Source organism: Oreochromis niloticus, linkage group LG7 (assembly GCF_001858045.2).
Source record: "Oreochromis niloticus isolate F11D_XX linkage group LG7, O_niloticus_UMD_NMBU, whole genome shotgun sequence".
Lineage (NCBI taxonomy): Eukaryota > Metazoa > Chordata > Actinopteri > Cichliformes > Cichlidae > Oreochromis > Oreochromis niloticus.
Window position 1 is genome coordinate 6,843,852 of NC_031972.2, and position 576,716 is coordinate 7,420,567.

Sequence of the window (576,716 nt, forward strand, 5' to 3'; positions counted from 1 at the left end):
TGCTGTGCACAGATTTAATAAAAACTGCACTGTGTCTGCTGAGCTTTTGAAGCGAAGCCTGCCAGCATGGTCTTGGGGCTTTTGTTGTCACATGACCATTAGCCATGTGACGTTAACTTGTCGACCATTTATGTGCACCATAATGTAGGGTTCAAGTGGTTAAGGGCCAGTAACAAAGGGCTAGAGACCGGCTGGCAACCGCTGGTTGCTATTGAAAAATGTGCGTTTTTCTGCAGACTGCACGGAAGATGCAGACACTTACAAACTACTCTCTAAATTGTGGTGAAACCGAAATGTGCGACACATATAAAGATGGAGATTGTTCGCCTGTAAAGTAAAAGTTGTGCCTTTTGAAGGCGTCCCGTTTTCAGTTTACATCACAAGTTTTCAATTACTACTGCTCTGCTAGCAAACTAGCTAGTGCTAGTGGGTGTAATCCATTCAAACTGCAGGCAAATCGTGGCGGTCTGCTAGCAACCAAAGCAAGCACAAGGAAGCTTTTGGTGCAGCACCTTTATTCCAACCAATTTCACTTGGTGACAGTCGGCAACCCTCAGCAACTAGTTGCCAATCAATTGGGGAAACCACATTTTATCCTAGCAGCTAGTAGGTTGTACGTCCAATATCACGGACCACTTTGTACCACCTTTGTCCCAGGAGGAGAGAATGGTTTCATGCGATACTTCTGGCTGTAACTGATGCACCAAACTGAGAATTTCTCATTCTGAGTAGAACATATGTAGCAGTCTCTAGAAGAACGTCCACTGTTAAATCCCTGTTTACACACAGCAATTTCATTGACTTGAATGTGAAAAGGGTCAAAAACTGCAGAGAAATATTACCCGTCCGTGCAGCTCAACTCAAGTGTTTTATAACCTTTTTGCACATTGTTTTGATTGTGTGTTCCAAAACACAAATTGTTTTCACTGATTCTTTTAGCTCTCATCAACTTTACTTCCAGAGGCAGAATTATTTGAAATAAAAAAGATATTTTAAACCAATGCATGCTACAGTTCTTTGGTGTGCTCGACATCAAACTTCGAATAGATAATTAACCACTAGCTGGTGAACCTGAAAGTCCAAACCATGATTATTTATTTATTTATTGTTACACTGCATAGATTTCATCCTTGTAGTTTTGGTTCAAAGAGCTTATGTGAGCACACTGAAGAACTTTACATGACCTACCTCTGCTGCCATGGCTCATTTCTTTTCTTTTAGTGCTGATGACAGCCCCTTTTTCTTCTTCCTGTCATTGGTCCAAAATTCCACACCATCCAAGAGTGTTTTGACACTGGAAACAAACTAAACCCTGGTTCAGTTTGATCCAGCTCTTTGTCAGTCTCAGGTTTGGCTGTTTGGTGCCTGATGGTCTGTGGTAAGTTTCACACCTATAATTTTCAGTTCTTGCCAAAGAATTCCACACTAAGTGAGTTAGGTGTGAAAGGGTCCAAAGTGCAGCACTTATTATCTACAGAGAATTAAGCTAACATGACATGACTCTAAATAATGTTTTGCTATGCCGGATTGTTTGCAATCATCAGGTAACTAACTTGTCACTCTTTTGTTTACAACTTGGTCTACTGCCCCCAAGTGGCCAAAAATGAATGAGGCTTTAAAAACAAGATTGAAATTAAATGAATGTTTGTTGGGAAATTCACAGAATGCACAGAAAAACTGTTATTAGTGAGATTAACAGCATTTCTGCTTTCCTCAACTACACATAGGACAGACCTTAGTGCCACTCCAGTATTTTCCTCCTCCAGGATTTAAAGCCAACTTTCATGATCTCGTTTTAACACAAAGCAGCTGGATTCTGAGCAACTCCGGGGAGGGGGCAGTGGTCGGGAATTTGATTTTCTCCAGCAGGATCCAGCAATTGCTCATTGGTATAAACAGCAAATGCAGTATGTTGCCCACATCTGGTGGTCCTGTACAGACCTGAATAATTGCCTCATTATATGAGAGCTTTATACGTCTATAAAAACAAAGCTAGTGTCAGAATTAACAACAGAGTCGAGCTGGTTTATGAATGCGGGGGGAGGAGGGCCTGCTGTCAGCTCCCAGTCTGAGTTTTACAGTTTTCAGGAGGTTTTTTTTGTGCTACTTGCAGCTTTTTTGAATTATCTGGAAGGTCTCTTTCCACACTCCTTGTTTTTCTGTTTCCCTCCCTCATAATCTTGCTGATTCTTGTTGTTCTCGTGAGTGCTGCTTTTGCTTCTTGTACCTCCAGTCTGAGTTTCCGTCCCCTCACTTGCAGTCTGCAGATGGAGCAGAAGTTGGCTGAGTAGCATGCGGATGTGGCAGTAGCACACTTAATTGTTTTCAGATCTACCGCCTGTTTGATTTTAGGCTATAGTACGTTTTGGCTTTTCCCTTTGAAGAATCATCAGAGCATATCAGCTGAAGTCTCTTAACACTAATCTTTTTGTGTTTCATTTTATGACTCAGCATTATAAGGGGAATTTCTGAGGAACCGGGCGACATAACAGCAGTTAAAGAGCTGATGCTTCCCACTGTTTTTTTTTCACATTACTGTACTTAAAATGAACTTCTCATGCTAATTTCCAGTTTCACATTTTTATTCTGGGATTCTATCAGGGTAGCTTTGCATGATTCACAGTTCAAAGTAATCCTTATTTACCTCATACTGGAACCTCAGTTCATCCTCCGTGTGAAACCAGAACACACCCTCCCTCTGATTAGTTTGAACAGGATGTGGGTAGGGCCCGAGATGACCATGTTATGGATAGCCCATCGAACCGACATCATGCAGATCCAACTCTAGTTTTGGGAACTCAGAGGCCTGAACAGTGATTACTGGTTGCCTGTAGTTTATCATGTTTGTCTGCAAATATTCGCTGACTACTAGTCGTGCAATAATAAATCTGCAGCCAACATGTTTCATAAGGGACAGCTTTTAATTTGAAGGCGAAACGTCTTCATATCCAGTTTCACTGCAGCTTGCAGAGTAGCTGGACGGTGTTTGTGGACACATCTGTCACTCCTAATCAAAATGCAACTGCAGCAATATGCTAGTGACCATGGTTTGTGTCTGCAAAACCTCAATATGACATTTCACAGGGAAGTTTTTTATTTAATTCTATACCAATGTTTCTCTGAATCAGTCCATTAGCCATTAGCATTAGCTGCAGCCTGTAGTAAACTAGGTAAACGCTCTATGAAAGTATAGAACGATCACTGGGGCCATTTTTCTTTTGAGTACTTATCCTTTTAGTGCATTAATACATTTCCTGGTCATACTTAAGAAAAAAAACCCCTGTATTTGTAACATTATTTACCAAATAGGACTTGACCTTAATAAGGGCTACAGTGTTATCCCATTAAATGAATTTGGATGGTTCTCAGGGCATTTTTATTGAATTAAATTGGTTAAGTGAAAAGTCCCATGGGTGTTTGATCATCCCGTCAATTCAGACTTGAAAATACTCCTCCTTGGCCTTAAGTGCAGGACCTTAAAATAAAGGCGAATGTGAGGGTGTTAACTGGTTTGTTATTACACAATAACTTATTTTACTGGCAAGAACGACTTAACAACAGCCTCACATCTGGTGATTGAACTTCTGTGACTCAGTTATCTTCGGCAGCTGTGAGTTCCCTGCTTTGTGTACACAAAAGAATAACGTAGTTCTCCAACTAAACACGTAAACAGTGCATTATCCTGACAGACTGCAGAGCTGGTTTTGGGTTGGGGTAATATTTCATAACCGCGAGGATTCACAAACTGTGTTGTTTGTGTTCGAGGCTGACAGTTTGTGGCGCAGGAATGGCGCATGTTAAAGTTCTGCTTTCACCAAAGCATGCGTTAACGTCACCTTATAAACAGCAGACTTGGTGAGGATCTGTTGTAATCATAGAAATGTTTTTCCTCTCTTTTTCCATAAACCTGTCCTTTTCCATTTATAGGCAACCTCCAAAGCTAAGCTGTAAACGCATCATTAATTTGTTATCACTTTATAACATTTTTACGGCTAGCTTTTTTGCTGAAATTCACCTGTTTTCAAGTCCAGCAGATGACATTAGCATGAACATCAAAGGCCATGTGAAAAAGGCATGTCTAATATTTATTCTGTTTATGGGGGTTGCGTTGGTGTTAACCAAGTGCAGCGACTTGTGTTGAAGAAAATGACCAACATGGAAATGCTAAAACTGCTGTTCTCATAAACACTCATAATTTAGCCTCAGTTCCCTGTGAGGGAGCCTTAAAGCTGCTCGTAATTAGCGTCGCACAGGTTTCATCTTGTTCAGCTTTGGTTATGCTAAGACACACTGTTCAAACTTTGTCTGCTAAGTTTTGCTAGTAACTATTGTGTTTTAAGCCCGTTTTTCTTTTTCTTCAGTAGCCTAAAATAGCACCCCCTCCCCCTTGATAGCAAAGGTAGCTAGCCAATGCTACCATTAGCTAATAACCCTCCAAGTCTATGGTCTCTCCAGATATTGTCACCTTAGACTTGAAAAGCAAATATGGTGATGGGCACAGACTAAACTCAAGGCTTGTAGTACACAAACAAGTGGCATCGGCCATTATTTATATACAGTCTTAATATATCTGAAGCAGCTCCAGAGACAAATGTTACACTCTTTAAACTTCTTTGTCCTCCCTGCTATTTGTTGGCAGATTCTTTGCTGAAAATGGCTTCCTGTCATCCCTGTAAACTACTTCAGAATACCTTAGAGTTGGGTATTAAGTCTCTTAGGCTTTCCCACTTAAGACAAGCCCTTTGATGTCAGACACAATCACTTCATCTGTTGTTCATGAAGTATTTATCGTTGTTGATTAGAGTGGCTTTAAAGAGTCTTAACTTAGTTGACAGTCTTGGCTTTCGTTGTGGACTTTGTTCTGAGGCATTGAGGACATAAAAGTAACTAAACATAACTGAAATGACTTCTACCTGAAAAACTGTTTTCATAATAACTTAATAATCCATATGTGACCAACATGCAACAGTTTGCATGTTGCGAAGTAGCTTAGAAAGCTTTGTTTGGGCGTCTCGTCATATCCTCCAGAGCAAAATTCCAATTTCAGTCGCAGCAGCAGCTCAGCCAGCAGCTCCAGTTTAAGTAGATGTTTGGATGTCAGCTCTTCCTCCCTACTACTGCCCCTCGAGGGCATTGCTATAAATAAGAGCTCCCTCTCATTCGACTGGCCTTGTTAAATATTGGTTTGCTTGGCGCTGCCAGATCTTTCTCCTCACTTGGTTTTAGCACCGTGCCAGCCGCTGGAGAGAGAGCATCGCTCAGAGTTGGTTCGCGCGGTGACAGCACAGAGTTTTAAGCGTTGCATTCATCTCGATGCTCGTCGAACGTTGTGTGTTTTGTGAGCCTGTGAAGGCGACAGCTCGAGGGAGGGGAAGTTGTGAGGAAGCTGATTCACTGTTTGCTTTTTCAAACTTCTAATTTGTCAGTTGAACTCTGTTTTATTTCGCTGTGTATCATCTGAAAGGAAATATAAAGAAAAAAAGCTACGAGCGTCATTAAATAAGACTGAAAATGTGTGGGCTGAAGAGTCATTTGACTGTGAGTCATGTACTTTCTTTGGTAGTAAATTATTGTCGTGCTTCAGTGTGGTTACAAACCCTGGCTAAAGCTGAGGAGTAAATATTTACCCGAACTGTAACTGCTTCCCTCTGATCTTCGCTCTGTGGTCGTGACCTCTCACCCCTGCCCCTCCAGAGCCAGACCAGAGAGACCGGCACAGTGTTAGGAGCTGCTTTGGGACAAGGAGACCAAACAGTCAGCCAGGACCTGACTTCTCCCCACCAAGAACTCCGTCCTCCACCACCACCACCTCCTCCTCCCCTCCTCCACCACCTCCTCTACCGCCCCCTCATCTGCCTTCTTCTCCACCTGCTGGGCAAAGTCAAGATGCGGCAACTAAGAGCCAGCAGGGGAATGCTGGAAAAGGTGAGCCGGCATTAATAAAAAGTTGTGTTTTACATTTCTAAATTGTCCCATTTCTGACCCACTGCATGGATTTAAGAATATGTATGAATATATTGCCCCCCACCCCCCACCCCCCCCAACATCTGTCTGTGCATCGGAAGCGTATGTGTCATACTATACTACTATACACCCAGTTAGACCCAGCAAAACAAGACGTGACATGCTGGCACATCAGAACACCTCGACTCTACTGAAAGAATGCTGCCCTAAGGCTCAGGTGTGTGTAAGCCACAGTGCAGATGCACCTGGTTTCAGGCTCGGGTGGGGGGGGTGCTGTCAGGGTACTATTACCAAACGGGTAGAAAAAAATAACATTTATATTGTGGTAAAACCCAGCGATATATCCTTCTTGCACATCCTCTTCCACAAATATGTTTATAAAGATACAACACACTTCTTGCTGTGAGGAAATGATTATAATGATGCTCCATGAACTCCACATCACATCCAGCTGTTTGGAAACACTGCAAGAAGCTGCTGTAGAAATAATTTCACTATTTTCTGTTTTTTGCTGACTGGTTTTATGCTGTACAGACTGCATATGTTAACTGTTTTAAGCAGCTATGAGGAGAGCAAAGCAGATATGATTAGGTGTAAGAGACCGTGCACGCTCACAGGTTAGCAGCTTGTCAGTCACGTTGGGCATGCCCTGCTTTATGGTGCTTTCTCCCTCTAGTGGGGACTGTAAATTAAAATATTTATGTCACGTTGTCTTGAATAAGACCTTAAAATACCGACTGAGACCATAAAATAATCCGGAAAGTGTTTCACAGGAAGGATCACAGGAAGCTGGGGGAGCAAAGAGCTGTCGTACAGTTTTGGGTTTTTTGGTGTAGTAGGGTAAGTAAGTAGCAAATCTGGCTTTTGGATGAGAAACATTAATCCAGCCATTAAAATTTAGCTGTAGTCTAAAAGGACAGTGGAAAGAATGCCAGTTTGTGTATGCCCACACAGTCATGTAGGAGGTCTAATCAGTAACCTCCTCACAGATTAAAACTGTTAACTTGCTACTTATTGAACAGACATCATGAAAAAGCTGCCACCACGACCTTACTCTCCCTCTCAGGTAACCATCTTTGGCTTATTAAAGCCACATTGTCACCCAATGAGCAGCTGGTATAGTACAGTTTAAGGTGGGATGAATCTCTACAGGGCGGGTACTCGCCTCTGTCCGTAACACAATACTCAACTATCTCACTACATCATGGTCACACCACATAGCTGTCACCAGCAGAACGTACACGCACACACACACACACACACACACACACACACACACTGAGGATACACATACTGTGTGTGTTCAATATACTTGCAGAGAAGTGTGCATATTTCCACACACAGTGAAACCTTCCCTGTTATTTTCCCTCTGCATTTTTTCCACTTCTAGCCAGACAGACTAAGCCACGTGTTGGTTTGCAGCATGTTTTCTGGCTCGCACAAAAAAAAGAAGTCTGCAACTATAAAGTAATAAAGACCGAGAGGCCACATGAAGGATATTTATCTGTGCTATGTCTCCTCAGTGGATAAATGAGACTTCATCAGGACGTTGACACTGCTGGGTTTCATAGTTTGTGTCTGCTGCATCTGTGTGTGTGTGTGTGTGTGTGTGTGTGTGTGTGTGTGTGTGTGTGTGTGTGTGTGTGTGTGTGCATATGTGTGTGTATGTGGCAGCCCAGATTAGTTTGAATGGCAGGCAGTGTTTCGAGCCTTCCACAGCTGCTTGCCAACACACTCCCGACAGAGTGATGAGAGATGTGCGAGTCCTTTATCTCTCTGTATATTGCTCATGTCTCCTCCTTCCTTGCTGCTTGTCTCTGCACGTAGGTGCAGTTTCAAATTGTCCTAAATCAATACCTGAAGGTCTGGCACGTGGAACATGCGCGCACACACAACCCCGTTCAGCTATCTTAGTGAGGACCCTCATTGACATAATGGTTTCCCTAGCCCCTAACCCTAACCATTAAAAATGAATGCCTAACCCTAACCCTTACCCTAAACCTAACCATAACCTAATTGTAACCCTGACACTAAAACCCCATTTTGAGCCTCAAAAATGCCTTTAAATGCCTTCAAAAATGTGAGGACCGGGTTGTGTGTCCTCACAAGTATAGTAAAATGCAGATTTCGGTCCTCACAAAGATAGCTAGAGAGGCACACACACACACACACACACACACACACACACACACACACACACACACCTCAATGTCTGTTTCAACTTTTTCAACCCAATTCTGATCTAACAGCGGTGGAGCAGCTCTAACCTGCCACTGTGCCTGAGGCATGTATCCACAACAAAAGAAGACCAAAACCCAACATGTGTGCACATATGCAAATATTCAAAGCATTATCACAGAGTTTGCCACAATTTGAATTTACTTGGAGAGGCCGACCAAGATTAGCTTTTTTTTACCCCTCAGCTGTAAAAGGTTGGTGGGGTATTGTTGTCACCCTCCTAGTGGGAGGTCAGCGTGGACACCCAAGTTTGTGAATGCGATAAATCGTGAACAACGCAGCGTCAGAGTTTCAAATTGATAGCACAGGTGTATCTGCTAAAATATGTGCGTCTAATGTGTGTTTACTAGGAGCTCACCAGTAATTTAACATTTTACTTTCACATGAGAAAATGACACATAGCGTACTATCCCTTTATGCTTTTTTTTGGGATAGTTTAGTCACTGCTAATCAGCTAGCCTGAGGCCATTTCAGTGTTGTGTTCTCCTACTGGATATAGTCCTAGATATTATACAGCTTCCTCTCCAGAGATGTAAATTTCATCATCAGATGGAGAGTTCAAGTGTCTGTGCAGATGTCCACATGCCTGCCAGTTTTTTTCATGACCAAACAGACTCGTCTGCAGAGACTTTACATTACAATGAAGCAAGTCCCCAGGCGATGGGCTTCAAGTGGTCTTCAAAGAAGTATAACAGGAATAACTGCTTGGCTGTTTTATCTCCAGCTGTCTGTATCCACAACAGAGTATAATCAGGTGGAGAACTGGTTCGTGTGGTGCTGCATGAGCTCACCAAGCCTGCAAAGCACAACAAGGACTACTGTCGCCACCTGCAGTCGAACAGCACGGAGTTACAGTTCCTCTGCACGATGAGAAACTCACCGGAGAGTCAGCTGGTTATATTAATCTGTTATCTGTTATTTATTTGTCAAGTAGTTCATTATTAAAGCATTTGCGGGGGAAGCTCTTATAAACAGGGAGTTTTTCCTTCCCACTGTCGCCAAGTGATTGCTCAAAGGGGGTCGTATGATTGTTGGGGTTTTCTCTGTATTATTGTGAGGTCTTTACATTACAATATAAAGGACCTCGAGACCTTATTATGATTTTGCGCTTCATAAATTGAATTGAATAAACTATATTATATGAAAATTGAAAAATTTAAGAAAGTATTCATAGTTTATACCTAATTTATGGATAAAATGAGTAGAGTTATATTTATTATTTGATTGGGGTCAGGAATGACCCCATTGGACTTTTTTGAAATATTGGACTTTTATTAAGGGGTATTTGGTGGCTCCACGTTCACATTTAACATGCAAATGGTCCCCGGTTCACTCCCAGGTGGAGCAAACAAATCCCTTTAGGGATTGTGTCAGTAAGGGCATCCAGTGTAAAAACCTACCAAATAAAAACATGCAGAGCTTTCTTTGTGACACTGTAACTGCAGAATGAACAAAATGCACTTAACTTTTTATGTAGTATGACCCAAAACGAGTGGATGATTGAGCCTCTAGTGACCCTTAAAAAGACGTTTACGTTTCAGAACCAGAAGTGACGTCCATCTTTTATACTCTCTATGACTAGTATTATTACTGATGCCAGCTTTACTTTTTTGTGTCAGTGTTTTTCAATGCAAACAGCATGTGGTTAGCATTGTTACCTCACAGCAAGAAGGTCCTGAGCTCGAATCCACCTTTCTGTAAGGAGTTTGCATGTTCTCCCCACAGGTTCTCTCTGAGTACTCCGGCTTCCTCCCACAGTCAAAAGACATGCAGTTAGTGGGTTTAGATCAACTGGTGATTCTAAATCGCCCATAGGTGTGAATGGTCATCTGTCTCTATGTGTTAGCCTTGCGATAGACTGGCAGCCTGTTCAAGGTGTACTTATGACTTCTTATGACTGCTGGGATAGGCTCAGCCCTCCTGCAACCCTGATAAGGGGAAGAGAATGGATGGATGGATGGATGGATGGATGTTTTCAATGCTGATGCGAGGCAAAAAGATTGTTTAATTGCAGTATTTTTGTAAGCATTTATCTTGTTTATAGTAAAACCAGCATCATTCTTGTGGTTTTACTTTAAAAGTCTTTATTGTCCACCTCTAACTGGGAGTTTGTTTAGCTTGTGTGGAGTGAAAAATGGAGTTTGGATTTGATCCCCTGATTGAGGCATGAACACTCAAAGGTCTTAGAGTATTCACTGGATGTTAAATTAGAGCCCCAGATTCTAAAATCTCAAAACAAATGGGACCAAAACCGAAAACCAGTTAACAGTTTGTAGGACTCGCCATCAGAAAATCCAGGCCTGCAGTCTTATTCTTCTTTCTGTCTGAGGCATCTTAGCCAAGGGGTGTGGTTTCTTAAATGGAGAAAATTTAAGTGGTTACCTCGAGCTCAACGCTTTGGACCGCACGCTCACATCTACAATGGAAGGTTTCTCTTTACAACTGTGGGATAACAACTTAATTCTCTGTAAATAATGGGGTTGTTACTCCCTAGTATCTTTTAATAGGAAATTGTTTTTTCGGTGCTATAGTGATGAAAACATTTTCTATATAAAGCCTCTGATATTCCACAGTGCCAGCATCTGTGTTACATATTTGATTTGATGCTAAGACACTGGTAGATTCAGTTGTTCTTCACATAACGTAGCGAAAGCCAAAAATATTCATTTTCTAATTATACGAATAAAAAAAAAAAATGAAACTCTTCACATTTAGAAAGAGAAGAAATATTTGCTGTTTTTGATTTAATAATGCCTTAAATTCTTGTGATAAAGTCTTTCTCATTTCACCACTAACTTTCTGATTATTAGTTTCACTTTTTTAAACTTTCATAAACTGGACTAAAATCTAAAGTAGCTACAAACCTGCCTATAAAGAGATGATAGCACTTATATAATGTTGTTCAGCGTTTTACCTCGTTTTTATGCATTTAACACGCACATTGTTGCAGAAGGATAATCTCTTTTACAACTTCAGACAAAGAGTGCTCAAAAAGAAAGTAGTCACAGAGATTTTTCAGCAATCTTATGCTAAACTTCTCGCTACAACATTCACCCCAACCCAACCCTTGACCTTTGACTTTTCTGCTGAGACAATATAGTTAACAGGCCAAGTCACACCATAGTACTCGAAACGGCTTCACCTCTAGCTTGTCATTCTGTCCTTTTCTGATTCATCATGTTGCGAGAGTAAGCTCTGTTTAAATTCCTCTAGGCCATTGAAACCTACAGTATCAACCCCGAGTGAGTGATGTGTTGAAGCAGCTGTCTCAGATATGTGACATGTGGTTAATCATCTGCGAAACGATCTGTGCTTCTTTCAGCGGTGATTGAAAGGGTGGTGCTGAAAGGAGTTCCTCACAAGCCTGAAGACTCCAGCGAGTGTAGGTTCGAGGTGGGTACTTTATAAATATGAGTACATGCCGGCGTGTATTGTTTGACTCCTAACTTTTTTAGACTTTCTTTAAAAATTCCCCCCCCCTCATTCCCCTACTCCTTCACTGCCTTCTTCCCATTCCTTTCCTCCTCCAGGTTAGCTGGTCCGACGGGTTGGTAGTATCTGTTGTAAGAACTCAGCAGGAGGTAGCAGAGCTGATGTCCCAGGTCAGGACCAACATTTCAACACACAAATGAAAATGAACCCGAGTTACATTCAGGCACTTTTTATTCCAGAGTAAAACTAATATGTGTCTCAAAGTGAGTAGGAGATAGAGCTGCTTTGTTTGAAATCTGCAGATTTTTAACCAAATTCTATTGGAAAACCAATGTAGAATTACACGATGCTAGCTAGATATGTTTTATCATTACAAATCTTTTTGTAATGTTTTTGTGTTTTTGAGGTCTACATTAAAGCTTGACCTTTTCCAACTGTGATTATAAATTAAGAAATCATCAGCTGTCTAAACTGTTTGAACAGTCAGGTATAGCTTGGGTATCATCAGCATAGAAGTGTAATGACACAAAGAGCTTAATTTACTTTGTTTTTATAAAAAAAATGTTTCTCACTTAGCTGTCACAAGCATTTCCTGATGGAGTGGAGAAGTTCCCGTCTCAGTCCATGGAACTGGACCCCAGGTTAGTCCCCAAACCTCCATCCTTTTGAGGTGGTGTTTTGTTTGTTTCAGGCCATGTCCACACTAATCCATTTTCGTTTGAAAACGCATCTTTTTCTCTCTGTTTTGGCCTTATGTCCACAGTGAGACGGCATTTTTGGTCAAGGAGAACTGAGCTTTTTGAAAACGCTCTCCAAAGCAATACATTTGAAAACACAGTTTTCGCGTCGCAATTTGGACTGCATAAACGGAGACTTTCGGAAACAATGACGCATTTTAGTCATATGATTCAGTCATGTGACCAATTAAACTAAGATAGCGGAGGGTTCTATACAGCAGATGTTTTGTTTGCTCTCAACTTTGACAGCCCTATTAAAGATAAATATCAGTCTGCACATGCTCCAGATAGCTTTTCTTAAAATTCTTTAATTCTCACTTGCTTTTGCAACTTTGTGCTTTTGTGTTACTGGCAGCAAAAACTGCACCTCATTGTCAGTCCATTTAAAAAACGTGGTGCTTTTCCTCGACATTTTGCAGCGACATTTCAAAGAGCTGAAAAGTAAACAAACGGCAGACAGAAATGAGGCAGGTCGAATCGTCTTCCGTTTCAGGCATGCGCAGTACTGGAACGTAAGCGTTTTCAGTCATGTCAGTGTGGATGAACAGCTGTTCGAAAACGATAGTGTGGACGTGGAGCGTTTTTAGACAAAAACGCAGTTTTCAAATTTATCTGGATTAGTGTAGACGTAGCCTCAGCTTACAGTCTGTGAGGAAAAGTGTGATAATTTATATCAGCTTCAGAAATTTCACACTTTAGTGTAATCCAGCTGTTTGAAAGACCTTCAGAAGCCTGGAGAGCTATTGCCCAAGACCACTTAAAATACAATTACAAGAAAGCTCCGCTCCTTGGAAGCAAGATATAAAGAAATGAGGGGTAGCTCAAGACTTTTGCACAGTATCTTACATTGGTTAGCAAAGCTGCTCGTGTTAAATTAACCTTAATGTTATTAGAAGTACTCTTACAGTATAATCCCTCACTATGCTAGCCTAAACAAGTCTTGTGTGAAGCATTGCTATGTAAACTATAGTTTTCCCAATTCACATAAAATACTGACAGCACTTCAAGATGTTAACATATTGTTAATAGACGATAAGTGAACGCCTAAACATATCGACTTGAAATCCTTGTACAGATCCAAATGTTTTGCATTCTGGCTTTTTATTGTCTACAACAACATAAACAATCTCCTGACATGGCTCAGTGCTTTTTTAAAATTCAGTCTATTGCTGCACCTGCACTTGGAAGCCCCATCAAGTTATAAAGTTTTGTCCTCTGCTTGTTCTTCGTCTCCTCATTCTTTCCTGGCAAAACTACTTTGAAGGCACCTTGTGGCTTTTTCTTATAAAAGGACCAGAGATTCATGTACATTAGAAATGTTAGGTCTGTCTGTTCAAATATAGATTTTATGTTAAAGCTCCTTCCTATATGCGTTTTTTAAAATCAGACAGCAGAACATCTATTCCTTTAGTTTTTAATCTACTTCCCACTTCCTCATTTCCCTTTCTTTCTGTTGTCCCACCCAGGTGTCTAACAGCCCTGCCCTGCCATGTCCTCCAGCACCACAGTGTCCAGCTGTTCTTCACCTCCACCAGGCCTCTCTCACCCAACTGTCCCTCCTCACCCCTCTCCTCCCCACTTGCATCCTCACTACCAACCTCTCCTATAGCCCCATCCTGCCCGTTCACCTCCAGCTCCAGTAAGTCATTATTTCATTGCAAAAAAATTATAGCAAGCAACAGAGATATAAAGGAGGAGACGTTCTTATTCATAGATGATGATGAAAGCTCAAAGGCAAGAAAGGCAAGATAAAAGATATTATGGCTGTCTTGGGCTTTTGGGGATGAGAGAGGAATGAGAGGTAATGGAAAGGACAAGGCTGCAAGTCTGAGCCCTGGTTGGTTGCAGTGAGGAGGTGAGACTGCAGCCAGGATTTTCAGTGTGTGTCTCTGAGGTGTTGGAGGGAGCGGACGCAGTCTATTTTAGTCCGGTGTGGGAATTCAGCATGGCATGTTTGTGTTGGGAAGCCTAGAGTGTGGTGACCTCATGTTGCTGTGTGTGTGTGCTCGATCTATTAGTGTGACTTCATCCCAGAGGGTATTTATAGCCACCAGTGCAGTGTGTTTCTATGTGTGGTTGTACTTTGTGCATGTGTTTGTTCCTCTGTGAGTGGGTATCAGACTCACAGGAGAAGCAAGGCTAAAATGAATGTGTCCGGTTTTGCTCCACAAACACACCAATCAGTGAATTCTGCATAGACTGCAACAGTTGGAATTAGCTGTAAGGACATGTTTTCACTGCATTCGTAACATTGTTCCTACATATATATTTAGTCCATTCAGTTGCGATCAGAAGTATACCTGCACTCGTCATGGGCATGAATGTTATGGTAATTTGGGGCTTTTAATGATTCCTTTGAACTGTTCTGCTTCCATGGTGGGATGATTGTACAGCATACATTTTTAAAAACAGTTCCAGAAGTTTGGATTTATTCTGGATTTTCTCTATTACACACAGAATTAAAAGTATGCATACAGGCTTAAATATATACATACACATGTATTTGCTTAAATATCCTTTGTCAAGTTGCACCTTGACCTTTGGTAGTCATCAGCAAGCTTCTGGTATAATTCTGGCTGGACATTTGCATAATCTTCTTGGTAGAATTGGTAGAGCAAATTTAAAAATGGTTGGTTTCGTTAGACCTGGGCTTTAAGTCCACAAATTAAGTCCTAGGTTTGAGAAGCTTGATGTTAGCCTGCTTTATCCATTCTGAAACCAGTCTCGATGAGTCTTTGGGATTACTGTTCTATTCGAACACCCACTTTATACCCAAGTTGCAGTTGTTTTGGTGTTGAGAATTTGGAGGAAGTCCTTCATTATTCCATCCCCTTTTACCCAGTATCACTGGCAAAACAGCCCCATAGCATGATGCTACCACCCCCATGCTTTTAAATAATGTTCTTAGGTTTATAAGTCTTACCTTTACTCCTTTAAACATACTTCATCATTGTGATATTTGCTTTTTTTTTGCTGAATTCAGTGAGTCATTTTAACTCAGCTTTATCATTATGGCTGTTTGTGCATATAATACTGATTGTTCTCATCGTTCTCTAATTTTATTTTATTTTATTTTATTGACCTGCATATCCGCTAGCTCTTATTTAAGATATTTGTTATAAGTATCTTATGCTTAATATTTTTCTGCTGTAACAAGTGAATATAACTATTTTGGGATAAATTAAATGAATCTTATTTATTTACTACTTAAATGTTCGCCCAGTTGACTGACATTTCAGGTTTTTGTAGACTGTTGGCCTTGTGTTGTGTGACTATCGCCGGATGGTGATGATGGTTTTTATTGTGTTGCACAGATCTTGGCTGTATGATGCAGTACAAAGGAGGTAACAGGTACGATTTTTGCCCCTCTTTGACCTCACTGCATTAAAACACATTTACATGTTCAGTCTTAGGAGTGCCCTTGTACCCCCGTTGCTCATTGGCTCTTGCTGTCTCCCAGGGTGGTGTACAGAGTGGCCAGCGTCCAGCCCGTCATCAGCACCCACAACTCCGTCTTGACTCGCTCCACTCCTCACCTGTCCTCCCTTTCCTCCCCTCCTCTTCCGACTCCGGCTCTCCTACCCTCCATTCCTCCTCCCCAGCACTCCCCACAGCTCTCCTCTCTCCCTCCCCCCGTGCCAGCCCTGCCAGCACGTGGCTCTGCAGGAAGCGGGGGCGACGGCTCCTCCCAACCGCATCCCCAGCACGGTCAGCTTCATTTATACCCGCAGCCCTCCCAGCACCACCTTCATGCACAAACCAGCAGCCAGCCCAGTACGCAGCCTCAGACTCTGCACCTGTCCCATTCCCAGCCATCGTCCCATTCACATTCACAGTCCCGCTCCCAGTCCCATAATCAACCACTCTCCCAGTCTCAGCCCAATACGCCAGAGCAGAACGGCATACTGGACTGGCTCCGCAGGCTCCGCCTCCATAAGTATTACCCCGTCTTCAAACAGCTCACCATGGAGGAGGTGGGTACATCTTTACATTACATCACGTTGTGTGTATAAAACGTCGTATTAGCATATTTCTTGTTCAACATTTTGATTCTTTGAAAGCTTCTGAATTTGTTCCTCTGTATAAATTGCAGTTTTTAGCTCTGACAGAGGAAGACCTGAACAAGTACGACCTAACCCAAGGAGCAAAGAAGAAACTGAAGACCCAACTAGAACTCCAAAAGTCTGCAGAGTAAGGGCTGATAACAAAAAGTTTTTCTGTCTTTAAAAAAAAAAAAAAAACAGAAAATATTTGAGAAATCACTCAGACTTGTCACAAACTTGTCTCTCTACCATCTCCAATAGTAGTACACAGACTGAAGTTGGCTTGTGTGCTTGTGGCATTGATAGTTTTGATGCTGCAGTTCAGTTGTTTTCCAAAATCACCTGTTTGACTTTAACAAGTGCTGTGTTTGGCTGATGCCTTACCCTGTTTAACAACTGGCAAACAGACTGACCTGCTGCTGCTCTCCCCAGTAAACATCCTGCACCAAGGGTCCATACAGCATCAATGGTTAACCAGCCGAGGGTGGGCCGGAGAGATAAGATGTGTTTTCCGTGCAGAAACACAGAAACACAGGCTCTGATTTAAGTACACAAGCATCTGAACCTGCGCACCCCGGATACACACGCACACCTGAGCGTGAACTTGTTTTCTCTTGACTGTTTCCGTTCCCAGAATCAACAGGTCTCCATTAGGCAGGTGATTTGTGTATTTGCGTGTGTACGTGCTTGAACAAGACTCAGAAAATGGAAAAGTTCCTGTGGTGATTTTCCAAAGAGATAGTTGTGTTTGTAGAGGTGCAGCTGAGACCTGAGGAGCAAGTTAAGTGGGTAGTGTCTCCCCCAAGTGCTCGGTAAAAGACACTAGTTGTTTTTGTTGCACAGAAATTGGCTGCAGTTCAGCTGGGCACAGCAGGGGGCGCTTGTGAGATGGTCCTTAAGAAATAGGAGTGATGAAGCTGTATGACTAAAATAAGTGTACCTGCTTCTAGACAAAAATGTCCAGCTTTTTTTCTTTTTTTTTTTGTCGAATAGAGCATAGATAACAGGATTTAAGCTGGAGTCCTTTATATTTTCTTTCAGTGAAGCTTAGTTAAACCACAGCAGAAACTTGTGTGTAAGAAGCAGCTAGTTGGGCTATCAGGAAGTTGCTGCTCTCTACTGTTCGTGGCTGAAATACTGATACAAGATGCACAAAAGTAGCTCAAGTTGCTATGATGTCCCTAATGCTCACAGAAAGGAAATGTTCCCACACCAAAATTACATTTTTGGTCCTATTACTTTTTAAAAAAGGTCAAACTCACACACAGTTTACATGATGGAAAGAATTTCTGGTCAAAAAGAGCTATCTAAAAGAAGTAAACAAAGGAAGCTGCATGCTTCCTTGGTTTAAGGATCTCAGAAAATACTTCACTTAGTCCACTTATGATGGCACAGAGCCAACAAGTCAGTCGGCTTTAGGTCTCCACCTCTCTGCTTATGGCTGCTGGTTTCCTCAACTGAGTCTTGTTAGACTGCTACAGCCTGGGTGTCTAGTTAGCCACCGTACGTTTCATTGACCTTTAATAAACACAGTATAGTACATACTTATCTTTAAAAAAGTATTTAATTCGCTACACTTGATAAAGACTGTGTTTCTGACTCGAATGCTTGCATGTTCCCAGCAGGGAGATGAAGATGGAGAAGCGGCCGTGCAGTGGCATCGCCAGGGTGACGCCTTCCAGTCACATGGGACCCTCAGCTCACCCCACCTCCAGTGCAGGTAAGAGAGCAGGGTTGTATCCAAGTATGGCCAAATCACTTCAGATTGCCCTAAAATGTTTCCCTTTTGCATCTTTATGATGTCATAGTGAGGGAATGTAATAATATGGTCATCACAAGTTGCCCACCTGCTCCTCTCTTCAAGAAAAGTTGGTTTCAAATTCAAATCGGTTTCATAAACCTGCTCCAGAACTATGAGGTTCCATTAGACATGTACTAGATATAGATTATGAAACAGCCTGCAGACTCACTTCACTGGACCCAGGAAGGGTTAAAACAGTTCAGAACTGAACTGTATTCAAATGTTTTGCAGGAGAACTGCGAGTGGAGGTGGACGCCGTGCCGCACCACCACCCTGTCTCCACAGACAGCAGCTCGTCCTCGGGCTACTCCAGCTCTTCCTGCTCCCCTCGCACCCCACACAGTTGCGACTCCACCTTTGACAGGACCAGAGACATTCACAGACGTACGTTTTCTCTCACGACTGCAGAAGTAATGCAAACCGCGTCAGCGCGATTTATGAAGAACAGTTCGTAAAGTCTAGATTTACATTAAGGACAAGCAGGTCAACAAAATTATGAATAGAATTTTGTTAAATCGATTAGATCAATGACACAGAACTAGAGACTTTTGCTTTTTTCATACCGTTTATATCCAAATATATATGCAAATGTTATATAAACACAAATCTCTTTCAGGTGTGTTGGCTCCAGATACAGCAGGAAGTGGTCCAGAGAAGGATCGGTCCTGCATGTTCATTCTGAACTCGACAGGCTCCAGTCGCCCCACAGCCCAGGTTCTGCCCGTCCAAACCGATCCAACTCCTCCTCTCCCTCCCTCCTGCTCATCCCACCTCCCCTTTGGCCTCCCGCAATCTGCTTATCACCCACAGGGCAGTTACCCACAGACGCTGCTCTCCCCGGTCTCAAACCCAGCACGCATCCTCACCTCCCCTCGCAAGCCCAGGCCCCCTCCGCTGGCTACAGAGGACCGGACTAAGCCGCTGGGCTCGAGCCTTCCTGCGGCCGGTGCAAGCTTCAGTTCAGGGCTCGGGGTGGGGGTACGACGGGAAAACCTGTTCCCCAGGGTCAACATGGATGGCTCGTCTGGACTCCAGGACTCTGTGGTTTGTCGTGGTCTTTCGGGAGGTGGCGTTAGTCTGATGGTAGAAACCAGCTGCGCTCTGACCTCCACCTCCAACAGCCACCACCACGTTTCCCACCCCCCTGTCCACTTCCACCTCTCATCCTCTTCCTCCCCTTCTCCATCTGGATTTTACTCTTACCCCCCTGTGTCCTCGTCCTCCTTCGCCTCTTTCTCCGCTTCCTCCTCCTGCACCTCCTCAAAAACCGCCTCTCAGACTGGCAGCTCCAGTGGTGGAGGTAGCTATGTTCCCATGGCAACAGCAAGCACAGTTCCTGTGGCTGCAGTCCCGGGCAACACTTACTACCCACCCCAGCATACCTCCAGCCCCTCTCCTTCGCCCTCCTCTGCGTCTTCATTGGATCAAAGTTCTGGTCACAGTCCTTCCGTATGTGTTTGCAGTTCTTGCGGTTGTCGAGGGAACTGCGGCGCCTATGGGGCGTTGCCTGGATACGCCGCAGCCAGCTACCTGCAGCCGTTCTCGGCCGGCCCCTCACTCTTCACCCTGGGTCCTCTGCTCCATCTCAGCCCCCTGATAGCGTCGTCCAGCACCGCCGGCACAGGCGCTGCACCATTCTCCTACCCAATGATGGTACCGCCGCCCCTCTACCGCCACAGCCCGCTGTCACATGACCAGCAGCAGGGGTTCGCCTTCTACCATCCCCATGGCATCATGGGAAATGGTGGGCAGAAAAGGACAGCAGGGAACCTGTCATGTTATAACTGCGGTGCACACGGACACAGAGCCGAGGACTGCAAACAGCCGCCCATGGATGCGACACAGCAAGGTGAGTCAGTGAGTACTGAGTGTGAAAAATACCAGATTTTAATGTGTGATATAGATTTGTCAATGCAGTTGTCTTTAAGGACAGTACATTTGAGAATATAATAACTGATAATTCTATTTGTTCATTTGGTATTTAAATATAAAATGTTTCTTTTCTAACAAACTTTACTTCAGTTTTCAGTTGTTTTTCTTTTCTTAGGCAGGTTTTCTTCACATGATTTAGTTTGCAAACTGTGTCCAAATGCACAGAAGTATAACAATTATGCAGGAATTAAAACTGAATTTGTAAGATGAATTATAGGTATTACGAGATTTAATTCAAATGTGTAACAGGATTAACTGAAATGATGACGTGCAATATACAAAAAGTAAAACTTGAGCTGTTTAGTGAGATGGAGTTCTTTATTTCAGTATAATTTAATATTTCAATGCAGATTTTGATGTTACTAAAAATTAAAATCTGGTTTGAATAGATTTACCTCATTCACTACTTAAAATTTTTAAGAGTCTAAAAAAATATTTGTGACTTCATTTACATATTTTACCCGCTTCCTTCATAATGTCATGTGTCAGTTATATAATTTTGAACCCTGTGGGATGCCATAGATTGGGACATCGCCAAGGCATCACTTTAACAACTCTGCTGTGTTTCTCAGGGACATTTCGGCTGAAGTACACACCTCACTCTGACAGCAAGGACTCAGGAGACTAAGCAGCAGAGGCGGCTTTGGATTCGAACTCCAGACTAAACTGTACCTCATGGTCCTGCTGAAGCCAACAAAAAAACAAAAGGGACAGGAGACAAACAGCCTGCTCCTTTAGCGCAGGGGTTCACTGTTAGTCTGTTCAAAGACTGCTGAGTTGAATCATTTGTATTCTTTCTTTTTTCTTTCTTTTTTAAACCAAAGTTTGCAAAGAGATTATAGGAGGAGGAAGAAGGTTTTAGGCACAAGTAAAAGTGGACATTTATAAACTCTACCATGCTTGATCTCAGAGATGTAGCTGAAAGTCTTCCTCATCCTCAGAGAAAACACTACAGATTGACAATCAGTCACATGACCTGAAAAGAAGCTTCCCAGTCAAACGATGGGGCATTCACCGTGGCAACCACAGCACTCCAGATGTGTCCAGATATCTTCCAGAATACGCAGCCTCTTGCTCTAATCAAGTCCTGCACTTACTGCGATTGCGTTTGGTTGGAAGTACCAGTGTTATCCCTCCTTTCACAGGATCTACTGGTGCACAACGTCTCACACTACCACAGCTAATCATTTGAATGTTGGCTCGTTGCTTCTCATGGTTGGCACGTCCACACAAAGATTCCACTTTAATCAACTAGTTTCTAAAACTTCTAAAACTGGCACTGTATGTTCAGGTGGTTGAAAGTTCCAAAGTTAATCCTGACCAAATCCTGAGTCACAGTATTCACATATTCACCTGGATTTGATTTCAAAACAGCCTCAATCTACGAGTTACATATTCAGCGGTTTATTAATTTGCTTTGTTTCTGGTTATTTACAAGCAGGAGTCAAATGTCTGGTTTGGTGCTTTACATCTCGTGCACCAGCCTTTATACAGGTGTGCACAGAGCTGTCGGCCACATTTAAACTGGAACACCGTATTTAAATGTGCTAACAGTTGAATGAATGAATTCTAACTGGCACACAGACTGCATGAACTGGAAACCGTCTTCAGCAACTGGAGATCTAAGAGGAAAACTCGTGTCCGTTGTGCCTCTTCAGCCCGTGTCTGTATGTAAAGATGGAAAACCTGATGTCCCTGAAATCAGTGTTGCCAGGTTGATGTAATGTGCAACCAAAGTAACAACCAGGGGATGAACATGTGGTATTGAGCGCATGCCTTTTTCTGCTGGACCCTCAGCACTGCTGGCTAAGCATTATCACACAGCACTTCATACAAGACTACCAAAATGGTTTCTTTGAAGCGTATCTCATCACAGTGATGTTTGAGTGTTCATTTTTCCATTTGCTCCGTTTGTTTTGATTTTTTAAATTAGTTTCTGAGGCACCTGTTGGCCACTGTTCAGAAAATGTACACAGGAATCTGCACGAATCTTCTAACACATCTAGAGGGACTTTGGCATTTTTTTCAGGAAGTTAAGTTTGTGTTAAATGAGTGATTCGAATGCTATAGCTGGTAAGCACAGGACAAAAGCAGTGTTGAAGAAGGGCAGTTCAGATTCTGCTGCAGTAAAGTTGCACCATGGAGGTGATGGTTGCTGGGCTACGTCAGAGCAGGTCTAGAGGGAACAGTTCCTCTTCCTGCAAACCCAGGGGAGCTAAATGGGTAAAATAATTATTTTCACCTGCGTCTATACAAAGAAGAACATGCTTTATTTTAGTTTTCACAAATGCAGCATTAATAATATGCCTGATTGAAGTAAACTGCCAGTTATGTCCTCTAGTTTTTTGTTGTTTTTGCCTATAAAATGCTAGCACTCTGCTAATCCATGCTGATTGGTTGACTGAGGACTCTCCTAAAAGAAAGTGTTCCTAAATAACTTCTTTGCACTTCTCCACTGCTGGGTTGCCTTAAATCAAAATGATGAACGCCAAAAAGTGGCTCAAAGTGCCAAGACCTTCCTAGTGGGTGAGAAAGGGATTTTACAAATAATTAAACCCATATATACAAAACAGAAAATGGAACAATATCTAAGGTTTCAAACTGTTTTATGAAAAACATGGTGGAAACATGTTTACCCTTCATATGTAACATTTTTGGGTCCGTAGGCTGCTGTGAATTCTGGACTGCCTGGAAAGCATCTCCTTTCTTCTTTCGTTGCATGATGTTTAAGAGCACTGTGCTTAGATCTCAATACCATGTCTCCACCCTTGATGGGTACTGCACAGACTCTGGTTGCAGATAACATCACCATCACTCAAATTCCATGTTAGTTGGGCCTTTATGCAGTGGCATGCAGTGGGGACCTGTCAGCCATCTTTATTCACTTCTTGGTGATCTGCAGCCTTTCTACCTCTGAGCATGCCAGAGGGCGAAATGGCCCTCTGTGCACAAATACAGCAACGACAATCAGAAAGTATCATGTGGTTTACATCAGGACGAACATTCAAAGTGCCAATTTTCTCTTTTCATAATTGTGGTGTAAGTGGGAGTTGTTCTTTTGTACTTTGTTTGTACAGCGTTTAGGTCTAAGTATGTTGAGCATGTTGGAATTTTAAGAAAGCAATAGGAAGTGCTTCTGTGTTCGGGTCTCTGACCCGGTGGGGGTGGGAAGCTGCTGAGCTGGACCCAGAGCTGCACAGACACAAGGACAGCTGGTCCTTCAGATGAAACTCTCTGTGTACCCCTGGAGGGCACAGCACAGGGATGTGTGGGGTGTTTATTTAAAATGAAAAATCCGAACATTAAGTATGTACGCGTTTGTTTGAGGTATCGGCAATTCGCTTTCATATTGTAAAATAAAATGTTCTGTATTTTATTCCATTAGTTACGTAGATGAGGGAAATTTCTTTATACTGCTAGTTTATCCTGTCATTGTTTTATATAGATTATACCAAAGAACATCGTCTTTGGAGATGGTTTATAGACAGAAAAGGTTCCACTTTTGTAGGTTTTACTTACTCTTTAAGGATGTTGGTAACTTGATGCATGCATGTTCCAAAATCTTGTTTAAATATGCTTTTAAAATATTTGTGTGTTTTGAAAGTTTGGACTTAATTACCCAGTTCTTTGTTGGTAAGATTTTTTTTATGGCTTAAAATTAAATAATTTTGGATTCTCCCTTTCATGACAGTGCCTGTGTGGTTTATTTATTAAATGGCACAGGCTGCTCCGAGGATCCTTAAAAGGTTGAAGGTGAATTTTTATGTACAATAAAATGTGTAAAAGATGGGCGGAGCCTCAAGCTGAAAGTTTTCGTTGCTGTCATTTTAGCTTTTCGAAACATGACGACGACACGGTGGACACGCTCCACGGTCATTGGCTAAGCGACTGTCAAAGACTTGCATCTGCCATTTATATGCACTCAAAGGTCTGAGTCACTTTCACATCTTTTTCCATTGTCTTCTGGATATCTCCACTGGCTGTTTTTTGTTTTTTGTTTTGGCAGTATTTAGCATTGTCTGTTCCTTGTTTTATCAGGAAGTACAAAATCTTTTTTTTTCTAGTTGTTTGAAGGATTTAACTAAGCTGAATAGCATGCTGTCTAACCAGATACTGACTCTGGATGGCATTACTTTGGCCTCCAGTAACACTGTGAGGAATCTTGGGAACCAGTTTTGACCAGAATATGTCCTTCAAGGCTCATATTAAACAAATATGTAGGACTGCTTTCTTCCATTTGTGGAATATCTGTAAAATTGGAAACGACCTGTCTCAAAATGTGATTCTGAAAAGCTAGTTTATGCAGTTATTACTTCCAGGCTGGACTACTGTAATTCGTTATTATCAGGATGTCCTAAAAACTCCCTGGAAAGCCTTCAATTAATCCAAAATGCTGCAGCAACAGTACTGACAGGGACTAGAAAGAGAGAGCAGATTTCTCCTGTATTGGCTTCCCTTCATTGGCTCCCCGTTAAATCTTGAATCAAATATAAAATGCCTCTCCTCACATACAAGGTCTTGAATAATCAGGCCCCATCTTATCTCGTAATACTGTATCACCACATTAGGGCACTTTGCTCTAAGACTGTGAGCTTACTTGTGGTTCCTATGGTATTTAAAAGTAGAATGGGAGGCAGAGCCTTCAGCTTTCAGGCCTGTCTTCTGTGGAACCAGCTCCCAGTCTGGATTTTGAGACAGACACCATCTCTACTTTTAAGATTAGGCTTAAAACTTTCCTTTTTGATAAGGCATATAGATAGGCCTGGATCAGGTGACCCTGAATCCTTCCCTAGTTACGCTGCAATGGACGTAGGCTACTCAGAGTTTCCCATGAGGCACTGAGTGTTTCTTTTTCAGTCACTGTGTGTTTATACACCTCCCTGCATTTAATCATTAGTTATTATTAATCTCTGGCTCTCTTCCACAGCATGTCTTGTCCGGTCACACAGCCCCTCCGGCCCCTCCCTGTGTCTGGTTCTCCTGAAACTTTCTTCCAGTAAAAGGAATTTTTCCTTCCCCACTGTCTGATTGTTTTCTGTATTATTGTCTCTATTCTCGTATTTAAAGGAGGAATAATTTGACCGTGTCATTTTTTTTTCACTAATAAGATTTATTAAATTATTTCTAGATGCTTTAGGCCTGAGAAACAGTGATTGCAGCGCTAGTTTCCACACTGTTGTTGAAATTCTCTAAACTGCCTAACATTTGGTGTTTTTGCTGTGTTACTGCTATGATCCTGTCTGCTCTGGTTCAATCTAATTGATTTTCAGTGTAAAGAACTCAAGAGGGTTGCCATTCAGCACTAAACAAGCAACAGACAAGGTGAATAGTCAGTAGGGCAATCACGTATTTTATGTGCATCTTTTATACAAATAGGCGATCAGCTGTTGGACATGCAAGCACAGAAGTCATTAAATGGCATTTCATTGTTTATGATGCCTATAAGTGGCTTAAAATACTCAAATTAGTCTAATCAACTAATACTGGAGTAGTACAAACTACAGCATCACCTTTTAATGCTGTCTTTTCACATATGTAGCAGTAATGAAGTCAATTTAGGGTTTAATCGTCAGAAAAAACAAAACACAGGAACCTTTTTTTTTCTCCTTTTATTGTTTACAAAATACCAACATAAATACATAAAGGAGGCTGTGTGATATTGCTGTATGTGGATGTGTGTGAAACAGAGGAGCAGGCCGAAAGGACAATGCGCACACCCACACACACACACACACACACACAAATGCTCCACCCCTCTGTTACATACACACAGTGGCTTGAACTATATGTACTGCAGACAGCGAAGAGTCGCAACACATCGTACAGTCAAATTAAAAAAAACAAACATATTAAATAAAGGAACCAAAAAGATAAAAATACTGTGATATAAAGCAGCTGAAACTCAAATCTGTGAAAGAGTGCTGCCCTTTAAAAACCTACTGGGCAGGTGTAAATTCCTAAATTCCCCTGCAGTGACAGTGCTTGTTGTAATTCAGTGAAGTGAAACTGAACAGCAGTGACAGCTCTGGGAAAAATCAGCCCTGTGGGTTAAAGGGAAAAAAAAAAAAAAAACCACAACCAGATACGATACTCGTGAACCTGCCTGTGTTTTGCTCTTTCCAATCATCGTTTCTGCAAAAAAATATGAATTAAAAAAAAAAAAAAAAAAAAAAGGATGAGGACATGCAAACTCCTCCCCATTTTTTTCCTTACAGCAACACCATCAATCCTCCATTCACTCGTGCAATCAGACCACGCTCCTCATAGTGTGTCCAAAAATCAACTTGGTTACACTCACATCGGAACCCCTTTTATATTCAAAGTCAACAATATCTGTACACCAAGGCATCTTTTTTCCTTCTTCTCTTTTTCTTTGTTTGGTGGACTACAATCATCTGTTTCAAGAGCAAAGCAGATTCCTAACATCATACAGCGAGGATGCTTCAGACTACAAAATGCAGGGAGGTATAAAAACGGCAAAGAAGGAGGACCGTGAAGGGAATGTGACGACACGTGACGCTTAAGGATCTTCTCTTCTTAATTTTCAAATCTCTCTGGCAAAAGAAATCCCCAAGCTTTATCTTCTAACTGCAACAGAAGGCTGGCTTTGTTCATTGTCTAATGTATATATAGAGACACAGATAAGTGGTGAGCCTCACCACCTTTTTATGTAACATCACTACCTGAAATGTATATATACATTAATATAAATACAGCCTAGGAGACGTGTAGCCACAACACTGGAAACTGAAAATGCCATCAACACGTAAATGCCAGAGGACAGGATTTATCCAGAGAGGACAACAACAAAGAGGAAAGACTCTTATTGGCCTGAGTCAGTTACATTTTAGGTGGGGTGGGGATTTCTCTACCTAAACTCTGCTGTTTCTGGTCACCCCTTGCGGCTTTATGCTACAGGCTGAGAGTGGCGGCACACAGACACATAACCAGGACCAATATGAGCTGACAGACGATCAGATGCTGTGTTTAGATTTAGCAGTTTGTGTCTGTGTTCTAGTTCTTACAGTTAATACTCAAAAGGATGTGACAAGAAACATGAAAGGGGGAACGGGGAAACTAAAAACTACAACTGTCCAGTCGCCGGGTCCAGTGGAAGAAGAAACGGAGGGATGAAGGAAGGTCGTTCACTGGGCAGTCGTGGTAGCGCCGAAGGTTTCCTGGGAGGCGTATACCATGTAGAGGAAGCCATCTTGGTCGCGCTCTCGCTCGTACACCTCAGAGATAGCGGCCGACACAGACACCATACTGTGACCGTTAACCAGCAGGAAGAAAGCCTGGTTGGAGTTTAGCTGGAGGCGCCTCCTGGTGGGGAATGAAAGACATGACAAGAGTGAGGAAAAGGGGAGACAAAAGGAGAAAGCGAGAGGGAAAAAATATCTTAAGTATAAATTCTGGATAGGAGAGGAAACGAAGACGAGTTAGAAGAGAAAGAAAATCAAGAAGTGGAATAAAATAGGACATTTAGAGAAAGACAGAAAAGGAAACGTATGGAAAAAATATGGCATCCATCTGTTTAGTCCTTCTTCCCTCCATCCATCCATCCATCCATCCATAATAAGTTTGCTAGCTCAGAAAAGTGCAACAAAGGTTTGATATATTAAGGTCATGAAAAACACAGAACATGGAATGAGTAAGTAAGAAGAATATATATATGCAAATATGTTTTATATGTAACAAATATGCAAAACAGATTAAAGAAAGAAGAGGAGAAATTTAAAAAAGGAGAATGAAATAAATGCCAGGAAAAGGGATGAAGATGTTTTTTTTTTTTTAAAAAAGGAAACGGGAAAGCCAAAGAAAGAGAGCAGATGAAAGGAAATTAAAAGAAGTGAAAGTGAAGGAAAAGACAAAGATAAAAGAGGAGTTAGAGACATTTAAGAAAAGCAAACAAAACTGAAGAGGAGAAAATGATGAATGTAAAGGAAAGACCGTGAGGAGAGGAGGAGAGGTCAGCGTCTACCTGATGATCTTGATGAGTTCGCTCATGTTGACATGGTCTGGCACCAGGAACTTGGTCTTGTCCAGTACGGGGAGCTGCTTTTCTCCTTTATATCTCTCAATGATCACCTGCAGGAGGCAAAAACATTATCAGCAATTCATTTCTCCTCTTTTTCTTCTTTTAGCTGGTCAGCTTCCATGAATGGTGCATTTCCTGTGCCCTTTGTGTGTCTGAAAGTGCTCTGAGACCAGTGAGATGTAATAAGGAAGCTTGAGCTGCCAATATCAGATGGAGAGGTTAAATAAAAGAACACAGCTCTCTGCCACACAGTCGGGTCCTTGTGAATCTAAATCCACATCTACTGGATCAAGATTTGCGTTAGACTTGAAAGGGAATGCCATTGTTTTACTAAGATACGTAAGATGGGTTTCAAACCCACAGGATAAGACTCCACTTCAGAAAGAATCACAATCAGACTCTGTATTAAAGGCTGGGAAAACCCAATTTAACTCACAGTGATGTGCTGGATAAACAAAGGCTGTCAGCCTCTACTTAATGCTCTAAAGCGGCCTATAAGTTCAACAACGAATCAAAGCTTCTCTTAACAAAAAAGAACCAATCACTGTCAGTCAGTCCGCACTCACAATCTTTGTTTCTGATCACATGTTTTGTCTTAATTAGCTGTTTTAACCGATGGAGTGCAACTACTAGGGAAAACAAGAATGCAAATCCAGCTCAGTTCAGGTGACAATGATGACGAGTGACTGGTTAGCTGTGGAGAACTAATATAGCAGTGGGGTTGTGTTTTTTAGCACAACTTTCCTCGTTTGTTACACAAATATTTGAGACACTTCTCTGTGTTTAACCTGTCTTATTCAAAATGTAGACACCATTATTCCTTTCTTTTTTTAGAGCCTGCCTAGCAGCAGGCATTACTCCCTCTTTCCGCTTTAGGAAAGCTGCTAATTCTAACATGTCTCAGCTGTGAGCAGAACACAATCTTCTGTTGTCGGCTGCAGGAGTGAACAAGATGTTTCATGCACTCGCGTTTCAGGAAATGAAAAACCAAGATTATGCTGTTATTGTGTGTTATTGTTCAGTGTTGCTTAAATGGACTGAGGCAACACCGCACCCTCTGATGGTGCATGGTTTAAAACGATAAATAGTCCAGTGCAAATCTTGTGTCCTTTGTTGGAATCTGGTTGAAACCTGGTTGAACTTGTGGTTTTTGTTACAAATCAACAGCTCTTATGAGGTTAAGCCTATACTAGAGCTTATATAGTTAAGGCTATAGTACATAACCAACTTTGCCATATTTCTCCTGGGTCAGCTAACCAATCAGAGCAGATTATTTGGGAAGGAAAACTCTTCACAAAGGTCACAGGAGCTAGAAAGAATTTGAGTGCATTAGGTACTCTGTGTTTATCACCTTCTGCTGCAGCGAGCAGGATATGAAAAATATACTCTTCTAGTAGACCCTCAAAATTAAAGTTATGGCATTTTATAATGACCACATTGGTACTAATGAAGCCATGCACCACAGCACTGAAGGTTTGTAGACTCTACCCCACGGAGGTCCCTGTGACCTGACATTACACAACATTAGCACACTGTGTGATAGCACAGACGTCAGCTACACAAAATTCTTGCAACTGAGTGAGTGTCCTACATGCTCGCCTCACCCAGTGCAAACCACAGAAGTCCACGAGTGTGTGAGAGGCTGCCTGGGTCTGAGTGACCTACATTTTGTCATCAGATGAACACAAATTGTGTGAATGCTTGCGTGCCCTTCAATTAGTTGTGAGTGTGCAGACGCTGCACTACAAGGGCACCAAGTGCAAACTGGAAAACAGTCTAATGAGAACAATTACTTGTCTGTATGCATGTCCACAAGTGAGTATAATACCAGCATGATGATCACCTGTTGACAAAGGGAAACTTCAGATTTACAGTCCAGACCACAGTCCTAAGGGTTTCTAGCACTAATCCAGTGAGACCTGCTGACCCAGAGCATCCTCAGCTTTCGCTTGGCATGCTAATGCATTTCATCTGGGCAGAAAAGCAGCGGCCTCAATAAACCTCTTCACTATTTCTGCTGAATGTGCCACAAGACAATGACAAAGCTGCTTTCACAGGCCGGTGATTTGTAGACTGACTAGTGTTTAAATTAAGTTAAAAGGTTAGAGCAGCTGTTTAGTTCAGAAATCCTTATTTTATATTTTATTAGTAAGTAAAAGATAAAGACATTCTAATATTTAAGCCTCACAGATGAGAAAATGTACTGCTTTTCTTTCTCCAGACTTTCAATATTGTTGTGTTAGGGGCTGTTTATCAAGCAATGCAAGTGAAAATAAAACTGCAATCAGTTTGGGACATTGGAAATTGGTTTGCTGTTTTGTTAAATTTATTTTTTCAAAGTAATTGGTTTGTATATTATTTCAGATAACAAAAGACTATTTGTCTGCTTCCACACTGACCAAGAATATTTGATCATTTTTTTAAGAATATTTCATTATTATTTTTAGCCAATGTCATCCATGATTGATTTACTAGTGCACAGCTCCATCAGTCTTTTAAAGTTTACTGTGCAGCTGGCTGACTGGCCAGAGCTCATTCAGTTGCTTTCCCAGAGAGGTCTTCATCCCACAGTTGAACCTACTCCTGCTTACACAAAGTACTTGGTAATTCAAATATTTGCACAGAAGAAACTTATAATTTAAAATTGTCTGCAGGCAGCATGGCTGTTGGGTTCTCAATCACCCAGGTCATGGCAGTTTCAAGTGCTTGAAAAGAAGATAAGTGGGTTCTTTATGTTTGTGAAGACATTTTACATTTTTTCAATTTAATTCAACTTTATTTATATAGCGCCAAATCATTACAGCAGTTGCATCAAGGCACTTTATATTGCATGGTAAAGATCGTACAATAACAAAGAGGAAACCTCTGTAATCAGATGAGCCTCTATAAGCAAGCAATTGATAGTGGAAAGTAAAAACTCCCTTTTAACAGGGCGAAACCTCAACCATGCGCAGGGAGGAGCAAAGTCCAAAATGCTCCTTCAGTTCTAAAACAACCAAACCAAACAATCACTCCACAAATGAATGGCACAGAGCAGGTGGGAGGGCCACATCAACAGGACAGCACTCTGCTGTACACCTGCACCTGAAAGGACACTCTTTTGAGGATCCCAAAAGTCACATTTTGGACTGAGAAGACAGATGGTCTTCTTGTTAAGACTCAGTAGAATTGTCTGTTTTTCCATTTCACATTTCAATAAATCACTCAACCAATTTCCCTTTTCCCAGCAAAAGATAAAGAAATGTGGCAAAAGAGTGATGCAAGACTTTTGCAGAGTACTATATCACCTGAAGTATTTAGCAATGTGCTGACCCCGGTGTATTGTGAAAGCAGAACACTACTGAGTCTGACCCTAATGTGAAAGCTATTAGCAGTCTGCCTCTCTCCACCTCCTTCAGGCTCCGCTTTGGCTGTCTGGGTGGAGTTACATTACAGTGACACAGCACATCTGCCTCTGGTCTCATACTTACTGTGACACGGCAGTTTATAACCCTGGGGAGCACACAGGAAGCGTGCACAAACACACAGACGAGAAGAGCCCTCACATGAAACGACAGGTGGAAAGCTGTGCTGACACTCTATCTTACTGACAAAATGAGCAGGTGAAACACGAGGTGTGCGTTTGTTTATTGGTGGTTGCTAAGAGGTGCAGGCCACTTATATGGTAATGCAGCTGCACCCACTTTTAACACAAGATTCCAGAAAAAAAACAGCTGCTACATCACAATTGCTAAAATGATAGAATAAATGCATCTCCAACAGAGTCGACGGGAAAATCCCATCGAGGAACAGAAAGCTCTTTCAGACAAAGACAAAAGACCTTTAATCAGTCGCTGTGAGCTACAACCAGGAAATATGCGGTAACATTTTCTACTGCAGAAAGTTCCTGTGTGCTGCTTTGCACATCACACTTGTCCACAACCACACCAACATCACTGTCAGCTTCAGGCATTTTAAACATGTACTTTAACTCACAGGTATTTTGTTGGGGTGCTGCTCCCGGATCAGTCTGACATCTTCTACTCGCTGTTCTGTGGAGCAGAAAAAAAGGTCAGTAGACATCAACCAGAATGAGCTGATAAAAGACAAACACAGGCAATGACAAATAAGGCAAAAAAAGAAAAGAAAAGAAAAAAAGCTGGCAGCAAATCCCATCCTATTTGCATGCTGTTTGTTTTACATATCCCTATCTGCACGGTAATATCTTTGGTTCTCATATCAGGTGACTGTTTTTACAACCTGTGGTTCAACAGGTTTGTGAGGTGATGCACATCAGACCAAACAATGTCACAGCTGTAAGTGGCTGCCTACTAATTTCTGAAACAGATTATAAAAGCATCCCGTTAAACATTTATAACACCGGTAAGCTTTATGTACTAGACAGATCTATAGTTTAGAATATGTCTTCTCTCATATTTGGCTTTGGTACAAGCTGTTTTAGGAATCCTTATTGGCTGTCCTAAACAAAGAGGGCAGCAGGTGGGTGCTGTTGCTGTGTTCACAGCCTGGGATGAGCATATTATCTGATACCGGCTCTTACTGACATCATACATAGCCAAGAGCAGAAAAAAAAATGTCTGAAACAGAGTGCGGTTTCAGAGGACGGGGAGCACTTGTACACACACTTGCCTCTATAGTTGAAATTTTAGTCACGTTCAGTATGAGCAACCACTATTTTAACAGTGTATATATGCAAGAACATAAGGAAAACCATAATAGGTCCAATTCAACTAAAAAAAGAAAAAGTAGGATTACAGACATGGAGCATATGAAGCACAGGATCACACGGGAACAAACTGCTTACTGGGGTAAAGTGCTCGAGTGAAAACAAGATGGGCTTTTCTAAAATCCACTCATAGTGCAACAGCATCTGAAGTGATTAGCAGATCATTAGGCAAAAATTATGATCCACTTATTATCTATTCAAAGTCTGCACTGATTACTGGGATTGCAAATCTTGTGTGCGTTTCTCGAACATGTGCATTCTAGTTCCTTGGAAAGCTTGGCTGAAAGTGGACCTAATAATTGGGTTTTTTCTCCACAGTAATAACTCAAAGACTGGATTAAAATTCTACCATTTAATTGGTCTGTTTCTTTGCAATGGTTAGCAGATATGCGTGTCATTGCAGTGCAACTGTATAGCTTATAGATACAGCTGTGGTTGCTTTTGACTCCAGAAAACAGGGATAAAAATGAGTCCAAAACCAACATGTGGCAACGTCATTTTTGTACACACAGTCTACACCCAGCACATATGACCAAAAATATCACCTTCTACTTGCTGCAGTCTGAGCTGACAACAGCAGCACTACCTACTTGAACTAAACATCAGATTTAGGACCTTGAATTACCTGAATGGAGTAGAGACAATAAAAAAAATTGAAGCTCTGAGTTTCTGGTGTCCCTGTGACCCACCGCTAAAAGAAGTGGTTGTTCAGAAAACTGTGTGGCCACTGTAAGACTGTCTAACTAAATTAACTGGTTAACATGCTGCGGCCAAAACACAAATGTTTATCTTCATGCTAAAACTGAAAAAAAATTATATTACTTCATTATTCCACAAATGCGTTTCAATCAGAAACAAGGAAGTTCTGCATGCGTCAGTCTCTCATGACCTGACCATGAAGGGGGACAGAAAAACCAACTAAATGGGAAGCAAATGACTTTGAGGTTAAAAGGATCTGCTTTTTAAATATATTTGTTGTGCAATATTGGGAATTAGTCAGTTACCTCAAGGGGACACTGGAAAACTCCCTTAAGGTTCCTGAGTCATTCTATGACAAGCCTAGTAACTACGTAATGGATCATTTATTTAAAAAAACTAAACATGTGGGGCTAGATTATTCTGTCCACGGAGGACAGTAACACAAAGATTAGATAAAAGGCAACATCACTACCAGCTAGTGACCCTTATCACAGTGTAAACATTCATGTATACACACAAAACAGTTTCTGAATTGGCAATATTACAAAAATTTTCACATGACCACATTAACCAGCAGTTTTTGGACCAGACTTGTTGGACCGTCACAGCTTCATGCCAACTTCAACATCCTCATATGTACACATAACACGTTTGTCAGTGCAGGCTGGAACTCACACGTTCCGTTTGTGTATATTTAGACCAATAACAGGAAGGTAAACATGAAGCTCATATATGTTTAGTCATGCTGGGAAACATATTTCTAACGTTGAAGGCAGCAAGTACACATCATTGTTTATTAGGTAGTAATTATGATATGGACTGAACCTTCCCCCCAACCCACCCCCACATTAAGTTAAAAAGTTATCTACTTATATAACAGTACTCTTTGGTTTCATTATTATTTTACTTAAATATTAAATACATTCATCCAAATTTCATCTTTCCATTGAGATTAAAAAGCTATTTTTAAAATTTTCATCAAATTTGAATCATTCGTATGATTTGTAAGGATGTTCAAAATTCGAGCAGCAAAACTAACAACACCAAACAAAAACTAAAACGACAACACCAAAAAAAGGTTCTAATATTTTTAAGTTCTAGCCATCAAGTCTATTGAACTCACTTCATGATTTTCATCGTTTTGTTACAAGCAGCAAACCCAATAAACAGGATAAGAGTGTTAAACAATCTGGTTTATATTGCGTTATGGAAACTTGGCAGTGAGTTTGCAGGCCTTACATTTAGCTCTGTGGGCTGGAAACATAAGTGAAAGTATCCTCTGCATCGAGGCTATATGGCCTGTGCACCAAAACCAAAGACGAAAGAAGAAAAACAGGAAGAAAGAAAATAAAGAAAGACACGTAAACTCCACGTGTTCAGGTGCAGTTTTACATTTTCTCCTCTTTTAAACTCTTTTCTTCTCCTCCACAAACTGTCCCATCCCCCAATCCTGCAGCTCTCCTCTCTCTGCCCTGCATTTCGACACCACTTTGTTTTCCTCGCACTGCTCTCGCACAAGTAAACACTTCAGAGACACGGGCCAGCAGCTCACAGTCTCCTCATGTTCGACTACATCTAAAGCTCCACGAGTGGAAGCAACTGTCTTTCTTCTATAAGTTAAAAGGAGCACAGGCCCAACGAGGAGGCTGACTCTGCTAATCATGAGCAGCAGAAATTAGAAGTAGCCTGACAAAATGTAGGCTGATACTCGGCACGGGGATAACAACTAACCCCCACCTGGCCTGTGCAAGCCAACGCTGTGATTCACTTTTGCGCAGTTCAGAGGACAATTCGGGGCACAACCGAAAACCCACCTGGTTAGACAAACGACCCGAGGCGGAGAAGCAGAGCAAGAAATGTTAAAAACAAGCAGCTGTAAGACCTACCGAATGTCCTTCTTTGTTTGAAGGTTTTTTCTGAAGGCATGTTGCGCCAAAGTCGGTCAGCTGGCAGTAGGTGAAAGCGGAGGTAGCGTCTGTTTAGAAGCAGCGATATAAAAGCTAAAAACAACGTATAAAACTATCCGTGTCCGCGGTGCTGGCAGCTTATTAGCGAAACACTAACGAATAGACACGAGCCCCTAGCTGGTTTGATGTCGTCGCTTCCTTCCTCTGTTTTTGTCAGCGCGAGCTGGAGCAAGCAAAACAAACCAGTCACATGACCCATGACGTCACGCACCGCCCTCTCATCTGCCTCCTCTTTTTTAATTTATTTTTTCTTCCCCCTTCCCCACTGTCTCCACAAGGACGATATTTAAAATTGAACCAACCTATTAAAAAAATACGTATGATTTAATTTAAAAGAAAAAAAAAAAAAGATTATTTTATCAGAAAAAATGTTTATGGAGAGAAAACAATGTTTAAATGGCCATAAATTTAATTTGTATCTCAACAATTTACTAAGTTTATCTTCAGTTTCAGAAATCTGACCATTTTCGCTTTAAAAAGAAAAAATTATAATAATAATAAGGTTTTTAACAGGAGGCAGCCTATCGGAGGAAAGCTGGATTAGGGGGCTAAAACAGCCCCATTCAGACAGATGACGACCTTTCTTTTATATTGGGCCCTTGAGCCCAATATAAAAGAAAAAGAATGCAAGTGTGAAAGCTACTCCAATGGAGTATAGAGCAGGAAATGAGCAGAATAGGTCCTCTTTATCTGGTGTTAATGGGCATACTCCTTGAACACTTCTGCTCTGTGAAGCATCCTTCACAATGATGCCATTCTAGTACACACACCTCAGCAGGTCCAAATATTTGCATACCAAAAGCCCGAAGTGCTGTAAAATTGACTTTTGAAGGACTTAATAACATCCTACATAAAAGCCACTGAAGTTACTGAGAGGTGTGGGGACTTCTTAAGCATGGATACTTTGCTGGATCTTTTTCAGCCTCAGAGAGAGGCCAAAAAACATGGAACTGTATAGAAAAGCTGGGTTTGATGAGTATATGGCATATACAAGAGCAGTCTATAAAAGGAAAGCAGGAGAAATGAGTGGAGGTGCCCTCCTGCTTCTGGGAAGTATTTCAGTGTTGTTGTTGAGGGACTGGGGGAGTGTTGGTGAGAGGAGACAGCCATTCATGCCCTTGTAGTGCCGGAGAAAGGTATTCTAAGGAGGGACAATAGAAACCACAAGGTTGGTTCAGTCTTTTAACAACCCTGTTGAAAAACTGGTTTAGCTGCTCCTCCTCCTTTGTTTCTCAAGCCAGTAATGCTTTGTCCGATCTCTTTTAAGTAGTTGGTCCATAGCATTTATTTAAAAGAATTAAGGGAGCACGTGCTGATTTATAAGTGAAGTAAAATCCACATAAATTATTCAGTAACCCACAGTAATTATACAGAACACATGCAGCAAAGACGAGACAAGATAGAAACAGAAGACCTCTTTAGACAAATCACCATAACATCAACTGATGAGTCTTATGTATCCCTGCCACACACATGCAATGTTGTCATCTCAGTCGGCAGCTGCACCTCTGCAGCCTTTCCTTTGGCACTGTACACTAACAAGCATGTTGTAACTGTGGAGGAGCCAAAAAAGGAAAAAGTCAAATATTAGGAATTTAAGTGTTAAAGTTTTTAGTTTAATGTTTCTCAAAAGGAACGAGTGCAAACAGATGTAATAGAGTTTTTACTTATTGTAAAGACTACACATACATTTTCTACTACTGCTTTAATAGCCACAACATTTAGTGCCATCTTGTGGTTAAAACACATCAAATCAACCAAATCATATCATATGAACAACAAAAATCTTATTCAAGCAAAATTTCCAACACATATAATACTTTATTTAGTTGTTGTAGTTACGGTGTATTATTATGTATCTGTTGTGTTATAAACCCACAGCCCCTGTACACAGTGTGTACTAAGCTGACAACATACTATGGACTGAAGAGTGAGCGTCACCATAAAAGGTTTCGAAAACTAAATATAAGGAAGAGAAAATGTGATTGCTACAGGCAAAAATCAGATATGAAAAAACAGCAAAGAGACAAAACACAATCATAAAGGCACAAAAATAATTCAGTCAATCACTTCTCAGTTGAAAACTTCCCTAAATATCTTTGATTGATGGGTTTTCCTGATGAGGCCACATGTCTGTGCCCAGGGGCCCATTACCTGATTGTCACTGTTAGTAGGCATTGATGCTGAGAAATGCTGCTCACCTTGTGGTGCCAAACCTAACCTGGATGAAGAAGCCAGTATGTTAAGTTTAAAAACTCACTGAAAAGTCTTCAGCTAATCCAAAATGCTGCAGCAAGAGTCCTGACAGGGACTAGAAAGAGAGAGCATATTTCTCCTGTATTGGCTTCCCTTCATTGGCTTCCTGTTAAATCCAGAATTGAATTAAAAATCCTGCTCCTCACATACAAGGTCTTAAATAATCAGGCCCCATCTTATCTTTATGACCTTGTAGTACCATATCACCCTATTAGAGCACTTCGCTCTCGCACTGCAGGCTTACTTGTTGTTCCTAGAGTATTTAAAAGTAGAATGGGAGGGAGAGCCTTCAGTTTTCAGGCCCCTCTTCTGTGGAACCAGCTTCCAGTTCAGATTCGGGAGACAGACACTATCTCTACTTTCAAGATTAGGCTTAAAACTTTCTTTTTTGCTAAAGCATATAGTTAGGGCTGGACCAGGTGACCCTGAATCCTCCCTTAGTTATGCTGCAATAGATGTAGGCTGTCGGGGATTCCCATGATGCATTGAGTTTTTCCTTTCCAGTCACCTTTCTCACTCACTATGTGTTAATAGACCTCTCTGCATCGAATCATATCTGTTATTAATCTCTGTCTCTCTTCCACAGCATGTCTTTATCCTGTCTTCCTTCTCTCACCCCAACCAGTCGCAGCAGATGGCCCCGCCCCTCCCTGAGCCTGGTTCTGCCGGAGGTTTCTTCCTGTTAAAAGGGAGTTTTTCCTTCCCACTGTCGCCAAAGTGCTTGCTCATAGGGGGTCATATGATTGTTGGGTTTTTCTCTGTATTTATTATTGTGCGATCTACTGTACAATATAAAGCGCCTTGAGGCGACTTCTGTTGTGATTTGGCGCTATATAAATAAAATTGAATTGAATTGAATTGAATTTACATTTTCAGCCTCTAGCAGTAGGACCGTGTTTAGCTGTTTTTGTAGGTTTTACAAAAGCTGCTGCCACAATTGTGAGACGAGGACATACTTAAAGATACACGAAGATGTCAAATCCACGAAGTAACAACAGGTCATTTTGCGTGCAGTGAAGTGATTTGACATTTAATGTTAGGAGCGCCTATAAATGCAGTGCTTGGGTAAAAGTACCCGATTACTTACCCGAGGAGATCAAGAAGAAGCTGCAGGTGTTATTTTTGTCCAGCAGGTGGAGAACTCTGATCACCTGTTGCTGATTGTGAGTAACGTGAAAGCGAACAGCGCTGGATTCAAGAACATCGACACTCTATATTTCCAGCTGAATCTAAAGTGAATACGCTCAGTTTTCCTTTTACTGTAATAATATAAATCTTATGTTGGAAGAGCCCTCCGCTACTTTTTATGCCATCTCATCACAAGCATGAAGACTATAATATAAAGAGGTTGTTTCTTATCTTTCGTTCCCAGTTCAGAGGATTACAGCTTATCCACAAAGGACCTCCCAGTACTTTATATTTTTAGGTCGACCATGCTGCGAAACCTTCCCTGCGGACTTCCACCTGAAACCCCCAACCAGTGCTCAGTCAGGTGTGTGTTTGTGTTATAGGGATGAAGACAAATCAGTGTTTGTGTACGTGCACGTGTTGGCACCCAACTGGGTGTGTCTGGGCCAGAAATGAAGTCAGTTAGAAATGATCTCCTACAGTCAAGCTGTGTATTTGTCTCAGCAGGGTGCCGGGCCTGAGGACTGTGTGTGAGGCATTCACGTCTCTCTGTGCACGTCAGAGACGGCTGTAGTGCATGAAGGTGTGTGTGAGCACACACCTATGAGCCGGGGGACACCCCGACCCTTCAATCAAGTATTAGCTGTCAATATTTGGACCTCCTTCCTGCTCCCCCCGCTCATTAGGTGGTGGTGGTGTGATTTCATGCTTCTCACCAGGAGGCCTTCGCAAAGTCCCAGTCAGCTGTACAGACGGATAAAGTGCTAATTTGTGTGATATGAAATGTTGACACTGTTATAGTGTTATATGTTACAAGGAGGGACAATATGAGTGTGGTCAATAACATGACAGATGAAGGATATGAAAGGTGCAAAGGCAGAGGCTGTGTGGTGGGCTCTAAACCTCATTGATTTACTATATTAATTCAGAAAGATAAGCACGGGCAGTAGAGGCAGCCAGTTTTAAGAAGAACTGTCGGTTCACATCATCCATCTATCTATCTATCTATCTATCTATCTATAAACCAGAACATTGTTACCACCTTATTTGCAAGTTCTTTTTTTTTTTAAAGCAAAACATGGCAATGTAAGTGACTAAAATAGAGTAATACAGTTGAGAAATGCAGCAGCCATCTACAGTGTAATAAAACTGTGGCCCTTCTCTCATCATTGGACATCCAGTCTGCTTTTTATATGTCACAGGATAATGAAATCCCCTCCTGGTAAATCTGTTCTGACCTTTTTTTCCCCACTCACCTAGTATCCATATGATTATCTGTTCTTTCCTTCACCAGCCCGCTGATGTTTTTCACCAGTCTGTAGTAAACTTGAGCCCCACGTTCAAGTGGCTGCCTCCTTTGTTTTTTGGCATTCAAGCTTTTCAGGGAACACAGCATCAGGAAATTCAGTCCAGGTTTCAGACTGTGGACGTGGTCATTAGATATATGGTGTGTGAAACAGAACAAGAACACTTATATAAATAAAATTAAATGCAAGTTGTGTCATTATCACATCTGATGTCCAAAATTTGAAGTTGAGCTCATTCGAGAGGCTTCATAATTAAACAAAAAGAATATTTAATATATTTGAAATTTGATATCTTTCCACTAATCAATACAAAAAGTAAAGAAAATTATTCCTGAACTCAACTCAGTACTTCCAAGTTTGACCCCAAATAACAAAAATTATCTAAAAAAAGTATATATATGTAGTTATTTATTAACTTTAAAATAAATTATCCACTTACAGACAGAAAATATGATATTTCTTCAGCAGATCTCCAAGCCCATTAAAATATCTATCAGGTTATAGAACATACAAATAATATGAATTTGAAGAGTCCATTGCGTCCTTCACATTACAAGCTAACTCCCGATGAATTTTCACACAGTCCCTTAAATAACTTGCCTAAACGTAAACTTTACAGCCTCTTGTTATTGCTAATTATTAGCCTGTCAATGTGCACCATGGTGACTTTGCTCAGAAAGGTACAAAAAACAGATTTGTACTTCACACAGTCCAGTTCATATTATAGTTATGACTCAGAAATACTAACAGACTTTGAATGTGCCCAGTAAGTATGTCCTTACTGCTTCTATAGGAATTAAGAGTGTAAATATATTAACTAATTATAAGCAAGTATGACCAACTCTGTAAAAGCATAACTTTTGGCACTTTTCTGGTCTGGATCATTTAGTTGTGAGTTAACACAATGTCACAACCTTGGAGTGGATGCCCCAGCAAATTCACCTCAACACCAGATTGTGCAATACTCTCAGAAAGTGTAAAAAACAAACAACAACAACAAAAAAAACAACAAAAAAACAACAAAAAAACCCATGTAAATTTAAAATTACAGGCCTCAGAACATGTTAAATGTTAATGTTCATGACATTACAATTAAAAAATAAAGGAACAAGGACAACATGTTTGGAGGGGCTACCAGGAGAAAGCCTCTCTAAAAAGCACTGGTTCGGTTTGCAAAGTTGCAACTGATCAAACCACAAAACTTCTGGAACAATGTCCTTTGCAAAGATGAGAGCAAAGTGGAGATGTTTGGCCCCAGAACATGGGCATTGAGTCATTGCAGTCATTGAGTCGACCATGAACTCCTCTGAATACGGAAAGTATTCCAGAGTCAAATGTGAAGCAACTTGTCTGACAGCTAAAGTTTGGCCTAAATTGGAGGAAGACAAAGATCTCAAGCAAGCAGAAGGACTGAAAAGTAAAAGAATCGAGGTGTTGCAATGGCCCAGTTAAAAGTCCAGAGCTCAACCTGATTGAAATGTTGCAGAACCTTAAGAGAGCTGTGCATAAACAAATGCCCACAAACATCAATGAATCAAATCAACGGTGTAAAGAAGAGTGTGGCGAAATTCCCTCACAACCAAGTGAAAGGCTGATAGTAATACAGAAAACAATTACTTCAAGTTATTGCTGTTAAAGGTGGTTCCTCAAGCTACTGAATCATGGTGTGTACTTAGTTTTTCACAGGACTGCATAGAGACCTGTGAAAATTTTCTTTTTCACATGGCTGTATGATATGTGCAGTGGGCTATGTTCTCTTTGACTAACAGCCTCCCGGGCTGAAACAGGACCAGACACCATATCCATCTTTTCTCATGCACCAATTATCTCATTCCTCCTCTACATGTCAGTTATATTTTTGCAGTTCTCTAAACCAGCTGTGCATATGTGAAAGTCCCCACACTTGCAGTTCACAGCTTTTCCCCCTGTCCTGTCAAAAAAAAGAAAAAAAAAAAAGAAATCCAGCATCCGATTGCCACTTGTCAGATTTCAGATTTAATCTTTGGAAGTTAAACTAACTCTATCCTTTCAGTTAATTATTTACCATCAATCAATCAATCAATCAATCAATCAATCAATCAATCCAATGCTGTATTAATTACTATAAGCAAACTATTTGAACCATTTGTTAAAATTTTTTCAGTTTTAACAATGTATCCATTTTTTTATTTTAAGATAAATATCTCACCATTTATTAATATATCACCATCATTATTTATTTATTTTGCTGTTTTACCCATTTATCCACCAGTAGTATAGACATTTAGGGATTGAGTGTGGGAGGTGTACAGTCCTAAAACTTTTAAAGAATTGGAAGCACCAATTTTGACCACAAGTAAAGTAACTTTGTATGACGATTACAAGCATATCTCTGGTTTGGCCTCAAATCTACCTGAGCTATTAACTTCTATTTGCTCTTAGGTGTAACATTTTTAATAGTTATCAAAGTTTCTAAGTTATATAACCTAGATATCCCTTTTTTTAAAGTCAGGCTGAGGTACTATACAGTCTTTCTACTAACTTCTTGATGGCAATCATTGAATGCTGCTTTGGAAAATGGTACTGGGGGCTTACTTTGCATATTGAACTTTGCGATCCGTCGTTGTGTACAGTCAGACATCTTCAACATGTGTTTTAAATTTCAACTTTTCATTCACACTTGAGTCCTGTGAAGGAGGCTGGTCCAGTTCAGTTCGAGGTGCAAAACGTGGTTTAAGGGCAGCATCAGGGTTAGATCACAAGTCAGAAACAAAAGAAGGAACGTACTCTGGAGTGATGGAAACACATCTCTGTGCATGAATTTCCTAATGCTTTCATAACATTCTGAAGCGCACACAGCTTGAATCATTTTTGCTTTGATGATGAGCTAACAAAATAACATCACCTCAAAACAAAAAATGTAGAGAATCTGGTCGTCGTGCATCTGTGACTGCTGTGAACCACACTGAACATGGAACGAATGGCTCAAAATAAATTTACATAGCAGAAACAGATGCGCTGTTGCACATCTGTGAGTAACGCACAGTGCTGCACCAGCCTGCACATTTTCACTGGGTTTTGCTGTCCGAAACATTAAATGCAGCCGTGTGCGGTTAGATCTGTGAAGACTAGTGCTGCAACAGGAAACACTTAGGATTGTGGCCTTTTCTGGATTACATTGGTTGCGCTGTTGCCTAGACAACAGTAATTAGAAAAGACTAGGTTACCAAGCAGAGAGCGGTTATGTTTCCTTAGCAACCAAGGTCAGGGAGAAGGCTCTGTGTTTACCTGATTCTGAGGAAGGAGACAGATACAACACATCTGTCATTGTAGTAAGTATTGGGAGGCGTCAGGTTCATGCAGTCATCTATTTTCCCTGCTTGCACTGAAGACTGTAACTTTAGCACCACAGTAACCTGACTGCTTCTTAATACATCTGTGCAGAAAATAGAGCATGTGTCAATTTCCAGCCTAACTGTCAGCGCAAGCTTTAAAACACACGGATAATACGAGGGGGAAGGAATCTGTTAGGAGAGCTGAGGAGAGCACACAGTGTCCTCCTATATGTAGGCCTGTGTGTGCCCGCTGCGTGCTCTTCCTGTAATTAGTTGATTATCACAGCTTGTCGTCACACACAAGCTTACACAAACATGCTATAATGACAATGACATAACAGGGCCTCCTTAAGCATCAGTCTACCGTTTTGTCACTCCTCTACTCACCGCTTCTATCATTCATCTTCCCTTTGCCTCGAAGCCCTTTTAGTCCGCCTGTCAGACAAAGACAGACACACACACACACAAGCTTCCCATGTCCACGTGTAACCAGAGGCTATGAGAACACTTAATCCCTCAGCACCTGCTTTCCATACAACTGTGACCTCTCTGCAGCTGGCTCGGTGTGCGCCTTGTTGCCTTTACATGTTCATATCAGTGCCAGGAAGGAGGAGGGAGGTGTTAATTAATTTGCATATTTGTAGATTTGTTTGTATCCGTGTGTTTTTAGTGACACATTTAAGCTTAAAAACATGGCCAGCGCTGTAGTGCGGAGAACAGATGGAGTGGGTATAACATGGCATCGTTATGATCCCATACAGTGCAGCAGAACAGACTGCAAGGATCAGCTTTTCAAATTAAATATGATGACACTTACACTGTGTCCTGTCTGCTCTCTGTACGCAGGTCCAACGAGTGCCAGCATCACTTCTGGTGCTTTATAAAGCCTCTAAACACACAGCTAGTTAAAAAAAAAAAAAATTGTTCAGGTTTAGAGATGAAAAGGGAAAAAATATTGAAAAGGATGCAGATTACTTGTTTCTGTACTCTAAAGCGTGTGAATAAATGAATTCATATAGAAGAATCTGAAGCAAAGAATAATTATTTATAGGGAACAACAACGCTGCTTAAATCTTGAGACACACACACACACACACACACACACACACACACACACACACACACACACACACACACACACACACACAGCTAAAACAGTACCCAAAATGTAGATCATTTTATTGCCATAAAATATATACAAACAGTAGCATGTAAATTAAAAACAAAAACAAAAAAACAAACAAACTGTAAAACAAATATAAAATAACACGACCTCTTTCCACATCCATGTGAGGAAAAAGAAAGTTTGCTTGACTGCTGCTCACCGACCAGATAAGAAATTCGGACCTGAATGTGCACGGCAGGAAAAAGAAAACACCTTTGGTTCCTTCTAAGAGGTCCGGCTACCTACAGCTCCCACCTCAGCTGCACATCAATCACTCTCTACACATCTCCATTTACACTTATTCCAGCCTCTCCTCCCTACAGGTCGCTCTTTGTTTGGTGGAGGAAGGGGCAAAAAGAAGGCAAAAGGGAAAAGGCAGAATTGCAGCCTTCTCACCGAGGGAGAGAAGGGGCTGAGGCGCAGTGAGTGCTGCGTGATGGCAGGGGAAAGAGGAGAGGAACAGTGGTTTCCATCAGGAGAAGAATGCAGAGAGAGGGCTGCTGATTTCTCTGGAGGAGGAGACGGCGACTAAGAGAACAAAGTGTTTTGTGCCTCCCGACATGTTTGTTGTATTGTCACCAGTAGCTGCTAACAGAAGCCCAACAGGCCCGCAGTTTGTCTCCAAGTGTGAGTCCATTTTTACGCCAGCTCCTCACGCGCACACATGTCTCATGTGGAAGTTGACCACGTACTCTGCGTTGGTGCGCTGGACAGAAATGGCAAAGGGTTCGAAAGGGTGGAAGGTGAAGGCAACCAGGCGACGCACAGCGTGATTAACCGGCCGTCCCAGCAGGCCCGCCTGGATCTTAAACTTCAGCAGGCCGGAGTCACGTGCATAAAATCTGGTGGGTCAGAGATGGGAGACACAGAAGCTGCGTTAAACTCATTTAGTCCAGTCTGTTCTTTTCTAGGACGCTCTGTGATGAAAATCCAAAGTACTGTTCTACTGTTCATCTTATTTGGGGAGCAAGCGGCTAAGACTATGACTGATTAACCTGTCAATCATTTTTCTAATCAGTTGATAAGCTTAAAAAAAAATGGCGCCAAACGGCCCTAATAATTGGTCAGGCAATCATAGCCTAGCTGTGAAAACAACTTAGACTCGGCAGTGTCCATTGCTTATTTCAAATGACTTTAAATTTCAGTCAATGTTTCTTCTGCACTTGGCTCCAATCTTACTAAGAACTGACTGGTGTGACAGCATCTTGTTAGACAGATGGGCAAAAAGCATGTGTAAATATTACATCAGTTTCCATATCACAGCTCGACATTAAAAGAATTTTAAATGAGCTAATTCTAATTCTCATATTTTTGAAACAGCGGTTTTATAACGGCATGCACATCACCACGTCCAGCACCTCTAAGACACAGAAGCTACAATCGGACGAAGCTGGTTATGAAGGCACCTCTACAACTCTTATAATTATTGGCCAGAGCATGCCAGTCTGCTCTCAGCTGTTTTTAAATCATTTCAGTATAGAGTACGTAACTGAAAATGATTTCATACGCTGCAAATAAAAACAGTCTATTACGTTTTGCTGATAGGCCAGTGAATGGTAAATCTAGAGAAACAATGCAGATGTGATTTTAGGTCTACGTTTTCCACAGCAGATGATGTGTAATGACAGGAAAAGGACAGGTGTTAGTTTGATACTGTTGCCAGCTCTGGTGCTCTCTAACGAATGCCAGGTGAGCTGAACAGTGTTGGTCTGTTAGCACAGGTCCCACTAAAGGACACCGGGTTCTCACTGTCCCCTCATGCAGTTTGTTTCTGACGGTTTGGTCAGACACATGCACGTGAGCAGTCCGTTTTAGGTTATTTTGTAGGGGTCTGGTAGTGCTGCTCCTCGCAGAAAACAGCAAATACTGGTTTCTGCTGTGTGTTGATGGCCTTCTATAGCCCCAACAGCTCCCTCTTGTCTCTGTCTCCTTGCATTTCTTCCACACTGTTGAGACTATAATAGGAAACAGAGCAAACCATGCCATGCTGGAGGATCTGAACTACTTGTGCAACCTGCGAACCGACGAAAAGCAAAACTGGAGAAAAATCAGTCAGGACATATAAGGACACCACAGTAGTCTATGGCCAGGACCTGCAAAGCCATTGCCTTTTTGTGGGTTGCCTGTTGTAAATTCTGCAGTGCACCTGTTGTCACTTCATTCACTCACACAGGTGAAATGGGCTCACAATGGTTTATGGTTTCTAACCAGACAGATTGAGATCCCTGAGCCATTCCCTTTTTATCTTGAGTAATGTTTTATTTTCACCTGTATATTTTCCTTTTATTACTGGGATATATAAAAATAATGCTAGTTGGAACCAAAAATGGCCTCAAATGATAATTTTTTTCTACAAACTAATAAAAACAGAAAGTTGTCATGTGAGAAGTTTGTTATATTTTCTTTCATATTTTTGTTGTTGTGCATTTTTCCAGAACATTTTTATCGAAATTGTTGATGTTTAATTTACAGCTGATTAATAATTTAGTATGCCCTCCACATCACTACCCAAGTTTCATAGTCAGTAAGGCTGCTGGATTATGGCAAAAAAAAAAAAAAAATCATCACAATTATTTGGTCAAAAATGTTCATCTCAATTGTTAATCACAATTATTTATTAAGTTTACAAATGAAAAGTGTCCTTTGGCACTGGATTTCTTTAAAAATGTAAATGAAAAACAATCAGGATAAATTAAAAAAAGATAGTAGTGGAAATGGCAGTCAAGAAGGAGAAAGCCTAATTTCTGGACATTAATTAGCATGAATTGTGTCATGCATTAAGATTACAAGAGGACAGTTCATCCTGATGGAGTTCATACCTGATGGGGTGGTCTCCGCAGGTCTTAGGCCTCTCCATCACTGACACCCACTTGTCATCATAGCTGAAGAGGGAGAGGTCAAGGTAAGGGCTGCTGCTGTAGGACTGTGCGCTGATGGGCAGCTGACCCAGCAGCCGACGCACCGCTTCGGTATGGCCGCCGTATTTGGCATTCACAATAGTGTCCTTAAATCTGAAGCGGCAGGCAGACAGCTCAACATTAGCTAACCCCTGTGATCCTGAATTGTCTCGTTTCCACTGCAGCTGGGTTTATGTGCAAATTCTCCATTTATTGAACAGATTTCTATAAATGGCATTTAAAATCAAAAACACTTTTCTGAGAACTTCTTATAAATTGTAGTCTCCAAACTCTCACTATATATTTCCAGCACTCAGCAGTGACTCAGTGGTCTCACTCCTCCACTCTCCCTTCACTCTTCTAAGCTCGGGATCCATATTTTTCAGACGTGCTCTCACTTTGTTTCATACTACATTATCTCCAGTCTTACCGGCCTGTCTGTTTCGCTCTACCTGGCTTGTGCTAGCCTGAAGCCCTCTGAACTGGGCTTCACTGCCAGCTAGTTGTAAGTGGTACAAATCGGGTTTGCTGAATGTGCTCACCAGCTTTCAATTTCTCCCCTCCTCCTGTCCGACATCAATTTTCACCACTCTAAAATCCAATTCTGAGCTCTTTTCCTCACTCAAACTATCCTTTATCGTCTCCTCCTTCTCCAGCGCCCCTCCTCGCCACCCCATTCTGCTTCACCCTCCACAGGAGGATTTTGTCACCTATGCTGGCCAGTCAAACCACCAAATTCAATCACAGTTCCTCCAGCCACACTAACTGTCTTAATGTCTTTCTTCTATATCCAGATTAAGTCCTGAAACTCCTTTCCTCCCTCCTTTAGGCGATCGTTGCTGATCTGCTTCACTTCCTGACCACTGTCTTAAAATCCTCCCTGACATTTGATGCTGCGTGGCATCAGGAACATTTTCTTCTTTTATTTAGAATCCAACGTGACCTACTGTTTTGTTAGAAGAATTTTTTTTTTGCATTTTCCATTCATAATCACAGACGGTATATAAAAGAAGGAAAAGCCACCTTGAGTGTGATGGTAATGTGCTCTGCTTATAGGTTGGGTTTTAAAGACAAACATGAATATATTTGGACTAGTTGTCTTCTCTTCTTTGATCCCTAGCTGGCGTTAGGTCTGGATCGACTCCTAAGCCCATACGCTGCTGTGGGTGCCAATGATTGTCCAATTTCCTTCACAATTCGTTTCCATGCATTGCGATGGTTGGTGACTGTCCCGGCCTCGTCGAGATTTATTCTGCGATGTCCATCTTCTGATGTCACCTTCTGGTATACTATCTACCAAATAATACAACTTACTGTGTGGGACAGTTGTTACTGTTATTTGTTACTTTGTCTCTCTGTTAGACCAATACGATTTGTATTCGCTAACCAGGCACGTTAGCATTAGATGGCGACTTGGCTATCTAATGCTAGATGATCTATCATCATCTTGTCCAAAATATGGTTACTTCTGGTTATAAAAGAAACCAATATGGCAGTGATTTGTAGCTAACTTTTAGCATTTTAGAGTCCAAAACTAGATTGTGATGGTATGGTGGCTTATGCCATCTTATATATACAGTCTATGGTAAAGGTAAGAATCTTCATCTTAATTGAAGCCTAATTTGGAAGACTCACTTTGGCAGCAATCTTAAAGTTAGATAAACTGTAGTTTTTGGCATTATGTATCGACTTTGTTAATCATCACCATGTGGCTACTTTTCCATCATTTCACTTTATTTTTTTGTTGGTACCTTCTCTGGACCTGTCGTGCGTAGTTATTTGATGAAGCAGAGCAGGGGAACTGGACAGCTTGGCTGTGCAGGGTAGCATTTCTGAACAGGTCGCAGAAATTCTCAAACAGCTCCAGCAGCTGGTCGGAGGTGTTCTCGAAGACAGCCAGCACCTCCGTGGACACCATGTTGTACACAACAAAGAAGGATGGCTGTGAGAGATCCAAACAGGGGAGTGGAAATTTAGAGAAACACGACGAATCATTCTGTAATTATTTAATTTAATTAATTTAATCGGTAATTAATACTTTGATGTTGCTATGTTTTTTAAAACCATAATCAAGGCCTTTAATGGGGAGAAAAAAAAAAAAAAAAACAGTCAGGCATGAGACATTCATTCTAGCATCATTAAAGCTTTGAAGGCTTCAGCATGTTTACATTACAGGGTCACTGCAAGTTGAATATGGCAATGTTTATAAATTCTTCAAGGGCAAATTAAAAATGGCTGATTAGCTCAGAAGTGAAATCTGACATTTCTTGAAAATAAACTGAGCATTAATTAGGTCTATTTGTTGCCACAGTGAATTCAGAACTGAACAGAATCTGTAGGACAAGCGTATCCTTGGAGACCTGAAAGAGGAATTCCTGTTACACAGCACAAACAACAAAGGACAGAGAGAGAGAGAGAGAGGCTGGGGAAAGCAACAAAGAGAGGAGAGGGAGGAATTCAAACTCAGATCATATTTTCTGTGTGCACGCGCCTCTCTACCTGCGAGGGGTCGGTAACTCTGAGCGTGACCACGTCTTCGCTGGTGTATTTGATGAAGAGGTGATGCTCATCCAACAGCTGCATCTTCCACATCCTTAAACGTTTCAGCTGATCAAAAAACTGGAAAAACCTGCAAGAAAAACCCCAAAACAAACAAACAAAAAAGGAAACTTACATGCTGGATGGCCTTTAATGAATCATAGATGCACAGTGGACAAAATCATGAAGAGTTTCAGTGCTTCAGCAGTTAATTTACTCACACAGCATTACACAGAAAATAAGATAACACTAAATAAGCTGAACTGAAAAACCTTGCCAATTACACAAGTCAGAATTTTGCCAAGCAAATTTAATTTAACTTTTAAATATGAATATTTGTCTATTCTTTCTTTCTTTTTTTTAAATTTAACACCATCACCATCTTACAGTTTATTAGATAGTAAATGTGAAGAGTGAGAGAGGAAATTTTGGGTAGAAAGAGAAGTGGACTGGCATGTAGTAAAGGTCCATCTAAATACGAATTAAACAGATATATGGCATGTGTGCCATGTATGTATAAGGCTGCCCCTACTTCTTTTTAAATCTGTCTGGCAATCAGAAAAACATGCATGAATTCAGTGATAGCCTGATTCTGTCTGAGTGTTTTTCCTGTTAAAAGGGAGTTCTTCCTTCCCACTGTCCCTAAGTGCCTGCTCAAAAGACAAATGTCTGATTGTTGATGTTTTCTCTCTGATATTGCAAGATCTTTGCCATACAATATAAAGCGCCTTGATGCGACTCATTGTGAAGAGGGGTATAAACAAATCACAGGAGCAACAGGGGGGGTTTCTGGGAATTATAGTATACATCGAGTATACAATGGCTTTACTTTTCAGATCAGAATCGACATCCATGCCTTTGTCAATTCATGAATTTTATACAAACAGATGAAAATACATGCCAAAGAACCTGAGATAATTGTTTCACTCTGTGACAGCCAATAGATAAGACAGTTTTGTTTAGGCTTCAGATTTGAGCTACAGCTGATGATTAGTTTTTCAGTACTGATTACGACTCAAATCAACCACTTGATAGATAGAGTTCAAAAATGCTCATCACAATTCCCCAAAGCCATACATACCATTTGATTTTAACACTGAACCAAAATAAAATACCCCAAAAATATTTATTCTAAGTTAATCTATGATTAAAGAAATGCTCTCATTAGAGAGCCTGGAAACAATCATAAACATGAAGATTTATCTACACACACATCTATCACAACCTGTGATGACATTTAGTACAACTCCCTCTGCAGACACAAAGGCTTTCTTATTCGTCCACACAGGCACAGATACACAAAATATGGCAACCAATAATCAAGAAAATTGAATTATTTTTCTGATAATGGAATTTGAGTTGATAATTACATCCAATAATGTTGAGCCTCCTCAACATCCGGCTGAGCATCCGATTTTTTTGCCTCTCTCTCCTCTCTGCCATCTTTTGCTGCCCATTTATAGAAGGGCGGTGCGCCTCGCATGCAGTGAGGACATAAGTGAGTGAAGGATGGCTAGGGTGAATGACAATCGGGCTCTTTATCCATATTCAGCAAAATCCAACACTGAGAGATGGCACAAGCAATTTATCGTTTGAAGAAGAAGAACATAAACATGAGTCCTATACTCGCAGCTCCTTCTACATCCACCTCTAGTATGCTTTCCCAGAAGTAGTTGCAGAACCCATAAACAACATACCAGCAAACACACCCATCATGACAAGTGCATACATATGTCAGGATGTCAGTGGTGCACTTTTGTTGGCAGAGTTAGGACCAAATCTAAGGAGGCAGAGAAATAATTTCAGACAGCCGATTGCCCTGGAGCAGGATCTAGCTGTTTAAAATAGGATCATAACAGCGTTATTTTACCATTTCCATATCAATGTATATTCAGTGGCGGTCCGCATTTTGAGTTATAACTGCGCTTGTTGCCAAATGCAGTGGTCTGATTGGTTAGATTGGTTTATTCACATATTGAAAGGGAAAAAAGCCACAAATTTGTTCTTTTAAATTACGCAGTCAGTGTGAAGTGCTGCATTAGGAACAGGTGAGTCTGAAAGATCTTTGTGACACACAAAACATTTGCATGAATTTTTGGTGTCCGTGTTTAAAGGCCTCAAGGCTCTGTCAGCATATTCAATTCAATTTTATTTATACAGCGCCAAATCACAACAACAGTCACCTCAAGGCGTTTTATATTGTAAGGTAGACCCTACAATAATACATACAGAGAAAAACTCAACAATCATATGACCCCCTATGAGCAAGCACTTTGGCAACAGGGGGAAGAAAAAACTCCCTTTTAACAGGAAGAAACCTCCGGCAGAGCCAGGCTCAGGGAGGGGCGGCCATCTGCCGCAAATCCACGGCAGCATATCCACATAGATATACATTTTTTTCCTGTCCACATTTGTATGCCATTACTCTCCACAACAAAGGTTATTTTTATCAGATCTTAAATTATGGAGCGGTGCTTAATATTTGACTGTTTGGATATATATTAATTGGGTCTAAATATTGAAGTATATACAATATCAGATTGCCCTTGAACTTGAGCTTCACATCCCTTACACTCAAAAGTGCCTAGTCTTGCTCTCCTAGCAGTGCACAGCAGCATTTTCCCCACATACAGACTTAATAATAAATAAGCAAATAGCAAATTACATTTAGCTGAGATTCCACCTCTACTGTCTAGAACTGCAGCTCACAGTCATTCACCCGTTCTCGACATCTGCTGCGAGTTAGACAACCATTTTAACCACAACCAGGTGGAGATCTGATGCCACCACACTCAGCTTATCAAAACTGCAGAACAGGCAATAAAGTTCAAGTCTGTCAACAGTTTGACAACTTATTGGAGAGGAGGATTATTAACTCTGCAAGAAATGCTGCACAGGAACAGGAAGCCCTCCACCCTAATGTTTTATGTGGCTGAGAATTTAGTTTTAAGTTATAATTAAGTGAGTACTAGAGATAAATAACTGTAAAGGGCTTTCTGTCTCTATATGCAGTTCATTCAAGTCGTCTGATCCAACATAATCACTACCTCCTCTTGGCTGTGGCGCTGCCGTCCTGCTCTGCCCTCCTCCAGAGGTAGACCAACAGTCTGTGCTTGAGGGAGTTGATGGTTTTGTCGGTGTACAGACGGGCGAAGCCTGGCTGATTCTCAGCCTGAGTTTCTGTATAAACAGCTGAAAGAGTCAAGAGGTCGTCCTCATAACAGAACCGACCGATAGTCCTCACATCCAGAAAAGTTCCGTCTGGAGTCACCTGGCACAGCCACAAAAGCGAATTATTAACGCTTTATATCACAGATTGTCCCATCACTGCAACAGGCTATGTAAGTACTCACCTGGAAGACATGGATGGTCTGCTGCTGGACCGACAGCACAGCCAGGATGTTCCTGTAGAGGTAGAGGCCCTGGTTGTGTGACAGGATGATTTTGTCACACTTAAAGGACCTGGTGTCACACAGCCTACCAGTGTGGAGATCGATGATGTGGAGAGAGTAGTCTTCTAAAGGAGACCGGGGGTTGGGAGTCACGGATTCATTGTTGCGGTACACCTGGTGGGAGAAAATGTAGATGAAAGGAGCAGTAGGAGAAAAAGAAATCATTTATGCACATCTTCCTTTTTTAAATTTGTACTAAGCTGATACCTCAAAGAAGAATGGGGGCGGCTCCTCAGGGACATAAACAGCCGATCCGACAATGACATAGCGGCAGTCGTCTGTGAAGAGGCTGCACTCCCGGTTCAGGTGCTCTCCATTCGAGGCCACATTTGTAACGTGGAGCAAAGAGAAAAAGCGCTCAAACAGGCGTCCTCGGATGTTGAGGGAGCGCTGATCGTTGGTGGTGAGAAGAGTCTCTCCTTCTTGGCCTCTAAGCAGATCCTGAGCTGCCTGGCAGCCTTGGTATTCGTATATCTGTATGATGAACACCAACAATATTTTCTGGTGAATTTAGTATTTCAACAGACTGTGTGAGTTACACTCTGGACCAGGTGGAAGATAAGAATCACACAAGATATTTGGTTTAGGGAATGTGAAATAATAGAAGGTTTGTCTCCTCTTACCTCTAGGGAGGTTTGGTCAGAGGAGAAGGCGATAAAACAGCGTCCATCTGGTGAAAATTTCCTGAGGAAGCAGGGTGGCTTCTCCACATTAACCACAGTGAAGTTGGGGAACAGGTTCTGGTGGAAACAGCGCACTCGGTACCAGTGAGCTCCAGGTCGACCGGAGCAGATCCTACGCTTCTCAAGACGATGGACCACATTCTGATTTTGGATGCGTCTCGGTTTCAAGGTTGGGAAGTCCTCATCCATAGTTGTCTGACTCTTAAACCCCCTCACAGTAGGCAGTTGGGTTGTTAGCAGTTACAGGTAGGCAGCTACATCACGAGTATAGCGCTGTTACATGTGTGTTTTAAGGGAAAGTGAGAGATCAGTGTTAAATGGTTTTGATATCTGTCAAAGTGTCAAAGTTTTAGAGATGGCGAGTTTTACTTTTACATGTGCACCTGCTATTATGAGAGAAAGATAGACTATAGCAAACTACGCAATCCAAGAACTTGTAAAACCTTTAAATTTTCTTCCTGTCATCATGTTCAGGCCTGTGAAACAGACTGTGTGAGATTTTGGAGATATCTGCCCAAACTAAAACAAGAGTGATTATTTCACTTTAACATCCACATATGGCCCATACCATCAGTAGCTGTCACATTTAGGACAATACAGATGGTTAACAAAAAGCAAACTTAACAAATGGGTCCTAACATTTTAAGACAAACATACCATATATAATGAGTGGGGTAAGTTAAGTAAACCATCTTTAGGACATAGTTTCTTCTCTTTTTTGCGTCTTCTTGGAGCCTTTAACGTAAACTGCATGCCAGGACGTTTGATAAAATGATCAATAAAAATAAACTGTTGCATGTTTAAAAAGAAGCTTTCTGTCTTCTCCAAGTCCAGCAGCTTGTGTTAGCAACAGCGTTAAGTTTGGCTGACGAGATCGAGTTTAACTTACCTCCCTCCGAAGCGTTGACAACTAGCCACCAACGTGTGTCTCCTCTTAGTCGCATAAGCTAAAATAATTTCATTCAGCCCACTGAGTCACTGTAACCTGCCACGTTTCTCCAAATCCCAGAAAGCCCGATAAGTCTCTGGATCCATGAGCCGCTGTGCTTGTTGTCAGACAGCTTATCAGGAAACGTAGAAGAAGACCGCAGACGCCAAAGGGCTGCCATTTAAAACAGCGCCCCCACGTCCTTCTAAGGTGAAGGAGGATATTGCAGTCTGTGACAACGAGGGACTACAGAGAGTAATGTGCAAAGCTAATCATTGACATGGCTGTAGTGATACTTCTGTACAGTGTAGAAAACTTGCTAAGATCTTTGCCCTAATACAGATGTATTAGCATATATGAAAAGCTTGAAAATTATTTGGTTTTTAACAACGTTTTTGCAAGACTCTGGAAAAAAAATGTCATAACCCTCTAATAAATGTAATGTAATGTACACTCATTGGCATTTATTAGGTACAAATTGCTAATACAGGGTTGGGCCCCCTCAGAACTGCCCTAATTCTTCATGACATTCTTCATGACACAGATTCAACATGCTGCTGGAAAGACCTGAGAGATTTTGGACCATATTGACATGATAGCGTCACACAGTTGTAGCATTTTTACTGGTTGCACATCAGTGATGCAAATTTTGTTCCACCACATGTCAAAGGTGCTCTGTTGGACTGAGATCTGGTGACTGTGGAGGCCATTTGATTTGGCCAGACAACATTTTTCCAGTCTTCTACTGACCAGTTTTGGTGACTCAGTGCAAACTGTATCCTCAGTTTCCTGTTCTTACCTGACAGGAGTGACACCCAGCATGGTGTTCTGCTGATGTAGCCCATCTGATTCAAGAAGGACCAAATCATTGTTTGTTCAGAGATGGTTTTCTGCAAGAGTTTATATTTGAGTTACTGCTGTCTTCCTGTCAAATTAGACTGGAGATTCTGTCCATGATTTAATAAGCCAGTAATCACCATAAATAGGGCAGTACATAATTGCTTATTTACTGCTTTGTAGCATTAAATAAGTAAAGTAACAACAAATGTAAAAAAAAAAAAAAGTGACAGAGTACACAGTACTATATTTGTCATTGTAAGATTTTACTACACATAATACTAATGCTGCTTATTAAAACACAAAGTTTGCTTTGATTTTTTAAAAATTATTAGATGCCAATAACAGACATACCTTTGTGAAATAAATAAATAAATTTGTTATCAAATGACACGTTTGTGATTACACTATATAAGCTAAAGTATAGCCCACTTCTTCCAGCTGCTACTTTGTTAAATGTCTTTAATAAAATGACAGTTTATTTTTTCCCAAATTTTTTTAACAATATAGAAAACACACAAGGGCCGATCAGCAGTCAAAAGCAACAAAAGCAGCAACAACACAAGCTGAAGTATAAAAATATTCCAATGCAAGCTAGATAAAAACAAAGGAAATACAACAAAATAAAAAATGGTGCTGTTTATCTCACCATTACTTTACTATATTTTAATGTTAGTGGGGCCAGCACAGCAGAAAAACTGCACTGACAACCCAAAAAATACACGATCCAAAAAAGCAAAACCACAAACACCAAAACAAACAGGTGGTTGTATAGATCATGTTAAAAAAATTTAAAATGTGACTTCATCTCAATAGCCTGTCCTTTCAGAATCTTTAAGAATATAATACCTGTTAGCATGATTTGGACCACTCTTTTTTTTTTATCACTTTATCAGCTTTCTGATTGGCTTTCCCTCGCTGCCCGCTGCTTTCCTTCTGTGAGCATCTTCCTTTTCTTCGAGTTAGTTAGTTCCCGCCTGTCTGACGCTCACTCTTTTGATAATTCTGCACGTGCTAACGCGAACATCAATCCTTAGCATCAGATAGCGAACTACGAGAGGAAGTCGGTATCGATATTTTTGTCCCACCATTACTACTTCATTTTTCTGAGCATCCCAGTGTATCCTTTCACTGAACTCATTTTTAAGTGGGTAATTGCAGTGGACTGCATTTCGATGAGAACCTTATAGTGGCCAAAAATGAGCCAAATGCACACCTGCTGATTTCACTGAAGTGCCAATTTGCTGATCGGTAGGTGGGTTTGCAGGTGAGGAGCACAAGTGCTCCCAAAGACTTTGAACATGATTATAATTGCTTTGACTAAATTGGCAGGGAAAAACAACAGACCTTTGGCCACTGAACCTACAGTGTATATAACTGTCCTGTTTGTTTAGCCTATGTCATTTAACTGATTTGTTTATAGCAGCACGTAGCATACGTGAACCCAAGGTGACCTGTGCTTTGCTCCCCATAATGACAGATAATTAAATTATGATTATCCTCTTTCAATGAGGCATGGTCTTGTGGATGGAGAATAGCATTATAAAAAGAAAAAGAAAAAGAAAAATGCTCAGAGCACATTGGTCTTGGAAGACTGCTAATGGTTCTTTGTGCAATTATCTCTGACCAAAGAGTCTCGATTAAATGTTGTAATTTTCCATAAAAGCACATGTAGTGGGCATAAAAGGCCAGTTTGAAAAGAAAAACGAAAAATGAATGGAGAGAAGAATGTGAAATTATCCACTTTAAAATCTAATGGCATTTTCCTTTTCAGCTATGTCTGATTAAACCTTCGCTTCAAAATGTGGAAGACGTGTGTCTCCGTGTGTGATGTTTGCGTCCGTGAGCGCTCGTGTTTGAGCGGCGCCCGCGTTTGTGTGCCTGAAAATTGTACACGCCCGCATATGTACAGGTTTTTGTGTGCTGCAGCAAAAAACACACACGGGAGTAATTCAAAATAGGAACTATGTACCATGCTATGGTTGTTCTTCTGTTATTTTCCCTCTAATAAAGCGTGCAGTACACAGGACACTCGCCTCAGCTTTTAGCATCAGCCCATGAAGTAGAGAGGAGATGGTGAGTGTGCATCTGAGTGTTTTTATACACTTTTTTTGGCCTCGCTACGAGAAGACACAGTGCTTATTTAAGATCTTTTTTTTTTTCATGCTTTTGGGCTTTTTACAGCCCAAAATGGATGGTCACTATTTTTCCTGCTTTTGTCCACATCTCTTTCTCCAGGTGAAACAGCACAGATATTTTGCTCTTAACTGCATGCTCTCGGCACAATCAACCTACCTCAGATTCAAGAAATGTGAAAACTTTAAATTGTCCTCTTTTCAGTAGACTGGGGGAAAATGATGGGGAGTAAGAAAACAAGATTCTAATGTACGGTACTGTGCAAAAGTCTTGAGCCACCCCTCATTTCTTTACACTTGGCTTCGAAAGGAGGCAGATTTTCTTTCAACAGTTTAAAATGGTCTTGGCTTTCTATCAGAGTTTTTCTATGTGTGTTTGCTGCTTTTTCACTTATTTTCAGTCCAGGCCTTGTAGCCGACCATTTTTAGATCAATGTTTTTTTGTTTGTTTAAGCCACTTAACAACTTAGACTTGGAAAATCTGGAACTCTTACCACTCACCCATGAATAATTAAAGCACGAAAAAGACACCTAACTCAAGGGATGAACCAGCGCTGTGTCTGCACATAACCGATAATTTTGCAAAGAACAAAATTTTAGGCACTCTTATTACTCACAGCCTGTTACAAAAACACATTGTTTGTTTGGATTTATTTAGCCGAATCTGCAAGAAATGCCAAAAGATAACACAGTTTGACAGACATAAAATAGTATTTTTGGACTCTCTGATTCCCAAAGAGTTACTGAGAACTTGAAGTGCAGCGTATTCTTAAAAAATGTGATGAAACTGGACAAGAAGAGGACAAAAGAAGAAGTGGCAGGCCTAAAAAACTATCCACAGGAGAAGAAATCTGAAAGTCATGTCCTTAAAAATAGGAAAAAACACAGGTAAGGCCCGACGCAAGACCTGAGACATCCATCTGCCCCTTCAGTTGATCTACCATCCATCTACTATTCAATGAAGCCTCATCTGAAATGGTCTCAGTGGGTATGTCGCTGTTAAGAAGCCCTTCTTAAGGAGGGGAAACAGGAGAAAAGGTTGAGGTATAGCACATGACGCAATGAATGAAAGTCATAAATGAAAATTTGAAATCTTTGGTTCAAATCATCATCATTTTGTATGGAGGAAGCCAGGAGAGAGGTACATCAGTGAGTCTGTACATGTGTAAAAACATGGTGGAGGTTCTGACATGTTTTGGTGTTGGAGATCCAAAACTGATTTAGTAATGAACACAGAAAAGTAGCAAGACTGTAGCTCAGGTCATATACAACAGGTCATCTACCAATCAGAGGGTCAGTGGGTTGATCCCCATCTCCTCCTGTTTATATGTCAAAGTATCCTTGGTTAAGAAATTCTGAGTTGCCTGTGATGCATCCGATGAAGTGTGAGTGTAATTGTTAGATAAAAGTCCTTGGGTGTAGATAAAAATCACTGTATGAATGAGACTTGTAGTACAAAGTGTGCTTAAATTCAGGAGTTCTGCATAATTACTGGTCCATTCAATGCCATCTGTAAATTGTCTGATTGGCAACAGCTTTGTTTTTTAGCATAACATTGGCCCCAAACACACTGTTAATGCAGTAAAAGCATACCTGGAAGGAAAAACCAGAGCGGGACTTCGACATACTGAAACAGTGTGTGGGATCATCTTGACAGAGAAAAGAACAAAAGGCAGCCAACATCCATGGAAGAGCTTTTAATGTCCTTCAAGCAGCCTGGAGAGCTATTCCTATAGACTGCTTAATGAAATTACAAGAAAGCTGCGTTGAACAATAAAGGTGGTCATACTAAATATTGACTTTCTGTCTTTGTGCCTGATATGCTGCATTTCTATTTATATGTGCACATTTCAATAAGTCGCTGCACTTTTTTCCAAATTTTGGAACAATATATATATATATATATATAAAAATCACGGCTAGGGTAAGACTTTTGCACAAACTTGTTTTTTTTAAGGGGGAAAGGACACCCTGTTTTTGGAACAAAAAAGTAATGGCGCTGAACAAAATGCATTTGCCATTATTATCATCATCATAATAGAAATTTTTAAAAGAGCATTTGCATTAAAGGACATGTGGATGAAAAGTATAGAGCAAATTCCTTGGCTTGATAAAGCTCCTATATAATGGCACTTAGAAAAGGTTACTCGAAGCTTTGGGAGCAAAGAGAAATACATTGTTTTACCATTTCCTCCAGCTTTTGTTTTTTTTTTTTTTTAACTTCGACAAGTGTGTTTGGCATTTAACAAAAGCTTTTAACTTTTCGATCCAGTGTAATTTCAGAGCACAATAGGACATTTAAACACTGTAACTTTCCAATCCTTATGCACCTGAACTTTTCATGTCTTTTGTGACAGTGGATGATTTCTGCTTTTTTTTCTGAGAAATTACAGTGATCACAAATGCATTATGGTGGACCAGTTTGCTGCAGCCTCTTCAGTGCTGCAAAGTGTAAGCTGCCGGACTGTGAAAGAGGTGGAAGTGGAGAGATGGGCGAGGGATGTACTTTTGTGTGTCTCCTTTATGCATGGACTGCTCAACAGACCAAACATGGTCAGGTGCTTAAGGAGCCACCAGGCCCCTAAGACGGGACTCAAATGTACTGTATGCATCTCAGGCTTCATGTTTAACTTTTTCAAGAACCAGCTAATAAAACCACCATATAAAAACATCCTGATAGAGCAGGCAGGGTGCAGGTTATCTGCATCACAATGGAGGAGAAGCTGATCACTGAGGTGAGTACCACTATGAACTGCATGTAAAGATGGAGGTAACCAGGGGTTAAAGTGGGCGGCATTCCAGCGCCTTCAATTAATGAACAAGCAAATCTGATTAATGCATATTACAGTCCAATGATTTAATTTTTCGTGTTCTGCAGCCTGGCATTGCTTCCAGTGATGGCATGAAGATACTTGCACGGTAATAAGAAAGTAATGACATCCCACGGCCCGCTCATTACATCCCCTTTTTCCTTCTCGTCCCTGTGATGCGTTTGCAAAAAGTTGTGGTCACAGCTGTGCTTCAGCATCTGGCTAGAACTACAGAAGAGAAGCAAGCATAAAGGGAGTAACATTTTAAGTGGCAGGTAATTTCAAACTGCTCCACAAAGATCAGCAAACACTCAAACTGTTTGTGCACAGCTTGTCTCGCAGTGTGTCTGTGAGCTAAATGTACAGCTGCTGTATTTCACAGGAAGAGAGAGGAAAAAAAAGGTTTATGTCCCCTGAGACGCAGAGAAAGACCGGACAGGAGAGGAAGATGAGATTATTTTCAAAGGTGGGGCCTGGCTCAGCAAGCAACGTTTCATAAACTGGAAATTTAAAGCTTATCTGTAATGTTCTAGTTCATTTTAGAGTTTTTAAATAAGATGTTGGATCTATACGTGATGTGTTTTTGAAAAAACAAAATCATTCGAAGCTTGAATAAAATTGAATTAAAACAAAAGTTGCATGAACAGGCATGTTAGTGCAGGCTAAACGGGTTCTTTTGCAGTAATGCAGTATGTTGGATTGATGGTGTTCAATGTAAGATTACAGAAAGGTTAGCAAACACAAGTTTATAATCAAGGTGATGATGCTGATTAGATTCACTCGCTGAATTTTAAATTTTGTGCCAGTCTTATATGTCTTATATGAAATCAGCCGTAAATCTGAAACATCTGCTCAGATCTTCTTGAATTCAAGAAGTTGGCTGAAAGCAGCATCACAGCTTTCTACCTAATCCAGCGGCACTCACAAATTAATACCACATTACACTCGATCGTAGGGTTCCCCCACCTGCCAAAATCCCACTTACACCTTTTTCATCTTGGTGTGGCAACTGAAGGCTGGATCTAACTGAGAGACTGAAAAGACACTTACACAATCAGTCATACGTTGGGTAATTCTCCTAAGCAGCTAATTTGTATGTTTACTGTCAATCCAACCAAAAACAAACATTTCAAATGATTTGTGTAAAATAAATAAATAAATGGAAAAAAGCTTTTATAGAAAACGGTAGGATGCCGGTGTTTTTCACACATTGTTTTAAAAGCAGCTCCTCACATCCCCAAATCTCTGTGCAGAGTGCAAAGTTAGTCTGACACACAGAGCAAAAAAGTCACATTAACTGAAGTACGGCAGCTGGAATAAACTATTAGCATATTAAATAAACAGCAATTTGGAAGCTATTTTTGGTGTTTTATGGAGTGATGCTTTCTTTGGTAAATCTATATTTGTCTGATAGACAACATCCAGTAAAGAGCACAGTTATTTCCTATGTGTTGCAGCAGGCTGGGAGTGTAAGGTCACACTTTTCACTCTTACATAAAGAGTGATTGAACTAGACGAAGAGTGCAGTGATATATGTTGTTAATATAAATAAATGCAATGCAACAGATACAAAAATAGAACATATAAACCGAAAAATAAAAGCACACTGCTGATTTCCACCTGTGAGCAAAATGCAATCAAATAAATTACAACCCACTCTGATACATAATGCCTCTCACAATCTACCCTCGGTCTCGTGGCTGAAGGTGTGGGTGTGCTTATAAAGAATATTTTTGCACATGTGATAAAAGACACATTTACTGACATGAAGCTGTAAATCTGAGTGTGTTTCCTGCTGCAGGATTTTGGTTCCACACAGATTCCAGTCAGCCTGCAGCGTGGGGAGGGAGAGGCCAAGTGTTACTTGGATATTTAGTGGAAAATTTGTTTCCACCCACAAACACATCTCATTTAGACAATGCAATAAAATAAATAAATAGAAGTGTTCAGGTTACCACACCTTCCTGCACCACAGTTTGTCTCCACTTGTTTTTTTTTTTATCCATCATGAATAATTTTGATCAGAAGCTTGGTTAAAATAAAATAAAAAATCGTCTTTGAACGTGACTTTTTTTTTTTTTACAAAGGGGGGGGATGAAGCTTAATTAATTTCCACATCTCTCTCAATTAATCATACATTTTCTCCAACCTTCTGTTATTTAGTTTAGCCGAAAATAACTCCTCGGCTTTGGGAAGCTGCGTTCTGGTTCTCGTGTGTAATTGGTTATGAGGAACCCTCCTGCTAAATGTTCCACATTTTCAATTTCAGTTTTCTTCAACTGAGGCATAATTTTAGATGTGGGTTAGCACAGGGGGGCAAAGGAAGCATAGTGAAAATGCAGCTGGTACTTCTTTGTCAGTATGCAGTATATGTACGAGGCTACATGCTTACGTAATGTGAAAACTTCCAATTATCCATTGATTTTTCTTGATTGTTGCATATAACAGGAAATTGTCATCTTACAATGACAGTTATAATTTCCTCAGATAGGCACGCGTCCCAGTTTTTCCATTGTGTTTGTGGGCAGAGCAGAGAAGAAGCACGAGACATCAGGCAAGTACTGATCATGAACAGGACGCAGCCAGTTCCTTCCACAGGGTCAAACTTTTCCCTCACTGAGGTTACCTGCGCAGGATGAAAAGTCAGGGACACAATTATCGTGCCATTTTCCTCCCCCTAAGAAAAAGAGACTATGCTCAAAGGAAGAGCTTTAAAAAGGTCACCTGAACTTGCCTCACTACCCTCTCACTTTCCCAATTCAGTCAGGGGCGAATGGCCTTGGTGGGGGACCGAGCGGCTGTACACATTACAGCCGCGTCTCAACAGCTAGAGCTGAAGCAGGCCTGTAATTTCTGCCATTTGAGAGTGTGAGCTGAAAAGCAGAGTGATGGCCACTTTTCTGTTATTATTCCTTTGGCGGAGTGCTAGCTGAAGGAAACAACCACGCTTTAAGAACATGTCCATCAGTCACTGGCAGTATTTGGAAATGGTATTTGTAAAAGTAACTCTGCTGTGTTGTATCGCTAGCTTTGAAAAGCATGTCCAGTTGCACATGTTACAGTATAGTGTAATATCCCACCCTGCATCTGCCCCCCTGGCCTCCTGCATTATATGGGAGCAGCTGCAACATGGCAGAATTTGCTTTTTTAAGATCCAGTGTCGACAGGTTCTCAAGAGATTTCGTATTACTTGGACGTGCAGTAACATAGCAGCAGTGTTAACTGTGTATTTGCATGGAATTATTCGCCTTAAAAAAGCAGGATATTTATATTCAAAAGTTACGTGGAGAAAGCAACAATTTCCAACGTTAACAATAAGTCTAAACACTGATTTAATATTTAGGGCTGAATTTACCATCTATAGTTCTTCTTGAAACACAATAAACACTAAAAGAACAGGGACCAAATTATCATATATATAATGTCTAACTGAATATAAATAGACTGTATTACTCGTTTAGATTACCTAGCTGAGCTTACTGCAGATAATCAATGGTATATTGTCGTGCTCCCAAAGTACCTTAACACACAAATCAAGGAAAGTAAAACAGCATCTTACTCATTTCACTTTGTTAATTTCAGTTGTTGTATTGCAATGTTCTTATTTTTTTAAATGGTGTAATTATAAGAGAACTTTTCTGTTACTGTGTTCTATAACTTTCACTGGCTTTGACAAAATGTGAACCTTATATAATTTAAAAAAAATCAATCAGTTTTAGTTCAAATGACTTTACTTTGAATGCATGTCCCTGCCTACACTCGTACAAACGTCCATAACTAGCACAACGACAGCTGACAGAATCCAATTTCAGCAATGTCTGACATTTCCTAAATTATATATTTAGTGTCCACTGTAGTTGGGTAATTATATAGATGGTTGATGTGTTGCTTGCTAATTCATATGAATGCATCAGTGATCTGAGGAGAGTGTTGGTGTGGTTTGCTTTCAGACCTTTCTGACTTGAGAATTTAAAGCTAAAAGTTCAGGAGACTTTGGAAAAAGCTGTGAGGTCATACAAAGGTTAGATTTACCTTTTTTACCTCGTCCAACTCTGTGCAGACTTGCCTGTGATTGCACAGAATCATTACTTTTTAAAATCAATTTCATTTGATTCAATTTGTTGAAATAATTAAAGTATCTTGTGAATTTTATGATGATGGTGATATTTTACTGTCACACTTTGGTTTTTGTTCCATATCTGGACCCTTTGTTCTTTTGCAGCCACTTACCTGCCACACCTCTGTTTAACCACGTAATCACCCACCTTAGTATTTGCAGTATACCACCACCTGTCACACCCTCTTGTTTCTTACTCATAGTACAACCTTCCAGCTATTTTCTCAAGTTCATTGTGATTTGTGTGAATCTTTTTGCCTAGTTTTTGGATTTTGCCCGTTGTCAGTCCACCTTTTGGAATTGCTCCCCTTCGTTGGTGATTAACCACTGCTGAATTTGCCCTGCATTTGGTTTTTCTCCACCAGTCAACTGTTACATTTGCATTTTGCTTGATTAATAAAAATCAGAGTCTAAAATTGTTCATTAAAATATGAATTTTTACTTTAAAACATCTAGGTTAGTCTCTATATAAAACAACTGTCTTCACAAAAGGTCTCTAAAAAAAATACATATCAATAGTATGATTAGTTATCATTCGAGAGTGCAGCACTTAACATAAAAAAAGGTTATTATCAGATTTAAACAGATTTTTTGGTTTGTTTGTTTTGTATCATGACATCAGGCTGTTTATATTAATGTCCCTATTTAAGAGCCTTTACATCTATTAGCAGCCATCACTCTGTTTTATCTATCTTATGGAAGTCTTTTCAGCCTCCAACTCCAATTAAAAGCAATTTATGAAATTACTATCACATCGCCAGAGTGCTCCAGCTTGCCATGCTGCAGGTATTATCAGCCATGCTTATGAATTAAGAAATGCAATACAAGTTGATGTTTGTGTCGAAAGGAATAGCCTTTGCATGTCATTATTATAATAGCGCTGGCTGTCGAAGCATAAAATTGTTTACAGGCTGAGACGACAACATGAAAGGGAGGTGTGAGTGTACAAGAGTTTATTCAATAAGGACTGTAAGTGACAGACAACATAAATTGACTGAACCATTAGTGTAAAAAATAAATAAATAAAATCCAGTATTTGGACTTTTAAGCTCAGGCTCTCTTGTCGAGCTGCAGCTGCGCACGGCTGTCTTTCTTCCTCCTCCTTTTCATCATCTCACTTTCCCTCTTCTGTTTTCAGACCTGACTTCATTTTAGCAGGTAAATGAGTTCTTAGTGAGTATTAACTAAGATCAGTGGTGGTTATCTGATCAGAGACAGTCACATGGAACATAGACCTCTCCTTTTTCTCCAGCCACCTGCACTGCCTACTACAAATGACCCATGTGCCTATGGGTGTGTGTGTGCGTGCACAACTGTGTATGGTATACCTGCATTTGTGCATGCGACCCAATGCTCATGTAAGTATGTTTATCTATGCATCTATGCATAACTGTGTGTGTGTATGTGTGCGTCTCCAGGGGCTGAGGGGTCGACAGATGCTCCTTCTCAGTGAACACAATGAATTACTTATAGGCCGTTAAGCCAAACACGGCTCGCTGGCCGCTGGTTTACCCAACACTGATAGGGCCATCTGCCGTGGTGGCTCTGCCTTCCCTACTGCTCTTTACAGACACGTAACAAGACGCTTATCTGGCAGGGTGGGGCCCCACAGATGATTAAAAACATCAGGACTTTTACAATTGTCTGTGTGGATTTGTGCATGTGCCTCACTATTTGTCTATGCAGGTGATTTCTCAACAATGGCTTAAAAAAAACTGAAGGGTTGGGTGGTGGGCTCAAGCTGAAATTAGGGCTAAGTTTAGATGTGAGATGTGGAGTTAGGTTAAATGAGGCAACTGAATGAAGAATGAGACTTGCATTATATGTCTGCACAGGTCTTTTTAATTCTCAGGTTATCCTGTTTCAGCAGGAAAAACAGGAGCAGAAAACAAGAAACATCCAAAGGGTAAGTATTGATACATGCAATACAAATTACAGCCTATTCATATTATTCAAGCCTGATCTTGGTGATAGACAAAGACATACCTGGACTAAGAGCTAAAAGAGAGCCTGGATTCATAAAGCGCTTTTCTAGTCTACAAGCCACCTTTAAAAATCCATTCATACTGTTCTTTATTGTTGACTCTAAACTTGGAAGCATGTCTTCTTGCACATCATTGTGCCCCACTGCAAAATGACAGCGTTAACCTACCAAAGTTTAGCACGTATGCTAACATGTTCGTCATCCTAGCTTAACGTTGTAAGCTAATTGGGTTCATTTTGTAATTAGCATGGAAAATAAAACAGCTAAAATTGTAATTAGTTGTATAATTATTAGTTAACCAACCCAGTACTGGAGAAAAATCATGTCACTTTTAATAAATATCTGTGTCTAGAAACTGAAGCACATGCAAAAGTACATCAATCTTTGGGCTAGCCAGCAAGGAGCGACTCCTGATTTTACAGAAGCCCAAGAGAACACATTGCTACTGCTCACTTAAGCTGATTATTTTCATCATCAGTTTATAGTCTCCTTCTGGGAAACTTGTTTTCAACAAGGCAAAAATAAAATAATTTAAAAAAAACGCCAGGCAGCAGTAAATTGACATTTTGATTTCGTTACCCCAAAATTCCAAGTTTGGCATCTCAAACGTTTAAGTTGCTCACTCAAAATTTAGTTACTTGTGAATAAGTCAAAATTTCAGAATAACTAAAATTCTGGCTTGCAGTTTGTAAACAAAAAAACAAAAAACATCTCAGTGGCTGAAACAAGCTTCCACATTCCTTAGTTTAAGTCTTACTAAATGCATCAGTCAGAAACAATGATAAAGCAGGGTATGTTTCTACCCACCACACACAAGTCATTGCTGTTCGGGCAGCGATCTTGGTTTCGGTCAGCTCTGTCCCTCATTTATCTTGTTAGGTTTCAAACCAGCAATACAACCAATATGCTCAGCTTGAGGTTTCAAGTAATAATTAAGGAACGGTTTGTTCCCAAAGTTTGAGGATACTGATAAGTCATGGTGAATTAATTTTAATGAACAAATTCTAGAAAATGTTGGACAATATCACAGGAGACTGCCCTTAGTTTCTTGTTTCCTACTGGAATTTCACTTGGTTTATTTTTGAGCAGTGATTTTTAACAGTTAATCCGTGACATTGGGTTAATAAAACACCTCTGTGGTGTTTTTGATTGGAGGACTTGTTTCTGTCAGGAAACTTACAGGAAGTTTTTTTTACCTGAAAAAAACTTCCTGTAACTGGCAAACAAATGCTTGTTTAATTTTCTTATGTTATATTTGACCCACAGTTAGTCAATCAACATCTTATATGAGTTTTAGTTTCCATTTTCAGGAGGAGTTCATGCTGAGCGTGTGGGTGTGAATGTGTGTCTGAGAGCGTAGGTGAACAATATGTACCTGATAGTGTGTGTGTGCGTGTGTGTGTGTGGGAGTGTGTGATGTTTTTTTTTTGTTTTGTTTTTTGTGGTTGCCATGCTAACGGGACCCTGTGTACCCTCTAACACAGAATTATAAATTTGGGAGGTCTCCCTGAAATTATGTTTGGACCTACTTCAAGCGTACTGAACTGTAGATAAGTGCAATCTCATATTCAGCTTTATAAATAAAGATGACAATAGAAAGCCTTCAAGCAACATATTGAGTCCTAAAGCACAATGCAAAGGTTTCAAAATGCATTTTTGGCATCTCTTTGGCAAAAATAAAATTGTAAGAATCTTACCATAAAAGAAAATAAAAAACAACAAAAAACTGGAAACTGCCATGTGCAGGTAAAACGTTTTAAATTTGTGAGATGTTTCCCCACTGAGTTCTTGATTCCAATTCAAAGCCCATTAAACAAACCCAACATGTGCATTGTCGTCTAGCCAAATGTAAGGTTGTTATCAACCTCTTTCAGATCAGTTTCCAGATTGTGACTGGACATTTAATTTTCTGATGAAGCTATGTGCTGGTTATACACACACACAGACACGTACACACACATGCACAGCTGCAGTGCCAAACCTTTGTGTGTAATCTTCATGCTATCTGCTTTCTCTGAGAGTACAGCCATTAAAAAAAGAAAAACAGAAAAAAAAAAACCTTTGCAATATAAGAAGTACAGGTGGATGTTTTTAGTGACAAGATTGAATTCATCAGAAGGACTGCCATCTACCACCACTGGTGCTGCAGTGTGGCTGTTCCTTCCTCTGAAAATACTAAATGACAGTCCTGATTATATTTCATTTTCCCTGAACACCGTAATGTTTGTCAAAACTGAAAATAACAGCAGGTCATGCAAAACACCAGAAAAAAAATCACACTAAACTGAAACATTATCCAAATTTCCCCATGGGAGACCATTAATCTATTATTTCATCTAACAAATGTCACATCGTTTTTGGTTTCCTTAGCTCAAATGGAAGTGTGTTGCAGATATTTGCTGCAGTAATCACATGCTATTGTTTTTGTCATCGTGTGTGTTGATGTGTGTTAATGTTCTAACAAATTAGGGTTTATCTGTAGAGTTGGCATTTGTGCTACTCTTTGTAATAACACATCCAATGCATGATGAGAAAGAGTGATCCTGTGTTTGTTTGACTAAAACATCTATAGGCTAATCACACTGCCTTTTACAAAGGTAAAGGGTACAATCGTTGGTACCTTGTAAAGATACCGTTGATCGTTTCACATTTTCAGAACATCAAACCGGATGGTGCTCAAAGTTGTCTGAAGTCTTCAAGATGTGCTTTCTGATGCTCTCTCTGGAACTGCTCTACTGTTATTGATGGCTCTAACTGAGATGCCAAGTCCAGCAAAGCCTCTTAGCTCTACAGGGAAACACCTCATTCTCCAGCTTTCTCTGTGGCAGTTCTCCCACTGTATGCTACAGATGAACTTGCATGAATACAGTCTTCATTGTTTCCAACAGGAGGTTTGGTATTTGTAATGTGCCTCCTTGAGTCCGCTTCACAGGTCTCTAAAATCCTGTTCTAAACTTGTTTTGAGTCTCACTTTTTTAATCTTGTGCTGTCTGTTTATACTTATGGTGTGAAATGACGGCATCTGTGGTGCTTTCTGACACCTGCTTGGGCCATCAGCATCTTAATAAGATGTGCTGGAGTGTATCGCTCCCATAGCACGGACCATTTATTTAGTCTGATACCATCAACAACAAACAGAGACTGAGGGTTTAACACAGACACAGAGGGCACTCAGGGAGGAGTGGAAACACGAGTGAAACACAGCTGAAAATAATCAGATGTGAGAAAAAGAAAGGGAAAACTAAATACAAGGCACAAGAGACAAAAGACTACCAAAATAAAATAGTAAGTAGAATACCCAAATTAGCCTGCACTGACTTTCCTGTTGAACCTTTAAAAATATGAAATATTATTGTTTAAATGCATGTCACATACATATCACAAAATAACATTAGCAACACATCATGCAACAATGCATTGCTTGGTTAAAATAAATACAGATGTGAATTAAACCAAATAGCACATTAAAGGAATTAAAGGTTATACTTAAACTTTAAGTTTGCAGTTTATGTAATGTCTCAGATTGTTCAGCAATCAAGTGACATCACTTCCTTCATGGCATCATCTGAAAAGACTCCCCAAATATTATTATGTATTAAACTCACATGATCTCCCTCTAACCTCAGTATGGTCAAGCTATCAGTGTTTCTTGTTACTGTAACACTGTCTTCCTCCATATAATATTTCTTCCATGGACTTTAAAGAGAGCAGTAGCCGCAGTCTCCTTTCTTGTATCCCCTGTCGATCAATGCTTACTATTTCCCTGGGAGGCTTTCTTTGTCAAAATCCCTTAACCGTTGCTCAGATTCCTCGGTGATGTTCGTGACTGCCATCCCCTCTCGAAGTGTGTTGTCAAAAGTCTTCCCCGAGCTATGCTCTGGGTTTTCTTAGACCGTTGGGATTTGTGTTCCTGAGATGGAAAAATTGCATTTATCCATGACTCCGTGCCCTTTGTCAGCATCAGTGACCTACATTTCACCAACTCGGAGGTTAACCTCATTCATCCCTACATTTGCTGTGGCTCCTTCGGGACCCATCTTGCTTAGGGTACTGACTTTGAGATCACTGTAAGGTTGTCCATGTAGGTGCACCAGATCTGGACTACCAAGCTCAACTCATGATCCACTGATTTCACCATCATACCCAATGCTAAACTGTGCAGCCTTTTTATGGTTTCTACTTTGAATGTGTTTCCACTCCACTGGCACTGATGCCAATGAGACTTTCCTGGGAATTTGCAGAATTTGGTCTTTGGTACATAACGTATCCTGAGAGCTTCTTGTACTAACTTACCACAGCACCAAATATTCACTCTCTCCACTCCTGAGCATACTTGAGAAGCTGTGCAGCTATGTCTAAATCCTCTAAACTGCCTACCTCAGAAATGGCATTTGTGCACCTCAGTCACACTGTACTGATTCCTTTGGATTCTTTGAATCACTTAAAAAAGGGTCTCTCTTTGGGTTTGAGCAGGCAGGTGACTCCATGGAAGATCCTCTTCATCTTCCTTGGGAAACCATGCCTCTGTGTCTACAAACCTGCGCTGCCTCAGCTCTCTGCCTCTGTACAAGATAATCCTGAATCTCACCGACAGGGCAGTGCTAGTAAACTTTATACGAGGTCCTGGTGCTGACCTAGATCTTTCCTTTATTACGACTTCCTGCAGCTTTTCACAAAGTTCCTTTCTAAGGTTGAAAGCAAAGATGTCAACTTCACCTCTGACACAGGAGCAGTTTGGTGAAGGCAAATGGGTTTTTGATAAATGCACTGATTCTTTTCTTTTTTTACCCTCTTACATCTTTGATGGTACATATTCTCATCACAGATTAGGAGCTTTTTCTAAATGAAACACTGGATTTGATTTGTTGGATATGACCTTAAATTTTGCTTGCACAAGCAAACAAGTTGGCATGTTCCAAGTCTTGTGTTTATTTTTTTATTGAATTAAATGGAAAACGTGAGAAGAAAAACCTACTGGCACTCTTGCAGCGAACTGTCTGTGAAGACTGTTTAATGTATGCTAAATATGAGCTTGGCTTAGCATAAAAAAATGAAAGCAGAAACTCAATCTCAGTAAATCAATGAACAGCTTATATGTCTGTACATAAATAATACACTATTGTTTTTTTTTAACTGGGCTGCTACTTATATACTTTTCTATTCTGACTGAGCACTTAAAGCTCTTCAGTACAAGCCTGATTCACCCAGTCACACACAGCACTTTGTCTACCGTTCACACACACAAATGCATTCGAGGAAACTCAGGGTTCAATATCATGCCCAAGACATGGATCGAGGCGCTGGCCTTCCAATTAGCCGATGACCCGCTCTTTTTCGTGACCCACAGCCACCCCAGTGAATGGGCTTATGTAGTGCACTATGTTTTGGACTGACTCTTCAAAGCATCAAGTTAAAAAACAGTAAGTAATCAAATGCTTATGATTAAGATTTAGAGGTGTTGTCAGGTGGAATTTTGCTGACACAGAGAGTAACAGTACTGTAATGTGTTTCTTATGTCATCTTTAGTGAATTTATCTGTGTAAGAAAGAGCTTATTTTTGTGTTATCTCTGGATTGGCGCGGCAGAGGCAGCGGTGAGCGCAGAGTACAGTATGCTGTGTTCATAGTAAGCTGTCAGAACGGCACTCGTCATCCCCACTGTTCGCTGCCCTTTGTCAAACTAGCAGAGACTCACATGAAAGGGCTCTGAGTCGCCCTAGATATACGTATGTAAAAGGGAACACAGACCAACAGGGGTTACATTCAAGTTTGGCAAAAGACCCTGCACAAACGTCCATATGAGTGTGTTTGTCTGTAAGCGTGTGTGTGTGTGTGTGTGTGTGTGTGCGGACTCATTTCAAAAGCTCCACACACACAAAAAACAGAGAAAACAAAACAAACAAAAAAAAAAAAAACAAGCACTCAACAACACAATAGCATTTCCCACAATGGTTTCTGAGTCTGGGAAATTAGAAAGTACAATGATGCACACAGCACACAATGGCCTTACAAATTGCTCATTTGTGTCTGAAAATACACCTCTTTTCTATCGTTTCTGCCATCACTCTGCCAGGAAGACACACAGTGACATATTATGTGTAGCTGTCATCTGCTTAGCAAGTAGAGTTCACATGAAATCTAACATCATTTTAAAAAAATATTTCTTTATTAGCTTCAGATGCAGTTATAGTGCTGCTGCTTACAGCAAGGAATGAACAGGGTCACTGTATTCTGCATGCTGCAAACATAGTGTACTGTGTGCATCTCAAATATTTATGTATGCATGCAGTGCTTTTCAAAACATCACACTGTTATACCGTAATGTGAAATACATGTGCAGCAGCGTTACATTTTCTCATTCTGTGCAATAAATAAACATATAGTTGGGTTCCTTGCAAAACAAACAAAAAAAAAAAAAATAGAAAATATTTTTAATAGTTGATAATAAATTGTATTATTCAGGAAATGCAGTTTTCTTAATTTAGATATTTATTTTTACCACTGCATTCATAATTTACAGCTTTCAGGATGTAACGTTCACATTAGCCTGGAGCCTTTAACCATAATGATGCTGGTAAAGCAGGAATGAGTATTACTCATATTACTCACCTTGTTTTGTGATTAAAATATTTTCTGCAAACCACATCATGTGGCAGAGCTTTTGCTCTGGTACTCTGCTCTGATAATTTGGCATTTCTCTGCTTTCAAATCTGTTAATATTTATTCCCAAACTGGAAGAGGTTCCAGCAGATTCCAGACACAACATCAGAGGTCTCTGTCCAGAAAAGGAACACCCAAGACACTGCATATCTATCTATCTATCTATCTATCTATCTATCTATCTATCTATCTATCTATCTATCTATCTTACACTATTTCAGTCTATAAAGAAAATTTAAAAAAAGAAAAGAAAATACTTGCACAGTGTGAGTCAAATCTTTTGTCATTTGTAGAAAATGGCCAGCTCAGAAGCTCAATCCAAAGCTGTCATGCTTTTTTGTTTCCTTTCTATTTTTGGCCAAGAGCATTAAAGTGTATCAAATATGCAGTTTTCCATATATTTATATGCTTGTGTGTTGATGTGCAGAAGTATGTATTAGATTACATATTACCTCATTTTTACTAATTGTTTGCACAAAGGGCAGGTTCATAAGATTTTCTTCTTCTTGCACCTTTTTCCTTTGACTTGATGTGAGTGTGGAAGTTAAAAAACCCCCTAAACTCAGATAAACTCTGAGCATATAAAGATATTTAGCTCCAAGCCCTTTGTGGACCTAGATGGGATTTCTTTTGTCTCAGAATCCCTGCTTAAATATAAAAAAATATTTTGAATTCAAGCTGAATTTTTTTTTAGAAATCTTTTTTTCCTCTCACACAATTTAAAAAAAATGTGTTCAGAAAAAATTAATAATACTTCCCTTTGTTTGCATGATTTGGTTTATCAGACAGGCTGCTTTTATACACTAAAGCTGAAACAACACAATGAGAACAGTTCAAACTAAAGTGTGCACGCTGTCCTTGTTACTTGAATGGCTGAAGACTGTGAGACCTTTTAATTGATAAAGAAATCAATGCTTACAAAGAAATACTTCAAAGCACCAACATGAACTTAAATATACTTGGCACTTTAAAAGTGCCATTTGGCAATAAATATTGGCAATAAAAACTGCAGTGAATGTGAAACATCTCGAATCTTCTTGTGAGATCAACATCAATTTTCATTGAAATCTAAATGCAACTGCTAACAATAATGTTTTCCTCTTGAATGTAGTAGCATAAAGTAAAGAGGTACATCTATAGTGGTGTATCAGGAATATTTTGCAATAGGATAGACACAAATGTATAATTTAAGCAGCAGAAATCACAACTGTAACAAAGGTGTGACTCACCTGCTTCTCTTTGTCTCCTTCTGTCGACTCCTTTGTGACTGACAGTGATAACAGAGTAAACGATGTGGAGTTTTTTTTTAGCACATGTATTCATCTCCTCGGTGGATATCAAGAAGACATGAAGTGCTTCTGTAAGTTTGGCTCATTCTGTGAATTTGTGTGTGTGTGTGTGTGTGTGTGTGTGTGTTTAGACAGTCTTACTTCCTCCCTTTAGTAGTAAGTGCAAAAATCACCCAGCATGCCACTGTATGTTTATTAACTGTCTATTTCGAATAATAATAAGAGTGGGAAATAGAAAACGCATTCACGCTGGGCGCTTGCACTAAAATGTGTTTTTTGTTTTTTTGCATTGAGACTTAAACACCTCTTTTTCCTCTTCCTATGTCCAGGACATAATGTTGATATAATTTCTCCCACAGTTCAAATAAAGTCGGGGAAAAGATGGAGGAGGGGTTGCTGGGTGGAGGGTAAGGTGATGGGCGGGGTGACGTCAGGTCCTATCAGTCTGACAGACCTCCTATTGGACCAGTGCAGGCTTTTTAAAGGTGCAGGCAGAAGCGCGCAGGAGAGTCGCTCTCCTCCACAGACGAGCCGCAGCTCTCCAGCTCTCCATCCGGCAGAGGAGCAGCGGAGCCGGGCTGACAGTCGCCAGGTGAGCGCCGGGACCTTCGGTGTAATCTTTGGGGCGTGGGGGGAGGAACAGACCGTAGAGAGAACAGGGGAGAGAGGAGGTGAAGGGACAGGGTTGTAGGAAACTGTCGGAGCGTTTGGTTTCAGTCAAAGGGGAGTATATGGGTCAGAGACACACCGAGTGACATCTGGTTGTTTTATATCAGCTAAGATTCAAATTTCTGCGCGTAATTCTGTTTTCTCTCTCGCGCTTTAGCCCTGACAGTGACGAGGAAGCAGCTCCGAGACTGACCTGATATATCAACAGGTAGGTGCACCCACCTGTTTCTATTTCATTCCATTTTTTTTTTACATAACACGCCACGACAAATATCCCAGTCACACAAAAAGTGAGCCATCCCTGCTTGTACTGATCTCGAGACGACGGTGCCCCAAACACCGATAATGGCAGCATTAATTAGGGAGCAAAAAAAAAAAAAAAAAGTTCTTTATGTCGGCTCCCCTGCGGGCAGAGCTGCGTGGTCCCCGCGTTACCTCCTCATGGATTATCAGCATCCCCCGCTTCGCAGCCTGTTTGGGCTTCCTGGGGTCAAGTGACAACAGCTCAATGTTGAAACCCTCAGACGGAATCAATAGCCTGCTCATCTCCTGTAGGCCGGGGGACATGAAAGAGGGAGCGAGAGACAGAGAGAAGCTTAATTGGTCTTCTTCTTTTTTTTTTAAGACATAGTTCAAAGTGTGAAGCGATGACAGTAGAGGTGAAAATGAAGTGCAGTTGGAAAAGGTCCTGCAGGGGCCCTCCTTACAACAAGGTAACTGCGCTGAATTGAACTTTTAATAGTTTCTTCCTTGCAGCCTTGCAATTAGCTTTTTAAAAGCGTGAAAAAAATAAAGAGAGAGAAAAAAAGAGAGAGGATGGCAGTGTGTGTTTCAACCCAGGCAGATTAGAGGTTTCAGCACCAGAGCGGCGGACAGCTCCACACATCTGGCCACATGGCCCCCAGCAAGGACGCGAGAGGGCTCTTCTCTGAATCCCAAATACAGCAGACTAGAGAGGAGCGCAGACGGAGCTGGTTACACCGCAGACAAAATGTTTCCTCAATCCTTGACGTGTCATTCCAGCATTTTATAGCTGATAAAAGTGGAGGGTAGGAACGAAGAAAAAAAAACCCCCAGAGGAGTCTAGTGATGACAGCATGAGAAGTGTGAAGGCCAAGATGTATCATGCATATTATTCGTTTTTGTCAAAGTCCCAAATTATTCTGGGTGATTCGCCTCGGGATGTGTCAGTGACAGGCAGTCTCCTTCTGGCAGGGTCTGAGGTGTCAAAATGGAACCTGGAGCGCAGCCAGGATTTCCTATTGTGACTTACCCCCCACTCTCTTCTGCATGAATGCATGTTGGGCGACTCACAATCTCCATACGTACACCCCCACACGTACACACGCACACATGCACACACACGTCCGCACCAAATGGTGTGACACAGCACATACAATCTGTAGCCATGAGAGAAATTCAGTGCTAACAGGTGTTCAAACAGGCCGCTTGGTACATTCTTCCAATTATTGCAATTAGATGCTGCCTGGTTACCACTCCATAATGTATAACTGCTGCTGTGGAGGAGAGTGTGTATGTGTGTCTCTGTGTGTGTGTGTGTGTGTGTGTTTGAGAGGGTGACACAGACAGACACACAGAGACAGAGGGGGAAACAGCAGGAATGAGCAAAGGAGAGACAGGGAGAGTTTTTTTGATGTGGCGATTGTCTTTGCTTTCTGTGGAGGGTAAGGAATAAAAAGCAACAAGCGCACGTCTGAATTATATACTATTGAGTGAACGCGCTCTGAATTTATAACTAATCCCCTTTTTTTGCCCTGAGTCATTATCAGCTTTAGCAGATTGTCTCAGAACTGGAGGCAGCGGTGTTTGATTTTAAATAAACAGAGCTCCCTCTCTCTGTGGCAGAGGGTGTGTTTTAGACAAACTGTTGCTTTTTACTGCTTTCGTGATGTGTGCGGAGATGGGCAGCATACTGATTGGAAACAGGCCTCAGCTTGTGCTCCTTATTCTGTCTTGATGAAGCGGGGATGTCTTCAAACGTCTTCATTTGTCCAATCAAGAGTTTAAAACCCTTAAAATTTCAGCTCAAATCAAACGCTTGACATCTTTGCTTCTTTTTTTTTCTTAAAAAAGACATAATCAGTAATCAAAATGCAGCAATTTCATGTTGATCAACTTCTTCTGGATTCAAAAGCAGGTTAGAAGGCTACTTATTTGAGGGCTAAACAGAAGAAAGTGTCTGATATTTGAGGGATTTCATCACGGCGGCGAGCGAGGGGACATCTTGATTTGATAAGTGATTGAGCCATCGTACTTTATAGAGAGCAGAGGGCAATCACAGCAGGTCTTATCAGGGAGCGGGGGCAAAAAAAAAGAAAAAAAGATAACAGAGAGCCATAAAGTGGGAAAGCACAAAGCGCCACGCGAGCAGCATCTGTGTGTGTCCATAGGTGAGAGTACATGTGTGTCGTATTAAACAGGAGATGTTTGTGGCAGTTGTCGGCCTTGTTTGAACAGCAATCACAATCAGCGGCAGCAGCAGCCAAGCGTGTGGTAGTGACAGCGCTGGTGGGAGACTCTCTGCCATCGCTCCCCCGCTCTCCACCCTGCACCTTCTGCTCCTCCTCCTCCTCCTTGTCTTCCTTGCGTCTCTCTCTAACCTCGCCTCGCTGCCCGTCCTCTCCTCCCTCCCTCTCCCTCCTGTTGCTTCTTCGCTTCTCCCTTCAGCTAAAGTGGCTGGCATTGCATCAGTTCCACCGCAGTTGAGGCCGGATCTGAATTGATTCTCCGTCCTCTCCGGGAAACTTATTACAGCTTCAGATCTCTTTCAGAGCGACTTCAAAAAGGCTCCACGGAAAGCCGTGAAAACAAGGTGTCCCTGTGCCTCTGTTCTGGTCTTGTGTGGCTCCTCTTTAATGCTGCGCTGGTAGTGAGAAATATATGAGCGCTGCTAGACTGCTTGGCTACCTGTGATGAGAGCGAAGCAATGTGCACATGATTTGCCTGCGTCTCCCTGGTGGTCTGTGAGGACACTGGGTAGTTTCAGCAACAAAAACAGGACATGGAAAAGAAACTTTGAGTATAAAGAGGAAGTTGTTAGGCTAAGATTTTTGTCTCTTTTCTAACAATTTATTAAATAGTGTATTTAAAATAAATGTGAAAATGCTAAGAAAAAGTACAAAATTGAAAAGTATAATTACCACACAGCATAAGTAAGCTATTTGTATAGATTGGGAACAATGGGACATTGTATCTAAAAATATCCGATTTTTAACTAGTCTCCACACCCGCCACCATCCTGTCTTTCTACACCTGCTGCTCACTCCTGTCTTTGCTACACCTCCCCTCTCACCCCCAGCCGGCTTTGTTTGTTCATCCTCCGCTGTTGTTTCCCTTCCCCTCATCTACTTAGAGAACAGTCTAAATCCATTGTTTGATGTGCCCTTTTCATTTGCTGGAGGAGAGGAGAGAGAAGGAAGTGAGCGAGGTGAAGGTGGCAGGGTCGCTTGAGGATGGAAGAGAAAAGAGGAAAATTATGTAGATGGAGGGAAGAAGCGGGAGTCCTAAAGCAACAGGCTCGTAAAGCGTGTTTGTGAAGCGATTTACTGACACGGTAAACACAAGGTCAGGATGTTTTTTTTTTTCATGATTGCATTTTAATCTCTCTGTCAGTGCTGCTACAGATCTTTGGCAAGACAGTCATATATAATCAAAAACATCTCCATCTTGTTCTCTGGAGATAACGTTTTAGGATTTATTGGCGTTACCTGGGTTTTTAAAAACATGTCCATTAGTAAAATTGTTGGCATCTATTTAAATGATAAACCTCACACAGCATGTCAAAGCGTTTCATTTTAAATTTATGCCACTGCTCTCTGAAGACTGACAGTCACACTGTCTGACTGTCTGAACTCGCTTCATTGAATTAACACGAGACTCCCTCTTAAAGGGACGCTCAGTAGTTCACTCCTGCAGTAAACCTACTCTGTTATAAACTGAAACAAAGTGCAGTTACCTGCAGTCGCAGGTGCTGCTTCTCACTGACTGACCAGTCAAAACAATGTATCCCTCCTCCTAAAGCATCAAAAAGACATAGGTGAGCTTAACAGCAGCTCTGTAGCTAGCCTGAGGGGTAAATAGTTGTGTGTTAAACAGGCTAGCCTGCCTTTTCTAACCCTCCAGTTTACTGGTGTTACTGGTGTGCAGCTTTTATCTTTATTTAAACCCAAAGATAAAGCAAACCTCATCCAGAACATCCGTAGATGTAAAGTACGGCTACCAATAAGCAGCCCACATATAGTGTTGGATTAATTTGTTAAAAATTGGTTCCCACTGAGGAAAAATTACATGAGCATCCTCATCAAGCCACAGAAAATTTTGGTAGGATACACCACGTGCCAGTTTTTGGATGTCATATAGAGGAAAGAGGCAGCAGAAAGTACAGTTATTGTTCATAATAAGATTCTGTTGATTTTTGCCCCAAAGTATTTATTATGTATGCGTTTCATTGTATTTTGGTAGAAACTAAATGACTCCTGTCATTCTGATGACTTAACCAGCTAATCACATGTATCACATTAAACAGGTCAAAACCTACTGGTAGTAATCAGTTTACTCCATTCAGACGCTGGTGTGACTAACAACTAAATCTGATGACCTGCGTTTAACTGTCAGTCTAAACAATCACAAATTTGTTGTTTCCAACTACAAGTTTTCTCAGTAATGCTTTTTCTGGTCCACACTGCCCTTCAGTGTTGACTCGGGGTGAGCCTGGCTGCTTCAATTCAGCCACATTCCCACCTCATATGGACCAGATATCAGGTGTGTTGTGACATTTGGGCCAAACCAGACCTAAACAGCACTTGCTGTGACATTTGTCATGCCAGGCTCATAACTTTCAGACACATTTGACCTGCTTTACCCCACGTAAGGTGTGGATTCTTCAAAAGATGGAGATCCTCCAGTCTTGGTGTGGCCTTTGTGTCAGCGTTAGGCAAAACAACCGATGCCCTGGAAATGTGTTGGCAGCTAATGTTCTGTTGCTTATGTAGTGGGTTTTTCTTTTGTTGTTCTTGTTGTTTTTTTGTATTGTTTTTCATTGTTTTTTTAACTAAGATAGTTGTATTAATGAGCAACCGTTTTCCAGTGACACAAGTTGTGAATATGGGAATCTCTCCAGCACTGCCTTGACTCCTGCATGACGTGGGAACAGCTTAACTACCCTTTACTGCTTAATAAACAAACCAAAATATCCCAGAAAGTTTAAATCTCATCGCAATCTGTGGGGAGGAAAAGAGCTCCCATGATTACACTCTCCCACTGTATTGGCCTACAAAATTATTTTTCACTTGGGAAATAATTAAAAATGATTCACAAGTACAGAATGTCTCAGAAATTTAACACATGCTAACTGACTAACTTTTTCAGGTGATTTTGCTCTCTTCTTGGCAACAGTCGGCCTTATAAACAGTAAATCCAGCTAAAAAAGGTGAATAAATTAAGCGAATCCTGCGCTGACAGATGGTGCATCATAATTATGACTGGTTGGGTAGGAAATAGCACAAGATGCACCAAGCAAAAATGAGACTGGAGTATCAAAATTGGACTAACGAGCAGGAGACTGTTTACCCATCGTCTTTTTTAAGTTAACGCAGATCAAACTGGATAAAGTCAGTTTGTGCAGAGTGACATTTGATCCTCATCTGTGTCTCCTTTCTAATAAAAAAGGCAGAATGAGACCATTTTTGTCGTCTAATGACTTGATTGGTTAAATCTTTTCCCTTCTTGAGACATGCAAATAGTTTAGAGCTCCTTGTGACGTGAGGTTGAGCGTGAAGACCGGCTCATGGAATGAAAAAACAAGGCTGTTCTCTGACAGACTACAACAGACTTGTCAGGCTCGCCCCGCTGCACTGCAATATGAAAGGATTTATTTCAATAGCACTTAACAAAGGACTGCCAGCAGAAAGGAAAACACAGGTTAATGCAAATAAAGGATCGTGCTTGAAAAACAGAGAGGTCAAAGACAAGAGCTGCTTCGATGTGTTGTCATAGAGCATGTGAGGGTGAACTCCATCGGTCCAGAAAAAGCATGACTCCAAATATAAAAGCTTAATTTTGGGGGGAAATATAACCGAGAGACACATACACGTGCCTTGAAATTATATTTAATTTCAAATAGTTTTTTTTTTCTGTATGATAAGCAAGTATTTTCAGGATAGCAGGGCGAGGGGGAAAATATAATTAACTTTCGTGGTCATGGACAGAAAAATTAATGCACCAATTATCTTGCATTGCAAATGCAACACAACCACATCCGTGTAGAATTATTATCTGATTCATGTGCAATTTAATTCAACGTTAAGGTTAATCTGTGGAGAGACTGGTGCATACCAACGACACAGATTGGTAATGTATTTGCATTTTCCTGCTTCAGACCTGCGTGTGGGTATATGTGCAGAAGTGTGGCGCACAGCAGCACTTGGAGTTGCACATGTCTTAATTGGGAACCATTCATATCGCCGTGTATCAGACAGGTTTTTAAAGGCGAGAGCTCGTATAGGAGATCGTTGTTCATGTTAGATTGCATTTAAATGCTCGCAATCCCATCCCGCCTCTTGGTCTACAGGAAAATGCAGCAACGTTCTTCTAATTATGTATTTAGCTGTGCAGATCTGTGCATCTCTTTTCTCTGTGAATGAATACTGCAGTTAACAATTCACATTTTTTTCACTCCAAGGTCACTGCAGAGCTCTTTAGCGAGAGGCAAAACGCTTCCTCGTCCACCTGCACACTGTGAGTAACCGTCAGCATATCGGCCATCTGCCGCCTTGTTTCTCCCTACACGTTGCATTGTGTTGTTTCTCTGAGCTGTTTGGATTCGGCTACATGCATCGCTGTTTATTTTCTGAGCGTGCGACCTTTTTTTTTTTTTTTTTGCACGCTCCTCCATGTGTGAAGTCTGTTACGAGTCTGCGTGCAGGTGCAAAACCCGACGTGCCCCTACTGCCTCGTTAGGTGTACGACTTTAATTGGACTGTGTGATTTTGTGTTGTTTTTATGTCTTTTTTTTCACGGTGTGTGTTTTTTGTTTATTCCTGACTGTGTGTGTGTGTGCGGCGCACTTCTTCAAGCATGTATTTCTCAAGTTTGTGTGTGCGCCTGTATGTATGTGTGTCTTTATAATCCAAGGCCATTCAATAGCACCACGTGGATCCATCCCATATCCCGGTCGCCATGGTTACCAGGGCCACTTATCACAGAGGGTCCCGGCAGATCAAACAGGTGTGCATCCTGACTATGTCTCTCCTCGACGACGGTTGCTAGGAACCTTTGTTGCATGCAACATACAGGTGCTTGTCACCACTGGCGAAAACCAGCATGAGCGCAAAAACATTGTCGTGATGTCCTGGTCTGAACTGGTGAGTGTGTGTGTGTTTTTGCACTCGATGTCCTTGTGAGAAACAGTGTGAGGTTCGATTCTTCTGAGAGTTTTTTGTTTTTTTTGTCTGTCTTCACTTCATGGAGCTGCTCCTGCAGGACCTGGTGCTTAGGTTAAAGTTTAAAATCCATCAATGAATGTTTGAGGAAATTCAGTCTTGCACTTTCATGAAAAAGGTGAAGATTATCCTGACTTCTGTTAGTCAACCCTGTTCCCATGATGCCAATTTACTGAGTTTGAAAGGCAGGATGTAACAACCCTGATTGCATCATATTAGTATTATTTATAAAGAGCTAAAGGAAACATTTGGACACATTTAATAATTCTGGAAAGGAGAAGCAAAAAGCCCAACAAAAGTATTGTTTGATGCTGATTGGTGCACAGAAATACATGACATCACCCTTTTCCAACTAAGCCCTTCCCACTTTAAACATGCAATCTTATTAGATCAGCCATCCGTCCATACATCCATCCATTTTGTGCCTCTTATTTGGCTCCAGGTCGCAGAGGTAGCAGTGTAAGCAGCAATGTGAGAGTAATTTTAAATATACTGCTCATAAAATAAATAAAGTCTAATAAATAAATGATGTAATGGTCAGTGAAAACTAAAATCATCAATCCGTTGAAGGCTGAGTTCAAGTGTTCCCTTATTTAAACATTTTTTGAGCCATAAATTATTCCAAATATCGTTGTTATAAATGTTGAACTTCGGTTTAGGACTTCAGGACAGAAATCCCACTTTAGGTGTGAAACCTGACTTCAGTTTGTACACATCCGTATTAGAGCTGCAGATGTGAACACTTCCTCGTGCAGCTTTAATACAAATGTGTCTTTAGGGTTGGGGGATGGATGACGAGGAGGAAATGTGAAAGGAAACAGAATAATGGGAAAATGAAACGAAAGGACGCAGAAGATTTGAGGAAAACTGCCTCAACAAGAAAAGAATAACTGTGTCACGCTGTGAACTCAGCGAGGGCTTTTTGACTTGGACGCCCTGCCATGTCCACCTCCCCTTCTCTGCCCCCCCGTGCCGCCAGACTACCACCGCCGCCCTTTCACCCTAAGCCCCGCTGTTTTCCACCTCCACCCTCCTCCACATACAACACCTGTCCTCCTATTCATCCTACTGCCGACGTCTCCATCCTCCAGCACCTACTTTAGCTTTGCATCCTCTGGAGGCATCCTGCTGTCGATATTCCCCTTCACGTCTCCTCCGCAATCTAATAAACATGAAAGGCCAAACATAAGCCCCCCCCAGAAAAAAAATCCCTTTCTTCCTCTCCACTTAGCATTAACACACAAGAGTAAAGCTATTCCTGATATTAAAATCATCATCAACTTTGGGTCTCTCACAGTTTGCTTCGCGCTTCGCTTCCTCCGATAATATTCACGAGATAATTAGTATTGACAGGAAGCACATGGTCTTGTTCAGTCAGCTGTTGAGTCTACAAGTATCCTCATAAATCCAATTGACAAGTGGCTTGCAGTCTGAGCTGCCCCCCACCTCTTTGTGAGTTTCTGTGTGTGTACACAATTACTGCATGCAGACTGGAACTGAACTCACCTCGGGGGCATTTACACCTGCAGTTGATTTTGATTTTGTCTGTTTATGCCATCATTAAGTTTGGTGCCAGGTGAATGAGGGAGACTTAAGTGAAGCGCGGAACAACACGCAGTCTTTTTTTAAAAGCCAGATTTCTCTCGGTCTTCTTCTCTTGCGCCGCTTTCCTCCCACGTGCGCTTCACCTTTTCCATATGTCGCTCATTTGAGCTTTAATCCCCGCATAGCACCTTTTCTTTCTCTCGCTCTCACTCCCCCGTTTTCTCTCCTCTCCCTTGCACCTCTCTTACACCACTTCCCTCACCTCTCCTCTCCTCAACAAGGCACCCCTCATCCTCTCCTCCTCCCTGCCTCCTTTCCCTGCGTCTCCCCCGTTCTTTCCATTTGCGGTCCTTCCACTAACCCAATAACCTCGGCTCTCAAAGCTCCCCTCGCCTCTCCACCTCACCTTCCCTGCTGCTTTTCCAGCAACAACCAGCCTCCCCTCAAGCCACCTGCATGCCGCCCCCACGTCTCTGGCTGCTTCTCCCCCTGCGGCGAGCCCCCATCTCAGGCCGCGGTGTACAGGATGCTCCCTCGGTGAGAGGTCAGTGGTCTGGCTGTTTTTCTCTGTTCTCCCCCTCAGCGTTTCTCCAGCCATGACTGCAGATCACACAGTCTTTCATTCACTCTTGAATAGCCTGCCAAAGGGTTACATATATATTTATACGTCCAATATTCTTTTCACAAATACAGTTTAGCTAATAATATTTTAGAAAGCTATTTGATGCTGTATTTTATAGTCAGTGGTAAGTGCCATCTCCTTGGGGATGAGGTGATTTTATAGCCACCCTGATGTGAATTATTATAATTAACTAGAGAAAAGATCTTACAGTTTAAATCACAAATTTTAAATATAGCAAAGTAAAGACAAGAACTTAAACCTACAACTTAGCCAACGAAACAAAAATGAGCTTCTACATTCTAATCGTCGTTCGCTGCGATTGCCATGAAACAGGAGACGTAGCCTGAACTGATGCATTCGCGTTTCTGTCTGTCCTATAGGGCTGATTAATTGTAAACCAATTTAAACACTGTTTTCCGTTGCAAAGAGATGAGAATTACCTGAAGCACAAAAAAAAGAAGAGAGAGACCTAATTGCTGAACCTGCTAATTTAACATTCATTTGTTTAAATGTTCTTTGGCAAAATTTATCTCTCTATATAAATTATCTTCAGAATTGCAAATCATAATGTATGCTGGTGGACAACGGACGGAGAAATCTGTTCTGTCACCGAGCGAATAATGAAAATGTGTCATCTTGGACGAGGACGGCAGACGCACGGCGCTCTTCAGAGAATTCCATTTTCTAATTCTCTGACAGACGCAGAGGGGGAGCTGAGCACATGTAACTCCCCCTCACATACACCAATTACCGCAATGAGCAAATGAAAGGCTGTGTCCCATCAGGGCCGCCGTAGGGGGTAGAGAGAAAGAGAGGGAGAGGGAATGCATGGAGGGAGGGGGGAGTAATACATAATTGCCCCCCCCCCCCTGCACATACACGCACAGACACACATACATCACCAACAATCATTGTCTGGTGTCTGTGTTGTCGATAATCCCACAGTTGTCTGTTACGGCAGATCGGCCCTCCCCGCTCGCACACGCTCTTCTTGTTTTTTTACATTTTTTTTTATATTTCTGTCTCCATTTCTTGTCTGCGTTTCTCCATCATGCCATTTTACCCACTCCACAGATCCCTCCGTCTCCCCACCTCCTCCTCATCAACTGTCACCATGCTCAGTGACATTTTGCCTGCCTTAGTTTTTACAAAATAGCAGTCAAAATATGTAGAGACAGTCTGCAGGGTCAATCAGTATTATCTGAAGCTTCACAACACCCCAATGAAAGACAGTGATTGACTGACTGAAGCTTAATTACTGTTAGTGCCAGTATCAGGCTTTAAAAATGCGTTTCAACACTCATTTTCAAGTACACGTTCCCGCTGCAGAGAGCAGGCAGACTCCTGAGCTGAAGGCAGCGAAATCAAACTTAAGATCCGAACCTTTGTGTCTAATTTGCAGACGCTCTGCATGAGCCTCTGGTGTGCTAGAACTTAAACCTAACTGTAAATCTGAGAAGTGTGAAGCCTACCTGACTGCATGTTCTCACTGTGCTTGGCTGCAGCTCAGTGCCTCAGCAGGCTAATTGAAGTCAACCACAGGGCACTGCTAATGATCAGCCCACAGCGACCCTCGATCGTCTGTCATCTTTCTGTCTGCAGCCCTGCGTGGTATTTAGAGACATCCTGAAGCTTGGCAGGAAATGAGAGAAAGGCAAAAAAGCAGGGTAGAAAATAAAGAGAGAAAAGACAAGGGAGAGGTGGTGTCGGTGGTGTGGACAAATGACCCAGGTGATGAAATGACCATCACGCTGCGTAGGAAGTATCCACGTCCGCCTCTGCTCACTTCCGCTCAGTGGCCAATATCCCTCCTCCCCCCTCCTGAGCTCCCCGTGGCTCCAAATTCACTAACACAAAATCGATACGAGCAGGTGGAGCAGGAGGTGGGAGGACAGGAACTGTGGATGAGGTGAGAGGAGCAGGAGGAGGGGTGCAATGAGAAGAGGAGTGCGAAGAAAAAGGAGAGAAGGTAGAAAAAATTAAGGCAAAGGAAGAGAAAGAACAAAGAAGGAGAGGAGGAGATGGAAGGAAAGGAGATCAGGCAAAGGAAGGGGAAAAGGGGGGATCAGAGTGAAAGGGCAGAAGATGAGAGGAAAGACAAGAATGAAATCGGAAGAGGAAATTGAATTGAAGGAAAAACAGGAGAGAGGAGGAAATAAAATTAAACAAAGTAGGTGAACGCAGCACAAAAAGAGAAGAGCAGCAGATACAGGAAGGTAAGAATGGACAGTAAAAAGAAAAAGAAGAGAGAAAATGAAAAAGACAAGTGGTGGGAGAAAGGGAAGGAAAAGTGAAAATTAGAGATAAAAGAAAGAAAAATGAGGGAAGCAGTAGTAGAAAGGGAAGTTAAAAGGAATGGAAGAGTTAAAGAAACTGAAAAAAGATGGTGAGCAGGTGTTATAATTTCTTCTTTCGTGCAATCGTCTGAATAAAATCTATCTGACCCTTAAACCTGGAGAAGCTCGGGCGTGTGGAACAAAGGACACAAATCTGTTTTGTCCGTTCGGTGAAGGCTGTGCTTTTTTTTACTGCCACAACAAAATGTAACCAGTCAACTGGAGTTTATTTCTGCCACGTTTGCCCCCGTGGCATTTGGGTTTATGAGTCGAGCCTTGGCAGTTAGATATAACGAGCGTCAAGGCTCCGCCAACCAGACATAATGGCCTGTATTACCACGAGAGAGTCCAACCTGAGCCCGAGGACACCGGAAAACCAGCAAATTATTGCCCACTGATGCCGTTTGCTTCTTTTAATCCTAATACGCAGAGTAAAACCCAAATACAGTTGACTATTTGTAGCATTTCTGTATTTATTTTTGCACATTTCAGTCCAATAAAGAAAAGCAACAAAGCTAGAAATAAAAACGCCTAATGCTTTGGCCAACAAAGCAAAATATTTTTGTTGCTGCTTTTGGATCAATATTTTTTTTAAAAACCAGGGATTTAAAAGAAGGTTTGTGATTGATTATGCGTTTGTTTGCTACAGACTGCAGCAGAGTGAGCTCAAAGCAGACAAATCTGCTTTTACATACATACATATATCTATCTATCTATCTATCTATCTATATATATATATATATGTGTATATATATATGTATATGTATGTATAGATGTACACTGCACATGTGTGTGTGCACAATAACAACAATGCAATCCAAAAGAACATCCCTGCAGTAAATATTTATATAAATATAATATAAAATTTTGCGTTACATTTCAAGCCATGCATGTTTTTTTAAAAAAAATTTTCTCCAAGCATGCACACGGCCAATGCAAAGCCACTGCGATATCGCCACATTAAGAGCCTTGTCCATGTGAAGTGGCGGCACGAATTAAAATAAACTCTTGGGCACTACAGCAGCTCTCTTTCACTCTCATGAAACCGTAACCTATTTGAATTCATCATCATGAGCGAATGGTTAATGATTTGATTAGCTTACCATACATGTAAAGGGAAATTATTCATGTCCGATATGATGGAATATGATAAAAGGCTTTTTTTTTCCTGCACTGTATAAGAATTACATTTCACTAACAGGCCTTGACAACCTAATTGAACATTAGTCTAATATAGAACATTACCAGAAGAGAAATGAAAGCCTGCTGTCCTTGAACACTCTGTCAGCTTCATTGTGAACACTACTGTCTTCTCCCAGTTATTTCTCTCTTTGGCTCTGAGTGAAAGGACCTTCATCCCAAAGTGGATAGCATAATTTAGCCTGCTCTAATGACATAGAACTATTCAGCAGGCTGCCCATAATTGTTGGACCAGGGCTTGGAGAATAATAGTCCCAAACTCTCACCCTCCGAGCTTTTCATCCGTTCAAGTCTTAGTACACGCAGTGACCTAAGTCCTCTAGAAAGACTGAGAGACAGAGATAACTAGAGCCAGTAAGTTATGTGAACTATGGGGAGCCCATTATTTCTTAATATGCTTTTTTAATGTGAAAATTAGAAGCAGGTTGGACGTGGAGCTAATACCTAATGTGTCATTCTCTGAGTGTGTGCGTTCATGGGTTTAACCAGGCAGTGTGCCCTTGTGTGGCGATCTTCAGTGTTCCTCGACTAATACCTGTAACTCAGTGGCTCATAGTGGACGTTAATGAGTACCGAGAAGGGCAGAGGGAGAGAGAGGGAAAGGGGAGCAGTGCTGGTCTAATGAACTCATAGCTCGCTGTACGCTGTCAGTCTCCTGCTCAGCGCTGTGACCTGGACAATGCAGCCACATTGTTGCTCCGGCATTGTGTGTGCTAACCCAGGCAGCCAGCGCCCCATAGAGAATCAATAGCTCCTGTAACTTAAACTTGGTGGCGGTGTAGGCCAGCGAAGGCAGCTGTCACTCTGGGCATTGTTGGCTCTGACAGCAGTCGCTGATGAGGGCATTGTGAAGAGAGAAACTCGGCAGAACGGCAGAAAACTACAGACACGTCGTGATGAAATGTGGAGGCTACAAGTTCAACGCGAGATGATCAAGATTTATGTCTAGAGCTGCAGCGGCGAAGAAAATGGCAAAGTTAGGGAGTGTGGAGAAAATATTTAGGGGAAAGCAAAGTCAGAAAAGGGGAATACTTTTCTATTTATTTCCCCAGATCTACATTATATTTTTAATTAACGTAGGTTATACACGTACTGTCTTTGTACATGTAGAGTGTAATTGTGGATATAACGTGATGCAGACATTATTTTGGCTGTCCAAATGTCTCATACTAATATTATTATTGAAATTTGGCCAGGACAGTTGACATTTTTTCATTTTTGCTCTAAAATGTAGGATTTATATTCATATTGTATTGTTCTTTATTATTTAGGCAGAATACTTTATTCTAAAAATACAACTAAGAACAATAAAACGAATTTTCAAAATTTGTATGACAGCTACACATGCATGAGATGCATGAGACGTTAGAGAAGTAAAACATTCATGCGATAGGAACAAATAAAAATACTCAAGGTTTCATTTGTTTAAAGTGGTCTAGGCGATCGAGCATGCTGCATCCATTCAATACTGCCGCTATCCAAAATAAACATTTAATCATAAAGCTTCAGATTTTGTGAAACATAATCGTGAGCCCCTCCCCAACTCGGTAATTTATTGGTCCAGAAACGTGGCCGACGAAGGTTTTTTGCATAGAGAGAAACGCAGATTGTTAAAATAAAAGCAATGTAAGCAAGGAACTGGATCAGTAGTAACTATGTGACCAGTTTAGTTCAACAGAAATCCCAGAAAGAAAATGCTTCATATCCAGACGAGGACTCTTTACAGTCTCAGAAGAGAGGAACCATCAGGTTACTGAGGTATTCAAAAACTAACACACTTCTTCAGATGCATGGCAGCTTCCTGCTCAGATTCCTAATGCCTTGCTAGTGTTATGATGTGATGCTAGTGCAGACGTTAGTTGTGACCGAAAAATCGATGAACTGTCCAATCAGTCTAGAAGTGAACCTTAGTAGGTCTGTTTTCCAGCTTTGCAAGACAAATTCTGCTTATTATGACAAGCTGTAAAGTGCCACTTTTGCTGCGTTGTGTCATCGTTTGGGTATCAAAGTGTCAGGAAAAGTGCTGTTTACATTTCACATTTGCATCTGTCAGCAAAATGAGACCATGCAGAAAGGAGAAGCTGAATTCTCACCTACTGTCATCACTCAGGCACCAAAATCACAATATTACACATCCTTGAATCCTTAAGGGAGTTTTCATAGTGTCAACAACAAGGTTTTTTTTATTTTTAAACTTGGTCTTCAGGTCTACAGCACTAACCACTAAAGCCCATTAGGGTTTGGTGAGTGCCGTATGTTTAAACCCCGTCTTTGTGGGGGCTTTTTTCAGCCACTGATTAACAGGTTTAAAAAGAAAAAGCCAATTTTCATGATAACAAGTGCAACAATGTGTCTTTGATAGTTTCTGGGCAACAGTGGAGCTCAATGGGCCTCGAGGAATAGCTTATATGAGGCTTTGGCTGCAGAGACAATATTGGTTTTGGTCTTTTTGTGCAGTGTGTTGACTCTAACAGGGCTGTGCAAGAGAACCATAGAGAGGCAAAGAGAAACGGCATGATGCAAAGGAACACTAAAGCTTCAGCCAGGTAATAATCAGGATGTGAAAATCAATTTGAGAATTAAGAAAGGAACGTAGGGAGTTCTTCTTCTTCTTCTTTTTTTCACGTTCTTGCGAAAACTGTGATTTTACAGTGGTGTTTTTAAGGTTGCGAAACCCATTTTCTTATGCAAACCAGTGAAAACCATTTATCCTATGCCGTGATTTCAGACATCAATCATGCATGTCATGAGCAAAATAAGAATGTGTTACTTAATTCCTGGAGAAAAAGGTGCCTCTATGAGATATGAAGTTTTTTTCCTCCAGCTTCGGTAATATAAGACTTTTAAATTAGACATTTAACAGCTCAACAGCCCCTGGTCCTGCTCCTTAATGGGCTTTAGACTGAGGTTTGATTGGATCCTGTAGTGCCTCGGCCCCAACGAGGACCCTGAAAGGCTCCGCGGAGCAGAGCACCCAGAGAGCAGGGATGTGAATAGAAAGGTATTGAAGCAGGTATTGAGGTCCTAAAGAGGTGTGTGTGTGTGTGTGTGTGTGTGTGTGTGTGTGTGTGTGTGAGTGTGTGTGTGTGTGTGTGTGTGTCTGTTCTTTTCAGGTCTTAAGAGCTCTTATGCCTGAGCAGTAAAACATGGAGCACAGCACTCCCCGACCCTGCCGGTCATTTCATCTACTTCCAAATGTCACTGTGTCACAGACCTTTGTTAAGATCAGCAAGCAGGGCAACAGTGTGTGTGTGTGTGTGTGTGTGTTCTCTGGGTGGACTGACCTGACACACAATGTAAAAAAAAATATAAATATATCAGGAAAAAAAGGGGAAAACCACTCAAAATTGCTAACTTTATTGCTTCGCTGCTGTCTCCTGCTCCTCAGCATGTCCATTGCATTACAACCATCAGTCTGGGCAAGATGGCCGTCATTAGAAAAGTGGTCTTGACCATCGAGGTCATAATTAAAGAAGTGCAATTCGTCGAGGGTTGGCACGAATAAAACAAACGGTGGCGAAACAATACAGACATCACAGAAGCTCCAGATCCCCAGTGCAGTTCAGAGAAGCCACGGATTCTGCTTGGATCCTGTTTCTCCTCCGGGACGGTAATGAGGAGGGAAAGCCACGGCGGTCAGCGTGTGGCGCGGGACCGTTTACCCGCCATTAAAGATTAATAGAAATAGAAAGAACGGCAGAGAGGTCAGCACGGCCGAAGCCAGCGATATTAACAGGAAATAGGATGGAGCAGAGCCGCTGTAGGCGGGCTACATCTAAACAAGCCATTATCATTCATTTACAGGATATTTGTCATTCACAACACAACCTGCACCCACAAACCGCGTTGCGCTGTTTGGCTCGAATTGCAGACAACCGCTGTAAACAGTTATCTCGCTGGTTTATTCACACTCATCTGCACTTTGCTTTTTTTCCCCTCCTTCCTCTCCACTTATCCCTTCTTCTTTTTCATTTCCTTTCCTCCCCTCCACGGCTCTTCTCATTCTCCTTTTTCCTTAATTTCCTATGCTCTCATTTTCTCATTTCTTTTACTTACTTTACCCCCTTTTCCCCTCTCCTCGTCTTCGCTCCCAAATCTTTTACTTTCCTTAATCATTTTATCCAATTTTTTTCTGCTTCTTGCTTCTTATTTTTGTTCCATTTTGTCATTTTTACATCTTTTACCTCCTTTCTTATGCTTTGTCATTCTTTCCTTTTCCTTTAATTTCCCTGTTTCCTTTTGTCTTTTCCAGTGATGTTCGTGTCTTCATTTTCCCTTCCTTCTTCCTTTCCTTTCCTTCCATTTCCTTTCTTTTCAATAACTGTCCCAATTTCTTACCTACTTCCCTTTCTTTTTCCTTCTCTTACGATTATCCCCTCCCTTTTTTCCTTGTTTTTCATTTCTCCCCATTTCTTTTTTACGCCCTCCTTCTTACCACCTCCTTTCCCCTTTCCTTTAATTTCCTCTTTTCTTCGCTTTCATATCCTGTTTCTTTTTTACTTTTACCTCACTTTCCTTCTCTAAGTTAACTTTCCTTTCCTTTCCTTCCCTTCCCTTCCCTTCCCTCCTTCCTTGACCTTACCTTTCTTCCCTCCTCTTGCTTCCCTCATCCTCATCCCGCAGAGATCCAGCTTTATTGGCAGAGCTTTACAGATCCAATACCAGGAGATTAAACTAGTGTCCTTTTCCTCTTCTGTTATTAAAACAGCAGCTCAGCAGAGAGGGATCCACGGTGAAACATCCACGGTGAGACATGCGTTTCTGTGTGGATTGCATGTGTGCTGTACAGTAGTTATCGGTGCATTATTATCCTAGCAGCTCGCAGGCCAGCGGGGATGCTCCCCTAAATTAATTCATCAAGGCTGCTTCATCTCTCCCAGAGTACTTTTTTTTCTTTTCCTGTTTGTGTCAACATGAGCAGATCCCAAGTGCCTTGATGTTCCTGGATGTTTACACCATGTGTGAAGAAGGAATAAAAGAATGTTGATTTACGTAATGAATGCAGTGAAATAAAGTGCAAACACATCTAAGTCAGTCATTATACACCGTCAAGTGTGTCATTAGCTTGTGTGACATATTCATGTCATTTGCTGAACTGTGAGCAGTAACTTCTGCTCTTCAGATAGAATATGATCTTTCATCTTTACTGTAAATGTGTTCGTAATAACACCTCTTTTTCCACAGATTAAACGTCACGACAGTGTGGTACGCTGTGGAAGACTAGTGATTTTGTTGTTGTAAATTCATGTTTTTGACAACAGAGTCACAGTCTACCTCGGTATTCCACACCTGGACATCCTTCATTCTCCCCTGGATGTTTTTCTCTTTAAAATGTGAATCCATGTTGCTGATTCACATGGAAAGCTACACTTCAGGTTTGCTGTTGGTAATGCTGAGAATGCCTTGTCAGTATATACAATACATATAATAAGAAACATTATAACTTTGATATTTATAAAATCCCTGTAATCTCTGTAGCTCAAACCTGCCGTCCTTTTTTCCAACCAATATTTTCCCAGTTACATTTAGGTGTAACATTTCAGGCTGGATTATGAACAGCAGCACTGGGATCAGTGGGAGATGGTTGGGGTGGATGATGGGCATATGAAGCTCCTGCATGTCCCACTTTTGCATTATACTTTTCTCTGTGTTTGAGATTAAAACGCACTTTAGTTCCGGTCTGGAAAAGACTGTAATCATTTAATGTAATGAAAAATCATGTGTCTGATGATGTGTGTACATTTTTTTTCCTGTATTCTCCTCTGAACTGAACTGTTTGTCAAATATTTGCCAAAAGATCTGCTGCCATTTGAAGAATTTTGCAGAGTGCATTCAACAATAGATGTCTACCACTGCCACGGTTACTTTGGTATAGAGTTGTTGCTTTTGGATTTAATTTGCTGGAGTTGCAGCTGAGATTTTTTTTTTTTTTTAAATGGTTCAGACGTGTTTTAGACCCTTAATTCATTTCTAGTGAAACATTTTATTTTGGACAGAGTAAAAATTTAAGTCTTTGCTTTTCAGATTTCATTTTGGCCTTGTGATGCAGTCCTGTGGTATTTTAATAGTCTCCCACATGTCTCTTATTGATTGTTCACTTTGGCCTCACCATTGTGGTCACTGACTGAATTCGGGGATGTTTGCAAAAACCTAACACTTTCAGTTATATTTACTTGAAAACGTCAGTTTTGACCCCCCAAAATTCCTTTTGCTCTCCAGGTGCCCACCGTCTCAAATCTCCACCTGTTTTCTTGTAAGGTAAGTACTGTAAACATTTACAGTTCCTGAACTTGCCTCTTTGTTGTCCTCGTTGGGAAAACTGCACATTAAAAATGTTGAGGTAAAAACTTTGCTCCCAGCATTAAAGTGTTTCCTGCGCACTCGCAGACTAGAGAAAAAGTCATGTTTCTGTGCCGACACTTCTTGTACATGATTTGTACTGCCATGTATACATTTTCACCTGTACCTGAAATAAAATGAGAGCCTGGAGCCCTTTGGTGTGAGCTGATTAATGTTCCGCGCTCTGCATATTCCACCCCATTGTACATCTCAGCCAGACTCCAACTGTGGCAATCAATTCAATCAGCAGTGCTTATGAACCCATTACAATCTAGCTGAGAGCAGGCGGGGGCTGCATCCTTCGACTGGCCTCAGAGTAATTACTATTTAGTCAAGCCAAAAAGGATGGATGGATGGATGGATGGACTAATAAAACACATCCTTAATGACTTCCATGTGACTATGAATATGCATTACAGTGACTGGGCAATAGGAGTGGGTGTTGTGATATTTACACCCCCTCTGAGAACGCCATAGCACGTTGCCATGGTGACTAACGTGTCTTCAATTCTGAAGGCCAGAGGTCTTGCGGTGTTGCGAGGATGCCTGCAGGCCTCCAGGGTCTAATATATGATGTTGGAAATTCACGGGCGGCAGCGCAGCCAGAAACTGCTGAACCACTCTCACCTCGCTCGTAATTACAGGCTCAGCTCTCGGTCTGCACAAGAAAGGGTATTTAACAGCGCCGTGAGTGAAATTTCCAAGCATGTGTTTGAACCTCTGACCTCCCGATGACCAACATGCATTTCTGTGTCACTCAAGCAGGAGTCGTACTTCTAGGGGCTTCTGAGAGCCGCACACGTGGGAGTGCTCTGATGAGGCATTTATTGTTTACTGCTTCTTTTTTAACCCCTCAGCATCCACTTTTTAGACCTTTTTATTTCCCCTTAGGCAGCTTCAAGGCTGGCAAAATCCCATTTACGGCACTCAGTACTCATTTCACTTTGTTTCTGCTATTCATTACGTGTTGTTTCGTGCATCACTTTATACAGATTTCAAACAATATTTTTTGCATATAAAACCTGCAGCCAAACGGATCAGTGGGGTTAGAAAGGTGAAGTGTACCAAAGCAAAATTTACACTTGTTTACATATTTCTATTCTGTTCTGCTGCAAGGACGCTACTCTTTACAAGAGGGAACCAAATGCACCCACTCCTTAACCAGCCTTGACCTAACAGCTACTGAAAAAAAAATTATTTGTATTCAATTCTTGTAGATTTAAAAGCCTCAACACACAATAATCTAAATCAACATGTAGTGAGAAGAGATGAAATACTGATAGAAAATAGTTAAATAAAAGTTTGGTTGGTTTTAAAGCTTAGTTGAATATTTTGAGACCCAACAGCGTGTCTGTTTCGCTGGCTCTCCAGCTTCAGAGTACACAGACTGGCTCGTGTTACAAAAAAACATTAAGTCACGCTGGAACAACACATCAGTTGTGTTTCACCCCTCAGGAATCTAAGTGACATTTTTATGAAGTAAACATCTTTTAAAACACTCCATATAATGATTATTTTGACCATATTTTAATCACCTGAGCTAATGAGCACTACACTTACCTTTTTATATGTTGTTGTTTCTTTCTTTGTTTTTGGTGCTTTAAGCCAGCTATGACGCATACTGTAGGTAGTCTGGGTTAAAACAAATGCCTCTTGTGATTATGAAAAATATCTTCCACAGGAGAACATAAAATCAAACATCTCACCTGCAACTGTCTTTGTTTTTATTTAAAAGGGCTACTGCATGAACTGAGTAAAATATGATCTGATCATGCATAAGGCATTCCCCAGCCTTCCTCTGCCCTCTGCTGTTCAAAGACTGTAAAACAATGTGACCTAATTATAAAAAACATCTGTAGACTGCTTGTACCACCACATATTTGCCATAAATGCAGGTTTGTATTATAGGAAACCAAGTAGAGTCATCCAGAAGGAACCTATATTGAAGGTCCTTAATGTTTACAAGCTTAAAATGATGTTTTCCAAGTTAAAAATAGAAATCATGAGCCATTTTCTTTTAAAATAACCCTTCAGGGCTGTGACCATATGGTAGCTGAAGGCAGAGGAACTTGGTATTGCCTTCCAAGAGTTTCTTTGAACCACTGGACTATCTTATCCTAGAGCTTCTGCACTTTATAGGGAATGACCAGAAGAAGTTTATTCAATCCATCATCTAACTCACATATTTTTACACATAAAGAAAAATGAGGTACAGTAGATATTATTGAGCCATAACTTTGAATAATGTTCAGGCTGAAGTCTTTCTCCAAACACAGGGGCTATTTGAAAGCAAAGAAGATTTCTCCATGCATTCAGAGATATTCTCCTTAAATACAGTGACATGGTGGAATATCTTAAACACTTACTGCTTGTTTGGAACCACTTAATCTTTAATCATACATTTATATATATTATGGTACACAGAGAAGACGTTTTGGCAGTATTATGATATTCCCTCCACCTGTACTTTGGACCCATTGCAGACACCACCGAGTCTACCTGCTCTATGCTCCCTTATAGTTGACATCAACTCTTTCCTGGAAGCAGCATTGGTACCCTCCAAGATTAAAAGTGCCTCAGTCACTCCCATCCTCAAGAAGCCAGGCCTGGACCCTGATGACCTTAAAAATTACTGACTGATCTCCAACCTTTGTTCCTCAGCAAAATCTTGGAAAACAGCCACCCAACTAAATCAACATATATCCAACCATAAGGTGGACATATGAACCATTTCAGTCTGGTTTCCAAACACATAACAGCACTGTTAGCCACAATGTGCCTCAAGGCCCTGTTCTTGGAACCCTTCTGATCCAGTGATGATTCTGATGCTGACAACACACAACTTTATCTCAGTACAAAACCCTCTACCCAGTTTCCTCCCCAATCACTTGTCAACTTTCTGCATGAAGTTAAAACATATAGGTCATCTAACCTACTCAAGATCAACAGTAATAAAACAGAGTTCTTGGTTGTGGCCCTCAGGGCCCTACTCTGAAAAACTGGAGCTCTACTCACTGACACAGACTGTTGCACCATCTCACCATCCCCAGAATTTTGCAACCTGGGTTTCGATCTAGACTCCACACTTTAATCCCAGGCTCAAATCTGTTACTAAAGCAGCGTTTTTTTCCCACTTAATGAACATCTCTTAATTTCAGTCATTGCTCACTGGCTCTGTAGCAGAGCCCCTCATCCATGCCTTTGTTACCACACAGCTGGATTATTGCAGTGGGGTCCTGTTTGGGATCCCCAGCAAAGCCCTGGACAGGCTCCAGTATGTCCAGAACTCAGCTGCCAGGCTTCTAACACACTCTCTGGTAACATATCACCCCCACCCTCATAAAGCTCCATTGGCTCCTGGTCAAGTCACACATCATTCACATCATTATCTGACTTATAAATCCCTTAATACCCGGGCACCTCAGTACCTGTCCAACGTCCTTCACCTTTGGTTTCCTGAAAGGCGTTATACGAATCCAAGTTATTATAAGAATGAGAGCCAAAGAATGTGAAAGGCTATAAATGAGTTGATCAAGAAAAATAATTCCAGATGAATCTAAACAAATTCATGGTAACATAGTTTGAAGCGTTTCATAAGAGGTGTTGTAGTCTGACTTGCACCACATTTGAATGAATCCATCCTCTGCAGTGCTCCTCATTAAATATGGAAACCTAAAATCAAAGAAATGCATTAAGTGAGTTTTAGTGTAAAACACTGAGACTGAAAGTCAAGCATGGTGCACGCTTTATGGTGTCCAACTGTGAGCAGAACCAGGAGAGGGCGATGTAGCTCTATGTAAAGACCACAGCATATATTTACATAATCGGGGAAATAATAAGCTGACCTTACCAGTGGAATGAAATAGATGAAGTCAAATTGTCTACACCGGGAGATAAACCAGACTCACTCTTTGAGCTGTTCAATGGTCATTGCTTCAGAGCCTGAAGTAGCTGAAGCTGATACTGCTTAGAAGAGATAGTTGCTCTAATTACAAGTCAAAGATGCCAGACTGAAAAACAAAATGAAGACCCTGCAGTCACAGTGGCAGGTAGGCTGTGGCATTTAAAAATGCTCAGTTAGTAATCAGGAGCTCAAAATCTGGCAAGAAAACATCCCCCATAGGATTACACCATCAGGCTGAAAACAGACTTCTGTGTTTATGACCCCACCATCTCAATGTTAAACCTGAGACTCATCACAACATTTTTACCAATCTTCTGGCGTTCAGTTTGGGTGAGACCATGCAAAGTCTTCTGCTTCTGTAGCTCATCTGCTTAGCACTCCACATGTTGTGAGCCCATAGATGCTCTTTAGCATACATTGTTTACAGCCATTAACAACGCATGACTATGCCTACAGGCCTAAATGCACTGAGATCAGGCCTGGACTGATAATCTGGCGTGCCAGGGATTTTCCCAGTAGGCCGATGCACTTTTGGGTCAATGAGCCAGTCTGAGGAGCCCCTGACAGCAGTCCATTGGTTCATTTCATATTGACACTGGACTGCCCAATCAAATCTCTTAATGAGGCCAGCCCCTCTCCTACCTTTGCTGTAGGAAGACACGAGGAAGCCATTGGGTTGGTTCATTAAAGTGCTATAAAGTGCAGTTGAACAGGTTTAACTAATGAAGTATTTGCTGAGTTTATTATTTATAAGATAAAAATAGTTAAATAAGCAGATGTGTCTAAATTTTTAGCTTATACTCTACTAACATTAATGTTTTGTACAAGCGTTTACAGCTATCATTGCCTCTCACTCACAAACGAGCTCATATCCTGAGAAAAAACCAAAATGACACCAAATAAAAACGGGACACCGATCATATGCTTATGGATGTATTTTAATAAAAATAATTCTGTCAAAATTAAACAGAAAACATATTTCTTTTTTTAACATAGTTCCAGTACATAGTTTTTTTTGTAATTATCATTTTTCCTTTTTTTTTTATATTGTTTTAAAGGTTTTACAAGTCATGCTAAGTAGAGGGTAACTCATTTCACATTTTTAAAACATTTTTATTTTTTTCCTAAAACTCAAAAGTCAAAATCTGAAACCAAAATCATGATAGAAGTCAACTGTGCACAGCTTGTCTGCGGCGCCTAAATCAGTTTTTCCGGCCTCTCGGGAAGCTTCAGAGGCCTCGGGCTCGTTCCTACAACTGCTCACGTCTCCTTTCCTTCTAACGGTCACTGAGCATGTCAGTGGCTGGATAATGGGGATAATGGGGGAATGCTGTGTGGTAACAGCGCTGAGATGCAGCCCAAGTCCAAAAACAACAGGACAGCAGCGAGATTTTTTTTTCCCCCCCTACAGGTGTGTAACAGAGGTTTCTCTTTCAATAGTGTGTAACAGAAGTCCTGTACAGCTGCAGAGGCAGATGCTGTGGGTGTGTCTGTATGTGTAGTTATTAGAATAAATCCTACATTAGCAGAAGGTGTTTAGAAAAACAAAAACAAAACACCAGCTAAAAAGGTTTGACCACATAACCTAGACGGAAAATCTCTTATGAATAGAAATACACACTTCAGGGTGGATCAGCACGCCGCTCGCCAGGTCACGACAAAGCAGACAGAGAGACAACGTTTCATCAGTCATACGATATTCATCCACTTTGTAGAAAAGAAATCATTTCATATGTTTACAGAGGAAAACATGTTTATCATTAAAACCAAATAATGACACATGTGACTGGGGTGGTAGTTAAACTTAATGCTTCCGACACACGGGACTAAAGTCTTCTCTTTTGAAACACAAAACTAAAAATGAAGTGAATAATGCTGCAGCGTGAGCCAACTTTACAGAGCTAACATTGTGAAAGTAATTAACGGGTTAGTTACTCAATTAATGTTTTATTCTATTGTGACTGGCTGCCATCTTTGTTGTGTGGAAACAGTATCAACCTGAGAAAGTTGAGTTGATGAAAACAAAAAGCTTTGAATCCACATGTTTAAAAGTTCCTGTGAAATCCCTTCAAGATTTCCATTTTAGCTTTTCCAAATACTAAAGAAAGAAAAAAATATCAGCGTTACCTCCAAATATATTCTAACTCAAGTGTGGCTCCTGTAAAATAAAAATGAAGTCAAAAAAAGAGCCATTAAAGCATAGACGACTGAACTTCACCCAGGCCCGCTAACACGTTAGCTCATGTGTGTTACAGAAAGGAACACAGTGGCTTTTTGGTCTTTTTTTTGCAAACATTTAAGAAACATTTTTAGAAATAACGTTTTGTACTATTCGGCTATGTGAGCTTAAAAGCAGCTGAGCCAGCTGGCCGTGTAGCCAGGTAGCATGTGGTCTTGCTAAAACAAAGGCTAGTTACTGTACAGTGTGTTTCTGAGGAGCAGCAAAATGATTGGCTGATTCAAAAGAATCAACCTCGTCAGCCACCAGTTAGTGAATTAGTTTGTTTTAGCTGCGCAGTTTCAAACAAAGTCCTTAGCAGACAAAATAAAGATGGGTGAGGTACAGCTAGTTAGTGCTTTAGCTAGTTTTTTACTAGCCAAAACTTACTTGATGATATTGGTGAAGCCTAACAGGCCTTTTTCGTCCAAGCAGATATTTTAAGTTGTCATGAGAAAAGTTACTTTTGAACCAAGTTTTAATGATGGCTCAATTTTATTATACACAAAAATGGAGCCTTGTCTGAATGGTTTAATTTGTTTTCTTACAAATTACATCTGTGTTTATCTCACAATAACCCAGAGTCTCTGCTGTGGAAAAAGGTCTGAGGCTGCAGAAGCTGTCATGAAAACTGTGAACTGACCGTGTAAAACTGAGTAATTTAAAGTCGTAATATCTTATTAATTAATTTTAATATCAAGCCAAGTGAGACGTGTCTGGAAGCGGTATTTGGTACTTCTGTTTGTACTGATCTGACTCAGTACAAACATTTTGGTCTCAAACACCCAGAGATTTGTTGATGTCATGCACTGTATGACATCTACCACGGTCTACCTCAGATCGTGGCTTGTTGCCCTACGAAACTTCTTATCCTTATGTTCTATTTCAATCTGCAGTGTTTGTACTACTGCACTAATATTGACTGCATCTACCTGTCACACACATCCTGGTTGTTATTCTTTAAGCGTGTGTTAAAGTGGTGCTCTCGTCTCTGTCGACGGGTAAAGCATTAAAGGAGCGACAGCTAACACAGGAATCCTGCCTCTGCAGGAAGCTGTTGCATAGACACGCCTTGAATCTGTTTTGGCTGATATTATGTGCAGTATGTGGACTGCATGTAGATAGTAATTGAGAGACAGTCAACTAAGAATACTCAGACAAACAAAGCAACCTTATAATGCAGCTTTAAGTATGAGGGAAATGTTGTAAAAACAGGACTGTTGGCAGGTTTAACCTGACACCAAAACAGGAAGTAGCGGACCTGAGCACTGTCTTTACTGGTACATAAATCTCATTGTGGCCAGCAGCTAGCCTCAAGGGTAAAATGACTGTTTTACCATCATGTTACTGTACATATTGAAAAGAACTCTGTGACTGTTTTACAAACCTAAAGGGCTCTGTGTAAGGCAAAAAGAGAGAAACTTTCCCAACAACCAGAACTGGTTTTCACAATCTTTAAAATCAAAACGAAAGATCACACAGTGCTCCCTAAAAAACTACACATATGTGTTCGGAAAATGGTTTTCCTTTTTTTCCTGAAACAGTGTTTGCAACAGCACATGCACACAGAAGGTCAGGTTGTGGAGGATGGCAAAGAAAAAAAAAGGGCAGCAGTAATTAAATCTCAGGGGGAGTGCCCTGAATACACACACACACACACACACACACACACACACACACACACACACACACACACACACAGCGCTTGTTAGGCTGAGTTTGATACTGATTTCCTCAATACTGGCATCAAGGTGGCCATTAAAATAGTGTAAGACTTGGTCCTGAAGGTGGATGTTGTCGGTGCAGCTCTTGCCGAGCTTTGCCACCTGCAACCACATCGCTGATTGGTCGACGTTGTGGTTGTTACGGTAAAATCAAGGCTCCAACACCTCTAATATTCCACTGTAGTCTCTTGTCATCACCCTCTCTCCCGGCAGCGTTCGCAGCTACAGAGGACCTTCAATTATGTTTTTTTTCCCTTTTACATGGGTAAAGTTTTAAGGAAGTCTCCTATTCTTTGGGTAATAAATTGTTAGCTCACAAAGATATATTAGAGCATGACTTGGAAAGCTTTGTCCAGTAAATTTTTATTTTCTATCTGGAATAATTTGGGGGCTATGAGGCATTTTTCCTGGCGAGGTTGAACCCTTCTGTATTTCAAGATACAAAGTGCATATTTTTTTCCTCCGTGTCTAATTGGAAAAAAAAAAGGCCTACAGGCGTCAGGATGACTGTGGAAACCAGCTTTTGGGTATTGTGGTCTGTGATATGGTGAACAAGAACAACAATACTGACAGCAGGGAGAAGAAATCCACCCGTTAAAACAGAAGGGAAGAATCAGAAGGAGGTTTACAATTTCTTTGTTCCAGGATGAGCACAACAAACTGACACAAAAGAACTAAAAAACAAAAGAAAAAAAAAGGCTAGATGAACAGAATAATAATTATCTTTAAATAGTGTCACACATTTATTTATTTTATAATACTAAATTAAAAGGAACCTTTCTTTTCTCTCTCTCTCTCCTCTGCCCCTCTTGCCTGTGCTGCTGGCTCGGTCTGATGGACAGCCAAATGCACCAACGCTCCTTCCTCCGTTGCCATGACAACTACCTGCTGGACATGTCTTCTCTCAGTGCTACTTAACAATAACCTGTGGGAGAGATGTGGGGTAATGAAATGAATGTAGCATGATTGATAGAAATACAGCAGGAGAGCATTTTATCCTTTTTTTTTTTCCCATTTGAGGCATGTGTGCACATTAGCTGTAATTACAGACAATAACAGATGGAGATGAAGGTCATACTCCATCCATACCTTCAAGACACAAACATGCCAGTCACCATGTAAACCTTACTATGAGTCATATTCAGTGCCCCGTTTCAGACCTCATATAATTACAGGATTTATAGCCTAAGCTTATTTACAATGCCCCCCTCACAAAAGGATGAATGCTCCTGAATATGAATTTACACACCTGGACCTGGGCTAGTGCAAAAAGTTGTCTACTCTGGCGAAGGAGCAGGAACCGGACCGGACTCGGGCCATGAGCTGAACACACTCTGTGGCCTGACCGAGCGCTAGCATCAGCGGAGGCTGTTTAGGCAGATTTTGTGACTCTGAAGAAGAAAAACACAAAGAATCACAAAGAAAGTAATCAAATATAATAAATATATAATAAATATATAATAAATATAATAACAGAACTTTCTGAAAGCATTTTAGGGTGTTTCTTCTATATTTTCCATTTCATTTTAGTTCATTTTCCAAGTTCAAAATGTTGTTTCAGTTAGTTCTAGGTTTTTGTTTTTTTGTTTTCAAAAGTCTAGTTTCTATTTTTTAATTTAGTTAATTAAAATGTTTTATCACGCCTAGCTTTAAGCATAATAACCTTGGTACAAGCGATACACTGACTGTGTTGGCTTTCTGGTTCCTCTGTCTTATATTATATAGTCCAAAAGCTTAGTTTAGTCATTGTTTAAAGTAAATGTAATTTAACCATATGTCCTTTTGATTCACTGAATGCTTGTATGAATGCTGAGCCCTGTTAAAGATACAACCACCACCACACAATCTGGTTTGTTTACATGCTCATTTAGCTAACATGCTAATGTTTTAGCATAATATCTTTTATAATTTTTAAAAACAACTTTCTTTAACCCTTTTAATTTATCTTTAATAAAAACATTGCTCGCTTCCCCTTTATGTGTATTCAAGATGTCAAGCAAACCCTGAAAATGTTGCCGTACCGCAATCTGTCTATTGAAAGGTTTCTAGCCATAAACCTCTGTGCTTGGCTTTGAATGGTGTTTGATAACAATATTCTATAAAAATGAAGGACATTTTTTTGTATTTCTATTCTTATATTCAACAGAAAATCCTTATTCTGTTGATCTTGTTGGAGTTGCATATGTAACTGCAGCAACAAAAGCAACAATGTTGATTTAATTCTTGTAAAAAAGAAAAAAGGAAAAGACAAAAAGCAATCTTTGTAACATCAAATGAATTAGATGACCACGAGACTTTATAATACCATCTGTTGATGCTTTCCTTGATTTCGAAGTAAAAATTTTTGGCAAAAACAGAATGAAGGTGTTCTCTTAAAAAGTTTGAGCACATACGGCACTGTGTAAAAGTCTTCTCCATCATGTAAATCAAACACTAAAAGTAATTCTGCAGGAGCTAAACATATTATTTGTTGAATAAAAGAAAACTTACTTTATAAAATATATAAAATATAAAAACATTCTTGTATTTCTCCAAAGTAGCAGAGCTGTACAGTTTAAAGCTTGTCAAATGTTAGAACTTGGAGGTTTGGCACATTCATACATTTTCAAGAGAGAATGAATAGTTTACTATGTTGTGTGGGCAATTTACTGGTCTAAATACCAGCACTGGCCTCTTCAGAGCTCTGATATTATCATCGCTAAGTTGAAGAAGACAGAAAGTCATAAGCTCACAGGTAATCTCAAGGAACAACAACCTGCCAAAACACCCGAAAAACTGAGGCAAGTCGTACAAAACAATGTTACTATTCTAATTTCATATTTGTCTTTTCTTTGCACAGTTTTGTATGTATGAGCGTAACCCACAGAATATGTTTGTGCTTTGCTCTTTACCCAGTATGGCGCTGTTGAGGGCAGAGCAGAGTGACTCTCTCTGCGTAGGGTCTAACTGCTGGCCCACGGGGCAGTTCCAGGGATCTGAGTACGCTAGCAGGCTGAATGCATCCTACACAGAGACACAGCGAGAGACACACACACACAAACACACACACACGCAAAGCCTTTGTGAATACAACACAGCTGAATCCCTGCAGTGCAGAACACTCTCCATCTTGGGATTTCCTTAATGGCCCTAAAGCTACAAAGTATTCATTAACATTCTGGGCACCAGCTAACGAGACACAACTGTTTGGCCAGTATAAATTATGAGGACAAGTTCTAAGAGCTACTGTCCTGCGTTTAGTCATTTTATAGTCTTTCCTTTCATGTCTTTATCCTTTTATACTGACAGAAAACTACTGTAACACTTAGAGTTAGACAAAAAGAGAACAGGTGCCTTAATCTATCCTAATCAGGCTCTTTTCATTTTTTGTTTCAAATATTCACCTGTCCACAAACGCTAAAACGTGGATAACCTAATGAGTGATCATAATATAAATAATACAAACAAGTTAATAATGCTATTCTAAGTATTCTTACTTTAATGAGGGTGATGACATGATAATGTTGCCTGCTGAGTATGCAAGTGGGTATTTAATGGTATACCATGAATGTGTCAGGCCTACATTTCTGCCCCCTGGTGGACAAAAATGAGAATGCCAAAACAGCATCCCAGCACATAATTTCAATACATACATAACCCTATTTTGATGTTTTAAAAAGAAGTATGATAATATCAATACAAAATGATCAAATGATACTGGAAAAATGTTTGTTTTAAAACTTGAACAATGAAAAAATGTCACATATCTAAAAAAAAAAATCCAGGGATAATGGTTTACTCTGGTCTTTTTAATTAAATGTTTTTGATTTACTTTCACCATTTTTATTTGTGTTTCTTTAAATTCTTGTCAGTCACCTGTAAACCACTTTAAACTGTAAAGATGAAGTGCCCTACAAATAAAGTTTGACTGATTTAGCATCTTCCTGTACATTGGAAACTACCGCTTGTCAGAAATAACTTTGACTTTATCTGTTTTACAACAGCACATCCTAAATCATAAGTCCGTCCAATTCCTGCAGCGTGCACAGAATAGTATAACCAGGACTTTAACTGGTGCCAGCAGAAACAAATCTCCTCAGCCCACTCCTTGGATCACATCTGTTGTTTGGCATCATAGCTGTTTGTTGAGCTCGAGCCCATGTGCAGTGCAATGTGTGTGTACCTGTAACATCTTCTTGTGCGTGGCATTCTTGCCGTACTCCTGACACAGCTGTTCGTTGAGCGCCTGCAGCTCCCGTCCAAACTGGATCATCCTCTCTGTGGCTGCTTGGTTCCCACCACAAAGCTGTCTGCTGTGACTACAAACCTCATCTGGTGGAGAAACACACACAAACACACTGTAAAAACATCCTGAAGAAAGGTGGATCAAGTCTAAAGCAAGAGGAAATATAAAGGCTAGAGGCAGTGAAAAGTCCAAGACATTTTCAGGAGTGTGATAGAGTGCACATGTGTGTTCTTCGTGTACCTGTGACTCCATTGCCAATGCTGTTGTCGTCTGGCTGAAGGATCTCTTCATGTTTGTAGGTTCCGTTCATGATCCGCGCCGAGGAGCCCTCAACAACGCCGTTGGTGTAGTGCTCTGCTTCGATCTCCATCTCACTGTCACTGCTCACACACACAAAGTGTAAAAGACAATATAAAGGAACATTTTAGTCCTGGGTAGTACTACAATAATGAACTATTTAAAAATCTTTACATGCAATCTTTACTAACACACACCCCAGTGCCAAACACCTCATTTGGGGCATCTGAACAAATATTCTGCACCCATTAACACCTTTATTAGCTTATGTTATCTACATATTTATGCCTAAAATTAAATGAAGAGAAACATCCCCTGCTATCACTGAACGATCAACTGTCAGCAGACCAAAAATAACAACTTGCATCACCTCAATTTGGCCTCATAACTGTGGTTTTGGTTGGTTCACTTCTTATCATTGCCATTTTTAATCCAGCTGGACACCTAACTTGCTTCAGACTAGGTTACATTCAAGAACGACAACTCTAAACAAATGCATACTGACCAGTTAATCTGTAGAAAATAACATCACCATTCCAAGATGATTCCCCAGACAATGTTATGCACATAGTCTATACTTTCTAGAGATTTTCTAATGTCTGTGTTTCTCTGACGAACATTAATAAGAAATATAGATTCTTAGGTCTTTGCTTTTTCCTCCTTCTGGCTGCAAGCGATTTAATTTTTCTGCAAGCGCTGCAGTCGTCAAACAGGCCGGCTAAGCCTTTTACTTGTTGACCTTATATAACATTTGCAAGTAAGCTTACCTAATGGTTTAAATTATGCTTTTATATTTATTCTGTACTTGCTCTCAGACCGTTTAAAGGGTTGCAGCTAAAAGAATAAGGCTGACACTGTCTTACAAGCCACTGTTCATTTAAATAGCATATTAAGTTTTTTTAAGGTGTGATGACAGCCTTAACAAGCAAGCTGTTGGGTGCCCCAGCAACAAGTTAATTTAATGGAATACACAGCTGTAATTACAGTCCAATCTTCCTGTTTCCTAATGACAGAGCCGTGATACTGATAAGGCTATAAATGCACAGCGTCTACATTCTTGCCTCCTTTCTTTCTTGGATTTAAATGTGCTTAAATTAATATCATGTTTTTCAAGTCAAAGCACTTAAAGTGCTTGACTTTGACTTGCATGTAAGCAAACTCGCAGCTAGATTTGGTATCCCTGAATTATCGAGTTTATAACCACTTAGCTGGATTCCAAAAGTTAGGGTAAGTGCAACGAGATAATGGAAAGATATCCTCGGCATGCTCAACTTGCTCCACAGTACAGATCCAGGTCTACATGTATCAGCTGTAAAACAAGCTGTCAGGGCTTCTCACCTGGTTTCCTGGGTGCTGTTGGCGCTGTGCGGCTGGCTCTTGGTGGAATCGGAGGAATTGGACTCAGAGTAGTTGATGGATGAAGGGGAGGAGGAGGAGGAGGAAGAGGCGGAGGAGGACGCGCTGGGGTATTTGATGCTGCCGCTGCTGCTGTGGCTCTTTGAGTTGTTCGGGGGAGTCACCCCGTTACTACAGGTGGGGCTGTCTGAACCTGGTAGTGAGTAAAGTAGGAGGGGAAACAAAGACCTATAAATAAACTTAAAGGGAGAGGGAAAGCCAGTCCTGTTTGTGTGACGTACCTCCGGTGTGCAAGTGTGTGTTGCTGGCTCCGTGGTGGGGGCTGAGGCACGGTGAGCCGGGGTAACTGTCCTGGGACTTTGGGGAGCGAATAGTCAAGCAGCGAACCTCGCTGTCTGTACCGTTCACCATCTCCACAAACTGGCGACACCTAGAGGCCAGTTTATATCAGTGTTACTGGCATTCACTGGACAATTAGCTATTTAAATATCAAGCAAATTTTACATCCATAATAGCTGTGGCGGCAAATTCATGCTTGCCTTTGAGGCTACGCTTTACAACAGACTTACTTCAACATGAATAGTAGATTAGGGTTGCGTTCTAACAGGCCGGGATAAAGCTGCTGAGTTGCTTCTATGGCCTCACCAACCCGTCCTGCCAGCACTAGCTTCTGTATTCCTATTAGATGAAAAGCAAAATGGTTTTTACAATATACTCAACATCTGGAGAATTCAAGCTTTCAAAACAAACATTTGAAAGAGGCCAATACATCAACAGAGACAAGTAACACCCCACACCCTCTAATATAATAGAGAAAAATCTAATGATTCCCTTTGAGCACACACTGCTTTGTGCACTCACTCTGTCTGTTCTTTATAGATGTCTGGTCCTCTTGTATCATGGTCTCTGTAGCTCTGGCAAAGGCTGTTGCAGTGGCACAGTACCCATGGTGCACCAAGTAGCTGGACACCATACTAGAAAAAAAAAGGTATATAATAAAAAAAAAACTTCCTTCTGATTCTTCCTCACTAACTTTAAGATTTTTACATCACATTTATCTTTCTCTGAAAATATCAAATTAGAAATATTTCATCTGTACGACGTTTACACCAAGAAAGGCAATGTGAATATGGACAGAATAGTCTTGGTGTCTTTAGAACTTTGTGACTGTGGCATACAGCTTGAGAACATCTGTCCAGAGTCAAGATAAATATTTATACATACATGTTGTATTTTCACTGTTTCATACAGGTTTAGAAACGTAATAAAGCAGCTGGCCAGCGTTGCTTTTAGCAAATATCAATAAAATAGGGGAAAAAAGTGTTTTAGAGATTGTTTCTCTAGTGGTATTTTTTTTTCACAAGAAGGAGAATGTACGTAGGATGACGTGCCAAAGAAACATTCAGTGATATCAGTGTGGCTCTGTGGTGTGTATTTAACAGTTTTAGAATAACAATGGAGCTCGATGGTTAAGGAAATAAGATATGCACACACAAAACTTAGTGGGCTGATTCGCTATTCATTGTCAGAATAAGAAACATTTCATTTTGTTTTCAAGAAGAAAACAACTTTGTGGCTACTTCCTGTTAAATATGAACTCAACTGAGGGGAAATATTACATGATATCATTAAAAGTGCTAATGACTCCAGAGAGACGAGCTCTCTTAAAAGGAAACACAATATGTTTTTATCCACTGGGCCTCCTCCACTCTAGATATGCTACTGGTATTTTTCCAATATTTTTTCTACCACCATCCTGCACAACATTGCTGCTGTCATTTGTATGGCTTTGAGATGAAGTATTACAGTGTGTGAGTGTGTGTGTGTGTGTGTGTGTGTGTGTGTGTGTGTGTGTGTGTGTGTGTGTGTGTGTGTGTGTGTGTGTGTGTGTGTGTGTCTCAAGGAGTTAGAGCTGAATCTTACTTCTGTAGGACGGCCTGCCACTCCCCCAGCCGCTCGCCTATGGGAAAGCGAGCGATCATGCCGTGGATCTTGGCCCGCCATTCGCTCATGTAGTCCTCAATGTCGAAGACAAATGGCTGCTGGCCAAAGTTGGCGTCTACGATCTCACCGGGGGTCTGAAGCCCCACAGTGGGGTACAGGTTGGGCTGGTAGAAATGTAAAATAGTAAATAGAACTGATTTGGCACTGAGCAACATTAATATTTACATATTATTTAAAAAATGACTAAATTAGAATGTTGCATCAAACACTTCAAAAAACAAAGCCTGAAGGGGAACTTATTATATTTTCCCCTATTTTCTAGCATATCTACACTTCTACAGTTGTTGGTGATCATATTAACAGCAATGATTTCTAATAATGGTGTCAGAATACCACCACAAATTCAAAAAAGTTTGGGATGCTGTGCAACAAAATTCAATGATTTGCAAATCTCATAAACCCATATTTTATTCACAATAGAAAATAGAAAACATATAAATGTTTAAAGGCAGACATTTCATTATTTCAAGAAAAATAACAGCTAATTTTGAAAGTTGGGATGGGACAAGAAAAGGTTGGAAATGTAAGTAGTACTAAAACTAAAAAGCTCCAAATAATTTGATTAATTGGCATGAAGTCAGTAACATGACTGGGTATAAAATGAAAGGAATATTTTCAGAATAATGTTCGTCAATGTAAAATTCCAAAGACTGTGAATGACAATATATCAAAAGGAATCTGGAGAAATCTTTGTACGCAAGGAACAATGTTGAAACTGTGTAGTGGCCTGTCTTTAGTATCAACCTTTCAAAAACTGAAAACATTTGGTGAATAGAAAAAAATCAACAGAGAAGATCCAGGACTTTTGAGTACCCTGAATGCTACATCAGACAAGATTGGGACAATATTCCTCCTCTCAGGTGTTTTCAGACTGTTGTTAAAAGAAGAAGGGATGCCACGCAATGGGAAACATGGCCCTGTCAAACTTTTTGAGATGTGTTTCTCCCATCAAATTCAAAATGGTGCATTTTGTCAATTTAAACATTTCAAATGTTTTAAATGTTGTGCTGTGAATAAAATATGGGTTTATGTGATTTTCACTTTACTGCATTTTATATTTATTTGCATTTTACACCACGTCCCATCTGTTTTGGAACTGGGGTTGTATACCCACCAACTCTGTGATGTGTGATGAGCTGTTCATGCTAGTTAAATTGTGACAGGATGTAAACACTGATGGTGTCTCTCTTGGCAGAGCTTTAATGCTAACTAGCTGCACACTTCTGTATTTTAGTGGCTGTAAACAATCGAAATAGTTCTTACATGAAACTGCTCAAAACAAAGTCTGTGGACTTTTGATGTAACTTGGTCACAGTTTTTGAAAAGAAACATTAATGCAGAGTTCCCCAAATGTATTTTTGTGCATTAAAGACCACGAAGTGCAAATCTGTTCTAGAAAATTAAAAACTTCCTAACTGAGTAACTCACACCAAAATGATCTAGATGGGTAAAAATACATACACTTGATTTTGGGTTGTCCCAAAATCAAATGTCATGAAAAGCACTTTTGTTATTGAATACCTCGGGTTCCATACTAGACAAAAGTCACTGGATAAACAGCTGTTTGTTGGTTTTTGCGAAAAACAAAAAAACAACCCACTAACAGGATATGAAACTAACATCAGCACTCAGATGAAGGCTGCTTGGGTTAGATACTGTTTGGTTTCTGTGTGTACAGCTACTTTGAACTGTGGAGACTGTAGTCTAGTCTTAAACCAATCTGTCCAGTAAAACATTTTTTTTTCTTTTTTGAAACATTCCAGTTATATCAGCCAATGGACCCAAAAAACAGAAAGGGTTTCTGACCCCAAATGGCAAAATAAACTGCAATTAGATGGGCAGCTGCACAGTTGATATCACTTACACAAAACAAAAAGTGAGGTGATTAAAATTGGGCTTATTAATAAAAGGAAAGTGCTGAAGGATTATGATGGGAAGACATGGCTATAATGAATACTTACGGGGAGGTCTGTGAAGGCAACACCTACAGGACAGAAAGACAAACCGAGTTAGAGTTAAGAACGTACGCACACGTTGGTTCCAGTTGATGCTAAATGACTTTCTATCAATTAATTTAAAATAAAATGATCTTAACATGTACACCAACCTAAACTGATGCCATTTTTGGTGTAAAAGCAAGTGTTGTTAATGAGGTTGACGCAGCAGCCAATTACATCACCCGTGGTGAATGTTGGCCCGTATGGTTGGCCGGTCCCGGAGGAGCAGAAGGAGTGTCCGTCATCTCCATGGTAACCGTATGAGTGCTTGTCCCATCCTAAAATAGGACAAGGATTAGGATTAGTTCTTGCATCTCATACTTGAACCATGTGAAAAACTTGTCAGTAATCAAAACCTCGGTGACAAACACACAGTCTTACTGCTGCACGCATAAATTGGGAGCAGCTCAGTATGAAAAGTATAAGCAGCTGGGGTGAAGTGCCTTGCTTGAGGTCACTGCTAACAGGAAGGAAGACAGTTACTCATTGACTTCAGCAACTCAAATTTTCCCATCTGACTGCCGCTGCCTACAAGGCGGCTCATAAAAACTGACACTTTCTGAGTCTGCAGGCCGCCCTCCCGGATGGCCAGCAGGAGGACTTTGTCTGTGTAAAGAAACTGGTGAGTCACTGCCAACAGGAACAGCAGCACAGGAGGCTGGACCAGAAGACTAAAGGGCACCAGGGGAAGAGAGGAAGATCTTATGATGTACTAATTACATAAACCAATTTCTTGTTCCTGCTGGTAGTGATGCATGTGTATACAACAAAGGTGAGTCACTGGTAGCTTATTAATGCAACTGAGTAAGAACTTAAACATACAGTGCACTAAATACTATATTTGTTGATATTTTTAAAGTTTTTACAGATCCATAATTTCTACAGATAAGCAGAGTGTTAAATTCCAGGCTGATAGCGGTGCTTAAAACAACAGCCAAAGCTGAAACTGATGTTATTTTTCAGTTTCTTTATTTTTGAAGATTTTTATCCTTTGTATCAAGTCAACGAAGTCTGAAAATTTAACACAACAGATATGTATCTGCCTTTGTTATCAGTAAATACTATCTTACCTGCTAATATCAGTCAATAAGGCCTATATCAGCCATTACTGATATTTGACCCATGTATCAGTGCATCCCAAGAAATTTCTTAATAATGTGCTAAGAAACTTCCAAAAAAACCCATCTACTTATATACAATACAGCTTGTTGTGGTATGAAAACACAGGCCTGACTGATCCCTAATCCCTCTTACACACTCTTGCTTTACCATTGTGAAATAATGTTTCCAGTGAAATAAAATACCAGTTGGTTACATTCCAATTGACTGATTCATTTGGACTTGAGAGCCCTTTGGATTAAGCAATATGTGCTTGTGACACAGCATCAACAGTTATAGCTATGTTCACAAGCCTCAAACTACATTTATAAACATTTAGCATATTAGGCTTCTGAATTAGAAACCTAACATTTGCTAATTAGCAGTGCATTTACAGTTGAGGCTAATGTAACCATGTTTGACAGTTTTGCTAGCACTAAAAATAATAGTGCCAAATGACAAAAAGTTAATCCTGAATTAAATATTAAGTACAAGGTGGTTTAAACTAAAAGTGACTAGCAGTTGCAGAAATACATTGTTATGGACCACAAAAACACACATCTTATGCCCTCTAGGCTCATCGTAGGACCACTTGGGAGGATCCAGTACCCCAGGCATGCAACCAAATGTTTTAGTGTGTCTACAGCTGACCTCATAGACTTCTGTAAATCTATATTCCACAGTTTTTCAGAATATTCAAGAAGAAACACTAAAAAGTATATGTGAAGGACACTTTACAGAAACTTTTATTAGAAACTATTATCACTATTACACATATAATAGTTTTTAAATTGCAATTGCAATGGGTTTTCTAGGGAGTCCACTTTTTTGTGTGTCTTTCCACATCATTTATTTCATCAGTAATGTCCAGACAGTTACTCCCACTTTGCTCAAGACTGCCTCTTCTGTTGCAACTAAGACAAGGTACCTTTCCTCAGCCCTCGTGTGTAGCCAAATGTAGCACCGCGGGGTTCTTGGGTATTTCATAACCTATTATCAATGTTAAGGCTACCCATATGTCATCTGTTTATTTTGTAATTGTCAAACATTCACTTTTCTCAAAACAGCCTCTAGCGTGACAGTTGTATAGATGAATATCTACAACTAGTATTAAAACACCCGTGTTATGACTTGCATCTTTCAAAGACACTCCATTTAGTTCCTGTCTCGCTACAGCTGCCCTGTTCAAAAATACTCTTTCCCATTTATCTCTAATACACCGTGGATCTCACTTTACCAGCAAAGTTCTTGCAGTTAAAATATTGCTTTAAAAAAAAGTTTGGGATCAGTCTCTCTTTTTAAAAAAAATCTAACTTAATGCAAGTTTTTCATGATAAAACTACAATTTGAGTCTGATTACAGTCTTAAAATGCTCCTAAAAAAGCAGCTTTTTGTTTAAATCAATCAGACATGTTTTAAGAAATAATGGGTATTCCCTGTAGGAAATTGCCCAAGAAAACCTGAAGATTTCATACAGTGGTTTGTTCCACTTCATTCACAAGCAGGATAATAGAAAGAGAAGTGGCACAGCCCAGTCCATAATTCAGAATGAAGACTTGGAGATCAGCGTTTCTATTTTGAACAAAAAAATAAATAAAATAGATGCTTCATAGATGCAGTACGAAGGTATTAACTACGGTTGTATGACCTTAATTTATTAGAATATTGCTTTGATGAGTTCCCTCTTTTGAGGGAAATTTTAAGAGTACAATTGATCCTACCATGGATGATGTTGTCAATGCACATCAGTTATCAGCTGTACTAACTATTCAATAAAAATTATTAGATGATAAACTTGCACTAGTTAACCCAGTGTGCCACCAGACAACTTGCTGAAAATGTGCTTCAGTACATTCCTATTAAAAATTTTCTTGTTTTTTTATGTTTTACGTGTTTATACACACTGCACTGCTCTTTCTAGAAAACACCAGAAATTGTTTGGAATCATTACACAAGTAAACACCAATAAAATAAAGTGGTACAGTGTAACTGACAAAAGTGGGACCAGCAAAGCCAATAATTCAAGGCAATAACAACCTGTATGACCCTTCAAAATAAAAGTATATGCTTTACACACAGCTTGGCACAGTATGGAGTGCTACAGACTGCAAGAAGCAACCACCATACAGTACAGTCTAACCTAAATAATTCTATACTGCTCTTTGAGAGGATGTAAAACGACCATATAGGATGGCATGTCTATATTATCCTGCCTGCCTAAGACAAATAAAATGATGCTAGTATTGATCTGTTATTAGTTCCTGTATCTCTTCCAAAGCTAAAATGCAGTCTCACACTGTCTGAGTGAGAAAGTTACATAGATCACCGCCTCTTTGCCCAAGTGAATTCATATCAGCTGACAAATGTCTGGTTAATCGCACAGACTTGATCTAAAGTTATATGGAAGTATTCTTCTATAGCACAAGTGAAATCGGTAAACTTTACAAAATCAGTCCTTGACTTTAACTCAATGAAACCTTAAGTTTTGCATGAATGGCTAACCCTGAACTGAGCACCCTGAAAGTGACCTGAACCGGACTGTTCAGCTTCAGCTCTGTTAGTGTTTCTCCTCACTTGCAGCTTGCATGTTGTTGCCAAAAAGCAAAGCAGGGTTAGGAAAAGTAGGTCGTGGGCGAGCCGAGATATTAGATGCGTACTTGTATGTGCATATGTGTATCTGTGAGCATGTCAAAAATTATTAGGCTCAGCTGGACGTGCATCTTTGTATCTGTATCCTGTGCATTGGGATATTTCTTTCAACTTACACAGCGCATATTGTCCTCTGTCCCTCCATGTGTTTTTTGTGCATATGTGTATATACACGTGTGTGTGTGTGTGTGTGTGTGTGTGCGCGTGTGTGTGTGTGCATGTGCGTGTGCGTGGTGAGGTATTAGATTAATCTGCTGACAGGGATATTGCCTCTAAAGCCAGGCTCACTGCTCCCACATGCTAATGAAATGGGCAGGCCTCCACAGCAGGATCAGGCACAGAGGTCAGCAGTGGAGAACATTGTACTATCACAGGACACACAAACGCATACACAAGGACAGAACTTTATTACATTTTTGATGTATAGCCATAATTCCAAATAAAACTGGGATGCTATGTAAGATGTAAATAAAAAGAATGCAGTGACTTGCAGATCTCATAAACCCATAACACATCAAAATTAACCTGAAAAATTAAACTGAGATATGTTATTATTTCATGAAAAATATTAGCTTGTTTTGAAAATGATGGCAGCAACATGTCGCAAAAAAATTGGGCACCTGGGCAACTAGCTATGCTAGCTAGCAAGAGGCCAGTAAAATGATAGGGTGTAATAGAGCATTGGCATGAATTTCACAGATGTAAAGACGAGCAGAAAAAATGAAATTTGAATTTTGTTGTTGGAAACATGAATGCCATGTTTTCCGATTAAATAGGAAAATGACCATCCAACTTGTTACCAGCACTCAGTTCAAAACTTATATCTGATTGTGTGGGAATGCATTACTGACTATGGAACTGGCAGCTTGCACATCTGGAAAGACATCAATGCTGAAAGATATATACAGGTTTTAAAGAAACATGCGCTCCCATCTAAAAATGTGTTTTTTTCAGGGAAGGTATTTCATAATTCAGCAAGACAATGCTAAGCCACATACTGGGTTGATAGTAGAAGAGTCCAGGTGAAAAATTGGCTTTTTTACAGTCCAGATCTTCAGTCCAGCAGCGGATCTCCTCAGTTAATGTGTACAGACTGTTGTTAAAAGGAGAGGGGATGCTACACAGTGGAAAACAAAGCCCCGTCCTAAGTTTTAAGGATGTGTTGGTATCATTAAACATTTGATATCATTTCTATCTTCTATTATGTGTATTATTGCATTCTGTTTTTATTAACATTTTACAGTACCCCAGTTTTTTACTTACTCGAGTAAAATGTGAACTAACATTTTACTAAATTTATTTCAAATCCAATAACACAATAATTTTATAAAAAGTAATATTTTACATTAAAACAAGAAAATAATATATGATTAATGTGTGGTTCCAGATCCCATAAAAAAATGAACATCCACAGTTGTGATGTAAAGAAAACCACAGAACCCCATGATCCAAGGTAGCTCCTGCCGGCGGTGAGGACACAAGTAATACCTACACAATACTGGTTTTACTTTCATTTCTGAACAGTTAAGAAGTTTGGGGTTTTTTTAAAAAAAAGAAACCAACTGACAAACATATATTTATTAAATTGCTTAGGCTTTTCCTCTGGCCCTGGTTAAAATTTCTCTCCTTCCCTAACTTAGAATATTTGCAGTGCTATAAAGATGCATCTTCAAAGATCTGAAACTTTACAAGCGTGAAATACTCGCTCTTTTAACTGACTTTTCAGAGATGCTTGAATCTTCAGTTCCAGCTTTGAACTCTGGTACATCTGACAGGTTTTCTTTTTTTAAGATATTTTTTAGCACTTTGCCTTTCATTAAAGAGATGGAGCAGAGACAGACTAGAAAAGTGTGTTTTTTTTAAAGCAGGCAGGGCAATGCCATGCAGCAAAGGTTGAGCAGAGAGTCAGCTGCTGAGAGCATTTTTTAGAAAGTGGTGTGCGCCCTAGACAATCAACCATCGGGTCACCCCATCAGACAGAGTTTTAACAGGATAAATGAAACCAGGAAAGTGTGCTATTTAGCATAGCAATTTAGCATAGAAATTTCAAGACCATAGCTTTCAAAACTTAGTTTTGAATCTTATGATTTATGATGGTAATTCCACCTCACAGGGAACTTATATAACACTTCAGAACTTTAACTCAAGAAGGATTTCTGAGTGCAAGATTTTCAATTTCACAGGTTTGATTTGGGTGTTTTTTGCCATTACTAGCAAAAACTAGAAAAGTTAAATACAACAACCTTGCAATAATTGCTCCCTTGATTAAGGATGTCATATTCAGCATTTGACAAATAAGTGTTAATTTAGCAGTTTGATCATTTTGGATGCTGCAGTTCGTGGGCTCAGTTCTATTGCATTATAATAACTGGAATGTCTAATATTGTCTGCATTCAAAATTAAAATAACAGAAACACATCTTTGCACAAAGACACCTTCACAATCACCATACATATACACTCACAGCACATATAGAACATTATACACTTCACCAGTACACACACAACATGTGCAGCATGCTGTGAAAGTGTGCACAGATGCACGGATGAGTGGGAACAAACATAAACACTCAGAGATGCAATCAGTGAAGCCCAGGACACACAGAGATAAATCTCCACAGTTTGGGACAAACACACACTGGCACACAAACATGCCGAGTTAGTCCGAGTTAAGGCAATCATCAGTAATCTGTGTACCAGGGCTACACACCATCTGTAGTAAAATCCTAGTTACAAAAAATACTTTCATAACTGATCTGTAACCAGTTGTGAAAAAAGCATCCATCCATGCGACGCTTTTCCACATTGTTCCAGGCCTTTGTGTGACGTCTAACACATGTGAATCAAGAAGAGAGGAGAATGAGGGATCTTTGTGTATGTGTGCATCTAGACTCTGCTGAACTGGCTGCCACCAGCCTCCACAGCATTCCACAAACCTCAGCCACCGCACAGATCTTAACCATTCAATAAGCAAATAGCCCCACACAGGCCCTGAAAACCACAGGATATGATTGGTGGAAGCACATACATGTTCTCACTGGTTGGGGAGAGGGAAGGGGCTTAAGTGAGGTTATCAGCAGCTAAGTGGCCACTATGTTTCCTCCTGTGTCACCGGAGGTTGCTGGACCATTAACACACGTCCAGATAAAACAAAACAATACAAAATAATTCAGTGGAAAAGTGGAGGACAAGGAATAAAACTGATGTGTTGACCTCCCATATGAATGCACTGCCTACTGTCTATGTACAGCATTTAGACAATAAAATGTTTATGTGTTAGCAGACAAAGGCTTGTTTCTTATTAAATCTTTATAGCAGCACCTTTGTCCTCTGAATTATAGAAGTGACCGCTGTCTGAGCTGTTCACACATGTAAACAAAGTTAGCAGAAGTGTAAGACAACTGATTTGTTGAGTAGATTTTTATAAACAACTGATTTCATTAAAGCTGCAAGTGTAATTCTCCACAACTTTATTCATCTTTATTGTAGGAATCTAATTCTTCTTGATAGAAATAAATACTAAGCTAGGTGAAAACTGGTGGAAAATTCAGTGAGTAATGATGATTTTCATTGTGGGCTGACCAGAAATGTACATTACGTGACATGTCATCACCGTAACAATATAACCACTGCACTGAAGCCACAGACAGAATAGGCTCCAGTCACACAGGCCTAGAGACCAGTTTATGAGCCCAGTATTTACAGTAGAGAAAAATGGCAAGTGGCTACTGGAATTTGCTGGCTATCAATCAATGAAAACCTTGTGGTTGGGGTCACCATTCACTTTCAAAGTAAAAGCTGCACATTTTGGAATGTGTTGGTTGCAGTGGTAAGGCACAACTTTTACTCTGAAGGCAAGCATTCTCTGTTTCTGGTTTGCATTGCACTTTTTAAACTTCCACCGCGGCTTGGCGGGTAGTTGGCCAGACAAGTCGGCATGTTCCACGCAAACTATGGCCAACCACAACAATCTGCTAATGAAAACATCAATTAAAAGAAGGTTATTGGTGCAGCACCATCTTTGTGACCAGTTTCAGTCAGTAACCTCCAGCAAACACTCACCAACCAGTCGGGGAATACATGTTACTCCTGACCTGTGATTGGAAGAGGGTCACCGACAACACTCTGGTCTGAACGTGAAAAATGGGATATATCTTCTGTGTCGAAAAAGTGAAGCCAACACGCAAATGCTTTAATTCTGCATTCTTCTGAGTAACCAGCGGGGGATTTCTGTGTTTGCTGTGAGTACAATGGTACTGTCTATGCTTGAAGCACTGATTTAACTGAGAGGTAACTGAGCTAAACCAAATGCAATGGTAAACATGTTTTTAAAAATCACTACAGTTTCTTTATTATCTGAAAGCCCCATAATACACGATGTAAGGTGAAACTGCCTATGAGGACACCCTTAGATTGACACAAAACACAGTCATTGAGATCTTTGCACATAGTAGTAATTTCACTGGGTGTTGGCTAAGGCTCTGGACCAAAAATAAACTCTGCATAAAATACAAACCGAGCAATCAGTCATTATAAAGTAATAGGTGGATCACCACGAGGCTGCAATAAGTCCATGTCATCTGTCACTGATCTGTATGACAGCTCAGTAACATGTCCTGACATGTTCTCTACTGCAGCCGTCAGACAAACTGCATCTAATTACGGCAGAAATCCTGAGCATCATCATCTCCACCTGTTTTCATCCCTGCATCTCAAAAATGTTGGTACTTTTCCAGCTTCTGATTTACCCTCAAAAATCAATTTCTTCTTCATTCCTTTCATCCACCTTTAGTATATTCCCTCCACACATGCATCCACATTATCTCCACTGCTACTTTAGTTCTAAAAATATCTCAATCTCCTAATAATGAACCCTTTATCAGGGTTTGCAATATACATGAGAAAATAGAAACAAGGCTAAAGTAAACAGTGTCAGTCTTTGATTGTAATCTAAGCCTGTAAGGGCTGGGGGTTAAGGCTGTTCGCCAGTAAGTAATTAGAAAGGTTCAAGGTTTTGGAAAGCCCCTCTGTAGCTGCTTCACTGTATTGAGTGGACTGTGCTGTGTGTAATCAAAATGGAACAAAAAAAAAGAGTGACGCAGGATGTTCATCTTCCCAGCCAGCCAAAGCACCCGTCCACTCTGACTGCTAAGTGGCAGAAATGCTGGCTTCAGTACAGCAAGCCAATGCTATTGGTGAACAATGGCATGATGACGCTCTTGCCATACCCTGGGTTGTTGAGTAAACTTTGGAATCCTTATTTAACCCTATTTTGCTAACTATTCCTAACACAGACCCCAAATTGTAGGCCTACCATCTTTTCATTAGAAATTCTGACAGCTATACGCCCACTATAACATTCATCCATCCGTTTTCCTAACTGGTTATGCATCTTAGCTGGAACCCATCCCAGCCGTCTCAAGGTGAAAAGCAGGGTACACTCTGGACAGGTTGTTGGTCCATCGCTAAAGCAAAGAGACAGACAACCACACACACCACTACACCTTCTGCCAATTTAGACTCACCAATCAATCAACCTAACATTCATGCCTTTGAAATATAAGACAAAATCAGAGCAGGATATTCAAACCTTGCATCTTCTTGCTAGCCACTGCACCACTGTGCTATACATTCATCAGTATATCTAAAAAAAACAAACAAACATGTCTATCTTTTCATCCTCCTACTGGTTGTAATACAATGACATTATTCAAGTTGTACTCACCAGGCAGTCTGTTCATGTTGACTCCCTGAGCAGACAGGCCAATGCCCATGTATCTGCACACAGCAAGAGACAAAAAAAATTAGATTTACATGTCATTACTGAGCACCCAGTACATTTAAACACTCGGATCAGCTTCTTCTCAAATATTTAATCCAGTTAGCTTTGCAAATTCTGAGCTGATGCTCATATACTCATGAGGGTTGGCAGAAGTAGAGTGTCTTCAAATTCTTCTGACTAGTCATCGTGATTTACTGAGTCCATGAGCTTAAACATCCAAAGTGGCAAACAAGGATAAGCAGTTGGTCTGCATCATTTTCATGAAGACCAGCTTAAAATGACAGCAAAAAATATTTTTATTAATTTGAACAAGTCAGCATTATTGCCACTTGAATGCATTTGGCATATTACAAAGTAGTAATAACATAAAGATCAGTAATAAATGCCTGCTTTGGGCCACATGGTTGGTCTTATTCAAATGTTTCATGCTTTTCAAATAAGTTTACAAAGTAAGAGGAGTAAAAGACACATCAGTCAAGTCTACAAAAACTCAGGGCTGCAGGGCATGTGTGAACACAGCTTTGCAGCGCATAGACATGCTAGCATCTCTGTGATGCTGGACTTTGTCATAGCAAGCTTCTGTGCTCAACAACAATAGCAGGTAAACTTAAAAATGCACCTGATGCTGGCACAATATAAAAAATTAAAGAGATCACCAAAGTTATTCAGCTCTCACTTATGTCTGCATTGATTTGACTGTTATCTAGCATTGGAATATATAATGAAAAAGACCAAAAATATCAGCACAGAACTTTGACACTCCATCCAACAGATGCAGAAATATTTCATCACCAAAGCTATGAACAAAAAGACTGATACACACACACACACACACACACACACACACACACACACACACACACGTAGATCCTAGCGGCTAACATGCAAATCTATTAATATGACTTATCACAGTAATGACATAATAATGAAAAAGAAATACGTAGACATATATTTTAATCTAAAACTGGGGAAATTTGCAGCAGCACAACCTACAACAACTAAAACATCCGAAGAGAGAAATCGAAATAAAAACAAGATTATTCTTAGTCAGTGCTCTACAATCATTTTTCAGTCGAATTAAACCAGTTGAGTGTCCATGTTAATTAATCCTCTCTGCTTTCTAGATTAATGTGGCCAATCTGCACAAAGTCAGCAGCACTTTTTTTTAAAACCAAAAAAGCTTTTTCCAAAGAGAGTTTAATAATTGCTATTCCACTAGTATATGGCAAAGAAAGGTTTTGTAATGACCAGTGATGATGAAACCAGTAACCAGTGACTAAGCCATTGAAGCAACTCAAATAACACAAAGCAATCTTTTACGATGGCTTTATTTATATATATTTTTTACCTATGCTGTTTCCTTTACCTCTGACAGATATTCTTCACTTCTTTCATTTAATTATTAGTGTTCAATTTTATGTTCATGCAAAATAGCTAAGCCTTAAGTTTCTGCAGTGGTATAGCTTGCCACTCTAGGCATGGTACCAATGGTTCACTGCAATGTTCATGCTATAAAATATGCACAACATATTTTTCTTTAATAAATTGACCCACAACAACTTTTATTGAGATTTATGATAATAAATATTTATTATACATAGACTACCAGCCAAATATATGAAGCATGTAGCAAAAAAAAAAAATAACAAGTGCTCAGCATCTCTGGGAGCTCCTTCAAGACTGTTGGAAAACCATTTCAGGTGACTACCTCATGAAGCTCATCAACAGAATGCCAAGAGTGTGCAAAACAGCAATCAAAGAAAAGGGTCAGTACTTTGAAGACGCTACAATATCAAACATGTTTTGAGTTATTTAACCGTTTTTTGTTTAGTACATTACAATGCCTTCAGTGAGAATCTACAATGTAAATAGTCATAAAAATAAAGAAAAAACATTAAATGCAACAGGCTAAAGATTCACTGTAACACCAAATTCTCTGACTTTTGATGGCGAATTGCAAAGCAAACCACTGAACTCTCTCAGAATATTTTCATTAAGTCATTCAATTGGCTAACTGCTACACTAGAGCATTTCAGTAAATGTGATTTAATTCATCTACATCTACAGTGGCGAATAAAAAGTTGGAGTTCTATTTAGTTTCAGTGTAAGCAGCGTGAAGCAATCCAAAGCAACAGATCCACAGCTTAGTTCTGCTACACATGACGCCGCCTCATTCAAAGTGAAGGAAGCAAGAGCATTGAAGTCCATGTGATTTCTGCTTAAACCACTTTAGATTGGTTTAAAAAGTTGTAAACAAAAGCTTTGATCCAATTGATGACTCAAATCATTGACTTCTAGGCTGTAGCCCAACAAAACTGTAGCGATACACCAATCAACCGCCCAGGGACTGGAATTGGCTCATATCAGTGATCAGGAGGTGACCCTCTGATTTCTCAAGGCAAATAGTCATGCACACTCACAGTCACATGCTAACATATTGTTAGCATGAAGGCTCTTTACTGTCAATGAAGACAGAAAATCTGCCAAAGTAGAGTCCGTAGGGTACCAGTGTGGAAAAAAACAACAACAAAAAAACAAGCTAAAGCTATCCACACCTTAGATACAGCCCTAGGCCAGGTATTGGCCTCAGTATGAGCAGTCAAAGGGTCAAGGTAGTTATGAGTAAAATTATTGAAGTGAGTGAAAAAGGTAAAAGGGTCAGTATCCTGTTATCCGGTAAAATGAGCAACTCATTTTTAGTTAATTATCTGATCCTCTTTCCAGTGGTAGAGGCCTTTATATTTCAAAGTTGCCTCAGTGAGAGAAGATAATATAACTTATTACACTTACTGCATGGAAAGTTCAATAATTTCTTTTATTCTGGAAATTGCATTGAAGAAAAGTTGGCTTTTGTTTGTATATGCTGTCAGTTAGAGAAAACTAGAATCATAAAAATGAGTATTTTCAGATTACACTAATACAAATCTGGACTTGGATGAGAAAATTACACTCAAGATATCTCTACGAAATTCTAATGAATTCAAATTCTTGAATTTAGGGCTTTTTCTCAGTACTGTCTGAGACCCGAGATGTGAGCTTATTTTTAAGTTTCAAAATGACTTATTAGCTTATGGGTGTAACTTCAAATGTATACACAGAGTACATGTTATTCTAGTGGCATTCCATGACACATCATCCAGCTTCTAGCTGCCTAAAAATGAAAGCCATACAAACATTTTTGCATCACTTCTTTTGTATGCCTAGCTGTTTACTGGAAATAGGGAGTGTTTACTGTGGAATTTGAATTTTTTAAATGGAGAGGTGTTTCAGCTCCAATCAAGTCACAAAAGAGAATCTGAAAGCCAGACATTTAACCACATGGCAAAATAATTGCAGAGATTAACCTAACACTTACTCATCAGCAACCTCAGCAATCACTGAATATGCTTTAGCTGAAAGGCAATGACTCTATTTTGTGCTGTATGGCCTCATTTGACACTAAAGATCTTTGCATATTCATTATATAGTGTTCATCTTTGACTGTTTTATAATGTAGAAATAAATTTGCCATTCAGGTCCTTCCAAAGAGTCCTGGAATAACAGAACTAAACTGAAGGAACTTTCTTGCTGTTAAATTCCATGTGGCAACTTTTTCAGCAACAGTGCACAACGTTACCTATTCTAGCTGCCAAGCTGAAGCAAACAACTCCAGACCCAGTTTATCTAGGAGGATACGCTTGGTGAAATAGACTTCTCTTAGTACTTTAAAAAAAATGTATCAATTTGAAACTGTGTGTGTGTGTGTGTGTGTGTGTGTGTGTGTGTGTTCTGATTAAATAATCAATTCCCACAGGGCCATGATGAAGAGGCAGTCTGGGCTCAAAACGTTCCATATTTCCTAATTCTGGAAATGACACCCAATTATTGTAATTCTAGGGCAACTAAGAAGAATCTCTTGACTATAAGCAACACAGATCTACAATTTTCAGGTGTAGTCCCTCACATTAGATGACAGTGATAATTACTAAAACTGTACTTTTAAGGCTGGCTACTATTTTCACTGGTACAGCAGATGAACAAAAACACCCTAAAATTTTCCACTGATGCAACTCTCTCTGTCGTGACACCAAAGGATTTGGACAGTAATAAGATAAGTGATATAAAGACTGCTGTTTTGATACAGACTCATGGTGGAAAAAACTTTGCACAACCAAGTTAACAGGTGTAAATGCAAAAAACTGACAAAAAGGAACAAAGACATTGTTACTGACAAGTTTTGCACCAGTGCTAAAAATGATTGTCATTAAAAAATGTGTTTATAACCAACAAATTAAATGTTTAAATGTTAATTAAAAATCCAATTCACGTAATTTATTTCAAGTTATTAAAGTTGGCTATTTTTTTCTTTAATATGAAACAATAAAAGGGAAGGTTTTTCCATATACACACATATATAAAACCCTGCTCCTCTGATAATATCCTCAGAAAACAGCCAGTGCAGTGATTCATGGACCTAAGCTTCAAAGTCAGAATATAATAAAAACTAACAACAAGGAAATACACAAAGTTACTGCAATTTTATTTTTGTGTGGGCACACTGAAAATGTTATGAATGACCCAGGGGGGGTAAGTCAGGTTACCATGGTAACATAGGGCACCAACACTAAGGTTTTAAAAGTTGCATCTGCTTACCCATCTCGACCTTTGCTGACAATCTTGACTTCAAAGTAGTAGATCCCACAGGCAGCAGGGATTGGGTGTGTGGCTCGCACTGATGCTGCATCTTTGTGGTTCTTTCCATGACCTGATAAAAGATAATTACAAGGTATACATGAAGAATATGGTAGCCTAATACAAAAGGACTTTAAAAAAAACAAACACTGGGCTTGCATTTGACTCCTGATTTTCTCAGTCTCATGATATGGCATCTGCTTGCAGTAGCACCGACCTGGGTTCTTAGTTTTTTCATAGCCTAATTAGTCATGGGCCCTCAAATATATCTGTATTTGTTGTGTTACATTAGCATTTTTTGCCATAAATTTGATATCTCGGCAAAAAAAACAAAAACAAAAAAACATATAAAAAGCAGAACCTGACTTTTAATGCAAAAGACAAACACACTGACAAATAAACACAACTTAGACTAGATGTTAAACTTAACATCTAGTCCAAATGACGTTTTCAAATGTAGATAAATAACTAGGTAGAAGTGTACAAAAGGCCACCCCCAAACAGCAGGTATCCATGGACATCGCCCATGGGCTAAATTGCCTTTAAAAAGACACTGGTTTACATCTACATTTGGTTGAAACATGGCCTGTTAAAAGTTGACCAAATTATGTTTATTTTTGTGACCAAATCTGCAGATTGTCCGAGGCACTTTGGAGGTAGAGTGCCCTTTATAACTTTTAAACCTTTTAAAGGATTTAGATGTAAAAGGATGTCTTTTTGTAAATGTCTTTTGAACAGCCTCAGAAGCTGACTTTTCACCTTGAACTTTTTAACCTAATCTCAGCATTCTTCAGACATCAAAGCTTTCTTCAATGTCTTTTTATTAAGGGTTTTTTTCTGTGTCTATAAATACATCTCTATAAATATGACAAAAAATATGAATGTGTATGCTCATATCTGCCTTAGTGTATACACACAGTTTTGGTTGGTAATATAAACAGAGCTTTCTGCATCTGGCCCCAGGTCTTTTGCAATAATGTGCTCTGAACAGACAAAAGACAGAGTGGTGTGGCCAGAGTAATGGCAGACATGTTTGATGAAGACCAAAGGCAGCTTTTCAGAAGAAGCTCATCTAATCTGAATATGGTAACAGAAACAGCTGTAGGTTTGATAACTAACCTAACTGGCATCTGTTTTCTTATTTTTTTCCCCTACATTTCCACAAGGCTGTGTTAGGCTTGCACCACAAGGCTGAGTGATCAGTGAGGCACAGATTATGCTCAGATACGTGTGGATTTCTCAAATAACATTCATCTTTTTGTTAAGGTGACTTTTCTATGAATAGGTTATACAGGGCATTGATTTAACACAGTCTGGTAAAGATGTAGACAATGAGGTCACAGGGCTCATGTATTGTGTCTGGACCAATTAGATTTGAGCACAACACACATTACTGTCTGTCATTCTATATTCAGATGGCTGCTTATGCAATCCGGTCATGAGAGAGAGAGAGGGAGAGAGACTAATATGTTCAGTAGTGTTGTATAACTGCAATCTAGCCTCTACAGTAAGCATGTGCATTTTTTTCTGTTACATGTAATCGCACCATTGACTGAGCTCACCTGTCACCACACATAACAAGTCACTGAGAGCTCTGTGTGTGCATGAAATGTAGACAGACTGTAACCTTAAACGAAGCAGCTGGCTGTTAGCAGACACCTTGAGGCTGTTGCTGTTTGTTGTGTGTGAGGGGGAGATAAGTGTGGTCACTAAAATAAAGTTATACATACTATAGAGTGGAACAGGAAGTTAGAAATATACTGGCTCAATGTGTTCTCATTTTTTCAAAAAATACTCTGTAAAATACTCTTAGTATAGCATCACTTGTATAGGTTTTACAGTAACAACACCTCTTTAACTGTGATCCTAACTTTTTTAATGATTATTTTTTATATTTTTTTTTAATAAGGATGCAACTATGACACTATTAAAAGAGCACAGTGCCATAATTGATAATGAACTAAAGCATGTTAGAGTCTGAATTACATTAACACTGCATAAAATATCCACATATGCTAGCCCATTAGTGTTTTTTAGGAAGCAAAAAGTGACAGGATGTTCACTAACACTCAATTTTGCATCTTTTTTGACCCACAAATCCACTATGCATGTTCTATCATGTTTACACATGTGACTGGCGTGTCTGTGCGTGTCTGTGTGTGTTTGTGTGTGTGTCAGCCAGTGGTCTAATTTTAGACCTCAGTAGGCCAGCAGGTCTCTTTGGAACTACATAAATGGGTATGTGAGATGGTTACTACCGTTAACCAAAATGTCTGGTTTATAACTCTGCATTCATGCTGATTCATGCTGATTAGGCCGTTGTGGTTTTTTATTTGTATTAGATAAGAAACTTAGAGTGTAACAGTGTTGTAAAGCCATTACCAAATTTAAATGAAAGGCCATGTGATTTAATATTAAAGCCCTGGCAGTATTAGACATTTCTGCTCTTGTGCGACTTTAAACCTCTCCACGAGAGTTCAAGGATCAACTGTTAATGTCCTGTTCCTCTTCACCCACAGCACTGTGTGGCCTTAATTGCTTACTAGAATATCAGCAGTCTGCCTCCAGGGTGTATTTTTGACCACTAGCAGAGGCAAAGTGCAAAATCTATCTGTTCAATAATAGCAAGCACAACAAAGACCAGAGCAACACGTTGCTAAATGCCTCACTGTGTCAAAAGAAGCAGACGAGTCCATATCACCATGTCAACATCATAATAAAACTAGAAGATTTATTTATACTATGAGGAAGTACAAAAATTCTTATATGACTTCATGAGGGAATTAATGCCATTTATATTAGAGCCTAGCTGACACCTCAACACCACCAACATATACTCAGCTATGATACTACTAAGCTACAGACTGTGCTAGGTATTAAAAAAAGAATTCACAGATGCTTTGCTGTTCAGACTCTTTGATTACATCTCTTATTTAACTTACTACAAAATAACTGCAATCGTTTGGACAGGTAGAGACTAATAAATTGGTTATCAAATGTGTCTAAACTAAGAAAATATTCAAAACAAAAGTGAACACAACAGTTTGGGCATGTGGCCATACAGCACGAGGCTACATATTACTTGTTTGTGCGCACAGATACACCTGGCACTTATGCTAAAAGGTTTCTATCTTCTGTTTTGGTCTCCCTGAGGCAGATTATGCTACACAACAGCACTTCATCACTGTGGCCTCTAAGAGATATGATGGCCTATATAATAATAGATGGAAAACTGGAAATGGTGTTTTTCCAAGACAGTAATATTAAGGATTTTTAAGTTACTTTATTTCCCATCTGATGAGAATGCCGATAAAATCTCATACAGTTAAAGTTAAATAAAATCTTAAATTAAAGATGCTATACACTGTCTTAAGTTAGCAATATACTACAAATATGCTATGAGATAACAACATTGTTGCCATTCTACTGACAATACATGAATGCAGCACAAGGGTCAGGGCCACGTGTACCTTATCCCTTGAAAACGTTAATCTCTGAACTTTAATTATGTGTCTTCTGCCTAGATAAGAGCTGAGGCAGAGGTATGTTTTCATTGCGATTTATCTACCTTTCTGTCAGCAGGATTATGCAGGTCAAAGTTAACAAAACTTGGTGGAGAAGCTGAGCATGAGCAGAGAAGGAAACTATCTAAATTTTAGCCTGTATCTAGATCACGCCTTCCTAGTGTGCTGCAGGAATGAGTCTTAAAAATTCATAAATGACATAGGATTTTTCATTTCTGGTTCCATTTTCTGGATCAGATTTTTGTTTAGATGCTGCAAATATGATAAAGAGACGTTTTAAATATTTTAATTTTTTTTTCTTAAAACACAGAAGTAAACACCCTGCATGTGAATACTGAAGGTATTACATGAACATGTGTTACCACATAAATGGCTAAATAAGGCTACAGACTTCAGGGAAATTCAGCACCAACTGATCACACTAAAAACAGGTGCTTAGTAGTGTTTATATTAACGTCATGCAATTGATGTGTAGTTTGTTTATATCCTAACAACTGAGTTCTGTATCTCACAATTGTATTTATGCTAAAGAAATTTTTTTAAAAAGTAGCATGACTGTGTTATTGCAGTCATATAAAGCTCCAAAGCCAAGCCAAAACAGGCAGTTACGACTCTACAGAAAAACAAAGTACAACCTTGACGCTTCCCTAAGAACTAGGAGAGTAAGTAGCAGCCAAGTGCTGCTATTCAAATGAACTGGTTTAACTAATTGTTAAGCGTGAACACCTTTATGAAAGCAGATGTTTTGGCAGTTTGCTGGTCTGGAGCATTCATTTGTGTTGTATATATTAGAAATTGATATTAGATATTAGAGAATGAACTAAAACAGGAAACAATTTTTTAAGATATTGTTGTTCTATAAGCTACTGAACGACTGGATTGGATTTACTCCGAGTTTTTCACATCACTATAATACTAGTTTAAAGCAACAGGTGTCTAGTTTACATATAGATGCAACTTCATACAGAAGCCTGAAAAATATACAAAATACCACATGCTGTAATATATGTACACACTTATTTTCACTTACATCTTATTACACATCTTTCTATCCATTTTTAACCAAGTCCAGATGGTGACTGAACTTGTGACTAGTGACATTTCCTTAACTCACTTTACTTTTGTTACAGTTGTTGGAGAATTCACACCTTTCTTTCTCAGGCAATAAACCAAAACTAAACGATATTAGAGTTTAAATTTGTTCATGCCACAATATTTAGCACATGCTGACAGAGCAGAGTTACAATAAATGTGTTTGGCTTCATGGCTGGTACAGCCAGCATTCAGAGATCTTCAATGAAATATACATCAACGAGTAAAAGGAGGCAACGTGGCAGCTATTCAACCTGCAAAACCTTCTGAGTCAGAGCCAACTCTCCAACTCTCCAATAGAGTTTGGGCAGCATAGCTGTGCCATGTTTCAAATTCATGCTGCATTTAGAAATTTCAAAAAAAATTATGATGGCACTCAATTTGGACCACTTCGGCCAATTCTAATTACCATGACTTCATCATGATGGCAACAAGTAAAAGTTAGTGTAATATAGGTTCTGAAACATGTAACATAACGATGCTTGGCAGGCTATTATGCTCTTTTTTATAACTAAACAACGTTGTAAATATTCACATATCACCTGTCATAAGAAGACAATTTAAAGTTTTCAACCTCTGAGTTGAATCAGAAAATCAGCATTAGCGAAAGTTAAATCAAAATGTAAAAACAAACCATTAGGTCTTTCTAAAAATACTAACAAACTTGTCTTTAAAAGTGTCAGTTCAAAATATGTCAAAAGTATTTAAATATCTGAGTATGCAGATCAAATATAATATAAACCAAAAAGAAACAAAAATCTGCACAAATCCACCTATGCAGACAACCAAACTATAAACAGTAATTTCATCTTAGTTTTTTGGGGCTCCGGATAACACCAGGGTGGTGAGGAGTGACTATGAGAATAAGTTCAAGGAAGAAAGTGGTTGCCACACACCTGTTGATGTACAATAGTTTGAAAAGTGATTGCCCTCTAAACCTAATAACACTTAGCAGCAAAAACTGCAATCAAGTGTTTGCAATAATGGCCAAGGAGTCTTTGGAGGAATTGTCTGTGGAGGAATTTTGGCCCACTCATTTTTGCAAAATTGTTTTAATTCAGCCACATTGGAGGGTTTCCCAGCATGAACTGCCTTTTTAAGGTCATGCCACAGCAGCTCAATCGGATTCAGAGGTGGACTTGTTGAGAGTGTTTTGAATCTCTGACCGGTTCCAAAACCCAAGTGCGCTTCAGGTTGAGGTCACACAGATGGCCAGACATTCTCTTTCAAGATGTTCAGGATCATCTCTTTCAGGAACAGAATTCATGGTTCAATTTACCACAGTAAGTCTTCCAGGTCCTGCCTTCCAGGCAGAAAACAGCTCCAGACCATCACACTACCACCACCCTATTTTACTGGTGGTATAATGTTCCTTTTCAGAAATGCTGTTACTTTTACACTAGATGTAATGGGACGCACAACTTCCAGGAAGTTTAAGTTTTGTCTCATCAGTCCACAAATTATTTTCGTAAATTTCTTGGGGATCATCAAAATGTTTTTTGGCAAACCTGAGACGAGCCTTTTTGTTCCATGAACGCTGACCTTAACTGAGGCAAGTGAGGCCTGTAGTTCTTTGGATGTTGTTCTGGGTTCTTTTGTGACCTCTTGAATGAGTCGTTCTTGCACTCTTGGGGTAATTTTGGTCGACCGGCCACTCCTGGGAAGGTTCACCACTGTTTCATGTTTTGCCATTTTTGAATAATGGCTCTCACTGTGGTACGCTGGAGATCTACAGCTTTAGAAATGCCTTTATAGCCTTTTCCAGACTGATAGATCTTAATTACTTTTTTCTCATTTGTTCCTGAATTTCCTTGGATCATGGCATGATGTCTGGCTTTTGAGGATACTTTGGTCTACTCCATTTTGTCAGGCAGGTCCTATTTAAGTGATTTCTTAATCGAAAATGGGTGTGGCAGTAATCAGGCTCTGGTGTGGCTAGAAAAACTGAACTTAGCTTACCAAAGATGTGACACACCACAGTTCATTTATGTTATAATGGGGGGGTACGCCACAGTCTAAGTGACGTAAATTTCATTATCAGAAGGTGAGCGCAAGGGTCCACGCAGACATCTGATTTCAAAGAAGTATAACAGCAATTATTACTCCAGCTTTTGGTGTCTGTACACAACAGAGAATGACTGGGGCCTTAGTTGTGACTATTCCGCAGCAGCCTGTAGGTTTCTCTATATGTGCACTTTAATTTCAACATAGCTCAAAAAATGGGTTGTAGTTTGAAATCATCATGCTCCTATTTAGATAAAGGCTTTCCTTTTGCTCAACTAAATTTTGAAAAGTATGTGAATTTGAAATCCCATACTATTCCTTTCGTTCCACTTCAGTCCTGTTATGGTTATTCACAGTATATATTAAAGTGCTTCTCTCACAGGTCAAAGAAATGATTAATTGACTTTTTTGAAACTATTTGCTTTTGAAAATTGCTGTTCAGTTAAAATTTTGCTTGGTACACAGACATTGTGATTACTGTAATTCATAAAACATAAATCTACAGCAAAACAATTAGTATTCCAACAAAATCCTTAGTCAACAGCTTGGTCTTTCATCAGGGTGAATTTATTATATGTGTAATAGTTTAAAAGTGCAAAGAAAACACTATAGGGTGTGTTACAGAACATTATATTTATTCCTACTATGTATTCCTACTATGCAACTGTAACCCTCTCTTTATTTCTAAGTTAATAAAAAAATTGTCTTTGCATCTCCAGAGGTGTAAAAAGTAACACCATTTGCTGCATTTATTGGTACAAAGTCATTAAGTTTGTTTAAGTATCTATCTTGCTGCTGAGGCTGCGAGGATTAATCTCTGTCAGTGTGCAGCAGGACTAGGTAGACACTGCATGGCCTTGAACAGAGAAAATTGGCACGCTGGTCAAAATAGCATCCAAACCACAAGGGTGAGGGAACAGAGCAGGAACAACCAGGAGCAGAAAAAAATATCTCACACACTCCAGAACAAACCTATTTATATGTCATGCCTTAACAATAGTGCAGTGTCACTGAATCTGTGCACCTTTCATAGACATAATGACTCCATGTCCAACATAACCTCAACAAGAAATGGCATGACTCATCCTCAGCAATACACCACTTTGAGCCAGTGCCAGAGCTGTTAGGTAATTCTAGACTAGAATACAATGATCTTATAAGCACTGATTATAGCAAAAGGTAAATCAGCATTCTCAACACAACAGATAAACTGAATGGAAGCTCATATTCAACTGCTCATCAGCAGGGACCTGATCAATTATGCATTAAATGATCTGCGGTTGTATCTGGCTTTAGGCCCGAGTCTATAAATAAGAGGCCCTCCCTGCTATTTACAAACTGTAGGACCACCACTCCATAAACCTCACAAAATGGATTACACAACCTTAATTTTGAATTACACATCTTGCCTGCATCCTCTCGCCTTCTACACAGGGCCCAAAGTAGCCTATCAATTGGGATTTTTCACAGTGTGTGATTAAAGTCTTGTAGTGTTTTCCTGTTTTGGTGTGTGTGTGTGTGTGTGTGTGTGTGTGTGTGTGTGCGTGTGTGTGTGTGTGCGTGTGTGTGTGTGTGTGTCGGGGGTGTCTGAACAGCACAGAAGCCGTCACACGGATGTCACCTTGTTTTGATATAGGTGGTTGCTAAATTGAGACGGCTAAAAGCCCTGCTGTCAGCTTTTATCCATCTGAATGAAAGACTGACTGAACCGTCAGGTTGCTGTTAACGTTAAAATGCCAGAGCCTGTCGATACTCCGGATTTATTACCAGAACGGTGCATTTTGGCCTAATGTAATGCGCAGAGGCCTCCTCTCTCACGGCAGCACCTCTGTTGCCTGCTAGAGACTGGACCTGAGGCTGTTGTTAGGCTCGGGGCACGCAGATCTGAATGGAGGTGGACGGAAAAAATGATTGGAAAAGACTTCTAGAACACTGCTCTGAAATCACGCGAGAAACACAAAACAATGCCATTTTATCCTGTTTGCTGTAGCACTGTACAGCTTTAATATTTCAACTAACACTGCACTGGAAAACAACAAGTTCTGTTGGTGTCCACCTCGGAACCTACTGTCCTCAATTCAATATCAGGAACAGCTAAGTTGGCTAACGTTAGCTGGTTAGCCACAAGGCTAACTAATGTGTTTGGTTAACAGCTTTCTGTTAGCAAGCTCCCGTAAGTTAGACAGGGGTTTGCCAATAAACTATGCGTCGTTAGTGCTGCCAGTGTCCCCTTCCAGTACAAAGCGAGGAGAACGTCAGATGCAGTGAGTTTACTGCAAAGCAGTAACGTCATAAACAGTAAATAAACAAAGAAGAGCCATGATATTGAAGATGAATTTCAGTGTGACGGTAATGAGACCGATGGCCAGGGTTAGCGAGTTCACTGTCACCCATCTGGGCATTCCTCTGCTCATTCGTGAAACAAAGCAAGGTTACAGGACAGGAGAGGCAGCTCAGACTAGATTTACCAGGACTGCACACGCACATACACAGTCAACATAATCGCATACTGAGTGTGTATGTGTGTGTGTGTGTGTGTATGAGAGAGAGAGACCCCCCTTCCGCAACAACACAGACAGATTTGAACTGCTGTTTTGACTACACACTTAGGCCCATCAGTGATGAGCCAGGTCTCTAACCTTTGTAATGGACCCGTAGGTTGTTCTGTGACAGCCCAATGTAGCTGTATTTATCCTTGGGGCTCCAGGATCGGGGTAAAGGGGTCTCTTCCTCGTTTACAGCCGGGTAAAGCCGCTTCAGCCTCTCGTTAAGCTCGTGCTCCTGGTAATTAAAAGCAGGATCTCCCAGCGGCAGGCTTCCCGCTCCGAGCTCTGTCATTTTTTTGGCCTCCTGTTTTTGTATCTTATTGTTCGTTTCTTTCTATCCAAAGCCCAGTGTCAGTCCGCTGGAGCTGTAGGCTGAGAGTGAGAGGGACTGAGGGGAGAAAATAGCAGCGGTGTGACATCCCCGGATAAGCAGCAGAATGTACTGTAGGCTGAAACAGTGTCGTGTGGGTACTGTAGTTCAGCTGTACGCTCGCTTTTATGCTAATGTCTCTAGAAATGACTACAGAGTTCCACTACTGTCAGACGGGTTTAGGGCCTTCCAGTGAGATAGGTGGCTAGGAAATGTAGTTTTCGTCTGTTAAACTTACACACGTTTTCAAAACGTTATATAATTTAATTTTGAACTTTACATGGTGAAACTTGTATTTATTTGTGAGTGACAGGGTCTTTTTAAGTATTAATAGCAGTATTATTTCCACGGCGAAATATGTGCCTGTTCATAAAAACACAGTGTTGTTTACAAAGTTTTATTATATTGTAATTAATATAGCAGATATGTGAAATAGCCTTTATAAAACACGTTGCCATATATTAGTTATTATATATCAAAGTTAATGATTGAGTTGAGCAGATAAAATCATTGCCATTTTTAAAATTAGTTAGGCGCGCACCGGGCAACTACGTGGGGTCTTGTTGCGTAGTCAGTCATCGTTACCATGGAAACCCTGCTACAAATGTTGTGCTGTGCGACGCTAAAGCTGATCTCATTGAGTTAAACGGAAGAAATACAAAAGTTTTAAACGGGCTAAGTGTTTGTTATTGTCTACCCTTTATATCAAAGCTATAAATGTCACCAAACAAAGATATAAAATTTCCACCTTTAACACCGTCACAAAAAACAAGGCAAGTGATAAAATGACTTCATTTACACCAAATATCATGCTACGTTTGTTTTTATGTATAAATACATTTGTATTTCAAAGCTTATTTAAAGTACGTTTAAGGCAGACTGACTGTGTTCTTTGCATATTAGACTTACATATGAACACAATCTGCAAAGTTACACAGCCCAGGAATCAGAGGAAGGACATGAAGAGGAAAGTGCTGGTGGTGTATCTGTCCAACCATGTGCAACGAGAAAGGTACGTAAATCAGGCAACATTTCACAAACAGCAGTCTGACTTTGTCCTGCCAACATCTAAATTCTTTTCATTGGTATAAAGATCATTTAAGAACTTTATGGCATCTTTATAAACGTTATCTTTCAGTGTAACAGCAAAGTTCCTTTCACAGTACTGTGTGTGCCTTTGTGTGACCAATCATGCAGTGCTGGACAGGAGGCAGTTTCTTTTATGCAGGCCCAGACAGAAAGCCACAACTTCTGATGCAGCTGGAGAACTATGTGAGCAAGGAGCTTCATGCTATCGACCCACATGAGCCGAAATTTCAGGAGCTGAAACTTCAGGTGAAATGTTTTTGTTGATTGTATTTATGTTTAGAAGATATACACGTATTTTCTTGCTGCAGTCTAAGTACTTAAAATCTTACTCTACTTTGCCTACAGGTCTACCGCAATGCATTTGAATGTTTCATCACTGCCTTCAAAACTTACCAACCCCTTCTGTCTGCCATTAAAAAGGAATATGAAAACACCTTTGGTCAGTAACTCTATTAGAAAGCTAGCCTGATTTGTATAGATTTTATAAAAATGCTATTTAAAAAAACAATTTATAGCAGATTTGAGAAGGTTTTGAACCAGATTAGAAATGGCATCCCACAACATTTTTGGGAAAAACAGAAAAATATACTACCTTTGGGTAATAGGTTAATATAATAGGGTAATAGGGTTAAGTTATATATTTATAATAAATATCAATATTCTCTCACATCTAAGTGGTAAATGTCTTACATCAAACTAAATTTATTGGTTCAAATGCACATGCAAAGAGAGGATGTACAATAGTAACAACAACGTAGATATCTCTTTAGAGACAGGATGGTTATGGGAATATATTATGAGGATTCTAGGCTAAAGTATTTAGCCTAGTATTTAGTCTAGCCTACTTTGACTGCAAAGTATAATTTCATTAGGACCTTTCTTGCAGTCATAATACACACCAACCAGTGTGGTTCCATCCAGCCTTGCAAAGTCAGGCAATGTATTTCTTTGTCAAAAAAATATTATTCAGAATTAATTTCTCAAAACTTAGTGAAGTTAATGTTCAGTAATTATATTAATAATTTTGAGTCTTCTCTGGGTACTATTCTGTCTCTTTGCCATTCATTTTTGAGTGTTTTCTTCTAAATCATCCTATACATAATCATACAGTTTTCTTCATCGTTGTAAGGATTCGACTCAGCATTTGTGAGAGCAAATCTGGGTTAAGAGGTTAATAAAATTAGTGGAAAGGATTCCACTAGATTCCAATAGTTTTCTAAAAGGTCCTAGCAGTCTGTGTAGGCAGTAAAATGATAAGTTCTATTGTAGCATAGAAAGAGTTGGTCACAACATGTTATTCTAACCTAGTTTAAACTAATTGTCTATTCAGTAAAAAGATGGAGTTTGTATAGGTTAGCTTTTCTTTGTATAAAGACTTTATATCAGTGAGTTGATTATTTGCTGTAATGCATGCATTGTGTACATCTTTTCAGTTCGTCAGGGAGAACAAATCAAAAAGCTGGAACCACTGCAGTCCCATCTGAGGCTGGTGACAGAGGAATGTGACAGAAAGATTCAAGCTCGCTGGGCAGAGGAGCAGGCTGAGATTGCTGCCTTGAAAATGGAGAAGCAGAAGCTAAAGGAAGAGATTGAAGCCATAAGAAAGAGAGAGAAGACAGTGCAGGCAGTGGTAAATGGCATACTTTTAATTTTATTTTTGTTTAATTAATCATGTGACTGTTAGTCACTTGGATGAGTGACGAAACGTTTCTCCCACTGAAAATGCTACATCTAGATAAACAGAATCAACTTTTGGAGATTTACTTACCTGGATGATTGAGAATGCATCAAGACATGTGACTTTTAAGGGCATGAAAGTTTTTATGAAAGCATAAAAGCTTAAGGGCATGAAAGCATACACACAAGCCTGCGCATGAAGGAAATTTATCCATCAATTAATAGCTCATCATTATCATATCAGTCACCCCACTGCCTGTTGTTCCTCTTAAGGTGGATCATCTGCAGTCAGAACTGTCTGACCAGTATCTGCAGTACCGGGAGGAGCGTGATGCTCGCAGGTTGCTGATTTGGCAGCTCAATGACATGACAAAAAGTACTGTGAAGGAGGAGCGTTCTGCAGACAAAAGTACAGTTATAACAACATCTATTACATCTTTAACTACTTAACAGTGAACTGAAAATAACTTAAGGTCCTTTTTTTTAGATGGGAATTTAGATGTGATTTCTTCCCAAAATAAACGTGTATGGTTTTAAGACAATATAACATATTCTTTATTGGGATTAATTAATTGATTTATTTTATTTTATTTATCAAAGGGATTACTTTCTCACACTCTGACCAAATGATTTGAAGGTTATTATGAGGAGTCGGCATAGTAACAGTATATGTACGATGGAAATTAAGGAAAAACAATTGATACCCTTTAAGTGATACTGAAAATAATAATTTGTTTAAACGTTGAAACTGTCAATATCTTTATTGGATGGTATTCCTTAGGAAACATTTCCAGTGACTTACTAGAGACTCTCTGTAACTATTGTAGTAATGGAGAATAACTCTGTAAGTTTTTTATAGAAATAGATAGTTTACACTTTGGGAAGTGTGCTTGTTTGCTGGAAACAAATACCAGTGAGTAGACTATGGGTAGAAATCTGTGCCATCAGAAACTGAATTTCTGCCCATAGTAGACCTTTAGCTACTCACCTTTAACACAGTGTTTCTTTAACGGTGAGTTAGAAAGAGTTCTAACTCTGTGAAAGTTTGCAAAAATCTGTTCTTTTAAGTTTTATTTCACTAATTTCCAACATTTTTTGTATTATTATTGATTATGATGTGGGGCATGCCAGAAAAAGTTTGAAAACCTCCTTGAGAACCTTTGGCTCATCATAAAGATGGAAAAGGCCAACATTATCTATATTTTTAAAAAACCCAAGTACAGTAACCTCTAGAGCACAGCTAAACATATGTTTTTATGTTTATAAAATATAAATGTCTATAGGGAAGTGTGTCATGCTCTTACATGTGTTTCCATTTAGATTGGAAGGATCCTGTGGAACTGCAGCTTGCTCTAAAGGTGTGTCGAGAAGACCTGAGGAACGCCCAGGAGGAACTGAACAGGATGAATGCAGAGTACTGGGGTGTTGTGCCCCAGTGTGACTGGGACGCCCTTGAACAGAAACACCAACGGACCGAGCTACAGGTATCTCATGCTGGATACTATATGTAGACTTCATGACTTAACATCTCAACAGTCTTTGGTGACTTTTTTTTTCTTTTTATTGTGAAGTTGAAGACACTCCAGGACGACTTTGATCAGTTAAAGAGTGAGCATGACACTCTGCTGGAACTCCACAAAAGAGGCAGCATGCAGGCCAAGACACACGTCTCAACCTCTGTCCAGGTACTTTACGTATGTAGAACTTGAACAGATTTTCAATCCTATGAATATTCTAATAAATGTAATGTGTGTGTCAATATTTGTCTCTAATCTAATAAATGTCACCTGATAAAGCTGATAAAGAGCCTAAATATGAATAAATTAGGGTCCAGAAGATCGATACTGCTATTCCAGCGTTAGAGACAGCTTGACATAAAGAGTGGAGGAAATAATAATATTTGCAAAATGTCATCGTAAACTGACAAAAAAAGTAGCGACCAAACATTGCCACCAAAATGTTTTTCAGACTGATGAGAGTGGGTCCCAGTGGCAAAGCCACATTCAGTCCCAGCAACAAGAGGAACCAGTCACCTCTGATGCCCCTGAGAGCAACATGTTCCCTGTCCATGAGTCTAGGTGATAAAAATAGATATACATTGAAACATACACACATATGCATGCACACACAAATAAATACTGGATGAGTCAGTTTTATTTATACTGAATAAAGTCATAATTTTGCCTCAAGGGGCTTTAAAATATGTGCAGCATACATTACTGCCTAGCCTTATACCATCAGTTCAGATAACCCTTGAAGGTTATGAGTAATTTTCTGTGTCTGGTTCTGTTTTACTATGTCAAATGAGAGCCATGTGTATATATGTGTGTGTTCATATGTATAGGGAAGCCCACAGGACAACATATTTTGGAGAGGAAACGGATCTACATGTGGCCTCATCTCAAGGTGAAGCAGGCAACAGTGGTGATCCCATCTCCTCTTAGAGCCTGGGTTTAGCGGCTGGGGTCTCAAGTTTGAGCCTTGATGTAATTCACAACATGTGATCAAAATTGTGAAGATGCTGAATTAAATATTAGAAATTGTGGCCACTGGGATACTTGTGAGTTTCCAAGCTTTACCTTCAGCTCCTTGACAATTCAGTGGAAAATGTACCATCAAATCTTAAAACCACTTTCCTAACAGTGAGTGAAATACTCGTATAGTATTCATTCTGTATTGCAACAGTTCAATGATCTTATTCATCTTATTCACACAAATGTAAAACAAATGTAAGAACAATGCCCTTCACCTCTTTTGTTCTGGGGAAAATTAAAGCCTTGTAAAATCAGCCAGAACTATTTTCATTTGTTCCCTGGAAATGGTTAAGTGTTTTTGTTGATTTTTGCTTTGCTAACTGTGCTAATCAGGCTAAATGCATCTTATTAAAATAATTTTAATTCATATTACTTTCTTTGATATGGTATTAAAAGGGGCCTACTATGCCATGTCCATTCATTTACTACATTCATATTCTTCTCCTTTAACAGAGTATCTTTGCATGACTGACAGTTCAAAATAATCCCTGTTTATTTTATTCTGGGCCTTGGTGGAGTCCTTCACTTCATACTTTCCTCTTTCCTTTAAGCAGACTTTCTTCTGATTGGCTGCCCCTCGAAATCAGAGCGTTTGAAAAGCAAGTGGGTGGAACTTCTGTGTTCACAGTTAGTGTGCGCTTGAGATGACCTTTTTAGGGATTAATCCCCATTCACTATGAAGCCATACATATTCAGGAGAAGAACAAATGTAGGAGAAGGCATTTAGAGCAATGACTCACAGCCACGTATATTGACTTTAACATTGAAAACTCTGGCCATGTTTAAAATGAGTATCCAACATTGTAACACAATATGTATGACAGAGAATAAAGAACTGAATAATGTAACATTTTTTGAGCCTGTTTAAAAAAATACATTCATTTACAACATCCAAGTCACCAGCTCTGATGCTGCTTCCCCAGCACACCACAGCAAAGCACATTGTGCTCACTACAACTGGCTGATGGAAAATCTCCGTGATTTTGCTCTCGTTTTGCTCTCTTCGTTAGGAAGTAGAGCTTGCTCATCCTCTTTTTGGATACAACTTCTGTGTTGGTCTTCCAGTTCAACCTGTTGTTGATATGGATGCCTCTGTATTTGTACTCCTCCACCACATCAGCATCCTGTCCCAGGATAGGCATGGGTCAGTTGTCCTCTTTCCTCTGAAGTTGATCGCAGTCGCTCTGGTCTTATTCACATTTGGAAGCAGATTAATCCTCCCAGGTCAGTCCATTCACCCACTAGTGCTTTGTGCTCCTCTTCCCACCCACAGCTAGTACAGCCAACAACTGCAGAATTGTCAGAGTATTTCTGTAGATTGCATAGACCACAATTGTACTGAAAACCTCAGGTGTACAAGGTGAGCACAAATGGAGATGACACAGTTCCCTTTGGAGCTCCTGTACTGTACTGTCCAGTCTCCCAAATTGCAGTCTGTCGGACAGGTAATCATTAATCCAGGAGATAGTGGACAATGTTCGTTCATATTTCTGGTAGCTTCTGTATTCGAACTGCAGAGGGTCACGAGATGTTTTCACTTATGTTGGACAGTACTTATCTCTCGACAATCTTCATTAAATATGATGTAATGGCAAGTGGTCAATAGGCTTTAAATTCTTAATAGTGTTGAGGTTTTTGGTACAGGAACTAGACAGGATGTTTTCCCTAATACTGATATCATCTCCTGTTTCAAACGTTGGCTGTAAATGTGACTCAGGATCATGGGCAGCTGGCTAGCACAGGTCCTCAGCACCTTGGCGTTGATGTAATCAGGCAGTTTTGTGTAGCCTATTAATGGGAGAATTTTAGTATTTAAACATGTGTTACTTGTAGCTTGAGAGTAGATAGCAACACATGTAGTAAAATTAATTTCTTTCAGGACCAAAACAAGGAAAGCGGTGAGGCTCAGTGACGTTGTAGTCCATGCTCTGCAGAAACAGATAAGTTAATGTGCTGCTAATGGTAATATGTCCACCCCAGATAAGCACCTTTCTCTGCCAGTTTTATATTTCAAATGCTGATAGCATGTTTGAAAATGTCTTCCAATCTTTGACTGTTAAAAAATGCTTTGCAACCTAGGGCTCAATAAAAGATTCCCCAATGCCCTGATATTAACAGGGTTATTATATAATCTCAAGGATTTATTCTGAGAAGGTTCACAACCCATATGAGCTGCACTTCATTTGTAAAAATAATTCAGTAAATAGATAGATAGTTGCTAACTATAGAAACTAACTAAAATAGTAAGAGAATAGATTTATTTATTTCTGTGTCAGTGGTATTCATCAAGTGTGCATTTAAATGCCTTTTGATTGACTGTACAAATATAAGGAATCCAAGAACTGGCAACTGACAGTAACCCCTAATATTGAATAAAACTCAAACAAATTAGTATATTTTATTTAATTATCGAAACCTAATTTGTGCAATGTAGATCTGATGTTTTTAACAAACCAGGGTGTGTTGGTTTGTGGATCTATTTGCGGTGGCCTTTACTGCTGCTGACTGCAGAAATAAATCGTGTTTGGGTAAAAAGCTTTGCTTATGCGTTTTTTCTCAGTCTGGTGGACTCAGCAACCTAACCTAAGAGAACAATAAAGGCACAAGTTACAAATTACTAAATCTGTTTTGTGCTGCAAATTGATGTCATTTTAAAAGCTAATGTAATGTAAGTGTTCTTGCTGGACAGTGGTGACTGTAGCACATTTAATCTTTGTACATCAAATAAAATAAAACCATTTTTGACTTACCATTTTTATTGTCTGTTACTCCATGGGTTTTTATTGTTTTTTCACTTCAGAAATCATCAAAACGTGTGATTTGGAAATGACACACTTTTAAATAGACATATCTTTATATAGTATGTATCAGAATGTGGCAGTATTATGTCAAATGTGACAGACGAGCAAATTGAGCGTGTTTTGAGTATATACTACAATCCCCATAATGCATCGGGCCTTTTACGGCTTTTTGTACGTACCCTCGTAGCGGAGCAGACATTGCACTGTGCGATCGTGCAGCCGGCCTCGGCGTAAGAGGTAAGTTTTTATTACTAGTTTTTATGGTGCCCCCTTACAAAATAGTGAATGGAAACATGTTCGAAAACAAAAAGCGCTAGTTTAATCTGACATTTGAACAAGCCTGACGCGGTATAAGTTATTAAATCGGTTGCTATTGGCCGGTTTGGGGCTAACGACGGACACGCCTATGTAGAGTAGCTGCTTCGGGGTTCCAGAGCTGTGCGCGCGGGCCCGCAAGAGGTATGAACACTCAAAGCAGACGGGGTATTTTTAGTAACTGGTGAACAGGCTACTACCAGCTGGCCGATCAGCTAACGCCTGGAAATATAATTTATCTGACGCCTAACATTGGCTGGCGAGGAGACATGCTACGTATATGAACTGTCTGTGCTAGCACAGGCTGAGTCAACATTAGCAAACATGACACAAGCTAGCAGCAGCTAGTTAGCTAGAGTTAAGTAGTTAAAAATGAGCTTTTTCGTACATTAACGTTACTTGCTCATGTTTCCTCAATCTCCCTTTACTTCTGACTATATTTACGGGGCCCTGAACTACTTATGTGTGGTCGCAATTCGGGGTATGTTGCTCGCAGTCTACTGCTAATGTGCAGAGCGCTCGGATTGTTCCAGTAACAGCCGTGTATCGTTATGTGGGAGCACATGACTTGGGCTGTCAGTGTCACCCGAGCGGAGGGATCCGTTGCAGCAAAATATACTTTGGCTCATTCAGTATAAGTAATTTTAACCTTTATTTTTGTCAATGAAACAGGATCTATATGCTATTTTTTTGTGGTCTTTAGTTAAAAACATATTTTTCTTTTAAAAAATTTTAACAAAAATCAAAGCAATGTGTACTGTACAGTCTATTGTACTGTTCGCTGCTTTAAGAGCTTGATTCTATAAAACAACATCATCCCAGAATACTGTCTTGAATTATGGTAGTGAGGGCTGTCCAAGAGGGTTTTCAGAAATCTGAAGCTTATGTTGACATCTGGTGACTATAAATTAGTTTTGATATAAGTGGGAGGCTGCTGGTGGTGGTGGTGGTGGTGGTGCTGTTGTTGTTGTTGTTTTTTCTATGCATTGCCCTTTTTCTTATCTCATTACGTTTGTCTGACTCGCTCTCTCCCACACGCTCAGTGTGAGTTGCAGGGTGATTCAGGATGGTGGACCAGCCTTTGTGGGAGCAGATAGGATCCAGCTTTGTGCAGCACTACTATCAGATGTTTGACTCTGACAGATCACAACTGGGATCTATATATGTGAGTTGGACTTGTCTTATGTAGGTGTTTATGAGTAAACACTTGCTGTAATAAGCTCACTTTCCTTAATTTCGAGTTTGTAATCCTTATGATTTAGGATTTAGGTATTGTCCACTCAGGTCACTTTATGTATATGGCACATTTTAAAGTGTTTTACAAACACATAGCTTGCATAACAGACAGGCAGCATATTAAAATTTATAACTGAGAAATATGTCAGACAACAGTTAAAAAAAATAAAATATAGAAGTGGCAGACAGTTCGAGAGCCTAGGGGCAATATTTGCAAAGTCTTGGTCATTTTTAGATTTTATGTGAGAAAAGGACACCAAGAGAAGTTATTGTGATGATGACCTCAGTGATGTGATGTGGAGTTAAAAGATCTGTAATATATTTGTTGAGCTAATCCATAGAGGGCTTTAAAACAAATAATGTTTAAATATATTCAAAACTTTGCAGGTTGCCAGCGCAGCTTAGCTAAAACAGCTTTGCTTACTCGTACGAGTTGAGCGGCTGTGCTTTGAACCATTTGTAAATGAAAGAAAGTGCAATTGGGCAATCCTACACACAGGGAATTGCTGTAGTCCAGCTGAGAGGTGATAAAGGCATTGATAACTCTTTAGTTCTTTGGATACAAAACTAGTTTTCATTTGGTGATGGTTCTCAGTTGGTGAATGTTGTCAAGCGGCTTTTGACAAAATTCCTGATTTGATTGTTAAAAGTTAAGGAAATAAAAGCACCAAGATTTTTAATGACAGTGTCGACATATCTGGATAAATGAGCAAGTAACTCAGTGAAGATGTTTGTGGGGCTGGGAGGGCTGAATAAAATAGCCTCAGTTTTGCTGTCATTTAGTTCTAAACAATGCGACAAGACTGAGTCAGAAAACATGGTGAATGAAAAGAATAGTGTTTTCTAAAAAGTCCTTAGTTTTTGTGTTGATTTTTACCCAAACTCACTCCTGTCTACGTAGTAGCATGTTTCGTTTAGTTCACTTTTTTTTTTTTTTTTGGTTAATATGCATATATGAAGTTAATTTCAAGTTTAAGGGAATTCACTGTTAGGAAGCCTTTTAAAATAAATAAATAGATAAATGTTTCTAAAGTCAGTGAATAATTGTCCAATATTGACCAGAATATATCTGGATTTTGATAATCGAGCGGTCTAGACATCAGCCTTGCATTGTCAGACTTACTCCTGAACTTGTGGCTTGTGGTCATGATGATTATTATTTGGAAGCATGTCGTTTTCACTCGCACATACCATGCACATGCCAAGCCATGGATCTTTGGATTGAATTTTTTTTCCCTCTATAGTTGAGAACTTGTGATTATATAATTACAAAGTGCTGCCAAAGGCACAAAGGTAAACAGTTTGTCAATAAGTTCTTAGTTTAGTTGACAGAAACTGTCACATTTTGTGTTCTTTGACTCCACCTTTTTAAATGTGTGGAACTTCTGTTGAAAATGGTTTTATTTTTTATGATGGAATTGTATTTATATATAATAAAATCTGTCTTGAAACAAAATAAGCAGTCTTGTCTATACATTGCACAGGTATTATTAAATAATCAGAACATTGAGTAACCCCTAGCTTTAGCCCTTATGTCATTATATGGCCCTCGGGGCACGCATTCTATGAGTGATTTAATGAATAGGAAAATGAGTCTTTTTCTGTGTGCTATGTTCACGTTCCTTATTTGGGGAAAAAAAAGGTCTCAAAAGGAAAAGTCATTAAATAAACCTACTTATTAAAATGATTGTGCAGGTTCAGTTTTATGAATCAAAGCAGCCCAAAAACCCTGACAAAATAATTATGTTGGTTGTAACAATCTGTGATTTTAATCTGTACATGTCAGTGTCTAATTGATGATGTTTTAAGGAATCTGCTGAGTCATGATGTGGGTTTTCATCTGCACATTGCATCCTCTTCCACTTTTGCACTGATCTCTCTTTCCCACTGTCTACACAGATCGATGCATCATGCCTTACGTGGGAAGGACAGCAGTACCAGGGAAAAAGAGCAATTGTCGAGAAACTCGCTGTGAGTACATTTGCTAACCCATTGTCTTATACAGAGGTCACATGCATGCAACAGGTGGTTAGTGGCTTAAGTGAGACGTGTAGTGACAGTGTAAGCTCATGCACACTAGAAACCAGGTTAAACTGTGATATGTCATTATTAAAAGAAGATGGCTAATGTACACAGCTTTAGTGATTATTAAATCTCTATATGGAATATTTATATCAAAATAGTTTGGAATACTTCAGACACATCTTAAGTAAATGTTTTCACTGCCTGATATACCTGTATTAATCTTTCTCTTGTGTATCTTCATTATCTGTGTGGACCAGAGTCTCCCATTTCAAAAAATAGCGCATAGTATAACGGCGCAGGACCATCAGCCAACTCCAGACAGCTGCATCTTGAGTATGGTTGTAGGACAGCTTAAAGTAAGTAGTGCTATCACGATGTCATTGAATGGAGCGTGACAGGATTCACTGTTTTACAGCTAAATTGTCACACATTGACCTATACAGAAAATAAGGTTATTTCCCTTAATCCTCCAAGATCTGATCGGTGCTCCTTAATTTTAAACTACAATTTATAGGTTGAACATGATAAGAAAGATTTTAGTGTGTGAACGTGCGTGTGTGTTTAATGTAGAAACTGGATTTGAAACACTTTTTAGGCAAAAATGTTAATCCAGTAAATGATAACGTAACTTTCAACTGACTTTTTGTCCCCATCATGTCGGCAGTTGGTGGTACCCCAGTCAGTTTTCTTCACTCTCTTCACCTGAACTGGGTTCAAACTACGGATGTTTTTTTTTCTCTCTTCTTTTTCTTAAGGAGAAGAAATGAGACTTGTCGATAAGTCTAAAAGTAAGAAAGCGCTCAGAAAAGTAAAAATTGAGGAATATTTAATTGTTGAAGTGAAACATTGTCCATACAAATATTACATTTAGTATGCCTAAGAGTAATTTGAAACCATTTACCACATTCAGTTCAAATTATAAAGGCCACTTCAAGAAGTATTAATGTAGTTCCAGATGTCCCCTGAATGTATATTTCAAGTTTTGGTCCAAAATACAATTCTGATTAGTTTTTTTTTGGGGGGGGGGGGGTTGTTTTTTTTAAAAAAAATCTCAGCCTCTAACAGTGCGTTTCAGTGTCTGTATTTTAGTTTTTCTGTTGTCCGACAACAATAACATAAAATTTTAAATGAGAAAAAAATGTACTGGTGGTTCAGCTGTGTTAAAATGAGTGTCGGAAGTAGGACAGAAGCAAACTAATGCACACAGCTAACAGAAAGCCAGCTGAGTTTACCGACACTGAAGCGCATAAAACCACATAAACTCAGAAATACACACCCAGTACCTCTCTGCTGGTTATAAATCACTCTTTGCACAATTCGTGCTCAATTTATAGTCTTCCCTCAACATTTAATTTTTCCTCAGAGCTTGAGTGTGTGAGAGTATGTGTGTGTATGTGGGAGAGAGATCAAAGTTAATAATTATGTTAGCCACATTAGCCCCACTAGAAAACAGCAGGGTGGTCCTGCTTCTGTGGGGACACTTTGATCTAAAGTATTTACAGGATTTTCAGTTCTTTGGGTGATGGGAAATGTGGTCATTTTTCTTATTTTTAAGCTGCGTTTAGAGTATACACACGCCCAGGCTATCAGGGTATCTTTGTGTTATCTGGATTCACTTACCCTAACAATGGCAGTAAGGATGACTGATCACACATTAACACAGTGTTTACCAATTTAGACTGCATTTACTTGAATAGGATGGTGTTGGCAGCATTTGATCAGACACAATTATGGATTAAGTGTACTGACAGGAGAGTGTCTGATTTTAAAAAGAATTATAAAACTATAATATGGGGAAAAATATGAAGAGGTTAAATACATATTACAGACTGAAAGTAACAGAGCTGGTCCAGCAAAACAGTGGTATGAGAGGAAAAGCACTGTACAGTAGTTTAGCGTTAAAGAGGAAGAATCTATGTATGAGCTTTAAGTCCTTTAGTCAATAAAACTGGAAGACTGCAGCTATATTAATAAAGTTTTGTTATAGTTTGTTATTTGAAGCCATGAAAGAACAATGACAAAAATACAGCCTGTGCAACTTACCAAATCCATCAATATTACAACTTTATTATTAAGACATGGGATGAGCCGATGGATCATAATTGAGTATTTCATTAAATTAATATTTTAAAGGGCAGTTTTTATTCTGAGAGTCTGAGAGTAAAAAATTAAATAGGAAAAACAGAAATTGAATTCAAATGTAGGCTTAGTCTATGTGTAAATTTGATATAAGGTCATCAAATGCAAATGGGTGTAGATCACATATTAATGCTTATGGAGCAATAAAATTGTTTTTAAAATGCTTACAGATCACAAAAAAGATCAAAGAATAAAGTTGGGTCTAACCGAAAATTCATTACTGAGGCTTATCAAGGAAAGATAGACTTTAGATGTTATTTTAAAAAAATTTATAAAAAAATTAAAGTCTCGTATCTACTCATTGAGGTCTATGAAATCTTCCAGCATGGTGACACTATTTTTAGAAGAACTGATTTTTTAGAATGTTTGGAACATAGTGTGGTGATATACACTGGTAAGGAGTTTACAACCTTCACTGTACAAAAAAAATCCAGGGTTAACCCTGATATTACCTGGAAAACTGCTTGAAGTACAGGTATCGGACTCCGCTGGTAAAAAATGAACAAAACACACTGACTTTATCTCAGCAGTTGCTGTATGACAATAGTCTGGTTTAACTTGTTAAAATACCAGTCGCACAAACAACCTAGCCTAGAAAGGCAGCAACAGGTTGTCTATTCTTTAAATACATTTAAGGCATTTACATTTCTTTAAATCTGCTTGGAAGTGAATCAGGAAGCAATGATCAACAAGGGGGAAGGCTTATGGTTCCATTCGAGACTTAAACTTTCTACAGTTCACACTTCATACCTCAAGGTAAAAAAATACAAAAATAGATTTTTAGGATAGATGCAAAGTGTGGCTAATGTTAGCAGTGCTGTCACTAGCACCCTTTTCTTTGCAGGTTATTATATGCATGCCTGCATTGCTACAGTCGAGTGGTTATATCACAGATTACTTTGACACGGACATGCATAAGAAATGGAGAGAGATGAATAGATATACGCTTCTGACATATCCTAGACCCAGAAGTTAACTGGGTCTATAGGTTATTAAAATCACAATAATTTTGAAGACTGGTATTTCTGTTGTTGGCCTTATTAGTCAGCAACAAGTATCTAGTTGACTAGGTACACACCACACTAGAAGGAACTGTTGAAAATTTTAAGGCAAAGCTAGACTAGTTACTATAGCTTTTCTGTGAACAAAGTTTCCGTTTACATTCTGACAAATTGTTTACCTATTCAAAATATTAAAGTGAGAATTGTAGGAGTATTTTATGACCACAATATACTGTACTGATTTCACTATTCCATTGGTGTATTTCTGTTGTGTGTCTGACAGTATGAAACCGCTGGATGAGAAACAAAGGGATCCAATTCAATAAAAACAATACGAATAACAATATAATTTTATTGTAGCAGGTGTTCTGTACTCTAAATGTGTACTTTCGATGAACTAGGCCTCAATCAATAACAGCTTTGTCATCTGTGTGTGTGTTTGCAGGCAGATGAAGATCCCATTATGGGTTTCCATCAGAGTTTCATCCTGAAGAACATTAACGATGCATGGGTGTGCACCAATGACATGTTCAGGCTGGCCATTCACAATTTCGGTTAACCTGCGTCTCCGCTTTGGCGGGCAGGGGCGGCCATAGTGAAGGTCACTGTGTGAAGTATGGAGGGAGGAGAAGAGAGAGCGCTCATCCCTCCCTCCCGGCTGTTTCATTCACGCCTGTTTTGACAAACAAGCAAACACCAGATTCTAGATGTCAATCACTGAACCTCATCCAGACGGGTTTTCAGACCAGCCCAGCCTGTAGAACTGCGACGTGTTTCTTTGCTGAGAGCCGGCTGACCAATCAAACGCCCCTGTCTGCCACTCTGCTGATCTGCATGATGCTGGGAACCCCCTCATTACGATACTCAAGCCACCCGAAGGACAAACAGCTGACCGATGCCATTAACTCCGCTCTGCTCGCCTCTTTACTCTACTCTAACCCATTCTACTCTACTGTTGACTCCACTGCTGTCAACTCAGTTCTGTTAGCACTGTTGTTGACTGGTTTGTAGTCCCATGTTCAGGTTCAAAGATGGCTTCTTCAGTTTCCTTCTCACATATTTGTTTTTAGATGCCATTTGTGTGTTTACTTTAGCTCGCCTTAGTGTGTTAAATAGAGTTTTATCTTCCTTTACACAACTGTTAACTTTGCCATGATTAATTTGCTCATGGATGACAAAGGTTGACATTGCTGTGTTTTGCTCTGACCCTGCTTATTTTCTCTCTCTCTTCTCTTCTCTTTCACACACATCTGGCAGTTAAACATGGACTACAGCCACGATACACAATAAAACCTGGACTTTTTTTCTTAATGGTGTGACCTTGTCTTTCCATATCATGCTGTGGTGCCTCTTTAATTACAAACTTTTCGTAAATGTTAATATTAGTTTTGTCTTTAGGTTTTTTTTTTCTTGTTTAGATGATTATATAGAAGATCAGCTAGATGCTCAGTGTCCATCATTTTATGACTTTGTTTTTAAAAGGGGATCCATGACGTTTCAGTGTAAATTCACATTTCAAACCATATATTTAAAGTCTGCACTGTCTAAATGATGGTATGTTTTTACTACCAAGAAATAACCAAGTAACCAAACTAACAAAATTCAGTTAAATTTGGAAGGATGTTTAAAAACAAATTTAGCACGATCCTGGTCGGTTTTAAGACCAGCCCAACTAAACTGTAACTATAATTTGAAATTATCCGTCATCTGAGGAAATGTCTTATTGTGAGATTATGATGTTTAGTACACCTTGAATGAAAGAGCCAGATTCTGTAACACCAGAGGGCCTCAGTGAGAAAGCCTCTTTCAGTCATACTCACAATGTCATGCATACATGCATTGCTCATTTTGACATTTAAGGACCATAAAAGTTTTATTAGCTGCCGCCTGCTGGTCTGATATGATCAAAAGCGTTTTGTCACAACACAAAACCAAACCAAAAACAGCTGCTAAAAAGGAGATATTATTATGTATAACGCCGTTGATAAAAGTGAGTAAACAAAAAATAAATACCAAAACATCATAAGGACAATAATAATAATTAAACTCAAATATCTAACAAAGTTAGTGACTGGTGTCTTCTCGTGGAAAAAAAATGAACGTCAGTAGCGTTCGAGGTGGGAACCATTGACCTGACACAATGACAAGTCGGAATCCATTGCGCAGACGAAACGGAAGTTTAGACGGTTGCTCGGGGTGAACAGTGACAGCAGCATCGCAGGAAACAAAATTTCATCCTTTCCCCCTGAACAAACCCGAGCTCCCCTTTCCCTCACCCATGGCGTCCAATACTAATATAGACATCGAGGGTGCAACCCAGCATCTCCGGGACATCCTCAAGCTCGACCGTCCCGGGAACAGCACCGGTAAGTGGGGGCCGAGAGCGAAAGCGCCTGCGCTGGTTTAGGCCGCAGAAGCTAGTTGAATGCTAGTTAGCTGGCTAGCTAAATATATAACTTAGCCAGCGTGATGTGGTGTGCCGCTTAGTTGTGTTGAAGCGAAGTCAGGGTCAACTGCAGCTTTTGCGTGAAAATACAGTTTGCGTGTCACCGAATCTGTTTTAACACTGATTTCCGCGGAACCGCGAAAGTGTATCGGGTCGTCGTAATGTTGGAGCGCTAACTGCGTCGTAAAGTATTTTCTCATCCTCCTTGTTAGCTCGTTTAGGAGTTTAGCGTATGTGTGTATCTGTTTTGTGGTGTAAAAAAAGCGTGTCTTTTAAAAAAAAATCTAAACACCGACAGAAACGTAGGTAAATATTTCGTCTAGTATAAATTAACTCTGTAGTACCTGGTGTTTTTACTCCGAAGCCATAAAAGTGGTTATAGGTTTGTCCTTAATTAATGAGAGGCATTTAACTGGTGTGAGCAAGCCCCCACAAACTGCGTAGAAGGGTCGACTTGCTTTACTAATTTGGGAACACCAATTCACGTGTGTTTGTTTGTCTCACTTGCGATGTATTACATGGCAACTTTATCATGCAGTGTGAAGAAGACATACTAATGTTAGGAACTCAGTATGTTGCACCTGTGTTAGCCTTAATTATCTTTACGTCATAGTATTTTATGTTGGGGGTAGATATAGAAATTGGACTGTCAGACCAGTACACTACTTGTTGACCGTTTTGGTACACTTTATAGTAACACCAGAATGTAAAAGTAGCATATATTACACCTTAACGTCTCTTTACTTTGCTGCCTTTTTCATTAATAAATGCTTATAAACCGTGAAGAATCAGAAGTATGGAATACATAAAATACTATCACCTGAATTCTTTGTTTGTTGTCTGAAATTTTAGGCTCTTGTTTCCCAGGGATGGTTTAAACCCAGTCCTAGATTACAAGTTTCTTTTTGTTTAACTTTTCTTTACCAAGACTCAGTTTAATCTGTATGTGGAAAGTTTTGTATGCTTTAGGCTTTGTATGATGTCAGTAGGAATGGATATTCCTAATATGGTAATCTCAGACACACGTCTTGTTGTGAGCACACAAGCCCCATTTACCTGCTGTTAATGCATCTGTTTGAGAGGAGCCGCCAATCATAAGAACATTGACTTAAAATGAGGGGAAGGGAAGGGTACTTAAACAGCCTTTTCCTCAGACAAATACAGTGAGGGTCTGCATCAAGTCCCTGTATAAGATAAATAAGCATAATTTTAGAGTGGCTAGAGTCCTCAGAAAAATATGTGCTGGAAATGAGCATAATAGGTCGCCATTGAAAATATAGGTTAAAAAAAAATATTGTCCTACACTTTGTAATGAATATTGTGTGTATCACTGTGAGACTGCATGTGACTCATTGTTTTGTTGTAAAGTCTAAAATCACTGTACAATTGTGCATCAGTGACGTGATTGTGTCAGACTCTGAGCTGAGTCAAAAGTAAGCTGGTAAGGAAGCCCCAGAACAAACACAAGCTCTTTGCAGCCTCTGGATCTCCTACTTTCATTGTCTTTCTCAGATGGAAATTCAAGTGAAAGTGGTAGAAAGCCATCTTTTAATGGAGAGCTGAATGGGTTATTGGGAACAGGCCTTCTAGGGAGCACTGACCGGTCAACCATGTCAGAATCTACAAGACCCATCTCCACAGACCTCAGCAGTGCTCAGGAGAGTCAGATAATGTGAGTTTCTCATTTAACCTGCTTAGTGGTGTCATATTTATAAGGACTTTTGAGTTGTTTGTTTGTGTGTGTGTGGTTTTGTTTTGTTTTGTTTTGTTTTTTAACAGAATCAATGTGCTGCAATTTCAGCTGCCTTTCTGGTGATGATGGCTCTACCTGTATTCCAATTACTTCTAACAATGTGGAGATAGTGGCAAGCCAAGACTCTAGCATTAACAGCAAGGCTCGAGGCAGCAACAAGGTAAGAAACCAAATCATCAGCTACAACCTGGCAGCTCTGGTGAAGAGAACAAATTAGAAATTTGGAGACAGTCAGTACTTCTGACTGTGGCTGTTATTTTTATCTGAACTGAGCCTGTATCTGTGATGACTCAACATGGTGATTTTTTTTCTTTTTCTTTTTCTTTTTACAAGTGATAAGCTACAGTATTTATCTAAAGATACCTGAACTAATTTTTATAAGCACTATAGTCTCCTAGTCTCTTTTTATGACATTTCATAAAATGTCATATCATTATCAAATGATATGATTTTCATTTAATTTGAGAAAATGATATGATGGAAAATGGAAGTGTACAGTTATAAAAACACAGATCATCTATAGCATCTTTTAGACTTTCTTTAGCTTTTGAGGTTCTTTGCTTTGTCAGTTTTTTAATTCCTTATAAACTTTGTTCAGAGGTTACTCATCTGTTTTTCATGGTATTTTTGTGATTCTTTCAGGTGAAGATTCAGCCTGTTGCTAAGTACGACTGGGAGCACAAGTATTATTACGGCAGACTGATAGCTGTGTCCAATGCCTTCCTGGCCTACGCCATCAGAGGTACAGTGTTTTTGAGTGGCTTCAGCTCCTAAATGTTAATCATCACAATTAGGGCTGGGCCATATCATACCATTCACGGTAATACCGGTGTAATTTTGGGCAACGATAGGAAAATGAAATATCGCGATAGAATATGGGTAAAACGCGCATGCGCAGTGCCTATGTTTACATACGCACATGGCAGCGACGCAGAATGAGAAGAGCGAAAGCAGATCGTTAAATGAAACGGATGAACCAGAACTGGTTTGTAAAAATGCTGCAACTTCAGTGGTATGGAACTGGTTTAGCTTTCGTCCGTCAGACACACAACAAAGCACTATTTTTGGTAGAGCATGCTAGCGGGCCGTCGTTATTACCGTGTTGTTTGGAAAATACGGCACACTTAAAATCAATCCTTTGATTTTTCTGAAAATCAACAGTGCCCCTTATAATCCCGTGTGCCTTATGTATGAATTCTGGTTGTGTTTACTGACCTCGAAACAATTTTATGTGGTACACGGTGCTCGAAAATCTGTCAAATGTTTTAGTACGACTTTGCTAAGCTACGAACCCACACCGCTTGATGGATTGTCGGAGCATTACGGCTATAGTAGGCAGGAGCCTTGCGGAGTGATACATACTGTGCTTCAACATAATATTACCATATTGTGTGTGTATAACATCTTTTTAAGTTTTGTGGATATTATACATGGTTATGCTGAGGATATGTCGGCCAATTTCCACTGGAAATGCCTTTTGGTTAAACTGTCAGCAAGGAATTTGCACTGTTACATTTTTATATAACTTTAATGCACATAAAAAACAGCTGCTTCTTTAAGTGAAAATACATTGATGGGGTTTTTTGCACTAATAAAGTTGTGGAGTTGCAAAGTATTTTGTCTAGTGTCAATTATATCGTTATCGCAAATTTTCAAATGTATATCATGATAAATATTTTTGGTCATATCGCCCTGCTCTAATCACAATTATAATCATCTTTAGACTTTAGAGAGGTATAATAATCCAACACAAGCTTCTACCACAGACATTTAGGATATAACATTATTGTATGTGGCTTTATAATACAGTCCCAATCTAAAGCACTGTATGTGCAGTGCCCCCCCCCCAATATAATAAAGATAATATATATATGTGTATATATATATATATATATAGAAAAAACACCCAGCACGCCCCTGCGGGCGGTTTTTATCCTTCAGGCTCGGGTCCTCTACCAGAGGCCTGGGAGCTTGAGGGTCCTGCGCAGTATCTTAGCTGTTCCCAGGACTGCGCTCTTCTGGACAGAGATCCCGGGATCTGCTGGAGCCACTCGCCTAGCTTGGGAGTCACCGCACCTAGTGCTCCGATTACCACGGGGACCACCGTTACCTTCACCCTCCACATCCTCTCGAGCTCTTCTCTGAGCCCTTGGTATTTCTCCAGCTTCTCGTGTTCCTTCTTCCTGATATTGCTGTCATTCGGAACCGCTACATCGATCACTACAGCCGTCTTCTTCTGTTTGTCTACCACCACTATGTCCGGTTGGTTAGCCACCACCATTTTGTCCGTCTGCATCTGGAAGTCCCACAGGATCTTAGCTCGGTCATTCTCCACCACCCTTGGGGGCATCTCCCATTTTGACCTTGGGACTTCCAGGTTATACTCGGCACAGATGTTCCTGTACACTATGCCGGCCACTTGGTTATGGCGTTCCATGTATGCCTTGCCTGCTAGCATCTTGCACCCTGCTGTTATGTGCTGGATTGTCTCAGGGGCATCTTTACACAGCCTGCACCTGGGGTCTTGCCTGGTGTGATAGACCCCAGCCTCTATGGATCTTGTACTCAGAGCTTGTTCCTGTGCTGCCATGATTAGTGCCTCTGTGCTGTCTTTCAGTCCAGCTTTGTCCAGCCACTGGTAGGATTTCTGGATATCAGCCACCTCCTCTATCTGCCGGTGGTACATACCGTGCAGGGGCCTGTCCTTCCATGATGGTTCCTCGTTTCCCTCCTCTTTCTTGGGTTTCTGCTGCCTGAGGTATTCACTGAGCACGCTGTCAGTTGGGGCCATCTTCGTGATGTATTCGTGGATGTTTCTTGTCTCATCCTGGACTGTGGTGCTGACCCTCACCAGTCCCCGGCCCCCCTTCCTTCCGCTTAGCGTACAGCCTCAGGGTGCTGGACTTGGGGTGAAACCCTCCATGCATGGTCAGGAGCTTTCTTGTCTTTAGATATAGATATATAGATATAGATATAGATATATATCTATATATATCACACACACACACTTTGTTCCAGGCTGCAGAGCTTTTAATTTAGTATCCAAGCTCATTTTGAAGCAATGTCTCCCAAAGTTGCTCTTTGATTGGATTTATTTAAGCGCTCTGTGAAGCCTTCACAAGATTTTCTTTGGTTGGAGGTTGAACATTTCTTGTGATTTCTTTATAAGTTTGCATTCAAAATCCTTCTGTATACTTCAGACTGTATACTTCAGACAGAATATCAAACTTTTACTTTCAGAGCAATCTGATATTCTGTCTGGTTTGACTGAACAGACCTTTATTCCTATGAAGGAGTAAAGGTGTGCTATGAAGGAGTATGCACTCGAAATCCCCAAAAATCCTTCTGTGCATGCTCATTTTAAAATTTAATTTTAGCTGCCTAATTGTTTGTCCTTATAAATGGTTTCCTCGGCATCAGTCTTCCCTGTACCCACACTTCTTGATAATGATCTGGTTGTGTTCTGGTTAAAGTAATTGATCTCTGTTGTTGATCCCCGATGCTGTTTCTTGCATGTTTTTCTTTTTGCTTTCCAATCTACTCTTGATTTTTCTGGGAGTGGTGTGCACACACACTTTAGAAATGTTTGACAGTATAAAGACTGAAGATGGATTTTTTCCCCTCCCTGGTCTGACAGATCTAAGGATGTCCTTGGCTGTGCAGAAAAACAATTCTTGGCCTTTTCTGTGCCATTTTTAAAAAAAGTAATTTTGTTTTAACTAATCAGCTCTTTGATAATTCATGTTGCTGCATAAAGGCAGTTACGTTCTGTAAGTGCATATTGGGAAACTATGTGAACTGTCTGATCTCAAGGCTCAGTTGAGATGTTCAGTTTCATATGTTCCACCAGAATTACTATGCATTGTAGTCCATTACTTTAAAGGGCTGAAAATGTTGCTCATTCCACTTATTAAACTTTTATTTATACTGTGGTTGTTTACAACATTGTTCAATGGATTTACTGTGTATTCAGTGCTGTAATAACAAAGGCTCCTTGGTTTATCTTTGGGCATTTTTTTCCCCTCAGGAGCCAACAACCATGCTATGGTTCGTGTCCTCAGTTTGGAGTTTGGTGAGCGTTCCTTACTGAAGGGATTCACCGGGGCCGTCACAGATCTGGCTTTCGCCCACCTTGATTCATCTCTGTTAGGTTGTGTAGATGAAGCGGGCAACCTGATGGTCTGGCAGCTCACCTACACTGCCAACAAGATACTGTATCCTGAATGTATGAGAAACTGAACGCGTGTGTGTGCGTGCGTGCGTGCGTGCATGTGTATGGATACTGCCAATGAAGGCTGTATCTTCACTACTTAGTTACCTCTGTTTGTTTCTAAACTAGCAAGTTAAAGATTACACTGATCTTCACCTCTGCTTTTGTCACAGTTACAGCAGGAATTCCAAAAACTATTCTTGTTTCCCATTTTCCTTAACCTGTGTTTTGTATAGAGATCAGATAGTAGTTCATATCCGACGGCCAGAAAACACTCCACTGAATTCCCATCGTCGCCTCATCTGGTGTCCATTCATCCAGGATGACAACGAGGAGAACCAGGATGATGCCAGTCAAACTTTGGCTCTTCTACATGAAGACAGGGTATAAATGTTTGACACAGATATGTTTGTCTGAGGTGGATGAAAAGCCAATGAAATTGGAAATAGAATAAAACTTTGAGTAGTTAGTTGTCTACACTAGGACATTGTTATAAATTTGATAAATATGTATAGGTTTATATACATTAAAAAGTAGTGTGATATTGCCCATAGAGGAGTAATGATGTGGTTGTCCATTCACTGATTTTTAGCTGACAGAGCAATACAATCCTGTGTCTCAGCTAAAACGCAAAACACTTGCAGAAAAAAGCAGAAATGTTTCATCTCTAATTTTACTGTTTCCCCTTTTCTAGGCTGAGGTATGGGATCTGGAGGCCTTGAGAGCCAACAACAGCAGCTGGCCTGTTGATGCCACAGAAGTAAAGGATGGCCTCATCGCAGTCAAGGGGCATACCCAGGTGGGACTTCATTTTCATATGAAAAACTTTGACATAAAGATGACATATTTCATTGTCTTGGTTTGTACAACAAAATGCTTGGAACTAATGTACTTAAGGTCTCAGGTTTACTGAGAATTGTTGCATTATTGACTATGAACATTGTTTAATTTTGGTTTGTCCAGAGAGTCAGTGAAGGTGCACTGTCTCCAGATGGAACCGTGTTAGCCACAGCCAGCCATGATGGATACATCAAGTTCTGGCAGATATACATAGAAGGCGGGCAAGACAAGCCCAGGTAAGCAAACCAATTAATGAATTCTTAAATGGTTTACAACTTTATTGTTTTTTCCTTTTCTTCTATGTGGTTTTCTCCCCTCTGTTTTTTATTCACTTTTGCATTTTTCCTTAAAAATAGATGTCTTCATGAATTGCGGCCTCATGGTGGACGTCCTCTCTCCTGTCTTCTTTTCTGTGACAACCACAAGAGGCAGGACCCCGAGTGAGTCTGCACACACAAACTCAAAGTTTACATTTATCACAGGCTGTCCTAGTGGGTTTTTATCCAAGTGCATCTCTATCTCTTTCTTCTTCTCATTGTCAATTCTGTCCCCTTTTGCTTTTCATTACAGGGTTCCTTTCTGGCGATTTCTGATAACTGGAGCCGACCAAAACCAGGAGTTGAAGATGTGGTGCACTGTTTCCTGGACCTGTTTACAAACCATCAGGTGTCTATTATTTGAAATATTTTTTTTTAGTGCTGTCAGCGTTAATTTAGTTAAAATGACATTAATGTTAGCTTGTTAACGCGTTAGCGCCGTGCAGCCCCTCGCACGGGGGGAGCTGCATTAACTCACTAACGGAGATTTGCCGCGTTAATGCGGTTATGGCGTTAACGTCATTTTAACGAATTTTACGCTGAAAGCACTAATTTTTTTTTAGTCATTTTATATCTTTCTCAACCCTTATTATAAATGTAGCATGGGATGGCCTTTGCAGAATTAAGACAGAAGGCATGCAAAAAAAGCTCACGTCTTAAGGGAAACATTATTCCAAACCAGTAACTGGCTGGTTGGCCTTGGTGTACAAAGCTGGTCTAACAGTAATGCTCTGTAAAAGCAAAAAAAATGTCTGCCAGGAAGGCCCACAAAAGGGGTTTTTAGACTAGTCCCAAAGTAAAATTATTCTCTTACTGAAGACATTTGGTGATGACTGTTGTTGATATTTTAGCTGAAACCATTTGTTTAAGGACAACATACAAAGATACTAATTTCACAGTACTTTTCTCTTAAAGGTTCTCCCCCGATCCATTAAACTCATCGACTCTGCCAAGTCTCAAGGCCAGCCTGGACCTCTCTGCTGAGTATCTGATCCTCACTGATGTGCAAAGGAAGGTTAGCACAAATGTTTTAACAGAAGTTTTAAGCAAGTAATCATTGTGAGAAATCATATTGTGTAACCCCCTTTTTAAAGTGCTCACTTTTCTATTACTTTGTGTAAATTAATAGGCACACTTCATCAATACAAAAGATACAAATCCTAAATGAACTACCTTTCTAGACAGACTGATCAAAGACCACACATCAAGTGTACAAGTAGACCTGCTCTGTTTGTGAAAGTCCCTGAACAATACCACTTTCTTGGCTACCTATGTTACCACTTCCTCCTAAGCTTAGTTTCATACTTGGCTGATTTGCAGGTTTTATATGTGATGGAGCTGCGACAGGACTTGGAGAAAGGAAAGGCAAATTTCACAGCAGTGTCAGAGTTCCTGCTGACCCACCCTGTGCTCAGCTTTGGGGTACGTGATGTTACCCAGTGTCGATTGCGGCACACTGAGGTCCTTCCTGCTGAGGAGGAGAGTGAAAGCATGACGACAGGTACATAGTCACATGCATGTGTATAGACATGTGCGCACTCTTCAAAGTTGAAATTAAATATGTTTGTTCCTCATTAAGGCCACATGTTTTTCATGTGTATCTTTTCCAGAGGGCACTCAAGGACCCACAGAGTCCAAATCTGGGATCCAGATTAAACTGTACTGTGTCCACACCAAGTGAGTTTTCTTCTTCTTCTTTTTTTTTTTTTGAAAAGTTTTAAGATTGTGTCAACTTAACTTAACGCTTTAACAGTTTCCAAAGGACATTTTGGTTTACAGGAGGTCAGTGATGATGCACACTGAATGACCAAAATGTGCTTTGTTTTCTAGTACACACCAATGATTAACTTTCTTGTAGGACTCACTAATATTGTTTTGTGTTGTAATATTTTTTCTTGAAAATAGAATAGAATGGGCAACCATGCTCAGTTTAACATATTCCTAACTCTGCTGTCAGCCAAATTTATTGGATTTCTTCTGTAAAGGAGCCTTTCATCCAGTCAGCAAGCTCCGTATACTTCCATGGAATTTCTTGCAGATGTGCACACTTATTGTGTACTTGGTGACTAGTGTCAGTCTCTTGTGTTGGAGCTGACATTGTTTTCCAACACTGGGTGGGTGCTGTGGAAAAATCTACTGTACAGGAAAGCCTTTGTAGAAGGACACGACATATAGCATGTAATTATTCTTTGTTAAAACCGTGCTGTACACTATGTCTCTGTGCACCCGTCCACCCTCTGAAAGCAGTCAACCCAGACGAAAGACTGACAAGTGTGCTATTTTCTACTTGGAATCAAGATATTATAGGCCAGGGAGCAAGTCCTCAATGCAGAGGCAGCTTGCTGCTGGTTTGACACATGGCAGTATCAGTAATTATTAGTAATTTTGTTTAATGTCTCCTCATTTGTATGTTTGCAGGAGTTTGCAGGATGTTCAGATTTGGTTTCAGCCCAATGCAGGTTCCAACTCTGCGGCGTTCCTTCCTCATTCAGATTCTCAGGATGGTCTGGGTAAGATAGCAGTTTCTTTAACTGACAGAATTCAGTATTTATGCTGAAAGGGACGAATTCAATGAAAATAAGGCAACTTGTATGATTACTCCACATTTGGTCCACCTCTAGTCTTCTCTCATAAATAATTTACTTTAGTTTTGAAATCAATTTTATTTATATCTGCTTATAGATCATTTAAAAATTCTCTATTTTAGATGAAATTTTGCCACGAAACGGAAGTAATTTTATTTTTTATGTCTCCAGCTGGGTTTTCAGACCATCTCACTGATCAAAGCTCTGACAAGGATTCAGGAAGTGGCTCCCAGACTGATCTAAGGAAGATCCCATCACTTCCTGCTCCCTCAGACTTCCTGTCAAGCTCGGGCACCGGCAGTGGAGTGATGCCCAAGCTGATGACTCCTGATGCCTTCATGACACCGAGCACTTCAGTACGAACTTATCCTTACGCTGTAGTCAGAAAGTTTTCAAACCTTTTCCATTCTTTTTACCTAATCTAACTGGACCTAATACTCCACAAGACACACAAAAAATTTTTTTTTGAAGTATTACATTTGCAAAAGTAGTATTACATTTAATACCTTTCACTTCATTTATATCAAGTGAAAGGTATTAAAACCTTTCACTTCATAATTGATTAAAGCACCTTTGGCAGCAATGACAACAGCAAATCTTCTTGGGTCTTTGCCCTGACACAGTTGTGTTCTCAACCACACAGCTTGGTTCTGTGAACTATAAGTTTTAAACTCATAGGTGTTGAGTGTAGTTAGGTACCAGTGGATTCCAGTCAGTTTGAAGAACCATCTCAAAGACAATTGATAAACGTCTTTGGGCAATGGATATTAATTGCAAGTTTTGTAATATAGATTAGTTATGTTCATTTGTATTAAAAAAGACATTAGAAAGCTTGTATTTGCTCAGTCTTTATGAATATTCTGTGTAGATTGATGAGAAATGTTGAGATGAGTCTGAAAAATTTCTGAAGTTTGCAGAACGACCAAAAACGTTACAGCTTCAGCAAATGAACACCATGTGTCTTCCTTTGATTTGTCACACGGTGAATAGCACCTTCGCCCACATATTGGTTTATAGCTGGCAACAGCACTCAATACTGTGTTAATACACACTAGTGCAAACTAAATAGGACTAGTTATGCACCCAAAGAAAAGCTGATAACATACAAAAGGACAAACTGTTCCTTGTTAGCTCTTTGTTTTTATGGATGCTCTTGTTTTCTTCCATAGTCTCAAGATATGCATGTTGGGTTAACTGGTGAGTCCAAATTAGCTGTAGGTTTGAATGGACTGTGTTAGCCCCTTGATGGACTGGTTACCCAGTCAAGGGACCCCCACCCCCCACCACCACAGTCTCCCAGCCTTCCACAGTACCAGTTGAATAAAAAGTCAATAAAATATTGGATAAATGTAATCATTGTGAACAGGGTTGAGATGTGAAACACCCCACTTATCTGCGATGCGCTTCAGTTAAACTGATTTATAAACACTGAACAGTGATTATCCAAACCTTCCATCATATTTGCTGCCTGTAGATCATCTTTTTGTCATCCTTTCAGGTACCAGCATCTCCGGGGAGCAGTGCCAGCAGTCTGACCATTGTGACAGCTATAAGCAGCAACTCTGACTCAACGAACAGGTATGGAATTAAAAATTCACTATATACTAATTTGAAAACTGAAAATTTTAGTATATGAAAAAGTGAACATGATATCACAAATGATATTTTATCATCTGTGTCCTTATAACATGCAGTTAGGGGTGGTGAATGCTGTTCTTACAGATTATGTTTACCAGGATGTGGAGTTTTTAGATTTTTACTTATATTTCAAATAAGTCAAGGACGAAGACAAATGATTTTGGGTTGTTTTTCCTCAGTCTCCAGTTATTAATTATAAAAATAAGCCTCTGTTATCTTTTGTTTACTTTAAAGACTCCATTGATCTTTAACAGCTGAAAACAAATAATTCCCTACTGTTTTGTTTTTGTTTTTGGTTACATTTGGGAATATGAATGCCTGTTTTTCAGAGCTATGGAGGATGCAAGTCAGAGTCCTAACAGGGTTGACAATAGCAGCACTGGGCTGACACTCTCTGCCTCCACCAGCAGCCCAAGAGCTGCTTCCACTGTGCTACTGCCCGGACTCGAGAATCTGCAGGTATGATCTAACCCACTCTCCTACTTCAACCAACCTTGCCCCTCTCTTCATGAAATGACTTATTTTAATAAACTCTCATTCTCCATATCCAGGCTTTGGCAACCCCTAGTGGTCCTCTGGTACTCGACAGCTCTCAGGTTCTAGATCCTCCACTCCTGCCACCTTTGGCATCTCCAACTAGAGCCCGCTCCCCTGACGTCATCTCCTCAGCATCCACAGCCATGTCCCAGGACATGCCAGAAATCGCCTCTCAGACCCTGCAGCTTCAGCGTGGACTAGTGTCCAGCTTGGATCCCTTACCTCTTTCTGCCCTCCAGACAGACAGCATGGCCTCTGCTGCCTCTGCGCTGCACTTGTTAACCTCACCGCGCTCAGCCAACAACAGTGGGTATGTAAATTCAAAAGTGATTAGGAGTACTAAAAAGCATGCAGAAATAATAGTGTTGAGATTTTATGATCCACTTGAACTAAAGTTTGACACTTTTATGTTTACTACTCCATTTGATTAGGGTTGTAGCACATTATGTAAAACCATCTTCCTCACTGTTTTTGAGCACAGGGTCTGAGAAAAGACAATCTCCTTGTATATTTTCTTTTCCACATCAATCCTACAATGTCTCTCAATGAGCCATTCATATTTGCAGCCATTTGTGACATCAAATTCAGATATAAGCAGCCCCCAACTTCTCTCCACCAGTTTTATTTCCTCACTAGGGCCGCTCTTGATAACTCCCTGCAGCAGATGCTAAATGTTCTGTCGTTGGCTGCAGGGGGATGTTTCTGCACCGCCTGCATCTGTGCAACCCTGCTTTTATTTATTATATTTTTATTATACTATAAGAAATGTTTTAGTTAGGACATTGATTGGGTAATGTGCGTAATGTTATATTAGCTTTGGTTATATGTCAGTGGAGTCAGAGCTGTGTGGATGTTGTAATGCTACAGAGACAACAAAAAATTGTGGAAACATTTAAAAAGTATTTTGAATCCACTTAAGTGTTATCATTTGTGCAACGCAACCTCAGCTCTTTCTTTTTGTTTCGATGGTAATAATGTCAACGTTAAGATCACTGTGCAAGTGATATGGTAAATGGTAATGTTTGTAATGTGAAAACATTGTACATGGCACCAGATTGACAGCTTGCTTATTCCATAACATAACCATAATTACTGTTGATTCTGATTCTGCAGTTTCATTTCACTTTCTTGTTTTAATGTATGTACATTTGTGTTGTCTTTATATTTACTTTATTTTATTTTCCCAGTCCAGAAATGCTCTCTAAGTACATAAGCTGTTATGTATTTTGTTACAGCTTGTTGCCTCTTGAACTTGGAGGTGCAGAAGGGCCTGTGGGCGGGGCAGCAGAGTCTGAGTCCAGACTGAGTCACACACCATCTCTGCTTGAGAATGCGCTCTCACAGGAAAATCCTGTGATAGGAGGAGGGTCCTCAGATGGCAGCGTTAGCCACACATCTTGGCCAGCTGCCCCAGATATCACCAGAGAAACCAGGAACAGTCTCAGGGACAACGGACTTGTTGACTGGTGTGTAATCTAACATATAAAAACTTGGACCCCCATCCTGTGTGAAACATTTCACAAGCCTGTTTTGATTTCTCTGTGTATAAAACATTCAGCTGAGTGTAGAATCCCTGGTTTGTGTTCAGGTAGTTTTGCGTACACATCAGGTTGTCATGCTATGTTACAATGAAAACGGCATTGTGAAACAGATTTCTTTTTATTTATTTATTTTTTAATTTAAGTATTGGTGTAGTAATGTTTGTCTCATATGCCCGCTGCAGTTCAAGAGAGGACTCACAGGACAGACACTTGAGCTCACCTTACCATCGACGCTCATATCACCTGACACAGAATGACAGTCAGGACGCTGGAGCCGAGCAGAGGTAACATACATTAACCCACCATCTATTTGTTTATGCAAATGAAACGGGCAATAGAATGGACTTTATCATGATAAAGCGCTGCACATTTAAGGCACAGCAATGGTTTGATTTTATTGACTTTTTCTCAGCTGATTCTGAACATGTGGTCTAAACTCTGCTTTAGAGGCTACAGCAGCTGACTTACTGTCTACATTTCTGTGTTGTGTGTGACTCAGTGACCCTGATGATGAGGTGGCCAGTCTGGCGTCATCCTCTGGAAACTGTGGTTCTCGATCTTCCCATAGACTACCAGTGAATGATTGGAAAACCTCACCACGAGGATCACCAAAGCCAAAGAGAAAGCTCAAGAAAGACGACAGGTTTGTTTATACTTTAGCATCAAGATGCTGCTCTTTTCAGAAACTAAAAGGACGACAGTGAAGAGAACCCCTTAGATTAGTAAATTATTAGATGGTGCTTCTGCACACTGTCTTGCTTTTTGGTCAAAGTTTAGTGAAATTACAGCATTTCGCTTTGTTCGACCTTCATGAGGTATATATGGAAATAGGAAATGCCTCAATCAACCCAGCATCAAATCAGAGAAAAATATCACATGCACACATATTTACATCTGCGTCACATATGTCACAGGAGAGCCAGAAAATTTTTGAATACAGTTTATCTAACTCCCTCATTTAAGTAATCATAGTAAGATTCAGTGGACAACTAAAATTTGTAAACATGATCTTGTAGTCTGTGTATGCCCTTTTTTTTTTTTTTTTTTTTTTTTTTAATCCCAGAAACTATTAAAACTGTTACTGTTAATTAAGTTATGTCTTACATTCATTTGGGTGTTTTGGTAGGGATTTTTTTCATTGTTCAGCACATTTCTTTAGGCCACACTTTTAAGTGAGGGACTCAAATGTTGAATTAGTAAACCAGAGCCAGTCAAAATGTGGTATGGGGGACAACAGGTCAAACTTGCAGCTACACGTCACGTCCTGCAGGGCTTGTGTCTGCACTGGTCTAGACTTGACCAGTGTATGAGCATTTTATAGGGTGTTGACTAGCAAAAGAAAGTGATTACTCACACTGAATTACAGGTAGACTGATCCTTTTTTTCATGTCTACCTCAAGTAGCAGGATTGAGTTATTTCCTATTGTCTTATTTAGCATTATTGCATTTAAGTTAAGCCAAATATTATTTTATAATAAAGTTCTTAAAACTAATACATGTAAGAAAATAATTAGTTTATCAACAAATTGATTTTTATGCATTTATTTAGTATTAAGTGTGCTATAAGTAGTATTGAGTACTTAGTTAAACATTGTTTCTCGTCTTTACAGTGAGTCATCACAGTCCAGGCAAATGGATTCTGGTCAGGTAAATTCCTAAAAGAAAAATTCCCTTTTTTTATGTTAGTTAGATGTGTCATGCCTTTATGTGCAGTAAATGCATTATTTTATTTTATTTTTTTTGAATTTTAGAGAGTTGATTGTTACTGATAATGTCTTGTAAATTATACTATTTGATAACGTGTTGTTTGTTTCAGCAGCTCTTTGGTTTCTCATTCTTGGATTCTTTTAATTCAGCTTTTCTCCTCATCTTTAAAAGTTTAATGCAGAAGTACAGGATGAGTTGATGATGCTGTTGCGTAGCCAGCAGAGGGAGTTAACTGAACTGCGGGGACAGATTGAAACCATGCAGAGCTCCATTATGGCTCAGGTGGAACATGTCCTGACAAATCACCAGGAGCAAGAACGTATCCTTCAGTAATCTCTCACTCACTCATGATTGTTTTGGGGTTTTTTTTAAATTATGTTTCCAAAAGAAATGTTTTGACAAAAATTTTATACTAAAGGCTCAGTGAACAGCTGTGACTGTGCAAAGATTTAAATGTCTTTTAGCCACATCTTTGAAATCGTTATCATTACAGGATGCTTGCATTTTTAGCAATGAGCCATTTACATCATATTCTTGTGAGCCTTGACCTGTCTCCACCTCAGACCGCAGACTTGAGCGAGTCCTGGCAGAGAGTCAGAATCATCAGCAGCAGCTTCAGGAACAACTCAGCCAGCAGCTCAGCCATGCCCTCAGCTCAGCTCTGACCAACCGGATGGACAAAGTGCTTCGGGATGAAATGAAGAAAACAGTCCCACAAAGTAAGAAAACACAAACACACTCCCAGAGCATGATGGGTGCCATTCACTGCTAAGCATCACTGAGATTCATACATTTTAAAAAGGTCATATAAAGGAAATAAATACATCAAATGTTTCCTGTTCATATGTATGGGGGAGTACTATCTCTTTGATATCTAGTAGTGACGAGGGAAAAAATGGTATTGATAAGGAGATTCTCATGGTTTTTTTTTTAATGTTTTTCGTTTCTTTTTAATTGCACAGAGATTTACTTTTAGGTGTCAGATGTCTGTTCAAATGGGATGTTAATTATATGTTTGTACACCTACAATTGTGTCTGTGAAGGTTCTCAGTCATCCAGGTCAAGTTTCTTGAAGACGTTTTGCTTCTCATCCGAGAAGCTTCTTCAGTTCCAAGAGCAATTGGTCCATCTGGGACTCTCCACCAATTGCTCTTAGGACTGAAGAAGCTTCTCGGATGAGAAGCAAAACATCTTCAAGAAATTAAAGAAGTCCAGACGCTTTTCTTTCTTAGCTCCTTAGACCTACAATTGTCTCTAACAGCAACATTGAAAACGGATAACACAGTCTGAGTCAGACTAAATAGATTCACCAGGCAATTGTTAGATCAGTCACTTCTCTTTCCAGATGATGGTGGTATTGAGCCATTTTAATGTTTGTGAGCTGAGGAGCAGGAAGATCTTTATGTACTAAAACGTGTTCAGTCTACAAATGCTGCAAACTTGGTTAAACCTCTGTCCCACCCTCTGGGGTCTCTTATCAAGTCTTTCTATTGTCGATATGCAAATGTTTATTGTAGGTATATTTAATAATACTTGAGATGTTTTTTTCTGCTGTGTGTATAATCTAAGTTGCACAGATGTTGTGGTTGAGCTTACTTGTCTTGTAAGCTTAAAGTTTTAAGAACCTGAAATTTATTTACTTTCACCTTTTTGGATTTGATCTATTGGCATTTTGACCAAAGAAGAGCAAATGGTTTATGAACAGAATAGCTGGCATTTTTCCTTGCTAAAAACCAAATATCATGAGGTTAACACTACAAATCACTGATGAATATAAATATGGATATAGGTGTTATTAAAAAAGGCTACAATTTCTGTTAAGCTGCAATTTGTTTTGTTTTTTCCTGCTCTGACAAAAAAGCCAAACTCTAAGTGCACACCAGGTTGTACATCAATAAATTACTGTGTTATTTAATGCTCGAGATCATCTTGAGGCATAAGTAATGTTAAATATAGCAAAGGCAGCTGAGGTGTGTTGGACTGAGACACTAAAATTAAGCAGTCTCCTGAGAGATGTGTTCCTGCCTCGCCTCTCCTGCCCTCGTATTCGAGGATGAGATGTTCCTGTCTTTCTTTGCCTCCAGCCTCAATCACATGCCTAATTATAGAGGGGTTCCTGCTAATCTGTCTTTTTCCCTCTCTAGCAATCTCTAAGACTTTGGAGCCAGTGACAGGCCAGCTGAACAACACAATCGCTGCTAAACTGACCGCTGTGGAGATTACCCTGAAGGACAATGTTGGCAAAGTGGTGAAATCGAAGGTAGGCGACTGCTTTACTTTACCACTTGTCTGTATTTTAGGTCTTTTAGGATTATTTACTGTGTATTTTCTACATTAACCTACTCTCCCTGCCTCTTGTTCCCCAGAACACAACGGATGCGATTGGTCGAGCAGCAGCAGAGGCGATGCAGGGCCCCATCCAGGCAGCATATAAAGATGCCTTCCAGAGCATTGTGCTTCCTGTTTTTGAAAGAGGCTGCCAGTCCATGTTTCAGCAAATCAACGACAGCTTCAAACAAGGCACACAAGAATGTAAGGAAATGAAGGACAATGATAAACTTGTACAAAACACCATACAAATATCAAGCTATGTATTGATCCACTGCAGGACATGTTGTCTAGGTGCACTTAAACATTTATTCATTAGATGTACAGTTGCTTTAAAAGTTTCTGGACGCTCTCTTAAAGGCATCCTGATGGCTTACAATGGCTGATGTCCTTATTTGGATACTTAGCATTATTGCTTTCTTCATATTGAATGTTCTCAGCGTCTAGCCCTGAAATAAGGAGCTGTATGTGGAAGTCTAATTAAGTAAGTGTCTCGCTGAAAGATCTCAGGGACAACTTTTGTACTGATGCCTTTACAGACCCAGCCAGTGCCCTGATGTGCTGAAAAGCAGTCTGCTTATTCTGAGATTGTGCTCACGCCCACTCTTGGAAGCTGCAACCCGATCTTTTTTAAATTTATAATGTGCACAGAGAGGCCACAGTTCCGCTCCTCTAATTTAAAATTAATCCAAGGTTTACTTTGTAAATATTACCTGCTTTGGTGCCAAGCAGTTCTGGGGACTACCTGTTACGTAACTGCTGTAAGGTCCCCAGGTAACTACATAACCTCCCCCAATTCATACTGCTAATAGAAACTCTTATGTGATTTAATAACTCACCAGCGGCTAGTTAACTCAATAAGAAAAGAAAATTCTGGACTTGACTGTTGATAAATTTGCCCATCGTTTTCCTCCATTTAAAGCTAGTATGGATAAACATGTTTCCCAAATGTTAACATTTCTACCTATCCCGAGAAAGTATACCTACTCCATACCAGAAAAAGACTTCTGAGAACTACAAGTGGGTCTGCCTCAAATTAGTTGCTAGTCTATCGCAACTGTGAAAGTGGAAATTGACGAGCTTTTTGTGAGTGCTGCACTAACATCTGCACTGCTGTGTTATCTGCCTTCAGCAGTGTTTTAATGCCCAGATGTTACTCGTTTAAAATGGTGCAATAACATCAAATGTATAATAATTATTGATACATAATGCTGTAATCCTCCCGCATTAGTCATTCTAGCAGTCACAGGTAGGTTGACATCTGCACACAACACTTCCATCTCGGCAAACCAGCTCCAAATAAAATGAGCCAGTGGAAGCAAGTAGAGAGCCTTTTCATGCTGCACTGACTCATTTCATATTATTATGAAAAATGGTGCTCGCTAGAGTTGTGACAGTATTTAAGATGTTTGCTTGCGTGATGAGAGATTTTGCTCTTGACTTTGATCTTTGTAGACATCCAGCAGCTTGAGACTCATATGAAGAACAGAAAGCAGAGAGACCAGGATACCCGAGACCCCATGATTGGCCAGCTCCAGCAGATGATCGACAACTTCCAGAGCTCCACTGATCAGCTGGGCAACAACATCACAGCTAACGTCCGGGCTGAAGTCCAGCATCAGATCCAGATGATGGTGGGAAAGTAAGTAACTGAGCTGTTCCTTGTTTACCACTGCGTGAGCCGTGTGTGACTAGAAAAGTGAAACTTTTTTCCCCACATATAAAAGTAAATGAATCTTCCCAAAACTGTTTACTTTACCTTTTACTTTTCTAGTTTGTCACTTAACACTTGATCATTCTTCTACTTCAGTTACAGCATTAAAACAAAGATGGTCTTGCAAATCAGTATTTAAAACAGTCCTGTTGTTGAGTGATGTTATTCACATTTATTGATGTGGCAGCATTGACTTACATTCCAAGTGGACATTTTGAACTTCAGCTACGTATACCAGCAAATACCTATGTACCACTATGGCCTTCTTACTGCATATCGAGCAGGTGTGTAATAGATTGGAGAGTAAAAACAAGCAAAGCTTAATCCTGGGGCTAATGTAAGAACATCAATTCGATCAGGTCTCTTGTTCCCCCTGCAATTAATTTCAAGGCCTCTAGAGTTTATAGATTGTCAAGAGCAGAGAAGAGAGAAAATAGCTGGCCCACTAAAACTCTTGAAAAGGAAATGACAACGCCAAACTGTGCAGAGTCAGTTTTTAAGCCAATATCTTGTAGGTTAAGAGCAAGGATTTTCCCCAAAGCACAAAAATAGACTGCAGCATATTTGTTTAAGATTCATGCAACTTGGAGGATAACTGTCCTTCTTTTCCCTGCTCAGCTTGCAGGAGTCTATTCTTAGCCATGTGCAGCGGATTGTCAAAGGTGAGGTGAGCCTAGCGATGAAGGAGCAGCAGGCAGTGGTCACCTCCAGCATCATGCAGGCAATGAGGTCGGCGGCCGGCACACCAGTTCCCACAGCACATTTAGACTACCAGACACAGCAGACGAACATCCTGCAGCTCCTCCAGCAGGGCCAACTCAATCAGGCTTTCCAGCAGGTAACACGCACACACTGATGTAACCAGGCTTAAACGTTGCACTGCAGCTTCCTCTGCAGCTGAGCTGTGTTTTCCAACTACTAATTAATGCAGGCAACTGCACACGACTCACTGTAACTCTCATATGCATGTATGTCCACCAGGGCCGAGAAAGCCATTATCCTGCAACTACTCCACAGTCCCAGTTGCAAACCCCACCAGTGCATTAGTTGTGCTGCAGGCATTCATTATGCTTGTATTTGCTCCTAAGTGACTTTCTATGCGAAACTGCTATGAATTGTGGTAAAACACGTTTCCCCTCTACTTTTAAGCTGAAAAACTACCCCGTCTAAGCTTACATGCTAGTTAAAATTACTAATTTTCTGCAATGTTTAAAAGATTTTGTGTTATAAACACATTTAGTAGTTTTTGTGCTCTGAATAATTATTCAATTTTAGCATAGAAAGCTTTGTCTGAGCTTGGTCATGCCATCTCATTTGGTGTAGCTGGTGCAAACTACCTCCAAACTGCTCATCCTTGATTGTTGGCTTCCTTCATATTATGTTAGATCTCTTGCTCACAACTTTTGAGGATCTCATGTTTTGGAAAAGGAAAATGACGTAGAATTGAAACTTAAAGAAGTCCAGGCACTTTTCTTTCCGATCTCCTTAGACTCCGATGACCTGAATGACTGAGAACCTTCACACATAACATAGAATTGAATTGATCGGCCCATTGTTACCTATTCTCAATCCAGCTTTCAAAGTCAGGATGAGACTGACACTGAAATGCTTAATAACTTGCTTGTTGATGGAGTGCACCTTTCCTTGAGAGGCTTGTTGTATGGAAAGAGATACTTAAACTTAAATTCAGGTGCAAATATTTATATAAGTGGTTAAATTGGTAACCCCTCTCTTCTGTATGGTTTACTCTACAGGCTCTGTCAGCAACTGATCTGAATTTGGTCTTGTATGTGTGTGAGACCATCGACTCTCAGCAGGTGTTCGGACAGCACCCCTGCCCTTTAAGCCAGCCCGTGCTGCTTTCTCTCATCCAGCAGCTTTCTTCTAACCTCGCAACTCGCTCTGAGCTCAAAATCAGGTGAGCAAACAACGGTTGTCATTTTTACAGATTTCCAGATTTACAGTAGGTTTTTCCTGGAGTCAAAGAGAAGAAATTTTTCATTAATTTGCATGTAATATGTAAACGGACACAGAAAGCCAGAAGACCGTAGACACAGTTGGGCTTACAGTGTAGTTGTTCGGTGAGATATGACCGTTCACAGATTTTGTGGATGTGAGTCTTTTCTGTGTTTGGGTTTGGGATTAGACTAATGTCATAATGACTGAACAAAGGTTGAACCATTAAACAAAAATTGAAAGTGAATAAAACTACACTGAAAAAAAAATATTTGCTTTCATGCTTGCTCAGAACAGAACTTACCATTTCAGTTTCAGGTCTGACACAAAGGTCTCTGGGTAGATGTTGTGGCATCCCCATTGGCAGACAGGTTGGTGAATCATATGAAGTACAGCAGGTGGTATTATACTAAACTTATTTCCACCAGCTGCTCCTGTTTTTCTGAACGGGCAATCACAATACACGTTAAGAGTCTTTTGAATTTATTCTGGGTTATTAGGAATTAAGAATAGGTAAACTCAGCAGTGCTCAGGACTGCATGCTACAGTACACAGGACCAGGCTCAGCATGACTACAGTATCTCTGAAGGAGACAGGTGCTTCAGTAGCAGAGAGATTTGTGTATTGTCAGCCAGCAAATTTAGCTTTATTTAACTGGCAACTGATCAAGGCCAAATTTTTCCAGATTCATAAATGTTTATTTATAATTAATAGTAACATAAGCTGAATAAGGAAGCATTCTATCTCCGGTTATGAATGTTGGTTGTGAAAAGCAGAAGTAAAAATGGGACAAATGTAAGTCTCAACCAGTTGTTGAACCTGTGGACTAATGATCTCTCCATCAAAAAGAATCGGTGCAGCACCTAGCCACATGAATTCTCTTTGGCATCACTGAAACTTAAAAGAAAAGGAAAAAAAAGAAGACCTCAGGCCAGATCAGAAAGGTAAAATGTCAAATCTAGCATCTTATATAACTTTAAGGTGTGCCTTCCGGTTTATTTTTATTAGATTTTAGGCATCTAATGTGAAGCTACCCTCCAGTAATTGAAAATGATGACGAAGGAAACTCAGGCTCAAGGTTAACCTTGGGTTCTTTGCTACCTCTATCAGAAGCACTGAGCCTTGTTCTCAAGTCCACTCGTTCCTAAACATAAAGACGACTAAATATGATTCATAAATTCTCAGGAATGTTGTGCCATTATGTGCACTTTAAATATAGTTTTGCTATTCTTGCATTTTTCCAACATCTGTAGTGCTGAAAACCTTTTAAAAAATCTTTGTTTTTCCTATTTATTTTGATCAAGTACACAATATACATAGTCATTTAGGGAAAAAAAAAGTAAGTAAAGCATGTACAAATATACAATATAAATATAAAGCAAAATACACTGCAGTGCTCCACTGAATCTGATTTAGTTTACATATCCAAAATCAGTGAGAACAAGGAAACACTTATTTAATCCTACCCCCTTCTCCTAAACTTATCAGTTATAAAATGTATCCACCTTATTTATTGATATAAACCTCAATAACAATAGACGCATTTCTAATAGCATTAAATACACATTAAATACACATTTTTATCATAACTCCATAACATTACTTGGCTTTGCTGTGTGGAGGTAGCTCCAGTTTTGGAATGCTAATTCTAAATTCTGAATTAGCATTAAGTTTAACTCAAAGGCGACATTCACCGAATAGAAGTGAATAAGAAAATCCTGTGATGTTTGAATACTAAAAATCCATGCACTGTCTCCACTTTAAAGACAATGCACAGTTTGAGCACTCCTACTCTTCATTGCAGGATATCATAATTTCATTATTGTCTCACACCATTGTAGTTTGATGTAAGACCTGTCCTGTGATACAGCAGGCATAACTTGTAATTTTGGAAAACGTCATAGATTTTAATCAAAAACCCGTGAACTGTGCAGGTTTATGTCATCCTATAACGTCTTAATTATAACTTTTGAATTGCATGAGATGTCTTCTCTCCCACACACGCTGGCTCTTATGCTCCCCTCAGTCAGTAATAAAGCCTGTCTTTGTCTAAACTTTTGCTGCCCATCTAATCTGTTTTGTATGTTCATTACTCCCCATCTCCCACGTGTTAAACGGTGCTAAAGTGCTGACCCCATCACCCGGCTCCGTCTGTAGCCCTGCTGCATGGCTATCCTGGGAACGCCGATGATCCCATGAATAGCATCGCAGTTTTTGGATGCACTCTATTGTTCTGTTCTTGCTGCGTCCTTGTATCTTTTTTTTTTTCCCCTGTAGTTCAGTTTTGTACTTTTTTTTTGTCCTCTTTTTGATTTTTCTTGTTTCAGTTTGTCATATAAGAAGATGAAAGTCAGATATCAGCAACTGCTTCTATAGGCAAAGGTTTGCATATTTGCACAAAATTAATGAATCAATTAGGTTAAGAATAGAATAGATATTATATTCTATTATATTTTATTAAGACTTAACAGACTTTACTTTCACTTTTTCACCTGATATCTGTATATTCTGCAAATTTAGTAGGATAAATCCTTCAGCTCTCTGCCTGTACCAGCGGTATTGTATCTTGTCTGAAGCACTGAGAGAGACGCAGCTTTCCCCAGAAAGTATCAGAGGTGGATTATCCTCTTTCAATGCCCCCTGGCAACTTTTTTTTTTTGGTAGAAACTCAGCTTTTTGTGCAGCTCAGAGCAAGACAGGACCCAGTAGTGCTGCTTTTTTCCCCTCCTCGCAACTGAATGATAGTTTTTACAGTCAAATAGCTGATTTTTTTTTTTCCCTTTGTGATTTTTATCATTTAGAATATTCATGGACAGCCCTACATCAGAAAGCACTCTCATTGTGCCCCTCTCTTCTGAGAAGAGCTTGTCCTCTCATACCCATTTCTCCCTGAAAACCTCTTTGTCTCTGAGTCCCTTTACAGCATCGTGCTGTGTCCACATCATCTGTGTGTTTCTGAGTTTACACTACAGCTGCTAATGTGGACCTTTGTGTGCCATCTTTAGAGAAGAGGGCACTATAGAAACTTTATTAAGACTGAGAAAATAATAGCTCTGGGTTTTATTTTAAATTTTAAAAAAGCTAAATCATAAGCAGTTAACACCATTGTTTCTTACCTTTAATGGCTAACTTTAATTATGAAGGAAAGTTTTCACTCATGAGCAAAAATAAATCGGACTGTTAAGTACACAGTATGTACGCAGTAAACCGTAGTTCACATCCGGGTAAAGATACCACAGAGCTGTCTTCATGCTTCGTTTTCAGGACTTGTGATTAGAAGTATTTCAGAAGAAGCTCATAAAAGATCCCCAAAGCACAGCTAGGATTGTTGGGACTACAGAGGGTGTCATTATCCACAAAATCTGTGCTCTTAGCTGCATCATTAGCTAGCTGTGAAGTACACACTGTTGCACAAATGGATACGAGAACAATTGAGGCAGTGTGAAAAGCAATTAAATATGTGTTTTTGAAGTGTTTGACAAAATGCAGTTACAGCCAAATTAACTTCGGCAAGACATTAACTTTCAGAGAGACATTCAGTATCTGTGCTGGTATGTGCAGTGACATTAAAAGCCCCTTTAAAGAGTGCGCTGGCAGTGCTGAGGGGGATTTGATAGACCTGCAGTGTGTGTTGTGCAGCCCTGGCAGGAGACCAGCTGGCGACATGGGAACAGCTCTAATGTTAGACTGGGATCAGGTAGCACTCCGGACACGGTGATGAATGGTCATTTCCACTGTACAGCTGGACACTCTCACCACCAGATGTCTGACTCTTACAATTAATTCAGGAGTTAAGTGTAGTGCAGCCCGAGCGAGAGGACAGCAGGCAGGTGAGACTGATTTCTGCTGGGCAGTTTGAGTGAAAGCACAATGTTCACAGGCTTGACATTCATATAAGGCCCGGGGGCCAGAAGTGGCCCATTAAAGAGTCCAATCTGGAACACTGGACAAGTAATAGATGACAATTAAATGACAGAAAAGTTTTTCACTGTCTACTATAGAAATTTCTGTTTCAAAAACAACAACAATCTACAAAAACTTTGTTTTATAAATATGGGACAATCTGGGTAGTGAGCTACCGGAACCTTCTGTAATTTTACACATTAATCATGTAGAAAAACTCAGATGTGCCATTTAAATTGTACTACTTTATCTTATATTAAGATATCTCAGGGATTAAATGTGTAGTTAAAAGATGTTTACGCTGTCAGAAAGTGCATTTTCTGGCCCACTTAACTAGAGATGGACCGATCCAATATTACGTATCGGTATCGGTCCGATACTGATGTAAATTACTCGATCAGATATCGGAGAGGAATAAAAAATGTAATCCGATCCATTAAATATCAAAAAAGCACCTCACAAAACTTGCAACATGGCGTAACTCTGCTCATAACCGTAGCACGTCGGAGCAGTGTGCTCACGTGACAGAGCGGCTGTGTGTATTTGTAGCCTCGCTACCAAACCAGCATTTCATCTCCGAGGAAGTTATCCCAGAGAGAAGTAAAGCAAGTGTGTAAGTTCATCTCTGAATGTTTGTAAAGCGTTCCCATGTTAAGCTTAACAACCGATATATGGAGCGCGTGCCTCTTCCCCCTCCCTCTCCTGCTGCTACTTTAAGCATGAAACTGATCAATAATCAGCTGATCAGCTTTTCTGTCCCGAGTCCGTCTCTCTTCTTTGTTTTTGGCCCACTTTGCACCAGAAGGAGGAAACCAGCGGCTGAACAACAGCAGCACGTTTAAGCTTGATAAGCTGTTGTTAGAATTTATTTAATATTACTTTCTACACCAGGATCCTTTTCTAGCTGACGGCTGGTAACTGTGCAGGGGCGGATCTAGCAAAGTTTAGCCAGGGGGGCCGATAGGGCATGAACAGGGAAAAGGGGGCACAAAGACATACTTTTCTTTCTTATTCTCATTTAAAATGCCTAGCTTTTAATAAATAATTATCTGAATCTTACACCCAAAGTTTTAATCTGATGTAAAATGTATAGAAGTCCATTACTGTATATAGTAACTTTTAAGTCTAATATACCCTAGTAAGCTATAGTACTTTTAACTTTGGGAAGATGCCATCTGTGCAGTCTGCAATTCTGTTGAAGAAAGATGTTGAATCTATTTAATTATTCTTGAAAAATAATTTATTTCTGTGCATTTTTTTCCACACTGCATCAAATTAAAGTTGATTACATCGATTAAGCATCATGAGGTGGAGGGTGGGGGGTGGTTCCCTATGTTTTTTTGCTGGGAGTTTGCAACCCTATTAGGTAGGTTGCTTAATATTTCTGCTAAGTACTCTTTAAAATACCAGAATAGGGAGGATGGTGCAGGTTTAAGTTTATTAGATTGATCAGTGTTGCTGAACTATGAAATATTTTGGGTGCAGTGTATTTTTTACATACAGGTATAACAGAATAGCTTTAGTGTTGTTGTTTATTTAAACTTGAGTATGAACTTATACAAAATGCAGCAAGATATTAAAAAAACAGTTTTATTGATTAAAAAAGACACTATATCGGATTCATATCGGTATCGGCAGATATCCAAATCTATGATATCTGTATCGGACATAAAAAAGTGGTATCATGCCATCTCTACACTTAACATCAAGGTTGGCTTTATGTGGCCCTCAATGTTAAATGAGTTTGGCATCCCTACTCAAAAGCCTCAAAACTGTCATTTGTGCAAATTGTCCTTCTGGTGCTTTTATATGTTAATAACTTACTGCTGATGGAATGGAGTTTCAGGTTGTATATGCAAACCTTTTTAATTTCCCATTTTCTTTTCCACCAAGTGACCACAAACGCTTTCTTTTCTTTCAGCCTGCCATTGCCTCTGTAGGTGTTCATTGTTATCTGACCTCTTTCTCTTTCCCTTCTTTTTAGCTACCTGGAGGATGCAGTAATGAATCTGGACCACAGCGACCCCCTGACCAGAGACCACATGTCGTCCGTGCTGGCCCAGGTCAGACCAAAGCTCTTTGCCTTCCTGCAGCAGGACCCCCACAGCCCGCTCAGCAAGAGGGCGCGGCGCCTGATGATGATGCTGCAGGGACTCGTCAACCACTAGTTGTTGGTTTAAAGGCTGCTGCCGAAGAGTGGTTTTCCTCTTGATACCGATCATATGTCCACTGTTTTTTCCCCGCTAGTGTTTCAGAGGAGAAAGCACCAAGGACAGCTTCTCCAGTTTCTTGGATCCTGATCAACATGCGTCTCTCCTTGTTTCATTTCTCCTCCTTCCCCCTTTTCTGCACCAGTGAAGTGTCAAGTCAAGAAATGGACAGTTTTTTGTTTCTCAGTTTTTTGGTTCTTTTTTCTTTTTGTTGTTTTCTTCAAGACAATAATGGTCTGGGGCGAAAGCTTACTGTTGATTTATGTTCAGAGACTCTTAAGTTCACTGTAGCTACATCCAGACCTTTGTTACAGCTGCTTTATTGACCCAAGAGACCTGGTGGTCATCTCTTCCATCAAGACTGTCTCAGCCACAACAGCAAGAGAGCGCTGAGATTCTTTCATCCCCCTTAACAACAACAGAAAAAACAAGAATGAGAAAAAAAACATACAAACAACCTGACACTGTTTGATTTTGCATCATCCAGACGTGCATAAGACTCGAAGAATGTCCAGCCGAGTGGTCCGTGTGAGGCCAGACGGGGCTGTTCCTTTTGTTGTGCTGTTTCCTCTAAGCTACCTGCCAGGCATGTTTTGGGATGCTGAACAAGTTTTGATGCAGGGGGCTACTTCTGAGCAACAGAAAGAAAACATGCTTTGCCTCAAAATGTCGCCTTCTATTTTGGCCTTAAGAGCAAACAGCAGGCTTGTACACATTGTTACTTTCTTCAACACAGACCAGCATCCTTCTGCTAAAGCCTGGAATTTGGTAGTCGTAGGATTATCCTCCCTTAGTTCAGTTTTTCTTTGCTTTTTCTTTCTTTTCTTTTTTTCCTTTTTGAAGCTAATCCTGGCAACCAAAAGAATATGTACCACCCAAAGCCAATTTTCTTTCTTCATTGGTGGCATATTTCCTATGAGCTGTTTCTTAATAGGTCTCCAACCTATTAAGAAATAGATCTCCTATTTGTTTGGCCCTTGCCAGACTAAATCTTTGAAGAGAATCGACACTATAAACCTTTTTGATAGACAATAATGCAGTTTGCTCATGACTTTTTCACCTGGTTTGGTTTTAGAAATCACTCTAAAGAGGATTTTCTGAAGGATACATTGAGTGTAAGAAATGTTTGCAGAGGTCTTCCAGGCTGTAAAGAATTCCCCTTCAAAACCTGAAATGTTTGGAGCTCAATATTGAAGCCGGCAGCCGTCCACATGTACAGCTCTGTCCTCAGACTTCTCCCCATGTTTTTCTTCCCTTTTTTATATAAACATTTAGTATTTGTAAGCCATGTATACTTACGTTAAGACTTGTCAAAGTAGCTTAATAATTGGAAAAGAAAAAAAAAAAAGAAACTTGGTACACATTAACTGTTACCGATCCTGTTGTTTTACCTGGCAATTGCAAATAATGCTTGTAAACTCAATGTGCAGTGACTTGTCTTAAGCTCTAGGAGGCAGCACTTAGACATTCATCCTGCTTGAAATTTAGGTTTTGAATCCAGAAGTCATTCCTGCCCTTACAGTATCAATGAAAAGCCTGCCTTTAGATTATAAGCGCACCATTTGTTCACAGTTACACTGAGTTTAAAGTGTATGATATTTTGTGTAGATCCCATTCACACACCTCATTGTTTCATGACGGAGTGGCTGCACTGAATTGCTGATTGTAAAATAAAAGTTCAGTTAATTTCAAGTGTTTGTTCAGAATCTGTTGGGTTTATCTAGCAAAGTGCCTTACTGTAATTTACCCGTTTTGGATAACTTGTAATGTTAAGGCATTACACCCTGCCACACACTGACACACACACACTGACACACACACACACCTACCTGATTCATGTAACTTTTACAATCATTTATGTCATTGAAATATGTGGGAAGGCTCAGGCACCACAGTGAGGGGGAAGCTGTATGTTTTCTTTGCAAACGTTTGACCGGAGGCAGGTGATCAGGACGGATATTTGAACTCTCATTTCAGTGTTTGAAGAAGAAAGAATTTTGACTACTTAGCAGTTCACTGGGAGCTCTGCATGAGAAACAGAACAGAAGTTCATGTGGATTTTTTTTCCCTCTTTCCATTGTGTTCATTTCCCTCTGCTTGGTTAATTATGTTGTACCTTTTACGGTTTGTTTTACCCCAAACATTTTGGAATAAAAAAAAACAAAACGTGTTCAAATTCAGGTGTCTTGGTGTGTCTGTGGGAACTTCCTATAGCAGATATATAGTGAAGAAAAGTTTGCAACAACCATTAAATTACTGTTGGGGGATTTTTAAATGAGGATGTTTCCGTTTTTTGTCACTTTAATGTGAAAATTTAGTAGGAAAAAAAAAAAAGAAAATGGGATAAAAGACTTCACAGGTTTTGGCTTGTAACCCTGTACAAAAACATGTGACCGTTTTCCATGAGTTTTTGCTGTACCACTAGAAGAAACATCCTTCCCTTACTAGATTCTCCTGTTAAATCCCCGAGCCTCATGAAGACAAAATTGTGCATTACTTTACAAAGAGTTGGAAATCATTAATCATCTCACAGTTCCTCAGCTTCTGAGGATACAACTCCCCTTTGGCTGGGAACCAACCTACAACTGTCTAATAATAATAATAATAATATATCACATCGATTGCTGGGACGTTTTTCAGATTAATGATCACTGGCTTTAATATTGCAGTGACACTTCTTTTTTTCTTTCCATTTAAAGAACTTTTAAGCAGATAATCTGTCTAAAGAAACGCACCAAACCAGGAATTAAAACTTTCTTTCCCCCCTTCACTAATCTTGGCCCTTCACATTTGTCTCCTGGCCTCCTAGAGAGCTCCAGCCCCCTATGTTGGAAACCACTGAAGTAAAGTGTATAGAAAGAAGTTGGTAGTCGGTTCCCTGGTCATTTTAAACGCCTTGCGCTGATAATTCAGAGCATCCTTGCACCTCATCGGGGACTCTGCTGTAGACCTTCCTCCTCCTCCCCCTCTTTTACACGGACGCGCCCTCCCCTTCAGCGCAGCGGATGAGCGCCCCGTGGATGCTCGCTGGAGTACAGAGCTGCAACGAGGACGGGAGGAGAACACTTTGACCGGCAGCGGGGGAGCGACATCGGGACTCTTCTTTTCTTTTAAAAACTAAAAGATAAAAAAGGAAAACTTTGGAATTTCCGGTGCAAACTTGAAACTTGTGAGGTCGGAGGACGAACTGTGGGGTCAGCATGGCATCTCTGATGAACTCTGCGTGCTTGCTCTTCTTGCCTGTTGCTCTGCTTCTGAGTGAGTACTGAAATTTAAGTGACTATGTCGCAACTTGTGTGCGCGAACAGTGTATAAACTTGAATTTGGAGTAGTTTGGGGCTTCGAGACTCTGTGCGTAACGCCGTAACAGGACGGCACACGTCCTGACTTTTTAGAGCTTTAGATGAATGATCTTAGGTGATGTGGATGTATGTAGATATTAAGCTGTGAGAGTTGTCTGTATGCCTCGTGTCTGATCTTAAATGAGGGGGTCCCGTAGCCTTTCCTCACTCATCTCGAGCATCCAGCAGAGCATGTGCTGCAGCTGCGGGAGCGATCTGCTCAGAGAGAGCTCGCAGCCGAAAGCTTGGATTAGTGGTGCTTAGTGAGAGTATTTTTCCCACAGCTGGATAAGGGTTCGTTACGGAAACTGACGTCGTGCAATGAGTGAGGTCTGGATGCATCTCCCCATTTCTTTCCACCCATTTAGTCCCTTAGCTCAATCGGGTTACTTGTAAAGTAATGCAACGGTAGTTATTTAAGATAAATAATAGTTCCCATATTGTAAAGTGAGACATGTGCAAAGACTTTTAAGTGCATTAATTTGGAAAATATTAATTCAAAGCGGCTATACTAGAATTTGGTACCCCACTACTGTTAAGGAATTTGCAAAGATTGGTAAAACAGAATTGTCCTTAATGCAACATATATGTTTTATTCAGCATTACTTGTCATGTATATTTAATAAATTACAATCCACAATTTGTAAAAAGACATATTACAGCTGTTTTCAAACAGCTGTGTAGTACTCCTCAAACCCTGAGCGGGAAAATAGGTGGATTATCCCTTTAACGGGGGGGCAAAAGTGATGTCTTTGAATTAAAGCTCTAAAATGTTTTAATGGACTACAGAAGGTCAGCTTCATCCGCGATTTTTAAAGCTCTTTTATAAATGTCTGGTTTGTACTAAATATAAATGCTGCTTCACTTTTTCCTCTTTCAGAAAAATAATTAATAGTTAGAATTTTTTTGTGAGAGCAAAATTTCATTCACCTATTCTGAATACACGTTCTGTATATGTGTTTTGTTGTGTGGACCAGAGAACTGAGTCAGACCGCTTCGTCTTTTCAGTCCAATAATAAAACGTTTTTAGGAGCTATAATTCAGACACTGTTGATCTAAATATAGTGCCCGATGTGCACACACCTTCTCTTTTTGCAAACTTATGATCATCGTCATCATCATTATCAGCCTTGATCATCTCACGCTGCTGCTGATGTCAGAGAAAAATAAAGACCAGGAGGCGGATGGGACGAGGTTCCCACGGGAGCGTAACACAGTGGGGTAAAAAGGACAAAAAAAGTCCCACCGATGCGGATAAATGATAAATGAATCCCATCTGTCCCCTTACTCTGCTCAGTGGAGTCTCTGGAGACTCCATTCAGCCCTGCATACTAGCTTACCTGACCAGGAATTACTTCTATGTTGCTGCTGCTGCTGTCTGTCAAACTGCCTCCGCAGTCACTCAGTGTGTGTCACAGCCCATTCATGTTACTACAAGGGGACAGAATCAGCTCATTATATATTTATATGGTAGCATTTTTTTTTATATAGAACTTGTGATTTGCTCCTGTAAAACTATGTGTGTGTGGATGTGCAATTGCATTATCTATGAGCAGTGCTTCCAGGCCAGGCACCTTTGACTCACACTGTCTTACACATACAACCAATTATGTTGCAAATTGTTTTTGAAATATGTTTTTGCATGAACATTAGACACACTGTAGCAACCTAACAATCTACAGGGTTTTATTTAACCTGCATGGTATTTTTAGTTTGTTGTGCACCTTACACAGCCCACGGTGCTGTGTCATCCACCCGTGTAGAAAGTCTTCTCAGTGTCTCCGGGAGGTCTCTGCTGGGAGAGTTTCACAACATTTATACTAATTTTTTTCACAAGAAATAAGGCAAGCTTTGATAGCCAAATGTAGACACAAAAAGGCTTTGACTGGCAGCGACACTGGATTGCAGTGTGCTTCAAGCACTGGTACTTTTCTATGTCTGCATCAAGAGATTCTGACGTGTATCTAGAAGCTATGTGATGATAACTGAAATATCTGAAAGCTGTGGATACAAAATACTACAGAAGTTTCTGAAACAAATACCTGAAACTGTACAAAAGCTTTTGTTATCTGCATTAACTACTGCAATCACATGCCAAAATGTGTGCTGAATTATTTTTTTAAGCCTTGGTCACTGCTTGTGTCCATGTGTTTTCAGTTTAGTGTATCCTCACCCAAATTATGATCTTCTGGAAAAACAGTGTTTAGTCCCATCTGCTTTAATGATGAATAAAATGCACAGCAGCTCTATAATATTACAACAAGTGTGCCCAAACAGCTCGACAAGAGGCAAAAATTACTGTTTTTCTTAAAAACATTCAGCCATATGTAGGCAACAATATATTTAGCTGGTTTGTAGCTACAGGAAACAGCAAAACATCTTTACAACTGTAGAGACAGCCTAACCAGGGTGCTGGCTCATAACAAGGTGGTGATAAGATGCTATAATGCCAGTCAGAAAAAAGTACAGTGATGTAATACCTGTTTTAGATCACTGTAATACATAGGAGAAGAAAAAAACGTGAGTATGAAGCCACGTCTTTAAAGATATGGACATATAACACCGATCATTTCATTACACTTCAGTTTTTATGCTAGGAAACACTGAGTCATTGCGTTCATGCTCATGCTACTGTGACATGTACAAATCAACTAAACACTGTTACAGCTCCTAATGCAAATGGACTTCCATGGACTGTATATTGAAGATGTCTGTAGAAAATGCATTCTGTTTAATGCCCAGCAGGGGGCAACCTCTCTGGTAGCAAAAAGAAGTCTGTACAGTTTATCAGGAAATGGCAGCTCATTTTGTTCCATAATCTCAACAAACACATTCCTGATGAGTAAGTTACTAGTTTCATGTTTTATTTACTATAACATGATGTTCATATTGTAAATTATAGTCACCAAAAGAATAAAAAAGAAGGATAAATTCTTGTTGCTACAGAATGACCAGTGTGACCTTGCAGGACACATGTGAAGTGCTAAACTGGACTTCACAGTGACTAGGTACATCTTTCATATACAGTACACCACAAAAAATTGCACAAAAATGTCAGATGTAGCAAAAATTATACAAATTAAAACCTTCAAATGAAAATTTATATTTTTATTTCTTCTTTCAAAAATTGTCAGTAAACACTCCAGTTTAAAAAGAAATTAATTTTCTAGCAAATATTTAATAGTTCTGGCTTTACAGGGTCAAGTATTCTTCTTCGTAAGTATCCTGGTCCTTCAAGATGTGTTGCAGTGAAATACAGGTGTACTTTTTCTCAGCTTCACGTCTGAAAAAAGGCTTACCTTTCCTTTTATTTCAGAACACACACAAAACTCGTTCCCTAATTTTTCTGACAGTTTATTTATTGTACCAGTTAGCGTGTCTTTAGCACACCTACAGTTTACTGTTGTGATTGAAAGTGCCAACGAGACGTTTTGGAAAGAGCGTGAACAGGTAAAACCTCATCTCAAAACAAGTAGAAGGAGTCTGCTTTAATACGATAAACAGCATTGTTAGAATGCACACAGTGTCTTCTGTTTGTCTGCACTCAGAAAGCTTCAAAAGTCAGGACCAGAGAGGGGGAGAGGTTTCCCCTGGGTGCAGGGCTCCTCTCTGCGTCATCAGCGCTCCAATATTCACATTAAAAGCTGTCCATAGGCAAGAGGGAGATTATATTTGGCTTTTAATTGTTCTCCTCTGGAAACACTTCTTAACTCGCTCCCTCACTCTCCAAGTTCCCTCTTGGTGGGTCGACTCGAGCATTTTCTGTTTTTTGTCACTGCAGCACTGACACATGAAGTGGAATATTCCTCATTAAAATACATTTAAAAGTCTCTTGAAAAATTGCCGGTGCCTGCCATTCGTCCTTCCTTCCTTCATAGCCCCATTTCCTTCATCCCTCTCTTCATTCACTCCTTACTTCTAGCAAACCTCACTTCTCCGTTTCCGCCTTGCATGTCTCCGCAGTCATTTTGATCTCTATGCCGTCCCCCCAATCTCTTCTTTTTTTATTTCAGACTTGCTCTATCTCTTGTGTCTACCCTTCCTGCTTCTTTAATCACCCTCCCCCCACCCCACCCCAACCATTCCTCCATCCTCTCTCTGTCCTTTCACATTAGGGATTCACAAATATTGATAAATCTGATCCCAAGAATCCTACTTTTTCAAATCAAAGCAAAGCCACTTCATTTCTAGATTTTTTTTTCAGAAGTTTTAAAATATACATCATGTACCCCACTGTTTGATTTGGTCTCATAAGATCAAAAGCAAAGAAACATCACAGAAATGATTGCTTTCATTTACTTACATTGAGGCTTCTGGAATGGACATATTCAGGGATGTGTGGCTAGCTTATGTCCTCTTGTATCTTCTTTCTCATAATTTGAGAAATATGTATGTCAGTCCATTTTTTGGTGTTACTCTACATCCAGAACCATTCATTCCATCCACCTCTCACTTCCCACATTGACTACTGATAACCCGAGTAAATGCAGTGTTAAATCTGATGTCATTTGGACAAATGGTTTTTATATTTTGGCTAAAAGTTGTTTCTAATCTTCCCCCTACACTGACTGCTACCGGCTCACCTGGGCATGATTGTTTGGCTGTCTTTGTGAGGACATTCATTGTTACCCGCAAGTTTAACTATTTTAACTAAAACATAATACTAACTTTAACCCTAATATCAAGTTTTAATCTTCAAACCACAATTTACAAAATGTTATAACTGTTATTTTTCTCAAAAGATGTTTCTGTGACCCAAAATCTACACAGCACTGAACAGGCAGAATCACTTTATCAGTGGGAGTTGTGTATATATCCTTACATCCTTATAGAAGAACACCGGAAAGTTGTTGCTACAAAACTAAGGTTGATTTATTAAATGGGAACTGAATAAGTGTTTAAACACAAAGCCTGGACAAAAGTGCCTGTATGAATGGGTGTGACTCAGAACCAGTTCATTTATCAGTTCCTATTTATGTCATCCCAAATCGGAGCTTGAACACACAAAAACTCTAACTAAAAAGTAAGTTTATGCTATGTAACCAAAAAAGAAAATGACCAATCAGAAAGAGAGAAACAGCAAGAGAAGGAAAACAAGCTTAAAAATTAATCCGGCCAGGTGAGGTGAATCTGCCACCTGGGTTAGGCTCTCTCACTGGGCCATGCAAACATTCACGCACCTCCAAAGCTGATTATTATGACACTGACGCAGGTTTGGTCCATACACCCACCCTCCCTCCCCTCCGCCACTGCCACCATACTGTAAATCACAAGTAACACAACTAAATAATTCACGAGCACTTAATCTGTCCAAAGTCGCCAGCAAACACGCGGAACACAAAAAGACACGCACACACAAGCACGCAAGCATTTGTGTCCTTTGTGATCTTCACCAGGTGGGTAGTTGGTGTAGGTGTGAGTGTGTTTGTGTAGCCAAAAAGTGAAAGTTTGTGTGTGTACTCCCTACAAGAATTGGATTAAGACCATTTAAACAAGCTTTGTGCATTTGTGTGAGTTTCTCTAACAAATCCAAGTAATGAAGTACCAGCCAAGCATGACTCCTTTCTCCTTATCCCCAAATATGCCTGAGCATGAATATTCATGGTCACACACATACATACGGTTTGTAAGAGCTGTATTGCATCGTGCTCAAGTACACTCACTCACACACACATCCAAACTACAAAGGAGTAACTATTCCTTATTGTAATCACTCAATTTAAATTCGTCCCCGGCTCTGACTGTGGTCATGCGTGCTGATACGTAGCAGCTAAAACTGAAGTTTTTAATCTGATAACATATGTTTGAGCTTTTTTTTTAGCCTTACATTTGTTTCATGGAGACCTTACCCATAACCACCACACACAGAAGTACCAAACTGCAATAATGATCCATGAGTGTGTGAATGTGTGTGTGAATGGGTGGATGTCTGGATATGTAAAGCGCTTTGGGGTCCTTAGGGACTAGTAAAAGCGCTATATAAATACAGGCCATTTACCATGAGTGCTAACTCCAAAATCAAGTTTTCTCATGAAATTTATATTTATCCACATTTCCTTTTTTCCCATTATAATGCCACTTTTCTAATCCTTATGCTTGTGGCTGTTTTATAAAAATTCTATAAGTAATTAGCCAATAGGTCTTATAGAGACCTAATAGTTTTGAGTTCACTTTATCTATGGCTTGTTGTTGGGCTCATTATGTTAGGGAGTGCGATTTCCAATTTTTTATTTTTTAAGTAAATGCTTGTTTATTTTTTTAATGGTTTCCATTTTTAATGCACTCTGTATGTAATAGTGTTCACAAACAATCACTCCTAACACTAACATACCAATCATGTTGTCAACAAAAGCTATGTCCTCCAATCAGATTTGATGTGCGACTCATCTCGGCTTCAACTGGAGGAGATAATATTGAACATAAAGGCATTTTGTACAGTCTTGATGATTCTGCTTGAGCTTAAAATTTGTCTTATAAGGACTTTTTGTTCCAAAAGGCAAGCTGATCCCCAAAGTGTGACTGTGTTAACAAATTAACGCTCTCACACGAGTCACACAGGTACCCACACACAGAGAGAAAGAGGAGAACAATGGGTGTCCAAGGTCAGTGGAGCTTCTTTTTTTATCCTGTAGTGCACACACACACACACACACACACACACAGCCTTCAATTTTGTTGATCGATAAAAAAAAGTTTCTTTTGTGACGAAAATTGAATAAAAATGCATGATGACAAAAACTATGATGCTTTCATCAACGGAAAAAAACTAGCTGACAATATTCTGGACAGACGAGATCCAATCAGACGTAATCTCTTTAGACATTTTATTTTTTAAATTTTCTTTGCAAGTGATATAATTCGTTCCTGTACTCCTTGTTTATCCTGAAAACATGACCAAATGTCAACACTTGGTATGAATGGGACGAGTGGACATATGGAAACTCGCACTCAAAAACATGGGAAACTTTTACACTTAATATTTTCATCAAATGAATCAACTTTAGACTCACTCTGTGATAATCTGATGATGTTTAATTGACTAAACCTGAAAGAATTTGGATCCCTAAATTATGACTAAAAGTAAATCAAAACCTGCTGTCAAAACTAACATGCCAACACAACAGAGGAGTCCCACAATGCTTACACACAAGTGAGTTACACCAACCCTTGCACAAACCTTTATTCTATACTTAACCCTAAAATCAAGGCTTCAAATAGCCCCTTGACGTTCAATTCAATTCAATTCAATTCAATTTTATTTATATAGCGCCAAATCACAACAAAAGTCGCCTCAAGGCGCTTTATATTGTACAGTAGATAGCACAATAATTAACATTGTGTAAGAAAGTTAGGACCAGCTGAAACGTCCTCTCTGGCAATGTCAAAAAACTTATGGTGGTCCTCACAAAGATAGCAAAACAAGTATACACACACTCAAATACGCAAGTCCTCTGGGAAGAGGTGCAGAGAGACTTGGCTCTCACTGAGAAAGAAGCAGAGGTAAAAATTGCAATGCAGTCTACAGAAACACAATACAAGAGTAAAGTAAGAGAAGTATTATGGAGGTGAGAGGCAGAGGACAAGTAGAGAGAGAAAGAGGAGGATAGAGGAATTGAGAGGCACAGAGAGATCAGGACCTGTATTTATCAAGCCTGTCAGAAAAAGGCGAACCATCATGGATCACTGACCGCAGCTTCCGGACAATTCAATTTAATATGATCTGAAGCCAACAAAAGAGGTCCTGCAAAAGCTCTCCAACTCTGGAAACTTTGACTAAAAGCCAGCACAGGGAGAAACAGAAAGATAGAAATGGAAGGAGAAAATGTGTACACAGAAAATCTTGTCCCACAGGTTCAAAGGAAGACTTCTTTGACATGGGTACATTAGCAGTGTAAACAGAGACAAGGAGGCGTGAAGTGACTGATGATATTGTCATTAGTCAAAATGTAATCAGGCATCCCCCTGAATGGGCTGAAAATGTGACAAAGCCTGTTAGTGTAATAAATGGCCAGATTATGTAGCATCTTTAGATTGATAATGTTCTCATCTAATCCCTGATGGGGAGGACATTACACAGCAATACTGCAGTCAGCTGCTGATGTAAAAAGCTTCTGTAACAGACCTCTGCAGCAGTGGTCTGAAATCCTATGCTCAGTACTTTGCTCATTAGTGACCTTTGTAGGATGCTGGGGATACCTCCTCTAATGCATTCTGTTATACAAAATCTCAATTAGGATTATTTACATGTAATAATTTACATGTATTAAGTCAAACTAATATCTAAAGTGAATATTTCTGATTTATATTCAGCAAGTATTTTGCAGGTTTCTGAACAGTTTTGTTAGTTTGAAGCTTGCCGTGTGTTTTGAGTGTCTGCATGGTGCTGCAGATGAGAGAGGAAGTGGTTCGAATAAATGTACACAAGCTGAGGATGAGAAGTGACTTGAGCATTAATAAAAGATGTGCATGCCTCTGCGGATAAACATATATGCAGGCTTGCAGCTGCCGCGGTGTACCTGTGTGTGTGTGTGTTTGCATGCATGCATGAACGCCTGCGTGTCTGTGGGACGGAGGTGAAGTGGACAGAGCTCAGGTGTGTGTTTGCGGGGCCGAGGGCTTTGAGGCTTTGAGATGGAGAAAGAAAAGAATCGACCACAGACTCCTTTAGAAACCAGTCAAGATGAACCTGACACAGGCGAAGGGAAGCGAAAAGCAAGCCGATCAGAATTTCAAACAAAAGAAAATCAAAGTTTTGAAGGTTGAGGAAAATACATCTGTCTGTCTGCTTGTTGACAAGTGAATCATCCTACATAGACATTTAGAAATATATAGCTGTCTCAGTGTTGGGTATTTAATAACTTGTGACCTTAACATAACCTAAACTTATGATGCTTTGGTTCTCAACCATTTTCTTTTATATTTCATTAAAAACAATCTTTGAAATATGCTTTTTAGTCTGGTACAGTTTATGAAGTGGCCTTTTTTCGTATTTTCTCTTCACCTTTTCAACTGCTTGTCCTCAGAAGCAGTACAGTATCTTCTGCACATCTGAACTTCTTCCAACAGATTTCAGCTCTCGCTTAATGGTCGCTTTTTCCTGAATGCTGATCACTCTCACACAACGTTCAGGACACGGTAAACGGTGGTTACAACATGTGGCTACTCAAGGCTTGAGAGCACTGGATCATACTGCCAATGCAGGAAGGGTGGGTGTGGGTGCCTGGCTGTCCTACCTGAGAAAAATACCTCCACAGATCATTTGTACAAGCTACTATAGCTCATCCTTAGATTTTAAAGTTGGACATTACATGGCTGTGTAATAAAATACTGGTGTCATAACATTTTGATTGGGTTTAACGCTGCACACTGGTAACCAGGAAAATGGGGCTTTCTAATAAATGTTTAATATTTGGACCCCACCAGGGATTTTTTCTACCTAAACTACAAGTGAAAGCATAAAAAATATTAATTAATTTTTTATCAAGGCTCCAGAAGGGACTCTGATCTCCTGATGGGAAGTTTGGTGTGTTCGTGCCACCACCAGCCTACTTACCCCCTGATGTTTCAGTCTATTGAAGTGAAAACCCTCTTATACGTCCTTTTAGGAATGTCTGCAGCAGGAGAAAACAACAAACGTGATTACTAATTGTTGCTTGTATGTTTTTACATGTAATTCTTGTTGACATAATGTTAACAATGAACAGTGTCAGACATTGGGTGTGAGATGAGGTTTTGAAATGTAGTGAAGGTGACAAAAATTTATTGAAAAAAGGAAAATCAGAGGAACAATGTACTTGGGTTTTTATATAAACAGAGACTCATTCGCCTCATAAAAACTTGTGAAACACATAGGCTGGCTGCATGTACATACAGTCAAAGCAGGTTTAGCTTAAGTCCAGGTTTTACATGCCATATGGGTAGAACAAGATCAAAAACGAATACCACATAATACATACGATTATAGTAAGAGCAAAAGAACAAAATAGCCTGTAGAAGTGAGAGAATTCACAAGTAGTTTAACTATAAAATCATCACTAAAAAGCAGATGAAAAAAATAGTTTTAAAAACACAGAAAAGGAGAAGAACTGATAAGTGATAGATTGAGCGGAGGACCCTGAGGGAACTTATCAGAGGATCTTAATTTTCCTGGGAGCAGATAGGAGGAGGCTGAGGGGCTCTGGTAGGTTTGTGGGTGCATACCATAAAGTTTTAAAAGCAAAAGCGTCTTGAATCTAGATGATAGTCGTCGTCTTTTTCATTGACCTTTTATAAGTCATTGCAGTGATAACTGCTTTATTCCAGCACTGAAAGGATGTTATGCATCATCACTAGCATAAAGCTGTGATCCCAAGTTGATGTGAATGTACCTGCAGAACAATTTCAAGAACTAGTAGGCGTAGCTTTGAAACATTAGAAAAGATCATTTAAACACCATTTAATGTAATCAACTTACAGATTTTAACTGCTCATCCATTAATGACTGTAACCAGAAACTACTGTATATCAGTTTAGCTTTTGTTGAGCAACTCTTGAATTGTGTGTCAAATGACAACCACTAAAATTTTAAACAAAAATCGCAGCATATGGTAAAGTAATCCCTTTGATCTGAAAGCTCAGACTTCAGACTACTCTAAATGCTTTTTTAAACTCTTGACCCTGCATGATGTCAGTGAGAGGGGATATCCCTAATTTGGTCTTCTCAGGCACAGAACTCTTACTTTGAGCACAAAAGCCCCACCCATTTGAAATCCTTTGTAGGTAGCCAATCAGAAGAAAGGTTGCTTAAAGGGAGTGGAAAGGAGCGATGACAGCTTATTTCATGAACTCCAGCAAGGCCCAGTATGAGATAACAATGATTATTTTGACCTTTGAATCATGCAAAGCCACACTGCTAGAGCCTATGAATAAAAGCATGAAGGTGGGAATTACCATAATAGGTCAACTTTAAAAGTAAACAGATCAGAGTTACCGACATTTGTGTTATTTAACTTTCCTCACTGCTTTTACAGTAAGAATTATGGCCACTGTTTTTACCTTTTTAAAAAAATAAATAAGTGGCAACCATTTTTAAATGGTTTGTGAACTTTTACATAACTAATATTTACACATGCACACAACTACATATACATGTAAATGAAAGCTAACATATTTATCAGTACAATTCCAGGTTGTTATATTAGAATCACAGACAGAGAACAGAATTTAAACAAAACTTTAGAGTTTGGGCCACATGGTGGCACAGTGGTTAGCACTATTGCCGCACAGCAAGAAGGTCCTGAGTTCAATTCCATCATCAGGCCGGGGTCTTTCTGTGTGGAGTTTCCTGTGCGTGGGTTCCCTCCGGGTACTCATGCTTTCTCCCACCTTCCAAAGACATGCAGTTTGTGGGGATAGGTTAATTGATTAGTCTAAATTGCCCATAGGTGTGAATGTGAGTGCAAATGGTTGTCTGTCTCTATGTGTTAGTTGTGTGACAGACTGGCGACCTGTCCAGGGTGTACCCCGCCTCTCGCCCTATGACAGCTGGGATAGGCTCCAGCACCCCCTGCGACCCACGGACTATTTAGAGTTGTGCAATTTACTCATGTGCATCGTTTGCATTCAGTTACTTACTGGAAACATAACAAAAACAACAATAGGAAGACTGAGGTCAGGTTTTCATATGTGTCAGCTGAAGAGGTCAACTGACTCTCAGTAGAACCGATCACTTAAACTTGAATAAAAAGCAAAGAAAGTTTTAATGCTCATTTAATTTGAGAAATGTATTTAAATACAGTCTGAAAGATTAATAATTCAAAAATGAATGAGTCAATTGGGCATTATGGCAGTTATGAGTGACTTTGTCCTTACCTGCTACTGAAAACATCATAATCAGCATTTCAACTTGGACATTAAATTTTAAAGCCATATTGTCGGGGTTGGCTGGTGTTGACAGGGCCCAAATGCAGGACACAGAGGAAGGTGAACTAAGCAGAAAATTAGCTTTTATTTGGCTGATGAACAAAGAATTACCATTCTGCAGAAAATGAGGAGCAAATACTGAGAAACAGGTAAGAAGAACAGGGAAGAGGCACAAGTGAAAGTAATCTGACAAAGACAGGATGCAAAAATAAAAACAGGACATGCGAAAAATATTCAAAATAGTTTTAATGAAAATGTTAACTATTTTAAATATGTAAAAAGACAAATAATTCACACTGAGGCAAGACTAACCCTGAACAAACTTGACTGATTCAGTAAAAAGACTAGCTGTTAGAATCCCTGACAATGCATTGCTCTAAATGGAGAAAATCTTGGGGGATGGCTGTTATGAGGAAAAGCAGCCCAGAAACTTTACCAGCAGCACACATCGTTGTGTGCCTCAACTTTCATTCTTTTACTCAAGCTAATGTGCCATTTTTCCTTGGTTAGGTTTAGGGATTAGAGATCTGATCTAAATTATCCTATTAAAACTTGGGACACATCGTCAGTAGTGGACCTTGGATTCATCGGCTGACAACAGACAGCGGGACATATAGTCACGGCAGAGGGAGGCAAAGATGGGGAAACATTTGCAAGACTGGAATAGTAACGAAATCAACACTCAAAAGTAGAGCTCGGGAATTGCAGGATATTCTGGATAGTCACCGCCATGTCGATAAGGCAAAACCAAAACAACGATGAACACCATCAGGTAATAATGGGGAAAACACGCTGAAAAAAAATGAATGCTAAAAAAACCATCAAAATAGAGAGATCAGATCAGAGATACACAGAGAAACTAAAGAAGACAAAAGAGTGTTATAAGAAATGGTTGATACGTATGAACCATATGAAGATTGGGTGCTTTATTTTTAGGATTATCGATGTTCAAGTTCCCAGAGATTTTCTCAAAAACCACGTGTGGTGAGTATCTACACATCTAACAAGTTAAGAATTATAAATCGCTTCAAACTCGCATCCATGCCTGTGGGACTCATTCAGACACTCCGCGCCACTGAGCCATGCCTCTGTGCATGCATCCCTATATGGACAGCACAAAGACACTTTGTATATTGCTTGTTTTGTTTAATATTTAATTTTTGTCTTTTTCAATTTTGTTTTTTAGGTTTTATATCTCACAGAAATACATACTTAGTTAAGAATTTATTTAAAATTCAGCTTGGATTCCTTTGTATCATTAATAATTGTTCAAGAAATTTTGGGGTTTTGAGTGTTTGAAAAACACTGAATTAAATCAAAGTACCACATGGCTGCTGCTGTTCTTTGCAGCGAAGTGTAAACAGCCCCTCTGTGTTAGACTGTACCAACGCAGGCTTTTTACTGTTGAAGTTTCCTGGACACACATTTTCAGTTTTTCCACATTCTTGGGCATGACTTTTATTATATGTTAACTTATATGTTATATGTTAACTTCCAAGCCGAATTTTTTGGCTGCAGGGTAATCGATAACCCTTCTATAGACTCTGGACAAAGTTTAAGCTGCGGCCTAAACATAAAAACTGTTGAAATGCATTAGTTTAAAAAATTACAGTGACTGCCAGGAAACAAAACAAACAAACAAAGAAAAAAAGCATGAAAATTCATGTATTAACTCAAAGTAATAGATTACTTTTTCATCAACTCCTTCACATTTGTGACACATCTTGACAGCATTATCAAGTCTTTTAATCTAGATCATCTAAATTTTAATTTTATCTATTGTCTTTTAACAATTTAAGTGCACGAGTGGGTTGTGCAGAGTTCTGGTTACGCATTCTCATGAAACAGTCTTAAAATTTCTTTCTTTCTCTTGGTTTGATAGTTTAATTCAGTATAGTAACAGTGATTCAGGTTGTTTTAAAAGTAGGATTACCCATATGGAAAAGAAATAGTAAAAACTTATAAAAGACTTGCATAAGATGTGGCCTACTTCATATGGTGAATCATATAAGGCTTATATGAGTTACTCATGAAAGTGGCCACTTTCTCATTACTTTCATATATTGTTTTAGTATCCAAAACACAAGTTTCATTTATATAATTTTTCAAGGGATCTTATATCTGTTTTCACTCTTGTATGCTTTTCATACAAGTTTCACACAAGACAGATAGAAACTTTATAAGATTTATATATATATATCTTTTCCATATGGGTAGGTACCGTGAAGTCAAAATCTTTCACCAGTACATCCAAAACAGCACCTCATAATTTTATAATTGCCATTTTCTAAAGGGTGTTTGTGCATTTAGGTTGAGTGACTGCAGTGCATCATGCTCACTGTTTGTCTTATGGGTTTGACAGCAGCTGTAATGGTTATGGACTGGGAGGAGAACCCAACTCAAGGCAGTGGGCAGGTGCAATTACACATGTCATGTCTGACCACGTCACCCATTTAAAGCACAAACCATGAAAACCTGTTTGTGAGTTTGTCTACTTCTGAATCCCAGGAGACTCTGCAAGAGTACAGGCTGCAAGCTGACAGTGTGTGAGTGTGTGTTTCTGTGGTTTTCTTTCCACAAACTGATCGTATGTGTGTTTGCTTGCTTTTGTGTATGCACGCTCCCCTGTGTGCTGTGCATCTGGGGAGCGGGGCGCTAACAGTGATAAGTTACAGCAGCAGCTCCAGGTGCTGGAGTCAATAAAAGCTCATTAACTCAACAAGAGGGTCAGTGGTTCCGTCCACCACAATATACCTCCCACTTTGTCTTCTTCACAGCGTGCAGAGATGTGTGTGAGTGTGCGAGAGGGTGGCCGCGTTTTCCTTTGCATATGTGTGCATGTGTAAGCTGCCGGATCAATGATACTGCACGGTTTGTTTCCTCTGACTTTGCAAAGATGGAGAGGGAGGAAGTGGAGGATGGAGGATAGAAGGAATGCAAGCAGTTTGACGAATAATAACAGTGATTGCGAGAATTTCTCATTATGTGTTGCGCCAATTTACGGATTGGTTTCTGACAGAGTTTTGCGTCACTTCATTTCAGCATGAATTTCAGAAATTGTTTAAGATAACTAACGTTCCTTTTTGCACAATATATAGATATATATAAAATTTTTTTATCATGGCCAAAGTATTTAAAGTATGCGACTGTAGTCTGTGTCTATTTTTTCTAATCTTGCCGCTATGTGATGCCAGTCTATTTTGTGAGCACCAAAGGCCAACCCACCTGCTCTATGAGGGACAGCCAATCAGAAGAAAGTTGATTTAAAAGGAGGGCAATACAGCTAAAATGAATTGTTTCAAACAGTAGATGAACTGAGGAGCTACATCAAGGCCTCATTTAAGACAAATAAGAACTGTGACTCATATGAAGCTACTCTAGAAAACTCCAAGAATAAAAGTAAGAAGCTGACAATAAACATACAAACTTTTTCCCAGGTAAAGAAATACCACCAGTTTGTCGTGGTATCCTGTTCTTAAAGTCTCAGTCTGCTTCTTTCAGTTGTTTTATCTCCTTTTCTGTTGACTGTTTCAATTACTACATAACGACTTTCTTTATCTAAAGCTAAGCTTGGACAACAAGATTTTAGTTAGATTTATGCAGCAGGTTTTCTTATTCCACACAAACTTTTGAGCTTCAGACAAAAGCCCAAATGTGGCCAGCTCTTATCTCTTTAGGTCACAGCAATGAGAAAAACACAACCTCTCCTGCTCAGGGAGTCTCTCCAGAGCCTCTAATATTTTGTATTTAGCTTGGCATTATTGTCAAAATGAAAATCAAAGGTGCTCTAAGAGAGTGGTTTGTAGTTTTAATCATTGAGGAGCATTGTGCTGAAGAGAGTACTTCTTGATGAACTACTTTGCCAGCCCATTGTGGTATATTTTAGCATGCTGGCCTGGTCTCTGCTGTCATACCCTGTGTTCTGCTGAGTTGTGTTTGGTCTGAAGAGGTTGTATCTTGGGTCTCATATGGAGATGTTGGCGTCCGCCTCAGGGAAAACTTCGTTAATTCATCAGAGGTCTCTCTCTCCTGCTCTCTTTCTGTGTACTAGCTTTGCTTCTGCTCCTCCAGCTCTTTCATTCTCTGGTTTTCTTGGCGTCTCCATCCTTTTCTGCTGTTTTTTCCCCCGCTGTCACTCATTGCCTCGTTTCTTCTGCTCTGTGTTGGTGTGTTTGTCCTGAGTCTATCCAGTAATGCCATCTAAACTCTCTTCCCTTCCTCTCCCTGTCTTTACATGCCATCACCCGACCGCTGCTTTATCGCTTTACATAACACCAGCAAACTAAACTGTTTTTTACTCATCAATGTTTCATCACAGCACCGTTGTGAGCTCTCTTTAACAAGCTTTTAAGCTGAATAATGCACCAACCGGTGGCCAGTGGCCTCTGCTGCAGGTCCATGAACATCGGTTGTCTGTGCATCTATAATGCCACATTCACATTCTTGTAGGTCAGTTCATTTCCACAGCAAACTGCAGTCACTCCATTGACCCATCTGTAGCTGCCATTGCATTGAACAGCTCTGTTCCCCTAAAGGGAGGTTGCAGGGTTAAATGCTTGGCCTGAAGGGAAAAGTGAATAACTTGTGGCACGGTGTACCACATTGTCGCTGTGGCGTGATCTATAATCTGTTAAATTTGGATACATCATCATTGAGAGATTCTAATTAATTAAGATGAATATTCAGATAAAATAAGCACTTGTCTCTAGAGTTTCTTTTTAGGATAGAAGAGCTCTCAGCAAGGCAAAGTGACCACTCCATTAAGCATAACTTTGGACCGTAATTCAACTATATGGATAATAATGTAAGACGTTATGGAGAGGTTAGCTATAGAGTCGAGCTGTTTCACAAAAGCCTTATATACTGAAATATTTGGAAATCCTGATGGTTTTCATTAGTATAAGAAAAATACAGAAGCTCCTCTTTCTGTTAAACTGATATGATGACATGATGCTGACTGAGCCACGATAGCCAACTGCTGAGCTCAGTGAGATGTTAAAAATGACAGCTGTCCTTATTAAAAGTGAACTCTGTAAAACTGGTTAGAAGTGAACTGTTTGGGTTTATTAGCTATGATAAAGGTGAACAAGGCCACATGGAGCTCTGTGCACTATTTAGCTTATTCTGTTTAGAAAGATCAGGCTTAAGAGGGAAACAATTCAAAGTGCAATTCTCCTGCACAAAAAATAAAATATAAATTGCAACATTGGGATTTAGGTATGCCCAGTTATTAGATTAGTAATTAACATCTAAGATTCATTAAAAACAAATAATTTCACAGATTTCTTTTCACCTTGTATAGTAAAATAATTCCTTATTAATCAGTCAAGGTTAATAGAATAATAAAAAGCTATTCTATTCTATTCTAGGACACTCATTAACCAGTCACTGCAACCTTAGCTTTGACTGAATCATGTTTTTGGCAACCTGATGAAGCCAAACTCCAGTAAAACTTCCTTTTGTTTCTGTATTAGTCAGTAAAACATCAGGCTGTTGACTGACTGTAAATGCACCTAGTATAAAGGTTAATTTGTCACTTGATAAATAGTTTAAATTAATGAAGCAGTGTTTGTTTGTTGTACATCATGGCTTATTACCCCCAAACTGCTCTCTGTTCCTGCAAATTTTGTGGGTTGTTCAATCTTAATTAGTTAAGAGATGCTAAAGTGCTTCACAGAGCTGCAGGAATAGACAAACTTTGGTCAATAGTACGAGTGACACCTAACCTCGGACTCTAGAAGAATAGACCTTTGACAGTAATAGTTTAAATCACAGTATGCACTGAACAAAACTCACCGAACTGAATGTGATGTACCGAATAGTTCAGGACAATTGCATCCCTTCACTCCCCTGACGTTGCAGTTCAAGCGTTTGATATTGGTGGACAGAACTGATAGTGAAGACGGCTTTCAAGTACACCACTCTTGGACCTTATAACAATTATGAACAAAGTTACAGTTAGGAGAGAATTTAAACTGGCATAAGGCCTGATTGTGTCTACAGTGGAATAAACACAGTGAGAAATTCGGCTACAATGTGCAGTATGGATCTCCTAATCTTTGGCCTCAAGACTGACTTTAAGACTGACTATGACTCAGACTTGACTTTAGATCTCTCTCACTGAGCCATTTAAGATCATTAATATGAACATGATTGTTCCCTGTTGGTGTGGCCGAGTAATTATACTGTAGTGATATCACCAAGTGAAATCCAACACTTCAAATCAACACCTGTAATATGTCCTATAAACAGTACTGTGCAAATGTCTTGAGACAGCACGCATTTCTTTATATGTTACTTCCAGGAAGCCAGACTTCAAAGTTTTTCAAGTGTTTCTTTGCACATTGGCTGGTTTTTCAGTCCAGTCCTTTACTTTTACCGTATTTTTCGGGCTATAAGTTGCACTTAAAATCCTTTAATGTTCTCAAAAATCGACAATGCGCCTTATAATCCGGTGCGCCTTATGTATGAATTCTGGTTTTGATTACTGACCTTGAACTGATTTTATGTGGTACAAAAAATGTTTTAGTATGACTTTGGTAAGCTACGAAGCCGCACCACTTGATGGATTGTCGGAGCAGTACGGCTACCGTAGTCAGGAGCCTCGCGGAGTAATCCGGGTCCAAACTCCGCTTCAGGTCCCAAAGTCAAATGAACACTGCGGCATCACTACAAGTTAAAAACTGTCTAAATTCCTCCATCTTTAATAAAATGATCAGTGTTGCTATTTTACCAGGTGTAACAATTAAGTTTAACATCCAGGCATCCATGAAAACAGAATTTATTAAAATTAATGGAGTTAGAAGTTAGCAGGAAGTCAGCTTGCTAGTTTTTACCTAAACATGATATAGCATGTTCTGACTGAGAGATTTCTGAAAAATTTAAAACATACAGCTCTGCTATCACTTCCAACATAAATGAAGACAGAAAACTAAACAGCAGGAACGTTTGTAGGGTTACTGAAGCTGGACTAGCTGGTATATAATGATGTGCTATGTGATTGCTAGAGACACAGCTATGTTAGCATAGCATAAACACAGTGAGGCTGGAGGATGACCGCTAACTCTTTTCCACTCATTAACGTGAGGGTTCCTGATGGTTAGGGACAAATGTAATGGCATGGCAGGATGCTGTAAACGGACCAAACTTCAGGAGAACAACTGAGATAATCCATCCACAATATGAGGTTAGTCATTAATATACTGCAACAACACGGGAATAGAGCACATACGGAAGTGGAGGAAGCAAGAAGAATGAGTTGAGTAAAGTTTGACTTATCTGACTGTTTTGTTTCGCTTAATGCGCCTTATAATCCGGTGCACCTTATGGTCCGAAAAATACAGTATTTATTTATTTGTTTGCACAGGTCACACTGACCTATGAATGATTCAAGCATAAATAAAGCACCTAATTTGTTTCTACTTATTAGCTGAATCCTTGAAAAATGCCAAAGATAACACAGTTTGATTGGCGTAAGTACAAAGTATTTTTGTACCAACGAGGTTATCCCAGCTATTAGCTGAAAACATCTCACCATGGTTTGCAGTGTGTCCTTCAAAAAAAAAAGAAACGAAAAAGTACAGAGGTCTACAGTATGGTAGAACAAAGGACAGGAAAAGGCTAAGGTATCCCAATTTATGCAAGAACTCAACTGAATATCAGTGGCAACCGATCTTATGGAGTGATAAATCCAAATTTGACATTGACATTGTGATCACTATGTACGGAGGAGGTCAGGGGAGAGGTACAGCGAGCGTCTAGAGTCATTGTAGAACACAAAATTTTTTAAAACACCTTGCAAAAACATCTGGAAAGTGAGCGGCAACAGCTTCATTTTTTAGCATGGCAATGACCCCAACCTCACCACCAATGCAGTAAAAACATACCTGGATAGAAAAACACACGATGGAGAACTGTCGGTCATGGATTTGCCTCCCCAGAGGCTGGATTTTAACATTATTGAAGCAGTGTGGGATCATCTTGACAGAAAACAGAACAAAAAGGCAGCCAACATCCAAAGAAGTGCTTTTGCTCCTTCAAGAAGCCTGGAGAACTATTTCTAAAGACTACTTGGAGAAATTACAAGAAAGCTTGCCTAAGAGTTAAGTATTGACTTTCAAGCTTGCGTCATATAGTGTCTTTCTGTTTATATTTGCATGTTTCAATAATTACCAGCACCTTTTTCTGATTTTACTAGCAAAGACAGACTTTTGCACCGCACTATATCTATAACAAATCTGTTGGTAAACGCAAAAGATTACTAGACAGCTTGTCAGTTGATAATATTGAACATGTTCTAAGGTCTACTAATGTCTTTCGCATTCGCAGGTTGAACGTTATGAGCAGATTTATACTTCAATATCTGTGTTGACAATAACACAGAGGATCATCACATTGTGTTTCAATGTGAAAAGCCAGTTTTCGTAGCTGTCTCATTAACTAAATCTGCTCTTTGTAGCTAAAGATGAGGTTTCCTGTCTGTGTAGTGTAGTCTGGAGTGTTATCTGTGCCATTTCAGTGCTCTCTGATAGGCCGTTATGTAATGTTGTGTATTACTCCACACAACACTTTGCAATGCCGCATGGGCACTTGCAAATAAAGCACACATTGTAACTGTGCATAATTTTCACAGAAATTGTTATAATTATTTTTAGTCCATGACTACATTTGCATAAGCTTTGAGTGGAATCAGAAATGGCCACAGACGTTGGATTATAAACAAGGTAATTATCTCAGGGTATCTTAGCATGAAGGAATAAAAACAAAGTGAAATTTCGCCGCTCACAGAGAGCAACTCTGAGTCTGACTCTTGCCAAATGGGCTTCCCAGAGGTGATGCCAGTGACAACAGGGCAGCCAGTAGTTCTAATTTTGTATTTCTAGAAATGTTTATTTTATGTTTTTCTTTTTCATGTTACCTTGAGGTGAAGTTACAGTTAAACACCCACAGAGCTGACTCCGTCATCAGGCAGAAACTGCTAAAAGCAACAATAAGTTTCAGAAAAAAGTTCACTTTAATGTCTAAGTACCTGCCAGCTCGGTCTAAGGCACAGACCAAAGTACAAAGGTCAGGATGTCAAGATGCCAAGATTTTTCATTATTTCATTGTTGTCTATAATCCATGATGATGTGTACTTCTGCCAAGAAACAGCTGATGCTTTTATGTGATCTTTTGGAAGAAGACTTCCTCTCATGGCTCCCCTCTCTGGTCTCCTGCGGCACCGGTGCCTTTGTTTTATTGTCAGGCCCCATCCTGACGTGCGGCAGGGCCGATGGGAGCGAGTCTGCTGAATAAAACACTGGCACCGACGTTAAAAGCTTGCTGCCAAAATGATTAGATCCACCACCTCCTGAGGTGCAACAGTCGCTGAGGTGTGCGCGCGTTTGTACGGCTAGAGGCACATACAGCTATTTAACGCCTGGGGGAACCCCGACCACTTTGCATCCACGCGCACAGATATTCCTCAACAACAGCATTTGTTCAGAGGTCTTTTTAATCACCCCGGTGTTCCTCTGAGGGGACTGAAACTGAGGCGTGAGTGTGCGCACTGTCAACACTCACACAATAGTGAGCGAGACCATTAGGGAAATCACCAAGAACAATCATGGCCACACATCGCTGCCTTCTTTATTTTATAGCAGAGACTGACAGATATTTAGCACAGCAGAACAACTTTGTCTGTGTCTCATTTTCTGTAGCTTTCTCTTTTTGCTTCCTTGTCTACTTCCTCTCTGAACTTTTCCTCCTCCTTTCCTGTCCACAGCTGCAACTCCGTAAGGTTTATAACTAAATTCCAAACAGAAAACTTACATCTGAGTGGACTGGCTGCATTTTCCCCTCACTGTCAGTCATTTTTTCCTTTTCTTTTCTCAGTTTCTTTCTTTCTTTCTTTCTTTCTTTCTTTCTTTCTTTCTTTCTTTCTTTCTTCATCACCCTAGCTGTCCCCAGAGTCTTCTCCAACTTTCCTCCCATTTTTTTGGTCCTCTCTTAAAATTCTTACCAGCTTTCCTCTTCTTCTCTCTGTTTCTCAGATAAGTGCATCAGTCACTCCCACTCAGAGGATTGCCGATGTTAGATCGTCTTGTGTGAGAGAGAGGTTGTACCCATCAGAGTCGGTCTCAGGAGGAATTCACTTTACACATGTGCTGCTGCAGTTCAGACTGAGCCTTATACATATTCATCAGTGTAACTCAGCATTTCCAGAAATATGGAAAGTCTGATGCATACTGTCTAAGTTTATTAAGCTAAGTTATGTGCCACTCTGTGTGATGAAATGATACAGAGGAGGCTCGGCGAACCCACACAAACTTAATTTTTTACCCCAGGTTTGATTCAGTAAGAGTTATAATAACTTCAGGTTTTCAGTTTTCACTTATGTAGTCATATTATCATAAATTTACGTGTGTGTGTATATATATCTATATCTATCTATCTATATATATATCTATCTATCTATCTATCTATCTATCTATCTATATATATATATATATATATAAAAGAGCTAATAAAACAAATAACAAAAGCAGAAATTACCAAAAGTACACATACATGCAGAAAAACTCTTAAGGTAGATGTGGGGTGAAGGTTTTTTTAATAGCTGCAGATTCAGTTGTGTAAATAGTCTCATAAATATTAAATGGGTCAAAGAATGTTTGGCACCCTACACTGAGCTAAATCTGTGATATTACTTTCACTGTTTGCATCACAGTTAGCACCAAAGTGCTAGCAATGTATTATAATTTTTATCATAACATTAAAACTAGGACAGGAGCAATTAAGCAGCATGTATCACCTCCTCAAAACATCTCAGTTTTCTAACTTGTGTACTCGTCAAACTATGAAACATCGTGTAGAGTCACATCCATAAATATTGACTCTGAAGTGGTCAAGAGGTGGAGACAATGGATGGAGGAATGGATGGAAGAATGGATGGATGGATAATAAAAATATTTCATTAGCTGTCTGGGCATTCCAGCCATTTTTAAATATGTGTTTTTGGATGAAAACTCTTTGCAGGCAGCGATGGCCTGAAGTTTAATCCCCGAGTGCCCTTTGAGATGCTCCACCGGGCCTTTTTTGCAGTTTCCTTCAGCTGCTGCTTGTTTTTGTATCTCTCTGCCTACGTACAGGTTTGTTTTCAGTAACTGAAAAGCATGCTCTGTTGGGCCGAGAGATGGCTGAGGCCATCGAAGAATATCTAATTTCTTTGCCTTGAGAAACTCTTGGGTTGCCGTTGCAGCATGCTTAGGGTCATTATCTATCTGCACTGTGAAGCTTTGTCCAATCAGTTTTGCAGCATTTCACTGAGTCTGTGCTAACAGCCCCGTACGCTTCAAAATCCATTCTGCTAAATCATCAGTCACATCATCAATAATGGTGATGTTCTTGAGAATGGTTTGCACCTTGTTTTTAATCCTCTGTATCTAAATTCTTAAACACTTAATACAATACTTTTGTAAGCCCTTTGAATTATTGCTGAAAATGTGCATTTCCATGATTATTTTATTTAAAATCCAACTGTACACAGAGCACCTTGGCTCTGATAGTAATATGTTGTAACTACCAGGAACTAGCAGGTTAGATCAGGTTGATGCACTTTTGTACCACCCTGGAGAATTTCTCTGGTTTTTGTCCTTTTGTTGTTGGGCATGATGATGGAACCAACAGAACCAACACAACAACTATTTTTGGTATCTTTGGAAATGAAGCCGATAGAAGCCGATTGAAGTAGATGAAGAAGCCGATTCCAGTAAATTTACCTCAATAGAAAAGGTAACCAAACTGGATGAAAAGGGCTCATTTCTCTGAACAGAAGCAGAAAAGAAGCATGTATTTAGATTAAATTAAGAAATAAGAAGCAGCAACCCAACAGCGTGAACAAGCTATGAAAACCTGTGACCTAGCATGCTGATATTTATTTAAAAAATGGAGCTAATAGTAGTAGCCACACAGTTTGTGGTGATAACATTAACCCTAACGCACTTTCATCTGCTCTATTTTGCTTTTTGTTTCTTTGTAGATTTGATAATCATGCTCATAATGCTGTTGAAGTTAATCACATTTGGTAAATGGACTGGTTCTTATATAGTGCTTTTCTACTCTGTCTGAGAACTCAAAGCGCTTAATACAACTAATTCATTCACCCAATCACACAAGCACTTCTTCTAAGCTCTTAACTGCTCTATCTAACATTCATACACATTCTCACTCTGATGGATGCGTCGGAGAGCAACATGGGGTTAGTATCTTGCCCAAGGATATTTGGCATGCAGACTGGAGCAGCCTGGGATCGAACCACCAACCTTCTGGTCAGCTCTGCTACCTGAGCTACAGCCACCCCAAAAACATTTTTAATCTTGTTTTTGTTTCTAAAAACTAGCAATGATGAAACTAGTAAACAATGACTAAAATGTGAGCTAAACTTCTAAACGTTGCAAAGAAAAACTGCAAATCTTAAATACAAATCTACCACAGTGTGGATGTTGGATGTAAAAGTGGGGATGCATTTCTCTGCATGTTGACATTCTGGAACAGAAGATCTAATCAATCAAATTTTTCAAATTTCCTTCAATCATTTCAACACATTTTGAGAATTAATCTTTTCCAGTAGTCAGCTTGCTAGCTGGTTATCTGCCAGGGTGGCTGATTGAGACAGTCACTCTGCCAAAATCCACCAGTATCGGCTGGTGTTCATTTCACATTCCGTGTGATCTGTCCAACTTTGTTAGCAGTGGTGCCCGCCTGTCTGGGCTTCAGCCCACCTTAATCACACTCTCGATGTTTGTTTGTCAGTAGGCAATATAGTCTTGGCAGTCAGTCAGTGTAATTGGCTATGCACCAGCAGCTTAAAACCAAAACAGAGCCTTATTACGCAGCTATTCCCCAGCAAATCCTACACCAAATTGGGATTTCATCCGGTGACAGTTAGTAGGATATACAGTGCACAGTGTTGACTGAATAAGAGTTAACACATGTAGGAGTAAACAAAACTAGTGGAAAAAAAGTTCATCAATTAATAAAGACGAAGTAAAGTGAGAATTTTTGCAAGAGCGAGATCAAGGAGGGAAACATTCAGCTGTGGTGCTTCTGCTATACACGAGTTTTTACTCTCACCTCTTGCTCCAACCCTTTACACTCACTTATTGATTCAAATGCCACAGACATATACTGTATCACCTGGTGGAGACACTATAGTCGCTGAAGGCTACTGCACTGTGCTGCAGTCATTTCCCATCAGTGGCCTCCTAACAGCATCTTGTTCTTTTGGAACAGAGGGGATGGACAAGACCTCAGTGCGGCAGATTTGCCTGGTGAACTGAGAGAAGCTCGGTGTAAAAGTGGAGTTGGGATGATGTTGCAGTACTAATGCAGCACAGTTCAGTGTTAATGGCTCAGAGACCAGGAGATCTGCATTTGTAAATACAGCATTTTTAACTTTTCTGTACAAAAGGGACCCGAAACCCCTGCCTGTGACGTCACCAAGAGACACTTTGTGAAGCTGCTGCATTTAAAATTAATGAGCTTGTGGATTCAGTCTTAATATGGAGGGATGTGCATATAATAATGGATAATCTTTATTTATAGAGGGCTTTTTTTTTTATGAATGAGATTACATGAGGTTGCACAAGTAGAAACAATACATAAATAACCAAGTGGTGCAATAAAGAAAGAATCCATTCACACAAATTACAAGACAATTTACTCTGCCCATCTCTCATTGCTGCACCGTTGTGTTACAAGTTCCCGGGTGGTGGGGCAAGCAACCAGATACAAATGTTCTGTTTAGCAGAAGCAGTGATGAAAGAAAAGTGTTGATGTTACAGGGCACTCTCTACAGAATACATTAAATAAAAAACTAATTATTTGTATATTATAGTCATGGCAAAAAGAAAAACCCTCTTTGACTTCTAAGGTTTTACACATCAGGAGGTAATAAACTAAACAAATTAGGGACATACAGCCTCAGATGAACTTGTAGCTCGTGACATACTGCACTGAATCATCACTTATTTAAGAAAAGCTAAGCCAAAATGCAGAAGCACTGTGTGAAAAATAAGTACACCCTTACTGCTAAAAGCAGAAGAAGAGCACTCAGCTGTGTGCTAACACGGCAAGAAAGAAAGGAAGACATCAGCAATGATATTAAAGAAGCTATTTTTGCTGCCAAGAGGGAGGGGTTATGAAGCATTTGAAGAGTTTGAAGAGCATCAGTCTACAATAAGGCAGATTGTTCCCAAGTGGAAACACTCAAGACGGTTACCGATCTTCTCAGGAGTTGACACCCCAGCAAATTCACCCCAAGGTCAGATCATGCAGCGCCAAAACATTTCAAGACCTAAAACTCCTCCTCAGTTAGCATGTTAAATGTTAAAGTTCATGACAGTGCAATTAGGTTAGATGCCTTAGGTTTGCAAAGTTACATCTGAACAAACCACACAATGAACAAACCACGAGCCAGCAGCATTTCTTCTAAAAGACCGATACGAGGACAGGTTTACCAAAGTGTTGCATCATCTGTGCTAAGGTGACATTTCTGAAAGGAAACTGTTGGGAATGGCTTGGGATTGGGATTTCAGCAGCTCAACAGTTAGAGGCCTCCTGATCTGTCCACGCAGGTACCTACATATGAATATGCACAATCTGTATATATTGGAAATGCATTTTTTCCCTAAGTCTTTCTGGCCTCTGTATTCTTTGTATTCTGTGTTTCACTGGGTTTCATTGTGTCTGTTTGGAGACTAAATGTCAAGTCAAAGCAGGTCATTGTTATTCATATAACACATTAAAAATAACAGCAGCTGACAAAAAGCATTTTCCAGACACTTTGACCTTCCGGGTTTCCAAATAAAACGTATAAAACTCATTTAAGAAGCAAAAAACCTACATAAATATGATCAGAAATTACAAAAATGCTGCAAATGTAATAAATTAATAAATAGTTTAAAACCCTGGGATAAATTATAGAAGGAATCTAATAAAATAAATATATATTCATGAATGAATGAATAAATAAATTAAATCTAACAAACCAACAACTGTTGGAATGAAAGAGCAGTAAGAAAATGTTCACAGTGAATATGATAAAAACCACAGACATTTCAGCCTTTACCAAAACAATAATAGAGGTAGAGTAGGTCATTGAAACTGGTTCAAAAGTGTCTGTCATTGGAAAGCACAGCAAAGCCATGGTTGCCTCTTTTTTAGGCAAGACAGTAGTTGTTGGATGACCTCAGCAAGAAAATGTGGCGTTAATGGTTTAGTGATATACAGGCCATTTACCATATAGTGTGGAGCTTTGAGAACAAATCATTTTCACAGGTAGCTCATTGCAATTACACTAAAGCAGGAGTGATGTGCTGCATTTCTTTATAGAAGTTAGAGGTTTAAGGGCCACATTTTTAACGATCGAGAAAGAGTGGAACCTTACATACAGGGATTTAAAGTAGTCCAGCCCAGAGGTAATAAAGGCGTGGATGACTGTGTCTAAATCCTTTAGAGACAAAACCTACTTTAATTTAGGTTCCCACGTGGTAGAAGCTGCACTGGAGCAAGATTTTTAACTACAGTTCAAACATAAGTGGACAGAGAGAGGACCAAGCCCTGCAGTTAGGATATTTGTGGTTCTTGGTGAGCCAAATATCAGAATAAATACATATGTGCAAGGTTAAAAATCTGTCTTCATTATTTAAAGGTTTTTAGGATTGTACTTCATTTTGTAAATGTAGCCTTTTCTACTCTCCCGGGGTACTTAAAGCACTCTATACAACATGCCACGTTCACTTTCTTCTAAGCTTTTAGTGCTTCCTTGCTCACATTCATATACGGATGCATTGGAAAGCAACTTGGGGTTAGTGTCTAGTCGAATGGAGAAGCCGGGGTTCAAACTACTAACCTTCCGATCAGTAGATGACCTGCCCTACCCCCTGAGCTACAGCCACCTCATGTATAGTTTAGTGTAAATAAACATGAACTGAACAGTGTATTTATCTGTTGATCGTTAGCTGTAGGTATTCAGTGCTTTGAGCTCAAAGAAATGGATACAACTGAGAAATGAAAGTTCATAATGCAGTTATTTTGATGAACTTCAACCTGATTAAGTTCAATAAATTCAAATAAAAATTCAAACAAATTCAATAAAAATTTGCAGGCCTGCCCAAAGACCTGTGAAGCAGTCTATTTTTTTAATCTGTAAATGTATGTTAATTTGTTTGAAAGTGAATGTTAAGGATGGGTGCAACACAGCTTTGTTTTAGGGGGCCTCCAAACAGACAAATAGATAAAGACTGGAAGAAAAACAAAGAATAGGGCGTAAAACGTATGTAATCAATTCCACTCATTCTCAATCTCAGTCGTCTGAGGGAAATAGTCATGGTCACAGAAAAGTCTGAATGAAGCTGCCACATGACCAAATTGTCACAGCATGCCATTCCTTTGAGAAACATACTTTGAATAACCAACACTTTTTAACTGTAGAGCCAACTAACTATATGTTAAACTACTCCAGTGTCTCAGAACTACTTTAACACTAGATATATCAACAGAATCAGGGAAGGAATCAAGCTGTCAAGCTAATTCTGTATTTTTAAGGATAAAAGTTCTGTTTCTCCTTCAAGTTGTTTCAAGTCTTCTTCACATGCCCTAAGTTAGTATTTTACAAAGTACCACTTATAAATTATATGCCCCACAACTAACTGAGACCTAAGCCTGGAGCACATGTATGGTCCATGTATTATATCACAAATACAGTACATGAGAAAAAGGTCGCCGCATGAATGTGGCTAGACATCATTCATTACCTGGTTACCAAGCAGCTGATGAATGAGCCGCTGATAAAGAATGAATGAAGTAATGTCTGTTTCTAAACTCGTCTGCAGTGTCGTCTGGTTGTTACTCAGTAAAGAAGTAATTTCCCCACAGTTTTTTCCCAGTAAAGTCTTAACATAAATCAATATTTATTTATTTTTTGTCTTTTCAGTCACAGTACATAAGATTCATCTGATCAAAACCACGTCTGACATTGATGCATTTCTGAACATTTCTTTTTGGTCCTTATGTGAAAAGCTTTAAGTATAAAGTTAAGACAACAATTGGAGCAATTAGTAAACCCCTCCAATGAGCCTCAGTGGGCTCCATCATTTCTCTGCTGTGCTCCTGCCTGCTGTAATTTACACAGTGTACTACAGTTTGTCAGTGTGACTGATTTCCTCCATAACTACACGCCACCTACAGCACCATCGTTCTTTAATGAGAGCCAGTTGGATAAAGGCAGCTCCTGTGCAAGCCTTCATGATGAAAGTAGAAATAAATGCGATAATTGATTGGGAATGACGACTATATCAAAGCAAATAATGTGTTTCACACATCGAAGTGCAGAGAGATGAGCTCTTGTGTTTAGCAGGTAGGTGGTTACTTTGGTCAGTCTCCTGTGATGGCTGTGAATAACACTTATTTTACACACAACAAGTGTTAAACTGTAGCCACGAGTTAATTCATCACCAGTGGAGAACAGGAGAGATTGCCTAAAAACAGATGAGGACAAACCACATTAAAGACATCAGCCCTCTGTTCTGGAAATTATTGACTCCAACAAGATCAATCAAATGAGCTAAATCTGCCAATTTGTACAAAAAGTCAGAGTCTAGCAAAGAAGCAAGGAGTTCTCATTACATCCACACAGTCGGCAGCAGTGATCACCCCACTGTGTGTTTGAATATGTGAAGAGTCGGATCCACTTGTTAGCTAAATGATACAATTAGCACTGAGCTCTAGAGGAATTCTTGAGGAATGTGAGGAAAGTGGAATTTGCTAAAAAATTTTCTTTTTTCTCCCCAGTGATCATAGTTTGTAAATGCTAGGGTGCCGTCCAGGTGAAGGCTTCATTAGCCGTGTGGTTGTAGCAGGTCTGAGAGTGCACCTGGTGTGGAGCTGAATTGATTTTCTCAATTCAGCTTGTTGCCGTGGAGCACAGCGGAAAAGCTACAACAGCATACAAAGTAGAAGTGGATGTTCTGCTGACTCGACACATGGAGTGTAACCATAGCATGTTGTAACCATAGCAACATTTATTACAGACCAAAGGTCTGGTTTTAAGGTTTTTGACATTTTGTTTTTTGTACTATTTTCCTGCTTTAACTTGACCCTCTTTCTTGTCTGATTTTCGTGCCAAATGCATTAAATCATTGGGCTCCTGTTACGTTTAATGATTGTATTAAGCTGTTCTGCTAAAATCATCTGATTCAGCAGTTCCTGTTTGCGCTGGTAGTAGAATAGGTTGTCTCGGTAGCTCATTAGCATGTGTAAAGGATAACGGTCCCATGAGGAGAATGAGGAGCAACGGCCATATATCACTGCAGGGTGGGTGTAGCCTGTACGCTCCGACTCTTCTCAGGATAAACTCCAGCTGTGACCTCAGATGTGCAGCGGTTCGATGAATATTCATTCACTTACAGTCGAAAACCTAAAGGGGCTCGAGCTGCTTCCAATCTTTTCCTTTGGCAGAGGCAAAGAGTGAGAAAACATTCGCCTGGCGAGTTATGAGGAGAGGAGGATTGATTTGAAGCATAAAAGGCGGGTTTTTCTGTAGTGATATTTGTCCTTTATGAGCACCTGCTCTGCAACAGGACAAGAGAGATCTGTAAAATACAGCTACAAGCTCCAATTTTACCAATTTATGTCAAACAGGAGAACACCCACATGCTCAGACCTCCCTCCGATTAAAGCCAATTTAATCAGTGATCACAAGCCATATCAGACTTAAAAGCCCCGCGCAAAGCTTGAGGACTCATTTCATTTCATCTCTGCTTTAGAGGGAAAGTTGTTCTAGTCCACCTAGTTTGTATTAAACATCTCATTCCTTGCCAACCTTCTAATGCGCCAAACGTATTAGGATCAGAGCTGAGACTCACTGTGAGTGCAGTAACGTCTTGAGAGTTGTGCTGATGCTATAAACACGGCATCGAGCCAACTGTGAGAACATTATTCTTTCTGCTGTTTGCAGCACTAATAATGTTTTTATTGAAGAGAAGGAAACAGGATAACAGGATTTTTACCTATCGATTTTATGCAGCGTTTGATCCAGAATTATCTGGGAGAAGGTCACATCAGCTGGTCATACTTTTGTAGATTTAATAAAAGAGGTTATGCTAGACACTTAATCAATTATACCAAATACATTAGACTTTTCATATATTATTAAATCATATGGATAAAAAAGTAAGAAGGTATCAGGAAAACTGTACATAGAGTACAATGTAGTGTGTTTTCTTTATTACAAACAGAAATGGCATTATATCGAGAGCTATGGTGGACATTTCTCTTCTTGTGTCTCTGTCATTAGAATAATTACTTCCCAAGAATATTTTTTTATTTCATTTCCTCCAATGGATAACACAGCCTTTTGCAATTTTTGTTTTGCAGAAACATCGTTGTCCTTCCCAGCTGAGCCAGTAGAGAGCATGTGTGACTGAGGCAGTACAGTAGACATATGTTCACAGCTTTTACATGTTCCTTCAGAAATGGTCAGTGCACCACATGAACATAACAAGGTGGCAACTCGGACTGGCCATTATGCCAGTAAAGATGCTCAAACTAACTGTGGTCCTGTGGGCCCAGATTATCCAGTCATGGTATCTATGAGATATCCGAGTCTCTCAAGCCTCCTCTTTGAAAACTGAGCTTTTCAATTCCAGACTAACAGACCATCTACAAATGTTCAATTGCAGTCAGCACTCAGCACAATAAACCCAGTATTGCTGTCTAACAACAGTCGCCTCAAGATGCTTTATATGGTAAGCTAAAGACCCCACAATACAGAGAATACGCCACCAATCAGAGAGTCTATTATTAAAAAATGTTTTTGGGAACCTGACTTTGCACCAGTACGAGGTTATAAAGAGCCTTTTCCAGTGGAAGCTGTTCTTCAGTATACACTGCTTTATCATAATATTGGACTGTGACAGAGAGTGTAGTTTGGAAATTCACTTGCATTTAAAAAAAACACAAAACAAAAAACTTACCACCATGAGTTAAACTGTGATCATATTTTTTTTATAAATATAAATATAAGGTTGTGATTATTCAACAATGCTGCCTATTTCTGAATGTATTTATGTATATAAATGAGAATTGCAAATCGGTCAGTAAAAAGGGTCACCAGCACTCATTTCCACATTGACTTCCACATTAACTTTGCTTTATCATTCATTTATTGAGTCTATTTTATCCTTTTGTTTGGTGGCATGGCTCGATCGGACCTCTGTCACAGAGAAAAACTCACTGAGTCAGATAGTGAGATGATCCAGTCGTCTGATAGGTGAGTCACAGCCCTGTTTAGCCTCCCTCTACTCTAAACAGGTACAGCGGATGGCTTTATCAATTTTAAATAATGGTTTCCATCCTTTACGGGGTGAATTTCAGCTTCTTTCCTCGGGACAGAGGTTTCTAGTTCCAAGATGCAGGACAAAACGTTATAAAAACAGCTTTGTCCCTCTTGCTGCCACTGAGCTCCATAACAAGTGTTTTGATTTGATTCATTTTGTTTAATTACAGAATATGTGTCTGTCAGGTTTTCATTTGGTGTGTGTGTTTTGTGAAGGGTATCATTCTTCTGTAAAGCAAATTTACCTATGGGCATAAAAAAAGTAACCTTAACCTTAAACATACTACATACAAATGATCTTGCTTGTAGCTTAGAAGTAGCAAGAAATGCAGACGTTGTGTGTATGTTAAGATTTAAATGAACTTTTTTAAATTGTTTTGTTTGATGGAAGTGCATGAATAAGGTGAATATAGTTGTAATGAAGCTATAACTTATGTGTGTGTTCCCCTTATTTGCACATAGAAAGGAACAGTGAATCGTGATATCAAAGACATCATGAAGGTTCCCTTCAGAGTTCAGTTTTATGCCAGTTAGCTCTTTGGCAGCAGAGCGAGCGCAGAACATTTGAGCGTTACAGAAGAGTGCAGCGTCAGTCCAGAGACCCTCTGCTGCACAGACAGGAAGAAAAGATCACTACATTCCTGGATGAGCTGCAAACAGTGACTAAAATGATGGTGCTCCTCCTATGTCATTTAAAAATGTCACATTTCAAAACATTTCATAAAATATTCCCAATTTTAGCATTTTAATTAATAAACACATGATAGGTAAATAATAACACTTTTGATTTGTTGATTTTGCTATTACTTAATACACTAGTTTAATAATGTTAATACTGGAAATCAAAGGCAAAATCAAAGCTTTCATTGGCTTCCTGGACTTTCAGTTTTATGTTTTTGCACAAATCTTATTCATTTGTAGTGTAATATTTAAAATTTCTTCTTTATTAATGACATTCAGTTAAAGGATGGGTGACCTAGTGGTACCTGGTGGTGGCTCTCATGTGCTTGGGTTTACTCTCACAATGAGAAAAACGAATTAATGAATCAGTAATGAGTGATTCTAACCTTTGCTTGATGTTAAAATCGAAGTCCAGGTTGACGTCATAGTGGTTCCTTCCAATTGTAATATGCAAAACGCTGTAGAAGGCAAAACAGCATTTGTTCTGTCTTAGAGAACAACTGGGCGCTCAGGGCATACATATTTTACTTTTAAATTAATTATATAAATAAATTCATTAAATGTTAATACCACTATCACTAATGCTGCGTACATGCATACATTGTAAGCATGTGTGCCTCAGTGAGACTGTTTTTAGTAGGATTTTCGGTGTGTTTGTGGACTGACATAAAAGAATGTCTCTGTGATATGTACTATCAATATGTAATATCTGTAGACTATTAAAGATAATATAAATAAAGGAAATGTATGTATATCATACTAATAACTCCAGGTCTATCAATCTGTTCCAGCTAATTTGTATTGTCTTGAATGATTATTAATTTTTAATTGTCTGCTCGCCGCAGACACATTTATTCTGAGGTTACTGAGTTTTCTTTGGATTTGTGGATTGATTGATTGATTGACCGTGTAAGTGAACTCTTGTATATGTGACTGAATCTATATCTGGTAGTGTAATTACTCCCGTGTCCCGATGTTTGTGTAATAGCTCATGCATTGATGTCTATCTGGATCACAATTTAATTTAAAAAAGAAGAAAAAGAAATTCTTTCTTTGATATTTTGGCATTAACGCTATTAGTTCACTTTTTTAGTTAAAGGGTAAGTGTATTCGGTTTATATTTGGAGTCATACACATGTTCCCATGTCTGTCCATGTCTCACGTAGTGTGGTCTACATGTCTGTTACTCTTTGCCTCCTCAGTTGCGTCCTTATGTCTCTCTGGTCCCTCTGTGTCCTGTCTGTGTAGTTTGTCTTGTTTAACCCAGGAAGTCAAACCTCCAAGTTTGTGTGTCGGAGTCTTTGTCTGTATTTCTTGTTTTTTGTGATAGTCCCTTGTCCTGCACACATTTCAGTTCAGTTTGCTTACCTTGTGTCATTAGGTGTACTGAGTCCAGCTGTTCCAGGCTGAACTGTTTCCTCTTGTGTATTTAAAGTCTTTGTTTTTCTGTGTTCCTTGTTGTGTTGTCCCTCGTGCTCCTGCTGTGTAACCCTCAGCTTTACATTTCCTAGTTCAGCTCTCTGCCTCTGTGTTTATTTTTGTCTTCTTCGTAAGTTACCGGTAAATAAAGCACTTTCACGTTCTGTCTCCTGCGTCCTTTGGGTCTAAAACCTTCCTTCAGCACAGTGGGACGTGACAGATGTGGACACTGATGCCATGACGCGCAAAGTTTTACTTTGGAGAAGCTGTTGTGCTGCATCAGTGATCCCAAATCACTTTAACAAATATGTTTTTGTCACCTCTGAATAATGGCGTAGGTTGGACATTCTTTTTGCTTTCTTAACTGCCTTAATTATTTGTGGCATAGATTCAGCAAGATGCTGGAGACAGTCCTCTGAAGTTTTGGTCTGTACTGACATCATAGCTTCACATAGTAATTGCAGATTTGTGGGTCTTCTGTTTCACCATACCCCAAAGCTCCATTTGATCAGGATCTGCTGACTGTTAAATCCATTTGAATACAGTGAACTCACTGTCACATTCAAGAAAGCAGTTTAAGGTGATCTGAGGTTTGTGACATTATCATGCTGGAAGCAGCCATTAAAAGCTGGGCAGAGGGATGGACTCGGTCAGCAACATTACTTAGGTAGGCTGTCGACCACCACCAGCTTGAACTACTGATTCAAGGCAGGGTGGATCCATGCTTTCATGCTGACCCTGACACCTGGTATGGTCTTCTGCTGCCATGTCCATTGCGCCCCAAGGTTTGTTGTGTTGTGTGTTTAACACTTGTCTGCGTATCTTGGTTGTAATTAGTGGTTATTTGGTTATTTACTGTTGCCTCTGAGTGGCTCAGAGAACTGCCGCTCACGGGATATTTTCTCTTTTTCCGACCATTCCCTATAAACCCTCGTGTTAGAAAATGCCTGCAGGTCAGCAGTTTCTGAAATACTCAGACCAGCCCGTCTGACACCAACAATCATGCCATGTTCATAGTTACTTAAATCACCTTTCTTCTACATTCTGACACTCGGTTTGAATGCTAGCAGGTTTTTTGGACCATGCTTACATGCGTAAATAGATTGAGCTGCTGCCACGTGATTGGCTGATAAATATTTAACAATTTATTTGCAGGACATCTCAAAGACAAAGGTCTGAAAATGCTTAATGTTGAGGAAAAGTAGTGTTTTAATGAGCAGTTGAACAGGTATATCAAATAAATTGGTTGGTGAATGTAGACTGAAGATTTAAGGCCTTCCAGTACAAGTTTATTTTATTAGAAGTCTATCAAACCAATAGAAACCAGTAGAAATACAGTTTCATCATAGGTTCACTCATATTGATTTATAAGTTATATCTGCTCCTCTTTCTTTTTTACTACTTTTTCAGCATTTCTGATGTGCAAATATAAAGAAAGTGTCCATAAATTAGGCAGATAAACCCAACATTGCATTTTAAAAATGGCAAATGAATCTAATAAAATAAAAAGTAAACTTAACAGCCGAATCACCGCGCGCTGAGCTGCACTCGACAGATCTCCCAGTTCATTTGTTTACTTATTTAATTAAAGTGACTCCTCTGGGAGTGTTAAACTGTTATACGTGTTAGTGTGAGAGGCACAAATATTTGGGTTAATTAAATCTATGGGAATGCGCATTTTATGGTCTTATCTCCAGACTAACTGTACAACCTTTAAGTCAAGTATCACTTCCTGAAAGTCATCGCTGATTCTGAAAAGGCAGCAAAGCTCCTTTTTCACATTCTCACAGTTACACACATCCTTGCCTTGAGCTGCCTAATAAAACGGGTATTGGACACCGGGCAGCCCCAGTGGAGCACTTATGGGTTAAGCCTTGCTCAGAGGCATCTCACAGGTGGAACTGAAGGACAGGAACGGACAATTCAAACTGGTGACCTTTCAGTCACTTTCCTGTAAGTAAGGAAATTGATTTATGGGCCACCTTTTGTGGATCTTTTATGCTGACAGTGCTGTTCAATTTATACTTTAAAGAGAAATGTATACTTAACTGTTCCGGTTCTGGATATTAAATGAGGCCAAAGCATCAAGTAATGAAGTAGTAAGCATACACTATATGGATAAAAGTACTGGTCTCCTTCTACATTATACCCACAGGAGCTACCCGGCGACAGAAACCCATGCCATGAAGCTCCCAGCACACAGTTTTTGTGCTGATGTTAATGGTAGAGGAACTTGTTGTTTCGGCCAGTAGATGGACTGAGGGGCTGTACCAAGGCCAGTATAGGATACAGATTACTGTGAATAAAGTAATAAAGTAAATAAAGTAGAATAGAATTGTTGGGGTTTGAGGCTTTTGGGAATTGGTGATATATAAAATAAAACTGAACCAATACTATCAAATAAAAAGATAAAGCTACTTAGAATCCATAATTAAGGTGATTAAAGAGACTAATCTGTCCATACATGCCTAAACTGCAACTAGGAACCTTTCAATAGTGTCAGTTTAGCAAAAAACATTAAAATTAGACTTAAAATAATGCACTGTGGTGCAAGGTCTACCTTTCTGTGTACATCCTGAAGAAAAAAAATTCTACACAGCAAAAATTAAATGTTAAAGCAAACAGAATAAAGGTGAGTATCCACTCGAGTGAACTTCTAAGAATTGCATTTCTCTTCTGAAGAAAGTGTTCTGCCTCGGTGATGTTAGCAAGGCTCATTTGGGGTTGGCAGAGTTTATATTAATAACACATTAATTTTAACTCTGTGAAACATTTCTGTGTGGATAAAACATGAGCCCCAATTTAAACAGTTGTCATCTGAGGAGGAGGAAAGGAGTCCTGCGTGGGAGGAACTTCACCTCCTCAGAATGAAGCTTCAAACGACTGGAAAATTAAGTTTCCGAAACCCCGCCTCACCTAGTCTTTTCACTATACCTCCCTCTTGCCATCTTTTCATGTTAACGAGCATTGAAGTTGACCACAAAGGTGCCCTGTTTGCTTCTCTCTCTTTTGACGGGTTGCACAATCATCTAAAGTCAGTCACCTAAAGCCATTCATTAATGAAGGGGCCTGCTGATTGGATGCCTTTTCTTTCTGCTCCTTCCTTTACATTTCTTTTTTTTTCTTCCTTTCTTTCATTTCCACTCCATCCTGGGCTTCCTCCTCTCCCCTACAGAGATAACAGGCACTGGGAAAACACACACACACACAGAGGTGTTAATGGAAAGGTATTGTAGACCAGGTTGCCCAGGCACACTGAGGAGTCACCTGACCTGGACTGGTCTAATTATAAGATGTTGTTGTTCACCTCTAGTCCCGAAACACACAAACACACACACACACACACACACACACACACACACACACACAGACACACAGACACACACACACACACACACACACACACTAAGATTAGTTTGGATTAGGATGCGCCTCTGTACGTACACATGCTAATTTGTCCTATATTTTTTGTTTTACATAAATTGCTTTAAAAAAACTCTTCTCAACCCCAGCTCCCTCTCTCTCTTGCTCTTGCTCTCTCTCTCTCTCTCTCACACACACACACACACACACAAACACACACACTCCTACATGTAAACAGTCTCAGTGGGACGTTGTTTCTCACGCAATGAGTCTGGTCACCCTGAGCGTCATTACAGCTTAATATATGTTTTCATGAAACGGTACATCAGAGGCTAAAGTTTCCATAGTAAGCATTACCATGGCATCAACTATAAACACTCGCTGTTTGTGCGTATGTGTCGGAGGTGGTGCAGGAGGGTCATTAGGAGCCACGTGCCTCATCCATGATTGGATTGACACCGTAAGAAAAATGGCTTCAGGTCAATCAATGTGAATGTGCTCCCCATGACTCTCTCTCTGTGTGTATGTTTTTAGATTGTGTGTGTATGTGTACATGTGTGTGTTTGTCAGGTGAGATGAGCAGCAGGCATCAGCAGCATTTCAGTCCAGTCAGCAGTGGTCTTGCCAGCCTCTGCATGAACAGACTCATGAATAGATCAGTACACTGTGAGTGTGTGTGTTTTTCTGTGTGTGATTGTGCGTGGCTGTGTGTGCACATGACTTTACTACGGACGTGTCCAGATGCTGTCTGCTTTCTCCTCTCTCAAGGCCCGTGGATATCGTGGTGACCATGGGTCCATCTAATGCAACTTGGCAGAGGCGCTCTGCCTCCTCTGAACAAGGTCCTGAGCAGGAGGTCACTATGTACACGCTGCTCCAAACACCACAAAACTTTGAACACGGAGCACAGGGGGGGAAACAACAACTTTCATGTTTTTTCACTGTGCACACAAGCGTGCACAATGCCTGAGATGAAACAAACTTTAGAGCAAACACTCGTTATGTCTGTAGAACTGCAAAGATTCAAAAAGCTTCTGTCTCAAATCATTCATTCGTTCACTGCTCTTTTGTCCACATATATGGAGCTCTATGCAGAAGACTATGTAATGAGTTTATTTCCTCTGTGCTGGTAATTAAGTCATTGCTGACACAGAGTTAAAATTTGAAAAATAATTGCCAGCAACATGAATAGATACTGGCATGCAGTATATATATATTATACTGAGTGTGTTTTCTTAGTTTAAAACTTTGTGACAGTTTATATTGTGGCACGTTATTCTCATTTCTCACATGCATTGTCACTTTCCCTTCAGCACAAAGCATGAGGTTTCCTTGAGTACACTGTATAGTACTCATTATGCTTTCAGTATACTGTTTTTCAGTACTTGGGAAAAAATAACACCCTGATATTTAGGAAAGAATCTAGAAAAGAAAAATGAAACTTCCTCCTGCAGCTTTCCACTCTTTGTTTTAAGCCTCTCCCATAAGACAACACATGCAGATGGGGCCTGAGATTAAGTCAATACCAAGGTTTTGCTCCACATGGTATTCTGGCATCACTCTCCTTAGTGAAAGCTCTCCTGTCATGTGGTAGATTTTCACACTACACCAAAAACATGGTACCTTCCCCAGCATTAAGCTCATATAATATAGCAACAATGTCCGCAGGTCTTCAGTCCAGCTGAGGACCTGTGTTCCTCTTTATTTTTTTAAATAATCATGTTGAATTGAATAAGACTTGAAACTAGTGTTTAAGACCATACATGGACATGTTTTTGCAAAAAGAAAGATTCCCCCCATGCTGGCCACCAGGAAGACTAAAGCTTTAAGCCATTGCCACATTAACTTCAATTTTCAGATCCAGTAGCTACAGTTGTGGTCAGAAGTTTACATGAATTTCATGGTAATTTTAGACATTTATGGCATTTCTTTGCTTTGTTCTTTTTCCACAGTGGTAGTCCTTTTTTACAACTGAAAGTTTCTCTTTTCTAAGATTTGTTTGAGAGCATTAATTGGATTGATCAATATTCTAAACAATGGGAAAAACCAAGGAACTCAGTGAAGATCTATGAAGCAGCTTTACACCAGTTAGGAAGGTCTTTTAGAGCTACTAAGCTATTATTTAAACAACTACAGATTTCAAGATAATCAGTTCAACTGTACATAAATACAAGTTATTTGGATGCAAGAGTTTTACTTTGCCATGGACAAAAGTGCCGACAAAGCAGAAAGCCCTGCTCAAGCTTGACTGAAATTTGGAGCTGCTCACATGAATGAGTTGAGAAAAAATCTATTGGCAGACGAGACAAGGATTGAGCTATTTGGCCACAATGACAACAAGTATGTTTGGGAGAGTAAAGATGAGGCTTTCAAACCTTAATATTGTACCAGCTGTAAAGCATGGTGGTGGTAGCATCATGATCTGGGCGGTATTGATTCCTGTAGGACTGGCACATTGGACAAAGTGGATGAAATAATGAAGGAGGATTACCTTCAACTTCACCTCAAATGAACAGCTAAACAGTTAAAAAATGGGCACAATTTGCTGTTCTGAGATTATAGTGATACCAAACACAGATGAAAACTGGTTTTGGAACAGATAGAGCAGGCTAACATTTAGCTTCCTAACTGGCTTTCCCTAAAACCTAATATCAGCCCCCATTGAAAATGTATGGACTATATCTCTGTTTGTGCTAAGAAACAAATCAATTTAAAAAACTACCAATTTTACATGGAAGAGTAGTCAAATTTGGTCAAAATGTAGATGGCTACCAAAAGCATCTGGTTGAGGTGCAACTTAGTAATCGGCAGTGTAGCTGTTATTCTGGGATCTTAACTTAACAATATAAAGCGCCTTCAGGCAACTGTTGTTGAAATTTGGTGCTATATAAATAAAACTGAATTAAACAAATATTCATCAGAGTGTATTTTTTAAGGCTGTACATATAAATCTTGACCCTATATGGATTAGAGAGAATGCAAAGTTGATATTTCTGCAGCCACTTATTATTTTTAAGTCTTTAAAGATGTTTGCTGTACAATCATTCCACCCTGAAAAAAGATCAATTCAAAGAAATCAGTAAAAGCTCAAAATTACTGTGATATTCATGCCCATGATGAGTCTATGTAAACTTTTGATCCCAGCTTTATGTCAATATAACTGTATCCGTTGTATAAAATTTATAATTTTATGTAGACAATAAAGTCAGTGAAAAAATACAATTCTGTTTTATTTATATAGCGCCAAATTCATCACTCACTGAGTTTGGGCTTTAGGCAATGCTTGTTGTCTGCTGTAACCAAGGTTTAGATTTCACAGCAGTAAGTATGATATCATTATTTGTAGCAGTTTAAAAAAAATGTCTTTCAGTGTGTCTGGCATCATTTTGTGGAATCAATTTACCAGCGCCACACACTTCAGGGTTTCATTTTCAGGTTGACTGGTGAATTGTGCTGCTTAGTCCAGTGTGAAATAGAACACAACGCTGCTCGTTTGATCCTTTCATTTCTTTTTTGAATGAAACCAAACATACAATTTGGGGTAAATCTGTTCAGGCAGAAAGCCTCGCTTTAATCATTTGCTTGATTAGCAAACGGATCAGACACTGACCTTCGTGCTCATTTGATGGCATCACTTTAAACAACAGCGAACAATTTTTGGCCAAAAAGCTTTGTATTTACCGACCTCAGACAGTTTAACTTCTCAGTGTTCGGCAGTGATGTAAACGTTTGCTCCAGGGTGTGTGGGTAAACTGTGACATTGCTGGTGGGTGTATGCACAGGTTTACAATGGCCACATACAACTCAGTGGTTGACAAACTGTGCTACATTAGACTGAGAATAATGGCAGTTCACAGGAGTCCATACGGTCTGATGAGCTACGGGCCTATAGAAATTTTGTTGGGTGTTATATTTTGTGACACATCGCATGAAGGTTTCTTCATCGCACAGCTCAAATCTACCAAAAAATCATTGAAGAAGACCTCTTGCTACAAGCTGAGGTTTAAGAGAGGGTGGTTCTGCTCAGGGCAGCAGAGAAAGCTAATTAGTTTTATTTGGCCTCAGACAATGTTTTTGTCTGTCGCAGTGGTCGGTGTGACAGAGTGGTGATAATAAAAGATGTGAAAGACTACATTTTACTCTCCTAGCTAGTGATTTCCAGGAAAAGCCTGTAAACAGACAATGGTAATCAAAATGGTATGTATGATACTAGCTTTATACTCCATTTCACATTATGCTGTATACTCCAGCAACATCATTACTTTTTGGGATTGTCATGTTTACAGTTGTACACAGCTGGAGGAAAGAAATTTTGTGTTTCTGTCAGGATCCCACATCGAGGGCCGGCTTAACTAAATGGGGCAAAATAGCAGATGAGCATAATCCCCAAATAGTACTGATAGGTGTGATTAAGTCTCTTTTCTAAACACAGGTGCAAGCATTTCTTTCCTATATGACATGCATGATAATGTAGTGCAAAGAAAGAGTCATTATAATGGAAACAGGCTCTGGTAATTGACAGGGTTCGATGTGGAAATCGTTAGCTTCATAGCATAATTGCCTAAGTCACTTTGACCAGACAATGACTTAGGCACTTATGCTATGAAGCTAACGAAATGCAAGTCGAGTGCCAATATTTTGAGAGTTTGTGGGGCAGTCTTGCGGTGTGCTGTGATCAAAATTTCACGGAATGTCAAAGTGCATGCTGCTGAATTTGTAGGTCCACCACTGAAAACAGTCGCGTCGTTAGAGTACAGCTCACCAGATCACTATGCAAACCCTGTGCGCTGTCCATGGTCCTGAAATTTTTAACAATTTAATTCATTTAGTGTTTCACACTTTAAGTATAATAAAACCTTAATAATGAAAATGTGATTTTAAAGTTTGTTAACACGAATGCATTGGTTAGAACAAAAACAATATCTTCAGGACAGAGTTCAAAGGAAACATTGCCATCCCTCCATTCTCTCTGTTTTTCAGCCGTTTTGCTTCGAATCTCCTTTGTTACAGCCATTGTATGACACCGAAAGCTGACACCAAAATTCAAGAGTTGGAAGAAGTTTTTTTGCACCTGTTATTGCATGACACCTTTTGTTTGAAAATTCCAGGTAATCTCTTAGTTCATTATCAAATTTAGGATTAGGTGTCTTAGTAATCTCTTTGTTTTGATCACATTTTTGAAACCATCAACTCTTCTACATGTGTTCTTAAAATTGTAAAATTGATTCTGATTCCCCCACTGTGCAGCCATAACTACCACCACCATATCAAAAAATAAGAGATGCTTCTTTTGGTGCTAAATATCGGCACAATAGCGTTTGAATGTCGCAAACTTGGTTTAAGTATTATCCTCGCTACATGTTGCTCCAGAAATCCTTATGAAAGAAAGTTGGGTTGCAAAAATCTAAACTCTTAGTAGCAATCTTGTCACTCAGCTGTCTTTGTAAATACCGACAGTACTTCTTTTAACGTACTGGCGTAACAAATTGGTAAATCTGGCTCTCAGTGTTTGCTCTCATCCTTTATGATTATGCAAAATAAAGTTATCAAACTTTATGCACAGTGCCCATTTTCATTCCAGGCACAATGCAATGCCCTAAAGCTCACATGCTGTTGTTATGAACGAGCTGAACTGATGAGCAAATCAAGATAATGTGCTAGTTCCTGCAAAGAAAAATAAAGAAGGAAGTTATGGTGTAAAGATAAATGCTGCCAGCATGATTGTCTTGGTGATGCACTGTGTGCACCAAGCACTTTTATTCAAAGTAATCAAAACAGAGCTTCAGTCAGTTTTGACAATTAAAGGCAACAATAAGTTTGTTTGGCTAATTTGTAAGAAAATGATGCTCTTCACGTGAACAACATCCCAATATTTTACCTTATAGTTTTTCCTGATTTGTATACTCATGCTCGTGTACAATGTGTGTAGCCGTGTGTCCCAGCTGCAGGAGCTTCACAGAGCCTTGCTTGTAAAATAGAAGAGCAGCTGCTGGTCTCATCCTTGGCCATGATATTTGAAGGTGACTCCAGCAGGTGTCTCGCTTACAGTTTTGGACCTCTGGAGTATGTTAAACTCGGCCTAGGCCTTGAAACTTTTGATACCCTTTACTGTGACTTTAGTGTGCGCACACTAACTAAAATGAAGAAAGAGCAATAAGAGGGAATATTTGATTTGTGCAAAATACAGCAAGCCAGTACTGGGTGATAAAAATTAAACATATACCAACAATGTGTTTAAAAAGTACTTGAAAGATCAAGCATATTCTTCTTAAGTTCATCTTAAACTAATAATGTAGATAGAGACTGAGAAACTCCTTCTATTAGTGCGTATGAATTTCAAAGAGCTGGTGGAATATGAAAGGTGAAAAGGCAGGCAGCTCCAGGAGGACAAATCAAAGAGATTAAAAAAAGCAGAGGATCTTTTTGAGTTTCACAAACAGTCTTTATAAATGTGAACGCCTTGCAAAGGTCAACAAATGTGTTACATCTTCCAAAACAACAACATAAATCACATTGCACTTTGCCACTGTGCATTGCTTACTTTGATTGATATAGTTTGTTTCTTGCAGGTGCATGCCTCCATGATCCTTGTGTTCTGTATTTTTTCTACCTTTTTGAAAACACTAACATACTTTGCTTTTTACATTAAAAGAAATGTGTCTGATGGAGTTCAATAAAAGCTGAACACTTCGTCTATTTAGAGGTGGTTGCATGGGATTAAAGACTAAGTATGGCAACATTCTCTTTGTTTCTTAATGTCAACACCTATTAAACTGCCTGCTTGTCTATGTGCTCAAGCATCATATATTCCTGTACTGCAAGATCCTCTTGCAAGGTTCTGCATATGGAAGTGCACATTCACTGTAGATTACTGTAATATTTCTCCAGCTTCACCAGGGATGACAGATAATACAGCTGATGCCAACTTTCCAAAGTTATAAAGTCTCCTCCACATTATAAACACTGATTGGTCAACGTGAACATTTAAAGCTATATGGTAATGTTGATATTTATGAAGCTCATCTGTCAACCATCTTTGCGAAGTGTCAGATTTACAAAGCAGCGCAAATGGAAGTAAAAAGTTCTGCAGGTGATCTCCGGTAAACAATGTGCAAATGTATCAACACAGACACAACCATTACATTTTTTTTATGATGATCAACACAATCTTCAGTGTGTTATGCCATTTAGTAACACACTAACACACAAGTGCAGTTTGTAACTAGTAATTTGGTAATCATGAGTGTGGGTTTATCCTCACAGGAAACAGTGTAAGGCAGGGAAGGAAATTCAATAAGTTGAAGCTACTGCAGCTGTGCCACGTGCACAGATGTGCAGAGTGCTCTCATTTTTACTGCATCCTGCTTGATTCCATTGGTATCTAATCAGACACATTTCAAGCTGTGGGCAACAAAAAGGACATCAGTGAGGTTAATGTTTCAGCAAAATGTCCAACTGCATTCAGTGACACTGTTATAGATTCATTATATATTTCACAGTATTAGTGTGGAATATACTAACAGCTGCATTTTATCAATTTGTTATGTAATAGAGGCAACACAAGACAAGAGTATCCTTACAAAAGGCAAACTAGATGAAATTTGATTTGTGACGTTTGAGAGCTTTGTGTGCACAACTCTGATAAGGCAACGATTTGCTTATCTCTGAGCAACAATGTGCAGACGATTCTTAAAGACTGGAAACCGTTCGCTGTAAAACTAATAATGCATCCATGGCATAAATGCTTTTTCTAACTTAGCAGCTATCCTCCTCTCGCTCCGTCCCTACACGTCCTCTCTGTTATGTTAAAATGCCAAGACTGAGGACCAGAAGTGTGCAAAGCTAACCTTGAACATTCTCAGTGGCATCTTGCAATTTTGCACTTTGAAAGGGAAACTCCAACGAATACATTTGCAATAATGCCAGTCGAATTCATAAATGTTTCCAGCTTTCAGCTTTCAGTCACAGACTCACAAAGCATCGCTTTGGTAAATCCCAAGAGCAGTCTTTTAACATTAAAAGAGTGCCGGCTTCTGTTTTTTTAATGCTGAATATACTATACGGCTAAAGCTGATGAGTCACTAGTTCTGTAGATGTTTGGCTCTGCTTGAAGATTGTGCTAAAAGAAAAGTTGCTCAAAGAAAAGGGCTCAAAAAAATCTATTAACGTTTGTCCTGTGGGAGATCGTGACTGTATGAGGTAAATTTCATGGCAACCTACAGTTTGTCACAACAGAGACACGTGTAACTCATAACCACAAAAACCAAGTTTATGATTGGATTAGAAAAACCAAGGAATCACCAGTGTCAGAAAACATAATCCTCTGCAACCCTTTGTGTATTCACCTCTTTGGCAAGTGGTGCTGAAGCCAAACTAGTGACCTCCATTTATACCGAAGCAAAATACCGACTTGTTGAAGTCTCGACAACAGCGCGTCCTTCTTCCTATTCAGGAATCAGCTCCTGTTTATAGATCACTATGTAACCCCATATATTACTCACACTAAAGTAAATTTGAATTATTCATTTAATGGTATTCAGGTGACTGAAACTGAACCGGCGGCCACTTGTCCGGCCAGTTGGAGTAGGCGGTCATGAATAATGCAGGTTTGATGTGAATCGCTTCAGAAACAGGGTGCCGGAGTATAGAGGGGAATCTGGATGAAAGGTAAAATGAATTTATAGAAATCAAATGGGAGGAATTTAGATTAGATTGTAAAAAAGTAATACATAGTAATTCAGGGTATTTTAGACAGTCTGAAAGGAAGGCCGTATTATGATCCCGAGAACATTTATCATATCAGCTGCTGGTTTGCTTTAGCAGCATATTTCCCATAATTCCATATAAAACAAATCATTTTATTCAAATATAATTGCCAATAGGTACACCCGGGGTCCAAGAGCTTTTTGAGCTGATCTGCCTCAGCAAAGAAGCTGAAAGGTATTTAAAGATAACCCATCACCTTTTAGAAAAATGTCTCTGTATATTTGTAGTTCTAGTCTGATTATCTTTATTCAGGAGCAGCGGGCTGATGAGCCATAAAGTACTGGCAGGCAGAATTACACACCCTCGGTCTTTTCATAGGATTTGTTGACAATTTGAAAAACCCAGAAAAAAGTCGGCCTGGTCCTTCAGCATTTGTCATATTGATTTAATAACCCAGCGTACTGGGTGAAGTGAGAGCAATGTTTCCTAACATCAATAGTTCTAAACTGTTGTGCCAAACAAATACTATTTATCAGAGCAATTCATCAGCCTCATCAGAAAAATGTTTTTCTACACTTCTTCATATCTTTTGATCCTCTTTATTTCTCTCCGATTGCAATCAACTCTGCAAAGCCTGGAGATTTCTCACGCTGCCTATATCAATCAGTCACTCGACCTCTCCTCTCCCACTGTGCTTTTTATTTCGCTCTCCTTGGGCTTAGTCTTAGTTCAGATATCAAATATTAATCAAGGCAGGTTGAGAAGCAGTTGATCGGCTGTCGCTTCATTGATCTGCCTGCTACTCTTGGCAATGAGGAGTCCCCTGCAGTTGGAGTTATATGTTCAATAAGCATTTGGAGTTTCAAATGTGATTTGTCTTCCCCTCCATCACTCTTCTATTTATATTGTTTCTATGTATGTCTATATTTTAGCAACCTCTCGGAAATACATCTCTGCAAAGTTGTGATGTTCCAGAGTTTAAATCGGCCATGTTAGGGAAGTTCATTGAAGTTCAGGCGAGTGAGTGCACATCTGCACTAACCTTGGCAGTTCCTGCTACTGACTAATGGAGAAAGTCCTGCAAGTGCTTTAATAATTCTCAGCAGACTCATGTTATTTAAATTCAGATTTGGACTCGTTCAGTGATTTATTTTCTTAACCTGCTTATCCCTTCTAAAGGGGAATGGAGCTGTCCCAGCTTGCACTAAGCAGGGCTTGAGGTCAAACCCCAGAAAACACATCCAATTACACTTAGCAACAGATAGGCTGTTGGCCTACTGTGACCCCAGACACGTCTTTTCAGGACTTTACCTTCATCTCAGCTTCATTTCTCTGGTCCGTAACGTCCAAAAAGGTGATTATGTGATGGCGATAGCACATTTCTATGGCGTAAGAACTATCAGGTTTTACTTTTAAAATGTATAAAAAAGAATGGTAGAACAAGTGTGTATGTCTTTGTGTTGTTGATCAGCTATGCTAGCAAGGCCCTAGAGAAACAGAAGCTAGTCAAGGCTTCTGGGGGGGCTGGAACCTATCCCAGCTGCCATATGGCAAGAGGTTGAGTACGTTGTGGGCAGACTGTCAGTGAATCACAAGGCTAACACAGAGAAACAGACAACCATTCACACTTACAGCCGATTTATGATCACCAGTTAAACATGCATGCCCACGCAGCCTCAGAGAGAGCAAATTCCAGATAGGAAGGCCCAACTAGCTGTTGGATTCAGACCCAGGATCTTCTTGCTATGAGGAACCACTTGAGAGAAGCATTACATTATAGAGTATTCTTTGTTAGAGCTTTTACATGTTAACCTCAGGTTACAAGGTAGGTTTTCTGATCACTTTTCATCCAGTGTTGAGTGGTCAGAGTTATTATTTTCCAGCACAGATGTTGAACCTATATACTGCAATATTCTCAGTATGTACATGGTGGCAACATTAAACATGTAGTGTATAAAGGCCATTTGATCAGCAGATATGCTGCATGTGATAATCTTTTTAGAAACTGCAGTCAGTCAGTATCGTGTCAGAGACATTACAAGAGAGATGCTAATGTTAAGTATGGCCTAGGAGCTTCTGGTGGGATCTTGGTTGTGTCTTCAACTTTTAGATCCAGCAATGTGCTGTGAAATTTCAGCTTTTTTTTTACTGAGTTTGTGTGCTGTGAAAAAGTTTTGACTAGACTACAATATGAAAAGTTGCTTAGCAACCATGTACACTGGGCAGCCGTCTGGAAACATCACTGTTCTGTGTTTTGACTGCAGCAGTGTTGTGCAACACACCAGCAGGGCTCTCATCTACCTCTGATTCTTCCAGCCTGTAAACCACCGGGCATCTCCCTGCTTCGGCACTTCATTTAGTACATCTAAATGGCGTGGGCTGTTGATTAATACAGAGGAAAATGTGATGTGAGCTGACAGGAGCCGGAGCCGCTAACTAGTATGATAAACGTTGTTTATTATCCTGAATTGGATAATCTGATCTTGAGACTGACATTTTTAATCATTGATCTGTCTGTTGTCTGCTGGCGCAAAGACCTGTGCTTATAGAACCTCACTGCAATCCACAGTGACAACAAAAGGTGAACTGCTGTTTATACTAAGCATAAGTCTAATTTATGAGTCTAACTTACCAAATCTCAGCTCAGATAAACATGCAGTTAACATGAACAAAAGTGATGACCTTGAGTTCTTTGAGTTTCAATCCTGGTTTGATTTGATTTCAGATAAAAGACATTATTATGCAAATCTATGGTAAGTTTACATGTCAATCATTTGATTCTGGGGTGTTGTCTTGCTGTGAGATCCCAGTGTAAAAACATTAACCCACGCTCGGTCAGACCCCTCTGCTTGGTAACCCCAGCATGAAGTGGAAAATCTCCTATCCAGTCTTCCAACCAGATGATTAGTTTACAAGCCAAACCAGAGACAACAAATTCCTGCCAGTTGAACAGATGTGCTTTCCTGCCTTAATTTCCCAGCTGCACTTCGAGTAGTCATTCCAGTTTCAATAGCGGCTTGTGGAGATAATTATAAAACACGTTTTTGAAGAGGACCTCTTCACCAGAAGTGTTGAAATTCAAATCGGTGCATCATGGGACTACCCTATATCCTGTTGATTTACATTTCCTTCATGCAAACGACTGAATTAGACATAATTCCTATGTAAACACATTACTGCAATAATTTGGTACCTATTAGGAAAATGTGCCATCCTTTTGTAACAGCACATTGTTATTTTTTTATGAGACACTTGCAGTAATTTAAAAGAAGATTTCAACATATAATAGGGTGATTACTACTCTTATTCAGTTTTTCCTTTGAATGAGAGTGAGATGAGATGCCAGTGTCGTAGTTTTATTTTAGGCACAGGGATTTATTCAGGACACTGTTAGCCCAGGCTTACCTGAGGGTTAAAAGATGTAGGGTCGGCAATGACCAATCACAAACATGGAGAACTTTACTATCAGCGAAGAGCAAAGCAAGTTCATTACCCCTAGGATATCTTTTTTTCCTTTTCTGGATTCAACTACCCTTTCCTTAGGAGTCCCACTAAGCGATATCAACTTGGTTAATCAAACCAATGAGTCTGGGGATAAATAGAATAGAATAGAATAATCCTTTAATTGTCCCACAAGGGGGAATTTGGTTGTAACAGCAGCAAAAAAAAAGCACATATACAAACAGAACAGGACACAGAATGGAAACACACACAATCTTTACAGAAAAAAGTATTTACATCATGGACAATAGTTACAAAAACAGAGTACTGTACAGTTATTAAGATTATTGTACAGATACAAATGGCAAACCCAGGTTGTAGTGTGCAGACAGAGCAGGGTACTGGAAAATGTTTAAATAATTAAGAATATTTAGAATATTTAGAAAAAGTGCAGATTGCGCATTGTATCTGTGCATTAAAAAGTAAACGTGTAACTTCCAATAAGTTAGTATATATATAAACTGAGAAAAATAATGTGCAAGTTATAACAGTAGTAGTTGTTCCGTTGATTAGTGCAAATTACAGCACTGATGTAAACATCTATGTTTGTTGGGAGCAGTTTTGATTGTACAGGCAGGTGTCTCCTGGCAGCAGAGAGATATTTTACAAACAAAGAAAAAATCCTAAAATCCAAAGCTTTACATGTAATACACACCAAACACAGTTTACTGCAGTGAAGACAGTGTGTGAAAGCATGTGTAATAGGGGGAATACTGTACAGTATGTGTAGTAGGCCACTGAAAAGCATGCTAAGTAAGACTGGACAGGTCCACTTAAAGCCGGGAAGGAATGCATGACTAATGAGGAAAGGAAAGCAGTGAGGGCTGAAGACTTTTCACTGCCCCATCATTAGACCATCTGACCACAGATTTAAGATGGGACTATAATTAAAATAAAATTAAGGCACTGCTTAAATAGAGCAATTTATTCCTTTGGCATGTTCATGACAGTTTTAGTCTTTTTCTTCCAGTTTCAGCTATTTTTCAATAGTATGACAGCGAACATTGAAAAAAACTAACATGGACAGTTTGGATTCGGCAAACAGAGACACTCTCTACTAACACTTTACTTTTTGATAAAGTTTATAGTTATGGCTGGATCAACTGACCCTAAACCCTCCCTTAGCTATGCTACATAGGCTTAGGCTGCTGGGGGCTTCCCATGATGCACTGAGCTTTTCTTCTTCACTCACCTCTTTGACTGTGTGTTTAGAGACCACTCTGAATTTAATCATTAGTTATTATATCTCTGGTTCTTTTCCACAGTGTGTATTTTGTCCTATTTTCCTCCCCTCACCCCCAACTGGTCACGGCAGGTGTCTGCCCCTCACTGAGCCTGGTTCTCCTGGAGGTTTCTTCCTGTTAAAAGGGAGTTTTTCTTTCCCCCTGTCACCAAGTGCTTGCTAAAGTGGGTCATCTGATTGTTGGCATGTTCTCTGTACTATTGTAGGTTCTGTATCTTAAAATATAAAGTGCATTGAAGCAACTGTAAATAAAATTGAATTGAATTGAGCTGGTATTTATTCAGTGCCTTTCTACTCTTTTGAGTAGAGCACTTTTTTCCCTTACATGTATTCATGTGAATATTTTCACATGAATCATTTGATTAGTCGATATTACTCAGGGTTAAACTTGAAGTTATCTCACCAGGCTTTGTGATAGATTGAAAAATTGAACAAAAACTTTCTTTAAAAAGGATTTTGAGGGAAACAGTGGAACTCTTTTTTGGTAAACAACAGCCTGGTGACCTGTCACAGCTTTAACTTAAAAAGTAAGGTCACAGCATTACGCCCACTGTGAAAGAAAAACGATCTTTTCCTACATGTCCTTCGGCAGCTTCTCTTCACAGTCACACTTTTTTTTTTGTGCTCCTTTATTGGTCATTACTCGTCCTCTCGTCTTCCCCTATTGTCTCCTTTTTTCTCTCACACATTCATCTTTTCTCCTACTCCAGCTGTTTTTCCTCCTCAGGTCTTCATTAAAACTTGATGGAGATGAGTGAAGCCAATAATCTTCAAACTTTTTGAACAACCAGGCCTGAAATCAATAGGATTCCTTAAAAAAACACAAAAGGAAAATGAGAATAGGAGAAGCTCTGGTTTATTAAATATTAAACAGTAAATCTCTGGGGAGGTGGGGAGGAGCTGTGGCGATGCAGTGTCTGACCCAATTAGCATCTCCTGTTCACCTGCCAGGCTACAGCCGTGGCTCCTCTCTTGACTTTTACCCATCACGACAAGCCTCTTCTGGGACAGACACACTCTTCAGCAGTGTTACCTCCGCCGTCTTGTACACTAATCATGACATGATGCATCTGTGCCTGTCACACCATTGAAGAGGGCCATTTTAGCTCGGTCACTATCAGCTCCAAAACGATCTCGCTCTTCAGGAGAGATGGCTGTCACAAGTCACTGTGAGGCTCCTCTGGGATGAGCTAACTGTTTTGTAATGCTGCCTCAGCTTTTTATGTCACCTGTCTTCAGTTTCCTCCAGATATTTTAGCTTAACTTTAGAAATACTCTTATGTAAACACACACATCTATTTTAGCAAAAACGTTTTTAGATTTAAATCTGCATTATTCAGCCTGATTGTTGAGGCCCTGCATCATGTCGTATTGGAGACATTTTTGAGCACTATAGATAAAATTACAGCCCATAACAGCATCAGATATTGTCCTGTTTTAAGTATTTTGTTCTTTTAGGTGCAGTAGACAGAAACTATGGGAAAAATGCACATTTTTAAAAAATAAACCTATTGTTTTGCGGCTCTGCCCTATTCACATAAGATTAGCATAGGAATATGCCAAAAAGCTTTATATGCTTAAAAATGAGTCAATACTGGACTGAACTGTCCAATCCCTAGTCTATAAAGACATGTTATGAGCAAGGTTTTCTAAAGCCTGAAAACAAAGCCCAGAGGAGTGGCAGGAGTCTAGTTCCTTCTCTGAATTACAATATGCTCAAAGGTTATTATGGATTTCTCTGTCTGATTATGCCAGAAACATGATGGCTATCCCCCAGCTTTAAATCTTTAAGCAACTAACCTTTTAGCTTGTGTAAAGTCTAGAAAGTTTGTGTGCACTATTATCATAGTATCAGTTGTAGCTGCTCCTGTTTCTTCAAGTTACTGGTTTCATCTTCAGTGGGGGAACACATTATTTGTTTGGATCCCTATTTACATGTTTGCTCTGCAATTGATTTCTTTGTGTTTTCTTTATTTCCTGGACTGTTGGATTCTAATATTCTAATATTTGTAATAGCTGTATGCCTCGTCTGTCTTTGAAAGAAGCACCCGAGATGCTTTCTTTAAATTTCTTACCTTTTCTCCTGGATTTTTTTCTCCTAATTTTTTACCCAAACATGAACACAAACACATGGCACTGTCATGAGACGCTGACTCTTTTTGTGCTTTAACATATTCTGTATGTTTGTTCAGTGATCTGAAAAAGTGTTTCCCCTCTTCCTGATTTTTTTTGTACATTTGTCACACTTAAAATCCCTCAAATCATCTAGATGAAGTTGTTTATTATTAACAGGAGTAAACATAAAAAGGGGAATGAAAGCTAATGGAAAGTTAAGTTCAGTTTCTCTAGCCACACCCAAGCCTGATTACTCCCATACCCGTTCTCAATAAAGAAATCACTTAGATAGGACCTGCCTGACAAAATGGAGTAGACCAAAAGATCCTCAAAAGCCAGACATCATGCTGTGAGCTAAGGAAATTGAGGTACAAATGAGAAACAAAGTCACTGAGATCTCTTAGTTGGGAAAAGGCTATAAAGCCATTTCTAAAGCTGAGGGAACAGTGAGAGCCATTATCCACAAATGGTGAAAACATGGAACAGTGGTGAACCTTCCCAGGAGTGGCCGGCCGATCAAAATTACCCCAAGAGTGACCTCAAGAGTCATCCAAGAGGTCACAAAAGAACCCAGAACAACATCCAAAACATCCTGAAGGAGAATGTCCAGCCATCTGTTTGTGGCCTCAACCTGAAACACATTTAGGTTCAACAATGATCAAAACACTCCAACAAGTCCACCTCTGAATGGCTTAAAAACCAAACCAAAACGAAGACTTTGCACTGGCCTAGTCAAAGTCCTGACCTGATTCCGATTGAGATGCTGTGGCATGACCTTAAAAATGCAGTTCATGCTGGAAAACCCTACAATGTGGCTGAATTACAACAATTCTGCAAAGATGAGTAGGCCAAAATTCCTCCACAGTGCTGAAAAAGACTCATTGCAAGTTATTGCCAACAGTTGTTGCTGCTAAGGGTTATTAGGTTTCGAGTGCAACCACTTTTTCACACAGGGCCATGTAGGTTTGGAGTTTTTTCCTTCCTTTAGAAACTGCATTTTCTGTTTACTTGTGTTATCTTTGACTGATATTTAAATTTGGGGGTCACCAATTTTTCTGACAAAAACTTTAAGAACCAGAGGAGCTCCCAAAAGAGTTCCGATCATTTTACAACTCTAATTATGTTTGCTACATTAAATTTCCCTTTTGTTTTGTTTTTCCGCAGCCGATGACTGTGGGTCACTAACATTAACTCTGAAGCCACCAAAGCTGAGCTGTGCTTGAATGCAAAAAGGTGCTTTTATTTCTAAGCATGCAGACTCCTCCACAGAGGTTTTATCTATTAGTATATCCATTTTGCTTACTTTACTACCGTGTCCCAGAGAACCAGCGCTATAAACTGACTCATTGTTATAGCTATTTTAGACTTGTACATGGTGTCCAGCTTTTAATGTAGTGTAACCATAGTATGCCCCTGCCACTGTTTAACTAATAACCAAAACCTGTAGACATATCCAGTTATAGCTAACAGTTACCTAAGAAAGTATAATTAAAGATAAATATTCTAGTTTTTGTAAGAAGAAAAGGCTGTTTTTTTTTTATCTCATGTGTATGCAGTGATGTGTATGCAGCTAGTCATTGGTGTGCGCGGCCCATCACAAGGCAGGAGCCTCGAGATGAAAGAGCAGGCAGATGCATTTAAAAAAAAAAGGAAAGACAGGAATAAGCAGCAGATGGCAAAAGAAAGAATCTGCCAAAACATTTTATTGCACCTCCTCTTGTTTTCACCTTCTTCATCACTAGTGAGGAGACAGAAGGTGGAGGTAAGGAAACGCCATAAACCAAAATAATTCTGAAATCTTTGTGTAAATCAGGCATGTTTGTTTTCTGTTTCAACCCGTCACCTCTCAGCTGTGAGGGGAAGTGACAGGTGACTTAGTGTTTCCAGACACACGTCAGGTGTTCCATTGATTTCCTGTCTATCCTCCACCTGAAGCAATGAATCTGGGACGTACTTACTAGTACCTGTGTAAAAAAATCAAGAATGAAAGAGTTTACCCTTACTAGTGAGGAAAGGTGTAGCAAGATAATCGCACTCTACTGCAAATTAACAATGACTCTCATAAACTGTTCATATTTTTTCAATTTAAATAAGATTAAAATTAAACAATAACTAAAAATAAATAAGAGTTTTTTAATATTTAAATTGATATTGCTTATAGCTCATTGAAATCAGAAATCCATTTACTTAAATTATTAGAATTTGTCTTAAAATTAGTCAGTGGGTATTATTGAAGCCTGTGTTGCTTTGACAGAAGCCCTCAGCTCATCTGTATTTTGGTGTTTGGTGTTTCTCTTCTTCCTCGTTATAATACTCCATAGATTCTCTGTGGGATTTGGGTCATGTAAGTTGGCACTGTGGGAAGGCGCTAAGTCCTGCTGGAGAGGGAAATTGGTGTCTCCATAAAGCTTGTCAGGAGGTGGATGAATAAAGTGACCTCCTGGTAGATACTGTGTTGACTTGGACTTGTTAAAACACAGTGGACCCGGCCGCCTCCAACACCAGCAGGTGAGACGGCACCCCAAATCATCACAGACTGCGGAAGCTTCACACTGGACTTCAAACACCTTGGATCCTGTGCCACTTCACTCTTCCTCCACACTCTAGGACCTTGATGTTCAAATGAAATGCAAAGCTTACTTTCATCTAAAAAGAAGACTTTGGGCCACTCAGCAGCAGTGCAGTACTTTTTCTCCCTAGCTCAGGTATGATTCTTCTGACGTAGTCTCTGCTTCAGGACTGTCCTGATATTAGGAATGTAAGCGCTGCAGCTCGTTTCCTGAAGACATCTGTGCATGGTGACGTCTTCATGGTTGATGCACTGATACCCGCCTCAGTCCTTTCCTTCTGAAGCCTTCCCAAGTTCTTGAGTTGATTTTTCTTGACAGTCCTCTCAAGGCTGCACCTTTTCCTACCACAATTTTTCTTCCATCACCCCTCGATAATATGCTTCAAAAGCCAGTTGAACAACAGCTTTTTCAGCCCTGATCGTCTGTGTTTGAGGGGGTCTTTTTGCATCTTACCAAGATACTTCCCATGTGCCTCCTGGGTGAGGTGTTCTGGGCACGTCCAACCGTTGGAGCTCTTGGAACATCCAGGGCTTGCTGTGAGATTGTATCTATCAGCTGGCTTTGGAGAGGTTCTGTGTCTTCCTGGATTAGCTGGAGGAGGCGGCTGGGGAGAGAAAGATCTGGGCATCTCTAAGAGACTGCTCCACAGACCTGGAAAAGCAGCAGAAAACGAATGGATGGATTTAATTTGATTCATTATTAATCTACCTGTTGTTCTCAGATTAATACACTCTTTACAACACAGCTCAGGGTGACTGTGTATGCTTGTCCTCTGCTGTTCTTTTAAATATGCTATATATTTGAGGTTAAAGATCCCGTGTCTTCTAGTTTAGATTTAAACTGGAAAAAGGCAAAGCATTGATTTGAGCTAAGTTTGACTATCCCTTACCACTTGCCTCTAGCTTGTGGGAGGCACATAATTGTAGTACTGGGGAAAAAAAGTATTTTATGTAAACCCACAATCATTACATATTCCTTGGCAGTTTAATTGGGAGGACAAGTCATTATTATAAAAAACATATTTTCTGAAGAATAGGGTTTATTTTTCTGGCTCAGGATGGTGAAATCCCCGTCGTCTATCTTATAAAGAGCTGATTGGTTTGTTTTTGGGAATCAAGCTTGAAATGTTGAGATTAGAATTAAAAGTGACAAAAAGTTAAAAGCCTGTGATGGAATAATTCCTTCTTTTGCTTTCATGACACTTTACCAGTCCCTGAAGTCTTCTCAGGTCTCTGATTCATATTCATTTGCTGCTGCTTGAAAGATGAGAAAGAATCATCTGAATCAAACACTCGTGCCTCTGCCCTGAAAAAGCTCTCGTTGTCTGCAGTGCGTACATGAAAGCTTGGTTCTCTGCCATTTCAGGCCTCAGTAAATACCAGCGCAAGACCAAAACACGCAACACTTTTTAAATTATTACTTCAAAATGCATCACCTAATTGTGCATCTGTGGAAGAACTTCCTCTTTTTTCCAAACTCAAGTGTGACAGATGAGATGCTGTAAACAGCTATGTGACTCGGGGCTCTCGGGAGTGGCATTTGCACTTTAGTGGCAGATTTTTTATGTCCTCAGAGAATTTTCATACACAAACAAACAAGAAGCAGATTTTTGAATGGCCTCTATATTTTTTATTTCTCTCGATGTGTCATATAGGGATGAATCATCATGCTGAGATAAGTTAACCTCAAATCAGTAACATATTTAACAAGTTTATGCCTTAAATTGAAGTATTCACTTCAAACTGTCAATGTCATTTAACGTAAATTCACCTGTAATACTACCCGGGTCTGTACCACTTTCTGACACCGGAAACTGCATTTTTAATATGAAGCATTGTATTCCCCTCTGTCAAGCATGCTCCCCTAATCTTTACATATACTTAGAAGTGACAGCAAACAGCTCGTCTTGCTTGTTGTGTCCCAACAATGCACGCTGACAACTGACATGATGCTGCTTGAGCTGCTTGACACATGACAGATTTGTTGTTGTTGCTTCTGGTTGTATCCTTTTCTGAAAGGTTATTTGTATTTCTGCAGTTAGCATATTCCACATTCAAGCTGTAAATGTAAAGCTTCAAAATCAATTCTGATTTGAAGAATGAATGAAGTGACTTTATATGCGTAAAAGAGGACAATCAGAGAATATCTGCTATTCTGCAGCTTTCCCCCTCACTTTTATTATGTTTCAGTGACATGGGGTTATTGCTTTTTTCCAACCTGCAATATTTCTGTCATTTTTTTTTTTTTAAAGTGTGATCCAGTCCCAAAAGCCTGACAGACAGCGTTAGAGAGTAGCTGCTGGACATGGTGGAGCTTTAGCAGGTGATGCTACCACAGATGCTAACACAAACACCGCTTCATATGATTATTTTAAACAAGCAGCTGGTTGCTATCACCCACATAATCAGGTGATCCTATATAATTGTAAGTAGCTCATCTAAACTGGCTGAAAATTAAGTGAATATGTTAATCCCAAAAAATAAACTTTCTCAAATAGTGAAGAAGTGCAGTTTGAGGCCAGAGCCAAAAGAAGCCAGCCGGTCTCCACAAAACACAACGGAAATAAACATGTTTACAGCCTGGTATAAAAATCGGTTTAGGTTTCAGTAGCTGATTGCATGGGGAGTGAATTTTTATAAAACTTATGCATTATTAAGGGTGTGGGCGCTTTGAGTGACAGGTGGGTGCTCTCTTGTGTTCAGTGTTTGGTTGTGTTAAAAAAACTCTAAAGATGCTGCTGTTCATGTTCCCCATATTTCTTTTACATTTAATTCTGTTTTCCACTATAGTATGCAAAAAAATTCTCATAGGATTCACTGGACGAAACATCAGACACCAGGTGACCTGAGGTTGAGCAGGCCCCAAATTACATCCCAGCAGCAACCCACAGATCAGCCCTCTTAATCCAAAACCACCTTGCAACGTTTTCTGCAGCTTTGCTCACAGATTGAATGGCCCTCCTCTTGGCCTCTCCTGTAAGTCTCAACCACGTGAGGACTTTGCAGAATGAACGTCCTGCAAAACCTCTGCATCCGACTTCAAGCTCATAGAGGTTGCTGCACTCTTCCATGATTTCTTAGCACTTATTGGATTTCCTCTCATTCACTTCCTCAATATACACTTGCCATATTGGTAGCTGTAGCTCAGAAGTGTCCAGTCTGCATGGCAAAACATCCTTGATCAAGATACTGAACCCCAATGCATTCATTGGAGTGTGAATATTAGATAGAAAGCACTTTGAGGCATGTTGCATAAAATGCTTTGAATGCTCAAATAGAACAATAGCAATAGAAAAGTACTATTTACTAGTCCCAGGCTACTGTGCGTTCCAGCATGATCGGCTGTTTTGAAGCTTCAGAGGTGATGATCATGTCAGATCTGATCTCCAGCTTCTTTTTATTCTCTTAAGAGAACCAGAGGCTCTCTCTCTTTCACAGCATGTCTTCCTCCCATTAACCCAACCAGTCGCGGCAGATGGCCGCCCCTCACTGAGCCTGGTTCTTCTGGAGGTTTCTTCCTGTTAAAAGGGATTTTTTCCTTACCACTGTTGCCAAAATGCTTGCTCATAGGGCTCATATGAGAGTTGGGGTTTTCTCTGTTTTCTTTGTATTATTGTCTTTATCTTACAATATAAAGCACCTTGAGGCAACCGTTGTTGTGATTTCATGCTATATAAATAAAACTGAATTTATCTGAAACTTGAGCATGATGTCTATATATTATATGAAACCTATTCTTTCAAATGACAGTTGATTAGAGTTAGTTGGGACAGGTCTGTTCTAGTAATTGATGCATGCACTTTTGTATGAGTTAGCATGTCTAATCATTGTGATATGACTGATCGTGACATATGTAGGCTGTTTTCTTTTGCATTGTGCGCCTATTTGTAAATATGTTTCATGGATTTTGTGTCAGAATAGCCAGATGATACAAATTCTGATCATATTGTGAAACTGGGAATGGTTGTCTTCCTTTAAAGCCTGTTGACTGTACAAACTTTCTTGAACAAATATGAGAAGATTCTGGACAGGCATAGCTGTGAACAGCCACGTAAATAATTGACTGTGAATTTAACACTAGTTTGTTATGCTTCGTTTCTATAAAATGGTGATGAACAGGAAAATAAAAGTCAGAAGAACAACTGAAGGAATAATCAAGAATTTGTGTAAACTGAAAAGCAGACTGAAATCTCATCTCATTTGATTTCATTCATTCATTCAGATTGACTTTGTTTGCTACCAAATTTCCCATTATGGGAAATAAAAAGCAGCTGCCACTGAAGCTACAGTAGCAGCTGCTGCTATATACAAATATAGGTGTTTACATAGAAATAGTTATTTCTGCTTGTGGACTTAAAACAACTTACCTGATTGCATCCGCCTCACTTGCAAATACAGTCATTTTTTTTATGGGCCGCTGACAAAACATGAAAAAGAGATGACATCTAGTTTTTTATCCCTCATAGTCGGCTCTAATTGGTTGGCTGCTCTCCAGAGCTGGAAATACAAATCAGTGGAAATAACACTAGCCTTCAAATTGCTGAACAAATTTGAGATATGGGTGATGATTCAGATGTCTGAAAGGAGACTACATCGATGGAATTTGAAGTGTTTCCTCTTTTTGAATGAAAATAGGCATCTTGTCTGGGAGCTTTCATTAGTCTGAGTATTGGCAGCATTTAAACATGATTTGTGTAGGTTGTTGCTGAGAATAAAAACAACTCCGACTGGGCTTTTCTCTTCCATTTCCTGGTCACCAAGTCTTTACGTGTCTCATCTTGTAAGCTATAAATCAGCAGTGGGCTTTAAACTGTGAATGATTGAGGGGAGAAAAAGATCAAAGTTGAGCTCACAGCTACCTGTAGGTTATACTCGACTCTTCAGTCCTATAACTTCAACAAACAGCTCCATTCATATAATTTCTATAATTAGGTACAACAAAGTGTTACGTTTATCGCAACTACTGCAGTCAGATTTTGGCTCAGATTAATCTCTTTTATATATGAGTTAATTTTTCAGTTTAATTTTACTCTGTACTTGTGTTTTTGCAAATAGTTACGTACTTTTTGTGTATTTGTGTTTGTTTTCCAGTGCTGAGTCCGTGTTCTGCAGCCTCAGCCAGAAGGTGTCACTCCATCTACAAGGGTTTCGCTCAGTGTCTGATGGCTCTGGGCGACAGTTTGACGGACAGCGCCCGCAAGGAGGAGGACACGCACGAGATACACTCCATCTGCAGGTCATTCACTGCAGTCACACTTGTACACGAGGCCAAATTAAACACAAACAGTGCAGTTTAACTCAGATCACTTTCAGTATTCAAACACTTGTTAGTGAGCATTTGGCTGTTTAAGAGAGTGGGTTAAGAAATTAAAGATAGAAGCTCTGTTTGGAAAGAATTACTGATTCTTGGAGCTGGAAATAGCATGCAAAAAAGTTTAGATAAGAATTTTGCAATTCCACCAAAGTAGCCTGCTGTCTGAAATCGATAAGGCACATAGAGGCCAAAGAATGGTACAATCTGGTACCACAGACTGAAGTCTTGGCTCTCTAATTCCTCACTAGACTTGGTCTTGCCTTTTTACATGCAGTTATGAATTGATTTTTCTCAAATAATGCTGTGTGAACATAATAATTTTTTTTTACCAGGATTAATAGCTCCTTGTAAAGAGTTTAACCGTCATTGTGAGGCAGAATAAGTCGTAATTCAGGCGTGCGCTTTACTTAGAAGGCGTTACATCCTTTAAATTGCACTCTGCAGTGTCTAGTTAAAACATAAATGAGAGTATTGTTGGGAACATAAGCTTCCTCTACAATATATTTGATAAAAGTCACTAAACCTCCAGCAGTTATTTGTACAAAACATTTTATTTGGCACAAATAAAAAAGAAAAAAAGATCAAAATTATTACAGTCAGAGATATTTGGACTTTTACCGCACAGTGTATGTGAAGGTAAATGAGCATACTATCTTAACTGTCTGTTAAATGCCTGTGAAGAAGAGGAACATAATGAAAAAAAAGAAAACACATTGCATAATGATTAGATGATTAGATGATTAGCATTATCTACACTGACATCATGTTTTAGTTAGCTGTTTTAGCTTTATCCCTCTCCAGCACATGTCAGTTAACAATGTCATTCACTCCCCTCAGGTTGAGTACTTCAGTCACTCTCCTTTTAGAAGAGTAGCTTACCAGTTACTCATCACTTCACGATGCTAATTATTACTTTTCCTTTTACCGCTACAAGTCACCATTATTAACTTGACGTTCCACTGGTGGGTCTCTAACTGTCACTTTGCTACCAGTCTCTGTTTTTGTGTTGGTATTAAACTTCATATATGATTAAAATACCAACATTTTGACCAAAAGTAAACTTGGGTCTTAAACTTGGGTACTGAAAATAAAAATATATGGGAAAAAATGGTATTTATATTATGCTGTTTGTGGTAAGCCATCAACAGGGCTTTGCACACCACCATACTGAAGATGCTGAACCACAAAACGCACATTAACTGTTTATATTTCATTCATTTCTTCCTCCCATGTTGCAAATGTAATATTCATTTGCCTTTGTGCTGTGTCTTTGACGAGTCAACATCACAGGACTGTGAATCTGCTCCCCAATAAAATAAAAAGTGATTGAACAGAGTGGGTTATATGAGAGGAATATTGAAGCTCTCATTTAAAGAGACACAGAGATCATGGTGATGGAGGTGAAATCAATTTCAACATGTTTATTTTGTTCACTGTTTTGTTTTATATGACAGTTAATTTGACATTGATGCTAAGCTGCAACTGTGAGCCTAAAACGGTTTAAGCTATGAGTGAAAACAGGATGTTTAGCTTCAAGCCTGTTTGGTGAGTAGATACTACCACAGTTACTGGTTTACTGTCACAGAATATTTAAGTCAAAGACAGGATGGAGGACGTAAATGCAGAAAAAAACTAAGAAGGCTGTAACAGTTTCAACATCTTTATCGAAAGCAACAGCAACAATTTGATTTAGAAGTTAGAAGTTAGTTCTAGGGGACAACTGGAGTTGATCAACCTGTCCAAATTAAAGGGGTCCAGTAGGAGAGTGGACCCCTCTTAATGCGGCTAAACCAGAGATAAATGTTCCTCAGGCAGAATGCAAAGCTGACTGGGTGCAAAGAGATTTTATCTTACTTTGAGGACAGGGTGAGTCCTTCGTGGAGGGGGGCGACTGGTTTGTTGACTTGCAGGTAAGTCAGTTCCAGGAGGGCAGGCGACAAGAGCCAGTGATCTGGGTGAGAACGACCAGTTTCATGGGAGGAAGGTCCCTACACCAATCTTAGGCTACGTCTACACTAATCCAGATAAATTTGAAAATGGCGTTTTTGTCTAAAAACGCTCCCCGTCCACACTATCGTTTTCAATCGTTTCCGAACAGTTGTTCATCCACACTGAAACGACTGAAAACGCTTATGTTCCTGTATTGAAATGTAAGACGATTCGACCTGCTCATTTCTATCTGCCGTTTATTTACTTTCTGGCTCTTTGAAACGTCGCGGCAAAAAGTTGAGGAAAAGCACAGAGTTTTTTAAATTGAATGACAATGAGGTGGAGTTGTTGCTGCGAGTAACACAAAAGTACAAAGTTGGAAAAGCGAGTGAGAGTTAAAGAATTTGAAGAAAAGCTATCTGGAGCATGTACAAGCTGATATTAATCTTTAATAGGGCTGTCAAAGTTGAGAGAAAACAAAACAACTCCAGTACAATGCCCTCTGCTATCTTAGTGTAATTGGTCACATGACTGCATCATATGACTGAAATGCATCATCGTTTCTGAAAGCCTGCGGTTACGCTGTCCACACTGTGACGCAAAACAGCGTTTTCAAATGTATCCACTTTTTAGAGCATTTTCCAAAAGCTCCGTTTTCCTTGACCAAAAACACAGTGTCAGTGTGGACAGAAGGCCAAAATGGAGAGAAAAAGATGAGTTTTCAAACAAAAACATATTAGTGTGTACATGGCCTTAGGTGAAGGGAAGGTTCGCTGTTAGCAGCAGGGAGCAGAAGGTTCGCAGGAGTAATAGTGGTAAGCCGATCCTTAAATGCTAGTGGGTGGTGAACTCAGTGAGTCTAAAGAAGAAACCTGAACTTGTGCTGGAGGTTCAGGGATACTGTCAAGGTAAGCACCCTTGATACTGGCTAGAGTAGGTCTCACAACAACTACATAACCAACCTACACATGAGGGGCTGGACTATAACTATCTGAAGTTTTCTTTACCGTCTTAAGTATAATCAAAGGGTGCATGGAAGTTTCCTTGTGGTGCTTTGATGGGATGGAGTCGTTAAGGCCAAACACAGCAAAAAGGTTGGTCCTCATTTGGAGGGGGAAACTGATAGATGAATTGGTGTAGCATATACAGTGATGCGGATGAAATGCGTATCTTTCATGGTAACAAGAGAATGTAGTGTTGATCCTGGACAGCTTACTCTACTGTGTTTCTGTCCATATTTGCTTATGGAGAGCTTTGCAGACCGTCACCTACACATTGTAGCTGTTTACTGTCTGCAGATATTCTCGTGCTTGTGTTTCTATTATTGTTGGTTCATTAGCAACCCACAGTGCAAAGTGATAACTTACAAAGAGCTGAAGTGAAACAAGTATTAAAAACAGTCTTCTGCAGAGATTGGCTGTTCTTTTCATGCTGTTGATCTTTGATTGTTCTTCACTCTTCTCTCTATATGTGGTGAACTATGCCATCACTGCCTTTATATGGCAGACCACTTTTCAGCCAATCAGCAGTCAGCCTATGCATGGTGTCATCCATGCCAAGCTATATGCTTGTTGGTTTTTTAGTTGGCTTAAATGCAGTCATTTTTACATGGGTTGCATACCCATCTGTGCAGGCTCTTCATAGGCAAACGGACACATATATGCTAAATCTCACATTACTGGTCAATCTATATTGCTACCATCACCTATAGACACAAGCTGTGGATGGCAACTGAAATAATAAGATCACAGAAGCAAGTGGCAGATACGAGGTTTCACTGAAGGATAGCTAAGCTCTCCCGTAAAGTCTGACTCAGCTCCTCACTGTTTTATGAAGGGTTCAGAGTAGAAAAGAGCCAGCTCAGGTGGTTGAGATCACTCCCCTTTCACACCTCATCGGTGAGGTGTTTTGGGCATGTCTGACTTTGGCAGACAGAAGACATCCTGGACATATTATGTCTCTTTGCTGGCCTTGGAATTTCATGGTATACCATAAAAAAAGCTGGAGGGGATGGCTGGGGAGAGGGAGATCTTTGAATCTCTGCTTAGTCTCCTACCCTATGACCCGGACCTGGAATAAGCAAGAAAAATTGGATGGGTGTTAATAACAATTTTGTTTAAAAGTTCATGCCGGCTATGCAAGTCCAAAGACAGATAAATCAAAGATATACTGATTTAATCTTGTTTTTATTTCAGTTTGGCTTTAGATATAAAGACTGCTGTCTCTTACCTCCTTCCAGCGTGTCTTCACTCACTCTTTAACACTCTTTTTAGCCTCTCGTTGTTTCAGCTGGAGCCCTGATAGCACTGATTAAACATGCGCACAATTTCTCACTCTTCTCTCCTCCTCTCTATTCTTTCTGTCTTCACTTCATTTCTCTATATCCTTTATCCATCCATTATTCTCCCCTTGCCCTTTGTCATCTCCGCTCACCGCTCTATTTATACATACCTCTCTCATCCATCTTTCACAGAAGACCTCTCGGGGAAGAAGATTTCTTAGGAAGGTCTTAGAATAGGACTACTGATCTGAGAGCTGTGTCTGTCAACTTAAATTTGTACAGATGCAAAATAATTACAATGAATTCCCAGAGTCACCACAGTTAAGTGTACAGAGACACATACCATCCAAGGCCACTGAAGAAAGTCAGAGTGGGAGTTACACAATTGTTGTACTGCAGAGATGTATGCCAATTAAGCAGATATTTAATGAACTATATTTGACCAGTGTTCCTCATGATATATAGAATATATCATGTGCATAAAACATGCATGCTCCATACACATCACTTCTTCTTCTCGAATTCATAGAAAGATGTTGCTCAGCTCACAGTGACTCAGGAAAAACTAACTGTAGGGAGACTTTTTGTGCAAGACACATTTTCATCAAGATCTACAAACAGTGTTATTAAAGTCCTTGAAGAAAACCTAAAGGAATTATTCTGACTATCTTCTTCTGTGACAGTGTCTGTGTGTGAGCCTCTTGTTGCTGACTCATTCTTATCATTGATAATTTTGCACTAGCATCCAGACTGAAACGGAAATATATAATTAACTATTGGGTCAAATGTAGAGGATGAATCCCTTTGTTGCTGGTGTTCGCCAAGCTTTCCTGCAGCACACCCATGAGGGTCACCATCTCGGTCTTTATTCAAACTTCAGCTATTTGTTGGAACAGTCCGGGCTGCCTAGAGGATCTGAATTATGTTGTTTTTCTGGTGCTAACACGACACTGACATTTCCTGCACAGCTAAAGGCCATTTCCCACATTTCTGCATCCAGTTTTGTGAACACCTGCTGATGAACACAACAGCTGACTTGCAACTATACAAATATACATGCAGCATTTGTGCATGAGCATGATTCACACCTGTGCACTAAAAAACATTAAGGCAATGTCCTAGCGGAAAATGAGTAGCTGCTTTGTTTGGTTGGACAACTACAACATTTTACAAAAAGGGTCACAAAAAGGCCAAGGATGTGGAACGCAAATGTATACAGAGCTTAAAATGCTGTTTTTCTGGTGCTACCAGGACGTTGACATTTCCTGCAGAGCGAAAGGCCAATTCCCATTTCTGCATCCATTTTTGTGAACAGCTGCAAACCCTTGTGAAGATGAGTGGACACTAAAATTTAAATCACTTTTAGCAAGCCATTCTTCTCCTATTTATCTTTACTGGAAAAACCCACCCTGGTTTTCACCACGCCTGCTCTTGTATAAAAACACTAACATTATTCTTTTTATGTTCATGATATCACTGTATATAGTGAGATGGTAAAGACAGCTGTTCATAAACACCAAATAAACCAACCAATAAAAAACCTTACTCATTGCTCTTCTTCTTTGCAAGCCATATATTCATTATATAAGTCAAAGTCATTAATTACAAACACTATTACACTGAAAAGAAGGGACTGGCCATCTCTTGGATTTATGTAAGCATTTTGCGTGTATTCAACACAATTGCTTCATGCTTTAAAGTGAAGTGTAACTATATAGTGTAGAAACTACATGATATGCAGAGAGGGTATATTAAAGTGTTCATATCATGTTCGAGTGAAATAAGTGAATAATATAGCAATGTTAAATCTCGCGATACTGCATGTGATTTCATCTCGACGGCTTCAGATCGTGGTTTGAGGAAGGCATCCATCTCAGTCAAGTCGAGCAGCTGCCTTTTTTCGGTAAAGCATGCATGCTTTACCGAAAAAATTTTGATAAAGCAAGGGTGGTTGTTACATTTACAAAAGTCTAACTTGTAATTTGAACAAAATAATTTCATGTTTTTATGGTGAACGTAATTAAATCATGTAGGATTTGTATCAAATTCAACAACTTAATTTGTTCTTGTTGAGATGACACGATACAATCTAGTAAGAGTGGTTAGTTGCTGGACTCATGAAATTCACAAGATCACATGAGATTTCAAACTGCAGGAAAATCACTGGAGATATAAGAGGCAGACAACTACACACACACCACGTGTATGCTATCGCTATTTATTGTGGTTTATCATAGCTTTCCTCCTTTTGCCAGTCCTGGATTGGTGGTGTGGTGGTCAGTGCTGTTGCCTCACAGCAAGAAGGTCCTGGGTTCAAATCTGCAATCTGGCTAGTTTGCACTTGGTTCTTTCTGGGTATTCTGGTTTCCTCTCACAGTTAAAAATCATGCCGTTATTAGAGTTAGGTTAACTGGTGATTCCAAATTGCCCATGAATGTAAATACAAATGGTTGTTTGTCTCTATGTGATAGACTGGTGAGCTGTCCAGGGTGTACCCTGCCTCTTAATCTATCACTTCAGGGTTATGCCCCAGTCCCCCTGTCTCTCGGATAAAGATAGGAGAATGATAATTGTTGTAAATCCATTTAATTTGTAGGTTAACCAGACTCTAGACTTTGTTGAACATTATGTAATATGAAGATAACATGTAGTATTTAAGTGACCATGTAGTATTGGGGTAAAAGCTATTGAATAGTTTTGGAATAAAATGACAAAATCGTGAACGATTTAAATATTGCAAGAGTTCAACTTACTTCATCTAAACATGTTTCAATCACATTTAATCAACACAAATTGCACAGGTTTATTGAATATGAAAAACTTGTGTTAATTTAACTAAGTTGTTTAAGTTTCTGCCAAAGCAAAACATTTGTGTGCAACCAATGTCCACTATTGAATTAAGTAAATCCAACATGGTCTTTTTTTCAGTGTAGGGTCATTGTTTGACCAACACTTGTTTACAGATTTGCATGGCACTGTTACTTGTTTAGGAGAAGACTGAAGTGAGTCTTTCATGCCCTCATTGCCAGGGATGTGGTGACGCCACAAATGTTGTGCGACAGAACCAGTGTGGTGATGTAAACTGGCTCAGATCCACAAAAGGCTGAAAGGCTGGTTTCAGCCTTCTATTCATTGAGTCATGCTGAAGTATATTTGTGGAAAGTGGAAAACTAGAAAAATGTGAACATGCAACAGGAATAGCAATCAATAACACTCAAGAAGAAAGTCCACTCAAAAACTTGGAAGAGCTTCACAAGAAGTGTACTGAGGCATCAAGAGGCACCATACACATACATTTTCAGGAAAGGAGCTATAGCTGTCACATTCCTGATATCAAACCAGTCCTGAACCACAGACAACATCAGAAGCAGCTCACCTGGGCTGAGGAGAAAAAGACTTGCACTGTTGCTCAGTGGTCCAAAGTCTTTTTTTGAGATGACATCAGCATCCTAAAGTCTGGAGAAAAAGTGGAGAGGTGCAGAATTCAAGGTGTTGGAAGTTCAGTGTGAAGTTTCTGCAGTCTGACGATTTGTGGGTCCCATGTCCTCTCCCAGTGTTGGTGGCGGTTGGTCCACTGTGATTCATCAAGTCCAAAGTCAGTGCAGCATCCACCAGGAGATTTTAGAGCATGTCACGCTTCCACCTTCGTACAAACTTTATGGGTAACACCAATTTACTTTTCCTGTAGGAGTTAGCACCTGCCCACAGCGCCAACTACCACATGGTTTCCTGATGTGTTTTTACTGTGCTTGATTGACCAGCCAATTTACCTGACCTGAACCCAACATAAAATTTATGGAGTATTGTTAAAAGGAACTTCCACTTCCATGCTGCACTGCACTGATGTAGTAATTCATGATTAAGCAGCCCCAGCCAAGGACTGAGTGCATAAATGAGTACACCTTCCCAAAAGGGGATTTTTATCTATTCTAAATGCTTTTTTTTGATTGATCTTAGGAAATATTCCAATAACAGATGAAAGGTGAAAGTGTGAACTGTTTTGTCCTAAGTGTATTAACAGTGGATTAACAGTGCACAATTTCTTGCAGTTGTTTCTGGAGGACACACAGTAGGACACAGGCAGGTTTTTTACACCTCCACAGCGCTGGCCAATCAAAGCATGAAGGGGGTGAGAGTGTCAGATTGTCGGTTTTTGAAAAGTTGCAGAAATGTTCGGCTGCAGACCTCAACTCTGTCATCAGAAGGTGGTGGAGAAAAAAGGTTTCTGATCAGCAGTTCTGATTAGGCATTGTGGCACCTTAAGTACAGCTTCACAGAACATCCAGCTTTACACTCTTACCTTTCTGCATTTTTTTTCGGTTCATCTTGTACCTTTTTCCCATTTCTTCCCTTCCTTACTTTAACCGACCCGTTCTTGCTCTTCTTCTCATGTTTAGGTGTTCTAATGATAAAGCATTCTTACTTTTATAAATTTGAAAGAGAGAGTCTGGTTTAACAGTAACGTCTGATTTAAATGGGGGTAAGGGGGATTATTCAAGAGAAATTTCTCACAAGGAGAATAATAATGTGTGTGTGTGTGTGTGTGTGTGTGTGTGTGTGTGTGTGTGTGTGTGTGTGTGCATCACCACAGCCCTGCAGCCCACCCCTGATACCACTACACTGTTGTTAAGTCTCTTCTATTCCTTAAGGTACCAATTAAACTACTAATCCTGCAACCCAGCCACCTTAGTGCGACTGTTGCCTAATGCAGGCACACAAGAGCTCACGCAAACACAAAATCCTCTTGTCCACATACACACTTCCCCCCTCTCTGTGTCCTCACCTCACTTCTTCGTTCTCTTATTCTTCGTTCTCTCTCTTTCTACTTCTCTCACCTCCCCTCTTTCTTCCTCCCCTTTTTCCCTCTCGTTCCCTTCCCCCTTCTTGCCTTCTCTCACCACCTTCCACCTACCCCCCTCTATTCTGTTTTTCCCTCTTACGTTTTCCCTCCTTCTTCGCACTCAGGAACATGGCTTTAGCGCTTCAATCAGAGCCACCTAATGAGGAGATTGCGCCCCTCTGAAGATCCACAATCACGTGCCCATTCAACAGTGCACACGTTTTCAAAAATGCACACACAGTCACAGCGCACACACACATGTATGCTACAGTGCAGTCTGAAAGAGGGGATATGATTTGCATCTAGGCCAAGGCTGCTCCATTGTCAGGGTTCTCCCAGGAGTACAGTACTGCTTTTATTCCTCATATTCACAATAGGCATTTTGCACTTGCAATCATTCAGTGCGGATTGAGAGAAGGTGAGGTGAAAAGGAAATGTTTGAGGGTAAACATACCGAGAATTTATTCTCAATAGAATTAAAATGTAACCTTTTGCTGAAGCTTTGAAGGGAACACATGAAAAATGGGTATCGCTTTACTTTCTATCTCCTATTCCTTTTTACTACTTATTTTGTCAGTGGTTAAAGATTATAATTTCTATTACAATTTCAAACTGTAAATTTTACATATATCTGATACGCATGCCAATTTTTACACCTATTTTGAGGGAGCGTATCAACATCTGTAGCATCAGGCTTCATAGCGGAGTATACAAAATATGTCAGACATTAAGTTTCATTTTGAAAGAATAAGACTGAAAGACTGTTTGAATCGCTCCATCCGTCCACCCATTCATCCATCCATCCAGTCACAGAGCGAGAGGCAGAGAACACCCTGGACTGGGTGCCAGTCTGTCATCCATTCACTCTCATATTCGGCAGCGCTAACCTCTGCACCAATGCGCTGCCCAAGTTATGTGAGAATGCGTGACTTAAACTGGTCTTTAACCCTTTTTCTTCTTTTTTTCAATTAAGTAAACTTTTCCTGAAAATTGATTTTGCGACATTTATGATTGGAGGCTGTATCCTAGAATATTACCAATTGAAATGTTATTAATGGCTTGACCAAGTGTGAATCATGGCATTGTGAAAGCGTGAATTTGTGGGTTTTAGCAAACGTAGACCTTGAGCCTGGGCCAACTCATCCCAGTATTTTTAGACTAAATGTGTTTTAATTTGAGTACCTTAAGGCTGAATAGATCAAGGCTTCATTTATTCCCCCTGCAGAATGTTATCCTTGGAGAAAGTACAGTTGTAAAGGTAATTGAAGTACTTCAAAAAATGGAAAAATCTGTCTTTTGAGAGGTGTTGAGAGGTGCTTCAGTTATTCTTCATCTCTGCTACGGCCTTGTCTACAAAGGTTAGGTATGAATCCATCCATGGGAGCTAAAAAGGATCTGTCTTTCTCTTTTGTCTTCATGTCTATATAGCTTTTGCTGAAGTCTGAAAGCTCAAAAAAATACAAGATCTGCATCTAGGAAAGTTTAAGCCTTTGACAAATTACTAATAAAGACTAAAAGCTTAGAAGCAATCACTTTCTTAGAGAACAGAAAACAGCATACCAGGTGTGCCTGTTGGGAAAGGAAAAAGCTACAATTTGCTTTGTGCACACACTAAATAAGTAATAATTGTTTTTGTTGACATGGTGTCTTGGAATGGTTTGCAAATTCTGAATCCCCAAACTCTTTGCTTTTAAATATGAAGCTGAAATTTGATTTTAAAGACCACATGTGTTTCTTGTACAACCTCCATTTTTCATCCACTTAGATCTGAACATTGATTCTCAACATTAAAACTGTATGCATTCTCACATAATGTACATATTCCACTATTACGAAGTAAAATTAATTTATTAAGTATACATGTGAAATATACGGTACTGTGCAAAAGTCTTGAGCCACCTCTCCAAGGAGCCAGACCTTCTTGCAGGATCTTGGGCACTAGTTCTTGAGACTTTCTGAAGACCTTTCAAAGTTTATATTTGGGTATTTTCTCCTATTTCACTCATTTTCAGTCCAGTCTCTGTACCTGACCGTTTTCAGGGGAATTTGTTTAAAGCCACTTAACACTAACTTATAAATCATTCAAGCATTAAGGTGCATAACTGACAAAAATAACACAGTTTGAAATAAAATTCTATTTTTGCACCAACCAGATGATTCCCAAACAGCTGTTAGCTAAGAAACATATCTCAGCATGGTGTGCACTGTGTCTTTAAAAAAAAGAGGATTCACGGCAAGTGGAGGACAAAAGAAGTGTCAGGCCTTAAAAGCTGACTACGGCAAGTGAACAGTATCTGAAAGTCATGTCTTTAAGAATAGGAAGAAATCTAGCAAAGACCTGACACAGGACCTGAGAGATGATCTGGTCCTTCAGTTGATCCATCTACTGTTTTCTGAAGCTTTATCAGAAATGATGTGAGAGTAATGATGGCTGTCAGAAGCTATTCTCGTGGAAGGGACACAAGGAAAAAGAATTTCAGCCAATGGTGTTGGGATCCTGCCAAAACTGATGGTATCATCAGATTTTGATCTAATACCATCAATACCATCTTGAAAGAATGTGATTAGCAATAGGCTTTATTTTTCAGCATGACAATGGTCCCCAACACACTGCCAATGTATTGAAAGCACACCCGAATAGAAAAACATGATCAGTCACCTCCCCAGAATCTGAACCTCAGCATTATTGAAGCTTGACAGAGAGCCGAACAGAAGGGATCCAAAATCCAAAGAAGAGCTTTGAAGGTCCTTCGAGAGCCTGGAGAACTATTCCTGAAGACTACTTAAAGAAATTACAAGAAAGCTTGGCGACGATAGCTCAGGCTGTGTTGAAGCAAAAAGGTGATTACACCAAATACTCAAAAATAATCAGTTTTTACCTGTGCTGCACTTCCATGTACAGTGGTGGGAAAATTTGTTTGCCCCCTTCTAGATTTCCAATTTTTTTGTATGTTTGTCACACTTAAATGTTTCAGATAATTAAATAAATGTAAAACATTTAACAAAGATATGCAGTTTCTAAATGACGGTGTTTATGATTAAGAAGAAAAAATCCAGATCTACATGGCCCTGTGTGAAAAAGTGATTGTCCCCTAAACCTAATAACTGGTTGGGACACTCATAGCAGCAAAACCTACAATCAAGCTTTTGTGATAACTGGCAATGAATCATTTACAGCACTGTGGAGGAATTTTGGCCCACTCATTTTTGGAGAATTGTTGTAATTTAGCGATATTGGAGGGTTTTCCAACATAAACCGCCTTTTTAAGGTCATGCCACAGCATCTCAATCGGATTCAGGTCAGGACTTTGACTAGGCCACTCTAAAGCCTTCATTTTGTTTTTCTTAAGCCATTCAGAGGTGAACTTGGAGTGTTTTGGATCACTGACCTGTTCCAAAACCCAAGTGCGCTTCAGGTTGAGGTCACACAGATGGCCAGACATTCTCTTTCAGGATGTTTTGGTAGACAACAGAATTTGTGGTTCAATTTACCACAGTAAGTCTTCCAGGTCCTGAGGCAGCAAAACAGCTCCAGACCATCACACTACCACCACCCTATTTTAGTGGTGGTATGATGTTCCTTTTCAGAAATGCTGTTACTTTTACACTAGATGTAATGGGACGCACAACTTCCAAAAAGTTAAAGTTTTGTCTCATCAGTCCACAAATTATTTTCCTGAATTGTCAAAGGAGTTTGCAAAGAAAAGCGTCTGGACTTCTTTAAGTTGCTTGAAGACGTTTCACCTCTCATCCGAGAAGCTTCTTCAGTTCTAAGGTCAAATGGTCGAGAGTCCCAGATTTAAACCCAGTGGGAGTGTCCCCCCAAGGAGGGACAAAGGACCCCCTGGTGATCCTCTAATCACATGCGCCAAGGTGTGAAAGCGGGTGTGGGACCTAATCAGCCAAGGTTTCGGGTGAGCTCATTGTGAAACCTGGCCCCACCTTGTCATGTGAATTCCTGAGGTCAGATGGCCCAGGATGTGAGTGGGCGTTAAGTTGTCTGGGGAGGGAACTCAAAACTGGATTATAGATGGCAGACAGTTGGTGTCGTAAACCACCGCCTCTGTTCAAAGATGGTCGCTCACAGTGGACATAGATGGCCTCTTTCACTCCTCTTTCAAACCATCTGTCCTCTCTGTCCAATATGTGAACATTGGCATCCTCGAAAGAGTGACCTTTATCCTTAAGATGCAGATGGACTGCTGAGTCTTGTCCTGTGGAGGTGGCTCTTCTATGTTGTGCCATGCGCTTGTGAAGTGGCTGTTTGGTCTCTCCAATGTAGAGGTCTGGGCATTCCTCGCTGCACTGTACAGCATACACCACGTTGTTCAGTCTGTGTTTTGGAGTTTTGTCTTTCGGGTGAACCAGTTTCTGTCTGAGTGTGTTGCTGGGTCTGAAGTACACTGGGATGTCGTGCTTGGAGAAAATTGGAGAAAAGATTCTACAGAGAGCACAGAATCACCTTTTAAGTGAAAGGATAAGACAGGTCCATTTCACTATAGATGCCCTCCAGATCAAGATCAGCCAGACTCTGCAGGAATTGGAAACCCTTCTACCCTCTCCAATCTTAGAAGAGGTTCACAAGTTTGTGGACAAGGCTCAGCGGGCCCAACACTCTCAAGGAAAAGAAAGACAACGCAGGAAATTCCACACCTTGCTTTCAAAAACCCACACTCCTCAGTCTGAAACCACACAACCCAGAGAAGAAAACACACCCGAAGACAGTCGGGAGAAATGGGTAAAGAACTTTTCAGACCGGAATCCCACTGAACCTGAAAAGAGGGTTTTAGCCAAAGGACTCAATTTCGCCATTTCTCCGCAACAGTTGCCCATAGTGGACCTCATCACAGCCACAGAAACCGCCATACGGATTAATAAATTATCACAGACAGAAGCAGAGCAAATCAGGATGAAAGTCTCAGCCACCCTCTCCAGTGCGAAAGTCCCTCCGTCTAACCTCACACTACAAGAAAAGAAGGCCGTCGCTTCCCTGAGCAAAGACCACAACATCACTATATTACCAGCGGATAAGGGAAGGTGCACCGTGGTCCTAAACACAACGGATTACCACACAAAGATCACTACTCTCCTCAGTGACAACAACACCTACGAAGCTTTAAAACGAGACCCCACAAGCAGCTACAAAAAGAAAGTTATAGCTTGCCTTCAAGACCTTGAAAAGGACAAAATCACTGACCGCCTCACATATCACCGCCTTTATCCAGGGGATGCCATACCCTGCATTTATGGACTTCCTAAAATCCACAAGGAAGGGGTCCCACTCAGACCCATAGTCAGTAGCATAAACTCAGTCACTTATAACATTGCGAAACACCTTGCTACCATCCTTGCACCTCTCGTGGGGAACACCCCACACCACATCAAGAACTCCACCGACTTCACCGACAAGGTCCAGAAACTTACCCTGGATCCAGATGAAACCATGGTGTCCTTTGATGTAGTCTCTCTCTTCACTTGCATACCCACCACGGAGGCAGTGGAGACTGTCAGAAAACGACTACAAGAAGACAGCTCCTTGGAAGACAGGACCAACTTCACACCCGATCAGATCTGCACACTGTTAGACCTCTGCCTTACCACAACATACTTCAAATACAACGAAGGCTTCTACAGACAAAAACATGGCTGTGCCATGGGCTCCCCTGTGTCACCTATTGTAGCCAACCTTTACATGGAGGAAGTGGAAAGAAAGGCTCTTGGCTCTTTTAAAGGGAGAGTACCCAGCCACTGGTACAGATATGTAGATGACACCTGGGTCAAAATCAAGACACAAGAAGTGGAATCCTTCACTGTGCACATTAACGCCGTGAAAAACATCAAGTTCACCAGGGAAGACACAAAGGATTACTGTTTGCCTTTCCTGGACTGTGCTGTGCACATTGAAGAGAATGGCAACCTCAACATTGAAGTTTACCGGAAGCCCACACACACAGACCCGTACCTCCTCTTTGACTCCCATCACCCTCTGGAACACAAACTTGGAGTAATTAGGACCCTACACCACCGGGCAGAACATGTTCCCTCTAAGCCTGAAGGGATAAAGAAGGAACACACACACGTAAAGGAAGCACTGAAAACATGTGGTTATCCTAACTGGGCGTTCATAAAGTCAGCAAAGAGGCACAGAAAAGAAGATCAGACACCAGCGAGGGAGGATAAGAAAGACAGACGCAACAACGTTGTCATCCCCTATGTAGCCCGTGTATCAGAGAAACTCAGGAGAGTTTTCTCCAAGCACGACATCCCAGTGTACTTCAGACCCAGCAACACACTCAGACAGAAACTGGTTCACCCGAAAGACAAAACTCCAAAACACAGACTGAACAACGTGGTGTATGCTGTACAGTGCAGCGAGGAATGCCCAGACCTCTACATTGGAGAGACCAAACAGCCACTTCACAAGCGCATGGCACAACATAGAAGAGCCACCTCCACAGGACAAGACTCAGCAGTCCATCTGCATCTTAAGGATAAAGGTCACTCTTTCGAGGATGCCAATGTTCACATATTGGACAGAGAGGACAGATGGTTTGAAAGAGGAGTGAAAGAGGCCATCTATGTCCACTGTGAGCGACCATCTTTGAACAGAGGCGGTGGTTTACGACACCAACTGTCTGCCATCTATAATCCAGTTTTGAGTTCCCTCCCCAGACGACTTAACGCCAACTCACATCCTGGGCCATCTGACCTCAGGAATTCACATGACAAGGTGGGGCCAGGTTTCACAATGAGCTCACCCGAAACCTTGGCTGATTAGGTCCCACACCCGCTTTCACACCTTGGCGCATGTGATTAGAGGATCACCAGGGGGTCCTTTGTCCCTCCTTGGGGGGACACTCCCACTGGGTTTAAATCTGGGACTCTCGACCATTTGACCTTAGAACTGAAGAAGCTTCTCGGATGAGAGGTGAAACGTCTTCAAGCAACTTAAAGAAGTCCAGACGCTTTTCTTTGCAAACTCCTTTGACTACGATGACCTGGATGAATGAGAACCTTCACAGACATATTTTCCTGAATGTCTTGGGGATCTTCAAGATGTTTTCTGGCTAAACTGAGACAAGCCTTTTTGTTCCTTATGCTCAGCAGTGGTTTTCATCTTGGATCCCTGCCACGCAGACCATGTTTGCCCAGTCTCTTTCCTCAATGCGGAGTCATGAACAATGACCTTAACCGAAGCAATTGAGGCCTGCAGTTCTGTGGATGTTGTTCTGGGTTCTTTTGTGACCTCTTGGTTGAGTTTTTTCTTGCACTCTTGGGGGTAATTTTGGTGAGTCAGCCACTCCTTGGAACATTCACCACTGTTCCATGTTTTCACCATCTGTGGATAATGGCTTTCACTGTGGTACGCTGGAGATCTACAGCTTTAGAAATGGCTTTAGAACCTTTTCCAGACTGATAAATCTCAATTACTTTGTTTCTCATTTTGAGAAACATGACAAAGTGTGACAAAAATACAAAAAAACTGAAATAAGAAATCTGGAAGCAGGCAAACACTTTTTAACACCACTGAATGTCTAAAAGATAGAATAGAATAGAATAGAATAGAATAGAATAATCCTTTAATTGTCCCACAAGGGGAAATTTGGTTGTAACAGCAGCCAAAAAGACACATATACAAACAAACAGTACACAGGACACAGAACAGAAACATACACAATTTTTCTTACATATTTGTAAGATATGTAAGATAACATATAGGCAGTGATTAAAACCTCAACCTTAAGAGTATCTTAAGAGAGGTTGAATGACAGGATGCACTTTCAGGATAAAGCTTAGAGAACTCGTGGTTCTCCTCTTTTAGCTGAAGTATTTGTGAAGTGTGAAAAAACAGCAAGGTAAAATCCAACATTTGTTTCCTTGGTTACGGTTACACAAACAAAAGCTGGAGTCTACCGATCCCTAAAACGGGTGTTATCATAAAACCCTCTCCTCTTTCACTGCTGCCTTTCTATTTGCTTTTATATTTCTATTCTCTACAGATTTAGATAAGGCCATTCATGCTTTCATTGCATCTCATCGCAGTGCTCTCTATTCCTATTCCTACCTTAGTTTAAAGTCACTTTCAGCTCTACAGCTCATTTGGGATGCAGCAGTTAGAATTGAAACTGCTGCCAAACAAAGAGGCCATAATATTCCCGAGTTCAGCATCTCTTACTGGTTATCTCAGAGATTTAGAAGTCATTTAAAGTGACAAGAAGGGCGGCTTTTGTGCTTTACTTTTTCATTTTCCCATAAAAAGCTGCCAAATATTAAACAGTACCACCACAGATGTATAAAAATCCTCTGCTGCTCACGAGTTCAACATGTTAGGCAACAGAACATGTATAAAAATAGTCATTTCATGTTTAAACCTTTACATGAATACTGCAGATGCCAAATATAGACCAGCTCCTGTGCAAAGGGAAAAAGGATTTCTTTTTCTTTTCAGCAAGGTAAAGGAAGCATTCCTGAAGCGCGTCAACCTGGTTACGCTAAGGGAGGCCGGTGAAGGTGAAGTGTGATGGTTTTAATATGAAACATTTTTTGCAGTCTTCCTCAAAAGTAGCTGAATTGTTTTCATTCATTTGCTTCTTTTTAAATATCTCAACTCAGTGAAGCCGAGAGGCTCCAACAGTAATTTTTATTTATTATTATCATTATTATTTTATTTTTACCTTTAAAACCACAGCTTTAGACCCAATAATCACACTGCTTTCTCCAGTTTCTGCAGGATGCTACCAAATGATACATACCAAATGATGTAGACAAAATCTTTTTTACATACGTTTCTGTTATTTTTAAAGCCCGACTGAAATCGATGGGCTGTGTGTTTGTGATCCAGTTCATGATAATCTCAAATGCTTGAAAACAAAGAAACTGAATTTCTTTTTTGTTCGTGAAGATGTTTCAACACTCATCCAAGAGGCTTCTTCAGTGTAAAACAACTGGTGGAGAGTCCCATGCCCCTAGTTAACCACCACTTATCCCATCTGCCACAGAGTGGGACGCTATAACATTATTCCTCTGACTGGGAGAATTTATATTATAAGACAATAAATACTCAAAAAAATTACGACCTAATATCTAAAAACATATCAATCCCTTAAAGCCACATGCTAACCGGTTTGCTCTGTTGTGCTGCATCCTCTTTAAAAGTAAAAGCAGCCTTGACTTCTGATTTTTGTGCAATCTATAATCAGTTATTTTAACCCTTAAGCAAACAAGCAAGGTTAGTGAAAAGCACATTTTACACAGAAATACTCAAAAATGCCTCTGTCTGTGTTTAAAATAGTAATAGTGTCTCCTTTGTGTTCTTGTCTTTGATTTGAATCATTGTGTACAAAAAGAAGTTAATCCAACGCATCTCTGTCATTTTATCATCACTTTGGACATTAAGTGTCTGTCCTAAGGTTTCTGTCGCATTAACTATTCCTGGGTGGAAGTGGAAAATTGCAATTAAATCAAAGTTTATCCTGTTAACAAACATTCCTGGGGTTATAAATGATGGCACAAAACTGTCCATTATTCTTGCTTCACCAGTTGGTCGATTTCTGTATAAAACTATGAAAAGTTGTTTCCACTGACATCATCAGATGCTGTGTTTCCTCTCTTAAGATGTTCAGACAGGACTTTACTGCAGACACTTTCAGTTCCTGCTTGTTTGTGGGTCTCTGCACATTCAGGTTTTTTTTATTTAATGTCTGAAAGGGATTCTCTGTTGGGTTTGAGATCAGGTGACTAACTTGGACAATGAAGAACAACCCACTTTTTTTGCACTGAGATAGTTTTGGGTTGCTTTGGCTGCATGTTTTGAGTTATTGCCCAATCAGTTTAGCAGCATTTGGCTCAGTCTGAGCAAAGAGTACCGCCCTGTATACTTCCTGCTACTTCTATCAGTACTCACATCATCACTAACCACTAGTGACCGGTTTCACTTGCAGCCATACATGCCCATGCCATAACATCAATGTTATATGCTTCACATCATGAGCTGCTTCTCATTCTCCATACTTTTCCCCTGTACAAGTTACTTTCCATGTTTTGTGACTAGGTCTAATCTGGACTTTTAAGTGTAAACATTGCTTTGCACCTTGCAATAAAGCCTGTCTTTTCATTCATGAAAACATTTCTTGGTTGTAGACGTTTAAAGTGATAGCTATACCTGAACAAGAGTGCTCTTGACTTGATGAGATGTTGTGAAGCTGCTTTTCTTATCCTTAGAAATAGTTCTGTCATCATCCACGTTAGCTGTCTTCTGTGGTCTTTCAGCTTGTTCGGTATTGCTGAGCTGGCCAGCGCTTATTTTTAAGAAATAAGTACTGGCTTAAGAAGTTTTTGCTGCCTCTCCGATAACTTTACTTTGTCTTTTATGCCGAACAATGGTCTCCATCACTTGTGCTGACATCGCTTTGGACCCTTATATTCATAATTGCAATGATAAATTTAAGATAAGATAAATTTTCAAGAATCATCTTCAGATAATATGTTAGTTTCATTTGTAATGAAATAAAGACAGAACGGGTCTCAACTGGCTATTTTCAACTATTTTTGGGGTTTAAAAAAAATGTAATGAAATCTATATGTAGTCCCCCTCTGAAATTGGGAGGCTGCATCTAAAATGGCTTTAATCCCTAAACTGTTAAAGCAACTTTTTTGCAAAACCTACTGAATGAAAACTGAAAGTCTTCACTTCAATCACAAATTGACTCTTTCATTTACAACTCAACCCTACAGGTGAAGAGGAAAACTCCAAAAGCTGTAAGTGTAAGCTGATTTAATGACTTAACTTGAGCAGTATCAGCTATAGTCATTTAATTTTTAAATTTTTTATAATTATCAGTGTAACAGCTGTAAAACCATCATGTAGTCCTAAAGTTGGAACTCCACATGATTCTATGTAGGTTACTGACCTCGAGAGTATCAAACGGTGCTCTAATTCTTCTCAGATTTACTGTTTTTAGGGTACAAACTGTCTCACCGCGGTACCTTTTGAACCTTTTTGTTGCTTGTGTTCTCTAATATCTCAGTCTCTCCTGTTCCCCTCCCTAGCACTGTTTTGCCTCTCCAAATCTCCTGAACTAACACTGTTTTGACGAACGTGTTACATACAGCTTCCCCACATGTCAGTAATTGTTACCAGTGACAGAGAGCCACGAAACTTAGTGAACACCCAGATGGTCAAAATAGAAAAGAAAAACCAACAAAAAAATAAACTCAGAATTGGTGTTTGGAGATTTTTGGATGTCAGCAGCAGCATGCTAACAGCAGAACAGACGTACTCTCAGGAGGTTTTATTATTGTGAAAGCAGCTGCTTGTCTGTCAGTGTCCTCGCTGCGTTTGTGCTGTCTCTGCACCACCTGTGACTGTGTGCAGAGACCCGTACTCTTACGTCCACAAAACACTGAAGATAGGAAAGACACACAAACTCACACCAGCATTAAAAAAAAAGCCACACTCCTGCACAGGACGCCCTCTCTTCCTGACTTTGTCTTTCTCGTGTTATCTTCTAGACACACTCCGGCACTCACTGTTTTTTGTCCACATATACACAAACGATAGCCAGATGCTGCCCTTTCCACCCCCTCCATCAGCTGTTCCTCCCACAGCAGCAGGTAAGCTGTTGTCCTCTCACTGCAGCCATTTTTGTCGGAAGTGGTCCACTTAAGACCTGGATAAAAGCCAACACACACACACACACACACACACACACACACACACACACACACACAGAGTCATTAAGGGAAGCAAAGCCTGCAGTAATGATGGCTACTTTAATTATATGAAGATGTACGTGTTAAATCATGCATGTGTGGTCTCTTCTCTGTGAAGACGCCTTAAACAAATTACACTTGTGTGTGACAGAAAAGAAGGCGGAAGCGTGATGGAAGCTGTCAGAGGAAGTTTGAAAATGTGTGTGTCTCTGACCGTGTATGTGCGTTTGTATCTAGGTGCTTCTGATCAGCAGCAAATGTCATCAAACTGACATCCCGTACTGATACAGAAAGAAAAGTCACCCAGAACAAGAAAACGATGTTTCTATGTTTAGAGCTTCTGCTTCTTGAGTTCACTTTCGGTGAAATTTACAGCTACATTTCACAAGATTAATAACGACGTCAGCCTTCGGGGCATCACAGTGTTAGACTGCAACAAAGGAGAACATCCTGTCTCTTTATGATTTATCTATTTGTCTGAATTAGGTTCGGCTGATCAATTCCTTTAGCAGCCACTTAGAGGCAAGCTGGACTCATCCATAGTGTTTTCCTGCAGCTTGGAAAAAGTCATAAAGCATATGGCTAAATGAACTGCGCTGACATTTTGTGGAAAGTTAAGAGCCAACAAACACTTTAGTTTGATTCGCTTTTCAATTTGAATCAATTCTTCATTTCAAATGGGGCCACATATTTTCACCGTGACTCCAGTTCAGTTCCTGTCCTTTGCCCACTGGGAACATAGCTCGCCTGATGAGGGTCATTTTCTCACTGCCTAAAAAACAAGCAGACAGAGGAATGTGGCAATTAAAATAACTTGAAAGCATCTCACAGTTTTCTTTTTCTTTCTGTATAAACATATTTCCACAACCCTATTTATTTACGAGGTTGAGGAAGTAGATGGGTGGAAAGATATTTTGATATTCAATTTGATTTAATAGGTTGACACAGATGCAACAAAAGACTGGAAAAGATGTGTAATGCTTAAAAAACACCTGGTCAAACAAATTAGCATCCTAGAGAGGCTGCGTCCTCCAGAAGTGAAAATGGGGAGAGGATCGCCAATCTGGGAAAGACTGTGGGCAAACTGTATGCTGTGAATTTGGGAGTTTCATCATCTACAATACAACAATAACAATGGTAATATTAAAACTAAGTAGCTGCCGCCATTGTTGGAAACTGGAATTGGCTGGGCCGTGCTATGAATTCTGGGATAGGTGGCGAGCCAGGCGATGAAGGCTGTCCTAATTCAAATGCTCAGTTTTAATATTACTCTTTCTGGGTCACAAAATTAAACTTTTAAGCTATTTTCAGGCGAGAATGTAGCTGTGTAAACTTCAAATATCTGCTCGGTTTATCAAGACATCACATATTTGCAAAAGTGCTCCAACGTTTTCGGAGACGTCTGTTACCCACCAGTTCGAAGTTTTGCGAGATCTCGCAAAAGTTCATCTTATTTTTTTTTCCCCCATGTCCCTTGCAAGGCTCCATAGAATTATAATAGAGGTTATCTGTCCTACAGATAAAGCTTGGCTTCAGCTATGCCGTGCACAGTGGTGTTGTGTTTAGCACTGTAGCTTTGCAGCACAAAGCTCCCTGTCACGGTCCTGGGTCGGTTCGGCCCAGCATTTTGAGTTTCTTATGTCTTGGTTTATTTTTGCTTTAGTTCTTCTCTGGTGATACTGTTTTGATTATAATTATATTCTGTTTCTTTAGCTATCCGTTGATGATGATGATGATGATGATGATGATGGTTATTATTATTGTTTGAGTTCTATGTGTTATATTTGGCCTGCCTTTGAGTCTGCGTCTGTGTCTGTCTGTCCATGGTGTTACTGTGTCTGCTTATGAGTCTGCTTGTCAGGTTCAGTGTCCTGTCTGGTTCTCTGTGTCTGTTAGTTCCTGTTTTATTCTGAAAGTTCTTGTCTCATGTCAGTGTGTTCAGTTTCACCTCTCCCCTGTCTCGTTAGCCTAATTTCCCCCAGCTGTGTTTCCCTCCTGTTGCTCATCCCCTAATTACTCCCTCTGTGTATTTAAGCCCTGTGTTTTCCTGTGTTCACTGTCGCGTCGTCTGTTTTACTCCATGTCCGTCTGCAGAGTCCTGTGTAACCCGGTGTTCAGTCTGCGTCTCTCCGCCATCTTTCTTTGTGCCTTTTGGTCCTCCTTCCGTGCGTGTTTGGTTTAAGTTGAGTTCTTTAGTTTTTCCCAGTTTAGGCTTGTTTACTCCCCGCTCTGCTCCTCCTGTTTTTGTCACCTTATCACCTCTGTAAATAAACATTCACTCGCACCCCAGCCAGTGCCTGCATTTTGGATCCTTTTCTCAATTCACCACACGACTGCTGCGCAGCCGTGACAGTACGACGCGACCACAAGATGGATCCAGCAGCTTTGTCTGGGGAGAGCGACCTCGCACGCATCCAACGCCTGATGGACTGGGTAACCCACACCACCAACGCAAGGGCGAAAGTGGTAGGGTTAAAAGCCATCGAGGCGATCCTGGGAGGAAATCCCTACCTCTGCCAGCTCAAGGGGGTTACGGACTTAATCTCTGAGTTGCATAAAGCCCGGGAGGCGGTGCACGCTCGGGAAGTAGCGGATTCTGCTCTGCAACAGCGGACTACGACCGTCCCGAAGCAGCCGTCTCAGCTTCACCCACCGGAGGTGTTGCCCTGTCCGCCGGAGCCGTCAGCGGTGGGGAAGCAACGATCGCGCCGCCGGCGCTTCAACCCACAGCCGGATTCGGGAACTACTGTGCGACCAGCTGTGGTGAGTTCTAGGGACGCTGGTGCTTCTGAGACTGTGTTTTCTGGGGCTGTTCATGGTGAGAGTAGAGACAGTACACGGCGCTTACCTACCTTCGTGGTAACTGACCTCTCACAAGTTGGCATTTTCAAAACATCCATAACAGTAACTGACTGTGTTTCATCCATTCCACCACCAACTCCAGTCTCACTTCAACCAGTACATCAGCCTTTAGCCAGTTCATTAGCCCAGCCTGCATCTATTCCATTAGCCCGGTCACCTGCTCCCTCCATACTGGAGGCTATGTCTGTGCCACGCATTCTGAATCCCGTTCCTAGCACCCGTTTAAAGCGGAGAGACAAACCCATTAAAACAACCGCAGTTTCTCAGAAACTGGCTAATTTAGAGACTGTTACTCGCCCCAGGGCCTCCCCAGAGGCTGAGTTTCTGCCTTCCGCCGACTCTGGACCCCTGGAGGCCAAGACGCCAGCTAAGAACTGCACCGTGCCAGTGCTGCCTGGGCAAAGCCAGTGCCCTGCGTGGTTTCAGTTACCGGTGTCTCTGCCAGAGGTCTTCGCACCTGCTGGTCCTGTTCTGTCCCTGCCAGAGGCCCGTGCGCCTGCTGGTCCTGACCTGTTCCTGCCAGAGGCCCGTGCGCCTGCTGGTCCTGACCTGTTCCTGCCAGAGGCCCGTGCGCCTGCTGGTTCTGACCTGTTCCTGCCAGAGGCCCGTGCGCCTGCTGGTTCTGCTCTGTGTTATCCAGAGGCCCACGTGCCTGCTGGTTCAGCCCTGCGTGTGTTAGGGGCCCCTGTGCCCACTGGTTTTTGGACTGTTTTTGCTGGGGGGCCCGAGGAGCCCGTCCAGCCACCTGCCTCGTCTGCTGGGGGCCCGAGGAGCCCGTCCAGCCACCTGCCTCGTCGGCTGGAGGTTCAGGAGAACCTAGCCAGCTTCCTGCCTCGTCAGCTGGAGGGCCCGAGGAGCCCGTCCAGCCTTCTGCACCGTCAGCTGGAGGGCCCGAGGAGCCCGTCCAGCTGCCTGCAGCCTCTTCATCCTCGCCAGCTGCAGCAGCCTCTTCATCCTCGCCAGCTGCAGCTCCGCCTGCAGCAGCCTCTTCATCCTCGCCAGCTGCAGCTCCGCCTGCAGCAGCCTCTTCATCCTCGCCAGCTGCAGCTCCGCCTGCAGCAGCCTCTTCATCCTCGCCGCCTGCAGCTCCGCCTGCAGCAGCCTCTTCATCCTCGCCGCCTGCAGCTCCGCCTGCAGCAGCCTCTTCATCCTCGCCGCCTGCAGCTCCGCCTGCAGCAGCCTCTTCATCCTCGCCAGCTGCAGCTCCGCCTGCAGCAGCCTCTTCATCCTCGCCGCCTGCAGCTCCGCCTGCAGCAGCCTCTTCATCCTCGCCGCCTGCAGCAGCCTCTTCATCCTCGCCGCCTGCAGCAGCCTCTTCATCCTCGCCGCCTGCAGCAGCCTCTTCATCCTCGCCAGCTGCAGCTCTGCCTGCAGCAGCTCCGCCTGCAGCAGCCTCTTCATCCTCGCCAGCTGCAGCTCCGCCTGGCCCGGCCTCTGCTTCCTCGCCAGCTGCAGCTCTGCCTGCAGCAGCTCCGCCTGCAGCAGCCTCTTCATCCTCGCCAGCTGCAGCTCCGCCTGGCCCGGCCTCTGCTTCCTCGCCAGCTGCAGCTCCGCCTGGCCCGGCCTCTGCTTCAGCTCCGCCTGGCCCGGCCTCTGCTTCAGCTCCGCCTGGCCCGGCCTCTGCTTCAGCTCCGCCTGGCCCGGCCTCTGCTTCAGCTCCGCCTGGCCCGGCCTCTGCTTCAGCTCCACCCTCGCCGTCGCCTGGTCCAGCCTCGGTGTCTTCGTCTGCAGCGACGCCCGGTCCAGCTCCCGCTTCAGCTTCGCCTGGTCTAGCCTCATCGGCTTCGGCGTCGCCTGCAGTGGCCTCCTCTTCAGCGTCATCAGCTTCGTTTGACCCAGCCTCTGCATCAGCCTTGTCTTCGCCTGGTCCAGCTTCAGCCTCGGCTTCAGCCTCCGCCTCAGCTTCATTAGCTCCGTCTGGTCCAGCCTCCGCCTCCGCTTCAGCCTCGCCTGCAGCAGTCTTCTCATCAGCCTTCGCTTCAACTGCAGCATCCACATCACCGCCTGCGGCATCCACATCACCGCCTGCGGCATCCACATCACCGCCTGCGGCATCCACATCACCGCCAGCAACAGTCACGCTGCCGTCAGGTTCCGCCTCTGTGTCTTCATCCACGTCTGGTCCAGCTTCTGCTTCGCCCTCGTCTGGTCCAGCTTCTGCTTCGCCCTCGTCTGGTCCAGCTTCCGTCTCAGCTTCACCTGGTCCAGCTCCCGCATCAGCTGCCTCATCCTCGTCGGGTCCCCAACTGCCGCCTCCACATCGTCGGTCATCTGTCAGGCCGCTTGTTGGGCCTTTTCTCCGCTGGGGACAACCTCCTGAACGCCGCCACTGCCTTCCACGTGGCCGGTCTCCGGACTTGAATTGCCGCCGCCGTTGCCGCCCGCACGGTCGGCCCCCTGAACTGCTTTCTCGCCGCCGCCGTTGCCGCCCGCACGGTCGGCCCCTGAACTGCTTTCTCGCCGCCGCCGTTGCCGCCCGCACGGTCGGCCCCCTGATCTGCTTTCTCGCCGCCGCCGTTGCCGCCCGCACGGTCGGCCCCCTGATCTGCTTTCTCGCCGCCGCCGTTGCCGCCCGCACGGTCGGCCCCCTGATCTGCTTTCTCGCCGTTGCCGCCCGCACGGTCGGCCCCCTGATCTGCTTTCTCGCCGTTGCCGCCCGCACGGTCGGCCCCCTGATCTGCTTTCTCGCCGTTGCCGCCCGCATGGTCGGCCCCTGAACTGTCCCCTCGCCACTGCCTACTGCGTGGCTCGGCTTCGGACCTGCCCCACTACCGCTGCTTTTCGCATGGTCGGCCTCCGGAACTGAACTGTTTTGGCCTCCGGCGCTGTCGGCCTCCGGGTCGGCCCCCTGAACTTGGCCGTCTGGGCCTTTTGGACTCTGTCCCTCCGTCCTGGACCCCACCGCCCGCCCTGGTCGGGTCGTTTTCTGTTTTTTGGTTTTTGGGGGGTGTTTTTCTTTTGGACGGTTTTTGCGTTCCTGTTGGGCTGTCTGGAGCCAGCCCTTGAGGGGGGGGTACTGTCACGGTCCTGGGTCGGTTCGGCCCAGCATTTTGAGTTTCTTATGTCTTGGTTTATTTTTGCTTTAGTTCTTCTCTGGTGATACTGTTTTGATTATAATTATATTCTGTTTCTTTAGCTATCCGTTGATGATGATGATGATGATGATTATTATTGTTTGAGTTCTATGTGTTATATTTGGCCTGCCTTTGAGTCTGCGTCTGTGTCTGTCTGTCCATGGTGTTACTGTGTCTGCTCATGAGTCTGCTTGTCAGGTTCAGTGTCCTGTCTGGTTCTCTGTGTCTGTTAGTTCCTGTTTTATTCTGAAAGTTCTTGTCTCATGTCAGTGTGTTCAGTTTCACCTCTCCCCTGTCTCGTTAGCCTAATTTCCCCCAGCTGTGTTTCCCTCCTGTTGCTCATCCCCTAATTACTCCCTCTGTGTATTTAAGCCCTGTGTTTTCCTGTGTTCACTGTCGCGTCGTCTGTTTTACTCCATGTCCGTCTGCAGAGTCCTGTGTAACCCGGTGTTCAGTCTGCGTCTCTCCGCCATCTTTCTTTGTGCCTTTTGTTCCTCCTTCCGTGCGTGTTTGGTTTAAGTTGAGTTCTTTAGTTTTTCCCAGTTTAGGCTTGTTTACTCCCCGCTCTGCTCCTCCTGTTTTTGTCACCTTATCACCTCTGTAAATAAACATTCACTCGCACCCCAGCCAGTGCCTGCATTTTGGATCCTTTTCTCAATTCACCACACGACTGCGGCGCAGCCGTGACACTCCCAAGTTTGACTCCCCCGTGATTAAATGATATTTGTGTCAATAAGATGCAGTATCTAAATAATATACCTCGTATGTATTGTCCAGTAATGGGTTTAAATGTAGCTCTTGTCTTTTGAAAGTTGGAGTGCTGCATGGTGTTTTGCCAGCATTAATTATGAAAACTTTTGTGTTTTTTTTGAGTGCTTCTGTGGCAGACTTTGAACAGAGTCATCTGCTTCTACTTTTTCCCCCAACTCTGCGCCTCGCTTTTCCCAGTTAACTCTCCTCAAAGACAATTTAGCCAGCACAGCCATGATGAGAGGGAGAATTAGCAGCCAATTACAGCCAAATAGACTTGCTGTGGATGTGGAGCTTGAGAGTGTTTGGAATAAAGTTTAATTTTGTGTTTCGCTCCAAGATATCTTTTAAAAAATATCTTTGTGCAAGATTACTTAAAGTCACTTCTTCCTCACCTGCCTCTCATCGTAAGTAATGCTTCCTTTCATTTGGCTTTAATATAGGTCTAAGCAAGTGTGTCAAATTTGTGTTTTGCTGATGGGTATAACACAGCAGTGATTCAACAAACACGCATTTACCTTCCACACTCTAATGAAGGTTTTTCCACATTTCAGTCTAACCCGTAGGGTGACCCTTGCTCTCAGAGCATCGAAGATCAGCAGATGGTCTCTTGGCAACTACAGAAAGAAGTCAAGGGAGCAAGCAAACAGACTGAATTTGATTTACTCAGTGAAAGCACGAATGCTTCACTGTCAGCAAATCTTTACCCGAACTGCCTGTTTAAAATCTTTTCATATCATTTGATTGAGAATAATAATGGCAATTAATTATTGATTTGGGTTGTTTATACTCAAGATGTAACTGACTCAGATTCAGGTGAAAAAAGAAGTCAATGAGGTGAAGACACAGTCACAGGAAGTTGAATATCAAACTTGAATGGAAAAAGTCACATATTTCCTGTGCTTTAAAAAAGTCTATTTCATGCACAAGTGCAGAAAAGGAAAGGAAGATAGGGGTCTACGGGTAAAATAACATGATTTTGAGGATTTGGTTTGAAAAACACCATGAAACACCTCTCATACAAGGTCAGGTGTGTGTTGCTGGTTAACAACACATGACTAGTTTAAAAGTTTCTAAAGCATCCTGACGATTCTGCAACAGTGTAATGATGCGGTGTTTGATTCACCTCCAGGTCAGAAACGTCTAGCCTTCAGTTTTCAAAGTATTATAAAACTGTTCTCAAAGTCCTTTGGCAGGAAAACTCAGGTAGAAGCAGAAAAGAGGTTTCCAAAAAAACATGTAAAGTCACAGATTCACTGTAGTTATTGCAGTTCACTCTGAGGAGGTTATGAATACTTTGACAAAAGTGTTTGAGATGTTTCACTGAAGACATCAAGGTGAACGTCACTGCGATGCTGAAGAAAAGAAAAGTGTGTCCTGCAGCAATCGTGCCTGCAGATTTTATAGTTTTTCGCTTAAATGGGGAAAACCTTTATTTCCCAGGGGCATACAAGGAGGTATCAAGGGATCCGTCCCCTGGGTATCATGAATGTGTGTGCTGCCATGATAATCAATTTGGTAGTTATCGTATTTCATTCTGAAGAGTTTCTAAGTGATGAACTAATAGATTATGCAGTCAAAATCTGCAGTCGTTAGAGCGGAAAGTAAATTTGAAGTTTGGTCTGAACCATAGACTCACTCACCACTCTACAAAGGCAGCAATGCTTTCATAATTCCTGTTTTGTTTACATATGAAGTTACAGCTTTCTGGAAAAATCCAGTATCTAGTGCAATAGTTTGTACAGATGGATAAAACCGCTCTGAATGTGGTGCACGCTGAAATATTAACGTGATCCACAAACCAAATAATCAGATGTCTCCGTCTTACTCTCGCTCCTCTTTGCAGGTCGTGGGATGAGTTCCATGACTGCGCTAACGTGGCGATGGCTGGCTGTCCGGAGGAAGCGGCAGCTGTCTGGGAGTCTCTCCGCCAGGAGTCTAAGAAAATGCAGTTCTCCGGAAACCTTTATGACATGTGCTCCAACCGTAACACCCACCCAGCGGCCTCGCTGTCCCCTAACGGCTCACCCAACCAAGAAGAGATCAACCAGGAGTCTCTAAGAGGGAGTGCCTATCACGTGGCAGGCTGCCTCCACTATCTCCTTCTACTGTCTCCTGTGCTGCTGCTGTTGTTGTTTTGGATATAACTACCCCCAAAGAAATGGGATTAGTGTGAATAGATATAAACTTTGTGTACTTTTTCTTCCACGATTCCATAGACTTTTCACTGCTTCTTCCTCTGCTCTGCCAGGGGTCGAATATTTCTAACTGCATGTTCAGAGGCTCGACAGTCTTTTTGATAATATATCTCTAAATTGCCTGTGCCGTTTCATGCATATTCTCTGCCTATTAATTAGATCCTCAGTTGAAAAAAGCTCACAAAACTCACCGAGAGATACACAAGCCCTGCAAACACATACATAGTTGAGCAGATGCATACTGCAGCCTCTCATCATCCGTCTTTATCCTGTATCCTTCTAAATCTAGTTAGTACGAGCTTGCATGTGATGGTTTCAGGGTGAGGCTGTCTCCTTGAATGCAATAAGATAAGAGATTAATAAGAGAAATCTAATAACTGAGACTTGTTTGATAAACTTGAAAACAAAGCGATGAAAAGACCAGATGCCACAACTAGTTACTGTTAACCCCACTTTTATGTGGGCTTTACATGATGAACAACACCCATTTCTTATTTACTAAATGCAGACACAGTGCTGGGTGTGAGTAGTTAAGATATAATGATGGTGACGATGATGTAGTTCTAATGTTCCGAAATTAGTTTTTCAGACTACAAAGTAATTGGAGTCATAAATTACACTTGCTGTAAATTAAGCTAACTTTGAAGCTAACTAATTTTGAATAATGTTCTTATTTAGAGAAAATGCATCACAGTGTCTTCTGTGGGTGCAGGAGCAACACGAGCTCTGAGCTGAAGTTCAATTGAAGTCAGAGTATGCCGGAGTGGTTTTTATTTGCTGCTTGCTCAGTTATGAAGTCCTCTGGGGCTCCTCCTTGGCATCCTGCATTGGAGCCCTACAGTATGGGACCAATATGTTCTCCAGTCAGAAACACAACCCACTTGCATGCCAAGTGGATTTCATGCTCCAGGAGTCATAGATTTGGCCCTGCAGGCCTGCTTGAGCTGCTTGTTATTCTAAGTGACTGCAGGTAACAGTTGTTTCTGTCTGGCCCAGGATCAGATATATTATCAGATTAGAGACAGATAGAGAGTGAGAGAGATGAGTACAGCTGGAAAACACACAGTTCTGCCTAGTTGAAGATTGAATCCACTTGTCTCGCAGCGAGTGTGTTTTACACAGGGGGCTTTACGTTGCAAGTTTACTTTTCCTTCTCCACAAAAAAATAAATCAAAGCCAGGTCGACTTTAAAGAGTTACGCTAAGATGTGTGGATGCACAAAACATAATCCTCAAGGGGCCGCAACAGTGCACCAACCTTAAGAGAGGTGGAAATAAATGAAATTTATTAGACAAAAAAGATCCAAAGAGAGCTGCGTAATAGCTGATTGAGTCTGTCTACCTTGCCAGTGGCAAGTTCGTTAAATGTACCTAACAGAGTTGAATAGAAGCCGAGAGGCATTTCAAACAGATTTATGGATGGGTGACAAATGAAAGAAAAATGCAACATAAAGTGCGTCTTGGCATTGATTTTCCAAGTCTCTGGAACTCTGCTTGAGGGATGAAACATCATTCTCCCAAAGATATTCCCTTTATTTGGTGTTTTGATGATGGCAGTGAGGAGTGCTGTGTAACAAAGCACCCCGAAATCTCCTGCAGGTTCAACGGGGTTGATATTGAATGAGAAGGTCATAGCAAATGATTCACACTTTTCCTTTCCCATGTCCATTCAGCGACCCCTCGTCTACTATGGATAGCTGAATTATCATTCTGGAACAATTCATAGACTGTATATAAAAGACAGACATAGCCACCATGATAACAACCACGGGTCTGTGAAGTCTTACCATGAAGCCTAGAGCTGAATATTCTTCTGGTTGCTTTTTATGTTTTGAAATCAGACTGAGACTAAAAAATTCAAGAGACACAGCACATTTATGTTGTAGCAACTTTGCACGAGGGTCCTTGTGGACGTCCATGTGCATGCCTGTGTTTTTGACCATGTGGACTGATGCACAGAGAATTTACATTGCAATGCACCAACCTAGCCAGCTCCCCAGGCAACAGACTTCAAGCAGATATCAAAGAAGTATAATAACAAATATAGGAGTATATAAGAAGTAAAAATAAGTATGTCTCCATCTGTTCATGTCTGAATCCACAACAGTGAAGCCAAAGGAAACCAAGGAATACAAAATACATTTTTCTTATAGATTCATCTAAATCGAGTTCTTTTTGCAAACAGAAGATTCACCCCCTACTGGCCAACAGACAGAATGCAGGTTTGGTAAAACTGCAGCAAAAAAGTAGAGGAGGAACATGCAGGAAGAATCAGTGGTACTAAACAGGCCAATCACAATAACGTGGGCGTGTCAAGGACACTGATAGTTGCATTTCGAGAGATGTGCGTGCCAGGTTGCATTGTGGGGTTTCGGAGAGGTTTGCGGTTCTGGTGTAGTTGCCACGGTAACAGTGCAAAATGCAAATGTAACAGAAGAAATGCTGGTCACATATGTAAAAGTGTATTTTCAGTTCTTGTACCACAGTCTTAGGGAGCAGAGGGGGTGTTATGCTTTTTACTGCCAGTGGTAAGGAACAGTTTTTTAATCTGTTGGTTCTCCATGCTGCCTTCCTTTGCAGACCTCAACCATGTCCATCTTTTATATACAGTCTATAGAAAAGACCTTTTCCAACAGGATAGTAATGTGTCAGCTTAGACTAAATTACTAAAACAACTTCTATATACTTTTACATATATACTTTTTATATAACTAGACCAAAATCATGTAGTAAAATGCTCCCACAGTATAATAGGATGTCCTCACAGTAGTAGTAAAAGGTTCAGGTTTTTCCTATCTCCGTTCTCAGCTGTTTATTTATGCAGTAGTTTAGTTTGGGATATCAATGTCAAAAGCAAACGTTGCCTTATTAGCTGATAAGCTCAAGACAACTGAACCTCCAACAAATATTACATTTTTAATCAGTTTTTAAATGTTAAGAATAAACAGCAGCAGGAACCCACTGACAGAAACAGTGAGACAAATTTACACTAAAAGAGAAAAACTCCAACCATCCCACAGCTCCTTTTTTTTACGTGAGGGACTTCATCCACAGATATGCTTGAATGGTTTAAAGAGGCTGCTCCAGTTTTGAACTTTAATTAAACTGACAGAATTAGCAATTAAGAGGCCTCAATGGCTGACTCACCAAGGTGCAGCAATTTCAGAACTATCTTCATGGAGCTCTGATAAGATGATGCATCTGGAGATTAAATTTAAGTAAATCCTAAATGTGAGGACACACAGGAAGATCACACAAGAAGTGTTTGTATAAAATCCTACAGCACAGTGAGCGCTGTCAACATGTCCCAGGGTGGTTTATGGAAATGTAACAGGTTTAGACCTGCCTTTAAAGACTCTTACATACAAAGGTACTCCAAAACACAAAGAAACCTTCTCAACTCTCTGTTATGAGAAGTTCTGTTGCATGAACAAATCCGATTTCAGCGATTTTTCAATAACTCTGCAGTGTAAATGCAACATTATTGACCAAAGCTGAGCAGGGAATTATTTCCCAGCACTGCATTTGAGACTATACATCTCTTTGCCTCCGGCAACAGCTTGGTGTTCTGACAAATAGCTTAAATTGGACTGAAAGGGTGGCAGGAGATGGAGAAGCAATCTTAAACACCAGTACATCACCGTCCCATCAATGGTACAGTATATTTGGCTTTATTACTCTGAGCAAATGGCAGTGAAAACAACAAACATGTTGCCATTTATTCATTTCCTCTGCAGCACATTTTGATTGCTACAGAAGAGAATAAATATGGTTAGGGGCTGGGGTTTCCATTTCCTTTTAAATGCTTTATTAAAGAACCAGGCTCCTCTGATATGATCCTTTTTCAATCAACACAACTTTGCTCTTCTCTTTGTCTTTATGACCTGCAGGATCACAGTCCCACTTCTTTCACTAATGATTAATTGTTAACAGAGACACAGAAAGCCAAAAGTTTCCTGCTGATCCATCATCAACTCGCTCACACTACAAATTAAAAAATCACTGCTCCATTTTGTTAGCCTATTTAGCAATGCATGGTTATGAATGTGGAGCTGTTTCTTTGAATCATACAAACTCTGCATTTCTAAAGAGATGATAGAGAAAGTGAAATTTGTGCATCTCTTAATAACAGCTGATTCAATTTCGGGCTTTTTTCACCAGGTGACAGACACTCTTCCTGTCTTTGTTTATCGTCCTGGCAATGTTTGTTTTTATTAATAATTTATAATTTATTTACTACTGTTGAAGAAAGCAGGGTTCACCAACACGTTTTTGCTCTACACACACACACACACACACACACACACACACACACATATATACATATATATACAGAGAAGAATGATTGTTTTCCTGATCTTGTTACTCGCTCCTCAAAAAGGAAGCACTTAAGTTTTTAAATACAGCAGTCAAACCAACAGAGAGTAGGGGTGATATCACACACGGGGGCTCGTTCAGCTGCAATAAAAGTTAATCAGTTTCTAGTCTATTTTTCCATCAGCAAACTCACCTGGGTTTTTCCAATATCAATACGCATTTTTAGTGAAAAAAATCCATTTAGTAAAAAGAATTACACACAGGGTTACCGAAGGACCTCCAACACACAGTTCTCCAAACTAGTTTATTGTTATCAAGCTTTAATCTGATTCGGATGCTCATTTTTCTGACTTTAATGGGGATCTCCTTTAGGGGGATGCTGACTAAATCATCCTGTGTATTCACAGACTGATTTGTATGTGAGGCTTATAGATAGCTTTCCTTTTTGTGTTCATTCTGGAGGGATCGTAGCAAAAATCGAGCACATAAAAGTCCTTTTTACTGGTTGTAAGAGCATTTTTTCCCTACATGGAGAGCTGACCATTTTCTCCAGCCAGCCTTTTCTATAATTCTGTGGCGGTGAAACACCAGCTCTACCTCTCTGTAGGGAATGTTTCCCTCCTCACCTTCAGTTTGTCTCCTGAACTCCTGTTGTCTTTCTGCCTCTGCCAACTCCTCTCTGTCATTTCATTTAGCTCCTCGTCCGTGATTCAAGTAAATGAATAAGTTAAATTCTAACTTTCACGTTTCCAGAAAGCTTGCACCATACAATGAACATTCCAGACTGGATATTTGTGTTTTCTTCATCCAGACTTAAACAATTGAAACGATATAATTTATGAACAATGGAGGAAATGTGTTGGGATTTTTTGCCCTGACAGTTTTGTGCACCTCACAGTCTTAGTCTGACCCATAAAGCCACGTTTATAGTTAATACGTCAGCTTGAAAAAAACCGTATTTCCATTGTGTATTACATTATGAACAAAGAAGAGGTAGGCTGGAAGTGACATACAGGATATTTTGATATGAGATTTACTGGATCAGACTCGTGAAAGCACAGACAGACAGCTCTCACCTGGATAGCACACACATCTACTCGCATTTAGCTGGTGACTGCGAGCTCAGCTGTCGTTTCAGGCTCATAGCTCAAACCTGAGGCCTCCAGTTATAATTACTGATAAGAGGGGAACAAAGAAATTACTAGATACTAAAAAGTTTGGGAAGTACAAGATAAGTATGGCAGTGACCTATGTACGTCATTAAAGACGCATTTTGTGAAGACTGAGAAAGGCAATGAAAGAAAATAATTCTGCTTTTCCCCTTTCATTTATGGCTAATATAAAAAGGAGTGAGAGACTATTTAAATGAATCTAAATGCCTCCTCCCCTTATTAAACACCGCTCATAAATTCAAACTACTATTTCGAAAGTCAAGTCACTGTTTTACGACAAGAAACGCACAGACTGACAATGAGTAAAGTCACATCACTCTGTATAGTGTGAATACTTAAAGCTCTCTTATTATCAGTGTATATAGCGGTTTCATATGTATATATCAAATGTCATATATGCTTTGCAATTGCTACTTTTAAAGCTTTAACATTTTCTATTGTAGTGTTTCATCCACTTTATTCCTCTCCCCAGGACACATGTATCTGCTCTTTAACAGCTGCTACCACTGATTGTACAACATACTGAGCTTTCTAGAAAAAAATTATATTTATTTTAAAAATATGCATCAGAAAAAAATCAGTTCATAACTACTAGATATATGTCCTTAAGAAAAACTGACGCTTGATTGCAAAACAAAACTCTGGAAGGTGTCATGAGCAGCTTGTTTTATGATAAAACAATAAATTAATTTGATTAAATGACCAAGTTCATTAATCAGCATTTTTTAAAATGTGCTTGGGGTGTCTTATAAGCCACATGACATCGAGTGGTGGTGAGAACAGCTCTCTTCATTAGACTTTTGTTCTGTATAAGCAGGGCGTTACTGCTGAGCTGTCAGTCACCTTCACATTAAATGAACTTACAGCCAAATACATAATCGCTATAAATGATAGAGGAAAATTGACTTGGAGCGTAACAATTTTAAAGCCATAAAGTTCACGTGTAATTCAAGCTGTTACACCTGCTATGTTTGCAGCTAGATTGTTAATTGTAACTGCATCTTTCCCTCATTTTCTCACTTTGATGCACGTTTCAGACTAAATTGCCGTTTTCTCTCCAGAAAACTGTGCTTTTGGGCCTCACTTTGATCTTGTCACACTTCCTTGGTGGGGACTGTTGACTTTGAAAGCATTGTGTACACAAGGGCCTTAAACCACAATCTCCTGCTTGGCAGTCTTGTGTTTAATATCTGTTTGGAAACAGGCAAAAAATAAAAAATGCTGAAATGCTTTTTGTGTATACAGTAAATCCAACCACCATGCTTTAATTTTTCAGATGGGCCCATAAACGAAGCGCTGAATGACTTCAACTTCCTATAATCTACTCATGTAAAACACACTCTGTGTTATTTGAAATAACTAGTCTAACAATATGTTGAAATCCTGTCACGTGCTGGATTTTGCCAGTAAAAAAAATAACACAAGCTTTATATGTGCATTTATTGTTGTGTATGTACACGGTGATTGTTTTCTGTGTTTAAGGTTGTAAGTGTGTGTCTGTGTGTGTGAGAGGAAAGTGTGGTATAAATCAGCTGTTAAATGAGTGATTTATCAACACAACATGATGTATATTTCATTGTTACTGATTAAACTGCTCTTCTTTGACACTTTCCAAACAAGATGGCATCCCCTAACCACGTTTGTTTGTTGAATTAGCATGCAGAGCTTTTTGCCTTTTTGGATGCAAATAGCAGAGGACTAGAACCACATGTATGTACGTGCATTATCATATGAAATATTCATTACATTCCTATGTGAAGATTAAGCTCAAAGATTAATCTCCAAAATGGTTTTCAAGAAGCTGTTACTGTTCGGGAGGTCTGAATGTCATCACATCATGGATGAAGGAACTACTCCAAAGATGAACGCGGGAATCTTCACGACAGCAGCTCTGTGCACATACTGATCACATAAGTGTATTTTATTGTGGACAATGACAATGAATGCTCAGTATTTACATCAATAAATACAGCCATAAGTCTTTTGAAATGATGGAAACGCAGCATTTTCTGCTTTTAAAAAAGAACTTTGTGAAATATTTCTGTATTTGTCCTTGGCTGTCTTTGATTATGTCGGCTTTCTCTCCTTTTTTCTTACACCTTTATATCATATCACTCTGCTTATCTTACTTTCTTTTCCTGCCCTAGCAGAAAATCCATCTACATGTCGTAGGTTTTGCTACCTTTATAGAAAAATCATTAAACTGGTGCTGATCTGACAATCTGCTTGTCCTCATATTACTAAACAAATGCTTCTTGGTATGAAAACTACAACATCTTATTTTATCAGCATCATTTACGATCTTAGGAAAGGTTAGAGAATAAAGTTGTCAAACCAGGAAAGGGTGCATGCTAACTGAAGCTGCTGGAGGGCTTTGAGGCCGAGTCCTATGAACTGAGTACATCACTGAGTCCTTGCATCAGACTTCCATCCCTCTAATTTCTGTAGTTTATCTGGGTTTGGGTCTCGAGATCAAAAATTTAAGTTGAGATGCCCAGACCTTCCTCTCTCTGGCCATCTCATCTAATTCCTTGGGAGGAGACACTGAGGCATTCCCAGCCAGCCAAGAGATGCTACTCTCCAGGGTGTCCTGGGTCTGATTGGGTTCTACTCGTGGCAGGACATCCCCTAAACACCTCACCACCACCTACTAGGCCAAACATGGAAGCTCATCAACTAAAAAAGTAAGTTCATACCAGACATAAATTGCAAAAGCTAGAACATCTAACTCTTCTATACCTGTTGCTTCATCGCTCACCTTTTTTTTCACTTTCGATGTGTTTACACCAATGAATTAATCATTAGTTATTATTATTAATCACTGCTTCTCTTCCTCCCTCACCCTTAACCAGTCTCCTGGCTGATTGGCCGCCCCTCCCTCAGCCTGGTTCTGCTGGTTCATCCTGTTAAAAAGAACATTTTCCTTTCCCCTGTTGCCAAAGCACTTGCTCATAGGGGGACATCCGACTGTTGGGGTTTTCTTTGTCTTCTCAACTTCTTAACAATATAAAGTGCCTAGCGGGAACTGTTGTGATTATCTATATGAATAAAACTGGCATTAATTGAAAACTGAAAAATTGTGGCACAACAATCAGTCAAGGCCTCAAATCTAGCTCAATGTTTTGTCTGGAGATGAATGAGGACATGCACTTTGTACTTTGGTACAAAGGAGGAGTTTCATTTCATTACTGCAAGTAACATTTGCAGATGACAGTGCCTGGAATGTTGGAGGTATGCACTGGGGAAAAGAGCAAAGAAAGTTAGCAGAGGCAAGACAGAATAGATGTGTGTGAGGACGAGGGAGATGAGTATAACAGAGAAGCTGTAAGGAGAAGAGATACTGAAGGTAGATTAGTTTAAATACCTGGAAGAAGAGAGTGCAGGCTGAGAGGAGTAGATGGAGATGAATGTCAGCTGTGATTTGTGACAGAAGAGTAGCAGCAAGAGTGAAAGGTGGCAGAGTTAAAGATTTTAAGATTTTCACTGGGAGTGACCATGAGGGACATGATTAAATGAGAGGGACAGCTCAGGTTGAGCTATTTAGAGACAAGGTTAAAGAGGCAAGCCTGAGAAGGTTTTCACATGTGCAGAGGAGGAACAGTGAATATGTTGGACAAAAGATGTTGAAGATGGAGCCGCCAGGCAGGAGGAAACGAGGAAGACCTCGGAGAAGAATAATCGATGTAGTGAAGGAGAATGGGCAGAGGGTTGGTGTGACAGAAATGGATGCCTGGGACACGGGGAGATGGCAACAGATGTAGAAGAAGTGACTGTGCCTGAATAAGGTGTCGATATATTTCAAAAGACAATGCTATTAAAATCCCTTCTTAAAAAAATTATGCTCCTTTGCCATCATCATTTTTTTATGCTGTGAATAAATTAGGACAACAATATGACAACATGAAAGAGAAACATTCTGATTAATTGCACTGAATCTGCTTTGTGCTTTGTGTAATAAACAACCTCACACACATTATGTTAAAGTTTAAAAAAACCTACATAAAATAAATACTTTGACATTTTGGGACATATCTTTATTTTCTTGGAGACAGCTAAAAAAAAGACAATCAAAATAATCCATTTGTTGAGGAATACTAAGGTGTGATGATTGTGGAACTATTGCAATGCAAATAATAACGCGGATCACACACAGGTTTTTAGCTGACTTGATTATACAACATGCCTTTGACAATATCATTTTTTTTTTTTTTTTGCTTTTCTCTGACATTTTGTAACCCTAGATCAAAGCACTGCCAGGATACTCAGCAAGTTTGCCGCTCCAAATGGCTGCAAGTGATAAGAGTATGAACATTTTGAACTTCGATACCCAGAAGTCCTTTAAGGTGACATCAATAAGAAGCACAACGCCATCCCATGATGCAATGCAAAGTAATGAAGTTGAAAAAGCTGTCACATTGCTGAGGGCAGCTTTTTCTGGACAAAGTGCTGCTCTCTGCTGTATGACAGTCAGACTGAAGTTCACTTTTAAATGTTGATGCTTCATTTCCTGTCACCAGAGTAGCCAGCGCATTCAACAGCAGAGTTTTATTTGGGGTGGCTCTGCTGCAGTTGGCGGGGATTTGATACACATTTTGGTTACAGCCACAATTCATCATTTATTCTCCTAAACAAGGTCACTTATGTGATGTCAGCCACTTCTGGCTGAATGTGTTTAAAGTAAGGTAGAACAAGCCAATTCAAATCTTGTGCTTGACAAGAATTAGAATAGCTGCAGTTGAGAAAGAATGTGCTCCGATACTTTTTGTGACAGCAGAGCACCGAAGCTCAAATATGGTGTTCCATTTTCTTGAAAATAACTTCTAGGCTCGCTGGATTCTAGGAAGTCTATTTTTGCAAACGCTGGCCATTATGTGAAATATGATTCAGGACATTTGCACGCTGACTCCAGTCCACAAGTTCATGTAAAACCACCACATGGACAGTTTTATCCTCTGGGCCTCCTAAAATATCTGCGAATGTAGTGAGAAATGAACGTTGTCCTGCACTTGGCAAGTTGCCTTCTGACCTCATGTTAGGGTTTACATAAAATGAGCCAAAGATCAACATCATGATGAACTGTGTGTGTACCACAGATATTTGATTTTATAAAAAGTGTTGTTTGAATAGGCCTTTTTGTTCCATATATTAACTGAACTTTGATTATTCCTGCCTGCTTGTCAATTAAAACAAGGAAAGACAAATGTTTCACATTGTGCAGCAGCGAAATTCATGCTCTGTGCACGATATCAAACAATAGTACAATAAGTGCCAGGTACAATATACATGAATGTATCTCTTAGGGCTAATTATTGGACCTCCGTGCAACTCTGCAGACCTTTTCAAGAGCCAAAAAGCAGGAAAAAGTACATTTTTGCACAGTTTCTCCTTGAATTTAAGATGCTGTATCAGGAGATTGATATTGCACTTTGGACATTAAAGCTTCCTGAAATCTTCATTTTATCTTTTTCTGATAACCTGTACCTGATCACTGGTTAACCTAGCATCTAGAGACAGGTGCTAGGTTCACCAGTGATTCTAAGTTGGCTGCACAGTCAGATGTGCTACAGATAAAGGGCTGAGGAAGATACAAAAGAACAAGGTAAATGTCAAGTGTATACATTTTTTAATTTTTGCATCAGTGTTGTACAACAGCAGTATGTTATAAGCAAAGGTTAAAGTGGGCACCTGCCCTTAATGACTTAGTAAATCTGGTAGGCAGTTTAATACAAAATACTGTCCATCAAGTTCATTGTTTCATGTCCTACAGCCTGACACTCCAGCCAGCTGATGACACTGAGATGGTTAAGCCTGCACACACCCTTTTTGTCTGTCTTATCCTTGTCATGTGTTCTTGCAGATGGCATGTAACTACCTCTACATAAGAGGAACACGCATAAACTCCTTTTCTTGTGGTGTGTGTGTGTATGTGTGTTAGTGTAACAGAGTGAGAGTGTTGAGTGTGTGTTTCTTTGTCACAAGTTTTACTTGAAAATGAGAGTGGGAAGCAGCAACAAGATCCCCCAGGAGCCACAGGCAGCCAGAGATGGATACAGGAAGACTGGGCCATCTGCAGCCCCCAAGAGTACTGGAGACCTAAGGCCACACATCTCAGCGATATCTGTGCACCTATTCGAGCAGGAGAAGGAGAGAGGCCCTAGATGGGGTGCCCACAGCTAATGGGTGGGAGTCCCAGAGGACTAGGAACCCTGCTAGAGGATGACCACCCTGATGCTCGCCAAGATCCGGATCCCAGGGCTCCAGGCGCCCAAGAACAGCCCAGTACCCGGCAGTAGGGAGGGTGAACTCCTCCCTTCATGACCATGTCCCACAGGAGCCAAAGCCAGAGACCCAGCCACAGCCTTGCACGCACACACAAACCCACCTATTCACCCAGCCACTAATGACACACAGACACATAAAGACACACATCCACACGAACTGGGATGCAGCCAGAATGCCCCACAAACCACACGCAGACCTCTGTGTGAGTGTAAAAAAGTGTTTATGATAAGTTAAATGATAATTTAATGTTATTTAAAGATTTTGCAGGAGATTAAGTGCAGGTCAATGTGGGTTGTTAGTAGTATCATTGTTCAGATTAAAGTAGTGTATTGTCATGGTCTGGTGCAGGGCAGACTGCGGTAAGCTTAGGTTCAGAAACAGAGGGGAAGACGACACTGAAAGAATTCTCAAGTAAAATTTATGAGAAAACTTTGAAACAAGAAAGATGGGAATAGAAGTGTAACTTTCAAGAGAAAAAAAATGTTTAAAACTTCATTTTTGGGCAAAGTCTGCAAACTTTGAAGTGATTTTTATCAGATTTGACTGAATTTTCTGTACAAGCAGTTTTTATTTCCTATTGACCATTGAAATCCAGATTAATATGGACAGGACTTGTTTCTAAAAGGATTCCGGTAGCAGTCATCAATCTTCAGCAACACTTTTCAGATTCTACCTTTATGCTGGCTTTTTACTGTCAAGGGGTTGGAAAACAGCCATGCTACATGCGCTTATATATTGTAGCTGGCTGAATTCACAAAGAGCAGAAAACCACAGAGCCAGCAGCGGCGCAGGTCAGCTGATCGCAGCCTGCACAGAAAGAAAACAAATCTATTGGAGCTCACAAAACAAATTATTTGACCTTTTTCTAAGTGAGTCATTTCCTTCTGCTGCACCACTACATGGAGACTTTTTGTTCCACCACCTACCAAATCCCACTTTAACCCCTGGTTAGAAAAGTTAAAGATTTCATTCTGACAGCGTGGGAAAGTTCAAGTGACACGTAGAACAGACAGCCACACCAAATACCCAGGAATACAGGCAGGCGAGAGAGGAGCCCTCCCTAGGCCCTGTGGTTTCTTATTTTGATTGATTGAAGTCAGCTGTGTTCGACAGTGATAGACAGGTGTATTATTATCTCATTACTTGCCAAGTAGTTTTTCAAAATAGTTTTCCCAGCTAGTTACTATCAGTCCTAATAATAGATATTTCTTATATATATTTATTAAATAAAGTGATGTACAATTTTTGTACCAAGTTCTCACCTTGATGAATATTATGATAATTACCAGTCACATTAGTGTTGCTTAAACTGTTTGTACCTTGTTCACCTTTCCTTGTTTAAATATTTCTATTCATTTTGGTTTAATATAACATAGGTGGTTTTTGTTAGGAGGAAATTACTCGACTCACCGTCTTGTAGACTTCGTATTCTCAGAAAACACAAGCAACTGCCTCCTCGAGCCAAACTGACAAAGAATGAAGCTAAAAAAAACATTTCAGTTTTTCAGTTTTTAGTCTTGTGCACAAGTGCCTCAAACCAGCATCCTTTCTAATATCCCCCAGGGGATGACTCAGTATGTAGCTGTTGAGTTTATGTCTCAATCACTAGTTTAATTTATAAATTACAGACCACATTAGGGTAAAAAAAAATAATGCTAAAGCATGGTATAGTCTATAATGGCCTTGCCTAGTGGTTGACAAGTCACATATAGTATAGTATTGTTTGTTCAGTCGAGTCTAGCATCACCCTTTATGTCCAGCTTCAAAACACCAAGATGGCAACAGTAAAAAAGCTCAGCTCGGTCGTCACGGTGACTACATCCATCTTTAGCATGCAGTTCATGGGTGTGATCCTATTCCAGCAGGGTCTCAGAGCTACTTCATATCAGAAGCATTATAACCAAGAGACCTGGCTCTGTGAGAGAATCAGTAAAGGCAAAGAAAGTGAAAGAAGTATAACTTACAGGTGAAACATAAAAGCTTTTCAGCTCGAGGAAACTTTTTCGTGTTTTTGGTATGCAGGTTTTATGTCCCAGCACCCTCTGAAATTAAATGTAATTAAGAGAAGTCTTTAAAATAACTGCCTACATAACTGCCCAGGAGTGTTACCAGGAGGGTTCTTCTGTCTTGTCTTTCCTCTCACAGCCGCCCCCTCTGTTTGCCCAGCCCTGCCAGAGCTGACATGGTCCTGTTAAAAACTGAATTTTTTCCTTCCCACAGTTGCCAAATGCTTTTTCACAGGGCATCGTCAGGTCATTAGAATTCTCCTTCAAATATTGTAGAGTGTATAGCATGAAGTGCCTTCAGATAACTTTTTTATTAATAAGAGTGAATTAAATTGAATAACATACATAGGTCATTAATTAACACACATGCGATTATAAGTCACATTTTCAGATATAGAATTTTGAATACAAAGATTTTTTTATTCCTCATTTGATTACCCTTAAAGACTTAATTAATTCACTACAAAGGGACTGGGGGTTAAGGACAAGTTGGTGAACTGAAAATATGGGAAAAGAGTGGGGCCTTTATTTTTAAGCTGATAAAGTCAGTGTGTGAGGGAGAGTGTGTTTTCCTGTTGGATTCAGTTGACTGAACACTTAAAAGAAAACTTGCAATGTGTAATATGAAAGACGCTTTGGCAAAAACAAGACTAGAGGTCCTATTTTTCTGAAATAGGGTGAAGGCTCAGATCAAAGTCTAAGCTGGTACCGCATGGGTGTAATGTGGGCGTTTTGTAATCATCAGCATTGGCATAAACCTGGTGAACCTCTCCTCCCATTTAAATGCAGCAGTAGTTGGGAGGAAAGAAAGAAAGAAAATGAGGTGAGATAAAAGTGTTCAAATACAGAGTTGGACAGAAAATGTAGAAACCTGAGAGGAACACAAGTCAAGACATTTTATTATTTTCAAGATATGTTCTTTAAAAGATCTGCTTTTGCATAAAAACAGGCACCAAAGTTGCACCAATGCATATAAACAGCTGCAGCTACACCTCTGCACACACGATGCTTGATCTAGAAATCAGCAAAAAGATACAGGCACATTATATGTCTGTTTTATTGTACATAGTTTAAAGAAATGTACTTAAAATACAGCAGGAACACCAGGATTTTAGTCTCATGTTGTTTCTCAGCACTAAACTCGCTGAGGTAATGTGAGAAAATGAAAGAAAATGATTGTTTTTACCTTTTTCAGGAAGTCGGTGATTATGTTTGAGTTCAGACCAGTATCTTCCCTCTCCAGCCTTTTCCCAAACACTCATTGTAATTCTTCCTCTCAGTGCAGCGAAGGATTTTTTGGAAGGAGATGCATCTTTGAAGCACTGCGTTTTGTAGTCGTGAGTTTGAAGTTGGTAAAATAACTACTCACTGCTTAATCAAAGCGCTGAAGTAAAGAATAGACTTTTCTGTAATGCTCAGGTGTTCTGTGCTCACTGTGCTGCCAGATGACTAAATGACACTTTAACCTAGATTGAACTGTGAATGGTGTCTTTGATGCCTCAATACCATATTTCTTTCCTATGCAAGTAAGCAGAAGTCACACGTAATTCATTGCTTTATTGCAGCTATATTAGATTTAATTAATCAATAAATATTATTTAATATAAAATTAATATCTTTGCATATGTTAATTTGAGTAATATATGCAAGGATGCATCCACTAACCAACTAAACAAAGTCATTTTAGAGCTGAACAGTTTCAAAAGACCAAAGCAGAAACTCCCAAAACACAGAGCAGACACGCACTGATTACAATTTCATTCTCTGGATACCAACAGTTTTTCTATATTAGTGTTCAGCATATATATATATATATATATATATATATATATATATATATATATATATATATACATACGGTGGGCCATTTATATGGATACACCGTAATAAAATGGGAATGGTTGGTGATATTAAAGTCCTGTTTGTGGCACATTAGTATATGTGAGGGGGCAAACTCCTCAAGATGGGTGGTGACCATGGTGGCCATTTAGAAGTCGGCCATCTTGGATACAACTTTTGTTTTTTCAATAGGAAGAGGGCCATGTGACACATCAACCTTATTGGTAATGTCACAAGAGAAACAATGGTGTGCTTGGTTTCAACGTAACTTTATTCTTTCATGAGTTATTTACAAGTTTCTGACCACTTATAAGATGTGTTCAATGTGTTGCCCATTGTGTTGGATTTTCAATGCAACCCTCTTCTCCCACTCTTCACACACTGATAGCAACACCGCAGGAGAAATGCCAGCACAGGCATCCAGTATCCGTAGTTTCAGGTGCTGCACATCTCACATCTTCACACCATAGACAATTGCCTTCAGATGACCTCAAAGATAAAAGTCTAAGGGGGTCAGATCCGGAGACCTTGGGGGCCATTCAACTGGCCCACGACGACCAATCCACTTTCCAGGAAACTGTTCATCTAGGAATGCTCGGACCTGGCACCCATAATGTGGTGGTGCACCATCTTGCTGGAAAAACTCAGGGAACGTGCCAGCTTCAGTGCATAAAGAGGGAAACACAGCATCATGTAGCAATTTCAAATATCCAGTGGCCTTGAGGTTTCCATTGATGAAGAATGGACCCACTATCGTTGTACCCCATATACCACACCAAACCATCACTTTTGTTGTTCCAACAGTCTTGGAGGGATCCATCCAATGTGGGTTAGTGTCAGACCAATAGTGGTGGTTTTGTTTGTTAACTTTAAAAGTAGAATGGGAGGGAGAGCCTTCAGTTTTCAGGCCCCTCTTCTGTGGAACCAGCTTCCAGTTTGGATTCGGGAGACAGACACTATCTCTACTTTCAAGATTAGGCTTAAAACTTTCCTTTTTGCTAAAGCATATAGTTAGGGCTGGACCAGGTGACCCTGAATCCTCCCTTAGTTATGCTGCAGTGGGTGTAGGCTGCCGGGGATTCCCATGATGCATTGAGTTTTTCCTTTCCAGTCACCTTTCTCACTCACTATGTGTTAATAGACCTCTCAGCATCAAATCATATCTGTTATTAATCTCTCCCTCTCTTCCACAGCATGTCTTTATCCTGTTTTCCTTCTCTCACCCCAACCGGTCACAGCAGATGGCCCCGCCCCTCCCTGAGCCTGGTTCTGCCGGAGGTTTCTTCCTGTTAAAAGGGAGTTTTTCCTTCCCACTGTCGCCAAAGTGCTTGCTCATAGGGGGTCATATGATTGTTGGGTTTTTCTCTGTATGTATTATTGTGCTATCTACTGTACAATATAAAGCGCCTTGAGGCGACTTCTGTTGTGATTTGGCGCTATATAAATAAAATTGAATTGAATTGAATTGAATTGAATTGAACTGAATTGAATTGAATTGAATTGAATTGAATTGAATTGAATTGAATTGAATTGAATTGAACTTCACCATTCACATAAAAGTTTGCCTCATCACTGAACAAAATCTTCTGCGTGAACTGAGGATCCTGTTCCAATTTTTGTTTTGCCCATTCTGCAAATTCTGTGCGCCGATCTGGGTCATCCTTGTTGAGATGCTGCAGTAGCTGGAGTTTGTAAGGGTGCCATTTGTGAGTAGCTAATATCCGCCGAAGGGATGTTCGACTAATGCCACTCTCCAGTGACATGCGGCGAGTGCTACGCTGTGGGCTCTTGCTGAATGAAGCGAGGACAGCCACTGATGTTTCTTCATTAGTGACAGTTTTCTTGCGTCCACATTTTGGCAAATCCAACACTGAACCAGTTTCACGAACCTTAGCAAGCAGTTTGTTAACTGTAGCATGGGAGATGGGTGGTCTCGTAGGGTGTCTTGCATTGAAATCTGCTGCAATGACCCGGTTACTGCGTTCACCAGATATCAACACAATTTCGATCCGCTCCTCACGTGTTAACCTCTTCGACATGTCAATGGCTGTGAACAAAGAGAAACTTGTAAATAACTCATGAAAGAATAAAGTTACATTGAAACCAAGCACACCATTGTTTCTCTTGTGACATTACCAATAAGTTTGATGTGTCACATGGCCCTCTTCCTATTGAAAAAACAAAAGTTGTATCCAAGATGGCCGACTTCTAAATGGCCACCATGGTCACCACCCATCTTGAGGAGTTTGCCCCTTCACATATACTAATGTGCCACAAACAGGACTTTAATATCACCAACCATTCCCATGTTATTACGGTGTATCCATATAAATGGCCCACCCTGTATATTTACATGTATATATATACATATATGTGTGTGTGTGTGTAGAGAGAGAGGGGGGGGGGGCGAGACTTTGTTCTCAGGCTCCCTCAAGGTGTAAATGGAAAGTTTTGATGGAGAAAGCAGGTCATGTTGTCACTATATGAATTTGACCAGTTCTCATTTATCCTCTCACTATACTTACTATCCTCTCACAGGCATCTGAGCATGTGCATCTCAGATATAAGAGATGTATGTTATGCAGGAGTTGCTCCCAGTTATGTGGATTTTTTTCTTCTTCTTCTTCTTCTTTTTTTTTTGCAGATGAATATTTCATCACTGCCGGATTCCTCAGTAAACAGGGAAGCAGCATCAGTTTATAGAGTTATGCGGTCCCAGAGCTCCTGCAATTTACACACTAAGTGCATAAACACATGTAAGTGCAAGCACTCGAATGGTCTGGGATGCTCAAGCACAGCTGCATGCGTACTTATAGAAAGGGTAACGGTGGGACTTTATTGATTCATACTCAGCACTGTGATTCAAAGGTTGTTTTAATTCCTACAGTTTCCTGTTTCAAACAGAGAGCGAGCAGCACACCTTCAGCTCCAGTGGCCTCAATTATAGAAAAAGTTCCTCTCAGGGTTGTGTTCAGAAAACTGTGGGTAGAAGTCTGTGTCAAAGTTCGTTATTTATTCAGTTTGACCTTGAGGTGCAAATATTTTGAACGCTGCTGCAGCACTCCTTCGCATATACAACATAGCTATGAAATTCATGATTACATCCACATAATGAGAGTCGATGCTGAGCCGCAGCATGCTGTGCTATAATAGCATTTAATTGTAAGAGCACAAAAGAATGTAAAAGTGCTCTCAGACTGTTGTATTGTACATGATAAACTGCAGTGCTTTACAATGAAACTCTATCCATGAAAATCTATATTTATCTGTATATTTTTATAGGAATGTGATTCAAGAGTTTCAGCCTGAAGTATCTATCCATACTTGAGTTGTTAGCAATTCAACAGACTAGCGCTTGAAAAACAGAACAACATACTGAAAACAAGCAAACTTCCCCATCCTGCCATTGTGAACCCTCTTGTTCTGATTTGATTAACAATAATTTATAAGACGAGTATCTCACTCACTCACTACTATGCCTATATTAGTTTGTAAGACTGAGTGTTACACAGTTGTGGGACAATGATTTTACAGCTTCAACAGGAATTAAGAGATTAAAAATGCAGCCAGTTGCGTCTAATAAAGCGCACTTGATTAAGTGATCATCAGCAAGTAGGAGCACCTCAACAATTTGAGATATTTTTGCAGTTTACTGGTCTGGAGCATTCAGGTGTGGGTTAATACAATCTTTCCAGCAAATTCACCCCAACCCCTTACCAAATGCTCAGCTCAGGTAGCATGTTAAATGTTAAAGTAAAGAATAATTAGAAAAAAAAGAAAAGATTGTTTTGACAGATTTGCAGGAGAAAACCAAACCAAATATGCTTCTACGCAAACAACAAGATGTCACAGTCCAGGTGAGCTGCCGGAATTTTCTACTGGGTTCCAGGTTCACCTGTATTCACCCATGGGCAGGGCTATCATCCCCTCAACTGTGCAACCACCTGGAGCTGGTCTGAAGCGGACTCAGAGATTTAAAACCCACACTGACGCCTTCTCACCATCAGCTCATCAACTAACCTACGTTGGTAACAGGCTCCTTCACTTTTAGCTACTGTCTCAGCTTCACGTACTTACTCTGTTTTTCCTTGTGCTGCAGTTTTCGGGACCCATCACGGCTCATCCTTCAGGCCAGCCCCTTTTTTTCAGACTCCCAGCAATTTTCTCAGCTCCTCATCCTTTGGAAAGCTTCCAGCAGGTGCCTGCCGTCCTGCCACCTTTTGGAATCTCTGGAACCCAGGACAGCCATCCACTCCGTTCAGCTCACCCGGAGCTATGCCTTCTCCCCTCAGAGCTACTCCAACTCCACCTGCAATGTAAGCCACTCCTTCAGTTAAGACACACCTGAGAGAATCCTTTGGAACTTCCTAACCCCTCTCTGTCCTCTCTCCTCAGTGCCACCTCAGTCTTTCTTGTTAACTTCCCCTGGACCCATACCCCTCACCCAGCTGTGTTTTGTATATATTCAAGTTTTCACGTCTCCTTGCCAAATACTTACATTAAGAGTGTCTCTAAGTTAAAGTGTTTAACACTTCCTCTGTCGTTGTCGCAGTCGGTTCAGCACTTGGGTTGAGTTTCTGTACAAGCCTCCAGGTCCCCTTGACACAAGACCTATGGAACAATGTCTTTTGGATAAATAATAGTGCACAATACCATGTTTGGCAATGAAAACAACCCATAGTATATTAGCACAAACACCTCATATCAGCTTTCGAGCATGATAGTGGGCTTGGGCTTGTTTTGCCACAGGACCTGGGCACCTCAACACTCATTGAGCCCACCAGGAACCCCTCTGTATACCAAAGTATGGAGTCAAATGCAAGCCCATCTGTCTAACAGCTAAAGCATGGTTCATTCAACAGGACAATGATAACAAGCGCAGCAGCATATCTACAGCAGAATAGCTGAAAATAAAAAAAAAACATAATGGTGTTGCAGCCAGTCAAAGTCCAGACCTGAATCTGACTGAAAGTCTGCAGAAGGATCTCAAAAGATCAAGTGCATAAATTAGTGCGTGCAAATCTCAATGAGGTGAACATACGCTATAAAGAAGACTGGGTCAAAATTCCTCCACACCAATGAGAGAGACTGATAAGTCACGGGGAAAATTATGACTTCATCATCATCATTTTTTCTAAAGGTGGTTCTAGGAGCAGAATCATTGGATGTAGTCATTTTTTCCACAGGACTGCACAGAGTCCTGTTAAAACCATCTTTTCAGACGGCTGTATTTATAGATATGATAAATTTCTGGTAGTGGAATTAGGCTATTTAATTACACTAAGGTCTATTAGGGTAGATGACATATCTAATAATCATCCAGACATTAATGGTTGAATTTCTTAATAGCTTGGAGAAACCACTCTGTAGACTGTGGCTGATTTGCATAATGACAAAACTTTATTGTCCACAAAAGTGCTGACAAAATGTTTTGGTAACAAAGGTTAAAAACAAACAAGAAGTCATGGTCAGCGTGTACACTTCACATATGCATTATACAGTAGCCACATGTGCTTTATGTTACAGGTTGTTGCTTCGGATTATGGCTGTAAAAGGGAATGAGTTTTTTCCAGTTTATTTTTATGCTCTTTCTGAAGGCTTGGGACCTTTATGTTTTGATTCTTAAAAAAAAAAGAATTACAAAATAAAATAAAAAGCCAAGAGAGCTCCAAGTGCAGCCTGTGGACCTGTGGTTTTGTAAAGGTTTGTGTGATCCCCAAGTTCAAAATTAAAGATTGAAAATCCACAATGTTTGCAGTGCAGGCCAAACAAACATTTCTCTTCCGTTTCAACTGCTCTGCTCTGCTCTAGCATTGATAGCTAACACAATCTTTACTCAAACCTAGTGCTTTGAGTGCTCAGGTAGAGTACAAAAGCGCTACATAAGAACTAGTCCATTTATATTAACAATTATAACTGGTGTTTATAAATTGCAGCTTTCAAGAGTAACTGTCAACCTGTAAAACCTGGTGCAAAAACAGCTGCAATCATAAACTATAATTCTCTGAACAGAAAACCACGATTCTCTATCTGACAGATGCCTTTCTTGAACTTTCCGTTATTAATAATTTGAAATACCACGACTACCTGTTTAGGTTTAGGATCCTAGTTTGTGTTACAACATGCACCTTCCCAGTGGAAACTCTGCCCATTGAAAAATGGCCAGCTGGGAGTGACAGATCCTCTTACTAACGCAATAAAAAAAAATGCCAAAGAACAGAGGGATCAGTTAATACTAATTCATATTAGTTGATATAAGGACAAAAATAATGTAAATATGTTAAGAAAATGGTTAAGAGGTTATTGTATTAGATTTTATATTAAGTTTTCAGTTTATTTAAGAGAACTGCGATCTATACATCACTGATCGGCTAGTAAGCCTTTTCTGGGATCGATTAGTAGTGTCTCTATTCTCCACTAGAGAAGCAAGTCAAAATCACTCTCGTGATTCTTTTCCCTCGTTTTAAGGGGTGCAACAATGACATCTAAATGAGCAGGTTATTTGTGTTAACGAGCAATTGTAGTGACTGACAAAAAAAGAAAGAAAAGAAAGCAATTGTTAAATTAAATCTTTCCAAATCTCTGTTAACTTAATAATCTCTGAGTTCCAAACCTCCTGTGGCATTAACATCAGCACAAAAACTGTGAGCCAGGAACTTAATGGCATGACTTTCCATGGCCGAGCAACTGCCATAGATGCAATATGTACATTGTACTGTAGCATGAACTCATCTGAAAACACCAAAATAAGATATTGTGCAGTCACAGCGTTTGATGAGTTTTCGGAGCCACTTCTAAAGCTAGAGATAATGTCGCCCCTGTTTGTCTCCTACTTTGCCATTGCAATCAAGATGCATCATTTTGCACTATAACAGTGGCCACATTTGTGTGTAGGTTTATTAATCATATTTAATTTCTTTCTTTAAAAAAATAGAATAGCAAAGTTACTTGATCCGTATACTCCCCTGTCAAAACTGGTTGCCCATCAAGTTCATATACAACCCCGTTTCAGGCTTAATCACCAAAACCTCTGACTATATTTAATTGTGAGGGTATTATTTATAGAATTTGGCTAAGATTTCTGCTTTCAGATTCAAGTACATGATATTAAGTACCGACCTGCTTTCAGGTTTACACATCAATAAGTTAAAGAGACCGCTCTTCAGAAAGTTCTCTTCTTTTTCTTATTCTGACCATGCATTGCAAGTGATGAAAAAAATGCAGTGTAGATAAGAGTAAGGTAAGAAACAAAACTAATCAGAGGGTATCAGCTATACATATGCCAGGCAGAACTGCTTCCATACTACTTTTTGCTTCGGAAACAATGTGTCACTTCGAATTAAACAGACAATAGGCAAACAGGTGAGGGTAGTATAGTGGACAAGGAGAGAAGAAAAACATATTCTTCAGAATGTTTCCTATAAGGACTTAAAGGAAACATTCTGAAGATGTATGCAAGGAGGAGGGTATGTGGGGGGAGCAGAACAGAAAGAGTTGAGGGTATACTAATGAATGGGAAGGGAGAGAGGAGGAGGAGGAAAGGAGAGAAGAAAGGAAAAAACTGGAGGGGGAAGCGGGGCTAGGAAGAAAATGAGCGAGTGATGTTTAAAGAAAGACGCTTTGTCATGAAAAAGAAAAACGTCCGGTCTCTATGTATGTGTGTGACCTTCAGAAATCAAATCAGTGCCTACACATAATTCAAGACATGCAGAACCACAGACACATAGACACGCATATACAGTGTGAGTGGAGATGATGTTACAGGGTAGTAATCGGTCCACAAGCCTCATTACACCCGAGGAGGATTGATCCAGTGTTCAGAACAGCAATCAGATAAACAGCAGGAGGTGAGTGTGTGTATGTTAACATTGGTTTTCTCAGCTTGAAAGAAAAAGTGTGTCACAGACGTATGAGCTCTGTTCATTTGTATCTGTTGGATGTGTGTGTGTGTTTCCGCTGCAGTGATCCCACTGACAGTAGCCTTACTGCCCCAGCTGTGGCCTGACCTTTTCTCTAATTGACTTTAATCAATTGAGCTCTATCCTTTCTATCAAGCTGTTCTAAAGGGGGATGATTCTCCTCTTCACTCTCTGCATGTTCCAATCAAGCCTTTATCTTCTTTTAAAAGAATAATACCACTTCACCATTCATAAGATAACTCTTTATTGTCATTGCACAGTCATACATAGTACAATAGTACAATGAAATTGGAAAACTGCCCTATGTCGGCACTACATGTAACACAACACGACACGATACGACACAACGCAACACAAACAACACAACCAACACAACACAGTATAATAACTTAGTAATAAAAAAGAAGAATAAGTGTATTTGTATTGCACACTGTTATTATTGCACATTAATTATTATTGCACCTTGTTATAAATATAAATATTATTATTATTACTGTTTTTACCGTTGTTAATCCCCCCCCCAAAAAAAGTCCAGGTAGGTAGCCAGTCAGGTCAGCTATTTGCATTGATCAGGGCTATTGCCCTGTTGTAAAGGCTGTCCTTGAGTCTATTTGTTCGGGACCTCAGGAGCCTGAACCTCCTGCCAGACAGCAGCAGCTTAAACACCCCGTGTCCTGGGTGTGTACCGTCCCGTAGGATGCTGCGTGCCCTCTTGAGACAGCGAGTGCTGTACAGGTCCTTCAGGGAGGGAAGAGGATGTCCAATGATTTTGATTGACCCTTGATTGATATTGATGACCCTCTGAAGTGCCTTTCTGTGTGCTGCGGTGCAGCTGGAGAACCAAACACCGATGCAATATGTCAGCACACTTTCAATGGAGCAGCGGTAGAAGACGGTCAGCAGCTCCTTCTTCAGGTCCATTTTTCTGAGGATTCTCAGAAAGTGGAGACGCTGTTGGGCCTTCTTTAAAACCGCAGAGATGTTAGAGCTCTATTGGAGGTCTGTGTCTATGTGCACACCCAGAAACTTGAAACTGGAGACCCTTTCCACACACTCCCCGTTGATGCTGACAGGCTGCAGCTCAGACTTCCTCCTTCTGAAATCAACTACCAGTTCTTTTGTCTTGGTGATATTGAGGTCCAGGTTGTTATCTACACACCAATCTGACAGCCTCTGAACTTCAGCTCTGTACGCCGTCTCATGTGCAATTCAGTCTTCGAAAAATCTCACATTAATACACTAATGTTTCAATCTAACTGCAGTACTGCACTCAGTGAAACCAAAGGAAATAAATTTCAAAAAGAGTCATATTTTACCAGAAGTAGCTGTTTGACGGTGTTTTGCCCTTCTGTATTTTTAACCTTCCTTTATTCTAATGGATAAATTAGCCCAAACTGCTCTTCTGTAAAAGGGATGGGCTGTAATTGCTGTGCAAATGAAAAGCTGGGAAGTCAAGTTCACCAGCTGTGTTATTCTCTTAAATTTTGTCCTTGCTTCATCCTTAAATAGCAATAACTCAGCCAACAAAGTGTTATCAACTCTAGGTGCACTTTTTCTCTTCCTCTGGAGCTTTTCAGCTCATCACTTGCTCCTAATGTGGCTCACTTTTTAGGACAAAAGCTGGGAAGTTATTAAAGCATTAAAAAAATATTGGAAAGTTTGATCTGTTCCAGACTGTGTGACGCAGTCAAAAGCTTCAGGCCATGTGAGTTAGTGCCCCTTGAGTTGGGTCAGCTTGTCATACTTTTCAGTGCCTCACCCTTGGGTGCCCTTCCTTTTTCTACCTCTTTCTCTGTCCCTCATCTAAGTGTGCGCATGTCTGTCAGGCTCACCTTCCTGGGGAAAACCGGCAGGAGGTGTGTTCACTCATCTGTTCCTGTTGAATCGCGGGCAGAAACCCCAGTCTCCCTCCAACTCTTCGTACACATAAAAGGACTGGCTCCCCAGATCATTACAGCTCTAGGAGCGATCATCTCTGGTGTACTGGCCAGCTTTCCCCCGACTTCCAAATCAAACACTCTATGTGAAAAATTCTCATTCGAAAGGACTTCTTACCTGTGAAGAAACTCACCTGCCTGCTCTTCTCCGACCTGTCTTCCGCCTTTCATATTCTGGTCTTGTAAGGAAATCCAGCAAACTCTTTTTCTGTCTCAGCGTCTGCCTTTGGGTCCTCTATTTTGGCTCAAACCCTGAAACAGCTGCTGGTTGCAGATGGTTATTAAATAGTGATACCTTTTTTTAAACGAACTTCTAAATTTACAATAATATCCATGATGAGCACAGAGAGCTCGGGTTTAACACAATCTAATAAACAAAACATAATCTAGATATCGTCTTGTGAAAGCATCATACCTAACACAACACAGTGTGTTGCCGTGACCACACCTACAGCAAAGCGTCAAGACTACATCTGAAAAAGGTGTGATGCAAATTAACAAAATGTATTTGCAGACAGATGTAAATAAAATCCTCTAACTTCAATCTGAATCCTCTGCCCAGGTGGAATTAAACATTCTTGCATGCATATATTTGTGAATGCAAGGATACATTGCTTATTGGGATTGAGCTTTGTGCTGTTGTATCTGATGTATGCTATGCTTTCCAACTAAGCTGCTGGTATGCCAAAGCATTCTCTTTCCATTTCAAGCAAATATAATAGAATATAATGCAATGCCTTTATTGTCACTATACAGATGTACAATTAAGTACAGATTTAATGGAATCACATAAGATGAACTGGTGATCTGTTGTCAAACTATATTCATCTTCAACCTTTGCCTGAAAGAAAAACCCATAAAAAGTCATGACTGCAGTTTTCAATTGTGACGCAATGACTTTGATAAAAATCTGTCCACAGACAGATGGAAAGCTCACCATCAGTAGTCAGATCCGCTTTGTGGTTTTTAGAACAACCTGGATTAGATAAGTGGAAGAGGATTGATGGAATAACAATAAAAGCTATACTTTCCAAAAAAAAAAAAAGACGTATAGTGTACTTATAAATCTAACTAAAAATACAATTAAAAATATGTATATATATATACAGGAAATGCGGTTAGTTTTGTCATGTTGGTCAAATTTTGCAACCAAAAAAAACATCAGGAAACTTTGATGCATCTGTTGTTTGTGACAAGATATCTAAAAGACATGAAGTGTTTGCTTTACCTATTCTGAACTTCTTAAATCTTGCCCCTGAACAATGTAACCACATTATATAATATTAAAAACAAACCCAGTTCCAAAGCTGATGGAACTGTGAAATATTAATAAATACAAAATACAATGATTTTCAAATCTCATAAAGCCACATTTTATTTACAAAAGAACATAAAAAGCATATCATGTGCTTAAAGTGAGACTGTTTCATCAAAAATATTAGCTAATTTGGAGATTTTTGAAAAAGTTGAGACAGGTCCAACAAAAAGCTGGAAAAGTAAGTGATACTAAAAACAAACAATTGGAGGAATATTTTTCTAATTGGGATAAGGGCAACAGGTCAGTAACATCAGCATCAGAAAAGGAGAGTTTTTCAGAAGTAAAGATGGGCAAAAGTTCACCACTCTGCAAAAATATGCATCGGCAGCTTGTATGACAATATCAGAACAATTTTCCTTAATGTAAAATTACAAAGACTGAATATCTCATTATCAAAGGGTTCCAGGAATCTACAGAAATCTCTGGCCACAAGGGACACTGCTGGAAATCAATATTAATCAATTGAATCAATCAGTTCGGCACGGGATTGAAATCAGGCACGTCACTGCATCTGCTCAGGAACACTTCCAGAAATCGTTGTCTGTGAACACAGCTTTCTGTGGCATCCACATGTGTAGGTTAAAGCTCTGTCTGTTACGGTTTGGAGGAGGACTCAAGCGCAAGACTCCGGTTCTGATGCTCACAAGAAGGGTTTATTTACAATGCACCAGGTGTATATACAAGAATGTGCGGGGGGGTGCTATATACAGCTGAGTGAGGGGAGAAGGGGTCTCCAGGGAAGTCCAGGGGAAAGCACGCGTTCTTCAGAATATCCACTCACACGATCACAGGCTCACACTCCGACACTGCCACACGGGGGGAAAATCCAGGGAGCTCTGTAGACAGGGAGACAGGGTTAAGTACGACGCACACAGGAAAACACTCTTAACTAACTTGCTGTAGCTTGGCTTCACTAACACGTGGTAGACAACGATCCAGCGACGAACAGCAGTCACCTCCTGGCTTAAGTGCTGATCACCTTAACGAGACCCAGGTGTCTCATCTCCCGAGGGCGTGGGCCGAGGGCGTGAACCCACAGTGAGTTCCGCCCCGGCGAGAGAGAAGAGGAGAGAGGAAGAGAGAGAGTGCTGATCAGCGTGCAGCTGATCCGCCTGGCCGTGACACTGTCAGGCACAGAAGAAGCCATATGTTAACGTGACCCAGAAACGCTGTTGTCTTTGCAGCCAAAGCTCATTTAAAACGGACTGAGGCGAAGTGGAAAAGTGTTCTGTGGTCAGATTAATCAAAATTTGAAATTCTTTTTTATTTTTAAAGATGGATGCCACACCCTCTGGACAAAAGAAGATAGAGACAAGCCAGCTTGTTATCAGCGCACAGTCTGCATCTCTGATGGTATAGGGGCTCGAAAGACACCAGCTGTGGGCACTCCACCTTTTTCTTGGCAAGTACCAAGGCCACAGATGTGGAGGTTTAGATTCCCATTCCCGTCTCTTCACACTCTGGAGCTACAAACCGCTCCAGTTCAAGCTGGAGGCCACCCCGTGATGAAGCCAACAGAGCCTGGCCGGACCCATGGGCTAATGCCCAGCCACCAGGCAGGCATCATAAGGGTCTTCTTTTGGGGTATCTTGAAACACAAAAAACAAATAAGACCCAAGATTCAGCAGCTAGAATCTTATATCAGACAAAAATGGGACAACATTTCACTCTCAAAAGTCTGGCAAATGCTTTCCTCAGCTCCCACATACTTAATCAAGAGTGGATGCTACACAGTAGGAAATATGGCCCTGTCCCACCTTTTAAAGACATTTTTTTGGCATATAATTCAGAATGAAGTAATATTTTTCGTATCATGTTTTTCAGTTAGAACATTTAATAAAGTTTTGTCTACTGTGAATAAAAGTGTGTGTGTCTTATTACAGTTTCATAAACACACCAAAGCTATTGCACCAAGGAAATATGCACAAGATTCTTCTCATGACGACGTACAAGAACATTAAACATGAAAACATTCCTCTGATTGCAATTATTTTATACTACATCTGAATATAGGAATTTTATTTTTCTCTTGTCATCACAATGTAAAGTGAAATTACTAAAGTTAAAGGGAGCAATTCATGCATGTAAGGCTCAGTCCTCCATCGATGCTCGCAGTGTGAGAGGTGACACAATATCAGCTAAATTCCACAGTGGTCCTTTGATTTAAGTGAATGGCTGAGTATTTCCTTCCAGCAGATTACTGTTTATTTAAAGGGGAGAGATAATGCTCATCTTCAGCTCTGTATTCTGGCATTAAGCTTTTAAAAATCTCATACTCTCTCATATTGGCCCTTTAACTCCCTGTGGTATAAACTTTTTTTTTTTTTAAAGTTTATTGCTTCTCTAAGTCTCATCGGGCAGATATTACTACACAATCTCAAAATCATTTTCTTCATTTTTTTCCCTTTTGGCTATTAGAATATGCGTCCTGTAGTGATGTCACATTAATGTCTACAATGTTATGAACATAAGTTCATTCAAATCACGCTGAGAAAACTATTGAAAAAGATCTGAAAATTGTTCTCTGGTATTTTGGCAATCAGGGGGTAAAAATGATGATTCAGTCATGATTCATCTCTGGCAATCTTCTGCGGATACGTCTAAAAATCCAGCACTTTTTGTGTCCAAGAAGAACATCTGATCCTTATAGTCGGTGATTGTAATTCCTGAGTTCCATTCAAGTGACCACGCTAAGCATTTTGTGCCAACATAATGTGAAATGTGAGCCACAGTTTAATTCCACTGGCTGTTGTTTTACCATTTAAAGTCTACCGAAAGCATATTTGTTTCAAAGACGTCTGTGACCTCAGGTGTTTGAAGCCCTCCTTCCTTAAGACCCACTTTCTTGTGGTTTGCAGGCTTTGCAGATGGTGACAAAGTAGTGACAAAGCTATTCTTATTTCTGTTAATGATAAGAGACAATAATGATTTGGGAGTTAGGGTTAGGGTTAATGTATTCATTCTGAAGACTGTATGGACTTGTGGCCAAAGACTTTGTGGACACACAAACAGAAAAACGCACTGGGAACCAAGTAATTTGTTAGAGTGTGTATCAAAAACAAACAAACAACAACAACAAAAACCCATTAAACCACCAGTACTAGCTGGATTTAAAGACTTTGTAGCCTCATTATTAGCATTTTTGCAGTTGCCAGTTTTTGTTTGTTTGTTTTTTTTTGTTTTTTGTTTTTTTAAAGAATCTGAGCTTGCCATATTTTCTTATTAGCGCTAAGAAACAGATAAATAAAATACTAGAGACTAATTTTAAAAAGCTCCAAACGGCACCAACAATCCACATCAAAGAGGATACGTTTACTGTCTCAAACCAACCCAATATCACAGCATAGTAAAGGATACACAAGCAGAAGGTACAGTAAGTTACAGCACTGGGAGAGGGAGATGTTTACTTGCATAAAAAACAGAAAGAAAAAAAAAAGAGAGACATTACTAATACATTTACATTTTAATACATATTAGCCACCTAGCCTAGTTGTATCTGGCATAGAAGGACCCCCCCCCCCCCACCGCTGGTACTATAACTTCTGCATGTGTTCACATTTTGGAGAATATAAGATAGGATGGGATAGGATAGGATATTGTGTTGCACACGTAGGATATTTTTTGCACTCATTCATGATCCTAATATGGACTTTATGCACCTGCCACATGTCGTTCTGTGTTTCTGTTGTTCATGGTATGATATATGTCATAGCATGCTACAGACAACCTTCACGGTGGCTTTATTATCCAGTTCTGGAGTTTGCGCCTACAGAAGCAGCCTCAAGTGGTCATGAAGAGGAAGTGCAGTTGTCAACACTGCTTGCTTTTCAGAGCAGATCAATACCGTCGCAGGGATTAAACTTCCATGTGTTTAATGTATTATTGTAGTTTTAATATGAACCTCAAACACTGGAACATGATATGTATAATACTAAAATAAGAAAAGCAAAGGTCTGCTTTAAAATATTTTTCTTTTACAGTACCAAAACTATTAGCTTGCTCTAGCCCCCATTTAAACACACTCTCACAGACACACACACGAACACACACGCGCACATTAAGAACCTAGTGTGACATTCACTATGCTTTCAATCCCTCCTCTGGCGCTCTCTCTGGGAGCCACTCGATCTCTGATCGATACTCTTTCTCGCCACACACACACACACACACACACACACACACACACACACACACGCTGTAACGGTGGATGTCTGAAACACTCCTATTCCCCTCTGCATCCTTCATTTCCCTCTCTTTCTTGTTTTATCTACTTTTATCTTCCTTCAAATCATCATATTGATGACAACCAGATTACTGCCTGTCAAAAAAATGTCTTCCTTCTTTGATAAATAGTCAGATAGCTGTGGATCATGTGGGACGCTCTTCTTTTGGTCTGTAAATATGGTCTGGTTTGTGTATGCGTACTTATCCATGTGCAGCTCTATATTGCAGCAGCTTCTGTTTATTCAAAACCTATAAAACAGTTATCATGATCGCTCCTGCAGTCCAGGTACGCTTTTGAGCCACGAGGGATACAACTGATCAAAGATGGGCGGCTGGTGCTTGTGCGTTTGTGTGCTTGCTGAGATCAAGGGTGTGCAAAACAAACCAAAAAGTGTTTTAAAAAGTGTGGTGCATAAACAGGCATGTGTGCATGTCTGAGAGTTTAAAGTAAAAGACAGTTAAAACAAAAAAAGTCAATGTATTTGGGGAAAAAAGAGCAAAGTTAAAAGTCTTTTGTGTGTATGTGTGTTCATCTGTGTTTGTGTATACGGGTTAGTATAAGGTGGGTATGATTAATTTCCCTCTGTAGCCGTGGCTCTAATTCCCAGTCGAGGTGGGAATGGTCCCTGAAAGAGTCCCAGTGGAAATCACAGTAGGCAGGCAGGCAGACAGCAGCTCTGAGAAGCACTGATGAATTATCCATAGAAAGAGAGAGGGTAGGAGGAAGAGGGAGGAGGGGATGATGGTGAGAGAGATAGAAAGGTAGGGGAGCAATCGAAAGTAGAAGGCGAGTAGGAAAAAACGACAGGAGGAATAAGGAAAGGAAACACGCCAAAGAGTAATGGAATGTGGAGGAGGAGAGTGAGAACAATAAAGTGTGTTTGCCGAAGGATGGACAGAAAAGTGAAAGCCAAAACATGTTTTCCCTCCTGGAAAATTCACACTTAGGGCTCATCCGCCCCCAGTGTGTGTTTATCCTTGCTGCTGGATTAGGGTGTCAGTTTGGTCCTATCTGTTTGGAAATATAAATCTTCATGTTCTGTCTCGGTGCTGAATAGTCAATGTGCTCCAAAATCTCCTAGGTGAAGCTCAACAGGGAGGGAAAAATCCACCCTGAAAATATTTCACAGCTGAGAGGAAAGGTCAGGGAAAAGTTGAGACAAAGCATCCGTGCTCTGTTTGCAAGAATTTGTGATTCATGACTCATATTTTAGGCTAAATATGTCCTCTGCGTGTACATACACATGCCTCATATAGTTTTCCACTAACTGTTTTATTTAATATATTAAATGTGAGTTTGTGGCAAATTATATGACACATGGTGCAGAGAAACATACAAGAAAGGTTTTTGGTTGAAGTTGATTTTAAGGGCCAAACATATAGGGAACATTAATTGGTCTGTGTCAAGGCTGGGTAGCCAGTATAACAGGCTGGACTCAAAATGCAGAGTTTGAGTGATTATCCCAAAAGCAAATATTTATTTACAACACAAAAAACCCTTTAACTATGAAATGTAGCTATACGTGATACTAGTGATGGCAATTATGATACAGTGCAGGAAGGGCATCAGGATGCATGGTGCTAAGGTCAGAGGCTCTTGTGTTGTCCTCGGGATTCCCATATACTTGTTTGCCATTCACCTAGGGGTCATTTTTGATCCGAGGACAACACAAGGGTTAAGACAGGTTTCAGGTGGGCTTCAGGAGGTAAGACAAGTAAACAGGTGGTGATACATTTCTGCCTTACTTGTGAGCAGGTCGGAGGAAGCGTGGGGGAAAACTGCCAGCGGGTTCCAGGTGAGTGTCTGTTTGACTGTGATCCAGAGAGTCCAGAGTTCCAGAGTGTTCCAAGACCAGAGGTGACGGCAGGAGGGCAGGCAGGTGGAATGACTCTGAATGATGGAGTGATCAGTGATGAAGAGGTAAGTGAGGAACTGCACAGATGAGTGAATGGTCCGAGAGGTACTGTGACACAAGAAGCGATAAGTTAGCACAACGAGAATGAATAACATGAAGTACATACTTGAAGGCCCGGCACTAAAGTTAGCAAACATTCTGGCGAAGAGTCTTAAATAACGCCAGCTGAATTGCCAACAGGTGTGGAGAATAGGCGGGCTAATGAGGCTTCACTCGGGGGTGGAACCATGACACGTCTGTAACTATATATGAAGAGGTTAGTAGAACAATGTTAGCTTTAAATAATATTTTTATGTTATACTTTTTGTTCCCTGCTCTTTGGTGTGCTCATACTTTGTTAGAAAACAACAAAATGAATTATGACACTGTAAAAACGAGATCATTGTTTTCTCCTGTTTATTCTCTGACACCTTTTCTCTTATTCTGAGTCTTTTGTATTGTCATTTATTTCATTTTTTCCTATATTAGACTTGATGTATTTTTTATTTCTATTTTTCCGGTGAAATATGTTTGCTGTGCTGTTGTAGAAATGAACATTAAAAAGAAGAATTTCACTTCAGAGATTTAGTTATGCATTTATTCTTTTTTGCCACCCATTCCCCCCCCCCCTTTTTTTTCTGTTTTGTGCTGCCCAGTGATGTAATACAATGCAGCCCTTTAATTTGTCAGTCCTCCAATCACGCAGTTGTTGATCATTGTTTCCATTATCAACTGGATCCCATTGACCAGGAGGCATATATCGTGGATGATTGAATCCAGCAAATCGAATTCTCATGAGGCTTTTGAAGAACAGAACAAAGTGAATTAGCACAGGATTATGGATGTAGCCACCATGACATTACTGGTTTGCAAAATCCCATTTTGTGTACCGAGTCATTCTAAAACATAGGGATGCTGTAAATTCATGTTGTAGTTATTTGCCAATCTCAGCATAGGCCGATGCAAATCATACCCTGCTTTATTCTACTTCTGGGCCATAATTTAAAAAGCAAACATGATGCTGTATTCAGCAAGCCTTAAAACCAGCAAATGAGACCATAAATTCCTCAGGACAGTGTTTTCTGAGGTTATGGATCAAGGGACCCAAATGAAATTTTCCCAATGACTTGTAGCTGGACTTCTTTTTGCCAACAGCCCCTTGGTGGCCATATGTAAGAATACAAATTTAAGACATTTCACACTTGCTTAACTTTTCAGACTCTAAAGGTATCTCCATTTTTTATATCTATCCTGTGTGCTTGCTGCATGGTATGTTTTCCGGGCAGTAGTGCTAATATAACAATAACAAGAAGAAAAGAGAATAAGAATAAGAATAAGAATACATTTGAAAGACTTAGAGGGCCTTCTTCTACATTATATTTTTACGTGTATTTTGTTTAGCTTTTTGTACAATTTCATTACCTCTTCAAATATGGCAGTAGACTGAATTATTTTTTATGTAAGAAACAAGTAAAAAGAATGGTATGTGGAGGAGGAGGATATTAAATTGTGCGAAAATAGTTACGCATACAAGCATCAATGATGGTGTGTGTGTGTGTGTGTGTGTGTGTGGATGTATTCAAAAGAAAGCATACACTGACGTCACATGAGCATGGATAACGTATATGCTTTACATATGTAATTACTGCACAGGGCCTAATCTATTATTTTTCTGTTCTGATAAACACGGTGATCTTCTAGCTAAAATATGTACATCTGAATATAAAATGTGCTGTTAAGTGATCACACTTCATGTCTGTGTGCCTATAATTTTTCTCTGTTAGCAGTCATTTAAAGGACATTATGCAGAGTGGCATGAATGTAATTAAGTCACACCACTGACCTGCAGTGTGAATCATTTCTACTGTATTAGAATGTGTTTGGGTCAAGTAATAGGTGCTTATAGCTCTCTGGGCATTTCTGTATGACCTGGAGTCCTTGGTTTACATTGAATGAACTGTTGTGCTTCATTATTATTACATTTGAAAGTTACATATAATCTGTCAACACATACTACGTTATGGGTCTTTAATGACTCTGTTATGGGGGTTTTACCCACACAGTTCCTCCAGAAGGCACTCACAGCCTCAAGCTTTTAGACACTGTGCAAATTGCACAGAAGATTATTATATCATGATAATTTTGCTTGTAATGAACTCATAAGCTGCTTTTAATGCCTAATGACCAGTGCTTGGGCACAGAGAGAGAAGGGCACACGAATTTGCTAGAGTACAGGACATGAGGTATTGAACTCCTGTTAGAGATCTACAGAAATGAGAAGAGGATTCTTTGCCTTAGGGAAATTAGGTGTATTTTTCAAATGAGCATAAGTTGAAAAGGTACTGAGTGCAGGTAATGTATGGCAGTGTTTTATTTCTGGGCATTCGAGACAAATGGTTCACCAGACTTTGCCCCAGATGCCTCCTTATTTTGGATGTTGCCACCTTCATAAGATGCCTTTTCTGCCTGCACAGGTCCCCGAGAACAAGCTTTTTACTCCCTCAGCTACAAAGATGGGAATACAACTACAAAGCCACACCACCCGAACAGGCTTTACACTGCTTTTTTCAGTCATTTCTGTTCAGCTTCAACCACTAGTCTCACAAAATAAGTAGTCCTCTGAGTCCTCTGACCAAGATGCTGGGTCAAATGTTAAATGGGTGTTGGCTGTCTCTGCTGGGCAAATGCTGTACTGGCTTACCTGTTTCCCCAATACCTAACTTAGAAGAATGCATGCCTTTACTTCTCTTCATTTTCTATTCAAAGCTGATGCTTTGAATTTTTTTCCTTTTAGGGCAAATACATACTGGCTAACACATTGCCTTAACAAAGTAAATTATTAAACAAGGCTTAATTTATGTATTTTTCATACCTTTAGAAAAATGGCATACATTGTGTTGCTCTGCAGAAGTGAATGTTTAAGTGATCACAATGCATGCTTTTTCAGAATAATTTAGGTGTTATTAATTCTGTATAAAACCAAAACTGAGCACAGTTCCCATATCTTTAATATATTCCATTATACTGATGCTCAAAGTTGGTAATAGGACAAAATCATTGAGGACGAAGGAAAAATAAAGATTTTGGCTCTAGATTGTGACACTTGGAGTGGGTCTAAAATTAATTAGTTGCAGTTTTCAGCAGAGCTTCAAGGAGTTTTACAGCCCTGAAAATCTCATGTGGATATCTCCTTTACTTAAGAAAACACACACGTACAAAAAAAACAAAATCAGCTTAAGGGACCAGGTGGGAGGGCCTCATGGATTGACCAGTGTCACTCTTTCCTGTTTATTTTGCATTCTCCCAAATACGTGGTTGAAAACAGCCAGAAATAAGTTCATTCATTTTATTTATTTATTTTTGTAACTCTTGTTTTGCTGTTTACCTGGTTGACATAGCATTAGCCCACATTAATAACTTCATGTCTCTGTGTTGCAGTCTCTTGAAACAATAATTCCTTTAACATTAAAGGTACAGTGTGTAAAATCTCACCACTACATGTCAGTAGATTGCAGACTGTGGTCAACTGAATTCTGTTTTCTTACTCCGCCCACTTCAAGTACCTAAACCTAGCTACTGTGGCTGCTGTATAACAACTCTGACCACTGTTCATCTGTAGTGAGTGTAGGCTGTCAGTGCACTATTCACCTCCATTATCAGTATGCCAGGTTCACAAGTCTATTTTCTCTGGAGGCTGTAAAACTTTGTCAAAGTAGTCTGATACAAGTCGATGAGACTCACTTCTGTTCAATGACAGCAATACTGAGGTGTGTTAATACACACTAATCAATATATATTTGTTAATATAAGATTAAAAAATAACCTCAAAACTTATTTACTCTAAATCTATCTACAGCCAGTTAAAATGTATATAAAAAAAAAAACATAAATAACACTCGGATTACAATTAATTTACTTTAGCAAAAGTCATCTAGTGCTCTAACTTTAAAACTCTAGACTCCCCTGTGTATTGGAACTTACAACTCTTTTACGTCTTGTTCATTTTGCATGAAATAAAAAAATCTGAATGGTTCATAACGGCTTAACCAAGAAATTTAAAGGATTCCTTTTTCATTCCTTTCAGAGGCCTTGTAAGGGTGCATTCTTGTTTTTCTGTAAGGACTACTGTCCTTCCATCTAAATTTTTTTTTTTTAACAATGCACCAGCAGATTACGACAATATATTTCTAATGACATTTTTGCCATTTTTTTCCAGTATCCTCCTAACAAATTTTTGGCAAACAAATCTAAGATTAAATAAAAGTAGGGGTGGGAATTTAATGCGTTAATTGTGATTCATTAATTAGCCATATGAAAGCTGACACGTACTTTAACCAGAGTTTTCTTTGGACCAGGAACACCGTGTGAAATCACACACGCTTTGAGCTATGAGCAGTCCTTGTATGTTCTTTGTGGTGGGCGTGGCTTAAGGCATAAAGACCTTAAGAATTCTAGTACAATTTAGTTCAGAGAGCATTTATGCACCAGAACAGTGAGTGTAATTCAAGCACATATAGTTCACAAAGAGCACACATGTTTACCATAACTCCAACCACCCATCAAGTGGATTCCTCTTCTCCAATTCAGAGTTTGGAAAGTATAGACACAAACTTCAACATGACTTCCCCACTCACTTACACCTCAGACATGGTGAAAATTTGTAACACGATTATGAGATTAACTTGGGATACCACGGAAAATGCAGATCTGGCCTCCACACAGACTGAGCTCTGTCTTGAGTCTGTGGGCGCAGACTTCCCAGAAAAAACAGATGATACAGGAGCAAAGGACAGCATCCTGAATGAAAGCTCTGTAGACGTCGACCACAGTGATAATGAAAAAATAGAGACTCCAGGACTGGAGGCTCAACCAGGCATAGAATGCATGTCTTTAGACACCTCAAGCTTCTGGGATCAAATAGAAAGTGTAGAACTGGAAGATGAGGCAACCCCCATATTCCAGGGATTCCTCCCTGATATTGAGTGTTTAAGTTTGTCTGAGATCAGTCCGCTATCTGAGTCTCTGAGTGGGGAAAAACTGTGTGTCAACAACATTATTCAGTGCAAGGAAAAAGATTTGATTTTTAGCCTGAGGGAACAGCTCGACAGTATTACTGTCCCAGTCTTCACCAAACACCTGTTAGCATTACCGAAAAGAGTACTCAGTGTATCTAAATACAGGGACGAGTACAGAGAAGTTGTGGAAAACTTCACTAAAGATCTGGTAATACACGCTATGGGTGAAGTAAACGAGACGACGAGTTGGTATTCAGCAACATTTGACTTCATTATACAGAGGCTGAGCCAAAAGATCTGGAACCAAATTTTGTCCAGCAATTTCGAAATCTCCCTCGAGAACATCGAAGAACTCAGCTTGACGGTATACAATGAACTCCACAAAAGGTGGCCTTATCCAGGACAGTTCATGAAAACAAGCAACCCAATGATTGACGAAGTGATTTTCCAAACCTTCAAAAAACACGCCATAGTGAAGAGACGAAGTATCATCTCTTGGGCTTCTGCTTGTGATTTTGTGGCAAAACTCTTAAACTAGGTTAAAATATTCAATTAAATTGGGCAATCTAAATTTAGTTTCAAAAACCAAGAGTGGTTAAAAATGACCACTCTTTTTCTCCTGTCTCCCTTCCCTCATCTCCAACTGGCAGCGGCAGATGGCCACCCCATCCCTGAGCCTGGTTCTGCTGGAGGTTTCCCCCTTTTAAAAGGGGGTTTTTCCTTCCCACTGTCGCCAAAGTGCTTGCTCATTGGGGGTTGGATTTTCTGTGCATTATTGCAAGGTCATGACCTTACAATATAAAGCACTTTGAGGGAAGTGACAGGGTTTGGCACTCTTTCTTAACTTAAAATGTCTAATTACAACAGGACATTTTAAGCTAAGAAACAGTGCCACATCAAAAAAAAATTTTTTAAACAAATAAATAAAAATGAAATAAAAAGAAATTTGTGTTTTGTTTCACTTTCTGTGAATTTGCTGAGAATGGAATATCAGATTAGAATGGTGTGTGTCAATATAATGTATCATAGCATCATCCTGCAGACTAATTTAAAGTGCATGTCATAGTAATGTCATTCTGTATGCGTGTGCAAAATTTAGCAAAGTATAATTAGTGTTTCAGGTTAGGTGGTTAATTAATTTTCATTACAACAAAACAAAGATGCTAAAACTACCACTTTATTGAGAATATAAATACACTAAAACAGCACTAAATAAGTTTTTAGAAAAAGTCATTTGAGAAGTTAAAAGTCAAAAGATAAAGAAATATTTTGAGATAATGTAACAGTCAATGGGCAATGTGTTTGTTTGCAGTTACTGAGGGAGCCTTAGAGTCATCTACACTGCTTCTGTCCGCACAGTTGTTTGTTGTATCAGGTGGAAAAGTAGATGAGGTGTTGCAGGCCCAGATTCTGAAGTTAGAATAGAATAGAAAAGATTAGAATAGAATAAACTTTTATTATCCCACGGATGAGAAATTTTGGTGTTACAGAGCTCTTACAGCAAGGGAAAATAAAAATATAAAAGTGCAGGGATGTCTGGAAAACAAAACAAACAAACAAACAAAAAACAATGAGTCTGAATTAGGACCAGACTAGTTCCCATCAGTTTTTCCACATTGTCACTGTTTATTCTACTGACTGTTTTTGGTCCATTTAGATTGCTAATGTAGTTTGTTAACAACGTTATGGTTAAAAATGTTCTTCTTTGACCGTTTCTCTTGTGTGGTTTAAAATTACTTAAAAAGACATAAAAAAAAGAAAAAAAGAAAAAACTTAAAAAGACAAAAAGTAAAATAAAATAACTCTGCCAGAGGGCCTATTTCGGGTCACTTTTGCCGGTCCCCAACCCAGATAAGGGAGGCGGGTTGGCATTATGACATTAAAAAACTAAAATTGCTATAAAATTTTTATTTGTAGTTCGAAATGTATTCTAAATGCATTCAGGGTGTCTTTTATTCACTTTATGTCTCTTCCACGATGTTATTTCTCTCTCCTACAACGTTGGTTACAATTACATATGCATGACCAATTAAGCAAATTAGGCGATGACGTCATTTTGCGACTTCTAGCTACTTTTAGGACAGCCAATAACGAATTTCCTTACTGAGGAGTTGGCAACACTGAAAGTAACGAGCCTGTTTTGAAAATGTAACGAGTAGTAAGTGCAGACATTTGTGTTAAAATGTAGGGAGTAAAAGTAAAAAGTAGTCAGCAAAATAAATACTAAAGTGCAGAAAGCTGAAAATTGTTACTGAGATTTTATCCTGCAGGCCAGGCTGGGACAATAACCAACCTATCATTAACCGCATTAACAAATCCAGACGTTTGTACGACACTTTATTAGCGACATTTAAAACCAGGCAGCATTCAAAGCCTGTCAGTATTTGTTCACCTTGGCGTGCTTATGAATATATTATCGCTATTAATTCTCCGTAATGAATGAATTAATAAATGAATTAATTCTCCACATTCTCCATTGATGAATGAGCCATATGACAGCTAATGTAACACTTTTGGAGTCGTTACAGTATACTAGGACCAGTTAGGTTCGACTACTAGAGTAGTAATGAGTGTAGCGTGTGATAAAGACCACAGACCAGAAAATAAGTTTAAATTGCCGGCTTATTATTTTGTGAAGACAGAGAATAGACAGTTAACACACATTACATAAAACATTCAACATCACACATTTAAGGAAAACAAGATATTTTCTTTCCCTTTTTTAGTTCAGTAATTTCTGTTAATTTATCCTATTTATCTCAAAACCTTTTATTTGGCTTTAAAAGGATGTTATTTTATTTATTCCAAGTCCTAAGTTCAAGTTTATCCTTTAATCTATTTGAATTAACACTGTGTTATTTTAAATCAAGTTTTAGTTCTTTAGACCCAAGATTTAATTTAATCTTGGTCTAGGTTCACCTTTAAATTTCAACCAGTTCTTATTTTGGTTTAACCCAACAAAATTATTTACATTTCCATTAACACCACTACAGCATTAAAATGTAAGGTTGACCAAAATAAATTACAAAAAACATGTAAAAACTGAAAACAATTCAGCAAAAGGCTGAACAAATCCCTTAAACAAACAAATAAACAAAAGAAAATTGTCTCTGTGTCCTTTAACTATAAATCCTGGAATTGCTCTGAATGATTGTCCAGTGCTTTGAAAGTCCACTGTTCTTTTGCAGAGGTGTATGGATTAGTCCTACCAGTTTCTTTTAGCGAAAGAACTCAACATCCAGCAGGGGGCGGTTTTTCCTTTTCCTGCTCGGTACAGTTCAATGGGTCCGTGGGTGGCTCGCCATCTTGTTTCTCGCTCAGCGGATCAAACTCCGATTCTAGCTTGGCATTTCCCAATCCAAACCTTAATGGCCTACCATAACAACAAAACAAAGTGCATAAACATTTGAAAATAACACACAGGTAGCCCTTAAATAACAGTAAAAGTCCGTTTTTTCCAGCTTATTTAGCCAAAATGAGGTGACGCCAACATGGCGCGCTGAAACACCGTCAAAGGCCTTTGAACTGCAGCCTGTGTCGGTTAAGCACCAATCCACCGTTTTTTAACATAAAACTGCATAAATCTGCTACCTTGACTTTCCATTTGCATGAAATGAGCAATATAATACAACAAAACATTTCTTGTATGAAATAAAATACAATTTCTGAACTCACCAAGTCCCGTTCGGTTACGTTCACAACGTCACCAAGGCAAGGACAGCTCGGAAAAACAAAAATATATTCTCCAAAGTACAAAAATTGCTTTATGTAGACTTCTGGCTTGGTTTTTAATATTTTTTCCACTCGTTTAGGCAGCAGCTCCGCAAGGACTTTTTGCATTTCTCCCTCTCCAGCATCAAAAAGAAGGAACAACCCGATTGGGTGTGGCTGATCACAGGAGTCACGCTGCAGCGTGCCCTTTCGAGTCTGAACACATATTTTAGCCATTTTACCTGAATTAACATAAAACACCATGAATTCGCTAGTTTTTGAACCATTTTAACATATTTTTAAACACAAATGAAATCCTATACCATGAATTATAACATTGCTGATATTTTTAATGAATTTTCTAACCATTATGATCTATTTATTGACTACTTATCACCTGTAATATATTTCTTATGACTGTTTTTACTAACAGGCTTTTATTTATTGACAGCTATGTTAACCAGGGTTACACTAACACTTACTTTAACCAGAGTTTTCTTCGAACAAGGAACACCGTGTGACGTCAGGCTTTGATCTATGAGCAGTCCTTTTATGGTCTTTAAAGTGGGCGTGGCTAAAGTCCATAAATAGACCTTAAGCACTCTAGTACAGTTAAGTTCAGAGAGCATTAATGCATCAGAACAGCGACTGTAATTTAAGCACATTCAGTTTGCAAAGAGCACACATGTCTACCGTAACTCCAACTACCCATCAACTGAATTCCTCTTCCCCAATTGAGAGTTTGAAAAGTACAGAAACAAACTTCAGCATGACTTCCCCACTCACTTACACCTCAGACATGCTGAAATTTTGTAACACATATATGAGATTAACTTGGGATACCATGGAAAATGCAGATCTGGCCTGCACACAGACTGAGTTCTGTCTTGAGTCCGTGGGTGCAGACTTCCCCGAGAAAACAGATGATTCAGGAGCAAAGGACAGCATCCTGAATGAAAGCTCTGTAGATGACCATGGCGATGAGGAAAACCCTAACCCAATGCAGAGTTTGGAAAGTATAGATACAAACTTTGACACGACTTCACCACTCACTTACACCTCAGACATGGTGAAATTTTGTAACACGTACATGAGATTAACTTGGGATACCACGGAAAATGCAGATCTGGCCTGCACACAGACTGAGTTCTGTCTTGAGTCCGTGGGCGCAGACTTCCCAGGACTGGAGGCTCAACCAGACATAGAATGCATGTCTTTAGACACCTCAAGCTGCTGGGATGAAATAGAAAGTGAAGAACTGGAAGATGAGGCAACCCCCATATTCCAGGGATTCCTCCCTGATACTGAGTGTCTAAGTTTTTCTGAGATCAGCCCGCTATCTGAGTCTCTGAGGGGGGAAAAGCTGTGTGTCAACAACGTTATTCAGTTAGTGATTTCAAAGGCCACAGACAAAGTCTCCTCTGAGTACAAGATCTTCACACAGCGCCTCACTCCTCACTGCATCAGTGATCGGCTACTTGAGAAACTCTGGCCTGAAATTAATGAGAAACATCTGGATCTCTCTCCAAAAAGCCTGAAAAATGTCGACAAGGCCATTTTAAAGGACCTTTGCAAAACACATAAGTGCAAGGAAAGAGATCTGATCTTTAGCCTGAGGGAACAGCTCGACAGTATTACTGTCCCAGTCTTCACCAAACACCTGTTAGCATTACCGAAAAGAGTACTCAGTGTATCTAAAAACAGGGACGAGTACAGAGAAGTTGTGGAAAACTTCACTAAAGATCTGGTAATACACGCTATGGGTGAAGTAAACGAGACAACGAGTTGGTATTCAGCAACATTTGACTTCATTATACAGAGGCTGAGCCAAAAGATCTGGAACCAAATTTTGTCCAGCAATTTCGAAATCTCCCTCGAAAACATCGAAGAACTCAGCTTGACGGTATACAATGAACTCCACAAAAGGTGGCCTTATCCAGGACAGTTCATGAAAACAAGCAACCCAATGATTGACGAAGTGATTTTCCAAACCTTCAAAAAACACGCCATAGTGAAGAGACGAAGTATCATCTCTTGGGCTTCTGCTTGTGATTTTGTGGCAAAACTCTTAAACTAGGTTAAAATATTCAATTAAATTGGGCAATCTAAATTTAGTTTCAAAAACCAAGAGTGGTTAAAAATGACCACTCTTTTTCTCCTGTCTCCCTTCCCTCATCTCCAACTGGCAGCGGCAGATGGCCACCCCATCCCTGAGCCTGGTTCTGCTGGAGGTTTCCCCCTTTTAAAAGGGGGTTTTTCCTTCCCACTGTCGCCAAAGTGCTTGCTCATTGGGGGTTGGATTTTCTGTGCATTATTGCAAGGTCATGACCTTACAATATAAAGCACTTTGAGGGAAGTGACAGGGTTTGGCACTCTTTCTTAACTTAAAATGTCTAATTACAACAGGACATTTTAAGTTAAGAAACAGTGCCACATCAAAAAAAATTTTTTTAAAAACAAATAAATAAAAATGAAAAAAAAAGAAATTTGTGTTTTGTTTCACTTTCTGTGAATTTGCTGAGAATGGAATATCAGATTAGAATGGTGTGTGTCAATATAATGTATCATAGCATCATCCTGCAGACTAATTTGAAATGGATGTCATAGTAATGTCATGCTGCATGTGCAAACTTTAGCGAAGTATAATCAATGTTTCAGGTTAGCTGGTTACATTTGTTTAAATATTCTACTTTCAGTGTTCCAGATTTGATATTTTTACTGAATGGTCTTTTTTATTTTATTTTATTTTATTTTATGTATTTATTTATTTTATTTTTTTTACAATGTTTGTTCTGTATGCATTGCTATTTATAAATCGTCCTGTGTTATATGGAAAAGTGTCTCAACTGTGCCAGAGTAATGGCTTGTAAGTCACGTTTGGTTTTACCAGTAGTGGCTCCCATATGAAAAAGTGCATTTTTACAGCAGTGATGGACTAAATGTCCCTAAATAGATGTGGTCCTCTTCCGCATCTGAGTCTACGGTTTCTGAAAACTGTCTGCTCTCTTTATCTCTCTCTGCCTGTGGATCCCTCTGTGCCTGCCTCACTACACCTGTCCTCTAAGCTGGCTGCTAATAAATTAACACCTCCCCACATTGCACTACCTAAGGAGTTCTTAAGTACTTCATCACCAGAGTTGTTTCTTATTTACTTTTACTAAACTAAAAAGTTTATCAGGCTTTAAGTTTAACTGGAACATGTTTCTTTTGTAGGATACCTAAGACACTACTTTCTGAACTCACTGAAATCTCGCTCCAGTGGTATCACAAGACAGTAGTTGACCTAGAGTTGATTGCATGTGTCTGCCCTTCACTCTATTAACAACTCTGTTGCTATTCGTTCATTCAGCACATCTTAAATGCCAGTGTAAAATTTCCACCCACCTGGTTTTTACCAGTCAGTTCTTTCTGCATTTCTTGCTTTCTTTCTTTTCGCTTATCTCTTTGCGGAGGCCAAGTTGTCATTTTCCATTTAGTGTCTGATAATTAAAAAGAAAAAAGCTACAGATATCTGTCAGTCTGTTTTCTGGTGTCATCTGTGGATGAGATATTAAAGAAAAGAGCAGTATACCTTAGTGGAGTAACAACAGTTGTTGAAACATCCATAGAACAATCCCATGTTTTTACGAAAGGCGATTTTCTATTTTTAACAGCATCCTGATTCAGATCAGTTGATCGCTTTTATCACAGTTCCATGTCATCACAGACATTGTGTTTCATGTGTGGCTTCTGTTGTGTGGTGAGCCTAAATTTGCAATGTGAAGTGACTGGGTTCTTGTGATTTTTTGACTGATTTTCTCCATTTTTTCCCCCCATCCCCCTCTCTGTATCTTTTCCCTTTCCCTAGAATGGCCCTGGTGTACTCAGTAGTTACTTCCTTAGGTACACCTTGATAGTGCTGGTTTGGACTCCTTTGGCCCTCAGAACTTTTTTCCCTTCTTTTTTTAAACAAGATTTTGGAAACATTCCTCAGAGTTTTTGTCCATATTGGCATAATAACATTGTGTAAACTGCATATCCATCATGTGAATTTTCTCACTGTCATGTTTAAGGAACCAGGTTGAGATGATCTGAGCTTTGCAACACAGCACATTAAAATGTTACAATCAGGTATCAGACAATGTGGTCATAAAGGCACGGACATAGCCACAATACTCAGGTAGGGTGTGGATTTAAAGATTACCACTTGATACCAAGAAACCCAAGACAATCCAATAATATTACACCATCACCAGAACTTGAACCATTGCTACAAGGCAGGATGGAAATATTTTTTCATGTTGTTTGTGCCCAATTATGACCGCGCCATCTGAACCTCAAAACTGAAATTAGACTCATCAGACCTGGCAAGGTTTTTCCAATTTTGGTGATTGCATGCAAATTGTAGCCTTATGATCTTCTGCTGCTGTAGTTTATATATCTCAAGGTTTGATATATTGTGCATCCAGAGATGTTCTTCTGCAGAGACAGTTTTCCTCTGACCTCTAGCATTAACATTCGCTCACAATCCTAATCCTAATGCTGCTAACTGCTAAGCTAGCATTTGTATTTGTAACTAAAATCAAAGTTATTGATACAAAGCTGTGAGTTTTCTAAAAATTAACTCTAAAAAACTGTCAAAAAGACAGACTACACTTGCAGGAAGTCAAAGAGGCACCTGATTTATTAACTATGAGAAACAGAAAAGAGAAAGAGAGAGCATGAAAGATACCAACAATGACCTGAAAAAGACTGAGGCAATAAAAAAGAATAAGTATACAAGAGGGAGAAAAGTACAGTCAATCAGACAAACCTGACTTATATAGCTGACTGCTAGTCATTTGTATGAAAGTAGAACAATTTTATATTCAGACTTTATCGATATCTGTTCCTGTCCAGTCTTCTTGTTGTGTTTACGCCTTTCTTCACTCATACTCGGTTCTCTTCCTGCATGTATGGCATCAGAGTTCAGTACAAGCAGGTTAAACAAGAATTTACTAGTTGGATGTTTTCGTGTTGTGAGCATCTTCAACTTTCAGGGACACCGGGGACCTTGAATCTGTTATATGGTGATGAGATATTTCCCCAGTGATTTTGCAAAACTCTCATAAAAAGCCAATAAAAAATAGACACAGAAGCACTTACTGGCCATCAGCTGGACTGTAAAAGTTAGAACCAGGTGTCCCAGACATGCACTATTCAACAGGGACCAAATAAAAACCCAACAATATCTGTGACACTTACCATGTAGATATAGTACCTCTGGACAAGAATAAAATTCCTGTAATATTCTCATGATATGGAAACTAATAGCTTGCGTATGGTGGTCAATAATATCCTGAGAAGGAGCATGTTGTAGTTTATGATATTTTTATCTCCTGTGGTGTCAGTATAGTAGTCATGCAATATTCCTTGAGGGAGTAATGTGCCTGTGGTAATCAATAGTGAGTTTACTATCACCTGATTGTACTGACGGCGTGCAGTGGTGGTCTCGGTCTGGATGGAGGGGGAGTTACAGAAACAGTAAAATCCTACAACAAGGATCAAATCTGACACAGGATGTCATCTTCTAGAGTTTCTCCTTTTGTCTCGCGGCACCGGACTGCTTCTGTGCGCTCACTGGAAACTCTCACGGGCTCTTACTCATCCTCTGCAGAAACACGCGCCACACACTTTAAAGCTCTTCTTTCTCACAAACCTACACCCAAATGAGGGGGAACTATCATGGGGATATTAATGGAGACAGAGACACAGATGGAGTCAACGGAGCTTTTAATAGAGCATCTCCTCCTTCTCTGTAGTGATAAATAATACAGCAGTCAGCAAATTTAGATCTAATAGATGATATTGACCTTTGAAAGGGGAAAATAGTGTGAGTAACAGGACAGCACAAGTGGAAATAGAGAGAGAGAAAGATGTGGGTATGGAGCGCTGGAAGAGTAGCGATGGAGAGGAATACACACGAGTGTCAATAGAAGCAGGGCACTCAGACAAAGCATCTTGATCAGAGTGCGACAAAGCGGTGATCAATCACAAAGATGACGACGTAGCAGAGCGGGCTGCAGCGCTGGAGAGGCCCTGACCTCAGCTGCACTGCAGATAGAGGAGAGAGGCTGGATGGGCAGCAAGAGCCCTCAGAGGATCTCTTTCGTTGCTTTTATCTCTCTCTCTTTGTCTCATCCTTTTCTCCCCTTCCCTGCCTCATGGCTGCAGCGGGTCTTCTTCTCTCTCTCCTTATCTCCTTCTTTCTGTTTTGATTACTCTCTGCTGCTTCATCTCTCTACCCCCTCCCACCATTCCTTTCTTCCTATATTTCTGTCTGGTACCCACCATCTGTCATCCGTTGTCTTCCTCCGTCACCCCCACCCTTCTCCCCCACTCATTTTCACTCCCTCAATCCAATTCAGGGAGCTTTATTGGCATCATAAGATGAATTTTACTGTCTCTGCCTCTCTTTCTGGAACATTTGTCTTCCTATTACTAATTCTCTATTCTTTTAATGCTGCTCCACAAAACTCTGCTGCGCCCTGCACAAGCTGCACAAGCCATGGTCAAGTGAGTCTACGGCACTGAGTCCAGTATGCTCCATCGCATCAATATTAAAGCCAAGGACCTGCGTTGTTTATTATACTGCTCGTGAATCAAGCAGGATGAAACTGAATGTTACTCATCCCAGTACAGTGGAGGCATGTAAAGAAACAGTTATTCTAATAAAATGGCTTTAAAGTACTTTACAGTCTGAGGCAGCCTTGGAGTGACTTTTATGCTAGCAGTGACACCGTGTGGAAAAATCCTGTAACAGCTTTACTTCAGTGATGCGAAGCTCACCATATCAGACTACAGCTGATATGCATTTTGTTCTGCAAATCTATATCTGTAAATACAACCAAAGCATATAATTAACCACATGAAATCAGTTTAAAATAAAAACACATGCATGCTTTCATTTAATTTTGTAGAAACTGCACGGCAGGGAGAGCTCCTCGACATATGGTTTAGTCCTGTATAAATTATGTTTTCAGAGTGGAGGAGGAGTGAAGTGGCCTGAATTTTATCTGCATGCCTGCATTGAATTAAATGGCGTTGCCCAAAAAATAGTCCAAAGATCATCAGGGGTTCCCCAAAGTGCCTCAGTGGGATACCATCACATAAAGGAATAATAAAACTAACTATAATCTATAATTTTCACTTGGTCCACATCATTTATATTTTGCTCAGATGTCTGCGGAAAGCTGCTGCAGCTATAACATCACAGATTCTCTCAGATGTTGTGACTTGAGGCATGTCCATATCAAATGAGGGTCAGATACTAGTCATCCTATGTGGAACTCCTTTAGTTGGAAGCACAACTTCCAAACTTTCTTGTACTGTTTCAAGACAAAAAAAAGTCAGAGGGACTTCTTTCTGTATCCAGGAAGTGACGGTGAGGACTTAATGGGGTCGAAACAAGCCGAGGGAGGTCGTCCGATTTTACAGAGGAAAAAAAAGAAAAAAAGGGGAGAAAAAAAGTTGGGTGGAAGAGGAGAGATGTGTGCAGTTAGACACAAACAGGTAAAGTGCACAGGAAGCAGAACGATATAGCTTTCAAAATAAGAGTAGACCAATAACAATCTTGAAATGACAACATGCAACTATTGTTAGAAGATTTGCTCATGACCGAGAGCTCAATAGAGCTTTTAGTTCCTAATGACCACAACCACACACACTATGCGTTACTTTTTCATATTTGTTTGGCATCCGTTTGTGGTCATTTTGTGTCACCAAGTGTGTATTTTTACTCATTTGATACCATTGGGTGATCATCATGTAGCTCTCTGTGGAGATCAGTTTATGGTAATTTTGTGTCTCTCTATAATTGTTTTGCATCTTTGAGTTAATTTAGTGCATCTTTACAGTCATTACGTGTCACTTGTGATCATTTTTATGTTTCTTAAGTAGGAATACACTAAACAATTACATCAGGACCAGTGACAACAAGCCAATCTAAGGGGACAATCTATTCAATTTTGTGTGTTTGCTAAACCATGCCACCAGCACTGTAGCATGGAGAAAGATAGCTGCAAAAAGTCTTTTTAGTCCTATGGCAAATTAAGGTGACGCTGTAAACTCTTTATTATTTCACTCCTCTTGCCTTATCTGTTCCACTCCGTGTGTGAGGAGGAACAAGAACAAATCAGCAACACCATAAAAGTCAGCAAAACACAGCAAAGACTTTTACACTGCGCTGAAATGAGACTATAGTCCAAATGTATGAGCTGACTTTTATATTTCATTGATCTTTGTCCATTCTTGTTTTTGAATTTTTAAACACAGATCTATTAAATTTTTATTCCTGGTTGTATTTACAAAGTTAGGAAAGCAATTTGAAACTCGAGCTTGATATTCCTTTATATATATAAAAACGTATTTTCAACATCTACCTCAACGTAAGGAATATAGTTTTCCATAGTATAGTTTTCTCATTTTACACTCATTTTGTATGGGTACTTGGTATCTGCAGATACTAGATTTCAAAAGTATCTATATTTTAATGCAGAAATTAGAATCACCTTACACTTTCTACACAATGAATTGTTTTCTTTGCATGAAGACAGTATATTTTCAGATTTATATGTACAGAGGTGCATATTTATAAAAATAATGAGTGGATGGCTGGATACTGGAGTCTTTTATTTAACTATAATCTGTTTTATTTTGAAAGTCTAGACCGGAAAGCCGGCGCCTCTTGACGCTTCTCTGTGGGTGTGGGAAGGTGGTCCTGGTTGAAAAACACCGTCCAGAAAAGCCACCGACGGGATGACTTTGAGTGTTTTTGTACACTTCTTTAACATTTTGTAACACCATGAAAACAAATTAGCAAACTCTAAAAGTGACAAAGTGTCGACAAGAAAGGCCGTGATGGATTTGAGTTGTTTGTCCTCGGGAGTAAAGTTGGGAAACTACGAGGTGAAAATGGAGAGCCCAGCTGAGTGAGAGTGGGGTGAGGAGGCTGGATTTGGCAAAAGTTGGGAGTCCTGCCTTGCTGCTAGCAGGCTAGTTAGCGTGCTTAGACACTTCGCTATCTCGGGTAAGTCGAGAGGTGAGATTCAGAGTCACTTTTACGCTTTTAATGTCTGGGTTCTTAGTGAAAACCTTTAGAGACTACCCTAATGTTACTAAAGGTTGGAGAAAATCAGGTAAAGTGGGTTTTATCTTAAAAAAATAAACACGAAAAAGGCCTTCACTTAAAAAAAAGGAAAAATCTCAGACAAAATTAAGTATAGTTGTGCTTTAGGTTTCTTAAATAAATGTACCCTTTTTCAGTTTTATTCGTTTCAGCCTGTAAAGTACTCCTTAATTCTTGTTTTGCGGTAGGTTGCTAAACATTTTGTACAAACAAAAAATAAAAATAAAGTATATCAACCAGCCTTCCAGCTCAGATATGTGACCATCTGTGACTGGTGCGCTCTTTTCATAATGGCAAAGCCTGTCACATGTCGTCTTAGTCATTCCAAAACATGTATTAATAGCTTTGATCATATATTTCTGCTGGGAGTCTCACAGTATGGCCTCATCACACAACTTCCATATAAAAGTATACATAATTTTAGTGTTAAAATGAGTGACCACAAAGCGTGTATGTTAAAAGATGCCTGCTGTCATATCTGCATTTGTTAAACACACAAACTTGTATTCATATTTCATTTTGTGCTTAATTTTTTGTTTGCATTTCACAGTCTCCCTTCACTGTTCTTCAGCTTGTGATTCTTCAGGGGAGCTGCTTCATGTGTGGCGAGACCGCTGCTGACATTGCAGCTTTTCCCAGTGGATCATAGCGTAGTTGATGGTGATCTTATTTTCCGTGGGAAGTTTTGAAAGAGTCCTGAGGACAACTTTGCATTTTTCCCTAAAGGCAGCCCCAGTTAAACCTGCTTTAGAGAAGCTGGATAACGCTCAGGCTAACGGCTCCCTTTCGGATCAAACTCTTTTTTTTTTGCCGTGAGCATCCACACCGGCTGTATCCATTCCATTTTCTCTGTACATTATCCTAACTGAGATGCATCCTTGATAACATCCTGACTGTGTGGCCCTGCTACAGGCCTACTGAAGCACGCTGAAGACAACTAGTACCAGAGAGTTGCGTAAGCTGCAGGCCTGTTCAAGATGTATTCATGAGCACTTGGGAGTTGTTAAAACAGACTCAATCGCATTCATGTACTGTGACTGCTGATGCCAGCTCACTGGTACTTGAGTGGATGTAATCCGCTTTATTCATGAACCCTCTAGCTGAGTCTGGGTGCAGCCTGGATGTTGCTGTTAAATCGGCTGTTGCGGTGATGAGGCAGGGCTCCTGGTGGCCTGTGTGGCTGACTGGGCAGTGGCCCAAGGTGATGTGATGGGGTGCCGGAACAGTAAGGTCCTCCCTGAGCCTCCAAAGGATGTTCATTTGGACCTGGTCAAAAAGGTCAGTAAAGATGCTGTAACTGTTAAAGGTATGGTTATGGCGTATGTAATTGTGCATATCAACAGCTTCACTGTCCAGTTACAGTGATGTGGTGGAACTGTCCGAAATGGCTTAAAGTTACTTTGGAGGCAGTTTGTTTAGTTAAAATGAAAATAACATACACAGCTTTTGAATGAGGTGAATATTTCATCATCGTCCACAGGAGGGAAAAAAAGACAAGGTCAAAGTACTTTCATAGGTACATTTATTTCAACATGAAATTTTGCTTTTTAACGCAACTATGATAAAACTATGTCTCTTCATATAATATTTTTTAGTCCCAACTGTTTGAGGGGAATCTGTTAGAAAATTAATTAATTTGTGTTTTTAAAAGTAAAACTAAAAAATTGATATATTTAATCTTTTTGAATGTGGCTAATGGGTAAATGGATTTAGTCCCTTTCTACTTAAAATTTACAGTTGGGTCTCATTCATCCAATCACACATTCGTACATAACTTTTATCTGTGGCACACACACTCTGATGGGATGCATCAGGGCAACTCAGGGTTAAGTATCTTGCTCGAGGATGCCTCTCTCATGTGGACAAGAGAGAGTCGGGGATCAATGCAACAACCTTCTAGGAAGATAACCTGCTCTATCACCTCAGCGACAGGTCTTTTGTTACTTTGCACTGAACATATTTGGTTTTGTGACTGCTTAGTGGGTGCAACAAAACATTTTAATGGGTTTTTTATTTACCAACTGAAAAAATGTATTGATTTATTCAGAAATGCTGTAAAATATCTATTGCTCCTACTTACTACACAAAAAGCTTCAGTGTGGAGAATGGCTGCTTTGAACACATCTAATCTGTAACTGTAGACATTGTATAGACAAGGAATATAAGTATAATTTAGTGTGGTAACTTTTTAGATGATTTCTTTCTTTCATTGATCTTCTGTGTATTTTGATGAACTCTGCTGTGTATTTTTCAGGTTGATTCTCAACCTCAGACAGATATCTATAAGCACTTCATACGAGGGGATGGCTCTGGAAGCAAGATGGGTGTGGCTGGTGGCGGGGCAGGTGACAAAGCAGAGATCACCTCCCCACATCCAGCCCAGGCTCACACTGCCACTCCCACCGCTTCAGCTCACCTCCCTAAGGACCTGTCCGAATTGCCGGATCCTCAGCGAAGGAAAGTGGCGAAATACAGAGCTAAGTTTGATCCCCGGGTTACAGCCAAGTACGAGATCAAAGCTTTGATAGGCCGGGGGAGCTTCAGCCGTGTGGTCCGCGTGGAGCACAAGAGCACCCGACAGCCATACGCAATCAAAATGATCGAGACCCGGTACCGTGAGGGGAGGGAGGTGTGCGAGTCAGAGCTGTGTGTTCTGCGTCGTGTTCGTCATACTAATATAATCCAACTCATGGAGGTCTTCGAGACAGCTGAGCGTGTCTATATGGTGATGGAGCTGGCCACTGGAGGAGAACTTTTCGATCGGATCATCGCACGCGGCTCCTTCACAGAGCGGGACGCCACGCGGGTGTTGCAGATGGTGCTGGATGGCGTCAAGTATCTCCACACTTTGGGGATCACTCACCGAGACTTGAAGCCTGAGAACCTGCTCTACTACCACCCGGGACCTGATTCCAAGATCATCATCACTGATTTTGGTTTGGCCAGTAGCAGGAAAAAGGGAGGCGAGTGTTTGATGAAAACCACCTGCGGCACACCGGAGTACATAGCGCCTGAAATCCTAGTGAGGAAGCCGTACACAAACGCTGTGGACATGTGGGCACTGGGGGTGATTTCCTACATCCTGCTGAGTGGAACCATGCCCTTCGAGGACGACAATCGCATGAGGCTCTACCGGCAGATCCTCAAAGGGAAATACAGCTTTTCTGGAGAGGTGAGGAGTTAAGTCTGTTGCTCACTTTTCCCTTACACCAGCACACTTCAGTCGTATTGGGAATGCATTCCTCAGACTGCAGGGGGCTTTGTCAACAGATTTCCAGGAAGTTCAGCTTGTGAGGTGACACGGTTGTAACTCAGATATATACACTCTGTTTTTTTGGACTTCAGATCCTTCACAATTCTCTACTAACTTTTTATGTGTCATTTCACGTAAACTGGTACCTTGTACAGTGCAGCACTCTCAGCAATTTGTCTTTTCTAAATCAATACAGCCCTCCTCAAAGTGTGCACCCAATAATTTATGCTCTATTCATGTATATAGTCAGAAGAATGCTGAGTAGTCCATTCCTTTGTTTCACAGTGTGGGATGTTAATGTTACTAGTGAGCTTTTCAAAGGGGCCCGTGGTTAATGTTTGCCCCACATACAACCACTCCAGCGTGAATAATCGCTGAGTAGTTTTGTAATATTTAATGAGAAGCAGTTGAATCATCTGAGTTTTCTGGGGATTTGGCCAGATTTTTAACTTCTCAAGTATCTGACAGGTAAGATAAGGCCAGATCAGGGATGTTTAATAATTGAAAACACTTCCAAGGAGCCAGTATTTTGCTTCAGCAAAGACTCTGGCTGAACCAGCTGTGCTGCATACAGAGAGTTTTCCTTGAAATAAGTAAATAGAGCTTTTCACTAGAACTGACCTTTACACATTTTCAGGATAAGTTTGTACTTTATAAACAGTTCAGAAGACCTCGAGAGTAACTAGAAGAATATCTCTGGACATTCACAACATTTCTTTGGCAAAAACAACAAACAGCAGAAACATTCTCGGGACATTTCTAGGACAAATTATAAACACGGTGTTTATAAAATTCCCAAACAGCTGTCTCTATACGTCCAAAAGATGCAGAGCAACATTTTTCATTGATTTACCATTAATTCAATGAAGGAGCTCAGGTTATAGCTTCTGTGCTCATTAGGTAGTTGCTGTCCGTGGCCAGTTAGGGAGCACATGGTGGGATTATAAGATTTTTTTTTTTTTCTCATAAAAACAGCTGCCTGCTGTAGGCAAAACTTAGTGCTATGAAAGTAAATCACATTTCCCACGTCATTTCAGCCTTTTTAATTGTAACAATATTAATTTTGCTGTTTCATGGTTTTCAACGTTTGTTCACCATAAAATATTGTGTGGATGTTTTAAAGCATATTGTTGAACAGTTTCAGTTTTCAAAAGATTTTAAGCTGAATCGAATGCCCATCCGTGTTTGCTACTTTGCATTACTGCACTACAATTTGCAAGAACATTTATCAGCTAATGATCGTAACCAAACCTACTTACAAACCCATCCTTTAGTAGCCTGTGAATGTCTACTAGTGGTCAAACCATTCACAGGGTTTGAACTGTTTCCATATGAGTGCAGAGCATTGGCCTCAAAAGAGCTAAAGCATACCAAATGGGCAGTACTTTTGCAAGATACCAAATCAAACTAATGAGCCTCACTCAGATCTTTATGTGAATTCGTCGGGGTTTGCCAGTAATGGAAAGTAGTCAGAGAACTTCTGTACATGTGGTCACGTCAATTTTTTTGAGAAATCCCAAAGCTGTTCTTGAAGAAAAGCTTGTCCTGATTGGAGGAGCTGCGGTAGAGCAGGCTTGAATGTGCTTCCCTTGGGGACGTTGGTCTTTACAGCTGTGATAAATAATTTTCACATTTACAGCTCCATTCCAGGATATAATCACAGCCCAGTCATTGTTATAGGGTGGGGGAGAATTGCATTAAGGTGGGTTATATGTATATATGTCATGTATTTTTAGCCAGCACTGGTGATTTACCTGCTGTGGGATTTGGAGTGGGGTAGTTGTCTGCTGGGAGACTGAAAACACAGCTAGTTGCCAAGCAGGACATTATGTAAAGTGTGTGTGTGAGAAGAGGCATGCAGTATGGATGTTCCCAATTCCTGTCTAAATAGGAATTAGAGTTTAACTCATCACCAGGAACTTGCAGTAAAAAGAGTCCATGTCAGAGTTAACGTTAAAAAAGGCTTTTACCAAGAGTAAAAGGCTTTAACTTTTAACATCTTGAGAACAGCCAGTCAAAATGTATGCATTGGGCAATTTTAATTAAAAAAATAACTTTATTCACTTATTGTAGATGCTAAAAAAAAAACACCAATACGAATGAGCCAAAACGTTTATTCGGGTCAAGTGACCAGACTTTGTTTTTACTTATACTGCTGATTGCTGCTTTGTGTTTCTGCTGCCATCTTGTGTCCACTGGGCAAAACCCTGCCAACATTTCTCAAGATTAATGCTATAGCTACTCATTTCATGGTTTTTGAACCCAAATTTTTTTTCTTCTGAACTTTTGTTGGGGGACCAAAAGTGGCTTCCAATGAAAGTGTCCTCCATATATTGTTGGCGTAAATATTTTGCACATTAGTAGGCTTTTTCTGTTGGACAACCACCGATTTATATTTCAGAGAAAATTTGTTGGTTTTATCAGATGTGCAACGCTTTTAGAAGCCTTCTGTATATACTGTTAGCTTAAGGAGATGTATGAAAAGTGAAATGTTTTTGCTTCAGTCTGCTTCAACTCTTATCAGTAGTTTCAGCTAGTTTTACCTAATATACAATGAACCTGTTGTATAGAGTTTATAAAGAAATTTAGTGAAAATCAACCAGTTGGTTTATTTCAGTCTTTCTCCCTTGCCTGTCTTCCCTCTGCAGCCATGGCCCAGTGTGTCCAACCTTGCAAAAGACTTTGTAGAGCGTGTTCTAACCGTTGATCCCAGTGAGCGACTTACCGCCGGTCAGGCCCTGAAGCACCCCTGGATCATCAGCATGGCAGCCTCGTCGTCCATGAAGAACCTGCAGCGTTGCATATCTCAGAACCTCCTGAAGCGTGCGTCCTCACGCTGCCACAGCACCAAGTCATCCCAGTCCACGCGCTCCAGCCGCTCAACCAAATCCAACAAGGCTCGGCGGGTGAGAGAGAAGGAGCTGCGAGAGCTGAACCGGCGTTATCAGCAGCAGTACGATGGCTGAAGCAAGGCCCAACAGCCAGCGACTGTAGCGGACCTTCTTCTTCTTTTTTTTTTTTCTTTTTTTTTTAAAACAACACAGCAATGACTGAAGCTTTGAGTTGCTGCCAGTGTTTGGGGGGCAAAAGTGTCTTGAAGTCCCACATTTCTGCCTTAAAAACAATGACTTGACTAAATCCATGACACTAAAATGACAAAGCTGAAAAGTAACTGAGACTGTAGCACAAGTCAGAAAGATGACAAAATCATTCAACGTCTATGGCAGTGTGTTGCAACTGCTCCATCCACTCTCTCACATTTACTTTTAGCAGGATGGTGTCTTTCACTTTCCTTGTGTTCTCCCGTTCCCTGTGTCGCTACATATTTATTTATTATTGTTGACGTGATTATTAGTCTCCATTCAAATGGTCACTGGATAATGACCTTCCACAAGGATCTGTTGAACAGAGTTCTGGATACTGACATTACTAAGAGGAAAGAAATTCTTCAGAAGAGGAGGGAAACACATTCCTCTCACTCATTTCTGATTGCTGTGAATTTATTATTGTGCTAATTGTATAGACCTTGATTTGAGATGTGGTTAATCATATCGAGCTGCAACATAATCACACCGTTTTAGGCCAAAATGATTTAGTCAGTCCAAAGCTTAGCTACTCTTGCCATTATTGTTAAGATCCTAAAACTATCAAAAGATTGTGAAGCTTTTTTTTTTTTTTTGCGTTGGTGTTAAATCTTAATTGTGTTAGGCGATAGTAGATTACGCAGCCTGTGTCATTTTGATTTAACATTGCTCGTAAAGTACCAGCGATGAGCCTTTCCTGTTGTACAGCAGGGATTTGTCCTAATAATGGAAAATGGCCATTGAGTTTTCTTGATGGTTACATCGGCACATGAATCTTAGTCACAGATTGGGGCTACCTTGGGTTTCCATGACCTTTTTATAGTGTCTTTAGAAATGTAGCCTAGCTTTAAAATAATTGTATAAGATTTATTATGAATTGATTATTTTCACCGAGTAATTTCCAGGTGTTATGACAGTCTACCATTAGCTTATTGAGCTAGCCAAGTGACAGAAATGACATTGTCCTGCTGTGAAAGAGCTTAACAAAGCTATGGCAAAATAATTTAAAAAATATTTTTGGAAGCATGGTAAATTTAAATTACATTCCACAAAAGTGCCACACATTATATTGCAAATTGTTATGATAACAGTAGAGTGACCAAATAACTTTAGATAGGTTAGCGTTTTTGGAGCTTGCCTGTTCTTTCAAAACGGAGTAAATCCTAATTCTGAAACTCTAATATCTTTATGTAAGCATATTTAAATAAAACAAGTAGGAAAGCAGATATCAAGAAATCATTTTCTCCAAAAACTTAATTTCTATTTTTGGTGTTATATATGTTGTAACTGTAACACTTTTAAGACATTCAGATATCTTTTAAAGGTGTAAGTCAGTTTAGTAAGTATGTAGTTTGTTTCCAAAAACTTAGAAAGCACTCCATTTACAAACTTCATACATTTAACAGTTTTGATGCAGCCTTGTCTTAAAGTCCCACCAACTTTGTCCCAAAAGTTTACTCAGAACAGGAGACATATTACTGAGTATGCTTTAGAAAAATATGGAAGGAAAACGATGGAGATAAACAGACAACTGATGCTAAGCAACTGATATCTAATGTTGGGCTTGCTCTAATTGGCTTGGAGAAAATCATTTGAGAAACCCACATATAGTCATAGAGTTTGTGGAGATCAAAGGGATTGTGTTTTGGTTTTTTGTAATGTATTTAGCTTTCAGTGGATGTAAACAACACTCTAAAATGAAGGAGATAGTCTGTAGCCTTGCATCTATACAGTTTCATGCACAAGGCTATCTTTTTTTTTTAATACAGACATTTTCATCTTAACTTATAAAACATTCAAACAGCTCGCTACAAGAACTCTAGTTGATCAGATCTGCAGTATGAGCTGCAAAGAAACTGTAGTTATTAGTTTATTCTGATGTTTACAGTCTAAACCATTTCCACTAAACTTGTGAATATTTAGCATCATTGCGCAATGAAGTATTGTGACCAGTGCACAAATCAGAGCTATGCTGATGAAATATCAATACCCTTAAATGAAAAAGTGAATTTTTAAAAACTTTGTTGATGAAGATGGTTAAAATGATGACTATCCCCAAGTTGGTAGGAAAAAAAGAATCCCAGAAGTATTACAACCAAAAGACTCACAAATGAGATTGAAATTGTTTGTCCTTTTTGCTGTTTTTCTTTCTGGCAAAGCACTTAATGTACAGTACTGAACTGAGAGTCATGATTTTCTAGTTTGTTTGTTTTTTTTATGTCTTTTGTCTCTTCAGAAGCCTTCCAGAGGAAATTAAATGGTACTTTGCGGTCTTTCCGTCTTTGCTTTTTGAGGATTTTGCTGTGATCTTTCCTAGAGTTTAAAAGTGTGCTGTTGTGAACTTTTTAATATGTACTGGAAACCTGATCGAGCCATGTCAGCTGACCTCAGTTTTTCCTTTGCTTTTTGTCTTTTGGCTTTCACTTTTGTTCCGTGAGGCTTTGTCATCTCTGTGATCCAACCGTTTCCGTCGTCTTTGATCATTTTTAGTCTCTTCCTTTGTCCTACTGCTGTTTTTCTTAGTATTCCTCTACAGGTAAAATGCTTACACATATGTGTGTGTGTGTGTGTGTGTGTGTGTGTGTGTGTGTGTGTGTGTGTGTGTGTGTGTGTGTGTATATATATCAATTAATTAGAAGCTGTAAAATGAAACTCTAATTTTCACTCTGTGTGCCCAAAAATGTTGTATTGATATCAAATGCACAGTCTGCAGGCTTTAAAGAATTTGTGTTCTTTACTGAGATATCGGCTGTAGTCGTGTTAAAAGAATGCTTTGCGTGATGGGCCTCTTGAATGTTTTTTTTGTTTTTTTTAACATACAGTATTGAGTGTGTTGATTTGGTCAAAAGTGAATCAACAGTTAAAATAAGTAAGAAAAAAAAAAAAAGAATTATAGCTACAGATTACGAATTTGGACTCAAAGGGATTTCTGTAGTTGAGTTAGTCATTACTGAGTGCCTGTTGTGTGCCATGTTCAACAAATGACCAAATCAGTGCATTCTGGAGAGTGTCAGCACGTTTGTAAAAATGTTTCCTTTCATGTTTTTATATATCTGTTTCATTTTATGCCAATGCTGTCTTTCTAAATGAAGTAGCCAACTCAGCACTGTTACATGAAAACAGTTCATCTTGTGTTACAGTTCATCAAAATAAATGATAAACTTTGATTCCTCTGCCATTAACTTTTTTATTTTTTTTTAATTTTTCTTTAACTCGTGAGTTGTGTGTGCCAATAAAGCACCGAAACCTGACTTGCTGCTTCTTTGCACTTTCCATATTTGTTACAAAAGCTGTTTTTCCTTGTTGTGTTTTTCAGCTAGGCTATGACATGTTTGACTTTGCAGATGGGTCAAATGTTTGCTTGTTCAAATATATTGAGAAATCCAACTATTTCCAGGGCCTGTACTTATTTTCCCAAAGATGTACCTTTTGTTAGGTGGCCAAACTGTGCCTCAAGATGAATAATGTAACACTACTTGCAAGTGAAAGTGGCAAAGCACTTTTAGACATGTGCCATTTGAACAAACAAATGTTACTGTTGCAGGCAAATAAATTCTTGCTCAAACCTAAATACTAAAGTACTAAAATACTTTTAACACAAGCAGGAAGCCACAGTGGAAATGTACTAATACTAACTAGAGAAAAGTGAAAAACAACAAAACTGCAGAGTCATGTTTTCTATATATCTATATCTATATATATATCTATATATATATATATATATCTATATCTATATATATATCTATATATATATAGATATATATATGAAAAATTGCACTCTCACCCCTGTGGGTGGTCCATCCTTCAAGCTTGGGTTCTCTACCAGAGGCCTGGGAGCCTGAGGGTCCTGTGCAATATCTTTGCTGTTCCGAGGACTGCGCTCTTCTGGACAGAGATCTCAGATGTTGTTCCTGGGATCTACTGGAGCCACTCACCTGGCTTGGGTGTCACTGCAGCTAGTGCTCTGATTACTACTGGGACCACTGTCACCCTCCACATCTTCTTGAGCTCTTCTCTGTGCCCTTGGTACTTCTTCAGCTTCAAATGTTCCTTCTTCCTGATGTTGCTGTCATTCAGTATCGCTATGTCTATCACTATGGCCGTCTTCCTCTGCTTGTCCACCACCACTGTGTCCATTTTGTCCGTCTGTATCTGGAAGTCCCACCAGATCTTAGCTCGGTCATTCTCATACCACCCTAGGGGACGTCTCCCATTTGGACCTTGGGACTTCCAGGCCATATATTGGCACATATGTTTCTGTATACTATGCCGGCCACTTGGTTATGGTGTTCCATGTATGCCCTGCCTGCTAGCATCTTGCACCCTGCTGTTATGTGCTGGATTGTCTCAGGGGCATCTTTACACAGCCTGCACCTGGGGTCTTGCCTGGTGTGATAGACCCCAACCTCTACTTATCTTGTATTTAGAGCTTGTTCCTGTGCTGCCATGATTAGTGCTATCTTTCAGTCCAGGTTTGTTCAGCCACTGGTAGGATTTCTGTCAGCTATCTCCTCTATTTGCCGGTGGTACATACCATGCAGGGGCCTGTCCTTCCATGATGGTTCCTCCTCTTGCTCCTCTTTCTTGGGTTTCTGCTGCCTGAGGTATTCCCTAAGCACTCGGTCAGTTGTGGCCATTTTCCAGATGTCTCGTCCTGGACTGTGGGACTGACACTCACTAGTCCCCGGCAACCTTCCTTCCGTTTAGTGTATAGTGTCAGGGTGCTGGACTTGGAGTGAAACCCTCCATGCATGGTCAGGAGCTTCCTTGTCTTAAAGTCCGTGGGTTCCATCTCCTCCTTCGGCCAGTTTATTATCCCAGCAGGGTACCTGATCTAGTTGCTCTTCGTGGTTCCCATTTGCACGTGGGATTCCCAGGTACTTGTTGCCATCCTCAATGTCTGCAATGTTGCCTCCGGCAGCATGATCCCCTCAGTTCAGACAGTCTTCCCCTTTTTGTTACTATCCACCTACTTCTCCAGTCCGAATGACATTCCCTGATATTCTGGTGGTGCAGATCAGTGAATTGATGCCTCATTCACTCCTGGCATACAGCTTGATGTCATACGTGTAGAGGAGGTGGCTGGTGATTGGTTCATTCTGTAGTCGGTAGCGACTCTTGTCAATGGGGATAGAGCATCTGCTTAGTAGATCCAGCACTTGATATATACAATTAAAAACAATGAAAACAGTACATTTTAAATGTCTAAATATTTTCGAGAGTTCTCACAAAGCATCATCATAACACACTAAATAAAATCCTAACTTAAGAATAAATACAGCAGGTAATTCACATAAAGGTGAGGGAAATAAGCGTATTAGAGCATGTACTGATACAGCACCAAGCTGCTACCTTATCTGCCCTATTTACTGTTGTTTTTCGATGGTGAACAACTCCCACTGCTGGCAAAAACGCAGCATGACCGGGAAGAATGGAGTAAAGCGAGGCCCTTTGGGTTGCCAGGTTTGATATTAAAAAGTGTCGCATATCATGATACAGGATGCAGGAAAGAATGCACTTTCGATGGCAGTATAATTATTTGAGTTCCATATCGACGCAAAATATGTGGCAGTATAGCGTTTTTGCCATCCTAAATGTTTAAAAGGGCTAAATTTGACCGGACTTTAAGCAGGATAAGAAAAACAGTCTGGCATCCCGTGAAAGCCAGACGTCAGTGGTCTGCGGCTGTAGTGAGTTTGCAGCTAGCTTTTGTTCGAGGGGACGTGAAATTAGCAAGCGAGTAGACGTCGACACATCAACACAAGGACATCAAGTGACACGGACCACCAGATAAATGTGAAGCCTGGGATTTAACTGTGTTGTGTGAGTATATTTATCAGACAAGCTACCAGCTGGCGCTGCATAACAACACCAAGCTAGCTAGCTAGCGATTTACATGTGATAGACTGCTCGGTCTGAAAAAAAAATCTATTAGCATGTTTTCTTGTTTACAGAAAACAGTTCCAGATAGCGGAATGTAGCTTTAGGAATGTTTACCCGTTCCTTTACGGTAAATTACTGCCCGTAAAATGATTGTTCTTCTTGGAGATATTCCGCCTCCAGCATATGTCTGCTGATGCTTGCTGTATTTATTATGATACAGTCGTGGGTATACAGGTTTGCCTTGTTTATGGCCTAGTTAACAAAATTGCTTGTGTTTTAAGGTTTATCATTGTAGCATTACAGTAATGTATTAATGTAAATGTAGTGTCGCAATAGAAAACACAGTAAAATACTATTTAACGTAAGGTCGAGAAATTATAGCTTAATCCCGCAGACACTGCAGCTATTGTGTACTGTCTACTGTATACTCTGGATTTTCGAGCGTGTGTGTTTGGTTTGTTCATGGATCTCTACATATTGCAAAATGAATCTTTACCTCAACGTTGGGATCTCAAGGTATTTAAATTCCTATCCAAACAACAGCTGCAGGTAACCTCCAAAACTCCCACAACTCTGTTTTCAGTATTTTGCCTGGTTTACACCAAATTTCACTAACTGATAACACTACTCTGTATCTCTTATCTTTACACTAATTGGGGTGGGGGTACGCTCTACCTACTACTCTGTGCCTGGAGGCTCGATGCCATTTTTTGTGGCTTGATGTCATGTTGACACAAGTGGTCCCAGCTTGGCTTTTACAGCCCAGCCCTAACCAGTGGTGGGGCTATTTTTACAGCACTGCATCTAAACCAGTAGTCGCTTAGGGCAGTATTCTCCTACATGTAGAGTTCCTGCCCTGAGCCGGAACTAGTGACTGGCCCTCCTCCTGTGAGAGTAGACCAGCCATGGACTTTTATTTACAACCCCAACACATGTGTACAACCATATCAGAAGTACTTGTATGGTTGTGTGTGACTGCACACAGATGATGAAAATAAAGATAACAGTGGGATGTGTTTATCTCTTTTACAATATAAATCATAGGAAACTAAATGTGGGTTGACTGTAATTATAATTTTGTATCCTTCTGGGATCACATAGGAATGTCTAGGTTAAAAAGAACCACATTTATTGTATGCTTGACTGAGTATAACAGTTCACTCCCTGCACTCTGATCATTGACCAACTTCATACATGTTATGAGCAAGATGGTACTTAAAGTGAACTTTTTAAAAAAATAAAAGTTGCAGGCTTCTTGTACCAGTTTGCATGTTGTCACACAGTGAACAATTTCCCTTATATATTTAATGTCACTATAATCACAGCTTTATTTGTTGTTTTAAAATCATTCCTGAGGTTTTTAAGGAAACATTGTCCTGTTTGGGGTGACAGCTGCTGCTGAGGAGCAGTGGATGTATTTAGGTGGATTATGTGTCAAAATAACATTCATATGAATTCTAATTACAACAGTGCATTGACAGTCTATGAGCTGCGTTCATTCACCAGTGATACAGAGTAATGCTTATAAGTGGTCTTTATAGAGAAGTGTGTGTGTCGCCAGGAGAAGCAGATGGTTTAAGTTATGCTTAAGTGATTTGATAATTAAAGGTAAGGATAATTGGGTATCGCCACCACAAGTGCACCATGAATGTGAATATAATTCACACGTTTACACTACACACTCGTGCAAATCTACTTTTGTCAGCTTTCTTTTTCTTAGAAAGTCCAGCCAACTTGTATGCAAGCTGACAGCTTGCATACATTTTTTACAAATGTGGTTTGGAGGTTTTAACATGTCTTTGTCCTCTGATAGGAGTATTTAATATTAATTACAGTCTGACAATAGAACCATCCCTGACAGGCTCACCACATATTGTTCTCTGCATAGCTGCACATTTGCCTCTGAAACATGTTGCACACATCCCCAGTGCAGCCATGAAGATCAGCAATCAGAGAGCAGCTGGTCCATGGCACACAGCAGTCATTGAGCAGGCTTTATTAATACATTTTTCTAAAAGAAATCTTAATCTGACCATGGATTCATGCTTAAATGTTAAGCTGCATCTTTGTGAATCAGACAAACTAGACATTTTGGTATTTTTTTCAGAGACCACCCCCTGTGTCCGTCTGATGTAAAGAAATTGGAATGCTGTTGTGGACTCAAAGTCAGCATAGAGCTGAGTTTGAAAAGTTAATATGTGTGTCTGTTGCTGTGTATTTTATAACTGGTTTGACTAAGCCTGAGGATAGAAGGAAATTATTTTGTACCTTCCTAGGATTCTAATGCAGCCTGGGTGGAGACACAGCAGTGTTTCACATACCTGTTTAAGATCGGTTAAACATTTTTGCTGTTTCTTTTGATGCACGTTTCTGTAAATCTGTAATTGCCCCGCTAAGCAGCTGTAGTATGGACTTAATTGCATTTAACAGCGCTTTTGGGATTCTTTAAGTTTAAAAGAGCTTAAGATATTGGCTATATTTTGAGTGGGATTGTGGTTGGCATTTCAGTAAAAGTCAAAAAGCCATGTTATCCTTATAGGTCAAATAAAGACTTTATGTCCGTGCAGTGCTCCATCGTACAACAGGGCTGTTCCTTGCGGGAAGCACAAACTCTTCACGAGTGGCTAAATAATGAACAAACATTTATGCCTCCATTGTAGTTACATAGAACACCTCCCTTCCTTCCCCTTTGCCACACAGCAGGTTAAACACTCCTTTCTCTGAACACTGCATGATGTGTTCGTTTTATTAAACACTGGTATGGTAGAAGTAGAAAAATAAATAATTTAAAAAAAACACAGGACTTGCAGGATTTGGATTGAATATATAAATTTATACACAGAAAAAAGACCAAGAGCAACTGAATAGATTCAGCACATGTAGCTGTTGTCATATCTGCATTGCATATGTGTTGGCAGACATTGCTGCACTGCTTTAAACTTGTATTTCTTTCTGTTTAAAGGCTGTTTCCACGTATAACTAACACATCATCACATGTACATTAAGATAAGATAATCAGGTGACAATCTTAAATTTTAAGGTTTGTAATGTTGTTGTTAGTATGTTGACAGTGTTCATGTGCACAGTTTTAAGTCTTGGATTTCTGCCATCAAATGCAGATTGTTAAACAGCCACAGCTGTGAAACTAATAGGCATATGATTACATATGTTTGCAGGGCCACTAAATCAATTCACTATTAATCTCAGCAGCTGGTATTATTGCTGCTGGTCTAATGGGAAGTTTTCAAGTTGTTCTGAGTACCTTCTAGTTGTTTTGTGTTGTAATTTTATTTAAATGCAACAATCTTTTGTCTGACTACTGCTTTTGTTTTTTTTCCTCCTCCTTGTCTTACATAGAAAAACAAGAGATTGTAGAAGAAATCCAGACTGACAGCAGCACTTCCCATTTCACTGCTCCGGCTCTCCTCCCAACCATCCACAGCTCTGGATAATTGTCCGCTTCTCCCAGTTATCAACATGGCGTCTTTGTTCCTACTCGGGCAGTGCTGCTGAACCGCCACCCTGGACCGCCACCATGGAGAGAAAACGCAGAAAGAAATTAATGTAGCTGCTCAGGTCACTTGCATTATGGACTCATTTGTGGAACTGTGGACCTGAAATGCTCTGTTCCAACACCTGCTGACTCTTAACCAGCCAGTTGGCTGTTACCACATTTTTAAAGAGCCCAGTCAAACTAATGGTTAACACTACTTCACAACTCAAAATGCTCCTCCTTTCTGCATGGGTGTCCATGCTTTTGGGGCTGATTGCAGGCTTCCTGCCTGTGGTGGGGATGGACGGGGAGGGAGGAGCCAAATCCAGTTCAGACCACACCCCCAATATGGATCCCCTTTCCTCACAGTCTGTCACAAACTGTTCCCAGTTAACCCTCAAACTGGAGTTCTCCACCAAAGTGGTGGAACATGGTAAGAAATTATTTTTATTGATGTGGTTTCAATGTGTATTTATCAGATGGGGGAATACAGTGTTTAAAACAAGTATGGTCAGTGTATCCAAAGCCTATTAAAATCACATCTCTAAGCCACTCTATTGCACTCAGTGACATGTTTCTTCATTATTTTCATACATTTTGCATTAAGTGATGTGAAAAAAATTGCTATTATTAGTCTCTGCAGCTGTTCCTAGAAATAAGAGAAGTGAATGTGCAGTATTTTTCATAATGAAGACGCATGTCAACATGTCAGTGAAATGATGTGGCTCAGTGATGGCTTCGCAAAGAACTCTGTTTTAAGATGTGCTTGTTAGTTGGATGAAGTCTTTGATAGATATGGAAAATCACAGAACTGTCTCTTACACAGTAGAGTCAAGTGGAATAGTTTGTACTCATTAATGAAAGGGACTTTTTTTCTTTCTTGTTGAGTATTAGAGAGAAGATTTATATCTCCTGAAGTCTTCGTAGCACAAGACTAGGGCTGTGCGATATGACCAAAATCTCATCCCAATAATGATATGTATTACAAATGCATACTACATTTTCTGTAATTCTGTGAACTTCGAGCAACTCAACTTGTGTGAAGTGTTTTAAGCTGGGCATCCGTGTACCTGGAGACGAGTGTTTTGAACAATGCATGAAACTATATATTTTTAGATATAAGTTGTAACGGCCGCCATGTTCTTTGTGAGTATTTATTGCATGGTGTGCTGACAGCTCTCCTTCAGGAGTCACATCATATCTTCTTTCATCTGTAAACTCTCTCCATACTCTTTCACCTGACTCTTGCGTTGGTGGTAGAAGGTTTGTTGTGTTTGAGTCTGTGGTGGGCACCGGTTTGCGGCAAAATTTGCATAGTACAGTTTTCTGGTCCGTGTCAGACTTTTCATCACCAAACCATATCCATGCTACAGAGGTAGCCCCTTGTTTAGGTCCTCGATTTGATTTGACTGGTCCTTTTTGTTTGGAGCTACCTGGTTCTGCCTCATCTTCACTTGCCATGCTGGTATTCTCTGTGCCTGCATGGTGGCCATCCAGACACTGTTGCCGTAAACATTGTATTTTGCATGGACAAACGATAGTGTAATATGAAACGATAGATGTTTTGATTTCGTCATCCGATATATTTTGTCATATCGCACAGCCCTACACAAGACTTCAAAAGATGTTATTGCATTTGGCAAAGCACAGCTGTGACTCCTGTAAAACAAAGATCTGCTGTCTTTAATATTCTGTATTTGTCCCATTTAACCAAACTGCTTTTGACAAATTTATTGGTGTGCTTTAGATATACTGTTGGGTTGATTTCTTTACTTTTGGTAAAACCAAGCTAGCTATCCACTTCTGATAGTGTGGCTTCATATTTGGGATTGCAAGTGATATTGATATTATCTGTTTTTTGAGAAAAATAATGAAGTGTAAAGTAATCTTTTTTACAGACAGAACTTTCCTGCTTACTTTTAATTACTCACTTGAGTCCATCGGGAAAAGCTGGTTAGAGAAAACACTACAACTTTATTTTGCAGCCATTGCTAACATTTAAATCTAACCGTTTCAATTCAATTTCTTATTCAATAGTGGACCAGCCCTTGTTTTTTGTAATAAGACTAATAATAGACTAGAGAAAACACAACAAGGGCGATATCGCACACCTTTTTCACAATAATTTCAAAAGTCCGTTTGTGGCATGTATGAGCACGAATTGCATCCGTTCATGTCTTTCATTCCTTTGTTGCAACCTCATCTATTCAATTCTCTTAAAGCATAAATGGTTCAGTAACTGTATTCAATAATCCAGGTATTGTATTTTGTGCCACTTGATATCCAGGCTTTGTCCTTCTAAAATTGTGGTCCACATAAACAGAGAAATTTAAAACCATTTTTTGTCAGTCCAGCTTAGAAAGCAGAGAGTGCTTTTAATGTATTTCTTAGTCAACTATTCATCTCTGACCAAATTATTCATATTAACTAACAAGACAAATGTTTGCTTTGCCACTAATGTCTTAATGTAGTGTTTGGTCACAGTGGAAAGGTTGTATTTGTATTGGTTTTCACGCCGCTCCATGGATAGGTGGTCTAAAAAGATGTCTCTCTCCTGAATGTACACTTCCTATGTGTGGATCTCGTATTCTGTCTGTTCTTTACAGTATTGTCTTCTCTCTCTACAGAGTACATAGTAGCATTTACAGGGTATTTCTCAGCCAAAGCTCGCAGCCTGTACATCAGCAGAGCCTTGCAAGGTGCTGGGGATGGCGCACTGGAGTGGCACATCGTTCCAAGAGAAAACCCAGCTTCGGACTTCCCAAGCGACTTTGAACTGGTCCACATCCGGCAAGCTTCCCCCAGGAGCCTGCTGACCTTGGAGGACCACCCTTACATCAAGAGGGTGACACCGCAGCGCAAAGTGTTCCGCACGCTCAAATACATTCCCTGTAAGTCTGCCAATATGGTGTTATTGTGTGGGAAAAGGGATCACAGTGTTTCTAAGGTTGGCACATCTGTCCAAGAAATATAAAACTCTGTAATGATACAGAAAGCTGTTTGGCTGCTGAATTTCACAGAATGTCTCTTTGTTTGTTCAGTCATTGGACGCTTTTGTACCTCCACTGTTTTAGTGGTGCTAAACAGGATTTGATATCTTTATTTGAAGTGCAGGCCAATTTCAGGGTGTAGAAACTGGACTGTGTGTGTGTGTGCGCGCGCGCGCATGTGCATGAGGTGTTGGGGGATGGGAGGAAGAACAGAGAAAGTCTATGTTTGTTCACCATTTGAGGCAGTAGGTGAGTCAGTGTGGTGGGGCTTGCCTGCACGGGGGGCACGCCCTGAGCCTGGCACTGGATGAAAGACTTGAGTGTGCCCCCAGGCTGCATAAACAGATGCTTCAGTATGGAGCCCACATGTAGTGCAGCTTTTTATTATTGAAAATGGTCAACTAGTGTCGATTACAGTTTTAGATCTCAAGGAAACTAAAAACCTGAATTCACAGTTGCTCTTAGTCATCTTTTTCAGTCATCTGTGAAGCACAAACACGTGTAAAAGATGAAAGGTACTTTCAGCTGCTTTCTTATTCATAAGTGGTCGCCAATTATACAAATAAAGTTTGATAGACTGAAAAGGCTTGCAGCTGTTTGAGGAATATGATAATCAAAATTAAAACGGAGTCATCTGGGAAGCAGTAAAGCGTCGTTATCACATGCTAAAACTGATCAGCAGCTTGATGGGACAGGCAAAAAGTTAACTGAATACAATCAATAACTGTATGCCACATGCAAGTCTCAAAATTCCAGACTGTTAAGTGAGATAATTATTGGAGAAAGTTTTGCAGTTGCTGGTGCATGTGAGGTTAACTGGTGATTCTAAATTGAATGAGACAAATAAAGTGCTTAAAATGTATAGAATACAGCCTCTGTGGTTAAATGTGGCTTGTAACTGAATGGGCTGTAGGAAGAGATAAATTCGAATCTTTTTTCCATAATGTTGATACAGTTTAATGGCGTGAAACATAAAACATTTCTCGGTGTAGTCGTGCTAAAGTTTGCAGCACCTCTCTCACTCTCTCTCCATATGTACTCCCTCGCTCTCACAGTGCTCCTGCACAATGGACTGAGGCAAAATCATTGTTAACTTTAAAAAAAATAAAATAAAAATTGATTGTGTCAAAAACACTGGACAAAGTTAAAGGCTGTTCGGATGTGGGTTGGTGGAAAGAAATCACTTCCTTGAAAGGAGATGAGAATTGTTGGACTACACTGTGTGATTTTTGTATTGTAATGTTAGTCTCTATTAAAAGCCTGTTAAACCAGAAAAATGACACAGTAACACAAACTGCCTGAGGGGTATACTTTAGTCTTCGACACAGCCAGGCTTTCCTTGCCTAAGCTGGTTCAACAAAACCTAAAACCCCAGTTGGAGTTGACGGGTATCGTTGGGTATGATTATCAGATTTCTGCAGAAAACTGCTAATCTTGATGCTGCTGTTAATTTCTAAGGTTTCTAAACTAACTATAAACTGGAAACACAGCCTGTAAGTTATCGCAGTGATTTAGCCAAGCCACCTTCAGGGCACAAAAAAACTGACTATCAGGTCAGCATAGCTCACAAAGCCATTTATCTTGCTTCATAGTACACTCCTCAGATCATCACAGGTTGTTTTTAGGTGGAGGATAACAGCTTTTAATATAATTACTGTCTGATAGCAGGTAAAGATGGAAAAAAACGTTCCAAATAAGGCATACACCAAAACTGATGTTGTTTTGTTGAAGATAACTCGCACCCAAATACAGCAGTGCACATCTTTAGCCTATGTGTTGTTTGATGGGTGCACAAACTGTCTTCTAGATGACACAATGACTATGGAGCGGTCATCCTAGCCTTTTGGAAGTGCAGCCCCACTTCCAAGAACTGAGTGAGGCTACCCAGTAAAACAGTAATAATTTTAAACATTTATTTCAGAAAAGTGGTTTTGTGTAGTTTAATGAAAATTTAGCAGCTCCTGACAACAACTCATTAAAAAGAAAAACAAAAGCCTGGTATTATTAAATAAAAGTGCTTGTGACATCTTGGTTATTTCTTTTGCACATTACTCTAACTCACAGTTTGAATCCGTGAAACCTACTGAAATAATTCATTAAAAAGAAAAGATAAGAAAAAAAGAGTTCGACTCTGTACTCAGTTCCTACTTCACAGGGATAAAAAGCCCTGCAGGGCACTGCTCATGCATCCTGATGACCCACTGATAATTGGTTTTGTCCATGTGATTCACATTTGAAAAGATTGGCTTAAATTAGGCTGCTGTGATCAGCCTCTCAGCTAATAGATGTAAGAAGAAAGGGGGATTGAAGCCAGATGTAAAGAAATGACTTCCAGTGAAGCATCAGAACATGATAAGCCTGACTGTGCTGTCTGCAGTGGGGGGGCTAAAGGCGATGGCAGTGACGGGGTGTTTTAATGAAGGGAGGCCTCTTTTCTTGTCCTAATGTGGCTTTACAGCAGAGTGAATGATAGTTTGTCTCAATTGTGTTCTGTCCCAACAGCACCTGAAACTGCTGCACCCTGCAACGCCACCCGTGGGACCCAAAAATGGCAGTCGTGGCAATCATCCCGCCCTTTCAGACGAACCAGCCTCTCACTCGGCTCTGGCTTCTGGCACGCTACCGGTCGGCACTCCAGCAGACGTCTGCTGCGAGCCATTCCCCGCCACGTCGCCCAGATCCTGCAGGCAGATGTACTCTGGCAGATGGGACACACCGGTAAGAAGGGAGTCTCTGCTTTTACACGCATCTGCTCCAAAATATCATAAAAATGAAGAATCTCATATAGGTCAGCAAAGCAATTAAATAAAGTTGTTTAAATCTCTTTTGTATGTGCAGGTTCTGGTGTTAAGGTGGCAGTGTTTGATACAGGCCTGAGTGAGAAGCATCCACATTTTAAGAATGTAAAAGAAAGGACCAACTGGACTAATGAGAAGACACTGGATGATGGTGAGGATCAATAAATATTATGGTGAATTTCACATAACAGCGAAGCAAAGGTGGTTGTAAAAGTGTCATTTCCAGGGAAAAAAAACTTTTAGGCCTTTTTAATGGGGCGAAGTCAACAAATGTTGTACATAATTTTTAACAAGTCATAAGTGCCTGGAGGTATGTAAAGAATGCTGCCAAGTTGCCAGACTTGCTTCTAGAATGGCTTTAGGAGAGCTTGGTGATTAATAATGGCAATGATTCATCCGTCTGTGCTAATGGTTAATAGTAATGTCGCTGCATTTACAATATCTAATGGACTGCATTTTAATTTTTCAAATAATGTAATATTAAAAGTCACAAACTTTCTGTCTGTGGAAGAGACAAAGAAAGATTATTATAAACTGCTTATCCTGTTTTTCAGGTCTGGGCCATGGTACATTCGTAGCAGGAGTGATAGCTAGTATGAGGGAGTGTCAGGGTTTTGCTCCCGACTCAGAGCTGCACATTTTCAGAGTTTTTACCAACAACCAGGTACATATAATATACTACAATATACAATGCACTGCTGGTGTTGGAGTGCATTGCTGTAAAAGTCATTTATGCTATAAAATGTATTTGTCCCTCCCTACCTTCTAGGTTTCGTACACCTCGTGGTTCCTTGATGCTTTTAACTACGCCATCCTAAAGAAGATCGATGTTCTTAACCTCAGCATCGGAGGACCTGACTTCATGGACCACCCCTTTGTTGATAAGGTGATGCAAACTTCGGGATATAACCTAGCAACATCATTGCTTAATTAAATCAGAAAGCAAAGCACAGAATGGTTGTCTCTATAATAACCAGTTTGATCAAAAATGCAACCACATGGTTTAAGTTTGTCTAAATATTAAAAATAGTCCCCAGTCTTTCTTCCTTTATGTTACACCTGTTTGACAATGCTCTAATGAGCCAGTGAGCAATAGCCAGGTCAACTGTCAGCTCAAACGGGTCAAACCAGACACATAAACGCATGCATGAGAACATTCGGACTGCTCTTTCAAGTTTTCAGTGCTCACTGATTATTACAGAAACAATATGTCAACCTTCACAATAAGTGCTGAATAGACTAACATCTGTTTTGTTGTTACAAGATCAAACGCTTTTTCTTGATTAAAGGGCAAGATGTGAATTATGTACTGAATATAATGCTTAACAGGGCAGTGTGGGAAACAGCTCTGTCTCTGAAACCTTTTAAACAATCAGTCATCCTCTACAGTGGACTTCATGTTAACTAATTAAAGCCCCTTTTAGACATGCACCCCTGAACTTGTCAGCTTCATTTCTGAGTATGAACCCTGGTCACTGCTCTCTAAAAGTTGTTTTAGTAATCTGGGTAGCTCAGACTTAATAACAGCTCACTTGCAACATGCCAAAAGTCTGAATTTATGATGGCAAATTAACTTGCACAATTATGTGTTGTCCTGCATTTTGAGTTGCTTAGAAAAAGTTGATTGTTTTTGAGAAACCTTTCCCATATTTCAGTAGCAACACTTGTCCAAACAATTGCTCCTCAATTTCACGTGTTTTACACATAAATATCTTTACTTGATGGTAGGAGCAGTCTGTGACAAGTCATAATAACAACTTACTTACTATGCACATGGCACAACACGGTAATTTAGTCATTGATAAGCAATTGCCCCGATGAGGAGATATGAATGCCACACACAATAAGAGTTTATAAGCTACAGTTTAATAATGCATATAAATACGTTCCCATAAACACGTGTAGGATGAGACTTCCCAAATTATCAAAGCAGCTATTAAAATACAATCCGACCTTATGCGTTACGTGCTGTTAAACCTCACACACTGCGTTTTTCTCTTTGCGTGTTTGACTACAGGTTTGGGAGCTGACTGCCAACAGAGTGATCATGGTTTCTGCTATTGGCAACGATGGACCTTTGTATGGGTATGCTAATATTGCTATAACAGCAGCTTACAGGGTTCATCGTGTGCATTAACAGGGATGAGCAAAAGAGTCTTCAATTATTTTCACTTCTACTGCAGTGTTGTGGTTAAAAGTGCACATGGTTCCACTGAATTCCAGCATTTTCCACATCACAGCGCCATTAGTGTAAATAGATACTTGCCTCATGTTGGAGTATAGTCACTATAAAAGACTTTTTCTGTTCCTGTTCGTCTGTGTTTAATTGCAAGCAAATGCTTACTTACCCTGATAACTTTTTATTACCCTATTTAACATCTGCTGATTCTTTTGTCGCTACATAAAAATCACTAAACAGAGGAAAGCAAAGCAAGTCCTAATATTACATTTTGTAAACTGTCAGTTAAAGTTTTTTTTATTTTACACTAAATTAAACTGATCTTTCTCAGCACCCTGAATAACCCAGCAGACCAGATGGATGTGATCGGAGTTGGGGGGATTGACTTTGAGGACAACATTGCCAGGTTTTCTTCGAGAGGCATGACCACCTGGGTGAGTTGCTGCAAGAAAATACACCCAGAATACACACTCTGACACACACCATCATCTTGGCAGACATCTACTCCTGAGATCTGCCCTCTGCTTTTTGAGCTAGCCAACCGTGTGGTAAGCTTCTGATCCCTCATCCACATCCCATCATCCACTTACTGTAGAGTGTGTGTGTGTGTGTGTCTCTCTCTCTCTCTCTCTCTCTCTCTCACTCACTCACTCACTCACTCACTCACTCACTCACTCACACACACACACACACACACACACACACACACACACACACACACACACACACACACACACACACACACACGCAGACACTCTCTCTCTCACACACACACGCAGTTTTTTTTTTTATCAGCCATAGGCCAAAGCAGACATCTGCTTTAGGATCTGATTAAGACTTCATTCACCGATTCAGTGATGTTCTGTGCCCCTTCTATCAGCGCCAGCCGAGCATAAAGAGGCTCTCACACACGCAGCTTCCAGCCCACATGAATCAAAAACACTCAAAATGACAGGCTTTTCCCCCCTACTTTCTGTCTCTGCTTCAGTGTTTGTTTTTTTGCTGCTGTTTGACTTTCATAAAAGTAATTGCATGTAAAATCTAAGCTGACGCTCATATTTTAAACAGTAGTTGAGCTTTGAGAGGCTGGCTTTAAATTGCCTTGCTGACTTCATAGAGTAGGCGTAATAACATAAACTGAAACATAAGTTTAAGCTCATGAAAAACAGCCCTTTCAAATTTAGAATTGCAGCTTTAGGCCTCGCTTTCTAGCAAACAGGTGGTGTGTGAGTGAGATGTATACAGTAAGTGAGCAGAGAAGAGCACTTCATATCTCTCTAAAGGCAAAGTGGAAACTAGCTATTCTTAGTCTGCTGTCTTCAAAACTGTGTTGATACAGTATGAGCAGATTGTCTCAATATGTGTACTTTTTTTGTACTCTCTGGTACTAGCCTCTATCGTTAAGTGCAAAGATCAAAATATTTGAATTGGCTGACCATTGAGAATATTTCCTTCTGTCTTCCCCCAGTTACTCAGGCTTGCAGCAGCTTTGAGCTGCTTTTCATCCAACCATGTTCTGCATCTGTTTCCCATTTGTGTTCAGGAGCTGCCCGGGGGTTATGGCAGAGTGAAGCCTGATATCGTCACCTACGGTTCTGGTGTTAGGGGCTCAGGGATGAAGGAGGGATGCCGCTCTCTGTCTGGCACCAGTGTGGCTTCTCCTGTGGTGGCTGGTGCTGTGACACTCCTGGCCAGGTGAGTTTGATAAACTCAGTATGTTATACTGTATGAACCCAAGGTATTTTGGTGGCTTTCTTAATCTGACTTTCTTAGTTCTATTAGCCTTAATAATGGACCCTAAGTTAAAGATGTACATGTTAAAGATAACAGAGAAGACTTGCCCAAAACAACTTGTACTGGGATGAAGAGTACTTACAAAAAACCCCAAAAAACTTTTACATTAAAATGATGCAGGTTAAAGTTTTTTATAGTCTGGTTATTCCAGATGGCTACTCTTATTTCGCTAACTGCATTAGGGATCTATATCAGGCACAGTGTGCCAGCTGAACCAGCCACCTGCATATCCATCTGTGCACACAGTCAGAGTCTGCACAGTTAACATGATATGTAGAGACATAATAGGCAGCATGATAAGCACAGCAGGTTAAATTAAAACAGAATTGTCCGATAATATAAGCTTCACCTTCAATCCCAAAAGGTTAATTCTGTTCATCTGGATGTAGTGTAATAGAATCAACCTTTTGGTATTTACTTACCTGGATGATTGAGCATGCATCAAGACATTCACCTTCAATCTTGTAGCTCTTTGAAGATCACTGTAAAATACCTTTGGCTTGGTTTTTGACAGCATTTCGAAGTCTTGTGGTTAATGCTAGTTGCTGCTATGTTTTTTTTTTTTTTGTGTGGAGTTTTTTGAGTAAAAAATTAAGATTATGTGTATGAGACTGAAGTGCTGAATTATAAGCTAAGCTGGCAAGTTTAGTCACATTACATTCATAAACTGTATGGGAGTAATGCACAGATATGGATAATAAAGTTACCCATATAATCCAGATAATAAATACTAGAATTAGACTCCCCAACACAGAAGCACTTCTGAGATGGGCCGTCCCACATATTATATCAATTAAAATAGCACAAACATGGTGGAAAGGGTCACTTTGGAGGCCTAGCAGACAGGTCACTGTCAGTCATACAGCGTAGGATGGCACCAGAAGTTACTGGTAGTGTAAGACTAAAGTTTGATGAGGTTTAATTACCTCCAGTGTCATAATGCCATATGAGCAGACAGTGGTATGTGTCATGAAAGTCTTTTGCAACAGCAAAAGACAGAGCGTGCACAGAGCAGGTACAGATGCAGAGTATTCTCATCAAGAAAAGATCAAGCTGGCTAGTTAATGAGGAGGCCATTTAGTTCTTTACAGTATGGAAAAAAAAATATATATATATATATTGAGTAATGTTCTCAGGTAATCGATTTATGAATGCATGCCTTTTGGTGCCAGGACAGTCATTAGACGCTGTGATTACTTTTAGATGATGCGTGGAGCTCTCTGAGGCTCTTCTGTTGTACTTGAAGTGATGCTACTGAGAAGCAAATGTGCCATTAGAGATGGTTGACATCAGAGGTTACAGGGACATAATACTGAAGTGAAATCTGGTTTAGTAACCATGGTTTTGTAATCCTACATGAGCCGGCAGTGAAATGTGTCCCCGTTTCACTGTGTCCTCGTGTTGTAGAGCTGTAACTGAGGCCATTTGTGGGCTCATATTGCTGAAATCAAACATCATCCTTCCCTTGTTGACAGCAGTCATCCCTCCCTTTCTCCCAGACAAGACAGACGCACATACACACTGCAACACACACCAACCCATCCCTCATCTCTCCTCCAGCAGTGTCCTCAATTTGAAGCTTAGGAATGTGACACCAGCAGATACACAGAAACACAGCCTGTCCTCTTCTGTCCTGCAGCACTGTCCTCAACCGGGAGTTGGTGAACCCAGCCTCCATGAAGCAGGCTTTGATTGCCTCAGCTCGTAGACTGCCCGGGGTCAACATGTTTGAACAAGGCCACGGGAAACTAGACCTGATCAGAGCCTACCAGATCCTCAACAGCTACAGACCTCAGGCCAGGTAAATGTCTTATCGCATTTTCAAAAATGAGCACAGACAAAGACGAGTTAATAGATTCACAGCCCGTTCACACACAGCAACAAGGAGTCCCTTCAGCTTCATTTTAGGGTACATAAATATTTTCCCACGCTTGTAGGCGTATGAAAAACAATTACATAACACTAAAGGAGGCCAACCCAGTGTTGTCACAGCCTTCACTCTTGGGAGGAAAAGGACTGGCTCACACTGGCAGAATTTGAGTCTCTTTTTGAAGAAAAACATGACTGACATTCAGTCTGCAGAGTATCAAATACTGGCAGTTGGCTTGCAGTGAGGCGCCTGAAAGTTTGGAGCTTGCTCCATCCTGAAGGACAGCGGTAGACTTAGTCTGTTAGTTCAGTTTTCATAGTCAAAGGTGGGTCGATAGTTGGCTGAGTCTTCCTTTAAAAATCTGTCTCAAACTCCACTTCTGCAGACCGAAGTTGAACCCGTACATTGATCTGTTATTAAATATCAGACTGTGTCAGGTCCATGCCACTAATATGATCATTTGGGCTGTCGCCATCTGGATTCTTAAATAGTAGAATTTCATTCAACAAAAGTGGAGCAGAGATTTCTTGGATAGTCTGTACCACACAAAAAGCCATATTAGTTGTCTGTTAATGTGTTTTTAAAAAATATTCTATATTAAATATATTGCACTGGGTTTTATTTGTACCACGCTGTAAATATTTTCACTAATAACATTGTTGAAGTTGTGCATTTTAACATGAGTTTCTGGGGATTTATTCTCTTTTAATCACTGAAGCATCTTTATTTATTTTTCATTTGCATCGGTTTAATTTTTGAGCAACAGAATTTCCAGCAGGCCTCAAATTGATCTGAGGTGCTTTTATATATTATTTAGCTTTTACATTTAATAAGGGCCGACATCACCTCTGCAGCATGATTGGATCCCAATATCCAAATTCGCCTGCTGGAGTTGAGCTAACATGGCACGACCCTGGTCAAACTTTCTTTGTATTTCTGTAGAAAAGCACTGGGACACAGTGAAATTAAACATACAGTCTTTGGGAATGTGCTTTTTTTTTATTTATTCTTTTATAATATTTTGTTTTAGTAACTAGTTCTTGTATACCCTTGTTTCTGAATCTCTACCTTCCTGTTGAGCGTCATTATAACTTCTGCTTTTCTCCTCCCAGTCTTTCTCCCAGCTACATCGACCTGACAGAGTGCCCATACATGTGGCCTTACTGCTCTCAGCCCATCTACTATGGAGGAATGCCCACCATTGTCAATGTGACGATTCTCAATGGCATGGGTGTCACCGGCAGAGTTGTGGACAAAGTAAGCAAAGAATCACCACACAAGCTTGCATTTCCTGTAAATAAATGGTGCTGAAGTGCTTTAGAATAATAAGTGAAGGAAAGTTGTATCACAACTGACCAGGATTTGACATCACGATGATCTAATGGTTTTCTAAGCCGACTTAGATGTTTCTTCCTTCTGTTTAGCCCATCTGGCAGCCTTACCTTCCCCAGAACGGCGACAACATCGATGTGGCCATCTCATATTCACCGGTACTGTGGCCGTGGGCCGGATACTTGGCTGTGTCCATCTCTGTGGCCAAGAAAGCAGCGTCATGGGAAGGGATTGCACAAGGTCATGTGATGGTCACAGTGGCATCACCTGCAGAGAACGACGTGAGTCACTGTGCTGTCTTCTAAGTAGCTTTAGAGCAGTGGTTGCCAACCTCTTTGTCTGTTCTCTTAAACTAATATGAGCTCAGGTATCTTTTACCAGATGTGTTAACTTCAAGTGTATTTAGTAATTACATAGAGGGTATTTACATGATCTCAGATGAGTTTGTTTTTTTTTTATAACTAATCACTTCTCTACAGACATTACTCATCTGCCTTCCTGATCTTTTTCACTCTTTGCAGTCGGAGGTTGGAGGGGAATTGACCTCCACAGTCAAACTGCCCGTCAAGGTAAAGATCGTGCCGACGCCTCCACGCAGTAAGAGGGTGCTTTGGGATCAGTACCACAACCTGCGCTACCCTCCCGGCTACTTTCCTCGCGACAACCTCCGCATGAAAAACGACCCATTAGACTGGTTCGTGTGTTCAAATAAAGCCTTTTCATTGAATCGGTTTAGTTTTCCTTTTCTGTGCTTTTGATTAGTATTCTGCGTTTTCAGGAATGGGGACCACATCCACACTAACTTCAGGGACATGTACCAGCACCTCAGAAGTATGGGGTACTTTGTTGAGGTGCTGGGCGCTCCCATCACGTGCTTTGATGCCAGTCAGTATGGTACGAACACCAAGACTAAAAATCGCACAACAAAATGTGAATGTTTCTACTCCCAAATGACCAATGGAGCTCCAGGCAGCCGTTAGAGGCTTTTCTCCCCGAGTGTTCATTGTTTATGGGTTAGAAAAAGATGACAAACTAAAGGATTATTTGCTCATGTGTCCCTTCAGGCACACTCTTGATGGTAGACAGCGAGGAGGAGTATTTTCCTGAGGAGATCACCAAGCTGAGGCGAGACATCGACAACGGTCTGTCGCTCATTATCTTCAGCGACTGGTACAACACTTCTGTCATGAGGAAGGTCAAGTTCTACGACGAAAACACCAGGTATTAAACTCAGTGGTATGGCAGTGATGATTGAGATAAGAGAATAAATACAGGCTAATGTTTTGTAAATAAATTTATGTGCAGCTTTTACTTTTATTGCTCAGCTGTGAATTTAACAGAATCCCTGACAGGTGAATTTTGTTGGATTTTCTGGAAGTAAACACGATTTTTCACATGACAAAAAGGATTGTTAGTCATTTCCGGTAGTTTAAATTTCATTCTTTTGATGTAGTGTTTTGTTTTATGTCTTGCGCTGTGCAAAAACAAAAATGTAGGAGCTTTTGAATGCTGGTAAATGAGATATAGTTAATGTGCTTCACCAGGATGGTCTCAGTTCACAGCAGCGAGAAAAATCATCAGTTGTAGAAAGCAGTAGTAAACAATAAATGTATTAATACATTTGACATAAACTGCTGTCAACTTTTTGAAAACAATTACTGGAAAAACATTTGTAAAAAGGGATGCAGTGCATCAGTCTGGAGCAGCTCTACACCCTTAATAATTGCAGAAAAGGTTGATAATTGGTGCAGAGTGGTTTGGATTAATTTTGCTCTTAATAGAATGACTTGTGCGGAAAAAATGTTTTGCATCAGTCAGTTACACTCTGATTTCTCTCATTTGAGAATCTCTATGCATGTTTTTTCTATTTCTGTTCCACCTGCACACTTCACTGATTAAACAGCTGCTTCATGTCATATAATGACTGCATGGTAAATTCTGTTGGGTACTGTACTGTATCACAGTTTCTTTTCATCTGCATCTATGCATCCTCAGTCTGTACATCATACAACCTCTTGAGTCATCATGCAGAGATTACAATTACTCACCAGTGATTTCTACTCCAGTTATATCCCACCCAAGCTGTCGCTCAGTATCCGCAGGATTAAAAGTCTTTAACTCAGTTAAATATAGGCTTTGCGGCTTCCAAATATTATGTTGAGTAATTCAGTTTTAATTGAATGGCACTGGTTCATGTGAGAGCTTCATTCACAGCTGCCTTTTCTGGGAAAAACAACCCAGAGACTGTACAGGGAACCTAAAAAGCAATTCTTGTTTTTATGACATAATCTGCTAATCTAAAGTTTTGTCTGTATTGCTTATAAAATATTTTTTTTTACCATTACTATTATTTTATGAAAGGTATTCACAACTTGGAGATTTGAGTTAAACTGGTTTTTGATTAAATGTTCTCAAAGTTGTTTTTTTCATGTGGCTTGTTATTTTCTTAGATCAGTCCTCTGCTTGCGGTGGATGTCAAGTTGAAAATATAGTTTGTTTAACTTTCTCATAACTGTGTGGGATTTTTTTTTTTTTTTTTTTAATTTTTTAAATTTTTGTTGCCTTAATTTAATGATTGTGGTGTGATTTCCTTTATGCAACCTCTAGGCAGTGGTGGATGCCGGACACAGGGGGCGCTAACATACCAGCTCTGAACGACCTGATCTCAGTGTGGGGGATGGCTTTCAGTGACGGCCTGTACGAGGGAGACTTCACCTTAGCTGATCATGACAGTAAGACATAAAAGTGTACTTTTCACACATGTATCTGTTTGTTTTTTTAAAATTACATTTTATTTTATTTTATGTATATATTTAATTTTTTATTGAAGATAAAGAGTATTTTGTCTCTTTTCTTTCACTCAGTGTACTACGCCTCTGGCTGCAGTATTGCTCGTTTCCCAGAAGATGGAATAGTGATTGCCAAGAACCTAAAGGACCAAGGTGCCAGCACCCCTTTAAGAGTGTTTAACCTGGTTTAATGTTGGCCAGCAGCCATGCTAGCTGACAGGCCACTTTTTAATCTGTGCGTCTCTAGTTCAGATTTAACACTCTGTGTGTGTTTTCACAGGTCTGGAGGTGTTGAAGCAAGAGACCGCAGTGGTGGAGGGTGTTCCCATCCTCGGACTGTACCAAACGCCGTCTGATGGGGGAGGTCGTATTGCTCTGTACGGAGATTCAAACTGTATAGATGACAGCCACAGGCAGAAAGGTAGCTCCTCTGCGTGTTTTTGCACAGGTACAGAGAGAAAAATTTACTTGCTTACTAATTTTTTTAATTTATATTTCAGACTGCTTCTGGCTGCTAGATGCTCTGCTTCAGTATACTTCCTACAGTATGACCCCTCCAAGCCTCAGCCATTCACACAGCAGAGTGGCACCTCCCACAGGTGCCGAGCACCCACTGCCACAGAGACTGGAAGGTGAGGAGGGACAAGGCCTGCATAACATACTCAGATGGTTTCTACTCAGTTAAAATTTTCTCGTCTTGAGCATTAGCCATATGTGTTGTAGATTCTGGGTTTACCTCTACACTGTCTTGACAGATCGCTACGTCACATAAGGAGAAGAAAATGGAAAAACCATACAGTTTAATTAAGTCACTTAAGCCATTTAAAATCACTTAATTTGGATTTCTACTGTCTTAATACTATACTGCATGTTAGATAATCACACAACACCAGAAAACCCCCACCCTTAAACATCTTAGACGTAATTTATACTTCTGCTTCAGATCTTGGTCGTAACTTACGCCAGCGGTCCCCAACCTTTTTTGCATCACAGACCGTTTTAATGTCAGACAGTATTTTCACGGACTGGCCATTAAGGTGTCACAGATAAACGCAACAAAATAAAATGATATGACCAGGACAAAAACTGTGGTATTTTGTAAATATAATAATAAATGCAAATTCACTGTGTAATTGTGTAACTTTATTAGCAGCGTTCTCCTGAAATGCGCCAACAACACTGAGAGTAACACCCTCCTCTCTGCCCCTTAATGCTCTCTGGTTGCTATGGTAACGCGTAAATATTTCTTTAAAAATAAGACGCACAACTACAACACGGGGAAAAGACCCAGAGAAACTGAGTTAACGACAAAAAAAAAAAAAACAAACCCTGAAAACCATAAATTTCACACCCAAGCCTCAACTCTCGCGCCCTGGTACCAAACGACTCACGGACTGGTCCGTGGCCCGGGGGTTGGGGACCGCTGACTTATGCCATGACCCAATTTTAACTCTACACCGTAAAATTTCTGTGCAACCCAACGTGCACCTCCCGAGAAATGCATACAACAACAACTTGAATGGTGTGGAAGGATGCCGTGTAGGGATGAAAGAACAATGTAGATTTCATGTGCATGTCTAAATCAAGCTTCAGTCGTGCTTTTCGAAGCCTCTTATTTCAGATTCACGCCTGCTTTATGCTATCATTCACCACTGGATGAAATTTACAAACATGAAAACTCCTTGGATGTAAAATCAGTGATAGACAGATTAAAAACTGATCTTGTTTGCAGTTGTTTGAGTTGATATGTCAACAGTCTTACAATAGGGCTCGTTGGGACATTTTCAAAGTTCAAGGTTTTTTGCTTCAGCTCTACAAGTGACCTCAAGGCTCTCGCACTACATCTGTAATATGAGTAGATGTTTTACTCTGCTTTTTCTCTTTCTGCAACTGCCTTTAGGGAACCATCTCTACCGGTACTCCAAAGTTTTAGAGGCTCATCTCGGAGATCCTAAGCCCCGCCCACTACCAGCCTGTCCCCATCTGTCATGGGCAAAGCCTCAGCCAGTCAATGAGACAGCCCCCAGGTAGGTTCCTCAAGCAGCTAAATTCTCTGGTCAACGAAACTGCATGTCCCAGTGCTCACTTGTCACTCAGACTTTATTTTTTTTTGTATTTTGTTTCATTTTATTTTGACAGCTGCATTAGTTCATGCTAAATTCTTTCCTGTCATGTCTTTCAGATAGTCTACAGAATATCACAGTCTAATTTTCCTTCTGAGCATGTTGCTGTCAACATTTTCATCATTTTTCCTCCTCAGTCACATCACTGTATACAGAAAGAGCGCCGCGGGGGGTTGGGGGCCAGATTTAACTGTCACAGTGATGCTTTGAAGCAGCTCATTTGAACAGTCAAACATGGATTTGCTCTCTTTCCTGTCACCAAATAGAACAAGTGCAAATATGAACTTAAGAATGAGTGAGGCAAGCAAAACACGGACACGCGTTTGGATTCAGTCTGTCACACTCCTTTGTGTTTCTTTTACCTCTTTTTTTCGTGCTCTCAGTAATCTGTGGAAGCACCAGAAGCTTCTCTCTGTGGACCTGGACAAAGTGGCTCTGCCTAACGTGAGGGCATACCGTCCCCAGGTCAGGCCTCTGTCACCTGGAGAGAGCGGGGCCTGGGACATCCCTGGAGGTAAGACATGAGCAAAATTTTTAAAATGCAGCTTTTATTAATGAAAAGCATAAGGATACATTTATTTATTTATTTTTAATCCATGAGACTTGTCCTAAAAGACAGACAAAACACTTTCAGTTTTAAAAATACAACTCTTACGACCAGTCACACTGTACAGTCACACTGATTCTCCTCAGTTAAAAAAAAAAGAAGAAAAAAGTACACTTTCCAAAGTCCGAGCTGTTTGAACTGAACATCTCTTTGATGTTCAGCAGACCTAGCGTCACCTTTAGCACTAAAATACCTGTGAAAAGCATCAGTTAGGTCAAAGCTTGATTTATTGCATTGTGATTTGCATTTAGACTGGTGTGTCTGCATTGCTCTGAGACAACTGCTGAAAGTTGCCTGATCCTGTTGGACTCCAGGCTAATAAATAATGAACAGTGGCTTCTATTATTAGGAAACAGGAAAGAAAGAAGACTTCAGACCCGAGTCTAGTAAAATGTGATGAGAGCTTTGAAAAATGAGGAAACGTTAGAATCTACATTGGCAGAATGATGGCTTTTCTTTTAGCACTGTGGGCAGTGCTTACAGCCCTTTTCTTGTTGTTTCACAAAAGTTTTATACTGTCTGGCATGTAACTAGCAAGAAGACCAATCACAGATTGCTACAATGTAAAGACAAATTTCTCAGAAGATCCACTTCAGGGTACAACATGAATATGTAAGATTCGGTATAGTGCTTGAAATGTTAAGCTTGACTCAAAAGGCGAAGCAAAGCAAGTATCCAGAGAACAGCAAATAAAGTTGGAGCATAATGTCTTTCTTCCAGCAGCTGGTAATGCTTTTCATTAATTCATTGGGACAAGCGATGTGACGTAATCACGGGTGTTCACACAGAGGAAATCTATCCTGAATGTCGAGACTAGAGAATGAGAAATTTCAGTGAAGTTCAGATGTTGGTAAGAATGACAGAATAACTGTTAATGATGCAAACTTCTCTCAACTGACGTGAACAAATGACATAGGTACCAGTGGAAATTAAAAAAATAAATAAAAAATTACTGTCGACTGACATATGACAGGGGTTAAATACATTACAGGGTTGCTTGCAGTGTCCAATAGTAACTTACAATGTGGATGTGAAATGGTTTGGCTGGTGGAGGAAAAAACAAAATAAATCACTGCCCTATTAGACCATCTACAGCAGATGAACAGTATCTGAAAGTCATGTCCATAAGAAATTGATTATCTTGCCCTTTGGTGGATCCATCTGCTGCTTGCCGACGCCTCATCAGAAATGGTCTCAATGGAAGGGTAGTTGCCAAAAAAAACTTTTTAGGGATGGGGAAACAAGGGGAAAAGGCTGACATATACCCAGTTGCACAAGAATTGTGCTGAAAATCAACAACAGGTAATAATAGTATGTAAGTAGAAAGTCAGGAAAGACTACAGCCTTCTGTAAAACACGGTGGAGAGACTGTCATATTTTGGGGCTGCTTTTCAGCCAGTGTTATTGGGGAGCTTAAAACTAAGTACTGAAAAAGTACCTTCAAATTTGATCCACTTTGCAATCATTACTTAGCATGACAGTGATCCCAAACACACTGCCAAAGCAGTAAAAAAACATACTAAATAGAAAAGACAGAATGAAGCACAATCAGTCATCGGTTGGCCTCCCCAGGTCCCGTGAGATCATCTTCACAGAGAGCTGAACAAAAGGCAGCAAACATCTGAAAAAGAGCTTTAAATGTCCTTTAAGAAGCCTGGAGAACAATTCCTGAAGACTACTTACAGAAATGGGAAAGGTTGTTTAAGAGTTCAGGATATGTTGAAGGATGAAGGTGGCTTGCTGGAATTGTACAAACTCTGTATTTCAGTACTAGTTTTATATTTGCATTTTTCAGTAGTTCTGCACCCATTTCCTTTTTCACTACTGTATACTAATGTGGTACTAAGAGTTCTAATGTTTAAAATACTTTTAGTCAAAGAGCTTCCACAGACAACAATCATTCATCACTTCATCATCACCTAACATTTTATTTAAACAGTGGGAGACTGCGGCACCCACGGTGTGGGACGGAGAGATTTCGCAGGTCTTTCCTCCCCACTGCTGTCAGACTCCACAATAAAGCATTTAACTGATCAATCACACACATCCACAAATGTGCAATAACACAATGTGCAATAATCTTTCTGGCAACCGTTGTATTTTTCACTCTGTTGTATATAACATTTGTATTCTATTTTTATCCTATTGTATATTTTACTCTATTTATTCTACTGTATATATTATTCTATTTTTATTCTATTCTGTACAGTTGTGTACTGTATTTATTCTTTTTTATTTTTTTTTATTCTAATTGTCCTTCATAACTTTTGCACTGTCCACTTCCTGCTGTGACAAAACAAATTTCCCACGTGTGGGACTAATAAAGGTTATCTTATCTTATCTTATCTTAAACAATAATGAGTAAGAATAAAGGTGGTGACCTTTGCCCTCTCATTCCTTTTAGGAATAATGCCTGGCCGCTACAACCAAGAAGTGGGCCAGACCATCCCCGTGTTTGCCTTCCTGGGAGCGATGGTCGTCCTCTCCTTTTTCGTGGTCCAGCTCACAAAGTCCAAGAGCAAACCCAAGCGCAGGAAACCCCGCATCAAACGCCCCACGTACCTCCAGCAGCAGCAGCAGACGAGTGGGAAGAACCCCACAGTTTAGCTGCATTGTTGAACTGCAGCTGGATTGCTGGGTTTACCTGCAAAACTGAGACGCTATTAAAAGGAAAACTTGTGTTGACGGAGGTTTGGAATTACATGGAGTCTTAATGAACTGCTAAGGCAGACATGTGGCTGTCTTTAGACTGAAGCCTGGCGGACGTGAACCTGCTCCAGGAATTTTTTTGGAAGTGGAAACATTTTTTGTGTCTCCTCCAGTCTGTTCGAGGCTGCCGGGGGTCTTTTTATGTATTTGTGGACCATTGAACAGTGTTAGACAGTGTTACACACATGATATAAAACACACATGGTCCTAAAAATGCCTGCAGACGTAGTGTCCACATTTCAGTTTCTCTTCTTTGACCCATTTCTTTATGAATGAAATGTGTCTGACTTTTATATTTATTGAATTTGCCAAGCCCAAACACATTTACTCTAAAATACAAGACAAATACAAAGCTGTTATTGGACATCCAAACAGAAACGCACACACAGACACATGAAGTGATGCTGATACTGTCAGCATGAGAGCCACAGGGTGATTAAGTTGTCTGTCCATGGTTTTATAAGTCCTGCCCATATCCGTTAAAAAAGCAGTCTTTTTATGTTTTGTTTTGGGTTGTTTTTTTTGTTTTTGTTTTTTGAATATTTTATATGATGAATGAACTGTGGTTGGGCGTTCTGTTGATGTCATCCTTCCTGATCTCATGGTCAGCACAGTAGCATTGACAGAATTGTATCTCATCAATTAAAAAGCATAATCAAAGTGACCTGACTCTTCCTTTTTACTTATATAATTTTATTAGTAGCTGATATATTTTTTTCAGTAATGCATATTTCATATTTTAGAGTGATCTATGAAACTGCACACTTTCAATCAATGGAAAAACGTTTTTCAATCTTGTTAGAAATACCCAGAATGCAGCTTGGCAGTTGACTGTTCAGTCACAGGTTGTGTTTATGCTAGTACTGGCTAATTTGGCACCGAGCCAGTAGACTGTCTAAATAAGGAATAAGAGGATGAGGATTACGAGGTGGAACTGACTAAGAAACTGAGGACACTGTGCAGTCTTAGGCTTGCAATTTTGATTAGCCTACCTGACTTTTGGACTCACATGGGTAGCAGCATGTCAAAAATAAACATCATCTGGTATAAAAAAAAAAAGGAACCTGTTTACCGAGGTTGTAAATTGGGCAACTAGAACAGTCGTGCCCTGCTGGCCATTTTAAAGAATGCAGGTTTAAAACTCTTTTGCATGGCTTTCTTTTTTCAGACCTGGAAGTTGTCTCTAAAATACGCTCTATAGTGGAGCATCTACTAAGCCAACTCTTCTGAAATGCAAAACTTGCAGATTTTTTTTTTTAAATGTAAAAATCTGTAGTTGTTAACCCCAACCACTCCAGGGAGTTCATCAGACATGGCTGAGCGCTCTGTAGTCAGGCTTCATATAAACTTTTCATGCACTCCTGACACCTTAAAGAGTTCTTTGAGGTGAGGTGCAGATTTGCTCACCAATTAAAACATTTTTAAGTCTTACATTTATATTAGTAGGGGAACAAATGAGAAAATACATGCACATATCCAGCAAAGAATCAGCAGTGTGCAAACTGCTGTTTCTTTTCTTTGCTTCCATGAACAACCTTTGTGAACCTTTTTGGTGGTTCCATTAGTGGGTTTACTTATTTTATTTTTTTGCCTTTTTTATATAATGTGTGCAGCTCCCTGTTGGGACCAGTGGAAAGACTGGTACAGTGGTTACAGCTGTGCATCATGCATTTGCTTCTTTTTCTGTTTCCATCCTGTGGATGCAGTTGAAATGTATGCTCTATCCCAATAATCAAGGATGGTTCAGTCACACACACACACATCTCACAAAGCCACGTACGTGAAAAGTAATTTCTTAAAAGCAAAATACCTGGAGAAATGGTGCAAAATCAATAAAAGGTTCCAGAAGGTTTTTGTAGGGGGCATGTTTGATCATTCAACAATAAACATTTGGAGGTGGCAGACAGAGGTTTATTGATGTGCCAAAAGGTCACCATCCACAGGTAGATTGGGGACTATATTGTTCCTGTCTTTACCCACTCTGACCTTTAACTACAAGACCACGTAGAAGTCCTGGTGACTCGAATCCTAATTTGAATAAAAAATAAATCTGAGCTGCTTAATCAGCATTAAAAATGCCGTCATAACTTTGGTCTTTGTATTACTTGCCTTTTCTTGCACATTTTCTCTTCACGGTGCTGCAGGTATCACAAAGAACTGATGAAACCTACCTACCTAACATTTTGGCTCCAGTCACCACGAGCGCTAGAGAGTGATTAAAAAGTGAAGGTTAAACCTGTGACATGAGGCAGACTGCTGAGAAGAAATAATTGCATTCCTTTCCGAGGAGTAATCACAGACTGACTGGACTAATTCCACACCACTCATGGGTTTAGTATTGGTTATGGGCTGAATTCAGTGATGCAGGCTGATTTCATCAGAGGTGATGTATGCCGGTGCGCTGGGGGCTCTGAGCTTTGGCTCTTTATCCGAGCCTAATAGGCCAGATCAGCCTGTGAATCTGTCACCAGTCTTCTTGGATGATGGCTCCACTTAAGAACTAATCTCCCTCGGAACCTTGGGAAACTGGGAAATGACCCCGGAGCCAGCTTGCCGTGCTAACAAGATTTGGGAAAGCTGGTGGTGAGTGGAGGTCACATGCCCTTGTTTCCTCCAAGGTTCCCAGATGCCAGGACTTCCTGTTGGGTCAGCCAGGTTGTAAGGTTATATTCTGAACGAGCAGTTGAAAGATATACTGGGGTGGCTCTGAGCTGAATTCTCAACTCCAAATGATCCATTGGTTCTTCCCTCATCACATCCTACTAGGATCCAGCATGACACGCTGGCTAAAATCTAAACTCCTGCTCCTCCAGTTCTCCCAGCATATCAGCAGGAACTCTCCATATAAGCTTTCTGCCTGTGTGTTTAAATAATATGCACCAAATCATCTGAATTACCCATCGCATATACCTGGAAGCAATCAAAAAAGCAGCCAGTGATGACGTCTAAAAATATAGTGCCAAACCTTGGTTAAAAATTTGAATCAGACGATTTCTGATACTTTTATCTGCCCACTAGGCTCCGTTACTAATTATTTTCCCATGTGTGTAGCTGGTGACTCAAATCAGGGCCATGACTCTTCCTCACATCTTATAGCTGCTTTGTAGCATTTTCCCTGTTTGTGCTGTGTGTGTTCTTGCATCTGTAGCATTTCTGTGCTTGGAGCTTGTCCAGGCCTGTGATACCTAAGCTGTGAAAGGACCCCCATTAGCACAGCTCCGCTCATTCATTATCTCCATGCCCAATCCTGGTGGCAGGCTCGTTAATTTTCAAAGGAATTTGTGAGATCAATTTCCTTTTCCTCAGTGTCTGAATCCCAAACACATGGGTTATGCATGCAAATCAACAAATTGCTTCTAGCTTCTGCCTCTCTCCTTTCTTTCCCCCCCAGAAAGCTGGCTTTAAACTCCGGGGTGCAATCTGTTACCCTGTGACTGCACCGCAGGAAATTGATTTGTGTTGCTTTTTCATTTTCATCCATGAAATTAAAAGTCAAGAAACTCAGTTTCACAAGTGAAATAAAGTGACATGTAAATTTTGGAAGGAATGAGTTCAAACAAAGTGGGTTTGGCTTTTGTACCCCTGAATCAATCCTGTGCATGAAATTTACAAGTTGATGCTCCCATGTTATTTCTGCTGGACATATGTAGGCTATTCAGAACTGTCTTCATGTTTACTTCCCCTTCCAGACCAGACAACCTGCTAAATGAGGCACCGCGAACAAAAGCAGACAAAAGCATCAAAAAGAGGGAATGAGAGGGAAGACGGAAAAGGGGATACAATGGCGGCATGTTTAAAGAAAAGAACTTGCAAGAAAGCTTTCAAAGAGAGACTGGCATCTTCCATTGATCCTCTGCTCCAAGCAGAAAACACTAATGTAGAGGCCAGATTCAGTGACTAAGTCTTCCTCATCCACTCTGTTTCCAGACTTTCACTGTCTTTACTAGTCAGGACATTTAGCCCTCACAAAGACCCCAACCTCCAGGATTCATTCTAAGATGTTCCTTAGCATAGATATTCCAGCCTTTTCTTTAATTCTGTCCACCCACACATACTGGCTCTTTGTTGTTGTGTGTATATATTCAGGTTACTGAATTGAGAAGCTCAATTTGACTTTTTTTCTACATAATCAGTTATGCAGACAGACTGGAAACACATTTAGCCCTTATTACGAACATATTATTAAGGTTAGTTAGACATTTCACACTATTGCTGTTCAGTTAGAGCATATTTCATAGCGTACTACATTCACTGCCAGGACCTTTAGAATAAGATATAGATGGAGAAAATATGCCATTTTTTATTACACAAGGTAATGTAAAAAATAAATGTAAATAATAAATTTGTTTTCAAATAATGTGTCACATTGAACGCTTTCTAAATAACTCCTCTGGCAGATTAAATATTACTTCTTTTATTTTGATTTTTTTCCTTTTTTTTTTTTTTAAACAAAATAAACCAAAACAAAGAGGAAAGTCTTGGGACGATAACAACAACAATAATAAAAGTTATTCGCTGGATTAAGTTAAAAGATGGGGAAAAAGTTTCCGAGCAGCACCTGAAGGCAGCAGCAGCAGATCCACCCCTCCCTCCACCCGCTCTCCAGCCGGCCCACCTTGCTCAGTGGGCCCCTATGAGAGGCAAGCCCAGCATCCAAGTGACCTGCTCCTGTTTGCAGTCTACGTGCGAGCACCGCAGTGTCGCGCTGTGAGTCTCCTGGCGGTCGGAGCATGGAGGAATTGGCCAGAGAGAGCATCAGTCTTCTGGCTTCAGCCTCGGCCAAACCACCTCTGGACGCTGGGCCCCGGCTGGGCTCCGTGGGGGCCATTTTCATCATGCTTAAATCCGCTCTGGGCGCTGGGCTCCTCAACTTTCCTTGGGCCTTCGAGAGAGCCGGAGGAATCCACAGCGCAGTCACCGTGGAGCTGGTGGGTATCTGTTCATTTTAGAGAGACATATTATAGAAAGATTCACACTTTGAAATTTTTCCCCATGCATCACCGAGTCCTGTCTAATACACAAAATTACCTTTTCTAAAAAAGATTATCTATCAGCAATAACAGTTTTATATTTATTGATTCTGGGAGTTTTTTGAGTGGAAGTGATACCTCTTATCTCTTTTAAACGGGGGCCCTCTGAGATGAATTAAAAACACTGTGATCTTCTCCACATGGCAGGAGAGGCCATATTAGACTTGACCTCAGGACCTTAAAATTCACTTTATTCTTATCTCCATAAAAATGTTCTCCTCACTTGGCCCCTATAGTGATCCAAAAGTTTGTAAAGAAATCCCCACAAAGTCTTTTTCTTGTTAATGTGCAGATTCTGACACTTGTTGTAATTTTGGCAATTTATTTAGCAAAGCAACTCCACAGAGCAAAGATTGTTCAAGACTTATTTTTTTCTTGTTTTACCCTCTCTGGATGCTCTCTGCACTCATTAAACTCGGTGAAGACTTTAAGCATATTTAAAGCTGCAGCCATTCATTCTTGGCCACTAGGGGGCAGCAAAAAGACAAATATACAGGTGCCACAATACTTGCACTTAAAATTTAACATGTGTTAGTATTCAGTGAACTTTTTGCATGTAATTATATGTGGCTAATAAAATTCCAATATTTGCTCTACTTTTAGCTCTAGTTTGGTCTTTAACAAATGGTAGATGAATGAATCCGGCCCACTGGACAGCTTTAGAAAATATAAAGACGTGCATAGATTTCAAACTTTCACCTGTATTTTAAGTTTAACAGATTTTCCAATTGATAAAGACTATCGACCATCATTGCCATTCGTGCTGCACCAAAGTAATGAGCTAACAGATAAACAATTAAATAACAGGAAAGTTCCTATTTTTCTGTTATTAGTCAGTCCATTGTAAATGAACAAAAACGTCATATTTTATCATTACAGGACAGTCTGAGCAATGAACTAACTTTTTCTGTAATTTTACACATTTATCATCTCGTCTCATTGGATCAAAGTGGGCTGTATATGGCCCACGATGTATGTAGAGTTTGACATCCCTGCTGTGGTATTATTTTCCCCTTGTACATGGTAATTATGGTAGTTATGGTTGAACTGAACTGTTAAAATCAAATCCTCCATTTGGATACTGTTGAGGCTTAACGTTAGGAGTGTGCACAGGCACAGTCACCTGCAGCTGGTAGCACTGTTTATAGACTGACTGAAGACTTTATCAGATACACCGTGTTAGGACGAAGCTGGATTCCTTTTTGCTTTGCGAAGTGTCTGAATTCTTTGTGGCATAAATTCAACAAGGTGCTGGAAACGTACCTCACAGGTTTTAGTCCATATTTACATGATCGTATCATGCAGTTGTTGTACACTTGTAATTTGCATCGGGATCGGGTGACTATGGTCTTTAGAGTACAGTGAATATTCTGTCATGTTCAAGAAACCAGTTTGAGTTCATCTGAGATTTGTGATATTGCGCGCTATCCTGCTAGACGCAGCCATCACAAGATGGGTACACAGCAGTTATAAAAGGATGGACATCAGGCAACAGTACTCAGGTAGGCTGTGGCATTTAAATGATGGTCATCTGGTACTAAGAGGCCAGAAGTGTGTCAAGAAAATATCCCTCACACCATTACAGCACCACCACCAGCCTGATCAGCGCATGACGGCGCCATGCTTCGATGTTGTTTATGCCAAATTCTGATGCTACCTTTCAAATGTTGCAGCAGAAATCAAGACTCATCAGTCCAGGCAATGTTTTCTGAGTCCTCTGGTGCCCAGTTTTGGTGAGCCCAGAACAGGAAAACTGTAGCCTCAGTTTCCTGTTCTTACCTGACAAGAATGGGACCTGGTGTGGTCTTCTGCTTCCAGGTTTAACATTTTATGAATTCGAAGATGCTCTCCCGCATAGAAGACAAGTGGCATTTGAATTACTGTTTCCATCCTATCAACTTGAAACAGTCTGGTCATTCTGTTCTGACTTCTCATATCAAGAAGATCCCAAGACCTGCTGCTTACTGGATATTTTCTCTTTTTCAGATCCCAGTAGATCAGCAGTTTCTGAAATACTAATCTAGCCTCTCTGGCACTCAGTTTAACCATGAACAGGTCATCTTGACCATGTCACCATTACATGTCTAAGTGCATTATTGAGTTGCTGTGACACCCAGTAAATTTATTAGTTTTCCATGGGGTCATTTTTCAAAGTGCTGTTCATTAAATACATTTGTCACACTGCCAATAAATGACATGCATCCACGCAGGTATTTAGTAATTGCATTAGTGTGACTTATGTTATCCATCAGAAGAGTATGCAGTACATTTAAAATAGACATGAGGACCTGATCAGAAGTTAGTGAAACACTGATGCTTCCCAAATGTGCACGGGCAAAAAGAAAACTTGAATGTTTCATGATGATCTTTTATTTACCAAGCACTTTTGGACTCAGGACCTAGAGCTGCATGTGGACAACAGGTATTCAGTTTGACTGAATTTAGGCGTTTGTCATTTAAATGTATTGAACAAAACACAGTCAGTCAAAATAACACTTGGATGTTGATTTAACATTGTCTTATTATCTTGGTTTTCTTCACCTGCTCAGGTTTCCCTCGTGTTCCTGATTAGTGGCCTGATTATCCTGGGCTATTCCTCGTCCATTAGTGGTCAATGCACCTACCAGGCGGTGGTGAAGAAGATATGTGGGCATGCCATTGGCCAGCTGTGTGAGATCTGCTTTGTCTTCAACCTCTTCATGATCTCTGTGGCCTTTCTGGTCATAGTGGATGACCAGCTGGAAAAGTGTGAGTTAATGTTCACTTTTAATTTTCAATCTTTCATCATTTCCAAACTTCACCATTTAAAAAAAAATCATTTTCCTGTTATCCAACGTTGTTTGCCAGCAGGAGTTATTCAGAGTGTGTTGTATAACTGTATTTAGTTTGAACTGTCAATGTTGTGTTGTTTTTGAATGGATAAATGCAGACACAGTGGTACAGAAATGTGTCTGTTGGCTCTGTGTTGCAGTAACATGAAACCACTGCAGCTCGTTGCAGGTTTGATTCGGCGCATTTCTGGGGGATTTTAATGTCAGTTGTTGTAAACTACAGATTTATAAATTTGATTGAACTGTGCTGAATGACAGATTTGTGTTATGTTGCTAATAAAAATTAAAAATAGGGGATCAATTTGCTTTTGGAGGCAGCCTCAAGTGGGTGGAAGAGGAACTGCAGACTTTTGTACTACATTGTTACATTAATTTTAGAGCCCTGATATTGCCTCTTTCATACAGTTCAGTTTGATACGTCAAAGAAGTGAACATGCGCTAAAGCTCAGTTAGAAGAGTGAAAACAATTCAGAGAGTGATGTAAATAGACAGTACATGCATAAATGTTCAACAATGTATTTCAAAACCACAGAGCAACTTCAGTTTTGGCAGCCTTGCTCAGCTCGTGTCATCTCTAAGATGAAATGCAGATTTAAAGTGATTAAATGATAGGGTCCTACTGCATATAATCTTTCTGTCCAGATTACAGACACTGAGTTAGATTCATTATTCATATCCTCTAAAATACACCTTTCTTGAAGGGCCAGTGGGAAAAATATATAAATCTGTACACTTGGTTTATAGAATCCATCCATCTGTAGTTTGTGGAGCCACAGATTCATTGTGTGGATTTCTAGACATATTTTATTTTTTTAGAAAAAAGGAAAGTGATTGAAGCACAAGAATGTGTTTCTGATTTAGGTTTTTGGGCACATTTACCACTGTGATCTGTTTTGAATTGGACTTTTCAGCACTTTCATTGTGCAACATCTTTTTTTAAGTTTATTTTTTTTAAACCAAACATTCAGACTGAGATAAGCAAGCAGGGAAATTGGTAGAAGCAGATTGCTGTTCATGAATCAGACAGCACAGTTTTATTTGCATTTTCTCTGGTTTTTTTTTTTTAAGTGCATTTAATTTGCACATCTGTGATATATGTGTGTTGTCATGTCGCTGTTTTGTGTCCGTCAGTGGGCGACTCCCTGTATGAGCTGGTAACTAATCTTCCGGAGTCAGAGATGCCAGAACACTTCTACACGGACCGGCGCTTCGCTTTGGTGCTGCTCTGTTTCTTCCTCATCCTGCCGTTATCCATCTCCAAAGAGATCAGCATTCAGAAATACATCAGGTCAGGTGTTACATGTGGTGCACTTATAGTAGTTCATTTTTTTTAAATTAGGTGATAATGACAGCTAATGGATGGATCAAATTTATCATTCATATTTCCTGCTGCACCCGGCTGTATCCAATTTTAGTCACAATGCCTGAACTACCCACTGAAAAATACTTGATTTCTTTATGATTATTTGTGTGAAACTTTTCATTCACAGTTTCTTTTTTGATTATTTCAAAAACTTCACTGTGCTGCCACCCAAAGGCCAAACTGTCAAATTAGGAAAAATGATCACAATATAGGAAACCAATAAGTAATGAGGAGATTAATGTTATCAAGATTGATGACCTTTTACCTGCTGGCAGCCTTCATGACAACTTTAACATCTTGGCTCATTACTGCTTGGCTCAGCATACAGTTTCCTATTTACTGTAATATTAATACAAAATCCTATTACAAGCTCCCCCTAATATCACCATTCACAGCTCATAAGCTGTTGTGTAAGGTATAGTCAGTTGCAGACCTAAATTTGAGGTTTCTGTGTGGTGGGTGAAGTATAAAAGTTGTTTCACAGGAGTAGCATAGCCTGCAAAACCGGTGTTCAGATTTGTTAAAGTGTTTTGGAGGTGTGCTTACTTAGCTTTACGGTGCCACAGCGTTTCTTTTCTTAAAGAAGAGGATTATGATCCTCATTTATTCAGAGCATGCAGGTCAAGCATGTCTCTATATGGATAAATGAGTAGAGAACATGACCCTGGTCAGCCTCCAGTAAGCCTCTCATTCATTTTACGTTGGGCTGAATGTTCCAGTCTGATTTCTGTCTGAAGCAGGCGTTTTGTCTCCATCCTCTCACAGTGTTCTGGGTACTTTGGCTGCGACCTACCTGACCACAGCCATCATCATCAAATACCATACCATGCCTTCTGTTCTGGTTCACAACAGCCCTCTCCACACCAATGGGTACGTACGTTTGTGTGTGAGGGCTCCAAATAATGGGTTCCAGGCCTCCAAACAATCTGTTTGCTTCACTGGTCACAACAGTAAGTGAAGTGAGGTTCAGACTGGTCTTTGGATAGACTGGCAGCATCGAGAGTGCAGTGAATTATCAATGCTGTGGTTGATTCGCTTGTTTTCAGTTCTCCAGCTCAATGCTTGTTTTTTTAGAACTGTGCTGATTCACTCTTAGATAACATTTCATGTAAACAATTTTAAATCCTTCACATATAATACAAATGCATTATCCACTACACCATGGAATCACTTTTGTAAAAAAAAAACCTAAACAAATGAATATAAGAGAGCAATTTTTAATTTTTAATTTTCAATTATTTGTTTTTTTTTTTTCATTGTCAGGCGGGCTGTTTCCCCTCCTTTACTTGTTTTATGTCTAGCTCAGCTAAACAAATTGTGAACCGTGTATAATTTTTGGATAAAAGTATAACTAATGTCAGAGTGAGGCTTTGATATAGACATGGTTATAATAAAATTAAAGGACAACGTTGGTTACAACAGCCTCAAAGTTCTGTAAGGTGACATTTTTAATTGATCTGGTGGAAGGGAGCGACACGGTAGCATGCTGGTTAACACTGCTGCCTCACAGCAAAAGGGTCCTGGGTTTGAATCTACCATCTGTGTTGGGCATTTCTATGTTTGCATGTTCTCTTTGGGTACTCTGGCCAAAGACATGCAGTTAGTGAGGTCAGGTTAATTGGTGATTCTAAATTGGCCATAGGTGTGAAGGTGCAACAAACTAATGACTTGTCCAGAGTGTAATCTGCCTCTTGCCCTATGGCAGCTTGGATAGACTCCACTGGTGACTTTGATAAGGATGAATGGATGGATGGATGATGTTTGCTGTGTGTGTATCTATATATATCTGAAGTCATGTGGGAAACAATCATTTCAAATTATTGCTACTAATGGAAATGGAAACTATTGAAAACGTTCCTTTTCACAGAACTCTGTGCAGACACTTTTTTGACACTGGCACCCAACACCAGGGGGTGCTGCAGAAAGGGGTTTCTTGACTGTTACGTAAGCATCAGCAATCCTGTCATCTAGTTCTAATAAACATATTCTCATAAACTCTTCTCGAGTTTTTTGACCTTGATGATGAAGTTTTCATGATTTAGTTTTCACCTCTGTGTCGTAAATATACTTCATCACTAGAGCTAGTCCACATATTGAGGTTGCATCCAGGAAATATGGCTTTTGTGAGGCTTCCTCATAAATCTGTTATGAATTGAGGCCACCAGGACAGACGCAGTTTTCCACTTGAAGCCCTGTGTTGCTCTGTCTGGATCACTGACTTAACTCGGCAGCTCTTATCACCCATTTGCCTGTGATTGACAGAGTAACTCTAGAGTGAAGAGTCTCTAAATGCCATGGCATTATCAGTGGTGCCCTAATAATAGACTAATTCTTCTTCTGGTGGCATTTGTGAATCCATGAAAATGACTCTTGTGTTTCCTCCTTAAGGATGAACTCCTTGGCCGCCATGTTCAGTGTCATCCCGACCATCTGCTTTGGCTTTCAAGTGAGTGCAACAGTTTAAAATGTGTTGATGTTGATGTTCATCTAAAACTTGGATAACATGTGTTTGCAGCATCATGCTGCTGTAAGGCTGGAGGCCAGTGCAAGCACAGCTGTCTGTGGAGGAGTACGTAATGTATCAGCAGGAAAAACTGCTTGGAAGTGTATACATGTGGCTAAATATACAAGTAATTTCCAAGCAGGTAATGAGGCACGTCTTCATAATGTTTCTCCTGAACGTCTTTTAGTCATACTGCAGATATTTTGGACTTTAGTATTTATAAAGGCTTTAGATATGTGGCTCTGATGTTTCTGCCTCCAAAACCATTGAGATAAATGGTAAAAAGCACGACTCATTTGCCTCTGCAAAACGATTTGGAGATAGAAAAATAAGAAATAATAAGACAGGAAATTAAAAACAAAAGGTAAATGTGGCAAATAAATGATCTCACTGTACTGGAAAGATGCAAACAAACACCAGGTTATTATCATGTGTTCTGTATTAGTTTCTGTTTCAGCTTTGGACTGGGGGGGGGTTTAAGTACGGCGTTTTGTTGCTGGCAGGAGAATTTGAATTGTTTGCCTGAGATACTAACAGTTGAGGGATTAATTTAATTTTGTTGCCAAATTTCTTGAGATAAGCTTAACGTTTGCTCTTAATTTGAGTGGAAAAAAAATCTGAGCTACTGCTCTTACAATCAAAAAGCTTGAGAAATGGCTCAGTGGTTTTAATTTAGCTGACATTTATAGATGTATACAAACCAACGTAATGGGAGAGAATGCGTTTAGATGACATGTGATAATTTGCTGTAATTTAAAATATGGGTCTTATGTTTGTAAATGATACAGAAACAGCTGTCATGTCACATTCAGAAAATAACAAGAAAAGTGTTGTTTTGTTCTTGTGCTTTTAAGGCTGAGGACACTGACACTGAGGGCTATTAAAGGCATTAGGTCCATACGTTTTGGAGCAATAACAATTTTTGTAATTTTGACTCTTTATACCAACATAGTGGATCATAGTCTCCAATCAAGAAACATCAATATGAATGTAAATACAGAGGATTTACAGCGAGATGCAAAGCAATTGTTTGTGTCTTGCTGTAGAACATGAAGGGCAGATTAGATTTTGCCAGAAAACATCTGAAACAGGTTTCACAGCTAAAAAAAAATAGACTTATAAAACCCAGTTTGCCTTCTATTGGAACAATGGAAAGAGAAAAGTATTAAGAAGGAAAGAAACAGCTCATGATCTGAACCATATAAGATTATCTGTCAAACATGGTGGAAGGAATGTTATGGCATGGGTATGGATGGCTGCCAGTGGAACCAGGCCACTAGTGTTTTTAGAAGTTAGATGAAGTGTGAAGTGGAAAAATACTATACTGATTGCTCAGATCAGCCAAATGCTGCTACACAGATTAGATGGCTTTTCACAGGGCAAATGATTCAAAGCATATCTTAAGACTTTGATGACTTGGGTGGCAGATTTAAAGGGTAGTGCAAAATCAACCCAAGTTTCTCAGGACAAAGAATTTAGACCAGAACATGTTGTTCAATTACTGAACACAAAACCGAAGGCAGAGAGACACAAAACGAGCAGCAACTAAGGGAAGCTGCATTAGAGGCCACCGAGAGTATCTCAAGAGAGGAAATACAGCATTTAATGATGTCCATGGGTTCTCGACTTCAGGCACACATTGACTGCAAAGGACTTTCAAGCATTAAAAACAATACTTATTTGAAATTATGTGTCCAGTTACTTTTGTGCCTCTGAAGATGGGAGACTGTGTATAAAAATGCCTGTAATTCCTAAATAGTTGAAAATGTTTGTTAAACCCCTTGAATTAAAGCGGGAAGTTTGCAGCTCAATTACACAGATTGTTTCATTTAATATCCACTGTTTTGGTGAATGTAGGCAAAAAAATGTGCCATTGTCCAAAAACAGATGTGACTGTGTAAATGTTAAAGCAGTCATCCTGTAACTTTGTCTTGTATGAAGCACCGTAGTTGCAGTTGGATAAGAATAGAAATCTTCCATGTCTTGATTCTTTCTTCCATAAAGTATCAGGAATCAAAATAGAGCTTTATCGTTAAAAAATAATGCTAAACTATAGTTGGCATGGCCCTCACTCTCCCTGGACAGCCTCTCTGCATTGCTGCCGCGGCCATCACATAAAATTAAAATGCCAAAACAAGTCACATACTTTTGCGTTCACACAGAAGCTGGCAAATCGGTTACAGAAATAAACAAAGGAAATCCATCTATATTTACACCAAAGGTGCTTGGAAACTATAGGTGCCAAGGTCATGAGGTATGCAGCTTAACCATTTAGCCACTGGGGCGCACTACAAGCGAGAGGGCCAAGCTATGACAAAGTCTGAGATGCACGATGTTTGCTCAACACGTACCAAAAAGAAGCTTTAAAACTGCTGTCAGTGCTTTGTCAGGGCTCTTACTGCATCAGGCAGGCGGGCAGGTGGAGGGAGTTAAATATCTCGACGCAAGCAGAAGTGAGGATGTGAGGATGCACATCTCAGCGTTATTGACTCAGTGCGTGCCAGATGTTTAGATTTTGGAATATAAAATGAAGCTACTGCGAGGGCTCCATTAGGTGGATCAGCTGTGTATGAAAGCTGATATTTCCCGCAGCAAATGTTTATGGCTGATAATGTCTAGCTAAATGTAACATCAGCAAAACGTATAGATTATTTAGCAGTAACTGGGATGTCAGTTCTGGCTTTTCAGTGCTATATACACTCTCACATCGTATCATTCACCTCCATTGTATCGGGCTGGAAACACAGAAGTGGTTTTGTGTGTTTTTTTGCTCTTTGATGTAATATAGAACTTTCTATGTAGCATATAATGGCTCATATTGGAGAGTGGGTGTTCTCACTTAATCTTTAAGGCTTCTCAGGAGAGTGTGTTTAACTTCAGTGTAAAGGTCAGCAAGCTGCCGCTCACTGTGCTCCATGGGAGCGCCGCAGAGTGAGCTTTTCATATTTAATAGCAGGGCAGAGTGCATGGAAAAAAGATCATTCTGTCAATCTCAAGCAGGACAGACTGATGTGTAACTTCCCAAGTTGCCAAGGTAACCCCTGAAGGCTGCTGGTGGGATCTAATAAAAGGAGGCGAAAGCGTGAGAGGATTGATGCATGTCCTCTCAAACAAACACATAGACACGCTCCCTCAGGGTGAGTGATTGCAGGGCAAAGGGTTGAATAGAGGGCTGATGAGATCCTGAGAGGAAGGGAGGGCAAGGAAAAAGGAAGCGAGATTTAACACTGCCCGGTGGCAGCTGGGATCAAGTAGGGACAAGAGTCTTTATCCTGAAATCTATGAAGGTTTAATTCAGCCCTATTGTGCCACTGACACAGCCTGTGCACCTTCTTTTATTTCCTACCTCAGTTCATCACACTGGCAGTAACATCAGACATAATAAGACCTTTGGATCCCCAGCCTGAACTATGAGATCCAAAGAGAGGAGAATAATCCGACGCAGGCTGTTACAGAGGCACACAGTCTGACCAGCGACTACTCCCTGGTTGAAGCGTTTGGCTCTGTGTGTCAGGGGATTGTCTGACTGTGGGCACTGTTACTGTTTCCTTCAACTGCAAAGAAGGAGCTATACTTAAAGTGTGATTGAATTTCACATCTTTGTGCTGGTTCCAGTGTCACGAGGCATCCATCGCCATCTACAGCAGCCTGGAGAACCAGCGGCTCTCTCACTGGGTCTTCATCTCTGTGGTCTCCATGATCTTCTGCTTTGTCATTTACTCCCTCACAGGTCAGATGACTTCATCTGCTTCCTCTCTCCACAACCCACCCAAGTTTTATTTCATATCTTAGATGTTATATAGTCTTACACACTTTTTTTTATTACTTGAATACTGTTTTTATCTCACTAATCAGGGACTTGTTTAGAAGTCGATGGGAAAATGAGCAGTTGATGGCCTTTGTAAACACTTTTTTAAAGGTTGATTATCCTATGTGCTAGTTGGAAGCTCTTTTGAACATTAATTTTGTAATTTGTAGTTCTATGTATAATAAAAAAGATGATAGAGTAAGAGTAGAGTAGGCCTTAGGGTTTGGGACTTTGTGACTGAATGGGGGGAGAGTTTTCAGTTTATTTTGGGACAAAGTCAGCCTGCTTTTTAAGCCTCATTTTTACCAGTGACTCTGCAAAATCAATAGAATTTCAGTGACCAACAAGTTAATTTCAAAATAATCTTCAAAATAACTCCACAAATATGCCTGTTTAGGCATTTTAAGGTGACTTCAGAGTTGCTTCTACAGGACAACCTTCATGTCTCATTCAGGTTCATTCATTGTGACGCTGGGTTTCATAAAAACAAGCTGGTGATGCCCCAAAATACTCAAGTCAAGGATTAAAACCATTACCTCATAAAGCAATGAGTTACATCACGGTGACTTTACCCAAGTTTTATATCCAGTTTTTTAAATCACTCATTAAACGATTATAAATCATTGTTTGTGTGGCTGCAGATAAGCTGTAGTTGTTGGTAACGGTAAACCTTCACACTTCTCCCTCTGTTGCAGGAGTTTATGGGTTCCTGACATTTGGAAAGGACGTGAGGCCTGACATTTTAATGTCGTACACCAGCAGCGACGTCCTGATGCTGATCGCAAGGCTGCTGTTTGGCATCTCTATCATCACCATCTATCCCATCACCCTGCTGCTCGGCAGGTCAGCGACTCTTCAGTTGAATCTTGTTAACTTGGCTCACTTTTCCAATTAAATGAAACGATTCTCAGTCGTCTGAGTTCAAGCAAAGTTTCATATTTAAAAACTCTTACCTGAAGTGAGCAAAACTGTGACCACCTAAATCGTCTTCACAGGGTGCAATGTTTCGATTACAAAAGACAGTATGTGGCTACGTGAAGATTGTTTAAGCACATCTGTTTCTGCTCCTCAGATCAGTGATCCAGGACCCGCTGCTGAGCTGGCGGCAGAGACGCAGTGGCGTGGTGACGGTAGACTGTGAAAGCCGCAGCCGCTACATGCTAACAGTCCTGTGGATAACCGCGACGCTGCTCATTGCTGTGTTTGTACCAGACATCAGCAAGGTCATCAGTGTGATCGGAGGGATCAGCGCATTTTTCATCTTTATCTTCCCAGGTAGCGCTCTTGGTTGTTGATGCGTGTTATGACAAATGTTTCACATGTCCTCTTAAAACTTTGTGTTTGTGTTTGAACAGGGCTCTGTTTGATGTTTGCCATGCAGTCAGAGCCGGTGTCCTGTAAGACCAGGTGAGGGAAAAACTTCATTTAAATGTTAATGTAATGCAAATATACAGATGGAAGGTAATCCAAGGAAGAGACAAAGAATGAAGGAACTTAGCATAATAAGCTGAAATGTCTGGGTGGATGTTTGACTGGATCTTCACGCTCTCACTATATCTCAAGTTGTTTTCATGTGACAACTGTATTAGTAATATTATCATTGTTCTTTTTCCTCCATTTACTCTATTTCACTGTATGTGCCGCTCTCTGTAGTCTCAATTCCCCCATGGAGATAAATAAAGTTATCTGAATCTGAAGCTAAAGTGATTAATTTAGCAAACATCTAGTCAGGAGCGATATAAACAACTCAGCTGGCTAATTCATAAATCCATAATAATTCGGGATGATGATCTGGTAAAATCAAGATGCAAATCAACAGCTCTATCACAGGACTGTCACAGTACCAGATTTTTATCATACATAAAATGAGAATATTGCTATATCCATTGAGAATTTGATGTAAAAAGTACAAATCCCACATTAATTTTTTATAATTTATTAACTCCCTGTTGCCTTTTGTAAGGCAAATAGTTGCTAAATTGATGATAACATAGAGAAACTAAACTGCAGTGAGTCAGTTAGGGCAACCATAGACACTTGAGAGTGAAGGTGCAGGGCAAACAGAACCTGTGTATTCAGTGAAGTCTTTTCATTAGTGGGATTGTTAGAAATCAGTCTTTATTCAGTATCACAGCACTGCTCTCATAGCTTACATCAGTTAGCATCATTATGCATCAGAAATTTGTCTAAGGAAGGTTAAAACTAGGCATTTTTCTTCGTGCTCTCTGTGTCGCCTCATACTGTGTTTGAACACAGCTGAATTCACACTACAGTGTTTTCTACATTTATGGTGTGATTGCTGCTCTCCATATTTCTTGTTGTTTTCTGTCGTCAGACAACTTATGAAATAGTGACTTAATAGGAGCAACTAAACTTAAGTTGATGACCTGGAGACATTGAAGCTGCTGTTGTGATAAAATATTCATAGTATGATTAACATCCTCTGACAGTTGCTGTAGATAATGATAATCATGTTTCCAATTTCTACACAAAATTTGCTTTTCTTTTTTTTAATCGTGCAGAAAGCTGAAACTAAGAGAGATAAATGCATGAATATAATCCTCTAAGCGTGTATGGCTGGAATGTAGAGTTTCAGTTAAACTTTTAATCTTGTGGTTCTAAACTTGTAAAGAATTCTTTAATAGTAGTCGCAGGTCTCAGGATGTGAACCTGTCTGTCAGCTGGTTTGCTTATTCAGAGATTCCTCCTCAGAATAAATCAAATCCACAAGCTGTGTCTGTGTCTAACTCAATTATGAACCCACCTGTGCGTGGTTGGCACATGCATATTAAAAGGATAAAACTTTTAGAGAAACATTTTCAGTTTTTTTGTTAATTTTAATGACCTCGCTCTATTAATAATGGTGTGATAACTTGGCAAAACTCTAAGGGCTACAGAACCATTAGTTGACTCCTAATTTTTCTCTCACTTGTGTAGCAACATAAGAAACAGTACAACCTACGGCACAGAGTCTGCAAGTAAAGCAAGACAAAAAGGGTAAAATGAAACGTGATAATTGGTTTATTTAGTGCCACTAGTGAAGGTCAGACTAAATTCAGTGCTGCTGCACCATCTGTTTCTTTGAGTGGGTTAAGACTGGGTTGAAGGATGTTACTGAAAGTAAGTTCCATCATTTGTTTACCATTTGTACCACTTGTTGTCCTCCAGAGTCATCTTCACGGTTTGGGGGGTGGTGACGCTCATCTGTGGATCCTTCATATTTGGCCAGAGCACCACCATCGCTGTTATGCAGCTCCTCGGAAAGATCTGACTCTTCCATGTTCCTTGATGGTCCGAGTGTTTTTAGAAACAGACAGTGGGGAATAAATCTAAACTCGCCTATCCCTGAAATAACCGATGGTGAGTTATGGCTCTTTAACAAGACATGGAGATGACTCTGGATCAGAGAAGCAGCCTTTCAAAACTTGCAGCTTATGGTTTTTAAAGGACTGAACCCAGCAATCCTGCCTCCCTCCTCAAAGTACAGGATGTTACTTTCACTTGGGATAATTATTCCTACTTGATATATGATTATCTATGTCTGTACCTCTTGCCTTGCTGACATGAAATCCTCAGGTATTTTCTATAGTTTGTGCTTACAGTCTTATAACACACTGCCACTTTCGGTTTAAAGCCCTAAATAAAGCTCTACCCTTAGCTTTATCTGTACAAAGCTTAGTATAGAGCTTTATCTTGATATTGTAGAATCTTATAAAATCACACACAGCACCTTTTTCACATTTTCTTGAATAGATTCTACTTTAAATAAAGTAAAAATATTCTCAATAGTGCAACATAAATAATCAAGAGCCATTAAAACTTAAATATTATCATGCAGGCCAAATGGGATGTTTTAATGAGACATGACCTTTTTTAATGATAAATCTTTTCCATCATTTCTTGTTTGCCTGTTACTGCTGATATGTGGGTAGGCCTTTGGTGGAGCCATAAACGACTGCGACAACAGTAGCTTGAGGTTGCAACATGAATTCAGGAGAGAGGATAGTTTTGTGTTTCTGTACGTGAATATTTGGTTTTTGTGTGTAAAAGGTCTTTTTTTTTTAATGTCTTAAAGAAAAAGCTACCTTTTGACATTTGTATTAATTGTCATGGTCCTGGGCCATTTTGACCAGTGTTTTGAATTTTCATGCATTTTTGATCAGTCTGTTATTTTTGAGTTCTCTTGTATCTTACGGTTCCCAGGTTATTCTGTTCAGTATTGTTTATTAGATTTCCCCTCGTGTCTTTACCCCCTGCGTCTCCCTCTGTGTATCTGTGAGTTCTTGTGCCTTGTTTCCCCTCATGTTTTATTCCATGTTTCCCAGCCTGTCATGTCTGTGCTCTCCCTCGTGCTCCCTCAGTCTCTCTCCCCCTCCCGTCTGCGTCTCTGTGCACTTCCTGTTTTACTTTGATAGTCTCCCGTCAGTGTAGGTCATATTGTGTTTGGTCCTGGCTTGTCTAGTTATGATTATTCGAGTTAGCTGCGTTACTTGTGTGCTCTCATGTCCCTCGTGTATTTATGTCTGCATCTCCCTCAGTCCTTTGTCCTCCCTCTTGGCTGTGTTTCCTTGTGTGCCTCTCCGTATTAGTTATGAATTTCCCAGTTTAGTTTTGAATCGCCTTTTTCCCATTCAGCGAATAAAGCTGTATTTTGAGTTAAAGTCCTGTTTTCGAGAGTTTGCGTTTGGGTCCTATTCCTGTCTGCACACAGCCAGTTCATGACATTAATTTTACTAGACAAAAAAACAACAAGACAACTGAATAAAGCAAATTGTAAACTTATTTTGCTTATTTATTTGCTGTTTGAATAGCAGCCTGCACTTTGAATCATTGGGGGTTACACACAATAGAAAAGCAATAAGCTATCTACCAAAGCAATCACAAGGATGTTTTGGGTACGGCATCCGAAACTATGAGCAATATTACCAAGGAAGAGTAAACCATCTCCTGGAGCCACTCACCAACTGGTAGAAGAATGCTCATTTCCCCCCACTGGTCTGTAGTTTTATTTTACTAATTTAATGGCTTGCCTCATGAATATTTTACCTCAACAGTACTGCTGAATAGCTCTACAAGCTTGTCGTGTTGGGCTTCAGTTCAATTTAATTTTATTTACATAGTGCCAAATCACAACAGCAGTACATCAAGGTGCTTTATACTGCAGGGTAGGGTTACAATACAATAATAGAGAGAAACCCCCCAAATCAGACAACCCCCTTAAGCAAGCACTTGGCAACAGTGGGAAGGAAAAATTCCCTTTTAACAGGAAGAAACCTTTTGGCAGACCCAGGATCAGGGAGGGGCAGCCGTGACTGATTGGGGGAGGGGGGGGGGGGGGGGTAATGGGAGGAAAGGCACACTGGAAAAAAGCAAGATTAATAATGACTTGTGATTAAATGGTATATAAATACTACTTTGCACTGAGTTGACAGTTGTACGTAGACATTGATGGACATTTTTGCTGATTAGCTAATGTAGTGCTATGCAGACCTTGTGCTGTATGATCGACAGTGTTAAGTTTTTGTGTCCAACGCATTTCTGAGTAAAGCTATTCTGGAGCGCATGCTAGGGAAACATTTACCACATTATAGGTTTCACACCAAATAAACCCATAATAATTTATTTTTTGTAGTGTGCATGCAGACTGAACATTACCATATTATGGCTCAAAGCTCAAATCACAGATCTGCCACAACATTTACACAGGAAGGAAAAGAAAAAGCACAATTCCCAATAACCAGCAGCATTTAATATCAAAGCCATACAGCACAGTTTTCAGTTTTATAGTTTTATTGAATTGCATCACTCTACATCATCTAGAATTTCAACAAGATATTCTTTAAAGACCAAATATAATACTTGCATCCCTGCAATAAGTCTCTACACTTAAGAAGAGAAAGCATTTTTTTTTTTACTGAAACATACATTAAGAATTAATATTTAATTAAACATCGCCATAAAAGTTCTGTTCATTCTTGAATGCCATTTTTCTAGTCATATATTTTATATAATAGATTTAAGTCTCTGTCTCTTTCATAGGAATACTAGAAAACAAAGAAGGTAAGAAATGCACAAAACCCATTGAGTAGCATTGCCTAATACTACAGCAAAGAAGTTACTGGACATTCAGTTGACATGCACTCAGTTGAAGAATAGAAAAGAACACAGCCATAGAAAGGAAGAGTTATGGCCTCGATGTCGGTCAGTTTGGCAAATTACTAATTGGCTTGTACTCTTGGATAGACTCTAAATAAAAGATGGATGTAGCCTGCATGTCTTGTGTGAAGGCAAGGGGAGCAGTCTTTATATAGAAATCTCAGATAATGACACTTGGTTCTACCTTGCAAGGGAAGCCAAATATTGGGTTAATGCCAGCTGCACTCTGGTGTTCTTGGGAAGTTCTTTTCAAGGTGTTTGTGCAGTCACCATAGCAAAGGTTGCTAGTGGTTCAGAGTAGTTGGGGTATATGTTGCAATGGGTAAGGAGGTCTTTTGTGTAGAGCTTAAAGTGGTTCTTTGGTTTGCAATACTTGTGATGGTAGGGTAGGTCATGATCACTCATGCAGATTGTATTTCCTATTCTGGGCGGCTGTTTTATGGCCAGGTTGAGTTGGTTTTTAGAAAGGATCTAGATAGAGGAGCTTCAGGTTTGTGAAATACATTCTGTCTGATATATCTGCAGAGCAGGGTGGAGACAAATGCTGCACTGCATATGGCAAAAAGCTTGTTGATGACCTTCAGGATGTCATTTTTAAGAACCCATCTTAAAAAGCCACTCAAAGACCGACATGGTTTTATTGTGGTTAATGTCATTCTCTCGTGACTTTAGTTTTTTGAATGTTTGCCTTGGGTGAAAAGACTGGTATTGGAAAGCTATTGTGTTTAAACTGAATTGAACAATTCTGTGAATCAGGCCTGCATCCCACCATGCACTTGCAGGAGGAAGGAAAGGAGTCTGGGTGGCATCATAGAGCCACAGTCAAGAACCGATTGGTGACATCATGGTGGCTATGGCCATCTTTTATATATAGTCTATGGTGTCACCTTTACGGTGTCTATGTAACACTTCTTGAGGTAAACCAGGTGACACGTTTCCTGTTTATCCCCACAATTACATAAACTGATCCATGCCTACAGAAGGCCTGATCTCAACATGTTGTAGGTCCTCTGCCGTTTAATCTTTTCACAATGTTGCCAGGAAACGTTCTGCTCAGCCATGCTTCAATACATTTCAGTGGCATAACTCTTTCATTGTATGACGAAGCACGGGTTGCACTGAGGAGTAGGAGGATAGAAAAAGAACAGGTTGCACAGTCTGAGGGACATTCAGGAATGTATCAACAGGAAACAGTACTGGTGTTTCTGACCATTCACTTACTATCGATCCCATATACACAACCCAGCCGAGCTGGGCACAATGTACACAAAGGGAGATCCCTTAATTAGAACACGTGGGTTGCACTCAGCCAGGCTTGAGTACTGTAAATCTATGGCTATCGGTATAGTAAATCACTTACATGTAAACACTAATCCATGCAGTATGGCTTTGTTTGTATTGAGAATACAGTAGCTCCTTCTTGAACGCAAATAGGATTGGAGTTTGATATATATATATATATATATATGTATATGTATATATATGTATATGTTGGGGTTTTTTTTCCCAACAAGTGAGAGGTTAAATGTACCCTGTGGAGTTTTTCTTGTAAACAAAGTATTGTGGTTTTAATATTAAACAGGTGGTTATTGGCTAACCTTTCACCTCGTGGGGCTAATGTAGTAACTGCATACAGTATACAGACTGCATTAACAGATCACAAATCAAACCTGACCACCTCAAGGTACTTTAAGTATTTAAGTGGCCTTCTTTTCAAGCTTTTAAGACTACCTTAACTTGCATCATGGAGAACCAACAGACACATCTCATGATCATTAAGTCATGTCAATGTACTTTTTGTATTTTGCAACTTAATCTCTACTTAGTCACTTAAGGTTTTGATACTTTAATTTCAGAAGTCAGATAGTTGCACAAGCCATTGCATTGCTGAATCCCTCTGAAAGACTTGGTTTTGAAACTTTGTCAGGTCCAGATTAGCACCTAGATTTATTCTTAAGCCCTGCAAATTCCATTTTAGTTGGACCATTTCAAAACAACAAGTTAGATGATAAGTGGCACAGCAACAGCCCCTCTTACGCTGCTTTCTTCCTTATAAAACAAAGCAGATCTCTTTATAGCCCCAATACACTGTTTTTTTAACACATTCATTGCTATATTTGTGAAATCTCTGCTCTGTAATGCTTTTAGTGGTCCAAACTTCCACAGGGTACCTTTAAAAGAGACACTCACAGGTTGGTAAATACATTTTCACAGATAATGCAATACTGCTTTTGCATGCCTGTTCTACAAGTCTATTGTTATACATATTTCTGTTACCATATATGTCATAATGTTCAACACTTCCACGTGTCACACAGTCATGCCCCGCTGAGCGCAGCCCAGAGTTCTAAAAGTAGGTAACAATCAACATTAGTGTCAGTGTAGCTGGATTCCCACTCACTGCCACCACAGTGCCAGCAGATGACAGACTCGCTGTCTTCACAGGTGAAGAGAGAATAGACTCAACAGTGAGGTGGATGGCAAGATGGCACCTTTGAAAGAATAATGCTGTAACGGAGGAGTGATTCATTAACAAGTCTTTACCCAGTTAGACAGTAATATATCTACATACTCTCATCATACTCATTGACCTCTAATATACTCTACTATGCTTAAGTCACAATATTCACTCATTTTTACATTGTGCTTTTTTTAATCTGATTGTTTGACAGTGTAGGGCTTACAGTGGCGACGAGGAGGCGTATGCGGGATTCTGACCTTCATACTGTGTTCATCCCGGGGTGAATGGGGTCAAATCTATTGCTAAGAACATGGCATTAGCCCAGCACTGAAGCTGTAGCGAAAAGCAAAAACATTTCTACTCTGATTTTATGTCACTTTTCTCCAGAGTGTGTGGGCCGATGTGAAGTGAAGACTGAACTCAGCCGGTTTTCAGACTTTACCGAACAATACTGTTGATGTCACGTCCGAATAATATGCTCATCGGGGTTTTAACGTAAAGGTCGAATAAGTCATCGGATCCATCCTGCATTTGACCCTGATGTCCTGGAATTTGCAAGAGCTGTAACTTTCTGTAATATCCTCCTGTTCATTAACTTTTTTGCACTTAAAGGTGGGTTCAGTAGTGGCAATACATGTGATCACGTGTTCGAGATATTAATGCTGAGGTGGTTCATCTAACTGCTACAGTATGCTAAGTGTTGTGAAGGTTTATTTCAAATTCAAGGTTATTCTTTCAGTGATATGTTTAATAGCTGAATAGACCTATCATCGTGGTAATAATGTCATATATTAATGAAACACAATCTGATGTCTACACTGAAAGTGGGAAATTCTCTGCTTCCAGGGAATTTAAAATGCATCAAAAAGAAGTTGTCTTTTAAAACCCTTTACCTCCTCAACCATGTGGTGATGTTTAAGGCTTTATATTCAGTGTTCTTCAGATTCATATATCTGTTTCAGATGGTAGCTATTTGAATTCAAACAAACAGTTTAGAGAAGCTGCAGCACCTGTGAAGCTACTGCCACTTTCACTGAGGATAAGATTTGTACCATAGCACTAAAAGATGTCAGTAAATACAAATATAATCATAACAGAACAACATTTTCATATGTACAATCTCCACTAGACTTACACAGCTAATATAAGCAACCCATCACCAATTCAGACAAGGAATGCATGAACAGAAGGCAAAAATCAAACCGAGTTTATCTGCATGGAGATCAGTGAGGTGCTGCCTGTCTCTCTAAGCAGTCGCTTTCTCAACGTAGCGGACGTGTCGCGTCAGAAACGATCCCTTAAATGGCCCTGATGTCAAAGCGCAGTGATTTGACTCTTTAACCCCAAAGTGTTAAATTAAAATAAAACCACACAGAGAAACACTAGTGGGAATTTGTGTTAGCATCTACACGTGCAAATCCTTGAGAAGACCTGACATCAGCTGGCCTTCTTCTGCTGGTGTCAGGTCAAAGGGATTTGCTGCACTTTAAAGAAACAGTACCGTGTAACAGCCAGTAAACCATCAGAGACATTACCCTCAGAACAGCCATTGTATACAGAGTGAATGTAAAAGAGATTAAGAGAGTGCAACAGAACAAACGAAGGCAACAAAATCAGAAAATTATGGAGGAGGTCAGATATACTTGGTCATTATAAGATTATTAACTTTAAAAGGTGACCTTATGGGGTCATCTACTGATTGTTATGCGAAGACTTAAAGTTACTACTGGAACCACTGTTGTCTGATAGCACATCTGTTTCTTTCCTATTCATCTACTGGTGAACAGCTGGAACTGTACAGGAAAATAACCACATTATTCTACCTTTCAGTGGTTCTTCTCTCATATTAAAATCACTTGTTTATCCAGAGCCAATGTTCAGTTTCCCAAATAAAGTTCTAGGCTAAATGTCATATTTAGATGGCTTTGGGTAAATAACATCCAGCTAGCTAAAGACTTCTCTGTTTTCCTGAGAACGCAAACTAATCTGTCAACTAGGTATTCCGAGTCTTTATTTTATTAAGTCATGGCTGATGCGAGGGTAATTTGGTCAGTTATGAAATAAATAAATAAACAAAAGTCTACTATATACTATTCACAGATGAATAATAAGCAGCTACTATAAAATGACAGCTACACAGATGAGCTATCTGTGGTGATCAGCTGCATTCCCAAACTGACTACTGAAAAGCTGCTACATGGAAAACTCAACCTTCGGGGTCCTTGCTACATGACAATCTCCACCTTACAGTGGCTCAAAGCTATTAGAAACATGTACATGAAGTAATCCAAAATCTTGAAATCCAGCAAACTACCATGATGAGATGCAAACATGTTTTAGTAATCTCACGTTGTAAAATGCACTGTTTGTTCAATTTTCACCGCAGTTGACACCATTCATTTGCACTATGTAAACATGTACTTACAAAAAGAGTTGAGGGAGTTTGGGGGTTGTGGGGATTGGGGTGGGTGAAACGTAGAGGAGAAAAAAAGGTTTTAGGGCAGGAGGGGAAGGAGTTAAAGAAGTGAGGAGTGTCAGGAGTCTTGGCGTGTAGTCGAATATCTTCATGCTCAGTCCCTGTTCACGCTGCACCAGACGGCTGCAAATAGAAAGAGGGATAACAAGTGAGAAAGAGGTTAGAAAGGAAGGAGATTTTAAAGAAAGCGTGCCTCAGAGTGAAAAAACAATGAGGAGAGTGAGCAAAAAAATGGATTGAATGGAAATGAGAAGAAAGCAGAACAGGCGTGGGGGAAAGAAGAGCGCCAAGAAGGGAAATGAAGAGAAATGGACAAAAAAGTGATTGCTAGACAACAAAACGGGCAGTCAGCCAAGCATCAGCTAGGTCACTGACAGTCTGCGACTCGGAGCAGGGATGCCTGCCAGCATCACTTGTTTTGAATGAAACAGATTCCAAAGCCAGGTTTCTGTAGATAATGCCTATAAATTTTACATGACACATCCAGCCTTGTTGAACAAACTAATCACTTCTCAGCATTATATAGAACACTACTTTGCTCTGCAACTGTGTACTATTGCATCACACCTTTATAGTAATATTAGCACATATTGTGTTATCTCAGTATCACCTGAACTACTGATAATTGTACTAGTAGGGTAAGTCGGCAACAGCTCAGGGACCCCAAAAAACAGATTTTTGATCCAAGTTGATCAGAAAAAATCTGATATAAATGTTCATGAAAATTTAAAGGAGTGACTAGTTTGATGAAAATTGGTCGTGTATTTTTTTTTTTTTAATACACCACAACTAACAACCATGCAGAAATAACATTCTGTATATGAATTATACTACACTGTATTTAGACATGACCTTCGACTATGACATGACCTGTGAACTTAAATCAGTATATTTCTCTGATGTTCTAGATATACAAGACAAAATGAGGATTGATCAATAATCATAATGGCAGATTTAAATTTATTTATTAATCCTGTAATGTTACCAAAAAATATTTTGGTGTTCCCACCTCCCACTGGAAGGTTGTTCCTGAACTCACCGCCGTCTTTAGATTCCAACTGTGTCAGTTTTCTGTCTCTTTATGTAAACTGACTTTATAATGTTGAGGTCAGAGCTCAGTGGGAGCCATACCATCTGCTGTAGTACTTTAATGTCTCTGCCTTTATGTTTGGAGTCATAATCATGCTGCAGAATTATTTTGAGACCAAGTGGAAGAATCTCAAGCTCCCAAAACTGCATATTTCTGTGTGCACAATGTTGGCTGGCACATGAAACTGTTCACAGTCCATATACTGAGTGCACAGTTTACATTACAGGCAACAAAGATTGACCTTTGTTGCATGTAACTGTAATATTGTACAAGCGGGCTTATAAATTTCTGATTATTTAGCACTGCAAAAGAGGGCAAACTTGGCAATTTTACTTCAAATGTGTAAAAATCAGGGAAAAGGGAAACTTTGTCTTGTCTTCTTTGTGTTCTCAAGAAAATATCACAAGATATTCCAAATCCAGATATCGTTGTGGACATTGGTCCCAATTCACAAATGGTTTGGAGGGCATTTCAGCTGCAGTGTCAGACTGCTTTTGTTTTATTCTCTAGTTACTTTCTACTGTTTTACCACTGACCTGGCACGGCTACAGAGGACACAGCCTCCGGCTGGCACAGTGTATCCACCTTCACATGCTGAAAGGCTTTGTTGGGAGCCGACTGGAGGTGCCTGGAATCAGAGGAGAGCGTGAGACAGCGCACACACTAAATGACACACAACATTTCTGTATGTACACATCTGTCTTGACTTTGCACACAGCCTCTCAAAAGCACACATGGACTGTAATCGCTTTGCACGGCCCTTAGCCTTTACTGTAAGATTTGAAATATTAATGGTGGGGAGATGCTGTGAGCAGTGGAGCAGAAACTCGGATCAGCAGGCAGCTACATCAGCAGCCTCTCCTTGTGCCCAGACCATTACTAAATCACAATGACCTGAAGCAACTTGAGTGCTTCAGCAACTCTGGAGCACGTGAATGGCTGAACAATGTTAATTAAACGTTGATGGAGGATTTTTTTCAAACAGGCTCATGGCAGTAATAGAAGAAAAGTGAGAGCTCCTTTTATTGGGTGATCACCAATCAATTAGAACAGGGATAAGAAGGAACGGCGTGCTCAGCTCCAAAAAACTTTCAGGGGACCGAGAGTGCTGACTCAAAGGCAATATCCTAAACAATATGAATGTCTGCGCTCAGTAATGACTTTTAATGCTTTCAAAGTGGATCAGCACGGGGAATGAATCACTCTGAGGCTGTTCTCCGTGTTTACAGATGCTTCATTCTGTCAGCTGCTTTGGATCAATGTTTGGAGCCCGGGTTCGGAAAATGAAAAGTTCTTAATACTGGCATGTGTGACAGATAGAGCTCAGGATTAAGAATAAAATCGGAGCCAAAAATGATTAAAACTCACCTCTTCCACTCCTCCTCGCCATCCCAGAACTCATAGACGACAAAGGATAAACCATCTGGCAGACGCACTGCAGTCACACTGGAGCAGAGGCAGAGGAAAATGGGAATAAGAGGATGAAAGAGGACGGAAGGTGATATGGAAAATGACGGGATGAGAGACGATGGATTCATGATTGAGAACGGTGAAGTAGTGCACATTAAGGATACATTTGTAAAGCAGACACGAGATAACAGTTTATATTTCAGCAAATACCATCTTGGACTTTATAGATGTCACTGCACACCAAGAATAGCAAATCACATCTATCAGAGTGTGACCATCATAGAGGTTATTATGTGGGATGTTATGGAGACATTTTGGATGGTACACTTTGCTGTAATGAACACAGGCTCCTTCGTATGTATTCCAAAGGAAGGTGAATGTGCACATGGGATCTTTGTCACACTCGGCTAACAGCGTAACTCAGTTTTCACAGCAAGCGCCGCATTTAAAGGCTTCAAGGGTAAAAGTGGAACATGTTATGGTCATGTTGACACGTTAATGTGTTTTTATGTGCCTAATATTTGCCCATTTAACCAACAGTATAACGTCCCAAATGGAATTTCGGTTTAGAAACAAAAGCAGAAAACGACTCAAAGACTCGGTGCTGTTAACGCCAGCAATTTTCTTTGGTCCATTATTTGCACTTGTGCCTTTTGGTAATTTTCTGGCTCTGAAATCAAGCAGCTGTTGATGTGTTTGAGCAGATCATACCGTACGGTGCAGTTTCTGCGTGAAATTACACTTGCACGTCTGCCTGCTCGGGGTTCGTCTCACGACCGGCGTGATTTTAATTTCACTTTTCAAGGATTCCAATTTTCATAGTGCGAGCTCAGAGCTTAGCAAAAACAACAAAAAAGATGATGCTGTCGTGATTCGCTGTGCGGCAGGCAGGAGAAAGAACCAAACGCAGGACTCGGTACACACAGGGATGAACTCAAAAAGGCAGCTTTATTTTGTTGTAAAACACTAGAAGACTACAAAACCAAACCTAAACTGGAAAACCTGAAATTAAGACTAGGGAACAGGAAACTAGGAGTTACAAGGGAATATGGAGCACAGGAAAACCACAGAGCTACGAGGGACAGCGCGACAACAAGACAGGGATGACAGAGGACTAAAATACACATCGGAGAAATCAGGGAATGGGAGACAGCAGGGAAACACAGCTGGAACTAATTAGGCAGACGAGGCGGGGAACAGAGGCTGAACACAGAGCAGGACTATCAAAATAAAACAGGAACCAAAATCTAAGAACTAGAAAACCTCAAGAGGCATAACCAGAATTAAACCAAAACACAAGATAACATTAATCAAAACAAAAAACACAGTGTTCAGACTCAGGACCATGACAGATACAGAAGTTAGTATACTGCTCAGTAGGATCTATATGCTCAAAGTAGTTGGATTATAACTCTGATTGCGAGCTCCATCAAAGACTTAAAGAAATAAACTAGTATTTTGGGTGATGTCAGCAGACAAAATTACTTCTCTTTTTTGTAGTTATCATACATGACTGACTTTAAACTACTTCAATCAATTTTTATCAGATGCTTTACCTCAGTCTAAAACTCCAGTCCTCGAGGGCCAGTGTCCTGCAACTTTTCCATGTGTCCCTGTTGCAACACACCTGAATACAATTAGTAGGTCATTTGCAAGAGTATAGAACTTTACTGCACTAACTAACTAACTAACCCTACTCAAGTAAATTTAAGTAAATGTACTGTATGTATACATTTACTAAACGTAAAAAATGTACTTCTATAAGTACTTTTATTGCACCATGTTCATTCACTCATGAGCTGCTGTAACATGAATCAAATGGCTAAATTGCCACCTCAGCATGCAGTCAAGTTCTATAGTCTTGCTAATGACCTACTAATTGTATTCAAGTGTGTCGCAACAGGGACACATGGAAAAGTTGCAGGACACCGGCCCTCGAGGACTGGAGTTTGAGACCCCTGCTTTACCTTGTTCAACCTGCCTACAGAGATGCATGACATACAGTTAAGCCCATAATTATTCATACCCCTGGCAAATTTTGACTTAAAGTTACTTTTATTCAACTAGCAAGTTATTTTTTGACTGGAAATGACACAGGTGTCTCACAAAAGATAATAAGATGATGTACAAGACGCATCATTGTGGAAAAAAATATTTCTCAGCTTTTATTTACATTTGAGCAAAAAGTATCATGTCCAGAATTATTCATACCCTTTACAAACTGTCACAGTCTCTGGGAAAATCCAAAGTTCCATACCGTTCCAAATAGTCAAAGCTGTTCTAAAGCATCCTAATTACTCTGATTAATTGGAAATAGCTGTTTTGATCAACTCAACAGGTGAAAAACAGCAGCTCTCTGCAGGTGGTCTGTGGACATTCATGGCTAAGACAAAGGAACTCAGTGAGGACCTGCAGCTGTGCATTGTGGCTGCTCACAAGTGAGGAATGGGCTACAAGGCCATATCCAAATGTTTTCAAGTTCCAGTGGCTACAGTGCAAAGTATTATTAAAAAATACAAGATGTTCCGCACTGTGGAAAATCTCAGAGGACGTTGTCGGAAGCCAAAAGTGAAACCTGTGCTGGCCAGGAGAATAGTGAGAGAGGTGAAAAAGAATCCAAGGATCACCACCAAGGCCATTCTGGTGAATCTGGGCTCTGCTGGTGGCAATGTCTCAAGGCAGACAGTCCAACGGACACTGTTGGGTTCCACGGATGCAGACCAAGGAAAACGCCACTTCTCCAGGCACTTCTAAGGCATGCAAAAGCTCATTTGGCCTTTGCAAATGCTCATCTGGACAAAGAAGAAGGTTTCTGGTCTTCAGTGTTATGGTCAGATGAAACAAAAATTGAATTATTTGGTCATAATGATGTTGCCTTCATTTGGCATAAAACTGGAGAAGCCTTCAACCCAAAGAACACCATCCCCACTGTCAAACATGGTGGTGGGAACCTAATGCTTTGGGTGTGTTTTTTAGCCAATGGACCATGGAACCTAATCACAGTAAACAGCACCATGAAAAAAGAGCAATACATGAAAATTCTCAACAACAACATCAGGCAGTCTGCAGAAAAACTTGGCCTTGGGAACCAGTGGACATTTTAGCACGACAATGACCCAAAACATACAGCAAACGTGGTGAAGAAATGGTTAGCAGACAACAACATTAACGTTTTGCAGTGGCCTAGCCAGAGTCCTGACTTGAATCCAATTGAGAATCTGTGGAGGGAGCTAAAGATCAGGGTGATGGCAAGAAGACCCTCCAAACTGAAAGATTTGGAGCTCATTGCTAAAGATGAATGGGCAAAAATGCCTGTGGAGACATGCAAAAAGCTGGTCTGCAATTATAGGAAGCGTTTGATTGCTGTAATAGCCAATAAAGGCTTTTTTCTATTGATTATTGAGAAGGGTATGAATAATTCTGGACATGATACTTTTTGCTAAAATATAAATAAAACCTGAGAAATATTTTTTTCCACAACGATGCCTCTTGTACATCGTCTTATTATCTTTGGGGAGACACCTGTGTCATTTCTGCTCAAAAAAGAACTTGCTCATTGAACAAAAGTAACTTTAAGTCAAAATTCGGCAGGGGTATGAATAATTATGGGCTTAACTGTATACCAAAGTACCCAAGAATGTTTGATATTAGCCTGATATAATAATATAAATGTATATATATATATGTATATTATACACACACACATATGGTTTTGTAAATTAGATTTACAATAACATATGTACAAGCCCAGCATTAGGAGCTAGAGTGGTTATGTCTATCCATTTCATTAAATGATCACAATTTTGTATTGTATTAAGATAGGCAGCATACTTGATCAAGTCATAATTTATTATTATATCATAATTTAATAATTTTACTTCTTCATTCTTTAATAACACTTTTTAGCGATGTGCTTTATGTCATTATCACCCTGGAAGAGTCCTCTTTTGTTAAACTTCTAAAGGTAGGGAGTCGTATGGACCATACGACTCCCTACCTTTAGTAGTTAGTAATTTTTGCAATAGGAAATCTTTTATAAATATGATCTATTTTTTGTCACATGCAGCCAACATATGATCACAGTCTCAGCTCCATGCTTCACTGTGGTGGCCCAGGCCAGATTCACGCCCAGCATGTTGGATTCCTTTCAGCCAAACACATTTATCTTAGTCATATCTAATCAAAGCAGTCAAATCTAATCTTCTTCTTTATCTGGAATTTTGTGCCAAAGAGTGAGCAACTTTCCCCCCCTCTTTTTTTCCTTGGACGCGTTCCATCTGGGTTGGCATTAAGCAATGTTCTTTGCACCATCTGAGCTGCCTCAGTTCCTCCGATCTCTATTGATAACCCCTGCGTAGGGCCCAAGCCTTTACCCATCTGTTTTTCAGAGACAGAGTACAAGTTGTTCATAAGGTGATCATTTTAAGAGAACACTCCATATGACTTTGATTAGTGGCAGCATGTTTTCTTTTTTTACCTCAAAATAACCATGGCCATGTTTCCACTGATTTTTAGTTGATAAATAATCTTCTGTATATTCTTTCCATTCAAGCACAATTTTCAGACGATCACAATACCATCTCCCTTCTTCCAATATTTTCTGTAACCTAACCTGCTTTTATTGCTGGCTGTACATGCAGACTACAAGTAGTGTGAAAAGACATTACTGTTACGTGTGTCTCTGCAGTTCCGCTCTAAACCTGTAGAGGGCACTGAGGGACAGGAGCTGCTGTCTGTTAAATATCTTTACAGGGTTTCAGAAGAAATAACTTGAATTGTCTGAGCTCTGCTGGAGGATTTAATAGAATTTGTGCCTCTAATCACAAACAAACCCCAAAAGATAATGAGCAGGGACAGCAGAGACTAAATAAAGTTTATATATTACAGTTAGGCAAAGATGAAATTAAAAACTGACAAAGGAGGAAAAAGACATTCAGTGGCACACCAGAGAGAGAAAAAGACAGAAGTCTTTGCACAGATAATGTGCAAGCTTCCATCTGAAAACCTTGCTGCATTATTTATATTCAGATACCTACAATTACTGTGCTGCTACCACGTTTATTATAAAATAAAAAACATACCACAAAACGCAATCTGGCAATGTCATCAGACCTACCTTACTGCTGAACCTGTTTTTCCTTTTACCCGTGTGTGCTTTTTATTGATTGCAATTAAGACTTGTCCTTCATGAAGAAGGTGTGACTTAAGTAAGGTTTGTTCTGTCAGGAAAGCGGTTGTTGAAGCTCCTACAGACTTTGAAGGACATGATGGGATAATAACATAACTAATTCTTAGAATACAACAAAAGAATGCTAAGATGCTCAGAGCAACAAGGCACAAGGATAAGATTTAACACATCCATCTTCAGGTGCTTGTACACGATTCCTTTGACCATTACGCATCACATTATTTACTATGTTTATTTTTTTCAGCACAGAAACCTTCAGCAGTCTGTTTGTGTGTTTTGCACATTTTTTTTCTTTCTTGCTCAAACTCGGTCAGGGTTACCCTCCCCAGTCTGCAAAGGCAGGCTGCAGAAAATAAAACCAACAGCATCAAACTGCCAAACTACTAGTCAAACTTCAAAATGCTGTTTATTATGAATGTCAAAGCCCTTAAAAGACCAAAGAACCTTGTCTGTAGCTACATTAGTGAGTGAACAGACTGATTTTTGAAGGCATATTACACAAGTCAAATTGACATATCTTTTTAGTTTAATGATTACTCTGAGGGATATTCACTCCCTATAGTTCAAGAACTCTTAAATTAGTCTGGTATATGAAATGTAGATGTGACAGGAACCTGATCAAACAGCAGGTTGGGTTTTCGAGGTGCATTTAACATCTTCTTTATGTCTGATCCTGGTGCAAAACATCTGGTGATAAGTTGGAAGTACATTAAACAACTGCACTTATAAACAGCATTTCAGTTAGATGTAGGAATGGGAATCGAGAACCAGTTCTTGTAGAGAACTGGTTCCCAGTAACAGTTCCTTGGAACTGTTAGTCTGCTTGCCTATCAATCCTGCTCATCAGTTCCACTTGCTCTTGCGCTACAATCAGCTTACCAGCTCTTAAAGCTGCTATGATCATTGACTTTATATACGGAGCAAATGGCAGTGTTGAATATCTGTGAGAGGATCACTCATATTGAGAAAAAGAAGATGACTACCAACCAGCTTTGCACTCTCTCAACTCAGCATTTTATCATTTTTCAGCTCATGGTTATAGTTTAAGTTGGGAAATCAATTATAATATTAGTCTTGAATGACTCTGTGTATTATTGCTGCTAACAATAAGGATTCTCTGCTACATTTAGCTGTTAAGATTAACACCTCCTTCATCCATGCTGCAGCCCCTTTCGGTGCAGACTGCAGTAACTGGTAGTAGAAAATGTAATGCACCACAGTCAGAACCTTTAAGCCTTGCCAAGGGCATATGCAGAACACCGCTATAAACTATGCATACTGTATATTGAGCTGGGATTGGAAAAATCTCAGTGGATATTATAGTCCGTTTCACAGCACCCCAAGGCTCAAAGTGATATGGACGGCAGGTCTGTATCAGTTGCAGCACGGGTATATCAGACTATATACAGGTACAATATTATAAACTGGGTACACATGAGCTGTGCAGCACAGTATTACTATGAACACCTGGGAGTTCATAGCAATGATTTCAGAAAGGTACCCTCTGAGAGCTGAACCTCTGGTGTATGATCTAGAACATTCAGAACCAGAGATACAATCAAAGATCAAAGGAGAGAATATTTGAGGGAGCACTTAAGAAAGTGTGAAAAACAGAGAGGTCCTGACACTGAAAATGGAACGCATTAAATATTTAAAATCATACTCGTTACAGTGCTGCTCTCTGCAGCACAGCACTTGTAAAAATATGAGTGAAACTTACTGAAAGCAGTCTCTCTGAGCGGAGACGTTCTTCAGGTACTGCTTCAGAGCCTCACAGAACTCACCGAGCTGCTTCTGGGAAACCACCATCTCCTGACGAATCAGCAGCAAAGACTGAAGGAAGAGCAACAGAGACAGCAGGGTCAGTTTTGTACTGAGGTTTTTATTTAACAGCTTACTGTTCTGTTTGTTGTATGTCTGTTTCTTTATAGTGAAGCTGTATTAATATTTGTACCGTCTCTTTAAAAAGAACATGGAAGCACGGCTTAGGCTTACAAAGTTGCATCTGAAAGAACCACAAGACTTCTGGAACTATGTTTGTTGGACAGACGACACTAAAGTGGAGAGGTGTGGCCTAAATGTACAGCGCCACATAGAGCTGGGCGATAAAACGATAACGATATGTATTGCGAAATAACTTTTTCTCGATAGAAAAATTAAACTATTGCGATAGGCCTCATCTCTCTTGTCCTCTTAAAAAAAAGAAAAAAAAAGAACAGCCAATCCAAATTAAGTAGCGCAGAGCCGAACCAATCACAGCCGCAGCGTCACGTCACGTGATGTGAAAAGATTTTGTTTATTATTCAAATATGCTTTGCTTGTGATTGTGTAAACTCTGAATGATGATTCACCCTGATAAAACATGAAACCTTGCCTATGCTTATCAAATGCCTGTGAAGACAAGTTCCTGTGCAAAGAGCAACGGAAAATGCCACTTAAGCAGACGTTTAGTATAGTACGGACAGAATGTTTAGTAAGATATGCATTTGTCAGTTAAGCAATATATTCTGAGAACAGGCGGAGACTGCCTCCGTCTGCTGTGTAACCTACGTGCCTATATAACCTGCAATAAAGAAGAGTACTGTGTGACTCTCTCTCTCTTTAGAGAGTTCACCCATGTACATATGATTTTTTATATTGTCTCACTGTGTCTCTGTTTTACTTTGGCAGCTTTCTATTTGGGAAATTTTCCCCTGACACGTGACTTGTTACGTACAGCACAAGCGCCAAGGCGCACATGTGTATTTGTTTTTGCAGCTGTGCAGCCCGGGTAATGAAGGAAATGAGTTTGCCGACTAGAGAAAAATCAACCGAGAGCGTGAGCGAAGGTTACCGAAGAAAAAACAGATGATAGTTCCAATGCCGGAGAGCTTGTCGAACGGAAGGGCCACAGAAGTTCCGTAGTGTGAAGGTATTTCGGCTATTTCAAGTCTGACAAAAAACAGAGTAGCGCGCACTGTAAATTGTGCCGAAAGCAAGTCTGGAAATACAATAAAGCGGTGCATGCTCAGTCTCTGACTGAAAGCGCTAATTCGTCATTCGGCTTTTGTCAGACTAAAGTAACTGTTAAAACTGTTTGAAAAGCTAAGCTATACAACAAGGAGAGATTGAGAATTTCCTTTTAGTTCTCAGTTTAGTTGATATTGACAAAAGTTAGTCAATTTTGTCTGTTCTTCTGTAAAACGACCTAAGATTTATTTTTAGAATTAATATTTTCTTTCTAAGTGGAATTGACAATTTAGTCTGTTTGTTTGTTCTATTTTGAAACTTAAACGCTTTAGCGGCTGCCTTTTGTGCAGTTTGCAATATTTGCCTTTATTTATCTGAAACTGAAGTCTCATGTTCCTTAAGTACATCTACCCTGTTGAACTTATTATGGGAAATAAATATTTTAATTAAAACAAGCTGCTAATTATTTCACATTTTACTTGTGAGCAACGGCACATTTAAATCTTACAAATATAGTTATTTGGCTTATATCGTGATATATATCGTTATCGCCTGAAATGAAAAAAACATATCGTGATATGAAAAAATCTTATATTGCCCAGCTCTAGCGCCACATTTGGCAAAAAACAAACACAGCATCTCAGTACAAACATTTCATGCCAACTGTGGTGGATCGGTGATGGTTTGGATTGCAGTCATTGAGTCGACCATGAACTCCTGTATACCACAGAATCCTAGAGTCAAATGTGAGGCTGTCTGTCTGGCAACTAAAGCTTGGCCAAAACTGGGCTGTGTAAGAGGGCAATAACGCCAAGCACAGCAGCAACTTTACAACAGAATGGCTGAAAAAGAAAATAATCAAGATGCTGCAATGGCCCAGTCAAAGTTCTGATCTGAACCTGATTGAAGTGCCTCGGAGGGACCTTGAGAGAGCAAACCTCAATGAACTGAAGCAATGTTGTAAAAAACTACAGGCAACTGTGGCAATTTGCTAGCAAATAAAGCAATCACTGCAAGATTTTTATTGCAGCGCTTTCTTTGGAACTAATTTCACCCAGTGAGAGCCAGTAACAGCGGATGTATTAGGTCCATTGTGGCTAACATCTCTCGAGCAATGTGCACATGGCAGCACATGAGAAACTTTAATATCTGAATGCTGTGGAAAACAAACAATTACGGTAACACTAAAAGATGTGAAAGGTGCATTAGCACGCTACTTAGTAGCCTCTGTAGGCTAGCACCAAAAGTAGGTTAATCTCTATAGACTCCCATGTTAAAATGCCCAACTTCAGCTTTTAAATGATCATGTTTATAGCCTGGCTCTCTCTCAAAAAATGTTTTTGGTCCCAAGAGCTAATTTCATCTTTCATAAGGGAAGCAAAGTTGTTAAATTATGTGTGGGGCTGGGACAGATGTAGCTGACAACCATGTGAAAGGCCTCGCGTCTGCTAACAAAAACTAACGAAAAAATAACATGGCTGCAGTCAGAATGCTAACACTCAGGTGTTAGCAGTTTTTGAGATTTTTCTTTGTCTGCACCAACATGTTAGCGGGCTACCAGGTAGTTAGTTTTCGGGCATTTTCTTGACATAAATATTTGTGACCATGCTGGTCATGCTAGTTTTAGACAAAGCTAATTTCATGTGATTAGGATAGCAGGTGTAGTTACCAGGGGATTTATAAGACACATCTAATTTTTTATTCATCACTTGTTAAATTATTATCCATTTACTAGAGCTACGAGCAATTTCTCTGATACTAAATTGAAATGTGAGGGAATGATGCAGTGCCTTTCTAAAGTCCCTGTCTCCTGCGGCTAAAAGCATAGACGTTCATAATTTCACACAGCCTACAGAAATGTTGTGATGGGGGGGCTTCCTGGGGATTCTGGGAAATGATGAACAATAAGAGGCTGAATGATTATTAGCCGTTATTGGTATGAATCCCATTTCTAACAAGAACCAAAGAACTGTGTCTTCTATTGTTTTAATCAGATGAGATTAGCTGCAGATGTCTTCAGCTTTTTAATGTGCCAGCATTACTGTAGCTCACTACAGTAAAATTAAAAATTAATCCACTGTGACCTAGATAACTCCAGAAGTGTCTCACTGACACAATATGCCTTCTTAGCTCGCATATATGCAAACGCACACACTTACGCCCCCTCGCGCATCATCTGTCACACCTCTACATCTCTCACTAACACACTGATGATCTTATTTCAATATTATTTAACGCATAACAACTATGTAATATTTGAAGAGTATGTAAACAGCGCACCAGCATTTATTTCCTGTTATAAATCTTTAATAAGATTAATCTTGAGTTGAATTTGCACATTTCAAGTTATTACATGGAAATAATACAATTAAAGAAAATAAGGTTAACACTTCAAAAGTATCCAGAAACAATGGTGCTATAAAATAGGCCAAAACCTTTAAGGAATCAATAAACAGAGCTAATGAAAAACATTACAAATTAAAATGTGGCATTGACAAATGAGAGAAAAGTGTTTGCTCTGCAGTGTTGGACAGTTAAACCTTGAGCTTGAAAAGGAAGACTTTTAACAGCGTTTAGATGTCAGATCTGAGAAGTCTAATACAAGACTGACGAAAGAGCTGAAATGTATAATGGAGCCAACCTTCAGAGGGGTTAAGTGATCAATAAAATAAAAACACTGAATTCTGTATGAAATCAAATCTGCACAATTTGATGCAACAGAGAAGAAACAGGTTTTACATGGCAAATCATGTAACAGGCAAAACGTATCACACAATTTTTGTGCAAAAATGACATCCCATCAGCTGTTCTGCAGTTATGTCCGCCCACGTGATGACACAGAACCTCATTGTCAGCCTGCTATAGAAAACCACGTTTCAAACACATTTTTAACTGTTAACTATTAATTTTAGAAAGTTTGGCATTTTTGTTTTCATTTTAAAGTCGCGGTATGCTGCTTTTCTTCATTTAGATCAAGAAAGCAATGAAAGCGTGCAATGCCAACTTCTCAAATGTATTTATTTACAAAAGCTAGAATGTTAGGAAAGCTCAGTAATGTCAGCATAACATTGAGCCTTGTGGGACTCCACATGAAGAACCAAGTTAAACACTTTGACATCTCTTCCAACACACAAAACAGAAATAGATTCAAGACGCAGACGGTAAATCACCAGCAGTGGTTGGTGATGTCGTTCTCTTCTATCTTAGGACTATTTTATTTTTATGCTTAGACCACTTTTACCTCACCTAACCTTTTTCTTCCAGCAAACAGCAGAACACCTGCAGTTCTTTTATCAAGCATGCAATCTAGTCCTTCTGTCTGTGCTCCTTTTCTATTGTCCTCATTCTGGGTGCTTGAAAATACAGATGTGATCCCATTCTACAATATTTCAGAAGGCTTTCAGCCCTTTACCCTGCAACAAGACATCCTAATTGTTTTATGGACGTGTTGTTGCTGTTAACAGGATATTAAATATCAGATCGAGCAACTGATTAGCAACTGGAAATAGCTTGCTATCACAACATCTTAATAAGAGAGCTCTCCATTTAGCAGATATTAGCCACAGCTCTTGCAGCTTGTACTAGTGGAGGCTCTCATGTCATTCATCTCATCTGCATTTGTGCGTTAGTGTGCATCTGCTGATTGTTTTATTGGCATGTTATCGCTTTACAACACAGTTTATCTCCTGCAATTAGCTTAAATTGCAATCAAGAGGCAGTGTCAGTGCTGCAACACTGAGGTGGATGAATGAAAACCTGAATGTTGCTCAGTAAAGACGTGTTGTACTTATGTGATTTACAAGGCAATGATTGCATGGGCACGCCGGATTGAGAACCCACAGCAGTGATAAAACTTGACAGAATTATAAAGCCTACTACAGCCCAGCTAAAAACAACAACACACAAACACGCACAGACGTCCTACCAACTCAATTAGAAACACTACATTGCCCAGCAGCTTCTGTTAATCTAATCACTACCACTCCATTAACCATCCAGCTTCCCTGACCGAATCACTATGATTACATCTGCTCCCTGCTGACTCTGTGGCCCTGCAGAGGTGATAAATCAGGAGACCCTAACTCTGCAGCTCTGTGTTCTCTGTCGTGCTAACCTCTGTGGTAACGGTCAGCATCAAAGCTGTATCCATGTCAGTAAGAGCGCAGGTGAGCCTAAGACTAAGACCAGTTTGCTGGAAAACAAGATATAGGTTTAAAAAAAGACTACAACTAAAGTGATTATACAGTAATAATCTAAGAAAAACCCCAATAATCCTTATAATCCTAATAATGCCTTCTCATTTATCCAAACTGGATATAATGGAATTAGGTTAATTATCCACACATCAGATTAGACTTGATCAATTTTATTTTGAAAATTCACAAAACAATATATGCTTTATGTGGTACTGAGTTACATGACGTATTTTACATTGATTTTCTTTCTTTTTTGGCTTCATGATTATGAGCTTTTATGTTTAGATTGATAAAGCAAACTTAAGGACAATGTTGCTAATAGCGTCAGTCTGCTCAAGTCCATCATAAATCTTCTGTGTTTTGAGTCTGTACAGCTTACAGAAAGTGGAAATATCCATCACTGCTACTGTCATAATTATTGATATACTGAGCGTTCATGACTACTTAGCGTGTTTGATTGTTTACAGGAGCCTGACTGACAGAAAGCCCTTCCCTGGGAACATGCACATGTTGGAAATGACAAACCAATTGAAATTAATTGTAACTATTTGTAACTGTCTAGAGCATTAGGCTGTACCTCCCAGTCTTTCTGTAGATGGATCTTTAGTTGTCATGAAAATGCGTGTGAATGTGTGTAAACATGTCGCATCAGCAAAACCATCTACAATGAAATGAAACTATAGACAGCTAAATCCAATCCTTGCAGTGTTTGTGAGTGTGTGTGTGTGCTTACAGGACACTCTTTACTCTATGAGTCTGCTTGATTGGACAAGCGGCTGACTACCACAGTGTCATAAAGACATGTGGAGCCTAGTTCACAGGCTTGTAAAAATGTTATTGATTTCTGTATTTTCCTGTTCCTGTCTCCAGCTCTGCATCGACTCAAAAGCCCACTGAGTGCTCGTGGTTAAATGTCAGACAACAACAACAGCTCCGTATCAGAAATGTTTCCAGAATTTTAGGCACAGGTGGGAAGCAAGGACCTTTCGGGCATGGGGGTGGGGCATTAAAAATGAGAAGACTGAAACCAAACCACTTTTAAAATGGTTTGAAAATTCAAAAATGCTTCCCCAGTCCAAATTTGTCAAGCACACCAATTCATTCTTTGCCCACAGTGCAAACAGTGAAAACTCAGAAACACTTTAAGACCAGAGCTGGTGCAGATGGAGCTGTCTGTGTCTATATTTGGGCCCTTCCTTTATGTTTTACAGTGTTTCCATGTCTTCACAGAGCTGTGTACCAGAAAAACCTCTTCATATGAGGGATTTGGGAATGAGAATGTCTAACAGAGAGGATCCAGAACCAAACTCTAATTCCATAGAAAACTGGACCATCTCTGTGTCTTCGCTTACAACTACTCCAGCAAGCCAGAACATTTAAATGGTCCAGTAGTAACATGGGAAACCGAATCCACTATATAATATCATTTAAATGAGCTTTTAAATCCAGATAAACTGAGTGTGATTTCTGAAAAGCGCCTTGTGGTGCTTTTTCCATGCATGCATGACAGGATTTAGAGAACGAAATTTATGTTCTGCAACAGCTGAACATATTACAGTTCAATCAGACAACTCACATTTGTGGCTGACTTATTACAGCAGGATAATATACTTAGAGTTTATGTTGCAAAATGGTCATTCCCTCTAAAGATGCTCTAAAATTGGGGACTGATGGGTGAACATCTTTCCGAAGTTTATAAATGGATGCTGGGGTGGTGGAGGGGTTGAAACAGCAGGGAGCTTTACATGGCAGCAGCAACATTAACATATCAGGGGGAAAATTGGCGCTTGAAAAGACTTCTATATTGGGAGGGTGGGTTTGGTACATGACATGGCGAGCGTTATGCATGGCAATATGTCTGAACCTGCTCATGGGCTCTGCTTCTTTAAAACATAAAAAGTAAATTCTTCAGTTTTTCATCATTAAATAATAATTTTGTTGTCTCTCTTTCCAAGCACCTACTTTTTTATCAAGTGTTTATGATGCAAGAAACTACAAAAAGACTAACTGGGGTTTTAGAGGAGAAAAAAAAACAAACTTCCAAGCTGCCGCTTTAATTTTGCTTTAATGTGGATGATTGCTGATGAGTGCCAAACTGTGTGACACCACCTATTTGTCTGCGTTGGGCTCTGAGTAACCGTTTTCTCAATTGATTGTAATTTTGCTCTGCAATTATCAGCGAAACACAGTGTGAGTACTATACTGTAGTAAACACATAGTATATTGGCAAATGTATGTCAAACAAAAAGCATTTCTCTTCTGTCTCCTTCTTCACGTCTCTATGTAAATCCCCAGTGAGGTTTTAAACCACCAACTCTGTAAAATATGCAGAAATCATCACCTTCTATCAAGGACACACTATGTAGATACTGTGCTATATGTGTTAAGCCTGTGGGTGCTAATGTGTGTGTGTGTGTGTGTGTGTGTGGAATATGCTCTAATGTGGATTATTATGTACTGGGTGTGAAAATGGGAGGACTAGAGGGATGTGTGGAGGATCAGTCTAGTGTTACCATGGGAACTGGGAAATACCCATTACCCATATAGGTCTTCTATATAGGTATCATTTGATTGTTGGGGTTTTCTCTTAGCCCTATTTCCATTTTATTTATGATCCTGGAGCTTGTTTGTTATCACCAGTTCTTCTCTTCTGTTATTTCTCTTTGTTTCTCCTGCCATCCATCAGCCCTGTTTTGAGCTCAAGGAAACCCTCACTGATTGATCCCTCATTGATTATAAGAAGAAGAAGGAGGAGGTAACAAGCCACTCATTAGTTTAGAAATAAACAGCATCTCCTGTAGCTGCAATTACAGATGCATGACTAAAGTATTAGTTGCACTCACCTGCTGACTGCAACAGCAGGAGAAAAAGAATAAATACATAACAACAAGAGCAGCACTTCACGTAAAGCAGTGATTGGCATCCTTTTGGAATATCTGGAGAGCTAAAGATCAAAGTAGTAGTTATGTAAGAGTAAATTACTATAATTTTCGATTTCACTTGATTGCACACTTGATTGAACAATGTAATTGACATACGACGTGACTATTTCATGGTGAATCAGTTGACCGCTTGAGGGCAGAGTACGTTTGACAACAGCGACAGATTGTGGGCTTACAAAATTGTTATGTCTAACATATTATTGTGCAAACATATTATTACAGAATCAGATGTGCATGCAAGCTTTCTTTTTTGTGTCCATCAAATATTTGGTCATTTATAGGTAGTTGAAAAAAAACAAAAATACTGAAACTCGTGGTAAGTAGAACACATTTTATGGGTTGTGTAGTTTTCACATGACAGAACAAGAGTAACACCAAGAAATATCTCACTGTGTGTGTGTGTTTGTAGTCCTGTCCTTTCTTTTCATCCAACCTGCTTCGAAACTGTTGTTCGAAATGTGTTGTTGGGGACCCCAGTAAGTGCAGTGTCCAGCTTGGAGTGTTTTGGATCAGTGGTTTGTAAATTGTGGCTAAAGGTTGGTTTCAAGCCAGGTATTTTGGTGATGATGTATAATGTATATCCTGGCTATGGATAGTTTAACTTTCCTTGAACATCTACATTTCTGTTTCCCTAAAATCTCCATAAACGTTAGGGGAGCTTCTGAGTTTGCTGACTTTTCACATGATACAATTTTATTTAAATGATTACTAATTGATATAAAGATAAAAGAGATTTATAAGTGCAGTTTTAATTTGAGAAGTGATAACCATACCAGTGCCTGTTTAAGTTTCCTCAGTCCTCAGTCACAGTGAAGGGAAAAAGAAGAAGAAGAAGGAGAAAAAAAAAAAAAGGAATTTCTAAGTTTAACAAATTAAATGTTCTGATGAATGAAATCTGGAACTGGACCAGGCTTTGGCATTTCAAAAATGAAAACAAAACCAATTAATCAGATTGTGGCTGTAGTGTGCAGCTCCTAGATGTATTAAAATTCCATCTCTGAGACTATTTTAAATGGATCAGCCTGCCAAAATTAGGGTGAGTGGCTGCACTGAACAGTTTGAGGTTTCATAATGTACTAATGCACTGTGGAAAGTATTGCATTTAATATGGTTTAAAATCATTTTTACATTGGTAGCATTTTCAGTTTTGACACTGAAACACTGTCTGTTGACTACGGTGAATCCCTGTGTTGCTTTCAAGTTCCAGTCATTATAAAGAAGATGTAACTGAAACAGCAGCTGTACCTGCTTGCCTAACAACAGCTGAAGTATTTCAAAGGAAAGATTAATTTTTAATGCTTCCACCTTCGCTCATTCATTCATTTTACCCATCTCCAAGTGACAAACAAAGCCCAAGCACTTTTCCTCTGAAATTACTTGTGTGTCTCCCTTGCCTGTCGCACATACCTTTCATGGGAGCTCTTCCTATTTGTACATTAATTCAGACGAGGTATCTAACTTCTGAGGGGCGTTTCTTCCTTTCAGGATAACTAACTTTGTATCCTTTCAGACTGCATTATCTTGATTGCTCATATGCAAAGCTCAGTGGGTTGTTGCATAAATTGTAATGACCTTCAGGTAGCAATGATTATGTGGAATAAGTACTAGGGAATTTTTGCTTTTGAAATATCAACCAGAACCTCTCTAGCCCCGGAGGACTTTCTTTCTTCTCAGCTTATGAATTCCTTTGAGCACCTCTAATTTCATTCTCCTTCATGCTTTTCCATCCATCTTCCAAATTATTCCTTTTATCAATGTTTACATCTGTTGGTGAGGGTTGCATTTCAGTGGGGCTTCTCTGCATACATCTCAAAGCACATTTATAAGCAACGCATTTACAAAAATACTACCCCCACCCCCCCTCGGTTCAGGTTTGATCGGGCAGGTCAGATAAGATGTGATATGAATTTAAAAAAAGAAAACAATACCCAAACCAAGAGTGGAAATACTATGGAGTAAAACTCATAGTCATAGTCTGTCTCCTTTTTCAATAAAGTCAAATCACACATTGTGTGAAAGTTGAGAAGCACATCAAATAGTTGATAAGCATCTTCCAAAACTTTATTCCAAAAAGACATTAGCTCATAAAAAGTCTAGTTGTGTTTATGAATTCTTAGACCTTTACATTTACAAATCCCTCATATTAAACCCAGATAATAAAAAAAACTCATCAGGTTATTTTGAAAGTGCCTGACTTTATGGATGACACTTCTCAGCCTGGAAGAATGAACAAAACAGCCAGTGCCAAACGGCTAACACAGGCATAGTTTCTGGGCTCTCTCTCTGAATTGTTCTCTTTTGTTTCATACCCTGTTGTCTTTATGGTTCACCAGTGCATAATAATTATACGAGGTAATGCACCTGATTTAAATTTGACCAGTCTGCCTTCCGAGTTGAGTTTCTGCATGAGTTTTAATGTTGCTGCTATATTTAGGTCACTCCATGGAACTCATACTACGGCCATTTACATTTGTGCATTTCCAGTGCATGCTTGATCTCCTCCACTGTGTCAAAATGGTAACCCTTCAACTTTAATTCCATTTTTGGGAAAAATAAGAAGTCACAGGAAGGCAAATCTTCCAAATGATCACCAAAGACTGTGTTACTGTGGCCAATAAATCTTGCGTTTTCCTTGCCCTGGAGCCAGCCATAGGCTGTACAGTATATAAAGGACAGACCAACTCACAGTCATGTCACCCACTCATTTCTGGTTGTATTTTGAAGCCTCTGGTGTTTCATTTTGGCTGCTGCCACATTGTTTGTTTTTGTTTGTATTTTTTGAGCTAGAAGTTACCATATGTGGATCAGGTAATGCTAACAAGTCTTATTAATAATCTATACTGATAAACTGTATGGGTGCATTGCACAGACATACCTACCCACTAATTAATGGAGATGATAGTAAGAGACTCTTCTAAAAGAGTTAAATTCTGCAATTTTATTCAACAATACAACACAGCAAGTCATATTTCTCAGATAATTCCCTAAAAATGCTCCATAAGGCACCAACACCACAAACAAATGGGCAATGGTTAGAAGAAATAAGGCCTAGGAAAAAAAAACACCTACCAAACAGTTGTGAAAAAGAGTGATACCAACGCTGTTATGTGGAGCACTTTAATATGGGAGTCTGCATGAACTGATCTGCTCTTGGAACCAGCCTCGTGTACCTTGTGACGTTAAAATTTAAGTCTTGAAGAGTCTAAAACCATGGAATCAATTCAAATTACACACTGAATGCTGAAGATGGATGGCACTCTCCTGACTGCACGTTTCACATCATGCACTGCATTATGGGTAGGAAGCTGTGGCCTTCACCACTAAAAGCTACGGTTTGGTCTGACGACAACAAACTCTGATCAGCAGCGTTGATCACTGGAGCACTAAGCGAGCAATCTAAAATTAGCACATAGACTGAAATTGGTCCAGGGGTGCATAGGAAGATGACCTTGAAGGTCACAATATTTTAATTGGTCCAGTCTTAGAATATTACAATCACACCTGGAATTGAATGCAACAAAAATAGGGTTGTACTTTACTGCTGGTTGTATAAATGTTTTCCATCGTTTTGATCCTGCTTTTCTGGGAATTACTCTCTCTCGCTCTCTCTCATTCCCTCTCTCTTTTTTAAAACATTTATTCTGCCTGACCTGCTGTTGCTTTTATCACAATCTCCCACATTTGTTTTTGTTTTTTGGGCAATTTGCAACGTATCGTTGTGCTATTTGTCAGTGTACTACGTCTTGATGCTGGTTAGTAATTAAATACGGATCATAAAGTGCGTTATTAGCACAGGGGGGAGAAAAAACACAGTATGGCTACATTTGGATAACAGTGGGGCCTTTTGGTACAGTTAAGGCAGGATAAAAGCCTGCACCAAATCAGTCAACGTCAGTTAATAGCGAAGGGAAGTAATAAAGGCAAAGCTAAAAAATATGGAGGTGGAGGAGAGGATGAGTCTGTCTCTCTCTTTCTCTTTCGCACACACACTCGCACACACACACACACACACACACACACACACACATGGGAACAGATACAGTGAACAAGCTGTCAGGTTCCTGGCTAAGTGGACTAAATTGTGTTGCAGCATAGACGAGGGAGAAACAAACAGAGAGTGAGAGGTAGAGAAAGAAAGAGGCAGTGGGGGTTGTGGCTGATTAAAGCACGGTGGAGCAGTTATTGAATTTACAGAGAAATTCTCCAGTGCCAAGAACACAAACAGCTACCAAGGGGATTGGTGCCATTCAGGGAACAAGTGCCACCATTCATATATCATGACTGGAGACACTGAGAAGATTCCGGTCTCACAGATTCAGATCTCACATGTGTCAGACATGATTGTAATATACCACTGTCCTGTCATTAAGTCTAATTTTGCTGTGTAAAAAGGAACATTTGCACCAACTCTGACATAGTTGCCAGCATTTTAACTTTGGTTATCGGACATCTTTATGACCGCAAACAAGTTGGACTCAACAGGAAAAGAAATAGCTTTTTGTACCTTTAAAGGGAAACACTGGTGCTACATTTTTCTTCTTGTCAGTAATCTCCATGACTAGTGGCTCCAAGCCTGACACACTCAGACATTCACTTTTTAAAAAGGGCTCACAGAAAAACAAGTTCAGTCACAAAAAGCTGAACAATCTAGTTTTTATTTATTTATTTATTTATTATTTCTTCCAAAACTTGAACCTGTGGAAAATTTTCTGTATTCTTTTGTAGTAAAGCATCAATCCAAAGTCAAGAAGAATTCCTTCTTCTTTTGTACATTTTCCTTCTAAACATTTTCCATGTCACCTTGAAAAATCTCCAATGGTGCATTGAGCAGGCAAACCACTGGGCTTCAAAACACCTGGTACCTTGAAATCTATATGACCTCCAGACTGTATAAAAAAATCTATGAATTCTCTTAGTGTGCCTAATATAATTTACACCCTGGATATTTTATGAAAGAAATTTTGCGAGTCAGGGCAATTGAAGCAGCAGGAAGGATCTCACTTGGAGCTGGACATAACAATCAAAGCTAACTGATCCATCATGTGCTGCTTCATGAAAGGAAAGCAGTGGTAACCTCCATGAAGCAGTGAGGCTGGGGGTTGTGAATGAAGAAAATGCATGCTAGGAGCCCTCTTCACACTCCTTTACCACTTTACTTGTGCAACACTTCTGAATCAACTGCTTCACTGGAGCACAGCTGCAGGCCTGAGAAAGCCATATGTAAGACTTTCAAGTCCATCTAATGTTACACAGAACTGCAATTAAGATTAGTGTAATACCCTAAATAGACACAATTGCATATAAAGCAACAGTCTCTCTCCAAGCATGACTTAAGATGTTATGAAAGCTAACAGGACAAAAATGCATTTAGAGAAATAATTTGATATTTTGGGAAATGTGCTTATCCTTGCAAAGGCAGTGTCATGCCTGCAAACTCGTTGTAAAGCTAAAGCCAGCACTGTATAGATGGTTTAGCTTTTTATACAACAGAGGCAGGTGCATTGCTTGTTAAATTTATACCCAAAAGAAAATTTTAAAATAAATTTTTGTTTTTGACGGAATTGCAAACTGTGTATAATGTCATAATTGAGACATGCGGTGCTGGCAGGCTACCCCTTACTCCCACATGAGCTTAACCAAAAGACATAAAACATGCAACATAGTTTGCATCTGTCCAAAGGTAATATAATCTTCTAATACATCACCTCCAAAGATTACTTATTAATTAGTTAAATCAATGAGTTAGAGTCAGGAGTATGTGCATCTCATCTACCCACTGCCCAGTTGGTCTGCACTCACACTGCACTTAACAATCCAGGCCTGAGTACACGTCTCAGATCTCAGCCCTCTCTCTCTTTGCACCCACACACAAGCTTTTGAGAAAAGTTTTTGTGTTTTTTTCTTGGAAGTCACAGTGATGTTCATAACATTATGCATTTTGTGGCTTAATGAGGGCATTTTCTGGAAGTAATGACATGCTGTCTTCTAACATAACTTACAGATTTTTTTTAACAACCTAGCACCGCAGTTTTGACAGAGGCAGTTTTTTTCATTTTGAGGAAGCATTGGCGCTACAGGTGTGTACAAGGTTAGCAATCAGAGTACTGTATGCTATACCCAAGACCAACTAAATGCTTAACTGCTGAATGCTCACCCATGCTTTGGCCCTTTATGCAGCTACTAGTTAAATTAACTGGACTTTGGGGGTCAAACACTTGGAAACACCAGTGTTTTCCAGTGCTTTCAGTGTCCTGCATTAGGTTACACTAACAGACCCTCTACGCTCATGCATTCCATCAAGTATATTTTGTCTTAAGTTTGTTTTCTGTTTGCCAAAACTAATAATATATCCACCATATGGACAAAAGTACAGTTTTGGAATTCAGGTGATTTCAGTCCCATTGGCACAAGTGTATTAAATCAAGCGCTTAGACATTTAGTCTGGCTTTACAAACAATCGTGAAAAAGTGAGTTGTTCTAAAAAGCTAACTAAGATACAGTTAATGTTCTCTACTCAATCAATAATAGTTCCAAAACTCCTCTGGCTTTAACATCAGCACATAAACCGTGCGCCCGGAGCTTCATGGCGTGGGTTTCAATTGCTGACAAGCTCCTGTAAGTATATTGTTTTGCTCGCCCAGTCCTTATTGTGTCCTTATAGTGTATCAAAGCTTACTATGGATGTCACTTGTTAACCAAGCCAGTTCGCTAGTGTTAGCACTAGCTTATCACCTCCACCCTCTCACACATGTATCTAGTTTTAAAAGACTAAGATGGCAAAGACCAAAACACCAGACTCTAGATTTCAAGACATGAATCCAAAAACTAATGTGTGAAATCAAGAGTAGCTTTCAGAAGGTAACGCACAAAACACAAGAGCTCAATTTGTCAACTTTATGCAACTCTCAGCAGGAAAACAAATATGTGTACATAAAATGTCAGACTACACCTGTACAAGTCAATAATCTGCTCATTTTGATATGTGGGTGCAAATGACTAGGGTACAAGTGAAACATTGGTAAAGTAATTTGATTCTGTGTCTTCCAGGTGTTCTGGTAAAACTCTTATAAGCATATGAAAGAAAGAATAAACATACAAAAACTTTCATTAGTTTTACAGGATGATTGCATTCTGCCCAGCAAAAATCAGGTTTAGACTGACAAAGCACCGTTATGTAGCACTGATTCAGTTTAAGGAAGGCCCCTAAGTCATCCTGCATCTGAGTCAGCACTGCTGGAGTTTGAGAAATATGGTCCAACTAAGGGAGCTGCTGCAGAATGTGTGACCCCTTCATATGGTCATATACATATTCATAAGTTTTGGATTTATTTTTCATACTAGTCTTCAAAGCATCCCAAATGTCCCTCTGTGAATCTCACTTTCTCCTCTACGCCTGCCTGTCTGCTTAATTTATCTGGAATACATTAAATTCAACATTTCAGACATTTATTAATGTCTCTGTTAGGAGTAAAGTATGGCTCTGCTTTCTCAGCTTGGAAGTTTTGCTTCCTGATTCACTTTTTTCTGCTTCTTGTTTGGAACCCTTACAAACGTACTTTCCCAGTGCTAGCTTGCATAATGATCTGGTAATTGATTTAGAATCTTCTCTCCCTTTTCACCCTTTTCTCTGTCTTGTGTTCTGTATTTGTGAATGGTAGGGATGGCCTCCTCATCTTCAGCTCTCCCAGCATTTCTCCCATTAGATTACACATCTGTTGGTCATCAGCACATTATTCTGCAGCATATCTGCCCTCTCCTGCTATTGTCTGACAAATCGTTGTGCCAGTTGCAGTAGTTTTGCTGGTGCTAGTGATTTGCTCGGTTTAGTTTGCTCCACGTATCTTTTGCTCTGATCCAATTTTTTTCTCTGTTTAGACCTGCCCAGCATGGGTCAAGCTTCCAACCTTTGGCTCCACTCCACACTCAGCCATTAGTCAATTCTGTCTTCCTTTCTGCCTGCCTGCCAGCTCTGCCCGTCCTGCTCTCCATTCCTGAGCCATCCCAGCCTGTTAGCTCCATCTCCAATGATGCATCTTGTCCTCACCCAACTACTTAAGTATTCTCATTAAAATCCTGTTTTGAATCATAGCCAAACAGAGTCAGTTTATCTTGCTTTTTATGTCCAGAAATACTTATTCAACATAACACTCATGATTTAAGTAAATATGTTAAAAAACAAACAAACAAACTGGCTGAGATATGATGAATAACTATAGGACGCATCCTTTTGGCCCTGAAAGCTGCATGGCTCCATGGATGGAAATGTTAGTCAGTTCACCTTTTAGTTGGATTTCAATTAAATCTTGGTCAGACAGAGGATAAACATCGCTGAGCATCATTCAATAATTTAACGGAATTAATTCATCTTTTTTTTAAACAAGCAAAAAGTGAAACGTGCAAATCTGTCTGTTAACTCAGACTGAACTCAGTGACTGCATTCATCTGATATTTTATTAGCAAAAGAAACCCATAATAAGTGGGGTTTTGCTCTTTCTTGATTGCATGTGTTGAATGTATTTATTATTCTAATAATCATTATTATTATTATTATTATACATCAGGTCACCTTAACTAATTATTTAACATAAGTGAAATCAGGAAACAGTTAAAACGGGAACAACTTACATTTTTACATTAAACCAACTTAAAATTATTGACAATGTATTAAGTTTAGCACAACCAGCATTTTTACATTATTACCCTTATATTGAAACACTAACACAACATTGTGTCCAGGCAGCCATGGCTGTTAGAGGTTTCTGGCACAAATTCACCTGCTGCCAATGTGCTCAGTAGATGATGAAGAAGATGAAGTTGTTCTTTATACTTCTTTTAGGATTAGGCTTAAAACTTTCCTTTATACTAAAGCATATAGTTAGGGCTGGATCAGGTGACCCTGAATCTCCCCTTAGTTATGCTGCAATAGGTGTAGGCTGCTGGGGGACTTCCATGATGTAAAGTCACCTTTCTCACTCACTATGTGTTAACAGACCTCAGAATCACACTTGATATTAATCTCTCCCTCTCTTCCACAGCATGTCTTTATCCTGTCTTCCTTCTCTCACCCCAAGCGGTCGCAGCAGATGGCCCCGCCCCTCCCTGAGCCTGGTTCTGCCGGAGGTTTCTTCCTGTTAAAAGGGAGTTTTTCCTTCCCACTGTCGCCAAAGTGCTTGCTCATAGGGGGTCATATGATTGTTGGTTTTTTTCTCTGTATGTATTATTGTAGGGTCTGCCTTACAATATAAAGCGCCTTGAGGCCACTGTTCTTTAGATTTGGTGCTATATAAATAAAATTGAATTGAACTGAGTTGAATTGAATTGAACTGAACTTCAAGTGTTGCTGGAACTCTAATCACAGTTCTTGGTCCCCGACTTTTTCCCACCAGGAGGCTAACCTTTATGGTTTTGAGAGTATCCTCTGGTGAAACACTACATTTCTGTGATTCTCTCAGTTGGGTCTAGATGACAATAACAATAATAACAATAATACTACTAAAATGACTCTTGGTATAATGTTAGTGGGAGGTCAGCATTGTGCGTGTTAGCTGCCCAGCGTGATTGCATTCATGTGATATTTTATTAGAAAATGAAACCTATAACAGTGGGTTTTGCTCTTTCCTGAGTGCATGTGGTTAATTTATTATTTTATTTAGTTGAATAACCTGTGCAAAGATATTCTGCACAGTCAATAAATCTCGGGTAAAAAACACAAGAAATTCATGCTATTTGTGCTAAAAAGACCTCATAAACCTGCACCTGTGTTCTCTGATCTACACTATCTACTTTCTTATTCACTTTTTTTTTTTTACACCTTTAAACTGCGTCTCTATCCCACTGCTTTACACTTCCAGTTTTAGATTTCATTGGCTCTGGCTTCTTCTGTTTTTATTGCATCTCTTGTCTTTTTTCGCATGCCACTTGGGGATCAAAAGACAGTGTATGTGATTGAGTTACCTACTTCTCATAACAGCTCATTGTCAGCCAGCCACTCACTGCTGACAAGTATCCACTACAAATAAAATGCACATGCTAATTCAGCTCCCCAACTGCAATGTCAAATTATCTTTACATCTCTCATGTAGTATGTGATCCTATTATGATCCCCTTTGTGCCGATACAACTCACGGAGGTGTCTTTGTGCTGAGAGGAGGCGTGATTGCTTTGATAGAACAGTGAATGGGCAGAGGAGATGATGGGTAATAAAATCCAGGAGGAAAATAGAAGTTATAGGGGAGGGGTGAAATTATATAAAGGTGAAGTGGAGCATGACCTTGTTATGAAAAACTGCTGTTAAGATGCAAGAGAGGTGTACCACAGAGGGCCTGAGCGCTCAAAAGGTGATGGTATACTCAGCTGTAAAGCAAGAGGAAACAGTTGAGGAGAGGCAGCGAATGGTGGTGGTAGAAAAATTAAGGGAAATTCGCATTCCATTTCATTTTCATTACACATGCCAAGTCTTTATTCGAGTCTTGGAACAAAAAGCCAGGTTTATTAGAACCTCATTTCAGAAGCTTTCTGTGTCTAGAGACTTATTTATCAAACAGATCCGATAGACTGTAATGCCCAGTTTGCATGTAATCAGTGAAGTGTGTCTAAGATTGGATGCAAACAACAGGAGGAATTTTAATACGTTTGGTTGGTGGAACATTTTGCAGCATTTACTAAGAGGGAGGCAATCTGCGAGGGTCTGATTTTCTGGGAACGATTTCAGCCACTGCTTATGTAACGGACAGCTGTTCTCAGGTGGAGATTATTTATAATAATAGTTCTTTAAAAGGGAATCGTTTTCCGACATTTCCATCAACATCACATACAAAATATCTGTTCTTTACTTTCTGAGCAGATCCTGTATTGAAGAAAACCGTGCACATGTATCAGTACTTATCATTATACATGAAGTCATACTGCACACATACTGATAGAGAAGCTCGTCATTTGAACAGCAGATTCTTCAAACCCTAAGCAAACAAATGTGTTCTCCACGGTATTAAAAAGCAAGGGTGAAGACAGGCATCCTGTTACGCAGGACTGCAGGTAGGGAACCTTCAAAACTCAAACATTTGTTACATTTTCATATTAGACCAAACTTGTGTGTAAGATCCATGAAAGGTCCATGTATTCAGTGGCATCCCACCCCTTTATAGGACCTCTATTCCGCATGCCAGTTTTGCACTTTGTATTTTGTACGACTGAAAGAAAAAAGCTCTCTTCTTCAGCGCAGTGTGCCATCTCATCTATATACTGTATACAGTTAGAAGCAATCGTGTAAATCTAGTTGTGAATCTACAGTGGTCTGACTCCACAGACTGCAGTTTTTACGACTTCATTTTCAGATTAGTTTCCTCAGGAGCTTTTTGTTATTATGTTACAAAGACCCTCTTCTTCAGTATTAGATCATAAATAACAGGCTTATCACTGATAATCAGAACAGTTGGTCCTCTGCTTTTGCACACAGTGTTGATAAGTCTCCATCCTTCCATCCATCCACAATATTTTCACCTGTGAGCACCATGAGTGCAGCAGGGGAAAAAGAATTAAAAATGTGCTGAAGTGAATGAAAAATGCTCAGTCAGGTTTTTCACTTAATCAAGTGCGTATGTTTTAACTGTTCCTGAAATGAGATCTAAGTACACTCAGGGTGCTTTCAGCTATTGTGGTCACTCAAAACCTTTTTCATTCACTCAGGCCTACACTCAAATGGTGCGTTTGCTTTATTTTTTATTTTTTGCTTTGCTTTAATATATTTTGCTGTTTTTATTATCTTAAGGCATCATAAACCTACACAGGTTTTTATGTTTTTATCTTCTGTGTTAAGCACATTGACTTTGCAGTGAAATGCACTATTAAAATAAAATTGCCATTGCCTTTTGTAATAGGCTAAATGTGTAGCTAAAGTCAGCTTAATTACTGTCATTTTAATCAGCACATCTAAGAAGTAAATGCATCGTACTTGGATTGTATGCGGTGCATTAATCTTTACCGTTCTTTGAGCTCAACTCCATCTTTCAATCCAGTCAGACAGCCCAACACAACACTATTGTTATCCTAACAGTCACATTCAAACTATTTCCAAGCTGCTGCTCTACGCTGCATCGAAGATGACGGCACAACCACAATATTGTGTGACAAATTTACCATGACTTGACAAATAAGTAAAAAAACAGTGGCAGTGCTGTGATTTTAAATTTACATTCTAAATTACCACTCAGAGGAAGTTAGGTCATTCACATCTATGTCAGAGAGTTCATCCTGATAGCTGAGAAAAAGGCATCACTCTAACTTTTGTAATGAGGTCAGTGCTTTTGTGAATTGCAAGAGAAAAGCAGTTGTGGATGATAGTTTCAATAGAGGCACAGTACACGCCACAAGGTCACAAGTAAAAAATGAAACTCAGGATATCTTTACTATCTTTACTTTCTTTACTAAACAAACTCCAGGTTTAGTTAAAGCATGTATGTTTTTGTAGGTTGATGTAAATGCAGTAAATGCAGCGTCATCATTTGGCCATGATGACGTTTAACCGTCAGTTAAACTATGCACACTTGGAACTGAAGAACTGTTTCATTTCACTTTCAAAAAAATTGTTAAAAAATGTGTCTAAATGTCTGTGAACTGAATGTGAGTTTTCACATTTAAAAGAACTGACTGTTGGTGTACACAAACTCCACACAAATACTCGCACGTGTTTGGAAGCTCTGACATGGCGGGATGAAGCATGCGCTGCATTACCATGAGGACTGCACTAGAGTGGTTTCCTAGTCTGTGTGTTAGCACAAACACCATTATCTCAAAGGCAAAAATGTCCCAGCTGGACTCTGTTCACTTTGCTTTGTAAAGCAGGCCACCAAACAGCCAAATGGATCCTGTTATACAAGGTGATTACCAGTGGCTATTTTTATGTTTAATTGCCTCGCAGTGTTATACTGGAATCGTTTTTTTTAAAGACTGCAAAGTAGGTATGGCTTCATAAAATGTTTCTATTATTTTTCAAGTTTAATTTTCCTGTTTCTTACCTTTGCCTGTTACTTCTCTTTATAATTGCACATTGTTAAGTGTTTTAGGAGTGTTTCCTGGAGCTGCATTTAAATTTCAAATCAGGGCTCTAAAACTTCTCCCTCGCATGTGGATAGTCGCTTATAATAACCTTTTTTTGTGTCAGTGGCCATGACAACGGGACAAGTCAGTCAGGGCCCTCGTGGCTACCAGGCAGCAAATTGAGAGCCATAAGTGGCTCGACTGCTGAGGGCAAGAGCGCATTTGTGATTATTACAAAGGTCACCCTTAAACACAGGAAGGCCCTATGTTAAACTTCCTGAACTTGGGTTTATGTAAACACAAATGCACGAAACATATGCACTGACACACTTACTTTACTTACATAAAAAGAACAGATATTCTACAGAGGTTGGAAAGAAATTTACTGGACTGCACTGGATCCTAGAGGTGCCTCTTCAAGACATTCAAAGAAGTCCAGTCGCTTTCTTTTCCAGCCTCCTAAGACCTGGAAAAGAAAGCAACTGGACTTCTGTAACCTAATTCAGGCTGTGTGGCTTTAATCACAGATGAAGCAGGTAAAGGGGCCCAGATAGTGACGGTTCACCAAACCATCTTCAACACCAACATGATGCTAAAATGAAAAATGGAATAAAGGACTATAGAAAGAGGCAGACAAATATAGAAAGATGCAAAAAGATGGTGGTGCTGGTTAGGTGAGTCACTACTTAGATTAAGACAACTCAACTAAATCCCAGTTGTCTCTCGACAACATAAAAGTGGCAGCACAAGAGTCTTTGTTTCGATGGTGTGAAGGACTCATTCTTTTAATTGTCCGCACCTCATTACGAAGTCATAAAGGCCACGATGCCATGCTAAACCGGGACCGATAACATAGTAAATATTGTACCTGCTAAATTCCTGTCAACATGTTGGCACGCTCATATATTTTTGCCTCCTGCTGCTCTCCTTCTGTCACAAACTGCCCTGCCTGCACTCTTTTCTTCACCTCCCTAGTGTACTGTCCATTGCTTTGGATGGCTGAGTCCAGGTTTTTAAGGTAAGTCGTAATTTTTGATAGTTTAAAAAAACTTTTTTTTAATTGAGTTTAACTTTTACTTCAAAGGGCCTTTCCATTTCATCATCAACTGTATAACACTCTGAACTGGTGATCAATTTTGTAAATTTTTTATAGATCACAGGTACATGCAATAAATTCATGTATACATATTAAGTATTAATGTATAAGAATTTCAGAGATGTGCTCAGTAGTCATTTTTACTGTTTAAATTTATGGCTAACCCAGAGACTGAAGTGTTGTCGATACATGCCCAGTGATTGTAATTTATACTTTTAATCGTCTCCGTCCTTTTCTGTCCCCACATGCCACTGCCATTCTTGTTCATAGCCTGGTCACTTCCCGGATCGATTACTGCAACTCTCTTCTTTTTGGTCTTAGTCAAAAATCCATCCATAAGCTTCAACGTGTGTCCAGAACTCTGCTGCCCGTATTATCACCAGGACCCCTTCTATGCACCACATCACCCCTGCTCAGCAGCAGCTTCACTGGCTTCCGGTTAAATACCACATCAATTTCAAGATACTTTTGTACACATTCAAGGCTATCCATCATTTCTCGCCTTCATACCTCTCTGACCTGGTTCACATCACCATTCTTTCTCGGTGTCTCAGATCCTCCTCCTCTCTTTCTCTTTCCGTCCCTTCCCCCCGGCTTGCCACCATGGGGCGCAGGGCTTTCTGTTGCTCTGCCCCCCGTCTTTGGAACGCCCTTCCTCCTGAGATAAGAAACACCACTTCCCTCCCTCTTTTTAAGTCCAGACTCAAAACTCACCTGTTCACAATAGCCTATTCCACATAAACTTTCCCATCCTGCTACTTTAATTTATTTTATTTATTTACTCAACGTTTTATCCTTATTATTTTGTAAACTGTTATGTTTGTTGTTGTTACTGCTTGTGTACAGTGTTCTTGAATGGTTTAAAAGGCGCTTTCTTAAATAAAATGTATTATTATTATTATTATTTTAAACTGTGCATTTACAGCTTTGCACAATGACACAAATAAGTATACATATTCATGTCTCTGTTCATGCTTTTAGTGGTGCATCTGTACAGAACTTAATAGCTCTAACTGGCATAAAGTGATTTTTGATATATAAATACACCACATGGAATTGATTTTTCCAGGGGTCATTTGCTGCTTGTTCTAGTGTAAATGTACTGTAACTTTATACCAAAGCCAGTTAAACCCCTCAGCCTGTTTTATAAGCAAGAATCAATGTGGTAAACGACACCATCTCAACGATTCTCAGACATATACGATCACCCCTTAGTGAAGGACGTTTTTCTTATGTCTTTGGTTTATAAGAGGGAAAATCGGAAAGGGAAAAGTAACTGTGACTACAATAAATCCACATTGCTATAAGACAGATCGTTTTTGGCTTTTCAGGCATTCATACTTCTCACCCTGTTATCTCTACTTCACTGCAGGCATACATGTGTTGTTTGCGATATGCAATCTTAGCTGGAGTAGTGTGTGAAAATGGTGTCAAATATTTGGGTTTCTGTAACGGAAGATGTTGTGATTTATGACTGAATCCGAATACGGCTTGTAAAGAAGATCGTGCTTATGGTTTTTGTTTTTTCTATGAGTCACCGATTGTTATCACAAACAAAATCATACTGAATATGCTGCACTTGTCTTGCACTCCTGATATGCCTGCTATTTTCTCTGTGGGTGTTAGATGTTATAAGATAATGTATTACTCTATTTGTTCTTCTGGAGAATACTCGGTGCCTATAAATTATTCGGATCCAGACAACAAAACACACACATTTCCTGGGAAATAATTCATAAGTTCACACCCATGAGAGAGACACACAGAGCAGGGTTATTTTTGGAAAGCTCTGGCCATGCATAAGCGCTGTCCACTAGTAATTGCATCATATAGGTATGTCATCAGGAACAGGGTAGTGCGGTGTAAGGACGGTATTGCAGCAGAAAGCGATGCTCGGCCCAAGGCTGTGTGCTGCAGTGTAATGGACAACGTTAAAGTGTTTAGTGTACTCACTGCACTGGTGGTGCCATCTGTGTCTGTTAGCCTCTGGTGCAGGTCAAACCAGACCGTCTGCAAGGAGAAGCACAACAACAGCAGCAGCAACATGTCAATCTACAAGACCAACGACAGCAACTACTACTACTACAACTTGAAGCACACATTAGCAGCTCACAAAGAGAGGATTTTCTGGACATGCTGCAGAGACGGGCACAGAAGGAGGACATGTATTTTACAGATTACGTTTTGTGGGGAACGAGGGAGGAGGAATCGGAGAGAAGCACTGAGAGAAGCAGACATGAAAGATGTAAACATGGAAGACTGAAATCCCAAATCTTGTTGACCATCACGAGGAAGAAGATAGACGTGAAAGCATTTAGGAGAGTTGTTGTTTCCTCTACAAAAGTTGCTAACCTTCCGGTTCCTTAGTTAGGAAGTTGTGCACGGTACTTTTTCTTTCTTTACATTTTGAATTTTACACATAAGGAAATAAAAGAAGATCTCTCAATTCTAGCTCTCTGCCACTGAACATTCTTTAGCATGAACTCTAGTTATGCGCTTTAAATAATTTTAAAAGATAAAAAAAATCTGTTTTTAAGCTTGAAAGCAGAGTTTAGTTTCTGATCAAACAGTTTTAGGGACGTCCTGCAGCTTCCTGTGTCAGAGACTACTGAGCCTGAAGTAGGACAAAAAAAAGGGTTACCAGTCAAAAATTCAACACACGCTGAGCATCTGAATATTCAAGAAGAAGAAATGCAAACAAAGAGCAGAATTGTGTTTTACAGTGTAGCCCTAGCAAGAACTGGTAATAATCCCCTAGGCCCTCAGCTATCTTTTAAAATTTCCACCTGAACAACACCCCCGACCGGAGCGGCTGCATGACTATAAAGCCAAAATGAACATCCTTGGGCTCTATGGATGAGAGATACTTGGGAGAGCCTCAGTTCGCACCAGGAAGCCAAAATGAAATCTGTACAACTCTGGCAAAAAATTATTATTATTTTTTTTATTTCTACCCAATCACAACTGTGAAAGAGAAAATACATAACCTCGTAACAATGAGCCACTGACACCTCTTTAAACTTTTTCTCATCCTGTTCATTTTAAAAAGGCCAAAAAACCAAAAGACCATATTTTAGATAATGGGCATTGCTCTTATGAGACAGCCATGCTTCAGGGGAGGGGTTTAGCAGAAGGTCAATTAAGTGAAAGGCACGATTAAATTAAGTTCAAATATATCCTTCAGGCAAGACAGTAGCAAAGCCAGGTGGCACAATAGTATAGTGACTGTGTGCAAAGATGGCACAACATTGATTTTCAGTTTTCCCCTCCACTTTCACTGCCTGTGAGCCAGCGTTATATAAACCCGCTCTAATAAATCACAGTAAGCGCTGCAGGTGTCTGTCACCAAGGTGACTGATGACTAGCACTGTTTGAATAGTGTCTGTGGAGCTCCGAGGGCAACCGAGACTTTTACCAAACTCAGCAGGATCACGGCGTCCGGCACAGTGGGCAGGTGACACGCAGACACTCACACATACCAAATCCTAGGATGAATGATTTAAACCTAATGTGACACAGTATGGTCACAGCTGGACTGAAATGAAAGGTGCCGTGTGTTGTTGGCTGATCAGTACATAAAAGACTCACTGCCTGCTATTTTCCTTACTGCACATGCTACACTGAAAGACATTTTTGTGAAACAGCTTTGTTTACCCATTGCTAGTTTCTTAAAAGTGCTTTACAAAGCAGCAGTACTAATGGCATGCATTCCATTAAACCTGCATTAACATTTGTTTTCAGCAACGCAAGCTCACTAACAAGCTCTTCTCACGATGCTAATGTGTTACTGCCTCACAAAACTGATATAGCTAACATGTTAGCATTCACTTGAGTTGTGCGTCTGCCTGCTTAGCAAATTAAAGTCAAATATTCAGCCCTTTGTTTATCCTCACTAATGTTCTGTTTGAACTGCGCTATATTTTGTCAGATAAGATTAGATTACGCATTTACAAATCAAATCAGCTGCTTTCTTTCACACCCTGCATCACTTGGAAGATGTTTTCAGTAAAAAACTGCCAAATAATGGTTTAAAAAAGGTTTAAAATAATATTAACTTTGTTATGTTTGGAAAATCTTAAGAAAGATAGGAAAGATGCACGCTCAATCATCCAGGTAGGGAAATCCCAGGAAGTTTCGTCACTCATCCCTGTGACTTATTCAGGTTCAGGTCACTGGAGGTTTCCTCAAAATTTGCATAAAGAGCAAAATTAGCACCACTGACCAACTGAACAGCTCTGTTTCGTGATCATTAGTATGCAAACTGTTATGACCATTGATCAGTGGCCATGAGAATCATTCACAGAGAGTTGGGGAATGGCAGCAATCACAGCATTGTAAAATGGCTAAAGATATGAAACCTGCAGTTAGCTAAGACTGAAGAAGTCACCTTTGAGGAGTGAAGAAAAGTTTCTCCAACTGATTCCATCAGCTCAGTTGTCTGCTTGGGCTTCTATTGGTCATTTACATGTTGTTGCTTCTATCAGGGAAACAGGAGAGGGTAAATTCTGACATACTTTTTTATTGGCGAAATCTTGCAGTAATGCATCTGAGATAGATCCATAATAGATCCATATTTTGTAATATATCTATATTATGGCTAAAGCACTTTCTGGATGGATGCAAACTGCATTTCGTTGCCTTGTACTTGTGACATGTGCAATGATAATAAAGTTAAATTCCATTCTATTCTATTCTAGATGTTGTGCCAGATGAACTCCTTTCAGCCTTAGCTCATGCATGTGATCCTTGGTTGCTACAAAACTACTGATCTTCAAGTTGAATAGGAAAAACACAAAAGTACAAATTTTAAGCTTAATGCATTTCCCCAAAATATACTTAAGATAAGATATAATTACCTTTATGTTTTAGTACGCAGGGGAAATCACGATTCAGAGTATATGTTGAAATAAAGTCGTTTTAGTGGAAATATTGTAAACACCTCGCTGTCTATTTAATTAGCAAAAAGTTTGCAGCACTGGTTACCTTTTACATGTCTTGCAGTTAATGAGCAACGTCAACTGACATCTAGAGTCACATTTGTGTTAAATATAAAAGTCAGGGTATGATTTCCATTCTTTTCTATGCACATATTGTACACAGTCAAAGAAAATTTGGTTATCTGTGGTATATATACTATGTGGACAACCACACCTATATATATTTCAATTCAGGTGATTTCAGTCCTGTTGTTGCAGGTGTAAAATATCAAGCACCTAGCCATGCAGTTTGACTTTACAAACATTTATGAAAAACTGAGTTGTCCTAAAAAGCTCGTAGTGATTTAAAACCAGATTTAAATTTTTCAGAGATCATGTTAAAGTCAAGGTGGGCTTGCAGCTGTAAGTAGACCACTTTCTCCAAAACTTTAGACAGAAAAGGAAGCTTTGAGATTGGCCTGTAATTGGAAAGAACAGTTGGGTTGAGGTTATGTTTTTTAAGAAGAGGCTGAACTACAGCTTGTTTAAAGCATGATGGGACGGAGCTGGTAGCAAAGGACGTATTAATTAATCTCAGGACAAAAGGCCCAACAGTATTAAAAGTGTTTTTAAGCAAGCTTGGGGGGAGACAATCAGAGGGGCAGTGTGATGATCTTAGATCTGATCATATACATTTAATACAGGTGTTAATAGACACTTTTCAAAACACAGCCTATGCCTGATTCTCATACCTGCATTAGTTTACTCATAATTAGGGATAGGTATCGTTTAGGTTTTATCCGATACCGGTGCCAAATCGGTACTTTTGAAACGGTGCCGGTGCTTAAAGAATGGAGAACACAAACTTCGTCCAAAAACCTCTCATGTTTTTATTTTTAGTGGTCTCTTTTTTTCTGCAAAATGATAGCACCATATATGGTGCTATCATTTCATAATCAGGCCCCATCTTATCTTAATGACTGGTCATTAAGATAAGATGGTGTTTATATGTTGTTATAACAACATATAAACATCATCTGTGCAAAGATTTATGTTTTTAAAGTGAAACAGTGAAAAATTATAGCGCTGTCAATACATGAATATCCAGACGTTGTACAAAAATGTCCAATTCTTGCACACAATTGGACACCATGCCAGTTGAGTTTTTTAGGTATTTAAGAGCAGTCATTAATTAATTTTATTAACATGCCTAAAAATGCTTCTTTTTTTTTTTTTTAAATGCATTTTTGAAGAATTAACCACACATTTACATGGTAATGGGCCTTTTATGCCATGGAGCGCTTAATTGGCCTCTGGCCCTTTAAACTCTGAGGGGCTGTAACTTTGGTTTCTTTTGGTCAATTTGCATGATTGACACCTCTTTTTAATTGTTTGAGCCAATAGAGTCACAGTAAGGATGCCACGTTCACGTTACGTCAACCAATCAGACGTTGTAATGCCAAAACCCACGTGGGCCCAAATTTACTGCATGTGACGTCTGTCCAGTCACGTGTCTATAGGTGGGTCAAAATGGAGGTTGTTGACAGAAAACGGGCGTTTATCAATATGCGTACTTGTGCGTACTTGCGTTCTCGTGTACTCGTGATACGTCATCAGTCGGAGAGTCCCGGATGTGTTCTCGATCCGCCCGTTTTATCGAGCATGCATCGGTGTGGACTTGGGACAGCTATATATCCCAGAATGCATTTCGTCCAAAACTCAACAGCGGACTCCCGGCACATCGTTTTCAACCCCCCCCCGCTCGCGGACTTCTCACTACTCAGGTTAAAGAAACTCCAGCAGCTGTCTATAGTATTGAGTGTCCACTAGAGTAGAAATAAAAGCGTTCTAACATCTTACCTGCTTGTTTTTATTAAGGTATGTACACGTATGTACATGTACACTATTTTTATTAATGGAGGTTTCACTACTGAGGTTAAAAATGATATATAAGTCACTTAGATCACTTCTAAATGTTAATGTTTGGTTTATTTCAGTGTTTTATTTGTTCCTGAGTAAACCGGTTTGGCTGTGATTAAAGTTAAGCTTCATAACATGTTACTCACAGTTAAATTAAGAGGGGACGGCAGTAAAAACTCCGGACCTGTGACATCATCACGTACGCAGGTGTTCCAATTGTACATATCGCGAGTCCGTGCTCGTGTTCTCGGCGGGTACGTACTCACCGAGAACGCGAGTACGTACTCGCGTACTTGGGCATTGATAAATGGCCAACGACTCTGATGCGGCTAGGTAGGCGTGGTAACTGCTGATAATCACATGGCTACCGACTACCGGCGAAAATAACGGAGGAAATCTGGAAGGTAAGCCAATTTCTGTCTTAGTGCATTTGCGCTGCTGTGTGTTTTTGTGGTCTTCTTTTGCGGCTCATTCAGTGAATTTGGGTCAGAGTGTGGTGAAACCGGGAGCGTGGGGCTTAAAGCACTTGTTGCAGGCTGCTGAGTTTGCATCTTTTGCTGTGAAGTACAGCCAGACTTTTGACCGCTTGCCTTGGGCATTTTTAATCTGTAGCTCTGCTCTGAAAGAACTACGTACCTGGGCCCGCCTACTATCCTTGTGAAGGTAAAATAATTGGCTAGAATCCAAAGTGTATGACATCTCAAGAAAAAAAAAAAAAAAGCACCGAAATAAAGCACCGAAATGTGCGCTGCTTTTCGGTCTGGTTACTACCGTTTATGTCAGAACGGTACCCATCCCTACTCATAATGTTGAAATTGTGGGGAAAAAAACCAGATCAGCAAATCTGAGCAAATCTGTAGCTGCCAGCTGTCCTCTAGGCTTCACTTCTGCAAAACCTGTGTCTCTGAACTGGACCTCAACAGTGTTTGTGGTCTCATAAGCTCTCCTGTGAATTTTAGTTTGCATACTTGGATTGTTCAAATATATTATGCTAAATATAGACAGATTTTTCCACAATGGATATGATAGTAAGAGTTAGTAAACCTCTATTAAAGTCTCCCTCTAAAGCCTGTTGTTTCTTAGATTCAGCAATGAAACTGAATTTAAAACAAAACATAGATGACATTCTGTCGCCTCAGCAACCACCAAGATCCCACTGCCTACAGACATTCAGTAACTCTCATTGGATAGTGTCAATAAATATCTTTCACTAAATATGAAAGTTTTCTACCTATACTAGTTTACATCATGAAAGAAGTTATTATGCATGAGAATCTCTAGAATGTCGAATACTTTCCACTAAACAGTCATCTTCTACTTTGGTTAGGTTTTTTTAACAACCATTTAAAAAAACATGTTTTGCTTTTGTTTTATTTTTTACTGCAATTCCTGTAGAGTAGTTTTTATAGTGTTAATTCAGTATGTGCTACAAAATAAAAGCCTTTCCTTTACAGTAGGTTTTTTAGGCATTTTATTTTGAATTGGTCCAATCATGGCACTTCAAAGGAACAGCACATCGAAGGAACAGCCCGTGATGTCACAGTGCACATTCTACTGGCAAATCCCTTAAATAGGGGAGACATTCAACCAACTTTAGTGGATCTCGGATGGCAGAAACACAAAACAACCTGGTTGTTAAAACAAAGATAAGGCAGACGCAGAGAAACACAGACGCAAACGCTGACGCATTTACAATGGCAGAAGCACAAACGGAAATGGTCATCACACCAAAAATAACAATCTTGCAAAGGCCAAAACCTGAGCTTGAAAAATCCGGAAGACCAAATCCTGAAAAGTCTCCTGTGGCACAACCACAAAAGGAAATGGTTGTGAAACCAAAGAAACAAAAAAAGCAAAAACAGAAAAGAGTGGCTGAAGAACCAAGAAGACCAATTACTCGGGCATATGCCCGGGCTCTTCTTGAAGCTCAAAACAACATGGGTGATGGAGCAAACCCGAAAAATGAAGGAATGCAAGAAAACACTGCAGCCACTTCTGAAAGGGAAAACCCTGAATCCCTCACCATTTCAAATGTAAAGGAGGACATGAATATGGAGAGAAAGGGAAATGTGAAGAACCCCAGCAGACCAAACCCTGGGCCTAATGGAGGGACTTGGCAATATCAGCCCAGTCCCACATTTAGACCCCATCAGGGCAGTGTCCAGTTTAATCCATGGCATGAGATTGCTGCTCTCAGACAGCAACTGGAAGCCTCCCAATACCATCAGAATGCCCTTTACTGGAACATGGTAGCTGCAAACAAGAGGGCCTCTTATCACCAGTTTCAGGTGAACAAACTTCATGCACAAATGCATGAGAACAAGAGAAGTCATGAGGAAACAATTAAAGACCTCATAGAGCAGCTGGAGGAGGCTTCTAGTAATAAGCCCAATGACATCAGTGAGACAGAGGCTCTCACAAATGACAGTGAAGCAATTGTCAAACTGGATGAGGTGATGGTTACCCTGCAGGAACAAATCAGCCACCATACCACAGAGCAGTGTGTGGAGTCTGCCACTCCAACCACAGAGGCTTCACACACAGACTCTGTAGGACTGAAGACCTCTAAGGAGGCTGAATTTGAGGTCCAATGTAGGAATCAACAAGAGCAGATTGAGATGCTCCAGAAACAGCTCCTAGCAGCTCAAAATCAGCTCAAAGAACAGGCCATTAAACATAGGCAGGAGCAGGAGACACTCAACGCAGAAATTAGTGACCTCAAATCCCAGCTCTGCTCCAACAAATCCCTTCATGATTTGAAGGTTGAGACTCTTGAGCGAGAGCTGGAAGAAGCCAAAGCTTCCTCACTTAAAATCCCACAGCAGCAAAAAGAACAAAATTCCACCGCTGCAAATGAAATGCATAAATGTGAGCCTCTGAAAGGAAAAGACACTGGAGAACAGGAGAAGATGGAAAAAGAGGACTCACTGCCATCCACTGCAATGTCTCTGCAGGAGCCTCTGGAAGAAAAAGGCACCACAGAACAACAGAAGATAGAAAAAGAAGAGTCAGCTGCATTCTCTGTACAGGAATCTTCGCAAAGACTACGAGAAGAACAGAAAATGCTCACTGCCAAGGTGGCTGAACTCGAGACTGAAGTTAAGAGCCTGCCGGAGATACTGCCAATTAAGGAGAAGAAGAAGAAGAAGAAGAAGCAGGACAGCCTGCGTCTCCAATTTCACCTAATTGGTCTCAACATCACGTCCTAAAAATCATATTTATATACAACTAAATTGTCAGTGAACATTTGAAGCCCACTCGGTCGAGACAGAAGGCCACCCCTTCCTGAGCCCGGTTCTGTCAGAGGTTTCTCCCTATTAACAGGGAGTTTTTCCTCTCCACTGTCGCCAAGTGCTTGCTCATAGGGGATTTGGGGGCTTTTTTTTAACACCAACCACTGATAAGCTCACTGACATCAAATTTAGGACTCAGCAAATATGGAAATGGATGATTCGTCATCAAGTGAGGAATCATCCATTTAAAACATATTTGCTGAGTCATATTTAGTTGTATATAAATATGATTTCAGCGGTACTAAGGCCAATCACAGACTCATTTGGACAATTGTGAAAAAAATAAATTGGAAAAATTGAAAAAAAAAATAGTTGTGTCATTGTTTCATATAGATTTCGAATAACATACTGATGGGTTTAGATTTTATTATTGTCATTTGTATTAGGAAATATTTAACCATATATGCTTAGAGGTGTATAATCGATTGTGTAGTGATAGGGTGTGTGATCCTTAGGAGTCTGCAAAGGCTTTGTGTGCATTCCAGAGTGCTCTGGCATTCACACCCACATCCTGGGAGCATGGGAGAGGTTGTACCTTCTCTTAGTGTTTTAAGAGAAGTGTTTACACTAAGAGAAGTGTTTATCCTACCATAAACATATGTATGTCTGTTTTAGTGTAAGTGCCTTTTGTTTAGATGAACTGCTGGACTTCCAGACCAGCAGGTTTAGGGAAGTCATTTATGGGGTCACATCTTGACATCAGTCAGCATAGAAAACAAATGCCATAAATGTCATCAATTAGGCTGGAATAATTTGCTTGTAGTGGGTTGTATTGTAAGTGCTTTACATTTCAGCATGACATCCTGTATGTGTCCAACATTGAGGACATTCTAAGAAAAGCTGGTCATTTTCTTAGAATGGCGCTAAAGATAAAAACAAAACAAAACCAAACTTTCATACGAAATCTTTATTCTCTCATCACCTACTATCATTAAAACTGCTGATATTGGGATAGTTGAGAGCTATAAATATCTAGGTGTGGTACTTGACCATAAACTGTGTTTTGAATCTCATGCTGATGCCACTACTAAAAAAGTTCAACAAAGACTGTTCTTTTTAAGGAAAATGAGATCTTTTAATGTCTCATCTGAGATGTTGTCTTTGTTTTATAGAAGTTTTATCGAATCTGTGATGTCATTTTGTATCGCTGCCTGGTTTGGTAATCTGACGGTGAAGAATAAGAATCGGTTGGGACTTCTGGTAAAAACTGCTAGCAAAATTTCAGGGCGCTGGCAAGATGGACTTTTGGCCATCTACAATAGAAATGTGCTTAGGAAGGCTCATTCTATTATTAACTGTTTAAACCATCCACTTCACAGTGAGTTTGAGTTGTTGCCCTCCGGCCGCCGTTTTAGAGTACCTGTGAGGAAGACTAAAAGACTTCAGGTCTCTTTTATCCCGACTGCATCTTGTCTCCTTAATGGCAAATAACTGACCTTGGACTTTCTATCATTATTATTGTCATTATTATTTTAAAGTATTGTTCTGATTATTTTTATCCTGCTGCTGAACTAATTTCCCCTTGTGGGACAATAAAGAAATTGAATTGAATTGAATTGAATTGAATTATTCTGCAATAAGGGACATTAAAAACCTAATAATGTTATCATTAAAAATATTAAAATGTGAAGTAATCATCATTTTTGCACAAAATCAAAATAATCTGTTTATGCAGTACCAGGTGCTGTAATCTTTTCCACTCTGTTATGCTCAATCGCTGCATCTTCATGTAAGACACGTTTGTTTGTGTGATCTTTAAAGCGGTTCTTCTAAAAAGTTATGCAATCTAGGATTTGGAATGCTGATTGCTTCAAGCTGCAGCAAGATGTATTTTTGATACATTCAGCTGTGAGTATTTTATACTGTTATTATTCCTGTTAAGAGTATCTGGAATATGCACTTCTTACAGTGGCCATGTTACACAGTACCCTGCTCAAATGTAGGTAATGTTAGACATGATTCTCCTGGAATTAGACCTCAGTACTGTTAAAGTTGACTTACTGACCCGTTGCTGTGTCAATAAAAGTGCAAAAACTAAGAGTGCTTCTGGTGTCTTGCTTTAAGATAAAGTCCCATATTTTTTGTAGCTTTTTGAACAGATGGTGTCTTATTCTCAGCAATTTTTTCTAATTATTGATCTCAGAGTTGAGATTTAATTCTTATATTTAACTCAATCAAGAAAGAAACAAATCAGACTCTTTCCTTGTAATAAGTCAAATTTTCTTCAATTAAGCATAAATTTTAGACAGTTTTGTCTAGTTAAAAGGCATTGATTCATTTGCTAGTTTTACCAATTCTATTCAAGCAACTTTTGCTCACCCCATTGGCAGATTTTTTTCTCAAAACAAGAAACTATCGTCAGATTTAAGAATATTTGGCTTGTTTCAAGTATAACTGTTTTTGCAGTGCAAGGGAAGCAAAATTTCCTGGTCTGTGGTGCACGGAGAGTAATAAATGATGATATTTTGTAAAAAAGGAAAAAGGATGACATTAGGAGATTGTGAAACTAAGACTGAGCAACAGAGGCTCCATGATTTTGCCACTTTAAGGAGAGTTTGCAGGTAACAGGATTTCCTGTGATATCCGAGCAAAGGGGCCAAAGTAAGACACTATTTTCATCTCACCATGTACAGCATCACTCAGTGTGTAGCTGGCTTATTATTCATTGAGTAAACAATTCATGATTCACTCCGACGCAGTGTGATAATATCATCTCCTCTTCCAGACACCTGCACAGTCTTAATACTAAAACCTGTGCAGGTAATACTCAGCAAAACAGAGAGGCAAAGACACGTTTAAGACACCTCCACAAAGCTTTTGTTTTGATCCAGTATGATTTCTGCAGTATTCTGTACAGACTTCTGTAAATTTAATCCAGCAGAAAATGCCTATTCATGTGCTTTTCTATAGCTCTCATTATTCTGAAAACACATTTTCCAACACAAAAGTTTGGTGACCTATTTTCTTTTTCCACGTGCAGCGGATTTCTGCTGTTCTCTGTTGTCGGTGTAAGTGTAATTATACGAGCAATTTGTCTTCTTTTCTATTCTGAAATCAAAATTTCATCAAGGTGAAAAATTGATTTCAGCAAGACCTCCAAAATAAAAGGCATCACACTGAATTGAAAACAGATACACGAATTATTTTAGATTTCTAAGTAAATGGAATTTATGCAGTACTAGTACTGCTTGGAGACTTCTAGTTACCCCAATTTGTGATAATAATAGATCTCATTTGTCATCCTAATCCTGTGACATTTTTATTCACCTTTTCTTTCCAAGCATAGGTCCATTTATGACATTTTTTTAATGCACAAACTGGCTTCTCATTGATTTTAACATTTTTTCCCCTTAAAAAACGAAGGTACACATCTTATTGGCCAGTATACTGGTCTTCATTTCAAGCATAATACGAATTCTTCAAATAGTTATACTGACAAACAGGTTTAAACCAATTCTATTATGGGCTACTAGGAGCGAGGAGAGAGTATGCCCAGTATTTACTAAACACCTCCTCCACTCATGGTTGTAACCATATTAATCTAGTATAACAATAACAGCAATACATCATTACTAACTCTCTTCAATGGGGAAAACAACATTTTTCTAACACTAAAAACAGCATTTTTCTCCTTTAAATTACTCAATTGAAGAGCATGCTCATTAATGTTAGGATGTTACCAGCTGGGAGAGGCTCTGTAGCTACATCCAACACCAGTGAAGAAATAAAGAAAAGAGAGAGAAGAGCAGAGATGTACCAAAAAAACTGAACAAATATAGCGGCGCCAGATCTGCTGTCTGGAAGTCTTTGGATGTTATCTTGTAGCATTAATGTGGCATTATGTCCACCTTTTAAGGACAGACTCTGAGGCCTTGCCCCAGTGTTTATGTTTTGTTCACAGAGCCTTCAGTCGATTATTTATTGTTTTGGGTAAGTGGTTTTATATAATTTATGTTTTATTTCTTTTGCATGGTGAGACTAAAGTATTTTATATTTGATAGTAAAACTGACCACTATGAATATAATGCATAAAAATAATGCAACATACCATTAAACCGCCTGCATCTTATAAAATTCCATGTCATACTGCCCAGCACACCGTGTACAGATTGTGCATAGAGACAAACATAAAAGTCAGATGTGTGGCTTTACAGAGGTTTATATTTCTTGACCTGAAGCAGAACACTTCAGGTTTTCTTATCACAGTCAGTTTTCTTATCAGAGAGCCTCAGAGAAGGATCAAGACAGAAGCTTTTACCCCTTCTTGAGCCTGAGCTACATGTCAGTAGACTGCAGCTTTATAATTCCTGTGCATTTCTGAGTAGAATGGTCTTTAGATTTAATTCTCAATAGGAAAGTGAATTATTCTATCTCTTTTAAAAAGTTGAGTATATCATTAAAGACCTAACCAGTGACACTGTAACCATCCACATGTGACGTTATCTGTTGTGACGTACAAATAGTGGTGTGCTGCCACATGAAGCACCATGTTTGATAGCTGCACACACAACAAGACAGCAATAAGTAATCCTTTCTACCCCTCTTTTCAGAAATTTTAAGCTTCGAATCAAAGTTCCCTCAAGTAAAAGTAAAATGCATGAATTATTCCTGACTTTATTGCCATCTAAAGGGGTAAAAAAGAAACTTGTCTGTTTGTAGTAGTCGACATTGGAAAGATTTTCTTTGTGCCACAGACTTGTGGAAAGTAGACTAATTGAGTCTCTGGAGGATTTATGGTTGCAGGTGATTATTGAACAGTTCTTTGGTAAGAGACATTTCAGCCATTGCTGCCAAAACTGGGTAAATAGTTGGACGTATATTAAATTACAGTAAAAAGTTAAAGGCTCCAGGTTGTTTCTAAAGAGGTATTATGATTGATGATGTAACTCTGCTCACACGAGCATTTTGTTTCCTTCTTCCAATCCTTTTTTCCTAACGTGATTCCCCTCTGTCCTTCCTCATCTTGCTACTCCTCCTCCCCCACGGCGGTGCATAGTCTTTAGGTATTCTTAGCTCTTTCTGCTGTAGTCGCTCGCTCTCCTAAAGACAGCTGAGTCTGCTGGGGCTCCATTAGCTGCAACATGTTCAGTACTGAATAAGATGCAGGCAATGCAGAGGAACAGAGGGACAAAGACAGCGAGGGGGGGAGGGGCGCGAAGGCAAATGAAAGATGGGCAGAAGGGAGGAAGGAGGATGATGAAGACACATCTTTGACTAGAGAGTTGCCACACTTTAGAAGAAGTGAAGAAAAAATATGCACTGTGATACTTTCTTACTTTCTTCAATTTCTTTCACTTGATGTAAATCAGCTACTCACCTCCCCACTCCCACCTGCTTATTAGCCCCCACTGACTATCATTTTCCCCCCCTCCAGCAACACTTTCCTCTCTTTTGTCCTCCGCCGACCTTCAGCGTGCTGCTCTGGTGTACGCAATTTGGCCAATGTAAGATATCAAACTAACAAATCCACCATATGCTGACAAGCTTGGTCAGAGAAAAAGTTATAATGAGGACAGAGATCACTGGCTTTCAGTTGTTTGTGTCTGATAGAAGAGCTCTAGTGTCGAAAGGATGACTGGTGCTTTAAAAGAAATGACAGCAGTGCAGCTCAATTCTCACAGTCTGTTCATCTGTTTTAAGGTTGAACTCAGTTCTTATCAGAGGTTGTGTTATTCACTCTGTAAAGAAGGCCTTAAAACAAAGTATTTCCTGTATGTACAGTTTGATTCTTTATTGTGCTGAAATACGACATTAGATAAGAACTTTCTAAACATTCAGAATCAGAAAACTATTAATCACCGAGGAAAGTATGTGGCCACAGTTGCTCCAAGAGTTACAAAATCTAACAAAATAGCTCTAAAAGATACATACAGCTCAAGTTATAAATATCCCAGTGTATTACATAAATATATATGGTTGACAATTCAATCTATATTGATGAATATTCATATGAAAAAAATCTACCTGGTCTTGTTTAAAGATCAGATAAATAAAATCAGAGGTACTGATGCGATAAAGCTGATGATGAATGTCTGTATTATTCACTTTGTGGGTTAGTGATAAAGTCTGAGAGAAAGACATAAGGCTTTAGGGAAGTTAATGTTGGATTTGTATTGTCAGCAAAACCCCAAGAAAGACCATAAAGATCCGTATATAGACTGAAAGTGGCTTTAAACTCCTGGGAGAGGTTATGAGATGATAAACTTAACTCTTATAGAATGTTTACAGTTATTTAAATCATACAGGTTTCATGTCAGAAATATGTAACTATCGGCTAATTTACATTAAAGCTTCAAAAATCCCAGATAAGGCACTGGAAGCTAAAACAAAAGGTTGGATGCTTTTTAAGGAAGTGATGTAGTTTAAACTTTGTAAACTGAAAGAACTGAACTGAAATAACCATGGAGCAACAAAGGGAGGAGGAGAATCCCAATGGAAGATGCAGACAGCGATGCATTTTTTTTACTGAGCAGTACAGGCAGCTGAGGTCTGTTTTAGTGGATGTGTGTGAAGTGTGCCAGGTTCACAGATATGTGCTCACATTACTGCACACACTGCTTTTATTTTATAGCTTCAGATCTATGAAATACCATAAAATGCAGAAATTAACATGCCAGATGTAATAACCATCCATCCATTTTCTTCATCTCAGCCTAAGTTGGGTTGGATTGGCAGCAGGCTAAACAGGGTATTCCTGACATACTTCTCCCCAGCAACATTCCACTTACTCTGGGGGTAACCTGAGGCATTCCCTGGCCAGATAAGATATACTATTTCTCTAGTGGATTCTGGGCCTACCTAGGGTCTCCCCCCAGTTGGGCATGCCCAGAAAACCTCAGAAGGGAGATGCCCAGGAGGAATCCTGATCAGATGCCTACTCTATCTGATCAAAGCAGTAGCTCTACTCCAAGTTCCCTCTGAATGTCCAAACTCCTCACCTTATCTCTGAGGCTGCGCCAAGCCCCCCACTAGACAAAAGTCACATCAGCTGTTTGAACTCACATCCTTGGGGATTTCTTTCTTAGTTATTAAAACATATTTATGTGGGTGTGTCTGTGTTCCTCACCTTATTCTCCAGTCGTCCGATGAGTTCAGCTAGACGGTTGATCTGCACCTCCAGACCTTCTTTCCTCACCTCCACTGCACCTGCAGCACACAGACGTACAGATTCAGAGTCTAAAGACACTGAATTAAGTAATAAAATATCAAAAATACGTCCATCATTTTCTTTGCGGTTTGCGATCAGATATGGAGCATCTAGTAACATTCATTCAAATACATCTTATGTGTAATGAAATCAGTGCACTGTCGGCCTATTTCTTTTATAGCTACAGTATCACACCATATCAGTTACATATGGTGTGAACTCATTTACAGTATGCTCAGTAATGTAATAGTGTTTTAGAGCAGAGGAGGTGTCAGAGATGTATCGTACTGTGATTTCTGATCTTCTTGTACAGAAAAAGTCTTGGGCCCTTTACTGATTGTTTGCATATTTTTTACAATTATTTCAGATCATTAAAGAAATTTTAATATTGGACATAAAACAGCTATCCGAACCTATGTGGCTCTGTGTGAAAAAATCAATTGCCCCCTAAGCTAATAACTGGTTGTGAAACCACTGGCAACAAGAACTGCAATCAAGATAACTGGTAATGAGTCTTTCACATTGCTCTGGGGTAATTGTTTTAATTTTGCAACATTTGAGGGTTTCTGAGCACGAACAGCCATTTTAAGGCCACAGCATCCTAATCTGATCTGAGTCTGGATTTTGATTAGGCCATTTCAAAATCTTAAATTTGGTTTTTTTTAGCTGTTCAGAGGTGACTTGTTGGTTTGTTTCTCACTGAGCTGCTACATAACTCAAGTGTGCTTGAGTAAAAACTAATATTTTACTTGAAGATCATCAAGATGTTTTTTTTGGCAAATGTGAGTCGAGCCTTCGTGTTCTTTTGGTCAACGATGAGCTTCTCCTTGGAATTCTCCCATGGATGTCATTTTTGCCCAGCTTTGACTATAATGGAACCAAGAGGGGTCTTCAGGTCTTTAGATATTGTTCTGGGTTCTTCTGTGTAATTTTGGTCGGCCGGCCACTCATGGGAAGGTTCACCATTCCAAGTTTTTTCAGTTTCTAGAAAATGAAAAAGCCTTAGAAATTGCCCTGTAACTATTTCCAGACTGATAGATATCAATGACTTTATTTCTCATCTGTTTTAGATTGTCAGATCAAGTGTTTGTCACGGTACTGGGTCTGCAACCCAGTATTTGTGTTTCAGGTCCTGGATTAATATTCTTTGATTTAGTGTTATTCGTGTTCCCCCTAGTCGTCTCCACGTGTTATACACTTAGTTTCTAGTCTCTAGATTTCTATCACGGTACCTTCCCTGTGTTCTACATTTAGTTACTCTTGTCTCCATGGTTCATGTTGTCTCTGTTCCCCTAGTAGGTCATGTCTCCATATCACAGTGTCAAGTCTGTGTCCTTGTGACGGTCTCACGTTTCCTGTTTTATTTTGATAGTTCCTTTTCCCGTGTTCAGTGTATTCAGTTTTGCTTCCTCCTCGTCTTGTTATGTCTGATTAGTCCCAGCTATGTTTCCCTCCTGTTTCCCATTCTTTTGTTACTCCCTTGTCTATTGAGGCCTGTGTTTTCCTCCGTCTGTTGTCGTGTCCTGTGTGTGTTTCCTTCATGATCCTGGTATTTCCTAGTTCTCTGTTCCCAGTTTAGTTCCCTATTTTATTAGTTTCTTAGTTTTTTGGTTTGAGTTTCATGTTTCTAGTTTCTTGTTTTTGGTTTTGTTTTCTGTATTAGTGTAAGAGTTTTTTCCAGCAATAAAGCTGCTGTTTTGAGTTTACTTCCCGTGTACGAGTCCTGCGTTTGGGTCCTACATCCTGCCTGCCACACAGCAAACCATGACAGTGTTGTTTTTTGAGCTCTTTTGGCTTAAAGTGATTTTTGACTCAACTAGTCTGGCAGCAATCAGACCTGGGTATGGCTAATAAGACTTTGTTCTGTTACACTACCTCCTACCGTACATTACCAAATCTCCATTTGCACTATTTGCCTATTTGCACTACCCTGCCTGGTCTACACTGAATGTCATCTACTGTTACCGTTACCTGAATATTGTATATTGTATATTGTATAGCTTGTACTGTATTTATTCAAATTTTACTTTTTAATTATTTTACTTGCATTTTTAATCTCTCTCTTATATTTAAATGTTCATTGCTACTTCTTCTAGGGTTTGAGAGTAACGGAATTTCTATTCTCTGTATGTCCTGTACATATGGCAGAATTGACAAATAAAGTTGACTTTGACTTTGACTTTGACTAAAATTGGACTCCGCTTTCCAAAACCACTTGATTAATCAAAGTTAATGTACAATTTAACAATTACTTTTTTCACACAGGTCCAAGCAGGTTTGAATTGCTTTTTTCCCTCATTTAAAAACAGCATTTCATATTTACTCAGGTTATCTTTGTCCAGTGTTAAAATATGTTTAATGATCTTAAACATTTGAGTCTGACAAATATGTAAAAAACTAAGGAATTAGGAAAAACTTTTTCATGACACTGTGCGTATGTCAAACAGTAGTAAGTACAAAAAAGAAAAAAGCACAGCTTCACAGAGCAAGTACTGTACAGTACACAGAATCATACCACCTTATGCTACACTGTCTGCTTTTCCCTTAACATCTCTCATTGTGAATGAATATTTCATATAATCTGGGAATTTCAAAAAGGCTGATAAATAGGCAATTATATCTGTTTATCGGAAGGAACTTGGCCTGTTCAAAGACAGTAAAGAAATGGAGAAATGGGAAGCCGGCTCCTTTGAGGTGCTCTGTTTAATTGGCTCTTATTCCAATGCGACTTTAAGATGCCCAGCCACACAAGGTTCCACCAAATTAGCTTTGGCTTTAAGATAATATTTCTCTTTGTGCGCAAAATATTTACTTTTCAGCAAGAACGCCCGACACTGGGGTAGAAGAGCATATCCATCATTTGTTTTGATACTTGCTCATTATCAGTGACTGCAGTGTTTTTTAATGACACCATAACTAACCCTTTGTGCATTAGTTTTAACTCAGTGTACAAAACTTAAGTTATTTAGCAAATCAAATATGAATACAGTATATATAATTTTATTAAAGGGTTCCAAAGCAACCCACTGGGTGATGCCATACTTCACTGCATCCATCTTTATATGAAACTAATCTGGCTGTCAGATCAGAAGATTTTTACTACTACAAAGTAAGTTTCATAAGAATTTGAAAAAAAAAATCTTCCTGTCATTTTTAAACTGTTAATGCAATAATTTTGTTAAACCCCTTGTATAAAAGCTGAAAGTCTACACAAAAGTTATATAGATGTCCAAATACTTATGCACCTTACTGTATATTTGTTGTTTCCCATATTATTTGCATTGTGTCTTTTACTTTGAGTTCCAGCATATAATTCCTGCTGGGAGGAGAGGACCCTTTTCTTCCTCTGTGCTATAAAACAACCCAGCATGTCCTATCACTTTTGACCCAGTGGAGCGTGCATGATAGTCACAGTGTTGAGCTTTTCTTCTTCACTGTGATGTGCTTATGGTAATTATGTAGAGTATCTCAGAGCCATTGCTTAAGTTTGCAGTGTTGTAAGGTTAAAATGGTTAACACAAGATCTGTTATAGTTAAATGTGCAGAAGGCAACTAGACTATTCCCTTTTTTTTCTCAGTATCTTCATTGATGATGAGTGCTTATTTATGTGTATTCATATGATCTGAAATCAGAGAGCGAATGCTGGGGGAAAAAATTGTTTCCCTCTCATTTAACCCACTTTTGCCAAATACACCACCTCCCTCAGTTCATTCCTACTCTTACCCACTATCTTCTTACTTCCCTGATTCCTCCTACTCCTCCCCCTCACTGCTGGCCTCTTTCATCCCCTGATGGCCCCCTCACTGCTAATTGGAGAGCGAGCTGTCCACTCTTCATTAAAAGATTTAACAGCCAGTCAATTAGGAGCTACCTCCCTCCGCCCTATACACACACACACACACACACACACACACACACACACACACACACACACACCAACTAAACCATAGTCTGTAGCCATGGAGACAGTTGGAGATAAAAGCCCGGTGGTCATTTTGATGGACTTAGAAAATAAGTGGCCAGCTCAATTATAGAAGTGTGTGAGGAATTACAACCTTCAAATTTTGGAGCAGGGTGGGTGGGGTGGGTTGGGGGGTCTCTATTGACTTTCTACTCAATTAAACCGGATTTGAGTTAGTCCACATTCACCCAATTTAACTTTTTATTCTGTGCCACAGCGAGTGTGAAGAGAGAGTACACATGAATCACAGAAAATTGCCATTATGTCTGAGTAGATGAACTTAAAATGTTTGTTAGTACTTTGTATAATATAAAAAGTTTAAAAAGTTTATATATGTATATATGTATATATATGTGTATATGTGTATGTATATGTGTATATATATATGTGTATATATATATGTGTGTGTGTGTGTGTGTGTGTGTGTGTGTGTGTGTGTGTGTGTGTGTGCACTACGTAACCAGTGTTTCCTTGCTTATATTTTCTCTAGAAGCATCATTCTGAAGAAATCCACCTGTGAACATCCATGGTTCCGACATCGTGGTCATGGACATGTACAAACTCCTGAGTGTTCAGCTGAACTGGTCAGATAAAACTCAAGCTCTGTACAGAAAAGAGCCAAAGTCAGCACCATCTCCTGGGCTGGCTGATGGAGGCTCTGAGGGCCTTTTATAACATGGTGATGGTTTCTGCAGTCTTTTATGCACTTGCCTACCGGGGAGGTGGCAGCATGGAGAGGGACAGGAAACGGCTTAATAGACTGGTTAAGAGGGCCAGTTCTGTCCTGGCCAGTGCTCGAGGCCTCATAGAGGAGGTGGGTGAGAAGAGGATGTTAGCCAAGCCAATGTCCATGATGGGCAACACCCGCCCTCCCCTGCATGAGACTGTGGAAACCACAAGCACTCCTTCAGCAGCAGACTGCTATAGCCACTGTGTAGGAGGGAGCGCTATCATAAGACCATCATCTTGACAGCAGTGAGATTGTACAATACTCAAATAGAATAAATACCCACTAAAGCTGTTTTTATGCACCATGGTTCTTTTTTAGTTTTCTAACATATCTCTAATTCACTTTTTCTTCCTGACCCTGGTGCTGCTGTAGCACCTGAATTTCCCCAGTGTGGGATTAATAAAGTCGACATCTATTTCTTGTGACTTCTTTACTTTACAAGAAGCCATAGAAAGCACCCTATACTCATCTTTCATCTTTCACAAGTTCCTATTGTGTTTTGTAAGAAGTCTGGTGATCTTACTGAACTTGCTTGTTATTGAAGTAAACTCGCATCATGTTGTTGCATGTTAACTGTGTAAATCGTGTCGTTCCGTAGTCACAGATGAATTCTGAATGCACTGCTTTGCCCAAAACAAATAAGAGATTCAAGTTTAATTCAAAGAAACAAAAACCCCACAAAGACAGGCTGTAAACACAGTGGGGTCAAATTAATCAGTAAGCGTTAGGAGATTTTTCCATTCTTCTGCAGTTTGAGCTGTCAGTCAAACTATGTTGGTCAGCTTTGTCATATTTTATAGTATTTTATTAAAATTACATAATACCTACTCCTTCATAGGGTGAGCTGTTATAAATGACACACAGAAAACGAGAAAACTGGACTGAATAAAGGCAGACTTTGTCCAAATGTGTCCAGTGTGCCAACATTTACTATAACGACATAAAAAAAGAACTGCTCTTGTTCTGCCCTCCTCACACTGGCTCACTCACCATCTTCCATCCACCCAAAGATGTGTCCACCGTTATCAGGACACATCTTCAAAAATAAATTCCATCTTCCCAGTGGTTCGGAACATTTGATATTTAATGCTTATCGTACCATAATAGTCAACAGTGCGTAATACTTCTACTACAATTACTTTAACAGTAAAAAACTAAGGAGATTATGGCATCAGATGCAATCAGTGTGAAGATTCATGTTCACACTATATTTTAGAGGCATAAATTACCAGCTAGTGTGTTTCATATTTCTACAGACATCTGTCATAGCAGAATGCAAAACATCCGCCAACCGCCTTTTCTTTCAATCACAGTTACATAATGTTTAGAGCAGCTGGATGTACACAAATAAAGGGACTGCAGCTGCATATGTGATACAGAAATATCCCAGCATAAAATGAAACAGCCAAGTCCACTTAAATTAGCAAAAACACACATAGATATGATATGATATCATATTTTATATAGACAAAGAGAAAAAAGCTACAGTAGCTTACAAAGTAGTACCAGAAATGACATTATCAGTAAACACGACTATACTACTTTGGCTACATGCAAATACTGCAACCCTCGTCCACCATTCACTAATTTCTTGAGAATTTACAGTAATTTTGTCTTTAAAGAGTCTTAAATGATTTATAAAGTAAAACTGCTTCCCTTTTTTAGATGTGGGAAAGTTCACACTGCAGAAAAATCATCCAAACTTAAAAACTGATTTTCCTCATAGGGAAAGGTCAAATGCAAAATCTGCTGGAATCTAAACTCCCTGTAAGAGCTGCAGGGCATAATGAAGGGTCACTTAAGACTTGCAGCAAAGTCTCTGTGCAAGGGCAGAATCTATGTTTTCCTCAAGCTAAGACACACGCTCTTACAGTGGATAGCCGTATGTGATGCAGACACACAAAGACACACTTGATTCTGAGTGTGCCTGAAAAAGCACTGAACAATAAACTGCAGTTCATTTGCAATTAAATCTCTTCACTAAAGTGGCGATGCACTTAGAGCAGAAAATGCACTGAAGCACTGCAGCAGCTACAACATAGTATGAGCTGCTTAACTTTAAGTTGGAGGATATATTTAGCTTCTCATTCTCCTCTCCGTCTTACTCCTTTTCTCAGTCTTTGCTTTTTGTTCCACTCATCTCCCACTCACTGCTTTTTATTTCCTTTCTGCTTTCCCTGCCTGCCTGTCATTTAGCAATGACTCTCAGACCAGTTCTGTGGGACTGGGTCATTATAGAAGTGCTATTATAGCAATAAAAAGAGCTACAAAACAACTTTACTATGACTATGGGAAAACCACTGAGAACATAATTTCTCTAATTTTATTTACTGTTCAAAGGTTTTTTCCCCCAACACTTGATAATAAACACCCTACGTATGGATACAGGAGAAAGGGTGTTCATTAATACAGTGAAGTAACGACAATATGACTTTCAGGTCTGTTAACAAAAGGCACCGGCTGTTTATATTCACAAGCTGCCGATTTTAACACACTGAATGTCAGGGAAGAAGAAGAAGGAGAAGAAGGAATTATGGCCACTCTGGCACCCATATATAGGTGGAGGAGAAAGGAGTTGGGAGTCATTAATCAATCGCCTTGTCCTGACTGAAGACAAAGCACTGCTGACATCAAGGACCTAAGCTGTCAGTGCTGCTTTGCAGCCCACAGCACAGAAGAAAAGGTGGATGTGGGGGAGAAAAGTGAGAAAATAGGGAAAGCGATGGCATGATGAGGTAGATGAAAGACTGAAAACGAATATGAAAGGTTGGCTTTATATATTTGCCTTGGTTTAGGAGACAGGATCCATCCAACAAGTGAATATTAAAAGGGGACAGGGTATACTGATGTACAAGCATGTCCACATGTACTTGAACACTGACAAAATGTTAGTTTCCGAAAACATATTCGAGTTACGATATAATTATACACTTTACATGTAGACCTCAATTCAAGTCAATTCAGTTTTATTTATATAGCAACAAATCACAACAACAGTCGCCTCAAGGAGCTTTACACTGCAGGGTAAAGACCCTACAATAATAGAGAGCCCCCACAATCAAATGATGAGCAAGAACTCTGGCGGCAGTGGAAAGGGAAAAACTCCCTTTTAACGGGAAGAACCCCCAGCAGAACCAGGCTCTGGGAGAGGTATCCGCCATAACTAAATAGGGACGAGGGGAGGAAGTGACCTGCTGTTGAAGAGAGCCAGAGATTAATAATACCTAATGATTAACTGCAGAGTGGTGTTTAAACACATAGTAAGTGAAAAAAAAAAAAGTGAATGAAGAAGAAAATCTCCCAAAGCTAGCTATTCTAGCATAACTAAGGAAGGATCCAAGGTCACTTGACTCAGAGCTAAGGCAAGTTTTGAGCCTAATTTAAAGCAGAGAGGGTGTCTGTCTCCCGAATCCAAACTGGGAGCTGGTTTCATAATAGAGGGCCTGAAGACTCTACCTCCCATTCGACTTTTAAATACCCTAGGAACCACAAGTGTCATCACCCCATAGCTTGAATTTGAACTGAATATTATGGAATACTATATTATATACTATTATATATTTTTGTATTATATTATTACAAGAATTGAAGCTCTTTAATATGCACACTCCCATGGAAACAAAAATAGTTTTGGAACTTGGAACAGGTGGTGACTTTTGTTCTTTGGGTACATGGGTATTTTTGAAAACAGAGATTTTCCCTATTCGTTTAAAAAAAAAATCTCGTCCACATGTGCAGTTTTGAAAAACTTTCTTCGTCCACAAGTAAAATGAAGTCAAATGCTGTCAAGAACATGCCTAATCCTAACCGTGTAGAAATGTTGGCCAATCAGAAGTCTAGAAGCCTGTAAGGGAAACAGTAAACCTCATCTGAAAAGGTTTTGTGTTTTTCTTGAAGGCAAGTCAATTTTGTATTGCTTTTCAAATGCCTTCATCATTTCAAATGTTAATAGCTAAAGACAGCATTTTGGATTTTGTCTCATCAGCTCTCTTGGCCAGAGTTTATTCAATAAAGAAAGAAACTGAAAATTTTAAAATTAGTCTGAGCGATTTATAATTATAAGTCACAGTGCTGTGAAATATGGCTGGTGTAGACTCACAACTTAGGAATGGACAAAATGCATACAGCATACATAAATATGCTTTTTTTTGAAAAGCCGACAATGACGTTGGCGTCGGGATTTGGGTTGTGAAAGCGTCTGTGCTGAATGTAGAAGCCACGTCCAAAGTTCACTCTGATGCCTCCGTCTTTCTAAATGGAGGGACAGTAACTGCGTGTGTATATGTAAGCGTGTAAAAACTGCAGATAGTCAGATTAATAGCAACAGTATTTTGTGTATGTCCACCATTGTAGAAATTTATCTTATGTAAACGATAACTTGGCACACACCTTGACATCAAAAAAGACACCTTTGACGTTGCGTGACTAAATGTCCGTTTTCCTCATCCACACGTAAATGCAAAAACTGAGTTTTCGAAAATCTCCACTCTGGCAGGAGCTTTTAAAAATCGCGATTTTCAGTGATCCAAAATGGCGTTTACATGTGGATGAAAGGCCCAAACGCACAGAAAAAGCAGCGCTTTCAAAAATACCCGTGTACGTGTGGACGTAGCCTTAGTCACTTGCATTTGGAAGCATCTGCTTCCGTGACAACATTTGGTCAAAGCACTTTCAATTTGGGTGAAACACCCAGCCTTTAGCCTGACCAGTAACAAACAAATCCATCAGAGATAGAGTAAGAACAGACTTTCAGAAAAATAAAGAAGGGTTCAACACATTTCAGTACAAAATGTGTCATCTGGTCTTAAAAAGAGAAAGGCAAAAGATTAGAGAATGCCATAAAAATATCTCAAAAAAGGAAAACAGTGCTGTTTGGACAGATAAAACTAACCTGCAACAGAATTACGCAGAGACAGAGTTTGTAGAAAGGTCACAATCCAATCCATACAACATCACCTGTGAACACTGGGGGCACTGTTATGCATGGCATCCAGTGTTTATTGATGATGTGACAGGAGATGGAAATAGCTCAAATTCAGCCATGTGTGCAAAACTGAGTGAAAAGTGCCTCGGACTATAGGTGGAAACTAAGCCAAAACATACTGTGAAAATGACCAGGGACTTTTTAAAGGTCAGGAAGTGGAATATTCTGAAACAACCAACTCAGTCTCCTGCTTTCAACTCCATTGTGGATGTACTTCACCTAAAGAAGATAAAAGTAAAAAGTGGGCAGAAAGACCCAAAACAACATCTGAAGACAGATGCAGGAAAGACCTTTACTGCCAGACCCTTCAGGCGATGTCTGACCAAGCATCAGGAGGTGGAAACGCACAGTCCCATGGAAACCCATGAAGTGACATTTAGGCTCCTGAAAATATAGGACTGTGTAACAAACACTTGCAACCAGCCATTCTGCTATTGAATAGCTGTTAATGGGACTGCTGAAATACAAACTGATGATGCTCATAGTTGGACATGAGCACCAAAATAAGTATAATGTGCGTTTTTACAACACCAAGAAAATGAGCTATCATTTAGTTTGACGTTGAGCTCGTCACCCACCATGTGTCTGACTGTTTGCTGGGTGCTGTTTTGGCCTGAAGCAAGGCGACCCAGCAGTGCTATAACAGTTCACAAATGAGGTTTTAGTTCAGAGCAAGAGCTCCACAGATGATACCCAGAACGTGACCAGTTTGTACCAAGTCAGTATGATCCAGCACAACAAACTTCATTTTTCTGTTAAATTTTCAGCACAAATATTTCCAGGCCTGTGACTGCATCATGCTGTTCAGTGGCCTTTTCTGTTCCCAACATATCCCAGGACACACTCCGACAGATGACAGCTGCTTGGATTCACAAAGTGGAAGAACTGAAAAACAGACAGTTCGTGCTGTCACTTTTGTGAAAGTCTCAAATTGATTTTTCTTCTATGAAGAACTTGAACTGAAAAACTTTTTTAAAATTTCTTTTTACTGTCATCCGTATAAAATTACCCAACTACTTTTTATGCAAGAGAAGCAGAAAAGCCGAAGCAACAATAATTATACTTTTTTTTGCATATTGATGCAAAAAAAAAAAAGTTGTGTTGAATGCAATTTACATAACTAAGAATAATAACACTAAACAGTGCCGGTAAACTGGACTATATCCTCACTGAAGAAGTGTATCGTGTACAAAGAATGATACAAAAGCTAATCCTTAAAGACAAAAACTTTTTGGGTAAAACCCTTCAGAGAATACTCGGCACTTAATGTGTTTTATTTACATCAAATGAGCAAAAAAATGAAAAATATATAATATGCACTTTGATGGGCTTTAAACGTTCACTGTGAGCAAGCAAAAAAGAAGCAAACCTGAGATGAAACTCAGCAGATTTTTGCTTTTGGTGCAGACTCTCTTCATTAACTAAGATGCTCCACTGATTTACCAAAGACGGTTTTTAATCATAAGTTGCTACTAATGACATTAGTAAGTTTTCTCTTTTACACAAAGGTACAGAGTCACATTAATGAGTAAAAGTTACTGTGCTTACCTTCCGTGTAGTGTTAAAGTTACAGCTCGTTTTGTAAGTTTTTGAGTTTTTGGATAAAGAAGATAAAAATATGAATGTTTTCCTTGACTGAATCACTGTATTATACATACACATCATATGCCACATCCACTGGATGCTGCTTTATTATCCAGCATCCAGCAGCACACTGAATATGTCACTGTCAATGATCTGTGTCATCTCTTCCCCAAAAATATCTGCACTTGCATCAGGGTTAATGACCAAATATCCAAGAGTGAGTTCTTAAAAAGAATTCATACAACTCAATAAAAATAACCCTTTTTTGTCCTGCACAGAATCTTCATCAACAGTTTAGCAGCTTGAAGCTTAACAGCGATGGTGTGATTGCAGGGATATTTAAGAAACTCCTGAGCAAAGAAGGAGGAAAAACCTCCAGGCTATTTCACATTTCATTTTAGTTGAACCTTTTAGCTTAACAGACACACTTTTTCTCACACAAAGAAAAATAGATATATTACAGATGATTTAGCTACTAGTAAAGTTACATTTGCAGTCCTTGGGCATCCACATAATAACACATCTAACAGAAATAACTCACAACTTAGAAATTAAGTTACTACAAATGCTAAAGCCATTGACAGCATTCTTCCCTAGGCATCCACACAAATGAACGTGACCATGAATCCAAGAGCAGTGTCACCAGCGTGAGCCGTCCAGCTATCAAACAGACAATATTAAGCTTGTAGTTGGTACCTTCTCTGCCTGGCTGCACGGTACCAAACACCTAGCTGTTGAATTTGTGTGCAATGACCTCTACTATGCGAGTGGCCATGAATGCACGCAGCTGGAAATAACATCTGACGCCTTATTCCAGTCTTTACGGCTAACTAGCTTAGAGCTTGATCACTTCGATGTTGAAGATGGTATCATGTTTTTTAAATGTAATGCTACAAGATGATGAAAAAGGCATCAGTTTAAAAATAGTAAACTATACCATGAAGTATGAGCAGGAAAGGTTTTACCACTATCAACCGTGCTTTAGCATTACCTACTGTACAATCTGAGACTCCAAACAACAACAGTAGTTGATATCCACTGCTACAGTGCAACAAATCTATTAACATTCAATGATTTTCCCTGTTATTTTCTTCTATTCTGTGGGCCGGGAGTACCAGCACGTTACCAGGACTAACGCAAAAAGTAGCTGTAACACTGTGTGTATCATGCATGAGGATGCATTTCTTGAGCCACAAGGTAAACAAACTTTGGCGGCGTGTTGTCAGAATGACAAAGCTGTGTCAACATAAATCAGCACTCTGTCTCATAGTCTGACTACAGCTCTCCATATCTATATGTATGTCTATGGCATCCCATTGAAGCACACAGATTTATTGACACCAAGGTAGCCATTAGCAGCACTCTTCTCACCTAACTGCAGCAGAGGGGGTACTAAATCTCAAAAACCTGTCAAGGCAACAAACTCATATAGGCTTAATTTTTGTTTTATGTTCAAATCTTAGCCAAAATGGGCCATGCCACACAAAACTGGAGCACTGTTTATGACATCAGCCACATGCTGTGACAGTGAACATTTTTCATACTGCGTGACCAGTTAAGGAGACAAGTCAAGCTACTCCTAACAGCAGAGTCCTCCATCTCAGACTAATATTATGTGATCGCCACACAACATTTAGTTAAACCCCAGCAGATCATTCTCTGTTACACTGATAACGAAATAAATCAGTAATGCTTTGACATCTTCACAATTGTCTGTCAGATTTAACCAAATAGAAGATATTAGAAACTAATTCAAATTTTCAAGTTAATAAATCACCAAAACCTTTGAGCTGAGACAAAACTGTCACTGCAACAGCTTCTTAAAGAGGATGAACATCTGTAAACAACTGTAAAGGGTACTGTAATTTTACTGTGTCTCATTAAAATGACCTTGAGGTAACAGTCTTGACCTTCGACTAACACTGATAATTTCTAAATATATCGAGTAACCCATACACTAAATTATTATTTTTTTTGTAAACCCAGGTCATCTTGTACCCTTTTCAGCTTCACGTCCTCTTTGTTAATGTTCCTGCCTTTTCTGAAATATCCTTTCATCTTCACATACACCTCCCCTGTTGCTTTTCATATTTACCAAACTGTCTTTAATCTTTCATATTCTAGAGTTTTATTTTGCTTTGGGGTATTTCTTGTGCATGCCCTCCTGACAGGTTTTTGACAGTATCAGGCATTGTTTGGATTTCATGTCTTTCTTTCGCCTGTCACTTGCTGCCATGTTTGCTTCATGGGCCGCGTTCATGTGTATGATCCCTGCTCTGTACATTAAAACAGAGATTACTGACTTTTATCTTGTCATCTGTCAGATCCCCGCCTTTGAGTCAGCTTGAGCTCGTGTATAATGTGGTTGTCTTCCTCCTTTGAGGGTTTCCTCTCACCTGGGCCTCCACTTATCTGTTTTTTCACTCTTCCTTGTGAATATTTGTGATGACACTGTTATGACTACTTTAATCAAATATATATATCTATATAATCTGTATTTTCTTTCATAAGAATCATTAACAGGTTAATAATCTTTAATAAGGTAAAAGAGCTGTGAAAAAAGTAAACAAAAGACAATGTATAGTTTATTTGTGAATTAATGCACTAATAATTGCCTTACGTTTGATTACAAGGACTTCACTACCCATAATGCTCTTATAAGTTATGTAGCAATGTAAGGATATTACTTTCTAAACACAAGAAACTAGTTAAGCCTGTGAAATACGTGTATTCCTGGTTTACATTGATTAGAGAAAATGTCTTGTTTCAAGCGTAGGGTCTCTTCTTGTTTTGGAGCCACTATGAGATAGCAGTAATTCCCTTTGCAATATCAAGAAAATTACCTGAACACATCTGCAAAAATAGCGGCAGGGCTCACCCAAACAGACAATGATTACGATTCTGCAGTTCAGATACTCCAAAGTAGATTTAGAAAGAAGGTTCTCATTGGAAATGCGCATATGTCAAAGCTAGTGAATCTCACTCATCCAGTGTTGGTGCACTGAAGCAGTTATATGATGAATGCAAAATTCAAATCGGGAGCCTAGAGTCGATGGGACTGGTATTGGATACTTGCTAAAGATGCTACTAGAGGACATGACTCTTGATTGTAGCTGTCAGAGTTGAGCAGAAGACAAATGGAAGGTGCTGGATGTTCTTCAGGAGTATCAGAGTGGATAGATGACCTCGTACAATCAGAGAAAGAGCCTCTCTGCTCACAAGCCATGCAGGAAATTATTGTCCTCCAGTGACATGAAACTAAAGAAACCATGAATGGCACCCACCCATGCACTGAAATCACATTTGTAGAAGATGAAGTAGCTAGGCAGGCACTTTGTATGATTCGGAAATATACTGCAAGGCAAAGGACAAGTCATTTGTAACATGTGGAGGCTGGCATCACATATCTATTTGTGAGGAAAAATGAGGCACATCCATGTACGGAGTCTAAACAGACAATGTCATTTTGCCAGTACTTTCCCATCAGAAAAGATGAAGCCTGACAATAAGAACACTCTGTTGTTGCATTCTGCCAAAGCGTGGGGGGTAAGGAACACGTGTAGGATGATAGTCTGTTTCTCGCTTTATGAAGGAAGTCAGAAGAGCTTTGATTGTGACAATGCAGTGATGTTGCTGGAACGACCAATCATCAGACAAGGGACATTTAACCTCTGCACATTTGGCTCTGTAACATGTGAAGCTCAGCTTGGAAACCATCTGGCATAAACTGCAATATACCGAAATAGAAACAGCTGCAACCTCTCAAGTGTGCGCTTGCATTAAAGGTTCTCCGTGATTTCACACAGAGGGAGGTGAAGAGGTCTAATATTTGCACACTTCCCTGGAGATACAAAACCTAACTTTTTGTGGCAGCTGGCTCACATTGCTAGTGGCAGATAATTAAGGTCAGATACAGAGCAGACTGGTGTCATTAGATTATAACTTTGCATGGGCAGTTCGGGGCCCTGTAATAGTGTCCATCATGAATTCTGAAAATTTAGGTCACTGAGAATAACAAATGAAAAGTCTGGGAGTGAACCAATGAACGAAGCTGCTCTGACAACAAAACAACTCTGGGCAACTACTGCACTGGAAGAACTGGTTAAAAAGGTTTGAAAAGAAAATCAAAAAAGATATCAATGAAGTGATGGAGGACAACTTGACAAAACTGATGGTGAGGATGTGCAAAGGAATAATAAATCAATATTAAGCATTCAAGCATAATACCTGAAAAAGGATAAATTAGTCCCTGAATAAGTCCCTGTCTAAAGGAGTGCTTCTGCAGATATCAGCTTCATAACTGGATTGGGATGCTGGGAGATTTCTGTGGTTTATGGCACTGTTAACTGAGCAGAAGTAAAAGGAGCTGCATGTGCTCAGAATGACCAGGGCAGTGCCCAGCAGAAGGAAGGACATTTAGCTATACCCAGTGGTGATAAAGACCATCAGAACCTCACTTTATGTGAATGACTTTATGCAAGATTGCAGGAGGTGTCAGTGGCTGACTCGGTGACAGCAACATTGAGCACCGTGTCTGCTGCAGGCATGGCGCCCCAGTTTAAGTGAATAACAGGCTCTCTAGACCTGATAGTGAGGCAGTAGATCTCTAAAATTCACATCATTTCACTGGCAAGGCAGGCAGTTCACAGAGTTGTTTCAAGGTATATGTTTTGCATTTAGATTTAAGGCAAAGTGGCACCACTTCCACTGTTGTTGATTTCGGAGGGTTATGCAAAGTCATCGGGGCGTATTATGCCAGAGATCCAGCTCAAAGGGAGCTGGAGCCAGAATAACGTCAATGAACCACAAGAGTCCAGTGTTCAGACATTACATAAAGTTTTGTTAGCAGTCCAAGAGTTAATTGTATTAACTCAGGGTCCATTCACTAAAGAAAATGCCTGACTTTTAAGTACATGTCTCATCGAATAAATTCCAAAGTAATTAGACTAAAGTACAAAAACCGTATTGAAAAAAATGTGAGGTGTCACTTTTTGGAAAAGCAATTTGTTTGAAGGGTACAAAGTGTCAAAGTGAGGGTACAGTGTTGCGCTAACTACCAGCTGGTGAAGGATGACACAGAGAGAAAGACCAACAGAGTAAAAGAGAGAGAGAAAAAGAACTTTACAAAGAGAATACTGAGGCTCTTGCACATCCTCATATAGAAAATCACCAGACAGTCAAGTGCTGAGTGGACTAACACACTCTTACCCTTAAATTTTAACACCTTGTGGGATATGCTGAAAAAAATAAACTCCCCATGTTCTCTCTTTTCTTCCTTAGCCATCGCTTTCTTTATTCGCCGTCTTCCTCCCCTGCTTTTAGTTCAGCTCTTGACTCCTCAAAAACCCGTACCCTCATTTCCATGAGAATTTCTCTGCACTGCCCTTTCTGCTACGGGGAAGCTGCATCAGACCTGTGCAGGTGGCTGATTTAGGTGTTTTACAATGGAGCATAAATTACATAAGGATAAGTGTGTGTGCAGTAAAATTGATGAGTAACAGTTAGAGTTTGATTTCTGCTCAGTCAGACCGCTGTAACCTTGCTAAAAGTATGGGATGTGAAGCTAATTACATGAAGGATGGTCTCCAGTCATGCAATCTTCAGCGTGTGCTTTAGTGTGTGTGTGTTTGTAGTTGTCACCTGAAGCAGTATTGATGGTCCTGACAGCCTCCTTGGCGCTGACTCTGTTATTAGGGGGATAGTCAGGGACAGTGTTTTCGTAGCGCTTCCCTGACATCCGTGGACTCACTTTGGCAGGTAGATGACTGAAAAATAGAGAGATGGAGAAGGATGGAGAGGAGGGAAGGGGGAAAAGAGAATCAGATAAAAAAGTGAGGAGGAGGAACGGAGAATAGAAGACAAAAAAACAATAAAATGCCTTGGATTTGGAGAATTGGCTTACGCACAATTGATACAAAAGAGGAATGAAGGTGAGATAGAAGGTGATGAAAATGTGATGAAGGAGATGAAAATTGGTTTCTGCGTGTGCGTGCAAGAGCGACAGATGTTTTAACCAAAGACGATTTGTGCTTGAAACACTGCCTGGTTCCCATTACAGCCGCTGACAATCTGAGTTTTACACATAATACCGTGACACATGTGCACAGTCACGAACAAACACACATGTGCACATTCCAAATTTCACACATAACAGCCAGCGATCCCCTCATTGGCTCACCCTGATTGGCTGTGCTGCTCATCGATGGCATCCACAGCACTCTCCACAGAGCTCAGGAGAGACTGGATCTGATTGGCTGACTCCTTCAGCAGGAAACGGGTAACAAATTGCTCCACGTTGGTTCCCCTCTCATACACCTGGAGAGAAAAAACAGGATTGACAGCGTGTGTCATTTATAATTTGAGTTGTTCTGTCAAAAGATGTAACATCAAAATGTCTGTGAAGTCAATGTTTTTTCCCCCTTTTATCATGTCTTTCACACATCACAGCGCAGCACTGCAGCCTTCCTGTCCGTTACTATCCTGAAGAGACTTTCCAGCTCAAATCTTATTTTGCTCCTTCCTTGCATTCATTTAATGGTTGATTTGCTTCTCACAGTGGACAGACAGCAGATAGGGAGGCAAAAATAACAAGTAAAAACAGACTAGTGCACTGTATTTGGAGAACATGCCAGCTGGTAATGGATTACTGGATAATGAGAGACTTGAGACGTCTATACAGACAGTTGATTATTTGACTTTTGTGGATGTAGTTTGTTACAGCTGTGGTGAAAAAGGAAAGGTTTGTGTCACTGAAGCTTTGAGACAAGCGTTGTCTTTCACAAACTTATAACTTCAAATGAAGACTGTGGCTTTGCTCCACACGACCACTACTGTGTGATGCTATTCTGCTGTGTGTGCTAATTACTGTAAATGATATATATAAATATAACTTTTACTTTTAGAATTTAAGAAGCACTTTTGCCTTAAAGGAAATGTGGAATTAAGGAAATCTTGTAGCCCCATTGGGACACGAAAATGTCACTCCCTACTTCCTACTGTTTCAGTTCAGATTCAGCAGACAAAGGCACGAAGCCAGGCTGAAACGATATTCTCCTTCTCTTGCAATACACAAAGGCATTGCAGCAAGAAAGGAGAGGGATCAATAAAGTCATCAGTTGTCAGCATCATTCACCGTTCTACTACAATACTCATCCACCCGATTTACACCAGCCACCTTAGATGAAGTGCATCGGTCTGTTGGTATTCAGCTTTCCCAGAGCTGTTTTAAATTTTGCCATGACTGGCTGTGAGTCCTTGAAAGAAAGTGTATTTAAAATAGATGACAGACCTGTGAATGTGGAAAATTTGGAAAAGTTTGTAATTTTTTTTACCTCAATCAAACATTTTCAGAGACAGAAGGTGAAAAAAGACAGTGACATCCTGGCGAACGCACCAAAGCAGGCGTCCCTGAGCTGCTCCGCTGATAGTATGAACACAGCAAACTATCAGAGGAGTTGAGTGTTTCAGATAAGACTGGCACTCCTGCTTTAACTCTGATGACCTTATCACAGAGACCACTTAATTATTTAACGGTGTGAGGGTGTGCTTTAAATAAAGAAAAAAAAGCCAGTCCTTTCAAAATGAGTCGCAGCACATCTGTCAGTTCTGGATTTCAAGCCGTGTGCGTGAGGCTGTACTTTACAGTTTACTGTAAGTTACAGTTTGCATTTAAAGACTTTTAGGTAGTGTTTTGGTTTTTCTTTGTTCTCTTTCTCTCTCAAAAAATTAATCTAAATTCTAAAAAATTGACATGAATAGTTAATTTTCGCTCCAAGTTGGGAACATCAGCATGTCTGTATAAGAAATTGAAGAGTTATTTCCAAGGCTAGTGGTTACAGTATATATAAACATGTATGTAAAATAAAGCACAAGTAATAAGAGTATGTTTCTATAATTTTAACCCTCATTATTTCTAATGTACCAATATTTGACCATATTATTAAGTAATTTAGGTCCTGGTAACCCATCGAGGGCAAACTGTGGGTCTTACCACTTGCTGGTTGGGAGTTTTGTTCCCAACTGCCCTGAAGACCCTAAACTGGACCAGTAGAAGAAAATGGATGGAAGTGTTTTTATTTATGCATATTTGAAACTGTTTTAGTCAGTATATAGAAGGTGAAATACACAGCTGCAGCTCTAGCATATTTTAAAGCAAAAATAAAGCCCAATAAATCATAATCATAGTGGTACTAGGCAGTCTATTTGATGAATGTGCCATGTCTGGCAACCTTAAAAGTAGAAAAATGAAAAGAAAAAAGAATCAGGTTGCATTTTAGGAATAGATAAAATCTGGTAGTGGTGGTACTGGATCTCCAGGGAGGAAAGCATCAAGAAAACATCCATCCATCCATCCATCCATCCATCCATCCATCCACTGGAGTCTGAAGCCTATCCCAGCTACTGTAGGGGGGCGGGGTACACCCTGGACTTGTCGCTAGCCTGTTGCAGGGCCAACACGCAGAGATAGACAACTATTCACACTCACATTTACACATATGGCCAATTAACTTAACTGCATGTCTTTGGTGGGAGGAATCTGATGTACCCGGAGAGAACCCACGCAGACATGGGGAGAACATGCAAACTCCATACAGAAAGGCCCCGGCGAGATTATGGTGCGTCAAAGCTAATCACCTGGAAACATTTCAAAGTCAACCAAAGTATTTTCCACCAACTCATGGAGCAACTTCAGCTTAATTAGCTAGCTGGACACAGCTGAACCAGTTTGCTTCACCCAGATGTCTTCAGTCTGCAAACTTAAGAGATGGTGAGAGAATCTGAATTCTATTTTTGCTGCTAACGTTGGGGCCTGACAGGCAACGGTGACAAAGAAATAAAACTGCCAGCTTTCATGTACTGCTTAAGACATGTTTAAGGCCAAAACCTTTTCAGAATAATACATGAAAACCTGACTGTTGAACACCAGGCCATAACTGACTGCACATGTACTCTAGAGAGTGGAGTCAGTCGGTCATGTCAGCTTTACTGTCAGGCTTCACAGTGCAGTGATTCAGGAAGACAATTAAGGTTCCTGTGCATTCACCCATTCTCTGCTGCACTCTAATCAAAGACAAACGCTCCCGTGAGACAGCGAATCACACAGGCTTCTGTATTGACTTCCATTATCATAGTCAGTGACTTCCACACATGCACACAAGCAAGCATACACTGAAAGAGCCAAACTCATCCGTATCTGTGTGCAGAATAGTGCAGTCAGCTAGTTCTGGTTTTCAAAAACATCCAATAAAAGCTCAACTATCTGTAAAATAGCAACCAGATTACAGAATTTAGGCTTGTGGTCCAATTTGTACTTACTGTTTTATTCAGGAGGCGCCGATGACACATTAATGACTACCACGCTGAGATTCAATTATTTAAGAGGGATACACGTCTGAATAAACAGAAATGAAAAAGGAGAATCTTATCAGTTTTATTGAATAGTTTATGAGGGTGTTGCGAGTCAACTGTGGACATTTAGTATTTAAATTGGAAAATGCTGATAGTCTTGCCATTTATTTGGTATATTCAACATGCTTTGTCTTAAGTTAGACAAGCTGAGTGCTAGCATTTATAGCAAACAAAAAAATATTGGTAGGAAATTCCCTCTGGGTAAATGTAAATGCATGTGCCTTATAAATCAGCAGATTTGCAAGAAGAATGATCTAAGATATAAGAGGTATGATGGTCGGTAGAGGCAAACTAATAGATGAAGGCTGAGATATAACTGCCCTTAGCACAATTATCCAAATGTTCATTTACAAAACAGACACAAGATTTAATGCAACAACACAACAGAGCCATTATCCACAGACTGGATGGAAATGAATGGATGTGTCACAAACAACAAGAGGCTTATTTGTTTCCTTGTCGATACTCTCCTTAATGTGTCCTCCCATATATATATATGTTACCTTATTATGTCGTTGTAAGTTTTTAAGCATTGATAAACCTAACATGAAGACAGATTTCAATCTCACATAAAATGGAAGAGTGCATGAGCTCACATGAACGTGTGTGCAAGATCGCTGATCATAACTGTAACATTTGGGCACCACTTGCAAAGGTTTGCATCAAAGCAAACCATGAAAATAAGATTTGACAAACTGGAGAGTTGTAGGGACACACAAGCTACCAAGAATATGAAGTATGAAATTTTAAAGGCACTGTGCAGAATTCAAAAAATTCTCAATTTGGGTATCCAAAAACATGCCACCAGTATAACTTTAGAGAAAATAAAGTATGGAGTGCCTTAATGGCCAAGGCGTTTAAGGCCTAACAGCTCTGTGGCACACCATTCCCCATCTCTCCCTCTCTCCCCCATTTTTTCTGTCATTGCTGCACTAAAGAATTACATTTATTCAAATTAACTGATGTAAACATGAAATTGAAAATCACAATTAGTATAAAGCAATGCACAGAAGTGTGTAAAACAAAAGCAACGGCTCAGCTCCATTTAGGAAAACCTGCCACACAGAACAGATACAGCAACGCTACAAGAGGGCCCGAGGCTGGAAACAGTATAACAAATATATTTTTTATGCTATTACAGTTGCAGGCAGAGTTTTTTTCAGCTTTTTTCAAGAATTCATTTTCCAGGACATTTTCAGTGACATGAGGCTGTTATAAGAGATCACGTTCGTGTCCTTACTGAAAATGTCCCTTTAAATTTTAGGCACTTAAAAGTAAAAGCACATTCCTGACAAGTACCTTGACACAGTGCTGTTTTAAATACAGCGGGTGCTGACACTGAATACTGGCGCTTTTTTTCCCTTTGTAGAATTAACTGATGAATAAAAACTACTGCATTACTTTTCAGCACAACTAACAACTCTACTTTTAGTGCTTGATGTATGTGTTAACAAGGTTAACCGAGAAACAACCTAAATAAACCTTTTATTGACCATTCTAAAAGTGCAGATGGAAAAATACGACCAAGAAGTCAGCTGCTACAATGCTAACAGTATATAAAGCAACTGTTTCTTAGACTTGCCGATCTATTTAATGTTGTGAACAGTCATTATGCATCCTTAAAGTACAAAAGCAGAAAATTTACAGATACATAAAGTTCCGACTAGGTGCTGATAAATACACAAAGGAGTCAAAACACTGTGCAGGGCGTTTTAAAGACTGTTTTAAAGATCCTGACTTAACAATGGAGGCCATCTGATGAGCCCCTGTATGACACCAGGCTGTATAACGTGCCATTTTACCAAACATTAATAAAATTTGGTTTGACACATCTGAAACTATCCAAACTTTTAAACACATTTGCACCAGTTAATGATGTTAATCCAGCTCAAACAGCTGCAGAACACTTTAAAATATGCAGTGAGTGCAACATGTATTAGGTAGAGTGTATATCCACCGAGGTCCAGCCCGTCCTCCCCGTTCTTCCTCAGTCATCCTGCCCCCTCCTCTCTCCCTCTGTCGAGTGTTTCACATGGGCCCAGCTACAAAACCCAGGATATGAAAACTGTGATCTATAATTCACACAGATCACTGACCCAGGAGGAGATACACCCTCCCTCTCTCAGCTGGCTCCCTGAACACGACCTGGTAATTAGCTTTGTGTATTATTCCTAGCATCTATAAGTGTGTCTTTATCTCATAGATAAACTGAGTTACAGTGTTACTGTGTTGAGATACAAAGCTCTCCTTCAAACCATCACAACGGTTAGGCTTTACATTTTTATTGTATTTTGATGCCTCTTCCAAACAGCATTGTGCCAGAGACTTCCTATGAAATGATGCATGTGCGTAAAGCATCAATATGCCCTGACAGAGTTTTTATTCCAGCATGGAGGTGGCTTTGTTGTTAGAAAAATTAAAAATAAAGGTCTTTCTTTAACTTACCTGGTTTAGCATGGGACTAATGTGGCAAAAGGCTGCAGGAGCCTGGGTTTGATTCTGCCCCACTGTCCAATCAAATTGAAAAATAGTCAAAAAGTATTTTTTTCAGTAAAACTAATTCATTCAGTTACTAGTAAGAGACTGCGTCAGGGAGGTCACTCAATCCTTCGTATGCGCCTGTGATATTTCATCCTGCTCTCTTGCATTTCCCTCATTTTCTTAAGGTTACAACAAAACTCCTCATTAACAACCTACGCGTGTGTTCAGCCCCCCCCCTCTCTTTCTGACACACACACACACACACTTTGTAGCAAGATGGAGGTGGCTGATTACAGAAGATTGTAGGTGGTAATCAGTGATTACAGAGGTTGTTCTAGTTAGGGGAAATTATTCCACCCTCAGCCCGTCCCTGATGGGGTCACAAAAGCTTTGTGGAGAGGCAGTGGTGGCATGTTCATTTCCAGTATGATTGACAAGAGTGGCTACTAATGCCAAATTACAATAAAACGCAGTCAAATAAGTCTCTTCTGGTAACCAATGGAATTCCAACGTGCCATCTGATATCCTGCCGTTTTATGAGGACAAAAATCAATATTTAATATACATACTTTCTGTAAAGTTATACACATAACTTGATAGAAGTAGTATAAGCAGATGTGGATGATCTAAAGAAGTCTGCATCTCCTTGTATCAAAGGAGGCAAACACAGTGACTTAAACATGTGATTCATTTTCTGTGTACCAAGAATCATGGTTAGAGATGGACAGGTAAACGTCTAAGGAGGCTTTACAACAACCAAGTACTCTCAGTTACCTTCTGTTATGACCATAATGCTCTCTTTGAGACTGTGATAAAAACCTGCATGCTAGTAGAAACAAACTCTGTAAGAATACCACCTCAAAGTATCTGCTCGAGATGTGGGGCAGCAAATTAAAAGAAATATAGCAGCATCTGAAATAGATTATTGGAGAAAATGATCAAACCTTTAATGAATTCATACCAAGGATGCACTGTTCAGTAAAGTAAGAACTTTACTTCTTACTCGATTTGCTTTTACGTGCCTTATGCTCCCTCTTGCAAAATTGACTTCATTGAACTCACTTCATGCAAACAACCTCAGTGCAGTGTGTGGCAAACCTTTGCAGACAACATCAGGCCATTTGCCATATGCAGCTTTCTTCCCCCTGCACTTTAAAGCTACACATCGACTTCATTAATTCTAACAAAATGGGAGAGGAGAGAAGAGGTTAACCTAAGAGCCTCTGCTCACAGCAGCATCCACCAAGATGTAATGACTGGGTTCTGCATGATGAAACAGTGAGTGGCTCTCCCATTTTAGTAAAGCCCCAAATTAAGTTGTGATTGTGGTGCTGTTCAGTCTTAATAATGTAACAACGGTCTTCACAGTTCACGGTACATCAAGACAGAGACAAAGCTGTTGCTGGCTGACCATCTCTCAGACAGACGGCTGACATAGAGGATGTAAGTGTTGGTATCGATCCACTGATAATTCGCTATATCCTTCAGCTTAGCGTGAAGGAGCACGATCAGTCTCAAAGGAGAGAAATTGAGTGAGAGCTCTTAGAAGGGAATGGATGTGCAATCAGGTGCGAAAAAAAGAGACAAAAAAACCAACGCTCTATGGTATCATGTTAGATAAACAGCCGGTGCAATGGTGGGCTGCTTCAGTAGATCCTACTATGTTAACTTAACTCTTTACCCTTTGAAAGTCAACCATAAGTAACCCTTGAATTTTTTTCTGACACAAGTGGTTTCTGTCTGTCAAATTTCAGGCGTGCTTATAGAACAAAATGATCGGGTTTGCATCCAAGTGTAGTTACACTTGGAATAACCCAGAAACTATTCTATTCTATTCTATTCTATTCTATTCTATTCTATTCTATTCTATCTTTTTACACATTTATACACATATAACTTGTCACTAAGGTTACAGGGGAGGTCTTTAAATGTCGTCTTTATGGGGTAAATATTTTACACCGTTGTGCAAATTTCTATGCTTTTTGTTTTTCAAAATAAAATTTAAAAAACATTCAATTAAGTCTGGGTGACCCAGCGATTACTTGCAGGGATCAGGCCCCAGCTTGTGTCCAGGAAGCATGCTCTGCTACATGTCACCCGTCTCTTGACGCCTGAATTATGCTTCAGTGGGAAATTTCCTTAGGATGTAACCAGAAACCCCTCTTAACCCTACATTGTAACCTTCCACATAACCTGGCAAGAGCACCTCCCGAGAAATATAACTACATGTCAGGTCAGTGCAGCCCACCATGAGTCTGATTGGCATGGAAGAAAAAAAAGATTATTAACTGTCATGGGGAGCTCAAAGTTTCACCATAAGAATAATAAGACAAGAAGAAAGTCAAAAGTGTCAAAGTGGTGAAACACACAGAGCGCCTGCTACTTTGCTAAGAGGAGAGGAGAGGAGAGGAGAGGAGAGGAGAGGAGAGGAGAGGAGAGCTCATACACCCTGTGAGCAGTTTCCTGTCCCTTCACTTCCTTTTAACTCTCCTTCAAACTGCTTCAGGACATACAACGCCCACATCTCAGCCTACCACTGTGTGCTCTCTGGAGACTTCTTTGGCTGACTATTTTTAGATTACTTTCTATTGGTTTGATCTTGTTTGCCATGGAAACCAATAAAAGTTGTTTATGTTACCAGACGTCTGAGTTGTCTGCCACTTGAAGTCCTGTTTATTTTCTTTCATTTCACAGCTTAAGACGAGTCAAATTTTATTTCACAAGTCTCACTACAGATCCGACATTGTCTCCCAACAGCAGGCCTCTACCTGTGGGGATAACAGAAGTTTGATGGATTGGAAAGCATAAGCATATCTCCCTGGCTGGTCTGCTATTCAAAAACCCTGCCTCAACCCTGCCTCAGCTTCATACATCAGCCAATTAAAATCGTATCAGAGCAACCTCAGTCAATATGTCTCCAAGCAACACAATTTTAGCTGTATGGAAGTTAGATCTAAGCAAATACACCTCTAACAGGGAGAAACATATTCCCCATAAATGTCTATTCTCACTGTCTGCCTCAGTAATCAGATTTAGCTGCAGTCAGTCAGTCTCTCTCTCTCCCTCTCTCTCTCTCGCTCTCACACACACACACACACACACACACACACACACACACACACACACACACACACACACACAGCTCAGCCTGTTTTCCTTGGTTATTACTCTCCACTTTCCTTTTTTTTTACTCCCAGTGATCAACTTCTTATTAAGACATCCCAGCTGCACTGCTAGCTGACCACAGAAAGCTCAGCTGAATGTGTACACTGTGTGCACGCGAGTGTGTGAGACTGAGCACTAATGGTGGACTCGGATGGCTGACCACCCGCTTCTCCTCCACTGAAAACATCTACCAGGCCATTAGCATGACACTAACCTGAGGGTGGACACATACACACAGAGTGCATGGCCATAATCTATTCTCTCGGTGGGATTTTGTGGCCACTGCACAGCCACTCACCAAAGAAAAAAAAAAGTAGAGTTACAGTTAAAATGTCTTAAAAAAAGAAAATGTCTTCAAATGTTTGACTTGTGTTCTTTCCGTGTCTGGATTTGGTTCAATATAGAAATTAGACCCCTGGTTTAGAAATCTTGCTTTTAAAGCACAGTTGTGGGTGCTAGAGAATTTATCTTTACAGATTGTTTAACCCTTTAAGACCTACCATAGAGCCAAGTCCGCCAGAGCTTAACTTTATATTTTTACATGCTGTAGTGCCATTTTGGGGAGCATTTCAAGTTGCTATACATCAATACAACCGTTATATCCCAAATTTTAATAATATGTATCCATTAAGTCCATGGTAACTACATAAATTGAAAAAATCAGCTAAGGCTAGCAAGCTTAGTAAGCAAGCTGCTTGCCATTGACTGTACGGGTGAAACATGTAGCATCAGATCCTGCTAACTGGCTCTAAGCAATATAATCAATAAAATACTTGAGTCTGACCCACTGAAACAAGATTATAAACTTCTTGGACAGGTTGCAACACACGGCAGGTAATTCTATTAGAAATACTTTAAAATGTACCAGTCTCACAAAGATTAGACTGTATAGGAACCATGTGGTGAAATTAGCTGTAAAAATTGTAATTATTGTTGTAACCAGGTTATAAGCATGTTGATTTTATCAATGAAGTTGGGCATTTTAACAGTCTATGACAATCCATGGGGCTGACTTGATTTGGAGCCTGACTCTAGTGGCCTTTGGAGGAACTGCAGTTCTTGGCACATCACTATGTTTTGTTTTTTTTTCAGCGGCAGAGACTCAGTGGACACATGAGCATGAAAAAACGTTGAAACCAACACATGGGAAGCCTCAGCTGAATTTTTTACAGAGCTTTAAAAACTAAGAGCTGTTTCAGAGGGACAAGAAGATGGCCCACAGATGGGTAAAAAGCCAGTGTGAAAGGCATTTTGTGGACACTGCCAGGAGGACTGTCATTCCCAAATGAGGTAAAATAGCCATAGTGGCGCCGCTCCAGCACAATAGTGGACAACCAAGAGAGATAATCTAATGGTCCCTATAATTACTGTTTATTTTTTTATCACAATTTTTGATGCATTTGTTCCAGTTAAAAATATATGTTTTTTGGCAGTTGAATGTCACTCAAATCATTGAGGCACCATCTTTTAAGGCAGTAAGTAGTTTCCCTTTATTTAACTACATATGAGCAGTGGAAAGCAGATCTAAAGAGAATGTAGCTGCAAGTCAATGACCAGATCTCACCAGAAATTGATCATTTTTCCACAACCAAAAACTTGGAGGGAAACTTGTACAACATTACAATTCTCCATATTAATTAAAACATAGACACATAACCATGACATATTTGTTTTTGCAGTCAGGACTAAGGAAAGCTATAAAAAGCAAACGATAATACATCAACATTTGGTCTATTGGAGAGATCTGACTGGTGGAAGTGACTTCTGGAAGTGTGGAAGTGGTTAACAGGAGGCAGCATGCCTGAGTTTGTTTCTAAACAGAAGGCAAGCTCACAAACAGGCATCAGAAACATACACACTCTTCAGATAGCATGCCAGCATCACGGGCCCGCAGAGAGAGAGAGAGATGGGAAAAAATGAAGGCGAGGAGGAGGATGGAGGTCGAAGGCGGGGAGAAACAGTAGGAGGAGGATAGGAAGGGGGATGGAAAAAAAGAGATGCAGAAGAGAAGAGAATAAAAGGGATGAAGTGACAAGAGGAATGCACCGCGTGTTGTGTTGAGCTTTCTGTTTCATTTGTGTGTTTTAATTTCTCATTCAGTCAAATCTGGATTAAATCACTGAGTGGGGTTCGATCTCTCTCCCTACTCCTTTCACCCAATTATCCATCCATCTCTCCATTTTTTTCCTCTCCTTTTCCCACTCCCACAGTCCTCTGCATTATTCATGCGTTGGGTGTAACCTCATCAGTCAACATACCGACAAAACAACACACACACATTGCCAGTTGTGCCTCTCCCTCCCTCCCTCTCTTACATACACTCACAATCTCACACACAAATTATTCACATCCTATTCAGTCAGCAGCACACTTTGTAGATTTGTCAGTCGCATGTCCACCTCCACTTTGTAGAGACCTGCAGCACTTTGACAGGAGACAGGCAGGTACGGGTACATATAAAAACACATATATAAATCTAATACAATAACACGGCAGCTGCTTTGACCCATCTAAAGTTGCCTCAAGGCAAGGAATTATTCCATCTACAGTATTGTTTGGTAGAAAAATGGGTGATGGAGTGAACTATGGCTACTACTGTAGAAGCTGCTTTTAGTGATGAAAATGAAAGGGATGCAAAGTCTGAAAGTTCAAAACCAACTGGCACCTTGTTAGCTATGTGTAAGTACAGTAAATTACAGCAGGATGCTATTGTTAAAAATATATTGTAAGATTTTTAAAAAAAAATCCAAAGATCATCCGAGCTGCTCGATGGGAAATGAGGAAAAGTGTGGGGAGTAAGAGACATTGCTTAAATCAGTAAAACATGCAATTATTTTGCTGTATATATTCATAAAATAAAGAATGTAAGATGAAGAGCTATAAGCAGGGTTTCAATGCAAGAAGATGCTAAAGGCCCTGGCAGCCAATTAGACATAACATTTTCCCCCTTATTACCTCTCTTCTAGAGTTTATGCATTCAAATGATAATAATAAAAAAAGAGTCCATCCCTGCCAAGATTTCTCTGAAACTACACCGAGGCACAGCTGTGCCATGAGCTAAATGCCAACATGCTCACAACTGTGCTACCATACTGAACTTTTAGCATGTTAGAATCTGAACATCAGAAAATAGACAAACAATGTTCCACTGAGCGATGCAAGTTTGGCAGGGACAATGGTCAGGAAACAAAATATTTAAAAAAATGAGATCATGTAGGTACAGTTCATCACACTGGGAACGTTAAGGATGGAAAACTAACCCACGGATGTCTTACTTGAAGCCTGGACTATTGTAATTCTTCATTATCAGGATGTCCCAGTATTGTAGCCTGCAGCTGATACAAAATGTTGCAGTGTGACTACTCACAGGAGCTTGAACGAAAGCTTTTGCAACTTTTTTAATCCAACCAGTTGGGACAGACAAACCATAGACTGTATATAAAAGACAATGGACATCAGATGGCAACAGCATAGTGCTGAGTGCTGTTGCCATCTTGGTATTTTTAATTTGGATGTGATAAGTGAAGGATTGCTGAAGTGAAAACCAAAAATTAGTGGATAGCCTACTTTATCCTCATTTTTTGTGCATAATGGGAATCACAACTTAAAAAATATTTTCAATGCATTTAGTAAAACTTGAAACTAGGGAAGCTGAGGGCCGTTTATTACTTGCCACCTTTTGAGATACAGTCCCACTCTGAGTCTGGCTCTATCTGTTTCTGTCTGAGGCAAGGAGGAGGATGGAGGTCGAAGGCGGGGAGAAACAGTAGGAGGAGGATAGGAAGGGGGATGGAAAAAAGAGATGCAAAAGAGAAGGGAATAAAAGGAATGAAGCGACAAGACGAATGCACTGCGTGTTGTGTTGAGCTTTCTGTTTCATTTGTGTTTTTTAATTTCTCATTCAGTCAAATCTGGATTAAATCACTGAGTGGGGTTCGATCTCTCTCCCTACTCCTTTCACCCAATTATCCATTTCCCTTCTTCCTTGGAGAGAAAGAGTTGTAAGATTAATAATTAGGATGACTGATGTGAGTTGAATATATGTAACATATTTTATGGAATTCATCTTATTGTGAAATTAAAACTTAGGCTATACACAAATATTTGGTACCAATCCATCTAGGTGTTATCCTTCAGGAGGCTTAGAGTAGACTATATCAACCTTAATGACGATGCATTCAATAATTTCCCATAACATTTCAGTCTGGGCTAAAGAAATGCAGAAAACATGGTTAAACATTTACTAAATAATTCCAATTTTTATAATAAATGAGAATGTAAGTTTGCTTCTAGTTTCACTTCAGCTCAACTCTATAATAAAAGGGAGCGGAAAACTGGAAGGACTTTTCCCTTCTTTTCAATTATTTAGATCAAGAATAGCGAGGAAAAGCTCTGCAGCTGAGATTGCTCTGCTAGGCCTGTTTTTTTTCCTGATGATGTTTCTGATGGTACTAGGCGTTACTTTTGAGAGTCAGGTCAACATGAAAAGGTTTGTATCAGGTATCAATACTCTCTCATCAGAACATTGAGGAGAAAAGAGAAGTAGCATAAGGTCTCTATGTGGTATTTCTGTAGCTAAACCTTTAGAAGTGCACTTCCTTATTTGAAGGAAACATGTCAGCTTTAGAGTGCTTAAGGCAGCTTGTGCCATGACCCCACAACCAACATCTATATCTTCACTATCTTCTACCTTCACTTAATGCTAGAAGCAGTATTAGCAGAGGCTCCGTAGCTCATATACAGGTGCCAAAATGCTTTCCCTTATGAACAAGCACTTGGCAATGTTGGGGAGGAGGAACTCCCTTTTAACAGGAAGCTACCTCCAGCACAACCAAACTCAGCTGTTGTCATTATGAGTTCAAAAGAATGGATTAAAAACCAGCAAGTCCTTTCATTTAGTAGTAAAATAAGAAAATGAATTAAGAATTTTAGCTTTACCTCCAAATTCATAAGTTTTATTAATTTTCTTCACTTCACTTCCAGCATGCTGTATTTCTAAATTTAGTTCGGTCAATTAAAATAATTTATTAGACGTATCTGTTTGAGTACGTCAGCAGTTGGAAATTGGAAACAAGAGTGGGGTTTTTTCTAAATGAACCAACGAAGTGGTTTTAAAATTAAACTTTAATTTTATGTAATTATTTCACAAAGCAATTATTTATTCATATATTCAGTTATATTTTTGACTTGGCTGAAAACCTTTTACGGTCATTTGCCCGTTTTTAAAGCTTCACAGAACAGAAAATTACACACGGCTAAAAGTTCAAGACCACAGGCTCCGCTTCAACGAGACACTCCACCTCTACCTTTCAACATTATCGTACTGTGTATGAATATTTTCATCATAAAACCACATTAAATCCTAATGAATAAGGCACGAACGCTGCACAAACCACCAAGAATACTCTCATACGTACACAGCGAGCCACATGGTATGTTTTACAACAGGGGTCTCAAACACGTGGCCCGAGGGCCACTTCCAGCACACGTCACCCCTCCTTGTGCCCTGTGTATTGACGTGAAGAAATATAATGCAATTTGGCCCTTGAAGTTACTTTTTTTTGCTATGGAGGATTTGTTTGTTGTTCAGTGCGGTGTGGAAATAAGTTCTTTAAAAAGCAAAAAAAATGTTTTAAAATGAGCAGAGTACAAACATGTTGAGGAATTGGCTGTGTTAGTTCAGTGAGAGATTTATTTGTAAAGAAAGCAATTTTCACTAAAAGTCAAAAACTAATGTGTACACTTATGTCTGCATTTTTATTTTGTTAAATATGAACAAAACTATAGCAGAAGTGCTGCAAAGTGTCTGGCCAGAAAGAGAGTACCAATTTGTTTATTTTGTAGTTCAATGAAAGGCTTCAGTTAGTTAAGAGTGAGAAAAAATGCATTCATGTTTGCAGTTTTGTCTTGTTATACAATATTTGAATTTAAAAAACAAAACAAAACACTACATTTTTGGAAATAATTGCGGGTATTTTCTTGCTTGTTTTTTATTTTATTTTATACTACTTGAACACTAAAGCGGCCCTCCAATGAGATGACAGTGCCAGCAGTTGCCCACAGCTCATTTAAGTTTGAGGCCCCTGTTTTACAACCTTCATTTTTCCCCCATTCATTCACCCATCTACACATCTTGTCACACTCTCACCACACCCACTCTCCTCATCCCATCTCTTCTTCTTTCTTCCTTGTTGCCTTCCCTTTCTTGTCTCCCATTCAATTCCATCAATCTTGCACTTCTCTCTCCACTCTCCTCACCCTGTTCAGGCATTATTGTGCACAGACCAAAATGCCCCCCGCTCCCCCGTGATCCGCTTCACCTTAATCTTCATGAAGAAAAGAGAGGATGAAGAGGATCAGGTGAGGGGAAAGGCAGCAAAGGTTTGGGGGTGGAAGAAGACAATGGAGCACAGATGAAAGAGGAGAACACGAGAGGGAAAAAAAGGCACAGAGTAGAAAAGATGGGGAGGAGGAGTCGGATGGAAAGCAACTGAGAAAGCTTATAGATGGTCACTCACCAGTGTGAAACAATTTCTTGAGCAGATCATTTAAAAATCTGCCCGAACAAGATTTTAACTGCAGGAAAAACTACATGTATGAATCTACTCCTACAGAGTTGTGTTGGCTGGCTCAGTGGAAGCCTGAAAGCTAAAGAGAGTAGCTCATTAAACACAGCATTTATGGTCAGGAGATATGACGAAATATTCATCTTATTTCGATTGTCTGCTTCAGCGCTTATCAGCTACCACACACACACACACCTCATGGGAGGGGATGTTACTTATCTCCACCTGCTGGACAGAAAGCCAATTAAAATAGTTTTCTGGAACCACTTCTGACTCTGATAGTGCCATAAAGGCTTTCAGGAAAAATAGAAAACAAGATGAATAGTTCAAAGAATCCTGGATTTGAGGCATTTCAACACATTTTGTGTTATCCCTGTGGACTGCATGGTAGTCGCAGTTGTCACCGGGGAATGTGAAAAAGGGAGTTTAGCAACAAACATGAAGGCAGACCTTTTGCAAAGTTCTCTCTTACAGTTTTTCCCCCTGCTTGTAATACTTGGACAGGTGCATCTTTGTTGTTGTTCACAAAATTGGGGCCTTACTCTCTAAAGCGAGTTTTGCCAAAGAGACCACAGAAAAGTATGAAACCAAATAAGGCCCACAGTCCTTGGTGGGATCTGCCTGCGAAGACAAAACATAACTGGCCAAGCTTTTGTCCTAACAAGCTGGCTCCATGTAGACTGACATCAACTCAACCTGTATCCATGACAACTGTCCCCAAAGTATCCAGCCTCCATAGCAACTGTCACCATAGTAACTTGAAAGAACACTTGAGGTGATGCCACGCTGACATGAGCCACAGCAGGACAACAGCTGACGCATTTATTTCTTTACTGCCAGGATAATTAAAAAGTTCAAAAAATTCAAGGTATTTTAAAGTTTTGTGGACTTTATCCTCTGTTAGAAACCTACTTTAAAAAAAAAACTAGCAACATTTCTATCATGTAGCTGCCTCTAAATTTGAAAAAATAAATAAATAATTGTATCTAAGACACAAGAATATGCTGAACTGGACAATCAACTAACTTTTTTCCCCATGTTAAAAGTATTAATCGTGCAAAGGGGAAGTCTTGGACTCGTGAACTGTGTGTGCATTTCCAAGCACATCTGCTAGGGACTAATGTGATACGTGAGCATTTGCATTGTGATATATTTTAACAATAAATTTACTAAAAACAATTGTGTTACACTGAGTTAAAAAGAAAAAGAAATGGATTAACATCACTTGTGTAAGTTGGCTCATAAATGACTGCAGTCATCCTCTGATAATAGGATTATCATTTTGATTCGCTGTAGCAGAGAATATCTCCATTGTGTCTCTGTCACAATTTGTTTATTATTTCTCACAGGAGGACCCAGTATGCAGACAACAGGGAACACCAGATGGATGGGGAAAAAACACAAAACAAACCAAGGAACTTTAAAAGGACTTAACAATAAAGGTGCTGTGCAGTGAGAGAGGAAAGCCCACTGAACTAATACGATCCAAAAATCAAACAGGAATGATCCAAAAAAGGCAGGAGGCAGCAGAAGAAAATAAACAACATGAGGGAGCGCAACAGGTGAACTCAGACACTAATGAGAGTGGGGAAAAGAACAACGGCAGGAAGTAAAAATGGGAAAAAGGAGCTAACCTTCAAAATAAAAAAAGCAAGTAATCTGAAAGGCAGACTGAGAATAAACTCACACAGACCAAAAGACAGAAGAAGATTGGGAAAAAAAAAACTTGAGAAAGCACAAAGAAAGAATAGCATAGGGTTTATAAAAGAAACCACAGATCATTAAAAAACCTGACAGTCCCACTAACTGGTGTCATACAGGCAGGTAAGAGATACTATGCCGAAGACTAGAGGGGCATGCTACAAAGGAAATTCAACATAGCAGGACTTCTTTGCGTTAGCTGGCTCGTCAAAACCTCAAAAGTCCTTCAGAGATGCCAGGCATGATCAGCTTTCTTTGTTAGCTCGGATTTTTCCGCTTCAAGCTCGGGGTACTCTCACATAAAAGCAGGCGTTTGATGTGATTTGACTCTTCTTCTGCACAAAATGGATCAATTGAACTACACTTACTCTAATCAGAGACATTATCAGAGGGACTGCTGATAGAGATCTATAAAGATTATGAAAAATCTAACAGTCAAATGCAACACTGGTGCTGAAAATAAGACACGAGTGTAATGGTGCAGATAACTGTTTATGTTGTGAATTTATGATCAGTTGATCGGAAAACCAAATTTAAGCTGTGTTTCTTTTACTGCTCGCTGCACTCTTGGTGCTCTCAGTGTGTTTGCTGCACATTTGAGCTTTGTTACTTTAAACTATATCACTTAAACAATACAGGTGGCTACTGTGTTCACGTCTGACACTTCCATAGTCTAAATCACTCTGTTGTTGCCAGATAAATGTGAAATACATTTTACTGACTGAATATTCTTGGTGATAAATAGCCTACAAATGTAATTGATCGATCTATGAGCTGAAATTCAAACAAGTGTAAAAGAGACTTAGCAGTACTAGAATCAAACATCACCAGCTCAACACACGCAGCGTTTGTGCTGCTGTAACTTTTCAGCTAAACAAGTTCCACATATAAAATGTATTACTTCAGAAAAAAATGTATATGACACCTAAAGTGCACTACAAATAAAATATGCAGTGAAAACATGGCAGATCGGGCTGATTTTAAACCAAAACTGAACATAACATGCACCAGACCAGGTCACATGTTAAACACAATCACCATGGTGATCAAACCTGGTGCAAGAACTACCTTCGTAACACAGAAAATATGGACTTAAGGCTCATACCATTAATCTAAAACAGGCACAAATATTTCTATTACTATTATATATGTAATTTAAGCTTTTTACAATGCATAAAAAAAGTCCCTGAAATGTGTATGGAATAAACATTAACAGCTAGCATACAGAAAACATCATGCAGTTTAATCATCTTTTGAGCTGCTCGAGTTATCTTACCATCTACGGATCATTATGCCTTTTGAATAACTGCTCTTTTCTCCTTTGTGGATTAGCAGGGAAATTACACTTAATACCTGGGCTGATTTGATGTGAGGTCAGAAGTGATTTCATTTTATAAATCAATACTAATTACTTTGTGATCAGCTCATTCACAGAAACTTGGCAGTCTCTTAAGACGGGCAGCAGTGACTGTTTCCATTAACTGACAGTCGTAGTGATGAAGTCTACATGTGACACGTGAATGAAAAGATCACATCTGCATGAATTATCAATGTATTGCTTGTCCCTAAGGGAGAAAGACTGGGAGGATGAGTCTCACACACACACACACACACGCACACGCACACACTCGCACACACATACACACACACACACACGCACACACACGCACACACTCGCACACACATACACACACACGCACACACACACACATACACACACACGCACACACACACACTCGCACACACATACACACGGGGTATCACTCTATCCAGCTGTCATTTGCAGCTGTCGATACCAAACTTTTTCTAAGGGGACACATATTCAGGTGATTTATATCTTTGCGTAAAGAATACGGCCTATAAAATTATACAGATAATGCACTGAGCACTGTAACGTGATTTAGCCTCCACTCTAATATTACTTATCTTATGCTCCGTTGCAAAGACTTGGGAAGGCTTTTACACCACAGCAGAGCCAATACTGCCGGAGTATAAATTTCAGCTGAATAATGAGCTGAGATCCATTTTATTCTTACTGCGAACCGCCCTCAGGTGCCAAACAAGTGCTTTAAAGTACAGTGCATGGGTAAGTACAAAGCCTACCTCCGCACTTATTTTTTTTCTCTGTGTCTATATTCATTGAGGTAGATTGAGAGCTAATCAATTCTCAGTGGGCTCTAAAAGGCCAAGACTCAGGCTACGGCCCTCTGCTCAAAGTAATATCACGCTCTGTCTTCTAGCCCTGCCCTCTCCACCTCCTCACATCTGCATAGACTTACTCCAGGTTTCACGTGGATGTTGGCTTTTTTATCTAAAATAAAAATAAAAATAAAACAGTCTGCTGGGTGTTTGAATTACACTACAAGTGCAGGAGGAAATGATGAAATGAAGAGCTGGAGCTGGTTTTACAAGCTTCAGCTGAAAAACGCTGTATACAGTATGCCGCTATCACTACCACACTTACAGGCTCTTATCCCTACTTGTGGGCTAGCACTCAGACAGTGCACTCAGACATTTACTGAGGACCTGATAAACTGCTGCTGAAACCAGAACTGACTTGGTATGAAGCATTTAAAGTGTTGCTCAAATGATGTGAAGTGAGATCGGACTCGTGCAGGCGTTGGATAAAATTACATTTGACCTTTTTTTGAATGCTTGAGAATGCCAAACACAAAACCAGTTCAAGGGTTTCCCTATAAAGTTGCTGAAAGACAATCTTTTACAACTCTGGGTGTTAAAGAGTTTCCACATATATTTTCAACCCTGCCTCACAAATGTTGCATAAAAAAATGAATGCCAAATTAGATTGCACAGTGTTAAAGCCTCATACGTTGTAAGATGTTGTAAAAGATGTTGGACACTTCGAATTTTATGCCATATGAGCCTCAGAAAGTATTTTTCTCATGATAATGTCTGTAGATTCACAACTTCTTGCAGTTATTGAATGTCATTTAAAGGATTCTTGACACAAAAAATGAATGACAAATCTATGAGAATTTATCCAATTTCATTTGAGCAAATGAAACAAAAGGTACTCTGTATAACAATAGCTACAATTCCTCATCTGTGAGTGCACTACTGTTGCTAAACCCTCAAATTAAAATTGACAGTCTGCACTTTAAGCCAGTGTTCATAATATACCTTATCCTGAAATATTATGACAAAAAAGCTAAAAGAAAGAACAATGTCCAAAAATATGCAAATCTAATTCTACTGCACGTCCCACATGTCTGGTTCTAGAAAAATCCTTCTGGTTGGCTTGTTTGTTTCACACTGTGCCAAAAATTATTAACACAACCTCACATTAGTTTGACAAAAAAAGAGCTGATTTTGAGAAAAACAAAGAGTGAACTGAGAGGCAGAGAAAACAGAGGGGGCTGCAACAAAAAATATATAAATAAATGAACGTCTGAGTGACAGCTGCAGCCTCCACATTGCTTTTAAACAACAAAACATTGGCCTCCAATTTCCATTTCTCTCTCTGCAGCAAAGCATGCAGTAGCTTTGCCATTAAAAAGACATGCACATACACACACACTCAGAATGTCCATTAATTTTTAAGTTGTCAGCAGCGTCTGAGCTTCAGTTTGGCTACTCAACTCCTTGAGCTGGTCAACTCCCTACACAGCACTGTTGGAGCTTTACTACCCGCTAAAGGCAATCTAATGGTATCAGAGAGTGAATAGACTGAAAGTGTATACATGTATATGTCTGCATGCATGTGCGTGCATTACAGTGGAGAGGAGAGTTAACTTGAGGTTGAAAAGAAGAGTGAACACAAGCGACACAGCAGTAAAACATGAGACAGACTCCACTGATTGATTAAACAATGGCTGCTCATTAGAGAGAAACTAGCCTGTGGGAAGAAGGGAAACGTGTGTGTGTGTGTGTGTGTGTGTGTGTGTGTGTGTGTGTGTGTGTGTGTGTGTGTGTGTGTGTGTGTGTGTTTGTTCGGGGTTGCTGAATGGCCCGCAGCTGAAAGAAAGATAAAGACTGCTGGTGGATAGAGATATAAACTCACACGCACACACATGCTAATGCATGCACACACACACACAAGCAGAACCCACGGACATGGATGAGACTGGAGCTTTGGACCAGCTGCTATATATAGTGCATGGGTGAATCTAGGATAACGCATTACTGTTCTCTAGCTGCCATGCAGACACACACACACACACTCAAAGATGCACACAATCTAAACCGGTTGACTGCGAAACCAGTAGCTCTGTACAAGAAGAACTTGACATACCATTATTTTGACACACTTCACAACACACACATACACACACACACACAGAATAAGGCATACAGAGCACATCAAACAAACAAATACACACACATCGATTTTCAACCAATCAATAATCAATATGCACTGCCTTACATTTAAATGGTCATATGAAAACACGCAGCTTCCACCCTTGGAAAAAGCGCACTTATCAGACAGTTTTTCAGGCACAGAAGACTTGTGTGTTCATCTTCTGATATCTGTCAGCCATTGTTTGTCTGCTACAACACAACCCAAGGAAGCTCCAGCTGCTGCACTCAGGTTTCAAATTCTATAATTGCAAGAACACACTGCTTGGCAATAGTGTAAGATGAGGCCGGGTTGTAAGCCTGCACTTAACACATTTAATGACGCATGTGATTGTTGTTTGCATGAGTCATATCAACTTTGCACTCGCCACCCCTACTCGAGAGATTTTGGGAAACAAATTTATTTTAATCCAGAGCTGTGCTGTTCCAGAGGTAAGTAAAACTCATTTAAAAATCATATATTAACTTATAATTTAACTATAATAAAAATTAAGCAGTGGAGCCTTTTTCACAGTTACACAGCATTTTTCCTTTATTTGTTCACATAGGATTAGTAGTAGTCACTTATTTATCAATTTTACACTGTTTTTTTTATTTACCTTCCTACAAGGCTAAAGCCTTTCATGGGCTTCATGTCACAGAAAAAACACAAACACTGTGGTTTTGTACTCTTGTTGTGATTTAGTGACATTGAATACAGATTTGAACATTCATTCAAAAGGTTCTTTCAGTTCAACTTGCATGTTGTCACTGCAATATTGTCACTACCCACCATGCAGCCCTCTTTTTGACACTGACACACACACACACACACACACACACACACACACACACACACACACACACACACACACACACACACACACACACTTTCATGTCTTAGTGAGGACATCTCATTGACATAATGCTTTCCCTAGCCACTTACCCTAACCATCAGAAATGAATGCCTAACCCTCAACCTAAACCTAACCATAACCTAGTTGTAACCCTGACACTAAAACCACATTTTGAGCCTCAAAAATGCCTTCAAACTCAAGGGGATGGGCATTTTGTCCCCATAAGTGACTGCTGTCCTCACAAAAATGTCTAAATTTGTACACACACACAACCACACACACACACACACACACACACACACACCTCTTACCCGTTTGGTGAAGTCCATGGCTTTGAGGATGGAAAGGTTGAGCGTTTCCAGAGAAGCCAGAACTCCCTCATAATCTCCCATGTGCTTAGCAAAGTAGTCTGTTACACACACACACACACACACACACATAAATGCACACACAGTTTGTAGAGTCATAAAATCATTTGCAGTGGTTAGCCCAAAGTAGCTGATTTAATATCATATATTTAAAAAAATATTTTGCATTTCAACAGGCAAGTATTTTTAATAATGGATAAGAGAGGAAATGAGGGCAGTGGCAGGGAAGTAAGTGCGTGCGTGTGTGTGTGTGTGAGTGTGTGTCAGCAGTCTACTTACCGCAGAGTTCCTTAGTGTCAACATTACTATCACAGCATAGCAAAGGAGCAGAAGAAGGAAAGAAAGGAAAGGGAGATAGGAAGAAAGGAAAAGAATGGAGAAGAGCAGGGTCAGAAACAGAGGAAAGTTGTCTTGCATGCAGTCACACATACAAAAAGAGCTTGGCAAGCAGAGAGTGATCTAACAAGACTGTGGCAGGAGTCTGAATCAATCCACCGCCATCATTCACGCTCCGTTCACTGCGTGGGGACTCATTTGGCAATGAATTCTTCACTGCTTCAAAGAAGACTTTCGCTGTTGACTGACCAGGAGAGAAAAGAGAACACGGGAGGAGAAGTGGGGTGGGACAGAAAAAGGATGGAAGAAAGGTGGAAATGAAGGAAGAAGGACGATCCATCCAAAAGATGGATGAGATGCAAGTGATGACGGATGAACTGTGGCTTAGTGGAGGAGATAGGCAGAAACACTCCATCTGTCCATCTCTTCGTTGTGATAATAAATCACTGCTCAGTAAGTCCACAAACATAATGAGAAACGAAGTGTTAAAAACAGTAAAAAAAAATGTAATTTGAATATTTAAAACAGCATACGTTCTGTTGATCCTTGTTCAGCAGCCTCATTTAATAGGCTCTGCTTTATTTTATTAAGTATTTGCACACAGTATTTCTGCCAGGATGAATCCTGATCCTTCGCTGTGACAGATGGGCTTTAATAATGGCAACCAAAAATCGGGTTTTACCCAACAATAAATGCATTTTCATGTTTGCGCACAGCATATGCAGCTTAAACAGAATTTAGGGATGTCTGTGTACTGAGTGTTATAAAGTTGTTCCAACATTTTTGCTGTTTAAAACGAAACGACAGATTGTTTACTATCCAAATGCTAGTTCCAGATGCAGGGTGTGTTTTCAAAGACAGAGTAAACCAGTAATTATGTTGTTCTCCGCAAGTGATGCAGCCGCCTATTGAGTTAGTAATGAATTTCACTGTACTCGAGATTCCACCTTATTAAGTGCCAGTTTGTTTTTAGATTTTACAACATCCACTGAAGACGTGAAGACAATGAAATGCGCTGAGATGAGGCTGTGCATATTAAAGGTTAACTCCATCAGCTGTACAAGTTCAGTTTTATTAAGAGGTGTTCTGATCTAATAGTTTGAAACCTGTATCAAAAGGTTTTTAGGACATCTGCACCAACTTTGGCCATTCCCTTTTAGGGATGTTTAGGGGATATTTGCCTATAAAAGACTTGTTAGTACTTATTTTAACTGAACATTAATATGCAGAAAATTATGCTTTTGGTCATTTGGATTTGTCATGACACTGTTTGTCAAGCAGAGCTTCCTCCAGTTTCCAATACGTGACTAAGTCACTTCCTAGTTTGTGAAATAAATTGCTGAAAATATAATGAAAACAAAGAAAAATACTAAATTTAATATAGCATGCTTTGTGTTTGAGACCATCCAAGATGTTTGTAAAACACAGTATAATTCTGTTACTTAGCGCTGATTAAATGTAGTCATCCAATCTTAGCTGATAAATTAAGACTCCACTTACTCTTTTCCAAATTTGGTAACGTCTGACACCAAATAAACAGCATGGTGGTGGCTGAAACAGTAAAGCTTTGATTATACTCTGCTGTGGACACGGACCACGATAGTCGAGTTATTCCTGTTATACTTCTTTGAAGTGTGATTGAAGTCCCCGGCCTGGGGCACATGTGCAGTTGGTGCACCAAAAATTGGCAGGATGTCCACCCTCGCACTCACCATCTGATGATGAAACTGTACTGCATGTGTGTAAATGCAGATAAATAGAAATATGTTTTTGTAATAATGATCAGAGTAACTCCAGATTTCTTCAAGTGCTTTTGAACAAACCGAACAACTCAATTACTCTGATGCGCAGGTGAGTGTCTCCCTGCATTTTGTGCAATTATGTTCTAAAAAAAGACCGCAAGAGTTTTCGTTCTGCCTCGTCGGTTCACGGGGAAAAAGCAAGTGAAACTGACTGAGACTTGTGCAGGGAAGATTTGAAGCCTGAAAGTGCAGGAGAAGGGGAATGAGTGACAGATGGAGAGAGGATGAAGAGGGAGAGCGTTGATGAGTTGAGTGATAGAAGGATGAAAGCTTGAAGAGCATGACAGAAAGCTCAGAAAACAGCCTGATAGTGAAGAAGGATGAAGAGAAATGGGAAGAGACCAAAAGAGTGACAGAGGAAGACGAACGGCTGGAGGCAGGACAGCGCTCAGTCTCTCCTTTGCATCCATCAACATCTTGCTTCACACAGGAAATGCTTACAGAGTTTCTCCTTTTATTCGGACCAATCAATAACGCTATCCGCTGTCACATGATGATGCTAAGGCCTGGCATGCAACCACCAAATCTACTTAACCCTAATGAGTAGAGGATTTCTGAGTGCATTCTCTGCAGCAAGTAAGATTGATAAAGTGAGCCCATATCCAAGTGGCAATGTCACTGACGTCAAAGAGACGGTGGGCTGTTGCTTGGACCACTTACTGCGCTGATGTAAAAAACCTGAGCTGGGTGGAGGATTTATATATTAAACCTAATTCAATTCTACAAAAACGATAAAGGTCAGCTTTTGTTCTGCCTGGTTTCATTTTATTTGAGGCCCCGCAGGATTGGGAGGTCGTGTAAATTAACAGAGCTAGACTTCTGATTACTCAGATCCCACTGTGTCAGCACGCTTCTTCTGAGCTGACTGGCTGATTATGAAGGGTCAATAAATTGATTCAATGAGAATCAAAATAAAACATCTTGGGAGTAGCTGTAAAGAGGTTAATGTCTAGAGGAGAGAGAGGAAGAGAAGGGGAAAGATGTAAAAACAGGTAACAATGGCTTTCCTCAGTTTTTATGCTTCTTTCATCATTCTCTCGCTCGCTGCGTCCCCTTCATGTCTGCTCCTCTTTCTTTTTCTCTTTTATTATTTTGGCATTTTTATATTTAAAAGTGTCATTTGATGCAAAGGACTCTGGTCCAAAAGGGTCTGCATAAAAGGAGCTTTCAAAGGTGGATGTGACATTTCCTCACTGCAGGCTAAGTTATATACATCCTACCTAAGCATGCACACACAGCCACACATAAGAAAAAGCAGAACTGATGTGGTGCAGCAGGAAAGCACTCACGTGCATCTCATGGACTTTCATAATTGATGGCGCGGTGGGATCAAAAACAAAAAACATGGCCAAGTGAGCACGAAAACACGCACACACATGTAAATTTACTGTGTTCATTTGTATTTCATGCCGCTATGGATGCACGGTGCATGCTACAGGCAAACACGCACACGGACAGGCGTGCAGTAATGGTGCCGACCTGGTGTTATCAGAGTCAATGGTGTGAAATAGCTTCTCCAGCTCCTCTTCATTCAGCGTGCCATCTGAGAAGAATGCTTGGAACTCATCCAGAGACAGCTTCCCGTCATCTGCAGGAAGTACGACACCATCAAAGCTATGAGGACATTTATTTGTAATTACAAAAACAGTGTTAAATAATAATAAGAGGACGTGTCAGATTAAATAAGCATATAAACTGCAGCCTGTCTGCTGCTTCTAAAGAGGATGAAGGGAGATAAAGTGACATTACTGGTCATTACTGCAACCTGCTACAGCTCTGAACTACAATACTGCATAATAATACCTTCATCCCACCTAATCTCTTTATAACAACATTTGTTCCTGATGGCATCTGGAGAGTTTAAATAGTTCCAAGTTATACGGATTAAATTTTAGTGAAGACATTTGGTTTTTTTTGTCCTGGGATTGACATGTTGCAGCACTGGGGATGACGGAGGTAGCCAGTCACTTGATTGAGAGGATGCTTTGGTCCAGAGTGAAAAATCCCAGCTTATTACTCACCCTGAGGTTAATTTGTCCTGATTAAGTGGATCCTGGGGCATTTTTCTTTAGTGCGATGAAGTGAATAGGGTTTTCCTTTTTATATAAATCTGCACCACTGTTAATATAAATATCATCCCCCAGTGTCTTAGCATGACATTTAACTTTTGATTGTTTTCAGTCTTGCCGTTGCTCTTATTCACAAAGCAGAGCCTAAAAGCCACCATCTGTAAATTCTGACTCAGAGCTTATCTCTGTGACAATAAGCTGAAGCTGGTGGAGATGGTTTTTGTTCAGCTGATAACCATCTCCAAAATCAAACCACTGGTCTCCTCTGCTGACCTGGAGATAGTCATTCAGTCGTTTTTTTCAGTACTTCAGCCCCAGTCAAACTCTTCATCAGATCTTTAACTTGTACTCAAAACAGTCAAAAACAGTCCTGTGTCTGCCCTTTGAAAAATGAAATCACTGCTTGATAATTACTCTGATATTGTTAACCCAACAGTATCAGTTATCTGTGAATCAACAGCTGTTTAATACCTGTTTGGTTTGCCGTACTGACATCCACACTCATACATCCTTGGCATGATGACTGCCTTCAGTCCTTTCACAAGCTGCTGTTAAATCAATCCAGCATGCACTTCAGTCTGCTAAAAACCTTCAGATGAATCCTTGCTGTCTGTCTGTGTTGCACTTTGGTAAGCACACAATGGCGATTATGTTATATTATGTTTCAAAACCCCAAGGCCTTTTGGGGCTGCACTGATAACCAAAGCACTCAACAATACTGGATTTCTAGTTTTCTTATATAACATCCAATAAAACAAAGTCTAGAAGAAAAAATATGGATAACTTTTGACTCCCGGTCTTTGTAATATTCTGACTAGATGTAAAATTGAAGGATTTAATTTTCTATCCACAAAAACTGTCATGTTTTTGTAACGATTTATCCCCAGGTAAGCCTAGAGCATCGATTGTTAGCAAAAGAAATAGCTTTATATTCAGTTTTGCAAAGATTTGTTAAAAAAAATTGACAGGAGCATGACTAAGGATGCTCAAGATTTCTGAATTTTAACGAATCCATCCAGTTATCCATCCATCCTCTGCCCCAAGGCATCCTCTTGGTTGCACAATTACCTATGAGGCATCAACTTCTGCCACTTTTATCCCCACCACTTGGTATTATTAGCACCTAATCTACTGTTTGTACAGTAGATTAGATGCTACTGTACAAACAAGAATAGCATAAAAAGCGACGGACTGCTACAGTCATCAAAAAGTTCTGTGTGAGAATGTTTCAAAAATGAAATAAAACTTTGATCCAGCGCAACTTAGTAAAATTAGCTGTAAGTGTTGTTTCAACCAGAAGTTGAAATTTATTTAGTTAGTAGGGAATGGTTATTCATGGCATTGGCTCTATTCTGTCTTTGCTTGCTAGTCCTGTATTCCTGACTGTCTCAGCACATGATGCATAGCTATATCAAATATTAATTCCCTTGCCCTCTAAGTGTGTTTGTCCTTGAGTGTGGCTGACTGGATACAGCAGGTTGAGCCACGGGACCACTGCGGAGTACTGGGAAAGCTCAGGGACAGGAGGACTGCAGCCTTATAAAGGGTTGAATTCAAATGTGCTGCTCTTGGCTCTTAAGTCTGCTTCGTCTATTCCCCTTTGCTATTTCTCAGTTTCATGATTAGGGAAGTATGTGTTTATGAATTTCTTATTTTAAATCAAGATGCATCTATTCTTTATTCCCTACTTCATTCTTCTGCCGCTACTTTTCTTTGGTTTCTTTTTTTGGCCCTCTTCCACTCCGGCACAGTCAGTTGCACTCCCTGTTAGTCTGTTTTGAGAACCATATGCAGTCTTTTCTTCTGAGTGGTGGTCAAAACTCGAGCCTGTTTCAAACTGTCAAAAAACTCTGCAGCAACTTACACTCTTTCTGGCCCATCTCATGCCTCCTTATGCTTTTCTCCCCATTAAGTCTCTCCATATCTTTCAGCCCTCCTTTTTTCCAGATCCTTGTTAGTGCAACAAAGTAGCCGTTGCCTCTCAGATGTTCTTCCATGTCCATTTCTGCTGCACAAAATGATTGTGAGTAAGAAACGCCTTCACAAATAGCCTTCTTTTGGTGACGCTTGGCATAACCTTTCCACGACAGAAGGCGTGTTTGTTTGAGGCGAACTTCTAAAATGCCACTTCTTGTGTTCATAGTCCCACTCTCCCTGTCCACCAGGGCTCAACTGTGAATTTAGACTCTGTGGTCATGACTATTTCTAACCTGGCCTTCTCTGGTGCAGCAGTGAAGCAGCACAGAAAGCACTGGTGTTTAATTCAGCAGTGACCCAATTTACAGCCAGCTAGCCCACTTAGGAATTCTCCAGTAACACACCGCTCAAGCAAAGCAGATAGTGTGCTAACCCTATTTTCAAAAGCATGAAATACTCCCAAATTACACAGCTAACAAAAAAGCCTACAGCTTCTCTGATTCCTGGCTTATACTGTACCACTGTCAAAGACCCAGATGTGCCTTTTTTGTGTGTTTCACAATAGTCTCTCACACGTGTAACCACTTCCTTGGTCTCCGTTGAGAGTTTAATTTTTTGTATTCCACTAACAGGAAAGTCAAGCACCACAGTCAGCTGCTAAACAGCATCCATGGATCATTTTAGCTGACTCTTGATGCTGCAGTTCACCCAGCAAACCCCACTATAAATAATGTACAACCCTGACATCCACTCGCCTCCAAAACCAAGGCAGTCAGCAACAGACGGGTTGATGCAACAGCCAACAGCATTCTGTCTCAACTGCAGATTGGCACAATTTAATGAAATTGCCCATATTTTACGTTCAAATGGTCAACAGAGACAAATCATCCTGATGCAAAGGAAATTACCCAGACTCAGAAAAGTATTCTGAAACAGCAGGGAGGAGATACGGTAAAGGCAAGACATCACTGCGAAACCAAAGTTTGAGTAATTCTTGGATGTGAAATAAATTGTTTTTCCAAAGTGCGCGCACACACACACACACACACACACACACACACACACACACACACACACACACACACACACACAAACACACAGTGTGAATGTGCTCTTAAAACTCCCTCAAGACATTTACTTTTATTACAGGGAGAGAAAGGCCAGGAAAATAAATGTCTGTCATCTTTATAGAGTTCTTAAAGTGCATGAGCTGCAAAATACAGTTCGTTAGTTTTCTGTGTAGCTTGAAGTTTTCCCTTTTTTTTGTTTTTAGCTTTTATTAGGTCAGTTACACTGCTGTGCAAAACTGTTGAGCCACCACTCATTTACATTTTGCTGGAAAATGGGAAATACATGCCATTCAACATCTTTCACTTACTTTGTTCTCCAGTACTGCTTTAACAATTTTACAAACTGGTCTCTGGGGTGGCCAATCCATGACTGATGGTGTTCTACTGTTTGTTTCTTTATATCCAGGTATTCCTTTACTGCAATGCTGTGTTTGAGATTATTGACACACTGAAAAAATTAAGCATCAGATCCTTTCCAGATGGCACTGTATGGAGGATTAAAATCAGACAATATTGCCTTCATAACAATGAAATCCATCCAATCCAAAAAAAAAAAAAACCATTACAAATTTGTTCTTCTTCTTAGATGCCTTTTTATGCTTTAGTGGCTTAACAAACATACAAGGATTGGACTGTAAGTGACTGAAAAAGCCAACATCCAAAGAAAAACTTCAGAAAGCAAACAGTGGTCTTATTGGATAAGACCACTTTTAAAAGAATAAAAAAAATTCTGGCTCCTTGGAAGCAAAATGCAAAGAAATGAAGGGTAGGATAAGACCTTTATCGACTGTATGACCTTTCCTAGCTAGGAATTTCATATTCTCAGAAAGATTTTTCCACTACTGGAACAAACTTACTCAAGTATTCCACGTTAATCAACATTTGGACAGGGAGGACATAATTTGCCAACTTTATTGGACATTCAAGACCATTACTGGAGGATGTTTCTTCCAGGTTCTCATAAATCTATAACATTTAGTGACATCATATTACTTTTGTAGAACATCCACCAGGATAAAGGAGCTTGCCTTTATAGTCCAAGAATGTTCCCGGTCATTGTGGTGGCATCATCTTTCTGGATGTTTCAGCAACAATTTGAAGATAGGTTTTACAAGATATCTTGGCTGAAGACTCACAAACCTTGCCATATAATAACAATGAAAAAAACAATGAATGTTTCATTTTGGTTATTTTATGGTCATGTTGCAACACTGCATAGATAACTTCCGGGATAGACGGGTCATAAGATCTCATTACTCAAGCTGCACAGACTTGTGTTTGGGAGTGAAATTTCAATATGTTAATTAAGTACCAAGGTCCTGTACATTAGCAATACAGCATGTTGTGTTAGTGCAAAATTAATTTAAAAAGGCTTCAAATTGCATTCAAAAAGCACTCAAGGGAATATGGCAAACATTGTCTAAGCTGCAGTGGGTGGCTTTATATGTAGGTGGACCCAACTTTCCCTGGGAAGTGTGTGATAGTATACACGAACAAATGTAAATGAGGGAAACAGTGCCTAGTATAGAAATACTGCAAGTCCAGCACCAATATAAAATACACATCAACACACAAGTTTCCTGGGGGGCAATTAAAGAACGAACACACTAATTGGCAAAAGGCCTTAGACATAGCTGAAGACTCTAGAAATACTAGCCAGAGCAAACTTAATTCTTGGAGCAAATTCACAGCAATAACATAACGATGCTTGAAGGTATAGCAAGTCTCTCCAGTAACATTAGAATCATAGCTTTTGAATAAAATCAGATGCTCATTTACAGATTAATAGTTATAATATATTTTGTCTGAAAATTGTTTCACAAACACAGAAACAGGATGTTTAAAATCCCAATATCACATTTTTAATCCAGACGATCATTTTTAGGTGTAGATTTTGAACTGGGCATATTTTCCTCATGGCTCTCACAGTATTTGCTATAAACTGAAGTGATCTTCATAACCATTAGCAGTTGTACTAATGGTCATGGTCAAATTAAAGGTAATTTGTACACAACAGTAAATACAATCAACAGCAAATAATGAAGACATACGAGAGTGAGGAGAAACAGAAGTGCAGTTATTGATTGCAATGACCACAAGCAGTGCTCTGATTGTTTTTTTCCCCTAACCTTCAAATTCACTTTCTCTGTCTCTGAGTGGTATTTCAGCACAGAGTGCATCTTGTACAGGTGAAGGGAACAAACAGGGGAGAAGCTCTGATGAAGTAAAGTGAGTTATTTGTAGTTTGATGGAAAATGTGGGTCTAACAAATCCTACTGAAGACACATCTATTAACACCTAAAACTAAATGCACAGCAAATATGGAGTAATGCTGAGAAAATGTTAATCTTTTTTAACTAAATTATCGCTCTCCAGTAAATTAACATCAAAAGATGTTCATAAGTTTTAAGCATAATCACTGCTTCCAATCAAATGAAATGTTAAATAATAAGTGTGATCTCTGAAAAGAGATGACTCATGTACCTGAATGACTTAAGGCCGACATCAATTACAGTGAAGACACTGTAATAATACACATGCTGCTAAAGCTCCTTTCCCCCACTTGCCTGTACTGATGAAGGATATACAGGCAGATATGCACATATAAGTCTAACTGTTAAACACCACAGTCTGTGAGGCTACAGAGGTTTGTCTAACCCTCTCTGGCGAGTAATATCAGGTCACCCCGGTGGACTGTGTTATCTCCTTTGCTGTTCACCCTCTACACTTCAGAGTTCAAGTCCAACTCATCCTGTCATCGGCCGACATTCTCAGAGGAGACTGTGAGCTGTGTCGGGAGGGTTGGCTCTCAGAGGACTACTGGTGCCTGCTTCTTTTTGAAGTGGTGTACAAGAAGCTACACCTGAATTTGGCGAAGACAGAGGAGATCAAGGTGGACTTGAGAATCAAGAAGGACGCCTTAGTCAGCAGGTCAGCATCAGTGGGACTGACTTAAAGATTATTAAATCGTAAGTATCTGGGGATTGATCTGAAGGCAAAGACTTCGTCAACACCAATACAAGGGCTTAAGCCAGAAACATTATAAACACACACATAAAGTATAAAAAGAATCCTGAATAAAAAACTATCGGAGTAGTTCACAACAGAAAAGATGGTGGCTTCCACAGATAAGAAGAAATTCACGTTTCTGAATTGACGAACAGCGACGAGATCCAATAGAAGATGAATGAGAATAATTTGGAATTCTTTGTGTAATGAAATCCTAATTTAGCAGATTCCAAAAATCAAAATATGGAATCAGGTCTATTTTAAGCTTCATTGTTACTGTTATTTCACGCAAGAAGGGAAATTAGCCCGTTTTTAAAACGTTATAGGTTTATTTACTCGAGGTAAGATACCGTACAACCCAGAATATATTTATCAAATGGGAAAAGAGAAGACACGGGGTAATATGACACGAGGAATAAAGCACATGTATTTGTAAGTTTGTCTGTTTCGAGCAGAGTCCAGATACACACCTAACAGCATATTCAACACCACCACTCAGTACAGGTTGACTGTATTCGTCATGCTTCCTTGAGTAAATTATCCTCCCATTTGCTTTGCTCCACTCTGGTTGTTATTCGCACAAACACAACGACCTGTACCGCTTATATAACACTTAAATTATGGAAATCTTTCTCTCACACACACCATTGAAAGTTTAAGGGTCAAAATCAGAATGAGGACACAAGTAGAGAGCTTGCTTTTGTTTTCTCAGTATTTTCTGTTATATTTGTTTGGATGTTTTCAGTGTGACTCAGACCTACGTAAGGAGCTAATTGCAAATTCATCCACTTTTACTGACTATTGTTAAATAATTTGCTACAAATGTTAAATCTCAAATCTGTTTGTCAGTGGCTATATAATGGGAATACTCAGCTCTCCACACTTGTGATGTGACGCAGACTGAATGAAACCCTCGTTCATTTATTATAATGCCGGTGGGGTGTTACTGTGGTCCTGATGAGGGCACATAAATAGGCTGGCATTTAGAAACCACTTCTTTCATCAAACTTCTTCATTTTGAAAATACCACAAAGGAAACCATGGAACTAAAGCTCTCTTTGTTCAGCCAAACATGGAGAAATGCAAATCTACATAACATCCGGAGCCACAAATTACAGGTGGTGAAAATGTCACCTGCGAAAGCTGTCATTTCCAGGCTGTCTCACAGTAGTGCAATCACTCAAGATTAAATCACAATTTGTTTCACCTTTATAAACAAAGCACTGAACTCTTATTAGAAGAATGATCAATTTGATTTGATCGCAGACCAACCAACAAGAATTAAAAGTCTTGATAAAACTGCAACTGTCATTGCTGATTCTGATCACTTTGTTTACTTTTATATTTTAGAGCCTGGATGAAATCCAGTATTAAGACTTTAAACTGCTAAACTCTAGTAAGGCTACAGGAAAACCAACAAAAAAAAAAGGTTTAATTCATTTAAATGTTTATTGATGGGGGCATGAATTACACAAATCAATAACTACATAGATAAAGCAGAATAACAAAAACAACAAATTTGAACACAGCTTAAATTTCCCAAAAGGTTGATTCCAAGTTACTCTTCAGTCAGTCCCCAGACTGAAGAAGTCACTTGGATGAGTGACTTAAGGTTCCTCCCACTGGAAACGCTACGTCCAGATGAACAGAAACAACTTTTTCCGTACCTGGATGGCGTCTGTGTGGGTTTTCCTATCACAGTCCAAACTCTTGATTCATGTTCATGTTGCAGATGTAAATAAAGTAGCAGTTCAGAATCTAGCCTGAGCTACAGAAGAGAACTCAGCATAGATGGAATATTTTTGTTTCTTTGGTTGGTTTTTTTAACTGGTTTTGTTTTTTTAAAGCTCAGCAGATATGTGCAGTTCCTCACAAAATGTGTCTGCTAGCTAAATAGTATATCTGCTGTATTATCCAGGGAGAGGAAAAACACTTTAATGTAAAATACTCTCAGAGATGGCAAAAAATGTGAGATACACAGGACAGGAGTGGGAGATTATAAACATTTTACTGGGTAAGTACTGGTCAGCAAGTGAAATTTTACAAATTGGAAATTTAAATCTTACATATCATGTCCTTGTTTATTTGAGTATTTTTTAAACGACATATTAGATCCATAAAAGATTTCTGAAATTCTGTTTTTGTAAAACATCTCATTTTCTTCTTGTTCAAAGGTTGCATCAGAATATTAGCCAGTTTGGTGCAGGTGGTTTAGAACACTGTGGACAGGTCGACAGTATTGCTCTGTGCTGGACGGGTGCTGAGTGTGTGGTGTTTATGGTCAATGGTAGGTTACGTCTAAGGTAGCAGAACAATTTAAATTTAATGTGAATTCTGAATTCTGCTTTTTCACACTAACTTTAAGTGTCTAGGGGTTAGAAAGCAGCTGTGATAGCTCGTGTTAGCATCCGCTTATATATCTCACTGAATTCAACTCACTACCGACACATATGAGCTGACTGCAGTCTGCACACCAAAAAAAATTAAATATACTAAGACTCACAAAACAAATTATCATGTGCCTTATTTCCAGGTGATTCTTCTCCCTATAAGCTGTACCACTAGACCTGATCATACGGTTCCCCAGACTGCCAAATCCCACTTTAATCCCTGGTTAATTGGTGACTATAAATCAGATGTGATAGATAAAGATCTTAGAGTGCTTAGAAACCAGTGGTTGGTAAATGTTTCAAGCGTTTTGAGTGCCGAGTAAAGTAGAAAAGCAAGATACAAATGCCAGTCCATTAATGTGACTTATTATTGAATTACTATGACTATTGTTCAGCTTGCTATAGTTGCCCTGACATTTTATCACTTCTAAGCAGCATTATTGACAGCTATGTAGTATTCTGTTTGTTAAGCCCTGAAATGTATGAATCTGTTACTCATAGTGGACATCCCTCAGTCTCATTGTGGATGACTGCCTGTAACACATGCTTGTGTTCAGATCTCAGATTCATTTGTGCAGATATGCTTAGAGGGCTGACAGATGTTTTTAAAGGCAGTAAGAAAAAGAAAGTTGTAGACAGAAAAGAGAAGTGATAAGAGGATGACCAATTACATCACAAAGTAGGTGTCAGAAAGGATCAGATGCAGCCACTTCTACAGCCCAGTGTAAAAAGTGTGTTTGTGTGTGTGAGGTGTGACATACACTCTTCCAGAATCGGGCAGCTTCACTGGTTTGGCCACAGAAACCGAGATCAAGTATGCAACTCAGGTTAAAGTTCATTCTTTAATGAGCGCGTCACAGTAACCAGCACAGTAACACTTATACAGACCTTTGCTTTTTTTATGTTCTTTTAATTTAGAGCTACTTTCACCATCCAGCTACTACGGCAGATCCCTTCGAATCTTGGCTTAAAAAAAACAAAAATACAAAAAAACTTCCCCCTGTCTTCTGCTCTCACTGAGAGAGAGAAACTAATCTTTTATTACTCTGGAGTAATAAAAGCTTTTTTGCATCAGCAAGTGGAGCGTGTGTTTGAGTAGCGCAGAGGGAGGCCGTGTCTTCTGGACCGCCAGAACAGAACCAGAAAGGGTTGAGGGTGAACATTCTTGGGCAAAGGAGTCGGGATTTACTACACGAGATATTCACTGCTACAGACGTCGAGTGCTTGCTCGTGTTAGAAAGAAAGAGGACGGAATAAAAGGGGAGAGTGAGGGGACGGTCAGAGCGGTGGACCTACTGCGCTAACTGCTCTCTCTTTTCATAGTGTAGAATAAAGAGAAGCAATTAGCACTTCCTTCTTCCTGCTGGGCTCCACATCCTGCACACAGCAGCAACATACTGAGGAGGAAGAGAAAATGAACATGTCTTCCCCGCTCTTCCCTTCAGAGACACACACACACACATCCACTCTGCTCATCTCTTTCCTTTAATTTAATTGTGTTATTTTACAGAAGACAGTTGGTCTTGCTTTCCTCTCCGCAGTCTCTCTTTCCTCTACTCTTCTTGCTGTTTATCATTATTTTTAGGGAGCTGTATGATGGGTTGTCATAGCAACAAGAAGAGGGGGAATTGACCCTCCTTTCAGGATATCACCATCGCCTTCTCTCCCTGTATGCCATTAACACACGCACACACTTTCCCCCTTCATTTCTTTCTTATCTTCCTCTCCTGCTCTGATAACACAGGCTCCTCTTCATTTAACCATTTCTTATCCTTTTTTTCCCCTCTCGCTGTCTTCATCCGGTATCATCTTCTTTGTCAGGGAAAGTTAGATTTCTATGAGCTGGTATTTCCTGCACATTTCCATTACGTAGAGAAAAGTGTGTCTGGGGTGGGAGTGTGTGCATGAGTGTGTGTGTGTGTGTGTGTGTGTATGTGTGTGGCTGCCAGTGAGCTGCTTCATCTGATAGATGGGGAACAGGAGTGATTTTCACTGAGCTGTCAGATCTTGTCCTTTCTCCCTATCCATCACCACAGCCCACCTGCAACACAGACACACACTCTCTCTAATAGTTTGGCAGGACACTTAGCGTTCACTCAAGTTTTTAAAAAAAGTAACAGTGGTGTCTTACTTTCCAACCAATCAGCTTCTCTGCTGAAGTATCCTTTAGCAAAATAACTGGATTAAAGGAGGAAACGCTTATTGACCGGTGTGATTCAGTAGTATCTAACCGGTGGTTGCCATTGAGTGACAGACAACGACTAAATATTAATGATTAATGTTCAGATTAACAGCCACATCCTGGGTATCATCCGAATATTCTTTTACAAAGTCCGGCCAACCCCGTTCATTTTGGGCCAGAAGAAAACCCTCACACCGGGGAGCATGACTGCAAGATCATTTTAACACTGCTCTGCAAACTGGGTCATCAGCTGCAGACTTACACTGAACACAGTGTGCTAACTGTAACAGCACTCAACCTTATTTGGTCTAAAAGTGTCATTTAAAAAATTAGAGGAACACTTCATGCACATTTCTAATGAAATAAATAAAATGTATATCAGTATTTGTGATCAATTTAACATGATTGAAACAATAAATAATTTGGAATAAGAAAGAAAAATGGTGAGTGCTTTTGAAGCTCGTGGTTGTGAAAAAAGAGAAAAATCTTTCACCCTTCTCTCTCACTCTTGTTTTCGGAGGTCTCACATCTTCAAGGTACTGTATGTGTGCAAAAGCAGACCTGTCAGGGACTATCTCATCCATTACGTGTGATATAGTCCTGAAAGGCTCCTTAGAAATAGCAAAGGAAGTAGCTGTATGGTAGAGATGTTAACCAGTTGTCAATTTGCCACATCAGCCAGTTGGTCCTGAAGCATCAAACCACTTCTCCTGCAAAACTGAACAAGTGCAAACTTGTGCTTAGTTAAGGTGAGTCTTTACATTTTTTCGTACAGCTGAGCCTTTTTCATTTGTGGAATGACTTTGGTGAGTTCTTGCAATTAAAGGAGCAGTCAGTAGTTTTTTTTTTTCAGATTATTTAATAATAAAAAAACCTCATAAATAGCATTACAGTACTCATAAATAAACATTGATTGGTGCGTAATTACATCTTCCAGCAATTTAATGCATTCTTATAAATAATTTAAAAATTAATCAGTGGCAGAGATGGACATCTCTGTTCCACCTAATTGCATTTTACATATGTGGCAGATACGTAGTACGCCAAAGGGAAAGAAGAGAACTTGTAGGCATTTGTGCGTTGTGGAGGCAAACTTTAAGTCGTTCCTGCACTTTCAGATTCAATATATGACGGATCAAATCTATGTTTGATCATCTAAGAGGGGGTCCCCTTCATTAAAGAAGCAAAAACTTCGGGATAAAACGAGTAAATACTGTAACAATAGTCTTTCCCACATGGGATGAGTTGCATGGAAAGAAGGATTTTAAAAGTAACATCAAAGTCACCTCCTTTCTGCTCAACAGAACTACTAACATGCCAATTCACACATGCCATATTCCTATTAAGACAATGTTTGTCCTACAGTGGCCACAGTAGCTACGATTGTGCACTTGAATTAGAAAAGGTAAAATTTTTTAGATGACTGCAATCTGCAATCTAGCAGTGATATTTTCCACACCGTGCTTTTAAAATCTAAGATATGTTAATGTTAACAATGAGACTGAAACATGTTTTGATGTGTTAACAACATGAGCTCATAAAAATCATTAAGCTACCTGTTTATTGTATTTTCATCTCTGCAAGCTGATTTTTTATGACCTCATCGAATGAAAAAAGGTCACAATCACCCTCACAGCTTTCTGATAACTATGGGCAACACATCTGACAATAAAGAGCTCTAATCACTGCTGTGGTTGAAGGCACCTGTCCAGCACTGACAATAATATAAATACATTTCTACTTAAAGAGAGCCACGGTAAGACGCTGTAAGATCAGCTATGATATATTCATCCGCTTTGTCGGAGCATCTAGTAAGGGCTTCATGTAAATACAAATCAGTTAAAGCATCACTGTCTTCTCGGTTCTTAATAAAAGAGAGATGTAGGTCATAATTTGTCTTAATGAGAGGGATATAATCCTCTCTGCATCTCTCAGGTGACAGATGATTCCCAGGTGGAAACGATACACTGTCTGACTGAAGAGATGAGTTGCAGCAGATGATCAGTCACTCTTATCTATTTTCTGTCTCAGCAGAGAGTGGAATGACGTGTAATCATCATCAGTCTGCTGGTTGAACATAATGTTATTATTAGATGAGTGTGGCTGCACACAATGTAATGGGTGCAACAACGTGGAGACGTGGAGTAGGTGTGTGTGCAGTTCAGGAGTAACCGTGTGTGTTTGGGGGGGGGGGGGGGGGGGGTCTGTCCTAATGATGAGTAATCCTAGGTGATGGCAGGTAATAGCAGCATGTCAGTGCACAAGTGAAGATGATGCATTCAGATGCCTACCTCCTCTGTAGATCCTACCATCTGAAACCCACTGGCAGCCTCTTCTGCTGCAATCAGCCCTCTGGGGAGGCCTCATTTACACAAATGGTGTTTTATGGTTCCTGTTACAGCAAGATATGCTACTTCACCAGGCAGTAATTGACTACCATTGCCCACAATGGTGCTTTTTTTAATGCAGTGTGATGGTGTTTAATGACAGATAATAGAATGTCAGTACACTAAACAAGGTCACTTCTGCGCGTCGCATTGGCCCCTTTGTTGTTGCTGTTATCACTCGGCACCCTGTTGCTACGGCAGATTAACGAGCTTTCCAGGTAAGCTATTTATATTGTGTTAATCTATAGACCGATTTGTTCTCATTACAAGCATCAAAGCCTCTTCTTTTATTCAAAATGAAATGCTGCAGCTAGCTACTGTCACCGAACACACTGCATTACTTTGTTTGTGCACTTTTTGAGTCATAGCTGGAGAGCTATGTGCACACTAAAACCCTCCAACTGACATGAATTTGCAGAAGTAGAGGCTACATGACAACAAAACTGACTTGAGGACTTGGAGAGCTTTATGAACATCACCACTTTAGCTCTTGTGTGCTTAGAAGTGACCAAATTTGGATGAGAGGGTTATCAGCTAGCTTGGTTAGACAGGTGTTTATTAAATAAGAGTTTTTTATTAATAGTGAATCAAATTCAGGCAATCAATTCAGTTGAATTCAACTCCATTTTTTGAGTTAAATTGAGTATAGCACCAAATCACAACAACAGTCACCCCAATTGCCATGTAAGACTCAAGTTAAACATCAAATAATGAAATATGGTGTCAAATTATCATAAAATGTTAACACACGTATATATAATTTACACTAAAAGAGTCTTTAGCATTGATTTAAAAGAAGAAACTGACACATTGTGTGCGTATATAAAAAACAGTAAACTGTAAAATTATATATTTATATGCATATAAATTTGAGTACACACATCTTGGATTGCCACACAACAGGCCATGTTCTTTTTCAGATGATTGCATTAAAAATGCTCCAAAAAGATTACATGAAAATCTGTCACCCATAGCTGCCAGACCATGCCGAAACAACACGGTGCAGGAACGCTGTGGGACAAGTACAAAACAAAATAAAGGAACCGCTTCCATCAATCCAACTATGTAGGTGGAGTTGTTTGATTGCCAACTGAGGGGATCCAGAGCCAAACACTACAACTTATATCAAGAGTTGTTCAACATCAAACATAGCGGAACAATGTTAAAAGAGCTCCAACCACAACAGCAGGCCTCCTCATTACTGGGCACAGTTGTCAGCTCAACAGACTAAATCCAGGTTACAGTCAGAGGGAGACATTTCAAACAGATGTTTGGGGCTGCAGAGGAAGATCCACAACTGTTGTGATTATACCTGAGGGAATGGGACAGCAGTTTAGATAAACAGACTCAAATGGCCAGTACCTGTCATCATGGCCTCCTTTGAGTCATAATTAACAGAGTTGTATATCTGAAAGGCAGATAACAGAGCAGCAGAAGAGTGGAGAGTTAAGAATGGAGGGAAGCTCCACTGAATGTGAACAAAAGACAGGGAAAAAGTAAAGAGGAGTTAGAGCGAAAGCCTTGGCGTGGTGGAGAAATCATAAAACCTCCTATAGTTTAGGCTTTCCTATCCCTCTGTTCTACACATCCATCTTTTCCTTTTCCCTTTTTTCTGTCACCAACTTTTCACACTCTCCTCTCTCTTAGAGCCCTACACATGAAAAACTCCTCTTTTGAATTCTACATGAAAAGACAATATTTCAGTTTTACTTCAACAGTGCCTTACACCACACACCACTGTTTCTCTTGCTCACCGAAGGTGCCATCTTCATAAAAGAGAGGATAAGAGAAGAGAGTGGAAGGAAAAGAGACGTCATTTTCAGTCAGCGAGCGTTTCCGATCGGCTAAAGGAGGATGCGAGGCTTCTAGGCAGACGGTTAACAAGGCACGTATAGAGTTAACGATACTAAAGCTACTCTGTGAGATTTTCTGAAGCCTACCAAAGCCTAGCAAACAGATTTAGGGGTGCAAAGTGTTAAATCAGAAGAAGAATGAAACCTTACACTCAAAAATATAGAAAAGCAACTGAAGCTCTGCAGGGCATTTCAGGCTTTAGTAGAGGGACCGATTTAGATCACACCACATGGCAGACAATCTTCATCTGACCCCTTTAATTCTAAATACCACTTTCTTTATTAGAATAAGTGCATATATAATTGCTTCTGTTGCCAGTGGGTCATTTGATAAGCTGTCACATCGTCACTTAATGCAGCGCACAGACTCAGCTTTAGCCTTGAGTTTGCAGATCAGCGGCAGAGGATCAAGTGTATGTCGCGTGTTGTAGCAGCTGTATATAAGCTGTCAGCTGAAATGGGATTCATGGCCTTTAACCTGAGTTACTGGAGGCTATCCCAGATTATAATATTTCTGGTTGCAGAAAAATAATAGGCTGGTCTTCACTGCTGACACTCAGAGAGAGAAAACCTTATTCAATCTGGAACTCACATATTCGATATGTGAGGCGACACTGCAAAACCAATGAGCAGTTTCTCTCAGACTTAGTGTACTATTGGCTGAAGAACACTTCTGTGGGTGATGTGAAGTGATGTGGGTGTATGTTGGTAGGTAACAGATGTTGTAGTAGATGCCAGCTGTGAGGCGAATACTAAATGCAACTCGACAGTAAATCAGTGAAGTGCGCCGCTAATATGAGAGCAGCTGTGAGTTTAGGGCAGAAGTCTCGCTGCAGGTGTGAAAAGGGGTAAATCAGAAACGATGGTAACAATGAGAGTAAAAAAATAGGCAGACAGCTTTACCAAATACAGACAAATTGCATAGTGTAGGCCAGAGTCATACAGGTGTGTTGGTCAAATAGCTCCATATACTGCACACAGATTCTAAAAACTGCAACGAAGTCCTGCTAAAAGTTTTCAGCCATAACTATAGCATAGTTATGGGCCTAAGGCAGCTTCCTATGATAATCTCAGGCCTATTTCTTGAGTCCACTTTGACACTTGGACAAATTGGTTTCTTTATCTATTTAACCATGTACAAAAAAAACAACTGTTAATGACTTATTAAGCTTTGAATCACACTTGCTTTAGCAGCATACTGTATATAACAGAAATAGATGGACTTCTGTGAGTGTTAAACTAACACATATTTGATCATTTTACCAAGTATGCTGCCGTGCTGTATATTGAAGGCTACAGTGAGTGCTGATGTGAGGCAGCTTTTGCTTACTAACTCTGGTCAGATATATATATAACCTCACTAAATCTTTGGCTTTTCTATTGATTGTTGGACAGTAGATCAGCAAAATCATTACATCTTTTATGAGGCTGGGTGCAAAGATCATCTGCCCCAAATTTGTGGCCTAAAATGTTTTTCTCTGCCATTAAATCACAAGCAAAACTTACAAAGCAAAACATTCAGGGTCACAGGAAACTTTGGAATTTGCTTTTTCCATTTAATGCAATTACGAGTCATTTGTAAAACTAAAGCATATGGTTCATAGGTCACGTGCACAAAATTCAACTTCCAAATGGCAATGCAGTGCTTGAGGCACAGATACCAAAACCTAATGTGCATTTCCTTCTAAAAGTCCACCTGGTAGTTTTTTCATGCAGGGAGGAGGTGGCACAGGCCCTCCTGATATTTAATTGCCCACAAGCTCCTAGTCTTCCCCTGGTTAACAGGCACGCATAAGACAATGAAATCACAGCCTACTGAGTGGAGGTAATTAGCATGTGAGGTTGTTGGAAATTCTCCTCATTTTGCAGGACTTATTAAAAACTTACTGGACAAACTGAACTACCAGTCCTGAAGGTGGTGTTATTACAATTCATCCCGAGGTGACTGCCAGCTTCATAGAGACAGCAGAGGAAACATCAGGGGATCACCAAATTCAGGAACATCAATATTTTGCAGTGTTAACTATTTAAGTCAAAGTGACAAACTGACTAACAGCTCTCAGAAAAGAGCATTTCTTCACTCTGCTCAGCGTGTCCTCAGGTGGCAGGCGACACCTGAGTGAAAATTAGAAACTGAAGGCCAGCAGCTGCAGAGGAATGTCTTGGGGGAAGACGGGGAGAGAGGGGTGTTAACTTTGGTGTCATAGCAACAGCAGACCATAAAGCCACTTGGGAAGAGAACAGAGGGATGCTGTAACCAGGGGCAACTGAGTGCTAACTAGGGTTGCTGTATCCTCGATGTAAGCAGAGGTACACCACTTGCTGGGTGCTTTATTACAGAATGCTAAGAGGGCAGAGAACCTGTCACAAGGCTCTCATTAGTTAGCTGCTGGATTTCCATGTAAATGCATATGTACCATTTGCTTTTTCACTTGTGATAAACATACAGAAATGTTTATTGATCTTTAAGTTTAGTTCACAACAACTGTACAGATTGACCCACTGCACTTATTACAGTGTGATGAGAATATAAAGCAAAGTTCTGTGACCCCAAATAATCAGTGAAAGAAAGCTTTAGGCACAGTTATTATACTGACAAACACACCCTGCAAGGTCACAGTGTTAATTATGCGGCATGTAAATGTCATATCTTTAGCACCCCTGGTGCTTTAAGGCACATCGCGGAAAACCCCCGCTCTTCCAAAACCACATACTCACACATAGATGGTGTGCACACTGACCAGAGTACACACAACCTCTCCTCAATGGCAGCTTCCAACTGTTGCTCATTAGGAGAGCAGAAGTCACAAATTAGCAGCCACTGAGAAACTCTCCCAATATGAAGTGAAGCTCGTTGGAGAACTAAGACAGCGCAGCTTGTCTTTTGATCATGAGCACTGCCAATCATCCATCGTAGCTGTGCTCACCATGGCAACCCGACTGCTTTTTGATGATGAGGCGCCTTACTTTTCAAGCACTGTGACAGCTGCTTCCTCTGCTTCTGATGGTATAATCCAGCAACAAAGGCTATCCTGGCGAGATAATACAATGCCAGATTTTAGATTATCTTTCCTGTTAAAATCCAGGACATGACCCTGAGGCTTGGACTCCAACTCTTGGAAACTTCAGTCACAAGAGGGAAAACAAGGGTTGAAGATGTTCAACACTACTGCAATAAAATCATGTGCAATGTGTGAATGTTGCCTTTGAAACGGGGACCATGTCTGCAACCACTTGGAGTCAGCTGTCCGACTTTGGTGATGGTGATAAAATTACAATAAGTTAGAGTTAGTCTGTTATTGGTTTGTGACTGACTTGGTCAAGTTGGCACTGACATGTATTACATCTATTGTGACAACACAGCAATTAACTGTGATAAAACTCCATACAGAAAAACACACATTATAATAAGAAATTTTCATCAGGTAGTTACTTTTAGAGTCCAGCCAAATATTTCATAGAAAACCTGCCACGAACAGTGACGCAGTTTCTTTAGATCCAAAATGGTACATAAAGTAGACAGCGGTTTTTTGCAAATCTTCACCAATCAATGTGAGAGTGTTCACAAGTCAGTCTAAGTCAGACTGCGACTGTTTAGAGACAGGATGCGTCCTACCAGGCAACTTATTGATTCACCTTGGAAGGCAATTGCAACAACTACATGTAATTGGAAAAAAATTTGAATGCAATCAACGGGCAACCACCGATTTTTCCTAGTCACAAGGAGGTTGCCATTGTATTTTTACTTTAGTGTGACTGAGCCACAAGACCCAGAAGGAAAAAAACATTATTCAAATTTTTATGTTTGACTGTCCACGGAGCTGTACAGCCAGTGCAAACACTGCACATTGCATGTGTGTTGTTAAGTGGGGCTGATAGGCTTAATAATTAAACTTCATTAAATCAGACTTTGCTTTCATCCCAGTAAATAACAGTAGTTAGTCCAGTCAATGACATGTTGTGCACAGGGTGGGATATGGAAGCCTCCTCAGCCACAATCAGAATAAAACATCTTTAATCCTGGTGGGTGCTCAACATAAAAACCCTGAGACTCTACATAGGCTGCGAGCTGCCAATTCATTGAAGAAAAACATAACACTCTTTTCTTCACGCATCCTATTCCACATGGGAATTACATACAAACCAGCGCATACACAATCACTCGGTGTAATCTGTTTGTGCATATTCTCAGGAGGAGCTTTGTTAGTGCACGTGTGTCGGAGGGAGAGCGTGGTTGAAAAGGTCACATCAGTAAATCAATGATTGCTTCTCATACCTCCGGCACTTAAACAGAGACTCAAGTTTGACTGATTAAAGGCTTTGCGGTGTTCCTGATTACTCATAATTTCCCTGGCCTTTGGTTTTAGTTTTTTCTTACTATTTCTTGTAACATCAATCAATAATCCAAGGTGATCAGAGAAAGTCAGCATTTTATAGAGAATAGGAAATGATCAATAAATAAATTAAGGTTTATACAGTTTAACTACACTTAAAGTTGATGCAATATCAAAATCCAGTCTGTGGTTTAGATTGGTTTGGCAGGGACCTATTATGCCTTTTTAAACTTTCTGTCATTTATATAATGTGTTAATGCAGGATGTTTCTATTAAACACAGTCAAGTTTCAGATAATGAGGTCAGTATATAATCTCTCTGAGCCAAAAGCTCAGACTTCAGACTGCTTTAAAAAACACTTGCTTTAAACATACTCTTCTTCTCTTGGTTCTGTATGATATGAATGAGAGAACTCTGATATGGTCATCTCAGACACACAGCTTTGGCTGTGAGGACAGAAACCCAACTGCTGTTCAAACCCTGGGTTTGAGAGGGGCACCCAATCACAGGAAAGGGGACTTAAAGTGAGGGAAATTAAAAATGACTTGTTTCAGATAAAAAGGGAGGAACTGAAGAACTGAGGGTCTGCATCAGGAAGCAAGAGAGACAAATATTTTTTGGAAATGCAAATCATGCAAAGCTACTCTAGCAGACTTTAGCTCAGTTGCTGCCTGCCCTTCCTTTTGTTTGTTAGCTCCCTATATCAGATCAGGTAATTAAGGAAGGATCTAGAGGGGAAAAGAAAAGTAGAACAGACATAATTACACATCCATCATCAGGTGCTGGATGATACGCTATCTCAGAGTAAAGCAGAAGGAGGGATAGTGAAAGATAAGTCGAGACGGCTCAGTAACACTAAGGGGAAGGACCAGGGGTGAGACTAGAAAGGCGAATTCCCACTTATCCTGCAGGCAGCTTAGCTTTGTTTTAGCAACACTGCCAAATGTAGCTCAGCCAGGGAGCCCTGCCACAAAAACACAAAGGCCCAGTTTTAAAAGCCTTGGTGCGAAAAGGTGGAAGGAAGAGAAAAAAAGAAGAAGAGAAGGAGTCACCTGAAGGTCAAGGAGAAAAAAGAAGAAGAGAAATATAACTCATAACTCTGTATCTGGAAAAGATTTTTTTTTTTTTTTGGATCAAATGGTGGCAAAAAGAAACACACATGACCTATAAAGGGATGAATACAGGATTTTTACTTTGTTCTGGTATCATCAGAGGCAGGGTGTGATCTCAAATGGTGCAATATTATACATGAATATTGTCCAAAACAGGCTTAATCCAAGATTATATAGTTCATTTGAACAGGAAGAGGGGAGTTTTTTCCTATACCTTTTTGGAAATAGGTATAGGAAAAGCTTAAACACTGGCTCAAACAAATTGAAGCCACATGACAGAATCCCCATGCTCTTGGTGCCCAAACTCTCTAACAGAGTTTCACTAGCTGGGACCACATCCTAAGTTACGATGAGCGATGATGGATGAGAGACCATGAACTGGTACTGCGGTTTGGGGAAGGCCTCGAAGGGGACTGGCAGCGGCTCCTGGGCTGGGCAGATCCCCATGTACTAACAAGAAGTGAATGAAAGGAAAAGGAGAAGAAAAGAAAAAAAAGGGTGGGCAGGGTGGGGTATGAAAATGAGAAGAGCAGGTATTGGAGAAGGGGGCATATATAGAATGAGGCGTGGTCCCGCTCCTGAAATTCAGATGATATCTCCACTTAAGCCCACAAAAAAAAAATCATCCAAAGCAAAACATGCTGAATATGGCATCATTTCAGTACAGGTACAACATCTTAAAGATGGTATAGTGTATATATATATATATACATATATATATATATATATATATATATATATATATAGATATATAGATATATAGATATATATATATATATATTATAGTTAATGGGTCTTTGTTTAAATATGTTGTTTTTTTAAAGGTTTTTCATTTACTGTTTGAGTTAGCAAGAATTTAAATAACTGCATGAAAGAAAGGGCAAATGCAATCCCACCATTCTCCCCACTTCTATAATAAAAAAAGCATCTTTATAAAATGACTCTTCTGTATCTAAGAGGTTTCCATTTCAGCTTTGTGCTCCTGCAGTTTTGGTACTGTACAAATATTCTAGGTGAAAAAGGAAAAAAGAAGGGGGACTGATCCCAACCCAGCAGAGGGCAGAAAGCTTCAGGTGAGGAAAACGTCTTCAAAGGGCGTCTTAACTCGCAGCCTTTGATGCAAATCCAGGCGACCAAGCCTGTGAACAAAGACGCACAGACCTCCTTCTCTGGTCTCCTTCTTCTATTGGTGACTTTTTACGCCTCAGTGCAATGTTTCCTTCACATTAGCTCACTCCTCCATCACAACATTTACTGACTCAGATGTGCTGCTGTGGACCTTCACCATGCACATTCACATTAACTTGATTTGGCGGATTTTGTCTGTTGTCCCTTAGTTGGTATACTCAATCTACTCGATCCTTTCATATTTAAAGAAAGAATAGGGATACTCTGACAATAGACAGAAATAAAAGATGAGAAATCCCGCTCTCTTGCAAGACACAGCTCAGCATCGCTTGAAGTTGGGTATACACCATGTTACCGACTAAAAAACAACCAATGTGAAAGCAACCAAAGCCTGGAACAAAATTTAATTTAAGATTAATGCGACTCCTGACCAATAGGATTGTAAAATGGTGCACAGCTCAATTTGACAAAACAATCTTAAGTGGAATAAATGAAAAAAAAAAATGAAAATCAAATGATTGCAACAAAGAAGAAAATCGAGTTAAGTCTTGTTTTTATGAGTTATCTATATCGCCACCAATACCTAATCTAGTTTACTGAGCCAGGATTTGACGGATATTAAGTCTAAATATCGAGTTGGTGTCTTCCCAGAAATAACACCAATTTGTCTTGGCTTTGAATAAGTAGTATTGTTGTACAGCCTACGTGCGTCAAAGAGTATATATTACCCGAGTTTCTTGGCTCCGTGTGGCACAGCAAGGCATGCAATTAACTTACGAGTCTGATAAAATCTCACAGTGTGTAGGTGCCTAAAGAATGGGATCTGGGGAGTTAGGGTCTGCCCAAAGATGACAAGCCCCAATAGAAAATCTTGTATTTCAGGAGCGCATATTCCACCATAAACTAAAAATCCTGCTCCAGCATTGAGCAGCATGTATCAAACAGAGCGAGCCAAGCCCACACACTTGTTTTACTGTAATTACACAAGGCATTTTACAGGCTTCACACTAATCAAATGTCTTTGCATATACACAAATGGAAAACAAAAGTATGGCTTTGCTGGAGTGCAGTGCTGTAAGCCGCAGACTGTATGGTGCTGGAACTCGTATCCAGACTTTTAATTAAGCAACTTCAGAAGAGCCAGCCACCCATCCATAACCCTGGAGCCAGTACACACACTGGAATACTGAGATGAGTGTGGTAGACGAAAACCTCCAGTCTTGAATGCCCCTACAGCCAATAACAACAGTGAGGAGTCACAAAGACATGCATTTTGCTTTGTTTGGTTTTATTAGATAAAATAATGCTGAGGTGATGTCTCAGAGCTGACAAACTTCACGTTTAGGTTTCCAACAATAAGGAAGAGCTTTTTATTAAGAGCTCTGACAGTAGCAACACCAGCATATTTAGCATCTACAACTTGCAGTTATTACATAAGGAACGTCTAATTGAATCCGAGAGAAAACTGGAGAGTGATGGCACATCTTTTTATTTCCTTTCGCTGCTCTGACACAACTTCCCCTCTCTGTTCTCTCATCCGTCTGTCTCCCTCAGCGTGCGGCACTCTGGGGCTTGTTAGCAACAGTGTCAGTGATTAAAGACTGCAGGTAATTAGATACACATGACACCATTCTGACTGACTGGCTAAATGAAGAGCTGCAGCATCTACAGGCAGATTCTGCTCCAGTGCTTCCCCACTTTTGCTTTCTAACTGGTAATTTTGATAAATGGCACGCAAAACATTTAAGATTCTGCTGTTAAAATTAAACCTCATTCTCATCGGGGATGTAGCTGTAATTAGAGAACTGTTTCTAGCACCTAAACTACCCAGAGAAGTGTAAAAAACAAAAAATAGTCCCCTCGTTATCAGCTTACTAATCCTTATTAATCCTACACTATACCATTAATTAAAAAAATACTATTTGTAAAGAGATTTAATACATTTCTGTAAGAATAGGTTTTGGATTAAATTTAGGATTTTATAGTCTTTGATAAATCTACAGGACTCCTAATGTTGCTACAACTTAATGAGTGACACTGCTACTGTGTGGAGGTTTGACTCATCTTTCTCTGCATATAGCCGGGGTTACGACTCAAGCACGGTGGGGTTTCAGAGTGGTGGAGAAGCTTTCTCGCTAACCGAACACAAACTGAGGACCAGTTGGTCAATATGAAGTCCGTCTGCTGAAATGCCTACGCCCGGCCTGTCTAACTCAGCTGGGGGCTGGTTGAATGATGGGCCGGTTGGCTGTCGGCCAATGAAACAAGCAACCAATAAACACACAACTCTGTCAAAGTTAAAAATAATGATGACATTTCAATTTAAATAGTTTGACATTTTGAGAAATACGTTTATATTCTGGTGGCAAATTAGATGAGCAGATCAATACCACTCTCATTATCCTCCTTGTCCGCAATGCATTAAATGCAGAGAAAGATGGCCTGAGAATATTTGACCGACTTACTTGTGTGCAAACACTCCAGCCAGATCACACTGAATTTCCCGCAGTTACCGGTGGTTTTTATTCAGAAAGTGGACAAAGAGACTACATGTCAAAATACCCGAAGACGTCAAGCCTGAAAAAGGTTTGACAGTTAGCAGAGATGCGCTCCCTCTGTCCTCTTTTCAGGACCCGTGTACTTGCAGTAAACCAGCCAGCTCCTGCTGAATAACCCATGAACTAAATGCTTCGTACAGAGCCATAATACTTTTTGTCTGCACCGCCTCATCGCTCACTCCTGCCTCTCCCTCATGCCTGCCACCTGTCAGTTTGTCTGACTGATTTATGTCTTGCTTTTCCTCTTTTCATTATACCCCCAGCAATACTTCACCCGAACCCCTGTCCTCATCTTCCCTCCACTCGTATTTAAATTCCTCCTCCTTTGAAACCTTCTCAGACTGTTGCAATGTTTTCTTTCATTTCTTGTTTCAAACTTTTCTTCCTTCCCACTATTTTGGTCTGTTTGATCATTACTTATTATTAATTTCCCTCCAGTCTCGCCCACATTTTCCTCTCTGTGAGCCTGTAAAGTCTTGGCAGCTGTGCCACAAATCTGTGAGAGACTAGAGCTACCCTGATCAGACAGAAAATTATAGATATAAATACCTCACAGAAATGAAGAAAAAGCACTTCAAATGTTAATTTCTTTGAATTACTATTCACTCAGCCTGAATGTAAGATTATCAAACGAACTGTTGCACTGAAACTTTGAACAAACATGTTTTTTTCTAATATTTCACTACATTTTGATTTAAAAAACACATATTTGTCAAGTCTGCCAGAAATCGATGCCAACTTTAAAACTTCAGTGTTATTTGTAGACCTAGTTTTGTTTAAAGTATATAGTAAGACAGATAATATATTTAATTTTCAAATAACATTTTGTTGTGATTGCTATAATTGTTAAAACCACTAAACTGGCAATATGTTAACAGAAAGAAAACCACCCAGTTTGAATGTTGCTTGTCATTCCCATACATATCGCACTCTTCCACTTTCTACAGCTGTAGTACTAGTAAAGCACACTCTCTTTAGTTTTAAGATTTTGTGTAGAACATAATAAAAATAATCTGATTTTTAGCTTCCACAGGAAAGCTATCATTTGAGAACTGACGTTCCAGCAAATTTATCCCAAGGCCACACAAAGCTCAGAAAATTGTAAAAAATAAAAAATAAAAATAAATAAAAAGAGCTACAGCTCTACAGGCCCATTAGCGTGTAAAATGTTAAGGTTCATGACTGTACAAGACTTAACAAGTTAGGCTTGTTTGGAAGGATTGCCAGGCGAAAGTCTCTTCTTCCAAAAAGGAAATGGCAACACGGTCTAGGTTTGCAAAGCAGCATTCGAATAAACCAAAATACTTCTTAAACAATGTCCTAGGACATACAAGAGTGGAGATTTTGGGCCAAAAAGTACAGTCCCATGTTTGGCAAAAACCAAATACAGTATATCAGCACAAACACCTCATACTGTCAAGCAGATCGGTGATGATTTGGGCTTGTTTTGCTGCCACGGGACCTGGACACCTTGCAGTCATTGAGTTGACTATGAACTCTTTTGTATACCAAAGTATTCTATAGTCAAATGTGAAGTCATTTGTCCAAGCGCTAAAGCTTGGCCCAAATTATGTCTTGAAAATTATCCCAAGGACACCACAGAAATCAAGCTGTTCCAATGGCCCAGGAAAGGTCCAGACCTCAACCTGAGTGAAATGCTGTGGTGGGATCTTAAGAAAGCAGTGCAATGTATAAGACTTCAGGTTATTGCTGCAACATGTGGTTCTAGAATCTACATAGTGTCATTTTACGATAGAACACAGGTTATTTATTACATGGAGAAGTGCATTAGAAGTCTCCAGAACTAGATGTCATGGTACATGTAGCTTTTTAACCAGCTAAAAATCATTAAAAGGTATCTCTAAACCTAAACCAAAATGACTTTCAAACCCAAGTCCAACCAAAGAACCTGTAAAAATGTAAAACTGAAAACATTTCTCATGCTTAAGAGCCAAGATTACTCAAGAACAAAAAGGTATCAAGAACAATATGGAAAGGAGTTTATAGCTCAGATTTGAAGTCGAGCAAGCCATTGCCCACAAACTTTCAATAGGGTTTCGGTCAGGGCTTTGAGAAGACCATTACAGAAGCTCAATGTTAGGTTGCTTTATCCATCCCCAAAACCATTTTTATCGTGCATTTTGGATCATTTTCCTGTTGGAACACCCAACTGTCTCCTAGCAGTTGATCTGAGATAAAGTTGGAAAATTTGGAGGTGATCCACTTTATTCATCATTCCATCCACTTTGTGAAATGTACCAGTTACCCTGCAACAAGACAGCTCCAAAGCACCACATTAACAGTGTTGTTAGGTCTGAAAATCTCACCTTTATTCCTTCTAACATACCTCGTGTCATTGTGTCCGGATAGCTCAATCTTTAGCTTATGTGTCCATAAAGCTTTTCTCCACATTTTCAGGAACAGGGGCTTTCTTCTTTGTCGACATCCTTCCGGTCTATGACCACATAAAACTCACTTCACTCTATGCAGTGATGCTGGTGTTCCAGCAGTTTCTAGTTTGCGGCTATCTTGAGGCTTGGTGGTTTCTGGGCTATTCCTGAACATCCTAATTAATTTCCTCAGGTGAAACTTTGGGTCTTCTTCCAGACCTTAGCAAAGTGGTTACACATTCAAAGAATTTGCATTTAAGTACAACTGTTTGAGATGATGCTCCTGGAATCTCCTTGTGTAAATGCTACAATTCTCCTTAGATCTTCACTGAGTTCCTCAGACTTCCCCATGGGTCTAAATTTTGATCCATCCAATGAGTGCTGTCAAAAAAATATTTTTTGCAACGATAGAAAGTTTGCAAAGAGGAAAGACCAGTTTTAACCAATTATGATGACTAATGAGAAGTTGATAGGCCTTAAGCTTGCAAAGTAAAAAGACACAATAGGACCTTCAGCACCACTTATTGAAATAACTTTGTGTAGATTAGAGAAAATCCTATGGGAGACTTAATTAGAAAATTAATTAATCAGGGATCAATATGGGACCTGTTCTGCAAGGATCAGCAATTCATATCAATAAATAAGTAATCTTAATATTTATAATTGCAGTAGATTGTCCAAGTGTCCCTAATGAAGTGCTTTATGAAGTAGCAGTGAAATTAATAATACAACCCATCATCTCTTATCACATACAAACACTGAGGTGTTCATGAAATGGTGATGATGCATTTTGTTTGACATGATTCCCGTTAAAACTGAATGCATTTAAAATAGTGTGTTTTTAATTCATAAGAGAAGAAAATGTCTCATTAGCTGGCAGATTTAATTTAGAACAGATCCACAGGTGGTCTGACAGGAGGAGGTGATGTACAAAGCTAGGGAAAACTAGGTTCTCCAAGCAAAATACCAACAAAATGAAGAAGTCACTTTAATTAATGCAACTATGTTTGGCCACACTGAGCAGCTGCACCCTTCTATTTGCTTTAAGCTGTAATGTTGTAATTCTGTCTAGCCTTGACAGCACAGATAAACAAGCCTCCCTAAACTCCTTCTGCTTTCTGTCTTTATGTCAAACACTGTGATAATTAGCAGATGGCTGATGAGTCACGAGGCGAGAAAAAAAAAACAAAACCCTAAAACCGCTAAATGCTGAGAGCACATACACAAAACTCCTCCATGTTTCACTAGTTTATGTATCCAAGCGTCAAAGTGTCATGAAAGAGGTTTTTTCCTTAATTAAATCAGGTGACGTGTCCATGGTTCGTCTACACAGGTGCTGTCATTTACAATGTCTGATTAAACTCCTCCTGAGCGGTTGAAGAGCTTGAAGAAGGACAAAGAAAAATGAGTGTACATGCTGTTCTGCACACATTCCTGACACTTTTAGAGTCTTTTAAGGTTTTTGTGTAATTCACAATCAAACACCCAACAATAGAAAATAAACCTAAATGACAACTAGGTCTGTGCCATATCATATTCTCCAATATAATACTAGTATACATTTTTAGGTGATATATACAAATGTCATTATGCAATATCACTGCTAATAGCAACACTGTGCATTTAAGTTTCCAGTACACTCAACAACGATTCAAGCCCAGCAACGTCTGACAGCAAGAGGTGTCAGCCTCCACTGATGATTTAGTACCTAAAAAGAGAGCTACTTCAACAACCTCTAACAAAGCACAGCAGTTTTTACCAATGGGCAAGAAAATCGTTCCTGGTAAAAATGGAAACAACAAAAATGTTTTCATCACTTGAGGCAAAAAGACTATCAAGTATAGCCAGGCTTCAAAAGTACGAGCAGCCCAAATGTAAACAAATGATTCCACCAAGTGCTAGCATTTGCTAGCTGCATTTAATACCAATTGCTATTTGCACTCCATATTTTAAGAAGAGCAAAGAAAAGATGGAAATCACGATATGGTTGCATGGTGGCAAAAGAGGGATTTAAAGGGCTGGTTAAAAAGTTCTGACCCAATGTTCACCTGGTAGAAGGTAAGGTATGAGGTAGAAAATATTTTTTCTGTGGGCAATTTAGAATCACCAGTTAACCTGTCCATATCATACATGCCAACCCTCCTGATTTTTCCAGGAGAATCCCGAATTTCAGTGCCCCTCTTGAAAATCTCCCGGAGCCACCATTCTCCCGTTTTTCCACCTGGACAACCATATTGAAAAACCATATCCCAGCCAGTTTCCAACAATGGCGGCAGCTACTTAGTTTTAATATTACTCTTATTACTCTTTCTGGGTCGCAAAATAAACTTTTAACATATTTTCAGGCAAGAATGTAGCTGTGTGAACTTCAAATATTTGAGCCGACGAGAACAGCAAACTCCCCGTACATCGTTTTCAAACCCCCGCGGTCTTTTGCTACTCAAGTTAAACATGATATATAAGTCACTTAGATAACGTAAAAATGTTATTGTTTGGCGTTTTTCAGTGTTTTATTTGTTCGTGAGTAAATCGATTCGGCTGAGATTAAAGTTATTAGATTAGATTCGATTAAATTTCTTTATTAAACCCTCGGGAGGGTTCCTCCAAAGTTTTCACACAGCTGAATAAACGTCAAACAGAAAACTGATTAAACAGAAGTATGAGATGGTTGAGAATTTACTTAGACCACGAAGGCTGGGTCCTCAAGAGGATGCAGCCTGTGAATTTGGGCACCCCCGCCGTTTCCGGCCGGACAATAATAACGTTGACATTTAACTTATTTTATCCGATAAATAAACACTGTAAGATTCACGTTTTTTGTATATATATGTGTATATCTATAACCCCCCGCCCCCACAGCCCTTTTGAATGTCTCCCTAATTCTGAGGTCTCAAGGTTGGCGAGTATGGACTCCATACTAAGTGCATGTCTTTGGACTGTGGGAAGAATGAGTATTCGGAGATCCTACATGCATGCAGACAAAGGGAGAACATGTAAATTCCACAGAGAAAGGCCCTGGCCAGATGGTGGATTCAAACCCAGTACCTTCTTGATGTGAGGCTAACAGTGCTAACCACCATGCTGCCTCCTACTACCAATGCAGAATGTATACAGCAGGGATCACAGTGATGTCTGGGAGTTTTTATGCCATTTAGTGTTTAGTTAGCAAGTGTTTGCAGTGCCTGATGTGCAAATTACCGTTGACCACAGCAATCTGCTAGGAACCGAAGCAATCACAAGGAGGTTTTGCTCAGGTCGCACCCTCCTCTGCCAGCTAGCCAGAGAATACACATTGTTCCCAAGCGACCAGGGGCTGCCGGGTGGTCATGAATCGGTCTCTGTGTGACTGAAGCTTATAGACTCATTTGATGAGCTGGTTAAGCAAAAAATTTGGAATCAGTAAACTAAACCAAGACCTTAAGTTCTGAAAATGATAAAACACTCTTGAAGCGTTTTATTAAATATTAAATGACATGTTCTGAATGGTTCCAGCTTCACAGTGGATGGACTGATTGTGTCTTACCACTGGTTCACTGTGTGTTCATTAATTCACCAGAAAAAAACAACAACAGGTTCAAACAAGTGAGTTTCGTATAAACTAGATTTTAAATGAAATTAAAAATCTCAGAAACAAAAGTCAGAAGATGAAGGCCTAGTTCTAGTTAATATTCAACTTCAATGGTGCAGAGACCAAAGTACAGAAACGTCATCAATCTCTGTTTTAACTGTATGATAACTATGATATTTAGGGTAAGGACCAGATTTAAGAAAAATAGAGTTGACTGTGTAATCTAACTGCTTTGTTTCTGTAACACAGTTCCAGGATTTCATCAAACCTACAGTTAATCAAACAAGAAGGTAAAAGGTAAATCATGGAGGTTAAAAAATATGTTTGAATACATGTTTTGTTTTGTTTTTAAATAAATTTCAAGTTTAATTAACTTGTGTATTAAATTAGTTGATTTTTTTTTTTACCGTGTGCTACAAATCAAAATGTCATTAAGTGAGCAAATACAGACAACACCTGATTAAAACAGCGTCCCAGGTTATTATTTCATAACATTTCTATTTCACTCAACAAAGTCTAAACTGCAGCAGTCTGATGGCATATTAAAGGTGCTGCTGCAAGTGCAAAAAAGTGAACTAAGAGCTGTCAAATGATGTAACTATTTCAGAGCCTTATTGGCTGCTGAAACACTCCACCGACTGCATAACAATGCCTGCGTGTCAGCCCTGATAATGCCACACACACACTTACTCACACACACACAAATAAACAGCACTTCTAAACGGGCTTACGCATACTGATGCACACATGCTCATATTATACATTAACAAAAACAAAAGTTGCTCACCAGTGCTTGTATTTACCGTAGATTTGGATGCATAAAACACAACATACACACACGTGCACACACACACACTACCCAGCTTGTAGCAGCTTCTGCAGCTTGGGGGCAGAGATACCAGCTGTGAACTCTGCACTATGAATTTAAAGACAGAATTCACCAAATTGAAGCTCAATTACTGCCATGTTGCGAGATATATGATTCATATTCCCTCGGTCCTCTCCTTATTCACTTTTCTCTGCTCCTCTCCTTTTTTACTCTGGCCCCCACCTCTCCTTATGTCAATCTCTCTGTCCCTGCACCCTCTTTTTTAATCCAACAGTTTCCTCCTTTCCCCATTAGCATCTCCCTTCTCTCACACTTGTTAAAACAGTTCCCTGTTCTTCTCCCAGGAGAGAGGAGGAAGGCTAAAAATAGCTCTTCCTGAGCTTACTGGGTTTTTTTGTCTCTAACCTGTATTCCATACATCAGATAACATTTATCCTGAACAACAACCACCCAACATCTTTGCTCCTGACTCTTCTCTGGCACTGCAGCAACTTCCCAAACACACACTCCCTTCTGCCTCTTTACAGACATTTGCAGATGTGTGTGTGTGTGTTTGGAGCTGCAACAGAGTTGCTGAAACATCAAAAAGTTGCCACAGACTGTTTGTGATGGAAAAATAGCTGCTAAATGGCCAAAATGATTTCTGTGCTCAGGATAAAATCAGTGTGAACTGAAAATGTAAATATGCCTTAAATGCCGCTCTGAATCAGAGCAGTTGGTAATTAAGCAGTGCGAGCATTTAAAATGTTGACAGCTGATGCCACAGGCAAAACTGTTTCTGACACCAGAAACCGTGGCAGTTAACACCAATCTATACATAAATAAACGGATACGCTAGGGTGAAGACAAATGAATAATCGGCTCAGATGACAGAGACCCCCCCCCCCCCACACACACACACACACACACACACATACACACACATATACTGGAAGAGCAAATGGCCATCTGGCTGCTATTAAAAGCTAAACTTTTTATGCTGTTTCCTCATTAGTTCAATTCTTTTTGCCAACAACACAGCGATAGGATAAAACGGGCATGGAAGAAGGGGATGAGATACATAAAACAGAAAAAGAACAGATCAAAATGAAGAGGAAAAAAGCAGTGCATGTGATGCCACAGGGCATAAACAAACTGCTCACTGGCAAAGCTGCACAGTAAAATAAACTTCCCCTCAGAAAGCGCTTTAATATCCCAAAATGCTAAAAATATTGCTGCAGCTCAGACAGCAGACAGACAGGGTTTGCCACTTTCCCGGTGTACAAAAGGCTTCAGACCGAGAAAATCTCAAGGCGCTATTGTGTGAACAGGACAAAATAATTCAGGAACAGGTTGTTCCCACTATCAGTTCAATCCATTTTTGTTCAACCTGGGAACAAAACTGCTGATGCAAACTATTTGAAAATAAGATAGAGTGGACAACAGCATTTTTGTGGTCATACGATGGATATTTCATTGTTTCTTGGCTTTCATTGCAAGAACAACAATGAGTATATATAGAATCCTGAATTGAAATCTGTTGGGATAATCTAATAAAATGTAACTTCTGATGCGGAAAAAAACGCTTTTTAAATATTATTTGGGGGAAAGTCAGCAAATGTTTTAAGCCGTTTTCATCAGAACTCAGTGGTGCTTATTTAGTTCATACTTCAAAATCCCTTCTTAAATAAGATGACTGCCAAATGGTAAGAGAAGGACTTTGTTATGCAAGTCAAAGGAATCAAGAATGCAGGGAAGTCTACAACTATTGCTTGCTATATGTAAGACAATGAGTCAGGTTATGTTAATGAATAATTCCACTTACCATCTTTGTCAGCTCTTCTGAAAATCTGTGAACAGAAAGCAAAACAATGACGTTAGTAAGAGTAATTGTGTCTGCAGTAATTTGCATGAGGTATAAACAGGAACACTGGACCATTCCAAGCGATTTGCGAGTCAATGTAACAAAGCAATCCAAAAACAATTTCTAAACTATGGTATTCAGTAGAAGCATTACACACAAAAGAGAACGGGGCCCAGTACTGAACCCTGAGGAACGCACTGGAATTTTCCTGAAAATTACTGAAATTTCTTTAAATGAATATCATGGTCAAGGTCATTGTGAATTAAAAAAACTAATTTCTGGTCAATAAATCATACAACAATGATGATGAAGTTCCATACATATTTATATAAAAAAATTTATGAAAAAAGGAAAGAAATCATTATTTTCATTGTAACAGAATTTTGAACAAAAACTGTTTTCTGGCCAGTCTTCAATGCCGTAATCTACGTGCAAAAGATAAGACTGGGACTATGATTTCCATTTGTTCAGCTAGTGAACAGATAACATTGCACGAGTCTGGAAAAAATGAACGAAAACTTAAACTCTGCTGAATTGTGGAAATATACGACCAAATGCGGTTATTCTAATGTGAGTAAGAGAATGACTAATTCTCTCTCTGCAGCAGAAGAGAATCCAGATGGTGAATAACTGGTAATAGAAATAATCAGTCTACCATTCAGTGTTTTGACTTTTACTTCCAACACAGCCATTATAAGAGAGCTCTGCAGTCCATACACTGAATCCACACAAAGGCTGAGTCTGGCACACAAACACACTTTGAAATAAAATGTGTCTAAAACCAGATAAGGTGCAGTGGTGTACGATAACAGTTTGTTAAGAGCCGCAGAAGTGAAAAGTTTATTAGTGCGTAAGAAGATGAAAACGTGGAGACACACAAAACGAAGTCACTGATCTGTAGCTGATTGATGATTACTTGCTGTGTGTTTGTGCATCACAGTGAGCTAATTTATAGCTTGAGTGAAAGCTCCTTTCCCTATGTCAGGACTGGTACTCTCATCAGAGTTTCAGAGTGCGATATGAAGTGATCCTACTGAGGAGTGCCAGAATTCAGCACAGCGACGAATTGAAAAACACAGAGAGATGCGGTGAGGGAGACGCAAACAATGAAATAAGGCAGGCAAGACAGAAAAGAAGAAGACAGAGATGCACAGAGGTACAGTGTATTATTAATTCTGACTGTGACAAACATAACCAATTTTTTTAGGCACGTTTTGTTAGAAACTAAAACATACAAAAGGAAGGGAAACTGATTCTGTAGGAGGAAAGTGCTTTTACTGGGAGAATAGGGACTAATTTTCAAAGGTATCCACAGTGGCTGAGGGAGACAAGAAACGATAGATGTTAAAAGGACCTGTTATGTTCATTTCCAGCTTCATATCTTTATTCTTGACTCTGCAGTAGTAGTAACTGCATGCACGATTGTTTTTTTAATCCTCTTTTTAAAAATTTAATTCTAGCCCAAAGCTCCCATGTTCACCCACTAACTAAAAAAAATGAATAGCTTTCTTTTGAATGGCTGCCCCTTACAAATAAAAGATTGGTGGCGACTGTGCTCACAGCAAGATTTATGTCCCTCACATGAACAAATCAGGGATGGAAGCTCTCACTGATATCATATGGACCCGGGAGTAGAAGAAACTGAGTTTTCAGGGAGATCTGAAGCCTGGCTTTTGGATTACAGTGATTAGTTGCCCATAATCTGACCTCATGATTTGAAATTTTGGCCATGTTTAATCTTAATTTACACCACAGATTATGTGGATGGCATTTGAATGTGTGAAGTAGACATATTTATTTTAACCACATTTGAGAACAGAACTGCAGAAATATTTATAAATGGTCTTCTGCAATAACCTTTGCAACTGCCAGGAAAGTTCTAGACTTACTTCATACTTTCCTCAATAACGCTTTGTGTAAATGTCAAAAGAAAAATTTCACTGTTTAAATCGGAATGTATTAAAATGGATGAGCAACCATTTTGATTTCTTCATGGTCTGGCTATTTTTTGAAGCAAAAAATGACAGCCGTTCTGTTTCCTGGTGCCATAATGTGAGGATTTTAGGCTTTTCCTTATCATATTTAGCATATTTGCTTACATTAGTTAGAAATATACAAATGCTAATCAATCCATTAAATGATTTGTAGACATAACAGAACAAATAATGAATTTACAGTTAGTTGCAGCCTTAATTTCAAAGTAATCTAAATAGTGTGGTCAATAATCATGAATGCAATTTGAAAACTTGAGGAAAGGTCGCACTTTTTAGTGCACAAACTGATATATAGATTCTTGCACTTATGAGCAGGAGGCATGTTAAACTCTAAATAAGTGGTGCATTCACACAGCAACTGCAGCCATCTCAACAGGCCAAAGAGAAAATCATTAACTGCTGAGACGAGTGGCGTTCCAAATGACAAGCTGCTCTGCATTGTTCTGCTTTCCGGCTGCACCCTGGGGTGCACTCAACTCAACAGAAAAGAGCCAACTCTGGAGCTACTGGAAACAAACAAGCCTGGAGAGGAGGCAAAGTGTTGCGATGAAGAGGCGGTGTGTGCGTGCGCGTGTGTGTGTGTGTGTTTTTGTAAAGAATCGTAACAGAAACACAGAGTGAGAAGAAAACGAGCGACAGCAGAGGAGAGAAGATCCGGCAAAATAGAAAAAGAAGACAGAGGCAGAGGAGAGTGTTGCATCCATCTCTAACCTTATTAAGAATGTATGTTTCTGGGCAGGGGGGAGGGCAAAAAGGATATGGAGGAAATTAGGTGAGGAGAGAAGGGAAGGAAAAGGAAGAGACAAAGGATGAAAGGAATTTAATGAATAGCGAGAAAGGTACAGTGGGGTTATGATGCAGGCGAAGACTTGAACAGTAAAGGAAAAACAAGCAGGCTGAGGATCTAATGAGGGAAGCGCTGCCCGCGGGCACATGCGCACGTGCAGAGCAATCACTCAAACCTCTTTGGTCTCGACTTGTTCACCACAATAATAACGCTGGAGTCAATAATATTGGAAAATGAAGAAACGATTAACATTTCAAAGTTGAAGACGTTGCAGAGGGCTCAAGAGAAAATACCAGAATGAGTTCACAGCTGATATCAGGAAGTCAGCCACTCTGAGAGAGTATGGCAGATTTCTAACAGGGAGTGAGAGGGTGAAAAAACACCACAAAAAATGAAGCAATCCAGGACCTTTAATCAGAAAATGAAAATATGAACACATACATGCATATACAATGACAACGAACCTCTCCTCAAATATAGATATGAGTGCAGCACAGTTTTTTTGTTTGCTTGTTCACTTACAAACACTTTTACTGTAACATCTGTCTTAGCGGACAGTTGCTTGGCTCAACGACGCAGCAAACTAGGCTACACCCCTTACAACATCCTTTACACACAAACACAGACAGAATGAGTTTACTAGGGTACTAGGATACATTGGTGCAGTGGTTTTGATCATAATTAGTTTTCCATGGACCCCCTTCTTTACCACCCTATCAGATTATTTAGGTCTGGGTCAGATTTTGCAGAAGCTGAACTACTTTCTCTTTTGTTTTTTACCCTAATAAAGCAGCATCAGCAGATCTCCTGGGGAAACATTTAGAGCGGCCAAGATGAAAAGTAACCCAATAGTATTGATGAGTTGACCCAAATCAGCACTGCGCTAAGTGCCACTTTTAATGCAGGAAGGCTGCTCCGTTATCAGCTGTCTGATAACAGAAAGACATTACATCGGGAGTGAGAATACTAAGCAGTGGCTGTAAGGAATGGATCAATAACAATATGGTAGTAAGACCTTCTCATGAATAATTAAATAGCAGTCATAAAATTGGTGTGAGCGTAGCTACTGCACGTTGGACTGACAGTAAAGCCAGGAGTAAAAGTAAAGCTGCCTCTCGACTATAAATGCGTGACTTTTATTGGTGATGAAGAAGTGAACAAAGACGCATAAGAGAATATTGCTTAATAAGATGCAATAAAAGTACAGTGAATCTTTTGGATGGGTCATTCAGAAAAGATATGGAAACTGAGCTCAGCGCGTTGAGGCTGCTCCCGGGCTTCCACATTCATCACCAAAGTGTCAAATCTTCCGCCTACTCTACCAAGCCACGAGTATCTGCGCGTAAGTGCGCACTGCACCGGTCCGTACGCGCTGTTCACTGGATGTCTTCATCCCGAGCACCCACCCGCCCTGCACCTGCCAACCCGGTGCATTTCTATACTCACATCCAAAATAACGGAGATGCCTCTCCGCGGTTCCGGAGCGAAGAACTGCTCCTGAGCCACGGCCACCTCCTCCTTACTGGAGGCGTACTCCCGGCTGGAGATGTTCTTGTTGTCGCTCATTTTGGTGACGATCCAGCGGACGAGCCCGTCGATTCCACCGGGCTGGGCGCCGCTGTTTCCGGACTGCGCTGCCGTTGCGGACTCGCTGTCCTGACCGGCTACGGGTTTCGGCTGCTCGCGGCTTTCTTGGGCTCGAAGTTTGGCTTGTTCTTTGTTCAGCAGTTTGTGGACTCCGTCCCTACAGTAGCGCGCTGCCTGCTCACACATCCTTTTGCTGCGGAGCGCTCATGCTGCGCTCTATGGGGGAGAGAGAACCCCCACCCCCACCCCAGCTCCCCTCTTACATCACAGCACCCACCCCAAATCACACCCACCCACCCTACAGAGCCCTATCTACCCATACGTGCTTGTAGGCAGATATTTAACAGCTTTGGAGATTTAAGTGAGTTTATTGCACTTTTTATTTCAGTGTTGTTATCAACGCTTTCATATTTCTAAGTGCTAAAATGTCTCGCCTTCAGTGCTAATACTTTTCTTACTACAGTGTAAAAACACATGACTATTTTTTCATGGTGTTGTAAAATAGCAAAGTTGCAGATCACTTTGAACTATCCGAATCTGACTGGAGACCGTGGCACAGTTTATTCCTTCCACAGTGACAACAGGAGGTGTGGGCCAGCAGTCATGTGTGGCAATGGGTGGATCAGAGGATTTTCCACATGGAGTAAAAAGGAGTCATTAGAGGATCAGTGTTATGTGAGAGCTCTAACCTTTGGTAATGAGCGACTCCCCCAGCTTTGCCCTTTCCGCTGTACTGTTGTCTTCCCCGTAATGTACCATGTGTTTAACAGCACGCAGAGCATTCTGGATGAATTCAGTCACGATGCAAAGTTAACAAACAGGTTATCGCGATTACCACAAGGAAGTAAAGTCAGGCGTGTTATACATCTTGCCCCATCGCTGGAACATAAGAAAGGGTCAATCACTTGACACGATTGCCCCCATGTGGTAAAACATGTGCAGTGACGTGCCTGGGCAAGTCTTATATGCAGGATGTATTGAGTTCATTATTAAATATTTACCAACAGATTCGTGACAGCCACTTATTTAAATCACACAAATACACAACACATTCTGGCTTGAACATTTTGGCAATTAAATGGCTAACAGGCTACAGAAAAATAACAAAACATGCAACTGAAACATACGAACATCCAGCAATGAAGGCCTAATTTCTTAAGTGCATTCATGTTTACATCTATAGTCAATCTCTCTGTGTCTGCACATGTCTCTAAGATAACTGAAGACCCTTCAGATAATAGACGCGTGAGTATGGCCTCCTGTGGCCTTCGGAGTGCCGACTGGAGATGATCTAGCTGCCTAACCATGGTCCTGGAGAGCCGTCTGAAGGAACCTCAAATGACACCAGGATTTTCGGGGTCTCTTTGGATTGAATGTTGCCCCCTCCATTGACAGTAAAATGGGAGTTGTCAACCTAGACATGAGCAGGGTTCAAGTTACGTCAAATCTGAATAAGAGACATGTTTAAATGAAACATAAATTGAATAGAAACATTTTATAGATGCTGAAGATGTGAAAGCTGCGTTTAATACAAGCAGGAGTACAATTTGTCTAAACATAAGCCAGGTTGCACCACTCTGCACACTGCAATCTGTTCCAGGCTAAATTTAAATCATCTTGCTCCGTGTTGGCTGGCAATGAACCCAGTGCAAATATTTAAAGGAAATGAGCCTTAGTAAAGCATCCCTATTTTTAATAAGAGTATTGGCTGCCTGCAGGGTGTTTGTTTTAGAATGTTGTAATCATTGTCAGCTATGTTGATAAGACATTTTTAACTTTCACTCTTTGTTCTGATTGTCTTATAGTGCCGACTTTTGTAAATTCTACTTGCTCTTTACCAGAAGAGAGAAAGTGGTGGTCTGCAGGAACACATTCTTGAAGAGGATAATGACGTTCCCACCGGCTTTGATGCTGAACGGGCCTTGAGGTTTGAGTAGGGGAAAGATGTATTCACCACCAATTACTGAAGACAGGCTTAGCTGGCCTCTTATTTACCCCAGCTGATAAGGCTTGAAACGGACCTCCATGCTGGCCTTTGAGCCCGAAGGGAAACCTGGTAATGTGCTGACATTCTTGTCTACAATAAAGGCCGGACGGTCAGTCTGGAGGACAGAGATAACACAAGGTGTTTGCAAGTAAATCAACTTTTTGTGTTGACGAATTATAGAGAGCAGATGAGAAGGAAGCCTCGGTGATGAATGCTGACACTGACCACATGTAAAGTACTGTTGCTAGAATAAATGTACAAAAAGGAAAGAAAGGGCTATTTGTTTTGCCACTTTTTACCTTGCAGCAGTACTCGGTTTTGAAGCGTGAGTAGTTGTTAAACATTACAGTGACAGAGTGGCTGCTGCCCAGCAAAGTATTGTCCACAGATTTCTCTGGTGGTGGGGGCAGAGCTCTGAGAAGCAGATCGTAGTGGAAGTGGCCCAGCTCATTGCTGAACAAAGTTAGACGGGCAGTAGACTCGCCTGGATGAAGAGGCATGTAATGAACAGTCAAAAAAACCTGTAAAGAAAAGACACACACATATGCCAGCAAGAGTCTGTCTGTGGCCACACAGTTTTTTTAATGTGATGGCAGATGTACTCATTATCTACCTTGGACTGTCCTGGCACACTGTGCTGAGGTTGGACGATGATGCCAAGACATTTACACTCCTTAGTGAGGCAGGCTGTCTGGGTCAGAGGGTTCTCTACTTGAATAGTGGCCGAGGCCACCTGACGAACAGGTGTCCCCAGCTTGATGGTGGACAGGACTCCTGGAGATGTTGCCTTTGAAGATAACGAGGTAGAACAAATACTCGCCTGTCTCATCATTAATGAATGTCACCCAAGGATAAAGATAAAAGGATGATGTGAGAACAAGGCTAAAAAAAAAAATAGTCATCCAAGTCTGGATGTGTATGCTTGAGTAAACCGTGGTGTTACCCTCTGTGTATGTAAAAAACAAAACAAAACAAAACACTCGTAGTCCCTCTTAGCATGGGCAGGGACATCAATAAACTTGATTTCCTTGAGGGACACTGTAGCATCTGGCTTGTCAGGCTTCACTGTCTCTAGACACACAAGGAACCTGACAACACAGATGAGTACACTCATTGCTCTGTTATACATCTGTTGCATAATTTGCCAGGAACTATAGATTTCCATATTAGCACAAAAAAAGCTTTGCTTAACTGGGATCATTTCCTACACTTTACTTCTTACTTTCTAGTAGAAAATTTCAAAATGTAAAATTTTGTGTCATCTCAGTTTAGACAACACAGTTGAAACTAGTTGGTGATTTAGCTGCTAAGGAGAGACATATCACTTAAGAGCAGCTCAAGTGTATATAGTTCCCGACTAAGTGTTTACCTTTGTTGCCTAGAGAGCCAGTTGTGCACAGGGAGCAACAGTGTGTGGAGAGTTTTAGCAGGTAGCTCATGCACAAGAGTGTCCCCTGCCACAGGAGGATCAGCAGCTCCCTGCAAGGTGTACAGCACACCTGTCCCATCGGGAAAGGCAAAAAAAGGCAGATCCCTGAGGCAAGAGAAAGGATAAACAGAGATTAATTAAATTGTTATAGTTACATAGATAGTTTTATTATCTGTAACCTTTTCAATATTAAAAAGTATTAAATATACCCAGTTTTTCAAATAAATAATAGATTGTATTTAGATGGTGGCTCTTCTACCTGGTGTTTTTTCCAGGAGCAGTCACGGTCATAGATCGGGAGGTTATTGGGAATGCAGTTCTGGCGCGGCTTGAAGGTCACAAAGAGTGGAGAACTCCAATGCTTGCCCTCAATGACAGGTTTGATGGTGCAACACTGGATTGTGGGGCTGAGGACAGACAGGGTCTGTGTGTGGGAGCCACGAACTGGACACACAGAGCTCACCACCTGGACACAGAGACAGGGTGACAACAATTACTTGATCAATGTTACAAAGGTTATACTTTCAAGGTCATTATATCATCTTGCTACATTGGATGTTGTCAGCAAGAGAAATCTGATCAAGCATAGGGTTTTATCCCAAACACAGAAATGAATCTTTGCATTTATGATAAAATTAAATTATCTGTAACTCATTCTCAAGATAACATAACATGAGAAATTTCCTAAAGCATTTTCTCAGAAGTACTCAGCTAATTGAAACTGACTAATAGTTTTTACAAATCCTTAAATCTGTCAGCAGCTGCTGCCTGTTCCAAATGAGCCAAATCAATGTCTTTCATTACCTGATGCTGGCCTCTAACCATTCCTACAATGAGTCAAGGAGTCACAGTGCTGACAAGGCACCTTTTAGATTTTATTCCCTCTGGAAAAGCCTCAAAATCAATACCCAGATAACTAATCTTTTAGCTTTGTTGACTGTAAAAAGCTTAAAATCATCATCAACTCAAAACAGCATATATGTTATTGTTTTTCTCATATTACTCAACACTGTCCTTTTCCCTTTGGCACAATTACAGTGCAGAATGGTGAAGAAAACAGAGTCAAACCTCTTTGCTAGTGTAGGCCATGATGCAGGAGCCAGTGACAGTGAGGGTGACAGGCGAAGAAGAACCCTCCACAAGGCAACTAAGATTCTCATATTTTGTGCCATTACTCAGCTCCACAGAGGCAAAAGTCGCTTGGAAAGGGAACCTCCACTCCTGGATAGATATATCCATTAGCTGGCATGATGAATAACTGCAGGAAAATCCTCTGTTTTCCACTTAAACCTGTTAAAGAAAAAAAGCAAACAGGCAGAATAACTGCAGCTATAATATGTGAAGCATTCTGATAACTGCAGTAACACAATATTGATGTTTCTGAGTGAAGATGTGTTTGTCACTGCTGTCTAATCTTACTGGGCACCAGCGTCACCAGTATTCATCATAGCATTCTTCTTCCTGAATGGCAGCGTTGGACTACAGCTCCAAAGTACCTCTCTTCTGGCTGGGCTTTGACATCCTGGTAGTTTTACATGAAATAAATTAAGACTATATGATATACAGAGCTAACATTAATCATTCTTGCTTATAATATAGCATATGGCATTTATAGCAAGTCCTACTTTGTTATAGTAGTACTGTCAATATTCAGAATTCGTTTGAACTTTTCTCTTTCTGTTTTAAAGGAAGTGTATGAAACTTTGTGAAACTCTGTGAAAACGTACTCCCGATTAGACTTTTGACTACATGATTACAGTATCTGTATTTAACAGGTTACCTGGCAGGAACCTTGGATGGTCAGCAGGGGGTGCAGGAGTCCTACAAACTTCAGCTCAGCAGTGAAGGGAAGAATGCGCTGATGAGGTGAGAAATTGATCTGAACAGTACATGAACCCTTGCTCAATTTCAGCAGCAGTTCACCTGCTGGACTGAAATATAGATCCTGGAAGACAGGGTGAAATTAAGTGTTGCTTTAGTGGCCTGCTATTTATGTGTGCGTTGTCTGTGTTGTCTGTTTGCATAACTTTTGATTAACTGGTTTATCTGTGCTGAGCATCAGGGTGCACGAAAGGTACCAGAACCACCTGTTTTTACCCCTTTTGACCGATTTTCAGAGGACCCAGTTTCACCTTCTTTTGCCTTGGATCCTCAACTTCCAGCTAGGACATAAAGATATCAAATACATACAGATTTTGATATATTTTAAAATCAAATTATGAAGTCAAATGGATAGGCTCAACGGGACACAATTAAGACAGTGAGGAAGGAGAAATCTAAAAGTATGACATCAATACAGTGATCGCGTAGAAAGCTTGATGGTATTAAAACTGTATCTTTCAGGTTACGCTTCATTCATATAAATCTATGTTACAATATTAGCCCTAAAACTTCCCTCTTAATCCAGTTTCATTAGTGGTGCATAATCAACCAATGTTACTTACTATTGCACTCATGTAGTCTTTCTCACCTTGATCTCGATGCCTTGGCCAAGTATGTCCACCTGTTTCGTGACACAGCTGTCTAAGGTGAAGGAGCGTTTCATGATACTGACGTGGCTCACGCATCTCCATTACACCACCAGCCGACAAAACATCTGGCTGGAAATTCATCTGAAGGACATCAGTGTTCTTGAACTGGCACTGGAGGCTGAGGAGTGGGAAGGCCACAAAGTTTTAGACTGTCAAAATTTTTGAGCTCATGTATTTTTAATACAGCAAAAACTGAGACCGTTAATTACAACATTAATTAATTGGGATGAGAAACAGGAAATTGAAAGACTCTATTGTTTCTGCATCCTCCAGGTGACGTAGCTTCCCTGTTGTGGGAAGCTTGGGACAAGATTATGTGACAAGTAGCTGTAGCCACTGTGAAGTGCATGGAACATCAATTATTCAGTTACTGGAATCAACTGGAAAAAAATGTGAATGTGCATATGTTCCAATTTAACCACTATCCAAATGTCATGCACTGTGTTTGCTGCCCTCTATGAAAGGAATTAAAGACCAGAAGTTGGTCCAGTCAGAAAAGGTTACCAGCTAACGAGCCAGGCAAGAGTGAAAACAGCAGCATTTTGAAGAGCCTTTGCTTGAAGAACCTTTAAAATTTTTAACTGTATAATTTAATGAATGAATGAATTGTCAAAAAGTGCTCATTTGAAAGTACCTAAAAACCATATTTTTTTGGTCCTTTTTTGTTTGTTTCTTTGTTTGGTCGCTTGTTTTTTTATTAAACTGTCACAGTGAACTGCTAAATTTGACTTGACTGACACTGAAACAGGGGAAAACCAAAGACTGACACACACCTGGTGTGCTTTTCACCTGTGCTCCTTAACACAAGAGCTGCTGGCTCCATGCCAGGACAGTACAAGAAGTACTTCCCAAACTGAACTTGGTAAAGGAGAATTCAAGACTCAGTACTACAGCCTTTTATATCAAAGGTAAATGTTGGCGCATGCTTCACCTAATGAGATAAACGAAGAGAGGGATATGCATTACAAAGAACTGCTTAGAAAGAAGAATTTGATATTGTCACAAGTGACAGGTTCAAACTGATTACAGCTCAGCAAATCAGAAAAGAAATCGTTCAAAACTTAGTTCTACTAGAAAATCTATTTTAAGGTCTCACTGGAATATGGTAATGATGACAATAAAAATGATCACCTGAAGTGTAAGGTGTTTTCCTTTTTATCTTTTTCAACAGATAAATAAGGGTATACTCCAGTAACATCACACTCTGCCAGTATGAATTTTTATTTTGGACTAAATAAATGTTGCTGTTCCTTTAAAGCACATTACCTCAGTAAAAATCCACACTAGCTTCTCACTGAGGTTGCAAATGCTCTGGTGAGAAAAAATTGCGATGACTGCAGCTGCTTCCCAGCTTCAATGCTAGCTTGTTGTGGTTTTGTAACAAAGTGCTGCTGCAGTGCTCTGGGAACTGTTAGTTCTAAGTTCACTTCTATAATGAATCTTGAAAACTTGGACACCAGAAAATTAAAGGTGGATTGCTCTGAAATCCCCACCTGTGAACACACAGGGTGTGTCATGTGACTGTCATGTTTTAAGTTCGCATTTAAAGGAAGCTGACTATAAATGTGGCTATGTGCTCCTGTTTCATTACAGTGTGCTGACCTTCTTAAAGTCCAGAGTTTCTTGGTGGTTGGGGACAATGTTTTTGAGGCCCCCCCTCCTGACTTCTGAACTTGTACAGAAGTGCTCATAGTGAAACAAGAGAAATGCAAGGGGTCTTCCTCTCCATTCAAAGATTGACGGTTTATTCCACTTTTTGTCCTTCACAAGCACATGAGCACAATTCAAAATAACCTATAGAGTTCAATAGAATCACTCTTCAAAATAAACGTAACCAATAAAAGTAAAATAAGAAAATACTAGGAAAGCACACTGATCCCTGCATAAAATAAGGTTTTGATTTATTATGTCTACATGTGCGTGGGGGGGTCAATATTTACCAACAAGCAGTTCCCCAATGTCAAGGTGAGGTCTGCCGAGATAGGTGAGTGGTTCTCTAGCAGTGACCACACACTGGAAGGGAACAGACAGTGATGGGGTCTCAATCAGAAAAGTCCAGAATGACTCCACTGCATCCAGCTGCTCAGCAACATATTCAAAACACATCTGCAGACAAGGACAAAGCAGAAAATCATACATGACTATCGCTTCAAGAAAAAGATGAGGAAGAAGTGTGAGACAAAGATGAAGAAGAGCAGAGGAGTTGTGACATTAAAAGTTGAAAAGAAGAGAAATAAAGATTGACTAATACAGCATACTGTGTTCGATTGGGAGAGATACAGTATATTATGAGACACGGTCACTGCTGTAGGAACTGAAGCTGTTTCACTGTGCAAATTTCCATTTTTACTTCTCTAAGGAGCTTGGAAAGAAAAGCGTCTGGACTTCTTTGAGTTGCTTGAAGACGTTTCACCTCTCATCCGAGAAGCTTCTTCAGTTCTAGGGTAAAATGGTTCTGTGGAAGGGAATAGGGTGGATCAACTGTCTATGGTTGTATGGTATTTGGAGTTATAAGTATTTATACCTCATATGTGACCATTTCTAGGTGTTAGTTTGGCATTATATTATTAGGAAAATGAATATAGTGACTTTTGATCACATACAGTTTATGATTACTATGAAAAAGTATTTCAAAACTATACACCAGCCTGGTTCCATCATGTAAAATTTCAGTCTTCGCTACTTTTTTGATGGTTTACCTGTGGTGAAAAGCTGATATGAGGTCCACTAGGTGGCCACTCAAACCTCACCGCCTGGCTGCTGCTGTGGTTGGCCATTGCAAAACTTTCTTGGTATTTAAAGTTTACATGGCAGTCACCAAAATTCAGCACCTCATAATTACCTGTGAAAGATAATGTGGGCACAAGCTTCTGTTTAACTAGATTACAAGACTTAGAGTTCAAACGATCTCTGTCCTCCCCTCTGCTCATACCTTCTTCATCAGCTTTCTGATCCATTACCTGCGATGACCTGCTGATGTTTTCCAGAGAGACGATTTCCAGATAAGTGTCTCCTCTCACTTGTATTGTGGTATCGCTCTGCTGGTTGTCCTTCACTTGCAGTGAAATTTTTGCCTTGACACTCAGGTGTCTGTCAGAGCAGAAGGTGATCTGGAACTCCATCTGTTCATTAACATTCAGCTTCAGGTTGGCTCGTTGCACCACATTATGCTCTGGAGAGGAAAAATGTCAAAAATGAGAAATTGCTGTGTTTATTGTGCAACATAAAAATGGAATATTGTTTTAAAAATCAAGCCAAATGATAGACTAAAGATAGCTTAATGCATTTTTTGCATGCATTAATAGAAGCGGAAAAAACAGAAGAAATCAAGTTGACATCAATATATCAAAATAACTCAGGTGTCAGTAAAGAAAGTATACTGGTTTAAAGTGTACAAGTGAACACTGGAATATGATGAGGCTAATTAATTACTATTATAGGTTTTTCACATAGAAAACCTTACCCACTAGTTTTCAGTGCATTTGTTGAACTAAAATAAGATTAAATTTGATCTAAAGTGTTGCAGATAGTTCAGTTGTGATCACCATTAGACGATACTGAGCAGGCAAACTTCACTGTCTAAAATGTTGGTGATTCAGTGAACAGCATTGGATTAAAACTGTTTCAGCTTTGTTTTCAGAATGCCAAAGTAAAATGACTGTAAAAACACACTGTTTTCATAGGCTGGCTTCTTTACTGTGCTGTTGCTACTCTGCATAATGTACCAGAGTGAACAGGCCTTAATTCTGAACCTCAGTAATAACACTAACAATACTTAATGGGAAGGAAACAAGGCACAAATTAAAGTAATATTAACCTTTTTATTTGTGCATGAGCTCCTATTAATTAATTAAATGAAGAGGAGATGAAGTTTATTGTAGGCAGATTCAAGCTTTACCTGAGGGAAGATGTGTGGAGTTAATGGAGATGTTATTACTCCCAAGACCAGCTTTGAGGTTGAACACACCATGTTTATCCAGCATGTCAATCTGGACCAACACACAATTTCAGAAAGTACATTTATTCACAAAATTCTACCAAGCCTGTGTGTTACGCTCATGAGTGCATTGTAAAGATTTCATTTATTTATATCTTGGCTTTCTTGTATTTAAAGCAAGTAAACAGATAAAAAATTTGTAAGAACTGAGCAAAGTATCCCATCTCACCTCACCTGGCACATTTCCATTATTTAACAGCGCCAGAGACAGTGTATGTCTACACCCAACAAGTACCCGCCTGAAGTACAGCACTGGGCTTCCTTCAGTGCTCCTCAAGAGCTGGCCGTACCGCACAAACACTGGGAAGAGTGCCTTATCCCAGAAGGTCAAACTGAAGCACCTTGTTCCTAATAGTGGGTGTCATTCTGAATGCAGCAGAGTAAGGAAAGCATGGTGGCAGAAGTCAGCAGGAGCAAAGAAGAGGTGCTACTACTAAGTAAGAGAGTGCCAAGAGAGGTGACTATCCATAGGAAGAGTAAAGACAACACCACAGTAGCAGTCACATAATTGTTTACCTGCTACTTTCCTCCACTTGGGCCTCAAACACAGCACTGTATAACTGCATTCTTTGAGGTGTGAAGGTAACAACAGCAAAGGTGTACCACTGGCTGGAAAAGCTCAGTGTTGTTGTAGGCATATCAAACACCTCGATTTGTCCAATTAACTAAAAAATACATTATATTTTAGATGATTTGATCACATTTCTTTATACTGTATCACAATGAGAGATAGTCCTGTATACATTTATCCATGAGACTTTAAATGCCTCACCTTGGGCCCAACACTTTTGATGGCTAAGATGAGCACACAGGGGAACTTGCTGCTGTTGGCGGGTTTGAAGCGAGCTTGGCTGGTTTGAATATTGTTGAAGATAAATTTGTTTTCATCCTGTACAAAGATGCATTCAGCATTGCAAAACTGCTCAGATGAAAGCTGGCTACTGCTGGGGCACAGATGGTGTTCCTCAAAAATGGAGGCCATGTCTAACACTATGCCTGGAAACAAAAAGAGAAAACAGAGATAAATTATCCGTTAAAGCAACAGTAGTCAAAGAGCAATGAGCTTAAATTCAATGATAAACACCATTGTCATTCACTTTTACTTTTGATCTAGAGCCCTTTAAATCCGCCTGCAGTAAGCATAGAACTGACTCTGGTCAAGTTCAACAATCAATTGAGAATCATACAGTTCTAACCTGGCTTGCATACTTGAGCCAGCAGTCTGTAGAGTATGCCATCAGGATGGTCTGAGGGGTCACGCCCAGTGATGTCAATGAGCAAATCCTGGTTATAGCTGCCTAGCTGTTCAGCTGCACAGTCCACTGTCACCACCCTGGCTGTAGGCTTCCAGTGCAGGGAGACAATGAGAATACACCCAGGCTGACAAAGAATGGCGAGGTGAGGAGAGTCCTGGAAAATGTTTGGTTACCACGGTAACCGTGGTTCCTTGAAAAATGAGCACTGTATTGTCAGAAGGTATTTGCATATTTTTTTAGTGAGACACTGGGGAAGCTTTCAATGAGAACAAAAATAACAAAATTAATATAATTTAATGTCAAACAGCACAATCAGTGGATGGACTGTTTGCTTGGTGAAAAAAAGAGAAAAAGAAAACATCAAAGACAGTTTTGGTGTTTAAATATTTATACTTTAAATATTTTACAAAACAATTAGAAAACTATAATATATAAATATTTTTGTAATCAGATTAACAGACCTTTTCAAAGCACACACTTTGATTTGATAGTCATTAACAGGAACTATGGGGTTGAAACCAATGATATTAATCGTGGCTCAGTTTCTGTAATTACAGTTATTGTTTTTTTCTAATATATCTCAAAATCACTTTTTCTTTTTGTCCCTTGTTCTGCTGTAACAAGCGTGGGATTAAATAAAGACCTGTGTCTGATGCTGTGAAACAGTGTTTCTGAAACTCTTGTGCAAAAGCTCAAATGAGTTTGATCAATTAAAACACAACAAATCAGGATTGTTTTATGATTATTCATGATTTAATTACACAAGGCTGAATGATCTCAAAATGACGAACAGTGCAGTTATAGCCGAAAAACATATATACAGGATAACCTGTTATCCTCCATCACTGCTGTAAAATTCACCAACAGTTTCTCAACTGTAGATAATTCTGGAAAGACTCTTGTGGCGCTTTGGCACCACTAGACCTCCCTGAAAGGTTCGCTCCTGGTATTGTGTCATGTGGACCTCTTAGACCAAAAAATAAGGACAAAAAAACCCAAAACAAAAAAACCCAAATTATTAGGATTACATTAACACTTAATCATTAACATTATGAAAACTATACTGCTTCAGCACTATAAACTTCTTTTCACGGACAACAGGGGAGGCATTTCAGTGTTAGTAGTGGGTCAAAATATCTCTTCATAATTAACTAACTCATCAAATCTCGGGAATACACGATTTTGAAAGCCCAGCCAATATATTATCAGACAAACCTTTTTGACAGGAGAAAAAAAAATTAATAAACAAATGTTTGTATGAAAAAAATGAATTCTACTTAATGCCAGCTAAAAGAACGATTTAATTACTATATACTCCTGGGCAGTATATATCTATATCTATAATAAAAACAGTATGAAGATTAGTGATAACACAGCCTATTGTTACCAATCTACATTAGTACATATATTAACATCAAAACTAATAAGTAACCTAAAATATAAAATAAGCAACATGGAGTTTAAAGAATCACATTTCCACACAGTTTGGGCGACCCCATGTCCCAGCCCTGAACATGCAACTGCTCCTTCCAAAATGTTAAATTTCTACAAACTCATATTTAATAAGGTCAACTCCAAAATAACTGTGTTCAACCATTTCAGCTGACCTTAGACAAGATGCTGCACCTACTCTGGTTCATAGAAATATACCTGCTAAGTCCTGTGAATCAGCTGAGTACAGACAAACAACAACCACCAACACACAGGTAACAGTACAGAGGTACCTTGATTTATTACAATAATTTGGCGTTTCTGAGAGTACTTGTGCATGTGTGTCTGTTTATTTTTTGTTTGTCTTCTGATTTCTTACCCTGTCCTGCTTAAGAGTGTAGGGTCTGTGATGGTGAAAGAAGTCTCGAAGTCTCCATGGTTTTCCAAGATGAAGCTTTGGGTTTTCTTGGTACCGTAGATCAGTGGACCAAAGTTGCTGTCACATGTAGGCGGGATCTTGTATCTAAAGAGAGAACACAAAAAATATCCGCTGCATATTATAAACAAAATAAGAAGTCAGCAAGGTAGCAAGAAATGCAATTTGATAAATTCAGTTCTAAACGTGGTTATTTAAACAATTTAATATTGTTTCTGTACTTCTAAAAATATTATATCAGAGATAACAGTAAGAATCAAGTCTTCACCTGATGAAAGCATATTGGGCTGAAACCTTGATATTTGTAATGCTTACAGTTTCTCCTCCTCTCCCAGTGTTGGGTTTTGTTGGAGGAAATCTCCCAAACAGAAGGCTGCCAAAGTAAAACAGAGACACAGTGAGACAATATAATCAATCACATGTACATGGGGTGAACGTCTCTAATGAGAGTCACACCAGTACTCTTCTTTATTGCAGGTTATATAGGCATGTAGGTTACTCAACAGGGCGGAGGCAGTCTCCGCCTGTTCCCAGAATATAGATTACAAATGTATATCTTGCTAAAGAACATAGATTGCTTAACAGACAAATGCATATCTTGCTAAAACGTTCAGTCCATACTATACTAAACATCTGCTTAAGTGGAACTTTCCGTTCCTCTTTACACAGGAACTTGTCTTCACAGGCATATGATAAGCATAGGCAAAGCTTCATGTTTATCAGGGTGAATCGTCATTCAGAGTTTACACAATCACAGCATATCATTCAGAGGTTTACACAGTTACAAGCAAAGCATATTTGAATAATAAACAAAATCTTTTCACAGGTTTAATCACCTAAAGAAAACAGGTCCAATAAGCTTTGTGCTGGGAGAGGTACAGCCCGCCATCAAGGCTTTTGAGGGAAAACACTACTTTAAAGCTCAGTTCCAAACCATACCTTGGTTAGTCAAAGGAGTTTGCAAAGAAAAGCGTCTGGACTTCTTTAAGTTGCTTGAAGACGTTTCACCTCTCATCCGAGAAGCTTCTTCAGTTCTAAGGTCAAATGGCCGAGAGTCCCAGATTTAAACCCAGTGGGAGTATCCCCCCAAGGAGGGACAAAGGACCCCCTGGTGATCCTCTAATCACATGCGCCAAGGTGTGAAAGCGGGTGTGGGACCTAATCAGCCAGGGTTTCGGGTGAGCTCATGTGAAACCTGGCCCCACCTTGTCATGTGAATTCCTGAGGTCAGATGGCCCAGGATGTGAGTGGGCGTTAAGGCGTCTGGGGAGGGAACTCAAAACTGGATTACAGATGGCAGACAGTTGGTGTCGTAAACCACCGCCTCTGTTCAAAGATGGTCGCTCAGCTCACAGTGGACATAGATGGCCTCTTTCACTCCTCTTTCAAACCATCTGTCCTCTCTGTCCAAAATGTGAACATTGGCATCCTCGAAAGAGTGACCTTTATCCTTAAGATGCAGATGGACTGCTGAGTCTTGTCCTGTGGAGGTGGCCACCCAAGGAGGTCCTTGGCTTCTCGGATGAGAGGTGAAACGTCTTCAAGCAACTTAAAGAAGTCCAGACGCTTTTCTTTGCAAACTCCTTTGACTACGATGACCTGGATGACTGAGAATCTTCACAGACATACCTTGGTTACCTTTTTGACTTGAAAGCAGTCGAGTTGCACCTTGTGCCTGAGGATTATAAAAATGTCAGGAAGTGGTATGTAGCCTTTAACATATCCCTCACTGTTGAGTTGAGGGTGAGACTGCTGGACAACATTGAAGCATTGCAGTACATGTAAGTTTTCAGTGTGGTGGGAGAAAACTCTAAAGCACAACATGAGCCCTGGAGAAATAGCAAAAATGACTGAACTTCGTGGCTTCTCCCCTAAAGTGAAAGATAAGAATGTCCACCAATGGTGTACCATCCATCTAAGTAAACGGAAAGAGACAAAAAAAAAAAAAAAAAAAAAATACAATGGGCTTTTGGAGTGAGATTTGGAAGTACAGGGATGCAGCTAATATCAACCCGTTTCAAGAACTTGCCATGGCTGCTGTGTCTGTGTTGTCCTTGCCACACTCAAATGCTGAAGTTGAGCAAGTATTCAGCCAGATGAGTGTGGTAAAAAGCAAACTTAGAAATCGTATGCCCTTGCAGAGCCTCAACTCCATCCTGTAGATCTGATATGGACTGAAGCTGTCTGGTGAGGCTTGCTATGAGCACCGGCTGCCTGATAATGTTTTGCAGCTTTTTGGCACATCAGCTGCTTACTCATTCAAGTGCTACAGTTGCTGAGCCTGGCATGGAGAATCTTGACGAAAATGAGGATGACCCACTCTTTCTGTGAGCCAGTACAGACAATATTTGCGCAGGGATGTCTGGAAAACAAACAAACAAACAAAAAACAATGAGCCTGAATTAGGACCAGACTAGTTCCCATCAGTTTTTCCACATTGTCACTGTTTATTCTACTGACTGTTTTTGGTCCATTTAGATTGCTAATGTAGTTTGTTAACAACGTTATGGTTAAAAATGTTCTTCTTTGACCGTTTCTCTTGTGTGGTTTAAAATTACTTAAAAAGACATTAAAAAAAAAGAAAAAACTTAAAGACAAAAAGTAAAATAAAATAACTCTGCCAGAGGGCCTATTTTGGGTCACTTTTGCCGGTCCCCAACCCAGATAAGGGAGGCGGGTTGGCATTATGACATTAAAAAACTAAAATTGCTATAAAATTTTTATTTGTAGTTCGAAATGTATTCTAAATGCATTCAGGGTGTTTTTTATTCACTTTATGTCTCTTCCACGATGTTATTTCTCTCTCCTACAACGTTGGTTACAATTACATATGCATGACCAATTAAGCAAATTAGGCGATGACGTCATTTTGCGACTTCTAGCTACTTTTAGGACAGCCAATAACGAATTTCCTTACTGAGGAGTTGGCAACACTGAAAGTAACGAGCCTGTTTTGAAAATGTAACGAGTAGTAAGTGCAGACATTTGTGTTAAAATGTAGGGAGTAAAAGTAAAAAGTAGTCAGCAAAATAAATACTAAAGTAAAGTGCAGAAAGCTGAAAATTGTTACTGAGATTTTATCCTGCAGCTCAGGCTGGGACAATAACCAACCTATCATTAACCGCATTAACAAATCCAGACGTTTGTACGACACTTTATTAGCGACATTTAAAACAAGGCAGCATTCAAAGCCTGTCTGTATTTGTTCACCTTGGCGTGCTTATGAATATATTATCGCTATTAATTCTCCGTAATGAATGAATTAATAAATGAATTAATTCTCCACATTCTCCATTGATGAATGAGCCATATGACAGCTAATGTAACACTTTTGGAGTCGTTACAGTATACTAGGACCAGTTAGGTTCGACTACTAGAGTAGTAATGAGTGTAGCGTGTGATAAAGACCACAGACCAGAAAATAAGTTTAAATTGCCGGCTTATTATTTTGTGAAGACAGAATAGACAGTTAACACACAATTACATAAAACATTCAACATCACACATTTAAGGAAAACAAGATATTTTCTTTCCCTTTTTTAGTTCAGTAATTTCTGTTAATTTATCCTATTTATCTCAAAACCTTTTATTTGGCTTTAAAAGGATGTTATTTTATTTATTCCAAGTCCTAAGTTCAAGTTTATCCTTTAATCTATTTGAATTAACACTGTGTTATTTTAAATCAAGTTTTAGTTCTTTAGACCCAAGATTTAATTTAATCTTGGTCTAGGTTCACCTTTAAATTTCAACCAGTTCTTATTTTGTTTTAACCCAACAAAATTATTTACATTTCCATTAACACCATTACAGCATTAAAATGTAAGGTTGACCAAAATAAATTACAAAAAACATGTAAAAACTGAAAACAATTCAGCAAAAGGCTGAACAAATCCCTTAAACAAACAAATAATCAAAAGAAAATTGTCTCTGTGTCCTTTAACTATAAATCCTGGAATTGCTCTGAATGATTGTCCAGTGCTTTGAAAGTCCACTGTGTTCTTTTGCAGAGGTGTATGGATTAGTCCTACCAGTTTCTTTTAGCGAAAGAACTCAACATCCAGCAGGGGGCGGTTTTTCCTTTTCCTGCTCGGTACAGTTCAATGGGTCCGTGGGTGGCTCGCCATCTTGTTTCTCGCTCAGCGGATCAAACTCCGATTCTAGCTTGGCATTTCCCGATCCAAACGTTAATGGCCTACCATAACAACAAAACAAAGTGCATAAACATTTGAAAATAACACACAGGTAGCCCTTAAATAACAGTAAAAGTCCGTTTTTTCCAGCTTATTTAGCCAAAATGAGGTGACGCCAACATGGCGCGCTGAAACACCGTCAAAGGCCTTTGAACTGCAGCCTGTGTCGGTTAAGCACCAATCCACCGTTTTTTAACATAAAACTGCATAAATCTGCTACCTTGACTTTCCATTTGCATGAAATGAGCAATATAATACAACAAAACATTTCTTGTATGAAATAAAATACAATTTCTGAACTCACCAAGTCCCGTTCGGTTACGTTCACAACGTCACCAAGGCAAGGACAGCTCGGAAAAACAAAAATATATTCTCCAAAGTACAAAAATTGCTTTATGTAGACTTCTGGCTTGGTTTTTAATATTTTTTCCACTCGTTTAGGCAGCAGCTCCGCAAGGACTTTTTGCATTTCTCCCTCTCCAGCATCAAAAAGAAGGAACAACCCGATTGGGTGTGGCTGATCACAGGAGTCACGCTGCAGCGTGCCCTTTCGAGTCTGAACACATATTTTAGCCATTTTACCTGAATTAACATAAAACACCATGAATTCGCTAGTTTTTGAACCATTTTAACATATTTTTAAACACAAATGAAATCCTATACCATGAATTATAACATTGCTGATATTTTTAATGAATTTTCTAACCATTATGATCTATTTATTGACTACTTATCACCTGTAATATATTTCTTATGACTGTTTTTACTAACAGGCTTTTATTTATTGACAGCTATGTTAACCAGGGTTACACTAACACTTACTTTAACCAGAGTTTTCTTCGAACAAGGAACACCGTGTGACGTCAGGCTTTGATCTATGAGCAGTCCTTTTATGGTCTTTAAAGTGGGCGTGGCTAAAGTCCATAAATAGACCTTAAGCACTCTAGTACAGTTAAGTTCAGAGAGCATTAATGCATCAGAACAGCAACTGTAATTTAAGCACATTCAGTTTGCAAAGAGCACACATGTCTACCGTAACTCCAACTACCCATCAACTGAATTCCTCTTCCCCAATTGAGAGTTTGAAAAGTACAGAAACAAACTTCAGCATGACTTCCCCACTCACTTACACCTCAGACATGCTGAAATTTTGTAACACGTACATGAGATTAACTTGGGATACCATGGAAAATGCAGATCTGGCCTGCACACAGACTGAGCTCTGTCTTGAGTCCGTGGGTGCAGACTTCCCAGAGAAAACAGATGATTCAGGAGCAAAGGACAGCATCCTGAATGAAAGCTCTGTAGATGACCATGGCGATGAGGAAAACCCTAACCCAATGCAGAGTTTGGAAAGTATAGATACAAACTTTGACACGACTTCACCACTCACTTACACCTCAGACATGGTGAAATTTTGTAACACGTACATGAGATTAACTTGGGATACCACGGAAAATGCAGATCTGGCCTGCACACAGACTGAGTTCTGTCTTGAGTCCGTGGGCGCAGACTTCCCAGGACTGGAGGCTCAACCAGACATAGAATGCATGTCTTTAGACACCTCAAGCTGCTGGGATGAAATAGAAAGTGAAGAACTGGAAGATGAGGCAACCCCCATATTCCAGGGATTCCTCCCTGATACTGAGTGTCTAAGTTTTTCTGAGATCAGTCCGCTATCTGAGTCTCTGAGGGGGGAAAAGCTGTGTGTCAACAACGTTATTCAGTTAGTGATTTCAAAGGCCACAGACAAAGTCTCCTCTGAGTACAAGATCTTCACACAGCGCCTCACTCCTCACTGCATCAGTGATCGGCTACTTGAGAAACTCTGGCCTGAAATTAATGAGAAACATCTGGATCTCTCTCCAAAAAGCCTGAAAAATGTCGACAAGGCCATTTTAAAGGACCTTTGCAAAACACACAAGTGCAAGGAAAGAGATCTGATCTTTAGCCTGAGGGAACAGCTCGACGGTATTACTGTCCCAGTCTTCACCAAACACCTGTTAGCATTACCGAAAAGAGTACTCAGTGTATCTAAAAACAGGGACGAGTACAGAGAAGTTGTGGAAAACTTCACTAAAGATCTGGTAATACACGCTATGGGTGAAGTAAACGAGACGACGAGCTGGTATTCAGCAACATTTGACTTCATTATACAGAGGCTGAGCCAAAAGATCTGGAACCAAATTTTGTCCAGCAATTTCGAAATCTCCCTCGAGAACATCGAAGAACTCAGCTTGACGGTATACAATGAACTCCACAAAAGGTGGCCTTATCCAGGACAGTTCATGAAAACAAGCAACCCAATGATTGACGAAGTGATTTTCCAAACCTTCAAAAAACACGCCATAGTGAAGAGACGAAGTATCATCTCTTGGGCTTCTGCTTGTGATTTTGTGGCAAAACTCTTAAACTAGGTTAAAATATTCAATTAAATTGGGCAATCTAAATTTAGTTTCAAAAACCAAGAGTGGTTAAAAATGACCACTCTTTTTCTCCTGTCTCCCTTCCCTCATCTCCAACTGGCAGCGGCAGATGGCCACCCCATCCCTGAGCCTGGTTCTGCTGGAGGTTTCCCCCTTTTAAAAGGGGGTTTTTCCTTCCCACTGTCGCCAAAGTGCTTGCTCATTGGGGGTTGGATTTTCTGTGCATTATTGCAAGGTCATGACCTTACAATATAAAGCACTTTGAGGGAAGTGACAGGGTTTGGCACTCTTTCTTAACTTAAAATGTCTAATTACAACAGGACATTTTAAGTTAAGAAACAGTGCCACATCAAAAAAAAATTTTTTAAAAACAAATAAATAAAAATGAAAAAAAAAAGAAATTTGTGTTTTGTTTCACTTTCTGTGAATTTGCTGAGAATGGAATATCAGATTAGAATGGTGTGTGTCAATATAATGTATCATAGCATCATCCTGCAGACTAATTTAAAGTGCATGTCATAGTAATGTCATTCTGTATGCGTGTGCAAAATTTAGCAAAGTATAATCAGTGTTTCAGGTTAGGTGGTTAATTAATTTTCATTACAACAAAACAAAGATGCTAAAACTACCACTTTATTGAGAATATAAATACACTAAAACAGCACTAAAGAAGTTTTTAGAAAAAGTCATTTGAGAAGTTAAAAGTCAAAAGATAAAGAAATATTTTGAGATAATGTAACAGTCAATGGGCAATGTGTTTGTTTGCAGTTACTGAGGGAGCCTTAGAGTCATCTACACTGCTTCTGTCCGCACAGTTGTTTGTTGTATCAGGTGGAAAAGTAGATGAGGTGTTGCAGGCCCAGATTCTGAAGTTAGAATAGAATAGAAAAGATTAGAATAGAATAAACTTTTATTATCCCACGGATGAGAAATTTTGGTGTTACAGAGCTCTTACAGCAAGGGAAAATAAAAATATAAAAGGAAGACACAAGGTGATCCTATATACACCATTTATATCATGCTATGGCAGCTGATTTTTTTTTTTTACACTCTGTCTTCATTTAACTTTTTAAATTAGGAGGAATCTGCAAAGATAATTTATTTCGAGTTAAAATCTTAAGATAAATAAGAGCTTTTTAGGTTTTTGAAAACATTTTAAAAGCTGTAGGTGTAATGTGTAGGTGTAGACTGCATTGTAGGTAACTAATAGTATGACTCAGAACCACATCCAAGGTAACATTTCCATTAGGGGTTAAATTTACACATCAGCTTTTAGATCCAAAGGTCAAACATCTCACTCCAGAGTATTGTGACCTGGATGGCTGAGAACTTACATAGATGTAAAAGGTTGTCCTTACGCATTTCAGCTGGCTTCACACTTGTAGTGCTAATTACTGTGGGCATAATTTAATTTAAACTTGTTTGTTCTTTGCTGTGTGTCTTCATTTTGAGCATCATCAGTATCTATGCTTGCGTTCAGCTCTGCTGCACACAGATACATTAAAAATGAGATTATGAGATACTTTAAAATAAATGGTGTTAGTGAGTGCTTAGGTGTGCTTTATCTTATCATCCTCTTTCATGTTGGAGCAATAATCCTTGTAATAGTCCAGCAGTTCTGAGGTAAGCCCTTCTCCCGGGACCCTGGGAGGAAGTAAATGGTAAATGGACTGATTCTTATATAGCGCTTTTCTACTCTCCCGGAGTACTCAAAGCGCTCTATACAACATGCCACATTCATACGCTGATGGATGCATCAGAGAGCAACTTGGGGTTAGTATCTTGCCCAAGGATACTTGACATGCAGACTGGAGGAGCCAAGGATTGAACCACCAACCTTCCGATCAGTAGGTGACCTGCTCTACCTCCTGAGCTACAGCAACCAAGTAATACTGTATTGTTGTCTTCATAACTATGCATCAAACGCAGGATCTGCATGAAATGAGAAATACTTTATTTGATTAATAATCAAGTAAAATGAACATATACAGGAAAACTGAATGCAAAAAACAAGATGCGATGCATTAAAAAAAAAACATTATGTAACTATTTAATGTATTTTACAATCCCACTCTAACTGGTAACACTGAGTTAAATGTTAGAAGTCCTGGCAAACTGTAAAGGGATATTAGTAAAATGGTAAAATGGTAAATGGCCTGTATTTGTATAGCGCTTTACTAGTCCCTAAGGACCCCAAAGCGCTTTACATATCCAGTCATCCACCCATTCACGCACACATTCACACACTGGTGATGGCAAGCTACGTTGAAGCCACAGCCACCCTGGGGCGCACTGACAGAGGCAGTCAGTGCAACACTGCAATGTCATGTATTCTAATTAAAGACACTGCAGCATAACAATAAATAATTCAATTTGGAAAAGCTGTGAGGGATTAACTGACTGACCGAAGAAGACAATGCCTATCATAAGATGTCATTGCACCCCATTCCACTGTCTCCCTCCCTCTCTTTTTAACCAAGCAGTAATTTATCAATGAAAGGACAACACATACTCATTACAAATATATGTATTTGATATTACTATATCACTTGGGGCCTTGCCTTTTAAAAAATATACGCTACATTGTAAGGTAAACTTGAAAAACTATTTCTGAAACTGAAGAGTTACCTCTTCTTCCTGGAGGTACTGTGTGTGTGAACTCCAGGGAGTAAAACTCAGTGGGGAAAGAACAGGGGTTTCTGGCTGTAACCTCAGGTTCAACCTCAGTGCTGGCAGGGAGGCAAGGTCCAAGCTCCAGCACCGATGTCCATAACTCGAGATGTGGATCCTCACCCTGACCCTGACCCGTGATGAACACATGCTGGGTGATGTCAGCCATGCGCACCACTACCTGTCTTTTGTAAGCACACTGAAAAAGATATACAAGAAGGTCAGCATCGCTGTCTTTATTTTGATATATATCACCCACATGTCACAGTACTCTACTTTTCCCAATATTAAAATAACCTATTTCCACAATGCTGTATTTGATTATAATGCCCTGCACATATTTTATTGTTCACGTATGCTTCCCTATTTTTCTTACTTTGTGGAATGTGGATTAAGTTTTTATTTTATCCATAAAAGAGCTAAAGTCACACCTTTTTAAAAGCCTGAAACTTCTCAGCTCCAGTTGGCAAGGCACAGACTCATGGTCCAGTAGCTGTATTGTTCTCATCTGATGGGTTACAAAAGGAATCCTACCTTTTGCACCAACACTCATGATAGCTTATGACAGCAAATAAATACAAGCCACATCTAGCTGTCAATTAAAGAGATTTTCTCAAGTATCAAATATACAGGTCTGATAAGAAGTACATAGAAAAAATTCACGTATTCACTTGATTTTACAGTTAACAACAAGATGGCACCACGGTGACCCACTATACTCAATTCAATTTTTCAGTTCAATTCAATGCAATTCAATTTTATTTATACAGCGTCAAATCACAACAACAGTTGCCTAAAGGCGCTTTATATTGTAAGGTAGACCCTACAATAATACATACATAGAAAAAAATCCAACAATCATATGAGCCCCTATGAGCAAGCACGTTGGGCACAGTGGGAAGGAAAAACTCCCTTTTAACAGGAAGAAACCTCTGGCAGAAGCTAGAGCATATTATACCATCGCCCTTTTTTATCACCCTTTGTACTCTACCTGACACATGCCACACTGCAGTGTCAAACTGAACTGTATCGTTGGAAACAGTGACATCTGGCATGGTTACCATGGCACACAGTCGTATCTGTACCATTGGGCCATCTGTGACCTGTATTGGCAAAGATGAGATTAATAACATAGACCCAAAACTGTTTATAGACACTGAATGAAAAGACATAATAAATGTATGTCTAGCCTACAGCTGTTCTACAGCTGTTGAATGGTGGAAATGCCAACAAATTATTTAAGCTTTGTTTCATCTGTAAACGTGTCTACTATTGGTTTGTTTTTCTTTGACAAAATACATTAACACTTCTAACTGTAATATCTAAATATTTTTATTTTTATTTTTGAAAGTCTAATGTAATACTTTCTACTTCCACACAGGACTGCCCACTTTCTGTTTTTTGTGTATTTTTCTATACATTTGGCTTCATAGATTCATTTAATTATTTGTTATTATTAATCTCTGGCTCTCCTCCACAGTGTGTCTTTTGTCCTGTCTCCCTCCCCTCAACCCCAAAGGATCATGTCAGTTGGCTGTCTCTCCCTGAGACTGGTTCTGCCAGAGGTTTCTTTCTGTTAAAAGGGAGTTTTTCCTTCCCACTGTCCCCAAGTGCTTGCTCACAGGGGGTTGTCTGATTGTATTGCTGTAGATCTTTACATTACAATATAAAGCGCCTTGAAGTGACCGTTGTTGTCATTTGACGCTACGTAAGTAAAAGTGGATTGAACTGAATTCCATAGGACAAATCACTTCTAATATAAAAATCAGATCATGTGGAAAATATTGAAGTATTAAAAACAGGAGACAGACAGAGGACTGAAAATGTCACAGAACAAAATTAGATTTAGTGTTACCTGTGCTCTCAAGATGTTTGCAGATGATGTGGAAAGACACACAAAGACACATCCTTTACTGGTGATTTTTACAGTGTGACTGATAACTTTGCTAGGAATGACAAAACCAAAATCCAAAACATACTCTGGAAGCTGAAACCTGTGGGAAAGAGAGAGTGAGGAATAAAACACTGGACACAAATATGCCTACAATTACAGGATGTTGTGTGAGTGTTTGACTTTTTTAGGTTTTAAAGAGTTTCTCTTTTTAGTTAAAGACAGCTTTCTGTTTTATGTAAGAAACGGAGTATCTTGCATGTCATTTGTATTCTGCATTTGTACACTGTCAACACAAGATAATGACATGGTATCAAAAATGCACAAAGTGAAAATAAACAAATAACGACACCATGTACCCACAAATTTGCACAAACACCAAGTAATAAAATCTGCTATGCAACCAAATATCATTCAGTAATAAGAACTGTTTGAATTCCACAGCACAGTTGGAAACAGTTCTCATTTCAGTCCAGTGAGTGGACCATCTGTTCCACTAAACTGCATGTGTGTGGTTGTAAGTACATACTTGAATAGCTTGTGCCACTTTCTGAAGGATCCTTGTGGTTCTCCAGCCTCCAGCAAGCTAGCAGCCACAGCAAGAGCATTTTCTTTGATGAGCAACCTATCAGTCTCCATGTGAAGCAGCTCTTCATGCTAGTCACGTAGTCAAAAGACAGAAAAGTATTTAAAAGTTGGCAAAACTGGTCAGCATAAATACCTCCAAATACATTTTACTACTGTCATCATCCTGAGTTTCTGAGTTTTGGACTTTCTACCTCAACGTTCTATATTGTTTATTTTTTTCTTTTCTTTTTTTGATCCGTGAGCTTCTTTTTTCATTACTTTTGGAGTATAATTATTTATAGTAATTTGCATCTTGAATTCAGTTAGTGGTCTCTTTCTCTTTTCAGTCCACACGCTATGCTATCAGTCCAGTCTTCCTAGTGTTTCCATATTGTCAGGTCCTTAAATTAGATCTTCTATGTTTTCTGTTCTGTGTTTTCTGTTGGATTTATGGTCTCTGGTATCAGTTTTATACTGGACCACATAAAGCTTTGTTTTTGGTGCATTCATCCTCTCCTTTAAGTCTGTATTTGGGTCCACCTTTAAATACAAAATGATAACTAGCTGTTTTTACAAATATGCCACTAAATTCATCATATGTGCTGATACTGGCCTTTAAACATAAGAAAAGTCTGTGAACTTGGAAGATCTTACATCAAGTAAACGACAGTGATGGAGAGCTCTGATATTCACAGATTGGGGATGACCAATCACTGTGAAAACCAAGAAGTGAATATTATACATTTTTATATCATTATAAAATATAAAAATGTGAATGTATCTAGTGTTGTAGCTATTATTTTAGTATTACATATTATTGTATTGTGACTACTGTTTTTTTTAAGCCCCACAACTCAAGTCAGGTTGTTTTGTGAGTTAGTTAGTAATTTTGGCACTTTGTGGCATTATTTGTCTCAAACATAGTCTTCATCCTTCTTTGAAAATGTTTAAGGTCACTAGGACAACACATCAAGTCATGAGTAAATATTATGGGGATAAGCAGAAAATTGCAATTTTCTGTGTAATTCTGCAGCTGTTGTTTAGGTGAAAGGGGCTTATCAATACACAGATAAGGATTTGGGAAAACACTTAAGACAAGGCAGATTACAAACAGCAGAGGTGGAGCAGTAATACCTGAAGGAAAGAAATATTACTTATTAATGTGCAGCTTATTTTTTTAATGTGCAACTTCTTCATATATATATACAAAACGTTTTATGTGTAGGACACATACAAATCTGCTCTAACTGCAGTATGAAGATGAAAATAAACCTTAAAGGTTTCTCAGGACACTGACTTTTGTTCTACCGTTGTAAATACAGCTGGAAAACGTGATTTTTGTTGGTGGTTTTCATTACAAATAAATGTTTGTTAGTTCTCTGCATGATAATATCAACACAACATGCTTACAATTACAGGATGTTTCTTTTTGTTTTTTGTGATCTACATATTGTGAGCTGTTCCTAAAATGAATTTATTGACTGTGAGTATGCAGGTTGGCTCTACTGCTCCTTCTCCAACACTAATTTCATTCATGAGCTCCTCTTTTGACTCTGTCTGCCTCCACAGCAGTTCTGGCCTGCTGTAACACATCACTGTAACGCTTCTCCTCTGCAAGGAAAATCACAGTGTTGCACAAGCCCAGCAATAAAGAGTTGAATTTGTGTCAGTGCTTATAAGGGAGATCTATAAATCAGCTGAACAATTTGAGCTTGATGCTTTTCAGTAAAATTGAGTTAGAAAGAAGACCAAGGAAACAGATATTTCTAAGGATGATTCAGTTTACTGACAACATCCTTATGAGGCCCAGTAACATGGCTGCAAACTGGTGTAACAAGTATTTACATGTAAAATGTGTGTACTGTATGAATGACTGTGCATACGTAGGTTTTGTGGCAAATTCAAGCTGAGCCTGGGAAACACTGCCACTTCAGTCAGCCACCTGCACCTGAAGCTTCTTCTTAAAAAGCTCCAGGATGCCTGGGAAGTAGAGTACCCATAACTGCACCATACTGGCTCCAACATAACACAAAAGCAACACAGGTAAAGGAAACCGTCAATATTCATATTTAAATAACTTAAATATCCACAATGGAAGCAGTCCAAAGATAAACTCACCTCAGCGGGAACGACCACGGGCCAACCAGGTCTAACCTCATGTTCAAAGTCTGTCATCTGCCCCACTTCCTCCTCATCAGTATTGTCCCCCTTCGCTCTTTCAGGCTGTATACTGTATTTAAAGCCCACGTGGCCAGTATTCCTTAGGATCACATCAGCTTTGCTTACAAGATGAAAAAGCTAGGAGGAAAGAACAAAGATTAAAGGGAGAGGGGAAACACTCGTCTGCTTTTCTGCGGGCTGTGCCTTTATTTTCATCGCTTCAAGCAGCTTATGGCAAACAGACAAAGTGCACCACCTAGTGTCCTGTATATTTTGTAGAGCAAACTTTTTTTTTTTTTTTATAGATGCACTGATGATGATGATGATGGCCACCTTTACGTGCATGAACAATCAGGGCTGTTTCAGGACTTTCTTAATTATAAATCTGGATAAATACAAGAGAACAACACAGGAGTAAGAAAGAGAGAGAGTGAGCGAGACAGCGCAAGAGAGAGAAGAATGCTGAACAGACAGGAAGGTCGAAGAAATGTTCTGCTGAATCGCTATTTCAACTAAATCAAAAATCAATGTGTCCTTGTTTTGAATATCAATGATAACTGGTCCGGATGGCTTGCATACACAAAGAAGGAGTGGAGGTAGTGTGGAAAACTAGGCAGTGACATTTAAACTTTATGTGCTTCCTCTCAGGAGTATTTCTAGTGTTAAAAAGCAAGGTAAAATGCCAACTTAAACATTCCATCTTTAAACAATGCTCTCGCCAGAAAGAATTAACAGGCAACAACAGAGAGAATTTGAATCGGAAAGATGGAAAATAACCATCAGAGTGAGAAAAACAAATAATCATACAGCAAACTTCACCAAGGCAGCAAACAAGATTCATAATGAACAATCACAAACAAATGTGACGCCCTCTCCTTCCGGGCTCATCAGTGTTCCCTTCAAAATGGCAGCATGCTTCACTCCTCTAAGTTTTGTAAAAAATCTAATTAGTTTTGTCTGAGATATCAGGCGTGACACATGGGTGAGCAAACAGATGGCAACAGAACAACAAGGACAAGGGAAGCAGGATAAAAGAACATCAAGGAGGAAAAATGAACACACAATGGAGAGCAAAATAAACAAACTCAAATCTGTACTCAGTCCTACGATTACCAGACCTAATGAAATGCAAATTCCATTATCAGTGGGATTACATTAACAGAAATATAGAAATATGGAAAATGTAGCTCATAGTTTCACTTTTTAAGGGTTCAAAACTAAGTTTTTCCTTCCTCTCTCTTCCAGGCCCTCACAGAAACCACCCTCTGCTTGCTTAATGGTGGGTTCAACAGCCATTTGCATGCTCTTCAGGAGAATAAAACAAATGAACATGCAAACTATAAGACTTCAAACTTAAATCCTTACAAAGACCAAAGATAAAGAATAGAAAACTAAGGATGCTCTTAACTAAGAATAAGGAATTGCAACTCGAAACACTGGGTAACAGACCCAGGACGATAACAGTGAGTCACATGTGAAATCTTCTGCCAATCATATAACACTGAAGCAGCTGTGCATAAAAAATTAGTGATCATTCACAAACTTTTGGCACTTCCTGTTAATTAGATTTACATTCCTATATTGATGTAAATCTGCTGAAATTGAAACTTGAAATTTGCTACTTGCATAGTGTTCTTTATTTTATTTTAAATTGTTTTTGCTCAAGCTCAGAGTCTCAGCTGTCCAAACCAGACTGTTATAAAGAAATCAGATGTTAAATTTAAGCATCAAGGCAGCCCTGTATCTTTACCTGCTGACCAAAATCCAGATGGGTGGGATCAAGGCTGTAGATGATTACTGATGCTTCTCCTCTGAGAATGATCTCATATAAAAGGCCCCTCTTCTACATGGCACTGTGCAACCACCTGTCTGCTGATATTTTCATGACCGTAGAAAGAGAAAGTAACTAGCTGCTGACCCCCCAGGTTGTAGATGACCATGCATCAGCAACATATCAAATACCTATAACCACAAGGAGAAAACCAGTAGAACAGATTCAGTTATTCAGGTTTTGTTTTTTGTTTTTGTTTTTTAAATTCAGTCTCAACAGTGTTTAAAGCCCAGTTTTCCTCGACTTCAGACAAACAACCTGCTTCCAGGTTATTAATCTTTGCAGTCGATATATATGAAATGCCCTTGTTTTTCTGTGTTGCTAGGCAATACAACTAATATTTTTACACTGACAAGTATCTTATGTGATTTGATTAATAAATATACTCTGTAGATGAATAAGTAATGAAAATAGTTTTAGATGGAGCCCTTACTGAATTATACATTTACATCTATTCTCCAGCTACTGAAGGGAATATAAATAATTATGGATCATGAAGATTACGCTGAGTTATATAAGACTATTCTATTGTATCAGTACTTAAAAACCAAGGAATATCCACACTGATTTAGCAAGCCAGTATTATATACGGCACAGAGGGAATGACTTGCCCTTTAGCTGCTGGCTTTTTCTGTCCCCTGACAAACTAGAAATCTCAGGGGCACCCTGATTTGTTTACATGTGAGTATTTGCCTACCTCTTCCACACCCACAGGATAATGTGTGCTGCTGTGTCCATCTGCACCAGGCCTGGAGATTACAGGAGATGGCAAGGCAAGTGAAAGTGTTACAGAGGAGAGCGTCTGACTTTCGGAATCGTTTTGCTTCTCATTCTTTTTTCCTTCTCTTTCCATAAGAGCAAATAGTAAAACAAGACATCCCTAAAGTTAAATATATTTTTCGTGTAAATAGAGAAAAACTCCACGTTATAATGTTATAAATGACGTTATAAATTGCACATTTCTCAAGAGAGAAAAATGAGAAAAATTAATGATAGACAAAACAAATCTCTTTCAAGAAGAATTAATATTTTTATTTGCAGCTCCACATTTTTATCCCACTGCTCAACTACTCTAGATTTTCATGATTAAGAATAAAAAATAAATCCTTTTTATCTTATATGGTGTGGAAGAGGAGATAAAAGCAATGATGCTCCGCTAAAGCCCAGTATGGCTACAAGGACCATATTTATGATATTCCCTCTCTTCGGCATCTTACAGATCAAAGAGTTAAAAAAAACCACTGGTGAAGCAGCCCATATACTCAGAATTAGGCTAACTGGCAAGGACTTGTACATATGCATCCGAACCAGAAGTAAATTATATAAGCACTGTCTATCAGGTGCATCATTAACACATAATGTAATACCCAAGTGAGGAAGAAAATCTTCAGCACCCACACCCCAAAGAACTCATTTTGTCTCTCTGTTCTACTCTCTCCTTCCCTATGGGATCAAATTGGGTGCATCCATCAAGTTAATTAAACAGAGTGTTCTATAATTAAGAGGAATTTTAATAGGCAAGCAGCAGGAAACAGGTCAGGATAGATTGCAGTGAAGTGCTGAATAAACATGGATGAGAATGAAAGAGATTTAGTGAGTGAAGCCATCTCAAAGCCATACTGGAGACGTTCTATATTAAATCACTGACCATGGCTACATTATAGCCAAAGGCTATCTATGTGTGTGTGGGAAAGCTTCACTACATGCATATACACGCAAGACACCCTTCAAGTCTGCATGCACAATTGCTAGAGTGCCAAAGAACGCAAAAGTACTTGTGTGTCAGCTTATAATGAGTATTCACTCATTATAAGCTGGCACACAAGTACTTTTGCGTTCTTTGGTAGAGATGCAATCAGCAGGGGGCACTGTTGTATGATCACTGTCATGGACATTGTTTTGTGGGACAAGACTGCCTAGGAAATCACAAATTAATATGATGTAAGACAGAAGAAACACTGTAGATCTTACAAAACATTTTTGGTGGATAAGACTTCTTAAAATCATTTGGGAGCCTGGGGGCAAACAAACAAACAACAAAAAAACTGCTTTTTAAAAATGTGGGCATTCTAAGAAAGAGGTTAAAACTCACTGGTGCGGACAGGGGAACAGATGGTGAGACAGCAGATAATGACTCTGCAAGAGCTCAGCTCAAAACAGAAATAGGACACTCTGACATTCTCGTGTCTGTCTTTTGCTCTTCGATCTATTCTTTCCTTTACGCACACCGTGGGCGTGACTGTGTTTTCCTGGGTTCAGACTACTGAACCACAAACATCTCTTTTTCATCACCCTGACAGGAGACTAAAAAGAGTGATGGGAAATAAGTATCATAATGAGTTGTACTTGTGTACTTGGGTTTTAGAGATTTACCACTGATAGACATTACATCTTAAATTGTACAATGACAACTGACAGCTGAGATGGTTCCACTGAAACACCCTCTTTAATTTGATCTTACAGATTTTAAGTTACCTGACTTGTTTCCAGAATTGGTGCTCAGTCCTCAATACTACACTTGCATTTTCAGTTAAGTACGTGTGCTGTATACGTCTTATATATACCTCTACAACTTCTATGTTTTATTCAAGTTTAAAAAAGTTAAGCTATACCACTAATAGAGGACTTTCATCAAGAACATTTTGTATATTTGCATTAAACCAGAATTGTCATGATTTAGTATTTTTGATTTTTTTATGTTGTTTTTTGGTTGTTGTTTCTTTTCAGCTTTAGTTCTCTAACTTGTGCTGCAGCACCACTGCAGGTGGGAACTAACTGAGGAACTGGAACAAAGATTTCTAACACAACTCCATCAACCTTTGATGAAAATTCAACTTGAGAATTTTTGTTAATTATAGAAAAGACAAAAATTGTGGAATGGGACTTCAGTATTTCCTTTCTCTCTCCACTTGATTGATCAATAAAATGCACAGATATAATAATAAACAGATATTTAAAATCTTCAATAACTGCAAAGTTCTTACTTAAACTTTGCACATTTATACATTCAGCAATCATGGAGCAACACTATGAAACCACCTTGCAAATTTTAAGACCAGTATTGTGTCTCTTTTAGCTCAGCTTTGTTTTGCTGTTGTTGTTTGTAGATGTCTCTATCAGCCCCTGTGGGAAATCTGTGACAATTTAGCTGCTAAATGCTCCACTACTGTAACCAGCTATTGTCTAACAGCGTCTATCTGCGGTTTAGTGCTGAGCAGGTGTGAGATTTGCTTGTTGAGAACAGCTGCCTCTGGCAGTTGAAAAGGACCACATGAAAGCAGTGAAAAAGGAACCACAGCACTAATGTTACGAGGCTAAAATATGAGCTAAATTAACTACAACTATTAGTAAAGCATTTTCTCATCACCATGAAGGTTCATCACAATAAGTGACCATTTTTCATAATGTTTTTAAAAATTCACTATGGTTACATCATATAGGTACAAGCAGAATTTGCTGAAAAGACATGTTTAACCCTACATAAGACTTTTTTTTTTTTAAAGTTGCTTGTGTTGTTGTCAAGATTAAGGTCTGTCATTTGAGCAAGATGACTAAAGTTGATACAATATCTTGTACGTCTTTTTCTTACAACACATTATTAATACACAGGCAAAAACAAGCAACAGGTTCTCCAGTGTTTCTTGTGAAGTACTGATTTTAGCAGAAAGATGTTATTGTTTTCCAGGGCAACATACGGTATCAACATCAGCTTTCAATCAGTATCAACAACATCATAGCATCACATAAGATTTTTCCACCCTGCTCTTCACTGTAAAATATGTGTTAAGACTTCTTTGTTTTCCTTGATGACCTTCTGGTAGAATACTAGAGCATCTTATTTGGGATCATATACTTATTTGCTTCTTTTCTCTCCAGTTTGTGTATACAGTCATGTGAAAAATAAAGTTTTCACAGGAATCTATTTAGTCTTGTGAAAAACTAATTACATCCCACAATTGAGAGGCTTGAAGAACCACCTTTACCACCAATAACTTTAAGTAATTGTCTTCTCTATGACTTTACCAGTCTCTTAATTCATGGCAGAGGAAACTACTGGGAAGACTGCCAACTGTCCCAAATGTTTTAACTCGAGAATAATCTTTCTCTTTGTAGAAAAACAGACTTGTTTGAAACCGACTGTATAATCGTTCCCAGATTGATGGGCAGCAGCAATGGTTTCCTGTTGGACACTGTGTTAAAACACTCCAAAACTTTCACTGTTATTGTGGTGGTCACATTTGCTAATGATCAATGAATCAAGTGCACTTGATTAGCAGCACCTGACTGCTACTTACCCTTTTAATCCCTATGTAAGAAGTAAGGAAGGGCTTAGTTTTTCATAGAACTGTACAGAGTCCTGTGAAAAAGAAAGTTTTTCTCAGACCGAAATCACCAGCATAGTCACATTCAGTTCAATCAAACATAACTGCGCATGAAACAGCATAAACATACAGGACATAAGATATTTTATCACCTTGCACAATTACTTTTTCATAGTTGCTCACTGTATGCAAAACTGCAAGGAATCTCACATCTGTCAAGGGCATTAAAGCATTTTTATCACTAAAATCAATAAGAAATAGTTTTAAATCTTAAAGCATTAAACTACCTTAATACTTCATACTCTTAAAGCTTAATCTAATCTAAATTAGCAATGTTGATGGTGGGAAAAATACTCTCACATTTGTCTCTTTTGTGATGTATATTAAGATTCAGTCTTTTTCTGATTGTTAAGAAAACTATGAGCACTCAAAAAGAAAGTAAAGGTCTACAAAGTGATGTGTTTTTCCAGTGACAACAAAAAGTCAAGAGAATAAAAGAAAGGAAAATCCACTAAAGGCTGTTTCTGACCCTTGTTGTCCACAAACAGAAAATTCAAACTTGATCGAGGATCTTTATCTTGCCAGTCCCGCTGTAAATTTTGGTTTTAACACAACATGCTCCGAAATACATGTTACTGCATTAGTTGTGACTGATCATATAGTCATTCAGCTGTGCAGTGATCTAATCCATCAAGCAGCTATAGAAAGTAGCTGCAGTACAATGTAAAAGGTGAACTAAGCCTTCTGCTTTACTTCTTGCTGGAAAAGAGTTCTCATAGACACAAAACCTACAGTATCTGTCTATAGTGTGCTGCCTCCATCTATGAGTGGAATAGATGGATAGAAAACAGTTAGCTCTATTGAAATTCCACTCTCCAAGGGCTGTGGTTTAATTACTGATAGGGATGTAATTAGCTGAACATGGCAAGATAGAGCAAGTTTTGTGTGGGAGAAAGAGACTTTAAAGAGAGTCTGTGCGAGCACAGTGAGGTCTCCATTTAATTAGCGAGACAGCCTATGAGACGGATTGGTAAGAGAGGCTGCAATCTAAGAAGGAAAGGGTGAGGAAAGAGAGGAGAGAAGGGTGATACGGATTAGGTAGGAAAGAAAAGCACCGACACAAGAGCATGAAGGGGGGAAAGAGGAAAAGGAAAATTAAAAAATAAGCAATGTAAAGCCCCAAGATGAGGACAAGGACAGAAACAAAACGAAGACGATGATTGAAGGTGATAAATCTTTTAGCCCTATTGCATTAGCTGGTTCAAGGCCATGGATAGGCAGGCTACTTTAGTATTCACAGTTCATTTAAGGGAGGTAAGCCAAAACCAAGCCTTGAATAAGGTACACAATCAGCAAATGTGTCTTCCCCAGATAATTTATAATGGATTTGGCTTGCAATTCAGAGGGTTAAATGTTAAATGCAGCTACTGGACTGACTCACCCCAATGGGGAGTTTAAAAATATGTTTGAAATCCATTTGGTTCTTGCTCCTGAATCTTGTCTATTCAGTAATCCAATTCTATTTTTGTTTTATAATCCAGTAGCTTTTACAGAGCACAGATGCTTTAGCATCCTGTGGTCCTGCAGCAAAATAACAGAAAAGCCACCCTCATTCTGTGCCAACTCATAAAGAAAAACCTATGATGTAAATTGATAATTCCTAATTTGTGATGAAAGGCTATAATACTTTTTTCTTAACTTTTTTTTGGTTATTTTCTTTTTTTATCGACTCATCCATCCATCCACTTTCTGTCTGTCCCAGCTACCACAGGGCAAGAGGCAGGGTACACATTGGACAGGCTGCCAATCTGTTTGAGGGCTTAACTGAAAGAGACTGTCAGTCATTCGCATTCACATTCACATTCACATTCACACCTAGGGCCGATTTAGAATCACCAATTAACCTAATCTACCAACAGCATGTGTTGACTGTGGGAGGAACCCACACAGACACAGGGGAGAACATGCAAACTCAGCCAAAAGGCCCCACCCAGATGGTGGATTTGAAACCAGGACCATCTTGCTGTGAGGCAACAGTGCTAAGCACCGTGCTGCAGCATGGTGTTGTGATTTTTTATCTTTACGTAAACATCACCCCAAATCTCATAGAGGCATATGGCTGCCCCTGCCAGAAGTTTCTTCCTGTTACTGAGTTTTTTCTTCCCACTGTTACCAAGTGTTTGCTTATGCTACCCACATAGCAAAATTGGTATGGCCTGGATCTGGCCCACACAATGTGCTTACACATGGCCCACATACCGCAAAGAATGACAGCCCTTTGGGGTCCCAGATATGGTTTGCCAGAGGTGGCCCACACATGGGCCAGCACAAGGCCAGTTGCAGACACACTGGTGGTTCTGTGCTGGCCCATGTGTGGACTACCTTTGGCAAACCTGATCTGGGCCCCCAAAGGGCCACATAAACCAAACCATAATCGGGCCAGATGTGGCATGCCATCACATAAGCAGTGGCGTCATTGCCAGACCTGGCCCATATCTGGATGACATACGTCTTATCATGCCAGAAGTCAGCCAGCAGTGCCGGCTTGATACCAGATCCGGGCCAGACCAGCTTGCTATGTGGGTAATTGTTGGTATTTTCTCTGTATTATTGTTGTGTCTTTACCTTACAATAAAAAGCACCTTGAGGTAAGTGTTGTGTTTTGACACTACATTAATACAACTGATCTTAATTAAATAAACTGACCTTTTGACCTTAAGTTTGGAAATCGCTTTATGATTAAAGATAACCTCACCTTGACCAGCAACAACAGAAAAATCATGCAATACTGTTAACATACTGCAGACGCAGGTTAAAAATTCAAGTTTTTAACCTGGTTAACATGCACACATCCTGATTTTTTATATTCTAGAATATATCATATCGTATACCATGAGTTCATCATGCAGTCAACACACTGGCTAAGCAATGCCATGAAAGTTCTAATGAGAGTACTAATTACTGTCTCTAGAACAGAGATTAAGAAAGCTGGGGTATTTCATGGGTGAAAACCAAAGAAGCAATAAGGTTAACTTGAGCAGAGGGACTAACTTGTCAGAGCTGATGGGGAAAAGGTTTATCATACATAAGCAACAGTCCAGCAGTGTGAACCAGCACCTTTCTGCATGTAGAAAGAAAACTTGCAAGTGATCAGGCCATGCAGATGCTGAGAGTTGGGGGAGGCAGCAGGCAATCATCAAACATGATGAGGCAAGGATAAATTTTCGTATACTAAATGAGGTAATTCAAAGTTCAAAGTTAGATCTTAGCCTTTTAAATGCATTGTGAGATTATGCTTTATAGAAAATAATTTTAAGTATGCAACTTTGATGAACTGAGATGAGTTTTTAGGGGTTTAATCAATGTTCTTCTAGAAGCATGTCATGTGCAGTTACTTGGACAGCCATTTTAACTGCCATTGCTAATACTGTAGATCGCTCTTTTATAAAATCTCTGTTTTATTTAATTCTGGGAGTAGGTCGTTAAACTATAACTCCATAATAGCATAACAGATACTGCCAATTTACATTTTACAATAGATACCTCTGGGATATAATTATGTGGGACTATTTGCTTAGTCATTATTGTAATGTATTTTCTACTAAAAGTGTCACTGTTGAATATACATCTGTACAATTATACAACAATCAACTAAATAACTTACAGTGTCTGGTTGATAAATGCAACATTTTAATAGTGTGTGGTGTAAATGATGTTACTATGTCTCTGGTCATCCAGAAAAGCCCAGCAATAGGACACAGGAAGCAGGGAGCAGTTGGTCATGGTGATTGCTGTATGAGTTTGTGTGTAGTTTAACACACAACAAAAATCTACTGTGCTGGAAGAAAAGTCGAGGCTGGGGTAACGGACCTCTGCGTGCAGCTTCACCACTTCTTGCTGCGTGTGTCCCTGGTAATTTACTACAAGAAACTGGAAAACACATGAAGGAAGAAAAGAATAAAGTGTTTTTAACTATGTTAGTAAGTGAACTGAGAATACTGTTTAGTTATTCACAATAGTTCCTTATCTTTTTGTCTTTTTAAACCTTTAATTTCAAAGAAGCTACTCACAGAAAAAGGTTATCCTATAGTTTATTGAAGGCATGGGTTTCAGGTAATTAAAATGAGTGAAAAGAAAAAATAAAAGTGGCCATATCTCCTTTCCTGCTGATTTAATTCCAATGTAAACCCAACTGGGATTAAATTGCCCAGGTGAAGAATGAAAATAAAAGCACCATGTAAGAAAAAGGTTGCATCATAGTTACCACATCCACAGTTCTTGACTCTCGATCCTTATAAAAAGCTGGATTAAAGCATACCCACACCTCAGCCTGATGTCCATCTCCTAAAACCACAGAATGGAAAAATATATACAGTACTTATAGGACTAATATGCACTTTGATATATTCATCAAAATAATGCACACTTCTTTTAGTACGGTTTTAGTATGGGATTGCAGTTGGAAGAAATAAAAATAATTGAATCGTGTTTTTGTTGCTTTCTTTAATCCGATGACTCCTACACCACAGGTTCATAGGCCTCACAAACCTTTACACACTTTATTGAAACATTTATTGTGATTCTGCCATGGGAACCAAACTTGTCAACAATATTCATCTAATCTACAGCTTCACTCAGACATGCCAGGTGTTTGAAAGCCTCAAGCTTTTTAATGATCTCACAAAATTTCAGCTATAATAAGGAAAACAAGGACATTCTATATGTAATATCTAACCTTAAATTCACTGATCATTACAGAAAAGGGAAATTCATCAAAACTATATTTGATAGTTTTCAATTTAGAGTATATCGAAACTTAATTTGGGATTAGTGCCAAAAAAACATCAGTGATTTTGCACTGTCAAATCTCTATTTCTTTAATTTGGGGGCAACTATCTTTAAGGGCACATACTGCGTTCCAAGAACATCAAAATACAGTAGACTCACTTCTGCACAGCAAAGTTCACAAACAGATATGAATTACGAAGCGTTAAAAGAGTATTTCAATATGAGCAACAGCACAGAGTAACATTAATCTGAGTTAAAGGTATGGTACAGATAAGTACAGCTAAATTATTAAACAGCATGTTTCAGCAAAAATGGAATCATTAGAATTGTACTTGATGAAATTAGAAATAAAAACAACCAAAAAACAACAATTTGTACCAATCTGTACCAATTTGTACTCTATACTGCGGTCTCCTGGGGTCTGGCACAGAGAGAAAGCTTCTACAAGCGAGAGTTTTATGGAGACAGGCAGAGAGGATATATTCTTCGGAATCAGCTTCTCGTATAGGGGCAGCAGTCTCTCTCCTTTGACCTGTAACACACAGAAACTTTTTTAAATTAAGTGAACAACAACAAAGAGACGTGTCTGAAGCACAGGTATTAAACTGCTGCAGTTTGAATTATTAACAGTTAAAAGTTGGTTAAAAAATAATCAAACTGTTAACAGAAATATACATAACGGAGGCAAATGAGATTGACATTCATATGTATGAGCACTGCAGTTTATGGGACCTTTAATGATTGTCCACATAACCTTTATGACCTTAACATTTATGGGATGCAATCATAAAAGCTTTGCAGAGTATTACAAAAAATATGGTTAAATACTAAAAATGCAATGTTTGGTATTCTTGCTCATGACTAACCTTCTTCATGTAGAAGTTGCTTTGAGGAAAATGCTGACCAGTGGAGCTACAAAGTGACAAATAACATCCACAGACATGACCTTCTCCTGGTAGCTCCTGCACCAACAATAGCGTAGCACGCTTGATGCTCACATACAACCTGGGAAGCCAAAAAGAAACATTCTGTATATGTAGTATACTGCATATTGAGCTGCAGCATCTGTTCTAACGCACACATTGGCTATGATTATTCACTTTTAGGACCTGCACACAAACAGTTTCACCTTAGGACAGTCTGAAGACTCTGTGAGCTGGAAAAAGCTCCAGACGAGACGCAATGAGGCTGACCATCTTTCTGCTGGAAGGAGTTACTCCACGTCTTGGAGCATCTCTAGGTTTAGGAGTTGAGAAAGGAGGTAGGAAACTCTTGCTAGGCAAGTTTCCACCTTTGTGGGTTTTTGAAGTGGGTTGCGAGTTATCGGTCTTCCAGTACATCTGGTGTACTCGCATGCCAAGGTTGGAGAGCTTGAAGTGATATTGATATGACTCATGGCTTACAAAGCAAAAAGAGCTCAAGGCAGATTCTTGGTGTGATATTATTCACTTCTGTAACAGGACTTAACACTAAGTCAAAATTGAATCTGAGAAAAACAAATAGTGATTTCTACCTAAAGTGTGTGCCTAGGTCGAGGCCGGGACGAAAAGGTCGGTCAATGACAACTGTAGTTCCAGTGCCAGTGGCACACAGGAGGACAGTGTGCGTCTGACTGTCCTGTATCAAGATCTCCAACTTGCCCTCAAACTGAATCGTGTCCTTCAGATGTGCCACAACCTTGAGCTCCAGCTGGCTCCTCACTGGGCTCAACACACTAAAAGGACTCTCTGGTGGCCTAAAGAAACATAGGAGTTATAATTTGAGTCAACTTACAGTGTGAACTTGATGAGCTGAGGTGTTACCACAGGAATCCTTTCCTAGAAAGGGGCAGTGCGGTCCTTCCAATAGCTCTTTCCATCAGTGAAATGTGATGCTTGAAAATATTTCCCCTGTGGGGGCGTTTTCTATAACTGTGTGGCACAAAGCTATTGAGATCCTTGAGATATAGATGTGTATATCATATAGCTGAATAATCACATCACCGTTTCAACGCGGCATGAGATCCTTGAGTTAGAAATAGAGCAGCAGCTCTTTGCCTGACATATAGTAAGTAAGACAAAACACATCCCTACTCTGAGGAAGGGTAATGTGTGGATGCACGTTAAATAAGACAAGTGTAACTTGTGCTAAAATCTGTTTTAAAATAAACAGAGATATAAACAGGAAAATAGCTTTTAAAATAGAGCTGCTGCGACACAGCTATATATATTTATTTTATTTCCCAGCTTTGCGGATTGTTCGATTGCACTTTTCCAAATAAAGACAAGTGTAATGAGAAAACAGACGTAAATCTAATAAATCTCTGCAGTCTTTAAACACAGCAGATAGCTTTTCATTGTGCTCAGCGTAGTGTACATATATCTGACCAAGCAGTGGTCGAGATCGCAATCAATGTTCTATACAGAAGCTCTGCTGATCTATGGCTGGAGCATAAACTTTTAATTGGGGTTTTGAAAATGAGCTTCCTATTAATGCGGTGAAGCTTGGGTGCTTTCACTGCTTTATAGGACAACAAAGTAAACCGATGCTTAAAAATATTTTCACTCAAACTTAAATATAAAGCTTTCACTACATTTTGACATTCAAAGCCACCTTCTCAAGGGAAAAAGTTTGAAGGAGAGATGATACGTATGAGGAAAAATGTCAAACAGCCAAAACTTGACCAGCGAGTGACTTTGGAAGTCACAGATCACTTTCTCAGCATTTGTACAATCGAGGAAAGAGGCTGCTGAAAGCTGGCTTGGACCGGGTCGATACCAGGGTGATCATGGTAAAGGGGTGGGTGGAGTCAAAAGAGGAGAAAGAGCACAGGGTTGACTCCCCTGGGTAAGGAGCAAGATGACTGGAATCTCAATAACCACATCAAACCTGCTGCATCACACAGCTCGATTAGCATTGATTGCTTTTAAATGCAGCACAAGACCGAAGGGTTTAGAATTCTGATTTGTGCTGTATGGTCTGCTGCTATCAACAGTGCATAAAAACTTAATAAATCCTGTATTGATGGTGCAGTGACTACTGCCAGCCAAATTTCATGTCAAACAGTAATACAGAGCGACAAAATCGACTGTCAAAAAAAGCAGCAAACTCAAAATTAATATTCTGAGTTTTAATAACGTTTCTCTTTCAGTTTTCCAGTTCTTATTTAAGATTGACTGACAGGAGAATTAAAAAAAAACTGAATAAAAGTCTGCTTATGTAAGGGATTCTCCAGGAAAGCAAATGTGTTCATGTGCAGCCTGCAGCACTCACACAATTCTTCACTGCCTGTCTGAATGGTTCTACACCGTATAAGATAACAGAAGCCCAGGATGGATGAGGAATGAAGTCGTTCCCACGGATGGTCACTTAAATGACCAGACAGACTGGGTACCTTATGCAATATCCCCACGATCTTCTGTCATCAGGTCTATTTGTGTGGTTCTTTGCCAGCCTATTGAGCGGGACATAATGTAATTCTAGGAGAATCTGCATCGATTGACGCCTGAGAGTGCTGAGGAGAAACTCCTTTCCTCAACACTGCCTTAGAGGAGAGGACAGGGTCACAAAACTGCAGTTACACAGGGGTTTGCCTGTGTGTGTTTAAAATTGTGCATGTGGATGGTTGTGTCTATGTCAGCTTTCGAAGTATTGAGGTACAGTTCCAGTCACAAGTTGGCTCCCCGTGGATATCAGGCAACGCTGATACGACAGTATGTAGGGAGGGAAGAGCTTTCAGAGGAAAGTGAAACACTAAATATGATAAACTGTGGCTCTCAGGTTGCCATAAAGTTTAGTGTTTCGTTTACCATGAGTAAGCACTATAAATGTATGCAAGTGGAACATAACCATTTTAGTTTACAAGGCTTTTAAGACCTAGAAAATCAAACATAGTTAATGCTGAAAATGTCTTAATATGTAGGTGACAGCTGATAACACTGAAGTACCATTTGAAGAGTGAGAGATAGAAGTGGAAGTCTGGTATAAAGCATGGGTTACTCTACTATTTGTGCATAAATGTTACAATATCCAAAAGCGAGGCTGTGTAAGTTGATCATTGAAATTGTTCTACACTGACAAAATATGTCACCGTTTGAGTGGTTTACAATGTATATATAATGTTTATAATATATTCTCCTGTGGTAGGACTAAAATTGAAGTGGCAGCTAATTATTTCAAAAGCTAACAAAGCAATTAAATCACCAGCTCATTAATTAAATATCCAATTGGACTGAAAATGAATTAGTCGCAGGAGCTAAGGAAGACAGAAAGCCAGAACGTGAACTGATAGATGACTGGACAGATATGTAGTAAATCCACTCCTAAACCCGGATCAAACTGTTTTTTAGATGTTTACTGTATGCTTCCAAATGCTTTAGCATCTTACTATGAGATGTGAGCAAATATAAAGTTGTGTTGTTTTGTTTTAAAGTGTATAAGAATTTTTAAATCAATTTTTAGTATATGTCTGCCCGCCTATGCCACAAATTCTAGTGTCTGTATCATGCTAGTAGTAAAGTGAGCTGGAATAGGTGACTGGGTATACAGGTGCAGGGTTTTGGCAATGCTCTTCAGAACTGGGATTCTGCCAAAGCTCAGCTGTGTGCTTTGCATGTGAACTACTGGTCCCTGTCCAATACATGACAAGGCCACCTCCTGGACCAGAACAGAAATAAACAAGGATCAAAGAATAAATATTATGTCTGTATTCAGATATCAAACATATTTAACTTAGAGTCCAACACAAACACTTCCACTGACCAGGGGTGGCTGGAGGCTGCTGAACACAGCAATTCATAGACTGCTGCGGAGCTTTCCAACAGTCTTAGCTAGGAGACACACAGGAAGCTCCTCTGAGCTGCCTGAATGAATCACTCTTCTAGGTGCAGAACTGCTTAAAAGCAGTGATGGATTCTCCTCATTTTCCTGAATACAGAGACAGAAAAAACCATACATTTTAATGCAGCCATAGTGCATCAGATGTAATTATGGAACTTGCTTCCATGCATGGGATGAAACATTTGTGACTTGGAAAGGAAATCCACAATCCCACTTAGTGTCCCTCACTGCTGTATAAACGGATAAAGCACAGTAATGGATAATATGAGGTCAGCTTTTGTTGTCTTTTAAACTCTCATTTGTCTCAAAAATAATTTCTTGCTTAGTGACAATGTGGCAACAGCTTATTTAGGTATGCATTTATGTATACCGACAACCTGCTCAAAATCAAACTGAACATCAGAAGGAGGAAGAAAGAACATGGCATGGTTGTTGGTGCCAGGCGAGCTGATCCGAGTATTTTAAATACTGCTGCTCTGCTGGGATTTGCCCACACGATCATCTCTAGGGTTTAGAGAATGGACCGAAAAAGAGAAAATGTCCAGCAAGTAGCAATTCTCAATGTGAATATGCTTTGTAGATGTAGAGTCTCATGTTCAGTGGGGTGAGTACCTGAATACAAGACAGTTGGCTGGCTCGTCTGATGATTCTCAGTTTCTGCTGCAACATTCAGATGGTAGGGTCAAACAACTTGAAAGCATGGATCTAGTCTGTATCTCATGCTCAGGCTTTTGAGGATATTTACTTAGTCCGCTTTAGGCCCCTTACTACCAAGTGAGCATCATATTCAACACCACAGATGCTACTTGAATGTTATTGCTGTCCATCTCTTTATCCATGTTCTCATGGCTGCTTCTAACAGGATAAGGGCCAGTTCTGAATTCAGAAGGGGGTTGCAATCTGCTAATAAAGTGGCCAGTGAGTGTATTTCAAAAATAATTGATGAATACTAAGGCTTAAACAAATAAAAAAAAGATATCTTCAAAGTAGTACTTTCACACATCACCAAAGCTCAGTAAGGAAAGTGAGGACAAGAAAATGTGTCCCCATTACTCACACTGTAATTACATTGAGACAGAATCTCTTCAGTCTGGACAAGAGTGACAATTAGAGCAACCAATAAGTCGTTAACTGTGTTTTTGGCAAGCTGTAAGACAATCCTTTAAACAAATGAGTTATAATGTTTTTGTTACTGAGCTTAAGGAGAGCTGACAATTTTCTTCACCTTTAGAAAAAGCGAGTTAGTTTATTTTCACATTTTCAGTCTTTATGCTAATCTAACTGTCTCCTTGTTCCTACTTCATATCGACTGAAAGGGAACATGTATGCTCTAATTCACTTCAGTTCTTAACACAGACATGTAAACTCTATAAATCCAAATATTTTTTTGTTGCTGCATGGATCTGTCCAACCTCATCAAGCATGCCGTATGCAGGTGGGCAAATTGCTAGGGCTGGTCAACCGCACTTTCTGTTCATAGGGGTAATTGAGGAAACATCTTTGAAAGTCCAGCACTGGAGTATCCACCACAATCTCAGGCACAACACACCTATCAACACAGACAAAAAAGAGAGTCAGACAAGTAGAAGAAAATCAGCGAAAGGGGTGAAGAAGAAAAAATATGAAGAGTATTTATGGACCAAAAAGTAATTGCACGGCATCATGCCAAAACTCTATTAATTAGAACCGATTCATAAAAGTATAATGACGGTGATTGCCGTGAGGAAGTCAGATTGCCACTGCCCTATTCTGAATGATGATGCAGGTGACATTCCATTGTATTATAATGCAAATTAGCTTCTGAATATTTAACACATCCTCCACTGATTTGCCGACACCTGCATGCAAGTTCAATGGACCATATTCACAACTTGTCAAAGCATCAGAACATGCAGACAGCCGAAAGCACAGCAGATTACTGGCAGAAAAAAGGTACTTTATTTGAGAAAAAAGGATGATAGAAGAGTTTGCTTGCAGGCATTTTGGGTACCACAGTGTATATAATTGTATGCTTAAGTACATATATGTAGTAGGTGTCATGTGGCAGATTAAGGCTCTATTACAGTCTATCATGTAGTTTACAGTTTACAGAGATCCTTTGTTCCCCTATTTGAGTTCTGTGTGTATAAGTCAGGTGAGGGGCAGCCAATCCAAAGAAAGTGGGCTTTTACAACTAACAGGCTCAACAGCAGAGAAACTAAAGTGCTTTGTTTGGCACAGATAGTGAACTAGTGAGCTACACAATGGTCCAATATGACTTAAATATATTTTTAAAACTGTGAATGATTTATAGCTCTTCTAGTGGAGTTCCAGAATAAAATAAATAAATAAAATAAAACAAAGATTGAGCTGGTAATGAGTGTAACAAGTCCCTTTTTAATCTATAATGACAAATTAATGTAGATGAGTAAAAAGTACAGTATATCAAGATAATCGTAGATAATTTCATTGAATTTGTGTGTCATATTCCCCACCCAAGCCACTATTACATCACCGCTTTCTGTCAAACATAAATTTCCTATTAAACTCTTAATTTTCTAAGAAGAGGTTGTATTCTATTTTCCTTTGGTAGAGGGATGATGAATGATTGTTATTCAGTCTTTTTTTTTTTTTATTGAGAATCTTTTCAAATGAAAAACAGCCTCAGGCCACAAAAGCAGAAATACAGGAGGGTACAGGATGTTTACTTGGATTTATTTTACCACAACTTGAGGCACAACAAAACTAACTTCAGCAACTGAACGTTTGAGTAAGTTTGCACATTCAACAGACTGTGTATGTTCATATGTAAATGTGTCTAACCTAGCCTCCATAGGCAAAGACAGGATTTCCTCCCCAACGACGTCAACATCCACTACTAGCACCGGCCTGTGTGTTCCAACAGTGTTGGAGCACAGCGTCACCTGTACATACATGATGATGATGATGATGAAGCCATTTATTTGTCATTTGCAGGTGCCTGCAGCAAAACTGGACCTCTTCCGACCATACATACAATACACAAACATCACATCGGGTAGGCAGGTCAGAACAGGTAGCGTAAAGAAAAACGCTGAAATGTACAACACAATAGGGAGATGGAGGAGAGAAAAAGAGAACTCTTCTCAGACTGAGCTCCTAGTAGGAGATCAGTATGACAACAGAAAACAAAAAAACCCTCCACAGCACAAAAAGCACATGAATCTTCACACCATAACACCATGAAAACACATCACAAGCAACAGGGTGGGTATGGGGTGAGAGTTTTCCGGTGTAAACAGCAGCATCTGGCATGCATCATGCATATATAAAATGAGACCAGGAAGACCAGGACAGGAGAAATACAGGAAAACCAGTGTGTAAAGTTAAAAGGAAAAACGTTTACAAAATTTCACCCTTAGTGTTACTCATTATTAACAAAGCATGTTGATAATGATGCTGATGGAACTAACTAGGTCAGCTCTCTTGTGTTAGCATAGCGAGTCTTGCCCAGAGAAGAGGCCTGCTTCTGTCTGACTGGTAAAAATGCCTTTCCCTGTGGTTTCTCAATACAAAATCTAGAGATGTGTACTTTGTTCATGATGCACTATGAAAATGTTTATAATCTGCGCAATCCATGCGCTAATATTGGCTACACTGTTGCACTATACCATTATACTAAAACTGGTATGCTAGCTCTAATCTCTGATTAACTGTTGATTAATTGTACCTTAATGGATTTAGCTGACACAGTACAGACTGAGCCTGCTGCCGGGCAGATCGTGAATTCCAGAGGCCTCCAGCAGTATGACCTTTGCCATTTTTTCATGACTCATCAGAAACCTGTCTAAATCAGCTAATACTAGGCGAGACCTGACTTTCCCCAGACATGCAGGATGAAGTTCACGGGCATAAAGGAAGGGTTGAAAAGGATGCAAACAAGTGTTCCTGGGAAACCTATGTAGAGAGAGAGCCAATATGAGAAAATATGAAGATATTAGTATATGTTATCATGCACTCAAGGATAAAATTCAAGGAAAAATGTAACATACTAAAGGCTACATCCCCAAAGTCGAGCTCTAAAACATCAAAGTGGATTGTAGGACAGATTACACAGACAAAGAAACCTTGACAAGAACAAGGTGAAAAATTTGAAAATAAGTACAAAGAGGGTAAAGGATCCATGAGTCAGTTTTTACACGTGCTTTGTTACATGTAAATGTTTTGTCAGAGCAATGGCTCCATTCCTCGCCAGCTTTACCTAAAGGTGAAGGTAAGTGGTTGAGGCTGTCCTGTCACAGCTAGCAGCAAGTCCTTAGAAAATGAACCCAAAATCCAACTGCGAAGGTGACTTCCACAGTCTGGCACTCCCCAGAGGGAACAACACAGCGGAGAGACGGCGGCCAAAATCAGCCCTTTCTTCGACAACTGCAACTGGAGAAGAAAGATTTCCTGCATAAGCCAAACTCAGTCAATAAGAGTTTGCAATATATTATCATAAAACTCAAAATGGAAGTGTGTGTATTAATGTTGAAACAGAAGAGTAAATATCCAACAATGATCATGTAAATGCCAGATGTGTTTTATGGAGTATATCAAAAGATAAAAGATGGTATATGCCCATATGGAAAAGAAATAGTAAAAACTTATAAAAGACTTGCATAAGATGTGGCCTACTTCATATGGTGAATCATATAAGGCTTATATGATTTACTCATGAAAGTGGCCACTTTCTCATTACTTTCATATATTGTTTTAGTATCCAAAACATACAAGTTTCATTTATATATTTTTTCAAAGGATCTTATATCTGTTTTCACTCTTGTATGCTTTTCATACAAGTTTCACACAAGACAGATACAAACTTTATAAGATTTATATATATCTTTTCCATATGGGTGGTATCAGCTGTGTGCATAAAAAGTGGCAAAAGAAAACCTGCAGATGATTTTATTACACGTTGTTGCTGAATGGCAGAAAAACCGCCTTGCAGTATAATAAACTATAACCACAGAGGCTCTGTCAGTTAACATAACATTGCATCTGCAGCGTTATACATACATACTAGCAATTTTATAAAGGAACATACAGTGGCTTGCAAAAGTATTCGGCCCCCTTGAACTTAGCAAGATCTGGAAACTGCTGTTCACAAACGCTGTCCATCTAATCTGACTGAGCTGGAGCTGTTTTGCAAAGAAGAATGGGCAAGGATTTCAGTCTCTAGATGTGCAAAGCTGGTAGAGACATACCCTAAAAGACTGGCAGCTGTAATTGCAGCAAAAGGTGGTTCTACAAAGTATTGACTCAGGGGGCTGAATAATTACGCACACCCAACTTTTCAGTTATTTATTTGTAAAAAATGTTTGGAATCATGTATGATTTTCGTTCCACTTCTCACGTGTACACCACTTTGTATTGGTCTTTCACCTGGAATTCCAATAAAATTGATTCATGTTTGTGGCTGTAATGTGACAAAATGTGGGAAAGTTCAAGGGGGCCAAATACTTTTGCAAGCCACTGTAAGTGTATGCAGCTTATATGTCTTACAAATGCTTATGGTATGATCCATACACGTAAACATAAATGATTTACAAATGTGGGCAGTGATTTGTGTGTAACTTTTGAGGACTCACAAACACGTGCTACAATCCACGCACAAAAACGATGCAGTCTGACCACACATCAAACTATTATACAAATCTGTATACCTAAACCTGAATGAATATTGATAATTTACAGACATTTTATCCCATTCAGCTTTACAAATTGGATCATTTTCTCTTTCAAAACGCTTTCTGTGCATACAAATGCCTAACAATATATTTGACATTACTCTCACTCACTTACAAAACCTTAAATACGTGTGCAGAAATCTCCTGATACACACAGACCACGTTGCATGCCCAAGTGGGGTTTTAAGACAAATTTCATGCTGCCAGCTTCGCACTGATCCACAAATGTAAGCTGTGTTCATGTGCTAGTGTAAAACTGGGACATCTGTGCTTCCTCTGTAGTCCAGCAGGGTTTTTTTCCCAGTTAAACTGGGCTTTTCTTCTTCTAAATAAACAGAACACCCTTCTACTAGAAAACATAGATTTACCAATTACAGACACTACACGGTGGCCTATAAAGGTTAACATATGGCTAAGCTGCTGCTACTTGCTGCTTGAAAGCTGAGTCAGACCTTAGCTGCAGATGGTCGAACACGTTGTACATCACTGTGGATCATACTCTGAAGTGACTAAATGCTAACTAATCTCTGCATAATTTGAATATAGATATAATCCAGGTAATGTGAAATAACACTTTGATGTTAATCTTAGCATTCTCCAATAACAGCAGGCTAACATTAATGTTAGCTTAATGACTAATCCTGAACATCTCAGGATGTAGCAGCAGCTTATTTAAACCATATGTTAACCTTTACAGACTACTATGCGGTGTCTGTAATTGGAAAATCTATGTTTTCTGGGTGACGAGTTCCTCTTTTTTGTTTAGAAGGAGAAATGCTCACATTATTTGAAAAACCCACAGGACTACAAGCAGGACGTTTGTTAGTCCTTAAAAGTTAGCCACAAATCATGGCACACGTTTGCAAATCATAGTCTACACTTATGAAGCATACTGTGTGCATTTGTAACCCTTGAGAGACATATTTCTCCCATTACAAGTGTTCACTTTGGCTTGTTATATATTTTTCTCCTATGAAACATTTTTCTAAGTCAATCCTGTTATAGTTGAGCACAAGTTCAGGTCCCATACCTTTACCCTTGACTGTGAGGGGTAACCGTGATTCATGTCCTAAGGCAGAAAACAGACAACTATGATGAAAGAGTGATAACAAAGCTAGAAAAGACAAAGCAAAAAACATGTTGTAGGGCCAAGAAAAAGGGAAAAGACAACATATCTCATGTAGAGTTTGGTATTATGGTTGGTGTTACATTACATTAAAGTACTAAATCTAATCAATGCAAAGGCCACAAGAGCTCTAGTCTTCTGTTTTGCTTCATATGTTTCTTAGGCTTTTTGCAAAGTGAGGAAATAAGGCACAGGAGTCTCCTGTCTCTCTGTCCTTGTCCCAGGCTCGTCAGGTCATCACCCACCGCAGAAAACATGAAAATTAATGTAAATCTGACCTCCGGCTCAAACGACACACATGAAGGCCGTATGCAAAACTGTCAACAATCTTTTACTAGCACTTAGATGAGATGACTAAATTTGGGTACAGTGAGTTCATCATCACGAAGGTGGATTTATGAAGAACAATTGTGCTGTTTCCTTTGATTGAGAATATCACACAGTTGAGGAAAAGGGAACATAAAACAGACACACGGGAGAAGAGCTGTCATTCCCTGAAAAAACAAACAAACAGACGACATGGTTTGCTACCCAGTTGTCTGCACTTACCCACAGAGGGAAGGAGATTCTTTTATGAGAAAGCTAAAGCTTTCAGTTTACAGCAGGGTATAGGGTGTGCTTGTAGTTGTCAGAGTAATCAATTGCAAGGTTGAAAGAACACATAAAAGAAGAGTTGTATCCAGGGGTGTGCGAAGGGTTTGGGATCAGGAAACAACTGTTGCTGTCAGTTTGCTGGAAATGCACCCAAAATACTTTTGGTTCATTATATTCTCACTTCAAATCCTGTTGTTGTTTATTTGGCTATGTGTGATCGGGTCTTTTGTTTTTATGACTAAACAAGTGGAAAAAAAAGAATTGGTTTGTACATCTCAAACTCTGCAGCCAAAGTAGAATAATGGAGGAAGTTACTGCATTTTGCACTTCATCACATCTTCATGTTCAGTACAGCAGTATTGAGTATCTGGTTAAACTGACACCAAAGGAATATTATCTTTTACTTTTTCTTAAACAACTAAGCTTTTACAGTACACTAGTTCAGATGTGCATGTTTCATCCAGAAGCTGTAGGATATCTCAGTCAGCACTGCAAGATACACATACATGCACTGCTGTATGTGTGTGCATGTGAAACCTGAATGATCATAATTTTCTTCTAGCTGTGGACTGACCTGTGACATCGCAGTATATAGTCTGGCCTCCTCAGGCTTGAAAATGATGGTGAAATTTGCTATGTTGTTGGACCATATTTCCCCCTTCTGAACCATGTGAAGACAAGAAGGATTATTTAGTGAAACAAATGCAAAAGTTAGAATAACAAATCCGAAGAAGAATACAATTGATTCATTTGTCAAGCTTAGCTATAAAAACACACACACCGGTGTCTGTCTGTGTGTGTGTGGGTAACTGGATAGGTGTATTCATACATAGACTGCTGACCATTTTTTCTCAAATGTCCTCTCAAACATTGTGTAGTAACTGGTCTACAGACTGTTTTCTCCCTCACCATGACACTTTCATCCTCTCTGCCTCTCCCTCTGTCCAGGGAACTGGGCAGAGTTGAGGAGAGACGACACTAGCAGAGGAAGGTGGGGGCGGTGGTGTCAGAATGGGTCATTCTATCTGAAAGTCCCTGAACAGAAACAGTCCAGTCTGGGACCCTACTGTTACCGAGGAGTCACACGGGATTTACATGCAAAAAACAGGGTTTAATTTTAACTCTTTGTGACAGTTTTAACCTCAGATGTTATTAACCGATTCAACACTGTTCTCACAGCCACGATGCAGCTTTGATGCCACAATGCAATACATGTCCTACAGAAAGATCCACAAAGACAATGAAGTGGATATTAAGCAGGGAAATATTTGTGTGATGAAAACATATGATACACATTAAAAACTTTATAGGCTCCACAGTTATGCAGCTATCTGGGAAGGCCAAAAGCTGGTCCTCTGTGTTCCTGTAGGTCTCTGGACTGCAGTGCGAGGTAATGGACCCCTGTCCGGTCAGACTCACATGGTAAAAGCAACTGCTCCCGCTCTCCTTCTGCCTCCTGCTCCAGCACTGAGCCCTCCCTAGAGATAAACAGGGAGGGTGATAAGGTGAAAAGTATAACAAAGAGTGAATGAGGAGGGTCAGAGAGAAAAAGAAGAAAGGAGAAGAACAAGGAGCTGCTGACAGAAAGACGTGATGAGTACCTGAGCTATTTCTGGCAACACATACTGTGATAAAAAAGAAACATAATACTGAAGAGAATTCTACTTGCTACATAGAGACAGAACAATCAAACTTGTCTTGTGACAAACATATTCCTCTGTAGCCGCTCTTAAAACATTTTGCATGTGTCCATAAATACCTCAGTAAGTTTAGGTCCTCCTCTTGCTGGCTGAACCACACAGTCCAGCAGTACTGAAGAGGGATATTGTTCCTGTTGGTGAGGGACACTGTGCATGTACTGGACAGTGAGGCATAAGTCTTATCCAACCAAATATAATCAGGTTCAAGATGAATGTTCAGTTCCTCACAAAACCCATGCAGGCTAATGTACACATCTTCTCCTGAGCACAAGACACTGCAATGTTTATTATGAGACACAGAGTGTCACAGACGTGGTGGCATATAGGCCACAAGAAATTAACTTAACAACTGTGGTGCTCAGTTTGAGTGAATCTATTCACAATATTGCCTTATATATTGTCTTGACCTGAACACGGGTGGAGAATAGTGGAAAACCTTACGATGTCAAAAAACACCAAGTGGAAAATAAATATGAGTAAAATACCAGTACAGCACACATACGTGTGGGTATCGCAAACATGTTTTCAAGTTTTTCCAAGAAGCCAGAAGAACCACAGCCTCTTCATTTTGCAGGACAAACAGGGTCCCACCATATGTGCACACTGCCAACAGTGCAGCAAAGAGCAACAATAACCAGCAAAAAGTACAATGCAAAACTAGGTTTTGTATAAAGCCACCAAGAATAAGGCCATATGTAAATTGAACATGTGTTTGTTTACATTCAAAGCAGAAGGACGGGCATCTTAGTCTGTACAAACACTCTACTTATTCTTTTCTGTATTTGTATACCAAGGTTAAAGTTTTTTTCTGAATTCTAAAGACTGAACACTGATTTGTGTCTTTTTCTGATGTTTTAACCATACAGCAGTGAAATTAAGAGAGATTTCTTGAAATGAAATGAAAATGGGATTAAAGTGAACTGACAGCCATGGAAACTTGCCATTTATGATTTCTTTGAACTCTCAGTTTTGTACCTCATGCCTTTTGGATCAAACACAAAGAATGCACAATGTATTGCAACAAAAGAACAAGTTCTCTTAAATTAGGTTTACACAAATAATAATTTGAATGGGATTAGGTTTCTCTGCTGGATGGTGAGCAATTCCTAAATTAGTTAAGGATTAGAAATGTGACTCCTGTCTGATACTGGAAAAACTTTATCTTGAGGTTTGGAATGGCACAAGTATGCTCCTGCTAATATTTGAATCCAACAGTGTTTAAAGGAACAAGGATGTAGTTTTGCTAACAAACAGTACCCAAAGTTATGGGGCCATCAACTTAAAAGCTGTAGTTTCACACCGACAACAGATGTTGAGAAACAGTGTACACAGCATGCAGAAAAAATGTCAAATATCATTTACCCATCTGTAAGATCTGAATATTGTGAATCCATTTCTTTTATTTTGTATGCATCATCTTAATTCCAGCTAATATGAGACATAGGTGTTTTAAATTATATAGAAAATTACACAGAAACACCACCTGGGGTATTTGTTTTTCTTTTCCTCGTTCAACCTTCAGTTTTTAAGGACAGTTTTATTGGTCAATAACATATGAGTAAATCTATGAACACTCTTTAAAAGAAACAGAACACAACAGATAAGCAAATGTGTTTCATAAGATGAGTGATCCTATTAGGTTTATGCTCACTGCAGACTGGATAGGACAGTTTTAATCCATCTCTGCCCTGGGGTTTAACACAAGTGAGAAGAACTGATTAACTGGCACCTGAAAAGCCTTATTTGTGAGTACCGCAAAAGCTTCACTTGTAGCACAATGCTTCCAATCTGACTTCTTTAGTTTTTAAACCAAGTGATCACAGCCTTTATGACCAGAAACAGAAAAACCAACCAAACCAGACTGTGACAAATGTATGCTGGTAAAATCTATACAATGACTGAGCGTTCCAGACAGTAAAGACACACATTAGAATTCAAGGAGTTCTTGCGTTTGCTTCCACTGGGCCAATTATCACAGAGATTTCCATCATCTACCCAGAGGCAGAGAGAAAGAATAGAAAAGTAGCCTGGCAGAGGTCCTAAGGGAGGCCGATTCTTTTCTTTTACTCTGCTAGAAAGTCTACAAAATGATGTGATATCATCGGACCGAGTAGAAACAAGAAAAGAAAAGAGAACACACAAGACGGAGGATGAGTGATAGAAGGAAATGAGGCAGCGAGAATGACGAACTAGGGGATCCAGAAAGAAAAAGCAATTATCTCCCAGCATCCGGATGCTATGACAGCGGCTGACAGGCAGGGAGAGCTGCAGCTTATTGCAAAGCTTTCATCATTGCGGTCCACCAGCCCTTCTCCCCCTCGTTTGCTTTCTCTTCACATAATTTCTCTATGTACACAGCAGTGGACCTCTCAGCTACCTTTGATTACGACACAAACAGCAGTGTGTGTGTGTGAGCATGCAGCCTTGAGCATGTGTGTGTTGTGCAGTTGCTTCCTGCTTATGTGTGTGTGTGTGCTGTTTTTTTTTTTTAAAAGCTGCTATGCTCAAGTCCCCCTCAGCACTAAAGCTCCGTCAAAGCAGATGCCTCAGTGCTCCCCAAGAGTTGTCCTTCTTTTCATTTAGACCAGCAAGAAGTGACACAGGAGAGGGAGTGCGATGGGTGGATGGGGGTGTACTGGAGCAGATGAGTCTCCACTGACTTTTAAGACAGAACAAGCACTGTCTAACTCACCATAATGAAAAACAACTCAGCTAAGCAAAATATTATCTTTTTAAAGCTGCAGCGGCTTTTAAATGACGGCAGGAACCATTCCAGCGTTAAGTGCTGTCGTGCAATGTACATGCAAATCAACACATACTAACATAAACAGCAACACACAGACTGTGTCAGCTAGCCTATGCTAAAGCTCCATCAGCAGAATAACGACTTCTGCAGCATGCTGATCTGAAACATACATGAGAGTGAGCGAGGCAGGGAAAGGTGCTAAATTAAAAATGATAGTCTCTTGATGGGCTGTAAGTGGTGTTCTGGATCAGGGCTGGCTCTCCAACTATAAAAGCTTAATGCTGCTGAATACTGTTGTCCCTCCTACAACAAACCTGCTGGTTTAAGTAGCCACACAGCACCCTTGCTCCTTTAAGGTCACACAAAAACGGAATATACAAAGATTTTAAAAAACATACAGAGAGCTATGCTATCTACCTAAATCAAGAGTTCCAGGGAACAGTAACACAGTCATAAAATGACAACCACAGTCAGAACAGCTTATCCAGTAATAAACAGACAGTTTTTCATAAGAAGAATACTGTGGACTTTAAGGATTATTACTGATAACTGTTTGTGTGTAATGAGTGTTTACCCACCATGCAGCCAGATTCTCCCTCATATTCACTCAAGCTCAGACACACATAGAGTTAGTACACAAAAAATATCCACCCAGGTGTGAAATAGCTAATAAGTTTGGAGTTTCTTGCATGCCACAAAGCTCTTCAACTGCATTTGTTAAACACCACTGAATTATTCTCCTTAGACAGCAGGATACTGACAAAATGAGCTTTAAATGAGCTTTTGATGTGGTCGTTTTGGGTCAGGAATAAGTCTGATTTGGTTGTGAGTGAAGCATCTCAGAGATTAATCCACTTAACTATCAGCTAGTCATTTTTTGCTATTGCTATTTTTAGTGTGCAATATTTATGTGGCAGACAAAGTGCTCGATCATCAGAATGAATTATAGTGCATAACTTTATGTGGCTTGCTGTGAACTGAGCTTCCTATGAAACTACACTGAAACCTTTGTAGCTTACCATTAAATCCTGAGAACCCACCTAGGTTAAAATTGCACTACTATTCTCTAAATTGAAATGAGATATTTAAAATGAGGTGAGCTGAAGATTTTAAAACCACTAAATTCCACTTAAATTATCTCTTGCATTTTCTGCTGAAGAGGATAAAAAGCCAGCAACTTTATGCGTTGAAGGTTAATTGATCCCCTTGTGCATGAACCAGAAGAGTCAAAGGCTTCATCTTTTTGCTTTTGATGTTAAAGAGTCTAGATAATTGTGGAGGAAACTAAGATTACCCTTAAATCATGTGACTGCTGTGCATCTAGCTGGAGTCTGGTATAAGTGTGGCTAAAGCCTAGCAAATCAGTCACAAACACATTTAACAAGTTTATCACAAATGAGTAGATTTATCATAACACAAATTTAAAAAAGAATAAAATGATCACACTGTATCAAAACAACCATTTATCCAGCAACAACATTACGTAAACTAAGAAGGGATGAATGATTCATTAGTTTACTGCACTGGGATACAAATGGACTCGTTTATTAAAGGGGACCTATTAAGCTCATTTGGCATAATTTTATTCTAGGACTCAGCTTAGCTTAGCAAGAGTCAGAGTTCTCATTAAATGTAACCTTATACTGAGCCTTTCTGCTACAGCATGCTGCAGACAGATATTTAGCAATGTTACTCCTCTGATGTAACATGTAATAATATGTATTCATCTGTTACATCCTAAGTCAAAATGTCATGAATCTTAAATGCAAAACCAGCTATTTCCATGTATACACATTTTTTAAACACGCATGTTTAGATCAAGAAGCAAAAAGAAGACAGAAAAAAGACAATGAACAAATACTTTGATTATCCCCAGTAATCTGTCTGCTAGAGACAGGTGTGGGAATAGAAAACATTGCTAAGACTGGAAATGTAACAGAAACACTAAAACACACAGATACACACAAAGAACAGCATAAAACAAGCTGTCTTCATATCTGCCTGCA

At 39.8% G+C, this 576,716-nt stretch overlaps 14 protein-coding genes and 4 long non-coding RNA genes across 27 annotated transcripts; 11 read left to right on the forward strand and 7 right to left on the reverse strand.

The window, feature by feature from the left end:
- Window positions 1–1,339: 1,339 nt before the first annotated feature.
- Window positions 1,340–23,830, forward strand: zcchc14 (zinc finger, CCHC domain containing 14). 2 transcript variants are annotated; one of them, XM_019360783.2, is made up of 13 exons: window positions 1,340–1,378; window positions 5,695–5,925; window positions 11,525–11,595; window positions 11,733–11,804; window positions 12,211–12,275; window positions 13,838–14,010; window positions 15,686–15,722; window positions 15,832–16,345; window positions 16,465–16,562; window positions 18,037–18,134; window positions 18,447–18,599; window positions 18,832–20,064; window positions 20,720–23,830. In XM_019360783.2, the coding sequence occupies exons 1-13, from the start codon at window positions 1,369–1,371 to the stop codon at window positions 20,773–20,775; spliced, it is 2,811 nt and encodes a 936-aa protein (XP_019216328.1). In that variant the 5' UTR covers window positions 1,340–1,368; the 3' UTR covers window positions 20,776–23,830. The 2 variants fall into 2 exon arrangements, with proteins under 2 accessions (XP_019216328.1, XP_019216329.1); XM_019360784.2 differs by lacking the exon at window positions 18,447–18,599.
- A 1,911-nt stretch (window positions 23,831–25,741) lies between these two features.
- map1lc3b (microtubule-associated protein 1 light chain 3 beta) lies at window positions 25,742–35,755 on the reverse strand. Its single transcript, XM_003439438.5, has 4 exons — window positions 35,497–35,755; window positions 32,161–32,216; window positions 28,129–28,235; window positions 25,742–27,470 (listed from the first exon to the last, which is right to left on the reverse strand). The coding sequence occupies exons 1-4, from the start codon at window positions 35,534–35,536 to the stop codon at window positions 27,293–27,295; spliced, it is 381 nt and encodes a 126-aa protein (XP_003439486.1). The 5' UTR covers window positions 35,537–35,755; the 3' UTR covers window positions 25,742–27,292.
- A 2,834-nt stretch (window positions 35,756–38,589) lies between these two features.
- On the forward strand, window positions 38,590–44,934 carry LOC106096641 (uncharacterized). Of its 2 annotated transcripts, XR_001223035.3 has the most exons (3): window positions 38,590–39,067; window positions 39,206–39,325; window positions 39,469–44,934. It is a non-coding gene; the product is annotated as an uncharacterized LOC106096641 (long non-coding RNA). The 2 variants fall into 2 exon arrangements; XR_003220792.1 differs by having other exon boundaries at window positions 38,590–39,325.
- det1 (DET1 partner of COP1 E3 ubiquitin ligase) lies at window positions 44,745–55,402 on the reverse strand. 2 transcript variants are annotated; one of them, XM_003439591.5, is made up of 9 exons: window positions 55,207–55,402; window positions 54,258–54,590; window positions 53,842–54,108; window positions 53,536–53,748; window positions 53,230–53,453; window positions 50,144–50,273; window positions 49,396–49,586; window positions 47,567–47,758; window positions 44,745–45,589 (listed from the first exon to the last, which is right to left on the reverse strand). In XM_003439591.5, the coding sequence occupies exons 2-9, from the start codon at window positions 54,504–54,506 to the stop codon at window positions 45,400–45,402; spliced, it is 1,656 nt and encodes a 551-aa protein (XP_003439639.1). In that variant the 5' UTR covers window positions 54,507–54,590; window positions 55,207–55,402; the 3' UTR covers window positions 44,745–45,399. The 2 variants fall into 2 exon arrangements, with proteins under 2 accessions (XP_003439639.1, XP_025764457.1); XM_025908672.1 differs by lacking the exon at window positions 55,207–55,402 and adding an exon at window positions 54,975–55,188.
- A 20,103-nt stretch (window positions 55,403–75,505) lies between these two features.
- Window positions 75,506–87,775, forward strand: LOC102076446 (uncharacterized). The gene is made up of 3 exons (XR_265869.4): window positions 75,506–75,668; window positions 75,903–75,953; window positions 82,446–87,775. It is a non-coding gene; the product is annotated as an uncharacterized LOC102076446 (long non-coding RNA).
- A 5,649-nt stretch (window positions 87,776–93,424) lies between these two features.
- Window positions 93,425–95,397, forward strand: LOC102076504 (uncharacterized). The gene is made up of 2 exons (XR_265870.2): window positions 93,425–93,654; window positions 95,128–95,397. It is a non-coding gene; the product is annotated as an uncharacterized LOC102076504 (long non-coding RNA).
- A 5,259-nt stretch (window positions 95,398–100,656) lies between these two features.
- ranbp10 (RAN binding protein 10) lies at window positions 100,657–136,852 on the reverse strand. The gene is made up of 15 exons (XM_005449389.4): window positions 136,431–136,852; window positions 127,133–127,244; window positions 122,444–122,496; window positions 113,083–113,250; window positions 112,937–112,959; window positions 110,895–111,079; window positions 109,833–109,945; window positions 109,541–109,649; window positions 109,253–109,401; window positions 108,954–109,164; window positions 107,559–107,698; window positions 107,256–107,404; window positions 105,985–106,096; window positions 104,343–104,484; window positions 100,657–104,018 (listed from the first exon to the last, which is right to left on the reverse strand). Exons 1-14 carry the CDS (start codon window positions 136,627–136,629, stop codon window positions 104,354–104,356), a joined length of 1,854 nt encoding a protein of 617 aa, XP_005449446.1. The 5' UTR covers window positions 136,630–136,852; the 3' UTR covers window positions 100,657–104,018; window positions 104,343–104,353.
- Window positions 136,853–137,261: 409 nt separating this feature from the next.
- On the forward strand, window positions 137,262–142,374 carry tsnaxip1 (translin-associated factor X interacting protein 1). Of its 2 annotated transcripts, none has more exons than XM_005449391.3 (10): window positions 137,262–137,480; window positions 137,611–137,719; window positions 137,936–138,042; window positions 138,142–138,235; window positions 139,230–139,426; window positions 139,747–139,882; window positions 140,794–140,957; window positions 141,045–141,158; window positions 141,442–141,551; window positions 141,818–142,374. In XM_005449391.3, exons 2-10 carry the CDS (start codon window positions 137,704–137,706, stop codon window positions 141,915–141,917), a joined length of 1,038 nt encoding a protein of 345 aa, XP_005449448.1. In that variant the 5' UTR covers window positions 137,262–137,480; window positions 137,611–137,703; the 3' UTR covers window positions 141,918–142,374. The 2 variants fall into 2 exon arrangements, with proteins under 2 accessions (XP_005449448.1, XP_005449447.1); XM_005449390.3 differs by having other exon boundaries at window positions 137,264–137,480; window positions 137,905–138,042.
- Window positions 142,375–144,909: 2,535 nt separating this feature from the next.
- nutf2 (nuclear transport factor 2) lies at window positions 144,910–152,835 on the forward strand. Of its 2 annotated transcripts, none has more exons than XM_003439440.3 (5): window positions 144,910–145,045; window positions 146,167–146,288; window positions 148,259–148,330; window positions 148,642–148,740; window positions 151,970–152,835. In XM_003439440.3, the coding sequence occupies exons 2-5, from the start codon at window positions 146,190–146,192 to the stop codon at window positions 152,081–152,083; spliced, it is 384 nt and encodes a 127-aa protein (XP_003439488.1). In that variant the 5' UTR covers window positions 144,910–145,045; window positions 146,167–146,189; the 3' UTR covers window positions 152,084–152,835. The 2 variants fall into 2 exon arrangements, with proteins under 2 accessions (XP_003439488.1, XP_005449449.1); XM_005449392.3 differs by lacking the exon at window positions 144,910–145,045 and adding an exon at window positions 145,140–145,267.
- An 815-nt stretch (window positions 152,836–153,650) lies between these two features.
- edc4 (enhancer of mRNA decapping 4) lies at window positions 153,651–183,385 on the forward strand. The gene is made up of 30 exons (XM_005449393.4): window positions 153,651–153,890; window positions 155,483–155,642; window positions 155,772–155,883; window positions 156,366–156,465; window positions 159,751–159,937; window positions 160,170–160,317; window positions 160,628–160,732; window positions 160,897–161,009; window positions 161,130–161,213; window positions 161,344–161,439; window positions 162,006–162,105; window positions 162,411–162,591; window positions 162,701–162,767; window positions 163,509–163,600; window positions 163,847–164,031; window positions 165,174–165,253; window positions 165,643–165,772; window positions 165,865–166,160; window positions 167,086–167,316; window positions 167,574–167,675; window positions 167,891–168,034; window positions 169,002–169,038; window positions 169,270–169,417; window positions 169,662–169,817; window positions 171,243–171,358; window positions 171,465–171,630; window positions 172,882–173,068; window positions 173,759–173,978; window positions 174,895–175,058; window positions 180,984–183,385. Exons 1-30 carry the CDS (start codon window positions 153,803–153,805, stop codon window positions 181,165–181,167), a joined length of 4,179 nt encoding a protein of 1,392 aa, XP_005449450.1. The 5' UTR covers window positions 153,651–153,802; the 3' UTR covers window positions 181,168–183,385.
- A 463-nt stretch (window positions 183,386–183,848) lies between these two features.
- nrn1la (neuritin 1-like a) lies at window positions 183,849–283,111 on the forward strand. The gene is made up of 3 exons (XM_019360782.2): window positions 183,849–184,467; window positions 245,517–245,661; window positions 275,034–283,111. The coding sequence occupies exons 1-3, from the start codon at window positions 184,410–184,412 to the stop codon at window positions 275,332–275,334; spliced, it is 504 nt and encodes a 167-aa protein (XP_019216327.1). The 5' UTR covers window positions 183,849–184,409; the 3' UTR covers window positions 275,335–283,111.
- Window positions 283,112–302,228: 19,117 nt separating this feature from the next.
- On the reverse strand, window positions 302,229–317,491 carry LOC102077140 (uncharacterized). Its single transcript, XR_003221172.1, has 5 exons — window positions 316,984–317,491; window positions 316,518–316,681; window positions 308,145–308,362; window positions 303,093–303,762; window positions 302,229–303,010 (listed from the first exon to the last, which is right to left on the reverse strand). It is a non-coding gene; the product is annotated as an uncharacterized LOC102077140 (long non-coding RNA).
- An 8,227-nt stretch (window positions 317,492–325,718) lies between these two features.
- On the forward strand, window positions 325,719–335,751 carry pskh1 (protein serine kinase H1). 2 transcript variants are annotated; one of them, XM_005449394.4, is made up of 4 exons: window positions 325,719–326,065; window positions 326,715–327,442; window positions 328,419–329,336; window positions 332,066–335,751. In XM_005449394.4, the coding sequence occupies exons 2-4, from the start codon at window positions 327,374–327,376 to the stop codon at window positions 332,381–332,383; spliced, it is 1,305 nt and encodes a 434-aa protein (XP_005449451.1). In that variant the 5' UTR covers window positions 325,719–326,065; window positions 326,715–327,373; the 3' UTR covers window positions 332,384–335,751. The 2 variants fall into 2 exon arrangements, with proteins under 2 accessions (XP_005449451.1, XP_025765009.1); XM_025909224.1 differs by having other exon boundaries at window positions 326,736–327,442.
- A 2,224-nt stretch (window positions 335,752–337,975) lies between these two features.
- mbtps1 (membrane-bound transcription factor peptidase, site 1) lies at window positions 337,976–363,731 on the forward strand. Its single transcript, XM_003439594.5, has 23 exons — window positions 337,976–338,323; window positions 341,741–342,309; window positions 344,504–344,767; window positions 347,369–347,584; window positions 347,705–347,815; window positions 348,219–348,328; window positions 348,434–348,550; window positions 349,682–349,749; window positions 350,175–350,277; window positions 351,387–351,538; window positions 353,277–353,438; window positions 354,620–354,764; window positions 354,932–355,120; window positions 355,361–355,533; window positions 355,618–355,733; window positions 355,904–356,060; window positions 357,447–357,571; window positions 357,704–357,781; window positions 357,909–358,049; window positions 358,129–358,260; window positions 359,529–359,655; window positions 360,135–360,265; window positions 362,763–363,731. Exons 2-23 carry the CDS (start codon window positions 342,081–342,083, stop codon window positions 362,963–362,965), a joined length of 3,249 nt encoding a protein of 1,082 aa, XP_003439642.2. The 5' UTR covers window positions 337,976–338,323; window positions 341,741–342,080; the 3' UTR covers window positions 362,966–363,731.
- A 3,893-nt stretch (window positions 363,732–367,624) lies between these two features.
- Window positions 367,625–383,351, forward strand: slc38a8a (solute carrier family 38 member 8a). The gene is made up of 10 exons (XM_003439442.5): window positions 367,625–367,995; window positions 370,647–370,845; window positions 372,060–372,216; window positions 373,057–373,161; window positions 374,680–374,737; window positions 378,410–378,524; window positions 379,298–379,445; window positions 379,675–379,877; window positions 379,958–380,009; window positions 381,771–383,351. The coding sequence occupies exons 1-10, from the start codon at window positions 367,798–367,800 to the stop codon at window positions 381,871–381,873; spliced, it is 1,338 nt and encodes a 445-aa protein (XP_003439490.1). The 5' UTR covers window positions 367,625–367,797; the 3' UTR covers window positions 381,874–383,351.
- Window positions 383,352–384,329: 978 nt separating this feature from the next.
- Window positions 384,330–520,367, reverse strand: necab2 (N-terminal EF-hand calcium binding protein 2). Of its 2 annotated transcripts, XM_005449397.3 has the most exons (13): window positions 519,984–520,366; window positions 515,718–515,742; window positions 482,597–482,705; window positions 479,259–479,284; window positions 478,923–479,020; window positions 456,316–456,452; window positions 455,778–455,902; window positions 438,797–438,876; window positions 423,555–423,611; window positions 399,104–399,216; window positions 392,154–392,231; window positions 391,322–391,413; window positions 384,330–389,818 (listed from the first exon to the last, which is right to left on the reverse strand). In XM_005449397.3, exons 1-13 carry the CDS (start codon window positions 520,308–520,310, stop codon window positions 389,790–389,792), a joined length of 1,296 nt encoding a protein of 431 aa, XP_005449454.1. In that variant the 5' UTR covers window positions 520,311–520,366; the 3' UTR covers window positions 384,330–389,789. The 2 variants fall into 2 exon arrangements, with proteins under 2 accessions (XP_005449454.1, XP_005449455.1); XM_005449398.3 differs by lacking the exon at window positions 423,555–423,611 and having other exon boundaries at window positions 519,984–520,367.
- Window positions 520,368–521,083: 716 nt separating this feature from the next.
- On the reverse strand, window positions 521,084–529,174 carry LOC102081138 (hydrocephalus-inducing protein). 3 transcript variants are annotated; one of them, XM_025909072.1, is made up of 16 exons: window positions 529,004–529,174; window positions 528,771–528,913; window positions 528,012–528,526; window positions 527,674–527,865; window positions 526,845–527,002; window positions 526,011–526,189; window positions 525,321–525,702; window positions 524,960–525,062; window positions 524,609–524,830; window positions 523,800–524,006; window positions 523,481–523,645; window positions 523,055–523,199; window positions 522,725–522,898; window positions 522,411–522,632; window positions 521,963–522,226; window positions 521,084–521,538 (listed from the first exon to the last, which is right to left on the reverse strand). In XM_025909072.1, the coding sequence occupies exons 10-15, from the start codon at window positions 523,829–523,831 to the stop codon at window positions 522,116–522,118; spliced, it is 849 nt and encodes a 282-aa protein (XP_025764857.1). In that variant the 5' UTR covers window positions 523,832–524,006; window positions 524,609–524,830; window positions 524,960–525,062; window positions 525,321–525,702; window positions 526,011–526,189; window positions 526,845–527,002; window positions 527,674–527,865; window positions 528,012–528,526; window positions 528,771–528,913; window positions 529,004–529,174; the 3' UTR covers window positions 521,084–521,538; window positions 521,963–522,115. The 3 variants fall into 3 exon arrangements, with proteins under 3 accessions (XP_025764857.1, XP_025764859.1, XP_025764858.1); XM_025909074.1 differs by lacking the exon at window positions 529,004–529,174 and adding an exon at window positions 527,338–527,564 and having other exon boundaries at window positions 528,771–528,993; XM_025909073.1 differs by lacking the exon at window positions 526,845–527,002.
- A 799-nt stretch (window positions 529,175–529,973) lies between these two features.
- LOC109202757 (hydrocephalus-inducing protein) lies at window positions 529,974–531,486 on the reverse strand. Its single transcript, XM_019360781.2, has 5 exons — window positions 531,265–531,486; window positions 530,841–531,064; window positions 530,585–530,733; window positions 530,238–530,434; window positions 529,974–530,060 (listed from the first exon to the last, which is right to left on the reverse strand). The coding sequence occupies exons 2-4, from the start codon at window positions 531,048–531,050 to the stop codon at window positions 530,383–530,385; spliced, it is 411 nt and encodes a 136-aa protein (XP_019216326.1). The 5' UTR covers window positions 531,051–531,064; window positions 531,265–531,486; the 3' UTR covers window positions 529,974–530,060; window positions 530,238–530,382.
- Between the last annotated feature and the right edge of the window lie 45,230 nt (window positions 531,487–576,716).

Excerpts from the sequence above, each read along its gene's own strand:
- zcchc14 (XM_019360783.2), top strand. Across the intron at positions 11,805-12,210 it reads TAGCAGAGCTGATGTCCCAG|CTGTCACAAGCATTTCCTGA; the intron begins GTCAGGACCAAC and ends TTTCTCACTTAG. Across the intron at positions 20,065-20,719 it reads CATGGATGCGACACAGCAAG|GGACATTTCGGCTGAAGTAC; the intron begins GTGAGTCAGTGA and ends TGTGTTTCTCAG.
- map1lc3b (XM_003439438.5), bottom strand. The coding sequence starts at position 35,536 with ATGCCTTCAGAAAAAACCTTCAAACAAAGAAGGACATTCG. Across the intron at positions 28,236-32,160 it reads AGCACCCCAACAAAATACCT|GTGATCATTGAGAGATATAA; the intron begins GTGAGTTAAAGT and ends TGCCTCCTGCAG. Across the intron at positions 27,471-28,128 it reads GAACTCATCAAGATCATCAG|GAGGCGCCTCCAGCTAAACT; the intron begins GTAGACGCTGAC and ends ATTCCCCACCAG.
- det1 (XM_003439591.5), bottom strand. The coding sequence starts at position 54,506 with ATGGATGAGGACTTCCCAACCTTGAAACCGAGACGCATCCAAAATCAG. Across the intron at positions 50,274-53,229 it reads AGCGCCACAGCCAAGAGGAG|GTTTTTCCAGTTTTTTGATC; the intron begins GTAGTGATTATG and ends TTTTTCTTGCAG. Across the intron at positions 45,590-47,566 it reads TGCGGAGACCACCCCATCAG|ATTTTATGCACGTGACTCCG; the intron begins GTATGAACTCCA and ends CTGACCCACCAG.
- ranbp10 (XM_005449389.4), bottom strand. The coding sequence starts at position 136,629 with ATGACAGAGCTCGGAGCGGGAAGCCTGCCGCTGGGAGATCCTGCTTTT. Across the intron at positions 122,497-127,132 it reads GTCAGCAAAGGTCGAGATGG|ATACATGGGCATTGGCCTGT; the intron begins GTAAGCAGATGC and ends TGCTGTGTGCAG. Across the intron at positions 111,080-112,936 it reads TTGCCTTCACAGACCTCCCC|CCCAACCTGTACCCCACTGT; the intron begins GTAAGTATTCAT and ends CATTTCTACCAG.
- tsnaxip1 (XM_005449390.3), top strand. The coding sequence starts at position 137,425 with ATGTCACCAAACAAAGATATAAAATTTCCACCTTTAACACCGTCACAA. Across the intron at positions 137,720-137,904 it reads AACCATGTGCAACGAGAAAG|TGCTGGACAGGAGGCAGTTT; the intron begins GTACGTAAATCA and ends CCAATCATGCAG. Across the intron at positions 139,883-140,793 it reads GGAGCGTTCTGCAGACAAAA|ATTGGAAGGATCCTGTGGAA; the intron begins GTACAGTTATAA and ends GTTTCCATTTAG.
- nutf2 (XM_003439440.3), top strand. The coding sequence starts at position 146,190 with ATGGTGGACCAGCCTTTGTGGGAGCAGATAGGATCCAGCTTTGTGCAG. Across the intron at positions 148,331-148,641 it reads CAATTGTCGAGAAACTCGCT|AGTCTCCCATTTCAAAAAAT; the intron begins GTGAGTACATTT and ends TGTGTGGACCAG. Across the intron at positions 148,741-151,969 it reads TGGTTGTAGGACAGCTTAAA|GCAGATGAAGATCCCATTAT; the intron begins GTAAGTAGTGCT and ends GTGTGTTTGCAG.
- edc4 (XM_005449393.4), top strand. The coding sequence starts at position 153,803 with ATGGCGTCCAATACTAATATAGACATCGAGGGTGCAACCCAGCATCTC. Across the intron at positions 153,891-155,482 it reads CCGTCCCGGGAACAGCACCG|ATGGAAATTCAAGTGAAAGT; the intron begins GTAAGTGGGGGC and ends TGTCTTTCTCAG. Across the intron at positions 171,631-172,881 it reads CAAACAAGGCACACAAGAAT|ACATCCAGCAGCTTGAGACT; the intron begins GTAAGGAAATGA and ends TGATCTTTGTAG.
- nrn1la (XM_019360782.2), top strand. The coding sequence starts at position 184,410 with ATGGCATCTCTGATGAACTCTGCGTGCTTGCTCTTCTTGCCTGTTGCT. Across the intron at positions 184,468-245,516 it reads GCCTGTTGCTCTGCTTCTGA|TGCTGAGTCCGTGTTCTGCA; the intron begins GTGAGTACTGAA and ends TTTGTTTTCCAG. Across the intron at positions 245,662-275,033 it reads GAGATACACTCCATCTGCAG|GTCGTGGGATGAGTTCCATG; the intron begins GTCATTCACTGC and ends TCCTCTTTGCAG.
- pskh1 (XM_005449394.4), top strand. The coding sequence starts at position 327,374 with ATGGGGTGCCGGAACAGTAAGGTCCTCCCTGAGCCTCCAAAGGATGTT. Across the intron at positions 327,443-328,418 it reads ATTTGGACCTGGTCAAAAAG|GTTGATTCTCAACCTCAGAC; the intron begins GTCAGTAAAGAT and ends TGTATTTTTCAG. Across the intron at positions 329,337-332,065 it reads AATACAGCTTTTCTGGAGAG|CCATGGCCCAGTGTGTCCAA; the intron begins GTGAGGAGTTAA and ends TTCCCTCTGCAG.
- mbtps1 (XM_003439594.5), top strand. The coding sequence starts at position 342,081 with ATGGTTAACACTACTTCACAACTCAAAATGCTCCTCCTTTCTGCATGG. Across the intron at positions 350,278-351,386 it reads CGAGAGGCATGACCACCTGG|GAGCTGCCCGGGGGTTATGG; the intron begins GTGAGTTGCTGC and ends ATTTGTGTTCAG. Across the intron at positions 356,061-357,446 it reads TTCTACGACGAAAACACCAG|GCAGTGGTGGATGCCGGACA; the intron begins GTATTAAACTCA and ends TGCAACCTCTAG.
- slc38a8a (XM_003439442.5), top strand. The coding sequence starts at position 367,798 with ATGGAGGAATTGGCCAGAGAGAGCATCAGTCTTCTGGCTTCAGCCTCG. Across the intron at positions 372,217-373,056 it reads AGCATTCAGAAATACATCAG|TGTTCTGGGTACTTTGGCTG; the intron begins GTCAGGTGTTAC and ends ATCCTCTCACAG. Across the intron at positions 379,446-379,674 it reads ATCACCCTGCTGCTCGGCAG|ATCAGTGATCCAGGACCCGC; the intron begins GTCAGCGACTCT and ends TCTGCTCCTCAG.
- necab2 (XM_005449397.3), bottom strand. The coding sequence starts at position 520,310 with ATGTGTGAGCAGGCAGCGCGCTACTGTAGGGACGGAGTCCACAAACTG. Across the intron at positions 399,217-423,554 it reads CAGATGGCACCACCAGTGCA|TCTTTGCTGCTGATTCGTCA; the intron begins GTGAGTACACTA and ends CTCTTCCTTCAG. Across the intron at positions 392,232-399,103 it reads GCTCAGAGAGACTGCTTTCA|TGTGACTGCAGTGCGTCTGC; the intron begins GTAAGTTTCACT and ends CCTCTGCTCCAG.
- LOC102081138 (XM_025909073.1), bottom strand. The coding sequence starts at position 523,831 with ATGACCGTGACTGCTCCTGGAAAAAACACCAG. Across the intron at positions 522,899-523,054 it reads GTTTTTTACATACACAGAGG|GCAACATCTCCAGGAGTCCT; the intron begins GTAACACCACGG and ends TTATCTTCAAAG. Across the intron at positions 522,227-522,410 it reads AAACCGAGTACTGCTGCAAG|ACTGACCGTCCGGCCTTTAT; the intron begins GTAAAAAGTGGC and ends TCTGTCCTCCAG.
- LOC109202757 (XM_019360781.2), bottom strand. The coding sequence starts at position 531,050 with ATGGCCTCCATTTTTGAGGAACACCATCTGTGCCCCAGCAGTAGCCAG. Across the intron at positions 530,734-530,840 it reads TCAAAAGTGTTGGGCCCAAG|TTAATTGGACAAATCGAGGT; the intron begins GTGAGGCATTTA and ends TGTATTTTTTAG. Across the intron at positions 530,435-530,584 it reads CAAGTGGAGGAAAGTAGCAG|AATGACACCCACTATTAGGA; the intron begins GTAAACAATTAT and ends TGCTGCATTCAG.